We start from the raw sequence: 509,784 nt of genomic DNA on the forward strand, positions 1-509,784 counted from the left end.
AAATGGTGGATGCGCCGGATTAGTTGAACGTCTTTCCATCCCAATTATCCAATTAATCTTTTAATACCTGTATGACACTCGGCCTCTTTTAATTTCAACATAAAGAAAGAACCTTTTGGGCGCAAATCCGCCCTTTCACCCTCCGCACTGTTCCCCCGATAAGTCCGTCTTTCCCGTTTCACTAAATATCAGCGATTCGCTACGCTTCGGGAATATCAGATTTAAAAAGAACAGACAGTGTCGGAGGCAAAAGGGTTTGGGGTTATTTGCCGTCAGTCGAGCCGTGCCATCTCGCACCGTCTTGTTCCGATATGGAACAAAGATTTCGGCGCATGGGCGTCTGTCTAAGCATCCCGACGCCGATCGCGGTCAGTACCGCGGCGGACGCCCTCCGAAAACGTACTCCGACGCCTAGCGGCAATTGCGACGCGCGGAAAAAATTATGCTCGAACAAACAGATTTTTTCAAGTGTTAATTAAAAGTTTGGCGAAAAATAAAAGGAGTTGGAGATTTCTCGTTGAAATTTTAATATGTTTCTAAACGGCAAACTTTGATGAAACTTTTCAGGTTGAGTTGATTGTGGTGCGTCGATCGAGTTTTCCGCAGTTTGTATGAAAGTGAGCGGGGATTTACATTATGAAATGTCAGTGATGAGAGTTGATTAGGGAGTTATTAAAAATGTTGTGCTTCCTATTGATCAACTTTTTGTACGGCACGGCTTCTTTTAAGGGTGAGTAAATTAAACGAAACAAACGTCCCATCTTTTTATCCCCTATAAAATCGCAGGGGTTCTGCAGCTTGGAGGGTTGGAGATTAGTTTCTAATAAAATCGCAGTTTGTACGTTCGAAGGTTTTTATTTGTTTTGAAGGATGGCAGCGTCGTAAAATTGGATGGGTTAAAAATAGACGTGGACTAAAAATAGGGTGCCTAATTATTAGCACCGGCAAGCTTAATTGAAAGCTACTTTTATTCCTATTTTTTTGCGACTGGATGCGCACCATTTAATTAGTTTAAACGCAAATAAACCTGCAAGAATTAAGAGAAATGTCGGATGTTGAATGCTTTATACATGTGCGGGTTTTTCTAGACGGAATTTATTGTCCTGAAATAATAGGATTCATGGATTCAGTTTATAATTAACTAAAAAATTCTTCCAACAATCAGTTCCGGTTGATAACTCCATTTCCGCCGTTAATACGAAAATTATTTCGAAAGCATATGGAGCGAAGAATACTAATGAAGAAATTTCACTTTTTTCGCGCAAAAGCTCTTTGTAATGAAATTAGTCCTCGTCTATCTATCTCTTTTAAAACGGTCCCAGATAAAGTTTGAAGTTGAATGATTGCTTTCTGAACAGCGTTTTGTGCCGCGTATTGAATTAACTCATTTACATTATTCGGAGGGAACTTCACTCTGTCCTAATAATTCTTGATTATATTTTAATTTGTTCGCGAATTGATTGGTCCCATGCTACTCAATTTGTCTTCATAAAAGATAAATGGAAAAAAGTGATTTTCTTTCAACACAATAGTGCGGCATTTATTGACGTTCCTTTTCATCGACGTACATTCAAATTATTAAAATTTCGGCTCCGAGGAAGAAACGACGTCCTGGATATATTTTACATGAAATTGGATTAATTCAGGAGAGGGACGGTCATATTTTTCGGGTTTCTTTTTGTCGGGGGAAAATTGTCCGATGTTAGGATGGGTGATGTATTTATGCGAATGGTGACTGGGCTAAATCAAACAAAAGTTTTATGCCCATTGAACAGTAACAGATTTGGTTTGTTTCTATTTTTGGTTTAATTTTAGCTCTAGAGCATTCAAATTTATGAAGCACTATTGTTTCTAATCTACCTATTAACAAATTTTAACATTTTATTTTTGTATTAATTGTTATAATCCTAGGAATTATGGTTCTAGAGCATTCAAATGTATCGAGATTACTAATATAAACAAATTTTAGCAGACTAGTACACATAACATACTTATGTCCAAATTTTAAAACAAATGGACTAAAATAAATTAAGAAAAAAAATTCAGGTTTGGATAAACCAATTTCGTATTTAAGACTCTTGTTTTGTTAGTTTTTGCACTAAAGCAATCAAACTAATGGAAATTAATTTTCGTCATTGACTTATTTACTGGGCCAATTTACAAAATTCTAGTCCACAAATAAACAAATTTTAGAAATTTTATATTGAAACAAACTAGACTTTAACTATCTATTTTCTATCTATTATATATAATAGTATATAATAGTATATATAATTTAATAATTATTAAAGATTATTCAGACTATTATTCACAACATACTTATGAAATGTGCAAAATTTCAAGACAAACTGACTAAAATAGGCCAAGATAAAAAATGTTTAGATTTGGTAAAACCAGGAATTTTAAAATTTTTGTATTTACGACTCTATTCTATCGCACAAGAAACAAAATTTAGGCATTTTTATTTTTGTAACAAATTAGAAATTACCAAATTTCTTTTTTTACCTTAAATTCTCTTACTTTTGACGTTATAAAAATCAAATATATGGGATTTATTGTTTTAATTACGAACTTCAAATTAAAAATTCTAGAGTATAAGTTAACAAAATTTTGAAATTTTAATCTAGAACAAAGTAAAGATTTCAAAATTGTATGTAGGTACCTATAACTCTGTGAATTATGGTTCTAGAACATTTAAATTTATTGGGTTTAATATTTATAACATATTTTTTAAATATGCAAAAGTTACAAAATTATAGACGAAAATTGGTCACATAAAAATTTTCAGATTTAAACGAACCAGAAATTTTAAAAATTTCATATTTACGGCTCTAATTCTGGTAGTTCCTACATTTACGCAATCAAATTGATGGAAATTACAATTCTTAAGTGTCTTATTTACTGTGTCAAATTCCAAAATTTTATAGTAAAAAAAACGACATTAAAACGTTTTCAGACAAACTAGAAATTTCGTAATTTTCGTAATTTTAACTCAAATGCTGCCAGTTTCGACACTTTAAAATCAAATTTATAAAGATTGTTTTATTTACTAACTGATTTATTAACACTTTTATTAAATGTGCAAAATTACAAAATTATAGACCAAATTAGGCCAAGATTAAAAATGTTCAGATTTGAACTAACTAGAAATTTTTATTTGTGGTTCTAATTCTGTTAGTTTTTATACTAAAGCAATCAAATTGATGGAGATTATATTTCTAATTATTATTATAATTAGTTTACTATTATAATTTTGATTTATTCTCTGGGACAAATTACAAAATTCTACAGCCCAAAGAACAAAATTAAGTCATTTTTATATTAGTAAAAATTTTCGAAAATTTTGTGCTTTTTGCTTAAATTCTGTTAATAAAGCAATCAAAGTTACTCTTTTAATTGACTTACTTACTGTGACAGTTTGATATTTAACAGCATGAGACAAAAAATTTTGAAAATTTTACTTAGAAGCGGTCTTAACAAAAAATTGCATTTTCAATGCTCAAAAGCGGACGATAAATATCCGTTTTCTGGCCGCTCTCATTTTCGTCTGGTTTAGGGGTTTAGGTTTTATAATTTACACATTTAGTAATTGTCTAGAGAATAATAATATGAATAAACTTAAATGCCAAAATTTGCAGAATTAGAACAACAAATAATACAAGATATTTGAAATTTCTAGTTTCCCTTTAAATAAAATTTCTAAAAGTCTGTCGCTCTATAATTTTAAAATTAAGTGAGTTACAAAAAAATTTCAACAAAATTTTATCTAGATTCAAGAATCTCAATAAAAATGTTGCGCATAAACATCTATAAAACGGGAGAACTAAAAATCTCAAAAATTTTGAATTTTTACTCAAATCTGTTAGTTTTGACACTTGAGAAATATAATTTATAAAGATGGTTTCTTTCATTAACTGTCCCAAGTCACAATATTTTAACGTACCAACCCGAAGAAGATAGATTTTAAAAATGTTATTTAAGAACTAAAAATTTCAAATACTCTATAGTGCGGCATTTATTGACGTTCTTTTTCATCGCCGTACATTCAAATTTTTACAATGTTGGCTCCGAGGGAAAAACGACGTCCCGGATATATTTTACATGAAATTGGATTAATTCAGGCGAGGTGCGGTCATATTTCCCGTTTTTCTTTTTGTCGTAGGAAAATTATCCGTTGCTAGGATGATGTATTTATGCGAATGGTCGCTATTCTAAATCAAACAGAACTCTTATGCTCGTTGAACGGTATATTTATAGACCATATTTTCCCACACTTTGAGTTACAGCTGCGGTTATTGCTATGAGGATTTAGGGGCGGTTTTGAGTGATGCTTTTGCGATATACAAAAAGCCGTATTTCATCGGAGTTTTATTCCGAAAGTTTGTAACTTTTTCAGGCGGTTTTAAAGTAAACTCAACAAGAACGAAAAGCTACAAGTACAGATTGTTTCTTAAATATACCCAGAAATATTTTCAGGGAAAATTCTCGGGTTATAATTTGAACTTTTCGAGCGTCATTAAAAATGAACACGTATGTAAAACAGGCCTGTAACAGGAGCACCTCATTCCACCCTAATGTATGCATGCAAAATGAGACGTTATTTTATCCGGCGCAGTTTTCTACTAAAGTACGGTTCTTATGAATACTTAAACGTCCTGAGTGCCAAATTAGTTTGTACACTTATCGCAAGACTTTGTCAACACTGTGGTAAATTCCGAATACACTATTGGAGTGAATAAGTAGGGAGCAATCTTGACCTCTGCATCAATAGCCCTCGCAAGGGCACTAAACCAACGGCTTTATGCTTGGGACAGAAGGGTTACAAATCTCATTACGTTTAATCTTGAAATCCACAACTCCTACAACGTGTGGATGTGTGTAGAAGATGAATTCTGTTATATGTTCCGCCATTATTAAACACACCAGACAATGGACCAGCAGATTTCACCTCACTTTTTCCTAAATGAGGGCCGAAGGAAGAACACAGACCTCCCGGTTTTCCTCCACGATCAAATCATGTAAAATCTGGCTTTGTTTTCCGTCTCCTATCTCCCATAAGCCATCTCCAATAAAAATAACCTTATCGTTTATTACCCCTCATAACTACTCCAGTCGTCTCCCTCCATGATCCATATATCCTCCAATTCCACAACTTTATTAGCGCCTCCACAGTCGTATATTCCACCTAACTCAACAATAGCTGACCACTCTCAACATGACCACAATGGACTAAATTAATTATCAGTAACAAACACAGCTCAGCCTAATAAATTTGCCGACACAATGGGCCTAACAGTATCGAAAAAGAATGTCGAAGCGCAACCGGAAAACGCGCGCTTTTACGCCTAGAAAATACATTAGTTCCGGCACCGTCACTAAATTCGGATTATCGGGACGAAAAAAGACGAGAGAATCGTGAATCATAATAATTAGACAAGTTGGGTGGACACGTTATCGGTCTAAATTTTCGCTAGTTTTTTTATAGATTTTTATGGACTAAATTTTTATTCATTTTTCTTTGGATTCTTCGAATTCCATTCCTTTAGAGTCTCTAGTTGTTTTAGATAAACTTTAAACTTTTTCCTCTGATGCTCTAGATTTGCTCCAGACTTTTCTTAAATTGTTTTGTGGATTTATTTCTGAAAAAACATCATATTTCCTAAAATTTTATATTTAATGCTCCAATTGTTAGTTTGACACTAGAGAAATCAAATTTATGGAGGTTACTAATTTATTTCCTGTGCCAATTTATAAAATTCGGCTGCACAATAGAAAAAACTTGGAAAACTTTTATTTTTTGTAAGAGACTAGAAATTTCAAAAATTAATTTTTTTTTTTGTTTAAATTTTGTGAATTTTGGCACTAAAGCATTCAATTTTATGGAGCTTTGTTACTTTTAACTTACTTATTAACTGTGGCAAATTATGAAGCACAAAAATTGGAAGACACATTTTAGAAATACTTACAAAATTTAGAAATTTTTATTCATGTGACGAACCAGAAATATTGGAAACTTTGATATTTTGCTCAAATTTTTGCTAATTTGTCACTAAAGCATTTAAATGTTTAGAAAATTATTATTTGTAACTTACTTTTTAACTGTGCCAATTTACAAAATTCTTCAGCACAACAAACACGAATACAAACAAATATTTTTGACGAATTACATAGAAATTTCCAAAATTTGTTTTTTTTTTCTCAAATTCTGTTAACATTGAGACTCTAGAAATCAATTTTAGAGAATTTTTTTGACCTATTTACTGTGCCAATTTAAAAATTCAACTAACGTAAGAAACAAAATTTAGAAATAGTGACTAATCAAACTTTTCTTACTTATTTACAATGCCAATTCATACAATTCTGCAGCACAATAGACAAAATGTCAAAATTTTTATTTTTGTAGAACTAGAAAATTCGAAGATTTTGGATTTTTTGCTAAAATTGTGCTAATTTTAACACTAGAACATTCAAATTTATGGACCTTTATTACTTTTAACCTACTAATTACTTAGAAGAATCTAGAGCACAATTGGCGAACAAATTTTATGCTCATGGTTCCAATTCTGTTAGTTTTGAGATTAAAGAAATCAAACTTATACAGATTACTGCTTCAAACTCACTTATTTACTGTGGCAAATTACAAAAAATTGCAGCGCGAGAGACAATATTTAAAAAAAATATTCAGTTGACAAACCAAACATTTAAAAAAAAAGAAATTCATTTTAGATTTTTTTTTCAAATGCTCATTTAATTTTCAATATTATAAATATTATAAATTCTCTTAGGTTTATCTTGCATTTCTCTTGGTTTCTTCTTTTTTCAAAATAAATTCTTTAGAGGCCCTAATTTTTTTTAATTAGTTCGTTTTCTAATGTTTAAAATCACATTAGTCTCTATACCGTTACTAACTTCGTATTATCGGCACGAAAAATTCTCGAGAATCATGAATCATAATAATTAGACAAGTTAGAAGTGCACGTAAACCGAATTCTTTCTTCCTCAAGCGATAAGAAGTTTAAAAACGACCTTTTATGTAAAATATCATAGTGTGAAGTTTTGAAACGGGACGATCGGTTTAGTGCTTGCAGCAAATAGTTAATTAGTTCAAGTTGTAAATTCAATTAAAGTTTTCGTCGGGAAGTGCCAGAAGTTTCGACATGCAAAAAAGCGTGTTTTTAACGTCGTCATTGAATAGGAAATGAAGGAAGTTTAGACAATAAACAGGTAATAGAAGAGCTGGATGCAGGCTGTGACAATTAATTATCTAATACTAGATCCTAAACAAACACGATTTAATATTTGATTAAAGCGTATCATATCAAATGTTTCTCTTAATTAACGCAGGTTGTGTTAAATGAGATTGGATTAGAAACAATGCAAATACCGTCGGAGCTTCTGCGATTATTAAAATATAATTACGCGTTTTTTAGAGACGAGATAACAGCCATGCAGATTCGTTTTCTTGACTTAATTGTCGCAATTTTTCCGCACATTTCCTTCGTCAAAAGTCCCAAAATCCCTTTTCTGGAGAACAACATCGCCCTTTATCTCCCCTTAAAATCTGTTGTTAGCAGAAAATCACATAACTTAATTTTCTTCTCTTTTTTCCAGTGGAGGATTTAACGGCGGGCCCGAGCACTCCTCTGAAATTTTCAATGGAAAGTCCCGATTTCGCCGGCCCTATTAAAAATGTGACCGTTGCCATAGGGCGAGAAGCGATCCTCAGCTGCTCTGTGACGGATTTGGGTCACTATAAGGTACTTGAAACTGTAAATTTTTCCTCGAAATTCCGTATTTTAGCGCAGTGATGGTTTCCGTGTGATTACTTTCGGAAAATCGAGCGTTTGGTAGCGGTTACGTCCAACTAATCTGGTTTAAATTAATTCGTAATGTGGAGCGTACCAACATGCAAAAGCCACTAAAAGCGAGGGTAATTGCGGGGTTGGTATTAGAAATCTTACTAGTTTTTGTCGGATTACGAATTCGTTCAGAAAAATGAGAGTTTTATTCGCGCTAAAAATACCGCCGACATAAATTATTTCTGTCGGAATTCGATTATGTTCTCGAATCGGTTCATTTATCACCTTCTCTTCCATTTTTCTTTTTTGACAAGACTAATTCACAATCAAAATAATACAGTAGTGGAGTAATTATTCATTCCAATTCCAGTTGGCTCAAGCGACAAACATGCACAGATCAAAACCAATACCTGCGAGCGATATAAATATACTTTGGCATGGGATGAACGCACTAGCTCGATCATAATTCTGATTGATCTTTATATTCACTTGAAAATCTGGTTTAATTAATATTCAAGCGAGTTATGGGGGAAATCATTTAACTATCCACGTTTGGTGTTTTAATCTGTTTTGCCCATCAAAAGTTCTTTAGTTGCATTTCGAACGTGGCAGCAAACAAATCAATTGTGTTCCCGGCACCTTCGCATGAAACATTCAAACTCGTCTCCGATCAAATTTAAACTTGGTAAATGGCAATTGAGCAAATTTACCAACTCTAGACATTTTCACCTGTACATCTCGATTCCGCCAAGTTCGAATGCGCCTATATACCGTGTCTGCATGAACATGTAACACCGAATCGGTTTCCCAAACTCTCCGTAGACTAACTTCACTAAAGTAATTTAGATCCAATTTATCCGTTTCGCGAAGAATAGGAACTCGGCCCTTCTTGTCCCTTAATATAAGCAAACTAATTCGAAGTTAGCGGCGCGAAACGACTATACATTAATTAATTATTGGCAGGCGTCTCGGGAGCTGCTTCGAGACAATGGCCCTTTTGGCCGACCCTTTCCTAACATTGTTGAAATTCATCTCGAGCCGTATTAACGGTAACGGTGAGTCCGTGCTAGCCAAATAACCGGAGCTAATTATCAATTAGAAAATCATAACACCTCCCTTTGCTGGCCTAAGCGCCGATAAGTTTGCAAGGGCGGAAAAAGGATCGGTTAAGACAGGGGCGGGTTTGAATTAAGGTGTACCTTAGAGCCTGGAAGAGCACCGGCCTAAAACCTGATCTCTACACTTTTTTAATAACGCCATTTGAAGAATATTATGGTGTTAAAAGAAATAAGAAGAGCTTAAAAGGAAATTTTGAAAAAAACAATATGACTAAAACTATGCCAAATTTCTGATATCGATATCTTGCTTATTTTTGGAGTAAACTCGAGTTATATACATCGGTGTTTACAGAATTTTCCGCAGATTTCAAATCTGGGATTTAAATTCAGATCCGACAACAAATAACTGAGTTGTGGCCGATAAAAGCTTCGGATACTTGATTTTCATTTTTCCTAATTGTCCCTAATTTTTAAAGCTAAATATTTTGGAAACTATTAGAGATATTGAGATGCGGTTTGCGCCATTCTTTTTCTCGGCTCATTTTACGTTAAAAAATGTTCTTAAAAGTCCAAAATTCAATAGTCAATTTTTCGCAAAAAAAACTCCGACTCAAACGATAAAAATTTTTCATTTAACTCGTAAACTATTTGTCCGATCGATCTCAAATTTGGCCAGTAGATACATTTCGAGCTCCTCTTTTGACTGATGTATAATTCAAAGCTATTAAACGTTGTTTTCATTTTGAAAACATTGATTGAAAATCATCCTAAAATGACGTCTTCAAAACAGTTGTTGACCAATGCCTCGTTTATTTATTAAGCAAACTCAACAAATTTGAGCTCATTTTACGCAGAATGTCACGCTGGATCCAAAAACATGAAAAATTTTAATTTTCGTCGACAAATAACTGAGTTATGATCGTTTGAATTTTTGGGTTGTCGCCAGAGGGCCAAATTTTTGAAACAATCCGTGCTCAATATTTCGGAAACTATTACAGATATTTAGATGCGGTTTGCGCCATCATTTTTTTTGCAATCTTTTATAAAAAAAAATTCTTAGATTTTCCAAAACTCCAAAGTTGCAGTTTTTCGCCAAAATTCATGACTAAAACTATGCCAAACTTCTGAAATCGATATCTCGCTTATTTTTTGGAGCAAACTTGAGTTATTTATACATCAGTGTACGCAGAATTTTCCGCAAATTTCAAATATGGGATTGAAATTTACAGCCAGCAACAAATAACAGAGTTATGGCCGATCAAAGTTTCGAATAGTTGATTTTTATTTTTCCTAATTTTTCCTTATTTTTAAATCAAAATGTCTCGGAAATTATTAGAGATATTGAAATGCGGTTTGCACTATCGTTTTTCTCAGCTCATTTGACGTTAGAAAAAGTTTTCAAAAGCCCAAAATTCGATGGTAAATTTTTCACGAAAAAAAATTTCTACTCAAACATTAAAAATTTTTCAATTTTCTTATTTTTGGCCACAACTCGTAAACTATTTGTCTAATTGATCTCAAGTTTGGCTAATTGATAGATTTTGAGCTCCTCTTTCGATTAATATAAACACAAAAATATTAAACGTTGTTTTCACCTTGAAAATTAAATTAAATTAAAGCAGATTTTGGCCAATGCCTCAAGCAAACTCAACAAATATTAGCTCATTAACTCATCAATATCACGCTGAATCTAAAGCCGCAGAAATTTTTTATTTTTGTCAACAAATAACTGAGTTATGGCCGTTTGAAAATTCGGGTTGTCGTCAGAGGGCCAAAATTTTGAAGCTCTGGAAACGATTTTGCTCTATATTTCCGGAATTAAAGCAAATATAAAAAACTGTTTTTAAAATCGTTTTTCTCGCGATTTTTGAGTTAAGAATTCGACCTTAAATTTTTCGAAAGTCGATTCGGTAAAAAAAAAATAAGAACTATATCTCGCTTAAATGTGAAAATAGCACAAAACAACAATTTTAATTATTTAAAACATAATAACAAATTTATTTATACCTACCTTGGCTTTGTTATTACATTTTGATTTTGGCACAAAACCGCAATTCGTAATTTGTTTAATTACATCTCATTGTTTATTTTAATTAAATAAATTTTACACGTACATTTTTGACATTACATTAAAATCAATAACCATAATTTGACCAAAAAGCGGCCATCTCGACAGAAAATCTGATTCGCATCCCCAACAAAAACTTTAATTTCGCATATTTCAAAGCATGTCATCACGAATTCAATTTGTTATTTCTGAAGCCCTCAAATAACTTGGTGATATTCCGTAAATTAAGTTGACACGAACTTTGTTCTAGTAATAACATTTTTTGTTTTAGTCAACGCGAGTTGGTTCTCCGAGTTTAAAATTACTACAGCTTTGTAATACCGGATTTAAAATTACAGTCACGTGTCGTAATGATCCCTATGATCATGCAGGAACAAAGTATCAGATGTAACATAATGAGATGGCAACAAATTAAAGTTTCCAGGGCTATATAAAGCGTATTATGAAACTTTCCTAATTACATACCTATACTCTTGTAAGTGTATCGCACATTAATCGACAAAGCTTTTCCTCTGAGAAAATTACATCGTCATCATCATCATTTTTTGTGCTCGTGAAATTGACGTTTTCTGCGTTTCCTGCACGTTTAACTATTTATAACGTCAAGATTTAAACTGACGGTTCCGGCTATTATTCCGGCGACATAAAAGTGGAAGTACAGGCATAATATATGTGATTTAGTATGGCAAAATCTCACCGGATTTCATCCCACTGACGATCCCAAAAGACCAACCTGAGAGCTTTATGCTTTAGTCCACTTTCTTCGGTCGCCTAAGTTGCAGCAGCGCAAAAAAATCGAAGGAACTTTGCAATAGAAGGAATAGATTTCAATTCAGCGGGGGACTTCGAAAATTTCTGAGGGCGTGCTTTATTAATAGTAAACTGGTAACTTTATCCATTTTCTATTAAAAAATAAAAAAATACAAATTACAAGCTTAAAAATAGAAATTAGTAAATTTAATTTTAACGGAAAGCGGAAAATGAGCAAACATTTTCGTCTTGCTTACTTTTATACTAATTTTAAATTGTACGTTGTTCAAAAAGTACGTTAAAACAAAATTACACAAAAAATAACGAATGGAATGATTGTGAAAATTTAAACTGGTATTTCTATTCCTGGCTCATTTCGTTCCTTTTGCAAAACCGTATTCATTATTAAATAAATTTTAGCCAATTTGAGCTTACGAGTTTCATTATTGTGTTGGACCTTATTATAGTTATCATTATCTGTGTAAAAGCGAACGTTTTATAAGCGAAATTACTAAGTGGTCGTAGATAAAGAAACATTTCTCTGGCTTGTTGTGTAATGAAAAAGCGTTGTATAATAGACGCGTTATACAACACGTGATATAATGTGACTAAAGTTTGTTTTTTTGTCAAACAAACACCAAAATTTGCAATCTAGAGAGATAAAAATCAAAATGTTTTTTTACAGTTTGTTAAAAAACCGTTACGTCTAATTAAATTGTCAATTATACAATTAAATTTTTAATTTTCGAAAAATCCAAGGGCTAATTCTTAACTAGAAAATTGCGGAAAATGCTATGGCGAAAACTGTGTTTTTCCATCTGTCATAGTTTCCGACATATTGAGTTAAGAAGACCCTCAAAATTTTGACTCTTTGGCTACTAACCAAAAAATTAAACAGCCCTTACTCAATTATTTTATGATATACGTTAAAAATTTGTTCAGGTTTGGATTCCGCGAAAAGTTCTACGTTAAATGAGCACAAATAACTTGAGTTTGCTTCACAAATAAACGAGATATTGACAAAAATCTGTTTTAAAGGTTTTTTTTGTGTCATTTTCAATAAATTTTTTCGAGGTGAAAACGACGTGCAATATTAATATGTTATACATCAGTCAAAAAAGCGACTCAAAATCTATCAACTGGCCAAATCGCAAATTGGTAGCTCAAATAGTTGGCAAATGACGGCCAAAAAACAAAAAATTTAAACATTTTTTTCGCGAAAAAAATGACCAATGAATTTTGGAAATTTGAAAGCAATTTCTAAAAGAAAAAAACGCGAAAAAAATAATAGCGCGAACCGGTTCTTTATATCAGTACATTGTGCAAAAAATGTGACCAAATACCTTGAATTTGCTTTACAAATAAACAATACCTTGATCAAGAACCGTTTTGAAGAAGTCTTTTAGGGATAATTTTATTTTATTTTTTTTGAAGTGAAAACATCGTTTAATTTATTGAATTGTACATCAATCGAAAGAAGGGCTTGAAATCTATCAACTAGCTAAATTTGAAATTAGTAGCTCATATAGTTCACGAGTGACGGCCAAAAAACAAAAAATTCAAAAACTTTTTTTGCGAAAAATTGAACCATTGAATTTTGGGTATTTAAGAGTAAAATCTGAAAGAAAAATGCGCGAGAAATACGATGATGTAAACCGTTTTATTCAACCTGTCGTAGTTACAAAAGTATTTAACTTTAAAAATTTAAAAGCGAAATCCATTTTTCTGAAATTTTAGGCGGTCAAAACTCGGTTATTTGTCGTCGTATGTAAATTCTGAAGATTTTGAATTTGCGCGAAAATCTGCAAAAAATGAGTTTAAATACCGCATGTTTGCTCCCAAATTAAGCGAGATATCGACCGCGGAAATTTAACATAGTAGTTTAAATGACGTTTCAGAAACCGTTCTAGTAAAATATTTCTAACTAGAATTTTTTTTTTCTTAAATAGCTTGATTGTCAGAGAAACTAAGGCCGTTGCAATATGTAACAATGATCGTTTCATTAGAAACCATAAATTATCAGAATATGGCTAAATTGTTATAAAACCGTCCGGCGACTCTAATTCACGTTTTGTGTACATTCAAAACCGCAGATCGATGATAACTGGCAGCAACATCGGATTTCATTAGACAAATTTAGATAAATGAATCTTTATTTTCTCTTTGGAATCCGCATTTAATTAATGTCGGAACGATCTGTTCGGCAAATTGTGAAACGCTGCGCCAGTTATGAGCAAACATTCTATGCACATTTTACTAATTAAAACTAAACATGTTTGCTAATTGGGGCTCGTTTTTCACAAATATCACCAATTAATATCATTATTGATACAAAACTCCATTTTCACTCCTTTTTGCAAAAACGCTAATGCAACTTGATGAAATCACGTTCGCTGAAAAGCTAACAAAATTGGAACGGCCTCATAAACTCCAAATAAAATTTTAATGGCAGGATCTTCGATGTCGCACGCCCATGATTGTGTTTCGTCACAACAATATCAGTAATTGTTAGTGATGAAATTTGTGATCACAGTTGACGGAGCAAGTCAAATAAAATTACTTTAATGACCGAGGGATGAATTTGATTGGATGGGGGGAGAAGTCATGGCCCGTTTTTTTACACTCAACCAAGTTAATTTGCGGCAATTACTCGAGCAAAAACTGTTTATGTAATTTATCGTGCGTTAAAAGAAAATGCATGCAAGGGCTGCGGCCGCAGCCCGAAATTATAAACACTAAATAAAATTTTATGTGTTCATTTTTATACAGGGAGAATCGAACAATGCGCGGTTAATTAATAAGTGCGATTTAGGAGGGAGTCAATGCGCATAAACATGTTGAAACAATGCTGAAACTGGATATATGGAAGAGAAATCAGAGCGCACGTTGTTGAACGTAAATAAAATTATAGTTTCAACAAACACCAATTGTCCCGGAACAAAGCTCTTTATTTAATCTGGAACTATGCAAGAAAAATCCTATTAAATTTTCATTCAAAGATAAATCTCACTGCAGCAGATACATAGTTGCAGTGGAACAATAACAAGCTTGAATACATACAACCTACTAAATTCTCGATCAAGTTTGCCTACATACATTGTCTTCTCCACGGCAATAATACCGAAAACAAGACATGTTCATTGCAGGAAGTCGCTCCAGAGGTCCTTAAAGGAATTGAAATTATCAAATTAATCTTTTCTCTCTTTAAGGATGTTGCCTTGGAGAATTTCTAACACTGTCGGAGTTAATCCTTTTAACGTAATTGAGATAGGAATTTTGAAGTAACTGCGTTATGTTCTTCAAATTGAATTGGATTAAAGTTTCGAAAACTTCATTTTTTCGTGACCGCGAAAACTAGAAAAGATGGAATTAGTGCCGACTCAATGATGCAGTGGACTTTCGAATAATTTCGCAATTTCATTAAATTAATATGGTAATGTTGATGAACATGGGAATTTATAATAATTTGGTTATAATATGTACAATCTATTTTTAAAATATCTTAACCGTTTTCAATAAAACCGGTTTTGCATATTATTTTATGCAAAATTCGATAATGCAGTGGTCTATTAAATTTACTCACACGGTTGATATAGATAAAGTACCCTAATACTCTCTAGAGAGATAAAATAAAAGCATGCAAAATTTTTGAAGGTTGAGCAAATGTCCTCAAAAGCCTCGAAAAAAAAATTCGACTCAATCGATGAAAATTTTTCAATTTTTGTCCGATAGTTCTCAAATTTGGCTAGTAGATAAATCTCGCGTTCCTCTTTTGACTGATTTAAAAAAAAGGTATTAAACGTTTTTATCTTGAAAATAGTGGTTGAAAATCACCTCAAAATGACCTCTTCAAAACAGTTTTTGGCTAAATGCCTCGTTTATTTATTAAGCAAACTCAACAAATTTCATTTTACCCCGAATGTCACGCTGAATTTTTAATTTTTGTCAACAAATAGTTGAGTTATGACCGTTTGAATTTTTGGGTTGGCGCCAGAGGACCAAATTTTTGAAGGTTGGAAACAATTCGTGCTTAATATCTCGGAAACTATAACAGATATTGAGATGAGGTTTGCACCATCGTATTTCTCGCGGTGTTTTGCATGAAAAATAGTTTTTAGATTTTCTAAAAGTCGAAAGTGGCAATTTTTCGCGAAAATTTATGTCTAAAACTATGTCAAATCAGAAATTTGAAAACTATTTCATATATTGAGATGCGGTTTGCGCCATAGTTTTTCTCGTAATTTTTTACATAAGAAATAGTTCTTTGATTTTATTACAGTCAAAATGTGCAAATTCTTGCAAAAATTCATGACTAAAACTATGCAAAACTTTTGATATCGATATCTCGCTTATTTTTTGGAGTAAACTTGTGTTATTTGCATCAGTGTACGCAGAATTTCTCGCAGATTCCAAATCTAAAATCTAAATTCAGATCCGACAACAAACAATTAAGTTGTGACCGATCAAAGTTTCGAAAAGATGATTTTAATTTTTCCTCATTTTTTTTAATTTTTAAAGTTAAATATCTCGGAAACTATTTGAGATATTGAGATGCGGTTTCTTTGTCTTGGTTCATTTTACGTTAGAAAATGTTATTAAAAGTCCAAAATTTGCTAGTCAATTTTACGCAAAAAAAAATTTCGACTCAATCCATAAAAATTTTTTAATTTTTTTAATATTAGCCATAACTCGCAAACTATTTGTCCGATCGATCTCAAATTTGGCCAGTAGATAAATCTTGAGCTTCTATTTTGAATTATGTATAACAGAAAGGTAATACACGTCGTTTTCACCTTGGAAACAGTGATTGAAAATCACTCCAAAATGGCCTCTTCAAAAACAGTTTTTGGCCAATGTCTCGTTTACTTATTAAGTAAATTAAACAAATTTTAGCTCACTTTATGCAGAATGTCACGCTGAATCCAAAGCTTTAAGAATTTGTAATTTTCGTCAACAAACAATTGAGTTATGGCCGTTTTAATTTCTGGGTTGTTGCCACAGGGCCTTATTTTTGAAGGTTGAAACAATTCGTGCTCAATAAGTCGGAAACTATTATAGATCTTGAAATGCAGTTTCCGTCATTGTTTTTCTCGCGATTTGTTACATAAAAAGTATTTTTTAGATTTTTCAAAAGTCGAAAGTTGTAGTTTTTCGCAAAAATTTATGACTGAAACTAAGCCAAACTTCTGATATCGATGCCTTGCTAATTTTTTGGAGTAAACTTGCGTTATTTAGCTCATTTTACGCAGAATTTTGCGCAGTTTCCAAATCTAGCTTTGGAATTCAGATCCGACAATAAATAACTGAGTTATGGCCAATCAAACTTTTGAATAGTTGATTTTCATTTTTAAAATTTCTAAAGCTGACTATTGCCTTCGAAAAATTTAAGCCAATCAGAAAGCTGCAATGTTTTATTTTCAACCAATCACGATCAAGTTTTAGCGATAATACTGCACTAGTGCAATTATCGATAATTTGCATTAGTGCATATTATCAGATCCGACATTTATGAATAAAAAGACTAAATTTAAATTTGTATTTCTTTTAAGAGAATGAACAATTGTTAAAAACAGTTTGAATATAAAACTTTCTTTGATGTTGGAACCGATGTGTTTTCATTGCTGGTTGCATCAATTCCTGTTATTTCGCTGTTATCATTTCGCATTTTTTAACGATTTCCTCGTGATGTTCACTATTTACTTGGAGGTAACTCTTTATCGAAGCTTGATTTGAGTATCCTGTAACCTTCATAATTAAATTTTCTGAAACACCAACCTTCGCAAGTTGGGTAATTGCTGCGGCACGGTTGGAGTGATTTGATACTTTTACTCTTTTCGTGTCAATTCCTATACGAGTAGTTTCTGCTGCTTGCCTTGTCCACTTTGAAATCTCATTTCGTCCTACAGGGCAATTTTTAAAAAAACCTTTTGAAGTTTCTTTTTTCCACGACGGATTTATGGTTAAGAAGAGACGTTCGACTGTAATGTGCGGTCCTCTCTTTTCTTTTAATAATTTGAAAAGCCTGAAAAATTAGAATGATAAGTCTTTTGTTATCGTGCAATATTTTAAATACCTGATTGGACATTTGCTCGGGTCGGTGGTGTTTTGCACTAACCATCTCGTTTCCCTCCTTGCGCTGTTTTAGAAAATACGGGGTTATACGCTATTCGACCTGTTGGATTTCCGCGGTCGTCAAATTCTTCTTCAAAGTAACTCAAAAGACAGTTGCATGCTTCTCCTCCTCTCCATGCTAGTTTGTACGAGGCAATGTGGAAAAATTTGCGTTGCAGCTCATTCGGAATTGTCTCGTCCCAAATAGTACACATTTGATCAATTTCTTGTTCTGATAAGCTAGATGCACTCATTTTTCTTCTTTCGGGATTCTTTCCTCTTTGCATCTCTTGCAGTTCGAGCACACTCAAACGTGACGTCTTTAAATGGATCGAAAACAATGTTAAACTCATAATATTTTTGTTGCAACACTTGTGTCCACCCCTAAAATCGTCTTTAATTTTAAAGATAAAATTTTGAAAATTTGCACACGCTTATAGTTGACAAGGCTCTAGAAGCTGACACAAAAATTTGTTTTTGATATTGAATTTGATATCACGGTTTCTTGGCGTCGCGACGCCTAAAAAGTTTAATTTTTAGCGATTTTTGGGTTTTTGCGGTAATATTAGCGAATTCAATTTTTTTTCAACATAACTGTAATACAAATATTTGAGTTTTTATTTTAAATCTACTTCAAATGGTGTTTAAAATTTGCGAAAAAAACGCTGTTTTATCAACTTAGTTTTCAATATTTTGACGGTGCAGTGACAAACTACGTTTACACCAAAATTTCACAAGTCACTTCATTCACTCATATGAATGTGAATTTTGATTAGCACGTTCTGGACACTAGAAATCGTTAATTAACATCGACAAAGCGACAATTTTGCCAAGTAAGACTTTTGTTACCTTCTAAAACGAACCAAAGAATAGATGTCATTTGTGACACAAGATGTTGACAGATGGGTGTAAACGTAGTTCCCAATTTTGACGTAACAAAATTGGAAACTAACTTGATTAAACAGCATTTTTTACTCAAATTTTGAATACAATTTACATTAAATCTAAAATGTAAACTGAAATATTTTTAACACATTTATATTGAAAAAAAATTAAATTAGAGGTTCATTTCATAAAACTTCTCAATTAGCTAAAAAATACACTTTTAAGCCGTCGCGACGCCAAAACTATAAGTGATGAAAAATAATTTTTTGCGTCGGCTTCTAGAGCTTTGTCAACTATGAGTGTATGCAAATTTTCAAAATTTTATCTTTAATCAATTTTATCTTCACAACACCCTGTTTATATTCTTCTCCATTAGTGCGCCTCATATTGAAAGCGATGTCTAAGAATTAGCGCCAGTTGCGACATAGAAGTTTCCTGTTCGATGGTGTATTTTCTTTCATCACAAAATTGTTCAAACTGTCTCCATGCAGAATCTCTTGACTTTTTTGTGTTCTGTGGAGTTAACTTGCCCACTGCAGCGTTTATTATTTGTTCTGTATTCTGCCCAATACGCGAACTCATCTTAAAATTATTTTTTCACAAAATTGTTGTCACAACAAAGCCCTTGGAAACCAGTCAATGAAAATGTGATTACAGTCAAGAGCGTTTAAAAATTAAAAAAAAACAATTTTTAAACCAAAAAATTGTTTAGAGTATCGATGAAATTTTTCTCAGGAAATAGTCTGCCAAAATACCCCCTCGTGCATGCCAAATTGCCTCCTAATTTTAATTTGTCGACAATTTGACATGCACTCGGGATATTACTAATGAATATTTCAGAAACTATTGCTGACATTGATAAACCCTTTGCGTCATCGTTTTCCTCGGCTCATTTTCTGTTCAAAAAAGTCTTCAAATGCCCAAAATTTGTAGGTCGTCTCTCAGTTAAGAATTCAGTCTTAAAATTCTAATTTGAAGTTTGAACAAACTTTTGTACCCCAAAACCCAACCTTACAAATTACAGGATAAACTTTTAATATTTTTTTCCGTTCATCTGATCTATTGTACTTTTAAAACCTCCGTCAGTTACAAATTCATATTCCACTTGTACCACCTGCACCGTTATAAATAACTCCGCCTTTTAGCCACGTGCATTTATTCCTCCACTTAATTTTTATCTCCCATCTGATGCATCGCGTTGAAACCTGAAAATAAACAAAATGTCACAAATCGGAACCCCTGTAACCCTCTTTCACAATTTGTAGCACATTCAACCCGTCCTTAATTCTAACACGTGCCGCAATCCGAAATACCGCGGTGGTAAAACTCTTCGACAGAAATCCAAAAGGTCGTAACGCGAGTTTAATAGCGCCCTCAAGTACTATGCTTTGCATATAAAATATTTACAGAGTCAGCAAAACTTCCAAAGTTGAGTAATGAAGTTGCACGCGTATTTTTCTATTGTTTTAAACGGAGTGGAGTTTCTCAGCGCTATCTAAGTTTGTGAGTTAAAGCGGTTAATTAAAATTGTAAGAATGCAAGTTTAATTGCTCCGTCAAGACGTGAGATTGTGAAAATTGTGTTCTTTTTGCAGGTCGGGTGGATGAAGGCGGATGATCAGACTATTCTTAGCCTCCACACAAGAGTGATCACGCACAATCCAAGAATTAGCGTCACGCACGATGACAGTCTTCGTACGTGGCAGCTGCGAATTCGCCAACTCAAAGAATCCGATCGCGGCTGTTACATGTGTCAAATCAACACCGGAGAAATGAAAAAGCAGTTGGGGTGCGTGGATGTTCAAGGTAGGTAACTTTTATTTAATTCGGCTATTTCCGAAGGGCGTCACCGATTTAGACACGCAAATTGCGGGAAACGCGGAGGAGCACGTACACACTTCCCCGACAGAAACTACATAATATTAATAATTCCGTCTGTCTGCTTTTTTATTTTGAATTCTGTTGAGGTAGTTTCCGCCTGTTCCAACAGTAAACACGATTTTTTCCGCCACTTTTTCCCCATTCATCGGAAGTGTAAAATGTACACCACGTTCACACATTCGGTCAAAAATCGAATCATCCCGTCATAAATCATTCCAGTTGATATATTCCAAAGCATTGTATCTTTTGAATGGATAAAGCCACCTTTATAATGCAAAGCCTAGTGCGCACACACATTCACATGCAAACAGGCCACCGTTTATATTCAGTTATTCCGAAACCAAACCGGCAATTTCTTAAGAACGGAATCAGGTGCAAAACGCCAGAAATGGAAAAACCTACATCTGGTAGGCTAATGCTGTAACGTGCACACGTGGTTTTATCACCGACGATTGACGATCAATCACTCGACAGAACACTCAGCATCGAAGAAGAAAAATGGCGGATGCGCCGGGTTCACCACGAAAATTAATTTTTTCAATTTTTCGTTTCTAGCCAAAACTCGTAAACTATTTGTTGGATCAATCAAAAATTTGGCTAGTTGATAGGATTTGAGCTACTCTTTCGATTGACGTTTAACACAAAGATAGTAAACGGCGTTTTCATTCTGAAAATAGTGATTGAAAATCGCCCCAAAATGATCTCTTCAAAACAGTTTTTGACCAATGCTTCGTTTATTTATTAAGCAAATTAAACAAATTTCGGCTCACTTCACGCAGAATATCACGCTGAATAAAAAGCTTCAAGAATTTTAAATTTTCGTCAACAAATACCTGAGTTATAGCTATTTGAATTTTTGGCTTGTAGCCAGAGGGCCAAATTTTTGAAGGTTCAAAACAATTCGTGCTCGATATTTCAGAAACTATTACAGATATTAAGATGCGGTTTGTACCATCGTTTTTCTTGCGATTTTTTACATAAGAAATAGTTCTTAGATTTTTTAAAAGTCAAAATTTGCTAATTTTTGCAAAAATTTATGACTAAAACTATGCCAAATTTCTGATATCCATATCTCATTTATTTTTTGGAGTAAACGTAACTTATTACACATCAGTGCACGCAGAATTTTCCGCAGATTTAAAATGTGGGATTTAAATTCAGATACGATAACAAATAACTAAGTTATGGCCGATCAAAGTTTCGAAAAGTTGATTTTTATTTTTCTTCATTTTTCTTAATTTTTTAATGTTCAATATCTCGGAAACTATTTGAGATATTGAGATGCGGTTTGCGTCATTCTTTTTCTCGGCTCATTCTACGTTAGACAACCTCAAAAACCCAAAATTCGATAGTCGACTTTTCGCGAAGAAAAATCCGACTCAATCGATAAAAGTTTTTAATTTTTTTATTTTTAGCCATAACTCGTAAACTATTTGTCCGATCGATCTCAAATTTTGCTAGTAGATAGAATTTGGGTTTGACGATTGACGACAGAACACTCAGCATCGAGAGAAAAAATGGCGGATGCGCCGGGTTTACCACGAAAATTAATTTTTTCAATTTTTTGTTTTCTAGCCACTTCTAGCCATCTATTGGGAAACCGTTTGCGCCATTGTTTTTCTCGTAATTTTTTACATAAAAATTAAATCTTAGATTTTTCAATAGTGAAAGTTGCAGTTTTTCGCGAACATTTATGACTAAAACTATGCCTGATATCTGATATTAATAACTTGTTTATCTTTTTAAGTAAACTTGAGTTATTCATCCATCGGTTTTTTCGGCTCATTTTACGTTAGAAAAACTTCTCAAAAGCCCAAAATTGGATATTTCGAATTTGTCTAGTAGAAAGATCTCAAGCTCTTCTTTTTTTCACCTTAAATTCAATGTTTAAAAATTACTACAAAATGACCTCTTTAAAACAGTTTTTGACCAATGCCTTGTTTATTTATGAAGCAAACTCAACAAATTTAAGTTTTACGATTGACGATCAATCACTCGACAGAACACTCAGCACGAGCAAGAAAAATGACGGATGCGCCGGGTTCAACACGAAAATTAAAACCGCGCGAGAATTGAGTTCGTAGAAGGATTATCCCGAGTGCCAACTGCAGTCAACTATCACTTTGTTTTATCTTAAATACTGTGAGTCGTTTCGAAAACGCCGACTTCTTGAATGAGTTTTAATCTGTTGTAAAAAGCAGCGACACTGCAGGAAAGACAACAAAGCGTTGCTGCAAGAACGGGATTCGCGATATAATTAATTTTGTCTGGAGATTAAGGAATTTCTGGAACGGAGCTGGAAAATTTTTGCGAAGCGGGGTTTTGGAACCGCTGGATGATAAACGGCACTTTGGAGCGAAAACACGATTTTTAACAAATTTTTATTTTTGGATAGACAAAAACTTTCTTTCGTTTTCTGCAATTTTTTTTAACTTTTGTAATGTTTAACTTTAGACAGTATAATTTGGAATTTTTACTACTTTTAACTTCTTTATCAACTAGACTAAGTTAGAAAAGTTTAAAAGATTCGGTAAGTTTGGCAGTTTCAATTCTTTGATTGCAAAACTTAGAGGTTTTACTACTTTTTGACTTGTTTTTCAACTGTTCTAAATTACAAAATTCTAAAACAAAAGACAATTTTTTTTAAAATTTTTGGTTTCCGGACACAAATTTTTTTCTCGTTTTCTGCAAAATTTTGTAACTTTGGCAGTTTGAGTCTTCAGTTAGTAAAATTTAAAATTTTTACTACTTTTGACTTGATCATCACTTATACAAAGTAAAAACATTTTTGGAGAATAACCAGAAATTTTAAAAATTTGTTTTGAGACAAACTAATAATTACATTTTTTTTCATTTAGTATTTTTTTCAGTTTTAGTCTTTCGACAGTTAAATTTAAAGTCTGTGCTGCTTTTGACTAGCTGATCAACTATACTAAATTAGCAAAAATTTAGGACAAAAAACGAATGTTTTACAAATTTTTATTTCCGGACGAATAAAAAAAATTATAACTTTGGCAGTTTTAAACTTCAGACAGTGAAATTTGGACTTTTCACTGGTTTTGACATGTTTATAAACTTACAAAAAAAATAAGAGGTTTTAGAAATTTTTGTTTTAAAAAAAATAATTTTTTTTTACCATTCTATACTATAAAATTTTGATCTTTGGCAGTTCTAATCTTTTGACTGTAAAATTTGGTTTTACTACTTTTGACTTGTTGTTTTACTGTTTTAAATTACTAAATTCTAAAGCAAAAGACGAAGATTTTAGAAATTTTTATTTCTGGACGGACCAATATTTTTCTTTCAACAGTTTTCTACAACATTTTGTAATTTTCGCAGTTTTAATCTTCAATCTGTAAAATTTTGAGTTTTTATTATTTTTAACTTGTATATTAACTGTACTAAGTTAGAAAATTTTAGAGCATAAAACAAAACAAATTTACATTTTCAGCCGAACAAAAAAGTTCTACCGGTTTCTATAAAATTTAGTAACTTTGGCAGTTGTACTTTTTAAGCAGTAACATTTCGGTATTTCGCTATGTTTATAACATGTTTGTAAATCGTACAAAATAAAAAATAAATTGAAGAAAAAGCTGAATTTTTAGAAATTTTGTTTTCAGACGAACTAAAAAATTTTTAACGTTTTTTAAAAATTCTGTAACTTTAACAGTTTCCAATTCTTTGATAGTAAAATTTAGAACTTTTCCTCCTTTAAACTTGTTTTTTAACTGTTTTAAAGCAAAGGAAAAAGTTGTTACAAATTTTTATTTTCGGCCAGGCAAAAAATTTCTCTCGTTTTTGATAAAATTTTGCCAGTTTTAAACCTCAGTCAGTAAAATTTTCAGGTTTTACTACTTTTGACTTACTCATCAACTGTACTAAATTAGAAAATTTTAGACGATAAAACAAATTTTTACAAACTAACAAAAAATTTCTCTCGTTTTGAATAAAATTTGATAGCTTTGGCAATTGTTTTAAATTACAAAATTTTGGAGCAAAAGACGAATTTTGTTACAAATTTTCGTTTACGGACTAACCAATAATTTCTACCGTATTTTGTAACTTTGGCAGTTTCAATGTTTCGATAGTAAAATTTCAAATGCGTACTCCATTTGACTTATTTTTTAACAGTTTTAAATATTAAAACCTTAAAGCAACAAACAGATTTTTTGCAAATTTACATTCCGGACTAACAAAAAATTTCTCTCGATTTCTACAAAATTTTGTATCTTTGGCAATTTTAAACCTTAGGCAGTAAAATTTAGAGATTTCACTACTTTTAATTTATTTATCAACTGTACCAAATTAAAAAATTTTAGAGAAAGAATCGAATTTTTTACAAATTTTCGTTTACGGACGAATAAAAATTCGTTTCATTTTGTATAAAATTCCATATCTTTGTCAATTTCAATCGTGAAACAGTGAAATCAAATGCATATGTCAGAAACAGAAAAATCTACATCTGTCCTTATTTGCACACGTGGTATTATCACCATTGATCAATCACTCGAATAAGAAAAATGGTGGATGCGCCGGGTTCAACAAAAAATTTAAAAAAGCAGCGACACTGCAGAGTCGACAACAAAGCGCCGCTGCAAGAACGGGAATTGCAATATAATTAATTTTGTTTAAAGATTAAGAAATTTCTGGCACGGATCTGTAAATTTTTGCGATTCTTGGTTTTGGAACCGCTGGATGATAAACGTCACGTTGAAATTTGTCTGCCTGCAACACTCTCGCCGCAAAAGAAGTCTGAATTAAATTCCGGCGGAAGTAAAGTCGCTGTGACACGACCAGTTCATATAATTTACAGAGGAACAGTGAAGAGAGATTATGTTACACGGGTTACGTTCCAATTTCCACCTCAACCGATTTATCCGGCTGTTCGTCTGTATCCTGCTGTCATAACATAGAGATATAGTCCATAAACTGGTACGCCTTCAACCACGGGGTTTATGTTTTACGACCAGAAATAATATTCTAGCTAGCTCAGATGGCCGACATCAAACAATGCCAATTGTTTTTTTACTGAGATCGGCGATGGAGATTTTATGGGTGAACTAGGGGTAGAAAAGACAAATGTGATTTTTACTTCGTTCCACTTTGATGGGGGTTGCATTCTCGTAATTTGGACGAGGCGGTGTTTTGATTAATCTGCGCGGTTCTCGCGAGGGTGGCATTAGTCTTTGGGCAAACGTAAAACATAAATCAAAAGTTTTAGACGGTGTCAACCATTCTGCGACCATAAACAACCTGTGCGTTATTTTTTAAACAAGTACGTGAAAATTGCTCGAAGGTAAACATTTCTGTTTATTGTTTACTTCAAACAGAAAGTTTCCTTCCTATCAAGATTTTTCAACGGAGCTTTTGTCGCACATTGCAGAAACCAAGTGCCCATTCTCCGCAAACCGGCACAACGGGCGTTTTATTATAAGGTCGCAAAGGTGAACTAAAAGCGCTAACTAAATAACAAGTTATTCTAGAAACTACACATTTCGCCATTTCCTCTCAGAACTGAAACAGAGCCGCAATATCCATAAACAAACCGCCGACCTGCATGAGACTCCAGAATCCATCTAAATGAATTTATCTTAGGGGAAAATGGATCAGACTCGTTTAAACACAAGTCGCGTCTCTTCTACGTGGGTGAAATTATCCCCAGAAATCATTTTTTACAACTACACTTACGTCAGATTGATGTCGCCAAACAAAAAGATCGTTAATAAAAAAATAACGCCCTCAAACGTATAAAGAAACTTTTAGAATGAGAGATGTTGCTCAGATCCGTTCCGAGTTAAAATACGGCTTATGCATATTATGCAGAGTTAAAACCTCAGGCGTGTATTTTTGAACCCTCGCTATTTACGCCAGGGATTAACTTTTTTCGTTGAGGCTCTCCGTCGTTAATTTCTAATTACGAGCGTTCAATTTTCATTTCGTCGGGGATCATGTGCACGTCGACGTCTAAGAGCATTAGAATGATCGAGCGATAATTAAAATTAAGATCAACAAAAACGCGTTTGCTTCAAATAATATTTTTATAAAACTGAGCTTCCTTTTATCCGTTTACTTTCCATAAGCTTTTGGCAGTTTTGAGATCCAGCTAGTAAAGTTTGGAGGTTTTAATGCCTTTGACTTGTTCATCAACGGATTTTAAAGTAAGAAACAGGATTTTTAGAAATTTCATTATCAGCCAAACAAAAAATTTCACTTCGTTGGCAATTTTAAAGTTCCGGCAGTTAAATTTAGACATTTTACTAGTTTTGACTTGTTTATCAACTGTACTAAATTAAAAAAATTTAAAGCAAGAATCAAACATTTTACATTTTTTTTTCTGGATACACAAAAAAATTTTCTAGTTTTCTACAAAATTTTGTAAATTTGACAATTTTAAACTTCAGACAGTAAAATGTGGAATTTTAACTAGTTTTGACTTGTTTATCAACTGTACAAAATTAGAAACTTGTAGAGCTGGAAAGCAATTTTTTACAAATTTTTATTTCCGGACAAACAAAAAATTTCTTTCATTATCTATAAAATTTTGTAACTTTGGCAATTTTAATGTTCAGGTAGTAAAATTTGAAGGTTTTACTAGTTTTGTCTTGTTTATCAACTGTACTAAATTAGAACATTTTAGACTCAAAAATGATTTTTTCACAAATTTTTATTTCAAGACAAACAAAAAAATTTTCTTGTTTTCTACAAAATTTTGTAGCTTTAGCAATTTTAAGCTTCAGGCAGTAAAATTAAGAGGTTTTACTAGTTTTGACTTGCTTATTAAATGTATTAAAGTTAAAAAATTTAAAGCAGAAAAGGAATTTTTTACAAATTTTTTTTTACACAAACAATATTTTTTTTAATTTTCTACAAAGTTTTGTAATTTTGAGAATTTTAATTTTAAGGGTGTCAAATTTGGAGAATTAACAACTTTTAACTTGTTTAAGAAAAAGTGAAAAATCGAACTTTCATAAATTTTTATTTCCAGCCAAAGAAAAAATTTCTCGTTCTTTACAAAATTTTGTAACTTTGGCAATTTTAAACTTCAGGCAGTACAATTTGGAATTTTTACTAGTTTAGACATGTTTATCAACTGTAGTAAATTAAGAAAACTCAGAGCACAAAAGGAATTTTTAATTCTGAATTAACAAAAAATGTTTTTAGTTTTCTACAAAATTATGTAACATTGGCAATTTTACAGTTCAGGCAAAAATTTAAAGGTTTTATTAGTTTTTATTTGTTTATCAACTGTACTGAATTTAAAAATTTTAGAAAAAGAAACAAATTTTTTACAAATTTTTATTTCTGGACGAATCAAAAATTTTTATATTTTTCTACAAAATTTTGTAACTTTGGTATTTGTACTGTTTGGGCAAAAAAAAAATGTAGGTTTTACTACAATAAAATTATTGATCTTCTGTACTAAATTAGTAAATTTTAGAGCAAGAATCAAGATTTTTAGAAATTGATTTGTCCAACCGAACCAAAAATAATTATCGTTTACCTTCTAAAACCAGAAAATTTTGAGCCAATTTCTAATTACAAACGTTCAATTTAAATTTCCACGTCTAAAAATGATCGTGTCATAATTAAAATTAAGATCAAGAAAACGCGTTTCCTTTCAAATAACATTTTTATAGAATAAAGCTAAAAACACGTTTCATTTTATCGTTTTACTTTCCACAATCGTTAAATTGTATGGCGGTTTCTCGTCCTCTAATCACTTATAATAACTTGTAGTAACGCTCTAGCGTGGCCCAAATCCGCGCATATTTCTAAGGAAAAAAAATCAAAAAATAAAGCAATTCAAATATACCGCCACATTCTTGCCAACCCTGGCACAACTATATCTCTAGGCGGCAGCCATACTTCATTACGTTTTGCGCGCCCAAACCGCAAGTGTGTTTGTCACTATATTCAGGTATTAATTCGTTTTTTTGTAGCTTTAGAAGCAAAAATGGACAAACATAAACAGCATAGAGTCACCTCCGACTCAGAGGATGAGCATGTTTCCCGCAGGAATTTTGCAAAGCGCTTGAAAACCCGGGAATTGAGGTTAGATGAACGGGGCCATCCAGAACCTCAACATCGTGGGTTTTAGGGGGTTCGCGTGGCGATCCCAGTCACATACGGGTAAAGCTCTTGCAGAGTACAAACCCCAGAACCCCGCACTATCCACGTGGCAAACCTCTTTCACCCCAAATTCGTGGATAGTGTTAAAGTGGCATCAATTAACTCCAGTTTCTCAAGATTGGAAATAAAACTGTCGAGTTGCTGGGGCCGGAAATCCTGAACACTCTTGGAGAGGACCCATTACGTCCCCAGCTTTAAGAATTTCAACTGCATCAATCTTCAGTAAAACGGGTCCTATGGTCCTAGGGAGACAATTATGTCCAAAATAGCCACTTCAACAAATTGCTCAGTCCTCAAAGCCCCGTAAGTTGGTTCAGAACGTCCTGCTGTCATCTGCCAACAACTAATTGCTGTCATCCGCTAACAAACCACGCCAGGATTTGACTTTTGCAGGTTTCCAAAACCAGTTGGAAAAGGTAACCGTTTTTCAGGAAAAAACGATGACAACAATTACAATATAAGGAAGGAAACTATGAGTACCATGAACCATGTAGACTCATGTCGTTTACTAACTGACCCCTGTCGAAATTATCCGTCGAACGGCGGCAAAGCTTACTTACTTACCCTTCAACATCTGTAGGACAGGTTGTAACAGTAGTACTAAAATGTATTTTATTCAACAGATGTACAAGTCAAAGTAAACAATACAGACAAAGATGTATTACATACTGTTGAAAGCGTCGCTTTAGGCTTATGCCTCTTCAGCGCCGTTGTAGCTGTCCCTTCCATCAAACCAAGTTTTTTGTTCAGGTCTATGAGAACGTATCAAAGTGGCCAAGGCTATGGAGCTAGCACTCCAAACGTTCAGGGTGTCTCTCAACCAAGGTTTCCAGCTAGGTTTGTTCAAAGAAAAGGGGGGGGAGTAAGCGAACCTAAGGAGACAGCCATGGGCATCGTTAAACCGGAGAGCCTCGTCGTATTGAACGAGAGAGTCGCGGTACAAGACGGAAATATACCGTAAGTATATTCGTTGTAGGTGCCACAGCACTCTTCAGAAATGGAAACAAATTACCAATCACTTGGTCATTTCTGATGGATTAAGGGTTAAAAATTCCCTTTCTTAAAACTCCATAACAATCTGGTTCTTCAATCACTAGTCTCTCCAACAAAACACATAGGAATTTCAAGGCCATTGACGATTTAATTCGCAAGGGGACAATCAGATTATGGAACCTCACCCCAAACTACCACTTCTTAGTAGAAAAGCCCTGTGACAGTCCATACTGAACCCTAGAGAGCTGATAAACATTGTTGATTCTTTTCATTTATAATGGAGGACGATCGTACAGAATCAAGTCCATGAAGCGAAGTAATTTTATGGCAAAATTAACCTATTTTGTTGTTTCCGTTCGTAGTGGACACCGAAAGTATCTTTCAGATTTTGGTTTCAGGATATACTGTATGAATTTGGCTGGTTGATTTTGAGCTGAACTCAGCTCTACTGGTTTTTTACTAAAATAATGAAACTCGTTGCAATTTGGCTAGGAAACAAAGGCATCCTCTGTATCATCTATTTAGATGTTACCCCGATAGGATACTTGGAGATACTCACACACAGTGTTCATCCAATCCGATACTAACAACAACTCTATTAGAGGAACTTGGTTTCATTACAAACAGAGACAAAAGTAATCCACTTCTCTTCCAAGACAAATTTTTAGGTCGTCTTTTTTGATACTATCAACATCCTTATTCTTTTACTTGACGACAAGAAAACTAAAATCTCCAAGAAGATTTGATGTTTTCAACGACACTTCACATGTACCGTTGGGACATTTACTTATTGGTTAGCACTTTTGGTATCAGCATATCCAGCAGTAAAATACGGATAGCTCTATGTGCAAATTTTTCAAGGGGAATTTACTTATTTTTCACCAAGTCCTCAGAAAATATAACTCCAATATGTTGATTGCTAAAGCAGTTCACAGGATCTTGAAGGGTGGCACTCGAATATTGCAAAAGCATATAATTCAATACGAAATGAATCACTGGAAATTGAAAGTACGATGCATCCAGCTCAGGTCGGGCATTATGGCTGGTGGAGTTCTATGTTAAAAAGTACGATCTCTTTCGTATATTGTATTGAGAAAAGACTGCTTACAATGTGTTTTATTTCTACTGACAGCTAGGGTGACGACGCAGTGACCAAACTGTTCGTACCGACTGCTGGTTACAGAATCTGGTTTTTAGAAGTTTGCAGGTATAAACTGAGGATATATGAATGGTTTTTTTTTTTTGTCTTGTGGAATTTCCACAGTTAGGAACTCCAAAATAGAAACAATAATGTCGCTGAGGCTCAGCAATGAACCAAAAACCCTTTACAACAATGATCTTGAACTTTTGACAGTTATTTAGGTACCAAGTGCTTCGTCAAAGTTTACGAAGCTGTAATGAGGTAATGTTTTTCATTGAGAAAGGACAACACAACAGTCTTCTCTTACATAAATTGAAGGGGAATTCACAACTTTTCAGGCTAACAAGAAGGATTGCCAATTTTGCGAGCATAGGAAGATGGTTGGATGCTTTGTACATTTCTTCTAACGAAATGTTTTCGCTGATCTCGATCCTTGAATGATCTCGATGGAAACCAAATTATACAATTTTTAATCAGATTGTACAGGTTTTTGGATCAGTTTGTGTTCAATTTGAAATACCAATATGATACATATTTTTCGTGGCTAAGAGATTTAAATTCCTTAGCGATAGATGCATTTATTTACAGTAACTTGGACAAATTTTTTCTTACCCTAAATAGATCTTTACCGACCAAGCTGAAGGCATATTAGTGGTTCCCAACTGGCCGTTACAAGCATGGTTTTGATGCTGAAGTAAACCTTGTTATTTAGTATCGATTACAGATCAACACACACAATTGGTGGTAGGACTATCGTGAAAAGAAGAAGGAGAATGAAGTCATGCTTGTCTTTCCTACAAAATGTTTTTATTTTCAAAACAATAGTTACGATGTCACAGATCAGCACGTTGCTTTGTTTGGTTATACCAGATTGTCTGTCATTATCCCCTCTTAATAATATATGTACCTAAAGGATCTGTAAGTTGAGAACAGGAAAGTTCAAATATGAAGACGTATGGATGCAGCTTTTCTCCAGTGCTTCAATATATCTTATTTTTGGTTTTAATTCTAAAATCTTAAATTGTTTCATTAATTTGTCCTACAAGCGAGGTAAACACTGACTTTTGGGTACTGCTCATAGGGTGCAAATTTTTTGTTACCAAAATGGAGAGGATAAAATCAAGATTTTAAATGCATTAAACACTAGCTCACAAGCGGATATTCACCCCTGTTACAGCTTCTCTTTTTTTTTAAGAAGATGAAAACTCACTCGTAGCGTCCATTTTACTACGTTACAAGATTTCATTCATGGAGGTATTGAATATTCATTCTTAGGTACCCAGATAAACCTCAGGAAGGCAACTAGTCAAAACATCAGTAGATGGATCAAGAGTACTCTCTCTCTGCAGCTGGTATTGATACTGAGAAATATTCTCATTTTGCAAGACATATGTCTAACTTAGTTGTTAAAAGACAGGGAATTTCCATAGATGTAATTTGGAAGACCGCTGGTTAACAATCCTTGTCCTTCGAAGGGTTTTATAATTGACGTGTACAAGGTACATACCACCTTTGGAAGGAGCATAATTAATAAGGGTAGCATCACTAATTTTTTAGTAAATCCTTTAATCGTATTCACGTATTCTTCCACACATCACTAAATAGTTTTATTTTTTGATGATTGTCTAAGGGAAAAATCGCAACGCAGCTTTAAACATCTACAAGTTATTATAAGTGATTAGAGGACGAGAAACCGCCATACAATTATTTAATCAAATGAATTTAATGAAATTCGATTATAATTGTATTAGGTTTCTCGTCCGAATAATCACTTCCCTCCCATCCCAACATATCTGCCCCAATTGGAGACGTTGCAATTTTAGCTAAATAGGGCTTTATGCTTTAAACATAATGAAGTATGGCTGCCGCCTAGAGATATAGTTGTGCCAGGGTTGGCAAGAATGTGGCGGTATATTTGAATTGCTTTATTTTTTGATTTTTTTTCCTTAGAAATATGCGCGGATTTGGGCCACGCTAGAGCGTTACTACAAGTTATTATAAGTGATTATTCGGACGAGAAACCTAATACAATTATAATCGAATTTCATTAAATTCATTTGATTAAATAATTTTACAGCTGTTTTTCGACATTTGAAGGCGACCGCTTCGTGTTTCAATTTATTTTATTTATTTAAAGCCGAGTGTTGGCCGTCTAATTGGATTTTTTACACTTTTTCTAGTTTTGATTAAATGGTAAATAATTCGACGTTAACAAAAGTAGGAGATTTTAATTAAGACTATGCCAAAAAAATTTCATTAATCTAATGTAATTGTTCATCATTAATGTCGTGTTTATTTGGGAATTAAAATTCACACTTAATGAATTAACCGAATGGGATTTGCAGCCGTGTTAGTCTTCTATTTATCCGAGCGAAAAAAATGTCACTGCATTTGTTGTAGTTATTCCCAATGCAATCACCAGTGGGCAAAAACTCCATAAATAGTAAACAGAAATTTTTGCGCATACATATTTTAGCGGGTCATAAGTTTATAATTTTGAATACGAAAATCCAACAAAAATTGAAAAATTGGTGATGAATTGCAGTAACAAAATTTCGATTTGTAAAAATCCATCCATCAAATTACGCCATTTTTGTTTGTTCGCTATTTCGTCACTGCATAAATTCAAACTGTTTAAAATACGAGTATTTATCTCTGAAACGCCATCAAATGGCTGTCGATGCATGAAATTATAGTCGCTGTAATATAGCCACTGTATTAATTTTTTCTTCTCGTGACGAACCAACATTTGCGCTAACCGCACCATTGTTCACATGAATCTATAGATCGCCATTACGAAAATTGCGATAATTGCACGAACCGGCCAAAGCGAGCGGAATTTAGAAAAGTTGTAGCATATTTCCCGTTGTTTGTGACCATAAACGATAATTTAATGGACCGAGTTAATTGGTAAGATAATCCCGTACCAAATCACTTCTAAACCTACGGCTTAGCTGATAAGACTATCGATAACGTAAATGTGAAACATTTGTTCTGAAGCTCGAAGTATTTTCGTTTTAATGGTATAAATAAATTTCGTCTTTTAATTAAGTTGCATCTGTAAGCCGTATTAAAAGTACAATGCATTTGAACTTGAAATCGCAATCCGGCGACTGGCGCTGCTGGGAAAAACGCGAGATTTTCTCATTATGTAGTCGGATTTAGTTTGGAATTATTTCCTGTTTTATTTGTCGTATTTAATAACCGACCGGATTTCTTCGATCGTAATCAGATTATGTAGAAACCGCAAGTCGCGCTTTGAACTTAAATTTCTAAGTTGGGGGTTGGTCTAACAATAAGGGACAAAGTATAAATTGAATGGTGTTATGCAACAAAGAGTTATAAGAGACAACGTCCTAATTTTGCAAATTTGTTTGACTTTCTAAGACTTTGGCGTTGTCAGAATTGAAATCAGAAGATCAAAATAAAGTAATATGAGTATTCAGCGATCATTTAGTCGTAATTATTTCAGATGAGCCAGAAATCTCTAACATATTTCAACAAAATTTCCAACTTTGTCAATTTTTGTTTAGAATCAACGAAATTTGGGAAAGTTGCTGCTTTAATATCATTTATTATGTGTATAAATTTACAAAATTATAGAGCCAAAGACACATTTTAGAAATTTTTATTTTCCAAATGAGCCGCGGAACAATAATTTTCAATAAAATTCCTAATTTGTCAATTTTTAATCTAGAACATCAAATTTTTGGAAAGTTGCTGCTTTAAAAGCATTTTTTAACTGTACCAAATTTCAAAATTGTAAAGCTAAAGAGACAAATTTTAGAAAAAGCCGCGGAATTTTAATGTTGTCCAATAAAAATCCTAATTCTCTCAATTTTTACTCTAGAGCAACGAAATTTTGGCCGGTTACTACATGTGAAGTAGTTATTAGCTCCAAATTATAAAATTATAAAACCAAAAACACAAATTTTAGAAATTTTTATTTTTCAAATGAACCGCGATACTCCAACATTTTCCAATAAAATTCCTAATTCTGTCAATTTTTACTCTAGAGCAACAAACATTTAGAGGGTTAAAACATTTAATTACTGTACTAAATTTTAAAATTATAGAGCTAAAGACACAAATTTTAGAAATGTTTATTTTTCAAATGAGCCACGTATCTGCAATATTTTCCAATAAAACAATTCCTAATTCTGCCAATTTTTACTCTAAAGCAACAAAACTTTGGGCGGAAACTACTTTTAAAGTAATTATTAACTTTACCAAATTACAAAATTATAGAGGCAAAGACACAAATTTTAGAAACTTTTATTTCCCAAATCAGCCGCGAATCTCCTATATTTTCCAATAAAATTCTCAATTCTGTCAATTATTATTCTAAAGCAACTAAATTTTGTAAGGTGCCTACTTTTAAAGTAATTATTAAATGCTCTAAATTACAAAATTATAGAGCCAAAGACACAAATTTTAGAAATTTTTATTTTTCAAATGAACCGCGATACTCCAACATTTTCCAATAAAATTCCTAATTCTGTCAATTTTTACTCTAGAGCAACAAACATTTAGAGGGTTAAAACATTTAATTACTGTACTAAATTTCAAAATTATAGAGCTAAAGACACAAATTTTAGAAATGTTTATTTTTCAAATGAGCCACGTATCTGCAATATTTTCCAATAAAACAATTCCTAATTCTGCCAATTTTTACTCTAAAGCAACAAAACTTTGGGCGGAAACTACTTTTAAAGTAATTATTAACTTTACCAAATTACAAAATTACTAATTCTGTTAATTTTTACTCTAAAAAAACGAAATTGTGGGAGACACAATTTTTAGAAATTTTTATTTTCCAAATGAGCTGCGAATCTCCAACATTTTCCAATAAAATTTCTAATTTTGTCAATTTTAGTTCTAAATAAATAAAATTTGGGGAATTTACGGCTTATAATCTATTTATTAGCTGTACCAAATTGCAAAATTATAGAGCGGCGTATAATTACTAGTAAATGTAAATAATTCGCATTATTGACCAGATTAAAAGTGCCAAAAATTCTTCAAGCTGATAGTTCAATTGAAGTAGATGCTACTGCAGTCATGAACCCCTTTTGTAGACAACCTTTGTTGCATGACACCACTCGATTCGCCCCCTGTGATATTTTCATGTGAACGTTAAAGTAAAAGTGGAGGAATTTTCCTCCGACATTTATTTTGCTTGATATTAATTTCGTTCTAAGCTGAGAACAAGCTAATGGCTAATTCATGCTCGAAAGTTCCAAAGTCGGCCTACGCCAATCCTGAAATATTGTAAACAATTCGGTTCGCTGGATTAAATTGTTGGAGAAGGTAGATTTTATTAAGGGAATGAAATTTCTACTTTGATTGGGGCGAACGTATGAGAAACTAAATTTCATTTGAATTACCGATGCTTTTAACACTAATGTTAATTCTCTTTAATTATATTACTCGCTTAAGTGAGCACACGAAGAATTATATTGTAATGTAATTGCAAACCACCTGTTTTACTGAAGAAGCTGCAAATACATTACGATAATTACATGTTAAAAGGGAAACGTAATTAGATTCTTGCTTGTAAGTCAATACCGGCAACTTCATTCCTTTAAATTAGAAAAAACCCACTTTTTCCACCCCTTCAATTAACTTATGCATTACCACTTTAAGAAACTACCCTTCGCTTAACCAGCGACTTCATTTGCCCAAAGTGAAAAAAATCTCTTCAATTTCCTTTTGTATTTTTCCTTCTCCCACTTGAATTATCTCTCGCATTAATCATCCACATGTTTAAAATACCGAAAGTCGAAAGTCGCTACTTGAAAAAGCTCGCGCTTCGAGTGCACGAGCATCAGAAATGTTAATAGGTCTAAAAAGTCCAACAAGGCTTTGCCAGACTTGCATGTACGTCACTTAAACGAGTGTTTCGTATGCACGTCGTCGCTTCTTGTCTGTTTTTCCGCCCTACATGCGGTCTTTTAACGCTGAGCCCTGATTTGTGGTTTTGTTAAGCGTCCACATAAAACGTGGATTTTCGAAATGAAACGTAATTTATGCCAGGAACCTAGGAAATTTAAACAAACATCGGGATTTATCCTGACAGGATTCCAAGGATTTTTCTAACTTGACTGAAATGTACAGGTGGAGGAAATTGGGATTTTACTCAAAAGAATTTGAGTTGTTAACCATAACTACATTCGGCTTTGAAACGCGACGTAGATGTGGTGAAATCATCAGGAAAGAACGAAAATCTGAAAAGATTGCGTTTTGATCTTTGTTTTAAATTCGTATTCATAGATATGAATCTCAGTTGACAGTCTGGCTTTTTATTTGAACGCTCGTTATAGGGGAGATGGGGGACGTAAATATAGGGTCCGACAACACGTGTGACAACCCTCAAAATCGTCTTGCTTTTAATGATAAAAATTTGCAAATTGGCACACGAGTACAGTTGACTAATCGTTAGAATGTGATGCAAGAATTTGGTTTTTGTCATCGATGGTTTGGCGTGGCGGCGCCGACGCTGGCTGTAACATGTAGTATTCGGAATAATGTGATTTTATCAAGTTAAATTATATGACAAACTGGATTTGCTACGTTTGACTTGTTTGATAGCTAACTAAATTCTAAAATTTTAGAACAGGAAACAAGAATTTTTGAAATTATCGTTTTCTAACGAACTAAAAATTCTATCGTTTTCTATAAAATTTTGTATTTTAGGCAGTTTTCATGTTCAGACAGTACAATCTAGAGTTTCTGCTGTTTTTGCCATCTTTATCAATTCTTCTAAATGAGAAAACAATTTTAACGTTTCATAATTTATTTAATACAAATAAAAAATGTCAAGCATTTTCTATAAAATTAACAACTTCTTCATTTTACAATAAAATTTCTAATTCTGTCAATTTTCGTTCTAGAGCAATGAAATTTTGGAGTATTCGTTCTTTAAACCATTTATTAACTGTACCAAATTACGCAATTATAAAGCCAAAAGCAGAAATTTTCGAAATTTTTATTTTTCATACGAGTCAAAAATTTCCAATTCCTAATTCCGTTAATTTTTATTCTAGAGCAACGAAATTATAATAGGTTACTACTATTGAAACGTTTATTAACTGCACCAAATTGCAAAATTATATAACCAAAGACAAAAATTTTAGAAATTTTTATTTTCCAAGTGAGCCAAAAATCTGATAAAGCAAACTTTTTGTTCTTTATAAATGTTTATACAGGATCCAGCAACACTTGTGTCCACCCCCAAAATCGTCTTTAATTTTAAAGATAAAATTTTGAAAATTTACTTACACTCATAGTTGACAAAGCTCTAGAAGCTGACGCAAAGATTTGTTTTTTATCACTAATTTTTAGTTAATTGTGAGGGTTTATGATATCCACCTCTAATTTAATTTTTTTTCATTATAAATGTGTTAAAAATATCTCAGTTGTCATTTTGGATTCAATGCAAATTGTCTTCAAAATTTGAGAAAAAAATGCTGTTTTATCAAGTTAGTTTCCAATTTTATTACGTCAAAATTGGGAACTACGTTTACACCCATCTGTCAACATCTTGTGTCACAAATGACATCTATGCTTTGGTTCGCTTTAGATTGTAACAAAAGTCTTACTTGGTAAAATTGTCGTCTTGTCGATGGTAATTATTGAATTCTGGTGTCCATAAAGTGCAACATGCCCGTGATATTCAAAATTAACCTTTATAAGAGTGAATAAAGTGACTTGTGAAATTTTGGTGTAAATGTAGTTTGCCACTGCGCTGTCAGAATTTTGAAAACTAACTTGATAAAACGTTTATTTCGCAAATTTTAAACACAATTTGTATTAGATTTAAAATAAAAACTCAGATATATGTATTACAGTTATGTTGAAAAAAAATTGAATTCGCGAATTTTTCTGCAAAAACTCAAAAATCGCTAAAAATTATACTTCTTAGACGTCGCGACGCCAACCAAACCGTGATAAAAAATAAAATTTTTGCGGTAGCTTCTAGAGCTTTGTCAACTATGAGCGTATGCAAAGTTTCAAAATTTTATCTTTAAAATTAAAGACGATTTTAGGGGTGGACACAAGTGTTGTATAAAATATATTTTGCTGTTTAAATTCAGAGTGAGTAAAATTTGGGGGATTTACAACTTTCGCTTTGTTTATCAATTGTGCCAAGTTACAAAATTCTAGACCAAAAAACAGAATTTTTAGAAATTGTAATTGTCATATAAACCAAAAAAATCCGTTTTCTATTAATTTAGGTCAGTTGCAACCTTCAGATTTCATGGTTTTTTTGTTAAAAAGTTTTGTAATCGACTTGTCTGTAAGTATATCTTTCTAAAAATCGATGTTTCTGTACAAATAAAGACGAATTTCCAGAGCTTATAAACTTTTTGATTGATTTATGCAGTGCATATTCTCCACTGCAAATCCCAATGAGCATCTATCTAAATTAAATAACATATCAGTTTATTTACCTATATGTTTTCAACAACTTTTCTTTGCCAGTAACAACGAAAAATGTAAAAATTTTACCAATTCATCCTCGACTCATAAGTTTAATTAAAATCACACGTTAAAACAAATTAAAACTGGAATTTAAATGAATGGACAATTAAGAGCCTTTCAATGGAACTTGTCAAATTGATGATGTTAAAATTTCGATAAATTGTATATAAAATAATCCCCGGAAAAATAAGTTGATAAAAAACTCTTTTAATCTTGAAATTGTTTTCATAACTTTTTTGTTAAACCGATAATAAAAAGCTCACATAAGTCCATATGATTTAATTAAAAAAATTAAATAATCCAAGCGCTTTTACCAATTGTGTGTGATATTAATTAAGCCGTGAAAACCAGCTTTATTTGTGGAAAATTCGTGTTTATATTAACTTCAAAGCATTATAATCTCTATTTTTAATTAAAATTTATTCGAATTTTTATTTTGCGCGGTTCTTCAAACGCAGGTTATATTTAACCGATTGAATGATAGAATTCATTATTGTTTTAGTGAAATAATAATTTAAACATATTTCAGGATTCAAAAACTGGAATGAAAATGTTTGTAATAACGAAATAAACTCAGAGGATTTAATTACAAGCTTCGCACTACAACCTCGAGAACATCATTTCCGCAATATAAATTCATCCTCAAGCCCAACATGCGATAATGCTTATGTCCAAGACGCAAACATGCTGCTTACATTCGCGATAACCGCTTCACTGCGCTGATAACACCAATAAAATAACAAAACCGCTTTGCACTTTTTTACGTCGACAGCTTAATAGGGTCGTAACAACTGGTAAAGTATTTTCTTTGTAGCAAAGACTTATCTAGGAAGCATCAAAGGAAAGTATTTAGTGCAACCGCAAATTAACGGGAGCGGCGGTTTTGGTAACGCTTAATTGCAGTGTGCATCCTTGAAACTTGACCTGGAGCACGTTCTGCAGCGAGTTTTTGCCGGTCCGGAGAAGAGCGAGCGAGGTAATCGATGCTGGGAGCTCCTATTTACGTTGGGAAAAAAATAGCAATAATTACGACGGCCAGATCTGAAATCAATTTGGTGAAACTAATTTGGGGCGCGGGTTGAAACGCGAGATGAAAATTAATAACTGGGATTAGACAGGGCGCGATTTTAAAAATTAGTCCGGCGCATTCACCATTTGTACTGTTGGAAAATTTCGTTTTGTTCTAAAAACTTTAATAATTGATTTAATAATTGAAAATTTCTGTAAAATTTTCTATTCTTAGGCAGTTTTCTCGTTCAGATAGTAAAATTTAGAGCTTATGTTGCTTTTGCCTTGTTTATGAACTTTTCTACATTAGAATAAAATTAAAACGTTTTAAAACCAGAAACGGATTTTTTATAAACAAAAAATTTCATTTTCATGCGAACCATAAGTCTCAACCCATCTTCAACATTTTACAATAAAATTTCTAATTCTGTCAATTTTTGGTCTAAAGCAATGAAATTTAAGGATGATATTACTTTTAGATTATTTAGTGATAGTACCGAACTATAAAATTATAGAGATAAAGACACAAATTTTAGGAATTTTTATTTTCCAGAGATGTCAAAAACACCACCATTCTCTAACAAAATTTTTAATTCTATCAATTTTGGTTTTACAGAAATAAAATTTGGAGACGTTACTACTTTTTAACTATTTATTAACAAAATTGTAGAGCCAAAGTCACAATTTTTTATTTTCCAAATGAGCAAATCTCCTACATTTTCCTTCAAAATTCCTTATTCCCTTAATTTTTATTCTAGGGCAACAACATTTTTTGAGGTTACTACTACTTAAGTATTTATTAATTGCACTAAATTACAAAAATATAGAGCTAAAGATACAAATTTTAGAAATTTTTATTTTCCAAATGAGCCAAGAATCTCCAACATTTTTCAATAAAATTTTTAATTCTGTCAATTTTTAATTTAGAGCAACGAAATTTTAGGAGGTTATTACTTAAAAAGTACTTATTAACTGCATCAATTTACAAAATTATAGAGTCAAAAACACAAATTTTAGAAATTTTTATTTTCCAGATGTACTAAGAATCCCCAACATTTTTCAATAAAATGTATAATTTTGTCAATTTTTACTCTAAAGTAACACATTTTTAGCATGATGCTACTTTTAAAATGTCAATACACTGTACCAATTTACAAAAGTATAGAGCCGAAAACACACATTTTAGAAATTTTCAATTTTCAAATGAGCCAAGAATCTCTAACATTTTCCAATAAAATTTCTATTCTGTCACTTTTTATTCTAGACCAACAAAACTTTAGGAATCTTTAAAACATTTATTACTAGCATCCTCTTACAAAATTATAGAGCCAAAAACACAACTTTTAGAAATTTTTATTTTCCAAATGAGCTGCGAATCTCCAATATTTTCAAACAAAATTCCTAATTCTGTCAATTTTCTTTCTAAAGGAACAAGATTTTAAGACGTTACTATTTTTAAAGTATTTATTAACTGTACTAAAATACAAAATTATAGAACTGAAAACACACATTTTAGAAATTTTTATTTTTCAAATGAACCAAGAATCTCCAACATTTTTCAATAAAATTTATAATTCTGTCAATTTTTATTCTAGAGCAACGAAATTTTAAGAGGTTACTTTTTTTAAAGTATTTATTAATTGTACTAAATTACAAAATTATAGAACTAAAAACACACATTTAAAAAAAAATATTTTTCAAATGAGCCAAGAATCTTCAAGATTTTACTATAAAATTTCTAATTCCGCCCTAGATCAATGAAATTTTGGGATGTTACTACTTTTGAAGCATTTATTAACTGGACTAAACTACAAAATTGTAGAGCTAAAGACACAATTTTTTATTTTCCAAATGAGCAAATCTCCTACATTTTCCTTCAAAATTCCTTATTCCCTTAATTTTTATTCTAGGGCAACAAAATTTTTTGAGGTTACTACTACTCAAGTATTTATTAATTGCACTAAATTACAAAAATATAGAGCTAAAGATACAAATTTTAGAAATTTTTATTTTCCAAATGAGCCAAGAATCTCCAACATTTTTCAATAAAATTTTTAATTCTGTCAATTTTTAATTTAGAGCAACGAAATTTTAGGAGGTTATTACTTAAAAAGTACTTATTAACTGCGTCAATTTACAAAATTATAGAGCCAAAAACACAAATTTTAGAAATTTTTATTTCCCAGATGTACCAAGAATCCCCAACATTTTTCAATAAAATGTATAATTTTGTCAATTTTTACTCTAAAGTAACACATTTTTAGCATGTTGCTACTTTTAAAATGTCAATACACTGTACCAATTTACAAAAGTATAGAGCCAAAAACACACATTTTAGAAATTTTCATTTTTCAAATGAGCCAAGAATCTCTAACATTTTTCAATAAAATTTCTATAATTTCTGTCACTTTTTATTCTAGACCAACAAAACTTTAGGAATCTTTAAAACATTTATTACTAGCATCCTCTTACAAAATTATAGAGCCAAAAACACAACTTTTAGAAATTTTTATTTTCCAAATGAGCTGCGAATCTCCAATATTTTCAAACAAAATTTCTAATTCTGTCAATTTTCTTTCTAAAGGAACAAGATTTTAAGAGGTTACTATTTTTAAAGTATTTATTAACTGTACTAAAGTACAAAATTATAGAACTGAAAACACACATTTTAGAAATTTTTATTTTTCAAATGAACCAAGAATCTCCACCATTTTTCAATAAAATTTATAATTCTGTCAATTTTTATTCTAGAGCAGCGAAATTTTAAGAGGTTACTTTTTTTAAAGTATTTATTAATTGTACTAAATTACAAAATTATAGAACTAAAAACACACATTTAAAAAAATATATTTTTCAAATGAGTCAAGAATCTGCAAGATTTTACAATAAAATTTCTAATTCCATCAATTTTCGCTCTAGATCAATGAAATTTTGGGATGTTACTACTTTTAAAGCATTTATTAACTGTACTAAATTATAGAGCCAAAGGCAAAAATTTTAGAATTTTTTTTTATTTTATTTTTATTTTTATTTTAATTTTATTTTTATTTTTTTATTCTAAAGCAAAAAAATTTTAAGGGGTTACTACTATTAAAGTATTCAAATATAGCCGAAATGCAAGAACAAAATTAATAACTGAGACTAGATACCTTTCAATTTCAAAAATTATTCCGGCGCATCCTCCATTTGTGCTGTTGGAAAATTACGTTTTGTCCAAAGAACTTGATTAATTCGTGTCATTTCAAATGCATAATAAGCAATGTTTCCGTGAAAACAATACGAAACGAGGATAAAGGAAAGTTGGCACAATACAATTGATACAAAAGCATCCCGCTGTTGTTTTATCATGAATTCGGCGGTTTTTCTTTGATATTTTCTCCCCGTTCATCCTGGGAACAAACGCCGCCAATAAAACTTGGCGGCATATGTCTGCACCAATTGACTAGTTAGTTTAGACTCGGCCAATGATTTAGAACCCGCACATTTTGCCGCTAAGTTTTCCTTTTGGGTCCCGGAGCGCGAATAGCGGTAACTTTTTATTACATCACTTCGGCCGATACATCACTTTGATGATATTGAAGTTTGAGTTCACCGGATTTATTGGTTTTCTTCATAAACGAGACATGTGGCAGGTTTGCACCCGCTTGAAATTAAAAATTTTATAATACAAAATCACGTCCGGACTTTAATCCGGACGGCTTAATCCACCCATTTAGAGGCGGAAAGGTCCAAGCTTAGTAACGGCATGAAAATTGGACGCAGACCGACCGGATATTAACAATAACATTCTGGTGGCAGAGTCAAAGAATGAGATTGGATGATTAGACGACGCTCCAGTGAATATTAGAGAGCTTCCGCCCTTTTTTAGTGGCGGCTTAGTTTTTAATTGTCACTTTCTTGGCTCCCGGAAACTGTTTATGTACCTGGATAATATCGGGGCTTTGTCCTCCGGGCCGGAATAAGCAGAGTTTTTGCATGGAATAAATTTCGCCTCATCTGATCTGGCTGGGTTTGCAGTTCCTCCGGACATTGACGACAGCGGAACCAGCAGCGACGTCACCGTGGAGGAAGGTGATAACGTCACTCTCAGCTGCAGCGCAAGCGGACATCCTGAGCCCCGTATTTTGTGGCGACGTGAAGATGGAGATCATATTATCCTTCAAGACAACCCGCACGACGTCAAAAAAGGTAATTAAACCCGAAAATTTCGTTTTTTTGTCGTTGTTCTCTTTATAATCATCTCTCTGCAGTCCATTCATTAATCTCGATAAAAAAAATTTATGACCTCTGGGCGCAAACGAGCGAAAGGGTTTTTGCGCCCTTTTCGTTTTCCCCTTTGTTTTTTTCTGTTAGGTGGGCCGTTTCAAAATCATTATTCGTTCCAAAAACGAGCGTGACACGATATAATAAAAAAGTAACTGAAAGGAATGGAATTTCGAGAGGGTTATAATATAGTATACATATTCAAGAGCAATTTCCACTTGAAGTATCCTGTGACTGATTATGCTGGTGGTGTACAAGAAGTTTTTTGCTAGTCGAGAGGATTTTAACGTAGTACAAAATTTGCGGAACTTGTGCATTAAAAATAAACAAATTTGGAGATGCGCTTGGCGCGTTGTGCAACAATTACAACGGAATCATTTACAATGAGCCAAGAAAATTAGATTTTCTCTGTGCTTGTGCAGGAGACAACAAAGTCGTTGGTAAACAATAAAAGTCAGACTTGAGAAAACATCGCAATGTCTGTTTTATTTTTTTTAATCATTTTATTAGTTATTTGTAGAACTGTAAACCAAAAAATTTTCGAACGAAATATAATTTAATTTTTTTTTAAATTTGTATCTTTGTTAGTTTTTAAGACATTACAATGAAAGTTGAAGAAGTTGCTATATTTAAAATGTTTATTAAGTAAAAATACAAATACCTAAGTACAAATTTTTAAAACAAAAAATACAGATTTTAGAAATTTTTACTTTTGGACAGACCGAAAACTTTCAAATTTTGATTATTAAAAGTCGTATTTTTGTTAGATTTTAAGCTACAACAATGAAATTTAAGGAGGTTATTATTTTCAAAGTGTTTATTAGCTGTATTAAATTACAAATTTTTAGAACAAAAAATACAGATTTTAGACATTTTTACTTTTGGACAGACCAAAAACTTTCAATTTTTGAATATTAAAATTCGATTTTTGTTAGTTTTTAAGCTACAACAATGAAATTTAATGAAGTTATTATTTTTAAAGCGTTTATATACAAAATTTGAAAACAAAAAATACAAATTTTAGAAAATTTTATTTTGACCAATAACTTTCGACTTATGATTATTAAAATTCGCAGTTTTGTTAGATTTTAACTTATAACAACAAAATTAGTTACTACTTTAAAAGTGTTTATTATTTGGGGCAAAGTACAAAATTTTAGAACAAAAAATACAAATTTTTAGAAAATTTTATTTTAGAACAAACCAAAAACTTTCAATTTTTGATTATGAAAATTTGTAGCAGTGTAGGTTTTTAAGTTATGACAATAAAATTTAGAGAATTTACTATTTTTGAAGTGTCTATTAGTTGTGTTAAAGTACAAAATTGTAGAACAAAAATACAGATTTAAAAAAAATATATTTTTGAACGAAACAACTACATAATTTTAAAGTTTTTGATTATTAAAATTCGTATCTTTTTTAGTTTTTGTTTACAAGTTATAACAATTAAATTTGAAAAAGTTATTCCCTACTTATGTGTTTATTACCCTTTGAGATTTTTTCTTTAAATATCTAAATTTTTTGTAATTTTTCCTTGGAGTCTCTATACATTTTTCCTTAGAACCTCAGATTTTATTATTTTTTATAACCATTCCTTTTAAGTTTTTCTTACATTATCGTTTTCAATTCTTGTGTTGTTAAAAAGTTGCAACTGAATTTTCAGGTTCCTTCCCAAGTGGCTCCTTTAGACCCACAAAAATATCGAAAAAAAACTTCGTTTATTTTGAATTTATGTGCCTCAACTTGTTTTTATTGACCACGAGAAATTCCTTTCACATCGTAGCAAATTTTTCTTCAACTCATCAAGTTTTTAGAGTACTCGTACTTTGATGTATTCTCATCCATAAAAACCCAAAGATATAAAAATACTTTTAAAGATCACGACATAAATACACTTTTAAGACGCGCTGACCTTTCTACAATTCGTCCTTGTCGTCAAATCGTCTGTATCGATTACAAAAAAAACTTGATAAAAATGCTACAAAGAGAAAAGAAAATTGTACTATTAAACCAGCACTTAAACGTAATTGCTTTGATTTGAGAAGGGCCCCGTCGTTTCAGAAACTGTAATCGAAATCCAATTTAAAGAAACAAAACTCAATTATTTCCAACGAATACAAACAAGTTTTTTTAGAATATCTCCGTTTGAAATTAGAGACATTGTGCATTTTTAGATCGACTGGTATTTCGCAATTCCGAGCTTGAATCCTCGTATTTTTATTTATCCTTGAACCTTCTTCCTGTGCAAATCGAAATTACGGAAAGTCTGAAGCGTGTTTGGAATACAAACAGGCGACGCCTCCGCGTGTTATAACAATGTTAAAACAATTAATTTCCAACGAAAGATAGAGGGAAATTGGGAAAATAAATCAAAGGTTTAGACATTCGCCAACTTTCAGAATATTTAATATGATTTGTGACTTTTATTTCTTAATAATCTTCCTTGATAAATCGTCACGGCGAAAACGTCAGGAAAATCCGTCTTCTTTATCGACGGATTAAGAAAGTCTACAAGAACTAAATTAGAAAAACCGAAAAAGTCACTCGACGTGTGATTATTAATGTTAATTGCGCCATTAGAAAATTGCGCCTTTGTGTTTCGTCTACACAAACACCTCTATTAATCCTTAGCAATCAGGCTTGTGACACTTTAATTGCTAGGTGGTGTGGTGGCGGCCCAGGAGAATTTCGACAGAATAATTACGTTATATGTTATCCTGAATAAACATCCTTTACGTCAATTTCAGAAAAAACAAATTATGCCGACAAAAGCACGAGCAACGGGTAAAAACATCAAAAAAACCGTCGAATTTTTTTTTCGCTAATCAAAGAAACGAGCGACGCTTGTTTTGATTAAATTATATTAGTTGTATTCTCGTTGAGTTTACCTTCACGTTTCACTACAACAATTATGTAAAGTTTTGGTAGAACAACATGCGTCGTAATGGAATTCCACCTCAAGTCGCAAAATAGCCATAATTCAACTAGTAAATTCGACTTTAAAACCACGCGCGAAATTTTTCGTTCTTCTAGGAGGACGTGCCTGGAAAGAATTAAATCAATTTGAGGCCTCTATCGATTATAAAATTAATTCCGCGCGAAATCTGGGACGTGACAATTTATGAAGTAAGTCGATAATGCTGCAACAACGTATGATGACCATGATTGGTGGATTCTGCGTAAACTTCGACCAAAAGTTGTTAAAGACTTTTCAGTGTTATAATTTCCTAAGGGAAATTTTAATCGAATATTGTCGGGAGCACTTTCTGAAAATCGCGAGATTCGGAGAGGATTACGTTAACTTAATAGAATCGTTATGCTGGAATATAATAAGTAATGGAGAAAAAGCGTCCCGTGGAAAAACCAGATTTTGTGGTGGCGCTTTGTTGGGTTTGAGTCCTTTGAATTTTATTGTTTAACAACGACTTTGTTGTCTACTGCAGAAAGACAGGGGAAATTTAATTTTCTTGGCTCATTGTTAATGTTTCTGCATCTAATTGTTGCGCCAAGCGCATCTACGATTTTGTTTGTTTTTGGTGCATGAGATTCGTAAATTTTGTACGGTGCTGAAATCCTCTGGAATGGCTAAACACTTCTCGTACACCAACATAATCAGTCATAGGTACTTCAAGTGGAAATTGCTCTTGAATATAAATAACTCTCTGGAAATTTTATTCTTTTCAGGCAGTTTTTTATTATATTGTGTCCCGCTCGTTTTCTTTAGATTCTTCTTTCCATTTTAGAGTCACTTTTATTCTTATTTCAATTATTTAAAATTTTCTTTTTGCTATTTTAGATTCTCTCATTTTTCTTAGATTTTTTCAAGTTTTCTAAATCTTCAATTCTTTAAATTCCCTGCATCATTTTTTATAAATTCGTATCTTTGTAAGTTTTAAAATTATGTCAATGAAATTTGGGAAACTTACTAATTCTACAGTGTTTATTATTTGTGCCGAAGTACGAACTTTTAGAATAACAAATAAAAATTTTAGAAAATTTTGTTTTAGAGCAAACCAAAAACATCCAACTGTTGATTATTAAAATTCATATCTTTTTTGGTTTTTAAGTTTTGACATTGAAATTTGAGTAATTTAATATTTCTAAAGTCTCAATTATTTGTGCCCAAGTACAAATTTTTAGAACAAAAAAATACAGATTTTAGAAAATTTCATTTTAGGGCGAACCAAAAACTTAAAATAGTTTTAAATATTAAAATTTGTATCTGTGTTAGTTTTTAAGTTTTGACATTGAAATTTGGAGAATTTACTATTTTTAAACTGTTTATTAGTTTTGCCAAAACCCCCACTTTTTAGAACAAAAATTAGAGATTTAAAAAAAATATATTTTTGGACAAATCAAAACTTCCAACCTTTGCTTATTAAAATTTGTATCTTTGTTAGTTTTCAAGTTTTGACATTAAAATTTGGGAAATTTACTATCTATAAAGCGTTTATTGGTTGTACCGAAGCATAAAATATTAGAACAAAAAATAAAAATTTTAGAAAATTTTACTTTAAGACGAATCAAAAACATCTAACTTTTGATTCACAAAATTTGTAACTTTGTCATTTTTTAAGTTATGACAATGAAATTTAGGGACTTCACTTTTCTTGCAGTGTTTATTATTTGTGGCAGAGTACAAAATTTTAGAACAAAAAATAGTTATTTTAATTAAATATATTTTAAGGCGAACCAAAAACTTCCAATTTTTGATTATTAAAATTCATATCTTTGTTCGTTTTAAGGCTTTAACACTGAAATTTGGAAAATTTACTATTTTTAAAGTGTTTATTAGTTGTGCCAAAACAACAAATTGTAGAACAAAAATAGAAATTTTAGAAAATTTTACTCTAAATCAAAAACTTCTAACTTTTAATTAATAAAATTCGTATCTTTGTTAGTTTTTAAGTTTTAACATTAAAATTTGGAAAATTTACTCGTTTTATTATTTGTGTCAAAGTATAAAATTTTAAAACAAAAAATTGATATTTTAAAAAAATTATTTTAAGGTGAACCAAAAACATACAACTTTTGATTATCAAAATTTGTATTTTTTGTTAATTTTTAAGTTTTGACAAAGAAATTTGAGGAATTTAATATTTTTAAAATGTCTATTATTTGGGCTAAAGTACAAATTTTTGCAACAAGAAATACAGATTTTAGAAAATTTTATTTTAAGGCGAACCAAAAACTTCCAATTTTTGATTATTAAAATTCATATCTTTGTTCGTTTTTAGGCTTTACCACTGAATTTGGAAAATTTACTATTTTTAAAGTGTTTATTAGTTGTGCCAAAACAACAAATTTTAGAACAAAAATAGAAATTTTAGAAAATTTTACTTTAGGTTAAATCAAAAACTTCTAACTTTTGATTAATAAAATTCGTATCTTTGTTGGTTTTTAAGTTTTAACATTAAAATTTGGAAAATTTACTCCTTTTATTATTTGTGTCAAAGTATAAAATTTTAAAACAAAAAATTGATATTTTAAAAAAATTATTTTAAGGTGAACCAAAAACTTACAACTTTTGATTATCAAAATTTGTATTTTTTGTTAATTTTTAAGTTTTGACAAAGAAATTTGAGGAATTTAATATTTTTAAAATGTCTATTATTTGGGCTAAAGTACAAATTTTTGGAACAAGAAATACAGATTTTAGAAAATTTTATTTTAAGGCAAACCAAAAACTTCCAACTTTTGATTATTAAAATTCATATCTTTGTTCGTTTTTAGGCTTTACCACTGAAATTTGGAAAATTTACTATTTTTAAAGTGTTTATTAGTTGTACCAAAACACCAAATTTTAGAATAAAATAGAAATTTTAGAAAATTTTACTCTAAATCAAAAACTTCTAACTTTTGATTAATAAAATTCGTATCTTCGTTAGTTTTTAAGTTTTAACATTAAAATTTGGAAAATTTACTCCTTTTATTATTTGTGTCAAAGTATAAAATTTAAAAACAAAAAATTGATATTTTAAAAAAAATATTTTAAGGTGAACCAAAAACTTACAACTTTTGATGATCACAATTTGTATTTTTTGTTAATTTTTAAGTTTTGACAAAGAAATTTGAGGAATTTAATATTTTTAAAATGTCTATTATTTGGGCTAAAGTACAAATTTTTGGAACAAGAAATACAGATTTTAGAAAATTTTATTTTAAGGCAAACCAAAAACTTCCAACTTTTGATTATTAAAATTCATATCTTTGTTCGTTTTTAGGCTTTACCACTGAAATTTGGAAAATTTACTATTTTTAAAGTGTTTATTAGTTGTACCAAAACACCAAATTTTAGAATAAAATAGAAATTTTAGAAAATTTTACTCTAAATCAAAAACTTCTAACTTTTGATTAATAAAATTCGTATCTTCGTTAGTTTTTAAGTTTTAACATTAAAATTTGGAAAATTTACTCCTTTTATTATTTGTGTCAAAGTATAAAATTTAAAAACAAAAAATTGATATTTTAAAAAAAATATTTTAAGGTGAACCAAAAACTTACAACTTTTGATGATCACAATTTGTATTTTTTGTTAATTTTTAAGTTTTGACAAAGAAATTTGAGGAATTTAATATTTTTAAAATGTCTATTATTTGGGCTAAAGTACAAATTTTTGGAACAAGAAATACAGATTTTAGAAAATTTTATTTTAAGGCAAACCAAAAACTTCCAACTTTTGATTATTAAAATTCATATCTTTGTTCGTTTTTAGGCTTTACCACTGAAATTTGGAAAATTTACTATTTTTAAAGTGTTTATTAGTTGTACCAAAACACCAAATTTTAGAATAAAATAGAAATTTTAGAAAATTTTACTCTAAATCAAAAACTTCTAACTTTTGATTAATAAAATTCGTATCTTCGTTAGTTTTTAAGTTTTAACATTAAAATTTGGAAAATTTACTCCTTTTATTATTTGTGTCAAAGTATAAAATTTTCAAACAAAAAATTGATATTTAAAAAAAATATATTTTAAGGTGAACCAAAAACTTACAACATTTGATTATCAAAATTTGTATTTTTTGTTAATTTTTAAGTTTTGACAAAGAAATTCAAGGAATTTAATATTTTTAAAATGTCTATTATTTGTGCTAAAGTACAAATTTTTGGAACAAGAAATACAGATTTTAGAAAATTTTATTTTAAGGCGAACCAAAAACTTCCAATTTTTGATTATTAAAATTCATATCTTTGTTCGTTTTTAGGCTTTAACACTGAAATTTGGAAAATTTACTATTTTTAAAGTGTTTATTAGTTGTGAGAAAACACCAAACTTTAGAACAAAAATTAGAGATTTTAAAAAATTTCATTTTAGAACAAACCAGAACTTACAACTTTTGATTAATAAAATTCGTATTTTTGTTAGTTTTTAAGTTATAACAATGAAATTTGGAGAATTTACTATAACTAAAGGGTTTTATTGGTTGTGCGAGAAAAATTACAAAAATTTAAAATTAGAGATTTTAAAAATTTTTATTTTAGGACAAACCAAAACTTCCAACTTTTAATTAATAAATTTCGTATTTTTGTAAGTTTTTAAGTTATGACAAAAAAATTTGGGGAATTTACTATTTCCTAAGTGTTAATTTTTAAACTCGTACTTTTGTAAGTTTTAAATTTATATTAATAATATTTGAAGAAGCAGAAAATTTTGTCTCTCGACCTAAACCCGCCCCTGCTTTTTAACCAACAACCACCCAAATAAGCACATTTGGCGCTTTGCGAATGTGCCAATGAAGTAGTTATTGAAGTTGGAGCATCTCCTTGACTGCCTGCACTTTACAATTGAATCAATATGCAATCGCAGCTTAAATGCGGCCACGAAATTCAGGTCTCCTCATAATTAAGATCTCAGTTTCCCTGTTTCTTTATCCATTGGGAGTTCTATTCAAATTTACTCTACAAACGGAAGCTTCAGTTGAAGAAAAATATCCTCGTTGCTAAATGAAATAAAATTACGCGTTTGTGGGCTCAAACTTCTCATTTAGCAAGTAGAGCTCTCGGTATTTATTTAAAGTAAAAAGATTTGATGCCAGAGCAGCGTCTGAGAAAAATCTCTGACTTTATGTAAATACGCGATAATAAAAATTAGTGGGAAAACAAAGTTTGACTTGTCTTTTTAGAGAAGTGTATTAAGTTATTAACGAAAATTCACATCACGTTTTCGGCTTTTATTAAGCTCCCTCGTTTTAAATTGGACCTTGTTTCAGTGGATACGTACAGTGGACCTTCTTTACGGCTATTCAGAATTGATCGTAAGCAAATGGGGTCTTATTTATGCATCGCTAGTAACGATGTTCCACCTGCTGTCAGCAAAAGGGTCACACTTTCAGTGAGCTGTAAGTAAAACTCAATCCCTCATTAAAAACTATCGAGCTTTGCGCGGCGCATAAACTGATTAGACTAATTCTCGTTTTAATGTTATTAAAATCAGCACAAAGCTCGATCGATCGATTTTTTATTCGCTCTGTTTTGATTGTATTCTCCGCAGTTGCTCCAAAGGTGCAAGTTCAGAAAGCTTTAGTAGGCGCTCCGTTGCTTTCTAATGTAAAGCTCAAGTGCGACGTCGAAGCTTTTCCCAACTCCAACAACTACTGGGTTAAAGAACACGACGAAGTCTTGCTCAACGGGTAAACTTATTTCTTTACAAGCTCTGGCTTAGGTTACACCTGTTGAGTGGTGATGTTCACAGGTTCAAATACACCACGCAGGAGAAGAAAAGCGGATATAAAGTCATCATGGTCCTCACCATCCACAACGTGAGCAAAACAGACATCGGGACGTATTCCTGCGTCGCCTCGAACACTTTAGGGAAGAACGACGCCTCGGTCAGGATTTACGGTAGGAGGGTTTCGGCGAAGACGCTCTAAACTTCACGTGTCGGTTGTTTCAGAGATTAGAATCACTACTACGACGACGACGACCACCACTACGACGACGACGCCAGCCACCACAACCACAGAAACGAATTTAATTCTAGGTAACTAAAAATGGGGTCGTGTTGTGCCGATAGTTCAAAGGATTAGCCGGTATTTGTTGTTGGTCGACTGCTGATGCAAACACGAGTGGCCGCTTCAAAGCAATGAACGAAACTAATGTTGCGATTTAACAGTACAACTTTGATAAAAATACTTCAAAGTAATTGTGGTTGAATCTACTTTTCAAATGAGGTAGAAAGTTAGCAACAATGTGATGTTTTTTTTAGTTTTATCCGTCTTTGCTTGATATGTTCACTTAATTCCCTCGTTATTAAAATTGCATGTTTGAAATTATGGGGTGTTAGCGTAATGAAGGCCGATTTCAATATTTAAACGGCACTTTTGATGTTCCTTTCAAGCGCCCATGTTTTGAATGAAAGGACGGAAATCTGTCACATCTTTTTGATCATTAGAAATACCGTTTTTGCTGCTTTTTATTTACTGGAAATATAAGATCAATTCATATTTTTATACAAATAAACGCTCGCATAAAAGAACGCACGACAAGAACAGATCCGATTTTGAGAAACATATATTTAAAATCTATTTCGGTCGATATCTCGATTATTTCTTAAGGACATTTGAAGTGTGTGGGCTCATTCTACGCAGAATTTTGCGCTAAATCCAAAACTACTTTCGTTTTTCTTGTCAGTCAACAAATAACTGAATTAGAGCCGACCGAAATTTGATATTGTCGCCAGAGAGCCAACATTTTCAAAGTTCAATATCTCCGAAACTACGATAGATTTACCACACTTATCGACTTAAGATTTTGTCAGTTGATAGCTGCCTTTTTCATCGATGTATAATTTAAAAATACCAAACGCAGTTTTCGCCCCGAAGCAGCGTCTTGAAAATGACTCTAAAACCACTCTCTGCAAATCTATTTCTATATTTCGTTTATTTGTTAAAGAAATTTGAAGTATGTGAGCTCATTGTACGCAGAAGTTCGCGATAAATCTAGAACAATTCTTGTTTTTCTTGTCGGTCAACAAATAACTGAATTAGAGCCGTCAGAAATTTTGGCGCTCCAGAAAAGATTTTGCTCATATTTTCAGAAGACAAATACCACGACAAATATCAAGAAATCGTTTTTTCGCAGTTATGTACTTTAGAAATCGTTCTTACATTTTTCAGAAGTCGAAAGCTGCAGTTTTTCACGAAAATGCCATGATTAAAACAATGGCAAAGTTCTGATACCGATTTCTTGCTTATTTTATCAAGTTTGTTTTCAAATCTGTCACATTTTTTTATCATTAGAAATACCGTTGTGCTGCTTTTTATTTACTGGTAATATAGGATCAATCCATATTTTCATACAAATAAAAGCTCGCATAAAAAAACGCACGCCAAGAACAGATCCGATTTTGAGAAACATATATTTAAAAGATATTTCCGTTGGATCTGTTGTAGTCCCTCGAGGGTCTGGACTGCTGTTGACATGCGTGTTTGACAACAAAGGCTATTGGTTAAAAGAGAAAATAAAATAAACTGGCGAAAAGTGAATGTGTTTACAAAGAGTGTTTTTTTAGCACTGTCTTTATTATTAATTTCGCAATAAAATTTCAAGGGTTTGTTTAGTGCTTTAATTTTGTGTGCTTTGAAGAAGCACGAGAGTTCTCGGTGTCCTAGGAACAATATATCAACGGAACATAAATTTGTTCTTTTTATTAATTAGCGCTCACGGCGCCGCCGTAACTGGAAACCCTTTTATATTTGGGGCGTGCTAACAGAAATGAAAAGCTATCACTCCGTACTAATTTTATTTTTATTTTTGCAGAGATAACAAGCAACGTGCGCAGCACCACAACGTTGTTACTTGACAATGCTTATGGTAAGTCAATTATAAAAATTCGAAACACAGAACTTGTTTTCTTCACTTGGAATTTGTTGTATCGATTTATTAAAAACTAACAAAAATACAAATTTTAATACTCAAAAGTTGGAAGTTTTTGGTTTGTTCTAAAATAAAAATTTCTAAAATCTGAATTTTTTGTTTTAAAATGTTGTATTTTAGCACAGTTATTAAACATTTTAAAAACAGCAATTTTACCAAATTTCATTATTATAGTTCAAAAACTAACAAAAATACGAATTTTAATACTCAAAAGTTGAAAGTTTATGGTTTACCCTAAAATAAAAATTTCTAAAATATGTAATTTTTGATTTAAAATGTTGTATTTTGGCACAATTAATAAACACTTCAAAAGTAGCAAGTTTACCAACTTTCATTGTTATAGCTCAAAAACTAACAAAAATACAAATTTTAATACTCAAAAGTTGGAATTTTTGGGTTTGTTCTAAAATAAAAATTTCTAAAATCTGAATTTTTTGTTTTAAAATGTTGTATTTTAGCACAGTTATTAAACATTTTAAAAACAGCAATTTTACCAAATTTCATTATTATAGCTCAAAAACTAACAAAAATACGAATTTTAATACTCAAAAATTGAAAATTTATGGTTTACCCTAAAATAAAAATTTCTAAAATATGTAATTTTTGATTTAAAATGTTGTATTTTGGACACAATTAATAAACACTTCAAAAGTAGCAAGTTTACCAACTTTCATTGTTATAGCTCAAAAACTAACAAAAATACAAATTTTAATACTCAAAAGTTGGAAGTTTTTGGTTTGTTCTAAAATAAAAATTTCTAAAACCTGAATTTTTTGTTTTAAAATGTTGTATTTTAGCACAGTTATTAAACATTTTAAAAACAGCAATTTTACCAAATTTCATTATTATAGCTCAAAAACTAACAAAAATACGAATTTTAATACTCAAAAATTGAAAATTTATGGTTTACCCTAAAATAAAAATTTCTAAAATATGTAATTTTTGATTTAAAATGTTGTATTTTGGACACAATTAATAAACACTTCAAAAGTAGCAAGTTTACCAACTTTCATTGTTATAGCTCAAAAACTAACAAAAATACAAATTTTAATACTCAAAAGTTGGAAGTTTTTGGTTTGTTCTAAAATAAAAATTTCTAAAACCTGAATTTTTTGTTTTAAAATGTTGTATTTTAGCACAGTTATTAAACATTTTAAAAACAGCAATTTTACCAAATTTCATTATTATAGCTCAAAAACTAACAAAAATACGAATTTTAATACTCAAAAATTGAAAATTTATGGTTTACCCTAAAATAAAAATTTCTAAAATATGTAATTTTTGATTTAAAATGTTGTATTTTGGACACAATTAATAAACACTTCAAAAGTAGCAAGTTTACCAACTTTCATTGTTATAGCTCAAAAACTAACAAAAATACAAATTTTAATACTCAAAATTTGGAAGTTTTTGGTTTGTTCTAAAATAAAAATTTCTAAAACCTGAATTTTTTGTTTTAAAATGTTGTATTTTAGCACAGTTATTAAACATTTTAAGAACAGCAATTTTACCAAATTTCATTATTATAGCTCAAAAACTAACAAAAATACGAATTTTAATACTCAAAAATTGAAAATTTATGGTTTACCCTAAAATAAAAATTTCTAAAATATGTAATTTTTGATTTAAAATGTTGTATTTTGGACACAATTAATAAACACTTCAAAAGTAGCAAGTTTACCAACTTTCATTGTTATAGCTCAAAAACTAACAAAAATACAAATTTTAATACTCAAAAGTTGGAAGTTTTTGGTTTGTTCTAAAATAAAAATTTCTAAAATCTGAATTTTTTGTTTTAAAATGTTGTATTTTAGCACAGTTATTAAACATTTTAAAAACAGCAATTTTACCAAATTTCATTATTATAGTTCAAAAACTAACAAAAATACGAATTTTAATACTCAAAAATTGAAAATTTATGGTTTACCCTAAAATAAAAATTTCTAAAATATGTAATTTTTGATTTAAAATGTTGTATTTTGGACACAATTAATAAACACTTCAAAAGTAGCAAGTTTACCAACTTTCATTGTTATAGCTCAAAAACTAACAAAAATACAAATTTTAATACTCAAAAGTTGGAAGTTTTTGGTTTGTTCTAAAATAAAAATTTCTAAAATCTGAATTTTTTGTTTTAAAATGTTGTATTTTAGCACAGTTATTAAACATTTTAAAAACAGCAATTTTACCAAATTTCATTATTATAGTTCAAAAACTAACAAAAATACGAATTTTAATACTCAAAAATTGAAAATTTATGGTTTACCCTAAAATAAAAATTTCTAAAATATGTAATTTTTGATTTAAAATGTTGTATTTTGGACACAATTAATAAACACTTCAAAAGTAGCAAGTTTACCAACTTTCATTGTTATAGCTCAAAAACTAACAAAAATACAAATTTTAATACTCAAAAGTTGGAAGTTTTTGGTTTGTTCTAAAATAAAAATTTCTAAAATCTGAATTTTTTGTTTTAAAATGTTGTATTTTAGCACAGTTATTAAACATTTTAAAAACAACAATTTTACCAAATTTCATTATTATAGCTCAAAAACTAACAAAAATACGAATTTTAATACTCAAAAATTGAAAATTTATGGTTTACCCTAAAATAAAAATTTCTAAAATATGTAATTTTTGATTTAAAATGTTGTATTTTGGCACAATTAATAAACACTTCAAAAGTAGCAAGTTTACCAAATATCATTGTTATAGCTCAAAAACTAACAAAAATATGATTTTTAATACCCAAAAGTTTTTGGTTTATCCCACAATAAAAATTTTAAAATCTGTATTGTTTGTTTTAAAATGTTGTATTTTAGCACAGTTAATAACCATTTAAAAAACAACTGTTTTACCAAAGTTTATTGTTATAGCTCAAAAACTAACAAAAATACGAATTTTAATACTTAAAAATTGAAAGTTTATGGTTTATCTTAAAATAAAAATTTCTAAAAACTGTAATTGTTGTGTTAAAATGTTGTATTTAGGCACTGCTTATAAACATTTTAGAAATAGCAATTTTACCAAATGTCATTGTTATAGCTCAAAAACTAAAAAAAATACGAATTTTAAAAATCAAAAATTGAAAGTTTTTGGTTTGTTCTAAAATAAAATTTACTAAAATCTGTATTTCTCATTCTAAAATCTTGTATTTTGGCACAGTTAGTAAACACTTCAAAAGTAGCATTCTAACTAAGTTTCATTTATATATTTATTTATATATATATTCATTTATATTTATATCAAAAACTAACAAAAATACGAATTTTAATACCCAAAAGTTAAAAGTTTTTGGTTGTCCTAAAATAACAATTTTTAAAATCTATATTTTTTGTTATAAATGCTTGTATTTTGGCAGAATTAATTAACACTTAAAAATAGCAATGTTACTAAATTTCGTTGTTATAGCTCAACTAACAACGATACGAATTTTAATAATCAAAAGTTGAAAGTTTTTGGTTTGTCCTAAAAAAAATGTTTCTAAAATCTGTATTTATTATTCTTATATTTTGTACTTTTGCAGTGTTAATAACCACTTTGCAAGTAGCAATCTCACCAAATTTCATTGTTATGGCTCAAAAACTAACAAAAATACGAATTTTAATAATCAAAATATGTAAGTTTTTTGTTTGTTAAAAAAAAATTCTAAAATCTTTATTGTTTGTTTTACAGTTTTGTACTTTGACACTTTAAAAATAGTGACCTCACCAAATTTTATGATCATAGCTCACAAACTATCATAAATACGAATTTTATTAATCAAAGTTGAAGACTTTCTATTTCTATGCGTTGTGACTGATTAACTCAAAATACTTTAATACTATAAATGAATGAACATTGCGCCTCTCAGATTTTGGCGGAAAATTTCCCACTAAAAAAAGTGTGAGTGTTCTGAGACACCTGTATAAAACACACCCTAATTTTTGCAATACTAAATGGAGCAAAAAAGTGCGTCTTGTGTTCTTAAATTACGATAATAATAATAATAGTAATAGTAATAACCATTGGCCAAGTCTGCGCCGTTATTGGGTTTGGTTCAGATTACGTATTGTGTCGGCTATGTAGTTAACACAGTTTGTCCAAAGTTGGGGTAAACCCGCACATATCGGCCCTCGAAAACCTGTAGCTAATTAAATTTATACCCTCATAAACGAGTCCTCGTTTTTGTTGGAAACACATCTAAACAAAAATAGATTACGTAATCCGAAGCTGAATTTGTCGGCAAGAACAAAATTTATGACGTTACAGAAATACACCGCCAATAATTGGAAAAAAGTTCTGGAGTGCGACGGCATTGTATCGGAAAAGAAAAAGAACAAGCAAACTTTGGAAAACGTATAAGTTATATACGTCGGGCAATATCTACAAAAGTTAATAAAATCGATTTTTAATTTTCAAACTTTGGACAGCTACATCTACATTAAAAAAGAAGCTGTCGAGAGGCCCTGGCGGAATAGCCAGTGTTATGTCTGTCGACTTACACCACCGCGAGATTAAAATTCTCTCATTTCGTACTGTAAATTTAATTTTGTGCGTAACAAGTTACTTAAATACATAAGAAATTTTCCTCGAACTGGAGAAATTTTCGCTCTGAGGGAGGCGCGCCAAACTGCTCGATTAGCGGAGTGTTTTAAGTCTAATTTACAAGTCATACGCGCCACGAAAATTAAGGCTTTTTCCTCGAACTTTCCTCCAAGTCTGGAGCCAATAAATGTGCTTTTATAAACAATTTTACACTGTCTGCACTCCATCAAATTACTCCGCCGTCTTTTTAATTCCTCAACAAAACTGGGGGTTTTCGCTCATATGAGGCAAGTTTATGGGACAACCGGGACGGCATAAACAAGTTAAAAGCGAATGAAATTTACATTCGCACACGAACGTTTCTTGCGGATAAAAAACTCTCTTTTTAATTCCTCTCATGTTTATCCGTTTTCATAAAAACATCCCAATGATCTTTCTAGGTGTATCCGGAGCGTTCTTATTGTTTGTTTTATGGTTTTATTACTTTTTTATTTATGTTATTTCTGTTCTTGCTCTAATTTTATTTGCTAATTTTGGAAATCGAGAATTCAAATTTCTGGAGATTTATTTAAATTTTACAGCACCATAAGACAAAGTTTGAAACATTTCATTTTTGTAGCGGATTATATATTTTTGCTTCAATTCCAGCAATACAGTCTTAATATTTATGAACATTTATTATCCTAAACTGACTTGTAATTGTACCAAATTATTAAATTCCACTGTACAAAGTATTTAGAATTTAAAAATTTTGTTTAGAATGCACTAAAATTTTAAATTAATTTTTTTAATTACGTAAATTCTGGCTCTAAAGCTTTCAAAATCATAAAGTTTATTGTTCTTAACGCGTTAATTAAACAGAAAAAATTACAAAATTTTAGACCAAAAAGTACTAATTTAAAAAAAATAATTTTTAGACAATCTAAAAATTTCGAAAATTTTATACTGAGCGATTTTATAAAATTAAAGAATGGAAGACACAAATTGTGAAAACGAAGAATATTTTTAAAACGAATTAATAATTAGAGAAATTATCCATTTATTCGTCTAATTCTGCAATTTTTGTTAGTTTACCCTTCTAAACATTCTAAATTCTTTGGTTTTTCTAGATTTTTTTAAACTTTGCAAAACCATTTTTTTTCTTATTCTTCTTCTTTAATTGGGTTTCCAAGATTTCCTATAGTCTCATTTTAAATTTTTCTTAAATAAATTTACATTCGCGCAACGAACTTTTCTTGTAGATAAAAACCTCTCTTTTTAATTCCTCGCATGTTTATCCGTTTCCATAAAAACTCCCCAATAATATTTCTAGGTGTATCGAAGCGTTCTTTCCGGAATCTTGAGAGTTTTATTTCTTTCCCTAGTGTTTGTTTTATGGCTTATATCTTCCAGTTTACAATCTTCGAGATCAGAAGGATATAATTAAAATTTCGAGAGGTGAGAATCGCAAGACGATGGCAATTTGAGGGAGCGGTAAACTTGAGTGCATCACGTTTCAAAGCTAAGACTAACGCAGGCACTTTGAAGCTTCGTGATTGCTTGTTAGTAATATAATTTAGTTATATTCGGTAGTTTCTGAATCGAGAAACAAGACGCTTAAGGCGGAACTTTGACAAAAAAAATTGAGATTTTTATCGAAGCGACCGTGCTTAGACCAAATTCCAAACTCTTTCGAACTTATCAAACTCCAGGCGGTGATAATTTATAAACGAATGCGTCTCGAGAGTCTTACGCTCCATTAAATCATCTCGAATTTCTTCAGCATTAGATATAATTATTTCGAAGTTTCCTTGCAACTTTCGTCGTTGTTTCTTTCACGATAAACGGTGCAATAATGGAGTTGTCGCTTATTTGTGTGCCCATTACACCACCAATGAATTAAGATAAGAGGAACAAAAAAAGTGAAAAATGTCATTAGTTACTCTTGCACGACTATAAAGAGCCGCTCTTTGGAATACACACACATAAATGCTTCGAATGTTTTATAATTGCATTGCTACGGAAGAAAACTTAAAAATGAAAAAGAAATAAAATTTATGCGCTTTTCTAATTCCGTTAAAATACATAGAATGTAAAATCTAAGAGAAATGCACAAAATTTAATAAAAGATTATAGGAAAATCCAATGAAATAAGAAGAAACAAAGAAAATGTTCTATAATGTTCTAAAACCAATTAATAGGTTAAAAAACGTAATTTCCACAAATTCAGCTGTCTTTAGTGTCAAAATTAACAGAATTAGAGCCACTAATAAAAAAAATTTTTAGTTTATCCTAAAATTAAATAAATTTTTAAAAATTGGTATCTTTGGTCTACAATTTTCTATTTGTGTCTATTTAATTAGCGTGTTAAGAACAATAAACCCTAAAATTTAACTTCCCTAGAGCCAGAATTAACGTAATTAGAAAAATAAATTTGAAAATTCTACTTCATTTTAAAAAAAAATTCTAAATTTTATTTCTCATGCTGTGGATTTTGATAATTTGGTACAATTACAAGTCAGTTTAGTATAATAATCGTCCATAAATCTTGACGCTGCAATGCCAAAATAAACAAAGTTATATAAAAAAATACCAAATTTTTGAAAATTCGAATTCTTTTTGAGCAAAATTTCAAAATTGTATACCTTGTGGCTGTAAAATTTTATAGTTTGATACAATTACAAGTGAGTTTGAATTAAACGTCAATCAAATTAAGGCTGCAGTGCTAAAATTAACAAAATTGGAGCAAAAAATATAAAATTTGTAATTCGCCACAAAATTAAAAATGTCTCTGGTGCTGTAGAATTTTGTAAGTTTAGACAGATAAAAGTAATTTTAAAATAATAAATCTCCAAAAATTTGAATGCTCTAGTGCAAAAATTAACAAAGTTATATAAAAAATACCAAATTTTTGAAAATTCGAATTCTTTTTGAGCAAAATTTCAAAATTGTATACCTTGTGCTGTAAAATTTTATAGCTTGATACAATTACAAGTGAGTTTGAATTAAATGTCAATCAAATTAAGGCTGCAGTGCTAAAATTAACAAAATTGGAGCAAAAAATATAAAATTTGTAATTCGCCACAAAATTAAAAATTTCCAAATTTTGTCTCTGGTGCTGTAGAATTTTGTAAGTTTAGACAGATAAAAGTAACTTCAAAACAATAAATCTCCAAAAATTTGAATGCTCTGGTGCAAAAATTAACAAATAAAACATAAATACAAAATTTTCAAAATTTTTAGATCGCAATAAAAGAATAATTAAATTTTTGTTTTTTCAGCTGTTTAATTGTGTAATTTGGCACAAGTAAAATTAGGTAAAACTAGACACAAGTTTGACTGCTTTACTAACAAAAATTGCAGAATTCGAGAAATAAATGGATAATTTCCCAAATAACAGTTCCGTCCTAAGGTGGTTTTTGTAAATTGGCACAGTAAATAAGTCAGTTAAGAAAAGTATTCCTAAAAAATAACAGTAACAGAATGAGAGTCATCACAATCAAATTTGCGAAATTATTAATGAAAATTTGTAAAATTTCTGAAAATAAAATTGAGGATAATCTAACAAAAATTAAAAAAATTAAAGAATCTAAATAAAATTAATTATAGATGCAGTTTCTATTCTAGAAAACCAAACAAAAAAATAGAAAGTATCCGAGGAAAAAAAATTAAGAATATCTTAACCTCCAGAGAAGATTTAAAAAATCTAAGAAAAACTTAAAAGAATCCAAGAATTTAAATACATTATTATAGATATTAGAGAAAAAAATAAAGTGCAAAGATTTTAACCCTTATATCAGACACCGCTGTAAATAATAATTCTGCAAAAAAAATCAAAATTCAAATGGGGCAAAACCTCCTTGAATTACCGATTGAATTTAACTCCCTATCAAGACTGCAAAAACTGTTCGAACAAAAAACGTTTACGCTCACTCTAATCACCCTTGTTTAGCATTCACTTAGTTACTGGTTTTAAGAAAAACATTTTTAAAAGGGTCAATTGTGATAAATTAATTTGTTTGAAATAAGATTGGGCTCTCAAAAAGACCAACTTTTATCTGGATTGGTTTGTAGAGTGACTTTTCTTGACTCGTTTTGTGGACCAAACAGCTAAAATTTTAATTAGAAATAAAATAATTAAAAACTTAACTGAAGTTATTACTAAAAATTATCAAATGCCCTCTATTTAATAATTCATTTCAGTTTTCATCGCAAAGAAAACATTTTTTAACACATAAGGTTCATCTCAACATTTCAGAAATCACCGGCAAAATAATAGTCAAAATAATCTAAATTTGAACATGTTTTGGCACTGTAAAATTTACATTTCTCCTCTACGATTTTTGCTATATCGATGAAGACATTTTTTGCCACTTTTTTATTAGCGTTTTTATTCCCAACTGTTCGATGGCCATGCACAGCGATTTCTGCAAAAAATTTTAATAATTTTTTTCTCGAAAACCGTGACATTTTGGAACGCAAAATTTGGCGTTTATGTCAAACTGCGTTGTCTGATATTGGGGTTAAAGTCTTTGCATTTTAGTCGGATTCACCCTGTATAAATTTTTTTTTGAAAATCTGAGAAAAATTTACTTGTTCCTTATTTGTTAATAAATTGGAAAAAAGAACATAACATTTTTTATTCATTTTATCGTAGAAAAATTAGTGTATTATAACACTATTATAACACTCGTGTTTTTACAAACAAGTTTGGTAATAGGTATTAGCAAGTAATCGTTATAAATATAAGATGTCTATAGATGTTTCTAGCATTAAGGGTGGCTGTAGTAATCTAAATCCACATTTATAATTAGTGTCAAAGTTCTTTTTAGGCACCGTTGATGCTAAAAACATTTATAAAGACCTTCTTGCACAAAATCTTATTATTTTGCCCGAAGGTAATTTTATTGATTCGGCAAAGAAGTTATGATTGACGGACGAGGTCATCGCGATTGTGACCGAAAAGGTGTTAAAAATTGATTCTGACGTCAGCAGGTCAGAGAGTAACGAAGATCTATTCTGAGTAGAAAAGCTTAAATCGAGTCGTGCCACGATAAAAGAAAAGTTTTCAACTTCTGAGTGTTTCATCATCTCAAGAATTTCAGTTCAAAGAGAGTAAAATTCATTAAAGAACTCAGCTAATTTAGACATCAAAGTGTAGCGGATAATTTGTTTTGTATAATATTGATAACTGTAGGATAATAACAAGTGAGGACTTTAATTACTTTCGCTTGAAAATTTCTTCTTTTCAAAAGCCAAACCCTTCCAGTTGTTCTCAACTGCCAACCAAATTAATTACGCTGAATCCGGTTTATAAGCTGACATTCTTTTGAATAATTTAACATTTCATCGTGTTCCTTTCATTTAAATCTGAATGTCTGCAGGTGCTGCCCCCGAGGAGGACCCTTCCGAGAACTGGCTGTTTCCCAGCGTCGCTCCTGCTCCTCTCGAGCTGGAGACCCACTCTGGTGCAGGAAATATCCCGATATTTCATTTTCACGTCCTAGTGTTGACAGTGCTGCTTATCCTCAGGTGACACGTAATTTGTTACGGACCCTCGTAAAAATACAGTGCAACGTTGCAATGTTAGGGACCTCGTGTTGTGAAATCCATATCAGAAGACGTGTCTGTTGTTTACTGTTACAGTGGTGTGACCGACAAACGGATATTTTTTTAACAGTTGGCAAACATGAGTTGTTATCATTGTGTGAAAACGCAACATTCCTTTTAGTCCTTGTTATAGACGTTTCGGGTGGACGCGACACGAGTGCAGAATGGCCATTCTGAGCGAATCACCCAAATATACTTTTTCTACGACCGACGATAAGCTGATATTTTTGATGACACTTGGTAGGATAAAACTTCGGCACCACTAGCAAATTACTCAACTTCAAAACGCTGTTTAACATTGAATTTTTGTTTTACTCCTCTGAGATTGTTGTCATTTTCATCAGAAAAACTTTAATAACAGCAATACGCTAAAATTATGGGCACTTTTTTGGTCAATAGTTGGCACCGTTTTCGACTAATAGAGGGCACCATTTTAAGACACTAGGGGATTACCAAAATTGCAAAATTGTAAATTGGAATAATAATAGTTATTATTCTAACAAAAATTATTTATTGTCAAAGTCTTTTGTCCTAGTTTTTTCGTTTTGCTTTAGAATAGCACATTTGCTCTCTGCTTCTTTTCTCTCCCAATTTCCTTTGTATTTTTCGACTCTTGGTCAATTTTTTTTTCGCTTTCTTTTCCAAATATTATTTTGGTATAAAATATGAAGATATTACTAAAGATGTTACTATTCTTTTTTTGTAAAGTACACTTTACCACTTCAGATTAGATATAAATAGTGTTAAATAAATGTTAAATGTTATTTTTTATTTGGAAATTGTATCATAAGTTTGCTGGTTATTAAATAATCGGCACTGCCTATTATAAGTTATAGTCCGGTCAAAATAGACAGACATAAAATAACACAAATTTCCACACAGCTCAATTTTAGTAGAGACTTTGAGTACACCTGTAGAAATAAAGTGTCAAAAGTCCTCATAGATCCCATGTGTGCTAAAAAGTTATTCAATGTCAGAGGTTATAATTTTCGATTTTTTTTTGACTTTTTTTTGAAAACGGTAAGTTTTAGCAAAAATACAGCCCAGATAAAAATTGTAGATCCTAACATCATCTACAAAAATTATCCTTATACTTTTTTTTCTAACAATCACCATTCCTAAGATATCGCTGTTCTAAAAGTTAGGTTTATCATTTTATCTGATATGCATAGAAATCCCAAGAAATGGGGTGAGCCAATTGTGGCGAAATTTATAAAAAGGTTTTATTTGTTCATAATAAACAAAATGTGTCAATACAACTGTTAGATTCGATTTGCTCTATAATTCTGTAAATTGGGACAGTAAATAAGACAGTTAAGAAAAGTATTTCCGATAAATTTTATTGCTTTTGGGTAAAAACTAATAGAATTAGAGTCATTACAATCAAATTTGCAAAATTTTAAATAAAAGTTTTTATAATTGGTCTATATTGGTCTAAAAATTTTTAACATTACTTATTTAATAAGCAAATTAACAAATAAAATTTCTATAGGTTTGAATTTTCTAGACTCAAAATTTACAGAATTAGAGCAATATTTTTCCAGGTTTCTAGTCCGTTCTAAACAAGATTTCTAAATTTTGTAATTTGTGCTGTAGAATGATTCAATTTTGTAGAATTATAAGTAAGTTTATAGTAATGAATCTCCATAAATTTTAACTCTTTAGTATCGAAGTTAACAAAATTAAAACAAAAAATAAAAATTTGCAAAATATGTAATTCGTCATAAAAATATATATTTCACAATTCTTGATTCTTGTGGTTTTGAATTTTGTATTTTGGTAGTGTTATGGATAAGCTTGAAATAATAAATCTCTATAAATTTAAATTCTTATGTGTCAAAATAATAAATTTAGGGCATAAAATGTCGAATTTTCAAAATTTTTGGTTTGTTCAAAAATGAATCTAGAAATTTTTTAATAAAATTTAAAGACAATCTAAAGCATCTGAAGAGAATTATATTGAACCATCAGATAATTTAGAGAAAGCAAAGAAATTAGAGAAAACGTTAAGATAATTTAAAAGAAACTAGAAAATCTAATTAAAATAAAAAAAATATATATTTTTTTAACAGATGTATTGATACATTTTGTTTATTATGAATAGAACCTTTATATAAATTTCGCCACAAGCTGCTCACCCTATTCTTTTTTATGGAAATCAGTATATTTACGTTGGGTTCGTGTGCATATCATGTAGAATGTAAATCCTTCAACTTTTAGAACGGCGATATCTTAAGAATTTCTTTCTGAAGAAAAAAAGTATAAAGACCATTTTTGTAGATAATTTTATGATCTACAATTCTTGTTTGGGCTATATTTTTGATAAAACTTACCGTTTTTGAGAAAAATATAAAAAACCAAAAATTTTGACCTTAAGTAACTTTTTTAGCACACAAGGAATCCATGGGAACTTTTGGCACTTTATTTCTACTGGTGTACCAAAGATCTCTACCAAAATTCAGCGCTGTCGAAGTTTTTGATATTTGATCACTATTTTTATGTCTATTTTGACCGGACTATTAAGTGGTGTGTTAAAATGTAAAAAAACACATGGGAAAACAATAGATTTTGCAAGTGATATCGTCATCCAATAGTGGACTATAGAAAAATGAGTTAGATTTTATTAAATAATTTTTTTAGCTGTAGTCATCGTTTCTTAGAGGTGTACCAAAGTACTTCCCAAAAAGTAGGATTACCGTTTAGAATGTTTGGCTTTTACAATACACCCAACTTTTATTTTCGGAAAAAACGTATGGCGGCTGCCGACTATTAGTAGTTTTACCCTAACCGTACGATTTTATGGACAATCGTAGAAAAAGTATAGTCTGTTACTCGTTCGGAATGACTACTATATTGTAGATTTTTTTGCGTTTTGTCGTCGAGCGTCCGCTCTCGGCCAGACTTGAGCACCTAAAGTTTGGGTCTGGTTAAACCCCAGTAGGAGTAATTTAACAGTCTGTGTCAGATCAGATGGATATAAAACTTCCTACCTTAAGCACCTATGTAACTCCGAATTATTTGTAACAGCGCAAAGGTGCGAGAACACGATCCGACTTTTTCCAGTCGTGTGCTCGCATCTCAGGCCTAGAAAATAAATGTTGTATAAATCAATGTACATATCCTGCTATTTAGCAGTAAACCTGTTACTTGAAATGCAATAAATGACTTTATTACGACCGCGACAGTCATTTTTAATTCTCCCCATTTGCCTACGGCTTCGAAATGACTACGGCCAATTTACGAGATGGAATTTTCTCCCCTACTTTGTGTCGAATTACGTTGCAATTTGTACGAAGAGAGTAAATTGTGAGTGCACCCTCTGACTCAGCCAGTTACCTTAAGATTAGCCGCGATAATTAAGAATGGAGAGGAAATGCAATCGGGGAGATAAATTGAATAAGTGATTCCTCCCTTGGTTTTTGAGGGGGACGAAGACTTATGTGAGTCATCGGTTAGTCGGAGAAAAATTTCAACTTTTCTCATTATCGATGCCCGGAATTGAGGAGAAAAATCACATTTCTGGTTAGTTTGAGAGTTAAACTTTGTGATAGTTGAAGGGTTGGAATTGTCGGGTTGGAACGTTAGTTGCCTGCACTTAAAAGCGAATTTAAATGGGAGTGGACAAGTACGAAGGCAGGAAAACGTGAATGTAACGCTCCAGACAGCATGAAATAGGGTCTTTAAAAATATACACTTTTGTTTAAAAATCTTGAATTCTTTTATAAACATATTGAAATTTGGATCTGAGCATAATTGTACGTTAATAGCATTCAACAAAACGAAATTTTAATTGAAAATTTAATTTAATTTTTAAGTTTTTGGTTCGTCTTAAATCAAAATTTTCTAAAATCTGTATTTTTTGTTCTAAAATTTTATATTTTAGCACAGTTAATTAACATTTTAAAAATAGTAACTTCAGCAAATTTTATTGTTCTAGCTCAAAAACTAACAAAAATACGAATTTTAATTATCAAACGTTGAAAGTTTAGATTGTCCAAAAATAAAATTTTCTAAAATCTGTGTTTTTTGTTTTAAAAAATTGTATTTTAGCACAGCTAATAAATACTTTGTAGATAGTAACCTCAGCAAATTTCATTGTTGTAGCTTAAAAACTAACAAAAATATGAATTTTAATAATCAAAAGTTGAAAGATTTGGATCTGGCCAAAAATAATGTTTTCTAAAATATGTATTAGAAGTTGTTGTAGCTTAAAAACTAACAAAAATATGAATTTTAATAATCAAAAGTTGAAAGTTTTGGATCTGGCTAAAAATAATGTTTTTTAAAATATGTAATTTTTTTTAAATTTGTACTTTGGCGCAGTCAATAAACACTTTAAGTATAGCAATATCACTAAATTTCTTGTTATATTCAAAAACTAACAAAAATGCGAATTTTAATAATTAAAAGTTGAAAGTTTTAGATCTGTCCAAAAAATTTTTTTCTAAAATCTGCATTTTTTGTTCTAAAATGTTGTACTTTAGCACAGTTAATAAACACTTAAAAAATAGCAATCTAACCCAATTTCATTGGTGTAGCTCCAAAACAAACATAAATACGAATTTTAATATTCAAAAAATGAAAGTTTTTGGTCTGTCCTAATATAAAAATTTCTAAAATCTGTATTTCTTGTTCTAAAATGTTGTAATTTGACAAAGTTAATAAACATTAAAAAAATAGCAATCTCACAAAATGTCATTGTTATAGCTCAAAAACTAACAAAAAGACGACTTTTAATAATTAAAAGTTGAAAGTTTTAGATCTGTCCAAAATTTTTTTTTCTAAAATCTGCATTTTTTGTTCTAAAATGTTGTACTTTAGCACAGTTAATAAACACTAAAAAAATAGCAATCTAACCAAATTTCATTGGTGTAGCTCTAAAACAAACATAAATACGAATTTTAATATTCAAAAAATGAAAGTTTTTGGTCTGTCCTAATATAAAAATTTCTAAAATCTGTATTTCTTGTTCTAAAATGTTGTAATTTGACAAAGTTAATAAACATTAAAAAAATAGCAATCTCACAAAATGTCATTGTTATAGCTCAAAAACTAACAAAAAGACGACTTTTAATAATTAAAAGTTGAAAGTTTTAGATCTGTCCAAAATTTTTTTTTCTGAAATCTGCATTTTTTGTTCTAAAATGTTGTACTTTAGCACAGTTAATAAACACTAAAAAAATAGCAATCTAACCAAATTTCATTGGTGTAGCTCTAAAACAAACATAAATACGAATTTTAATATTCAAAAAATGAAAGTTTTTGGTCTGTCCTAATATAAAAATTTCTAAAATCTGTATTTCTTGTTCTAAAATGTTGTAATTTGACAAAATTAATAAACATTAAAAAAATAGCAATCTCACAAAATGTCATTGTTATAGCTCAAAAACTAACAAAAAGACGACTTTTAATAATTAAAAGTTGAAAGTTTTAGATCTGTCCAAAATTTTTTTTTCTAAAATCTGCATTTTTTGTTCTAAAATGTTGTACTTTAGCACAGTCAATAAACACTAAAAAAATAGCAATCTAACCAAATTTCATTGGTGTAGCTCTAAAACAAACATAAATACGAATTTTAATATTCAAAAAATGAAAGTTTTTGGTCTGTCCTAATATAAAAATTTCTAAAATCTGTATTTCTTGTTCTAAAATGTTGTAATTTGACAAAATTAATAAACATTAAAAAAATAGCAATCTCACAAAATGTCATTGTTATAGCTCAAAAACTAACAAAAAGACGACTTTTAATAATTAAAAGTTGAAAGTTTTAGATCTGTCCAAAATTTTTTTTTCTAAAATCTGCATTTTTTGTTCTAAAATGTTGTACTTTAGCACAGTTAATAAACACTAAAAAAATAGCAATCTAACCAAATTTCATTGGTGTAGCTCCAAAACAAACATAAATACGAATTTCAATATTCAAAAAATGAAAGTTTTTGGTCTGCCCTAATATAAAAATTTCTAAAATCTGTATTTCTTGTTCTAAAATGTTGTAATTTGACCAAGTTAATAAACATTAAAAAAATAGCAATCTCACAAAATGTCATTGTTATAGCTCAAAAACTAACAAAAAGACGACTTTTAATAATTAAAAGTTGAAAGTTTTAGATCTGTCCAAAATTTTTTTTTCTAAAATCTGCATTTTTTGTTCTAAAATGTTGTACTTTAGCACAGTTAATAAACACTAAAAAAATAGCAATCTAACCAAATTTCATTGGTGTAGCTCTAAAACAAACATAAATACGAATTTTAATATTCAAAAAATGAAAGTTTTTGGTCTGTCCTAATATAAAAATTTCTAAAATCTGTATTTCTTGTTCTAAAATGTTGTAATTTGACAAAATTAATAAACATTAAAAAAATAGCAATCTCACAAAATGTCATTGTTATAGCTCAAAAACTAACAAAAAGACGACTTTTAATAATTAAAAGTTGAAAGTTTTAGATCTGTCCAAAATTTTTTTTTCTAAAATCTGCATTTTTTGTTCTAAAATGTTGTACTTTAGCACAGTTAATAAACACTAAAAAAATAGCAATCTAACCAAATTTCATTGGTGTAGCTCTAAAACAAACATAAATACGAATTTTAATATTCAAAAAATGAAAGTTTTTGGTCTGTCCTAATATAAAAATTTCTAAAATCTGTATTTCTTGTTCTAAAATGTTGTAATTTGACAAAGTTAATAAACATTAAAAAAATAGCAATCTCACAAAATGTCATTGTTATAGCTCAAAAACTAACAAAAAGACGACTTTTAATAATTAAAAGTTGAAAGTTTTAGATCTGCCCAAAATTTTTTTTTCTAAAATCTGCATGTTTTGTTCTAAAATGTTGTACTTTAGCACAGTTAATAAACACTTAAAAATTAGCAATCTAACCAAATTTCATTGGTGTAGCTCCAAAACAAACATAAATACGAATTTTAATATTCAAAAAATGAAAGTTTTTGGTCTGTCCTAATATAAAAATTTCTAAAATCTGTATTTCTTGTTCTAAAATGTTGTAATTTGACAAAGTTAATAAACATTAAAAAAATAGCAATCTCACAAAATTTCATTGTTATAGCTCAAAAACTAACAAAAAGACGACTTTTAATAATCAAAAGTTGAAAGTTTTAGGTCTATCCAAAATTAAAATTTTTTTAAATCTGTATTTTTTGTTCTAAAAATTTGTATTTTGGCACAGCTAATAAATACTTTATAGATAGTAACCCCAGCAAATTTCATTGTTGTAGCTTAAAAACAAACACAAATACAAATTTTAATAATAAAACGTTAAAAGTTTGTCAGTCCAAAAATAAAATTTTCTGAAATCTGTATTTTTTGTTCTAAAAACGTGAACTTTAGCACAAATAATAATCACTTAAAAATAGTAATTTTTATTGTAGTAGCTTAAAAACTAACAAAAATACCAATTTTAATAATCAAAAGTTGAAAGTTTTGTGTATGTTCAAAAATAAAATTTTCTAAAATCTGTATTTCTTAGGGCCAGTTTTTAAAGCGGCCAGCTGTTTCATAAACAGTGACAGACGAATTTTTAACGAAAAGCGCTTTTAGTGGAAATCACATTCTAAACTTCACTAAAAATAGGGAGTTTCGTGTTAATGTTCGTATAATCAACCGGGAACTTTGAAAATTCTGTTTGAGTATGGATAGTAGGTAGTATTCTTAAGTGAAATATTTTTACATAGCTAGTAAGTACATATTTGAACAGTATGTAGTGTTGGAATAATAAATTTATGGTACCTGTTTTTAATTTTTGGTACTTCAACATTTGGAGCAAAAATGCAAGGGATGTTTTTAGGTATTTGAGGCTAGTTTTAGTATTCCGATGGAACATTTTAGCAAGACGAACAAATTTCATACTTTTCACAATGATTTTCGTATGTGAGACCAAAATTTTATAAAAATGTCTCATCGTGGATCGGATCTTTTAGATTTTTTCGATAGTCAGCCAGTAAAGACAAAAAGTTGAAGGGAACAGCATTTTCTATTCAATACCGTTTTAAACAAATTTAATGAAGTGTGTCAACCGGTTAGTTCAAGAAATTATAAATATTAAATGTTTAATTTGTATTAACTAAAAAGTCAATTTACGTTGTAGATGTATTAAAGAATTATTAGTAGATCCGCACGCACAGATGTGACCAGTTTTCGAGGTTAGAATTGCTTTAAAGGCGCCTTTTAGCAGTTAAATGGTCGATGTCGGTCCTTTAAGTTAAAGGAGGATTTAAAGGAACATTTATGATTATGAAACGAAATTTTTGAGTTTAAAGTCCCTTTAAGCTAAAGGAGCTTTTAAATTAAATTATTAAACTGGCCCTTAGTCTAAAATGTTGTAGTTTAACAAAGTTAATAAACATTTAACAAGTAGTAATCTTACCAAATTTTATTGTTATAGCTCAAAAACTAACAAAAATACGACTTTTATTAATCAAAAGTTGAAAGTCTTCACAAGGTAATTTCTACTTTTGTTTAAATTGTAGAGAATGCAAAATTTGAACGTTAGTGTATAAAAACGAATAAATATGACCATCGTGCCTCATGTTTCCTGAAAGCATAAAATATATGATCCTGCCGCTTCGATCATATTAGTATTCTCCTGATGGCAGATTAAATCTGTTTTCCTGCGTGGCCGGATCTAATCTCAACTCCAAAGAACGCTTCCGATAATAAACTTGAAATTTAGATTGAATGTCCTTTTAGTTTAATATCGCTCTTTTAGTCCCGAATAAAACATATTGTGTCCCTCTTCCCCGGTTTAACTTTCGATATAGAAATGAAAGTTTTTCTTTCCACAGGGTATAAGAAACGCCTTTTTAACAATATCCTATAACGCTACAAACTGACAGATTGTTGAGGAAAAGTTATATTAAACGGATTTTAAACTTTTAATCAATTTTCTTTTAGTTCATGGAAAACTCCTTTGTGTGCGAAAGACGTCCTCACGTGACGGACAGCATTATTTTATGATAATCTCTGCAATTTCTCATCTGCATCACAATGAATTTGTTGTATCGAGCGAGTATACAGATGTCAGCCTGTTTTTACGGGGTGTATTTTTCTCTTGCCATTAGTATTTCATACAAACACTCGCTTCTTCCATTATGTTTATAAATATTTACACAGTAGCGGCAATATTTGTCTGCAAAGCAAAATTTGCATCGCGACAGACCGCGTAAAACGAATTACCGCAAATTCATCAATAAAAAAAACGCAATTAGAACGAAAAAAAGTGCTATTTCCCTCGAAAAATTCGCATGCAAATAGAACCGGCGCTTTTTCCTTCCTATCTTGGCAATGAAACCGATTTTCTGGAAATAGAGTAGCAATGACGGTATCGAGTTTTTCCGGCGTCTCGACCCCTCAAATGAATTTTCCGCTAAGAAGGTGACCCTTGTGGTGCATTTGAAAATATATTCGATTACGCCCGTCCCCAGAGTCGCACTTGATGAACCTAGCCTGTGGCATATTACATATATTATGAATCTGACTTAACTCCAGCAATTTGAATTTATGATGCCATCGGATTGCTCCATATTCATGACACAAGCGGGAGAAAATTTTTCGTTTTAATCGTTGCAACAGCGTATGTGATTAAGGCCCTTGCGAGCAACTCGAGCATTTTTCATTTAAGGACTTCATCAATCATCGGACGTCTTTTCTTTCTCGAGTGAACAAAAACTGTTGCTCTCACAGTCTTAGGTAAATGGAGGACTGACATTATTAAAAAATATAGTTTCTTCGTGATTTATGGATTTGGATTACTCCACTGAACTTGTTTATGCAATCGCATTGAGAACAGCAATCTAGAACTGCATCGGTTTCCTTAATCTCGCATTGAAAATCGAGACGTTCCTGCGAGAATGCACGACTGAATAATGAACTCTGCATTTTCGATATGAGAGTCATAAATAAAGATGGAAACGTTCTCGAGATTTCTGTTTTATTGTTATGAAAATGTAGAGAGGGATGTAACACAATATTTTATCGATTTTCGCTGAAATTCAAATAATTGCATCAGGCAGTTGGAAACAGTACGCATATCGTTTATTAATTAAACTTTAGTGGATCTCGTTTTTTCGGTCTAGGATTATCCATAAAAAACATTTAATTTTGGAAAACTTTCCGGTATGGTGTAGATCTTTCTTAAAAATTTAGATCTGAACTAAATAATAAAACAAACCAAGAAGAGTAAATTCTATCGATTTTCCTACTCCAACTTTAATTGCATCAGTTTGAAAAAGTGCACTTATTGTTTATTCATTGAAATAAAATTTTTAACTAAAGTTCGAAACTTGTCAATATCACTAGTTTAAAGAAGTTTTGTGGGAAAGAAGATAAGTGGCGTTTCTAATAGAATTTTTATTGTTGATTTAAAATCCCCATTCTGTTTTTAGTAAACGTCGAGTTTTAATAAAATTTGGGTTTATTTTCAGATTAAAAATTCTAAAATTTTACTTGTTTTACTTACAACTTTAAAATTTGACGCAGCTAATACGCAACTTCAGATAAGAAACCACCCTAAATTTGACTACTGTGTCATTAAAATTACAAAAGTTACAAACTTTAATAAAAATTGTTGGAAAATTTTGATTAATTTTTAGAACAAAAAACATTAAATCTTCTCTTGTTTGTCTTACCATTTTGCAATTTGTCACAGTTAGTTGCCAATTTCAGATAAGAAACCACCCCAAATATGACTACTATATGATTAAAATTACTAAAGTTACAAGCCTTAATAAAAATTGTTGGGAAATTTCGGTTAATTTTTAGAACAGAAAATTTTAAAATTTTTCTTGTTTGTCTTACAATTTTGTAAATTGCCACAGTCAATTACCAACTTCTCCAAATTTGACTACTGTGTCATTAAAATTGCTAAAGTTACAAGCCTTAAAAAAAATTTTGAAAAATTTTGGTTTATCTTCCGAAAAAAAATCTAAAATGAATTTTGTTGACATACAGTTTTGCAATTTGACACGTTTAGAAAGCAACTCCAAATTACCAATTTCCCCAAATTCGATTGTTGTGGCGTTAAAATTACCAGGTTTACAGCCTTCAATTTATTTAATAAAAACTTTTTGATTTAATCTTAAAATTAAAATCGGTCAAAAATTGTTTTTTCTAGTCTATTATTTAGCAAATAAACACACGCAATGTGGCTTTGAAATTACTAAAATTACAAGCTTAAACAAAGCCTTTTAGAAATTTCTGCTTTGTTTTCCAAATAAAAATGAAGCAAATTTTTTCTCGTTTGACGTACAATTTTGCAATTTGGCATAGTTAGTAAGCAACTCCAACTATCAACTTCCCCAAGTTTAATTGCTGTGGCCTTAAAATTACCAGAGTTACAGCCTTAACAATTTTTTTCAGAGCTTTTTGGTTCATTCGCATAGATACTAAAAAAAGTCAAACATAGTTTCTTTCGTTCTATAATTTTGCAATTAGGCACACTTATAAATCAGGTCTAAGTTACTAACCTTCCCAAGTTTGGTTATTGTGGCTTTTGAACTACCAAAGCTACAAGCCATAAAAAAATGAAAAATTTTGGTTCATCTTCAAAATAAAAAATTCCAAAATTTATTTTGTTTGACTTACAATTTGGAATTTGGCACAGTTAATAAATAACTTCAAGTTACCAACCTCCTTAAATTTTATTGCTGTCGTATTAAAATTACTAGAACTACAGCCTTTAATATATTTGTTTAAAACTTTTTGGTTTATTCTTAAAATAAAAATCGGACAAAAATTGTTTCTTGTAGTCCATAAACTAGCAATTGGTACACTTAATAAGCAAATCTAGGTTTGTAATCTTTCTAAATTTCGTAGTTGTGGCTTTTACAAAAGTTACTAGCTTTAATAAAAAAATTAAAAAAAAATTGGTTCAACTTCAAAATAAAAATTTGAAAATTTTTCTTGTTTGACTTACAATTTTGAAATTTGTCACACTTAGTGGGCAACTCCAAGTTACCAATCTCCGCAAATTTGATTGCGGTGGGGTTCAAACTACTAGAATTACAACCTGTAACATTAGTTCAGAATTATTTGGTTTTCACTCAAGATAAAAAAAATAATAATTTTTTTTTCGGCCTACAACTTTAAAATTAGGCAGACTTAATAAGCAAGTCTAATTTAGTAATCGAATTTTATTGTTGTGGACTTCAAATAACCAGCGTTCAAATCCTTTTACTATTTTATCCGATAAAACCAATAAATCCGATCTTTCCATTTTTTTCAATTTTGGAAAAAAGTCGTAAATTCAAAAAATTCCCATTTTTTGTTGAATTTTTTATTGACAAACCTGCCGTGCTAAATTTTTTCGGGCCCCAGATTTGAATTCACGAGCTCAAAATGAGACAAAAATTGGTTTTAATAGATCGCCCAAAAATTAGTACAATCTGTCAGAACAAAGATTGTATAAATTTCCGTTTGAATTAGTCAAAGTGAAGACTCGTCACCGATTGTTGCGCGATCCGTGTCCGAAGAAGCGTGAAACAGTGAAGATTTATGAATATAAATGTGTAAACTTGAGTGCTAAAGCAAAATGAATGTGCGCTAAAGCTGCCATGTAATTAAGAGCTGTTCGAAAGAAGATGTATGATGTGCGCTTAAACCGCCGAAATTAACAATGTACAAAATGTATTTGAGTAAATGGTTTTCTTCGGGCGATTTAGCCCTTTTTATAGTTTCTGCATTAAATGAATATTAATGTCGTTGACAAGCTGCATTGCTGATGTAGCGCCAGTTCTGCGTTAAATTTATTAGTATGCCGGTTGGTAACGTTGTTGAGCTATTTTTCATTACTTTTGTGCAAATTTATTTTATTTGCGTACATATGTCGCGATTATTCTGCAAATTGTACCACGCGCTCAAACAGAGCTGTTTTTGTAACGCGGGCTTAATTATTGAAATTAATCTAAATTTGACAGACGACACGCCGACATGAAAGTGATCAATTATTAAAAAAGCCACAGCAAATTGTAACAAATTGGTTGGAAGAGTGAAACATTTTTTTGGCGTGGTGACAGCGTGCGGTTTGGCGATGCCACACGACTGAGCTTTTTTACACAGGAGGGATAAAAATAACCGACTCAAAAAACGCACTAACAAATGGAAAACAACATCGCCAGGCCGGAAACATCAATCCGGCTCGATTCGCGACTTTTTCTCCGTGTCCTCTTTAATAAAATTCATTTACTCGGCCACATTTGTCCGGGAATTAATACCCCAATGGCTTCAGACTAAAAAACTTCCCAAAATTTCACTACTGTATCATTAAAATTATCAAAGTTACAAGACTTAAAAAAATTTGGTTTATTTTCAGAAGGAAAAAAATCTAAAATGTATTTTGTTTGACATACAGTTTTCTAATTTGACACGTTTACAGCTACAGTTAAAGCAACTCCAAATTACCATTTTCATTTTTGGCTTTGAATTTGACGTTCAATTATCCAATTTGACACAGTTAATAGGCGACTTTTAATTAACAATTTCCTCAAATTTGATTGCTGTCGTGTTAAAATTACCAGAGTAACAGCCTTAAATATATTTGTTTACAATTTTTTGGTTTATTTTTAAAATAAAAATCGGTCAAAAATTGTTTTTTCTAGACCCTAATTTTATAAATAAACACCCGTATTAAGTAAATCTAGATCTGTAACTTCTCCAAATTTCACTGTTGTGGCTTTGAAATTACTAAAATTACAAGGTTAAATACAGTATTTTGGAAATTTTTGGTTTGTTTTCAAAATAAAAAAAATTCAAAATTTCTCTTCTTTGACATACAATTAGGTAATTTGGCACAGTGAGTAAGCAACTCCAAATTACTAATTTCCCCAAATTTAATTGCTGTGGCTGTAAAATTAATATAGTGACGGCCATAACAATTTTTTTTAAAGCCTTTTGGTTCATCCATCCTCATACTAAAATTTTGTCAAAAATATATTTTTTTTGGTCTATAATCAGGTCTAAGTTACTTACCTCTCCAAATTTGATTGTTGTGGTTTTTGAATTACAAGCCTTGTTGAAAAATTTTCATAAAGTTTTAAAATAAAACATTCTAAAGTTTCTCTTGTTTGTCTTGCAAGTTTGCAATTTGCTACAGATAATTAACTTCAAATAAGAAACTTCCCTAAATTTAACTACTGTTACATTAAAATTACTAAAGTAACAAGCCTTAATAAAAATTGTTGAAAAATTTTAATTAATTTTTAGAACAAAAAATTCTGAAATGTCTCTTGTTTATTTTAGAATTTTGCAATTTGACACAGTTAATTAACAACTTTAATTAAAAAACATGCAAATTTAAATACTGTGTCATTAAAATTACTAAAGTTACAAGCCTTAATAAAAATTGTTGTAAAATTTTGTTTTTGAACAAAAAATTCTGAAATTTATCTTTGTCCTAGAATTTTGCAATTTGCAACAGTCAATTACCAACTTCAGACAAGAAACTTCCCAAAATTTGACTACAATGTCATTAAAATTACGAGAGTTACAGTCTTAAATATATTTGTTAAGATTTTTTATGGTTTATTTTTAAAACAAAAATCCGTCAAAAATTGTTTTGCCTACTTCATAATTTTGCAAATAAACACGTAATAAGCAAAACTAGATCTGTTACCTACACAAATTTCACTGTTGTGGCTTTGAAATTACTAAAATTACAGGCTTAGATAAAGTATTTTAGAAATTTTTGGATGGTTTAAAAAAAAACAAATTTTTTCTTGTTTGAGACAAACATTTTTAATTTGGCACAGCGACTTCAGTGTACCAACTTCCTCAATTTTAATTGCTGTGGCCTTAAAATTACCAGAGTTACGGCCTTAACAATTTTTTTCAGAGCTTTTTGGTTCATCCACGTACTAAAAAAATGTCAAAAATAGTTTCTTTTGATCTATAATTTTATAAGCACTCTTATTAAACAGGTCTAAATTATTAACCTCCTCAAATTTGGTTGTTGTGGCTTTTGAATTACAAGCCTTGTTAAAAAAAATTATAAACTTTTAAAACAAAATTTCTCTTTGTCTTACAATTTTGCAATTTGCCACAGTTAATTACTTCAAATAAGAAACTTCCCCAAATTTACCTACTGTGTCATTAAAAGTACTAAAGTTCCAAGCTTTAAAAAAGTGATTGAATTTTTTTTCTCCGTGTCTTCTTTAATAAAATTTATTAATTCGGCCACATTTGTCCCGGAATTAATACCCGAATGGCGCACATAGCTTTCGCTCAATGTTTTGCGCCAGCAACCACCGAATTGTGTAAATGTATCTCAACGGCTTGAAGATATGTAGGTTGGCAGCAATATATCACGTTGGTAAAGCCGTATATTTGCTGAGTGTAGTGAGTACTAATCGTGTGTAGAGCCATCTTTTGCGACGTAATGACAGTGATTTATATCGTTGTGAAGGGGATGCGATTGTACAGGGCTGGCATTGTCGTGCTGTACAAGAGGAAACAATGCTTATCGCACATCATTTCGAATAATTTGCTGGAATTGGAACGAAATTGGGCCGAGATTTATGAAGAAGAGGTAGGTTCAGGTGCTGGAATTTCAATGGATTGCGTGATGAGATGAGGAATGCAAGAGATTTTATTCTATTTGCTTCATTATTAGGAAAAATTCCGGGTATTCCAGTAATGAAATCATAAAACTAGACAGATTGTTGAGAGGAGATCGCGTTGTTTAACAGGAAAATTGCATGTTGAACCTCGCTTTGAATAATTAAATTACGCTTTTTACATATTGACGTTTTATATCATATTTTTTTATGTTGAATCACCGGAAGGAACAATTATCTCCTGATTTTATACATGTGAATAAATCTACATTGATTTAAATAAAATTGTACTGTTTTTTTCCACAATTCGATAAAATAACACTTTTCCAGAGTCGGATTTAAAAAAGTTACAATTAATTTTTCATTTATAAAAATTTTACGATGACCTGATAAAATTATGTTTGTGATTAAAAAAAACACACTTTTAAAGAATCAACCCCTATAGGTTTTAGATTTGAAAGTGAAAACAGAAAAAAATCCAACAAAACTGGTACAAACTAACGCAAATTCAAATTTTCTCTTGTATGTTAAAATTTTGTAATTTGGCACAGTTAGTAAGCAATTACCAACTTCCAGAAATTTGACTGCTGTGGCCTTAAAACACCTGAGTTACGGCGTTAACAATTTTTTTCAGAGCTTTTTGGTTCATCCGCATATTAAAAAAACTGTCAAAAATAGTTTCTTTCAGTCTATAATTTCGCAATTAAGCACACTTATAAATCAGGTCTAACTTACTAACCTCAGCCAATTTGGTTGTTGTGGCTTTTAAACTACTAAAGTTACAAGCCTTAAAAAAAATTGAAAGATTTTGGTTTATCTTCAGAATAAAAAATTCTAAAATTTATCTTCTTTGACTTACACTTTTGCAATTTGGTACACTTAATAAACAAATCTAGGTTTATAATCTCTCTAAAGTTCATAGTTGTGGCTTTAAAATTACAAAAATTATAAGCTTTAATAAATTGTTTCAAACTTTCATTTGATTATCTCGCGTACTAAAAGTACTTCGGCAATGTTTTGCAAAACTTGACTTTGAATTTGAACACTTGCGGAAGACGCGGTGACCGATTTTACAAAGATGTACAAGAGAGGAAAATTTACATTGGCAAACGACGATGAACAATTTCAGAAAATGCCCAAGAGTCCCAGATTCTACCCTTATGGCTTCTACGATGTCAGTTGCAATTAAAGAAATAAATATGAGTATTTGTACATTTTAGGAGGGATGAAATAACACACCCTTTCATCCTGGCCACGAGCTGAATCGTCAAGCTCGTACCTCTGCATCCCCCTCTAGGAACCAAGAACCAAGAACCAAGAACCACTCACTTACTCACTTTGTTTTAAAAAAGATTTTAATTTTATTTTTAAGACACTACTGAATTGAACTGAACTATCTCGCGCACTAAAATGTTCGGCACTCAAAATCAATGGTGGAACTTGATTCCTCTTGGTTGTGCAAATAAATTTTCCGGATTTTTCCAATCTTATCAAATAAAATTTTCAAAACTGATTTTATTTGGGAAAAAAATTTTGGTAAAAGGGCAAAACGAAGTTCGTCACAGAAAGAAGGAAATTTCAGAAACGACTATAAGAAAAATAAATCTCTAGATCAATGTGAAAAAAATCAAAAAAGAAGATTTTGTCTTAAATTATTCAAAATGTTCCAAGGTGTTGAGTGAAAATTCCAAAGTTAGAATGATATCTAAAACAAATAAATTCGTGTTAGTAAAAAATCAAATATTTTTTATTAAATTAAAAATTTGAACAGATTTTTGGTTAGGTTGAGAAAAAAAAATTCTAAAATTCTTGTTTTTGGCATTATAATTTTGTGATTTGGTAAAATTAATAAGCGACTCAAAAATAGCATTCTGCCTAAATTTGATTGCCATAAAGTTAAAATTGCTAGAATTGTAAATTTTAGTGACAATTGTTGGATTTTTAAAATTCTGCTTAAAAATAAAAAATTCTAAAATGTGTGTCTTTTGATTTACAATGTTGCAATTTGGCAAAGTTAATAAACAATCAAAAAGTAGTAAATGTCTTCAAATTTCAGAGCTGAAGCTCTAAAATTAAAAAAATACGAATTTTAAGAAAGGAATTCTCATATTTGGTTCCGCCTTAAAAATAAAATTTCAAAAATTTGTGTTTTTTGATGTACAATGCTGCAATTTAGCAGACATAATAAGCAATCAAAAACTAGTAATGTTCCCAAATTTCATAGCAGTAGCACTAAAATTACCAAAATAACGAATTTTTGGGGAGGATCTTTTATATTTTGGCCTCGCCTAGAAAATAAAATTTTTTAAAATACAATGTTGCAAATTGACAGAGTTAATAAACGATCTGAAAGTAGTAATTGCCCCAAATTTTATAGCTGAAGCACTAAAATTACCAAAATTTTAAGTTTTAGGGGAAAAATTTCTGATATTTCGGCTTTGCCTTCAAAATAAAAATTTTAAACAATTGAGTTTTTTGATCTGCAATGTTGCAATTTGGCAGAGTTATTAAACGATTAAAAACTAGTAGTTTCCCCAAATTTCATGGCTGTAGCACTAAAATTACCAAAATTACGAATTTTAAGAGACGATTTCTCATATTTCGGCTTTGCCTTAAAAATAAAAATTTCTAAAATTTGTGTCTTTCGCTTTACAATGTTGCAATTTGGCAGAGTTAACATACAATCAAAAACTAGTAACATTCTAAGATTTCATAGCTGTAGCACTAAAATTACAAATTTTAGGGAATTTGCTTTGCCTTGCTAATAAAAATTCTAAAAATTTTTTCTAAATCAAAAACCTTATAAAATGTTTATATGAATATTATCTAGCATATTCAGTTTTTGTCAGGGCAACATCGTTTCTAAAAGTCGAAACAGAACTAATTAAAATAAAAAATTTAATAAGTTAAAACTTAATTGCGCAACACCTTTTTCCCAATCTAACAAAAAAGTAATTTGTTGATTCTATTGCTATGTGTTTCCAGAAGGTCAAGTGCTGGCATTTTAAAAATAAATTCGAATAATAAATATTACAGAAGGAGAATTATAACAAACAAAGCCGAGAAAGCATCTAAAGACTCTAAAATTTAATATTTCTCTCTCTTTTTTAATGGACCAAATATTCTCTCATGCGTCCAGGATCTCAATGGGCCTTAATCCGTCTCTGCATGTTCTCACAATTAGTAATTTGTTAAAGTAGTGAATAACAACAAAATTCGCATTTTTCAGAATTCCAAAAATTAACAAACGAATGAAAATATTGACAGGTTCTGTCAATATAAACGCTAAAATTGTATTTAGGCTATTTAGGGCAGTAGCTGGGGCTCTACACTTTAATTTGCAACTCATTTGTGAAGCCAAGCTTCGAAAGTTTCTTTTCCACCGTTTTACACACAATTATTTTAAGCAAACAGTTTGAAAATTCATTAAATTTAGATTTTCCATAACTACTAGCTCTGTAAAGTTTTGTTTATTTTTAGTTACACGACGACACTGTCGACTAGTGGACGAAATTAAAAGAGAGACCAATTTTAATCAAAGAAAACTAGCACTTTTCCAGGACCTCAACCTGCGAGATTTGTCCTGCGAAATTCCGCCGCTACCGCCCGGCAGAGGCCGCCGTCGTAACAAAACCACCCCATCTGGTCGTTTTAAAACCCTCAATTTTTTTCGACAATGGTTTCTATTCCACTTTTTGCTCTTCTCGTTCGCAATTATTCTCAAGTATCACCACGTTAACCCCTTGACAAAAGAACCATATTTTGTAACACGACCACTTCGATAACGACGTTCGCGGAGATCCCTTTACCTCATATTTTGTTTGCGTCTCCCCAGTTTACGAATTCATTAAAAAAAATTCTTCCCGCAACACTTCAAAGCACCACTCTCAAAAGTCCCGATCCGAACAAATTCGTATCAGCAAAAATGAAAAGAATATTAGTTTACGACCAAAGGAGAAAATCATTAGAAATTCTTTTAAAGATCCCTGTAATTGTATAAAACGTCGCAGCGTCTTTTTTGCTTCCTTGCAACTGACGGGATTTGAAGGATCAAAGGATGCACCGGTCTTTGAGTTTTCCAGGTAGTTCGGGAATTTAGGGACGGACTGACCCATGTCAAACTGCATTAATTAAAGCGAGAACAGTTGTCTCTTGTTCGTAATTACAAGTTCTTTTATTATGTCCGAGATCTTGCAGGGATTTAAACTCTGAACTTGTCAATTTCATCAAATATCCGGTGGCTGGAAATTCGACGGTTCAAGCAGATAAAAGCTTTTAAGGGCAGCTCTTAATGTGCAGTGGTACGTGCCACGTCAATTAATTATAATTAAGAACTTTGCGCCCGGGAAACGTACTGTGAGAAACGTGGAAAATCTATTTTCTTTCATTCAGTCACAAATTACAACTGTTATCGAACGGCAGAATTTCGAAATTTGACTATTTCTAAAATTTGTGTCTTTTGATTTACCATGTTGCAATTTGGCAAAGTTAATAAACGATTAAATACTAGTAATTTCTTTCAATTTCATAGCTGTAGCCCTAAAATTACTAAAAATTACGATTTTTGGGAAAGATTTTTCATATTTTGGCTTCGCCTTGAAAATAAAAATTTCTAAAATTTGTGTCTTTCGATCTACAATGTTGCAATTTGGCAAAGTTGATAAACGATTAAAAACTAGTAATTTCCCCAAATTTCATAGCGATAGCACTAAAATTACCAAAATTACGAATTTTTAGGGAGAATTTCTCATATTTTGGCTTCGAATTGAAAAAAAAATATATAAAATTTGTGTCTTTTGAACTACCATGTTGCAATTTGGCATAGTTGATAAAAAAGTGAAAACTTATAATTCTCCAAAATTTCATAGCTGGAGCACTAAAATTATCAAAATTACGAATTTTTAGGGAGAATTTCTGATATTTTGGCTTTGCCTTAAAAATAAAAATTTCTAAAATTTGTGTCTTCTGATCTGCAATGTTGCAATTTAACAGACTTAATAAACGGTCGAAAACTAGTAACTTTCCCAAATTTCATAGTTGTAGCATTAAAATTACCAAAATTACGAATTTTAAGTTAGGATTTCCCATAATTTGGTTTCGTCTTAAAAATAAAATTTCTAAAGTTTGTATCTTTTGATCTACAATGCTGCAATTTGGCAGAGTCAATAAACGGTCAAAAACAAGTGACATTCTCAAATTTCATAGTTGTGGCACTAAAATTACCAAAATTACAAATTTCAAGGAAGGATTTCTCATTTTATTTCGGCTTTGCCCTGAAAATAAAAATTTCTAAAATTTGTGTTTTTGATCTACAATGTTGCAATTTTGCAAAGTTAATAAACAAACAAAAACTAGTAATTTCCCCAAACTTTATAGTTGTAGCACTAAAATTATCAAAATTAAGAATTTTTAGGTTTAATTTCTTATATTTTGGCTTGGTATTGAAAAAAAAATTCTAAAATTTGTATCTTTTGAACTACAATGTTGCAATTTGGCATAGTTAATAAAGAAGTAAAAACTAATAATTTTCTAAAATTTTATAGCTAGAGCACTAAAATTACCAAAATTACGAATTTTTAGGGAGAATTTCTGCTATTTTGGCTTTGCCTTAAAAATTAAAATTTCTAAAATTTGTGTCTTCTGATCTTTAATGTTGCAATTTAACAGAGTTTATAAACAGTCAAAAACTAGTAACTTTCTCAAATTTTATAGTTGTAGCATTAAAATTACCAAAATTACGAATTTTAAGTTTGGATTTTCCATAATTTGGTTTCGTCTTAAAAATAAAATTTCTAAAATTTGTGTCTTTAGATCTATAATGTTGCAATTTGGCAGAGTTAATAAACGGTCAAAAACTAATAATTTTCCCAAATTTCATGGTTGTAGCACTAAAATTACCAAAATTACGAATTTCAAGGGAAGATTTTTCATTTTATTTCGGGTTTGCTTTGAAAATAAAAATTTCTAAAATTTGTGTTTTTTGATCTACAATGTTGCAATTTGGCAGAGTTAATAAACAAACGAAAACCGGCACTTTCCCCAAATTTTATAGTTGTAGCACTAAAATTACCAAATTTACGAATTTTAAGTTAGGATTTTCCATAATTCGGTTTCGCCTCAAAAATAAAATATCTAAAATTTGACTTTTCATCTATAATGGCAAAATTTATAAACTTATACTTATACTTTAACTTTATAGTAATTTTCCCGAATTAAAAACTTTGCGCCTGAGAAACGTACAGTGGAAAACGTGTAAAATCTATTTTCTTTCATTCCGTCACAAATTACAACTGTTATCGAACGGCGCAATTTCAAAATTCGACAATTTACTAAGAATTAATAAATAATGACTTCCACATGTGCGTGATATGTGCTTTTCCCCGCTTTTCATGGCGCGATTTCTGGAGTGCGCAAGTTTTAATAGAGTTTTCGCCGAGCATTTAGCAGACCCAAAAAAAAATCGCACTTGCAAGCGTTGGAGCGGAATTACCATAAAACGAACTTTGTTTCCGCTCGCATTTGGAACTGTTGCGTCTGGTCATCATTTCCGTTCAATAAAAATCAGCTCTCATGGTCAATTAAAATGGGAGTTTTGGCGCGAGCAGGTAGCTGTATTGTCTCAGCGCCAACACTTATACACATAATTTGAAGACTGCTCCTCTTGGGAAATTAAAATAAAGTGTTTGTCTTTACCTTCAGCTCAGACTTATGTGCTGCTGGTGTTTGTACAGCCCACTAAATTATTATTTTACCATGTGGAACATGCTGTATCATCTCCGCAGTTTGTCTTGCTGCTCCCCATTTATTTCGCAGATACCCAATTCTATTTGTTTAGGCAAACTTGGGCCGTATTCACACAACGTAGAAAAGCTAATTGAAATAATGGGAGATACCGCTCGACTACCACAATAAAATAACCGCAAGGGCACTGAAACTAAAAATCGCAGATCAGTAATTAAATAAAAACTCGTGTCTGAGTAAAAATTTAATATCCTGCTAAGTTAATATCCGAGGAGATTAAAAAGCTGCATCATATCCAAATAAGCTCCCCTTAAGAAGTATCAGGAGCTTAATATATTCTATCAGTGATATGCACCGTCCCCAAAGTACCATATTGGGATCTGTACGTCAGAAAATGGAGTAAAAGCACAAGATATCACACGGGTTTGATATATTCAAGCTCGCTCTTGAATAATCTCCAATCGCGCGTGATTTGCTCCGGTAACCGCCACTACCTTACTGTAATTTCTAAGCTTAATCCCTCGGCTTAGATCTGGAGTCTAATCAGTACAAATGACTGGTCAAATTAACTCTAAACCACGCTTTAAATCTACTCCTGTCGGAGTCAAGTCTTCAATTCATGTTTGCTGACAAAGTATTGCGATAATCGATCGGGTCACGATCAAGAAACTTTTACTTACTAAGTTTGAACAAATGAGAAATTTTCGGATTTGGGGTTGAAAGGTGAGTGGATTTTGGATGAGAAAAACGTGAATCGATAGTTTTCGCGCTGGTCTGGAAAGAATGCACTCAAAATGTAGGAAAATATTTGCAGTCACGGGGAGGTTTGTCGTCTGGCGCATCCACCATTTTTACACGTCACTGAATCTCAACTGTACACAATGTAGTAGATTACGAACTTAATTTGATTGCTGTGTTAAAACTACTTATACACTTTAGTATAATTACAGGGAAATGTTCGGGTTATTTAAAAATAAAAATTAGAAAATTTAGGTTGTTTGGTCTATTAAATTTGTTTAAACTTCAAATAAAAAATTCTAAAATTTGACGCTTCTGCTTTAAAATGTTTATATTTAGCACAGTAATTAAGTGTAAGTTAATAAACTTGTTTAATTTGATTATTATCTTGTTAAAATTACTAAAATTACCACCCTTAATAATTTTTTTTGCAATTTTCAGTTCATCTAAAAAATAAAAATTCCTACCTTTAAGTCCAACTGTTTTTTTTTGCTTTATATTTTTGCTATTTTACATAGTTAATTATCAGTTCTAAATTAGTAAACGCCCCAAATTTGATAACCGTCGCGTTAAAATTACTAGAGTTACAGCTATTGACCTAATTTTTCAGAAGATGTTGGCTCTTTCTCCAAATAAAAAATTCCACAATTTACTCCTTCTGCTCTATAATTTTTAAAATTTGGCACATTTAATAACAAAATTTTAACTAATAACTTCCCTAAATTTGATTAGTATGGAGTTAAAATAATCAGAGTTATAGCCCTTAACATATTTTTTCAGAAAATTTTGGTTTATTCTCTAAATTAAAAATTACAAAATTTTTTCCTTTTGCCTTATAACTTTAAAATTTGGCACAACTAGGTCTAAATTCGTAACCTCCCCAAATTTGATGACAATGACGTACAAATTACTTGAGTTACAGCCATTATCATATTTTTACTGAAGCGTTCGGTTCATTCTCCAAATAAAAAATTCCAAAATTTCTCGCTTTTGCTCTATAATTTTAAAATTTAGTACAGTTAGTAACTAAATCAAAATTAATAACCTCTTTAAATTTGATTGTCGTGGCTTTAAAATTGACAGAGTTACAACTCTTGACAATTTTTTTCTGAAAATTTTGGTTTATTTTAAAAATAAAAAATTCTAAAATTTACCTCTTTTACTCTATAATTTTGAAATTTGGCACAATCATTAATTAAATCCAAATTGGTAGCTTCCCCAAATTTTATAACTGAGGCTTACAAATTACCAGAGTTACAGCTCTTGATATATTTTCACTAAAGCTTTTGGTTCATTCTCCAAACAAAACATTCAAGAAATTGTCGATTTTGCTCTATAATTTTAAAATTTTGCACAGTTAGTAATTAAGTCTAAATTAATAGCCTTTCAAAATTTGACCACCGTGGCGTTAAAATTATCAGAGTTAGAACTCTTGACATATATTTTTAGAAGATTTTTGTTTACCCTCCATAAAAAAAATTTCAAAATTTGTCTCGTCCGTTTTATAATTTTGTAATTAATTAATATTGCTAATTAAGTCAAAATTAATTACATCAAAAAAAACGAATACTGATTATTATAGTCTCAAGCAGTAATTATAACTTTTAGAAAATTTCGGTTCACTCTCAGAATAAAAATTTCCAAAATTTGTCTCTTTCAGTTAAAATGTTTTCAATTTAATACGGTTATTAAGCTAGTCTAAATTAATAATCTCTACAAATTTCATAATTTTGGCGTTAAAATTTTTAAAGTTACAGCCCTTACTACAAAATCAACAAAATGTAACAAAAAAATGCAAACAAAGCTTTCATGGAGGGCAAAAAATGACGACATATACAATGGACTTATCAGACAAAATACGCGCGTTTTTATTAAAGAGAAACTAAAATCAACTCCATAAAATAACCAGAATCGCGAATAAACGTCACAGAATAATAAAGCGAAATATTTAAGATGTTCTTATCTGAGTTATCGGTACTTATTTGGGCCTAAACTGGTGGCCATTCCGACAAAATATATAAGACTGTAGCATCGTCTATTTCCAAAAGAATAGTAGTTTTAAAAAATTCAATACTCGAATAGAAATAGCGAATTATTCGTAGAACAAGTTTATTCATTATGTTGTATTAAGTTCACGAAATATCTCACGTTAGTTCGAAAAGTTAAACAATATTCCAAGTTAAAATACTCCCTCAGCCCGTAATTCCTTTCGTGCCCGAGTTATAACATCCAAGCACGCCCCTGCATGTTTGCTTTATTATCTCCGAATAAACAATCAGACTTGGCAAATAAAACTGAAACATTCACACCGGTGGCAACGTACAACGCGAAGGTAAACAAAGAATCAACAATTCAGATTTAAATAATAATACGTCGGTATATCTATATGCTGTTACTTGAACGTGGGTAATAAAGGCTGATTAAGTGTTTCTGGAAATGTATAGCAGTCTCGATGGTACAGCAATCCACTTAACGTTACCGAATTTAACTTGGAACTGGAGGAAACAGTTCCATTGAACTTCCACTTGATGAACTTATGACGGCAGATAAGGTAGTTTAGACATTCAAACTGTTTGATATATGGAGAAGATGGGTCTTTGTAATTGTTCATTTGAGAAGTTCGATACAACAGGGAGTGAAAAAAATCTGGCCAAATTCGATAAAATCCACCTGAAATTGTGTGCTGAAACTGCAGTTGCGAAGAATTGGAAAACAATTAAAGTTTAGAAGTGAGGTGATATTCAGTCCTTGGAGGCTTCGTATTGCTCTTCTGAGGCACGAAATTGACACGGTGAAACATGTTCGATTGTCTCACGAAATTAGTCGTCAATCGGATTAAAGCCGTGGCGTATAAATTTTCATAATTCCGACTTTGGAAAACAAGCTTAACCGAGACCCGGTAGGTACTTAACGCAAATTAGAAAGTTTACTTCAATTATAAGAAAACATTTCGAGTAATATCAAAAGAATATATGAAGATATTACTCAATTTAAAATTCAGCAGCTGGAAAATGTTCACGCTCCGAAGTTTTCAGCGAGGGCAGAGAAAAACGTAATATTGAATTCGAAATTCTTTTTAATAAAAAAATCAAGCACCTACATTTATAAGTTTGAAGGAAACATTTGTGAAAGAGGATTAAGGAGACAGATCGCACCATCACAACCTCAGCACGACGAGGTCGTAGTGCCAAGTCGTTAAAAACAGAAAACTTACCGGTGATCAATAGTCGCGCTACAGAAATCCCCCCCGAGAGCTGGGGACTCATCTGGAGCTTAGCGCTGATGCATGGACTCATCAAAGAACTAACAGCCGTGGGCACAATACGATACAAAACCCATTTTTAGCGCAAACTATCGATAAAGCCTCATCGATATTGATGTCGACTCTTACCGAACTAAGCGCAGAGTAAAGAAGAAGAATTTTGCGACAGCCACGTTTTTAGTTGAATCGCGAGTTAAAGAATTGCATACTATGCAGGCACTTTGACAGAGGGAAATATATTGCATTCTCACATTCAATAATATAAACTACAGGTGAAGTTTCCAACAATAACTAACAAAAATATACGAATTTTAATAATCAAAAGTTAAAAGTTTTCGGTCTGTACCAAAATAAATTTTTCTAAAATCTGTGTTTTTTGTTCTAAAATTTAGTATTATCACAGTTAATAATCACTTTTAAAATAGTAACTTCCTTACATTTCATTGCTATAACTTAAAAACTAAAAAAAATATAAATTTTAATAGTAAAAAAGTTTTTGGTTCCTTCTAGAATAAAAATTTCTAAAATCTGTATTTTTTGTTCTAAAATGTTGTACTTTTACACAATAAATAAACACCTATACAATAGCAATTTTACCAAAAGTTATTGTTATAGGTCAAAAACTAACAAAAACACGAAATTTAATAATCAAAATTTGAAAGTTTTCGGTCAGTCCAAAAATAAAATTTTATAAAATCTGTGTTTTCTTTTGTTGTAAAATTTAGTACTTTGACACAGTTAATAAACACTTTAAAAGTAGCAATCTTACCAAATTTTATTGTCATATCTTAAAAACTAACAAAACTACGAATTTTAATAATCAAAAGTTGAAAGTTTTTGGTCTGCTCAAAAATCAATTTATCTAAAATTAGTATTCTTTGATCTAAAAAGTTGTACATTGGCACAGTAAATAAGCACTTTAAAATTGTAACCGCAGTAAATTGCATTGTCATAGCTTAAAAACTAATAAAAATACGAATTTTTATAACCAAAAGTTGAAAGTTCTGTTCTAAAATAAAATTTTCTAAAATCTTGGTTTTTTGTTTTAAAATGTAGTATTTTATCACAGTTAATAATCACTTCAAAAATAGTAACCTCCATAAATTTCATTGCCATAACTTAAGAACTAACAAAAATATAAATTTTAATAGTAAAAAGTTAAAAGTTTTTGGTTCGTTCTAAAATAAAATTTTTAAAATCTGTATTTTTTGTCCTAAAATGTTGTACTTTCACGCAATAAATAAACATCTATACAATAGCAATCTCACCAAATTTTATTGTCAAAACTAACAAAACTACGAATTTTAATAATCAAAAGTTGAAAGTTTTTGGTCTGCCCAAAAATCAATTTATCTAAAATTTGTATTCTTTGATCTAAAAAGTTGTACTTTGGCATAGTAAATAAGCACTTTAAAATTTTAACCGCAGTAAATTGCATTGTCATAGCGTCAAAAACTAATAAAAATACGAATTTTTATAACCAAAAGTTGAAAGTTCTGTTCTAAAATAAAATTTTCTAAAATCTTGGTTTTTTGTTCTAAAATTTAGTATTTTATCACAGTTAATAATCACTTTAAAAATAGTAACCTCCATAAATTTCATTGCCATTAACTTAAGAACTAACAAAAATATAAATTTTAATAGTAAAAAGTTAAAAGTTTTTGGTTCGATCTAAGATAAAATTTTTAAAATCTGTATTTTTTGTCCTAAAATGTTGTACTTTCACGCAATAAATAAACATCTATACAATAGCAATCTCACCAAATTTTATTGTCATAGCTTAAAAACTACAAAACTACGAATTTTAATAATCAAAAGTTGAAAGTTTTTGGTCTGCTCAAAAATCAATTTATCTAAAATTTGTATTCTTTGATCTAAAAAGTTGTACTTTGCCACAGTAAATAAGCACTTTAAAATTTTAACCGCAGTAAATTGCATTGTCATAGCGTCAAAAACTAATAAAAATACGAATTTTTATAACCAAAAGTTGAAAGTTCTGTTCTAAAATAAAATTTTCTAAAATCTTGGTTTTTTGTTCTAAAATTTAGTATTTTATCACAGTTAATAATCACTTTAAAAATAGTAACCTCCATAAATTTCATTGCCATAACTTAAGAACTAACAAAAATATAAATTTTAATAGTAAAAAGTTAAAAGTTTTTGGTTCGTTCTAAGATAAAATTTTCTAAAATCTGTATTTTCTGTCCTAAAATGTTGTACTTTCACACAATATATAAACATCTATACAATAGCAATCTCACCAAATTTTATTGTCATAGCTTAAAAACTAACAAAACTACGAATTTTAATAATCAAAAGTTGAAAGTTTTTGGTCTGCTCAAAAATCAATTTATCTAAAATTTGTATTCTTTGATCTAAAATGTTGTACTTTGGCACAGTAAATAAGCACTTTAAAAATGGTAACCGCAGCAAATTGCATTGTCATAGCTTAAAAACTAATAAAAATACGAATTTTTATAACCAAAAGTTCTGTTCTAAAATGAAATTTTCTAAAATCTTGATTTTTTGTTCTAAAATATTGTATTTTGGGACTATTAATACACACTTTAAAAATAATAAATTGCCTAAATTTCGTTGTCAAATCTTAAAAACTAACAAAGCTACGAATTTTAGTAATCAAAAGTTGGAAGTTTTGATTTGTTCTAAAAAAATTTTTTTAATCTTTAATTTTTGTTCTAAAATTTAGTGCTTTGGCACAACTAATTAACACTTTAGAAATAATAAATTCTCCAAATTTCAATGTCAAAACTTTAATACTTACAAAAATACGAGTTTTAATAATAATCAAAAGTTAAAAGTTTTGGTTTGTCCAAAAATATATTTTTTTTAAATCTGTATTTTTTTTTCTAAATTTTTTTATTTTGGCAAAGTAAATGAACACTTTAAAAGTAGCAACCTCACTAAATTTTATTGCCATACCTAAAAAACTAACAAAAATACGAATTTTTATAATCAAAACTCATTTTATTAAACGAATTTTAAAGTGCAGTTATGTCCATATTATAAGAAAGTGTCAGATTTTTGGATTTTCATAATCAGACAAAAAACGCAAACGAAAAACGTCAAAAATGACAGTTTGAAACATATATCAAGAATGTCCAAAATAGCCCCGAAATGATTTTGTAGCTTTAGGAAATGTTGGCTTAGTTTTTGCTCTTTTTCTTGAAAACTTTCGTTTTTAGCGATCGTACGTTATTAAGATAAGATAATTTTAAATAATTTCAAATTAAAATAAGACGAATAAAATTCCTCTTCAGTTATCTTGGTTTATAAATTTTACTAAAATCCGTCCTCGAATAACAAAGATGTTGGACTTAATAGTCTAACCTTGTTCAAATTCTGCTGCCACAGCTGCGATCAATTGTGGATGTACAGGGGCTACCTGGCGCATTCACCATTTTGTCATTGCTGCTAATGCTATTACAAAAACTCTAATTGTGTGACAATTATTCGCAAATCGCTCTTCGATCCACATCCCAATATATTGAATATAACTCTTCAATCAAACACGGTAAACAATCAAATGTAATTATTCCGATTCCTTTGTGTAATGATTGCTAAATGAATTGTAAAGTCTATTTAATTTATTTAATAACGAACTGTGCTGCTTTTAATGAAATTTATATAGAATTTCCCACGCATTTTTATTCGCCGACAAGTTTTCTAAAGCAACGTTACTTCCTCTTTCAATAGCTCGTGTAAGACTTTCGGCTCAAACTTTGTCCATTCAATTATTTACGGCAAAAGTTGTAGCTCCACGAGATTTACCTGTGTATACTAAACCCAGTACAAACACCGATCACTTGCGGCAACGAAATATGTATTACTAAATGTAAAGTTTACGAACGTGTAAACAAAACGCTTGTCAATATTTTTCTCGGGACTGTGCTTTTTACACGAGTTGGGAAATTGTTGAAATTGGGTTGGTACAAGAATTCGGAAGTTATTGTTGGAAACTTCACCTGTAGTTTATGTTATTGAATATGAGAATGTAATATATTTCCCTCTGTCAAAGTGTCTGCATAGTATGCGATTCTTTAACTTGCGATTGAACTAAAAACGTGGTTGTCGCAAAATTTTTCTTTTTTACTTTGCGCTTAGTTCGGTAAGAATCGACATCAAATCAATAATCAAATCATTAAATCTATGGAGGTCACTATTTAAATAATATTTAGTAACTGTGACAATTTGCAAAATTTTCGAACTAGAAATACAGATTTTAGAACATTTTATTTTAGAACAGACCAAAAACTTTCATATTTTGATTATTAAAATTCGTATTTTTGTTCGCTTTTGCGCTATAACAATGAAACTTGGTGAGATTGCTATTTGTAAAGTAGTTATTAACATTGCAAAAGTACGAAATATAAGAAGAATAAATACAGATTTTAAGAATTTTTATTTTCGGACAAAACAAAAACTTTTAACTTTTGATTATTAAAATCCGTATTTTTGTTAGTTTTTGAGCTATAAAAATGACATTTAATAAGATTCCTATTTTTAAAGTGTTTATTAACTGTGCCAAAATATAACACATTAGAACAAGAAATACAGATTTTCGAAAATTTTATTTTTGGATTGAATTTCGATTATTAAGATTCGTACTTTTGTTAGTTTTTGAGCTATAACAATAAACGCTTTAGAAACAGCAGTGTACGAAATTTTATTGTTATAGCACAAAAACTAACAAAAATTCAAATTTTAATATTCAAAATTTCAAATTCAAAAGGTTTTAGTCTGTCTAAAAATAAAATTTTTTAAAATCTGTATTTTTGTTCTAAAATGTTGTACTTTTGCATAATTAAACACTTTAGAAGTAAATTTTCAAAATTTTATTGTTGTAACTTAAAAACTATCAAAAATACGAATTTTAATAATAAAAAGTTATGTTTTGGTCCGTGCTAAAATAAATTTTTCTAAAATCTGTATTTTTTGTTCTAACATTTTGTACTTTGACACAGTTAATAAACACTTCAAAAATAGTGACGTCACTAAATTTAAGTGTCATATCTTGTAATCTAGCAAAAATTCGAATTTTATTAGTAAAAAGTAAAAAGTTTTTGGCCCGTTCTAAAATAAAATTTTCTAAAATCTGAATTTTGTATTCTAAATTTTTGTACTTAAGCACAGTCAATAAACACTAAAAAGATAGTAACCTCGCGAAATTTCATTGACATAACTGGAAAACTAACAAAGATACGAATTTTAATATTCAAAAATTAGAAGTTTTTGGACCGTCTTAAAATAACAGTTTCTAAAATCTGTATCATTTGTTCTAAAATTTTGTATTTTGACACAGTTAATGAACACTTTAGAGATAGTAACGTCACCAAACTAATTAGTTTCCAAAATTGTTAATATCTCGAAACTGAGGCTCAAATTTTAGAAAATCGCAAAGAAAAAATATGTTTTAACAAAATCTGCTATTTTTCGCCTTCAAAAACAGTTTAAATTTGCTCTATCTGAGAAAGGAGAATTTTTTAAATGGGTACAAATTGAGCGCAACGTCTCGCCGAACCCAAATCAGTGCACTCTTGGTCACCAGAACCCTAACATAGTAAGTAATTAACTAAATATAAGTAAACTACGTCTCAACCCCGTCGTGAAAACGCGCTTATATTTTTTCGTGCAGAAGCAGCGCCCGACAGGATTAGATTATCAAATGACAGAGTCGGAATCCTAAGCGAGTGGAGCGTGAATTCTCTGTTAGTAATCTCAAATAGCTTATAAACCCTCTTTAACAAACTTGAATTAAAAAAGTTTCCTTGTAATCTGCGTACAATCTGATTAGATTGTTTTATAGAAGTGGGAGTCGACCGGACAGAGCGAACCCTTCCTATCGCATGACTCTACCGAGACCCGAAGTATTAGAGCACTTAATGCGATTAGCTGACAACTTTTCAGCTTAATGTGCTTTAAACATATCGAGAAAATTCGACTAAAAGCTTCACCGCATCGAATTCGTAAGACAAGCAATCTCGCCAGGATAATCAACATCGCGAGGTTCAAGACTAGAAACTAATGCTATTTAACAGGAAGTTTGGCGGTGTTATGCTCCAGCCGTTCGGTCCGGGTGATGTATCTGGGTGTCAGCGGTGCGCAAGAGCCCTAGGTGCCCCTGGAGAGTCATACGCTCTTCCTGAGCTGCGCCGGGGTGAAATATTTCCACCCCATCTGTAATTAGCTTACTTAACGGCCGGGGAGAAGGATACTAAAAATTAAACACTTTATTTGCTTTAATACCGGAGGAATGACGTGGTACTGCTCTTTACACAATTGGATTCGTTTAAGAGCGGCTCAGGAAGGTCACCCTTTCAACTAGCGCAACAAAAATTCAAAAGCTCTGTTTTAATAGCATCACTTTTCATGGCATTGTGCTCCTATTTGCCGTGAAATAAAATGGCTAGTAATGGAACACTTTTAGATAATAACAACGCTAAATGAAAACCCGTTAAAGCACATTACGTGATGCAGCTCAAAAGGGAATTTATATATTACACTTCATGTGTCTAAAAGCAAGCGGATCGCAACGACATTCCATTTGTAACGCGTTTTTTCCTTTTGTACCGGAAGTGGGATTATTTTTTACATATTTCATTTTCCACATCACCGCACGTAATGGCGAAACTGCACTTCCCATTATAGAAAAGAGAATTGAATGATTGAATTCTTCGTTTATTTCAATTCATTGCGATCCTCTAAATGCAAAATGCCGGAAATAAAATAATATTTACCGACCGGTAGGCACGTTTCGCATCGAAGAAAAAAACAGTGTAAAAAAACGCTTGATTTAAAAATTCCTTAAATTTTATTTTGAGCTTTCGAAAATTCCGACTCAATCGATAATTTTTTTTCAATTTTTTTTTTTTGGCCGATCGATCTCCAATTTGGCCAGTTGATAGATTTTAAGCTTCTCTTTCGATTGATGTAAAACTCAAAAATCGATCTCACCTTAAAAACTGTGATTGAAAATCACCCCAAAAAGATCTCTTGAAAAGAGTTTTTGGTAAATGCCTCCTTTGTTTACTTATTAGTAAACTTAACTGGCTTAGGCTCATTTTACGCAGAATGTCACACTGAATCCAAAAACAAATAACTGAGTTATAGCCGTTTGAATTTTTGGATTGTTAGAGGGCCATACTTTTGAAGGTTCAAAACAAACCGTGCTCATATCTTGGAAACTTTTAGAAATATTGGAAAACCGTTTACGCCATTGATTTTTTCGCAGTTTTTTACATTAAAAATAGTTCTTAGAGTTTCAAAATTCAAAAGTTGCAGTTTTTCGCAAAAATTCATCACTAAAACCATGCCAAATATCTGATACGAGTATCGATATCTCGTTTATTTTTTGGTGTAAACTTGAGTTTTTTATACACCAATGTACGCAGAATCTTCCACAGATTTCAAATCTGAAATTGAAATTTTGATCCGACAACAAATAATAGAGTTATAGTCGCTCAAAGTTTTGGATAGTTAATTTTCAGTTTTCCTCATTTTTCGTAATTTTTAAAGTTAAATATCTCGGAAACTATTTGAGATATTGAGATGCGGTTTGCACCATTCTCTTTTTCGGCTCATTTTACGTTAGAAAATGTCTTTAAAAGTCCAAAATTCGATAGTCAATTTTTCGCGAAAAAAAATTCTGGCCCAATCGATGAAAATTTTTCATTTTTTTTATTTTTGGCCATAACTCGTAAACTATTTGTCCGATAGATCTCAAATCTGGCCAGTAGATAGATTTTGAGCTCCTCTTTTGACTGATGTATAAATCAAGCTATTAAACGTCGTTTTCTTTTTGAAAACAGTGATTGAAAATCACCCTAAAATGACGTTTTCAAAACAGTTTTTGGCCAATACCTCGTTTATTTATCATGCAAACTCAACAAATTTGGGTCTCATTTTACGCAGAATTTCACGCGGAATCTTAAAACATAATAATTTGTAAATTTTTGTCAACAAATAACCGAGTTATGGCCGGTTGAAATTTTGGGTTGTCGCCAGAGGGTCAAATTTTCGAAGGTTCAAAACAATTCGTGCTCGATATCTCGGAAACTATTTCAGATATTAAGATGCGGTTTGCGCAATCGTTTTTCTCGCGATTTTTTACATAAGAAATAGTTCTTTGATTTTTCTACAGCCCAAATTTGCAAATTTTTGCAAAAATTTATGACTAAAACTATGGCAAACTTTTGATATTGATATCTCGCTTATTTTTTAGAGTAAACTTAAGTTATTATACATCAGTGTAGGCAAAATTTTACGCAGATTCCAAATCTGGAATTTAATTTTAGATCCGACAACAGATGACAAAGGTATGGCCGATCAAAGTTTTGGAAAGTTGATTTTCATTTTTTCTTATTTTTCGTAATTTTAAAAATTGAATGTCTCGGAAACTATTAGAGATATTGAGATGCGGTTTGCGCCATCATTTTTCTCAGCTCATTTTACGTTAGAAAAAATGCTTAAAAGCTCAAAATTCGATAGTCGATTGTTTGCAAAAAAAATTCCGACTCAAACGATAAAAAATTTTCATTTTTTTTATTTTTGACTATAACTCGTAAACTGTTTGTCTGATCGATCTCAAAGTTTGCCAGTAGAGAGAACTCGAGCTTCTCTTTCGAATGATATATAATACAAAGGTATTAAACGTCGTTTTTACATTGAAAACAGTGATTGAAAATCACCCCAAAATGACCACTTCCAAACAGTTTTTGGTCAATGCCTTGTTTATTTCTTAGGCAAACTCAACAAATTTTGACTCATTTTACGCAGAATGTCACGCTAAATCCAAATCTGGTATTTAAATTCAGATCCGACTACAAATAACCACGTTATGGCTGATAAAAGTTTTGATTTTAAATTTTTCTCGTTTTTCCCTATTTATAAAGTTAAATATCTCGGAAACTATTAGAGATATTGAGATGCGGTTTGCGCCATCGTTTTTTCTCGGCTCATTTTACGTTAGAAAAAGTGCTTAAAAGCCCAAAATTTGACAGTCGATTTTTTGCGAAAAAAAAATCCGACTCAAACGATACAAAATTTTCATTTTTTTTATTTTTAACCATAACTCGTAAACTATTTGTCCGATAGATCTCAAATATGGCCAGTAGATAGATTTTGAGCTCCTCTTTCGACTGATGTATAAATCAAGCTATTAAACGTTGTTTTCTTTTTGAAAACATTGATTGAAAATCACTCTAAAATGATGTTTTCAAAACAGTTTTTGGCCAATACCTCGTTTATTTATTAAGCAAATTCAACATATTTGGGTCTTATTTTAAGCAGAATTTTACAATAAATCTAAAAACATAAGAATTTTTAAATTTTTATCAACAAATAATTGAGTTATGGCCGTTTGAAATTTTGGGTTGTCGCCAGAGAGCCAAATTTTTGAAGGTTCAAAACAATTCGTGCTCGATATCTTGGAAACTATTTCAGATATTAAGATGTGGTTTGCGCCATCGTTCTTTTCGCAATTTTTTACATAAGAAATAGTTCTTAGAGTTTTCAAAAGTCAAAATTTGCAAATTTTCGCGAAAATTTATGACTATGCCAAATTTTTGATTTCCATATCTCGCTTATTTTTTGTATTAAACATAACTTATTTTACATATTTTTAAATGTGCGATTTAAATTAAAATCCGACGACAAATAACTGAGCTATGGTCAATGAAAATTTCGGATAGTTGATTTTCATTTTTCAAATTTTTAAAGCTAAACATTTCGAAAACTATTAGATATTTCAAGCAGCCTTTTGCGCCATAGTTTTATCGGGATATTTTACTTTAGAAAAAGTTTTCAAATGTCCAAAATAAAATGATCAATTTTTTCGCGAAAAATATTTTCGACTCAAATTTTACACATTTCATTCTCCACATCACCTACTAATAGCGAAACTGCAATTCTTTGTTTATTTCCAATTCATTACGATCCTCTAAATGCAAAAGCCGGAAATGAAATAATATTACCGACCGGTGGGCACGTTTCGTATCGAAGAAAACAACAGCATAAAAAGAACGCTTGATTTGAAAATTCCTTAAATTTTATTTTGAGCTTTCGGCCGGAGTTTGGCGCCAAGAGTGGAAACTAATGACACAGAAAATGGAATCACTTTCGAATCCATTTGTTTCAGAGCGGATATGGTGGGCCAATTGCAGGTCTTGCTGCAAATTAAACTCCACCGGGTAATGATGTCACGTGTTCAAAATGATGCCTGTGAACCTCCATCAAAGTGTACTTTTTATGGGAGTTTTAGAGCGAGTTTGCAGGTCAACGGTTTCTTCATTCCGATTATTAATTGGAAAAGCAACCCGAGCGGGACTCAAAATTGAAATTCGTGGAAAATATGGTCAAGTTTGAGAACCTCTGTATTCAAATGATTATTGGCGAGTTTGTCTTTTCACCACAACCGGCTTAACTCCCCAAATAGATCTTTGATTATCGGATTATCGGATTACCTGTTCGGTATTTAGGAGTCAGTTCCAAAAATAATTCCCCCTTTAAAGTCGACAATTAGTCGCCAACCTTCCACGTCAGTTTCTGACAAAATGTCCATCGTGCACTTTCTACTTTTGTCCGTCGTTTCTCGATGCGTTTTTGCGTCATATTTTGATGATGCAATTAGCGATGAAATCCCATGTCAGTGTGTGCCTCCCCATCAGTGTGCCGATAACGATGAGGCTGCCAATGGTCAGGGGTTATTGGATATCCGGTAAGCAAAAGATAGATTCTGGTTCAGAAGTGACAAATTGCTTTGTGGCCAAACCGCATGCACATCGCGGTTGGAATTTCGGAGATGTTAAATAAATTATGGGGTGCATAGAGCCGAAACTGTCAATTTCATTTTCTTGTGATATTGATTAGCTGTAGACGAGCTCCGAGGCTATATGGATGAAAATTTAACTTTACGAAGTGGAGAATATTCATAGGGTTTTTCAGCTAATGGTTTCATTTATCCATGAACAGTTTCCAAGCGCTGGATTATACGATTAGGTACAATAGTTTTCAACAGATTTGTTCGAAAAAATTAAAAAAGTATGTCAACACTTTGAGGTCAATGTCTTGCTTATTTTAGGAGTAAACTTGAGTTATTATACATCAGTGTTCGCAGAATTTTCCGCAGACTTCAAATCATCAATTTCAAAATTTTTTATCAAATTTTGTAACTTTGACAATTTTATTCCAAAAAGAGTAAAATTTGGAGGTTTAAATAATTGCGTGTTTATCAGCTATGCTAAATTTCTAAATTTTAGATCAAGAGGCTGAATTTTTAGAAATTTTTATTTTGAGAGCGCACCAAAAATTTTAGTCTTCATGTCCGTCTTCAGCAACAATCGGCAATAATAAAGTTAAAATTAGTCATAATTAAAGCAAGGGACTGAATTTTTAGAAATTTTTTATTTTGGGGCACACCAAAAATTTCTACATTTTTATCAAATTTCGTATCTTTGACAATTTTATTCCAAAAAGAGTGATTTTAGAGGCTTTAATAGTTGTTTATGACATGTTTATCAGCTGTGCCAAATTTCAAAATTTTAGAGCAAAAAATTTAATTTTTAGAAAATTTTATTCCGAGCGCGAATCACAAATTTCCACTAATTTTTATCAAATTTCGTAATTTTGCCAATTTTTCTTCTAAACCAGTGAAATTTGGAGGTTTTAATAATTGCGACGTGTTTAGGGACTGAATTTTTAGAAATTTTTATTCCGAGTGCGCACCAACAATTTCCACTAATTAACAAACACAACAAATAACTGAGTTATAGCCGATCAAAATTTCGGATTTCTGACGGTCAATTTTCCTAATTTTTTAATTTTTAAATCTACATATCTCGAAAACTATTAGAGATGAGGCATCGTTTTTCTCACATTTTTTTACACAAAAAATAATTTTTACATTTTTTAAAAGTCGAAAGTTGCAGTTTTTCGCAAAAATTCACGACTAAAACTATGCCAAACTTCTGATATCGATGCCTTGCTTATTTTGGAGTAAACTTGAGTTATTATACATCAGTGTAAGCAGAATTTCCCGCAGATTCCAAATCTGGGATTTAAATTCAGATCCGACAACAAATAACTGAGTTATGGTCGATCAAAATTTGCGATAGTTGATTTTCATTTTTCCTAATATTTCCTAATTTTTCAATGTAAATATCTCGGAAACTATTAGAGATATTAAGATGCGGTTTGCGCCATTGTTTTCCTTAGCTCATTTAACGCCAGAAAAAATTTTCAAAAGCCTAAAATTCAATATTCAATTTTTCGCGAAAAAAAAATTTCGACTCAAATGATGAAAATTTTTATTTTTTTTATTTTTGGCTATAACTCGTAAACTATTTGTCCGATCAATCTCAAATTTAGCCAATTACTAGATTTTAGGCCCCTCTTTCGATTGATGTTTAACACTAAGGTAGTAAACTCGTTTTTACCTTGAAAACGGTGAATAAAAATCACCCTAAAAAGATCTCTTCAAAACAGTTTTTGGCCAATGCCTTGTTTAATTATTAAGCAAACTCAACAAATTTCGGCTCATTTTACGCAAAATGTCAGACTGAATCCAAAGCCGCAAATTTTTGTCAATAAATAACTGAGTTGCCGTTTGAGTTTTTCGGTTGTCGCCAGAGGGCCAAATTTTTGAAGGTTCGAAACAATCCGTGCTGAATATCTCGGAAACTGTTAGAAATATTAGGAAACCGTTTGCGCCATCGTTTTTCTCGCAACTTTTTACATAAGAAATAGTTTTTAGATTTTCCAAAAATCGAAAGTTGCAGTTTTTCGCAAAAATTCATGACTAAAATTGTGCCAAACTTCTGATATCAAAATCTCGCTTATTTTTTGGAGTAAACATCAGTGTACGCAGAATTTTCTGCAGATTTCAACTCTAGGGTTAAAATTCAGATCCGATAACAAATCGTAATTTAGTTATGGTCGTTTGAATTTGTGTGTTGTCGCCATAAAGTCAAATTTTCGAATGTTCGAAACTTAACTCAATTTCTCAGAAACAAAAACAGATCAATAAAGGGATTTTAACCATCGTTTCTCGCAATTTTTCAGCTAAGAATTCGTATTTAACTGTTTAACTGTTGAAATCAAAAAATTTCATGAATAATATTGTCAAACTTCCGCGTTCGATATCTCGCTTATTTTTGAAGCAAACTTAAAAAAAACTCTTTTTATATCGAAAAAACTTTTAATTATAGTAAAAATTTTCCTTGTTTCAGCTTCGAAAACGACGCGTGTCCGAACCACTTCGACGTCTGCTGCGACATGCCCCTCGAAGCCGCCGCCCCGCCGCCCATAAAAAAGTGCGGTTTTTCCAACGTGGGCCAGCTTGGCATCCGCATCACCTCCGACTCCGAGAAAACCGAAGTAGGCGAACTTCCGTGGACCGTTCTAGTGTTCGACGCCGCCGCCTCCAAAGAACGAAGCTCATTTATATGCGGCGGTTCCCTAATCCATCCGCAGGTGGTTATAACAGCAGGTCATTGTGTCGCTGCGAGCACGACTACATCGGTAAAAGTGAGAGCAGGCGAATGGAACATCAAGAACAAAGACGAGCCGCTCCCGCACCAAGACGGATCGGTTAAAGAAATCCTCCTCCACCCCCAATACAAGCCGGGAACGTTATGGAACGACGTCGCTCTCCTCGTCTTAAATCAACCGTTTTCCGTAACAGAAAATGTCGGCTTCATTTGTCTGCCCGCGGGAAAATTCAAAATTGACGAGGAAAAGTGCGTGGCGAGCGGCTGGGGGCGGCGAGGGTTGGGGAGGAAGAGGTTGTCGGCGGTGTTAAGAAAAGTAACGTTGCCGCTAGTGGGAAGGGTGAACTGCCAGAAGAGTTTGAGAGGGACGAGACTGGGGAAAGCGTTCAGATTGCACAAGAGTTTCATCTGCGCTGGAGGAGTGAAAAACAAAGACACCTGCAAAGGGGACGGGGGCAGTCCGCTGATTTGTCCGATTGCAGGGGAGAAAAACAGATTTGTCCAAGTGGGTATTGTATCGTGGGGGATCGGCTGCGGGGGCAACGCGCCAGGGGTGTATTCCAACGTGCGGGCGTTCAAAACCTGGATCGAGGGAGAAATGAACCGTAAAAATTTCACCACTGAGTACTACACCCTGTAACTACCAAACTTCATAAAATGAATGTAAATTATTGTAAATAAAACTTTTTTCCAATTTCGCACTCGCAGATGATTTACCACCAAAATTACCGAAAACTCGAATCGAAGAAAGTCCAAGTTGGGGCCGAATTTTGACTAATTACACCCCTAATTTGTTTTACAAGTGTTGAAAGTGCGATTTTTTCCCTGCATAAGTGGCAAAGTTCGACAAGTTGGAAATATATGGTCTGACCGGTCGGCGGTCGGGTCGGCCGAAGTCAAGAAGGCTGTCGTACGTCGGCGGCGGGACGGAGGGGAACTTGAGTATCCAAGATAGACGACGTAATAGTTTGCCTTCTTTTGTTTTCCACGTCATTTATCACGAGCACTTGATCTAAACTAAAATCACACGTTTGATTTTTGCTCGTTTTGTCGGAAAATTGGTCGTGATTTAAGTTATATATGAACTGTCGGTCGCAGAAGCCGCAGCGGCGTACAAAAGTCCAAATAACACAAATAAAAGTCAACTTTCGATGTTGCATTAGGTTTTGATGCGAGATCAAGGCACGCACTACAAAGAATGTGGGGCAGATTTGCAAAGAAATTTCATCGAAGGAATATCTAGACGAGCACAGTGGTCCCGATCGCAAATCTAGCTGGACAAAAATTTTGTCAATTTTTGGAGATGAATTTTGAAATTTACCACATTCATCAAACTTTTTGAAGCGAATCTAAGTAAACAAAAATCAAGTTTACAGGTGAAAATAAACGTAAAATTTCTTTCAGCGATGACGGATTGCCTTCAAAATTGAATTATTTATTTGTCTTAAGATATTAAATCAATGCGCCGAATTTAGACGTTCTATGTTTACTCCTTCAGGGTGGTTAATTTTTTTTTAAACTCAGTATATTTTTAGTGAAATATTGTGTTCCTGGAAAGTAATTTAACTGACGTGTGTTCCCGTAATAATTACAGTATTTAAACTCGAAGTGAAAGAGGGCTAATTAGAAAATGAGTCATGAGCCTTGTAGACCCCAAGTTCCGCTAATTAGCGCTTCGATTCAGGCTTTCAACCTTGTTAGCCCTTTTCAATCGTTCGCCTTGTTTTCTTATTATATTTCTCGGTTTAGCGAATCCTCCGAGACTGGTGCCGTATATAAGCACATCAAAGTGTAAATTTACTATGATTGTGGCGTTCGGTCCGCAAATCCAATCCAATATGATTGGGCACATGGACTGTCCGAACAACTAATGGCACCCTATTTCACAGTCCGAGGGTCGCGTCCCTCGACCAAACCGGTGGCAAATGTGTTTTCGGAGCGTCCTTCGTTCTTAGCAGCTCGCGACAATGCGAAAGTAACGGAAATGAAATAACGGAAATCACATTTCTCTACATCCAATTGTGGAGAATTTTAAGTATATTGCTCGCGCTCCTGAATGCGTTTATCTTCTTCCTCGTCCTCTCCACCTTGCTTCCTTATGAAATATCACTTAGTTATGCTTATTTTCTTTCTCTTGACATAAGTACTGGTAGAAAAATATACATTCTTTAGGAGGAAAGCGATCATAAATCCTACGGATACCTGCACTTTGTGGCGATTCACGTAACAACCATCGAATCTTAAAATTGGCCGCATCTGGTCGTGGCAATAAGCAATCGCATTCATTGTTTAGAAAAATTTCCAATTATCTGTTCCTGAACGCGACCCGGAGTGCATTCCGGGCATTTCGCCGGAGAAACGGCGGTACTTCTGTCTACTTTTGGCAGCGAAAATAAACCTTGAAAATCATTTTTGGTCATTTTACGCACAATGCCATGCTGAATCCAAAATAAAATATTAATTTTTTCTATTTCGCGTTCATAATGAAGATATTTCGATACGCGTTTGAGCGTATTTCGGTATCGTAATGGACCAATCTCGTGCCAATATTTCCAGGAACTTATATTTTTCTTAGGTTTGCAGCAGACAAACCGTCAACCTGCCGTCAACGTTGACAATTTAGATTTTGGTTTTGATAAACCATGATAATTCGATCAATACACTTTTATTTCTTGTTGTACGTGGCTTAATAATTCATCGGAGAAAAACTCTTTGGATGCAAGAGAACCATCATGATCATGATCAACCTCTTTGCTCTATTGGCTGCCTTGCGTCTGGTAACCTCAAAACGTCACACCTGTCAAACTGACTGAAATTGGATTTGGCTACTTCGAATTTTTTTCGCGAACATTTTGCAAATGCCAACTACCCTAAAATTCCCTAGATTTCAAAATCAAGTTTTTTTTGTTTAAAATAAGGCGAAATAGAAAAAATACCGTATGATACTTGTTCATAATGCATTTTGCCGCACTTACTACTTTATGACACTCCTCGCTGCGCTCGTCGTGTCTTAAAAACGTGCGTGCGGCAAAATGTTCATTATGAAACGCGTTTCATAATATACTATTTTGCAAGAAATAACTGAGTTATAGCGCCGTTGTTTTTCTAGCAATTTTTTACAAAAAAAATAATTCTAAGATTTTCCAAAAGTTAAAATTTGCAGTTTTTCGCGAAAATTCATGACTAAAACCATGCCAAATTTCTGACATCGATATATCGTTTATTATTTGAGTAAACTTAGGTTATTGTACATCAGTGTAAGCAGAATTTCCCGCAGATTCCAAATCTGGGATTTAAATTCAGATCCGACAACAAATAACTGAGTTATGGCCGATTAAAGTTTCGGAAAGTTAATTTTCATTTTTTCTCATTTTTCGTAATTTTTAAAGTTAAATATCTCCGAAACTATTTGAGATATTGAAATGCGGTTTGCGCCATTCTTTTCTCGGGTTATTTTACGTTAGAAAATGTTCTCAAATACCCAAAATTCGATAGCCGCGAAAAAAAAAACCGACTCAAACGATGAAAATATTTCATTTTTTTTATTTTCGGCCATAACTCGTAAACTATTTGTCCGATCGACCTCATTTTTTTCCAATTGATAGATTTTGAGCTCCTCTTTCGATTGATGTTTAACACAAAGATAGTAAACGTCGATTTTACCTTGTAAACAATGATTGAAAATCACCCGAAAATGAACTTTTCAAAACAGTTTTGGACCAATGCCTCGTTTATTTATTAAGCAAACTCTACAAATTTGGTTCTCATTTTACGCAGAATTTCACGCTGAATTCAAAAACATAATAATTTTTTAATATTTGTCAATAAAAAACCGAGTTATGGCCGTTTGAAATTTTGGGTTGTCGCGAGAGGGCCAAATTTTTGAATGTTCAAAACAATTCGTGCTTGATATCTCAGAAACTATTTCAGATGTTGAGATGCGGTTTGCGCCATCGTTTTTCTCGCGATTTTTTACATAAGAAATAGTTGTTTAATTTTTCTACAGTCGAAATTTGCAAATTTTCGCAATAATTCATGACTAAAACTATGCCAAATTCCTGATATCGAATCTCGCTATTTTTTTAGAGTGAATTGAAGTTATTATAGATCAGTGTACGCAAAATTTTCCACTAATTCCAAATCTAGGATTTAAATTCAGATCCAACAACAAGTATTTGAGTTATTGCCAATCAAAATTTTGGATACTTAATTTTCATTTTTCTGAATTTTTCCTAAGTTTTAAAGTTAAATATCTCGGAAACTATTAGAGATATGGAAATGCGGTTTGCGCCATTCTTTTTCTCGGCTCATTTTACGTTAGAAAATGTTCTCAATAGCCCAAAATTCGATAGTCAATTTTTCAAGAAAAAAAATTCCGACTCAAACGATGAAAATTTTTCATTTTTTTTATTTTTGGCCATAACTCGTAAACTATTTGTCCGATCGACCTCATTTTGCTCCAATTGATAGATTTTGAGCTCCTCTTTCGATTGATATTTAACGCAAAGGTAGTAAACGTCAATTTTACCTTGTAAACAGTAATTGAAAATCACCCAAAAATGAACTTTTCAAAACAGTTTTGGACCAATGCCTCGTTTATTTATTAAGCAAACTCTACAAATTTTAGGTCATTCTAAGCAGAGTGTCACGCTGAATCCAAAAACCGCAAGAATTTTTAATTTTCGTCGACAAATAACTGAGTTATCGCCTTTTGAATTTTTGAGTTGTCGCCAGAGAGCCAAATTTTTGAAGATTTGAAACAATTCGTGCTCAGTATCTCGGAAACTGTTACAGATATTGAGATGCGGTTTGCGTCATAGTTTTTCTCGCGATTTTTCACATAAAAATAGTCTTTAGATTATCCAAAAATTGAAGGTTGCAGTTTTTCGCGAAAATTCATGACTTAAACATTGCCAAGCTTTTGATATCGATATCTCGTTTACTTTTTGAAGTAAACTTGCGATATTTACATCATTTTAGGCAAAATTCAGATCGAAAAAAGAGATTTTGACCATCGTTAAATTCGCAATGTTATAGCTAAGAATTTGTCCTTAGATTCTCGGAAAAACGAAAGATTTTATGAATATGACTGTCAAACTTCTGCATTCAAATATCTCGCTTATGTGTGGAGCAAACTTGCTCGCGCTCCTGGTTTTCTTATGCTTATTTTCTTTCTCTTGACATAAGTACTGATAAAAAAATATACATTCTTTGAGAAGACAGCGATCATAAATCCCGCAACAACCGTCGAATCTTAAAATTGGCCGTATCTGGTCGTGGCAATAAGCAATCGCATTCATTGTTTAGAAAAATTTCCAATTATCTGTTCCTGAACGCGACCCGGAGTGGATTCCGGGCATTTCGTCGGAGAAACGGCGGTACTTCTGTCCACTTCTGGCAGCGATAATAAAACTATTAAAAAAGTGATTAAAGTCTCCAGAACTAAATCCATACATCTTGGAAGTTTTAATAACAAACCGAAATGAAACAAAAAGAGCGGTGATAAAAATTATACGTCAGAGTTATTGGAGTGTCTCCTATCGCTAAATTATGGCATTTCTTCAGTGTAATAAAAACGAAACAGGCGAGGAGCGAATATAAAGGCTGCTATCAGTTGTTATTGCACAAGAAACTGCTAACAAACGACTGATCCGCATAATTTCCAAAAGCCGAAGCTCGGGAAAATTGATTTCTCTCATCACGACGTGTGATGTGCGATAAGCTCAATGCTCATCTTCTTACATCGAAGAAAGAACGCCAGTTTCGCCCGAAATGCGCACAAATTAAAGAAAATATTGCGTTTTCATAAAAATGCAAATGCTGCACTCAACCAGGATGCAAACAGATTACAGTTAGAATAATAGGAGCAAATAGAAAATCGATAGTTTTTTCCCCGCACTTGATGCAAAATTAAACAACGGAAGAACTCCACCGCAGGAAAATGAAAATAACTTGAAATATGCCAGTTTAAACAGCAGCCGCTGCTTCACAAAAAATGATCAAAAATGGAACGTTGACAGTTGATAAATAAATACATTGGAGTTCATCGAAAGGGGAACGGGAGAGCATCATCGGGGACCATGTTCAATGCACGACATCAATTTTACGCTCGATGCATTCGTCCCTACCTCTCGGATTATGCCACAAATACGGAAACGTCATCTGTTGTATCGAATCAAATTGGATAACGGGCTTTATTGATAAGAGCCAATTAGTCAATGAGAGGTTTTGGATGCGCCTTCACTTATTCAAGAAAACGGACGTTATTTATGTAAGTGCACTAAATTTTATACAGGGTGTTATGGAAATGAGTACACAAAATTCAACTGGTAAAAGAACTCACCATTTGCGACAACTTCTCTTAATAATTTTTTTTTAAATCGCATGTTTTTAAACTAATTTCCCCCCCCTACATTTTGACGAGTCGCCCACCTATCATTGAATTGCTATAAAATTAAACAACAAAAAAGCATAAAAAAACTCTGCGTTATCAGTTCACTTGTAAAACACTTTATTAATGACCATTCTAAATTAATTTGCGGTGCTGTTTAGAACTATTAAGTTTAACATAAAGTAAAACATTTTGGGAATTTACAAAAATTGTATTCAAAAAAGTCATAACAGGTTATGAAATTAAATACACAAAATTTAACCGGTTAGAACGTATCAAGATCTACAACTTTTCTAAATAATTCTTTTAGTAAACGCATTTTAATTTTCGCTTTTTCCGCCCTTAATTTGGCCAACCGTTCGATATCTCTAAACAAATTCACTTTCATTTCTGCAATTTTTTGTCATAAAAACGACTGATCAGCTGTAATTTAATTAAAAACGCTCAGTTTCTTGTGAATTTTTACAGTGTCAAGGTATCAGATCGTTCTTAAAGTGCAAAAGGTGGTACAAAATGGTTTATACCATCATGGAATACACGGATATGATGCTTCTCTATGGGGAAGGTCGGGGTAAAGCGTCTGTACAGTACTCGTGTCCCAATGGCTAAATGTGCACTTTGAAAACAAGTGGATAAGTAGAAATGAACCAGTGTTGTGGCCCCCTCGTTCGCCAGACTTAAATCTCCGCGATTTTTTCTTGTGGTTACATATGAAAGAGTTGGTGTACGCGAACTCCGTGGATTCAGTGGAAAAATTAAGTGAACGTGTGAATGCTGGGGCTGAAACAATTCCTTAAAACCCAGCGATAATTGTGAGAACACCAACTTCAATGGCCCGGAGAATTCAGGCATGCATTAAGAGTGAAGAACGGCATTTTGAACAATTTTTATAAACAAATTGTTCAATTGGGTTTTCGTGATTTTATTGCTGTTTTTTTTTCCTACAAACAAATGCGCGACAAAGTATCAACCTGATGTAACCACTCGTTTTTATGAAGCAATGGTTTTTGTCGCATAGAGGAAGGTTAGTATCCATAATGCATAGGCGGGTAACTCTTTTCACAGCAAATTTTCATTGATTTTTAATTCGAAAACGAAAGCATTTTGGAATTTTTTTTATTAAGAAAAGTTGTTGTATATGGTGAGTTCTCTTACCAGTTTAATTTTGTGTACTCATTTCCATAACACCCTGTATAAAAAACAGAATTAATTAAAAAAAAATTGACGAACCAAGTTATTTTAATATCGTGTGATTCATTAAATTTCCATTCTAGGTAGGCCGTGTATTTTGGACGTGCGTTGACTTCTTGTTCGATAACTAGTAAATCTCGCAAATATTAAGTCGAAACTACTGTAATGGTGTTAGTTAAGACATGAATTTTTTTCTCAAAGCTAACTGCGAATGAAAATTTAATGAATCACACAATATTTAGAGTGATGACCAAAATTAAGTCTTAAATTTTATAACTTTGAAATTTGGTGCAGTTAATGAGTAGTTCAAAAGTAGTAACCTCTGTTAATTTCATAAAAATCAAACAAAAATTCATAAAATTGGCAATTTTATTCCAAATGTTAGAAATTTTTTCCTCGTCATAAAAATAAAAAATTAAAATCTGTGTTTTCTGCTCTATAATTCTAAAATTTCATGCAGTTCATTAGTAGTTTGAAAGTAGTAACCTCCGCAAATTTCATCAAAATTAAACAAAAATTGACAGCTTCCTTTTAAAATAAAAATTTTCAAAATCTGTGATTGGAGCTCTATAATTTTGAAATTTGGTGCATTTAATAAATAGCTCAAAATTAGTAATTTGTGCAATTTTTTTAAAAATTAAACAAAAATTGACAAAATTAGAAATTTTATTGATAAATGTTGAAGATTTTTCGCGTGCCTTAAAAATGAAAAAATCCAAAATTTGTGTTTATAGCTATATCATTTTGAAATTTGGCGCAATTAATAAATAGTTCACAATTTATAATTTGTGCAAATTTTATCAAAATAAAACAAAAATTGACAATTAGAACTTTTATTCAAAGTGTTAAATTTTTTTGGCACTCTTTTAAATTAAACATTTCTAAAATCTGTAATTTGCTCTATAATTTGAAAATTTGGTACAGTTAATAAGTAGTTCAAAAGTAGTAACCTCCGTAAATTTCATAAAAATTAAACAAAAATTGACAGAATTAATAGTTATTTATGTATTAAGGGCATAATGTGGATGTTTATGTTCGAGGGCAATTAGATTAAAAGGTCGAGGGCCTTTGGCCCGAGACTTTGTAAGTTGCCCGAGATACATAAACATCAAGTTATGCCCGTGTTACATACAACGTTTTATGTCTTACCAATAAATTTTGATTTTTTAAAAATAAATAATTTCTCCACAAATACAAATTTCTGTTCTTGAATCTACATAAAGACTATAAAAAATACTTCACATGTCGTTTTGTGTTAGTTTAAAGATTTAATCATTTTAATTACCAATGGCTTTATATACAATTTCTGATTTCTACACTGTTTATTTGCGATAATTGAAACCACAAAATACTATTGCAGTTGATTTATAATTTATTAATCATTAGTTAATTCGTTAATAACTAGGAACTATGTTATTAGCATTATTTTTATTATTGTTATTAAAATAACCTAGTGTCATGTCAATGAAATTAATCTTAGAACGCTTTGCAAAACAATTGAAAGCGTATCAAGATGGCAGGTAAAATTCCATCTAAAATTGTTAAAAACGCTGCAAAAGCCACTGAAAGTTTATTGCCAACAAAATCTAAAGATTTATACGATAAAGAATACGAAAAATTCATAACATGGATAACCCATTTGACATAACCTCAAAAAAACACGCGCGCACATGCGAACTCCAAAGCATGAATGTGTTACAGCTTCAAAACATTACAACCAGTTTATTTATTCAGGTACCTTTTGAATTTGACTGTTTGATGATAATTAAGTTTAAATGCAATTTGAATATGGCGGGCAAAGAAAGCAAGTCGATTCGTAGCCAATCGCTGTTTGTTGTGAGGTTGCTAAGACACTTTAATGCCCTAGGGCGTAATTGTACCTCTAACGTACCGCAAATCCCAGCCATAAAGAGCCAATAATTAAACGGTAAGACATAAAAATTTTATTGAAAATATTGGAAACTTATGGGTTTCTTTTAAAATAAAAATTTCCAAAATCTGTGTTGTTTGCTCTATGATTTTGAAATTTGATGCAGTTAACAAATAGTTCAAAATTAGTAATTTGCACAAATTTCATCAAAATTAAATAAATATTCACAGAATTAGGAATTTTATTGGTATATGTTGAAAATTTTTTGCTTATCTTGAAAATAAAAATATCCAAAATCTGTGTTTGTGGCTCTACCATTTTAAAATTTAATGGAGTTGATAAACAGTTCAAAATTAGTAATTTGTAAAACTTTTGTAAAAATAAAACAAAAATTTTCAGAATTAAAAATTTTATTCAAAATGTTGGAAATTTTCGGCTTTCTTTTAAAATTAAAATTTCCAAAATCTGTGTTTGTAGCTCTATGATTTTAAAATTTATTGCAGTTAATAAATGGTTCAAAATTAGTATTTAGCGCAAATTTTATCAAAATTAAATAAAAATTCACAGAATTAGGAATTTTATTGATAAATGTTGAAAAATTTTCGCTGGCCTGTGAATAAAAAAATTTCGAAAATCTGTGTTAGTAAGTAGCTCTTTTAAAATTTGATGCAGTTAATAAATAGTTCAAAATTAGTAATTTGTGCAAATTTCATAAAAACGAAACAAAAATTAACAGAATTAGAAATTTTATTGATACTTATTGGAAATTTTTTGCTCGTCTTAAAAATAAAAAATCAAAATCTGTGTTTTCAACTGTATGTATAGTTTTAAAACTTGGTGCAGTTGATAAAATAAAACAAAAATTGACAGAATTTGGAATTTTATTCAAAATGTTAAAAATTTTCGGCTCCCTTTTACAATAAAAATTTTCATAATCTGTGGTTGTAGTTCTATAATTTAAAAATTTGCTGCAGTTGATAAGTAGTTCAAAAGTAATAACCTCCGCAATTTTCATAAAAAAAAACAAAAATTTGCAGAATTACAAATTTTATTGCTCTCATTTTGTAACTGAATTAGAAAAATTGCAATTTTTAGAAATTTTCAATCCAATCAATAACTCGCCCTCGTATTCACAAAAACTCTCGTTCAATCGATGTAAATGCACTAGATTTTTAATAAAACTTTCCTACAACGTCAGGAATATGAGTTCCGATCTTATCAAAGTAACATTCTTTTGAAGTCGCTATGATACATAATATAACGACATATCTCTCAACGGTGTTAAAAGAGCTAAATGTGCTTGACACCACCTTGTCATGATACCATCAAATGGCGTGAATAAAGGATGGAGGGTAAATGCAGACGTCAGACGTGCCCTGTTGCGGTGGAGAAACGCTAAAACACAAAATTTACCCGGAAATAATCCCCAAGAGCTTTATTGACTGGACACAGCGTCCATTTGGATTCTCACTTAAATAACCGTTAAATGCGAACAAAATAGTTCATTAATCAGCAAATCTAGTTAAATCCACCCATTTGCCCGACAAAATTTCTCAGTAAAAATAACGCAGTTCCGGTTTTTTAATTAGCGCTGACGTGATTTCTAATTAAACTCTGCCATCTCAACGCAGCCGTCAAAAACCGGAGACAATAAAACAATAACATTAATACCGTCAAGTGTAACCCTTTGAACAGCAGTAATTACTCTCGTAGAGTTCCTGTTGATAAACACAAGTAATTCCTGTTGCAAACAATGTCTATATAAATACTCGTGTGAAATCTATTTATACCTCTGCATGTTCGAGTGCCAGAATAAATTTAAACTCGAGCCATAACGTTCTGCGTCGCGTCGAAATATCTCCAAACTTACAATGTCTCCGAAGAATCAAGTTCATCCTTTGAGTTATCTGTGTGTTAAACTCGTCGCCATGAAGTTAACACAAGCTCTGTCTGACGAAGAAGGTCGAAATTATGACGTTGTTGAACGCTATCTCCTAGACGCCACCTACGAAGTTATCCAAGAGTTACTGAAGAATATTTTGAATTCTGTGAATTTAGACGCTGCGACGAGATTTAGTTGTTTGCAAGTGTTGTTGAGGACTGATGTGAAGAAGTTGGACACTGGAATTTTCCCTCATTCGTACTATGAAGATATTCTGGAGGTTATCACACAGAAAGGAGTGGGATTAAGACAATTGAATCTCAAAGGCGTGTGGGTGAGGGAGTATCCTGAAGAACTCAACAAACTTATCAAGAATTTGACTAAAATAAAGGTGTTGGTGATCCCACACATGGCCGATGACTCCGTTTTAGAGGCCACAAAAGCCTGTGCAGAATTAACAGTGTTGGATATTTCGGGGGAGTGCGCATTCACAGCTCAAGGGTTGCAACACCTTCCAACCACTTTAACAGTCTTGGATGTTGGGTACTTCGGAAAAAGAAGCGTGTGCCTTCCTGAGGACTCCACAGAGGATATCATCGCGGAAGTCATCGAGCACCTTCCTCATTTAACATCGCTTAAGACGTACTCATTTACCGGGAGCTCTCTGTTGACTCTCTTCAAGAAAAACCCCAATTTCAAAACGCGTCTCAAGTACATCCGAGACACTGGTACCACTGAAGAGGTGATGGATGCCATCCTCCACACGTGTGGAAATTTAGAGAGCATCTACATGAACTCCCCCGAGTCAGGAGTCATCAGTGGCCTCAGCGGCCTCAAGAGAATCTCCTGCGTGAAACTCGTCAGTCACAACGGAGGAGATCTTCTCACGTATTTAACATCCGCAGGGTCTAATCTGCAGGTGGTCAAACTCCACCACAACAAAACGGTGTGTTTGAACTTATGTGATATTAGTTGGTGCGTTCCGAACCTCCAAACCCTCGAGTGTTTCCAACTGGACTTGTCCTTTCCTCACATGGACACCTTCTTCATGAACCTGGAGAACCTCGAGATCCTCTACTGTGATATCAGCGATTCCTCCTTAAAAAACATTCTCACCAACTGCCCGTTTCTTCGTCGTGTTATAATCGGCTGCGTGATCAACATGACCGACGGTGATATTTTCCGTCTTTGTGCAGAATGCGATTTTCTATGTTTAGAAGAACTGTGGTTATCCTGCGCGCGGTGTCTGACTTCCATTTCGGTGGAGCTATTAATGAGCCATTGCCCCAATTTGAGGGTGATTGGGCAATTGAGCGGTTGGGATATTCATCCTGAAGAAATCGAGTATTTGAGATCGGTGATTCTGTACACAAACACAGATTTAACTTTGTTGCCTCTGGGTACGTTAGCATGAGCCGTTCGATACAAATTTTATTACTCTTGTGGCTTTTTCAAATTGGTCGGATATATTAAAGATCGATACAAAACTGGTTTAAAAATTTAGCGTTTTGTTTAAATTGCTGACGTGGAATAATTTACGTCATCTCTAATTCAAAAATGGCAATTTTATGAACTAGTGAATATCTGCAGTTTTGTATGGTTTGGTGTCGTGTTTTATTTACGAGGACGAGATTAAAAGTACGTATTTTTGTATTGAACATTGATGAAAATGGTTTGATTAATGGAACCGTTATATTGTCGAATTCAAAAATGTGATGTAAACCGCAAATATTAAGTGGATTTATTTTTATAACTCTAGGAATCATTTAATATGCTAAGCCAATAAATAAATATATTTCATTGTTAATTTCTGTTTTTTGGATTTATTCGGCTTTGGTGCAAATTACCTGTACAAACATAAAACGTAGCGCATAATCCGATATCTGCAAATAATGGAGAAAATGGAATTTCCATCAACAATTTCAATAAAAAAATTAACTTGAAATCATTCAATGTGCCTGAAAAAATACAACAGTTAGAGCACGAGTAAAGAAACGAAAGACAATGCGATAATAACTGTCTTTTTCTTCGATGCTTTGGAGTTACTTCATATCATTGCTTTTCAATTGTTTTCGATGTTTTCACAACTTAAAGCACTGTTTTGTGAGCTGGCACACCTGTCGACTGCAAACATTTTGGTCATCATTAGATTTAAAAATTTTAAAAATTGTGTCTTCTATGTAATAATTTTTTTTTTGGTACAATTTATGAACAAGATGAAATTGTACTCAGCAAATTGCATTGCTACATCTTAAAATTGTCATGTTTACAAGCATCTATAGCCCATGTTAAATCTTCTTGACTGTGATAATTAGAAATTACAAAATTAATTAAAAAATTAATGCTATTTTAGATTTTTTTGAAAATGGTGGATGCGCTAAATCGTCTTGAAAATAAAAGTTTGTAAATCTGAGAGTGTTCAAGCAATAACAATACAACTTAGGGAGTTTACTGGTTTGGTATTGCTTATTAACTTCCCCAATTTAGAGTGTTGCAGAGCAAAAAAGAACAGTTTTTAAGATTTTTTATTTCGCAGATGATCAAAAAATTTTATTTTTTTTTAATAAAAATTTGTAACTCTGGAATTTTTTACGGGGTGACAATAAAATTTAGGGAGTTTACTACTTTAAGCCTGATTATTAACTTTCCCAAATTAGAATGTTGTAGAGCAAAAAACACTGTTTTAGAATTTTTTATTGTGCAAATGATCTAAAAATTTCCAATTTTTCAAAACAAGAATTTGTAACTTTGAGAGTTTTTAAGCAATGCTAATAAAATTTGAGAAGTTAACTGGTTTGGACATACTTATCAACTTTCCCTAATTAGAACGCTGTAGAGCAAAAGACACAGTTTTTAGCATTTTTTTTATTATGCAGAGTATCTAAAAATTTCCAATTTTTTTAAATAAAAATTTGTAATTTTAGTAGTTTTTAAGTAATGCTAATAAAATATGGGGAGTTTACTAATCCGTACCTGCTTATCAATTCCTCAAAAAGCAAAAGTCCCAGTTTTTAGAATTTTTTATTTCTCAGTTGATCAAAAAATTTCCAACTTTTTAAAATAAAAATTTTTAACTCTGTATTTTTTTTACGCGGTAACAATAAAATTTAGAGAGTTTACTACTTTAAGCCGGTTTATTAACTTCCCCAAATGTTGTAGAGCAAAAGTCACAGTTTTTAGAATTTTTTATTTCGCTGATTTTCTATTTTTCAAAATAAAAATTTGTAACTCCGGAAGCTTTTAAACAATGAGAATAAAATTTGGAGAGTTTACTAGTTTAAATCAGTTTATTACCTTCCCCAAATTAAAACGTTGTAGAGTAAAAGACACAGTTTTTGGAATTTTTCATTTCGCTGATGACTTAAAAATTTTCTATTTTTCAGAATAAAAATTTGTAACTCTGGAAGTTTTTAAGCAATGCCAATAAAATTTGGAAAGTCTACTAGTTTGAATCTGTTTATTAACTTCCCCAAATTAGAACGAGACACAATTTTAAGAATTTTTCATTTTTCAGGTAAACAAAAAATTTTAAAATAAAAATTTGTAACTCTGGAAATTTTTACGCGGTGACAATGAAATTTAGGGAGTTTACTGCTTTAAACCTGCTTATCAACTTCTTCAAATTCGAATGAAAGACACAGTTTTTAGAATTTTTTAATTCGCAGATGAACTAAAAATTTCGAATTTTTCAAAATAAAAATATGTAACTCTGGGAGTTTTCACATAATAACAATAAAATTTTGGGAGTTTGGTGGTTTGGACCCGCTGATCCACTCCCCCAAACTATACAATCGTAGAACATAATACACATTTTTTAGAATCATTTAATTTTTTAGATAAACCAAAAACTTTCAATTTTTGAAAATAAAAATTTGTAATTCTAAGAGTTGGACAATAACAGACCTGCTTATTAACTCCTCAATTTTCCCTAATTCGGCACACTTATTCTAATTTTATTGTCGTATGACCAAAGTAACCAAAATTCTAGACATCCAAATAAAATATTGAAACTTTCGGTACGAACTAAAATCAAAATTTTCGGATTTATGTATTCAGTTTGGTCGCAAATTGCCTATGCGCAAAATCCGGCATTACATAGATTTCGTATAATCCTCGATATAATCTGATATCAACAGATAATGGAGAAAATGTAATTCTCCATCAACAATTTTCACAAAAAAAATGCAGGAATCATTCAATGCGCTTGAAATAAACACAACAGGAAGAGCTCAAGCAAAAACAACTAAAGACAATGCGATAATAAAATTACCCCCGTCAAATGTAACCCTTTGAGCAGTATTCCGCCAGCAAGTAATTACTCTCGTGTTGATCAACACAAATAATTCACGTTCCAGCAGCGCTGCTATAAATGCTGTGTGAAATCTATTTATAATACTGCGAGATGGTGGAATAAATGTTTGCAAAAATGTTGGTATTACGTCTTGTCACACGTCACCTCGCGTATTAACTTTTCCTGAGATTTAACGGACGAGCGGAAACGTGAAGTTGTTTAAGAGTTGCTAAAACATATTTAGAATTCGGATTATCTCTTTGCGAGGTTTGGATGTTAACAAATTCTCTCTCCAATTTGACATGTGTGTTAGTCCAAAACTCGCTCATAAATAAATGATTTTTTGTGAACTTCGCAAATTGAATTAAAATTCAGGTGTGGGAGTAAAATTCGCCCAAGCGACTGCTATAAAATATTTCTCCGTTTTCTTGGTCCGTTAAAGATTCACGAAACCCCACTTTATCACTGTAATGAGAATCAATAATGGACTGGATATTTAGTCCAAAATATCAATTAGGAGCTGGGAATATTGATAAACCGTTGTATTATAGAGTTACAAATTGCGGAGCCGGCGGTCATTGGGGGCAGTGCAGATGGCTTCTGAGCTATGCACTTAATTGGCTCTTCCCGTCTCAATTTTCAACGGGGAAAAATTTCGAATATTTCCGACCTGGAAAATTGTTCAATATTTCGGTCTAGCTGCGACGGCGGTTATGGCTTTCCTACGTCAATAACTTACAAATTGTTTATTTACTTTATGGCTTTGGAATTATACAAAGTATGTTCCGACTTCGAGATGTTCACTGCACTTTTTAAATAAACTGTTTCGATATAAAAGCGTAATAAAATTTAGAAGTCGTATCTTTGGAGAACAAAGAGTGGCTCTCAGCATATTTTCGAGATATAAAATGAAAAATACCGTGTTCGTTTTATTATTGCATTAACATCGACTTGACTTGTTTGTCTCTTATTCTGGCTTTAACTGTTGATTATAAAAATATGTTTAAGGTTTAGAGTGTTACGGCGCGTCGTAAAAGACTCATTTAACGTTTTTATGAAATTATCTTTTTTCTTTAGTCTGGTTTTAATGGCTTCGTTCTTACAGCGGCTCTTGATGATGGAAACTTAAAAAATTTACTTCAAGAGTTACGACAATCTGCGTTTTATTTTTAAAATAGAACTTTATTTACTGACCTTTTTAATTATGAAGCAAAAAGGCAGAAATTTTTTAAGCCAGGGCTTTTACTCATTGATTAACTCAATTAATTATTCAGAAAAATCAACAATTTTTGTTTTCTGTTTTTATTTTGTGTCGGAAAATTTCATTATTTTATTTGGATGCCTGTAATTTTGGTAATTTTAACGAAATTGCAATAAAAACGTTTTAAGAGATTCTTGCTACATGCTTATTAATTATGTCAAATTAATTAATTGTAGAGCATAAAACTGACTTTTCATAAAATTATTAATTTTTGGGTCAACCAATAAATTTCTAAGTTTTATTCGGATGCTCAAAATTTTAGTAATTGTAACCACACGGCGATTGGATTTTTTTTCTATGAGTCGTTAAATAGCTGTGCCAAATTACCTAATTATAGTGCAAAAAAGAAAATTTTTATAAATTTTTATTTTTAATCTTATTAGAGTCAAGAAATTTTAACATTTGTTACAGATGTTTGTAAATGAGATTACTTCAACAAAATAGCAGTCTAAATTTTGAATTAATTAATTACTTAATTATAAATAAAATTCAGAGTATAATAAGCCTCAATAACGTAAGTTTTCTTAAAAAAATTAGCGATAAAGATCGAAATTGTTTTTTCAAGAAATCTTTTTTAGGGTAATATTTGAGAAACTTTTTTGAAGCGAAAACGACGTTTCATGCTTTTGTGTTAAATACCAATAAAAAGAGCAGCTCAAAATCTATCATTTGGCCAAATTTTAGATTAGCAGGACGAGAAGCGCGCAAAAAAAAATCAAATTTTTTCATCGGTTGAGTCAAATTATATATTTTTTTTAAATTGACTATAAATTTTGTATACTTGAAAGTAGATTTTTAGCAGAAACCGGTAACAAAAACGGCATTTCTCTATCTGCTATAGTTTCCGAGATATAGATATTTACGAACGTTCAAAAATTTGGCCTTTTGGCAACAAATCAAAATTCTAATTGGCCAAAACACAGTTATTTGTTGTTGTACCAAACATTTGAGCCAGAATTTGGATTTCGCATAAAATTCTGCGTAAAATGAGCTCCAATATTATAAATTTGCGTCACAAATAACTTAGATATTGACTAAAAACGGTTTTTGCAACCGGTTTTTGGGAATTTTTTTAGTGTGATATTTAAAAAAAATTACAGGTCGAAATCGACGTTTAATGCCTTTAAGTTATATACCGATCGAAAGCGCAACTTAAAATCTATCATTTGGCCAAATTTTAAATTAGTAGTCCACAAGATGTGGTCAAAACACAAAAAATCAATTTTTTTTTCGTTAAAGCCAAAACAATTTTTTTTTTCAATAAAAAACGACTATTAGATTTGAGATAGTTAAGAGTTGATTTTCAGCAAACAACATGCGAGAAAAACGTCGCAAACGCAAAATTTCTAAAATATGGAGCCCTTTGGCCCTCTGATAACAACCCAAAACTTTACTTGACACAGTTATTTGTTGACAAACCAAAATTTTGAGCACGAATTTTGATTCTTTTTTTCATCGTTGACCTAAGTCAGAATTTTTTTTTCAATTTTCTATACCTGGAAGCAGATTTAATTGACTATAACTTAGTTGACGTTACAGATTTAGATTTAGCTTAAAATTTTGAGTGAAATAAGCACAAATAACTCAATAGCAACAATTCTACAAAAAATAATTTTTGTTCGGAGCGAAAATTTCAACATTCTCTTCGAATGCCCGTAATTTTGGTAATTTCAATGATATTATGCCAAGTTAATTAATTTTTAGAAAATCTCATTTTTGTTCGAACCATAATATTTGCCTGAATAAACTCGTTGGCCGCATTGAGTTGAACACCGGATCGACACCTGCATATGCTCATTTTCCAGTGCAATTTTCGCCAGAATTTTCCGCTAACTCGCCCTAAAGTGGCAGTAATGGCTGAAACTGACAGGCAATGAACAGCTAAAGCCTGATATCTAGATGCAGGAAGTGGATTATGCAAACGTAATTGCATTCTTGTAGTTTGCTTGAAATTCCTGCGGCGAGCTTGTTTTCATTCCATAATTGCTATCATATTTAGAAACTTCCGATTCTCTTGACCACAACCTCAACTTCAATTAAACAGTGTTGAGTGGTCGCCATCATTTTGAGTGATAACAATTACAGCAGCATGCAGACCGCATGAAACTTTTTTTAGTGTGGCCGTAAAATGCACGATGGCTTCAAACAACGCTGTAAACCTCCACACTCCGCCGTAATAAAAACAAAAATCCATCTATAAAATCTTAGTTGAAAGCAACGTCACTTCTAAAAGCAATGCAATTTCTTGCACTTTTCCATCATGAAAGATGTGCATGGCATCGCGACGTCGACGTGACAAGGGATTACACACGGCGACAGCCGCGGCGGTAGTGCCGTTCTCGTTCTCGTTGTCGTTTTATAATGAGACAATCTTCCGGCAAATGTTTCTTCTATGGTTAAGACAAATTTAAAACCACAAGAATGATGAAAAAACGGACTCGTTTTTTAGTGCTTGTCGAGGAAGGGAAGAAAAACGCGCTGGTTGGAAAATTTGCATTCGAATAACTTCCGTTAAACGTTTGCAAGGAGAAAACAAGCTGAATTATTCAGGGAAAACTGATATACGGGTCTGAAAGAGGACGTGATGAGAAATTAGCGCCGGTTAAACGCGACTGAGGACTGGAATGGTACGACTTTGCGATTGCGAAAAGAATTTTTTCGGATATAATTTTGGTAAAACTGATAATTTTTGTCACCGCGACAAGTGTTGCAATTTGCTTCCAGCCAGATGTGGTAATTTTCCATTCAATCGCGATTCGATGACGCAATAATTTGAACAAATTAATTATAGAAAATAAGCTTTTCTAAACATGAAAACCAATTGGAGTCGTAAAAGAACTAGTTGCATCTAGAGCGTAGTATGATTTTTTCTCTTGGATTAGCAAATATCTTCTCCGAATTTTATAGCTGTCGCACTAAAATTACCAAAATTACGAATTTTAAGAGAGGATTTTTCATATTTCGGCTTCTCCTTGAAGATAAATTTGTGTCTTTCAATCTACAATGTTGCAATTTGGCGGAATTATTTTAGAGCTAACAGCTAAAAATTTCCCCAAATTTCCCAAAATTTCATAGCTGTAACACTAAATTTACCAAAATTACGAATTTTAAAGAAGGATTTCTCATTGAAAATAAAATTTTCTAAAATTTGTATCTTTCGATCTTTAATGTTGCAATTTAGCAGAGTTAATAAACAAATAAAAATAAGTATTTTCCCCAAATTTCATAGCTGTAGCACTAAAATTACCAAAATTACGAATTTTAAAGGAGAATTTCTCATATTTAAAATAAAAATTTCTAAAATTTTTGTTTTTTGAGCTACATATTTGCAATATGACATTGTTTATACTCAATTAAACACTAATAATTTCCCCAAATTTCCTAGCTGTTGCACTAAAATTACCAAATTTACGAATTTTTAGGTAGGAGTTCTCAATTTTTTGGCTTTGCATTATAAAAATTTCTAAAATTTGTGTTTTGTGGTTTACAATGTTTCAATTTAGCAAAGTTAATAAACAATTACAAATAAGCATTTTCTCCAAATTTCATAGCTGTAACACTAAAATTATGAAAATTACGAATTTTAAGAGAGGATTTTTCATATTTCGGCTTCTCCTTGAAGATAACAATTTCTAAAATTTGTGTCTTTCAATCTACAATGTTGCAATTTCGCGGAGTTATTTTAGAGCTAACAGCTAAAAATTTCCCCAAATTTCCCAAAATTTCATAGCTGTAACACTAAATTTACCAAAATTACGAATTTTAAAGAAGGATTTCTCATTTTTCGGTTTCTCATTGAAAATATTTTTTTTTTAAATTTGTATCTTTCGATCTTTAATGTTGCAATTTAGCAGAGTTAATAAACAAATAAAAATAAGTATTTTTCCCCACATTTCATAGCTGTAACACTAAAATTACCAAAATTACAAATTTTAAAAGAGGATTTCTCATATTTAAAATAAAAATTTCTAAAATTTTTGTTTTTTGAGCTACATATTTGCAATATGACAGAGTTTATACTCAATTAAACACTAATAATTTCCCCAAATTTCCTAGCTGTTGCACTAAAATTACCAAAATTACGAATTTTTAGGTAGGATTTCTCAATTTTTTGGCTTTGCATTGAAAATAAAAATTTCTAAAATTTGTGTTTTGTGGTTTATAATGTTTCAATTTAGCAGAGTTAATAAACAATTACAAATAAGCATTTTCTCCAAATTTCATAGCCGTAACACTAAAATTATGAAAATTACGAATTTTAAGAGAGGATTTTTCATATTTCGGCTTCTCCTTGAAGATAACGATTTCTAAAATTTGTGTCTTTCAATCTACAATGTTGCAATTTGGCGGAGTTATTTTAGAGCTAACAGCTAAAAATTTCCCCAAATTTCCCAAAATTTCATAGCTGTAACACTAAATTTACCAAAATTACGAATTATAAAGAAGGATTTCTCATTTTTCGGTTTCTCATTGAAAATATTTTTTTTTTAAATTTGTATCTTTCGATCTTTAATGTTGCAATTTAGCAGAGTTAATAAACAAATAAAAATAAGTATTTTTCCCCACATTTCATAGCTGTAACACTAAAATTACCAAAATTACAAATTTTAAAAGAGGATTTCTCATATTTAAAATAAAAATTTCTAAAATTTTTGTTTTTTGATGTACATATTTGCAATTTGGTAGAGTTAATCTTTGATTATAAACGAGTAATTTCCTAAAATTTCATAGCTGTTGCACAAAAAACCCAAAATTTCGAATTTTTGGGCTCATATTTTAGCTGCGCTTTGAAAATAAAAATTTCTAAAATTCTTCCTACAATCTCTGATTGTCGCTTAAAGTATCTTCTGACCAACCGTTTACCTTTTAGCCGCCTCTGTCTGATTGCCGCCGACTGAAAAACTAAACATCCGAATTGAATATAATTTAATTCTGACTTTCGAAGTCCGATTCCGTTTGAGTCTCATGCAAATCCATTTGCAGATTTAATTCCGTTCGAGACCAAACCAAATTCTTAAGTTTTTCTCAAAGTTTTTTTTTATTTAATTTCATTCATTTTAAAGATTAAACATTGCAAGTCACACTATGCTCTGATATTTCACAAAAGGCGATAATGATTGAGAACACACCCAAATCTCCAAAACACGTAATTTTCGAATCGTTCTAATTTTGTAAGAATTGCGACAAAGTGGTGTCTCTGCCGAAGCGTTTGATTTGTTCAAAGCGTTTGTTTGAGTTCAAATAATTGACGGCCACAAAAATCATTTTGATTTGATTTTGTTAATAAAAATGATTACAGAAATTTCTTTGCGTTTCATTTGTCTTATAAACTTGAACTTGAATTTGGAGTTACACAACATGAATGATTTAGAATTTGTTTTTTGAGCAAAACACACAACGTTCAATTGGGGATCATTTCCACCTATATGCACATTAATTTCATCAACAATCATTACAACATGAAAAACAACAAACCAGAATAATCAAGACACGCAAAAGCAAGGATCATCGAACTATTTCAGGACTAAAAATGTACACTTTTTGATTTCCCATTTTTTTTTAAATATAATTGTATGTCCTTTTTACCTCGAGCTCTGCTGAAAATGCGTTCTCGACACGTGTCATAAATAAGATATTGACATTTTTGTATCGCCGGGCATATCGTTATCCAACCGTGGAAGAATCTGTATGGAAGGCGAGAGATAACGGTTCGGCGTTAGACAGCAAAAACTAGACGAGCTGAAACAAAGGCGGTACGCAGACTGAATGGAAAGTGTGCTGAAACGCTCTAACACTCTTAAATGACATCCAGTCACACACGGTGACTGCCTTCTCATCGCCTGTCGACCTACAAGAATTCCTCTGATTCTGCCACACGGAGCTGCCATCGATTCTGCATGCAAGCACTGATTGTTGCGAGAACGAGACGTTTGTTGACGTTTTAGAGAATTAAAAAAACGTTAAATGGGAGACGAGAACTATTTTTCATTTGTGTACCAATGACAGCGATATCTACGGAGAGCAAATTTGATTAATGGTGACTTCGGAGTTATAAAAAGTTGAGATCCATTTTCAAGGGGGAAACGAAGGAACGGGTTTAAATGAAATGTATCCAGTAAAATTTGTTAGACTTGTCTATTTGTGCCAAATTTGCAGGTTTGACGAAATGGTGGATGCGCCGGGTAAATAGTTTTTTACTGTTGGTTGTGGTGATGCCACAGCGATAAAATTTAAGGATGTTGCTGATCTTGACTCATTTATCAACTGTGCCAAATTTTAAAATTTTAAAACAAGTGACTCGGATTTTAGAAATATTTTTAGGGCGAGCTCAACAGATTCAAAATTCTATAAAAAAAATATTTTTGGTTGTTTTAATGCCACAGCGATAAAATTTTGGGAGGAGGCTCCTTCTAACTCACCTATTCACCGTATCAAATTTCAAAATATTGGTACAACAGACCCAGATTTTTGAAAATTTTCTGTTTAGAACAAACAATACAATAAGCTTCAAAATTTTATAAAAAAAATTGTATCATCGGTTATGCTGGTTCCACAGCAATAAAATTTGAGAAAGTTACCACTCTCAACTCACTTATTAACTCTACCAAATTTTAAAGTTTTAGAACAACAGGCTCAGATTTTAGAAATTTTTATTTTTAGGGCGAACTAAAATGTTTCAAAATTTTATATAAAAAAAATATTTTTGATTATATTAGTGCCACAAGCATGAAATTGGTGGAGTTTACTACTCTTTAGTCATTTATTAACTGTCCCAAATTTCAAAATTCTGGTATACTCGTAACAGGCTCGGATTTTAGAAATTTTTATTTTCAAAACAAACCAAAATGTTTCAAAATTCTATGAAAAAAATGTATTTTTGGTTATGTTAGTGCAATAAAATTTTAAAAAGTTGCTCCTCCCAACTCACCTATTAATTGTACCAACTTTCAAAATTTTGGTAGAACAAACCCAGGTTTTAAAAATTTTTATTTCAAGAAAAATACAAAATGTTTTAAAATTCTAAAAAAAAATGCATCTTTGGTTATCTTGGCGCCACAGCCATAAAATTTGGGGAGGTTACTACCCTGAACGCATTTATTAACTGCACCAAATTTCAACATTTAAATACAACATGCTCGGATTTTACAAATTTTTATTTTTAATGCAAACAAAATGTTTTAAAATTCTATAAAAAAAATTATTTTGGGTTATGTTAGTGTCACACCGATAAAATTTTGGAAGGTTGCTTCTCCTAAGTCACTTATTAACTGTACCAAATTTCACAATTGTGGTACAATAAACTTAAATTTTAAAAATTTTTATTTTTAGAACGTGCTCAAAAAGTTTCTATGAAAAAAATTGTATATTTAATTATTTTGTTGGTTCCACAGCAATGATATTTGAGGAGGTTGCTACTCCTAACTCAATGAGTAACGGTACCAAATTTCAAAATTCTAGTACAAGTTCGGAATTTAGAAATTTTTATTTTTAGGGCAAACCAAAAAGTTTCAAAATTTTATGAAAAAAATTGCATCTTTACTGGTGTTGTTGCCACAGCAATGAAATTTGAGGAAGTTGTTTTTCCTAACTCATTTAAAGACTACCAAATTTCAAAATTCTGGTATAGCAGGCTCGGATTTTAGAAATTTTTATTTTTAAAACAAACCAAAATGTTTCAAAATTCTATGAAAAAAATGTATTTTTGGTTATGTTAGTGCTACAGCAATAAAATTTTAAGAGGTTGCTCCTCCCAACTCACCTATTAATTGTATCAACTTTCAAAATTTTGGTAGAACAAACCCAGGTTTTAAAAATTTTTATTTCAAGAAAAATACAAAATGTTTTAAAATTCTAAAAAAAAATTGCATCTTTGGTTATCTTGGCGCCACAGCCATGAAATTTGGGGAAGTTACTACCCTGAACGCATTTATTAACTGCACCAAATTTCAACATTTAAATACAACATGCTCGGATTTTACAAATTTTTATTTTTAATGCAAACCAAAATGTTTTAAAATTCTATAAAAAAAATTATTTTGGGTTATGTTAGTGTCACACCGATAAAATTTTGGGAGGTTTCTTCTCCTAAGTCACTTATTAACTGTACCAAATTTCACAATTGTGGTACAATAAACTCGAATTTTAAAAATTTTTATTTCTAGAACGTGCTCAAAATGTTTCTATGAAAAAATTGTATATTTAATTATTTTGTTGGTTCCACAGCACTGATATTTGAAGAGGTTGCTACTCCTAACTCAATGAGAAACGGTGCCAAATTTCAAAATTCTAGTACAACAAGTTTGGATTTTAGAAATTTTTATTTTTAGGGCAAACCAAAAAGTTTCAAAATTTTATGAAAAAAATTGTATCGTTGCTGGTGTTGGTGCCACAGCGATAAAATTTGAGGAGATTGCTTCTCCTAACTCACTTAAAAACTGTACCAAATTTCAAAATTCGGCTACAACAGGCCCGGAATTAAGAAATTTTTATTTTTAGATCGAGCTCAAAAGTTTCAAAATTTTATAAAAAAAATTGTATCTTTGGTTGTATTGGTGCCACAACAATGAAATTTGGAGAGGTTGGTATACTAGATTCATTTAGTAACTGTACTAAATTTGAAATATGTGGAACAGCAGACTCAGATTTTAGAAATTTTTGTTTTTAGGACAAGCTCAAAAGTTTCAAAATATACATATATTTTTTGAAGTAACGCGATAACAAAAAAAGCACAGAATTTAGGATTTGCAGCACATATTAGCACAGAATTATAACGTACGTTTTAACTTTTTTTTGCAATTTATGATACTCACACTTCAAATTTGCACATTTACCAAAATGGTGGATGCGCGGGGTAAATAAATAGTTTCCTACACTTTTAGTAATACAGTACACTTTTGAGTCCATAAGTTCTAAGCTGCAATTACAGTAATTTAATAATAATCGAGCGATATTGAAACGATCGACCACTCATGTATTCATAATTAATGCCTCGACTACATTCCCAAGGCTCTAAACATTGGTAGAAATTCGAATGTAAAACTCTGCATAGATATGACTCCCGCACCTTTTTCTCTCGTTTTCTTGTAACCAGAAATTGATTTCAGAATTCCGACCATGCTGTTACAGCGTATAATTTCCTCAACTCATATCAGATTTTATTAAAACCAGAATAAATTCTCACGTATTTTCGGGCGGTGGAAAAAAGCTCTTGAAAGTTTGTAAAGACAGAGGCCGAGAGTCCAGCCATTACTTTTATCAGAGTTAATCGATAGAGTTCGAATGGTAATTTTCCAAAAAATTTTTACAGCTTCCAGGTACAAATTTCCAAATATTGTACCGTTTGATGTAAATGTTTGAAAGGCGCTTTTGATAAGTTAGTCCGAGTTAGAAACCTCCACAAGTTTTATTACTGTATCATCAAAATTAAAGCAATTGCAGTGTGTGGAAAAAAACAGAAATTTTCGAAAGCTCTCTAAATAAAAATTTCAAAAAATTGTACCTTTTGATGTAAAATTTTGAAATTAAGTAGTTTTAATAATTTTTTCAAGCCTAGTAACCTTCACAAATTTTGTTTTAGTAACATAAAAAATAAAGAAATTAGAGTTTTATTGAAAAAATTTCCAAAAAATCGTTGAGCTTATAGATAAAAATTTACAAAAATTGTACCGTTTGATGTAAACTTATGAAATTTAATACTTTTAATAAGTTAGTCAAGGCTAACAATCTCCACGAAATTCATTACTGTATCATTAAAATTAAAGAAATTACAGCGTGTTAAAAAAAAATTAAATAAAAATTTCCAAAAATTGTACCTTTTAATGTAATTTTTTTATCTTAAAACTTTTAATGAGTCAATTAAGACTAGCAACCTACACACATGTTATAAGTGTAGCGCCAAAAATAAACTGAAAACTATTAGGAAAGTTTTCTAAGCCTCCAGAGTAAAAATTTTCAAAAATTGTACTATTTGATGTAAATTTTGGAGTAACCTCCAAAAATGTTATTACTGTACCACCAAAAATGAAGGAATTACAATGTCAAAAATAATTAAAAAAAATCAGAGCTTTCAAAATAAAAATTACCAAAAATTTTACTTTTTGATGTAAATTTTTGAAAATAAGTAGTTTGTCTAACTCAATTAAGCCTCGTAACTACCACAAATTTCATTTTTGTAACACCAAAAATAAATGAATTACACTGTGTTAAAAAAAATAGAAAATTTTGAAAGTCCTCAAAATAAAAATTTCAAAAAGTTGTATCTTTTGAGGTAACTATTAATAACTATTAATAAGTCGCTAAAAACTAGTAACCTATGAAAATGTCATTGCTGCCTTTTCAATCCTGTTAGTAAAAAAGTTTTAATTTGTAAATGTAACAATTTTAATGAAGAAGCAGCGTATAATTTCCTCAACTCATATCAGATTTTATTAAAACCAGAATAAATTCTCACGTATTTTCGGGCGGTGGAAAAAAGCTCTTGAAAGTTTGTAAAGACAGAGGCCGAGAGTCCAGCCATTACTTTTATCAGAGTTAATCGATAGAGTTCGAATGGTGTAGCATCTGCGGCATTGTACACGGATACGGATGGATGTTTATGGTCTTATTGTTAGCGTACAATGGGCTCGCAGTCCTGTTCGCCACAGATATAAAAACAATTGTATCAACAGTGGCTTTTTCATCTGCAGATATCGGGAAATGCCATTTCTAAAATATCGGATCAAATCTCTCTCTTTGAAAAAAATGTATTACTGTCAGGAACAGAGACGAAGAAGTGGAGGACGTGCGGATTTACATGAGAATGGTGGCAATCGTTGAGCGAATTGCACAAGAATAATATTTAGATCTAGCAAAATAGACAGAAAATTACGGCGGGAACATTGCATAAATGCAGTCGCAGAAAAGTTTATTAAAAAATTTGCATAAAAATGCAGGTTAACAAGAAGACTTCATCTGTGCGCCGCGAAAAAATAAAACTACTTTTAAGAACGTCCTCCAAACTCGCTAAATCGCTGTTGGTATTGTATCGCCTATCACTTGCCATAATAGCGCGTAATGAAGTCTGTAATAACCGGAAAAAGTCTGAAACAATGGTTCCGGGTGAATAACAGCGCCCTCCCGCAGTCGCTCGTAAATGAGTGCAAAGTCAATTTACGACGTACACTTTTATGGAGCAAGACTTTTTGTGTTCAGTATTGTTGCCGTTATTGGAAGCGTTACAGACCATTTTTACTTCGCGCCCTTAACGGTCTCTGGCATAATGTCCTGCCGGAAAAGAAAAAACTAAAGGCAATAAATCTCGTGAAACAACTCCAAGACGGATTAGAAAGAGAATGAGTAGTAGAGGGATGTAAGTGTGAATTCAGAGGAGTGTGAAGTTGTTTCGAGCTCAGGTGTGCGTTTTTCGAGAGCGGTACTAAACCACTCAAGTGCAGATGCGAGCATCGGCGTACTTTGCCCTGAAACTCAGGAAATGTCAGCGGGAAAAAGGAACGATGCAGCGGCTGTTTCGATTAATGAAGTTTATGGGAATTTTACCAGGTAATGCAGGGGAGTATTACTAAATACCTACGACTTCTAAGCTAATTTTCTTCACTGACTGGTTTAACTTTTTTTACCGAGAAAAAGTCTCGATAAACCGAGGCGCTCCTTTGTCATAATCGATAAATTCGTGTCGCGTTAATCCCTTAACAAATTACGGTCAAAACCCAAATAACACCCCAGGACCCTCACGAGACAATTTATTATCTCTAACGACACCCGACTCTTTTCTTCTCAAAGCTGTCTGAATTATTTTAGCGAACTCTGTCTCTTCGTGTTGTTCCACTAGAGTTATATTTTTCTAAGATTATCCGGTGAAATGGGATCATAGTTCGAACACCTATCCTATACAGGGTGAAGCCGCATAAAATACACAGTGAATGAGATAACAGTTTCCGCAGAAATCAAAATTCATAATCGACACTGTTAGCTGATACTTTGTCATTTATTTAGGTACACACTGTATATCTTAGAATATCCAAATCAAGTTTAAAAAAATTAAAAAATTTACTTTCTATGAGTCGTTTAATAAATGGACCAAATTAATTATAAAACAATTTTTTTTTATTTTAAGTTTATTTATAATTTGTGATCGTTCAAAGCTAGCAACCTCCAAAAATTTCATTACTGTAACACCAAAAATAAAAAAAATACAGTTTGTTGAAAAAAAATAATTTTTTAGAGTTCTTCAAATAAAAATTTCCGAAAATTGTAGTTTTTGCTGTAAATTTTTGAGTTTTATTACTTTTAATAAGTCATTTAAAACTAGTACAGAATGATTATTACTGTAACACCAAAAATAAAAGAAATACATTGAGTCAACAAAAAATTTAAAATTTTTAAGACCTCTCCAAATAAATAAATTCAAAAAAATTGTCCCTTTAGATGTGAATTTAAAAAAGTCGGTAATTTTTATAACTCAATAAAGAGTAGTAACTTCCACAAATTTTATTTCTGTAACACCAAAAATAAAGAAATTACAGCGTGTTAAAAAATATTTAAAAAGTTTAGAGAGCCACAGATAAAAAATTTTATTAATTGTACCGTTTCACGTAAATGTTTGAAAAAGGTTTTTGATAAGCCAGTCAGGGCTAGCAACCTCCACATATTTTATTACAGTATTATCAAAATTGAAGGAATTACAGGGTGTTCAAAAAAACATGAAAATTTTTAGAGCTATCGAAATACAAATTTCCAAAAAATTGTACTTTATGATGTACATTATTTAAATTAAGTAGTTTTAATAACTCGTTAAAGCTCACAATTTTAATTTTGGTAACATTCAAAACAAAGAAATTACAGATTGTTCAAAAATTTTCCAAAAAATTTTCCAGCTTCCAGGTACAAATTTCCAAATATTGTACCGTTTGATGTAAATGTTTGAAATTTGGCGCTTTTGATAAGTTAGCCAGAGTTAGAAACCTCCACAAGTTTTATTACTGTATCATCAAAATTAAAGCAATTGCAGTGTGTAGAAAAAAACAGAAATTTTCGAAAGCTCTCTAAATAAAAATTTCCAAAAATTGTACCTTTTAATGTAATTTTTTTATCTTAAAACTTTTAATGAGTCAATTAAGACTAGCAACCTACACAAATGTTATAAGTGTAGCACCAAAAATAAACTGAAAACTATTAGGAATGTTTTAAAAGCCTCCAGAGAAAAAATTTTCAAAAATTGTACTGTTTGATGTAAATTTTTGAAATTAGGTACATATTTTTGAGAATTTATTTAATACTAGTAACCTCCAAAAATGTTATTACTGTACCACCAAAAATGAAGGAATTATAGTGTCAAAAATAATTAAAAAAAATCAGAGCTTTCAAAATAAAAATTACCAAAAATTGTACTTTTTGATGTAAATTTTTGAAAATAAGTAGTTTTACTAACTCAATTAAGCCTCGTAACTTCCACAAATTTCATTTTTGTAACACCAAAAATAAAGGAATTACACTGTGTTAAAAAAAAATAGAAAATTTTGAAAGTCCTCAAAATAAAAATTTCAAAAAGTTGTATCTTTTGAGGTAACTATTAATAACTATTAATAAGTCGCTAAAAACTAGTAACCTCTGAAAATGTCATTGCTGCCTTTTCAATCCTGTTAGTAAAAAAGTTTTAATTTGTAAATGTAACAATTTTAATGAAGAAGCAGAAAAATGTTCTATACACATTACAAAATTTAACTTGTTAATTAACTGTGCTTAATTAATTCATCAGTAATAAAATTCAAATTTTATAAATTTTACATTTTTGGACAAACTTCAATAATGTATTGTTTTATTTAAGTGGTTAATATTTTGCTATTTTCAATAATATAACAACAAAAATCCAGAAATTAATTCATTTCTGCTTATGTATTAACTATGTCAAATTAATTATTTTTATAGGGCAAAACTAAGTTTGGAAATATTACTGCTATGACCTGTTTCTGAATTATGCAAAATGCATAAAGTAATTAATTGTTAAGCAAACAATAAGTGGGTCAAATTATTTAATTTTATAGCAAAATAGAACATTTCTGATTTTTGTAATGTTAGTTAATTTATTGAGTTGGAAACACAATTTTTGAAGAAACCGAAATGCTGTAACATTTTATTTGACTGAAAACTTTCCGGTTTCCAATTTTACACAAAAATCAACCCCTGGGTGTGCTCATTTTATTATTATTACAGGGGAGTAGGTATATTCTTTGGCGAACTCTGTCTCTTCGTGTTGTTCCCGTAGAGTTATATTTCTCTAAGATAATCCGCGGAAATGGGATCATAGTTCGAGTACCTATCTATCTCAAAACCCATAATGGTCCTGATATTTTTATCTTCCCTCTCCGGAAAGCAACCCCTATCGAGTTTGCAACTTATGCATACATAATATCGCGATTTCAACAAAACGTCAAGAATTCATGTATCCACGTCCTCTTTATGTAGGAATCTCACGCGAGTAACTAAGTGGACGGACGATCTTCATTAAACATTTCACACGTAAATTTATTTATTGCAGCCGGTATGAGCGAGCGGTGGATATGAGAAAATCCAGGGATGTTTTTCTGCGTGGAATGTTTAAGTGAGGGTGCGAATGAGGAATGCTTTGCTCATTTGCTCATAGAGCGGGAAGTACTGCAGTGATATACATCATACACGTGACGTCTACTAGCGAATTAGCAAGTTAATTATAATTGTAAGTGACAGCTTGAAATTTGTATTCTGTCTGCAAGACTCTAAACATGGCCTGTAGGAGGAATTATTGTCTGCACCTAGCGAGACCCCGCTGAGATTCTACATATTTCATTCCCTCATTGTCATCAGATTGAGTTATGCAGAAGAATCTTAATTGCGCATTAGCTTGAGGAAGATTTATCCCGGCGCATCCACCATTTCCAAACGAAACTGATACAGTCCCTCGAATTTTTCTATTCGCACATTGGTCTTAATTAAACCCCAAATGGTGTGAAAGGTTCAAAAAGCAAATATATTGAAATGATTTATAACGTACCGTCGGCGGTCGTCATATTTCAAAAATGGGAGAGACAGTCTGGTGTTAGAATGATGGATTGAGCGCTTGAAATACGCGAAAGCAAACAAATAATATCGGAGTGGATCTGAACAAGACTCTCGCAAATTCAATGATTGTAGGAGAGTCGTTTCGGCAGTAAATCATGTGTAGCGAAGAGAGATAATGATACAATTCAGAGCTTAAATCTCATTTTGCAATCGGAACAGTTAGTGGATACGTTGTAGCGGTTACGAGGCGAGATGCGCATCTAAATGTCACGCCACTGCAGCTTTATGTGCTCTATTTGTAAATAGATCTATAGCAGAAGGGTCGGATCTAACGCGATTAACCAGACTGCGATCGAAAAAGAGAAAGCAAAATTTTCCCGGATTTTAATTGCGATTTTTCTATCAGCGCTATGCAAACTTGACGTTTTAATTGTCATTATAATTTTAAAATGACACGCTTTGAACCACAACTTCGGTAATTTCGATTCTAGAACAGCAAAATTTGAAAGCTCTACTTACTTTGCGTTACTTATTATCTGTGCACAAAAAAAATTGCAAAATTTTAGAACAGAAAATGCAATTTTTGGAAAATTTAATTGAAAAAATTCCAAACTCCCAACTTTGGTAGTTTCGGCTATATAACAGTAAAATTTGGAGTTCTTACTATTTTTATGTCACTTATTAAGTGTGCTAAATTACAAAATTTTAGATCAAAAAGTGCAATTTTTAAAAATTTTTATTATAGAAAAAGTCAAAAATTTTTACCGTCGTGCATACAATTTTTTAACATTGGCAATTTAAATTCGATAACAGTACAATTTGGAGGTTATACTACTTTCATGTTACATATTAACTGTGCTTAATTACAAATTTTTAGATCAAAAAGTGCAATTTTTAGAAATTTTTATTTAAAGAATAAATAAAATTTTCTACCGTTGTGCATAAAATTTTATAACATTGGCAATTTAGATTCTGTAACAGTAAAATTTGCATGTCATATTACTTTCATGTTACTTATTAATTGTGCTCAATTACAAAATTTTAGATCAAAAAGTGCAATTTTTAGAAATTTTTATTTTAGAGAAATCCAAAATTTTTAACCGTCATGCATAAAACTTCATAACTTTGTCAACTTCGACTATATAGCAGTAAAATTTGAAGGTCATACTACTTTCATGTTACTTTATTATCTTAGAAAATTTTAGAACAAAAAGTGTAATTTTTAGAAATCTTAATTTATAAAAATTCCAAATTTTCAACAGTTCATAAAATTTCATAATTTTGGCAATTTTGACTTTATAACAGTAAAATTCAAACGTCTTAATACATTCGTCTTATTTATTAACTGTGTCAAATTACAAAATTTTACAACAAAAACTGCAGTTTTTAGAAAATTTAATTTTAAAATGAGCCAAAATTTTTATAACTTTAGCAATTTTGATTTTATAACAGTAAAACTTGAAAGCCTACTTTTGTGTTACTTATTAAATGTGTTAAATTACAAAATTTTAGAACAAAAAATGCAATTTTTAGAAATTTTATTAAAAAAAATCTAAATTTTTAACTGTTGTGCAGAAAATTTCATAACTTTGGCATTTTCGATTCTATAACAATAAAATTTGAAGGGCATACTACTTTTATATTATGTATTAACTGTTCTAAATAACAAAGTTTTGAAACAAAAATTGCAATTTTTAGAAATTTTAATTTTTATATAAATTCAACATTTTCTACAAACAAATAAAAAAGGTTTACTACCTTTGTCTTTCTTCTTGGTTGTACTAAAATACACAATTTTAGAACAAAAAATATAATTTTTAGAACTTTTTATTTCAAGAAATTCCAAAATTTTTTACCGTTGTGCATAAAATTTTATATCTCTGACAATTTTGATTCTATAACAGTAAAATTTAGAGATTTTATCTTTTTCGTGTAACTGATTGGCTGTGCTAAAGTATAAAATTTTAAAACAAAAAGTGCAATTTTAAGAAATTTTAATTTTAAAATGATCCAAAATTTTTAACCTTTGCTCATTAAATTTCATAACTTGGGTAAGTTTGAGTCTATAACAGTAAAGTTTAAAGACTTTACTACTTTCGTGTTACTTACTTACTGTGCCAAGTTACAAAATTTTAGAACAAAAAGTGCAATTTTAAAAAATGTAATTTTCAAAACGATCGAAATTATTATTTACTGAATTCCATAAAATTTCATAACTTTGCCAATTTGTATTTTAAAATTGTAAAATTTGGAGGCATTACTACTTTCTGCTTTTTTATTAATTGTGCTGAATTACAACAAATTAGAACAAACGATCCAATTTTTAGAAATATTTATTTACAGAAAAATCCAACAATATTTACCGTTGATTCTAAAATTTTTGAGTGTGCAACAAAAAAGTGTACTTTACAATTAAGAGTACTAAAAACTCTTTTATCAAATATTTATAATCTTGTATAATCTCTATTCTCATTGTTATTTCTACCAAAACACTCTTAATAAATTTGGATAAATTATGAATAATTTTCGCTCATTCTAAAGTGTCGTTAAAACAGCTTCGAGCTTGTCCATCGCGTTTGTACCAACACTTTCGCCCAGGCCTTTACCCATGAAGATAAATGTTTAATAACCGCAAGTATACAAGTAGTCCTAAACTTTTCGGGCAAGTTGTGAAAATTTACTGGGCTGATTGGGGGTGCTACAAACACCCGACCTTCTAAATTATTAATAACCCCTAGGTGATTTTCCCACCACAAAGCATTTCGATCATGGAACCGACCCTCGAAGTGACCAATCACTTCTAAAACTCACCATTAAATGGCCCGAGTTTCGATCCTCTAAATTGCAACAGATAAACCGCAATAATTTTTGTTCGGAGTTAAATTCATCTACTCTCGGTAAATACAATCGCTGTTTTTCTAGTGGGATTAAAAACTGGCACTTAAACCACTTTTAAAAACAAAATGTCTGCGTGCCAACAAAAACAAAATGTCCCCAGTTCAAGCTACACGAATTTACGCTTTAGTAAAACAAGGTGCGAATTAGGAAAAACGGCCGTGGGATATAGGGACGGATTCGCCTTCCCAGCGCATGCTCCTGTTTCGGAATCCTGAAATACGAGCGATACCGCCGCCGAAAGCCAGTTGAACGCCGCCCCCGAACCCGCGTCGTCCGATCATCCGGGCCCCGGAGCGTCCCGGAATCGCACTGCACTGTTCCAACGCGTTACCTGTAATTACCCGATCGTTCTGCGACGATACTCTCCGGGCTACCGTCCTGCAGCTCCGGGATAAAAACGCTGACATTTCGTTTCGGGACGCTGATAAATCAGAAACCACTTGTTACTGCAGATTTATGTGGAAGACTGGAACTGCAAACAAAGTGGTGATACCGGAAGAATCCGATCGATTGGTGCATGTTGAGTGCTGCAGGATTTTAGAATGTAAGAAGGGTTGAAGGTGAGAAATGGCGACCAAGACTCCGGTTTGGACAGGGGTCGGAATCCTGCTGATGGTGACGGCTCTGCAGGCTTTTCAAGGTGAGGCACGGCAGGAAAAGCCCGGCGAAAAGCTAGCGAGATTAAACGCTTGTAGGAGGAATTTTGTTTGCATTTGATATTTTTAGCGGAAAGCAGGAATGCACCTTCGGTCTTATACAAACTCAAAACTTGAATTGTATTAATAGTAAGAAAGTGGCGAAATTCAATTTTCTTTTCAAAAATTTCCCAAGCTTTCCAATCATTTTTCGTTACGCCGCATTTCCGCTATTATTTTAATATCACCTTGATATTTCCCGTTTCGCTAATGCACTCTCCCACCTGCCCGATAAAATCCCGCATTTTTCCCAATTTATCCCAATGACATTCATCATTTAAACGCGAAGCTTCGCCGGATAAAACAAAATGTTTATTGATTGAACGTTTAAGATAAATGTACACGCACGGGCTTCCCGAGTGGATTAAATAGAAAACGGGACGATCGCATTACAAAAGTCGAAACATTAAAGTTAAATTTCCGCAAGAGTGAGCTTTTTGTAAATTTCAAATTTCAGGCTTATTAACTTACTTGCGATATGAAGAATATGAGAAATTTCTTTGTAGACGTATTTACGTAACGAATGAATCTACGCCTACGCTCTCACCTTCTTGATGGAATAATAAAAGATGTTTCGAGGAGGGACTGTATAAAATTTTATGTTGCGTCACTGAAAAACTTCTAATGGAAATTTCAATTAATTTAATCGGAAATGCTTCAGACTGCTTTCACGTCAAAAGTGAAATATCCATTTCTCTGAGTTTTAAAACAAGGTTTTCATTATTACAACTTTTTTATCTAGTTTTTTAACTAAACCTGTAATTACACTCACGTTTGAAAATCTCGCAGTTCTTTATAAAATTATGATACATGATAAAATTTGAATCTTGGCACTTTATTTTCTAAACTAATTTGAAAACATAATTGCACTTTGACACAATTAATGACCACTTTAAAAAAAGTAACCTCTTTAAATTTTATTGTTATAACTTAAAAACTAACAAAACTAGAAATTTTATTAATCAAAAGTTGAAAGTTTTTGTATGTTCACATAAAATTTTCTAAAATCTGTATTTTTTGTTTTAAAATTTGGTACATTGGCACAGTGAATGACTAGTTTAGAATTAGTAATCTCCCCAAATTTCTTTACCATAACTTTAAAACTAACAAAGATAAAAATTTTAATAACAAAAAGTTGAAAATTTTTGGTTCGTTCTAAAACAAAATTTTCTAAAATCTGTATTTTTTGTTCTTATATGTTGTATTTTGACACAGCTAATAAACATTTTAAAAATAACAATATCACCAAATTTTATTGTTATAGCTCAAAAACTAACAATACGCAAATTTTGAAAGTTTTAGGTCTGTCGAAAAATAAAATTTTCTAAAATCTGTATTTTTGGATCCAAAATTTTGTACTTTGGCACAGTTTAGGACGCTTTAGAGATAATAACCTCACCAAATTACATTGTCATAACTTGGAAACTGACAAAGATACGAATTTTAATAATCAAAAGTTGAAAGATTTTTTGATTTGTCTTAAAATAAAATTTTCTAAAAATTGTATTTCTTGTTTTAAAATTTTGTGCTTTTACACAGTTAATAAACAGTTTAAAAATAGTATCTTTACTAAATTTTATTGTCATAGCTTAAAAACTAACAAAAAGACGAATTTTAACAATCAAAAGTTGAAAGTATTTGGTTTGTTCTAAAATAAAATGTTCTAAAATCTGTATTTTTTGTTCGAAAATTTTGTACTTTAGCACAGTTAACAAACACTTACAGATAGTAACCTCACTAAATTTCATAATTATAACTTAAAAACTAACAAAAATACAAGTTTTAATAATCAAAATTTGAAGGCTTTAGTTCGTCCTAAAATAAAATTTTCTAAAATCTCTATTTTTTGTTGTAAAATATTGTATTTTTGCAGAGTTAATAAGCACTTTAGAGGTAGTAACCTCTCCAAATTTCATTGTCATAACTTAAAAACTTACCAGAATACAAAGTTTAATAACAAAAGTTATAATTATTTAGTTTAATTTAAGAAATTTTAGATTCAAACCCGCGAATTGTTAAATCGATGCGATTTTTTCTTTTCTCGTTATTCATTATTTTCCTCTAACGAGAAATGGCACGCATCTTCAATCATCCTGCCACCCTTAACGCTCCGTTCTATATCACAATCATTTTCATCAAGCGCTGACTTTGTCATCTGTGCTTTTTTGTTTGTTCTGTGACGGTATTTCTTGTAGCAAACCATGAAGGGTGTTTTATAAACTTACCAGTTTTTATCTCTTCGCGTACATCCAAAGTGCACTCGCATCGATTAGATTTTTTGCCTTGACTTATGTCTGCTAGCACGACACGTTTCTTTTTTTCAACTACCAAGAAAATAAAGCAATTAAATACGAAATGAATTTTAATGAACGGAGGTTTGCATAATTTTCAGCAACGCAAGTGGTCTGCTAAAATAGCCAAGGACGGTTGACAGCTCATGAGAGCATAATTTCCCGAATTTCCCCAAGGACGTTGATTTGGCTTTACCTTAATTTGCGAAATTAATTATCAATCTTTGTGCGCCTCAGGTCGTGCCGAATGTTTGCTCGTCTATCTTGAATTTCCAAAATCAATTTTCTTATATCCATTCCGAAAGTTTGCGATGACTTTGCGATCGACTCCACCCTTCACCGTATTAGGGTAGTCAACTTTAAGTGGGGTTATATGTGAATATGGGACAGGATTCGAACTTATCTCATATAAAGCGATATTACCATTCACTAACTCTTGCTTCTAACTTCACATCGATAACGCTGCGATCGTGGAAATGCGACGAAAATAAAATAATGAACACAATGGATGTTTACGTCAACGAGCAGAACGCTCACAAAGCTCTAATCACCAATTATCCACACAAGTGTGTTTTTATACTCGTTTGCAGCTTTGTCGAGACCACGGAAATAAAATTTTCTCAAGCATTATTTTCCGGTGTCAATTTGTTTTGAACTGATTAATTTATCCAAAAAAATCTCTAATCAATAACCGTAATTAGAATTTCTCGCATATAAAACCGGCTATTGCGTTATTTGCTCTACCGAGAACGAAAAACGAAAACAGCTGCTTTGATTGGTTAATCAACGGTTAGTTAACCAATCGCTTTATCAGGAGCAAGTCGCAGGCCTCACTGATTGGAGGTAACCGGCAATCAACTACATTTTGAGTTTTTTTATTGGTCAATTGTGTGTGTTTATGACGCACTAGAGTTTGTGTACGAATATCGACGCTATAAAATGTTCGGTTCATTAAAGGAATTGCTGTAAAGGGTATAAAGGAAATTCATGCACTAAGGTTTACCCCGAGGATAGAGTTTAAAGCGTCGAGGGAAAAAAGAAAAGTTTTTTTATTACTTCGAGTGTTGGATCGACAATTTAGTTTATATTCTGATGACATGCACTCAATGGCAATAAAATCTGGCGCGAGGTTTAAATATGTAGCATCATCTGTCACAAATGAGAATCAATGATATAATAACGATTAAAAGTCTCCCCATTTTCAACAAATAACTAGTCATTACATGCATGTTCTATGATTTAATATTAGAGAAAATTAATTTTATTAACACTTACTAAAACGTGTCCAGGCTCTCTCGCTTCGATAATTGAGAGGTCCGAGTTTTTCGCTTTGTGCGAGGTTTCGAGTCTTTGGGCGTTCGGAGGCCCTTTTCTCGATTTTTAAAAAACCTTTTGTCTTTCGACGATTGACATTTCTACTTCGTGTTGGTGGCGCTGCTGTCATATGTTTACGTTTTCCACCGGTTTTCTTCTTGAAGATGTTGTAACGTCATGTGCAACTGGTTTTGGGGATTCTCGACACTTTTCACGATCCGCCGCGCCCCTGGACACCTTACTCGCGCACATTTTCGCTCTTCAAAGAACACGATTTGCAAAAAAAACAAACTGTTTTTTTCTTTCGACGATTGACATTGACATTTCGATGCACGTCGTTGGTGGCGCTGGTGTCGTGCTTCGGCCAATGAGCTTCCGCCACGTTCACTGGATCAAAAACCCATCGCATGAAAAAAAAAATTCGATCCAGTGACAGTTGACATTGCTCAAATTTTGTGTTTTACGTGCTGCCTATGCAATTTAAACTCGGAACGACGTTTTGTGAGGTTAAAACACCTAATAACTGTGTGGTTTCAAGTAGCAAAAAAACATGAGGATCTTTAAATATCAACAACAAAATGAGGATTTGAACAGCTTTTACTGAAGTGAACCAGACACGTAGTGAGAAGAGAGGGCCTAATGGAAATGGACGAATGAAACGAAGGGCAACAAATATGAAAATCCACGTTTTTGAGGTTAAGAGCCCTCTTTCCAGCAGAACAGACAGATGCGATTCCCCCATTAAAATCTTTTATTCATCGACAGTCAGGATGTGAGGTTATCTTAATTGCCGATGTTTCAGTTGGCACCAATGAAACGACCAACTCACGCTCTAAGGTTGGCAACAATGAGTGTGTTTCACGTGGTGCCTAAGCAAATCGAACTTGAAATGTCATTTTTTTGTGAGGTTATGAGGTTGCGTTTTTTTTCTTTGCCATTAATTAGGCCATTATCTAATCCTTAACGATCTTTTCGCATCAAAATTTCCTTCCATTGTTTGCAATTCTGGGATTGGTGGAGGTACCGCAGATTGTGACGACCAAACAAAAAAGATCATCGGGTGGTTGATAAAAGAGCCTTGAAAGACAACGGAACATCGTTGTAACAAGCTGTAGTAAGTGAGGTATTTTCTTTCACATTATTAATGCTGTCATTCTGAAGTCAAACTTTTTTCCCATCAGAAACACCGCGCTGCGTGGTTTCAATGACGAACAACATTTTTGAAGATATTTTATGCATCACTCTTATGGAAAGTAACAGAAAAACATGGAGATCTTTAGACATCAGCAACATAATAGGAGTTTGAACAACTTTAGGAATCACAACCTCTTTTGGAAAGTTGCAGAGAAACGTAGAGATCGTTTGTGTTGTAATGATCTGTTTTGAGCTATTTTCGTTTACATTGTCAAGGCTGTCATTCTGAAGTCAATCTTTCGGAAACTCGTCGCTGTGCGGTTTCATTGAAGAACTTTTGGATTTATGCTTTATGACTTACAATCCTCTTTGGAAAGCAGAGAAACATGGAGATCTTTAGATATCAGCAACATAATGGGAATTTGAACAACTTTTTGGAATAAGACTTAAACTTCACCACCCCTTTTGGAACGTTGCAGAGAAGCACAGAAATCTCCTGTGTTGTGGTGCCCTTTTTGAAGTATATTTTTTGCATTGTCAATCTGGAGTCAAATTTTCTTCTCTTCAGCAACACTTCGCTGTGGGGTTTTTTTATTCAAAAACAAGATTAGGGATAATTTTTGTGGTACACAACAGCACGATGGGACTCTTCCGGTCATTGCAATTCTGGGACTGGTGGAGACTTCGCAAATTGTGACGAACAAACGAAGATGATTGGGCGGCCTATGAAAGGACCTTTAAAAAGACAATGGAACAACACTTGCAATTGCAAGTGAACGATTTGTTTCAGGAGTGGACAATTTACTTCAGTTTTTGTAGAAAACATCATCAATGACGTGAAGTTGTGTCTTCTGGGTTGTAATATTCTGTTCTGAGGTATTTTCTTTTACAATATCAATGCTATCATTCTGAAGTCAAACCTTTTTTTCATCAGGAACACCTCACTGTGTGGTTTAAGTGACGGACAACATTTTGGAAGATGTTTGGTGCACCACAATCTCTTATGGAAGATAACAGAGAAACATGGAGATCTTGACATCAGTAACATAATGAGAGTTTGAACAACTTTTTGGAATACGATTTTGGGTATTCAACTTCATGATATTATGGATTGAAGAAGAAAACAAGTTGTGCAAGCATCGCAGATTGTGACCAAACAAAGGTTGATGAACATTTTCTTTTAGAGGTTGACCAATTCTTTTCAATTTGTGTGGAAAGCAAGTTTTTACCCTTCACATAATCTTTTGCAAGATACTTTATCCTTTCAATCTATTTTGGGAACTAACAGAAGCTAGGAGATTTTTTATTAACATCAGCAACGTAATGGGCGTTAATTGAGGCCAAAAAATTTCGAAAAAAAAGGAACAGTGCTGTCGATCTAAAGACAAAAAATCTACTAGATAGACCGCGCTGCGTGGTTTCATTGAAGAACCGCCTTTTTAAACATGCTTTCTCCTTTACAGTATTTATTGGAAAATTAACTGTCAATAAGTACCGTAACAGAAGGAAAAACAGGCAAAGAAAATGAAGAGCCCAAATAAAGGAAGCGGAATTAAGACCGCCAAATAATGTATGTAATAAATGAAAAGTAAAAAATCGATAAAAAAATTTAGAATACATTGCACTGCATTGAACACTTGATGAAGCTAAAGTCAAGGAGAGAATGGAAGATAGAAAAATCGAAAAGGAGAAGGAAAAAAGAAGAAGAGGAAGAGGTAGCGTAGTTTGCGACGAAAGATTCTACGGCGAGGTAATAGAAAAATATTTAACCGAAAATGAACGAATTGTTAAACAGGACGTTTAACGAAAACTCTAAAAAGCGAAGCAAAGGAAGACTATTCACACAATGAACCGATCGTATTAAGCGAGTTAGTAAAATCTTCATTGCCAAGCGTAATTATTTTGATCAGTTTCAAATATCGAAGAACACAAAAAATTAAGTTATCCTAGAACTTCTTTGCTAAATGTTAAGTAGCCAAATACAATTAACTAAGTGGACCTCGGAAATCTGTGGATCTCGCTTTTTCGTAGACCTAGCTTTTCCGTGGCCTTCTTTGTTTTATAGTATAACAAATAACCAATCACAAATTAATATCCAACGCCACGGAAAAGCGAGGTCTACGAAAAAGCGAGATCCACAGATTTTCGAGGTCCACCTAGTTTTCTAGTCCTAAACACTGACGCGATTATACAGGATGTCCCGAAAGTGACGCACCACCGTGAAACTGTATCATCGGACAATGCCATAGATCACCGGAAAAATGTTAAAAAAAATCCATGTCTTCAATTTTTCGAGATACGATGGGTTGAAGAGGCAAAGTTTGATGCGAAAATTAACGATTTCTGTGCAATAATTTTACGTTCAAATAAATTTGTTACCCAAAGAACATTTTGCGCAAAGGCATGGTGCAAAAAAAATCGGAAAAATCTTGTAAGAAATGCCTAAAAACTGTTAAGAAAATGTTTGAATTAACAATCTCGATCAGTGTGGCATCGTTCACGTGAAACCATAGTTACAATACTCGTTCATGAGCCGACCTGACTAACGCCAACAATACAACAGCAACGTTACTATGGCTTTGACTACTGGAAATTTAAATTATAGGGGGGTACACTTCTGCAATGTTGCCATTTTCCTAATTTTCTTTTACTCCTGCGAAAACAGAGAGTCTGGAAGTTTTTTTAACATTTTTTTGGTACTCTGGAGGACCACCCAGTTACCCCCTTTTAAGGTGGTGCGTCACTTTTGGGACACCCTGTATGTATTTTGTAGAATGTTAGAAATTTTTAATACGTGCTTAAATAAAAAATTTCTAAAACATCAGTTTCTGGTTATACAATTTTTAAATTTGGCAAACTAAATACACGTGTTAGTGATATTAACACAAATTTTCAAAATGTGTTTCTTGTCCTAAAATTTTGGGATTTTGATGAGTTATTAAGCATTTCAAGAATTGTAACTCCTCAAAATTTCATTCGTGTATTTCTAAAATTAGCGAAATTATGGAATTTAAAATAGAATATTGGAAATTTCCAGTTCATCCTAAAATAAAAAAATTCTAAAAAATAAGTTTCTCGTTCGAAATTTTTGGAATATGGGGGAGTTAACAAGTGTATCAAAAATAGTAACTTCGCAAAATTTCATTTTTGTATTCTTAAAATTAGCAAAAATACGGAATTTGAGACACAATATTGGAAATTTTCAGTTCATCCCAAAATAAAAAATTTCAAAAAAATCAGTTTTCTCTTTTACTTGGCTGCGGATTACCGACTACCTGGAAATGCTTACATTTTTTGTGCACAACACCAAGAATAGGCTAGAAAACTGATCAGTTTCCAAAATTATTAATATCTCAAAACTGAGCTCGAATTTTAAAAACCGCAAAGGAGAGATTTGTTTGTTTTAACAAGACCATTTAATTTTATGTTCTCATTTCTGTTACACCCTGTATATAAGCACGGACAAAAATTTGGAAGGCTTAAAAATAATTATTTACTATTCCGGTGATGGAGAGATTTTTTTCCGAAGAAAATTTCAATTATTCGGCCACAATAAAAAAGTCTGTTTTTGCAATACGCCAATGCGAAAGTCTCGAGGCTATTCAAATAATAATTTACAAAATTTGCGGGGGCGAACAATCGTCTCTGAACTCTGTTTCTCGTTTTCCCATTTTACCCGGCGAAGTTCCAGACACATCTGAATTCGTATTTTGCTATCCAGTTTATTTAATTAAAAAATTCAATTTTTAACAACCCTTTGTGTAAATTGGATTAAAACCCCATTGCAATACTCTTAATCCCACCGAAAATGTGACGAAAGCGTTCGTTGTTTGGTCTCGAACGACGAAGGTCCGTTTAAAAAGTAGCGATTTAAAGTTTGTCCTCCTGCCCGGAATGGGAGCGGTATTATATCGAGTTTGAGTTGAAAAACAAACTTTGTCTGGCAAAGTTCTCGCACTCTACACTTCTGAATCTATTGAATTCAGACCAGACTTCCTAACCTGGGCTAAATCGCTCTTCCGAGAGTTTATCATGAGTATTAGGTTATGTCCGGTGGGTGAAGTTATATCTGGTTATATCGTTAGTGCTCGCTTCAGTGCGCGGGGATCCGCCGCCCCCAACAGCCTGATTGTTTCACCTCACGCTATTCAAACACGAAACTTTGAGTGCAATACGATAATTATTTTTTATTAGGTCGGGTTGGGTGTATTAAGTTTGTTTTACAACAGATCTCTTTCTGGAATAAAGTAAACGATTTAATTTCCTGCACTGACGTTATCTTAATATTTTGTTCAGACCGAGGCTTAGATCTTAAGAAAAATGAGGAAGTGTTACGATAATGGAAATAACAAGGGCGGATTTAGACGAGTGCTGCGGTGTACTGGAACAAGGATTACTCTTAAACCAGAGGAAAAACTCGTCTGATTATGTACATACGTAAGGATTTGGATGTCCCATCTCGACCGGAAAATTGACATTTTCCTCCGGTTTTATAACGACACAGGACTTTTTCGTACAATTATTGGAAAACTTTGGATCATTTTCCAACGTAAACAATTGTGGAATTTACGCTAGGAAAGCGGAATTAAATCATAATCTGATTAAATCCGACCGTAACCTTAGAATATCAGAAGAGAAAATTACATTAATAATCTACAAGCAATCCTTTTTAATAAAAACTTTAATAGAGTTTGTACCCTTGAACAAATTGCCACCACTAAATTCCAATTTACGCGCTAGACAAACAAGCAAAAAATTGAATTTTTCTCGGAAAAACGCTGAGATCGTGTTTTACTTTTAGGTCATCAAAGTCATCTTAAAATAACAAGATCCATCTTTACGTTTAAATTTTATGACTCTGAGTTTAGAGGGCATAAAAGTACAAACTTTTAAGGTCTACGTATGTGTGTTTATGTGTGTTTTATGCACTTTTAGTTTACATTTTCGACTCTGATATTAGGTTTCTCTCGTGAAAATTTTTTTATCTCTAAGATAATTTCGGCGATGTGAAGCACCAATAGTCACGCCATGTTGTAGGGGAAGAAGTCTTGTTGATTCTCACAAAATTTCAAGAAAAAATATAAAAATTTTTGCACGGAATTTATTTTATCCTAAAATAAAAAAAATCTGAAAAATGAGTTATATTTTTAGAATTTGGCGGAGTTAATAAGCGTCTTAAAACTAGTAACTCTTGAAAATTTCAATTGAGTATTCCTAAAATTAGCAAACATACGGAATTTAAGATGGAAAATTAGAAATTTTCAGTTCATCCCAAAATATTTTTTTTTTTAAATTAGTTTCTTGTTCTCAACTTTTGAAATTTAGTGGAGGTAATAAAGGTTTCAAAAATAATAAGTCCTCAAAATTTCAATTTTGTATTCTTAAAATTAGCGAAAATACGGAACTTAAAATTGCAAATTGAAAATTTCTAGTTCATCTTTAAATAAAAAAATTCTAAAAAAATCAGATTCTTGTTCTAAATTTTTGAAATTTGGCAAAGTTAATAAACGTCTTAAAAATAGTAACTTCTGAAAATTTCATTCTTATATTCTTAAAATTAACGAAAATACGAAATCGAAGATAAAATATTAAAAATTTCCTGTTCAAAATCCAAAATTTCTAAAAAATTAATTTCTTGTTCTAAATTTTTAGTACCCTCTCAAAATTTCAATTTTGTATTCCTAAAATTAGCGAAAATTAAAATTAAAAATAAAAAATTGGAAATTTTTAGTTCGCCCAAAATTAAAATTTTCTAATAATTCTGTTTCTGGTTCTAAAATTTTGAAAATTGGTACGGTTAATAGACGTTTCCAGGATTTTGGAAATTGGTGAAGTTGGTGAAGTCTTAAAAACAGTAACTTCTCAAAATTTAATTTTTATGTTCCAAAAATTTAAAAACTACGGAATTTTAGACGGAAAATTGGAAAGTTTTAGTTTATTCCAAAATAAAAAAAATTTAAAAAATCATTTTTTTGTTCGAAATTGATTGAATTCGGCGAAGTTACTAAGTGTTCCTAAAACAGTAACTTCTTAAAATTTTATTTAAAGTAACTAAAATTAGCGAAAATGCGGAATTTAAGATGGAAAATTGAAAACTTTCAATTCACCCCGAAACAAAAAAATTTCTAAAAAATCAGTTTTTTGTTCTAATTTTTGGGAAATTTGACAGCGTTAATTAGCGTCTCAAAAAAAGTAACTCCTTAAAATTTAATTCTTTTATTTCTAAAATGAGCGAAAATACAAAATTTAAGATGGAATATTGGAAATTTTCAGTTTATCTCAAAATAAAAAATTTCTAAAAAATTAGTTCCTGTAGAATTAGAAAGCGGTTTAAATCTAGTTTTTCCTTAAAATTTTAATCTTGTATTCCAAAAATTAACAAAAATTCGGAATTTCAGATGAAAAATTGAAATTTTTAATTGATCCCAATATAAAAAATTTCTAAAAATCTTTATCTTCTAAATTTTTGGAATTTGGTGAAGACAACAAACGTCTCAAAATAGTAAGTACTAAAAATTTTATTTTTGTATTTCTAAAATTAGAAAAATTACGCATTTTAAATTGAAAATTTTCAGTTCATCCCAGAATAAAAAAATTTCAAAAAAAATAATTTCCTGTTCTATTTTTTTGAAATTTGGCGGAGTTAATAAGTGTCTCAAAAGTATTAACTCCTCAAAATTTCAATCTTGTATTCTTATAATTAGCGAAAATTAAGATGAAATATGAGAAATTTTTCGTTAACTCTAAAATAAAAAATTTCAGTGTTTCAAAAACAGTAACTTCTTAAAATTTTATTTAAAGTTACTAAAATTAGCGAAAATGCAGAATTTAAGATGGAAAATTGGAAATTTTCAATTAACCCTGAAACAAAAAAATTTCTAAAAAAACAGTTTCTTGTTTTATATTTTTGAAATTTGGCCGAGTTAATTGGCGTCTTAAAACAAGTAACTTGTCAAAAATCTATTTTTACACTCCTAAAATTAGCGAAAATACGAAAATTAAGACGGCAAATTAGAAACTTTCGGTTTATTTCAAAACAAAAAATTTCTAAAAAATCAGCTTTTTGTTCTAATTTTTGGGAAATTTGCCAGCGTTAATTTGCGTCTCAAAAAAAGTAACTCCTTAAAATTTAATTTTTTTATTTCTGAAATGAGCGAAAATACGAAATTTAAGATGGAATATTGGAAATTTTCAGTTTATCTCAATATAAAAAATTTCTAAAAAATCAGTTCCTGCAGAATTAGAAAGCGGTTTAAATCTAGTTTTTCCTTAAAATTTTAATCTTGTATTCCAAAAATTAACAAAAATTCGGAATTTCAGATGAAAAATTGAAATTTTTAATTGATCCCAATATAAAAAATTTCTAAAAATCTTTTTCTTCTAAATTTTTGGAATTTGGTGAAGACAACAAACGTCTCAAAAGTAGTCAGTACTAAAAATTTCATTTTTGTATTTCTAAAATTAAAAAAATTACGGATTTTAAATTTTATATTGGAAATTTTCAGTTCATCCCAGAATAAAAAATTTCAAAAAAATTAATTTCCTGTTTTATTTTTTTGAAATTTGGCGGAGTTAATAAGTGTCTCAAAAGTATTAACTCCTGAAAATTTCAATCTTGTATTCTTATAATTAGCGAAAATTTAGATGAAATATGAGAAATTTTTGGTTAACTCTAAAATAAAAAATTTCTAAAAAATGTGGTTCTTGTTATAAAGCTTTGAAACTTGGCAAAGTTAATAAGCGTCTCAAAGATAGTAATTTCTCAAATTTTCATTCTTGGAGTCCTAAAAGTAGCAAAAATATGGAATTTAACATACAATATTAGAAGCTTCCAACTCACTTTAAACCAAAAAGTCTAAAAAGCAGTTTCTAGTTTTGTAATTTTGAAATATGACACGATTAATTTTGTCTAAAGCACAAAATCAGCAAAAATCTCAAAATCAAATTTGTCTATAGTTCGAAGTTTTAGGGTTGTGAGACACAACAGCAAAACCACGTGATCTTGAAGAGTGTTTTAAAAATTCCAAACTTTTCGTAGAAAAGAAAATTTAAAGTTTATTTTTGTCGATAAAATTTTTACGTTCTAGACGTTTATTTTATTTTTTATGTTTTTCTTGGTCAATTTAATTTGGAGTAGTCGTACATAAAACGTATGCATTTCCGCCCCATAAGAATTCCTTTCCGTGCAATCTGGTAGTAATAAAGGGCCGGCAGTGATCCCGTAAAATCCGTTTTTTTCCAATTCCCTGTGTACAAAATTCGCCACTAGTTTAATTAAACTGCGGCATAGCAGAGAATTTCGTATGCAACGATCTAGTGCAACTCAGCAGATGACCTGATTGCAATAATTGCTCTGTCGTGCCTCGTGCTTCGGCCAACGCGACAAATTTAAAATTGCCGTAGTTTAGTTAGCACGTGCCATTTGGCGGATCGCTAGCATAGATTTTGTCGTGACATCGTGCAAAGACGTTTTAATGTAAAACCGTTCCAAGACACTAACCCAATTTAGTACAATGTCACATGTCAGTTACAGTTTCGTGAATTGCTGAATAATGCACACCGCAGTTGGTGCCTAATCTTACTCAAATTAATGGAAGAGTCCTTTTCCTAATGGAACACCAAAAAAGACGCCAGAAGCGAAGGGTTAACACGACGCGAATTCTCATGCAACCCTCGAAATCTCGCGAACATAAAATGATGATATAATTTGTAGATTGGGTCATTAAAAGCCCACTTAAAAATACATTTTGTCTTTTATGAGAAGAGAATTCTTGTTCGCGAACATTAAAAACTTTCCTCTTTAAAACTCAAATATAACTGCAGTTGCTGCACTCTCTGTTCTCTTCTTTTCCCCGATTACTCAACATTCGCAATTTTATTACAAACTAACAGAAACTGATTAAAGTCCGCGCTTAATTCCTTCCCTAACCTCGTAACTGAATAAAACAAGACGTTGTTTACTGAGTTTACTCGAAGAAAATTATTAAGGATTCATGGATGTCGCTTTTATTTGCTTTTTTCCATAATAAAAAGGATAACTTGCTCAAAAGAATAACTTATTCATTCATTGCAGCACAACAACTGTTCTGTTATATCTTCGTTTATGACGTTGTATGCAAATCTCTAAAGAAAATATTGTCTCCCGGATTGTTATTTCTGGATATAGATATAGACGGTTTCCTATTCAGAAGCTAACAATGTAGTTAAGCTACTTATGTCAGCTTTCTGATGTTGGATAAATATGAGACGCTTTCACAACATTTTTATTTTATTGATATTTACCATGAAAATACCCAAATCGATCTGCGGCTCAATTTTCAAACGCCAAACTTAAATTTATTATTCTTCAAAAAATTTCAGTCACGCGAACAACGTCTTTACAAATTGATTCTTAACGACTTGCTAAATGGAGCACTCAAAAGTTAGACGTATACATTTTCTTTAAAAAAATTGTTTAATTTCCAGGCATGCCATTTTGAGAGTTATGAACACCATTAAAAATGTATTCTTCGTACCCACCTAAAAACTTTGTTCCTTTAAACTATTAATTTTTTACTCGTTTTATTGATCCGGCGAAAAAGAAGACGTTATTCAATAACCGGATATCCTTGGTAAGTTTTATAATTGGGGTCATTTAAACGTTAATTTTTTATGGGGAGATCAGCAGCTTTAATCTCGATCTATTATCCATTTTATAAATCAATAATACCTCGTTTTTCTTGTTTTACAAAGGAACAATTTTAAGAGATAAGTTAGATATCTGTAGTGGATACAGTTCATTCCAAAATAAAAAAAATTCAAAAAAATCAGTTTCTCGTTCTAATTTTTTGGAATTTGACGGAAATAATAAGCGTCTCTAAAGAAGTAACTTTTTAAAATTTAATTTTTGTATTCTTAAAATTAGCAAAAATACGGAAATTAAGACAGAAAACTGAAAATTTTTAGTCCATCCCAAAATACAATTTTTTTAAAAATCATTTTCACGTTGTAAATTTTTGAAATTTGGCGGAGTTAGTAAGCGTTTCAAAACTAGTAACTTCTCAAAATTTCAATTTTGTATTCGTCAAATTAGCAGAAATATAAATTTTAAGATGGAAAATTGGAGATTTAAGTTCATCCTAAAATAAATTTTCAAAATGTTTTTGTTTTAAATTTTTGATATTAAGCGGAGTTAATAAGCGTTTCAAAACTAGTATTTCTAAAATTAGCAAAAATATGCAAATTCTATGGGAAAATTTAAAAAATTTTTGTTCATCCCAAAATAAAAAATCTAAAAAATCAGTTTTTTGTTCTAAATTTTTGGAATTTGACCAAATTAGTAAGCGTTTCAAAACTAGTAATTCCTCAAAATTTTAATCTTGTATTCCTAAAATTAGCAAAATTACGGATTTTAACAAAATAAAAAAATTCTAAAAAATTAGTTTCTTGTTCTAAATTTTTTAAATTTGGCGAAATTACTAAGTGCCTTAAAATTTGTAGCTCATTAAAATTTGATTTTTGTATCCCTAAAATTAGCAAAAATACGGACTTTAAGATGGATAATTGGAAATTTTTAGTTCATCCATAAATAAAAAATATCTAAAAAATCAGTTTCTTGTTCTAAATTTTTGGAATTTGGCTGAATTAATAAGTGGTTCAAAACTCGTAAATCCTTAAATTTTCATTCTTGTATTCTTAAAATTAGCAAAAATACGCAATTTAAGATTGAAAATTGAAAACTTTTAGTTTATCCCAAAATAAAACATTTCTAAAAAATAAGCCTCTTGAACTAAATTTTTGAAATTTGGCAAAGTTAATAAACGTCTCAAAAGTATTTAATTTTTGTAGTCCAAAAATTAGCGAAAATTTGGAATTTAAGATGACAAATTGGAAATTTTCAGTTCATCCCAAAAATTAAAAAAAATCCAAAAAATTAGTTTCTTGTTTTAAATTTTTGAAATTTGACAGAATTAGTAAGCGTTTTAAAACCAGTAACTCTCGAAAATTTCAATCTTGTTTTCCTAAAATTAGCAAAAATATGGATTTTACTGTAGAAAATTAGAAATTGTTAGTTTATCCCAAAACAAAAAATTTCTAAAAAATCAGTTTTTTGCTCAAAATTTTTGAAATTTGGCAGAGTTAATGAGAGTTTCAAAAATTGTGATTCCTTAAAATTCTATTCTTAGATTCCTAAAAGTACGGATCTACAAATTAGAAATTTTCAATTCGCTCTAATTCAAAAAAATTCTAAAAAAAACCTTTTTTGTTCTATTATTTTAAAAATAACAAAAAAAAGTTGCTTCTACAATTTGGTCACCGTTCTAACAAATGAGAATCTAACTCACTATCCCGAACCACCAATCACAGAACCGCATTTAAAATTTGGCGCTCATAAAAATTCTCTGCAAGAAAAAATGTCACAATTGCGTCAAAGTCAAACGTTTTCTTGCCAACTATCACCGATAAAAATTGTTAGACACTGCTGCCAACTTTACTTTTTAACAAACTCTACTATAATTTAGGTTGGCACTTCTGCATGTCAGTAGTTTGACATATGACCCATAATTACTCGATTATTCGTTTGCACCGTATTCGTTGTTAAGTAAAATGAGAATCTTAAATAAAACCAATAGAAACTGAGCGAATAGAATATTCAGTCGGTAAACTGGACTTTACCCCTACTACTGTTAGTTTGAGGTTATGTTTCTTGGGCTGATGTCTTTGATCCTTTTTCGGCTTTGATATTTAGCTCATAGTGACAAAGTTAATACCAACTTGAATTTGATAACATTACTAAAATCATTTAGTAATTTTGATCGAAATGTGAAATTGGAATTCTGGTGGGTTAATATCATGTAAAAAGTTTTAGTTGCCAATAACAATCGCGATCGATAATTGACCGCATATAATTTGATTTGGGGCTGTTTGTGTGACAAATAAATATACTTTGAGAATTTAAGGTTTAACTTCAAAATAAATAAAATCAATTCTGTTTGAATTTTGTATATTAGTTTAAATCAATTAGTCTATTTATATTAATAACCGAACTGAATAAATCTAGTTCGGTTGTTACCAAAACTACATAAATCAAATATTTCGAATCAAAACTTAATAATCCAACCCAAAAAGTGTAATAAACAACAGCATTGGACTATAAAAAAGTAGTAGAAAAATTATGTACAGCACTCTCGCAAAAATCTCACAGCGCAAGCTCGCTTTTTTCAGCACTATTTTAGCTTTGTGTCCCCGGCGCATCCGCCATTTTCAGCTCCGCAGAAATTAGATGCGGTTCACCCATTCAAATAAAGTTTATCTGAAAGCTCGTTTGATTTAAGCGACAGCAGTTTAGACACAAATGACAGGAATGTAAATTCAAACATGTCCCCAGCACGCAAAATAAAAGATCGCCGTTGTAATCGTGCCTCTCACGCTATACGTGACTACCAAATTATCCAGAATTATTGCATTTTTCTTGAAAACCGCAACGCGCTTGAATGGCTTCTTCGATTTAGCCACAAATAAAACATGTTGACCTCAAGTCTTACAAAGTTGAACCAACAACGGTCTTTAGTATTTTCCCTAATGAGATAAGAGGTTTATGGGACTTATCCTAAGTTGACCTGACGTTTTCGAGGATAATTTAATAAGTTCGGAACCATATAAGAACCAATTTATCGCGATTATAGTTGGATCTTTGACAAAGACACAAGTTCGCTCGTAATTTTATTGGATCAAGTGGATAACGATATTAAAGTGATAACTAAAGGCGCTGCAATATTTACACAACAATCGAAATGAGATAACTGGACGAGTTGTGATGGCAAAGAAATTATCTTTGCTTTGAGATATGAAAGGCGGCGGTAATTCGTTGGAAATGTTCATTTCTCGTAGTTAATTAATTTCTAGTTCTGACGTCCCGAGTAGGTATAAAGCATTATGTTTATTCTCCCAAGTATTAACAAAGTTTACGAAATGGACACGAAATTCAAATCTTTGTGTAAATTCCCAAGACTCGACATTCCTTTTCGTCTGTAATATTTGTTTCCAATGCTCGTGTTTTATGCCGTAGGGAAATAATGTTGCACTTACCTTTCTTGAATTATTTCCATAACTGCATCTTTTCTCATGCCAGCAGAAAAGTGCTCTATTATTGAGCATTGCGGTTTATTTTACCGGAAAATTTCCCGAATTCTTGCCAAGGCAATTCCTGCGTCAAGTTGTACATCAGGACGTGTTGTTTACCGGCTTAGTGCCAAAAGCAAACAGGGAGTCAAGATTTTGCATACACATACAAAATTATCTCGACTATAATAAGGTGCGCGCCCAATTCTGAATGCTGGGTTGACTTATACACTCTCCTTAAACAAACGCGCCAGGTGCGCTAGTATCTCGCCCGAGCAGGAATTCGCGATTTTTCATGCGACTCGATCCTGCGGTCGGTCTTTTATAATTATAGAAATGGTTATTTTGGTTATTATTACGAAACATCTAATTTCTTACCATATACTTCACTGATGCGATTATAATGCTATTAACCAAACACCAAATATTTTCAATTTTTATATATTAAAATTCGTATCATTGTAAGTTTTTAAGTTATGAGAATGAAATTTGCAAAAGTTACTACTTCTAAAATGCACATTAACTGTGCCAAAATGCAAAATTTGAAAACAAGAAATAGGGATTTTAGAAAATTTTATTTTACAACGAACCAAATATTTTCAATTTTTGATTATTAAAATTTGTATTTTTGTTAATTTTTAAGTGATAACAATGAAATTTAAGGACGTTTTTACTTCTCAAATGTTTAATATCTGTGCCAAATTTTAAAATTTTAGAACAAGAAAAACAAATTTTAAAAAATTTCATTTCAGGACGAACCAAATATTTTCAATTTTTTGATATTAAAATTCGTATCTTTGTTATTTGTTAAGTTATGACAATAAAATTGGAGAGAGTTATTACTTCTTAAATGTTTATTATCTGTGCCAAATTGCACAATTTTAGAACAAAAAATACAGATTTTAGAAATTTTCATTTTAGGACGAACCGAATATTTTCAATTTTTGATTATTAAAATTTGTATCTTTGTTAATTTTTAAGTGATAACAATGAAATTTAAGGTTACTTCTCAAATGTTAAATATCTGTGCCAAATTTTAAAATTTTAGAACAAGAAAAACAAATTTTAAAAAATTTCATTTCAGGACGAACCGAATATTTTCAATTTTTTGATATTAAAATTCGTATCTTTGTTATTTGTTAAGTTATGACAATAAAATTGGAGAGAGTTATTACTTCTTAAATGTTTATTATCTGTGCCAAATTGCACAATTTTAGAACAAAAAATACAGATTTTAGAAATTTTCATTTTAGGACGAACCGAATATTTTCAATTTTTTGATATGAAAATTCGTATCCTTGTTAATTTTTTAGATATGACGATGAAATTTAAGGGGGTCATTACTATTAAAGTACTTATAAACTGTAGATAAATGCAAAATTTTAGATAAAAAAATACAGATTTTAGAAAATTTTATTTTAGATCGAACAAAAAATTTCCAACTTTTCCCTTAAAATTCGTATCTTTGTTAATTGTTTAGTGATGACAATGAAATTTGACAAAGTTACTACCTCGTAGATGTTCATTATTTGTGTGAAATTGAAAAATTTTAGAACAAAAAATACAGATTTTAGAAAATTTCATGTGAGGACGAAGCAATTTTTCAATTTGTTGATATAAAAATTCGTATCTTTGTTATTTGTTAAGTTATGACAATAAAATTGGAGGGAGTTACTACTTCTTAAATGTTTATTATCTGTGCCAAGTTGCACAATTTTAAAACAAAAAATACAGATTTTAGAAATTTTCATTTTAGGACGAACCGAATATTTTCAATTTTTGATTATTAAAATTTATATCTTTGTTAATTTTTAAGTGATAACAATGAAATTTAAGGGCGTTTTTACTTCTCAAATGTTAAATATCTGTGCCAAATTTTTAAATTTTAGAACAAAAAATACAGATTTTAGAAATTTTCATTTTTGGACGAACCGAATATTTTCAATTTTTTGATATGAAAATTCGTATCCTTGTTAATTTTTTAGATATGACGATGAAATTTAAGGGGGTCATTACTTTTAGAGCACTTATTGACTGTAGCTAAATGCAAAATTTTAGATAAAAAAATACAGATTTTAGAAAATTTTATTTTAGATCGAACAAAAAATTTCCAACTTTTCCCTTAAAATTCGTATCTTTGTTATTTGTTAAGTTATGACAATAAAATTGGAGGGAGTTACTACTTCTTAAATGTTTATTATCTGTGCCAAATTGCACAATTTTAGAACAAAAAATACAAATTTTAGAAATTTTCATTTCAGGACGAACCGAATATTTTCAATTTTTTGATATGAAAATTCGTATCCTTGTTAATTTTTTAGATATGACGATGAAATTTAAGGGGGTCATTACTTTTAGAGCACTTATTAACTGTAGCTAAATGCAAAATTTTAGATAAAAAAATACAGATTTTAGAAAATTTTATTTTAGATCGAACAAAAAATTTCCAACTTTTCCCTTAAAATTCGTACCTTTGTTAATTGTTAAGTTATGACAATGAAATTTGAATAAGTTAATACCTCTTAGATGTTCATTATTTGTGTCAAATTGAAAAATTTTAGAACAAAAAATACAGATTTTAGAAAATTTCATGTGAGGACGAACCAAATATTTTCAATTTGTTGATATAAAAATTCGTATCTTTGTTATTTTCTTAGTTAAGGCGATGACATTTAAAGACATTACTACTTTTAAAGCACTTATTAAGTGTAGCGAAATGCCAAATTTAAAAAAAAAATACAGATTTTAGAGAATTTTATTTTAAATTAAACCAAAAATTTCCAACTTTTTTATAAAAATGACAATGGACAATGAACAATGGACAATGAAATTTAGAAAGATGACTATTTCTAAAAAAATTTATTAATTTTTATAAAAATGTGGTTAACTTTTGCAAATATTCCTGCAAGATTTTTGACCGTGAGTGTACAACAGCTAACCCGTCTAGGTGCTAGTTAAATGGATTTATGGACGATGTGCCACGAAGAAAAGCCCCGGGAAATGTATTCAAATTGTGGACCGGAAATTCACTATAATAATAGAAAGCTTGTATGTCGCTTTTATGCTTTTCGTCTCAAAAACGGAACACACGAAACGAGCTCTACAATAAAGGATCTTATTTTATTAGCGCTGCATTTATTACAACAGAAATTCGCAAAGTGCAACATCTTTACGAAAAGGCGCTTTTATGACTTTCTGCATGTGATGAATTATTTACACAGAGTCAAAGCGTTGTAATGATACTTAGTGAGAGGCTTTGTGCGGATGGTTAAAAGAACATTTTATGCCGTGCAAAAACCACAGAAATGTGAAGCGAGGCGGTGAAAAAATGAAAGGATTTCCTGTGAAATGGATACATTAGAGCCGTTTGGCCTTTACTGCGGTGAAATTATAATTTAGCTTGTTAAATTAGAGTACAAATACACCTATCGATTGCGCCCTAATCAATATGCAATTAGACTCCCCATTCGGTTGTTTTTCCGTAATTACAGGTATCTACTAATATTGATGTTGATGTTGTAATAATAAGAACTCAATTCCAACCCTCGTAAGTAAAATATACTTAAATCAACGATTTTCGTCCTTAGCAATGTAATAACCGGCGTTTATATCGATTAAAGTCTTGTACAAGCGTCTCGTCCACATTTCAAGTGCGATATTATTTCTCTTAAATTTACTGCAGCAATAATGCAACGTGTCTCCGTAATATTTCTCTTTCCCCTCGCATTTATCGTTTTATATCACTTAAACCGCGAGGAAAACCTTTATTAAATACGTAGAACATCGTCTTTTATTGTCGCTTTTTCAGTCGATAAGCGATAATCTCTCGAATGCTCTCAGTACATGTTAGTCAAAATTTTACAGCCCATTTAGAAGTCATGACTAAAACTAATAACTCGGTTATTTTTCGGAGTAATCTTAAATAGTTGTGCTCATTTTAGGCAGAATTTTTCGTAGATTTCAAAATGGTAAAACTCATTATGATCGGTCCACAAATAACTGAGTTACTTAGAAACTAAAAAAGATTTTGAGAAAAGGTTTTTAGCAGCGTTATTCTCAGGTCATTTTACTTTAGAATTCGCCCCCAAATTTTTTGGTAATTTTTATTTTGATGACAAACTAAAAATTTTCATAATTTTTAATTAAATTCCGTAACTTTGTCATATTTCATCCAAGAACTGTGAAATTTGGAGGTTTTACTACTTTTGACTTGCTTATCTGCTGTGCTAAATTTCAAAAATTTATAACAAAAAGCAAATTTTTTAGAAATTTTTGTTTCAAACACGAACTAAAAATATTCATGAAATTTTTATAACTTTTAATTAAATTCCGTAAATTTGTCAGATTTCATCAAAAAACTGTGAAATTTTGAGGTTTTACTACTTTTGGCTTGTTCATCTACTGTGCTAAATTTCAAAATTCTAAAGCAAGAAACAATTTTTTTAGAAATTTTTGTTTTTACGACGAACTAAAAATTTTCATCACTTTCAATTAAATTTCGTAACTTTGTCAGATTTCATCCAAAAACTATGAAATTTGGAATAATGCAAGTATCTCCGTAATATTTCTCTTTCCCCTCGCATTTATCGTTTTATATCACTTAAACCGCGAGGAAAACCTTTATTAAACACGTAGCGCATTGTCTTTTATTGTCGCTTTTTTTGAAATCAGGCGATAAACGATAATCCCTCGAATGCCTTCAGTACATATTAGTCTAAATTTTACAGCCTTTCGCCGTTGTTTACTCTCGGAAACGGCAGTGACTACAAGATTCACAATACGTAATTATTTCGGATCAGCTCACTTTATTTTCTATGTACGGCAGTGTCCTAATTACGGTACATTGCGCGAATGTAATTGGATTCGTGAGAATTCCTGAATTTTAAGACCTCGTCTTCGTGGAGGGACGAGTTGAGTTCTCAAATACGCTAAACGAACATAACGAATTCAATTACTAAGTTTCTTTGTTGGACGGAATTCTTGGCCTCTAGTCGGGATTAAATTACTTATTTTATTATTAATAATGCCAGAAGACATCGTTACAATTATTCATGTATTTACATTATGTGTAAAACGGTCGATTAAAACGGAATAAAATCGAAATTTCGGGTATAATTATCCGCGTCTTCTTCCAAAGCAATAAAGTCAGTTTATAAAAAAAATCCGTGCATTATAGAATATTTATGAAGTGAAACACTAAACGCCATTTGTAGGCTCAGTTAAAGGGAATAGAAGAATTTAAATCTAAAAAGAATTGAACTTTTTTCCCTCGAGCCCATTCTCTGGCGGAAAACTGTCGAAAACCTCACCAACGACGTCACATTTCCCATAAAACTGTTTATTCGTACAAAGTCACCATCTTGACGTAAATTCATCCCTTGCTAATAGAATACAAGGAATTTTCCGATTCAATTATCCTCCCTCATTTTCCATTAGAAAATCCGTTTCCATTCCGAGTGTCGTAAAAAATGCATAAAGAACATGCGTGGACTGGCAACCTCGAATCAAGCATTAAAGTTTGAAGGTAGACAGCAATTAAAATCCGATTGTCCGACGCCCACGTGAAACGGATATTAGAAAAATTAAACGGGGTCTTCCACCCCCGACTCGACTTCGATTATATCATTATGCGGAGGTTTTTCAGTGGCTCGATAGCACAAAGGGGATTGTGCCGAAAAAATAATTGGAGAGAAATGTAGGATTTTTTGGTTAAAATTGTTAAATTTTTTTTTTGGTTTTTTACAGTACCTACAGGATTCTTTTATTTATGATTTCATACATTTTTCAAAAACGCTTAAATTTTTAATTTTGAAGACGAACTAAGAATTTTCATCACTTTCAATTAAATTCCGTATCTTTGTCAGATTTCATCCAAAAACTTGTGCTAAATTCCAAAATTTTAGAGCGAGAAACAAATATTTGAGAAATTTTTATTTTGAAGACGAACTAAAAATTTGTCATCATTTTCGGTGAAATTCCGTAACTTTGTCAGATTTTATCCTAAAACACTGAAATTTGGAGGTTTTACTACTTTTGACTGCTTAACTACTGTGCTAAAGTCCAAATATTGGTAAAATAAACAAATTTTTTGGAAATTTTTATTTTGAAGGCAAACTAAAAATTTTTAGCATTTTCGGTGTAATTCCGTAACTGTGTCAGATTTCATCCTAAAACACTAAAATTTATAGGTTGTACTACATTTGACTGGTTTATCTACTGTGCTAGATTCTAAAGTTTTAAAGCAAAAAACTATTTTTTTAGAAATTTTTGTTTTGAAGACGAACTAAGAATTTTCATCACTTTCAATTAAATTTCGTATCTTTGTCAGATTTCATCCAAAAACTGTGAAATTTCAAAGTTTTACTACTTTTGACTTTTGTATCTGTTGTACTAAATTCCAAAATTTTAGAGCAAGAAACAAATGTTTTAGAAATTTTTATTTTGAAGACGAACTAAAAATTTGTCATTTTCGGTGAAATTCCGTAACTTTGTCAGATTTTATCCTAAAACACTGAAATTTGGAGGTTTTACTACTTTTGACTACTTAACTACTCTGCTAAAGTCCAAATATTGGTGAAATAAACAAATTTTTTGTAAATTTTTATTTTGAAGGCGAACTACAAATTTTTAGCATTTTCGATGACATTTCGTAACTGTGTCAGATTTCATCCTAAAACACTAAAATTTATAGGTTGTACTACTTTTGACTGGTTTATCTACTGTGATAGATTCTAAAATTTTAAAGCAAAAAACAATTTTTTTAGAAATTTTTGTTTTGAAAACGAACTAAGAATTTTCATCACTTTCAATTAAATTCCGTATCTTTGTCAGATTTCATCCAAAAACTGTGAAATTTCAAAGTTTTACTACTTTTGACTTTTGTATCTGTTGTGCTAAATTCCAAAATTTTAGAGCAAGAAACAAATATTTTAGAAATTTTTATTTTGAAGACGAACTAAAAATTTGTCATCATTTTCGGTGAAATTCCGTAGCTTTGTCAGATTTTATCCTAAAACACTGAAATTCGGAGGTTTTACTACTTTTGACTGCTTAACTACTGTGCTAAAGTCCAAATATTGGTGAAATAAACAAATTTTTTGGAAATTTTTATTTTGAAGGCGAACTAAAAATTATTAGCATTTTCGGTGTAATTCCGTAACTGTGTCAGATTTCATCCTAAAACACTAAAATTTATAGGTTGTACTACTTTTGACTGGTTTATCTACTGTGATAGATTCTAAAATTTTAAAGCAAAAAACAATTTTTTTGGAAATTTTTGTTTTGAAAACGAATTAAGAATTTTTATCACTTTCAATTAAATTCCGTATCTTTGTCAGATTTAATCCAAAAACTGTGAAATTTCAAGGTTTTACAACTTTTGACTTTTGTATCTGTTGTGCTAAATTCCAAAATTTTAGAGCAAGAAACAAATATTTTAGAAATTTTTATTTTGAAGACGAACTAAAAATTTGTCATCATTTTCGGTGAAATTCCGTAACTTTGTCAGATTTTATCCTAAAACACTGAAATTTGGAGGTTTTACTACTTTTGACTGCTTAACTACTGTGCTAAAGTCCAAATATTGGTGAAATAAACAAATTTTTTGGAAATTTTTATTTTGAAGGCGAACTAAAAATTTTTAGCATTTTCGGTGAAATTCTGTAACTGTGTCAGATTTCATCCTAAAACACTAAAATTTATAGGTTGTACTACTTTTGACTGGTTTATCTACTGTGATAGATTCTAAAATTTTAAAGCAAAAAACAATTTTTTTAGAAATTTTTGTTTTGAAAACGAACTAAGAATTTTCATCACTTTCAATTAAATTCCGTATCTTTGTCAGATTTCATCCAAAAACTGTGAAATTTCAAAGTTTTACTACTTTTGACTTTTGTATCTGTTGTGCTAAATTCCAAAATTTTAGAGCAAGAAACAAATTTTTTAGAAATTTTTATTTTGAAGACGAACTAAAAATTTGTCATCATTTTCGGTGAAATTCCGTAGCTTTGTCAGATTTTATCCTAAAACACTGAAATTTGGAGATTTTACTACTTTTGACTGCTTAACTACTGTGCTAAAGTCCAAATATTGGTGAAATAAACAAATTTTTTGGAAATTTTTATTTTGAAGGCGAACTAAAAATTATTAGCATTTTCGGTGTAATTCCGTAACTGTGTCAGATTTCATCCTAAAACACTAAAATTTATAGGTTGTACTACTTTTGACTGGTTTATCTACTGTGATAGATTCTAAAATTTTAAAGCAAAAAACAATTTTTTTAGAAATTTTTGTTTTGAAAACGAACTAAGAATTTTTATCACTTTCAATTAAATTCCGTATCTTTGTCAGATTTCATCCAAAAACTGTGAAATTTCAAAGTTTTACTACTTTTGACTTGTTTATCTGCTGTGCTAAATTCCAAAATTTTAATGCAAAAAACAAATTTTTGGAAATTTTTATTTTGAAGACGGACTAAAAATTTTCATTATTTTCGTCAAAATTTCAATTAAATTCCGTAAATTTGTCAGATTTTACCATAAAACTGTGAAATTTGGAGGTTCTACTACTTTTGACTTGTTTATTTAATTTGTTAAATTCCAAAATTTTAAAGCAAGAAACAAAGTTTTTAGAAAATTTTATTTTGAAGACGAACTAAAAATTTTGATTATTTTCGACGAAATTCCGTAACTTTGTCAGATTTTATCCTAAAACCCTGAAATTTTGACGTTTTACTACTTTCGACGTGTTTATCTACAGTGTTAAATTCCAAAATTTTAGAACAAAAAACAAATTTTTTTTTTGTCTGTCAACAAATAACTAAATAGAGGCGTTTGATTTCCAGATGTCTCCAGAGAGGTAAAAATTTGAAGCTTCAAAAACGAGTTTGCATCGAGCATCTCCGAAATTAAAACAAATATAAAACACTTTTTGAAATCGTTTTCCTCGCGATTTTTTAGGTAAGAATTTGTTCTGGGATTTTCCGAAAATCAAAATTTTTATTTGGAAAAAATGCACGAATAAAACTAGTTCAAAGTTCTGAACTCAATATTAATGTATCTAAAAAAAATCTACGTACGGCAATAAATAACCGAGTTATGTTTTGATTTCGTAGTTCTTATGCAGTTCTGAGAATCTCTTTTGTTCCTCATATATTTCATATTGCCAATTTATCAGATTCTTAAGCCCAATAATTCGTAGCAGACGCTGCGATTACGTTCATTTTGAAATAAGAGATAACTCCGTGATTAGGTGGAAGAGAATTTATGTGAAACCTCAAGAAGTTGCAAGGGTTCGACCGGCCATAATTTATAAACTAGTAAGAGGACGCTCTTTGTGCCCAAACTTTGGAGAGACCTTTCCTTAGACAACACCACTTTAAAGGAATACCGTTCTTTTATATGAAAAAAAATTCTGAAGTGCTTAAATATGATAAAAACATCCAAATAGAATCGACATTAATTCGGTTATACGTTTTTATTAGCTGTCATTTGCACAAGAGTTATTTTGTTTGGCGAGTACTTACTCGGTTTGAATAAATTGACATGTCAGTGAGCGGCGGGATTTCAATTCTGCTTTCCAGATTTTATTTAATTAATATGCATAACAGACAGAGTTCGTTCGATTGCATGCCGCTTATTTACATTTACACGCCCTTACATGCGAGTTCGATTTCGCACGAATAAATAATGGCAGCTTTACTAGCTATTATAATTTGACAGGTGGAATTCGCTAGTTTTATCAATTACAAACAACAAAAAATGCAGTCCAGCGTGTAACTCCAAACACGTGGGGCCAAAAAAACGACGCGAATTCGTGCTGCACAAAAATGCTAATTTCCGAAAAATTTCATTAATTTCCTTTGTTTTACATGTAGCTACGTTTTCCGCAATGTTTTAGTGACCAGTAAAACAGAAAGTAACATCGATTGACTCTGTTGATAGCAAGTTTATTACGTTTTTACTGCGTGTCAAGTTGTGCGAGGAAAATACTTTTCCTTCGGAATCCGTGCGAAAGTTTTCCTTCGTAAGCGATTGATTAAATTTAGTGGCAAGTTTGAAACTGACCAACATTTTGATATATTAACAAAGAAAAAACATCAAAGAAAATTTCCTCGATTTCCACGGTCCTTACAAATAACATGCCATTTCCCTGCCGAATTTCTCCAATTACCATGTCTAAAGGAAAAAGTATCCAAAATTTAAAAATTGCGTCAAACCTTCGTAGCTCCCAGCCCGTTTTATCTCTTTATAAATTTAATTGTCTGCCACAAACACGTGTCTCCAAAGCAAGTTTGGGTCCGCCTTTTGAAGACCGCATATCTGAATAACTGAAACGCCGAAATTAAGTTAGGAATTTTTTCCGGAAAATAAAATAATTCATTCGGAATGTTTCTCACTGGCAATGAATTATTTATGAACGAAAAGAGATAAGACCGTCGCCGCCGTAAAACAACAACATGGGGGCGGCGGCTGTGATTAGCGCGGACATTCATAATTACGTTTTCGGGGGCGGCGTTTTAGGATTGAGCCCGAAAATGACTCGTTTTAGAGACTTACATAAGTCTATAAAACAGACATTTTTAGAAGCAAATAAGTATGTACAATTAATTAGGAAAGTAAGAGGAGTAACTTCCACAAATTTCATTGCGGTAGAGCAAAAACTGACAGAGTTAGGACTTTTATTGTAAAATGTTAGAGATTTTTGGCTCCCCTCTAAAATAAAAATTTCAAAAATGTGTTTCTTTTGCTCTATGATTTAAATATGGTGCAATTAATTAGTAATTCAAGAAAAGAACTCTCCATAAATTTGAATGCCACAGAGCAAAAAATGTAAGAATTAGAACTTTTAATGTAAAATGTTGGAAATTTTTGGCTCCTTTTTAAAATAAAAATTTCAAAAATTTGTGTCTTTTACTCTATAATTTTGAAATGTGGTACAATTAATTAGTAACTTAAGAGTAGTAATCTTCGCAATGTTCATTGCCGTAGAGCAAAAACTGACAGAATTAAAACTTTTTTGTAAAATGTTGGAGATTTTTGGCTTCTTTCTAAAATAAAAATTTCAAAATTGTGTCTTTTGCTCTATGATTTAAATATGGTGCAATTAATTAGTAATTCAAGAGAAGTACCCTCTATAAATTTGAATGCCATAGAGCAAAAATTGTAAGAATTAGAAATTTTAATGTAAAATATTGGAGATTTATGGCTCTTCTCCAAAATAAAAATTTCTAAAATCTGTGTCTTTTGCTCTATCATTTTGAAATTTATTTTACTTAATTAGTAGTAAACTTCGCAAATTTTTTTGTGCCGCCAAACAAAAACTGGCAGAATTAGAAATTTGATTGTAACATATTGGAGATTTTTGACTCTTCTTCAAAATTAAAATTTCAGTGGTATGTGTGCTTTGCTCTATAACTTTGAAATGTGGAACAATTAATTAGTAATTTAAGAGTAGTAATCGCCGTAAATTGCAATGCCATAAAGCAAAAACTGCCAGAATTAGGATTTTTATTGTAAAATGTTGGATTTTTTGGCTCCTTTCTAAAATAAAAATTTCAAAAATGTGTGTCTTTTGCTCTATAATTTTGCAATTTGGGAGAATTAATAAGAAGTTCAAGAGTAGTACCCTCCATAAATTTGAATGCCATAGAACAAAAACTAACAGAATTAGGATTTTTATTGTAAAATGTTGGATTTTTTGGCTCCTCTCTAAAATAAAAATTTCAAAAATGTGTGTCTTTTGCTCCATAATTTTGCAATTTGAGAGCATTAATTAGAAATTCAAGAGTAGTACCCTCCATAAATTTGAATGCCATAGAACAAAAACTAACAGAATTAGGATTTTTATTGTAAAATGTTAGATTTTTTGGCTCCTCTCTAAAATAAAAATTTCAAAAATGTGTGTCTTTTGCTCTATAATTTTGCAATTTGGGAGAATTAATTAGAAATTCAAGAGTAGTACCCTCCATAAATTTGAATGCCATAGAACAAAAACTAACAGAACTAGAATTTTTATTGTAAAATGTTGGATTTTTTGGCTCCTCTCTAAAATAAAAATTTCAAAAATGTGTGTCTTTTACTCTATAATTTTGCAATTTGGGAGAATTAATCAGTAGCTCAAGAGTAGTACCCTCCATAAATTTGAATGCCATAGAACAAAAACTAACAGAATTAGGAATTTTATTGAAAAATTTTTGCTTTTCTTTAAAATGAAAATTTCAATGCTTGTGTTCTTTGCTCTATAACTTTTAAATTGAAGACAATTAATCAGTAGCTCAAGAGTAGTAACTTCCGTAAATTTCAATGCCTTAGAGCAAAAATTGTCAGAATTAAAAATTTTATTGCAAAATGGTGGAAATTTTTGGCTCCTCTCTAAAATAAATTTTCTTAAAATGTGAATTTTTTGCTCTATAATTTTGCAATTTAGTACAATTAATAAGTAATTTAAAGTAGTATAAAATAATTCATTTGAAATGTTTCTCACTGGCAATGAATTATTTATGCCAAAAAGAGATAAGACCGTCGCCGCCGTAAAACAACAACATGGGGGCGGCGGCCGTGATTAGCGCGGACATTCATAATTACGTTTTCGGGGGCGGCGTTTTGCGATTATCTATTATTCAGATGTTTACATCGAGCCCACTTTCAGTGCGCCATCTTTCTGCACTCCGTCATCTTTTCCATGAAACTTTAAGCACCTCTAATCTACCTACCCCTTTCACTTGCCTATATTAAATTGTCTGCGGAAAACATCCCTGCAGAGCTAATGAACTCGCTCACCTCCGCTGCAAACACTCCGCCCGTTATCTGTGGAAATACTTTCGACACTTTTCCCAGATTTTGTTGCTATTTCAAAAAATCAACCCGCGATATTAAGGGCGTATTTTAATTTCACCCCTTCGAGTTTTTACGGGGTTGTTCTCACGTTTCTGCTCCACCACTGATGTCATAATTATCTCTTTTTATGGTTGATCCTCTTCTTGGAATTTTTTCGGCGCCGGAAGAAAGAAATGTTGCCTTAATGGTAGAAATAGGGAGGATAAATTGCGAAAGTAAGACAAGTAAAATTTTAAGCGGAATTGCGCCAACATGATTTATCCGTAGGAAATGATTGATTAAACATCAAGTGCCGATTCGAAATACGAGTTCAATTACAAATTTATGTGGCTTCACCTCTCGACTCATCATTTTTGCACAAATCAGGGAACTAAAAATTGGACTTGCCGACGAATTTGGACAAAATTTGTGTTGGACTAGTAGAAAGTCGTGTCTAAAGTAGATTGGTTAATTTCGAATCCAAAGCTTTTTATTTGACCATCAAATTTGTCGAGGTTTATTTATAATTCTGAAATTTTGTATTGTAACAACGTTTTTGATAATATCGTCCGTGAATTTTAAGGTTTTAGTCAAAAAAAATTAGGTAGCTGCAAATTTTTTTAGACAGAATTGTAATACTTTCGCTCTTAAAATTTAAAATTTGTAAAATTGATATCCATTGATTCCCAATGTTGAAATTTTGTACACGTAGTAAAAAAGTATTATTTCTTAACCAACGTAAATTTTAATTCAATATTCCACAAAGTAGAGGAACTACAAAATTTCTCTTGAGATATTAAAAGACTGGATTTTTTCTGCAGTCGTCCTATAACTTAAAATTTGTAAAATTTGTCGAGTTTTATTTATAATTCTGAATTTTAAGATTTTAATTAAAGAAGTTTTAGGTAACATCATATGTAAAATTTAAGATTTTAGTTTAAAAAATAAAGGAGCTGCAATTTTTTTTCAAACAAAATTGTCCTGACTAAAAATTTCGCCTTTAAAATTATAAAATCGTGTCCTATACCTATAGTTCACAAGATTGAAATTTTGAACCCTTATAAGACAGTCTGGTTCCTTAACTTCTTTAAATTTTAATTTAATAATCCTTCAAATAGCGGAACTACAAACGTTATCTTTAGATTGAAGGATTGGGTGTTTTACAATTGCCCAATAAATTAAAACTCGTAAAATTTGTTGAGATTTATTTATAATTTTTAATTTTTGTATTTTTATTATGAAAGTTTTTAATCCTAAAAATGAGACAACAGCAATTTTTTTCAGAGAAAATCGTCTTGACTAAAAACTATGCCATCACTCTAAAAATTCAAAATTTATAAAATCGATGTTTTTTGATTCACAATGCTAAAATTTTGTACACTTATCAAGACAATTGCATTTCTTAATCTCTTTAAATTTAATGGACCTCAAAGTAGCGAAACTACAAAATTTTTCTTGAGATATGTGTTTTTCAATCGCCCTTAAAATTAAAATTTGTAAGTTTTGTCAAGTTTTATTATTAATTCTAACATTTTGTATTTTAATTAAAGAAGTCTTACATAATATCGTCCGTAAATTTCAAGGTTTTAGTCCAAAAAAATGAAGGAGCTGCAAATTTTTTCAGACAAAATCGTTCTGACTGAAAATTTCGCCTCCGCTCTTAAAATTTAAAATTTATAAAGTCGATGTCCTACAATTCACAAGATTGAAATTTTGTACACTTATTAAGACGGTTTTGTTTTTTAATATCCGAAAATTTTATTATTCCACAAAATAGCAAAACTAAGAAATTTATTTTGAGATATTATTGAAAGATTGTGTGTTTTACAATCGCTCAAAAAATTAAAATTCGTAAAGTCTGTAAAATTTTATTTATAATTCTAAAATTTCGTATTTTTTTTAAGAACGTCTTAGATAATTATTTCTGTAAATTTCAAGGTTTTAGTCCAAAAAATGAGGGAGCTGCCAATTTTTTCAGACAAAATTTTTCTGAATGAAAATTTCGTCTTGGCTCTTAAAATTTAAAATTTATAAAATCGATGTCCTTTGCTTCATTATGTTGAAATTTTGTGCACTTATTAAGACTGTTTTGTTTCTTAGTTTCCGTAAATTTTAATTCAATAGCTCTCAAAATAGTGGAACTACAAAAATTATCTCGAGATATTGAAAAATTGGGTGTTTTCCAATCGCCCAATAGATTAAAATTTGTAAATTTTGTTGAGTTTTAGTTATAATTCTGAATGTTCGTATTAAGGAAGTCTTAGATAATATCGTCCTTGATTTTAAAAATTTTAGTACTGAAAATGAGATAGCTGCAAATTTTTCCACACAAAATTGTCCTGACTGAAAAATTCCTCTTCGTTCTAGAAATATAAAATTTGTAAAATCGATGTCCTTTGGTTTGGAATGTTGAAATTTCGTACACTTATCAAAACAGTCTTGTATCTTGGTCTCCATGAATTTTAATTTTGTAGTCTTAAAAATAATGGAATTTCGTAAATTATGGACAACAATAAATTCTGTCAACGTTCTTTTATGAAAAAAAACCAGAGCAGCATTTTGGCCTCCTCGTACATCAAAACCATGTCAGTTAACTCGACGTTTGAAAAATTAACCTTTATTTGAGATTTAAACACTTTTATTTTCGGTAAAACATGAATGAAATGAAATCAAATTTAAATCGACAAGAACGTTATCAGTTTTCTTTTTTATGTGGCTGCGGCTTGCCGACTGACTTGCAATGTTTATATTTTTTCCATACGAGTAAACCATCAGTTTAACTCAATAAAGTAATTTCTGTAACACCCTGTATTTAAACATTTTTTCGGAAGTCCAAACTTGACCTTTTTCCACGATTTACCAATAACATAAAATTTAGTTTACGGCTCGTTCCAGTTGGCAAGTGGCGCAGATCTCTTCCAGTAAATGCTTGTTTAAAAAAACTTGATCGGTTTGTGATACGATCCAATATTTTCCTTTCCTCATATTTTCGCCCTTGATGAATTTCGCTGCGGTGTTTGGTCGGTTCTCACGTCCAATTTTCGTACGTTTCTAATGTTTCTTACATATTGCCCCAGTATTTGGCGCACGTGTTATAAATGTGTATCTGCACAAGTTTCGCACATGCAACCAACGAGGCCACTCTCCAATTTTCAGTTAGCGAAATGTTTACGTATTCAAAACAATTCGTCCCTAACGGTTGCGTAATATTTTATTTAAGTCTGTAAATCTTTTATGACCGTGGCTTTACGACATCAGAGATAGTAGATTTTTATCCTCGTTTATGGATGGGCGCTTTATTATTAAAAATACCCCCGAAATGGAATTTAGTTGTACTTTAATTAAAATCGTGATTTCATACGTCAAATTAATGAATTAATACTTTGATAAATATTTATCAACGCGAAATCAGAGCAGCGAAAAAACTCTATTCGTTATTTTAAAGCTGGGTAACACGTGTTTTATTCGGTCAAGCAATTAAATTAAATTACAGAGTGATTTGTGTAAAGCCGGGACGAACGGATAATGAATTAATGCATAACAATGAAGTTGAAATAGTTTAATTTGGTACAGGACGCAGCTCGGCAAATCCAAGGTGGTCATTGTTACTCCGAAGGCGGAATACTTAATCAAGCTGAATGCACATTGTTTTGAAGATTTACTAAAAGTTCACGGGAACGGCTAGAACAGGATTAAATTCAGAAATTTTATTCCTGGAAGAGCGACCGTTCCATTTGAGCATTTAAATATTTAAATGCAAATGACTAGACGCTTTTTTCTCTTTAATTTATTACTACTGAAATACACTTTTTGTTGTACGCTCCCAAAAATAGCTCCTTTACAGACGCATCTAAGTCCTTTAAATGAGAATTTTTCGTCTCAATAAATTCCCATGACGACTAATAAAGCAAAGTGTTTGTAAGGAAATCTAACACAATTTTCTTCGCGTCTTATTTAAACAATCTGAAGGTTCTAACAAAAAATGATATTTTAGTACCTAGTATTTTAGAAATTTTCATTTTGGAGAAAAGTTAAAAATCTTCAATTTTTCCGATAAAATATCTAATTCTGTCAGTTTTTGCTCTACGGCAATGAAATTTGCGAAAGTTACTACTCTTGAGTTACTAATTAATTATATTAAATTTCAAAATTATAGAGCAAATAATATAAACTATTAAAAATTTTGTTTGAGAGAGAAGCCAAAAATGTACAATAGTTTACAATAAAATTCCTAATTTTGCCAGTTTTTGTTGTACGGCAATAAAATTTGCGTTGGTTTTTATTTTAGAGTTACTAATTATAATTGTACCAAATTTCAGACAGAACGAAAAACAAAAATTTTAGAAGTTTTTGGTTTGAAGAAAAGCCAAAATCTCCAACATTTAACAATAAAATTCCTAATTCTGTCAGATTTTGTTCTACGGCAATAAAATTTGCGGAGGTTACTACTGTTAAGTTCTTAATTAATTGTAGCAAATTTCAAAATCTTCGAGCAAAAGACACAAATTTTAGAAATTTTCATTTTGGGGAAAAGCCATAAATCTTCAACACTTAACAATATAATTCCTAATTCTGTTTTTGCTCTACGGCAATGAAATTTGCAGAGATTATTACTCTTAAATTATTGATTAATCGTACCAAATTTTAAAATTATATAGCCAAAGACACAAATTTTAGAAATTTTTATTTTGAAGAGAATCCAAAAATTTCCAACATTTTAATAAAACTCGTAATGGGCCCGTTTAGCATATTTCAAATTAATAGAAAAAACTGTATGTTTCGATAGCAAAAGGTGATCTAAAGACCTCCTGAAATTTTGAAAACCATTCATTAATTAGATCCGGAGTTATACGGCGAATTTTGAAAGTTCTTAATATGACGTGTGACGTCACCACGGTTAATTCAGCGCGGACAGTGGGCAATTCGCATGGTTCTGGGTGAACGAAAACCATAGCACCTAAACGGCTTAAGATAATAGGTTGAAATTTTTAGAGTTAATGTTTTTTAACTTGCTTTATTTAATTATGCGAAAAAAATTATTTTATCTTAAAGTAGAAGAACCAAAATAAATAAAAATACAAATACAATTTTTGGAGTTTCTTAATTTGTTATCAAAAAACCATTAAAAAATAGTTAATCTGAATACGGAATGGTCCAACGTCGTGATTTTGTTAAAAACTACAAATGATCGGAATTTGAAATTTTGGGTATAAAAATAAGCCTATAAAACGAGTGTGAGTATTCATATTTTGAGGATACATGCACAGTGAGGCGGCGGCGGAAAAAAACTCATTTTTGATAGGATGCTCTATGTTTTTAACACTTTATGAGTTATAAAATTGCGGTATAATAAATAACGATTTTTGGATTTTCTATGTCTAAAGTTGAGAAACCGTAAATCTGTCACTCAATTTTGTCACTCAGAAATTTGTTTTTAACATTATTTACTAAAATCTATTTTTGGTATATGCCATTTAGTATCCAATACATTGATTTATAAAATATTTTTATTTATTTCACCATAAATCCTCATTCTTTCATGATTGTCGTACTTTTTTTGACCTACAAAAAAGCTCCGGTTTCCTTCGATTTTAGACTAATCAATTCTTGTTCTAAATAATACTATCTACGAATCGTCGAATCTAGGATGAAGATTATGGGAAAAACAGTTTCAGAGGAGAAAAGTTTGGAGCCTGCAAGTCCATTTGCTCAACTTTCATAAATTCGGCAGCGTGCTGATAAGACATTATCAGTTATCACTTTTTATACAAGCTCGTCTGATCAAATACCGGTATGAAGTCATCCGAAACGGTGCTAAAAATATTAGATGCCCGATATTTTCCAGCTACGAGAAAATTATATTGCCGAAAAAAAAAGTGCAATTTTTATAATTGCACTATCACGGATACTTGGGCAAGTTCGAAACAAAAATGATACGAGTATTATGTAATGTACAAGGTGTTTATAAATGTTTCTAGCATCAAAGGTGGCTATGAAATGTCAAAGAAATTTGCCGCTCATTATAAATGTGGGTTTAGATTTTTCAACTGACATTTTGTAATTAACCTCAATCACAGAGCAAAGTAAGTTTTGAGAAGAAAACTGTTCTAGTTGTGGTTTAAAACCTAAAAATCAAAAATTTGGACACAAAGCCGTAACTGAGACGTCGTTGACGTAAGTAACATTATAAATAATTTTCAAGATAGTCATATTCACTATGAAAACAAAGCGGCAAAGTAGTGCACGACAGGAATTCCAGAGCCACCCTTGATGTTAGAAACATTTATAAATACCTTGTATGTTATTTACGACTTCACCTGTGCCATTAAGAATGACTAAAGTTTTTTCAATTGTGGCCAGACTACGTCTTTTTTCAAAAGCTTTTTTCAAGATTATCGGGTAGGTGAGTTTTAGCGAACCCACCCAGACTGAGCTACCGGCGTAAAATTGTCACCAGCCGGTCCGAGCGACTTCGTCTTCTTTTTTTTCACAGTTTTTTGCGTGACAAAACATATAATTTTCAATATCTTCTTCTGACTGTATTAAAAAATGTGACAACAGTCTACTGCCTTTATTTGAAACAAAATCACTTTGCTGCATAGCTTGTTAACAAGTTATTCTTGTTTTTTCATTTTGAAGAAGACTGATAAATTGTGGATCAGGTGCTATTAACGATGTGTTTCTAGTTACATTGGGAAACTGCATATCTTTTGTATGGCATTTTTTAAATTCATATTATAATGCAAAATACGCTAGGCTCTCAGATATTTAAAACAACAGTAATTTGGAGTCAGTAATGCTAAAATGTCTCAAATCTGGCATCAGTACGGTTAGCCACGCCCCGTTTCCCAAATCTACACTTTTGGGATTTTTTTTAAGGGTGAAAGAATTGCCGAAAAAATTTAATTTTTTGGGAATCGGTTATTTACGCAAAGCACTTTCAAATTATGAAATTTGTCAGTTATCGCTCTAAAGCAAAGAAATTCGTGGAAATTACTACTATTGTATTACTAATTAATTGTAGCAAATTTCAAAATTATATAGACAAAGACACAAATTTTAGAACTTTTTGTTTTAGAGATGAGTCAAAAATCTCAAACATTTTCCAAAAAATAGTCAGTCTGCTAGTTTGCGGAGATTAGCTATACGCTTCTAAAATTAATATTATACTGACTCAAGTCCTTAAAATCAGCCTTTTTTGGACTCAATTTGATAAAGTTGACTACAGATAAAGCGGAGTGCTTCAAATCAACAATCAATCAACTTTATTTGATCTAATAAGTAGATCCATAAATAAAGTAAACAGTCAGGATTAATCCGCATAAACTGTATTTTATGTACTAGTAAGAAAAATAGCTGTGTTGTGAGCGCTAATCGAACAACTGCAACACCACTTAATTAGTGAAAGCTCTTCACCACAACTGAAGAGTTTTGATCTCAACTCTGTCCGACACGACACAAATTATTTCATTATCTTCAATTCCGGAAATAAAATTACAAAGAAAATTAATCTTACGGTGTAGCTAGATTGTTACATGAACTCGGCTGTAATTGCGAGAAAATTCTATTTCCTGAAGAGCGCACTTCATTCTAATTCAAGACTCATTACACTTTTTGTATTTTGATTGTCGGCAGTTAAAAAACGAAGCAAATCTGTTAATTTGAAATTCCATTTACGACTTGAATCGATTTTCGCGATAAGAAAACACATTAATTAAAATCGGACTGCCTCGTGAATTTATCCGCATAGATTATTTTCCGGGAATAAATCATTGACTTTACAGGACGTACCGAATGGATCAGAGCTACAAAAAACCAAGATTTTTCAGTGAAAAATTGCATATTTCGATTTACATTACAGGTGGGATGAAATCGAGCGAAACTTGAACAAAAACAGTTTACTTTTAATCTTGTTTTATTTAAAACAATTTCGGAAAACTCGTGCTCTGATTTGCGCTGCGTTATTAACTAACTTTTAGCAACTGTCTCGGCAGGCACGTTCTCCAACATCAACTTCAACAACTCTCAACTCACCTAAAATCGTTACATAAACGTTTCCTCATTTACAAGTTTCATTTTTCACTTACCAACTTCCGATCGGATTTTCCTTCATCCACTCGACTACAAAACCACCCTCTGCTATTTATTTTTTACATCGCCGTGGTTAGTAAGCGAACCACGGGCTCTTTTATGGCCACATCCTCTACTTCGCTGCGATTCGGCTGCTGACCAGCCGATTGTTACCTACCATTGTAAAAGGCGACAGAACGCTTATTCGGCACTACCGCAACTGACGTTTGCACTATTACGACATTTTCATGCCCGAAAATCAACCATTATCTGCGTACCTGGCAAACCCAATCGGCAGAATTTGCGAATGTGGCGACTGGAGCGGAGGCCCTAATGAGGGCTCAAAAATTTGCGAATTGCTTTAATTACAGAAGGATCGATAAGCGTAGGATGGATAGCCAACCACGACTTGATGTTAATATGCAGCATTATTTAATTCTGTAATGAAGAAAAACAGCAAATTTTCAGCGCAGTTGAAAATGGTGGATGCGCCAGGCGATTCGAATTTCGCGCGCCATCTATTTATTCGCAAATTGGTTGAGATTGCTTATTTCAATTTAAAAACTGTACGACACGTGCAGATCACACGCCACTAATCATCGTAATGAAAAGGCGGAAAAATCGCCCGAATAGTCGAATTGATTAACTTGTTCATCGATATACAAAAGCCGGGGGTAAATTAGTGTGTCCAGCATTAAAAGAGTTATAATAAATCTCGGTAAATGCGTCACATTGCACCGGGTTTTTTGTACGTGTGTCATTTGTCCTGTGTGAAATTACATAAACGTTTCATTTCAAAAACTGCACCGGTCGTTTATGGAATATTTTCGGTTTTGTTTAAAAGCTATTCGTTTTATTTATTGGTCGTTTGTGTGAGTTTATCAGAAGTAAATTTAAATTGATGTTTGGAGTGATGCAAAATGAACCAGATATGTAATATACTCGGGATAAATGCAGCAACGTTGTTACCTTGGTTGAAACAAGCAGTTTCTCAAACTACATAGAATTTGGTTGTTGAAGATTTTTGGCTTCTCTCCAAATTAAAAATTTCTAAAATTTGTGTCTTTTGTTCTATAAGTTTGAAATTTGGTACAATTATTTAGCAACTAATGAGAGTAGTAACCTTCGCAAATTTCATTGCTTAGAGCAAAAACTGACGGAATGAGGAATTTTATTGTAAAATGTTAAAGATTTTTGACTCCTTTCGAAATTAAAAATTTCTGAAATTTTTGTCAATTGCTCTATAATTTAAAAATTTAGTGTCATTAATTAGTAATTGAGACGCAGTAACCTCTGCAAATTTCATTGCCGTAGAGCAAAAACTGACAGAATTAGAAACTTTATTGACAAATATTTTTAGCTTCTCTCCAAAGATTTTTTTTTTTAAATTGTGTCTTTTGCTCTATAATTCTGCAATTTAGTACAATTAATAAATAGTCCAACAGTAGTGTAGCCTCCGCAAATTTCTTTGTCATAGAACGAATATTAACAGAACTAGCAATTTTATTAAAAAATATTTGAGAATTTTTGCTCCTCTAGAAAATAAGAATTTGTCTCTTTTCCTATATAATGTTTACACGTTTGGATGGCGCAAAATGAACGCAGATATGTAATATATTCTGGATAAATACAGAAACATTGTTACCCTGGCTCAAACAAGCAGTTGCTCAAACTACACGAAACTTATTTGTCATTTACTGCAGGTCACACGTTATTACTCTCGAGAATTCCGACACTATTCATCTACATATGCATATATTATTATAGTGTCATATCTTGTGTTGATAATAGCAGCTGCGGTAGACTTACATCTATAAACTGGAAATAACGGCTCGCATTAAGGATTGTGGAAGGAGATTAACTCAGTTTTATTAGATAGAGACCGTAATAACCGCATAAAATTGACGCTACAATTCTGGTGAACCCGAGTCTTGAAAATTCGAGCGCCAGACCGATTCAAGATCATTTCAAAGTGAGTTAATTTTATGAAAGGGTGCATGCACATTTAAAAAGCGCGAGCAATTAAAAAACATGCCACTCAAAACGAGAGAAACTTTCATGAGCAAAAGGAAATTGCTTGGAACTTCCACATCGAACAGAATAATTTATTAGGGAAAATATTAGAGAATGGCTTATGTAGAAAATACAAATTTCTAACATTTGTGTCTTTTGCTCTATAGTTTTGAAATTTGGTACAAATAATAAGTAATCTACAATTAGTAACCTTCGCAAACGTCATTGGCGTAAAACAAAAACTGTCAAAATTAGGAATTTTATTGTAAAATGTAGAATTCTGGTTTATCTACAAAATAAAAATTTCTAAATTTTGTGTCTTTTGCTCTAAAATGTTCAAATTTGGTACAATCATTAAGTAATTTAAAATTAGTAACTTCCGCAAATTTCGTCAAAATAGAATAAAAACTGTTAGAATTAAGAATTTTATTGGAAAAAGTTAGAGAATTTTGGTTCATCTACAAAATATAAATTTCAAAAATTCGTTTCTTTTGAAATTGAATTTTGGTACAAATAATAAGTAATCTAAAACTAAAAACCTCTGCAAATTTCGTTGGCGTAGAATAAAAACTGTCAGAATTAAAAAAAAAATGAAAAATGTTGGAGAATTTTGACTCATCTAGAAAATAAAAACTTCTAAAATTTGTTTCTTTTGTTCTATAATTTTGAAATTTAGTAGAAAAAATAGGTAATCCAAAACTAGTAACCTCTGCAAATGTCATTGGCGTAAAACAAGAACTGTCAAAATAAGAAATTTTATTGTAAAATGTAGAATTCTGGAATCTACAAAATAAAAATTTCTAAATTTTGTGTCTTTTGCTCTAGAATTTAGAAATTTGGCGCAATTATTAAATAAAAATTAGTAATCTCTATAAATTTTGTTAGAATAGAATAAAAACTGTCAAAATTAAAAATTTTATTGGAAAAAATTGGAGAATTTTGGCTCATCTAGAAAATACAAATTTCTAAATTTTGTGTCTTTTGCTCTATAATCTTGAAATTTGGTACAAATAATAAGTAATCTAAAATTAAAAACCTCTGCAAATTTCGTTGGCGTAGAATAAAAACTGTCAGAATTAAAAAAAAAATGAAAAATGTTGGAGAATTTTGACTCATCTAGAAAATAAAAACTTCTAAAATTTGTTTCTTTTGTTCTATAATTTTGAAATTTAGTAGAAAAAATAGGTAATCCAAAACTAGTAACCTCCGCAAATGTCATTGGGGGAAAACAAGAACTGTCAAAATAAAAAATTTTATTGTAAAATGTAGAATTCTGGAATCTACAAAATAAAAATTTCTAAATTTTGTGTCTTTTGCTCTAGAATTTAGAAATTTGGCGCAATTATTAAATAAAAATTAGTAATCTCTATAAATTTTGTTAGAATAGAATAAAAACTGTCAAAATTAAAAATTTTACTGGAAAAAATTGGAGAATTTTGGCTCATCTAGAAAATACAAATTTCTAAAATTTGTGTCTTTTGCTCTATAATCTTGAAATTTGGTACAAATAATAAGTAATCTAAAATTAAAAACCTCTGCAAATTTCGTTGGCGTAGAATAAAAACTGTCAGAATTAAAAAAAAATGAAAAATGTTGGAGAATTTTGGCTTTCCGAAAAAATAAAAATTCCTAAAATTTGTGTCTTTTGCTCTATGATTTTAAAATTTGGTACAAATAATAAGTAATTTAAATCTAAAAACCTGTGTAAATTTCGTTGACGTAGAATGAAAACTGTCAGAATTAAAAATTTTATTGAAAAATGTTGGAGAATTTTGGCTTACCGAAAAAATAAAAATTCCTAAAATTTGTGTCTTTTGCTATATGATTTTAAAATTTGGTACAAATAATAAGTAATTCAAAACTAGTAACCTCCGCAAATGTCATTGACGTAAAACAAAAACTGTCAAAATTAGAAATTTTATTGGAAAATGTAGAATTTTGGCTTATATTATCTATGCAAAATAAAAATTACTAAATTTTGTGTCTTTGGCTATAATTTTAAAATTTGGTACAAATAATAAATAATCTAAAACTAAAAACATCTGCAAATTTCGTTGGCGTAGAATGAACAGAATTAAAAATTTTATGGAAAATTTTGGCTCATCAAGAAAATAATTTTTTTTTAAATTTGTGTCTTTTCCTCTATAATTTTGAAATCTGGTACAAATAATAAATAATCCAAAGCTAGTAACCTCCACAAATTGAGTTGGCGTAGAATAAAAACTTTCAAAATTAGGATTTTCTTTGGAAAATGTTGGAGTATTTTGACTCATCTAGAAAATAAAAATTTCTGAAATGTGTCTTTTGCTCTATTAGTATGAAATTTAGTACAAATATTAAGTTATCCAAAATTAGTAACCGCGATAAATTTCGTTGGTGTAGAATAAAAACTATCAGAATGAGGAATTTTATTGGAAAATATTGAAGAATTTTGGCTCATCTAGAAATTAAAAATTAAAATACATGCCACTCAAAACGAGAAAAACTTTCATAAGCAAAAGGAATTCGCTTGAAACTTCCACATCGAAAAGAATAATTTATTAGGAAAACTACAACATTCCAAGCGTTTCCAACAGTTTTAATGCACGAAATGCATATATATTTACTTTGACAAAATGATAGATGTGCTAGAAAATTGCCGCGTAATAAAATTTTATCGCCCGTTTTAACATTATCCAGCTACTAGGACGTTTCGCTGAATAAAATTGTTGTAAAGCCCTCTACACAAAGCCATCGAGGGCGTAAAATGGTCAAGTCCAACCGCTCTCTTTTATATCCGAAATGTCTAACTCAATCTGTACAGCTCCTTCAAAATCGAAGCGAACTGCGTTGAAAAAATCCCCCCAAATCTGGCAACTTCGCGTGTGTTATCAACTAAATCTGTATTAATTATTGCTCTGGCGCACGTGGTATTAGTTTTCGTTGATTTGGAGTCATCTTCCTTTCGCACAGATGTTCCGTCAACTCGACGTAATGAAGATTACCCGCCCCCGGGGAGCATCTTCGACTGGAAGTTAGATAATCACGGCTCAGATGCGTTTATCGCACTACACCATATTCGCATCGCCAAAGAATTTCCTTAAACGTATCACCGAAAAACTTCTTTTTCAACTCCAACTTAACTCCTTTATCGTCGAAATAATGCAATTAGATTTTAGAGCACGTAAATTGCACCTCCGTGTCTCCAGCTATTAATTCCCACGATTGGGTTCATCCAAATTCAGCGCAAGTAACGATCCATTATCTGATACTCTTAATAAATTGAAATATTAGATACAGAGCAAAAACTCCCGTTCAAATTCCTGCTGCAGTAATTGTCTAGTAATACGCAAACTTTACATTACTTGTTAAAATGAATAAAGTGGAGCAAATTCAATGTGAAACCTGCAGTGTTCCCGAAGTATGCAGCAGCAGGAATGTATTAGCGCTAGTTGAAAATTTCTTTTTGTTCCGGCGTTAGCAGAATTTAATACGTTTGAATGTTGCAGGAATTAATACAACTTGTCTCTCGTTTGTGACATGTGAAATATAACTCTCAAAGCTTTGACGTAGTTGCACTAAATAAAAAATCATTTCAGCAGTGATACGGTATCAAACGTCAATCTCAATGTGTAAGGCAGGAAAATGCGCATGTACCTGTCCCCGAGGGAATAAATCTGAAAGCCTATATTTTACCTTGAAAAATCTCTTTGTGGACATGGCACAACCTAATTTCTTTTTATTAGAGCTTTCAGTAAAATTGGACATTATTCACTGTAGATATTACAAATTACAGTTCGGTGAACACCTGCGTTAATTAGCCGGCAAATTTTTGCAGTAAACGAGGTACCTGGGGGTAGCGCGGCCCGGTAGATGGAAAACTCACTGAAAACCGGAAACGTTTTTCCTGCAGAGAAATTATCGATTTGCAAAGGAGCAATTCTAGAAATCGGCAGGGTTTGACAACGATAAGTTAGATACCTGTAGTGGATCCTTGTCAGTTTTGTTCATTAGATGGCTACACAAGCAAAACGGTTAGAAAATTTTGGCTCCACTCCAAAATAAAAATTTCTAAATTTTGTGTCTTTTGCTTGAAAATGTTGGAATTTGGTACAATTATTAAGTAATTTCAAATTAGTAACCTCCGCAAATTTCGTTAGAATAGATTAAGACCTGTCAGAATTATGAATTTTATTGGAAAGTATTGGAGAATTTTGGTTCATCCAGAAAATAAAAATCTAAAATTGGTGTTTTTTGTTACATCATTTTGAAATTTGGTACAATTAATAAGTAATCTAAAATTAGCAACCTCCGTAAATTTCGTTTGCGTAGGATAAAAACTGTCAAAATTAGGAATTTTATTGAAAAATGTTGAAGAATTTTAGCTCACCAATAAAATAAAAATTTCTAAAATATGTGTTTTTTGCTTTATAATTTTAAAGTTTGGTACAAATTATAAATAGTTCAAAATTAGTAACCTTCGCAAATTTCGTTTTAGTAGAATGTAAAATGACAGAAGTAGGAATTTTATTTGAAAATGTTGGAGAATTTTCGCTCATCTAGAAAATACAAATTTCTAAAATTACATTTTTGCTCTATAATTTTGAAATTTAATGTAATTAATAAATAATCCAAAACTAGTAACATCCGCAAATTTCATTGACGTAGAATGAAAACTGTCAGAATTAAGAATTTCATTGGATAATAAATTTTATGTAATCTAGAAAGTAAAAATTTCTACAATTTGTGTCTTTAGCTCGATAATTTTGTAATTTGGTACAATAAATAAGTAATTCAAGAGTAGTAACCTCCGCACATTTCATGGCCTTCGAGCAAAAACTGGCCGAATTAGAAAGTTTATTGTAAAATGTTGGAAATAAAAAAAATAAAAATTTCTAAAATTAGTGGCTTTTGCTCTATATTTTCAAACTGCAGTACAATTAATAAGTATTCCAAAATTAGTGCCCTGCAAAAATTTCATTAAGGTAGAATGAAAACTGTCAGAATTAAGAATTTTATTGAAAAATGTTGGAGAATTTTGACTTCTCAATAAAATAAAAATTTCTAAAATTTGTGTTTTTTCTCTATAATTTTGCAATTTAGTACATTAAATAAGTAGTCCAAAACAAGTAATCTCCTCAAATTTCATTGGCGTAGAACGAAAATTGACAGAACTGGAAATTTTTATGAAAAATAATTAACCGCAAATTTCGAGACTTTTGGCTGTTGTGTTTTATACCAAGAATAATTAATTACTCAAAGCCACTGACTTATCTACGCAAAGAGGTAAAAAATGTATTCGAGCAAGTGTATCTGACCCATTTTTTTTAAATAAATGGGAATTTACGGTTAAATTCAAGGTAGTGAAGTACATGATAAATGATAATTTATGTAAATGACACAAATACTTACCCGTATAAAAAATCGAAATTAATTAAATATTAGTAGAAACTGAGAAAAAAACGTTAAGAGGTATTCATTCTCCGTCGATACAAATAACCCCTTTTGCAGGCCTCATTAATTTTCGAAAAGGATCATTTGAAGCAATAATTCGAGAAACGTTGACACTTTTATTAAAGGCTCGATAAAAGAACCCCCAATTTCCTAGTTTTTGATCTGTCATTACCACAGGTTAAATACAGGGAAATCGCAGTAATAAAATTTTTTTAAATATCATTTACGTCGTAAAGCAGTAGAAGTTAATTGTCGGATGACGTGCAAGTCGTGTTTAAACAAGAATGCAACACTGTATGTTTAGAACTGTATTATCAGTCCAAACATTAAACGAACCGACATTATCTTGTCATTATGTTTTATGAATACATTTGCGTGCGAGTTTAAAATATATTTTACGATCGTACTCCAATAACGTCTAAATTAAAGGAGCCCCGCGTATATTGTGCGGCCATAATCAAACCGCTCCGGTCGACGAAATAAATTCGGTGAAAAATAATTCCGACATTCGTTATAATTCATTTCGTTGTAATTTAGTTTTCCATTAGATTGAAATGTGTTTGGCAATTTATTTGCAAGAGAGTTATACCCATGATCGTATTAATTTTAATTTCGGGATTTATTACAAATTAGTTATCAAAAGCCATGTTTGTAATGTGTTTGCTAAAGTAAATGTTATTATAAAGTAGTAGTAATTTTAGTTTGTGCAGCTGATAGCTCCAACACAAAAAGTTGTCTAGTTTATGACTGGCGTCGGAATATGGATTGCCGGTTTACATGTTTGACGTCGGGCTTAATTTAATTCGAGAGTTTTTAATGCGAAATTTTAATTACTGCAGCGAATTGTAATTGTTTAATTACGCCGCGTACTAAACAATGTGGATAAACGTTATCTAAAAATTCGATTTTGATGGGCGTAGGTAGATCAGGATGAAATAGGGCACTCTGCCGTGACTGTCTGCCGTCCACGCAATAATTCCCGCTAAAATCCAAACGCAATTCATATCAATTAATCGTGGAAGTCACAAATCAAAGCAAGATTAACTTTGAATTCGCATACAATGCAGATAAATCCCGTAGCAGCTTAATTAGCACGGGGCACAGATAACCAAATAAAAATATATTTCGGACAAGGCCAGGTATGCTATCTCGCAGATTAAAATGCGATTTATGACAGCGGAAGTGATAGGCAAGGTTCCAATGCATAGGTTAGATTAGCTGAATTTTTAGCAACCAGAGCAGATGCGGAATTATCCATCTTCTGAAGCGTCCGCTTTTTTCGAATATCTCGAAGTCTTGTTTTCGGAACTAATTTTAAAAATGTTTGGTAAATTTTTTGTGTTTTTCCATACTTAATAACCAAAATTGCCAAAATTACAATGTTACCATCATCAAAATAAAAATTCCTAAAATCGATCCTGTTTGCTTCACGAATTTGAATTTTTACACAGTTAATAGGCAACTAATTTATAGCCACTTGACTAAATTTCATTGTCATAACTTTAAATTGCGAAAATGACAATATTTATAAAAAGAACAAAAATTTTAGTGTTATCGTCAAAATAAAAATTTTTAAAATCGATTCTGTTTACTCGACAAATTTGAATTTTTGCACAGTTAATAATTGATAAAAAGTCGACTAAATTTTATTGTTATGGCGTTACAATTTTTAAAGTTACAACATTTATAAAAGAAAACACGAAGTTTTTTGTCATCGTTAAAATAAAAATTTCTAAAATCGATTTTGTTTGCTTGACGAATTTGAATTTTTTCACAGTTTCTAGTCAACGCATTTATAGCATCTGGACCAAATTTCATAGTCATGAAGTTAAAATTGCTAAAGTTACAATATTTACAAAAAGAATTGCGAAATTTTTTGTCATCGTCAAAATAAAAATTTCTAAAATGGATTCTGTTTGCTTGACAGTTTTGAATTTTTGCAGTTAATAAGCAAACAATTTATAGTATGTTGACCAAATTTCATTGTCCTAGCGTTAAAATTTTCAAAGTGACAACATTTATAAAAAAATTTTGTCCTCGTCAAAATTAAAATTTCTAAAATCGATTTTGTTTGCTTGCTTTGGATTTGACTTTTTGCACACTTAATAGACAACTAATTTATAGTTACTTGACTAATTTTCATCGTTATGGCGTTAAACATGCCAAAATTGCAGTATTCATAAAAAAAATCGTTCTAAAACCTCTTTTTGATTGTTTTTAAATTTTTGTTTAGTTGCTCTATATTTTTTTATTCCTTTGGCACTTAAATTATCAAAATTACGAATGTTAGAAAAAGATCTCGAAAATTTTTGGCTAGTCGTAAAAATTAAAATTCTTAAAATTGGTGCCTTTACTTGTAGTTTTGATTGTAGTAGAGTGAATTCATAACTTCAAAATAAAAATTTCCCCAAATTTCATAACTGTAGCTCTAAATTTTTCAAAATTAGTAAAGGATCATGAATTTTTTTAATTTATAGTTATTTGACCAAATTTCATTGTCATAACTCTAAAATTGCCAAAATGACAATATTTATAAAACAAAACAAAAATTTTAGTGTCATCGTCAAAAAAAAATTCTAAAATCGATCCTGTTTACTTGACGGATTTGAATTTTTGCACAGTCAATATGCAACTGACTGTGATAACTTCAACCAAAGTTCATAGTTATGGCGTTAAAATTGCCAAAATTACATTATTTATAAAAAAAACTCGAATTTTTTTGTCATCGTCAAAATAAACATTTCTAAAATCGTTTCTTTTTATTTAATAAATTTGATTTTTGGCACAGTTAATAATCAACCAATTTATTGTAACTTGACCAGATTTCATTGTTATGGCGTTAAAATTGCCAAAGTTACAATATTTATAAAAAGAAAACTCGGAATGTTTGGTAATCGTCAAAATAAAAATTTCTAAAATCGATTCTGTTTACTTGGCAAATTTGAATTTTGGCACAGTTAATAAACGATTAATTGATAGTAAGTCGACCAAATTTCATTGCCATGGCGATAAAATTTTTAAAGTTCTAAAGGACACTTATAAAATGAAAACACGATTTTTTTTGTCCTCGTCAAAATTAAAATTTCTATAATCGATTTCGTTTGCTTGACGGATTTGTCTTTTTGCACACTTAATAGGCAACTTATTTATAGTTACTTGACTAAATTTCATCGTTATGGCGTTGAACATGCCAAAATTGCAGTATTTATAAAAAATCGTTCTAAAATCTCCCTTTGCTTGTTTTTAAATTTTTGTTTAGTTGCTCTGTATTTTTGTTTTCTTTTTCAAATTCTCTTAAAATTTTCTTTAAAGCTTGTTCAAAGCACGGAGGCTTTATATTACTTTCCATATTTCGTCCAGGATGTTCATACATTTTCCAATTTCCATTTTCAGCATTTCTAAGTCCTCGTTTTTTTAGATTCTGTTTGCAATGTATTAAAATTTGTCTTAGATTCTCGAACCCTAACGCCATTGAGTCCGCCTGACCTACAAGAGTAGTTTTAACCCCAAACAATTTTGTAAGACTCCCAAATATTGTTTTAAAATCAGGCGGCCTTCTGTGCCATGCTGGGAGTGATTAAATTTGTGGCTGCTTGGCCACCCCTCCTGATCGAGCAATTTATATGGACTATATTTTTTGTCCGTGTTAAGTGTTATAGCTTCTCACTTAATCCCGACCTTGGTGTCGCTCTTCGCAATCAATACCAACAAAAGCTCTCATTTTTCCCCTCACTTCAAAACAAAACAAGTGACTTTCATCAATTCAGTCTCGGTATAATTGGACATCTGTAAGCTCGGTAAAAAACTTTTCAATTTTAGTTTTAATTATCGCAGCCTTTCTCTAAACGCGCTTCCATTGTCGAAAGCTTAAAAGTGGAAACATTTCATGCATAACAATGGCGATATTTCAGCATTTTGGCGGCTTGTAGCGTCACTATATTAGCTTTCGTATGTTGCTACATTTAGATGTAGATGGAGCGATAGCGAGTAGGTACGACCTCCTAATCGTTCGAAGGACATGTAAGCCCTGCTATTACCTTATCTGATAGATTAGGGCACACATTCAATAGTTTCTCATGGTTCCGTCTCACTTCACATCGTTCTCGTGCCCTGTGGCGGCGGCGGCGGCGGCGGCGGAGGCTGATTGATGGGCTGCTTTAGCCCCACTGACATAATCATGATGACACTTGACAATGCAAGGGACACGAATTAATGGCGGTGCTGGTTGGTCTTTATCAACTTCTTGCTACGCACGCCAAATTGTTTACCACTCGCTTTTATTTACTTGGGGGATTTGTAGAAACGCACATTTCAATTATCCGAGCAAAAAATTTCTAGTTTGTTTGGACATGTCATTCGAGTCATTTTCTATTAGTGGACACTTTTCTAAACGGTTTGCTCAGATTTTGCTTCGGATTTATTATGCTAGCTTATTGCATTGAAAGTTAGCTTCTGTAATGAAAATAAATGAGACATCCCTTGGATTTCACGATTAATCACACACTTCAAGGTTTGCGTGTGCATCAGCAAAGAATGGGATTTATACCATGTCTAGGGATGCACGCAAGGGGCGTTTATAACCTTCTGTTAATCCGAGGAACGACGTTAAAGAAATTGTACATAAATACCTAATTTTCCAATAAAGCCCGATCGAACTGATTGAGCTTTTCACTGAGTGGTGGAAATTCAAACTTGCCGTTTTAAGATTCTCTCCGCAGTTGCCGATTTCGTGGTTAAATGCACGTGTGTTTTAGTGGATTTAATTGTACGAAGACACGGGCAAGTCGAAGCATTAAACATTTATAGTTTTGTTGTGTTCTTTGTTGTTATATTTTCTTGGAGGCTAATGGAAACTGCGCACACTGTGGATTAGGTTTTCTGTTTTTCCGAAACTTAACAAAACGAAGGTACTTTTAGTCGCGGTTTAGAAAGGAAGTATTGTGTTTGTGCTAAGTGTGTGCAAAATAAAGAAAAATAAGATATTGAAGTTATGGGAAAAAGCAAACAGTCGCCGTGATGGCGCAACCCTCCCGGGATTGCTACCTGAACAGAGCCAAATTTAAATATGGAAGGATAAAGGGAAAGAGACGAGGATTATAGCAAGACAAGTTTTCGGAAATGTAGCGTCTGCAGAACGATAGCCGGTGCGTGTCAGGCGTACCTAAGTTAAAAATATACTCTTCCGATTCGTTAATTTCGCTGAAATAAATTTCCCGGTAGACAGTAACTAATTCATCTTAATTTTCATCGCCGTCTTCTTTGGAAAGTTTCTTGGCAAAACCAATAAAAATATTAACGAGCGTCGCAGGATTTACTGTTTCGCACCCTCTTTTAACAGATTATGAAAATGCACAAAGTGCAAGCGATCTCACCTTCATCAAAATTTCAAATGAAGAGCGGAAAAAAAGATGGAGGCTTCAGCAGATGAATAATTCCGCTCTGCTTGCTCATAATTCAGCTAATCTAACGTGCAGTGGGACCTTGCCTATCACTTCCGCTGTCATAAATCGCATTTTAATCTGGGAGATAGCATACCTGGCCTTGTCCGAAATATATTTTTATTTGCTTATCTGGGCGCCAAGGTTATTAAGCTGCTGCGGGATTTATCTGCGTTGTATGCGAACTCAAAGTTAATCTTGCTTAAAGTTGTAATTTTTTTTACTATTTTTAAAACATTTTAATTATGCATAAATTTGCATTATAGAGCAAAGACACTTTTCGACGATAAAACAATTTTCGATTTTTTTATAAACATTGTGATTTTGGCAATTTTAACGCCATGACAATGAAATTTTGTCAAGATGCTATAAATGAGACAGTTATTAAGTGTGCAAAAATTCAAAATCATCAAGCAAGTGAGATCGGTTTTAGAAATTTTTATTTTGACAATTTTACTAAAATTTTTCTTTTTTTTTAATAACTGTTGCAATTTGAATGCCATAACGATGATATTTGGTCAAGTTGCTATAAATAAGTTAATAATTAACTGTGCACAATTTCCAAACCATCAAGTGAGTGGAATCGATTTTAGAAATTTCTATTTTGACGATAATACTAAAATTTTCGATTTTTTTTTCGAAACGCTTTAATTTTGGCAATTTTAAGGCCATGACAATAAAATTTGGCCAGAATGCTATAAATAAGTTGTTTGTTAATTGTGCAAAAATTCAAAATTATCAAGCAAGTTTGATTGTTTTTAGAAATTTTTATTTTCACGATCGTTCCAAAATTTTTGATTTTTTTAGAAGCACTGTAATTTCAGCAGTTTTAACGCCATGATAATGAAATTTGGGAAGAATACTATGAATGAGTCAGTTATTAATTGTCTAAAAAATTAAAACCATTAAGCGAGTGGGATCGATCTTAGAAATTTTTATTTTAACGATATTAAAATGTTCGATTTTTTTTGAAACCCTGTACTTTATTCTATTATAATAAATATAAACAAAACATAGAGTAATTTTTTAGAGGACTAAATATTTTCACTCGCAGTCAGGACCTGAACCGACTTTAGTCCGCCTCTGCTTTGTGGGGTTTATTGATTCCGCCGCGAACCAAAGTCTGTTAATTTAAAGAAAAGTCGTTTATTCTTGCAGCCCTCTTTAATAGTATTAGGCAATAAATAATTTCTCCAGCCTTAGAAAATTATGAATGTTCATTGAAAAATTAACAGAAAATCAATACCGCACGATCTTTTTCAATTTTAGTCGCAACTGGGGCACAAAAACAGTTAAAACCTGCAATTTTATTACCGAGAACCTAAATCTGTCAAGTAAGCGCCCCATATTTTTCTATATTGTGGTCGTTGAGTGCATCTGGGACGAATAATGTGCCCATTACCATTACCGTTAACGTAACGGCGTCTAAAAAAAAATCTAATGAAAAATTCAAGGTCTCGCAAATGATTAAAAGACGCCGATAAAGCGCGAGATTACGGCCGTTAAAAAAATTCATTAGCCCTTAAATGATAAATTTATTAAAGGGAACGGATTCGAGCTAAGTGTAATAACGAATAAATTCGCTAATTTCGGGCGTTACGTAAATATGATGAGATGTAAATCCGTCTGTTTTTCTACAAATTAATTAATGCGTGCTCTCGAGGAAAAACACAAAGGAATTTTTGGTTTGGTTGATTTAAAATCTCTTTGTTGGCAGACGAATGTTGTTTGAAGTTGCGGTTTTTCCTGCAGGCAACTATAATAAATAATAAATTCAGAGTAATAATTTATTCGAAGGGTGGGCAAAAAGTTGGAAAGTTTTGTGATTAATACTAGAAACAGACAATTCGTGAATAAAGTTTCGATTTCCTGCTTCATTCTTAACAATGGCAAAAAATAAGACGACGTCGAAACGCTGAAACAACACATACACGAATGGACTTAAAAAAATATTCTAAAACTGGTGTTCGTCGCTAATAGTTTTAAATTTTGTCAAGTTAATCAATGACTCAAAAATTATTATTTCCCCAAATTTCATAACTGTGGCACTTAAATTATCAAAATTACGAATTTTAGTAAAGATCTCGACATTTTTTGGCTGGTTAAAAATCAAAAATTCCTAAAAAAATGAATGTCTTTGTTTGTACAAATTTGAATATTTATAGGGTAAATTCATAACTTCAAAATGACAATTTCACTAAATTTCATATCTGTAGCTACAAAATTATCTAAATTACGATTTTTCGTAAAGAATCTTGAAACTTTTTGGCAAGTTATAAAATCGAAAATTTCTAAAACTAGTGCCTTTGCTTTTAGAGTTTTGAAATTTTCTAGAGTAAATTTATAACTTCAAAATCATAATTTTCCCAAATTTCGTAACTGTAGCTCTAAAATTATCAAAATTACGATTTTTAGTAAAAGATCTCGACATTTTTTGTATGGTCAAAAATCAAAAATTCTTAAAATTAGTGTTTTTGTTTGTACAAATTTGAAATTTTGTAGAGTAAATTCATAACTTCAAAATAATAATTTTCCCAAATTTCATAACTGTAGCATTAAATTATCAAATAAACGAATTTTAAGTAAAGGATCCGAACATTATTGGTTGTCGTAAAAACAAAAAATCCTAAAACTGGTGCCTTTTCGTGTCCAAGTTTCAACTATTGTAGAGTTAATTCGTGGCTTCAAAATGATAATTTTACCACATTTCATAACCGTAGCACTAAAATTGTTAATATTACGAATTTTAGTAAAAAATCTCGAAAAATTTTGGTTGGTCTTAAAACTGAATCTAAAATTGTTAGTTTTATTAAATCCTCAGGAGTTTTCTTTCAATTACTGATAAAACTAATTTGTGAAAATGAGTGCGGCAACGATTTCCACTTAAAATTAGTTTTGCTTTATAAATTTTCAACGACTCCAATAACTTGGAATAACAAGTTCGAGTCATGCGGGGAAAAATAAAATCTCACACGAAACTATTAAAGCTAAATTAGTTTCGTGTCACAAACATAGCGTGAATCATTTATTTACATCAGCAAACTTTACCGGTATAATTAGATGTGATGTTAGCTTTAATCTATGAAACCGACGCCCCAGATAATTATTTGTTAAAATCATCTCATTTCGTTTATAATAAATGTAATAATTTATAGGGGAATAACCGGGAAATTAGACGGATGCCCTTTGAATAAACTGATGAAAATTGGGTACAGTTTCCGAGGGTTTCACCAGATTTAGAAACAGTACACGGAATATTATGTTCTGAGGGTCTTTAATGAGATTTATTCGCCGAGCAGTAAAGTGTAAGCGCACTATTATTATTAGCTCCAGAAATCAGAAAGTTCCACCTAAACTTTAACAAGAGCCGTCACTCAAAACGCGTAAAATCAATTTTCTGGATCAGATTTATCTTTTTACTTCTCCCCCTTAAAACACAGACGTTGGTTGAAATGACTGTGATGGAAAACAAATTGGAGTTTAATGGTAAAGTGTGAAGTTTCCCCAGCGTGATGGGTTAGTGTGCCGGAGCACCTACACCGAAAAATATAATCTTACTAGCCGAATAGCTTATGAATAAAACTCGTCTGATTTGAATACATAATTTTCAATTATGGAACGACGGTAGCACCGTCTTTTCACTTTGCTCCTACACTGTATGTTTATTCATTCCCTAAAATAGAGTCTAGTTCTTCAGCCGAGGTCTTTTTGATACGCCCATTGGGAATTTATGAGGTTAATTGCGCCACTGCCGTAATCCATTTAACACCTAATTTGAATTTTAGTTAGTAATACTGAAAGAAACTGGCCGAGAAAGACGCGGTCCACTGCCTCTAATAAATTTATGATTTTTAATAGATTTGAGTCTCTCTGGATTATCCAATTATATTATTTTCGCAATATTAAACAACTCCTGACAGAGCACTTTATGGATTAACTATTTACGTTCGGACAACACTAATGAACAGTTTTTAGAATAGCAGCGTGAAAGCGCTCGCAGCGAATTTCAGCATTTTAAAGAAAAATTTCAAATCCTTCAACTTCAATAAAGCGTCATTTCCTAAGTTCGCATTCAACGAGTTTCTTTCTACAAAAAGCACAACGCGATACAATGCCCGAAGAACCTTCATAAAATGTATTTTCGAGCGTTTTTTACGTTCTGCATATTGCACAAAAGTAGTATTTCACAGCAGTAAACTTACGAATCTAGAATGGTTTAATGACGTAGGTGAGCATCGTAAAACAATTTTATTATGCCTCATAATTTTGGGTTGATTCTGTGATAATTAGTGCTGGAATTCTTAAATTCTGAAGTCTTTTCGTTTTCGAGTTATTTCGATATTTTAAACACCCCGGAAGTATAACTTCCCCAAATTTCGTTGACTTAAATTAAATATTAACAAGAATACGAATTTTAATAATCAAAAGTTAAATATTTTTGGTTTGTTCTAAAATCAAATTTTCTAAAATCTGTATTTTTTGTTTTAAAATTTTGTACTTTGGCACAGTTAATGAGCACTTTAAAAATAGTAACCTCACCAAATTTATTTGTTAGAGCTTAAAAATTAAAAAACGTACGAATTTTCATAATCAAAAGTTGAATATTTTTGGTTTGTCCTAAAATGAAATGTTCTAAAATCTGTATTTTTTGTTCTAAAATTTTGAACTTTGGCACAGTTAACAAGCACTTTCAAAATAGTAACCTCGCCAAATTTCATTGTAATAGCTTAAAAATTAAGAAATGAACGAATTTTCATAATCAAAAGATGAATATTTTTGGTTTGTCCTAAAATATTTTTTTCAAAAATTTGTATCCTCGTTCTAAAATTTTTTTCTTTGGACAGTTAATAAGCACTTTCAAAATAGTAATTTTACCAAATTTTTATGTTTTAGCTTAAAAATTAAAAAAAGTACAAATTTTCATAATCAAAAGTTAAATATGTTTGGTTTGTCCTAAAATAAAATTTTCTAAAATTTGCATTTTTTGTTCTAAATATTTGTACTTTAGCACAGTAAATGAACACTTTAAAAGTAGTAACCTCACCAAATTTTATTGATGTAGCTTGAAAGTTAAAAAAAGTAAGAATTTTAATAATCAAAAGATGAATATTTTTGGTTTGTTCTAAAATATTTTTTTCTAAAATCTGTATTTCTCGTTCTAAAATTTTTTACTTTGGAAGAGTTAATAAACCCTTTAAGAATAATAACCTCACCAAATTTCATTGTCATAGCTTAACAATTAAGAAAAGTACGAATTTTCATAATCAGAAGTTAAATATTTTTAGTTTGTCCTAAAATAAAATTTTCTAAAATCTGCATTTTTTGTTCTAAAATTTTGTACTTTAGCACAGTAAATGAACACTTTAAAAGTAGTAGCTTCACCAAATTTTATTGATGTATCTTGAAAGTTAAAAAAAGTAAGAATTTTAATAATCAAAAGATGAATATTTTTGGTTTGTTCTAAAATATTTTTTTCTAAAATTTGTATTTTTTGTTCTAAATTTTTTTACTTTGGAAGAGTTAATAAACCCTTTAAGAATAATAACCTCACCAAATTTCATTGTCATAGCTTAACAATTAAGAAAAGTATGAATTTTCATAATCAAAAGTTGAATATTTTTTGTTTGTCCTAAAATGAAATGTTCTAAAATCTGTATTTTATGTTCTAAAATTTTGAACTTTGGCACAGTTAACAAGCACTTTCAAAATAGTAACCTCGCCAAATTTCATTGTAATAGCTTAAAAATTAAGAAATGAACGAATTTTCATCATCAAAAGATGAATATTTTTGGATTGTCCTAAAATATTTTTTTCTAAAATCTGTATTTCTCGTTCTAAAATTTTTTACTTTGGAAGAGTTAATAAACCCTTTAAGAATAATAACCTCACCAAATTTCATTGTCATAGCTTAACAATTAAGAAAAGTACGAATTTTCATAATCAGAAGTTAAATATTTTTAGTTTGTCCTAAAATAAAATTTTCTAAAATCTGCATTTTTTGTTCTAAAATTTTGTACTTTAGCACAGTAAATAAACACTTTAAAAGTAGTAGCTTCACCAAATTTTATTGATGTAGCTTGAAAGTTAAAAAAAGTAAGAATTTTAATAATCAAAAGATGAATATTTTTGGTTTGTTCTAAAATATTTTTTTCTAAAATTTGTATTTCTCGTTCTAAAATTTTTTACTTTGGAAGAGTTAATAAACCCTTTAAGAATAATAACCTCACCAAATTTCATTGTCATAGCTTAACAATTAAGAAAAGTACGAATTTTCATAATCAGAAGTTAAATATTTCTAGTTTGTCCTAAAATAAAATTTTCTAAAATCTGTATTTTATGTTCTAAAATTTTGTACTCTGGCACAGTTAATGAACACTTTAAAAGTAGCAACCTCACCAAATTTCATTGTAGTAGCTTAAAAATTAAGAAATGTACGAATTTTCATAATCAAATGTTGAATATTATTGGTTTGTCCTAAAACGAAACGTTCTAAAATCTGTATTTTTTGTTCTAAAATTTTGTACTTTTGCACAGTCAATAAGCACTTTAAAAATAGTAATTTTACCAAATTTTATTGTTATATCTTAAAAACTAAGAAAAGTACGAATTTTCATATTGAATATTTTTGGTTTGTCCTAAAATAAAATTTTCTAAAATCTGTATTTGACGTTTGTTTAAACTTTTTTGCACTGTATGATGCGCAAACGTGACGCATCTAATGCCGCCTAAAATTTGCGCAGTGTTGAAACTCGGCGTGACCATAATTCAGAGGTAGATAATGAATAGTCGAAGAGTTGAGGCTGCTGCATTTAGTAGTACTAGTCGGTGACTGGCATGTCATGAAGTCGTAGCCACCGGAATATAAACTACTGCAAAGAATCATCGTGATAAATTCTGAATGCATCTTGTCGGAGGCTTGATTGAGTATTCATGCGGAAGGCAAAGTGGCCGCATGTCGTGCTGCACCGAAGAACTCGACATGCACTTGTTATGGCGGAAACGACGATGAATTGTTGACAAGAAGCTGATTTGTTGAAATAACAAGTTTTTGTCGAAAACCGAAAAGAAATTTTCGAATAACGCCGCAGTTTCTTTCGATAAACCCGTCATAAATAAACATTTTAAAGTGACCGTAATACAGGCTGGTTTTATCCTCTTACCGGAACATTTAGGGCTTTTCGAGTCCGGTTCTAGGATTATTTTTAACGGATTCTAATTTTCAACATCTCCACTGAACTTCTTTCCTTTCGATGATGGTCGTTTGAGGAGGGTGCGTAGCGTATACAATGGCCTGTCTGATCCAACAGGGGAAAAATAAAGAGTTTTTGTAGGGCGTTTCACTGGGATATTGGAGGGTCTCTCTACTTTATCTGAGCCGACAGAAACAATGTAGGGTGAACAGGTGACAAGGAGGAACTCTGCGAAAAATTAAAGCAAGACTCGAGATTTAACAGCAATTTCCGATTGGAGCTCGCGATAATTATATTTCCATTATAAAAATTTTATTCGGTGGTAAAAGCAATTATCCGGGTAATGTCTCAAAAAGTGATAAAAGCTCTCGGCTAAATTACTATTGATCTCATATTATGTAGTTGTGCAAGTTCAGTGTTAATGTAATTTAAATGTGTTTAGTTATGATACCGGGATTATGACAGAAGTTCTGGAATTAATGGATATTAAATTATGGTTGCGTCCGCAATAAAATAAACCATCATAACAATCTCTGGCTTTATTTGTTCGAGGGGAAATATTAATCATCTCTAAAAATGAATTACAAACTTCAAGTGATTTTATTCAAAAATAAAGGTAAATATTAGACGAAATCAGTCGTGTATGTGTTGTTTCAGCGTTTCGAGCGACGTCTTATTTTTTGTCATTGCCGAGAATGGAGCAGGAAATCGAAACTTTATTCAGGAATTGTCTGTTTCTAGTATTAATCACAAAACTTTCCAACTTTTAGTTCCATCCTTCAAATAAATTATTAGTTTGAATTTATTATTTCTTATAGCTGTCTGTAAGAAAAAAATTCGAGATCTTTTACTAAAATTCGTAATTTAGACAATTTTAGTGCTACAGTTACAAAATTTAAAAAATGTATCCCTTTGAGTCACAAATTAACTCTGCAAAATTTCAGAATTGTAGAAAAAAAACACAAATAAATTAACTCTAAAAAACTTCAGAGTTGTAGAGAAAAGCACACACATTTTAAGAATTGTTATTTTTACGACCAGCCAAAAATTTTTATCTATTTTGAGTCATAAATTGACTTCACAAAATTTTACAATTGTCGAGAAAAAAATACAAATTTTATTAATTTTAATTAATTTTATTAATTTGTATTTTTACAGCCAACCAAAAATTTTTAAGATACTTTACCAAAATTCGTAATTTTAATAATTTTAGTGCTGCTGTCATAAAATTTGATCCTTTTTGAGTCAAGAATTAACTTTACAAAATTTTAAAATTGTAGAAAAAAAAATAATTTAGAAATTTAAACAATGTACAGGATCCGCCAACACTAGTGTCCCGGCTCAAAATCGCTATTAATTATGAAGCAATAAAATTAATTTTTTTGTACATGAAGAGGAAACGGAGCGCTACAAACTGATGTAATCAGTTTTACTCTTGTGGGAATCATATGTGAAATAAAAGCAAAAAACTACGTTTTTCAAAAATCAAAATGAAGAAAATGGTGGGGCACCCAACCTGTCTTGTTCCATTTTTCACCAAGAAGATGAAAATGACATTAAAATGTGAATTAATATATGTGGTACCGAGATATTAAATAATTCTTAAAAATCGTTTTAACTTTCTTATAAGATTTATGATCTGGCTTCCAAGCCGCAAACTGGCCCCTAAGTACCTAGGAGATTACCATAGACCTGATAACAAACAGTCGGTCCGTCCGATGGAAGACCCAGCCCATTGTGGGTAAAAATATTGCCCATCATAAATCGCTTAGTAAATTGTAAATATTTATGAATCCTTCAGAAAAGTTTATTTTTTCTTTATTAAATTTGCAGTTTCGGCACGTGTAGCTTCACAATTTGTATGAATTAGGTTTAATGTGTTTTTTAATGTTGTTGCAGGAGCACTGCTAGACATGTTCATTTTGTTGCACTTTACAGCAGTTTGTCGATTTGATTTTACCCAAATAAGTATAAAATTGAGGATAATATCGGTATCTTGATGTAATATGCAAAACTATAGATAGATGGCGCCACCATATATCGGCCGAAAATGTTTGCGGCCAGAAAAGACTCACTTTTAGGCCGCTTTTAAGGCCTAAAAATTTCATTTTTAGTTAAAGTCGCCTAAAAAATATTTTTATAGCTTCATAATTAATAGCGATTTTCGCCCGGGACACTAGTATTGGCGGACCCTGTATAAAAAAAATTGTTTATACATATTCTTTGATTTTTTCATTCCATTTTTTTAAGATTATGAGATTAATTAGATTTTTCCTGATTTGTTCATAAATTTTCTAGACATTTTCTTAAATTGTTTTTAGATCTTTAGAGTCTCTGGTTCTATTTAGATTAATTTTATATTTTTTCCAAGTTCTCTGTGATATTATTTCTTCCTAGACTTTTCTTAAATTCTAGATAGGTAACTATACTTTAAATTGATTTCCTAATTTGTATTTTAAAGATTCCCAAGTTGCTATAGAAACATAGCTATTATAGCATCGCGTATCGAAATGGGATATAGCACTGAAAACGAATGAGGAAATAGCGAAAATAGCTCTGTTACAAAAACAAATTAAAAAAATAGTTTAAGATGGTTTAAAATAATTAAATTTTTTAGATTCTTTTTCAATTTTCTAGATATTTCTGGACTGCGCAAAATAATTATTGAAATTTGCATTTCACTAAATTTCTTTAAATCTTTTAAGGTTTTCTTTCCAAATTCCATATCGATTCCCATAAGATTTCTAATATTTTTTACAACTTTTTAGAGTTTCAAGTTAGTTTTAGATTAATTTAGATTCTCTCTAATTTCTGTACGTGATACAAATCACTATAATAATATATTTCATATAATTCGTAATTTTGATAATTTTAGTGCTACAATCATAAAATTTGAAGAATTTATCTTTTTTGAGTCGTGAATTAAATCTACAAAATTTCAAAATTGTAGAACAAAAAAAATATAAATTTTAGAAATTTTAGGAATGGAATGGTTTACAATGAAGTATCAAATTGCACAAAAAAAAATCTCTCGTTCACAATATTATCTTAAAATGTGGATAAAATTTTTACCACTCATTTAACTAATTAAATTGTTTGAAGCTTCCAATTTTTGTGACTGAATAAATTAAACTTTCATGAAGGCAAATGGTGTATTTTTCCCAATTCCATTATTATTCGTCAATATTTACCAACTCTCTACTTATCATTTATCATACTCGTAGTAGTAAAATTCGTAATTTTGATAATTTTAGTGCTACAGTTATGAGAATTGAAGAAAAAAATATTTTGAAGTCATTTATTGTCTCTAATAAATTACAAAATTGTAGAGGGAAAGGCACCAATTTTAGGAATTCTCGGTTTTAGAACAACCAAAATTTTTTGAGATTCTTTACTAAAATTCGTAATTTTGACACTTTAAAGGCTACAATCATGAAATTTGCACAATTTACCACTTCAGAATCATGAATTATCTTTACAAAATTTCGCAATTGTAGAGAGAAAGATACAAATTTTAGAAATTTGTATTTTTTCGACTAACCAAAAATTTTTGCGATACTTTACAAAAATTCGTAATTTTGACAATTTTAGTGCTACAATCATAAAATTTAGACAATTTTCCCTTTTGATTCATGAATTACTCTACAAAATTGTAAAGTTTTCCAATTTTAATTTTGAAGAACAAGAAAAAGTTTTTAAGATCCCAAACTTGTAATTTTGATAATTTTAGTGCTACAGTTATAAAATTTGGGGTAAGTATCATTTTCAAGTCGTGTATCAACATTACTAAATTGCAACATTGTAAAACTAAAGACCCCAATTTTACAAATCTATAATTTTGAAAAATTTCATTTCCCAGAAAAGCGGACTTCCAAAGAGGTTATTAATAGTCAAAAATGCCAAACTTTACCGTAAGGAATCTTTTTCCTTTAGAATTATTCGTCGTTGAAAAAAATCCTCCCTAAAGCCCGTTCATTAATTCAACTCGCAAGTTGAAAACATAATGAAAAAATGTCTCCGAATCCTGTGGACTTTGGATAGGAAAACTTGGAACAGCTCCATTTTTATCTCCAATCTAATTAATGCGAATATCGTTAACCGGTCGAAGTGTGTTCTTTGGCCAACAACGGTTATTTTGCCAACCTTCCAATTAAAGTCGGGGTCCTTTAGGAAAATTTACATCCCTTTCGAAGAGGGATGGTAATTAGAGGAAACTGAAATACATGTCACTTCTAATGTTGATCTCTGGGGTCTGGGGTAAAAGGGTACTCTAAACGAAAAAAAAATTAATGAAAATTTCGTACTAAAATGACACCGAAAAGTGGAGTGAGGATTTCAACAAAGCTCTATTTGAATCACTCAGTTATCTCTCTAAAAGGAATTTTTTCTTCCGGCCGTGGTAAATCGAAATCTATTCCCCTTTCAGTAAACCCGCAATTATTTTTAATTAAGTCCTACTGTCGTCATTAGCCAAATTTGCATGCCCTAAATTGAACCGAATTCCTCAGGAAACCCCACAAAACCAAGGCCGATACAATTCCATCATTTATTAAGTCCGAGCGTGACACTGTTTTCCCTTTTTAACACTTCATTCGTTGCCAATAAGACAAAAACTATCCGAACGGCTTGTAGCAGAAAGCGAAGGTAGCCGGACACGGATATCGGTCGTTTACGACGTACGTTTTACAACCCCTGGCCTCGGTAATCACACATCCTGGCATCTGCCTTCGATGTCCGGTCTATAGACTCCTTTCCTCGCAGACAATCCCGTTTTTATGTGCACAGCCATCGGGGTGCTCAGCCCCTATTTGATCGCAGTTTTATTCCAATAAAACTCCGACGACTACATTTTATGTCCGACTAAAAAGCTCCTTACACAGGTATAAAAACTGCTTATCGGACGAATTAAAACAGGCGAGGCTTATCAGGAAAAACGTGTTGTCTGCGAACAGGAACAGGAAGACCCACCACGAATTAAGAAGCGTGAATTGCCCATTTTCCCGTTCCAGTTCAAACCATATTTTGCTCATAATCCAAAGCTAGTTTTATTGAATCCCTAGGGATTTTCTTTCAATTACTGATAAAACTAATTTGTGAAAATGAGTGCGGGAGCGATTTCCACTTAAAATTAGTTTGCTTTATAAATTTTCAACGACTCCAATAACTTGAAATAACAACTTCGAGTCTTGCGAGGAAAATTAAAATCTCACACGAAACTGTTAAAGCTAAATTATGCATTTCCCCAAATTTTATAACTGTAGCACTAAAAGTGTCAAAATAACCAATGTTAGTAAAGGAGCCCGAAAATTTTTGGTTGGTCGTAAAAATAAAAAAATCCATAAAATTTGTATCTTCTTCTCTACAATTTTGAAATTTTGTAAAGTCAATTCATGACTCAAAAGGGATAAATTGTCCAAATTTCATGATTGTAGCACTAAAATGATCAAAATTACGAGTTTTAGTAAATGATCTCAATAATTTTTAGTTGATAGTAAAAATAAAAATTCCTAAAATTTGTATTTTTTTTCTCTACAATATTGAAATTTTGTAGAGTTAATTCATCATTCAAAAGAAATTAATTGTTCAAATTTCATGATTGTAGCACTAAAATTATCAAAATTACGAATTTTTGGAAAAATCTCAAAAATGTTTATGTCCGTAGAAATAAAAATTCCTAAAATTTTTGTGTTTTTTTTCTTTACTTTTAAAACTTTGTAGAGTTAATTTATGACTCAAAAGGAATAAATTGTCCAAAATTCATGAGTGTAGCACTAAAATTGTCAAAATTTTAGTACAGAATCTTAAACATTTTTTGTTGGCCTTAAAAATAAAAATTCCTGAAATTTGTATTTTTGTTACAATTTTGAAATTTTGTAGAGTTAATTCATGACTTACAAGAGATATTTTGTCGAAACTTTATGATTGTAGCTCCAAAATTATCAAACTTAAGAATTTTAGTAAAGAATCTCAAAAAATTTGATTTGCTCTTTAAAAATAAAAATTCCTAAAATTCCTAAACATTGTATTTTTTTCTACAGTTTTGAAATGTTGTAGAGTCAATTTACGACACAAATGAAATGAATTGTCCAAATTTTATGACTGTAGCACTAAAAGTGTCAATACACATTTTAGCACTATAATTATTAAAATTACGAATTTTGATAAAGTATCTCTCAAACAGTTTTAGTTGGCCGTAAAAATAAGAATTCCTCAAATTTGTATTTTTCTCTCTACAATTTTGAAATTTTGTAGAGTTAATTTATAACTGAAAGGGGTTAATTTATCTAAATTTCATCACTGTAACACAAAAATTATCAAAGTTACAAATTTGAGTGTAAAATCTCAAACATTTTTAATTTGTCGTAAAAATAAAAATTTCTAATATCTGTATTTTGTTCTCTACAATTTTGAAAGTTTGTGCAGTTAATTCATGACTTAAAAGAGACAAATTGTCTAAATTGTATGATTGTAGCACTAAAAATGTCAAACCTACGAATTTTAGTAAGAGATCTCAAAATCTTTTAGTTGGTTGTGAAAATAAAAATTTTTAAAATTTTTATATTTCTTTCCACAATTTTGAAATTTTGGAGAGTTCATTCAGGAGTCAAAAGAGTTAAATTGTCCAAATTTCATAATGTAGCACTAAAATTATCAGAATTACAAATTTTAGTAAATAATCTCTAAAATTTTTGATTGGTCGTAAAAATAAAAATTTCTAAAATTTGTATCCTTTTCTCTATAATTTTGAAATTTTGTAGAGTTAATTTATAACTGAAAGGGGTTAATTTATCTAAATTTCATCACTGTAACACAAAAATTATCAAAGTTACAAATTTGAGTGTAAAATCTCAAACATTTTTAATTTGTCGTAAAAATAAAAATTTCTAATATCTGTATTTTGTTCTCTACAATTTTGAAAGTTTGTGCAGTTAATTCATGACTTAAAAGAGACAAATTGTCTAAATTGTATGATTGTAGCACTAAAAATGTCAAACTTACGAATTTTAGTAAGAGATCTCAAAATTTTTTAGTTGGTTGTGAAAATAAAAATTCTCAAAATTTTTATATTTCTTTCCACAATTTTGAAATTTTGGAGAGTTTATTCAGGAGTCAAAAGAGAGAAATTGTCCAAATTTCATAATTGTAGCACTAAAATTATCACAACTACAAATTTTAGTAAATAATCTCAAAAATTTTCGATTGGTCGTAAAAATAAAAATTTCTAAAATTAGTATCCTTTTCTCTATAATTTTGAAATTTTGTAGAGTTAATTTATAACTGAAAGGGGTTAATTTATCTAAATTTCATCACTGTAACACAAAAATTATCAAAATTACAAATTTGAGTGTAAAATCTCAAACATTTTTAATTTGTCGTAAAAATAAAAATTTCTAATATCTGTATTTTTTTCTCTACAATTTTGAAAGTTTGTGCAGTTAATTCATGACTTAAAAGAGACAAATTGTCTAAATTGTATGACTGTAGCACTAAAAATGTCAAACTTACGAATTTTAGTAAGAGATCTCAAAATTTTTTAGTTGGTTGTGAAAATAAAAATTCTCAATTTTTTATATTTCTTTCTACAATTTTGAAATTTTGGAGAGTTCATTCAGGAGTCAAAAGAGATAAATGTAACAAACCCAAACGGAGCCCCTAACATACGAGCGCCCGAAATGGAAGGGGTACTGCTGACGGGACGCGGGAAACGGGCAGTACCACCCGAGTAACGGAAGAGTGTACATCATTGATTGGCAAATTCATTAATAAATCCATTATTCTAATTTTTGGTGCCGTTCTTTGAGCCCTACACAAGAAAATCCGTTACAGTGCAGCGGCAGGATTCACTACGTGCCTTGACGCCACTTTTCGGCCAGTTTTTCACAAGTTTTTGAGACAACGCCCAGATTACGTAAGAACGTAAATTCAGCTATTGTGCTTAATTATTACTCAACATAATTTTGAGGAACGAACCTCAACATTTCCTTGAGGAACGAACCTCAAGAATTGACCCTTTTGAGGAACTAACCTCAAAATTTCCTTGAGGAACGAACCTCAAGAATTGACCGTTTTGAGGAACGAACCTCAAGACTTGACTTTATCGAGGAATGAACCTTGATCGTCTTGAAGAACGAACTTCAAGAACTGACTGTTTTGAGGAACGAACCTCAAGACTTGACTTTATCGAGGAATGAACCTTGATCGTCTTGAAGAACGAACCTCAAGAACTGACCTTTTTGAGGAACGAACCTCAAAAACTGACCCTTTTGAGGAACGAACCTCAAGAATTGACCATTTTAAGGAACGAACCTTAATTAGAATTTAGTTGAGAATATGGGCAAGCACAAAAAGCGTCACATGGACTCATCCAGTTCAACCGATTGTGAGTCAAGTAGTGAAGGGCATAGAACACACCAAAACAAGAGACTTCGACAAGAAAGGCATACAGAAAGTAATTTCCCGAGGTCCAAGGTCGTGGTGCCAACATCTTCTCGCAGCGATAGCGAAAGAATAAGAGAACTCGAAGAAGTTGTCGACAGATTGTCAAGAGCAAGTAACCCTTCGACAATCTCGTATAGAATGACCTCTGATGCCATTCCTGAGTTTGACCCAGCAATCAAGGCAATGACCATTACTAAATGGTTATGTAAAATTGAACAGCTTGGGCGAATAAATGACTGGTCTGAACTCATCATGATACAACACATGCAGAGTCGTCTGAAAGGTGTTGCAAGAAACTGGTACGACAACCTAACCACATACGATCATACTTGGGAAGAATGGAAAGTCTTACTGACGAGAACTTTTCCTGAGCACAAAGATTTTGCTCATTTGCTTCGAGTTATGATGGACAGAATTAAAAGACATGACGAGTCGTGGGCAAACTATTTCTTTGAGAAAATGGGACTGATTAGGGCATGTCAAATTTCTGATGTTAACGCCATATCATGTGTCATTGACGGTATTGATGATACTATGATAAAAACAGGCGCCAGAGCGGGACGTTACAGCAGTCCAGAGTTACTGTATTCAGAGTTCCTTGCAGCTCTCCCATCCACTGAAAGATCCGATCGTTGTAAATCAGATTTGAGAGGTAGACTAACTCAAAGGCGATTCGGTAACACACAGAAGTTTTCGAGGGACAGAGTCTCAGTCTCCCATAAGTCTGGAGATAAGAACAGAGCAGACAACAAAACCTCAGGCAGAACTGTCAAATGCTTCAATTGTGGCGACGTTGGTCACCTGGCTCATCGGTGTCCAAAACCTAAGAAGAGATGTTCTAACTGCAGACTGCTAGGACATGTGACATCTGATTGTCCTGCGACGACGACGAAAGGAACGAACCTTAGCGTCGAGACAATTGGGGGCAATCCATGCTACAACATCGAGTGCTTCTTAAACGGCATTGCATTCAAGGGGTACCTAGATACGGGGTGTACTGGAGTCCTAATAAATGAAACTACAGCCCGAGACCTGAGTCTGAAAATTGATCCGGTACCATGTCTTGTGAAAGGGTACGGAAACAGCGAAGTTTCAGCTCTAGGCAAATCTAAAGTCCACCTCAAACTTGACCTAGTCGAAGACGATGTCGACGTCTACGTCATGGACGATGACATTCAAAGCATTCCCATTCTTGTTGGGCAACCTTTCATCAACACCAACAACAGGGTGCTGCTTGTGAGGAACGACGAGATAAGGGTCGTCCCAGAATCGCAAGATGTAACTCAAGCTTTCAACGCATTTGCTCCAAAGGTTAATGTGACCTTATGCGCAGTCGATACAACCATCATCCCACCAAAGTACGTTGGGTATGTTCCTGTTTTCTGTAAGGAAGAACATCAGGGTGATGTATTTGTTGAGGGACGAGTACGAACTCTACCTAACAGAGAACATTTTGTCACTCAATGTGTTGTGTCTGCACCAAATGGGGTTGTGTCCATAATGAACACGTCAGAAAACCCAGTTGAGTATCGCTCCTCTCAAGTTGTTGCTAGAGGAAGTATTTGTTGCCAGGAACGCGAACCTGACAAAATTCAAGTTTTAACTGCCGATGTCCGGAAACCATTCGAATTACCAGACATCAATCTTCAAGTCAACAGCCAACTGAGTGATGAAGAAAAGCTCGCTCTGCTTAATCTACTCAACAAATTTAGACACTGTTTCGCTCAAAATTTGAACGAATTAGGAAGATGTAAAGACGTAGAGATGCAGATTCACTTAAATGACGATCGTCCGGTGACATATCGACCTTACAAATTGGCATTTTCTGAAAGAACCAAACTTCAAGAGATTGTTAAAGAACTTGCGGACAACGAAATCGTGAGAGATAGCAATTCTCCATACGCCAGTCCAATTCTACTTGTAAAGAAGAAGTCCGGAGAAACACGGCTATGTATTGACTATCGAGCTTTAAACGCGAAAACAATCAAGGACTGTTTTCCACTGCCAAGGACGGACGAACATCTGGATCGTCTTTCTGGAAGTCGATACTTCACAAGTTTGGACTTAGCATCTGGTTACCATCAGATTCAAATTGCAGCAGATTCCATCAAGAAAACGGCGTTCATTACACCCGATGGCCATTACGAATATCTGAGAATGCCATTTGGCCTAGTTAACGCTCCAGCTGTATTCCAGAGGACCGTCAATAAAGTCTTAGGTCCATTACGATACACTCAAGCTTTGGCCTACATGGACGATGTGCTAATACCATCGAAAGATTTTAACAGCGGTCTTGAAGCATTGGAGAATGTTCTTAAGGCATTTGGAAACTTTGGTCTAACACTCAAGTTATCAAAGTGCTTCTTCTTCCAAAGAACAACTGAGTATCTGGGACACGAAGTAAGTCAAGATGGAGTCAAGCCTGGAACGAGAAAGATTAAGGCCGTTAAACAGTTCCCGAAACCAAAGAACGCTCATGAAATAAGGCAATTCATTGGACTCGCCGGGTATTTTAGAAGATATGTCAAGAATTTCGCACAAATTGCAAGACCCTTGACGAAACTCACTCGAAAGGACGTAACTTTTGAGTGGGCAGAAGAACAAGAGAGAGCATTTGAAGAACTCAAGAAGCGGTTAATTGACCGGCCGATATTAGCTTTGTACAACCCGAAATCAGCAGTAACTGAAGTACACACGGACGCCTCTAAATGGGGAATAGGTGGAATCCTTATGCAAGGTTCTGACAAAGTAAACCTCCACCCAATTCAATACTACAGTCGACAGACGTCGAAAGAAGAACAACGATACCATTCTTATGAACTTGAAACACTAGCGGTAGTGTACAGCTTGAAACAATTCCGAGTCTACTTGTTGGGATTGAGATTTGTAGTCGTCACCGACTGCAATGCTCTCAGAACGACTTTTTCCAAACGAGACCTCTTACCACGAGTAGGAAGATGGTGGCTAGAAATTCAAGAATATGACTTCTCTGTTGAATACAGACCAGGGACTAAAATGTGTCATGTAGACGCTCTCAGCAGAAACGCACTTGATGATCGAGTAGAAGTTGCTTACGTCGAGATTGATATCTCTGACTCTGACTGGATACTGTCTACACAGTTAACTGACGAGAGATGCAAGTATCTCAATGAGGTATTGAGGAGGAAACCGGTGGATAAAGAAGAAGCAAACATTCACTCGGAGTTCCAGTTAAATGACAACAGGGTGTATAAGAAAACACTCTCGGGTCCCAAATGGTTGGTCCCCAGACATGTTCGCAACCAGATTCTAAAATTCAACCACGATGACAAAGGACATTTTGGAACAGAGAAAACTCTAGACACAATCAAAGACACCTACTGGTTCCCAGGCATGAGGCGCTACACAAAGAAATATGTAGCCAGTTGCCTGCAATGCCAGTATAAAAAGGGGAAGACCGGGATGAAGCCAGGATTTCTGAATTCAATAGAAAAGATTTCCGAACCCATGGACACGATACACATTGATCATCTTGGGCCTTTCGTACGAACCAAGAAGAAGAACAGCTACTTAGTGGTTGCTGTCGATGGCTTTACTAAGTTTGTCTTCATGAAGCCTGTGCAAAGTACAAAAGTTGGGCCAGTTATCGTATTCCTGAAGGGCATATTTGAAGTGTTTGGCGTCCCACGAAGGATTGTTTGCGACAGAGGTTCCGCTTTCACAAGTAAACGGTTTACAAGTTATAGCCAAGAGTGTGGAATTAAGACGATATACACAGCGACGGCTACTCCCAGGGCAAATGGCCAGGTGGAACGGTACAATCAAACAATCATCAGTGCCATAATGACGTCCATGAAAGACGAGGAACATTGGGACCAGACAGTCACTAAAGTTCAATTTGCATTGAACAACAGCATTAATACTGCGACCGGTAAAAGTCCATACCAGTTGTTTCTGGGTTACAAACCTAGGGCAGCAAGTGATGCATTTATGCAACATACCGTGCAGAGCGGTCAAGGGAACGAACCTTTGGCTGAAATGAGACGACAGGCTGCAGAAAGGATCGGCAGTGAACAGGCAAAACAGAAACGAATCTTTGACCAGGAAAGGACCAGGCCGATCGAGTACAAGGAAGGCGATCAGGTCCTGATCAGGAAACCAGTTCTTACCAACGACGGGAAAAGTAAGAAGACCCTGTCAAAATACCACGGACCATTTATAGTGGTGAAAGTATTACCTCACGAAAGGTATTACATAGAAGACCTGCCTGGAGCAGACAGATCCCAAAAGTTCTACAAAGGGATATGTGCAGTGGATCGAATGAAACGATTCACAATAAGCAATGACTCTGACACGAAATCAGAATCATGTGATGAAAGCTCACAGTAGACGAATACTGGTGAGAGGACCTCATGTGAGGTGTGAAACGAATCACACACTCACGCAGGAAGTATTTACTAACAAGGGTTGATGTGCTGTGTTACAGGCTTGACTAAGAAGTCAAAGCCTTTTGTCTGGGTTGTCTTGTTGTTGGGATTTTCTTCTCTTTTAGGTCACCCAGGCGAGAATGGACCCTATTATTTGCTGGTTTACTAATTGTCGTTGAACGTTGGGTTATGGGGCAATTTAAAATTGGATTTATTTCTAATTACGGTTTGTCTCTAGGTAGCCTTAATCTGCAGGGGCGCAGATTGAAGTAGCGTGGCCGACTGTAACAAACCCAAACGGAGCCCCTAACATACGAGCGCCCGAAATGGAAGGGGTACTGCTGACGGGACGCGGGAAACGGGCAGTACCACCCGAGTAACGGAAGAGTGTACATCATTGATTGGCAAATTCATTAATAAATCCATTATTCTAATTTTTGGTGCCGTTCTTTGAGCCCTACACAAGAAAATCCGTTACATAAATTGTCGAAATTTCATAATTGTAGCACTAAAATTATCAGAATTACAAATTTTAGTAAATAATCTCAAAAATTTTTGATTATTCGTAAAAATAAAAATTTCTAAAATTTGTATCCCTTTCTCTACAATTTTGAAATTTTGTAGAGTTAATTTATAACTGAAAGGGGTTAATTTATCTAAATTTCATCACTGTAACACAAAAATTATCAAAATTACAAATTTGAGTGTAAAATCTCAAACATTTTTAATTTGTCGTAAAAATAAAAATTTCTGATATCTGTATTTTTCTCTCTACAATTTTGAAAGTTTGTGCAGTTAATTCATGACTTAAAAGAGACAAATTGTCTAAATTGTATGACTGTAGCACTAAAAATGTCAAACTTACGAATTTTAGTAAGAGATCTCAAAATTTTTTAGTTGGTTGTGAAAATAAAAATTCTCAATTTTTTATATTTCTTTCTACAATTTTGAAATTTTGGAGAGTTCATTCAGGAGTCAAAAGAGATAAATTGTCGAAATTTCATAATTGTAGCACTAAAATTATCAGAATTACAAATTTTAGTAAATAATCTCAAAAATTTTTGATTATTCGTAAAAATAAAAATTTCTAAAATTTGTATCCCTTTCTCTACAATTTTGAAATTTTGTAGAGTTAATTTATAACTGAAAGGGGTTAATTTATCTAAATTTCATCACTGTAACACAAAAATTATCAAAATTACAAATTTGAGTGTAAAATCTCAAACATTTTTAATTTGTCGTAAAAATAAAAATTTCTAATATCTGTATTTTTCTCTCTACAATTTTGAAAGTTTGTGCAGTTAATTCATGACTTAAAAGAGACAAATTGTCTAAATTGTATGACTGTAGCACTAAAAATGTCAAACTTACGAATTTTAGTAAGAGATCTCAAAATTTTTTAGTTGGTTGTGAAAATAAAAATTCTCAATTTTTTATATTTCTTTCTACAATTTTGAAATTTTGGAGAGTTCATTCAGGAGTCAAAAGAGATAAATTGTCCAAATTTCATAATTGTAGCACTAAAATTATCAGAATTACAAATTTTAGTAAATAATCTCAAAAATTTTTGATTGGTCGTAAAAATAAAAATTTCTAAAATTAGTATCCTTTTCTCTACAATTTTGAAATTTTGTAGAGTTAATTTATAACTGAAAGGGGTTAATTTATCTAAATTTCATCACTGTAACACAAAAATTATCAAAATTACAAATTTGAGTGTAAAATCTCAAACATTTTTAATTTGTCGTAAAAATAAAAATTTTTAATATCTGTATTTTTTTCTCTACAATTTTGAAAGTTTGTGCAGTTAATTCATGACTTAAAAGAGACAAATTGTCTAAATTGTATGGCTGTAGCACTAAAAATGTCAAACTTACGAATTTTAGTAAGAGATCTCAAAATTTTTTAGTTGGTTGTGAAAATAAAAATTCTCAAATTTTTATATTTCTTCCCACAATTTTGAAATTTCATTTCATAATTGTAGCACTAAAATTATCAGAATTACAAATTTTAGTAAATAATCTCAAAAATTTTTGATTGGTCGTAAAAATAAAAATTTCTAAAATTAGTATCCCTTTCTCTACAATTTTGAAATTTTGTAGAGTTAATTTATTACTCAAAAGGGATAAATTGTTTAAATTTCATAAATGTAGCACAAAAATTATGAAAATTACGAATTTTAGTAAAAGATCTCAAAAATTTTTGGATGGTCGTAGAAACAAAAATTTCAAAATTTTTTATTTTTTTCTACAATTTTCAAATTTTGTAAAGTTAAGTGATGACTTAAAAGGAATGTATTGTAAAATTTCATAACTGTAGTACTAAAATTGTCAAAATTACGAATTTTAGTAAAGGATCTGTAAAATTTTTGGTTGACCGAAAATATAAAAATTTATAAAAAATTTTTTTTTCTACAATTTTGAAATTTTGTAGAGTTAATTCGTGACTCAAAAGAATTAAATTGTCCAAATTTCATAACTGTAGCACTAAAATTATCAAAATTGCGAATTTTAATGGCAAGTGTCCGAAATTTTGCTTGCTCTTAAAAATGAATGTTTTAATTCCCTCTTATTACCATCAGACCATCACTTTTCAAAAAGGATGTAAATTTTGCTAAAGATGTCCAACTTGAATTGTAAGATTCGCAAAATACCCGCTGTTGGTCAAAGAACACATTTCGGGCGTTTTATGATGTTTGCATGAATTAGATTAGGAATAAAAATGGATTGGCAACAACTTGTTCAGTTAAATTAATGAACGACCCTGAGAACAAGACTCACTTTTGACAATTGCGAATCTCCTTGGAAGTTCGGTATTTTTAGCAAAATTTATGGCTTGTACGTGGAAAGTTTGTCGAAATATTGACAATGGCAAACTTTGTCTTTGTAAAGATAAACAAAAAAGGAAACAATGTAAGATGTTTCCCGGTTTCGTGCCACGAAAACAAAGAAACGAACATGATGTATTATGTAAAACAATCGATAACAAGTGCGATAAAACCCTTCAACTCTTTCTTGCCTTGTCATGTTTCACTTTTATTATCCGTCGCAACAATAACGCGGCGTTGATGTAGAATCCGGGAAATGTGTGCAAATCAGAAGCAGTGACGCACAAAAAGTAAATGAAGTGTAATATTACCAATAACACATCTGTGGGGATCATAAAAAGCCAATGTCAAACTTTCGAGAGCTTTCCTGAACTGATCCGCTCCAAGGGAGTGCGACATAAAGCTCCCTCGCACCAAAAGGACTAAATATCTTTTACAATCCATGAATTCGACGCCGGACTGATTTGAATTATGTCCCTGATAATAAAAGCCCGGATTTTTCCCGCTGCAATTACGCCAGATGGATTATCCAAGTCCGTGCCTTCCAAAACTGTTTACATTTCGGCGGGAATAATACAAACTGTTGAAATGTTTTTATTGTCTGTCTGACGGAAAGTTCTTCGCGCGTGTTTATTTAAATAACATAACAAGAGAAATGTAAAATGCAGACAAAACATTGTGGTTTCGCCGCTCACACAACACTGAAGACTTCTAGTTTGACAAAGCGATGGATTATCAGGCACGTCGTATGAGGTTTATCTATAAACTCTCTTATTACATTGTTTTTGGCGGCTGTGGAGGCGGCGGCGGCCTTTGTTTGAGTAAAGGCGAGAAAATGGAATGGGTTCCAATAAAGTTTCAGATTGCACAAAAAATCTCACGTCCACAATATTATTTTAAAATGTGGATAAAATTTTCACCACTCATTTAACTAATTAAATTCTTTGAAGCTTCCAATTTTTGTGACTAAATAAATTTAACTTTCATGGAGGCAAGTGGTGTATTTTTTCCAATTCCATTATTATTCGTCAATATTTACCAACTCTCTACTTATCATTTATCATACTCGTAGTAGTAAAATTCGTAATTTTGATAATTTTAGTGCTACAGTTATGAGAATTGAAGAAAAAAATATTTTGAAGTCATTTATTGTCTCTAATAAATTACAAAATTGTAGAGGGAAAGGCACCAATTTTAGGAATTTTCGGTTTTAGAGCATACCAAAATTTTTTGAGATTCTTTACTAAAATTCGTAATTTTGACACTTTAAGGGCTACAATCATGAAATTTGCACAATTTACCACTTCAGAATCATGAATTATCTTTACAAAATTTCAAAATTGTAGAAAAAACATACAAATATCAGAAATTTTTTAAGATCATAGGTATACTAAAAATGCGTAATTTTGATAATTTAGGTGTTACAATTGTGAAATTTATCTCTTTTTAGTCATGAATTAACTCTACAAAATTTTAAAAGTCTAGAGCAAAAAATACAAATTTTAGGAATTTTTGTTTTCACGACCAACCAAAAATGTTTAAGATCATTTACTAAAAATTCGTAATTTTGATAATTTTAGTGCTACAATCATAAAATTTGAACAATTTTTGAGTCATGAATTAAATCTACAAAATTTCAAAATTGTAGAACAAAAAAAATACAAATTTTAGAAATTTTAGGAATGGAATGGGTTACAATAAAGTATCAAATTGCACAATAAAATCTCACGTCCACAATATAATTTTAAAATGTGGATAAAATTTTCACCACTCATTTAACTAATAATTCTTTGAAGCTTCCAATTTTTGTGACTGAATATATTAAACTTTCATGGAGGCAAATGGTGTATTTTTCCCGATTCCATTATTATTCGTCAATATTTACCAACTCTCTACTTATCATTTATCATACTCGTAGTAGTAAAATTCGTAATTTTGATAATTTTAGTGCTAGAGTTATGAGAATTGAAGAAAAAAATATTTTGAAGCCATTTATTGTCTCTAATAAATTACAAAATTGTAGAGGGAAACGCACCAATTTTAGGAATTTTCGGTTTTAGAGCAACCAAAATTTTTTGAGATTCTTTACTAAAATTCGTAATTTTGACACTTTAAGGGCTACAATCATGAAATTTGCACAATTTACCACTTCAGAATCATGAATTATCTTTACAAAATTTCAAAATTGTAGAAAAAAAATACAAATATCAGAAATTTTTTAAGATCATAGGTATACTAAAAATGCGTAATTTTGATAATTTAGGTGTTACAACTGTGAAATTTGAAAAGTTTATCTCTTTTTAGTCATGAATTAACTCTACAAAATTTTAAAAGTCTAGAGCAAAAAATACAAATTTTAGGAATTTTTGTTTCCACGACCAACCAAAAATGTTTAAGATCATTTACTAAAAATTCTTAATTTTGATAATTTTAGTGCTACAATCATAAAATTTGAACAATTTATCTTTTTTGAGTCATGAATTAAATCTACAAAATTTCAAAATTGTAGAACAAAAAAAATACAAATTTTAGAAATTTTAGGAATGGAATGGGTTACAATAAAGTATCAAATTGCACAAAAAAATCTCTCGTTCACAATATTATCTTAAAATGTGGATAAAATTTTCACCACTCATTTAACTAATTAAATTGTTTGAAGCTTCCAATTTTTGTGACTGAATAAATTAAACTTTCATGGAGGCAAATGGTGTATTTTTCCCAATTCCATTATTATTCGTCAATATTTACCAATTCTCTACTTATCATTTATTATACTCGTAGTAGTAAAACTCGTAATTTTGATAATTTTAGTGCTAGAGTTATGAGAATTGAAAAAAATATTTTGAAGCCATTTATTGTCTCTAATAAATTACAAAATTGTAGAGGGAAAGGCACCAATTTTAGAAATTTTCGGTTTTAGAACAACCAAAATTTTTTGAGATTCTTTACTAAAATTCGTAATTTTGACACTTTAAGGGCTACAATCATGAAATTTGCACAATTTACCACTTCAGAATCATGAATTATCTTTACAAAATTTCAAAATTGTAGAAAAAACATACAAATATTAGAAATTTTTTAAGATCATAGGTATACTAAAAATGCGTAATTTTGATAATTTAGGTGTTACAATTGTGAAATTTATCTCTTTTTAGTCATGAATTAACTCTACAAAATTTTAAATGTCTAGAGCAAAAAATACAAATTTTAGGAATTTTTGTTTTCACGACCAACCAAAAATGTTTAAGATCATTTACTAAAAATTCGTAATTTTGATAATTTTAGTGCTACAATCATAAAATTTGAACAATTTATCTTTTTTGAGTCATGAATTAAATCTACAAAATTTCAAAATTGTAGAACAAAAAAAATACAAATTTTAGAAATTTCAGGAATGGAATGGGTTACAATAAAGTATCAAATTGCACAAAAAAATCTCTCGTTCACAATATTATCTTAAAATGTGGATAAAATTTTCACCATTCATTTAACTAATTAAATTGTTTGAAGCTTCCAATTTTTGTGACTGACTAAATTAAACTTTCATGGAGGCAAATGGTGTATTTTTCCCAATTCCATTATTATTCGTCAATATTTACCAACTTTCTACTTATCATTTATCATACTCGTAGTAGTAAAATTCGTAATTTTTATAATTTTAGTGCTACAGTTATGAGAATTGAAGAAAAAAATATTTTGAAGTCATTTATTGTCTCTATTAAATTACAAAATTGTAGAGGGAAAGGCACCAATTTTAGGAATTTTCGATTTTAGAGCAACCAAAATTTTTTGAGATTCTTTACTAAAATTTGTAATTTTGACACTTTAAGGGCTACAATCATGAAATTTGCACAATTTACCACTTCAGAATCATGAATTATCTTTACAAAATTTCAAAATTGTAGAAAAAAAATACAAATATCAGAAATTTTTTAAGATCATAGGTATACTAAAAATGCGTAATTTTGATAATTTAGGTGTTACAACTGTGAAATTTGAACAATTTATCTCTTTTTAGTCATGAATTAACTCTACAAAATTTTAAAAGTCTAGAGCAAAAAAATACAAATTTTAGGAATTTTTGTTTTCACGACCAACCAAAAATGTTTAAGATCATTTACTAAAAATTCGTAATTTTGATAATTTTAGTGCTTCAATCATAAAATTTGGACAATTTATCTTTTTTGAGTCATGAATTAACTCTACAAAATTTCAAAATTGTAGAACAAAATAAATACAAATTTTAGAAATTTTAGGAATGGAATGGGTTACAATAAAGTATCAAATTGCACAAAAAAATCTCTCGTTCACAATATTATCTTAAAATGTGGATAAAATTTTCACCACTCATTTAACTAATTAAATTGTTTGAAGCTTCCAATTTTTGTGACTGAATAAATTAAACTTTCATGGAGGCAAGTGGTGTATTTTTCCCAATTCCATTATTATTCGTCAATATTTACCAATTCTCTACTTATCATTTATCATACTCGTAGTAGTAAAATTCGTAATTTTGATAATTTTAGTGCTAGAGTTATGAGAATTGAAGAAAAAAATATTTTGAAGTCATTTATTGTCTCTAATAAATTACAAAATTGTAGAGGGAAAGGCACCAATTTTAAGAATTTTCGGTTTTAGAGCAACCAAAATTTTTTGAGATTCTTTACTAAAATTCGTAATTTTGACACTTTAAGTGCTACAATCATGAAATTTGGACAATTTACCACTTCAGAATCATAAATTATCTTTACAAAATTTCAAAATTGTAGAAAAAAAATACAAAAATCAGAATTTTTTTAAGATCATAGGTATACTAAAAATGCGTAATTTTGATAATTTAGGTGTTACAACTGTGAAATTTGAACAATTTATCTCTTTTTAGTCATGAATTAACTCTACAAAATTTTAAAAGTCTAGAGCAAAAAATACAAATTTTAGGAATTTTTGTTTTCACGACCAACCAAAAATGTTTAAGATCATTTACTAAAAATTCGTAATTTTGATAATTTTAGTGCTACAATCATAAAATTCGAAGAATTTATCTTTTTTGAGTCGTGAATTAAATCTACAAAATTTCAAAATTGTAGAACAAAAAAAAATACAAATTTTAGAAATTTTAGGAATGGAATGGGTTACAATAAAGTATCAAATTGCACTCGTTCACAACATTATCTTAAAATGTGGATAAAATTTTCACCATTCATTTAACTAATTAAATTGATTGAAGCTTCCAATTTTTGTGACTGAATAAATTAAACTTTTATGGAGGCAAATGGTGTATTTTTCCCAATTCCATTATTATTCGTCAATATTTACCAATTTCGTCGTGAAATGGCTCTCTATTTACCTAATGAAATGTTCCTTCGGCATCAATTTACAATAAATTCCAAATATGGATGTGTGCACATGCCAAACCATGCGTATCTTTGATCGTTTGTACAAACATGTTCCGCTTGAATCCAACGTGTGCACTTACGTGTTCATATTATCAAACATATTATCACATCGTATTATGGAAAACGAGCCGTACAAAACGGCAATTCTCGAAACTAGTGGGAAATGAAAGTTCCGTGTCAGGTGGCGTGCGTCAATTTTTCTCGTAAAATACCGCGCATGCACATTATTTATAATTAATAAAATTTACGTTGTTGCCATAAAGTGATAATGTAATTTATTCCATGTTTATTTCAGAGGACTGGTCTACTGCAAGGATATCAGATGAACCCGAGTTTTTAGCTCCTATACATAATTTAACGACTCCGGTGGGAAGAGAAGCTACACTTTCTTGCACAGTGAGCAACCTTGGAAAATACAAGGTAAAAAAACAAGCTATATTTATAGGATGTATTTAAAAATCCATGCGGAAATCCCTCGCAACGGTCTATCATGCAAATGACCGATTAAAATTTTAGGATGTGTGCGGAGGAGAGAACAATCGAAAAAGGGATTAGGCGCAAGCGAGGGCGGAAATGAAAAATCAGCGCTCCTTTCGGAAAAAACGAAAAACTGGCGTTGGACCAAAAGTCAAGTCTACCCGTTTGGGATTAAAATAAAACTTCGTATTTTGGTCTTTAGGGTACCGAAACCCGAAGTAAAAAAATCTAAAACGATTGAAAAGATTTTATAAAATTCGGTAGTTTCGACAATTTCGAAGAAAAAACTCGCTAAATTTCATTGCCATCACTTCATAAATGCCAAAGTTACAGAATTAAATAGTAGAAAATTTAAAGTTTGCCGTTTTGAGATTGTTTTTGAAACAAAAATTTCTATAGTTTTAATTGTTGTTCTAAAATTCTGTAATTTATGACACTTAATAAGCAGTCTTTAACAAACAATTCTTTCAATGTTTTTTCTCTTAGCGTCTAAATTCTCGAATTTCCGAAACTTTTTATACAAAAGTTGGATTTTGGGTTCGTCCTACAAATGAAAAATTTCCAAAATTCGTACGTATAGTTCTAATAGTGTGTAATTTAGAATACTTCATAAACGACTCTTAATAACTATTTCCACCAATTTTCATTGCTTTAGCGTCGAAATTGTCGAATTTAGAAAATTTTATAAAAAAAAAATAATTTTGAGTTCTTCCTAAAAATGAAAAATTTCTAAAAATTGTACCTCTTGCTCTAAAAATTTGTAATTTATGACACTTAATAAGCAGCCTGTAATAAACAGTTTTGCCAAATTATTGCTTTAGCATCGAAATTGTCAAATTTACAGAATTTTTTAGCCAAAAACTGAGTTGTGAGTTCGTCCTACAAATGAAAAATTTCCAAAATTCGAACGTATAGATCTAAAATTTTGTAATTTAGATCACATGATGGATATTTTCAAAAAAATAACTCCACAAAATTTCATCACTTTAGCTTTAAAATTGCCGAAGTTTCAGAATTTGATAGAAACTTTCGAATTTTGAGTTCGTTCTCGAAACGAATTTTTTGTTTTTACTTACAACATTTGACGTATAGACCTCAAATTTGGTTCACTTATAGATTTTAAAGTGCTCAGTAAATTGGCACAGAACACAAACAGATTTAGCGACGTTTTCGTGGCTACAAAAATTCTTAAACAAGACGCTTCTAAAATCAATTGATAGCGATATCGCGCTTATTTGTGGGACAAATTACATCAAATCATATTCATTTCACGCAGAATTTCACGCAAAGTCTAAATCTGCGTTTAAAAATTTCATTGGTCGACAAATAACTGAATTAGCGACAAAAAACTGCGCATTAATAGTGTTATTACGTACGACGAGCGAAACACATCGATTGCAAATGATATACAAAAAGACCATAATTTTCGCGGATTGTAAGAGAAAGAGACGAAAAATGGAGCAGGTGTTCAGCTTACAGGATTTTGTATCAATATTGAAGATGCTGCCGGCTGTTATGTCAGTGTAAATTTTTTCTCGCAATAAGTAAAGTCGAACGTTTGTTTATTTTCCTCGAATTTGTTTTTGTCGACTCGAAAAACGGAAATGTTGAATTTTTAACAGTATTATTAACGCTAAATTGTAAATTATTTTCGGTTTTATGTACCGGAAAATGGTTTGTTGTTTACAGAATAATTTTTTACGAATTAATTTGCGAAACAATTATTTTCAGTTTTTAAACCTGATCATTTTTTGCAAATGAACGGAACAATTCACAATTTCCATGGAGCTATTGGGTTTGAAGGACGCGGTTTTATGTGGAAAAATGCGCAGACTTTTCCCGAAAAAACACCAGTTTGACTCCCAGTAAAACTGTCTCTAATTTTTTCGCTTTCCGGTAATTTGGGCAATAATTTCAGCGCGTCGCAGCCCGGGCTTAAAACATTTAGAAATAATTCCCGAAAAATGCAAGTCGCCCCAATTTAAATGTGTGAAAAACGGTGTCTATTATGCTCCGAGTTGCTTAATCCAAGCCCGCAATATACGTACAACAACCGCAGCCGTACGTCTTGCGACTGTGTAATTTAGAGGGAGTGAACCCCGAAACCATCTCGTCAGCTGCACAGGGTTGGAAAAAGTTCTGCTTTCCCTCCATAATTCTCTTCCGTAGGCGGCCACTCGTGTAATAGTCTAGTCTCTTCGAGAAAAAGTTCGCTATTTACTGTTCGTTCGCTACTTATATTTATGTAATGGCACAACAAGACCTTTCTCCGTATCGGTTTTAAAGAGGGAGACATAAACGAATCTTTCTAAATGGGGCGCCTGCATCTTTTATTGGATGTTGGAAGAACCCCAGCAAACAAGTGAGTTGCATAACATAACGTGTGTTATAAAACCCGTTTTAATAGTACCATGTGTGTATTTCCATAAAAACAACTTATTCGTGCGAAAAGTGCATAGATTGTATCTTGGGCACTTACGGAATGCAATAACTGACCATTTTATAGAGGCAATAAAGTCTGATGATGTCCTATATTGAGTATTATTGGTGATTAAAAACTCCGAAGCAATTTGAAGTTTTATAGGCGTCGCTGCGATAAATTATAATATTTATTTGTTAGAAAACCATAAAAGCTAAGAGTTACCAGATGCAGCGATATGATAAATGACCCGGCGCCTCCACCGAAATCTAAATTGGTAATGGAGCAAGGTGGGATAGATTCTCTATAAATATAAACCGGATAAAATATGGAAATGGAAACACATTTGCGATTTTTTATTGATAATTTTGAGTGGGATCTGAATGAGCGATCGTTGGTGAATTATTAAATACGAGCTTTCAAGTTTTTTATCTAAAGTACAGGGACAAAAATTGGTTTAGGTTTTTATTTGGTTCGTGTCTAGGTACCCTAAAGGGAGAAAATATGGAGTTCTATTTTAATACCAGACGGGTAAACATGAACTTGACTTTTAGTTTTTCGGTTTTTTCTGAAAGCTGCGCCCTCGCATGCGTCTCATTCCTTTCTCGATTGTTCGAAAAAACATTCTAAGTTCTCTGTTTTTGTTTTACAATTTTGTTTTTCAGAACACTAATTAAATGTTGCCAAAGGAACAAATTCTACCAAATCTATTCTACCAATTTAGAAACAGTTCTAAAAAAAAATTCTAAAATTCTCAGTTTTTGTTTTAAAATACTGTAATTTCTACTAAATGTCTATAAAGAAAAAATTTATTATTTTTTATTTTTTTATTTTATTTAGTTTGTGAAATAAAAAATTCTAAAATCTTCATTTTTTGTTCTAAAATTGTGTAATTTAGAACACATATTTAGTGTCTCCAAAGAAACGAATTCACCAAATTTCATTGCTGTCACTTTATATCTGCCGGAGTTATAAAATTTAATATGCGAAATTTTTAAATGTTGACCTGTCCATGAAAAAAAATTCTAAAATACTTATTTTTGGTTTTAAAATTCTGTAGTTTAAAACACACATTACGTGTTTCTAAAGAAACAAATTCGCCAAATTCCATGGCTATAACTTCATAACTGTCAAAGTTACAAACGTTTAAATGAGAGATTTTTGGATTTTGAGTATGTTTATGAAATAAAAAATTCTAAAATTTTTATTTTTAGTTCTGAAATTCTGTAGTTAATAAAACATATTAAATGTCTTCAAAGGAACGAATTCACCAAATTTCAGTGCTATCCCTTCATAACTGCCAGAGTTACTAAATTTATTTTGCGAGCTTTTTGAATTTTAAGTTTGTTTGCGAAATACAAAATTCTAAAATCCTCAATTTTTTTTCTAAAATTTAGAACACATATTAACTGTCTCCAAGGAACAAAATTCCATTGCTATCACTTCATAACAGCCGGAGTCACTCAATTTAAAATGTAAGACTTTTGAGTTTTGAGTTTGATCGTGAAATAAAAAATTCTAAAATCCTCATTTTTTGTTCTAAAATTCTGAAGTTTAGAACACATACTAAATGTTTCCTACGGAACAATTTCATCAAATTGTAACTTCATAAATGAAAAAGGTACAAAATTTTAAGACTTTTATTTCCGGAAAAATCTCTAAATTCTAAAGTTTCTACTTATTAAATTCTGTGACTTTGCTAGTTATGAAGTTACAACAATAAAATTTGGTGAATTTGTTCCTTTGAATACATTTAATATCTGTTCAAACCTACAAAATTTTAAAATAGAAAGTAAGAATTCTTGAATTTTCTATTTCAAGAACATATTTAAAATTATTAAATTCCATGATTCTGACAGTTTTAAAGTTAAAACCTTGAAATTTGTTGGGTTTGTTTCTTTAAAGGTAAGTGCTTTTAATTACAGAATTTTAGAACAAAAAGTGAAACTTCAATTTTTTTTCCGGAAAAATATATAAATTTAAAAGTTTCCTTTTGAGTTTCTCTGTATTAAATTCTGCAACTTTTGCAGTTATGAAGTTATTGCAATGGAATTTCGTGCATTTGTTTCCTTGGAGACATTTAATATGTGTTCAAAATTACAGAATTTTAGTGCAAAAAGTAAGAAGTCTAAAAAAAAAATTAAAAACAAACTCAAAACTCAAAACTTGCAACATATTTAATTCTGTAGTTCCAGCAGTTTTAAAGTTTAAGTAATTAAATTTGCTGAATTTGTTTCAATTGACACATTGTAAGTAACAAAATTTTAGAACAAAAAGTGCGACTTCTAGGATTTTTTTTCCGGAACAATCTCTAAATTTAAAAGTTTCTGCTTATTAAATCCAGTAACTTTGACAGTTATGAAGTGGTCGCAATGAAATTTGATGGAATTGTAGCTTTTGAGACATTGACTGTGTGTTCTAAATTCCATAATTTTAGAACAAATTTTTCCCTTCAAAAACTAATGTAATTATAGTCGAAAACCGCCCATTGGGTAGATGATAACACAGATGTTAACGTCAGACGTCCTGATTACCTTTTCTGGGTTAAATTCCAGTCACGAACTCGTTCCAGATTAAAATTGCCGGATCAAGTTTGATTGAAACTAATTGGTGAAACACAAATGCAATTAATTTGATAAATAATGGAAGCAAGCTAACTTGCGGTTAGGGATGCACCTTATTCTCTTCCAATTTCAAGGTAATGGAGTGAGCCTAATGTTATTCTGTTTGTACTTGTTTGGTAAAAGTACTCGGATATAACGAGATGAAATTACTTTGCCGATACTTTGGAATATTAAATAACTTTTCACAATGTGCTCTCCATTTTGCGTATAAAATTTCTTCGTTAACAGGAAGTTTTAATGCTTTCAATTTTTTATTAAATCCTTAAAGAAAGACGAGACGAAGGTCGGAGAAAAATGCAATAATGCGATAAATGTTGACAGGATTCACTCGGAAAGTTTTAGTTCCGTTTAATAAAACAAAAATTCGGCTCTAGAATTAGAATAATTTCCTCATCGAACGAATGTTTAGCAATCCTTCCGGCGTTTAAGCAAACATTACAAGCCCTCTTCGTTTCTCAAAAGTTAAAATAACAAATTTTGCAACTCCTCCTAAATCGCGTAATTCCCGGCGTTTAAACAACCGAACGAAATCACTTAAGCAGAGTTTGCAGTATAAAACAGTGGCAATAAAATATCTTGACAACAAGAAATGGAAACCGACTTAACCTCTCCCTGGGGGCGAACTGCAATAAATCAGAACACACACGCGCATACGCTCGAGCCTTGAGGGTATTCGTTTTGCATTGTATTAAATCAGACGCCATTGAAACTTTAAGTGCATTTTACTGTTAGTTCTTGTTCCTTTTTGCTCTTCGCTTGGAAATGTTTGCTTTCGCGTGTCCGAGCAATCTTCAACACTTTTATTTGCGCAATTAAACGAATTCGATACGAACGACACAGGTTCTTAAAAAATGCGTGTTTTTTCAAAAGTTTGTCAAAGGGACCCTCGTAAGAAAAACTCTGTATATGAGGACGAATTTTCATCCAATTTCACGCCAAATATGGACCTATATTTAAGAATGAAATTGAAAAGGACGGAGGGAGAGACTAAGTTTTCAGATAATAAATTTGATAAAAGAAATCCACGGTCTAAAGAGAACAATGCGAAGATCTGCCTCCCGAAATCATTACAGGATAAATCCTGAATAAATTACGTAAAATGTTCGGGAGGTACGAAGTTTTTATATCGATTTCACCGGCCGATAATTTTATTAAAAAGTTTTAATGCATTATTTGCGGCACTCGAAACAATCCAATTACGAAAGTTACATTTAAATTATGCAATTTTATTATTTCAGTTCTTTAATAATTGACGCTCTTGATATGAAATCACACAATTACATTAATTTAAATTAAAAATACAAAACTCGCAATGACAGTTTGGTAATTTATTAGTTTCGACCAACAAAAATATATCGAAATGCAACGCAATATGGTGCTACTGAAAACTGTTTTAATTAGACTTCTAAAACTCGAACACAACTAGACACATTTTAATTGAGAGATATTTAGAAAATTTGTTTAATATCTGCATTATTCCAGAAATACCAACATCGTCTATATGACATTCTTCCATATTTAGTGGAGTTATTTTTGCATGAAATTATACTTTGTATACTACACATGTGGTTTAAAAATATTTTCGTTTTGACTATTTCATGAGTAAGAACAAAGGAAATCAACTTTTCCAACGAATTATTTTCTTTCAAAGAAAATTTAGAGACACAAATTTAATTATTATAATGAACCGACCATGTTATACAGTCTCGAAAGTCGCGGAAAAACTCCACGGATCCTAAAAAAAAAAGTAGTTAAAAATTCTCTAAAAAAATCTCAAGTATTTTCCAAAAATTTTGTGAAGTTTTAAGAGACACAAATTTTGTCTTAAAAAAGACTGTGGCCAAAAAAATTAATTCACTTTCCTTTGCGCGTGTAAATTAATTTATTATTATTTCGGGAATTATAGGTAACAACAATTTTTTTAGACACGTGCCGTTTTTATGACAAATTTATGGATTAATTTGGAACCGAAAATAAGTAAAACGAATTAAATTTGACTAAGAAAATCAAGAAATCCTACCTTTTTCGTGTTGATAAAACTTCACCAGTCCATGAATGGAATTAAAGAAAATATTCAAAATGGCCACCATTATTTTCACAACACTGCACGTCTCAAAAATTTTTAAGCTCAAGCAGCATTTTAGTCTGTCAATCAACACACCATGTCGGTTAACTCAACGTTTAAAAAATTAACAATTTTTTGAGATTCAAACTCTCAATTCCCGTAAAACAACCATCTATTCCCGAAACTGGCAAAATCACAACTAAAATAATTGATGAAATCGAGTTTAAATCGACAAAAACGATATCAGTTTTTTTGATGTGGCTGCGGCTTGCCGACTAGCTGGCAATGTTTACATTTTTTGTGCATGATGCAAACACTACTTTTAAAAACAAAATTAATAATCTCTCAAAACTGAGCTCAAATTTTGGAAAACCGCAAAGGAAAAATTTGTTGGTTCAACAGAAACAAGATTTTAGAAATTTTCATCTCTAAGACGAAGCAAAAACTTCCAACACCACTTAATAAAATTCGTAATTTTGGAAATTTTAGTGCTATTGCCATGAAATTTGGTGACGTTACTATTTTCAAGTCGTGTTTTAACTCCACCAAATTACAGAATTATAGAGTAAAAAACACAAATTTTAGAAATTTTGACTTTGGTGGTCAAGCAAAAATTTCCGACATTCTTACCTAAAATTCTTAATTTGGGTGTTTTAGTGCTACAGTTATAAAATTTACAGTTATAAAAATCGTGTATTAACTTCACTAAATTTTAACACTGTAAACCAAAAGACACAAATTTTGATTAGAAATTTTAATTTTGGAAACCAAGCAAAATTGTCGCCACTATTAAAATTCGTAATTCTAGTAATTTTAGTGCTACAACTATGAAATTTAAGGAAGTTACTATTTTCAAATCGTTTATTAATTTCACCAAATTGCAAAATTGTAGAGCAAAAATACAAATTTTAGAAATTTTTATTTTGGTGACAAGCAAAAATTTCCAACAACCTTCACTAAAATTCGTAATTTTAGGTATTTTAGTGCTGCAGCCATGAAATTTAGGAAAATTACTAATTTTAAGTCGGGTATTAACTCTACTAAATTTCGAAACTGTAGACCAAAAGACACAAATTTTAGTAATTTTAATTTTGGAAATCAAGCTAAATTTTGGTCTTCCTTCACTAAAATTTGCAAGTTTGGATATTTCACTGCTACAGCTATGAAATTTGAGGAAAATACTATTTTTGGGTCCTGTATTAACTCCACTAAATTACAAAATCATAGAGCAAAAGACACAAATTTTAGAAAATTTTATTTTGGAAACCAAGCAAAATTTTCGCCATCCTTCAATAAAATTCGTAATTTTGGTAATTTTAGTGCTATAGCTATAAAATATAGGGAAGTTACTATTTTTAAATCGTTTATTAATTCCACCAAATTGCAAAATTGTGGAGCAAAAGACTAAATTTTAGAATTTTTTATTTTGGTGCCAAACAAAAATTTCCGGCATCCTTCATTAAAGTTCGTAATTTTAGGTATTTTGGTGCTACGGTTATGAAATTTTGGAAAATTACTATTTTTAAGTCGCGTATTAACTCTATTACATTTTAAAACTGTAGACCAAAAGACCCAAATTTTAGAAACTTTAATTTTGGAAATTAAACAAAATTTTGGCCTTTCTTCATTAAAATTCGCAATTTTGGGTATTTTACTGCTACAGCTATGAAATTTAAGGAAATTATTATTTTTGGGTCGTGTATTAACTCCACTAAATTTTAAAACTGTAGACCAAATGAAAAATTTTACATATTGTAGTTTTGAAAACCAAGCCAAATTTTTGACATCCTTCAATAAAATTTGTAATTTTGGTAATTTTAGTGCTATAACTTTAAAATTTGGGGAAATTACTATTTTTCGTATATTACCTCCAATAAATTTCAAAAATGTAGAGCAAAAGACGCACATTATAGAAATTCTCATCTCTAAGTCGAAGCAAAAATTTCTAATATTTTTTACCAAAATTCGTAATTTTGACAATTTTAGTGCTATTGCTATAAAATTTGAAAAAGTTACTATTATTGAGTCATAAATTAAGTCTAGCAAATTTCAAAATTGTAGATCAAAAAACAGAAATTTTATGATTTTTTATTTTTAAAACAAAAAAGTGTGATTTACAAATCAAAATAGCAAAACGGCTTTCTACGATTTTTGACAATAATAATTTAGTTATATTCTTAAAATATATATATTTTTTAAATCTCACTGTAATCTCGTATACTAAAGACAAACCCCTAATCAAAGAAATTCGTCATTTTTGAAGAAACTAGAACTATAGACACATACTGTATTGAAATTACAGCTTTGTAATAAAAAAACGTATTAAAACACACGTTTTAGGAAAAATTACAAAATCAAACTATTATTTTTATAGCACACGCAGTCGTGTCGTTCGTGACACTTTTTTTAGTAATTAAACAATTTATGACACTAAACCACTAAAATGCAGACACAAAACAAGCACTAAAACTGCATTTAAATGTATAAAACCCCACAAAACTTTAGTTTTGCAGTTTTATTCAACGATGAGTCTCAAAGGTCTTGTAGTGTTAAGTTGGGCCGTGTGTGCAATCGGCTACAAGCTCAATACCAATCAGTTCAACGACCAAACTGCAGAAAAAGAAATAATGAACAATTTTGAACGGAGGGAATTTTTATCACCAACTGGGCGCATGAATATGCTGAAAAATCCTGAAAACGAAGAACTTTTACTAACGGGTGATTGTCCAGCTGGAAGAACGGAAAGAGTGAAAATTCCAAAGACCAAGCAAATGTTAAAACCAGTTGTTTGTACGAAAAGGCCGAAACCGGTGACTACAGTTGTACCAACTGAAAACACAAATGCGCCGGAAACTGAAATGACAAGTCCTTCGGAAACTTCACCTTCAGTTGAAATTACAAATGCGCCAAAAATTTCACCATCAACTGAAATTACAAGTACGCCGGAAACTTCTGGGACCTGGAAACAGTCAATATCGACTGAATCTGAAGAAACGTTGGATATTTCTTACGGTAGGACACGAATTGAAAGTACTAAAAAACCAGAGGGTTTGAAGACCACGGAATCTTCAGTTTTAGATGAAAGTACGGATTTACTGAGTACTTCTAAAACTAGAAAACCTGGAGTTCTTATTGTAGATCAACAAAACGAAGCAAGTTCACCTGAAACCTCGTCTGAAACTTCATCTGAAATTGCAATTAAAACTTCATCAGAAACTTCATCTCAAACTTTACCCGAATCTTCATCTGAAACTGCAATTATAACTTCACCTAAAACTTCATCTGAAAGTTCATCTGAAACTGCAATTAAAACCTCATCAGAAACTTCATCTGAAACTTTACCCGAATCTTCATCTGAAACTGTAATTAAAACTTCATTTGAAAGTTCATCTAAAACTGCAATTAAAACTTCATCAGAAACTTTATCTGAAGCTTCAGCGGAAACTTCATCTGAAACTGCAATTAAAACTTCATCTAAAACTTCATTTGACACTTCATCTGAAATGACGCCAACAACTCAAAGTACTCAATCTTCAACTCGTCCATTGATAGAACCATCAAAAAGTGAAACTTCAGCATCGTCGCAAACTTCCCAAACCGCTTCAACAGTGACCACAACCATTGAAACTGCCACCAAACCTACCATCAAATATGGAGCTTGTCCTTGGTTTATTCCAGTGATCCCTCTACCCTTTTTCCATTACCAAACATGTTCAGAAGATTACGACTGTGCCGGCGATTGGAAATGTTGTCCAGCTGGAATCTTCCATGTAATGCACATTTGTAATCCTCCTCTTAAAAATTGATTTCCTAATAAAGAGCGATTATATTAGAAAGAAACTCCAAATCTTTTCTTTTAACTTTTCCCAACGTAAATCATTGTCGTCTGATTTATACAACAACATACATTTCAGCAGAGCTCGCGATAAGAAGCTCGCATTATAGTTTTCGGGTTGGGGTCGCCCAGGGCCGTATATTTTTCTTGACTTCTCAAAATGAAATATACGACGTAACTTTATCAGTTTTAAACAAAAGTCAAACTAACAGCATATAAAGTACAAGGGCCCATTACTATAAAACTTAGGCTGTTGCAATGATAAATGAATACTTAGCAGACTTGGCAGAGCTGATAAAAACTAGAAGCTAAAAAGACCTTCCGCAGATCCTTCGGAGAGGGTCGAACGATTACCATCGCATAAAAACTCGACTCTGTGTCGGCATTAACGGCTTTTTGTTGTCGGACTCGATGAAAATGTTAATGTGGGAAATCGATATTGTTTGTTTAAAAGACGTCTTCCGGAACATGTCTAAAAGGTGTTCAGTGTGGGTAGATTAGCAAATTTGCATAAGGTTGATTTTTTGTCGAACCTTCATTTTATTGTTCTAAACTAATTGGTTAAAGTCCTCATCGATAGGTGCTAAAAAAGTTTTTAACGGCAAAAACATCTATTATAAAAATTGTACCTCATAAAATTTGCAACTAAAAAAATATATATAAACACTGGTCAACGATGATTTTGTAGCCCTTGATGTAAGAGTGGTTTTGAATACTTCTATGCCAACAATTCACGAAACTATGAAAGATTGGCTCTGATTTTTTCCAATCTTGATTTTCATATTTTACTAAAAATCGGTAAAATTGAGAAAGAAATAACAAGTATATTCTCAAATATCTTTTTTTTTGGAAGTTATTAAAAATTGTTTCGTTTGAGTGGTTAATTATTGTACATAGAAGTCAAAAAAGAAAAAAAAAGAATAAAACTTATGTTTAAACTTTAATAAAACGCATTTTACAAGCGCGTTTTTTATATATTTTTTTAAACAATTTCTTTTTAAAGATCAGCAGTAATCTGCCATCAAGTGACGATTCTATCTACCCTGATATCATTCTTTCATCACTTTTAGAATAGTGGGAACTCTTTTCTTGTTCTTCACTATAATTTCTTAGATTCTCAGAAAATCGATCTAGATGACTAGAGAAAGTGTCTTTATGTCCATATTTACTGAAAATCATGAAGTATTCTAACTTTTGTTGGTCACGTGGCGTGCACAAAGCGAATTTTAACATGATAATAAACACTTTATTATAATTTGTGTTCTGAAGAGCCGACTTAAAATCTAAATTATTAAAAATATAAAATACGCCAAAATCATAAAAACCAGAGTCAATTCAGTACTTTCAAGAATATATTCGAAAGACTAGTCTTGAAAACATAGAAATCCGCAGAGATATTCAGGGCAACAAAAAAATATATTTTTTAGGCGACTTAAACTGAAAATGAAATTTTTAGGCCTTAAAAGCGGCCTAAAAGTGAGTCTTTTCTGGCCGCAAACATTTTCGGCCGATCTATGGTGGCGCCATCTATCCATAGTTTTGCATATTAGGTCAAGATACCGATATTACCCTCAATTTTATAATTATTTGGGTAAAATCAAATCGACAAACTGCTGTAAAGTGCAACAAAGACGTGTTGAATTATTGAAAATGAACATGTCTAGCAGTGTTCCTGCAACAACATTAAAAAACACATTAAACCTAATTCATACAAATTGTGAAGCTACACGTGCTGAAACTGCAAATGTAAATAAGGAAAATATGAACTTTTCTGAAGGATTTATAAATATTTACAATTATTCAGTTGTTATAATTGATTAAATCAATAAATCATAAATAAAAATTAATTAACTTGTAAATATAATGATGTCGCCTAAAAAGCATGTGTGTAACACGGCCAAAAAGTAACATTTTGCCCTCGCCTTCTTTCTGGCCTCGGTTAGCGCCTCGGCCATTAAATTTTTTTAATTTTGGCTCGGCCAAAAAAAACCACTTTTAGGCCTTGGTACACAAATAGCTATTTTGTTGAGCTGTGTAATTTTTGTAGGACTGGCCGTTTTTAAGATAAAATGATTCTTTTGAAATTTACAAGAAATTGTCTCTGTTTCAAAGCATCTTCAAAATAAGGTACTTGAGCATTTTTTTTTATAACAGGATACATCAAAAAAGTCAAATCCAGAAGGTTTTCTAACATTAAATGAAATTAATCTTCTTCAGATTGAATTTCTTCGTGTATATTTTCTCCAGGAGCTTCATTAGTTTCTGAAGGTCCTGGAAGAAACAGAATAAATAAATGTATATCCTTATTGACGTCTCACATTTAAGCGTTATTTTCATCGGATTTGAGCGAGATAAATCTCTGCAATTACTACATGTCGTTGAAAAATTTATCTTAACTATCCAATGTCTTTAAATAAACATGTAGTTCTAACTACCATGTTAGAATACAGGGTGTTATGGAAATGAGTACACAAAACTAAACTGGTAAGAGAACTCACCATTTGCAACAACTTTTCTTAATATTTTTTTTTTAAATCGCATGTTTTTAAATTAATTTTTCCCCCTATATTTTGACGAGTCGCCCACTTACCATTGAATTGCTATAAAATTAAAGAACAAAAAAGCCTAAAAAAATCTGCGTTATCAGTCCGCTTGTAAAACACTTTAATGACCATTCTAAACTAATTTGCGGTGGTGTTTAGAACTATTAAGTTTAACATAAAGTAAAACATTTTGGGAATTTACAAAAATTTTATTCAAAATCATAACAGGTTATGAAATAAAATACACAAAATTTAACCGGTTAGAACGCATCAAGATCAACTTTTCTAGATCATTTTTTTCATAAACGCATTTTGATTTTTCCGCTCTTAATTTGGCCAACCGTTCGATATCTCTAAACAAATTCACATTCATTTCCGCAACGAGGAGGTTTTTTGACTTCAACCTTATCACAACTTTTTGTCATAAAAACGACTGATCAGCTGTAATTTAATTAAAAACGCTCAGTTTGTTGTGAATTTTCACAGTGTCAAAGTTATCAGAGCGTTCTTAAAGTGCAAAAGGTGGTACCAAATGGTTTATACCAACATGGATATGGTGTAATGGCTACATGTGCACTTTGAAAACAAGTGGATAGGTAGAAATAAACCAGTGTTGTGGCCCCCTCGTTCGCCTGACTTAAATCCATAGAAAGAGTTGGTGTACGCGAACCCCGTGAATTCAGTGGAAAAATTAAGTGAACGTGTGAATGTTGAGGCTGAAGCAATTCGCCAAAACCTAGCGATAATTGTGAGAACACCAACTTCAATGGCCCTGAGTATTCAGGCATGCATTAACAGTAAAAGACGGCATTTTAAGCAATTTTTATAAACAAATTCGGCACTCTTGTTTAATTGGATTTTTGTGAATTTATTACTGTTTTTTTTTCATGATCCTGATGTAACCACTCGTTTTTATAAAGCAATGGTTTTTGTCGCATAGGCGGGTAACGGTTTTCACAGCAAATTTTCATTGATTTTTAATTCGAAAACGAAAGCATTTTGGAATTTTTTTTATTAAAAAAAGTTGTTGCATATGGTGAGTTCTCTTACCAGTTTAGTTTTGTGTACTCATTTCCATAACACCCTGTATAAGATTGAGTAGTTTAATAGGCAAAGACACTGTCTTGATTATTTCCATAATGTTACATTTTAGGCTTCATCACCGTCTTTACATACAAGTTTGACACTTAACAATACAGAGTGTTTTTAAAATACACTATAAAAAATTAAACACGGTCGTTCGCAGCCTTAAGGAACTCAATTGACTATTTTTTAATTTTTTTAATGATATAAAAGGAAACACCTTTAACCACTTACTTGGAACACCACTGATAAAAATATCCACCTAAAAGAACAAACCTTAAATTGTTGCTAAGCAATCAAGACCAAATTCTTTAATCCAGTGGCGAACTGGAAATTTTGATTAAATATTTGATTAATTTTATCTCGAAAACGAAAAGACTTCTACTTACAACATTTTTTGTCAATTGATTCTACTTGTCTTCACCAATTACCGTGTTTTGTTTGATAGTGTACTTCAAAAACACCCTGTATAAAAATCTTCAATGTCAAGCAACACTTGTGTCCACCCCCAAAATTGTCTTTAGTGTTAAAGATAAAATTTTAAAAATTTGCATAGTTGCATAGTTGACAAAGCTCTAGAAGCTGACGCAAACATTTGTTTTTGATCACCGATAGTCTTGGGGTCGCGACGCCTGAAAAATGTAGTTTTTAGCTAATTGTGAGAGTTTGTGAAATCAACCGCCAATTTAATTTTTTTTTTCAATAAAATTGTGATAAAAATATTTCAGTTGTCATTTCAGATTTAATGCTAATTGTATTCAAAATTTGAGAAAAAATTGCTGTTTAGTTTCCAATTTTATTACATCAAAATTGGGAACTACGTTTACATTCAACTGTCAACATTTTGTGTCACAAATGTCATCAATCCTTTGGTTCGCTTTAGATTGTAACAAATGTCTTACTTGGTAAAATCGTCGCTTTCTCAATGTTAATTAACAATTTCTGTTGCCCATAAAGTGCAACATGCTCGAGTTAATAAAAATTGACTTTCATACGACTGAATAAAGTGATTTTTGAAATTTTGGTGTAAACGTAGTTTGCTACTGCGCCGTCATAACTCTGAAAACTAACTTGATAAATCAGCGTGTTTTTTTCGCAAATTTTAAACACAATTTGCATTAGATTTAAAATGAAAACCCAAATATTTGTTTCACAGTTATGTTAAAAAAAATTGAATTTGTGAGTAATTGTCGCGACGCCAAAACTATCGGTGATAAACATCAAATTTGTTGTCAGCTTATAGAGCTTGGTCAACTATAAGCGTAAGAATTTTGGAAAACCGTAAAGAAAAAAATCTGTTGAAATAAAATCTACATTTAATTTTCATCTATTTTTGCTTGGTTTGGGAGCGACAATGAGATGACAAATTAGGTACTGACTTGAACCCCCATCGCAACCCAAATTAGGTTCCTTTGTACTTACTTATCTATAATATTGATCCCCAAGTAATCACTTAAAATTGTGCCTACAAGCCACTCTGTCAACAACATGACGCTGTATTTGCCCATTACTACATCGACCAGTGTAATTGGACTGTTACAAATGACGTTAGTCATATGAGGTCAATTTCATATTTTTTCCAAGACTAATTTGTGGCCTGAAAACATGCGAAAAAATAATCGGCGAAAGGAGATATTACCGCTTGAAAAAAGCAGTAATTCCGAAATTACCTTTTATCGAATGGATTGTGCGTCACAACAATTCAAATTGTTGTAAATTGTAGCATATCAGAGCCGTAATGGCCCTCCCATCGGATGGATTTCGCGTCGTTTCATGTCGAATAACCGTTATGATAATTTTTATTCTTGACACATTTTACGTCCGCCATTTCACTCGACTTCCGTGTGCACGTCATTTCCTAGAACGGCTCCCGAAGGAATATGTTATACATGTTTAGGGAATGTAAAAATCGTGGGTGCCAAACTCGCAAGATGCTCCTTTCCGTAATGATCTCTTATCAATAAAGTGATTTGGGGTGACATTTTAGATTTTGTGGAGAAAGCATTACACGTTTTCATTAGTTGGTATTGTGGAAGTTTATTTACAATATGGAAATCTGAACAACGTGCTTTTGTACAGACAACCGATAATAATCTCGTGTTTTGCGAGAAACTTATCGCCGAGATGAAACGTGATGTTCGCTTTATGACTTAGACAAAGAGAAAATGAACAACATGAAAACTAGGAACGGCAAGTGATGTGGTGAACGGCAATGCGACATCTAAGCGCACCGCAAGAATAATAATTGTATTGTTGATACAATCAATACCCTCCGCGACAACCGAATTTTTCCAGGCAAAATAGGCACAAAAATTTCCAAAGCTGGAAATAATTCCCATAAGGCTGATTTTTTGTGTGGACGTTCTAAACAAAATATCAAAAGTCCATATCAATAGGTGTGCTGCTAAAGAAGTTACGCCATGGTAATTGTCAAAGAAAACTAATCTTTGCAAATATCTTATCAGTGGTGATTTCAATCGCAAAAATATTTATTATGAAAATTGTACCTTACTTATATCAAACTCTGAAGGAATCTTTATATTCTAGCATTGTTTAATTTTTTGCAATAAATTGTTGTTAAAGGCAGACATCACTTTTCTGGTAGTTTATAAATAATAAGTTTATAAGTGTTTCTCAATGCACATTTTCGTAGGCAAAAACTTGTCCGCAAAAACGCGATGCACAAAAAACTTATCTATTGAATTGGCTTTCTCTTGCGCATTTAAATTAATTTATTATTATTTCAGAAATTATAAACAACATCAAATTTTGTCAACGCGATTTTTACTACAGATAAAACGGTGCCAATTTTTTGTTGTTCTAAAAAATAGTATATTAAGTATTAAGAACGGTAAGGACACTTTACCGATCGAAGACAATTGTTTGGAGGAGGAGCGCAGCGACGACTCCAATTATTGTCTGAGATCGGTATAGTCCTTAACGTTCGTGATGCTTATAATATTTTTTGCACGATAGACAAATTTCGATTATTTTTATAAAACTAAAAATGTTACAAATAATTGACATTAATTGTGCTTCAAAAATTCCTGAAAAGTCATAATTTCGGTCTGAGAATGGATATAAATCGTTCATTTTTAATGACTATTTTTAAATTTTTACTTACCGTTTTGTTTATCTTGGTAACCAGTAAACTCAACTTACTGTTCCAACAGCAGGCGCGGTAACTAAGCAAAATTGTTCTATCGTGCAAAAAATCTAAAAATTCTATTTCTTGTCCTAAAAGTTGAAACTTTAGCAAGGTAAATAAACAAATCCTAAGTAAGAAATCCACCACTTCTTAATGTTTTAGAATGAAAATTCACAAAATTACAGACTTTACAATAACATAATTGAAAGTTTTGATCGTTTGAAGAAAAAAAAATCTAAAAATTCTATTTCTTGTTTTAAAATTTTTAACTTTAGCAAGAGTATTGAGCAGGTACTAAGTAATAACTCCACTAATTTTTACAGTTTTAGGATCAAAATTCACAAAGTTACAGAATTTTCTAAGAAAAGATGGCAATTTCCGGTTGTTCCAATGTAAAAAAAATTCTAAAAATTCTATTTTCTTCTTCTAACATTTGAAACTTTCGCAAGGAAATAGTATATTAAAAAACGTGTTTTATAATGGCCAATTTGGTGCACGAGTTTCCGGTGTTCCCGGTGGGACGAGTGCACCAATGCCATTATAAAACAAGTCCTTTATAGTATTTTTTCGAATTCTTTTAATAAAAATTTTTAATTTCCCAATTCTAAGACTTTTCGTTTTACACGATTGGTAATGGTTTTGTAACCACCACTTGCCACTTGATTTTCAAATTCATTTTAAAATTTGACTTTATTGAGTATCACTATCACTGAATTTTGACTTAACGTAACCTAACCTCACAGCCAGTATTCACATCTATTATATTTAGGTACAATTATTGTTGGCCGCAAAGGACAATTCAATTATATTGATACATTTTTTGTTCACGCAGCAATTTATTAAACACGAATCGTAAAATCCAAATTGACCAAGAACTTGACAGGAAACAAGTGACAGTCAGACTAATTAGTTCTGCCAAATCCTAAAAAACAAAATTTCCTACTTTGAGTTCTTTTATACAGGGTCCGGCAACACTTGTGCCCACCCCTAAAATCGTCTTTAATTTTAAAGATAAAATTTTGAAAATTTGCATACGCTTATACAAGGTGTTTATAAATGTTTCTAGCATCAAGGGTGACTATGAAATGTCAAAGAAATTTGCTGCTTATCACAAATGTGGGTTCCGATTTGTCAACTAACATTTGCAGTTAACCTCAAACATGAAGCAAAGTAAGTTTTGAGAAATAAACTGTTCTAGTTGTGGTTTAAAACATAAAAATCAAAAACTTGAACACAAAACCGTAACTAAAACGTCATTGAACTAAGTAACATCATAAATAATTTTCCTGATAGTTATATTCACTATAAAAACAAAGCGGCACAATAGTGTACGACAGGAATTCCAAAGCCATGCTTGATGCTAGAAACATTTATAAACACCTTGTAGTTGACAAGGCTCTAGAAGCTGACACAAAAATTTGTTTTGATATCACGGTTTCTTTGGCGTCGCGACGCCTAAAAAGTTTAATTTTTAGCGATTTTTGGGTTTTTGCGGTAATATTAGCGAATTCAATTTTTTTTCAACATAACTGTAATACAAATATTTGAGTTTTTATTTTAAATCTACTTCAAATGGTGTTTAAAATTCGCGAAAAAAACGCTGTTTTATCAAGTTAGTTTTCAACATTTTGACGGTGCAGTGACAAACTACGTTTACACCAAAATTTCACAAGTCACTTCATTCACTCATATGAAGGTGAAGGTGAATTAGCTCGGGTATGTTGCACGTTCTGGACACTAGAAATCGTTAATTAACATCGACAAAGCGACAATTTCGCCAAGTAAGACTTGTGTTACCTTCTAAAACGAACCAAAGAATAGATGTCATTTGTGACACAAAATGTTGACAGATGGGTGTAAACGTAGTTCCCAATTTTGACGTAATAAAATTGGAAACTAACTTGATAAAACAGCATTTTTTCCTCAAATTTTGAATACAATTTACATTAAATCTAAAATGTCAACTGAGATATTTTTAACACATTTATATTGAAAAAAAATTAAATTAGAGGTTTATTTCATAAAACTTCACAATTAGCTAAAAAACACACTTTTAAGGCGTCGCGACCCCAAAACTATAAGTGATAAAAAAAAATTTTTGCGTCGGCTTCTAAAGCTTTGTCAACTATGAGTGTATGCAAATTTTCAAAATTTTATGTTTAAAATTAAAGACGATTTTGGGGGTGGACACAAGTGTTGCCGGACCCTGTAGATACCTATAAACGACCCCAAATTTAGTACTACTTTAATAGGTCCATAAAGCGGCAAATTCGAAAAATAAACAAATCTTAAGTATTAACGCCACCAATTCTTACTGTTTTAGAATCAAAATTTACGGTAAAATTGTTGAAATTTTTGGTCGTTCTGCAGAAAAAAAAATCTAAAAAAACTATTTCTCGTCTTAAAATTTTGTCCCTAAGGAAAGTAGTAAGCAAGTCCTAGCAATAACGTTACAAAAAGTTACAAAAATTAATAAAAAACGGTTGAAATGTATGGTCGTTCCAAAGAAAAAAAAATCTAAAAATTCTTTTTCTTCCAAAATTTTGTATTTCAACAATAATAAGTAAGTAAATAAGTAAGTAAGTCTTTTTTGAGTTTTGATTTGAGGAGTAATTTTTCTATTGCCATTCATGAAATAATAAATAAAGAATGTTTATTTCTGTATGGTTCAAATTACTAAAATTATGAGCATTCAAATAGGGCATAACTGCAGAAATAGTGCAATCTCAAATTTGCGTATTGTGCATATGCAAATGTATAAATATCAACGAAATCAACGTCATGTAGCGTAAATCCATGTATAATCTTCAATTTAGATCAAAATCAAGAATAATGTGTTCCGACATTAATTTAAAAATCTCTTTTGAACAAAATCTTGACGTACCTGTTTAGCCATTAATAAAACTTTCAAGTGCGCACGTTTGTGATAAATGATGTAGATATGTAAAGCCCAATGATAGATATTGTGCTAATGTGATGGAATCATGTAAATTTGGAACCGCAGCTTGACTGAATGGCGTGTAAAATGCACGTTCAATAGAATTAATAACAGGATAAACGCTGACTGCTAAACATACAATAGAATAAAATAGCGCCGACGTCAATTGGTCTCTCGTTGTTTGCAAATGATCCAAATTACAAACCGGCGTTGCAAAATCGCCGCCATATTATCATAACTCAAGCCTCGCTGTGATAATTTATAGTTGGAGGCGAGAAAAGGGTTGTGTTAAGCGCCGTGGAAATTTGTTAAACCTTGATGGTAATTTGCGAGATTTTTTTCCGTTCGCTCGGTTAAAGTATTAAACAATATCGTAACGTCCATACGCTGCAGGAATCAGCAGGAAAGCAATAACAGGTTCTGCCATCAATTTGTATTAAGAACACGTAGAGCGTGAGAGAGATTGGACATTGAGTGAGAGATCGATTGTAGAAATTCCAAAGGGGTTGTGAACAGGACACAGGTTGACGCAGCGTTGTACAATTCCGATGTTTCGCCTCTATAAATGTCTTATATCTGTCGAGCCGCAGGACACTAATTCAAATAATAAATCTGAGCTTGTCACAAGTGTCCACTCCCGTTTTCGGACCGTCTCTATATGTCACAACAGCAGGGACTTTCCCACGGTGCGATTCCCTTTTGTATTTATGATCCACTCGACGGACCAATATTTACTCTAAACCAACATCCATAAAGCGACAGGACTGCTCGAAGGCGGAAAAGAAATAATTGAAATGAGGACTTTTGTTTAAATTGTGGATTTCTTCACCCGCACGCGTCCCGAAGAAATTGATTTTCGGTGTCACACACCTCCTACCAAGTGAATAAATAAATTACCCCCATTTTCCTCCATCGCCAAAGCGCTGTAGCTCCAGTGGTGCGAAAATACAAACTCGCACCTTCCGAGACAGTTTGTTACAATTTAAGGGGTCTTAATTGAATTTCGCAAAATGCTTCAACACGGTTCCTGCAAGGATTTAAAACGATCGAAATAGGATTTCGGGATAATCGTCGACGAACAAGAAACGTAGAAATTCTGGCTGTTGAACCGCGAATATCCCGGAATATTCCCCTATTGACATTGCTGTCTAGCACACGGGATTTACCAAATCCAGAAGAAAAACTGACAATTTCGTTTTCCGAAGAAAACTCGCCGCGCCGAGCGTTTTAATTGCTCGTAGTTCCGAAGATAGGCGCCCGAACTATTTCAGAATACAAAGAACCTGATTATAACAATCCTTTCAGATCTTTAATATTAGATGGTGCATGAACGCCACCTCCTTTTAACTGATTAGCAATTTAAATTATAAAGCCAGCGGCTGCAACTTTACATGCAGTAACGAAAAGGAAAGCCTTCAGCTTAATTAACACGAAAAAGTTTATTTATTGCGGTGCACGATGACAAGGAAATCCAACGAGATCACTATCAAATTCGATCAATCTTGTTTTCTTAAATACTTTTTTCACTTTCTGCTGCGATTTTTCACTGGTAATGGTGCTTCTTCTGCCGGAAAAATAATGGTCAGTCTGAGTTGGTAAAATAGTAAAAACGCTCAATAAAAGAACAAAGCGAGACTTAATGGAACGGAAAAAATACAGTTTAGAATTTCCTTAATGATTACGCTGGAGATATTCCATTAGGAAAAATTATATAAAAGATCACTTAACCCACACACGATCTAGGAATATTGAGACAACGAAAAGTCCCAGTCATGTTTCTGCCTCGATTGTGAACATGATGAATATTGCTTTTTAGTCTGTTCGAGATAACTAACTAGAGAGTTCTAAATCAACCTGAACAATCAACGAGGAACAATAACAGTTCAGAACATCAATAACCTTCTCCAGATACATCAGATGCCTGCAGAAAATTACCGTCACGACGTCACGACATGCCCATCAATTTTACTTTCGGTAAATTCATTTTTACTGTCGTGGAAGTTGCTCGCGACAACATCAAAAATGGAATGCGAAATTGTCAATGAACAGGGGCGGATTTAAGAGGGTGCACCGGCTTTAATTCAAAACTGTGAAATAAAAAAATCAAAAAATTAACTAGTTATAACTAGAAAGCAAAATATTTATATTTTTTATTTTAGCTCGTACCGAAAAGATTCAAAGCCTGTAATTTTGTAATTTTGATAATAATTTGACTTGTGCCAAATCAATTAAATAAATATAAAACTAAAATTCTTTTTTCCGAACCAAAATTTAATCGTTTTTTAGTAAATTTTATAACTTTATAAATTTTGTTTCTAAATCAGTAAAAATTGGTGGCGTTTTTACTTAGGACCTCCTTATTAACCTTGTTAACGTTCAAAATTTTAGGCCAAGAAATAGAATTTTTAGAATTTCTTTCTTTTAGAACGACCAAAAATTTCAATTATTTTAATCGAAAACTCTGGAAGTTTATCAATTTTGATTCGAAAACAGTGAGAATTGGTGGCATTATTACTTAAAATGTGTTTATTACCCTTGTTTAAATCCAAAATAATAAAACAAAAAATAAAATTTTTATATTTTTTTTTTAGAATTACTAAAAATTTCTACCGTTTTCTAGTTTATTCTGTAACTTTGACAATTTTTATTCTAAAGCAGTAAAAATTAGTGACGTTATTACTTTAGACTTAATTATTAACCTCGTTAAAGTCCAAAATTTTAAAACATAAAATAAAATCTTTAGAATTTTTTTCCTCAGAACGTCAAAAATGTATATCATTTTTTCGTAAATTTTGTAACTTTGTCAATTTTGTTTCTAAAACTGTCAAAATTGGTGGCGTCATTACTTAGGATTTCCTTATTACCCTTTATAAAGTCCAAAATTTTGGAACAATATTTTTTTTCTTTAGAACGACCAAAAATGTTAACCATTTTATCGAAAATTCTGTAAGTTTGGCAATTTTGATTCGAAAACAGTGAGAATTGGTGATATTATTACTTTTAATTTGTTTATTAACCTTGCTTAAGTATAAAATGTTAAAACAAAAAATAGAATTTTTACCATTTTTTTCTTTCAAACAACCAAAAATTTCTACCGTTTTCTAGTTTATTCTGTAACTTTCTCAATTTTTACTTTAAAGCAGTAAAAATTAGTGACGTCATTACTTTTAGATTTAATTATTAACCCCGTTAAAGATCAAAATTTTAAGACAAAAAATTGAATTTTTAGAAAACATTTTTCTTTAGAACGACTAAAAATTTCAATCATTTCTTCGTAAATTTTGTAATTTTGTCAATTTTGTTTCTAAATCAGTCAAAGTTAGTGGCGTAATTACTTAAAACATTCTTATAACTTTTGCTAAAGTCCAAAATTTTAAGACAAAAATGGAGTTCTTAGAAATTGTTTTTCTTTAAAACGACCCTAAATTTCTAGGAAATTCTGTAATTTTGACAAAGTTGACTATAAAACAGTAAAAATTGGTGGCGTTATTATTTAAGACTTGGTTATTTACCTTACAAAAATTCAACATTTTACAACTAAAAATTGAATATTTAGAATTTTTTTTCTTCAGAACGACTACAAATTTTAGTCATTTTATCGCAAATTCTGTAACTTTGTCAATTTTTATTCTCAAACAGTAGATTTTGGCAGCATTACTACTTTAATCTTGTGTTTTAACTGTGCCAAATTACAACAGATTAGAACAAGAATTAGAAATTTTAGAATTTTTTTTTCGGAACAAACAAAATTTTCAACCGTTTTCTATTAAATTCCGTAACTTTGGCAATTTTAATTCTAAAACAGAAAAGGCGGCATCACTACATTAAAGTAGTTTATCTTCTGCGCTGAATTAAAAAAAAATACTACAAAAACTAAAATTTTTAGAATTTTTTTTGGTACTATCTAAAAATTTCCTTTATTTTCATACCAATTTTTTTTATTTTGGAAATTTTGCTTTTTAACCAAAAAATGTAAAAGTTATTTGACTAATTGAATAACTGTGTTAAGCTCTTAGATCCGACATTCGATTCTCTATACACAATCCTAACCCGGCGCATCCACCATTTCTAAGAAACAAAATAAAAAAATTAAATTTGAAAAATCTAAAGAGAATGTAAAATACAGCCTAAGAAGAATTATAAACAAACCAGTAAAAATCAAAAGAGAATTTGTAATGTACTCAACAGTTTGAGAAAAATTCAAAGAGAATTATAATCAAAAAATGTCGAAAATGTAAAGAGAAATTTCTTCTCCACCTTGTTTTATACGACCAATTTCCGATTTCATCCCACATTATTAAGTATTTAGCCCAAAGAGCTCCACCCACCAGCAGCCATTTAGCGTCGGCTCTGCATATTTAACAATCTGCATTATTCTTAACGCAGAGTTAAATTTCACTTCGCTAATAAACAGGTGGGTACTTTAAACTTTCCGATAAATTCGTAATTAACTCTGCGCTATACTACCGCCGTATCAGATTTCTTCCAAGTTACAAAGCTCAGTAATTTCAACCCCTTCTAAACAAGAGGGATTCGTCCCATTGACCACCTGTTATCTTTTTTCCTCGCTATCGAATCAGAACGTCTTCGCATCGATGAAATTCCAGAACCATATAAAATAAAATGCATTATTTATAAGACGCGGGTGAATATAAGACAGACGGTCGCAGCAGCGCCTAAAAGATTAACGTCCTGACCTAAAACGTGTGCTGAAAAGGGCTATTACCACAACAATGGTCGAGTTTTCCGGATTTAAATTCGGGAAAAATGTCGCTTATTGGTAGTTTCAATGAGTTTAAGCTAAAGCTCGGTAATCTTTTAATCCGGGGGGTTTAATACAATCCGCCGCAATTACGATTTTCATATAAATATGCAAAGGAGACTAATAGTTTCCCTTAAACGCGATTTGCATTTTAAAGTCGTACAAACAACGAGGCCTGCCCTAATTTCCCTTTAATATCTAATTAATTACAAGTTACCACAGGGAATTATTCTCAGAGGTCCTCCGGAGGAAGTGAAGAATCGGGAAATATTCCCGGAAAAAATACTTTGTTTAGCGCGCGCTATAAATTTCGTTTCGAAAAGCGATCTAATTAAATTCAGATGGAAAAGCTAATTAAAGTGAAGATACGAATAGGGAAAGCGTAAAACGAGTACAACTCGAAACAACGGCGTATCAGATGTTATTAAACATCTTAGGAAGAGCAAATAAGGAGTTTTATGGGAGACGCGAGATTTATCGCCGGATTTTGAAATTTACTAAAAAACATTTCGTACACTCGAAACTATTCTGTTTTTGGACGAGTTGCAGACAGTTTCTCTGCTTTGTAGTTCGTTATTAAATTCTTCATTCGCGGACTGAGTTATCTGATGCTTTCATAATGAGTCTCGTCGTATAGAAATCACACAATAGGAAACTCCATATGTTGTTGGTTCGTATAATTTTTCATTCATTACGAGTACAGGCTAACTTTAAATTGAGTTTATTTGAAAAGCAAAAGTTGAATATGCGAACGGGGAGCGAACGCCAGCCTTTTGGCTATTTGGGCAAAAAGGATTTTGTGCCCGCCTGATTGAGTGTTTGACTATTAATTTTTATTATTTCTATAGTTTTTTGTGTGACAAAAGCATTATAAACTTCATTTATCCAAAATGCGCTAATAAAGTGGTTTTTACTTACTCATTTAAGACGTACTCTGCATATTAATATCTAGAAATATATATAGTAGTTTTTACTTACTCATTTAAGACTGACAATGTACTCTGCATATTACTATCTAGAAATATATATTGTTGGAGCTCATTTTACGCAGAATTCCACGCAGATTTGAAATTTGTGCTTGAGTTTTTTATTTTCAAATTTTTAATGCTTGATAAACTAAAACAGATACAATAAAACGGTTTTCGCCATCATTTTTCTCGCGATTTTTAGCCTTAGAAGTTAAAAACACGATTTTTTTGGAAAAAATGCACGACTTAAATTATGTGCAAATTTCTGCTGTTTTCTTGCAATTCAGCCGTTGAATCTTGATAAAATGTGATGGTTTTGTGGATTTCGAACCTTTCTTTGCGAATTCAAGACAGAAAACAACGAAAATCAGCGAGAACTCGTCGTTTTGCATCGAAATACGCGAATTTCTCTAAGATTTTTGATGATTTTGTGCAGATTTCTGCAGTTTTCTTGCAATTCAGCCGTTGAATCTTGATAAAATGTGATGGTTTTGTGGATTTCGAGCCTTTCTTTGCGAATTCAAGCCAGAAAACAACGAAAATCAGCGAAAAATCGTCGTTTTGCATCGAAATATGCGAATTTCTCTAAGATTTTTGATGATTTTGTGCAGATTTCTGCAGTTTTCTTGCAATTCAGCCGTTGAATCCTGACAAAAAGTGATGGTTTTGTAGATTTCGAGCCTTTCGTTGCAAATTCAAGCCAGAAAATATCGAAAATCAGCGAGAAATCGTCGTTTTGCATCGAAATATGCAGATTTCTTTAAAAATTTTGATGAATTCGTGCAGATTTCTGCTGTTTTCTTGCAATTCAGCCGTTAAATCCTAATTAAAAGTGATGGTTCTGTAGATTTCGAGCCTTTTTTTGCGAATTCAAGCCAGAAAACATCGAAAATCAGCGAAAAATCGTCGTTTTGCATCGAAATATGCGGATTTCTATAAGAATTTTGATGATTTCGTGCAGATTTCTGTTGTTTTCTTGCAATTCAGCCCTTGAATCCTGATAAAAGGTGATGGTTTTGTAGATTTCGAGCCTTTCTTTGCGAATTCAAGCCAGAAAACAACGAAAATCAGCGAGAACTCGTCGTTTTGCATCGAAATACGCGAATTTCTCTAAGATTTTTGATGATTTTGTGCAGATTTCTGCAGTTTTCTTGCAATTCAGCCGTTGAATCTTGATAAAATGTGATGGTTTTGTGGATTTCGAGCCTTTCTTTGCGAATTCAAGCCAGAAAACAACGAAAATCAGCGAAAAATCGTCGTTTTGCATCGAAATATGCGAATTTCTCTAAGATTTTTGATGATTTTGTGCAGATTTCTGCAGTTTTCTTGCAATTCAGCCGTTGAATCCTGACAAAAAGTGATGGTTTTGTAGATTTCGAGCCTTTCGTTGCAAATTCAAGCCAGAAAATATCGAAAATCAGCGAGAAATCGTCGTTTTGCATCGAAATATGCAGATTTCTTTAAAAATTTTGATGAATTCGTGCAGATTTCTGCTGTTTTCTTGCAATTCAGCCGTTAAATCCTAATTAAAAGTGATGGTTCTGTAGATTTCGAGCCTTTTTTTGCGAATTCAAGCCAGAAAACATCGAAAATCAGCGAAAAATCGTCGTTTTGCATCGAAATATGCGGATTTCTATAAGAATTTTGATGATTTCGTGCAGATTTCTGTTGTTTTCTTGCAATTCAGCCCTTGAATCCTGATAAAAGGTGATGGTTTTGTAGATTTCGAGCCTTTCTTTGCGAATTCAAGCCAGAAAACATTGAAAATCAGCGAGAACTCGTCGTTTTGCATCGAAATATGCGAATTTCTCTAAGATTTTCGATGATTTCGTGCAGATTTCTGCTGTTTTCTTGCAATTCAGTCGTTGAATCCTGATAAAAAGTGATGATTTTGTAGATTTCGAGCCTTTCTTTGCGAATTCAAGCCAGAAAACATCGAAAATTAGCGAGAAATCGTCGATTTGCATCGAAATATGCGGATTTCTCTAAGAATTTTGATGATTTCGTGCAGATTTCTGCTGTTTTCTTGCAATTCAGCCGTTGAATCTTGATAAAAAGTGATGGTTTTGTAGATTTCTGAAGTCAATATCTCGTTAATTTTTTGAAGTAAACTTGCGTTATTTTCATTATTTTATGCAGAATTTTTCGTGGATTCCAAATCTGATCTCCGATCAAAGTTTCGAATAGTCATTTTTCCTAATTTTTAAAGCTAAATATCTCGGAAACTATTGCAGATATTGAGATGAGGTTTGCGCGGTCGTTTTTCTCGCAATTTTTTACATAAAAAATAGTTCCTAAATTTTCCAAAAATCTAAAGTTGCACTTTTTCGCAAAAATTTATGACTAAAACTATGCCAAACTTCTGATATCGATATCTCGCTTATTTTTTTTAAGTGTACGCAAAATTTTCCGCAGATTCCACATGTAAAATTTAAATTCAGATCCGACAACAAATAACTGAGTTATAGCCGATCAAAATTTCGAAAAGTTAATTTTCATTTTTCCTCATTTTTATTCATTTTTAAAGTTAAATATCTCGGAAACTATTTGAGATATTGAGATACAGTTCGCGCAATTCTTGTTCTCGGCTCATTCTACGTTAGAAAATGTCCTCCAAAGCCCAAAATTAAATTCGATAGTCAATTTTTCGTAAAAAAAATCCAATCAATCGTTGAAAATTTTTCAATTTTTTTATTTTTGGCCTAACTATTTGTCCGATTGATTTCAAATTTGGCCAGCTTCTCTTCCGATTGATGTAAACACAAAACAAGTAAACGTCGTTTTCACCCTAAAAACTAATTGAAAATCACCCCAAAATGACCTCTTCAAAACAGTTTTAGACAATGCTTCGTTTATTTATTTAGCAAACTCAACAAATATTAGCTCATTTTAAGCAGAGGATCATGCTAAATCCAAAGCTGCAAGAATTTTTAATTTTTGCCAACGAATAACTGAGTTATGGCTGTTTAAATTTTTAGGTTGACGCCAGAGGGCCAACTTTTTGAAGGTTTAAAACAATTCGTGCCCAATATCACAATTTAGTTACGGCAAATCGAAAAAAACGGTTTTCGCTATCGTTTTTCTCGCAACTCTTTAACTAAAGATTTTTTAAAAGTTAAAAGCTGGAATTTTTTGCGAAAATTTATGACTAAAACACTGCCAAACTTGTGCTGACGTTTGGAATTCTGAAACACCTTTGTATACCTTACATATACAAAATCATGGCCATAATTCCCTCTCAATATGCCCCGGTTTTAATGAATTTATTTATGTAAACAAAAATATGTAGGGGAATAAAATCAAAAATCAATACCCTGAAAGCACTTACGCACGTAAAAATAGAAAACATTCATTTGACCTAGAAATCAGTTTCAAATAAATAAAATATAACCACAGCCCTGCTCATCCACATCAACACCAAAACATGTACATAATACAATCCTGAATGGAAAATGCTCTCGAGTATGATTGAACGACCCAAAAAAACACAGTGACGCACTAACAACAAACAGCCTCGTATAAAATAACCAAACCACCGAATTGAAAACATTATTTTAATAAATTTCATTGAAAATTATGTAATGACTCTCGAGAAAATCAATAATGTTAAAAATTCTCGTTGGTCTGCCCCCATTCACTTAACTTTCAAGCACCTCCAAATTGCAACATAATGTGAGTGAGTGTATTATTATGTAGCGTGTGCACGATAATCAATTATGCAGAGACCTAAATGATTGATTAAAGCGAGTATTTACGCTACAAGCAATAAAAATCGCGCCCTGTGCATGGGGCGTGTGCTGATTAGCTAATTAGACGTCATTTACATGAGTTTTTGCCGATAACTATAATTGTCAATTACATTAGAACGACGCTAATTCTCGTCCGTTTTGCATAATAAGCGACGTCCTCAAGAGCGGAAATGATAACTAAAATAGTAAACACCTGTGAAATTAGCCCCCATTCTTCTCAAAGCCAAATAAATTACCATAATCACTCCCCTTATTGTACCACTATTCACACTTGTCATGAAAATTACCACGAAAAACGTCGAATCAACATAACCATAAAATACATGAAACATATTTGATTAAACTGGTCTAGGCTGAATTAACTTTGATTAAATTCGCCAAAATTGCATCGTGTTTGAATAAATTTATTTAAAACTTTGGCATCAATCACTGAAATAATTAAGTTAGGGGCCTAATTTTGATTATTTTTAACTAAATGAGGCAACTTTGAACCCCTGAGATTTGAAATTTAAAATTTAGTACAATTAATTAGTAATTTAAGAGTAGTAAACTTCGCAAAATTTATTGCCGTAGAACAAAAACTGTTTATTTTATTGTAAAATTTTAGAAATTTTTGGTTAAATTCTAAATTGAAAATTACTAACATTTTTGTCATCCGTTCTACAATCTTGAAATTTGGTACAAGTAATTAGTAATTCAAGAGTAATAATCTTTGCAAATTTTATTGACGTAGAGTAACTGACAGAATTTAGAATTTTACTGGAAAATCTATTGCTCTTTTCCAAATTGAAAAATTCTAAAATCTGTGTCTTTTGCTCAATGACTTTGAAGTTTATTACAATTAAGTAGTAATTCAAGAGTAAGAAAATTCGCAAATTTTGTTGCGTAGAGCAAAAACTACAAAATTAGGAACTTTATTGAAAAATATTGAAGATTTGTGTCTTCTGTTCAAAACAAAATTTTTAAAAATGTGTGTACTTTGGTTTATAATTTTGAAATTTGGCACAATTTAATTAGTAATTTAAGAGTAGTAATCTACGCAAATTTCATTGTTTTAGAGCAAAAACTGACAGAGTTAGGAGTTTTATTGTAAAATTTTTGGCTTCTCTTCAAAATGAAAATATTTTAAATTTGTGATTTTGCTTATATAATTTTAAAATTTGGTACAATTAATTAGTAATTAATTCTGCAAATTTTATTACCGTAGAGCAAAACTGACAGAATTTGGAATTTTATTGGATAATGTTGGAGATTTTTGGCTCCTCGCCAAAATGCAAATTTTTATTGATTTGAATAAATTCGTATAAATTGTGCTAAATTCGATTAAATTTTAACTTGGCTGTATGAATTCAGTTAAGTACGACAGTGTTTAATTAAATAAGCCTAAAATGAAATCATAAGTTGACCGAATTCGTTGTTATATGCGAATAAATATTTGATTAAATTTGGATAATTCAACTGAAAGAAATCTGAGAAACCTAAAATTAATTACATTTGATCAAATTGATTGTTAAAGACGAATAAATATTTGACTAAATTTGAATACTCTCACTAAAAAAATTTAAACAGTCTAAAACTGATTATATTTGACTAAATTGGCTGTTATATGCGAATAAATATTTCATTAAATTTGAATAATCCGACTACAAGAGATTTGAAAAGCCCAAAACTGATCATATTTGACCAAATTAGCTTAGATGCGAATAAATGTTTGTCTAAATTTGGATAGTCTTACTAAAAAAGATTTGAAAAGTCTAAAATTGATCATAATAGCTCTTATATGCGAATAAATATTTTATTAAATTAGAATACTTTCATTAAAAGAGATTTGGAAAGTCTAAAACTGATCATATTTGACTAAATTGGCTGTTATATGCGAATAAATATTTCACTAAATGTGGATAATTGGACTAAAAAAGATTTGAAAAGCCTAAAATTGATCACGTTTGACTAAATTCGTTGTTAAATGTAAATAAATATTTGATTAAACTTGAATAATCCGACAAAAAGAGTTTTGTGAAGCCTAAAATTGGTCATATTTGATTAAGTTCGGTGTTAAATGTGAATAAATATTTGATTAAATTTAGATAATCTGACTAAAATAGTTTTGTAAACCCTAAAATTGACAGAAGTGACAGCAGTGACAAATTTTTAGCGTTTAGAAAGCCATGCTTGCATTGTTGTCATGGAAATGTGGCATAATTTTCTTTAAAGTGTTTAGATTGTAAAAGAGTACTTTATTTGTCTAAAATGAGTGAATAAAGAACTACTTTATTAGTGCATTTTGGATAAATGTAAATAAATATTTGACTACATTTGAATAATCCGTCTAAAAGATATTTGAGATGCCTAAAATATGCCCTTGTATAAAAATTACCCTCTTTTTTAAAGGTGGCATGGGTCCGCGCCGAAGACCAAACAATCCTGACCCTTCACACGAAAGTGGTAACTCACAATTCCCGGATCAGCGTGACGCACGACAACCTCCGGACTTGGCAGCTCCGGATTCGGCAATTGAAAGAGTCAGACCGCGGCTGTTACATGTGTCAAATCAACACCAGCATCATGAAAATTCAACAAGGATGTCTCGACGTTTACGGTGAGTCTTCGATTTTACGTGAAAATCCGGTTTGCGGAGCAATTTATTAACACCCACGATCAATCATTCGAAAATCTTTAGAGCGAAACTATGTAAAACGAAATTATCGAGTTTTTATCGGCGATGGATTTATTTCCAGGAGGGATTATCGGGCGCGTGTGACAACAGATTTGTTTTATTAGAAATTTTGGGGGAAATTTTAAGTAAAAACTATCTGCTAACGGAGGGGGAAAGTCGGAAATCGATCGCGACTTTACCTGATTTTTCGAGATGGAAGTTTTTGATATCCCCCTCGTGGCTTCTTTCTATAAATTTTCCAGACCGTATTTGAGATAAGTTCACGTTATGACGGCCCTATAAAGCAGGAGTGGATTTATTGAATTTGGAAAAAATAATGGGAGAGATCGTATAAACTATGATTACTTTTTTCCAAGGGTATAATTTTCACGTGCTCAATTTAACTTTGTCTTAAGTTAAGTGGGATCATTAAAATATCGAGGTGGATATTTATGAACGTCTTCAACAATGAACGCACCCACAAGATTAATTCCGAACACTTTTGTTAGAAAGTTTCGTCGATTCCTGAACTTTTGATATAAAAGTGGAACTAGGCGGGCGTTGAGAAATATTTTATTAAAATACTGGAGCATCTCTTAGGGGTAAAAGTGTATAACAACTTTAATAAAAGTGAAGATGTTGGGTTCGAATTTCGATTCTTGACAGCAGATAGTGTCAAAAAGGTTGAATAATAGAGGTGAGTTTAAGTAAATAAATTGGACGCATTTTGAACCCAGCGCATCCACCATTTTTACGAAGGAAATAATTTTCTATTGGCGATTATTGTGATCTCATTAGGAATTTTAACACAAATAACCATTAATTATATAGCTGTTAATAAGGACGATCAAAATCAAAGAGTAACTTTAAAATTCAAAAATTACAGATGTAAGAAAAATTTTTAAAAATTTGCAACCCTTTAATAATAAATTTTGTAACTTTGATAATTTTGGTCCTAAAACAATAAAATTTGGCGACTTAACTACTTTAGACTTGTCTATTACCTGTGTTAAATTATATAACTTTGTTACAATAAATAGAATTTTTAGAATTTTTTTTCTTTGGAACGACAAAAAATTTCAACCGTTTTCTAGTAAATTTTGTAACTTTGACAATTTCGACTCCAAAATGGTAAATATTGGTAGCGTTATTATCTAGGATTTGATTATTTACTTTGCTAAAGTACAAAATTTTTGAACAAATCAGAATTTTTAGAATTTTTTTTTATGGGATCGTCCAAAAATTTTAACCGTTTTCTTGTAAATTTTGTAACTTTGACAATTTTAACTCTAAAATTGTAAATATTAGTGCAGTTATTACTTAAGACTTCTTAATTTACCTTGCTGAAGTACAAAATTTTAAAACCAAAAATAAAACTTATTGAAATTTTGTTTCTCGGAACGTCCAAAAATTTTAACCGTTTTCTTGTGAATTCTGTAACTTTGACAATTTCTACTCTAAGTGGTAAATATTGGTGTAGTTATTATCTAGAATTTGTTTATTTATTGCTAAAGTACAAAATATTAAAACAAAACAAAAATTAAAAAAAAATGTTTTATCGGAACGTCCAAAAATTTTAACTGTTTTCTGGTAAATTTTGTAACTTTGACAATTTTGAATCTAAAGTAGCAAGCAATAGTGGAGTGATTATTTAGGATTTGTTCATTTACCTTGCTAAAGTACAAAATTTTAAGACAAAAAATAAAAGTTTTATAGTAAATTCTGTTACTTTGACAATTTTAATTTTAAAACAGTCAAATTTGGCGGCATGACTACTTTAAACTTGTGTATTTACTGTGCTAAATTACAACTGATTAGAACAAGAAATTTTTAGAATTTTTTTTAGAAAACGATCTAAAAATTTTCACTCTTTTCGTCCTTAGCTTTTAAATTTTGGAAATTTTGCTTCTTAAACCAAAAAATTTGGAAGCTTTCATCTCCCGACTAATTGAATAACAATGCTAAGCTCTTGGGTCCGACTTTCGATTCTCTAGACACAATTCGAACCAGGCGCATCCACCATATCCAAGGTAGAAAATAAATAGCTATTAGCGATTAATTTGATCCTTGTTGGTAATTTTGACACAAACATCCATAAATCAACTGCTAATAAAGTTACGATCAAAACCCGTGATGCAAATAGTGTGCGAGCAAACTTTCTGAGCAAATAAAGTGATAATTAAAAGCTTTCTAACTAAACTTATTACCCATAATGGCGTGTTTCCCCTTTTATGTGTACAGTTGCGAGTGTATCGACTAAAACAGAGCGCCATATTGATTACAGGATATCCGGTTAAGAGCGAGGCGCCGGAGATCGCAAACGACAGATTAAAGTTTCCTTTTGTAGTGACTATTGTTTATTTAACCTTATCGAAATAGGAAACAAACTCACGTTTTGGACCGTTATTAATTACATCGTTAAACGGATTTTCCTCCCTTCCGACCATCGGTTTCTATTTACAGCTCTTACTTCCAACAGATATAAACATATGATACATGGCTCGTTTGCTACGTAAACTTTTGACATTAATTTTAATTAATGTACACACGGAGGGAGTTTCAAGTTTGCTGCAGACCGACCATTGTGCTCACTTTTTCCGATTTGAAATTGTGACGCCGACTAAGCCCCCTAAATAAAATCTTCGATTTCTTTCAAGGAATCAAAAATTCATGATGCTAAGGAGTTCGAACTATATCGATCCGGGTATTTTTATCAAGTCCAAGACATTTTAAGCATTCTCGTAAGCCGCTTCTAAAACTTATCCGCTCTGGAATGCCTTGTAATATTTACAAGTTCGATGGCAAAACACAATATTGCATGGTTTGCGGTCGGTTAACATAATAAACGGAAGTTGGTCCGGTTATATGAAATATCGTCGGCGTAATTCGAAGGCGTAGTTCAACCAGACACAAGACGCCATTTCAGTTAGGGCTCTATCCACTGTATTATTTACATATTACAAGGCAGCGCATGCCGTCGAGGGGATAATATATACACGAGGCATTTGCGGCTCCTATACTAAAACGACTACATCGACTACTTGGCATATTTTTACGGCCCACAAGCTCTTTTCCTCTTTAGCCAGGAACAAACTAACCCGGCGCCTCCACCATTTTAAACTTATTTAAATTATATTTATTTCCAATTATTTATTCAATTTTTACTCTTAAAACTAATTAAAATTCAATCTACCAATTATACATCTTTGACATTTTAACTATTTTTTTGAACTCCGTAACTTCGGCAATTCTTTTCAATTTATTCTAAAAATACAAAATAGTACTTAATTAAAAAATTGTAGAATAAAAAAACAATTTTTCGAATTTGCCGCTTTAATAGGTCCATTAAAGTACTCAATTTGGAGTCGTTTATAGGTATCTATAAGAGAACTCAAAGTAGGAAATTTTGTTTTTTAAGAATTGGCAGAACTAATTAGTCTGGCTGTCACCTGTTTCCTGTCAACTTCTTGGTCAATTTGGATTTTACGATTCGTGTTTAATAAATTGCTGCGTGAACAAAAAATGTATCAATATAATTGAATTGTCCTTTGCGGCCAACAATAATTGTACCTAAATATAACAGATGTGAATACTGGCTGTGAGGTTAGGTTACGTTAAGTCAAAATTCAGTGATGGTGAAACTCAATAAATGTCAAATTTTAAATTGAATTTGAAAATCAAGTGGCAAGTCGTGGTTACAAAACCATTACCAATCGTGTAAAACGAAAAGTCTTAGAATCGGAAAATTTAATTTTTTTATTAAAAAAATGGTGCAAATTTGAAAAAGTAGTATAAAGGACTTATTTTATAATGGCATTTTTGCACTCGTCCCATACAAAACTCGCCTACGGCTCGGCTCGTTTTGTACACCGGGACCTCGTGCACCAAATTGGCCATTATAAAACACGTTCTTTAATATTCTATTTTAGAACAGTTTTTCTTCGGAGCGGATAAAAAATTTCAATCGTTTTGTTTTAAATTTCGTAACTTTGGCAATTTGGATTCTAAACCAGTAAAATTTAAACGCTTTACTAATTCCGACTTGCTTAATAACTGCGCCAAAATACATAACAAATTTTAGAACAAAATTTTAAATCTTTTTAAATTTACATTTTCTAAGCAAACAAAAATGAACATAAATTTAATTTTTTGTATTTTTTGATAATTTTTATTCTAAAAATGTACATTTTAGCGTCATTACTACTTTATACTTTTATATCAACTGTACTTAATTTCAAAATTTTCGAAAATAAATACAATTTTTAGAACTGTTTTTCTTCGGAACGGCTCTAAAATTTCAATCGTAACTTTTACAATTTTAATTTTAAACCAGTAAAATTTCAACGTGTTTCTAATTCCGGCTTGATTAATGACTGTGCTAAATTTCAAAATTTTATAACAAAAAATTGATGTTTTACATTTTTTTTTGGGACGGATTAAAAATGCTTAGAATTTTTTCTTTCTTGCATTTTCCCGGCGAAAAAAATTATAAAAGCGCACATTGTTTAATTGCATCTTTACCTAAAATTTATTTAAGTTTAACAGAATTTGTTTTTTGTATGTTTTTTTCAATACCTTTGACTTTTTGACTATTTTTTTGAACTTCGTAACTTCGGGAATTTTTATTCTAAACATGTACATTTTGGCGACATTACATACTACTTTAGGTTTGTGTATCAACTGTACTTAATTTAAAAATTGTAGAAGAAGAAATACAGCTTTTAGAACTGTTTTTCTTCGTAGCGGATACAAAATTTCAATCGCTTTGTATTAAATTTCGTAACTTTGGCAATTTGGATTCTAAACCAGTAAAATTTAAACGCTTTACTAATTCCAACTTGCTTAATAACTGCGCCAAATTACATAACAAATTTTAGAACAAAATTTTGAATTTTTTCAAATTTATATTTTCTAGGCGAACAAAAATAAACATAAATTTGATTTTTTTTTAAATTTTTATTTTCTTAGCGAACCAAAAATTTCGACTATTTTTTTGAACACCGTAACTTTGACAATTTTTATTCTAAAAATGTACATTTTAAGCCTTTATATCAACAGTATTTAATTTCAAAGTTTTAGAACAAGAAATACAATTTTTAGAACAGTTTTTCTTCGGAACGGCTCTAAAATTTTAATCGTTTTGTATTAAATTTTGTAACATTGGCAATTTGGATTCTAAACCAGTAAAATTTAAACGACTTACTAATTCCGACTTGCTTAATAACTGTGCCTAATTACATACAAAATTTAAGAACCGAATTTTGAATAATTTTCTTAAAATTTTATTTTTGGTTGCACAAAAATATTTCAACATTTTTTTGAACTCTGTAACTTAGGCAATTTTTTTTCTAAAACGATACATTTTGGCCAGATTACCACTTTAGGGTTCTGTATCAATGATACTTAATTAGACAGCGTAAGTTAATCAATTTTTATTTTAAAACAATACGTTTTAGCGGCATTACTAGTTCAGGCCTTTGTATCAACTGTACTTAATTTAAAATTTTTAGAACAAGAAATACAATTTTTAGAAATGTTTTTCTTCAGAACGAATCCAAAATTTCAATCGATTTGTGTTAAATTTTGTAACAATTTTAATTCTAAACCGGTAAAATTTAGACGTGTTCCTAATTCCGGCTTCATTAATGACAGCTAAATTTCAAAATTTTAAAACAAAAAATTGAGATTTTAGAATTGTTTGTTTCGAGACGGATTAAAAATGCTTAGAATTATTTTATCTTGCATTTTCCCGGTGAAAAAAAAGATAAAAGTGCATATTGTTTAGTTGCATCTTTGCCTAAAATTTATTTAAGTTTAACGGAATTCTTAAAAACAAGTTCGAATTTTTAGTTCGCTTGTTTTTAAAAGTGTGCCCAGCTCCTTCCCTCTTTAGCAAGAACAAACTGACCCAGCGCCTTCACCATTTTTAAACTCATTTAAAATTCCATTTCTTTCCGATTATTCATTCGATTTTCACTCTCAAAAATTAGAAAAACCCCTTCCCCGCTCCCACCTACCAATTATACACCTTTGACAGCTCCAACCCTCGAATTTCTTCCTCCATCTTGCCCGTTGATTGTGTTTGTCGAGTTAATTCTCTAACTTTTATGACATTCGATCTGTCAACGTGAACATTTCCCGGAAATAAAAATGAATTGGATGGCGCAACTTCAGAACAGGTTTATATTTATCATCGTGAGCCAATCGCCTCGAAATTGTATGGACAGTAAACTTGAACTTAAATTTTATTACTGCCACAACTAGACTCGATACAAAATGGTAATGTCGAGTTGAAACCGCACAGTCGTATAACGTCAACCACCGGGAGCTCTTCGTTTTTGTAATTCCGGCCGCCACTTGTTCCGTTGCGAAACTTTAAGCGCAACTTTATTACCAACAACTAAATTTCAAAATTTTCGGACGTCGAGTAATGTTTGATTTACTTCAAGTGTTCACAATTTGCAGGATGCTAGTGGAGAGACTATAAAAGGGATTTTTAGCGCACTTTACGGCTCAAATTAACTATTGAGTTATTGCAAGGAACTCAATTCTGCATCTCGTGCGCCGTAAACACCCACAATGGTCGTTTTTTATAAAAAATTTCATTAGTTTCAACAAAGAAGAGCAGATTCGCGAGTAATTATCATGGTTTTATTTTTATTTTAGTTAAACTTTTGCGGAGTTTTAACAGGGATGAGTTAAATTTCTCTTTCGTTGAACGTATGAAGTCGAGCCGATGAAACAACATGAAAGAATTTTTTCCATCTTGCAATTAAAAGTTTGCAAAGTTAAATTGGCTAAATGTAGCATTTTTCCGACGAAGGAATTTATAAGAGTGCACATTTTTTAATTGCATCTTTTTGTAAAATTAATTTAAGTTTAATGGAATTCTCGAAAACAAGTTCGAATTTTTAGTTTGTTTGTTTTAAAAAAAGGCGCATCCACCATTTTTACGATTTATGTGAGATTATAATTATAACTGTAATTTTCTAATCACATCTTTAACTGAATTAACCAAAGTTTAATGGAAATTGTAGGAAACAAGTCGGATTTTTAGGTCTGTCTCAAGTTGTAATGTAGTTAGAGTTTGCGCTCACGTTACGTCTGACTTGATTTACATTTCCTCCGCGATTTTTCTTTCGGTCGTTTCTATTAATTCCAAGTTGTATTTGTTCCGGCTCGGCCTAAAAAACGACAAGAATATTTTGCAACTACCGAATTTAATTAATTTTAAATATTAAAGATATTTGCGGTTATCGGCGATTTAAATTGATTTGGCAATTGAGATTTTAAAACAGCGTAACTTAAACAATTTTTATTCTAAAACAGTACGTTTTGGCGGCATTACTACTTTAGACCTTTGTATCAACTGTACTTAATTTCAAAATTTTAGAATAAGAAATACAATTTTTAGAAATGGTTTTCTTAAAAACGGATCAAAAATTTCAATCGTTTTGTATTAAATTTTGTAACATTAGCAATTTTGATTCTAAAACAGTAAAATTTGAACGTTTTTCTAATTTCGACTTACTTAATAACTGTGCCAAATTACATACAAAATTTTATAACAAAAATTTGATTTTTTTTGAAAGTTACATTTTCTGGGTAAACCAAAATTTTAACTGTTTTTAATTAAATTCCATAACTTTGTCAATTTTGACTTTAAGACAGTAGAATTTAAACGTGTTATTAAATCAGATTTGTTTAATAGCTGGGCTAAATTTCAAAATTTTAAAACAAAAAAAATTAGATTTTATATTTTTTTTTCTTCGGGACGGATCAAAAATTTCAATGGTATTTTATTAAGTTTTGTACTTTGGCAATTGATTCTAAACCAGTAGAATTTAAAAGCTTTACTAATTTTGACTTGCTTAATAATTGCGCCAAATTACATACAAAATTTTAAAACAAAAATTTAATTTTTTTAAATTTAGATTTTCTGAGCGTACAAAAATTTTAAGCGTTTTTATTAAAATTCCGTAATTTTGTCAATTTTGATTCTAAAATAGTAAAATTCAGACGTGTTACTAAGGCTGGCTTGTTTAATAATTAAATTTCAAAATTTTAAAACAAAAAAATCAGTTCTTAGAATTTTTGTTCTTCGGGGCGGATCGAAAATGCTTACAATTTTTTCTTGCATTTTTCCAGCGATGGAATTTGTAAAAGTGCACTTTGTTTAATTGCATCTTTGCCTAAAATTTATCTAAGTTTAACGAAATTCTCGAAGACAAGTTCGAATTTTAGCTTTTTTTTAAAGTTTGTTGAAACCCGGCGCATCCACCATATTTACGATTTATGTGGAATTATAAATAATATATAATTATAATGTGTAATACGACTTTTCGCACATTTTTTCCCACATCAATAAAGAAATTTACTGAAATTTTATGGAAATTGTAAAAAACAAGTCGAATTTTCAGGTCTGCATCAAGTAGAGTTTGCTCTCACGTTACGTCTGACCTGATTTACATTTTCTCCACGATTTTTCTTTTGGTCGCCTCTATTAATTCAAAATTATATTTGTTCCGTCTCGGCTTAAAAAAGCGCCAAGAATATCTTGCAACGACGAATTTAATTAATTTTAAATATTAAATATCTTTCCGCTTCCCGACGGTCTAAACTGATTTTAATATTTTGCTTTTTCAACTGTGCCAACAAAAGGTAAATATTTAAAAAGAATGCAGGACTTATAAAGCTTTCCAAGCTAAAACAAATAAAAAGCTTTAAAGATGTTGCTTCAAAAGATTTTGAGGGACTTAATTATGAGGCGAATTTTTGTGCTATTTGAATTGTAAAATTTCTTCAAGATGTTATTCTTTCACGATTTAAATTGAAGTTTATTTAAGTTTTATGTTTCCTCTTCACCTCCTTGGAGTTTTTGTGAAAGAAACTGTTACAGAGAGACAAATTTAGGCCCGAGAACGGGTCGTTAGATTCTCTGAACCCTTTAAATCACTTGGTCTTATGACTATGAGTGAGGGTATTGTTCCCTCAAGCAGAAATTTTATTACGGCCAATTTCATAATAAATGTTAAAAGACCCTAAAAGCGGCTTATCTATCGTTGTTTTCTAGGTAAAAGTCAGCTCCAACTTAAAGAAGACGAAAGCTGCTTTAGTTTATTGATTCGGAAAACTAAAAACGTTTATTTTTTAGAGAAAATAGGTCGACGCGCTAAATATAATTTCATTATTCTCGAACACGAACTTTTATGCTAATCCCACCCTCTCTGTAACATTTATAACGTTATTAAATTATGTTAAGAATATATCCTGTAGTTACTGCTGCTGTTATAAAATAGAATGTTAGGCAATAATAATTAACAACGAATGCCCGTATCAAGAAATAAATTCGCGGCAACTGCCAACATTAAACTAATACACTGGAACGTATTAATAATAAAGTTATCTTATTAAAATTTAAATGTAGCTCATTAGTGCCAGTCCCAAGACAAGTATAATAAAGTTTGCTATAATAGCCAAAAATAAAAATTTTATGTAACTCAATTAGTGATATTCTCCAGCGACTCGACTAATTAGGTCATCTTAATTATGCCCGTAATAAACTCTTTTTTCAAACGGACAAAAATGAACTACTAACAGTGATGGTAGCTCTGCAATTTATTTTTAGAAACTCAATCAAATTTTATTTTTGGAATAAACTAAAAATTGACAACTTTTTTTAATAAATTCTATAACTTAGAAAATTTTGATTCTACCACTTTTGGCTTAATTATTGAAATTTTGAGTCTAAAATAGTCAAATTTGTCAGCATTACTTCTTTAGACTTGTCTACTAACTGTGATAAATTCCAGAGTTTTAAAAGCAAGCATTCAACTTTTAGAAATTGTACCTTTAGAACAAATTAAAAATTGACAATTTTTTCTACAAAATTCTATAACTTTGGAAATTTTTGTTCTAAAACACCTGTATTTGGCAGCATTACTACTTTAAGCTTGTCTATTAACTGTGTTAAATTACAGTCTTGTAGAACAAGGCATTGAATTTTTAGAAATTTTACATTCGGAGCAAACTAAAATTTGACAACTTTTTTCTATTAAATTTCATAACTTTAGAAATTTTTATTCTAAAGCAGTAAAATTTGTTGGGGTTACGACTTCATAAGTTTAAAAATATTATCCGAAAAAAAAGAAAAAGTTGAAAAAAAGGATGAAGAAGAAGAACGTCGCGACGTTGAAGACGCAAATCCTAAACCAACCGACATTGTGAGTCTTGGCGTCCTTGCTAGGTTGGTAGCACTGTTGATATGTTAACAAACTGTCAAAGTGACACTTTCATCATTAATAGTCAAGGCTACCAACATAATTAGTAGAATTTTTCTATAACTTTGGGAATTTTGATTCTAAAATAATCAAATTTGGCATAATTACTATTTTAGGCTTGCTTATTGACTGTGCTAACTTACAGACTTTTAGAACAAGGCTTTAAATTTTTAGAAATTTTATCTTTGGAACAAATTAAAAATTGCTCATTTTTTCTACAAAATTCCATAATTTTGGAAATTTTGATTCTAAAACAGTGAAATTTCTCAGAATTACTACTATTTTAGACTTCTCTAGTAACTGTGTTAAATTACAAACTTTTAGCACAAAGTATTTAATTTTTAGCAATTTTACATTTGGAACAAACTAAAAATTGCCAATTTTCTTTCTGCAAAATTCCATTACTTTGGAAATATTTATTCTAAAACAGTGAAATTTGACAGAATTACTAAGTAAGACTTCTCTATTGACTGTGTTAAATTACAGACTTTTCATATAAGGCATTGAATTTTTAGAAATTTTATCTTTGGAACAAACCAAAAATTTCATATTTTTGGAAATTTTGATTCTAAAATAGTAAAATTTGACAGAATTACTACTTTGGACTTCTCTATTAGCCGTGTTAAATTACAGACTTTTATAATAACGCATTTAATTTTTCAAAATTTTACATTTAGAACAAATCAAAAATTGTCATTTTTTTTCTACAAAATCTATATTTTACAGCATTACTACTTTAGACTTGTCTATTAACTGTGCTAAATTACAGAATTTTAGAACTAGGCCTTGAATTTTTAGAAATTTTATCTTCGGAACAAACCAAAATTGACATTTTTTCTACAAAATTCCATAATTTTGGAAATTTTGATTCTAAAATAGTCAAATTTGACAGAATTACTACCTTTGGCTTGTCTACTCACTGTGCTAAATTACTTACTCTTTTAGAAGAACAGTCAAGGCTACCAACATAATTAGTAGAATTTTTCTATAACTTTAGGAATTTTGATTCTAAAATAATCAAATTTGGCATAATTACTATTTTGGGTTTGCCTATTAAACTGTGCTAAATTCCAGAATTTTAGAACCAGGTTGAATTTTTAGAAATTTTATATTCGGATCAAGCTACAAGTTTCCTAGTGTTTTCTACTAAATTCGATAATTTTAAAATAATCAAATTTAGCGAAATTGCTACTTTAAGCTTATCTATTAACTGTGCTAAATTACAAAATTTTTGATCAAGGCATTGAATTTTTAAAAATTTCATATTTGAAACGAACAATTTCCAACATATCTCTACTAAACTCCCTAACTTTGGAAACTTTGGTCCTAAATCTGTAGAATTGAGAGAATTTGCTATTTTTAATTAGTTTAATAATTGTTTTAAAAACAACACTTTATAAAGCAAATGTGTTTTTTTTTTAATTTCCAACATGTTTCTAATAAATTCCATAACATTGGAAATGTTATTCTTAAAACTATAGAATTTGGAGAGGTTGTTATCTCCAATTATTGCTTTAAATCAGAAATATTTAGAACGCAAATGTGAATTTTTTGATATTTTTATTTTCAGGACAAACAAACCAAAAATTTTAAGTATTTTTCCTTAAACTTCGAACTTGGCCAATTTTTACTCTACGACAGTCAAATTCGGCAGAATTACTACCATAGGCTTGTGTATTGGCTGTGCTAAATTTTAAAATTTTAAAACGCGATCTTAAGTCTTTGAGATTCTTCTTAGAAAATCTAGATTCTCGTCAAATTTTCTTAAGATTCCCAAACCGAGACTCTCCTTTAAAGCCGCCTCCGTGTTGTACCTCCATTCAAATAGTGTTGCAAAAACAGCAATTTTCCGTCTTTTTTACTTTTCTAATAAATCGTGTGTCACACATTAGTTGACTCGCACTTTACATCAGACAGTGAATTGGCAACAAAAGCGTCTTTTCACATAAAAAAATCCAATTTATCCTGAATAATCGCGTACAAGTCTGATCATTTTTTAATATCCGGAATGGTATAGAAATTATAAAAAAATCCGATTATTCTCGTGGATAAGATCAAATCCTTTGCGGCTTTAATAAAACTAATGCCTGTAATAAGATTAAGAGCGTTTATTGTTTCCCGGCGTCGCCGTCCTTTGTAATTTATTTTTCCTTTCTGTTTTCGTGTAAATATGCTTTTGTGTTTAATAGCTGCGCATCATCTCTATCTGACATTTTCTAATAAGCCAACTCGATGTAACATAAAGGGTTTTAAACAGAAACTTTAGTTGAGCCAAAATGGAGCAATTTGAGCTTTCATCCCGCTTCTTAAAATATTTCCGTAATCCGAAATCTCGCTAGAAATAATTAGGTGGTTCTCCAAGCTCCGCTTTTATTACCCTCTCGAAGATCAATTTATATTTTCGGGTGACATTTGCATCAGATCAAAATCGCGGCACATTCTGCATCTCAGATTTATGTTCTTCCAGATAGCCCGGAATTCTTTTATAGGTAACATTATAATAAAATTCAATTTAAAAAAATCCATGTGTCTGTTGTAAATAAGATAAACTGCCTTTGTCTGCTCTGTGAAAATACCAACTCGTACGTGCGGAGGTAAACAATTATTTATAGGCAAAGTGTCTGAAGAGCTGCTGCAACACTCAGTCTTTTATTCACATTTCCCTCATCCAATTACATCCCCGATCATTTCTATGCAAACTTTATATGCGAGAGAACATAATGCCAACGATCTTCTTGTTCAAATGCTGATTGTTTTCACTAATGAGGTTGTAATACGATTAGTTGGCAGATCTTGAATGTTTGAATGACCGAGAATATTAGGTGCGAGTAGGTTTATGCTTCCAGATTTCGTTCACCTGTTTTCCTGTAGGGATTTTGTTTATGCTCGGGATCGATGCCGGAATTATGGTAAAATGCTTCGACAGCGTTCATTACGAGTGATTTGGTATTCAAAGGTTGATGCTGGGACGATCGGGGTTTGTTTGGAGATCGTTTGTTCTAGTATTGTTGTTCTCAGCGGTTGATTAAGCTCCCCCGTTCTAAAATATGAAGGAAATGCGAAATAATTCGTCTCCCAACATACTGTGGTTTTCCGTTGAAATAAATAAATAAAAATTGTTTGCGCTAGTACGAGCTTATGCAAAATTTATGAAATTAAATAATTTATATATTAAAACCGGTGCATTCGCAGGACGAATTTGACAAAATTACTACTTTAGGCTTGCTTATTGACTGTGCTAACTTACAGACTTTTAGAACATGGCATTAAATTTTTAGAAATTTTATCTTTGGAACAAACTAAAAATTGCTCATTTTTTCTACAAAATTCCATAATTTTGGAAATTTTGATTCTAAAACAGTAAAATTTGGCAGAATTACTACTATTTTAGACTTCTCTAGTAACTGTGTTAAATTACAAACTTTTAGCACAAGGCATTTAATTTTTAGCAATTTTACATTTGGAACAAACTAAAAATTGCCAATTTTTTTCTGCAACATTCCATTACTTTGGAAATTTTGGACAGAATTACTAAGTAAGACTTCTCTATTGACTGTGTTAAATTACAGACTTTTCATATAAGGCATTGAATTTTTAGAAATTTTATCTTTGGAACAAACCAAAAATTTCCATTTTTTTCTACAAAATTTCATATTTTTGGAAATTTTGATTCTAAAATAGTAAAATTTGACAGAATTACTACTTTGGACTTCTCTATTAGCCGTGTTAAATTACAGACTTTTATAACAACGCATTTAATTTTTCAAAATTTTACATTTAGAACAAACCAAAAATTGTCATTTTTTTTCTACAAAATCCTATAATTTTGGAAATTTTGATTCTAAAACAGTGAAATTTGGCAGAATTACTACTATTTTAGACTTCTCTAGTAACTGTGTTAAATTACAAACTTTTAGCACAAGGCATTTAATTTTTAGCAATTTTACATTTGGAACAAACTAAAAATTGTCAATTTTTTTCTGCAATATTCCATTACTTTGGAAATATTTATTCCAAAACAGTGAAATTTGACAGAATTACTAAGTAAGACTTCTCTATTGACTGTGTTAAATTACAGACTTTCCATATAAGGCATTGAATTTTTAGAAATTTTGTCTTTGGAACAAACCAAAAATTTACATTTTTTTCTACAAAATTTCATATTTGTGGAAATTTTGATTCTAAAATAGTAAAATTTGACAGAATTACTACTTTGGACTTCTCTATTAGCCGTGTTAAATTACAGACTTTTATAACAACGCATTTAATTTTTTAAAATTTTACATTTAGAACAAACCAAAAATTGTCATTTTTTTTCTACAAAATTCTATAATTTTGGAAATTTTGATTCTAAAACAGTGAAATTTGGCAAAATTACTACTATTTTAGACTTTTCTAGTAACTGTGTTAAATTCCAAACTTTTAGCACAAGGCATTTAATTTTTAGCAATTTTACATTTGGAACAAACTAAAAATTGTCAATTTTTTTCTGCAACATTCCATTACTTTGGAAATAAATATTTATTTCCAAAACAGTGAAATTTGACAGAATTACTAAGTAAGACTTCTCTATTGACTGTGTTAAATTACAGACTTTTCATATAAGGCATTGAATTTTTAGAAATTTTATCTTTGGAACAAACCAAAAATTTCCATTTTTTTTCTACAAAATTTCATATTTTTAAAATAGTAAAATTTGACAGAATTACTACTTTGGACTTCTCTATTAGCCGTGTTAAATTACAGACTTTTATAACAACGCATTTAATTTTTCAAAATTTTACATTTAGAACAAACCAAAAATTGTCACTTTTTTTCTACAAAATTCTATAACTTTGGAAATTTTTGTTCTAAAACACCTATATTTTACAGCATTACTACTTTAGACTTGTCTATTAAGTGTGCTAAATTACAGAATTTTAGAACTAGGCCTTGAATTTTTAGAAATTTTATCTTCGGAACAAACCAAAATTGACATTTATTCTACAAAATTCCATAATTTTGGAAATTTTGATTCTAAAATAGTCAAATTTGACAGAATTACTACCTTTGGCTTGTCTACTCACTGTGCTAAATTACAGTCTTTTAGAAGAACAGGGCATTGAATTTTTAAAAAAATTTTATTTGAAACAAACAAAAATTGACCATTTTTTCTACAAAATTTCACAATTTAGAAATTTTTATTCTAAAACAGTAAAATTTGGCAGTCTGTTGACTGTGTTAAATTACAGACTTTTAGAAGAAGGCATTGAATTTTTAAAAATTTTTTCAAATTTTTTCAAATTTTTCAAATTTTTTAAACTAAAAATTGCCATTTTTTTCTACAAATTTTCATAGCTTTGAAAATTTCTATTTTAAAACAGTCATATTTGGCAGCCTCAGTACTGTAGGCTTGTCTAACTAAAATTTGACAACTTTTTTCTATTAAATTTCATAACTTTAGAAATTTTTATTCTAAAACAGTTAAATTTGTTGGGGTTACGACTTCATAAGTTTAGAAATATCATCCGAAAAAAAAGAAAAAGTTGAAAAAAAGGATGAAGAAGAAGAACGTCGCGACGTTGAAGACGCAAATCCTAAACCAACCGACATTGTAAGTCTTGGCGTCCTGTCAAAGTGACACATTCATCATAAATAGTCAGGGCTATCAACATACTTCATGTTTTTATTCGATTTTTTCGGCGTAAATTTAAAATTTTCCATTTTTTACCCGTCTTGAACTCGGCGGATTCTGTGCAATGTTTAAATTATTGCAGAAATTGCGTCGCATTTATTATTGTTATTTTATATTTCCGTAGATTTCCAATTTCGTTATAAGCCGCTGCCACATATTTTTCTAGTTTCCAATACGAAGTTTAATTTCATTTCCAATACCCTCGAGTTATTATCTAGACTGAATGTAAAAAGACTCGAAATTCCCACTTCGTTTCCCGTCGATTTTTTCCTTCACACATATTTTAACCAGTAATTAATAAAGTGAAATTTATACGTCCCACGACTCCTTCATCCTCCGAATCCTCCATATCTCTCGATTTGATTACAATTTGATTTTTGTAGCGTGCAATTCCGTCGAGACGCCCGGAACGCGAATTATTTACGGCATATTGAAGATGGTTCGCTGTATTTGCGACTTGCGAGCTCCGTTAGTTTTAATCAGAAATGTTTGTCAATTCCGGGACGAGATTTTGTGTTTTCCGGGCGTCGCATACCAACTAGACGTTAATTACACACGTTTGGGATAGTCAGAGACGGACTGACGATGTAATTATGAGTGTTGATGTTTAACAAGCGACAATTTGATGGACAGGACCAAACTGGAGTTATTACAGCGGAAAGGGAGCGACCTCTGGGAAGGGATGTTGAGACGGCGGCGGGATGTTCACGTACCGAAAGATGGGATGTAGACAGTTCCACCGCGGAGTGTGTGACAACCCCCGATTCCGGGTGTTTGCTCCGGGTTCCGGGGGAAATTTTGACCGGAGTGAAATATTTTCGGGTTCCAGATTTTCGCTTTTGCAATTTATTTTCCTTTTTCCGCATTGACAGGTTTATAAGGTCAGCAGTAAAAAATGACACATGTTAATCAAGGAATCCCATTCCATCCATCACGTCCCCCCAAATCCGGATTTTATGCCGGTCCTGTTTTCGCAGAAAAATTTTCGCAATTAAGTGCGTCAATCGTTGTTTATCGTCCGGAAGTATTAGGCAATTATCGCACCTCCTTATCCGTTTATGTTTCGGCAATAGCAATAATTGCCAAGGCTTCGGGGGTGCAAGCGTATAAAATATAAATTTATGTGGAACGTTTCGACCGTCTTTAGCCATCTGTCTGATGATTAATAGAGGAAAATAACGCCCGTGAAAAATCGAGCGGTGTTTATTGATGACAGTAAATGTCAAAGGACGGCAATTTATATTTTCTTCCGGAGTTCCAGCGCCGCTGTACGGAAATATGAAATTGCACAGATGAGATGGAAACATATTTTTTACTCGGTCCGTTATAAATAGCTGCACTTTTATTTTGACACGTTTATCTTATGAATGATTATTTTAGAGTATTCGAGGAGACGATTTGCATAAAAAACGCGCGCTGGAAGAAACCTATTCGGATTAATAAAAATAAATCGCTACAATTACCAACTTATGTTTTCTAACGGCCAAAGTTGTGAACATTTCGAATCCCAATATGGAATTCTTGGCGGTTGTCCCAAATGTAAAAATTAAGTTATCTAAACTACAATTACACTGTGGGGATGAAATTTGTGGCAACATTTAGCTTTAATTGCAGGGGCCGTGCACGGACAGATAACACACTTTTTATTTTTATTTTACCCTCATTCTATGACTTGTTTATTTTTACACGCAAATAGCCATAATTAAATTGCTTTTAAAATATGCTGGGCACAAGTTTTACTGGATGAGAGATAAAAACGCCCGCATTTACTCCCATTAATTAAGGGAAAAATATTGCTTTCGAAAAAAGGGGATCTTGAGGGAAAAACAGATTGCGGCGTGTCAAAAGTGGCTCTATTTTACTTTTACATACTCGAATGAGTGTATTATTACAAATTTATGTTTTTTGTCGTAAAGTTATCGGTGTCATTACCTGCATCAGAATATGCATAGATAATCTTCATTAATACTTTACTGATTAATCAATAATTCCACAGGTGTAGATTGGAATCAATATTAAATGAACGGAAAGTGCACTAGAGCTATTGCACACGCTTCAATTAATATTGAATGTTGCAATAATCTTCCTATTGCAGTTCTTCTCTAGTTTGTTGTACCAGAGGGAGATTAAGGACTATTTGCAACTTTGGCGTTGATTCATCGATTTTTTACCCTGTCTAGCTTTTTTACTGTAATCCTCTGTATAATACGGCTGTCAAACTTAAAATAAATTAAGACCAAGTAACTTGAATTTTCTGTAAAATTCTGGAATTTTTCACATTTTTGAAGTTTAAGACTTAATGCAAGATAACGCCACATTTAAATGTCAATTTTATAGGTAACATTTAAAAAGTAACTTTATTTTTCTGTAAAATCGTAAAATTTTTGACATTTATAATTTTACATAAGCCTTTTTTTGAGTAAAATTTAGAAAGTATGTAACTTGATTTTTCTGTAATTTTTAACATATTTGACACAAGATGGCTTAACTTTTAAAACACATTTTTGTATAAAATTTCGAAAGCAACTTGATTTTTCTGCAAAATTCTTGCATTTTTAACATATTTGATGTTCACGATTTGTCCCAAGATGCCGCCATTTTCAAAAGTCAACTTTTCTGTAAATTAAGAAGGTAATTTGAATTTTGTGTAAAATCCTAAATTTTTTTACATCTTTATTGAAGTGCAAGATTTTACTTAAGATGGCGCCACATTAAAAAGTCTTTTTTTTTGAGTAAAATTTAGAAAGAATGTAACTTGGATTTTCCATACAGTCCTGTAATTTTTGACATATTTAAAGTTTAAGATTTGACACAAGATGTCTTTAAAAGACAATTTTTGTGTAAAATTTTGAAAAAATTTTGATTTTTTTCTAAAATCCTGCAATTTTTGACATTTTTGAAGTTCAAAATTTGACACAAAATGGCGTCACTTTCAAAATTAACTTTTGTGTAAAATTTAAAAAGTAAGTTGATTTTTCAGTAAAATTCTGAAATTTTTGACGTTTATATTGAAGTTCAAGATTTTACACACGATGGCGCCACATTTAAAAGTATTTTTAGTGTACAATTTAGAAAGTAACTTGACTTTTCTGTAAAATCCTTAACTTTTTGACATTTTTGAAGTTCAAGTTTTAACACACGATGGAGCCACTTTTAAAAAGAATTTTCTAAAAAAATTAGAAAGTAATTCGATTTTTGTGTAAAATCTGGCAATTTTGGAAATTTTTATTGAAGTTCAAGATTTGACACAAGATGGCGGTAGTTTTAAAAAACAATTTTTTATGTAAAATGAAAATAGTGACTTGACTTTTCTGTAAAATCCTTGAATATTTGACATTTTTAAAGATCAAGATTTGGCACAAGATGGCGTCACTTTAAAAAGACAATTTTTGTGGAAAATTTAGAAAGAAACTTGATTTCTCTGTAAAATCCTGGAATCTTTGACTTTTTTGAAGCTTAAGATTTGACACAAGATGGCGCTACATTTAAAACTCACTTTTTATGTAAAATTTAGAAAGTAACTTGATTTTTCTGTAAAACTCTGGAAATGTTAGCATTTTTGAAGTTCACGAATTGTGTCAAGATGGCGCCACTTTCAGAAGTCTCTGTAAAATATCGAAAATAATTTGATTTTTCTGTTAAATCCAGAAATTGTTGACATTTTTATTAAAGTTAAAGATTTTACTCAAGATGGCGCCACATTAAAGTCTATTTTTTGGTAAAATTTTTGACATATTTAAAGTTAAAGATTTGACACAAAATGGCGCCGCTTTCAAAAGTCAATTTTTATATAAAATTTACACAGTAATTTGAGTTATCTATAAAATCCTGAAATTTTTGACACTGTTATTGGTAAGATTTAACAGAAGATGTTACCACTTTGAAAATACAATTTTTGTGTAGTATTTGGAAAGAAACTTAATTTTTTGTAAAGTCATGAAATTTTTGACAGTTGTGAAGATCAGATTTGACACAAGATGGCGCCACTTTTAGAAGTCAATAGGCTACCGGACACCAGAAAAATCCATGCATTTTATTATGTTTATGAGCTACGTATACGCATGAATCAATTACCCAACAGATTTTTTGTTCTCCAAAGGTCGGAATTATTAGCTAAATATTCGTTTGAAATCCAGCATCGCGCTGTTAGTTTAAATAAGTCTTCAGTGACTACGTCATAACTCCTTTCTATGCATATGAATTAAGAAAACGCATACGTCAATGGAATGTTGCATTGGTGAGAGTGAGATAGAGTAATCGTTATAATTCCTAACTGGTTTCCGATTTATAGCACACTTGCGTCAACCAATCAGAAGTTTTGTTTTCATAAGTCAGCTCAGGAATTATCTGCACCGAACGTCATCTGTCCATTTTCGCTTTTCGATTATTGCAGCACTAAAGTAAGAAAGATACAAAAACTACAGCAATTCACGTTCTGCACACACATTTTATGCATTTATAACCTCAACTTCATCGTTTTCACCAATGACCTCGGCATTACTTACAGCCAATAGGCGTCGACTAAGAAGTTGTTACGTCACCAAGGCGCGTGTTTGAAACTATCCATTTTTTAAATATTTTTTTTTGGTATAAATAAAGTGCGCAAAAAAAATGGACACTGATTTTTAATGTTTTCAGACTGGACAGATTTATTTTTTGAAATAAAAAAAACAGTCCGGTAGCCTATTGGTTTAAAATAGAAATGTTAGGAGCGGGAAAGATATCAAATTGCCATTTCTTAAACTAAATTTTCTTAAACATTTTGAAGATACAAAATCAAGAAAAGTAGCATTTTGATCAGTGGCACTCACACTACATTTTAATCTTCAAAAAAAATTAAATGAATTATTAGATACATCATCGGCGCGGAAATTGCAGATTTAAAATTAGTGTTGGTAGCTCTGTGATTTATTCTTAGCATGTTAAGCAAACATATTCAGCTTTGAAACGGCACTACCAACTCATTTCTAAATGCAAGAGCCTCCTTTGCCATTCTCCGGTATAATTCACGGTGCTTAAGTCGTGGTAATGTCAAATTAACGTTCATAGTTATAACGCTGGTCATTAAAAAGTGGGATTATGGTCGTGGTTACACTACGTTTTTACGCGTGAAAGCCTCCGTAATGTTAAACGATATTTTCCCTGGGAATTCGAACATTTATTATTGAGAAAACCACGAAAAACTTCTTTGCGACTAAATTAATTTATTATTTAATTAAACTAAATGACTGGGGTCAATGTTAATCTCCAAGGTTAATGAATTAGCGTTCTAGACGCGACCTCAAAACCTGCAAGCTGGAAATGAGCATTTATTTAGCTTTTTGCTAAACTGAACGATTTCTGGAGAGCGCTTTGAGTGTTTTTCAACGATCTGAAGTGCTCTTGATTTTAATAATTCCGACTTTAATGAATGGAATGAAAAAAGTTAAGAGAAAGACTTTGCTTTGGAAGTTTGGAACAATTCGATTTCACGAGTATTTTCTCGATTGCAGTTGTGCAAATCTTACATAATCTGGAACATGCTATATGGAAGAATTTAGTTGGATTGTGAAAAGTTCTCGATAAAACTTTTATTACAGTTTCTTTGCAATCTACATAGCCGACACCTTCTATAGTGTCTGGAGAAGCATTTTTACTTGAGTTTATTGTTCGTGTTGTAAACTAGTTTTGTTATGAAAACTTCCTGTTGGAAATTCTGGAAATTTCCCCCAGATTGACTTGAAGCTAATTTGGTTGTTGCGAGCAGTTTTCGAAAATAGAAAGTTTGCGTTGAAGGCATATTTCAGCGCTTAAGGAGTCTATGAAGTTCCGACATTCTTATGATTAAAACACTCGAGAAGATTTATGCTTTCGTCGTGTTGGCCGAAGGTGTCCGGATTGAATTTCTGCCAACGTAAAACATAAAAATGTAGGCCGCCATCTAAAACGCTCAACTGGCCATATATGGACATATTTCACTCAGAAGGGTGGAAAAAAGTGAAAGATATTTCAAGATTTCGTTCACATTTCCATACATTTATACATGTCCACGAAACTCGCTTAGAATTATTACACTTCCACAGTAAATCATCCCGGATTAGGTCCGCTGCATCAACTTTCCTTTTATTTTCGATGTAATGCCATTTCGAACATGCACGACCTCTCGTTTAATGGTTCGACTGCGAAATTAAGTGTTTGTACGCTTCAATTTTATTCGGCTTTTTCCCGTTGGAAATTAGCCACTATATTTCGGGTCGTTGTAAAAACGTCGCGCGCACAGAAATTGTTTTGTGGTCCGGCAAATGGCCAAAAAGAAAAAGGAGCGCTTATAGCTTATAGGCATTACGGCCGATTTTAAAATTTGCTCGCTCCAATTAGAGTGTCTCGCTTGAGGTCGGGGATATTTTAATATAATCATTTTCGACGATATTGCCTTGTTTACACGGAAATGATGCCGCCACCGAAACAAACGACACTAATTGGGAGATACAAAAATTTTACGTTAATTATTGGAGGGGTGGGCTAATTGCACAGTTTGTTCGACGTGAAAAACGAGCTTCGACGTTTACCTGAACATAAACAAATGGAGATATGTTTTACCTGGAAAAATGAGAGATTTATGACGTTAGCTGCAGTTAGCATGGCAGGCACGGACATTTTTCAAGCACACTTTATGCGATGCTAACATATTTTATCCCGGGAAATCAAATATTTTAATATAAAAGCATATTAAAAAAGCAATAAAATTCGTCCTGCGAACACACCGGTTTTAATATGGAAATTATTTTATTCCATAAATTTTAAATAAGCTCATACTAGCGCAAATAATATTTATTTATTTATTACAACGGAAAAACCACAGCCTAAAGTAGTAATTCTGTCGAATTTTACTGTTTTAGAATCAAAATTTCCAAAATTATGAAATTTCGTAGAAGAAAGTTTGGCATTTTTTGTTTGTGCCGAAGACAAAATTTCTAAAAATTGAATGATTTGTTCTAATATTTTATAATTTAGCACAGTCAATAGACAAGCGTTAAGTAGTAATTCTGCCAAAGTTAACTTTGTTAGAATCAAAATTGAAAAAGTTAGAAAATTAGTAGAATAAAGTTGAGAATTTTCAGTTTGTTTCGAGGATAAAATTTCTAAAAATTGAATGCCTTGTTCTAAAAGTCTGTAATTTAGCATAGTTAATAGAGAAGAAGTAATTTTGCCAAATTTGACTGTTTTATATTCAAATTTTCCAAAATTATAGAATTTAGTAGAAAAAATTGTCAATTTTTAATTTGTTCCTAATGCAAAATTTCTAAAAGTTCAATGCCTTGTTCTAGAAGTCTATAATTTAGCACAGTCAATATACAAGTCTAAAGTAGTAATTTTGCCAAATTTGACTGTTTTTGAATAAAAATTTCCAAAATTATGAAATTTAGTAGAAAAAAAATTGACTATTTTTAGTTTGTTTTGAAGATAAAATTTCTAAAAATGCAATGCCCTGTTCTAAAATGTAATTTAGTCAATCGACAAGGCTAAGGTAGTATTTCTTCTAAATTTAAGTATTTTAAAATCAAAAGTTCGAAAGTTATATAAGATTTCTAAAATTCTGTATTTTAACACAGTCAATAGACAAGCCTAAACTTGTTCTGCTAAATTTGGCTGTTTTAGAATCAAAATTTCCAAAATTAAGAAATTTAGTAGAGAATTCAACTCATGATAGATTCGACCAATAGGAGACATTTATTTTTTCAAATAAACCAATCACAGCAAACTTTTTTTGGAAATTTTCACTAGTGAAATTTCCGTGGGAAAAAATGGCAATTTTTAGTTTGTTCCGAAGATAAAATTTCTAAAAATTCAATGCCTTATTATAAAACTCTGTAATTTAACACAGTCAATAGACAAGCCTAAACTTGTAGTTCTGCCAAATTTGGCTGTTTTAAAATCAAAATTTCCAAAATTAAGAAATTTAGTAGAGAATTCAACTCATGATAGATTCGACCAATTAAGAGACATTTATTTTTTCAAATAAACCAATCACAGCAAACTTTTTTTGGAAATTTTCACTAGTGAAATTTCCGTGGGAAAAAATGGCAATTTTTAGTTTGTTTCGAAGATAAAATTTCTAAAAATTCAATGCCTTATTATAAAACTCTGTAATTTAACACAGTTAGCAGACAAGCCTAAAGTACTAATTCTGCCAAATTTGGTTGTTTTAAAATCAAAATTGCTAAAGTTACGGAGCTCTTATTTTGAAGATAAACCGAAAATTTCCAAAAAACTACATTAGAGCATGTAACTCCGGTAATTTTAACGCCACTTTATTTAAACTTGGGCGGGTTACTACTTTAGACTTAGCTATCAACTGTGCCAAATTTCAAAATTATAGAGTAAAGGCAACTAATTTTAGAAATTTTTATTTTTTAGGATTACCGAAAATGCAAAAAATGTAATAAGGGCTGTAACTCTGGTAATTTTAACGCCACAACAATCAAATTTGGGGAAGTTTGTGACTGGGACTTGTTCATTATTTGTGTCAAATTTCAAAATTGTAAATCAAACAAGATAAATTTGACAATTTTTTATTTAGATAAAAAATATTCAAAAAATTCAAGTAACAATTTAATTCACAGTAAGCAAATTTGGAAAGATTACTAATTGTGACTTTGTTACTAACTGTGCTAAATCCTAAAATTATAGAACAAACAATACCGATTTTTGAAATTTTTAGCAAAATTTAGAGATTTTTTTAGTTTATTTTACTTTTTTTAGAAGATATCTATTTTGTCCAGAAATTATTCTTCTATCTTTTATCCACCGTCTCTGTTTTTCGGCACTTTCGTTCAGCACTGCTAGGTGCTTTTATAGTCCCCCAAACGTAAATGATACCAATTTCTAGTGCCAAAAATGCGAATAGCACACTGGTCAACTAGAACTTCTATCCCACGTGAAAATCATGTTACGCTGCTGCACCTGTGGTAAATTTATAATGAAACATCCTCTTCGCCCCTGGAAACCGTAAATTGGAAATCGGCTGGACATTTGAGCACTTTTTGCATTTTTTGCGTGGTCAAGGTTTGCTTGTATTCACAACGCATCCGACATATGTTTAGGGAATATTAGCCCGACATTCCGATCAAGTCAAACATCAATAACATCCCCTTTCTCTCCCAGTTTATCCGGCTCCTGATTTTGAATAAGCCACCCACCGAACTAATTAATATTTGTCGTGTAAACATAAACAAGCTTACAATTTCAATAGCTTTGAGTAGTTCCCATCTCCGTGTCCAAATATTGTTCTTGCAACGTCTCAAAAACGTCCGTGACCATCTTGTTTGAGGAGATCCATATTTAAATTCGTCACGACACGTTGATGTGTTTATAACTTGTGCGGGTTTAAAGCGGCATCTCGTGGGATCAGCACATTGTATATTGGCCTAATTTGTTGGAAAGATATACGAGCGGTCCGTGTAAAAACCCCCCAGCAATTGTCGACGCACATAATGGCCGTAAGTGGGCCGATGTGGGATTTACGGGAAGCGTCGTGGCCTCGGAGGTGCTGCAGAGATACGCAGGGAACCAAGGAGCAATTAGGTCGGAAGGACCGCAACAGTCCACGAGGGCACGCTATCAACACCAGATAATTCTAATTAACCGAAGCTTTGTTTGGGGGTAACTCAAGCGACATTGGTGCAAAAAGAACACGAAAAATGGATCCAATATATTCCCTTCAGAAGACATAAATCAGGGTCATCATCCATTCAAATGGATCGCGGATAGATAATACAAGCATGATGATAAAAAATTTCTCTCTAAAGACTGAGGAGTTCCAACAGTAAAACTCTGTGTTGGTCGAGAAAAAGAGTGTTTGTGAGCGGCCTTTGGGAAATACAGAAAAGGTCTAACGGTAAACTGATATTATTTATGAAGGTGTGCTCTTCACAACGCTTTAATATTTCAGGCGGGCTTTAAGTAGATGAGTACGAATCAAACTGGAATCTTGGAGTGGAAGAAATATGTGTTAACAATCTAATTATTAAGGAATGCTTTCAAGCCGTCATTAGCACGCAGGCTGCGTCTTCTTGGCTCTTTCTGTGTTTACGTCTTCGTGAGCAATTTTGGCAATGCTGCTTCTGTTTTCGAAGTGCTTATTTGCGCGTTTTGATTGTTATTACAGCGTAATGTTTAAAGGGCACAATTTCTTCAATGACCAGAAATTTTTATTTTTTAAAAGAACTCAAAACTGCGAAACAGTTGTAATAAGGGTCGTAACTCTGATAATTTTAACGTCAAAGCAACTAAATTTGGTAGAGATACTAATTTGGGCTTTCATATTAACTGAGCAAACTTTCAAAATTATGCAGTAATCGGAAGACAAAATTTGAATTTTTTAATTTTAGGTATGATGAAATGAAATTTGCAAAAGTTAGTGACTGGCAGTTCCTTATTAGCTGTGTTAAATTACAAATTTGTAAGTCAAACACGATCAAATTTAGAATTCCTTATATTGAAAACAAATCAAACATGCTCAAAAAAAAATATTGAAGCTTGTAACTCTGGCAATTTTAACACCACAGTAACCAAATTTGGGAAGATTACTTACTTTGACTTCGTTTAAAACTGTGTTTAAATCCAAAATTATACAACAAAAACAACTAATTTTAAATTTTTTTATTTTTTTAAAGAACTTAAAACCGAAACAATTCTAATAAGGGTCTTAATCCTGGTAATTTTAACGTCAAAGCAACTAAATTTGGTTGAGGCACATTTGGACTTTCTTATTAACTGTGTAAAATTTCAATTTTAAAGCCACAGCAAATAAATTTGGGGAAGTTAGTGACTAGGGGTTGCTTATTAGCCATAAGAAATTCCAAAGCTTTAAGTCAAAGAAGATCAATCTTGGAATTTTTTATTTTGAAGACGATTCAAAAAATTTCAAAAAAATCTATTGAAGCTTGTAACTCTGGTAATTTTAACGCCACAGTAACTAAATTCGGGAAGATTTCTTGCTTTGACTTCGTTTAAAACTGCGTTTAATTCAAAAATTATACAACAAAAATGAGTAATTTTAGAAATTTTTATTTTTTGAAAGAACTCAAAACTGCAAAACAGTTCAAATAAAGGTTGTAACTCTGGTAATTTTAACGGCAAAGCAACTAAATTTGGTAGAGGTACTAACTTTGGCTTTCTTATGAACTGTGTAAAATTTCAAAATTTTGCAGAAATCGGAAGACAAAATTTGAATTTTTTTATTTTAGGTATGAACAAAAAATTCTGAAAAAATGTGTTAAGGGCTGTTATTCTGGCAATTTTAATGCCACAGCAAAAAATTTGGAAAAGTTAGTGACTAGGAGTTGCTTATTTAGTCAAACAAGATCAGTTTTGGAATTTTTTATTTTGAAGACGAATCAAACATTTTCAAAAAAATCTATCGAAGCTTGTAACTCTGGTAATTTTAACGCCACAGTAACCAAATTCGGGAAGATTTCTTGCTTTGACTTCGTTTAAAACTGCGTTTAATTCAAAAATTATACAACAAAAATGAGTAATTTTAGAAATTTTTATTTTTTGAAAGAACTCAAAACTGCAAAACAGTTCAAGTAAGGGTTGTAACTCTGGTAATTTTAACGGCAAAGCAACTAAATTTGGTAGAGGTACTAACTTTGGCTTTCTTATAAACTGTGTAAAATTTCAAAATTTTGCAGAAATCGGAAGACGAAATTTGAATTTTTTTATTTTAGGTATGAACAAAAAATTCTGAAAAAATGTGTTAAGGGCTGTAATTCTGGCAATTTTAATGCCACACCAAAAAATTTGGAAAAGTTAGTGACTAGGAGTTGCTTATTTAGTCAAACAAGATCAGTTTTGGAATTTTTTATTTTGAAGACGAATCAAACATTTTCAAAAAAATCTATTGAAGCTTGTAACTCTGGTAATTTTAACGCCACAGTAACCAAATTCGGGAAGATTTCTTGCTTTGACTTCGTTTGAAACTGCGTTTAATTCAAAAATTATACAACAAAAATGAGTAATTTTAGAAATTTTTATTTTTTGAAAGAACTCAAAACTGCAAAACAGTTCAAATAAAGGTTGTAACCCTGGTAATTTTAACGTCAAAGCAACTAAATTTGGTAGAGGCACATTTGGGCTTTTTTATTAACTGTGTAAAATTTCAATTTTAAAGCCACAGCAAACAAATTTAGGGAAGTTAGTGACTAGGGGTTGCTTATTAACTATAAGAAATTCCAAAGCTTTAAGTCAAACAAGATCAGTTTTGGAATTTTTTATTTTGAAGACGAATCAAACATTTTCAAAAAAATCTGTTGAAGCTTGTAACTCTGGTAATTTTAACGGCAAAGCAACTAAATTTGGTAGAGGTACTAACTTTGGCTTTCTTATGAACTGTGTAAAATTTCAAAATTTTGCAGAAATCGGAAGACGAAATTTGAATTTTTTTATTTTAGGTATGAACAAAAAATTCTGAAAAAATGTGTTAAGGGCTGTAATTCTGGCAATTTTAATGCCACAGCAAAAAATTTGGAAAAGTTAGTGACTAGGAGTTGCTTATTTAGTCAAACAAAATCAGTTTTGGAATTTTTTATTTTGAAAACGAATCAAAAATTCTCAAAAAAAATCTATTGAAGCTTAAAACTCTGGTAATTTTAACGCCACAGTAACCAAATTTAAAAAGATTACTTACTTTGACTTCGTTTAAAACTGTGTTTAATTCCAAAATTATACAAAAAAAAAGTGTTTACGTCTTCATGAGCAATTTTGGCAATGCTGCGTCTGTTTTTGAAGTAGTTATTTGCGCGTTTTGATTATTATTACAGCGTAATGTTTAAAGGACGCAATTTCTTCGATAATCCTTTTTCGCAACACTCCGGTCAAGTGAATGATGTCCAAATTCGTCGGAAATTGATGAGTCCCTATAGAAATCGTCGATTTTCGCGAATTTGTCCAATAAAAACATGATCAATGCGTGCCAGACTTGATCGAGTCGTTGTAAAAGTTCCTATTGGAAAGTGTAGATCCGTAGCAACTCGAACTAGAATAAATCAGAATCAATCAAGTTCCGCTAAAGAAATGACAAGTATATAATTGAATTCTTTGACCACCACCTGTGGAATCAGATTTTCAGAAATTGCTTTTCCAGTTTTATAAAACGGATATTGAAGCAACGCTATGCACGGAAAAATTGTGATTTTTCAGCGTTTGCTCTATTAATGGACAGATTTCCGCCGGAAAATGGACGATTCCGAATGTAATTTTTTCGACATTGCGAAAATCAAAAAGGGGCGCCGTAAAGAAACGCTCCTTTGAGAGAACGCCAGACCCATTGTTTTTGATGTTTAATCAATACCTCGACGTCATTTACCTACACGAACGTTAACCTTATTTTTATTTTATTTGGATTGATAAAATTATTTTATTGAGGGAGGCACCGGATTCCGGCGCTTTCGTAAAAACGCTCGTGTTGAAGGTTTACGATCAGACAATTTAATTTTGATTCGAAAATAAAATTTCTCATGCTATTTTCACGCAGAGCATCTACTTCAATGCACAACGAGTACGTGGAGTGTCATCGAAATGTTATGTATTGTGCTTTCGAATTTAACAATACAGTTTTAAGCACTGGAGATGTATTACATCCCAAGTTTCATGGAAATGACGTTTATATTATACTTCTAACTAACAAGCGCTCGGAAAGTTACCTCATTTATTTTATTTGCATACATACAAATAATTTCTAATACCCACTCTAGTTTGCGTATCTCAATAAAATCTTTTAAGTTAGAGTCAGAATTTCGTACAGAGTACAAACGAAAAACTCTCAAATGTATTACATTTACGTAAGATTCCTAAAATCCAATTACGTGCCTTTCAACGTTTGTTCAATTACTTAAATTATGTCGATGCACACTGAATAGGTCTTTTGTGCCAGTCTCAAGTCAATTATTCTGCAGTTTTTTAGTAAAATACATTTTATATGAATAGAAAACAGAATGTCTAGACTTTGATTTTTTTTACTTGGTTTCAATAAGCGCACTGAAAAAATGTACAATGAAATGTACAATGAAATTTATAAAGAATAAGAAGTAAGAGATTGTAGCTTTGCCAATCTTGATCGTAAAATAGTAGAATTTGGAGACGTTACTACTTCCGATTAGTCTAATAACTCAGTTAAGTTAAAAAAAATTAGCAAAACAATGCAATAACTCAAATGTTGTCTCTTTCAAATTAAATATTGCATAATTTTAAAACTTAACAAAATTAATTTCAATTAGTAAGTCAAACTTAGTTGCTGGGCCAATAAAATTTCCAGAGTTTGAACCTTTACTACATTTCGGTTCTCGCAAACAATAAAAATTTCTAAAATTAGTTGCCTACACTCTATAATTTTGAAATTTGCCACAATTAATAACTGTATCTAAAGCTGTAACTTCTCCAAGTTTGAATAAAATGTCATTAAAATTACTAAAGTTACATGCTCTAATAAAGTTGTTTGGGAATTTTCGATTTGTTTTCAAAATATAAACTCCGTAACTTTAGAAAATTTGATTCTAAAACAGTCAACTTTGGTAGAATTACTACTTTAATTTTGTTTATTAACTATGCTAAATTACAGACTTTTTGAACAAAGCATTGAATTTTTAGAAATTTTATCTTGGGAACAAACTTAAAATTGCCATTTTTCTCTACTAAATTTCATAACTTTGACAATTTTGATTCTAAAATAGTCAAATTTGGCAGAAAAACTACTTTAGGCTTGTCTAATTGTGCTAAATTACAGAATTTTATAACAAACCATGAAGTTTTTAAAAATTTTATCGTCGTAACCAACTAAGAATTAGCAACTTTTTTCTTTTAAATTTCATTACTTTCAAAATTTTGATTCTAAAACAGTCAGATTTGGCAGAATTACTCTCTTAGACTTGTCTATTGACTGTGCTAAATTATAAAATTTTAGAACAAGGCATTACATTTTTAGAAATTTTATCTTCAAAACAAACTAAAAATTGCCAACTTTTTTACTAAATTCCATAACGTTTAAAATTTTAGTTCTAAAACTATAAAATTTGGAAGCATTGCTATGTCCGATTAATGTAATTATTTTCCTAAATTACAAAATTTTACAACAGGAATGTGAATTTTTAGATACTTTTACTTTATGAAAAACGAAAAATTTCAACCATTTTTTTTAAATATTCCAAAATTGATCTTGCTTGACTTATAATTTTGAAATTTGGAACAGTTTTAATAAACAAATTAGAGTTCCAATTAAATACACAAGTATTTGATTCATTCTCGAAATCGAAACTGTGCCTCTTCTGGTGTATATAAAATTTTGAACTGTAGCACGATTCATAAAAAAATCTAAACTGATAGCTCCCTAAATTTAGTAGCTGTGACGTTAAAATTACAAGAATTACTGCAAAACAAACTTTTTTAGTTCTTTCATAAATACACGTAATTTTCATGCAAGAATTTGTTGTATAAAAATTCTTTTAGCAGGTGAAAGTAAACCCTATCCTTTTCAGTTCTCAAAATCGTGTTGTAAACTATTGACACTCCAAAATTTGTCCCTGTAAATCCCGAAGTCCGGATCCCCACCGTTGTCGCAGGTATATTATATTTACCAACCCGCCTAATTTCTCTAATGGCCACAATACCGACCTCCCAAATCACTTTAACTCAGCAATGTAACCCGATAATCACAATTACAAACGGAACATCAGACTCTTCAGGTAAACAATCGAAAACGATACTAATATGATTGCGAGCCGCAAGCGAATTCGTTTTTGCAAAACAACGAAGCGGAATTTTGATATCTATTTGAGCGTTCACTCTAAGTTTTCTCCTAATTAAAGTTACAAAGCAACAGCTTACGATTTTAAGCAGATACAAGAGCTCAAATGAGTAGAAATGTGGGGAACACGCCTGAATTTTAAAGCTAAGAGAGAACACAGTAATGCACTCTCGCGGCCATCACCTGCTCTTATCCGATTACTTATTCAAGCAGCCGTTTTGCATCTTGACTCGTTTTCATCGGTTCCCGCGAATAATATTTGAGAAAAGTGGATGTAATCTGGGAATTTTCGAACAATCGGTTTCGTGTCGATAGAAAGAGCGCTTGAGAAGATTTTCAGCTCTTCAATTCATAAACGAACGAAGTCGATTTTTGGTCAGACAAATCACGGGAAAGTCATTTATGAAACAAGCTGCAGAGACGTGTTTACGGCGCGAGATAAAATTCATAACTTTTCTAGCTCAACTACATGATTTAATTTAACTCCAGTTATAACAGTCACATTCTCAGTTCGTGCACTAATGACGCTGCCTCCAGTCTTACACAACAAGCGGAATTATTTACGAAACTTCAACTGTCGTCGGAATATATAATCAGTGTGATTATAACTTTAACACACTGACAAACAAATTAAAAGCACGAAACAACTGTACGGAATGAAATTCGCGATCTTTGAGCAAACACATCCAGACGTATGTGATCACTTTCCGCTTCATCTCATATCATTCACACGTTTTTCCGGCGTGTTTAGACTGTGAATGGACGGAATCCTGCATCCGACGTAACTTTATTTTATTTTTTCGTACAGTCAAATAGGTTAGACCCTTTCTCCCATGGTAAAAGTAATCTCTTTAAATTTCATTGAATTGGAGTCAAAATTACCAAAATTTCAAATTCTATTTAAAAACAGAGGAATTTTTTTTGTATTGTCTACAAAATAAAAATTTCTAATAACTATATCTTTAGGAACACAATTCACTAATTTGGCAGCGTTTATGCGCATGTTTAAACTAGCATACTCCCCAAATTTTATTGAATTTGCGTCGAAACTCCCAGAAATACATATTTTTATTTAAATATTGAAAATTTTTGATTCGTCTCCAAAATAAAAATTTCGAAAAACTGTGTTTTATGGAACACAATTTTCAAATTTGGCCGCAGTAATAAACATGTTCAAGTTAGTAATCTCTCCAAATTTTATTGAGATAGGGTCAAAATTACCAGAATTAGAAATTTTATTTGAAAAAAGTAGATATTTTTTGTATCGTCTGCAAAATAAAAATTTCCAAAAACCGTGTCTTGTGGAACACAATTTTCAAATTTGGTAGTAATGAAGAACATGTGCAAATTAGGAATCCCTCCAAATTTCATTGACTTAACGTCAAAATTACTAAAATTACAAATTTTATTTAAAAAAGTGAAAATTTTTGGCTCGTTTAAAAAATAATTTTTTTTATAAACTGTGTCTTAAGGAACACAATTTTCTAATTTGGCAGCGTTGATAAAAATGTTCAAACTAGCAAACTCCTCAAGTTTTATTGGCATAGCATCAAATTTGCCAGAATTGCATATTTTCATTTAAAAAATTATAAATTTTTGATTTATCTCTAAAATAAAAATTTATAAAAACTGTGTCTTATGAAACACAATTTTCAAATTTGGTAGCAATACTAAACATGTTCAAGTTAGTAATCTCTCCAAATTTTATTAATATAACGTCAAAATTGCCAGAATTAGAAATTTTATTTGAAAAAAGTGGAAATTTTTTGTATCGTTTGCAAAAAAATTTTAAATAGTGTATTTTAAGGCACACAATTTCTTAGTTTAGCAGCGTTTATAACCATGTTCAAACTAGCATACTCTCCAAATTGTATTGACGTAGCGTCAAAATTACCAGAATTACATATTTTTTATAAAAAAAATAAAATTTTTGATTCGTCTTCAAAATAAAAATTTCTAAAAACTGTGTCTTAAAGAACACAATTTCCAAATTTGGTAGCAATAATGAACATGTTCAAATTCGTAATCTCTCAGAATTTCATTGAGATAGCGTCAAAATTACCAGAATTACAAATTTTATTTAAAAAAAGTGTAAATTTTTTATTTGTCGGCAAAATAAAAATTTCTAAAAACTGCGTCTTTTAAGACACAATTTTCTAATTTGGCAGAGTTGGTAAACATGTGCAAACTCGTAAACTCCCCAAATTTTATTGGCATAATGTTACAATTATCAGAATTACAAATTTTTGTTTAAAAAATTGAAAATTTTTGGATCGTCTGCAAAATAAAAATTTCTAAAAACTGGATCTTAAAGAATACAATTTTTAAATTTGATAGCAATAATGAACATGTTCAAGTTAGTAATCTCTTTAAATTTCATTGACATAACGTCAACATTGCCAGAATTAGAAATTTTATTTGAAAAAAGTGGAAATTTTTTATTTGGCGGCAAATTAAAAATTTCTAAAAACTGCATCTTATAAAACACAATTTTCTAATTTGGCAGAGTTGGTAAACATATGCAAAACTCGTAAACTCCCCAAATTTTATTGGCATAATGTTACAATTATCAGAATTACAAATTTTTGTTTAAAAAATTGAAAATTTTTGGATGGTCTGCAAAATAAAAATTTCTAAAAACTGTATCTTAAAGATCATAATTTTTAAATTTGGTAGCAATAATGAACATGTCCAAGTTAGTAATCTCTTTAAATTTCATTGACATAACGTCAACATTGCCAGAATTAGAAATTTTATTTAAAAAAAGTGGAAATTTTTTGTATCTTCTGCAAAATAAAATTTTTTAAAAACTGTGTCTTATAGAACACAAGTTTCAAATTTGGCGGCAATAATAAACATGTTTAAATTAGTAGTCTCTCCAAATTTCATTAAGATGGCGTCAAAATTGCCAGAATTACAAATTTTTATTTAAAGAAACTAAAAATTTTTTATTCGTCTCCAAAATAAAAACTTCTAAAAACTGTGTCTTAAAAAATACAATTTTCAAATTTAGTTTTAACTGTGAATGAAACGTCGGAACGTAACTTTATTTTTTCGTACCGTCAAATAAATTAGACCTTTTCGCTCATGGTAAACGTTATTTTTCAGTTCCTCCTGATATCATCAACGACGACACTAGCGGAGACCTGTCGGTCTCCGAAGGCGAGAACGCCACCCTCTGGTGCCGCGCCACCGGCCATCCAACCCCCCGCATCGCCTGGAGGAGAGAAGACGGTCAAGCGATTATTCTCCGCAGAGGACCTCGTCACGAAGACAGAGGTACATATCGTAACGCAATAACTCTCAATGTTGTCGTCGCTCCATTCGTTCTCTTCAATTTGCTCCAGGAACATATTCTCTCTTTCCCATTTCTCCCGTAACAAACCCGAAAAGCTGGAGGCGTTCTTCCAATAATTACGCAAATGTAGGTTATGCCACTGCCACATTCAAACAGAACGAGCACTCAAATGAATTTATTTCTTGTATTAGGCCGCCGAGGGGTGTTTGGATGGGAGGTGGTTTTTAATACGCGGAGGCACGGAACTTAAAGGGCGCTTTGTGGAATGGCCAACCTTTGAAAGGGAACTGAGAAGAAAAAAGGAAATTTGGATAATCGCGTTACGGGTTTGGACCACTTGGAGTTGCTAGAGCTGACGGCTTCAATTGAAATCAGGAGGGAAATACTTTTGCAATTTTTAAATAAAAAAGATTCTTCGAGGTTAGCTTAATACAAGCGAGTCAGATTTTAACAAATAGTGGATTTAACGAGTGCATAAACATCTTCAAAATGAGAAATTCACCAAACTTTAATTTATTATTACTTTAGATTAAAAACGACCATAATTATTTTTTTATTTGTCGGCAAAATAATAATTCTCAAAAATTGTCTATTCTTGTTTTCAACTTTCTCATTTGGCAACATTGATGATCATATTCAAACTAGTAAACTCCCCAAATTTTATTGGCATAGAATCATAATTACTAGAATTAGAAATTTGTATTTTAAAAAATCTTAGTTTTTTGTTCACCTGCAAAGCAAAAATTTCTTAAAATTGTATTTTAAAGAACACAATTTTCTAATTTGGCAGCGTTGATGAACATGTTCAAATTAGTAAACTCCCCAAATCTTATTGGCATAGCGTCAAAATTATCAGAATTACAAATTTTTATTTAAAAAATTGGAAAATTTTGATTTGTATTCAAAATAAAAATTTCTAAAAACTGTGTTTTATGAAACACATTTTTCAAATTTGGTAGCAATAATAAACATGTTCCAATTAGAAATCTCTTTAAATTTCATTGCATAGCGTCAAAATTACTAGAATTAGAAATTTTATTTAAAAAGTGGAAATTTTTTGTATCGTTTGCAAAATAAAATTCTTTAATAGTGTATCTTAAGGCACACAATTTCCTCATTTGGCAGCGTTTATAAGCATGTTCAAACTAGCATACTTCCCAAATTGTATTGACGTAGCGTCAAAATTACCAGAATTACATATTTTTTATAAAAAAATTAAAATTTTTGATTCGTCTTCAAAATAAAAATTTTTAAAAACTGTGTCTTAAAGAACACAATTTTTAAATTTGGTAGCAATAATGAACATGTTCAAATTAGTAATCTCTCTGAATTTCATTGACATAGCGTCAAAATTGCCAGAATTACAAATTTTATTTAAAAAAAGTGGAAATTTTTTATTTGTCGGCAAAATAAAAATTTCTAAAAACTGCGTCTTTTAAGACACAATTTTCTAATTTGGCATAGTTGATAAACTTGTGCAAATTAGTAAACTCTCCAAATTTAATTGACATAATGTTACAATTATCAGAATCACAAATTTTTGTTTAAAAAAAATGAAAATTTTTGGACTGTCTGCAAAATAAAAATTTCTAAAAACTATCTTAAATTTGGTAGCAATAATGAACATGTTCAAATTAGTAATCTCTCTGAATTTCATTGACATAGCGTCAAAATTGCCAGAATTACAAATTTTATTTAAAAAAAGTGGAAATTTTTTATTTGTCGGCAAAATAAAAATTTCTAAAAACTGCATCTTTTATGACACAATTTTCTAATTTGGCAGAGTTGATAAACTTGTGCAAATTAGTAAACTCTCCAAATTTAATTGACATAATGTTACAATTATCAGAATCACAAATTTTTGTTTAAAAAAAAAATGAAAATTTTTGGACTGTCTGCAAAATAAAAATTTCTAAAAACTATCTTAAATTTGGTAGCAATAATGAACATGTTCAAATTAGTAATCTCTCTGAATTTCATTGAGATAGCGTCAAAATTGCCAGAATTACAAATTTTATTTAAAAAAAGTGTAAATTTTTTATTTGTCGGCAAAATAAAAATTTCTAAAAACTGCATCTTTTATGACACAATTTTCTAATTTGGCAGAGTTAATAAACTTGTGCAAATTAGTAAACTCTCCAAATTTAATTGACATAATGTTACAATTATCAGAATCACAAATTTTTGTTTAAAAAAAAATGAAAATTTTTGGACTGTCTGCAAAATAAAAATTTCTAAAAACTATCTTAAATTTGGTAGCAATAATGAACATGTTCAAATTAGTAGTCTCTCTGAATTTCATTGACATAGCGTCAAAATTGCCAGAATTACAAATTTTATTTAAAAAAAGTGGAAATTTTTTATTTGTCGGCAAAATAAAAATTTCTAAAAACTGCGTCTTTTAAGACACAATTTTCTAATTTGGCAGAGTTGATAAACTTGTGCAAATTAGTAAACTCTCCAAATTTAATTGACATAATGTTACAATTATCAGAATCACAAATTTTTGTTTAAAAAAAATGAAAATTTTTGGACTGTCTGCAAAATAAAAATTTCTAAAAACTATCTTAAATTTGGTAGCAATAATGAACATGTTCAAATTAGTAGTCTCTCTGAATTTCATTGACATAGCGTCAAAATTGCCAGAATTACAAATTTTATTTAAAAAAAGTGGAAATTTTTTATTTGTCGGCAAAATAAAAATTTCTAAAAACTGCGTCTTTTAAGACACAATTTTCTAATTTGGCAGAGTTGATAAACTTGTGCAAATTAGTAAACTCTCCAAATTTAATTGACATAATGTTACAATTATCAGAATCACAAATTTTTGTTTAAAAAAAATGAAAATTTTTGGACTGTCTGCAAAATAAAAATTTCTAAAAACTATCTTAAATTTGGTAGCAATAATGAACATGTTCAAGTTAGTAATCTCTCTAAATTTGATTGACATAGCGTCAAAATTGCCAGAATTAGAAAATTTATTTAAATATAGTGGAAATTTTTTGTATCGTCTGCAAAATAAAATTTTTTTAAAATTGTGTCTTATGAAACAATTTTCAAATTTGGTTGCAATAATGAAGATGTTCAAACCAGCAAACTCCCAATATTTCATTGCGATAGCATCAAAATTACCAGAAGTACAAATTTTTATTTAAAAAATTAGAAAATTTTTGTCTTCAAAAAAATATTCTAAAACTGTCTTGTAGAACACATTTTTCAAATTTGGCAACAATGTTGAACATGTTCAAATTAGTCATCTCCCCAAATTTCATTGGCATAGTTTGTCTGCAAAATAAAAACTTTGAATTTGATTGAAGTGTTTAAACCAGTAAAATTACCAATTTTTTTGCAAGAACGTAAAACCACTAGAAATACAAATTTTTGTAGAAGAAATAAATAAAAAAAATAAAATTATAGCTATTTCGAGAATTTCGCAGGAACCTAAAGAAGTCAGCCCGCCAAAGTAAATCAACAATGCCCAAAGAATGACTTGTCTAATATTTTCTTTCCATCCTCGGCCTCCATTTCTTGCTTTGCTGATTAGTCGAGACGTAATTTCCACGCTCATAAGATAACCTTCCGAATAAGATTTCCCTGTCTTTCCTAGCACGACCCACCAGAGACTGGAAAGAAAATAATTCCTTCCTCCGATGTAAATCTCGAAACGAACAGCAACACCGCTGACCCACAGACTCTCATCAAGAAAATCCCTGAGCTATCTTTTCTATTTTCACCCCATTTTCGGCGCTGATTTCAATTTCGGAACCGAAAAATTTTCGACTTCTTGACCGCCGCCATTTCCCATACAAAGTGCGTTCCTTCCGGAATTTAATTGGGGTCCGAGGTTGGAAAATATGGCTCAGGAAGTAGAAGAATCGCACATAAATCAACTCCCGGAAATGGGCAAATGTTTGGCAGATGTCATAGTAATAAATCCGAGTTTACGAGGTGATATTACGTAAAAATTAATACTTTGGCTGTTGTCGTGTTTAATTTAGATTTTATAGGAGCTAATCCAATTTTCACGTTTTGTTGCGTCATTAGCGGTCGTAATGAGGCCTAGCGAAGTGACACGAAAGCATTTGCAGCTCTTAAACAATTAACCTCAATACCGGAGTGTGTGAGATGAAAAAGACCCATTTAGCCACTCTCCATATGGGTCGATAACAGAATGAGCGTGGAGAGGTCTCCGGTTTGTCATGGTAAAATAAGACTGCTCGGTTTCAGTTCGTGTTTGTTCTAATAATAAATAATAAAATATAAGCGAGATTAGCCTGGAGCAGCCATTACTGGCATCTGCGTCGGCGTCCCATCCAGGTAAATAAGGAGTAATAAACAGGAAAGTTCTGTAGAACGCTGGAAACACACGTAACACTGGAATAAATCAACTCACTTTAATATTTATTCATAAGGGAGGTACAAGAATAATGAACAACTGTTAACTACTGTAAGCGGTTAATTAAATTTTACGCAGTTGTGGACTTTTATCTTGGCAATTCTGATTAACATAAAAACATTGGCGTCTTTTCTCTGCGCCGGCTAACAAGATAGTTTTAGCTTCACTGGACTGCAATAAACTTTATTTTTCCTGCAGAGGATTTTTTGAGGGCGCCAAATTTTAAATGCGACTCTGGAATCGGAACGTCAAACAAGAACTGTCACATTTGATCAGTTCTTGGATTTTCCGAGAGTCTATATCTAAAACTTTGTCAAATTTCTGCGGTCAATTTTACGCAGATTTTCATGTAGAAATAATTTTGAAGCACCGGAAAAGTTTTTGCTTAATATCTCCGGAATTAAGGCAAATATAAGAAAAAATTTTTCAAAATCGTTTTTCTCGCAATTTTCTAGCTAAGAAACCGTTCTTAAATTTTTCAAATGTCGAAAGATGGAGTTTCTCGCAAAAATTCGTGGGTTTACACTATGTCAAACTTCTGATATTGATATCTCGCTTATTTTTTAGAGTAAACTTGAGTTATTTACCTCATTTTACGCAGATTCCCACGTAGATTCCAAAAAAGCCAAATTCGTTAAAATCAGTCAACAAATAAGTGACTTATGAGCGATTAAAGTTTCGGATATTAGATTTTAGGTGGGTAAATTTTTAAAGCTGAATATCTCCGAAACTACGAAAAATTTTGAGAAACTCTTTACACAGATTCCAAATCCGAGTTCAATATTCACGTATGACACAAATAAGCGAGTTGTGTCGTTTTTTATTTTTCCGGCGACTTCTGTAGTTTGTTGGGAACTTATTTAATTACCTTGTCAACGATGTATTATAAAGTTTCAAGTTGTAACAACTAAGTCTTGACCTGGGCTTTGGATTTAAAATCTGAAAGCAATTTTACTTTAGAAATGCCTGTCCACTGTTCCAGTACCAGTTTAACATTAAAATATCACATGGAACTTTGTAATTTCCACAAAATAAACCAAATTTAATGCAACAAACTCTCATTAAAATGAAGTCTCAGATTACCAAGTGCGCTATTTAACCGTAGATGAATCCAAAGTTGTATTTTATCCAGAATTTTTTCGCCTCGAACAACGAAACAATTCTTCTCATTATTTCCCTCTTTCGTGTTCACTTTATTCAGTTTCTATTTATTCCATTTGTGCGCTGTTACGAAACTTGAATTTATACCTCATTAAAAGTTTTCATTTGATTTCGTAAAGTTTAGTAAAAGAGAAATTTTCACCGAGTCCCGTGTATGATTTTGTTCTTGGTTAAAGGATCAAAGCGACTTTATGTCCGACTAAAACTAGAAGTCTTTGATGCTGAAATTAATTATTCTGAAAGAAAAAAAGAGGTTTATTGAAAATGCAGTTTAACAGTAAACAGGTCTTTGAAATTTCGTCGTCAATGGGGACATTAACGCTATTTTCTTTTCAGTGGAAACGTACAATGGAACAAACCTTCACTTCTGGCGTTTGGAAAGAAAACAAATGGGTGCCTACCTTTGTATAGCGAGTAATGACGTGCCACCAGCAGTCAGCAAAAGAATTGCCCTCAACGTAAACTGTAAGTAACATTAGAAAACTAACGTTTAGTAATTTTTAAAAATCGCGATGTAATTACTTTGCGCTCTTTGTTAGTTCAAGCAAAAAATTTGTTTCTCTTACTTCTTCTCGCAGACAATGGCTTTGGGGATTTTAAAAGAAACCTCTTCATTTAGCTGGTATAACTAGTTGGCGTCTTAGAATAGCGCTGGATTCCCGTAATCCAGACCTTTTCCAGCAACTCCAACTTGAACTCGTTATCGAGAGGCTGCGTAAGGGCCGCCAACCCTCCACGCATCAACTAACTTCTGTTTCAGATAACTTCCTAATTAGTTTATGGCCATGTGTTAATTCCCATGTCCGAACACATGTACTTATGACCTCAACAGTCATCTCAGAGAACTAATCGCATTAGGACGTGCTGCTAAATTATAAGTAGATGTCGATAATGGCCATTAACCACATTATAATTTATGGAGACTAGAAATATGCTACGAGCTCATGCATGTATAAAGCGGACAGCGAAACAGGGCTTTTCATATTCTCCGTTCTCTTTACAACGGAAAAACAGAAGGAAAAAAGATATCAAATATTCATCGAAGTATTGATTTCAGTATTGGAAGTTTTCAACAAAAATGCTTCATATAGAACGTTGACGGTTTTAGTTTGAGTTTGCTGCGTAAAGTCAAATGCAGAAGGTCACTAGAGTGAGTGGGTTCAGATTCACCTCGTATACAGAGTGTCTCAAAAATAACTAGGTAAAGAAATTATTATTAGTATTATTTTGAAGGCGATAATGGCATTGGCTATGCTAAATTTCAAAGTTAGCAATAAGGAGAATTTTTAGAAATTTGATTTTCACTCAAAATAAATAAAACTATAAAATTCTGCAACAAAAGCGTAAATTTAATTCCAGAATAATCTAATTTAGAACAGTTACTACTTTAAACGTATTACGCAGCTGTGCCAAATTTCAAAATTTTACAGCAAGAAATACAGATTTTAGAATTTTTTATTTTCACTCAATACAATAAAATTGTACAATAAAATTTCGTAACTCGGGCAAATTTAGTTCCAAATCAAAAAATATCAGAAAGTTACTACTTTAGACCTAATACATAGCAGTGCTAAATTTCCAAATTTTACAGCAAAAAACAAAATTTTTGCAAAATTTGATTTTCACTAGAAATAAAAATTTCCACGTAGATTCCATTAGATTCTAACTTTGGCAGTTTTCTTTCCAAAACAATAAAATTTGGGGAAATTACTACTTTGGGCTTATTTTATCATTGTGCAAAATTTCAAAATTTTACAGCAAAAAACTAAATTTTTACAGAATTTGATCTTTACTGGAACTAAAAATTTCCACCTAGATCACATAAAATTCCATAACTTGAGTAGTTTTCATTTCAAATCAATAAAATTTAAGGAAATTACTGCTTTGGGCTTATTTTATAACTGTGCAAAATTACAAAATTTTACAGCAAAAAACAGAAATTTTACAAATTTTGATTTTTACTAGAACTGAAAATTTCACATAAAATTGGGACAGTTTTCATTCCAAAACAATTACTACTTTAGGAACATTACTACTTTAAGCTTTTTTTATATTCATGCAAAATTTTAAAATTTTTTGGCAAAAATCAGAATTTTTAGAAAATTTGATCTTCACTGGAACTAAAAATTTCCATGTAGATTTCATATAATTCCATAACTTGGGCAGTTTTTATTCCATAACAACAAAATTTTGGGAAATTACTACTTTGGAATTATTGTATAACTGCAAAATTTCAAAAATTTACAGCAAAAAACAGAATTTTTTCAAAATTTGATTTTCACTGGAATTGAAAATTTCCACGTAGATGCAATAAAATTCCATAACTTGGGCAGTTTTTATTTCAAAACAATAAAATTTGGACGAATTACTATTTTGTGCTAATTTTATAATTGTGCAAAATTTCAAAATTTTTCACCAAAAAACTGAATTTTTACAAAATTTAATGTTCACTGGAACTAAAAATTTCCACATAGATCCCATAAAAATTTCATAACTTGGGCAGTTTTTATTCCAAAACAATAAAACTTCAGGGATTTACTACTTTAAATTTATTATATAATTGTGCAAAATTTCAAAAATTTTCAGCAAAAATGAGAATTTTCAGAAAATTTGATGTTCACAGGAATTAAAAATTTCCATGTGGATCTTATAAAATTCCATAACTTGAGCAGTTTTTATTCCAAAACAACAAAATTTTGACAAATTACTACTTTAAGCTTACTCTATAACTGCAAAATTGCAAAATTTTACAGCAAAAAGCAGAATTTTGCAAAATTTCATCTTCACTGGAACTAAAAATTTCTACGTAGATCTCATAAAATTCTATAACTTGGACAGTTTTTATTCCAAAACAACAAAATTTTGGGAAATTACTACTTTGGGCTTATTCTATAACTGTGCAAAATTGCAAAATTTTACAGCAAAAAGCAGAATTTTTACAAAATTTGATCTTCACTGTAACTAAAAATTTCCACAAAAATTCCATAAAATTGCCTAACTTGGGCAGTTTTCATTCCAAAACAACAAAATTTAGAAATTTTGAAAATTTGATATTTACTGGAATTAAAAATTTCCAAAATTTCCACGTAGATCCCATAAGATTTCTATGACTTTGGCAGTTTTTAATTTAAAACAATAAAATTTGGAGGAAGTACTACTTTAAGCTTATTCTATAACTGAGCAAATTTCAAAATTTTAAAACCACGAAAAACGTAGAAATCAAAATTTTCTTTGTGTCGTAAAAAAAGAAAGTTTTATTTGCAAAACAAAGAATTTACACAAAATCTCGAAAATCCAATGAAGAGAAAGAAAAATTTAAGGATGAAATGAAAATTTAATAATACCTTTCTAAAATATTCCATTTTTTTGTAAAAAGTTTAAAAATCAAAAAAAAATCCACGAACTCATGAATGTAACAATCACTAATTTCTGATGAAAAAAATGTAAAATTATCGGGACTAAATTCTAAAAGCTTTGTACCCTCAATAAAACTCCCCGTTTGCGGTTTCACGGCAGACAACTTTCCAGACTTTGATAAAAACACCTGTGAAAAAAACTTCATTTTATTTCAAAAGCGCTGTGCCTCTAATTTGAACAGCACTTGTACAATGATGTCTTTGTTCATTGAAATCTCAACGGTCAATTATTTATTGTGCTTATTTGGAGTACACCCTGTATATTTCTCCATGGCCCTATCTAAAGCTAGTTCCAAACTGAAGTTATCGCAGATAAAGTTTTCCAATTACGGTCACACAGGTCAACAGCCTATCGAATCACTCGAACCCTCGCGTTATTACGATTTTCCCTCTGTAATTTTTCAAAACTGAAATATCGAAATGAACAAACGAGCGACACACAGATTGCGAACCAACATAATGTCCATAAGATAAGACAGTGTATCATGATAATAACAGTAGTAATAACACGAACAGCAAATTGCTGAAATCTGAACTTTGGAGTATAAATAGTCGAGACGATGAGCATTTGTCGTCCTTAGGGTGTCTGCTAGACCAAATAAACTCAGCAAAGTTGCCGACATTAGATTCGTCTTAATATTAAAGTTTTTTCTGTCGGCAATTGTTAAACGAAGAAAAATTTCTCAGTGGTACTCGTAAATTTGTCTCGACTGCCAAGAATGGGACTTAATCGTCGGATCCTTGTAATTTACACGCAACTGCGTTAATAGAATCCTTATTTTAATTAATTCGTTTCAGTTGCTCCAGCTATTAAAGTGCCAAATCAGCTGCTAGGAGCACCTCTGAATACAGACGTTCAGCTGGAATGCTACGTTGAAGCCTTTCCTAACACGATCAACTACTGGGTCAAGAACAGGGGCGAAATGCTGCTCAACGGGTAAGCGAAAAAAGAGTAAAAATTTACAGCTGCTCCACGCAAACGTTGAATTGTATCTGACAAGTTTGTAATTGTTAGACCATATTTTAATGCCTGAATGCAAGCAATTTATTTCGTTCTAAAAGTACATTTTATACTAAAATTATGTAAGATTTCCTGGTCGATTTCTCGCTTATTTTTGGAGAAAATTTGCGATATTGCGGCTCATTTTACGCAGTAATTTTCAAATAAAAAAAAATCGTTTCTAAATTGTTTTTAGCTTAGAAATCGGTCTTAGATAGTACGAATTCGAAGTTTTCAGTTTATCAATAATCTTTAAGTCTCTAATTCAGACTCGGTGGCTATCTAGCTTATTTATGAAAACATGCTCATTTTACGCAGAATTTCACGCAGAATCCGAAAACGTAAGATTCGTTGAGATTGACCCACAAATAACTCAGTTATGAGCGATCAAAGTTTCTGATATTGAATTTTGATTTAGAAAATTTTCAAAGCTGAATATCTTCGAAACTACTAAAGATTTTGAGAAACGGTTTCTACCATCTTTTTTCTCGGGTCATTTTACTTTAGAATCTGTCCCCAAACGTTAAAAATTCAATAGTTAATTTTATTGAGCGAAAAAATGTTCCAACTCGGTCGATGAAAAATTTTTAATTTTTCGTTTTTCGATCGGCCCTATCAATCTGAGATTCAGCCAGTTAACAGATCTCAAGCTTCTCTTTCGACCCTTATAAAATTCAATAGTACTAATCACAGTTTTTACCCCGAAACAGCATCGTGAAAATTACCCTAAAATTACCTTCTGATCGATCGATACCTCGTTTATTTGTTAAGAAACTTTGAGCTATATGGACTCATTTAACGCAGAATTTTGCGCTAAATCCAAAAATATCATTATTTTTCTCGTACGTCAACAAATAACTGAGTTAGAGGCGTTTGAAAGTTTGGGTTGTCGTCAGGGGGTCAAAATTTTGGAGGTTCGAAAACGATTTTGCTCGATATCTCCGGAATTATGGCAAATATCAAACAACCCTTTCCGGAATCGTTTTTCTCGCAATTTTTTACTTTAGAAATCAATCTTAGATAGTTCGAATTCAAAATTTTTATTTTTTCAATGCCGAAGTTGCTGCCTTTCAGTCTCTAATTCAGACTCGGACGCTATTTCGCTTATTTGTTAAGCAATCGTAACGTATTGGTGCCCATTTTACGCAGAATTTTACGCAAAATCCAAAAATGTAAAATTCATTGAGATCGACCTACAAATAACTGAGTTATAAGCGATCAAAATTCGGGATATTGAATTTTAAGTTGGAAAATTTTCAAAGCCCAATATCTCCAAAACTACGAAAGATTTTGAAAAACGGTTTTTTCCATCTTTTTTCTCGGGTCATTTTACTTTAGAATCCGCCCTTAAAAGTCCAAAATTCCAAGGTCGATTTTTTGGGCAAAAAAATTTTGCGACTCAATCGATAAAAAAATTTCAATTTTTCGTTTTTTTATTGCCTCTCGTAAACTACTTGCCCTATCGATCTGAAATTTGGTCAGTTGATAGACCTCAAAATGCTCTTTCGATCTATATATAACTCAATAATATTAAACGCAATTTTCGCCACGAAACAGCGTTTTAAAAATGACCCTAAAATCACCCTCTAAAAATGTAATTCAGTCGATAACTCGCTTATTTAATCAATTAATTTAAGCTATATAAGCTCATTTGACGCAGAATTTCGCGCTAAATCCAAAAATATCTTTATTTTTCTCGTACGCCAACAAATAACTGAGTTAGAGACGTTTGAAATTTTGCGTTGTCGCCATAGGGTCAAAATTTTGGAGGTTCGAAATCTCCTTAATTCTGACAAATATCAAACAACCCTTTTCGGAATCGTTTTTCTCGCAATTTTTTAGCCAAAAATTCGTTCTTAGATTTTTCGATAGTCAAAAATTTGATTTCTTCGAAAAAAAATCATGACTAAAACTTCTACGGTCGATACCTCGCTTATTTTTTTGGCCAACTTGAGTTATTTGAGCTCATCTTACGCAGAATTTCGCGCAGATTCCAAATCTGAACTCAAAATCTACGTACGACAACAAACAACCGAGTTGCAACTATTTACAATTTGGAAAGATTGAATTTTGTTTTTTATTTGTACAATTTTCCGCACGTAATATTTTAACGAATGCCATGTTCTTCTATATAAATATTTACCGGTAAAAAATAAACACAGCCCTCGTGTGCTACAATTACGTTAAAGGATCTTGAGGTAAACAAGTGAAACCCACTCCAGTCTCTATTGCTCATAAAATTGAAAAGCTCGCACAAATTACGCTCTAAAATGCATAAAGCAAGTATTAGTGTTTTATTGTGTATAGAACCCCCGAGGGAGTATAATGTGATTAACACGGTTCGTTTCATCTTCATAAAATATTTAAATCCGCTTTAAACTGTTTTAAATAATGAAACGCGCCATTTATCAATCGTATTTTTTATTATTAAGGTAAGCATGAATCCAATCTCTAGACCTTTCGGGGGACTGTAAACATAGCACAAGTTTCATCTCGGAGCGCTTTTATTAGTGGGCTAATTAAAGCCGAGAATTTCAATCGAAAGTAAGCTTTCATCTTGACGAAAACAACCTTTAATAAGTAAGAGAGGCACTTATCTCATTATCGCCGGTTTTTAATTTTCCCGCTCGTGGATGTTGCAAACTGAGAGACAATAAAAGCAGGTACAAATGAAATTCTTCGGGAAGAGTGGATCTTTCGATCGATTCCTCTTTCGACAATCAAAGGCTTTAACGTTGGTTAATGCAGTCGAACAATGGAAAGTTTTCGTCGGGACTACATTGTACGGGGATTATTACAACGGGGTAAAAATTTATTTGGCAAAAATGTCGAAGCGCCGGTTCCTTATAGAGTTGGGTTATATTTTAACAGCGACACGCAGAAAATAGATTGAGAAAACAGCTTTTGTAAGCTCTGCAAGGAGCAAATTTATACTCAATTTATATCATAAATTTTCTTGGAACAAATAAGAATGGAATCTCATAAATCTGATGTTTGACAAATGCTTAATTAATCATCTCGTGTAAAACAAACTGCCGCCACAACTAGTTAATCCTCGAAATTTACCGTTTTCAATTTATCAGTAATCGATTTAATAATTGCGGCATCCATTATAGCCCGGTTGCCTAATTTACTGCCGAATTTTGTTTGCCTTGCAGATTTTTGATGGCATTATTAACAAAAGCGACTTCATCAGTGTACATCGGAAACAACAAAACTAAAAATATTCGCTCCAGGCTTTTATTAGCAACAGAATCGCTCAATAATGATGTAACTACACCACGATATTTTTCAAAATAAAGCGATTTCTGCGCCGACAGCGCTTCATTTTGATGAACGCATAATTGTTATTTAGCTTCCATTAGCAAATTAAAATACAGTGCGGTTTATATTTTTACAAAGTCACAAGCCAAATTGCATACATTATTAGCATGTGAGGATTACATTTCAAAGTGTGTCTTCGATGATGTTTACACTTTATAGTGGAGTTAAGTTTGTTTTATCAACTGCTGATGGCTCCCGAAATGTGAAATAAGATCCACTATGAAATAAGGTGTTGGATCGTTGCGCCCCTTTGTCTTTGTCTTTGGCCACATATCAAATAATTCCGTACTTTGTACACAAAATACGATTCACACTTCATGTTTATCTTACGTTTTACAGAAACACGTTCGGTATTTAAATTAAAACACGCAACATGCACTTTAATTCAGGGAATTCGAAATATTTCACGAAAATCGTTAATGCATGTCTTGGAATTCTTTAACCTTTCCACTGTTGCAACTAATTTCATTAAACTAAATGTTTAGCTTTGAGTTGAATTTGTTTTATATTTCTATTTGCTCTAATTCCATCATTAAAATTTGCCACATAAATAATCCCTGTCTAGTTTAATTGAGTGTTTGCATTTTGAGGGGATTAAATTGTTTGTTTTATAAAAATCGTTTGGTTGAACATGTGTGTAGTAATATAGAAATCTATAATGTATTTCAAATACTGTAATAAGCGGAAATATAAGCGTGCGGCGTCCAGTGGTGATCAATTGATCGCGGGATGGGTCGTGACATTGTTGGAAATGGTGGATGCGCCGGGATTTTTTTCGTGTTTGAGAGAGAAATAATTTCACATTTCGGTTGCGATTGGATTTTTTGTTTTTTATAGCTAAAGTACAAGGCTAGTTCACGTTTGACCTAAACTTTTCGTACTTTTAAATTCAAAACAAAGACAAAGAAAATCATCTCAAGAAAATCGATAAAATCTTAAAATCTAAAAAGAAATTTTTTCACAATTTTTCACAAAGATTAAGACAATTTATAGAAAATCTATAAAAACTACCAAAATTTTCTTTAGATTGCGGAGGCCATACTCATTTTCTTTAAATATTTTTATCACTATTTTAAATGCTCTTGTCGCATTATGAGATACTTCTCTCGGTTTCAAGTTTCAATTAAATTTTTATTTTTAAATCAACATTGCAATAGTAGAGTCTAATGAGAACAAAGTGTTTAGAGGAAATTTAATAAGTACAAGAAATATGCAAAATCCAAAAAAAAAGTCCACGTCCAGAAATTATAGAACAGCTCAATTAAAAACTAAAAATCTAAACAATTTAATAAATCTGAAACAAAATGTAAAAAAAATTAAACAACTTTACAACATTTAGAAAGTTTTATCTTAAATTTTAATTTTTTTTAATAAAATTTGTTTCTTTGTTAGTTTTTAAGTTTTGACATTACAATTTAGTAAGATTACTGTCCCTAAAATGTTTATTATCTGTGCCAAAAATTAAAAATTTAAAATAAAAAATACAGATTTAAGAAATTTTCATTTTAGGACGAACCAAAAACTTTCCACTTTTTAATATAAAAATGTGTATCTGGATTAGTTTTTGAGTTATAACATTGAAATTTAGTACGGTTACTCTCTTTAAGCTGTTTATTAATTGTGCCAAAAAAAAAATTGAAACCAAGAATACGAATTTTATAAAAAAAAATTAGAACAAACTACAAACATTCAAATTTTTTATTCAAATTAGTATTTTTGTTAGTTTTTTAGTTATGACATTGAAAGTTGGTAAGGTTACTTTCCCTAAAATGTTTATTAACTGAGCCAAAAATCAAAACTTTAGAACGAAAAATACAGTTTTTACAGATTTTCATCAAAAACTTTCTACTTTTTATTATAACAATGTGTATCTGAATTAGTTTTTGAGTTATAACTTTGAAATTTAGCGAGGTTACTCTTTTTAAGCAGTTTATTAACTGTGCCAAAAAACAAAAATTTGAAACAAAAAATACGAATTTTACAAAAAAATTTTTGCAACAAACTACAAACTTTTATTTTTTATTAAAATTCGTATTTTTGTTAGTTCTTAAGTTATGACAATAAAATTTGGAAAAGTTACTATCTCTAAAGTGTTTATAAACTGTGCCAAAAATCAAAATTTAAAAACAAAACATACAAATTTTAAAAAATTTTATTTTAGGACGAACCAAAACTTTTCTAGTTTTTAATATAAAAATTCGCATCTTTCTTACTTTTTGAGTTATGGCAATGAAATTTGGTAAGGCTACTGTCTCAAATGTGTTTATTAATTGTGCCAGAAATCAAAATTTTGGAACCAAAAACTTTCAAATTTTTATTATAAAAATTCGTATCTTTGTTAATTTTTGAGTTATGACAATGAAATCTAGTGAGGTTACTATTTCTAATGTGTTTATTAACTCAAAGTGCAAAATTTTAGAACAAAAAATATAAATTTTAGAAAATTTTATTTTATGACAAACCAAAAACTTTCAAATTTCAATTCTAAAAATTCGTATTTTTCTTAGTTTTTGAGTTATGACAATGAAATTTGGTAAAGTTCTTTTTTCTAAAGTGTTTATTATCTTTGATAAAGTACAAAATTTTAGAACAAAAAAATAGAGATTTTACAAAATTTCATTTTAAGAAAACTAAAAATTTTCTATTTTCAATTATTAAAATTCGTATTTTTGTTAATTTTTAAGTTATGACAATGACATTTAGTAAAGTTACTGTCTCTAAAGTGTTTATTAATTGTGCCAAAAAACAAAATTTTAAAACAAAAAATACATATTTTACAAAAAAAAAAAATAAGTCGAGTTAAAAACTTTCAGATTCTTATTACAAAAATTCGTATTTTTGTAAATTTGTGAGTTATGACAAAAAAATCTAGTGAGGTTACTGTTTCTAATGTGTTTATTAACTGTTCCAAAGTACAAAATTTCAAAACCAAAAATGCAGGTTTTAGAAAATTTCATTTTAAAACGGACCAAAAACTTTCGAAAAGAATCGACATAAATTTTAATAAAATAAATGAAACTGATAAATCTAAAAAATATATAGAAATAAAAATCTATAGAGAATAAAAAAAAAAAACTGTAAAAAACCTAGAAAAGCTGTTAAAGAACAAAAAATCTTAAAATTTGGGAAAAAAGTTTCATTAAAGAGAGAATTTAGAGAGAAATTACAAGATTAAAAAAAATGAAGAAAACCTAGCTAGAATTTAAAAAATATCAAATCAGGACTGTACTAAGGAGAATGTGTTTGGCCAAATGAAACGAAAAATTCGATCCCTTCGCACACGTTGTACAACAAAATTTCGCTTTTATCGTCAATTTACGCGTAAAAATGCCCACAATTGTAGTAGCTATAGGTGCGTTGTTTAAATATTGTGCAGATTCGTCATCATGGCTGACACAAAAGCAGCGGGATGTAAATTTGCTCTGCCCTAATCGTAATTTATAGTTTCATTAAAAGTGTTTACTTTTGTGCTGAGGGCCAAAAAAACATCAATATTTACTCGGCGAGTATTAACGTATGCGAGCTCATTTAATTTACAGTCCCCATTGTTAACAACACCTTCAAATATTGTAACAAGAAACCTAATTACTCTCACCCCCATCTGCCATATTAGAAAAGTGGATTACTCCAAAGACAATAATCTTGTTATGCAAATGCGTTTCATTAGAGGCCAAATTGGCAATTTATGGTGAAATAAAAATTCAATTTACTTCCAAAATTTTCGTCTTAAACTTACACCTTTATTGGCGGAGTAACTTTATTAAATTTTAACGATGACAAATAAATTTTCGCATAAGGAAGGATTCGGAAAAAGTTGATGGATGTTGCCGAGTTAATTATGTCTGCTGACAATGAGAAATCACTGGGGCCTTAGGAAAAGTCACTATTTTAATTGGTGCATGTGCAAAACGGCGCTGCCAACTTTTCTAATTAATTTCTTTATCCTCTGGATGTTTATTTAAGAGATTCACTGCCATTAATCACCGCACAAATATTTATTACTTATGAAAATGACAATTTAAAGTTGGTATTAATGGTGGATGCGCCCCGTTGCAGCAAAACTAACGATTCTGCCACATTGAACGCTAATTTTCCAACAATTTCCAACTATTTCACTTATCCCTTTGACTTTCCCCCTTTTCATTAAACAGATCGCGCGATTTAAAGCCTGGTTGGTTCCAAACAGGCGTTTAGCTTTTTCCGTGTGCAAATATTGCCTCTTCATAAATTTGGCAAAAACATGTCAAGCCGTCGGCAAACATAGTTTTTCCGAGAAAACGAATCGAATTTGCTTTAACACTCCGGCGCTCATTATAAACTCGAAACGCGCGTCTTTGTACATATTTAAATTCGATACAAAGCCGCTTCAATTAGCAGGTGCTTCGTGCAAAATTTAACAAACAAATTAGGCGTACGTAGTGGGGTGTGCTAAATACATATTTAACCTTTCGCGCCTCTGAAATGTAGACGCGCACGTGGGATAAACCGCATTTTGCTTAATACGAATGGCAATTACACGGATACATTGGAAGCGGAAAATGAGGTTGGAAGAAAAGATGTGTGGTTTGTATGAAATGTTTTATTTTGGTTGGTAAGGAGTTGGAGCGCTTTGCGATAATTTGATAAATGGAATGAGCCGCGCTGGTTTCCCAAAGAGAATGGTTTATAGAAGCTGACGTCGTGGAGCAACTAGAAATTTTTAATTATTAATCTATTTGGGAAACGAGCTTGTTGCCAGAAACCCACGGATAATGGATTAGTGCTTTCAAATAAGTTCTAAGACTACCAAGAAAATCTTCCAAATTTATCGATAAGTTAGACGCTTTTCTAAATTGTTTTTCTTACTCAGAAATTCGAAAATTTCTTTTTTTCTGTAAGGTAGCTGCTTTTCGGTCTCTAATTCAGACACGGTTGATATCTCGCTTATTTATGAAGCAATATTAAAGTATTTGTGTTCATTTTACGCAGAATTTCACGCAGAATCTAAAAAAGTAAGACTCGTTAAGATCGGTCCACAAATAACTGAGTTATAAGCGATCAAAGTTTTAAATATTAGATTTTGAGCTGGAAATTTTTCAAAACCCAATATCTCCGAAACTAAAAGATTTTGAAAAACGGTTTTTACCATCGTTTTTCTCGGATCATTCTACTCTAGAATTTGCCCCCAAAAGTCGAAAAATAAATGGTCAATTTTTTGGACAAAAAAATTTTTCAAGTCAATCGATGAAAAAATTTTTTTTCGTTTTTTGATCGTCCCTCGTAAACTATTTGGCCGATCGATCTGAGATTTGGTCAATTCATAGATCCCGAGCTGTTCTTTCGATCAATATATAATTTAATAATATTAAACACAGTTTTTGCCTCGAAACAGCGTCTTGAAAATGACCCTCTAAAAATATAATTTGGTCGATATCTCGTTTATTTGTTAAGGAAATTGGAGCTATATAGGCTCATTTAACGCAGTGTTTTGCGCTGAATCCAAAAATATCCTTATTTTTTTCGTACGTCAACAAATAACTGAGTTAGAAGCTTTTGACATGTTGGGATGTCGCCAGCAGGAGGGAAAATTTTGGAGGTTAAACGATTTTGCTCGATATCTCCAGAATTATGGCAAATATCAAACAACCCTCTCTAAAATCGTTTTTTTGCAATTTTTATTTTAGAGATCGGTCTTAAATAGTTTGAATTCAAAATTTTCATTTTTTCAGTATAGAAGTTAGCTGCCTTTCAGTCTCTAATTCAGACTCGGTTGCTATCACGCTATCACGAATTTGGGCTCATTTTACGCAGAATTTTACGCAGAATTCAAAAACGTAAAATTTGTTAAAATCAACCTTTAAATAACTGAGTTATAAGCGATCAAAGCGAATATTGGATTTTGACACGTACAATTTTCAAATCTCAATATCTCTGAAATTAAGCAAGATTTTGAGAAACGGTTTTTGCCATTGTTTTCTCGGCTCGTTTTACTATACAGGGTCCGGCAACACTTGTGTCCACCCCTAAAATCGTCTTTAATTTTAAAGATAAAATTTTGAAAATTTGCATACGCTTATAGTTGACAAGGCTCTAGAAGCTGACACAAAAATTTGTTTTGATATCACGGTTTCTTTGGCGTCGCGACGCCTAAAAAGTTTAATTTTTAGCGATTTTTGGGTTTTTGCGGTAATATTAGCGAATTCAATTTTTTTTCAACATAACTGTAATACAAATATTTGAGTTTTTATTTTAAATCTACTTCAAATGGTGTTTAAAATTTGCGAAAAAACGCTGTTTTATCAAGTTAGTTTTCAACATTTTGACGGTGCAGTGACAAACTACGTTTACACCAAAATTTCACAAGTCACTTCATTCACTCATATGAAGGTGAATTTTGATTAGCTCGGGTATGTTGCACGTTCTGGACACTAGAAATCGTTAATTAACATCGACAAAGCGACAATTTCGCCAAGTAAGACTTTTGTTACCTTCTAAAACGAACCAAAGAATAGATGTCATTTGTGACACAAGATGTTGACAGATGGGTGTAAACGTAGTTCCCAACTTTGACGTAATAAAATTGGAAACTAACTTAATTAAACAGAATTTTTTCCTCAAATTTTGAATACAATTTACATTAAATCTAAAATGTCAACTGAGATATTTTTAACACATTTATATTGAAAAAAAATTAAATTAGAGGTTCATTTCATAAAACTTCACAATTAGCTAAAAAATACACTTTTAAGGCGTCGCGACGCCAAAACTATAAGTGATAAAAAATAAATTTTCGCGTCGGCTTCTAGAGCTTTGTCAACTATGAGTGTATGCAAATTTTCAAAATTTTATCTTTAAAATTAAGGACGATTTTGGGGGTGGACACAAGTGTTGCCGGACCCTGTAGAATATGTCATCAAAATTTTAAAATTCGATGGTCAATTTTTAAGCAAAACAGTTTTGCGACTCAACAATGAAAAATTTTTAATTTTTCGTTTTTTGATCGCCCCTCGTGAACCGCTTGCCCTATTCACCTGAAATTTAGTCAGTTGATAGATCTCGAGCTATTCTTTCTGAATATGTATTTCGGTCAATATGTGGCTTATTTGTTAAGGAAGTTTGAGCTATATGGGCTCATTTTACGCAGAATTTCGCGCTGATTCCAAAACTACCATCATTTTTTTTGTCCATCAACAAATAACTAAATTAGAGGCGTTTGAAATTTCGGCTTGTCTCCTGAGCGCCAAAATTTTGAAGCTCCAGAAACGATTTTGCTCAATATCTCCGGAATTAATACAAATATAAAGAAACCCTTTTTGACTGTTTAAATTCAAAATTTTCATTTTTTTCAATGTAGAAGTTGCTGCCTTTCAATCTCCAATTCAGACCCGCTCGATATCTCGCTTATTTATGGAGCAATCTCAAAGCACTGGTGCTCATTTTACGCAGAATTTTACGCAGAATCCAAAACTGAATGACACTTTCACGTACGTCAATAAATAGCCGAATTAGAAGCGTCTCGGTTAGTGAATTTTTAGTTCCTACATGTAAAACCTCGGTAACTCCCAAACTAAGACAGATAGAAAGTTGCGGTTTTTACTAGCGTTTCTTATATGAAAATCCGGCCTTAAAACAAATTTAAAATTAAAAAAAAAAACAATATAATTTTACAAGTTGATTCGCAAAACTAAAAAAAAGTGCACCAGTATAAATTTGTCGGTTATTATTACACTAATTAATGTTCCAGGAGCAAATACACGATAAAGGAGGAAAGAAGTGGCTACAAGGTCTACATGTGGCTCACAATCCGTCTCTTCTCTGCAAATGACATCGGGACATACAATTGTGTCTCCACCAACTCGCTCGGGAGAGCTGAAGGCACCCTCAGATTGTACGGTTAGTGCTCAATGTAATTTTATCGATTCTTCTTGTTCCCAACTCATTACAAAGCGAAAATCTCCCAATATGAGCACCCATTTAATTTAACCTTCGCACAAAAATACTCATCACGAGTTCGTGACCGGAAGCTCCAGGTATGTTTTATATAGAATACAACCGTTTATCTACAAATAATTTATCTCCACTCGTGACGTTTCCTGTTTATTTTTCTATTCCAGAGAATAATGTGTCTTTCAAAGCAGTGCTTAACAGTGGATACGATTGCCGATCACGTTTTAACTTCGCCAACTGAGCGGGCTCTAGTTTTCGAAACTTGTGTATCACACTTTCAAACAACTGCATTTTCGAGTCTGGCCTAGTTCTATTAGAGAATCTCGGTTTGGGACCGACGAATTCTTTCGATAAATACGCCGATTTTAACACAGAGTCCACTAGTTCCGAGTCACCGACTTCATCGACGAGTTTGTCTCTCCCGTACAGTAACAGGTTCAGTTTCTTTTGACCGTCGCTGCACGGTTGTGTTCCTGTGTCCACTTTCTTCCGGTTTCCGGAAGTGAAACTGAGAGGACGATTCTTGAAACGTTCGATCGCTGCCTTCAAGTCTTTCATAGAGCGTCGGTCTTGTCTTGGTGTGATTTTTATGTCTTCCTCCTCTTCAACGGGGTCAACGACTTCGTCGTTTTGCGACTGATCTATGTTGGCAAAAGACAAGAAGTCAGACTGCAGGATGGAGTGGTTGTAGGGAGCGTCATCAAACTGCACTTTCTGCGAAGTCTTCGGCTGTGTTTTCGCAACAACTGCGTTTTTTAGTATGGATTTAACTCCACCATTGTCGATCTGAAGAGATTCACTCTTTACCCCATCAGTGTGTTCAGGTTTCAATAAATATCTGATTCGGCTAAAATCACTTCGAAACGTTCTTTTTTTGAAAGAATCATCGTTGAGAATTGCGCGAAGTCTGTCTTCAACGTTCTTCTTGTTTCGAGGAGGAACTACGTCCAGTTTTGTCAAAGTCTTGGAGGGAACAATCTCTCCAGAACTGTTAGAAGGAAACACAGTCTTTGGAGAAAGAATGACCTCCACTTCCTTAGATTCCTGACGCTTTACTTTGAGTTTCTGCTCCTTTCGCGTAAGAGTCACGTTTTCAAAGTCTTGAACCGACTTGTACCGAATCCTCGTCTTGTTGAGATACTTCTTCTGCATCCGCTCCAACTGTCTGTTACAGTTGTTAATCACAGACTCTCTCTTCCGTTTGGTCTCTTCAATTTCCTCCTTCGACGTCCCTTCAGACATCTTCTTCTGTATTAATTTTTGTATCTCCATCAACTGAAGGTACGCCGTGTTGATCTCGTCATTCGCTTGCTCCAGAAAGTTGCTGTTGTTGCTAATACCTTCGATGTTTTTCAGTCTTTGAACGAAATCTCGCGTTGTGAACTCTTCTTGCACTATGAATTTCCGCGGCTTTTCCTTAAAATTTAGAGCGAGTCGTGGTGGAACGCTCTTTGGCGCGACATCGTCGCTGAGAGAGCGCCGAGGTGCTTTCGCTTGAAGAGCATTAACAGTGAGGCTCTCTTTAAGAAGACTTTCGAGGTCGTTTTGTTGTGTGTTTCTGTGCATTTTGACGTCAAAAATGACAGTTTTTTTGCTTTCAGAGATCAAAGTCGGACCTGGCGGGCCTCATGACAACCACGTGAGCATAGTGGGAGGTAAGAAAGAGACTATGAGGTCTTCGATTTACCAGTTTTCTTAGGAAAAAGTTTATGACTAAAATTATGTCACTTCTGCGGTCGATATCTCGCTTGTTTTGGGAGAAAATTTGTAGAATTTAGGCTTATAACAAATAACCGAGTTATAGTAGTTTTAAATTTTGGGCAAATGATTTTTATTATTCAAATTTTGAGTGTTCGAAACCAAAGTTCTGATATCGATATCTCGCTTATTTTTGCAGTAAACTTGAGTTATTATACATTAGTGTACGCAGAATTTTCCGTAGATTCCAAATCTGGAATTCAAATTAAAATCCGACACCAAATAATTAAGTTATGGCCGATCAATAGGATAGTTGATTTTCATTTTTCTTCATATTTCCTAATGTTTAAAGTTAAATATCTTGGAAACTATTTAGGATATTGAGATGCGGTTTGCGCCATTCTTTTTCTCGGCTCATTTTACGTTAGAAAATGTTTTCAAAAACCCAAAATTCAGTTGTCGATTTTTCGCGAAAAAAAAATCCGACTCAAACGATGAAAATTTTTCATTTTTTTTTATTTTTGGCCATAACTCCTAAACTATTTGACCGATGGATCTCAAATTCGGCCAGTAGATAGATCTTGAGCTTCTCTTTCGGTTTATGTTTAACAGAAAGGTGATAAACGTTGTTTTCACCTTGAAAACAGTAATTGAAAATCACTCTAAAATGGCCTCTTCAAAACAATTTTTGGAAAGTGCCTCGTTTATTTATTAAGTAAATTAAACAAATTTTAGCTCACCTTGCGCAGAATGTCACGCTAAATCCAAGCTTTAAGAATTTTTAATTTTCATCAACAAATAACTGAGTTATGGTCGTTTGAATGTTTGGGTTGTCGAGAGAGGACCAAATTTTTGAAGATTCGAAACAATCCGTGCTTAATATCTTGGAAACTATTACAGATATAGAGATGCGCCATTGTTTTTCTCGCAATTTTTTACGTAAAAAATAGTTCTTAGGTTTTCTAAAAGTCAAAAGTAGTTCATTTTTCCTAATTTTTCCTATATTTTAACTCAACTTTTAAATATCTCAGAAACTTTTACAGATATTGAGATGCGGTTTGCGCCATCGTTTTCCTTGACTCATTTTACGTTAGAAAATGTTTTCAAAAGTCCAAAATCGGACAGACTACTTTTCGCGAAAAAAAATCGACTCGAATCGATGAAATTTTTTCAATTTTGGATTTTTTTTGTCAAAACTCGTAAACTATTTGTCCAATTGATCTTAAATTCGGCCAGTTGATAGATTTTGAGCTCCTCTTTCGATTGATGTAAACACAAAGGTATTAAACGTTGTTTTTACCTTCCAAACAGTGATTAAAAATCACCCCAAAATGACCCCTTTAAAACAGTTTTTGGTCAATGCTTCGTTTATTTATTAAGCAAACTCAACAAATTTCGACTCATTTTACGCAGAATGTCACGCCAAATCCAAAAACATAAGAATTTTCCATTTTTGACAACGAATAACTGAGTTATGACCATTTGAATTTATGGGTTAGAGAGCCAAATTTTTGTAAGTTCGAAACAATCCGTGCTCAATATCTCCTATTAGAAATATTGGGAAACCGTGTGCGCCATCGTTTTTCTCGCAATTTTTTACATAAAAAAATTGTTTTTAGATTTTTCAAAAGTCAAAATTGGGAGTTTTTCTCGAAAATTCATGACTAAAACTATGCTAAAGTTCTGATATCGATATGTCGCTTATTTTGTAGTAAACTTGCGTTATTATACATAATTTTACGCAGAATTTTCCATAGATTCCAAATCTGGAATTGAAATTCAGATCCAAGAACAAACAACTGAGTTATGGCCGATCAAAGTTGCGGAAAGTTGATTTTCATTTTTCTTCATTTTTCCTAATTTTTAAAATTAAATATCTCGGAAACTATTTGAGATATTGAGATGCGGTTTGCGCCATTCTTTTTCTCGGCTCATTTTACATTAGAAAATGTTATCATGTTATCAAATTCAGTTGTCGATTTTTCGCGAAAAAAAATCCGACTCAAACGATGAAAATTATTCAATTTTTTTAATATTGGCCATAACTCGTAAACTATTTGTCCGATCGATCTCAAATTTGGACAGTAGATAGATCTTGAGCTTCTCTTTCGATTTATGTATAACAGAAAGGTAATAAACGTTGTTTTCACCTTGAAAACAGTAATTGAAAATCACTCCAAAATGGCCTCTTCAAAACAATTTTTGGAAAATGCCTCGTTTATTTATTAAGCAAATTAAACAAATTTTAGCTCACCTTACGCAGAATGTCACGCTAAATCCAAAGCTTTAAGAATTTTTAATTTTCGTCAACAAATAACTGAGTTATGGTCGTTTGAATGTTTGGGTTGTCGCCAGAGGACCAAATTTTTGAAGATTCGAAACAATCCGTGCTTAATATCTTGAAAACTATTACAGATATAGAGATGCGGTTTGCGCCATTGTTTTTTTCGCAATTTTTTACGTAAAAAATAGTTCTTAGATTTTCTAAAAGTCAAAAGTAGCAGTTTTTTACAAAAATTCATGACTAACACTATGCTAAAATTCTGATATCGATATCTCGCTTATGTTTGTAGTAAATTTGCGTTATTATGCATTAGTGTACGCAGAATTTTTCGCAGATTCCAAATCTGAGACTGAAATTCAGATCCGACAACAAATAACTGAGTTATAGCCGATCAAAGTTTGGGATAGTTGATTTTCATTTTTCCTAATTTTTCTTATATTTTGACTCAACTTTTAAATATCTCAGAAACTTTTACAGATATTGAGATGCGGTTTGCGCCATCGTTTTCCTTGGCTAATTTCACATTAGAAAAATTTATTAAAAGCTCAAAATTCGCTAGTCAATTTTTCGCGAAAAAAATTCCGACTCAAACGATTTCAATTTTCAATTTTTGGTTTTTTGGCTGCCAATGGTAAAGTATTTGACCGATCTGAGATTTGGCCAATTCATAGCCTTCGAGATTCTCTTTCGATTGATATGCAACTGCATCGATTTTGGTGCAAAATTGTTGAAAATCACCCCAAAAAGACGTTTTGAAAACAAATTTTGATCAATATCTCGTTCATTTGTGAAGCAAACTCAAGTTATTTGTGCACACTTAACGCAAAACCTCACGCAGAATCCAAAACCGGTCGAAACTATTAATTGAGTTGTGGCCGTTTAAACCAAAATTCGAAAATTAGATTTTGACTGAAAATATGTCTGCGCTCAATATCTCACTTATTTTTTAAGCAAACTAGCGTTATTATAGCTCATTTTTTACAGAATTTCATTCTGAGTCCCAATCTGTGCTCAAAATTCCTGTACGCTAACAAATAACGAAGTTATGGCGGATTATAATTTCGGAGTAGACAATTTTAATGTTTTCTAAATTGTCCAAATCTTTTGATTTCTAGAAGGCGTTTTATTTTCGAAGAATTACTGTATTCCAAAACAGACTATTTGTGGCGAGCCGTTTTTTCCGTCCAATTCCAACTCGCGAATTATTTATATTGCACGTTCCGGCGCTGCAAAGACTTTTTAATAATTTCGCGTTTCAACTAGTACATATTTCATTAATTTTGGATGCAGGAGTAATTCGTCAACAACAGCGTTGTTTTGGTGTAATTGGAACAAATGGATGCTAAGTGATCGCTATAAATGGAGGCTTTCCGAGTTCCTCTAATTCAATAATAATACGGACCTGGGAGACATTTATGGTTATTAGATTAGAGATTACCAGCGACGAAATCTCGTAAATTGTTAGATAATAGTGACAATTTTTGATGGATAGAGTCTGTCTGAATTCGTTTTTCTTCTAGGTTTGGCTGAGCCTGCTCGCGGCCACCGTTCCCGTGGCAACGACGCCTTCTCTTCAGCAGTTTTAACACGTCCGTTTCTTCTCTCCATACTGACCATGGTGACGTGCATCATCGTCCGGTGACGCAACCAGTAATGAAAAATCGTGGAGCTGTCAGCAAAGACTTGTTCTCAGTGCACCGACAGTACCAGAAACTCAATAACTTTATATCCATCCATCATTTAAAAACTTGCCTGTAAAGAGCCTTTCAGGCTTCCTAATACATGTCAGTACGTACGAATGGCGCTTTTCAATTTGGATCAATCATACCGCGAACTCTTTCCTTCCGATATTTCTTACAGCGAAAATATTTCCATGTTACTACGCTGATTTGTTCTTTTAGGACATTTTGAGATAAAAAAATCGGCGTTTATTTAAACAAGACATTAATTACGGTGTGTTTGATACCGATGTCACGTTTAATTAATCAGTGGTAATCAAAAGTTGTTTTTGTGACATCCCTCAGCTTGCGGCGCAAGAAACATGAAGGGGAAGCAAACATCCACCTAATTAATTATTTCGTCGTATCACACACTTCCCCTGATTTACACTGCCCTAATTACGTCTCGAAATGTCCACGGAGGTACCAAAATGGCACTTCTTTCCCTTAAATTACGTCAATTTGTAAAATTAGAAATCCGCAGTCCCAGATTGAAAGTTCTATTTTTTTAACACTGTACGATATTGTAAATACGTAGGATTAACTGTGTATTTCGTATTTTGTATAAATCAAGTGTACATAGGTCTGGACGATAGAGATTTGATATTCTAGTTCGTGTATAGATATCGCATTCATAGATTCCTCGACTTTAGACATAGAAGATGTATTCGAAATGGTGCCAAATCAAAATATAGGATAAATGTACGCAAATATATGTAAATTATGTACGAAACTACTGTTTACTTTGCTCACCCTCAATAAATTTTCTTATTTAATCGTCTATTGATCAAATATTATTGAAATCAATGCTGCAGACGTTATAATTGCCAGCAAACATTATTTCCCAATTTGCGATTACGCAAACTCCATATCATTAATACTGATAATGAGAAAGGTAAGTACATATCCATTACGAAATTGGTAACAAATGGTCTAATTACTACTTTTATCAATTTATTTAAAAAAAAAATCATGACAAAGCTATGTCAAATATCTGCGCTCGATATCTTCCTTGTTTTGGGGGAAATTTATTATATGTATTTAGGCTGATTTTACGCAGAATCCAAAAACAGGCTTAAAATCCACGTACGATAACACATAAGTTACGCCCGTTTGAAATTTCAAACAGTTAATTTTCATTTTTCAAATTTATAATGCTCGATATTTTTGACACTAGAACAGATTAATAGAAACGATTTGCTCCATCAATTTTTTCGCGATTTTTTACGTAAGAATCGTGTCTTCAAATTTCGAATTTTAAAATTTTGCCGATAAAAATTATACAAGGTGTTTATAAATGTTTCTAGCATCAAGGGTGGCTAAAATGTCAAAGAAATTTGCCGCTCATTACAAATGTGGGTTTCAATTTTTCAACTGACATTTTCAGTTAACCTCAAACATGAAGCAAAGTTAATTTTGAGAAATACACTGTTCTAGTTGTGGTTTAAAACCAGAAAATTAAAAACTTGGACACAAAACTGTAACTGAAACATCATGAATGTAAGTTACATTATAAATAATTTTCAAGATAGTTATATTCACTACGAAAACAAAGGGGCAAATTAGTGCACGGCAGGAATTCCAAAGCCACCCTTGATGCTAGAAACATTTATAAACACCGTGTATATTACTTCACCCCAATTTTAAAATTGACAAAAAATTTATTTTTCCAAATCTAATTCAATCGGTATCTCGCAGATTTCAAATACGGGCTCAAAATCTATGTGCGACAAAAAAAACAAGTTTTGGTCGTTTCAAGTTTCGGATAGTTCATTTTAATTTTTCAAATTTTGAATGCTCGTTATCTGCGAAACTATAACAGATAAAAAGAAACAGTTTGCGCCACCGTTTTTCTCGTGCTTTTCTCCTTTAGAACTCGCCCCCAAATCGCCAAAATTCGATGGTTGATTTTTTCACGAAAAAAATTCCGACTTAATCGATAAAATTTTTCAATTTTTGTTTTTTTGACCGCCATTCGTAAACTATTTGACCTATCGATTTTAGATTTGAGCAGTTAATAATCTTCGAGCTGCTCTTTCAATGGATGTACAACTCAACGGTATTAAACGTCAATTTTGTCTTAAAGAAATTGTTGAAAATCACCCAAAAATTCATGACAAAATTATGTCAAATTTCTGCAATCGATATCTTCCTTGTTTTTGAGAGAAATTTGTGTTATTTAGGCTCATTTTACGCGGAATTTATTTTTTCCTTCAGAATTCGTCCCCAAATAGGCAAAATTCGATATGCGATTTTTCCATAAAAAAAAATTCCGACTCAATTCATAATTTTTTTTTGGTTTTTTGGCCGCCACTCGTAAACTATTTGATCAAATTTGAAATTTTAGAAGTCGATAGATTTCAAGCTGTCCTTTCGATTGATGTACAACTCAAAAGTATTAAACGTCGATTTTGCCTTAAAAAAATTATTGACAATCACCCAAAAATTCATGACAAAACTATGTCAAATTTCTGCGGTCGATATCTTCCTTGTTTTTGAGAGAAATTTGTGTTATTTAGGCTCATTTTACACGGAATTTATTTTTTCCTTCCGAATTCGTCCCCAAATAGCCAAAATTCGATATGCAATTTTTCCACAAAAAAAAATTCCGACTCAATTCATAATTTTTTTTTGGTTTTTTGGCCGCCACTCGTAAACTATTTGATCAAATTTGAAATTTTAGAAGTCGATAGATTTCAAGCTGTCCTTTCGATTGATGTACAACTCAAAAGTATTAAACGTCGATTTTGCCTTAAAAAAATTATTGACAATCACCCAAAAATTCATGACAAAACTATGTCAAATTTCTGCGGTCGATATCTTCCTTGTTTTTGAGAGAAATTTGTGATATTTAGGCTCATTTTACACGGAATTTATTTTTTCCTTCCGAATTCGTCCCCAAATAGCCAAAATTCGATATGCAATTTTTCCACAAAAAAAAATTCCGACTCAATTCATAATTTTTTTTTGGTTTTTTGGCCGCCACTCGTAAACTATTTGATCAAATTTGAAATTTTAGAAGTCGATAGATTTCAAGCTGTCCTTTCGATTGATGTACAACTCAAAAGTATTAAACGTCGATTTTGCCTTAAAAAAATTATTGACAATCACCCAAAAATTCATGACAAAACTATGTCAAATTTCTGCGGTCGATATCTTCCTTGTTTTTGAGAGAAATTTGTGATATTTAGGCTCATTTTACGCGGAATTTATTTTTTCCTTCAGAATTCGTCCCCAAATAGCCAAAATTCGATATGCGATTTTTCCACAAAAAAAATTCCGACTCAATTCATAAATTTTTTTGGTTTTTTGGCCGCCACTCGTAAACTATTCGACCTATCAATTTGAGATTTTAGGAGTCGATAGATTTCAAGCTGTCCTTTCGATTGATGTACAACTCAAAAGTATTAAACGTCGATTTTGCCTTAAAAAAATTATTGAAAATCACCCAAAAATTTATTTTAAAAAAATTCATGACAAAACCATGTCAAATTTTTGTGGTCGATATCTTGTTTTTGTTTTTGGGAGAAATTTGTGTTATTTAGGCTTATTTTACGCGGAAGTTACTTTCTCCTTTATAATTCGTCCCCAAATAGCCAAAATTCGATGTGCGATTTTTCCACGAAAAAAAATTCCGTCTCAATCCATAAAAAAAATTCAATTTTTTGTTTATATCAGACATTATAATTGCCGGCAAACATTATTCCCCAATTTGCGATTAACAAACCCCATACCATTAATACTGATAATGAGAAAGGTAAGTACATGTCCATTACGGAATTGGTAACAAATGGTGTAATTACTGCCGGGATAATGAATGAGAATTGGACATCCTTTATCAATTTATTAAGCTGCGGGCGCTTTTTCAGGCTTTTTAGTTATTAAATCAGAGTTTTATATTTAGCAGCCGCCAATTTCTGACTAATCCACTCGCGGTCGAGCTTTGGAAGCTTCACACCGCGCTATGTTGGTTGCATAAGTTATCACTAAAAAAGTGAAACTTTGAATACAAATTCTGGAAATACCCTGCGTTTCAAAAAAATAAACGACCCTTAAGTGACTGACGATGGTTACATAGTTGCAAGTTCGCAGCTGCAAAACGCGCGTTATAAAAAACGAGAGTAAATAAATAACAAGGGCAACAATACCGCTACAACGCAATGTAGTGATGTCCACCGATCCAGAATACAGCAGTCTCCGGGCCACATACGTTCAATTATGCGCATTATTCAAGCGACAAGCACAGTGCCGTAAATTAGCATTCCACCCCATCTAACAAAAGGACTACAGCATAAAACGAGCGCGGACGATTTGCGGTCCATCCGATGACGTGTCACATGTCGGCCGTGTTATTCGCCACGTTCTATATAAATCAGCCAGGGGGCTAACACCCCTATTAAATCACTAAACATACACTACCTGTTTACAGGCAATTGCCGGCGTTTACCGGACTTTATTTAAATAAACTGTTATGGCGCGGTATTTACGGAATCCCTGACATCAGATATAAGCTCATTGTCATCACAACAATTGAAGTGATATATAACAAGATTACACTGTACGTGTCCATTTCTAAAGTGACACTTCGATATATGCTGCAACGCCCTGTCTATTCAACGAAATTAATACCGAAATCGTACTACAACAACTCCACATTACTGTGGTTTTGCATTGTCTGCAACAGAGAGGATCTGTAAAATATAGCATGCAAACATTGCATTACATCAATATTTCATTACACCGAACTTAGGGCCGGATCAATTGCGCTACAATAGTCAGATATAACCAATTTCAGACCACAACAAAGACTCAAAAGGAATTATAAATTTAACTTGAAGCGCGATCAAGTCGAGGCGCTCAAACACACCCCAATGAAGGTAAACGACCTGTTTCTCTTTGTCCGACAATTAATAATAAGAAGAAATTCAAAAAAAAATCTAAGTTGAAAAAATTTATGCAACCAGTAATACACCCGTTCAAGTCAGGTTTGACAATTGAGGTTATCCCCGTCTAACCTCACTTTCCCTTTTATTTATTAATCTCTCCCTTATCAAGGTTTGATGATACCGTGATTGAGCTCATGGAGGAAGTCCTTTCAGATTTCGCGAATATCCCGATTGAGGCCCCCGAAGTCCGGAGCACCTGCCCCCAGTGCAAGTAAGGAAGTTGCCTCCTTCTCCTCGTTACTAACACAGATTGTAGACGCCCTTCCAGCGTGTGTTGGTGCAGTGCCCTCCCGAAGCCCCCCTTGTCTCCCAAGAGTCGTATAATTTTACTACAACACCCAGCTGAGGAAAAACGGTGCCTTCGCACAGCCCCCATGCTACATTTCGGTCTAGCCACCGGAAAGTGTCTCGTCTACAAAGGGAAACGTTTCCCCGGGAAGAATCAGGAACTAGAGACGATTTTAAAGAGCCCTCAGACTCTCCTGTTGTATCCCAGCGCCACTGCAGTGGATTTGAAATCACTGCATCAAAATAACGCAGAGACGAGCTTTAATTTAGTGATAATTGACGGGACGTGGCCTCAGGCCAAAGCAATATATGCTAGTAATGCAATTTTGCATAATATTAAACAAGTTAAGTTGCTTACAAACAGTGTGAGTCATTATGTGATTAGGACTCAGCCCACTGAAGGGTGTTTGAGTACTTTGGAGACAGCCACTGAGGCTTTGTGTCTGTTGGAAGGTGATGACAGTTTTAGGGAGTTGTTGGAACCTTTGAAGGCTTTGTGTAATTTTCAGTTGCAGAACGGAGCCGTGTCACATCAAAGCAAAGAGTTTTTGATCAAGAATAATCAATATCCCAAGTTGATAGGGAAAAGGCTCAATAAAGTTCTACATTCGGCCGAAATTCTGCGGAAAGAGGCGCAAAGTTGACGTACAATCAGTTCTGTAACCAGTTTTATCAAATTCGGAAGTAAATAAACCGATAATAAAGTGACGTTTTTTACTTGACACCTAACCTCACAACTTCACGATCTGTCATAAAAAATCCGTAATATTAAATTAAACATTGATTTTACCACATAAATTGCTTCACTGATTCGATGAATTGTGATAACATAAATAGTTCTGTGTGTAAACAGTGATAAAACGCCCCGGCACGCCCTTTTCCATGTTGATAGGTTATGACATCACAACCTCAAATTTCGTCAAACTGACGACCATGTTCCGCTGATAAGAATATGATTTTCTTAGTAAATAAGCACTAAAACTGTAGTCTAACCATGGATTACTACAAAATTAAGTTCACCCCGTCTGTGCACAAAAAATATCTGATGAGAATCCTCTATGGGTTGCCCCCTTGTCTCCAATCGATGGATACCCACAGGTAGGTCTCTCCACTGATAAATCTATATATTTATGGTAGTTTTCAGGATGATTTTGACTTATTTTGCAATATCCGGCTTAGATCTACTAAATGAGTTGGATAGTATTCTCAACAAACGGGCTATTATTGACTGGATTTATTCTCTGCAAGTTTCGGACGATACAGGTGTGGTCTAATCACCCCCGAATTTAATTACGTGTTTATTTTCCATTTTCCAGAACTCGTCAGCGGTTTTCAGGGTTCTACAACCCTCAACACTGAAGAGAACAGTGGTCGGAACGTAGCGTACAAATGGGGCCACATTGCGACAACTTATTCAGCTTTAAGTACTTTAGTGATCCTAGGGGATGATTTGGGGAGGGTGAACAGACAGTCAATAACCAAAAGTACGTTTGTTTTTTATTGTTAACAGACTTTAAACGGTGTTTCGCAGGTCTACGCACATTACAGCTTCCAAATGGCTGTTACACCGGAGCTAAAGACGGCTGCGAAAACGACATGCGCTTTGTCTTTTGCGCCGCCTGTATCTCTTACATTCTGGACGACTGGTCCGGGATGGACATCGAAAAAACCGTGGATTTCATCTTAAAGAGCATAGTAAGCCCCCATGGTCCCCCTTCGTTGCTAAATTTTCCTTTTTAGTCATACGACTTCGGCATAGCACAAGCCCCCGGATTGGAGTCACACAGCGGCTCCACTTTCTGCGCCGTTGCGACTTTGGCTCTCACCAAACAACTGCACAGATTGTCGTTTACACAACTCGAAGGGCTGAAACGGTGGCTGTTGAACAGATTCGAGTATGGATTTACAGGAAGGCCCAATAAACCGTCCGACACTTGTTACTCGTTTTGGACGGGAGGAGCTCTTAAGATTTTGAATGCATATCAATTTATTGAAGCTGAGGGAAATAACCAGTTTATTTTGGTCACACAGGATAAGAATGGGGGGTTTTCTAAATGGGTGAACACGGTACCGGACCCCATGCACACGTATTTGGGGATTGCAGGGCTCAGTTTTATGAAGGAGGAAGGAGTTGCGGGGGTTTTTCCGGACTTGAACGTGTCTGCGAGGGCCCACGAGCATCTGCTAAGCTTGCATGAGAAGTGGAGGGGGGTTAAAGAATGACATACAATAATTACAGTTTTTACAGTTTAAATAAATATTTATATGGAAGATTAAAACGACTTTTATTTAGATACGTAAGTTATAGTCCAATAAGTCGACTCATGTCATGGTAGATAAAGCGTTGTATTCAATTCGGGTGCATAAAAAGTGAGTGACTTTGGCACAGTTGATCAGTACTCAAACCAACAAAGATACGAATTTTAATAATAGAAACTTGAAAGTTTTTGGTTCGTACTAATATGAAATTTTCTAAAATTTTGAACACTTTAGAGGTGAAAAAATACGAATTTTAATAATAGAAAGCATGAATGCATATCAATTTATTGAAGCTGACGGTAATAATCAGTTTATTTATTTTGGTCACACAGGATAAGAATGGGGGTTCTCCAAATTATAGTTTTTACAGTTTAGATAAATATTTATATAGAAGATTAAAACTACTATTATTTAGATACACAAGTTATACTCTAACAAGTGGTCTCATTATGGTAGATAAAGCGTTGTATTTAATTCGGGTGTATAAAAGTGAGAATTCCGCGCAACTTTTATCCGGTGTATTGCTGGCTGCCTGCTTTGCGGCCTGCGAGCGAGCTTTGCCAAAGCTTTCTACATCAGAGTCCTCTTCAGTTGGTCATGTCTGTCACCAGTAGCTGCACCAGTGGAGCGCCGAGTAGATGTGAGAGTCGCGAGTGGCAGTGAAGGATCCGACCGTAAACAATTATTTCATTTAAAATTCATAAAATAACTGAAATTGAATTGATTTCTGCTGACCTCGCCATTTACGAACATCCTACTTTCGACCATCGACCACATTTTGTAAGTTCCATTTGATTAATCGTCATTAGGAATTAATTGCGCTCGTCGTCCAAATTCCAAATCAATTTTCAATTATTTTCGCATTTTTGTTGTGATTGAGTCAAGAATGAATCATTTGTGTTTCACCTCAGCCACTCCTTCTTTTTATCTCGAGCTACTTATCCTCAATATTTGTGTTGAGGTAAAATTTCCGCCTTTTTTTCCGCTCAGTTTTACGGAAATGATTTTAATAAAATGCGCTCTTCCGTATTGAAATGACTGGAAACGTCTTGGTGCAAGGAAGCGAGACGAGTTATTAAGTGGCGCAATAGGAAGGATGTTTTTACTTTTAATGACCGTCATGTGGTGTAATTAAACACAATCTGACAGACAGCGTAACAATTCTTTTCCGTTTTTTTAACATGCGTTGTTAAATAATGCGTGGTTTTTGCCTGAAACTGCAGAAAATGAGTCAAGTCAACATTCTTGAAAAGGACGTGGTCGTAAAATTCGAATCAGAAGAAAAAACAAGCTGTTATCACCGTAAAAAGTACGAATTAGAGCCTTGCATTCCTGCGGAGGCCACAGTGCTCACAATTACCGCGATTTTTTCCAGATCGTTTGTTGATCCTACTTTATATCCATTTTGCTCGCAGATAATCATCAATACAAAGATTGTGGGCTTCACAGTTAATGAATATTTATTTTACAAACTGGTTCTCGCCCATTATAAAAGCTTTAACTGTTTATCAATAATGTATTCAGTCAGATATCTGAAGAAGGTGAAGAAGCGTATAATATGTTTGTTTTTTTTACGATTTACCAACGAATCTTCCATCATGGGCGCCTACCGCAACATTTCCGCTTCGTTTGATTTCCGTTTAACCTATTTTTGTGTTAAGTTTTCACGAATTTTCCCTTGATGGGTCCGAAACTATGAAATTTCCACGTGCCCATAAACCACCCGTGATTCCTGTGCATTTTCCGCCGCCCACAAACCTCTTCTTTTTACGTAGTCGTATAAAATTTTCATTGGAAACGTGGTGTAAACAAGGAAAAATTAAATTTACGTCCAATTTACGGACACGCCAGTGTAAACACCCCTGCTGCTGCAGGAATAAATAAGGATCGTTGGGCGATTTTAAATAATGCAGGGAAACGGGCGTTTTGTTCATCGTTACTTTGGAAATTATGCAAAAGAGTTGAATGAATAATTAATTGGTGAGAATTTGATTGTTGGAGGTCTTTCTTGAATTTGTTTCGTTTTGTATCGACCAAAATTCAGAGTGGTACCAAGGTTAGCACTAAAAATAGGACAGATCGAAAAGTATTGTGCTTTATTTGTGTTGGTGGAAAATCGATCAGGCATTTTTCAGACCGAAAATTTGTTGGAGTTGTTCTTTTATTACGAAAATGAGACGAGCTTTTTTGCCCGTTTTTGCATCAAGATACGAATTTTAATAGAAATACGTTGAAAGTTTTTGGTTGATCCTAAAATGAAATGTTCTAAAATCCGTATTTTTTGTTCAAAAATTTTGTACTTTGGCACTGTTAATAAACACTTTAGAGATAGTAACCTCCGCAAATTTCATTGTCATAACTTAAAAACTAACAAAGATACGAATTTTTATAATAGAAAATCGAAGGGTTTTGGTTCGTCCTAAAATAAAATTTTCTAAAATCTGTATTTTTTCTTCTAAAATTTTCTACTTTGGCACAGTTAATAATCCTTTTAAAAGTAGTACCCTCACTAAATTTCATTGTCATAACTTAAAAACTAACAAAGATACGAATTTTAATAATAGAAAGTTGAAATTTTTTGGTTCGTCCTAAAATGAAATTTTCTAAAATCGGTATTTTTTGTTCTAAAATTTTGCATTTGGCACAGTTAATGAACTTTAGAGATACTAACCTCCGCAAATTTCATTGTCATAACTTAATTATGGCATTTTGCTACACTTAATAAGTACTTTAAAAGTAGTAATGTCTTTAAACGTCATCGTCTTAACTAAAAAAATAACAAAGATACGAATTTTCATATCAAAAAATTGAAAATATTCGGTTCGTCCTAAAATGAAAATTTCTAAAATCTGTATTTTTTGTTCTAAAATTGTGCAATTTGGCACAGATAATAAACATTTAAGAAGTAGTAACTCCCTCCAATTTTATTGTCATAACTTACCACATAACAAAGATACGAATTTTAATATCAAAAAATTGAAAATATTTGGTCCGTCCTGAAATGAAATTTTTTAAAATTTGTTTTTCTTGTTCTAAAATTTTAAAATTTGGCACAGATATTTAACATTTGAGAAGTAAAAACGTCCTTAAATTTCATTGTTATCACTTAAAAATTAACAAAGATACAAATTTTAATAATCAAAAATTGAAAATATTCGGTTCGTCCTAAAATGAAAATTTCTAAAATCTGTATTTTTTGTTCTAAAATTGTGCAATTTGGCACAGATAATAAACATTTAAAAAGTAGTAATTCCCTCCAATTTCATTGTCATAACTTAAAAACTAACAAAAATACGAATTTTAATAATAAAAAGTTGAAATTTTTTGGTTCGTCCTAAAATAAAAATTTTTAAAATCTGTATTTTTTCTTCTAAAATTTTTTACTTTGGCACAGTTAATAATCCCTTTAGAAGTAGTAACCTCACCAAATTTAATTGTCATAACTTTAAAACTAACAAAGATACGAATTTTAATAATTGAAATATGAAAGTTTTTAGTTCGTCCCAAAAAGAAATTTTCTAAAATCTGTATTTCCTGTTCTAAAATTTTGCACTTTTGCACAGTTGATCAACGCTCTAGTGATAGTAACATCACCAAATGTCATTGTCAAATCTTAAAAACTAACAAAAATACGAGGAACTTATGCACGGTTAAAAAACACATTTTTAAAAAGGCGTCCTAGTCGTGCATTGAGTTCTTTCCGGTGAAAAACCGTTACTTTCCTTATCTTACCCATTATACTCCGTAAATTTATCTTGATATTTTTTATTTCGGAAAGTCTCGCTTTTGTGTCCGAGAAGGGGTCAAGCGCCCACCATTACCAAAAAAACCTTTCAGTCCTTTTATTCTAAATATATCCTTCTGTTACTTGACTTATATTTTAGTTTTGTTGCATTTTTGAGCTGTCCAGAAGCTGCATCATCACCTCGCGAAAAAAAATGACCCAGTTTTTGAAACTCCCGAAACGCCTTACGATTTTAGCACCCTCAGAATTGCCTCTGAATTCCGGAAAGTACAAATAAATTTCCCATTTCGTGAACCTCAAAACACAAATGGTATGTGAATTTTTTATTACGAACCGCTTTATTCAACCGGATTGTTTCTTGCTTATAACCTGAAGTGATCAAGTATTACAACTCAACCGCATTGTTTTCCGTTATCTAACCGCAGTAAAGAAATTCGTACACGTTAATCAACCTTTATTTGTCCCCAAAAATGGCAAAACTCATTCCGCCGCTCATCCGCGTATCTTCGTTGTCGCACTCCTGGAGTCTGACCGGATCGGTATGTGTACTGCTTGAGGCTGTCCATGATACCACTAGCTCAATAACAACCGTTCAAAGATAATCTTTATGATATGTCCATGTTTGACCACATCATCCACGTTTCATGTTCATTACAGATTTATTTAATGCGAGTAGTAGCGACAGCAATGGGCGAAATTACAATTTTAAATTGGTCCATTCAATACGAATTACAGTGATATAGCGTGACCTTCCAAGGTGAACCTCCAAGTCATGTACCAGGAAAGAACGTGTTGACATGTTGAATCTTATCTGGTGCAAAAGGAGTCGTTTGTTCTTGGGGAGCGTTCGCGCCAACGGGAACACCTGGCCACCACCTGGAAAAAGTCTAACGGTCGGCTTGCATATCCTTTAGTTTCCTCGAGGTGGAAGTTTAACTGACAGTTGTAAATAAAGTTGATTCTCTTCAGACCACTTCAGATATAATCCATTTTATCTAACAATGCATTTCGATAATAAATCACCAATTAGTTAATCAGTTGGGCCCACAAATCTGCCAGAGATAACAGAATCTACTGTAAACGCAGTATTATCTATGTCTGGAAGCATGTTATAACTCACGTTTTTTCTAACACTTCGTGCTTTCAAGGAATAATATAATGCACTGTCACGCAATGTAACGATACGTAAATTATTCTATACATTAGACGTCATTAGAAATAATTTAGTACAAAGTATCGGAAAATAAAGAAGTATAAATAAATGTCCTCAAAACAACAGGAAGCGGTAATTTTCTACAATTATCGTAATCGTTCAAATGCACTAACGTTCTAAAGTTTCCATATTTTAAACGAAACTGGAAATTCCATGTTTTTGGGAAAACCAAGGTGTTTTTTGATATTAGAAAAAAAAAATTTGCCATAAACTTTTACTAACACGATTGTATGCACCAAAAACAACTTTTTTTTATTAACATTCGAATCTTTGTTAGTTATTAAGTTTTGACAATGAAATTTGATGAGGTTACTGTTTCTAAAGTGTTCATGAATTGTGCCAAAGTTCAAAATTTTAGAACAAGAAATACAGATTTTAGAAAATTTTATTTTAATACGAACCAAATATTTTCAACTTTGAATTATTAAAATTTGTATTTTTAGTAGTTTTTAAGTTGTGACACTGAATTTTAGCGAGGTTACTACTTCTACTGTATTTATTAACTGTGCCAGAGTACAAAATTTTAGAACAAAAAATACAGATTTTAGAAAATTTTGTATTAGGACGAACCAAAACCTGTCAAGTTTATATTATTAAAATTCGTATCTTTGTTAGTTTTTAAATTATGACAGTGAAATTTGGTGAGGTTACTACTTTTAAAGGGTTCATTAACTGGGCCAAAGTACAAAGTTTTATAACAAAAAAATACAGATTTTAGAAATTTTCATTTTAGGACTAACCGGAAACTTTGTACTTTTTGTTACTAAAATTCATATTTTTGTTAGTTTTAAAATTATGACAATGAAATTTAACAAGGTTACTACTTCTAATGTGTTCATTAACTGTGCTAAAGTACAAAATTTTAGAACAAAAAATACAGATTTTAGAAAATTTTGTTTTAGGACGAACCAAAAACTGTCAAGTTTATATTATTAAAATTCGTATCTTTGTTAGTTTTTAATTATCACAATGAAATTTGGTGAGGTTACTACTTCTAAAGGGTTCATTGACTGGGCCAAAGTTCAAAGTTTTAAAGCAAAAAATACAGATTTTATAAAATTTAATTTTAGGATGAACCAAATATTTTCAACTTTTAATTATTAAAATTCGTACTTTTAGTAGTTTTTAAGTTATGACATTGAATTTTGGGGAGGTTATTACTTCTAATGTGTTCATTAACTGTCTCCAAGGACCAAATTTTAAAACAAAAAATATAGATTTTAGAAAATTTCGTTTTGCGACAAACCAAAACCTTTCAAGTTTCTATCATTAAAATTCGTATCTTTGTTTGATTTTAAGTTTTGACAATGAAATTTGGAGAGGATACTATCTCTAAAGTATTTATTATCTGTGCCAAAGTGCAAAATTTTAGAACAAGAAATACAGATTTTAGAAAATTTCATTTTAGGACGAACCAAATATTTTCAACTTTTAATTATTAAAATTCGTACTTTTAGTAGTTTTTAAGTTATGACATTGAATTTTGGGGAGGTTACTACTTCTAATGTGTTCATTAACTGTCTCCAAGGACCAAATTTTAAAACAAAAAATATAGATTTTAGAAAATTTCGTTTTGGGACAAACCAAAAACTTTCAAGTTTCTATCATTAAAATTCGTATCTTTGTTTGATTTTAAGTTTTGACAATGAAATTTGGGGAGGATACTATCTCTAAAGTATTTATTATCTGTGCCAAAGTGCAAAATTTTAGAACAAGAATTGCAGATTTTAGAAAATTTAATTTTAGGACGAGGCAAAAAGTTTCAATTTTCTAATATTAAAATTCGTATCTTTGTTAGTTTTTAAGTTATGACAATGAAATTTTGGAAGGTTACTACTTTTAAAGTGTTCATCAACTGTGCCAAAAGACAAAATAAAAAAAAATACAAGTTTTAGAAAACCAAAAAGTTTTTTTTAATTATATCCTTGTAAGCATTCAAGTTCAAAATATTTGGTTTTCAGTTTTTGGTCTACATATAGCATATAATCGCGTCAGTGAAGTTTATGGCTAGATAAAAAGACATGTTGCAATTGCAAAAATTTTAACCCCAGTATCAGATACCGTTGTAGATAATAATTCTGCAAAAAAATCGAATGGGGCAAAACTCCGTTATTTGACGCTTTGGCACTGAATTTAACAGTTTCCCAAAGACAACATTTTCAAAAGTGTCTAATGCGAAATTTTTTTATCTCGATTGGTGGTAAGATGATTTTTCCCGACTTGCTTTGTGGACCCAATTGAAATTTTAATTAGAAACGAAATAATCAAAAACTTACCTAAAACTTCAAGTTCATCACGACACTTTTAAACAAACCACTGGCAAAAAATAAAAGAAATCGAACTCTAAATAATCCAAATTTGAACGATTTGGCACTGAAAACGCAACATTCCTCTACCACGATTATTGCTAAACTGATTTGAACTTAAAAAGACATTTTTGCCACTTGTTTATTAGCGTTTTTGTTCCCAACTTTACAATGGTCTTGACTGACATTGGCAAATGAGTTTATGCAATAGGAAATCTCTTTTTTATCCAAATTACGTGAACTACAAACATATAAAACCTTTAAACGACCGAGACTCCCAACTTTGAGTTAATGAAGGCGATCAACATAAACATTGTCATAAATTCCTAAAAAAATATTATCATTACCCTGAACGTATTTTTACGCCTCCTTTTTTGTATTTTTTGATGAAATTGTTAGAATTTCGACCCACATAGTTCATATTTACGTTCAACCTTGACTCCTCATAATGCAAAACCTCTCCGTGACCACATTAAATAAATTTGTCAGATAATAATCTGTTTATCTTCGTCCAAGTATGCGTAAAATTCCTCTTCGTTTCCTAGATCTCCATTATTCGAGTCCCTTCTGCGTCATTTATCAAAAGCTCTTAAATGAGGTCAAAGTCTTTAATTAAACGTACTTGGCAATCACATCGGAATATGAAAACGGCATTAACTTTGCCGTGTTTTCTTTGTACGTGCTTCCAGTAAAGCTCAGTGGAGCGGCGAACAGAAGCGAAAGCAAAAGTATCGATTGGGTTTTGCTTGTTTAACTATTTTGCCCCTGCATACGCACCGACCCCATTTCACATTCTCAACAAAACTCGTAATGACTTGTTTATTTACAGAGTGACACTTTGGCAAATATTTTGTTGCAGATGCTCCACCCACACTGCCCTTTAAGTTGCCTCCAAAATGACTGCAATGGTAGAACTCGAAAGTTGGCTCATTTACCAGTGCATCGCCACGGAGTGCAGCGACTGTCTGTGTAAGTCAAAGTTACTTCCTTCACCTTTTTTAGTTTGAATTTCTTTCATTTCTTATTATTTTTTTTAGGATTTTTTTCTGTTGGTCCTAATTTTTGTGCACTCATGTTGGAGACACCAGGTATGTTTTATTTTATTTTTTTTGACGTTGTACTGCCAATTAAAAAATTCCTTTTGCGATAAAACCAAAACGAGACCTTGTCGTGACAAGTTATAATTAATTTTGTAGAAACAAAACGTGTGTTTTTTGGTGAGAATTTCTCCACTTTCGTTCTTTAAAACTTCAAGAAAAAGTGTGGGCGACGCACTTCCGGAGACTGGCAAGCAGATGATTAACTCTTATTATCACAATCAGAAAAAGGAGGTTGTTGGCACCACCGCGCTGCAACTTCCACTTTTTTTCGAATTATATCTCCTCATAAATATGAATTAGGGCGCTTACTTTTACAGTGAATCAACTAAATTAGAGTTGTGGCAGTCCCAGACCTCCTGCCATATTTGCATGTTTTGATTAGGAAAAAGATAAAGTTCCCAGAAGAATGGAATTGGGGTTTGACACGCGACAACTAATATTTACTATATCGAGCGGGTAAACAGTTTTAAAATGAATTAGTTGAGAAAAGTGAAATTTTTTGAATAGGGCGTTTGGCAGATTTGGAATTTAAAATAGTAGATGGACAAGTTAGACGTTTCTGTTTTAGTATTAAAATTTGTGTGCGTCCTGAAAGTAAAAATTTCTAAAATCTTTGCCCTTTTCTCCGCAGAGTTAAAACTTGGTGAAGTTAAAAAGTAAATCCAAAGCAGTAATCTCTCCAAATTTCGTTATTGCCACGTTTAAACTACCAAAATTACGGAGGGTAGAAAAAAAAATCAAAATTTGTGTGCGTTCTAAAAATAGAGATTTTTAAAAATTTGTACCTTTTGCTCTATGAAGTTGAAACTTGGTGCAGCTAAATAGTGAATCGAAAACAGTAATCTCTCCAAATTTTGTTACTGTCGCGTTTAAATCACCAAAATTATGGTGCGTAGAAGAAAATTTTCGAAATTTTTATGGATCTCAAAAAAATTAAAATTTTTAAAATTTGTGCCTTTGGCTCTATGAAGCTGGAACTCGGTGTACTTAAAAAGTGAAGTTAATATAGTAATCTCTCCAAATATCATGTCTGTTAAATTAGTAAAATTGTAGGCCGAATTAGAAAAAAATCAAAATTTTTGTGCGTTCCAAAAATGACTATTTCTAAAATTTGTACCTTTTGCTCTATGAAGCTGAAAAGTGACGCTAAGACACTAATCTCTTAAAATTTCATGTCTGTGGTGCTTAAATTAGTTAAATTACAAGCAGAACTAAGAAAATTTCGAAATTTTTTACATTCCAAAATTGAAAATTTTTAAACTTTGTTCCTTTTTCTCTAAAATGTTGAAGCTTAGTGCAGTTAACAAAATAATTAGTAATTTCTCCAAATTTTGTTACTGTCGCGTTTAAACTATAAAAATTACGGAGCTTAGAAAAAATTTTCGAAATTTTTATAGGTCCCAAAAAATGAAAATTTTTAAAATTTGTGTCTTTTGGTCTGTGAAGCTACAACTCGGTGTACCTAAAAAGTGAAGCTAAAGTAGTAATTTCTTCAAATTTCATGCCTGTAGCGTTTAAATTAATGAAATTAGAGGCCGAATTAAAAACAAATTTGAAATTTTTGAATGTTCCAAAAATAAATTTTCTAAAATGTGTGCCTTTTTCTCTACGAAGTTGAAACTTGGCAGACTTAAAAAGTAAACCCGAACCATTAACCTTCCAAATTTAATGTCTGTGGCGTTTAAATTGGTGAAATTACAATCCGAATTAAAAAAAACTCGATTTTTTTTTGTTCTGAAAATAAAAATTTCTAAAATTTGTGCCTTTTTGTCTACACAGTTGAAACTTGGTTCAGTTAAAAAGTGAACACAGTAGTCTCTTCAAATTTCGTTACTGTCGTGTTTAAACCACCAAAACTACGGAGTGTAGAAGAAAATTTTCAAAATTATAATGGGTTTCGAAAAATAAAAACTTCTGAAATTTGTATCTTTTGCGCCATGAATCTGAAACTCGGTGTGCTTAAAAAGTGAGGCTAAGAGAGTAGTCTCTCCGAATTTCATTACTATCTCGTTAAAACTACCAAATTTACAAGAAAATTTTCGAAATTGTTGTGGGTCTTGAAAAATGAAAATTTCTAAAATTTGTGTTTTTTGCTCTATGAAGCTAGAATTCGGTATACTCTAAAAGTGAGGCGAAAATAATAATCTCTCTAAATTTCATGTCTGTAGCCTTTAAATTAATGAAATTACAGGTCGAATTAAAAAAAAATCGAAATTTTTTGTGCGTTCCGAAAATAAAAATTTCTAAAATTTGTGCCTTTTTCTTTACAAAGTTGAAACTTGGTGGAGTTGAAAACTAAACCGAAAACAGTAATCTCTCCAAATTTCGTTACTGACGCGTTTAAATTACCAAGATTACGAAGCGTAGAAGAAAATTTTCGAAATTTTTGTGGATTCCGAAAAATGAAAATTTCGAAAATTTGTGCCTTTTGCTCAATGAATTTGGAACTTAGTGTTCTTAAAAAGTGAAGCCTGGAAAGCAGTCTCTCCAAATTTCATCACTGTGGCGTTTAAATTAATGGAATTACAGGTCGAATAAAAAAAATCGAAATTTTTGTGCGGCCCAAAAATAAAAATTTCTAAAATTTGTGCCTTTTGATTTATAAAGTTGAAACTTGATTCAGTTAAAAAGTTAGTCAAAAATAGTATTATTTCCAAATTTAATTACTGTCGCGTTTAAACCATCAAAACTACGGAGTGTAGAAGAAAATTTTCAAAATTATAATGGGTTTCGAAAAATAAAAATTTCTGAAATTTGTATCTTTTGCGCCATGAATCTGAAACTCGGTGTGCTTAAAAAGTGAGGCTAAGAGAGTAGTCTCTCCAAATTTCATTACTATCTCGTTAAAACTACCAAATTTACGGAGCGTACAAGAAAATTTTCGAAATTGTTGTGGGTCTTGAAAAATGAAAATTTCTAAAATTTGTGTTTTTTGCTCTATGAAGCTAGAATTCGGTGTACTCTAAAAGTGAGGCGAAAATAATAACCTCTCTAAATTTCATGTCTGTAGCCTTTAAATTAATGAAATTTCAGGTCGAATTAAAAAAAAATCGAAATTTTTTGTGCGTTCCGAAAATAAAAATTTCTAAAATTTGTGCCTTTTTTTTACAAAGTTGAAACTTGGTGGAGTTGAAAACTAAACCGAAAACAGTAATCTCTCCAAATTTCGTTACTGACGCGTTTAAATTACCAAGATTACGAAGCGTAGAAGAAAATTTTCGAAATTTTTGTGGATTCCGAAAAATGAAAATTTCGAAAATTTGTGCCTTTTGCTCAATGAATTTGGAACTTTTTGTTCTTAAAAAGTGAAGCCTGGAAAGCAGTCTCTCCAAATTTCATCACTGTGGCGTTTAAATTAATGGAATTACAGGTCGAATAAAAAAAATCGAAATTTTTGTGCGGCCCAAAAATAAAAATTTCTAAAATTTGTGCCTTTTGATTTATAAAGTTGAAACTTGATTCAGTTAAAAAGTTAGTCAAAAACAGTATTATCTCCAAATTTAATTACTGTCGCGTTTAAACCATCAAAACTACGGAGTGTAGAAGAAAATTTTCAAAATTATAATGGGTTTCGAAAAATAAAAATTTCTGAAATTTGTATCTTTTGTGCCATGAATCTGAAACTCGGTGTGCTTAAAAAGTGAGGCTACGAGAGTAGTCTCTCCAAATTTTATTACTGTCTCGTTAAAACTACCAAATTTACAAGAAAATTTTCGAAATTGTTGTGGGTCTTGAAAAATGAAAATTTCTAAAATTTGTGTTTTTTGCTCTATGAAGCTAGAATTCGGTATACTCTAAAAGTGAGGCGAAAATAATAATCTCTCTAAATTTCATGTCTGTAGCCTTTAAATTAATGAAATTACAGGTCGAATTAAAAAAAAATCGAAATTTTTTGTGCGTTCCGAAAATAAAAATTTCTAAAATTTGTGCCTTTTTCTTTACAAAGTTGAAACTTGGTGGAGTTGAAAACTAAACCGAAAACAGTAATCTCTCCAAATTTCGTTGCTGACGCGTTTAAATTACCAAGATTACGAAGCGTAGAAGAAAATTTTCGAAATTTTTGTGGATTCCGAAAAATGAAAATTTCGAAAATTTGTGCGTTTTGCTCAATGAATTTGGAACTTAGTGTTCTTAAAAAGTGAAGCCTGGAAAGCAGTCTCTCCAAATTTCATCACTGTGGCGTTTAAATTAATGGAATTACAGGTCGAATAAAAAAAATCGAAATTTTTGTGCGGCCCAAAAATAAAAATTTCTAAAATTTGTGCCTTTTGATTTATAAAGTTGAAACTTGATTCAGTTAAAAAGTTAGTCAAAAACAGTATTATCTCCAAATTTAATTACTGGCGCGTTTAAACCATCAAAATTACGGAGCATAGAAGAAAATTTGGATAAAAATGAAGCTAAGATAGTTTCCAAAAATTCACACTCTGGGCCAAAATTATCACGCTTATTGAACTAGTCGGATCAAATTCCACTGTTTTATAATCAAAATTGCTAAAGTTATATAATTTAGTAGAAAAAGCAATAATTTTCAGTTCGTTCCTTGTACATAACTCGTAAATTCCACCCAAGGCACTTTAAAATGCAATTCCAGGAATTCTAACAAACAATTTAGTTTCCAAAGTCTTGTTTCTCTCCAGTTGGAATTTTAATATTGTTTTCCAGTCATGAGCGAGAGCGCATTCAGGGCGCGCGACATCGGTCTACGTGCCCAGAAAAAGATTTTGTCCAGGATGGCTGGTAAAAACATAGCCAGAGCGTTCATTGACGATACCACAGCATCGTTATTGGATAACTTATACCGTCTTGCCAAGCAATACGTAAGTTTACCCCCATTATTATCACAATGAAAAACTTTTTTATTCCAGTCAAACAACAAGAAAGAAGCAGAAAAGCTCATAAAGAACATAATCAAAGTGGTAATCAAGCTCGGAGTCCTCCACCGCAACGGTCAGTTTTCATCCGAAGAACTAAAACAAGCGGAACGTTTCAAAAGCAAATTCCGCATGGCTGGAATGGCCATCATATCGTTCTACGAAGTCGACTTCAGTTACGACAGGAATTACCTGACTGCAGCTCTCGGAGAGTCCCACAAGTGCCTCCAATTTATCGTGTCCAAACACCTAACCGAAAAATCCTTATCACGAATCGACAGTGTTTTCAGTTTCTTCTCGAACGAACAGTTCTTAGATGACATTTTTCAAGTGAACTCGCCGTACAAGGAGACTTTGGGGCGCATCGTAGCTGATTTAAACAAAGCCATCGAGAATGGGGATCTCTAGTGTTGTGATTTTTATGTGATTTTAAGTTAGTTTTTGTGTGTTGGGCGTTAGAGTCATTGTTGCATGATTTTCTGTACAATTTTGTTTAATGTTAGATTAGTTTTGACGGGATCTTTTTCAAAGACGTACACTTTAGTTGTGATATAAGTTTAATTCTGATGTTGATAGGTGTGTCCTTTCAAGAAGTTAAGTTTGAAAATAGAATTTATGGTTACTCTTGGATGAGGTCCAAATAGAGTATAATTTTCTACACTACGCAGCGACAGGGTGACTTTCATAACTGCACACGATGGAATTCCATAGTATTTTTCTAATTCAAACCTTGTCTCTGCGATTTTCTACAAGCTTCTTTCATTTTCATGGTGTATAGATAGTTGCTGGCCACTCTATATATTATATCTGTTGATAAAGACATCTTGAGCACGTGTACATATGATTAACATATCTTTTATTTACACAGTTAACGATATTGTAGAACTAAGATATTTTTGCACCAAGAATATTAAGGCGGAATTCACGATTCACGAGCATAAAATAATAACTGTTGTGAATATTTCTAATTAACGCGACAATAAGTCAAAGTCATAGGGGAATCCCATTTCTATTCATTTTCTACTAGTCATAAGTGTTTATTTCTAGCTTATATTACGTTTTTATTTATTTGCGAAACGCCAAATGTTGAATTATTTTTATATTGCCAGTTGAAGACGACTCGGAACAAGAAAACTTTCACATCCAATACAGTGTTGCACCGTTTTCTGTAACCATAGATCTCAATACTGTAAACTGTATGTTTTCAATGTTTTCTGTATTTAGTTGTCGGTTATATCAAAATAAACAGTATCATAGTCACTGTGTGTTAACTCCTCTGTCAAAGTGAGCGACACCAAAAACCTGAGATTGTCCTGAAAAATAAAAATTTCTAAAATTTGTGCCTTTTGCTCTATGAAGTTGTAATTTGGTGTGCTTAAAACGTGAAGACAAAATAGTAATCCCTCCAAATTTCATGTCGATAGCGTTTGAATGAAAAAAAATACGGGCCGAATTAAAAAAAATCGAAATTTTTGTGGGTTGCAAAAAACTAAAATTCCTAAAATTTGTGCCTTTTCTCTACAAGTTGAAACTTGGTGAACTTAAAAAGTAAATCCAAAGCAGTAATCTCACTAAATTTCATTATTGTCTCGTTAAAACTACGAAAATTACGGAGCGTACAAGAAAATTTTCGAAATTTTTATGGATCCTGAAAAATAAAAATTTCTAAAATTTGTGCCTTTTACGGTATGAAGTTGAACTCGGTGTAGTTAAAAAGTGAAGCGAGGATAGTCATTTCTCGAAATTTCATGTCTGTAGCGTTTAAATTAGTGAAATTACAGGCCGAATTAAAAAAAACGAAATTTTTCAGGGTTCCAAAAAATAAAAATTTCTAAAATGTGTGCCCTTTTCTCTACAAAGTTGAAACTTGGGGCAGTTAAAAAGTGAATTCAAAACAGTGATTTCCCCAAATTTCATTATTGTACTGTCAAAACTACAAAAATGACGGAGCGCACAAAAAAATTTTCGAAATTTTTGTGGATCCTGAAAAATAAAAATTTCTAAAATTTGTGCCTTTTACGGTATGAAGTTGAACTCGGTGTAGTTAAAAAGTAAAGCGAGGATAGTAATTTCTCGAAATTTCATGTCTGTAGCGTTTAAATTAGTGAAATTACAGGCCGAATTAAAAAAAACGAAATTTTTCAAGGTTTCAAAAAATAAAAATTTCTAAAATGTGTGCCCTTTTCTCTACAAAGTTGAAACTTGGGGCAGTTAAAAAGTGAATTCAAAACAGTGATTTCCTCAAATTTCATTACTGTACTGTCAAAACTACAAAAATTACGGAGCGTACAAGAAAATTTTCGAAATTTTTGGGGATCCTGAAAAATAAAAATTTCTAAAATTTGTGCCTTTTACGGTATGAAGTTGAACTCGGTGTAGTTAAAAAGTGAAGCGAGGATAGTAATTTCTCGAAATTTCATGTCTGTAGCGTTTAAATTAGTGAAATTACAGGCCGAATTAAAAAAAACGAAATTTTTCAGGGTTCCAAAAAATAAAAATTTCTAAAATGTGTGCCCTTTTCTCTACAAAGTTGAAACTTGGGGCAGTTAAAAAGTGAATTCAAAACAGTGATTTCCCCAAATTTCATTATTGTACTGTCAAAACTACAAAAATTACGGAGCGTACAACAAAATTTTCGAAATTTTTGTGGATCCTGAAAAATAAAAATTTCTAAAATTTGTGCCTTTTACGGTATGAAGTTGAACTCGGTGTAGTTAAAAAGTAAAGCGAGGATAGTAATTTCTCGAAATTTCATGTCTGTAGCGTTTAAATTAGTGAAATTACAGGCCGAATTAAAAAAAACGAAATTTTTCAAGGTTTCAAAAAATAAAAATTTCTAAAATGTGTGCCCTTTTCTCTACAAAGTTGAAACTTGGGGCAGTTAAAAAGTGAATTCAAAACAGTGATTTCCTCAAATTTCATTACTGTACTGTCAAAACTACAAAAATTACGGAGCGTACAAGAAAATTTTCGAAATTTTTGGGGATCCTGAAAAATAAAAATTTCTAAAATTTGTGCCTTTTACGGTATGAAGTTGAACTCGGTGTAGTTAAAAAGTGAAGCGAGGATAGTAATTTCTCGAAATTTCATGTCTGTAGCGTTTAAATTAGTGAAATTACAGGCCGAATTAAAAAAAACGAAATTTTTCAAGGTTCCAAAAAATAAAAATTTCTAAAATGTGTGCCCTTTTCTCTACAAAGTTGAAACTTGGGGCAGTTAAAAAGTGAATTTAAAACAGTGATTTCCCCAAATTTCATTATTGTACTGTCAAAACTACAAAAATTACGGAGCGTACAAGAAAATTTTCGAAATTTTTGTGGATCCTGAAAAATAAAAATTTCTAAAATTTGTGCCTTTTACGGTATGAAGTTGAACTCGGTGTAGTTAAAAAGTGAAGCGAGGATAGTAATTTCTCGAAATTTCATGTCTGTAGCGTTTAAATTAGTGAAATTACAGGCCGAATTAAAAAAAAAGAAATTTTTCAGGGTTCCAAAAAATAAAAATTTCTAAAATGTGTGCCCTTTTCTCTACAAAGTTGAAACTTGGGGCAGTTAAAAAGTGAATTCAAAACAGTGATTTCCCCAAATTTCATTATTGTACTGTCAAAACTACAAAAATTACGGAGCGTACAACAAAATTTTCGAAATTTTTGTGGATCCTGAAAAACAAAAATTTCTAAAATTTGTGTCTTTTGCTCTACGAAGTTAAAACTTACTGGACTTAAAAAGTAACCCGAAAGCAGTAATCTTGCCAAATTTAATTACTGTCAGGTTAAAACTACGAAAATTACGGAGGGTACAAAAAATTTTCGAAATTTTTGTGGGTTCTAAAAATAGAGATTTTTAAAATGTGTGCCTTTTGGTCTATGAAGCTAGAACTCGGTGTACTTAAAAAGTAAAGCTAAAGTAGTAATTTTTCCAAATTTCATATCTGTAGCGTTTAAATTAGTGAAACTGCAGGCAGTATTAATAAAATGTCGAAATTTTTGTGCGTTCAGAAAATGAAAATTTCTAAAATTTGTGCCTTTTGTTCTATAAAGCTCTGGAATTTGGTGTACTTCAAAAGTGAAGCTAAAATAGTAATCTCTCCAAATCTCATTACTGTCCCGTTAAAACAACGAAAATTTTCGAAATTTTAGTGGGTCCTAAAAATGAATTTTTTTTTAAATTTGTGTCTTGCTCTACGAAGTTCAAATAATACAAAAATTTGAAATATTTAAGCGTAGCTGTACCCTAGGGTGCAAAACCTAAATCGGTCGATAATTGATTTATATCCTAGTGTATTATTGCGACGTAGTAATAAAGTTTGTACAAAAATCAAGAAATTTTGATTTACTTCCCTGACAGGGAAATCTAACTAACCTAACTAATTCTAAAATCCACACCTAACCTAACTTTCTCCGGTCTGTCAAAACTAACCTCATTTTTCATGATTACGAAAGTTTCAGAAGAAAATGATGAACATTTCTAAAAATCTCATTCGCAGAGGGTAACACTGAGGTTCTCCACCGACCACTGCCTTAATTTTCTTTGTAGTTTACCCCCACTGAACGTAACCTCAAATTTTCGTTTCTCGTCCACCGTCGATGAAAAAATCGAAATACCAAAACGGATTCCGCGGGGCCCCACTGACATATTGCGAGCTTTGGAAAGTACAGTTGGAAGGGACCCAACAGCTGCTCATTACAAGTACCATGATGACCCATATCTCATTCCATTATCCAGCAGTGGGAAGCGCATTTTTGCAATGGCACAGGAATCGGGGCGAAAAGCCGCCCATTGGATTCGCAAGGAACACGCGGATTTGTTCCAACACAAGGAAGCAGACCCCATGATCGACGCTTTTGTTCCTCCCATGATCTACACAGAGGAGAGTGAAGTCTCCTCTTCTGATCTAGAAAAACTCATTAAAACGAGCCAAGTATCAGACGCGGTGATTGTTTACAAGTTGTTGAAAGTCAAGGGAGAAGTAGCTCCACAGTTAGAACAGAGTCTGCTTGAATTATTGTGTTACCAAAACGCGGAAGATGGAGTTTCTGAAGACTGCATAGAGGAGAGGTGGTTTAGACAAGCTAGTAAAGGCAAGGAGATAGTCAGGAAGACATGGAAGTAAGTACCCCGTTACTTTGAAAAGTAAGTCATGTAAGTTTTTCCTCAGAGATGGAGACTTGGCTGAACAAATTTTTATTGAAATGGACCCTAAAACCCCAGCAGCTTACAGCGCAATAATCCGTGGAATGGCCAAATATCATCAAGTCGACAGAGCGGTGCAACTCTTTGAAGAAGCCCAAAAAAACAACGTTGTTTTGAACACCAACACTTTTAATTCCTTGCTCTGTGTGGTCAACGCCATCAAGGAAGATTTTGATATGAGATGGTCACTGACCATCGACTTGTTAACTCAAATGAAAATCAACAAATTAAGACCGAATTTAGGGACTCTCAACGCAGTTTTGTCTTCTTTGAGCAACATGGGAAACCCCAAAGTCGCGAAGCATTACGCCCTTCAGACTCTCTCCGAATTTAAGAAGTTAGGCGTTGAACCGTCTTTAGCTTCGTGGTTTCATGTCCTGCAAACGTTTTGTAAAGATCGTGAGTTTGTCCTTTGGTACAACTCAATAAAAAACGAGATTTCTTCTAGGGGGTCCCATCAGTACAATCCTCAACGACATCATGGTGATTGTGGAGAACAAGGAGCACCAAATTCGCGATTTGAAAGACACTCATTTCTTCGTCACCGCAATGGAGATTTGTCGCTACCACTTAAACGACACTGCGTTGGCAAGACGCGTCGATAATCTTCTCCATTTTGGCAACAACTACAATCTCATCGGAGACTCGTACAAGGAGTCAGTTTACTTGTAAATATCCACACTCTCTCAAGAGAAGTAGTAACACGATCGTTTCAGTCGTCATTACTTTGCGTTGTTCTGCGCGAATCTCCCTCTGGAGGAATTCATGGCCGACATCTACACCAGACTAGTCCCCCATATCTACGTCCCTGAAGTCGGAATTATGGCGGAGGTTCTAAACCAAGTCGATGCCAACGGGGCTGTGGAGTTTGTCCCTCGACTTTGGTCAGATCTCATAGTTTTCGATCACGCCCATCGGGAGAATTTGGTTGATACCATGCTGAACGTGATGGTCAACAACGAGCAGTTGGTCACTAAAGAACTTGGGGAGAAATTCGCGGATATTGCGTGGGATGTCTACTCGAGGGCTCTCAGCGAAGACGACTTAAGAGTCCACCGATTAAAGTAATGAAACTCGATTTAACTCCGACTTGCTAATTGTGGGTTACAGCTTGACGGGGGACTTGTTAGGTAAAATTTTGCTGCTATCAGTGAGAGGAAAGCAGTTCGAGAGGAGCTGCACTGTCATGACGCGCCTGGATAAAAACCAACAGACAATACCAGGAGTCCCTAAATTCGACTCGCTGTCCGCGTTCGTTGATCTTTGTATTGAGGAAAAAGCGCCATCGAGAGCCATCGTGAGTTTGTACCCCCATAAGTAAGACAGTTTTACTCTTTGTTTTGACAGGATTGTATTCAATACTGCGTGGATTGCGGTTTTCCGGAAGCCCCCTCGTTAGCTGTGCGCCTCCACAACAGTCTCAATTTAGACGAAGTTTTTCTAGGGCGCTTGACAAAGATCGTTGGCGACATTTTTAGTTAGCTTGTAATTCCCGTTGTATAAAACTCTTAAAACCCTCTTTATTTTAATGAAATAATCACTAACCCTTGACCAGAAAAAGTCAATCAACCCCGCCAAGGCTGCGTTCCAGTGATCCAATTCTCGATTTTCCCATGAATTGTTAATTGCGACATTTCGGTTCATGAAAGCGGTGGCTCATAAGCTGCACACCTGTGGCACATGTAAGATTTATATTCAATCAGTGGTTATGATATTAGTTTTATTACGAGAGTATATAAGTTTTTTGATGAATATGATTTTGATAAAATGCTTCTCGAAGTGCTCCTGGGAAGTTTATTGTGTGTTGTGACCAGAAGTGACAATTTTCCGTCACTTCTAACAACCAACGCCACTTTGGGTACTACTAAATCCACATAAAACGAAGCTAACTGTTAGTTCCAGCGGTCATCATCGACAGAGAATATTTAGGTAATGAGTACTCCACCATCAAACACGCGATTGAGTCGTATCTAACCTACGCCAAGCGAGAGATTCTTAAACATGGGGGCATCAACGTCCAGTACTACTCCTGGACCACCATCAGCATCAAAAAAGACATTACAGCAGTACTGAGCATCGCGTCCTGTTTAGACACGTGGAAATTATTCAAGACCGCGGAAGACTCCCATTTGTTGCACATGGCGATATCAGAATCGGATTGTCCGCGGCTGCCATCCGACCAAGCAATCACAGTCCCGCTGATAACGCGCGGCGAAGAACTCCCTCAACTGTTACTCGACCTGAGAACGGCGAAGATCTACAACTGGAAGTCAGCAGTGATCTTATATGATGACACTTTACGTAGGTGCAACCTCCTGGTGGTCAAAACTACTTGTTTCTTGCAGGAAGAGACCAAGTGACTCGTGTCGTCAAATCGATATCGTCCGAAGCCTCGAATCTCCGCATTAACACTGCGGCGATTTCTCTTCTTAAATTGGAGACCCGGAGGACTCCCGCGAACGAAATTAAGGAGCAAATCAAAGATATTTTGTCTTCAGTGTCGATTGATACAGTCGGTCGGAATTTTCTTGCAATTGTCTCTTTTGAGATCGTGGAGCTTATAATGGAGTACGCGAAGTCATCGAGGCTTGTCGACACGAAAAACCAGTGGTTGTACGTCATCTCCAACACCAACTTCAAGTACAAAGATGTGAATCGCTTCAAACAGATGTTGACGGAGGGCGACAATGTCGCCTTCTTGTACAACAACACCGTGAAGAGCGATGCATGCACTGTAAGAAAATAGTTGTTTTGGTGTGTTTTAACACTTTTTTAGGGAGGTCTTCAGTGCCACTCTGAAGAAATCCTCTCGGGGTTTACTAGGGCTTTGGACGAAGCCATCGTCGTGGAGTTTGAGACATCAGGACAGGTTTCCGATGAGGAATGGGAGGCGATCAGACCGACGAAAGTTGATCGAAGGAATGCGCTTCTTCAGAGTGTTAAGGTACTGTTGTTAACACCGGAGAAAAGAGACTTTATCTTTTGTAGTCGTTTCTTCTTCAATACGGACAATGCGGCAACTGCACGTCTTGGCGGATGACCACCGGAGACACGTGGGGGCGCGAGTACCAAACCAACCTCACCTCAACGGATTCAGTGGCGACTTTGATGCCCGTTGGTAACTGGAGACCCAGCGATGGGCCCTCGATGACCGACGAGCTGTTTCCTCACATCGTTCATGGTTTTCGGAGGCGAAATCTTCCTCTAGTTTCATTTCATGTAGTCACCACTCTTCTGTTGACCCCCCAGTAACTGTTTGTTCTAGAATCCTCCTTGGCAGGTCATTAAGACGAACGAAACGGGCGCGATTGTCGAATATGCTGGGTTGATTTTTGACGTGATCAAAGAGTTGTCTAATAGTCTCAACTTTACTTATACTGTTGATGTTGTTAAGTTTGGACAAGAACTGGAGAACGCGAGTATAAAAGAGTGGTCAAAGGAGACGTTGGGGACTGTTGGTACCAGCCGCATCCCCGACGTTATTGTTGAGATGATTAGGAACAAAACGGTGGCGTTTGGGGCGTGTGCTTTCACCATAACCGAAGACAACAAAGGGATTGTTAATTTTACAAAACCGATAAGTGTCCAAACGTACACTTTCTTGGCGTCAAGACCGCGGGAGCTGAGCCGAGCCTTGTTATTTATGTCTCCGTTTACAGGAGATGTAAGTACTTAAAATGGAAATAAATAAATAAATATGCAAATATTTAACCACTTGCTAACAGCGTGATCGAGCAACCGGTTTATTATAATCAAGGATTTATTTCATATTTTGATTTTCAGACGTGGTTGTGCCTTTCGGCCGCCATTGTTTCTATGGGTCCCATTTTGTACTACATCCACCGGTTTAGTCCGGTTTATGAATACCGAGGGATAAAAAAACGCGGCGGATTGTCTTCAATCGAAAACTGTATCTGGTACATGTATGGGGCCCTCCTACAACAAGGTGAACTGGAAATATCCGGTTATTTTCCTCAAGGTGAAACTAGAACGATTTTCAGGAGGAATGCATCTTCCTCAAGCCGACAGCGCGAGGATTATCGTCGGAGCGTGGTGGCTAGTGGTACTTGTCGTCGCCACAACGTACTGTGGGAATTTAGTCGCTTTTTTAACATTTCCAAAAATAGACATTCCCATCACCACCATAGATGAGTTACTAGCTCACGCGGACACGGTCACTTGGAGCATGAGGAAAGACAGTTTTTTAGAGACGAGTTTGAAAGTAAAACGCCGCGGCGACCATTTTCTGTGACTAAACAGAATTTCTAGAACACACCGGAACCGAAGTACCGGAAACTGTACGACAGGAAAGTCGACGAAAACTACAAACACATGATTCAGGATATTGTCGACGGGAAACACGTACATATTGATTGGAAAATTTCGCTCCAATACATAATGAAGAAGCAGTACCTGGAATCTGATCGCTGCGATCTCGCACTTGGTACTTCTAAAACCATAAATTCTTCTAAAAACTTGCGGTTTTAGGTTTAGATGAGTTTTTTAGTGAACAATTGGCGATGATAGTCTCTCAGGACACGCCATATCTCGAGATTTTCAACGATCAGATAAAGAAGCTGCACCAGGTTGGTTTGATTGAAAAGTGGCTGAAAGATTACCTTCCCAAGAAGGATCGGTGTTGGAAAAACCGCCACATTGTCGAAGTGAACAACCACACGGTGAACATGGACGACATGCAAGGCAGTTTTTTCGTTTTGTTTCTCGGTACGATCAATATCGTATCGATTTAGTAAAAGCAAGTTTTTTTAGGTTTTCTCTTGTCGCTGTTCGTCACGATTCTAGAGAAGTTGTGCCACAAGTACGCGGCGAAGAAAAGAAAGAAGATAATTCAGCCGTTTACAAGCTAGTGTTTATTCAATACATGATTTAACAATGGTGTAAACTGGCAAAGTGCTCTTTGTTTTTGAAAACAGACCCCCAAGCGCCGTATTGATCCTTTTTTTCTTCCTTTTTCATCTCTTCTTTTCGAGACGGACCGAAGGCTTGCCTGGAAGAAAAACTGTTAGAAGGTGATTGAAAAGCGGGTTTTTTCCTACTTGGCTGACTGTCCCCAATTAATGGCAGCGACCTTGCTGGCATTCTCACAAACTGCACTTTTGACCATTTTTAGCGAGAGCTAGGGTACGTGGTGGATTTGAGTAAGCACTTGGAGTTCGAGACGGTTTCCGGAGTTTCCTCGCCGACTTCCTTTACGGGTTCTTAAGTTTTTATCCAAACTGGAGAAAAACGTTATAAGTAACACCAAAGAGTCTTCAGACTTATCTTCACTTACCTAACCACTTGATGGAATTTTGAAGTTAAAATAAATTCAAGAATTCTCATTGACACACAAGATTTTCACACGAGAGAGAAATTACAACTCACTTAGGATCATAACAGACGAAAGCAGCAGACTGGAGAATGGAAATGTTGTCGCCGAATTTATAAGCTGCTGTGTGACGTAGAAGACTGGTTTTGCTTTGGATTTAACTTTGAGAATTATTTAAATGTTGATGTGTAATAACTGAATTAATTTTTTTAGAGTCATTGCAGATGTTGATTTTGCCGGAAGCCAGGGAAAATTTTTGGAAAATCCTAGAAAATTTATTATATTCTTAAAACTAGAAAAATTCGCTTCTTGGGTAAATCGTGTTGTTTTTCACGTATTCCAAAAGTTTCCATGAGAGTAGTTTGAATACTAGAAAAACAGCCCAAAAAATGTTGGAACTTCTTTGAAAAGTTCTGATGCGACATCTTTAACTATTGCATCAGCCAATTGATTATGCATGTTTTGATTTTCTAATGAAAAACAATAATAAACTGCATCTCAGTATAAATATATTGATACAGTAATGTACAAAACAGGACAATCGTTGTATAAAATAGTACAATAAATTGGTGTACGATAAATTTTAGTAAAACTCGGCAACAAAATGTAATAGTCCACTTAGGAAAACTCGGAATGTCGTTATTTTTACGTTTTTTAAAAGCAAAAACCATCAAGATTTATGAAAAAAGCCCAAAACCGATTAAGCAATTGACCAGATTGCGATTCAAGTCATAACATTCCCCTAAGTCTTTATTACAATTAAATTTATGCGGATCAAATCCCATCTAAACGGATTGACATCTACATGAAGAATAAATCAAAGTTCTCTTTGTCCTTCGGCAGGACACGACAGCTGGTAAAGAAGCTGAATGAGTGTTCTGGTCGGTCGTCCCGTCATTCGTCCCTTGGTCAAATACGGATTGACTTTATGAGTACATTTGAACCCGACACCTGTGATATCAAAATGTATCCAATCGACACAGCTGATGAACTCGTTCAAAAATGCGGCGCCTAAACAAGAGGATCCTTGGCCCAAACCCTTGTTGTTGACATCGTGCGATCTGAATCTTGTCACTTTGCTCTTGAAGAACTTCCAGAGTGGTAATCGCCACACTCTGTCTCCGGTGATGACGCCGGCTTTCCTCACTTGTGACCACATTGTTTGACTGTTACTGAAGACACCGCTGGCGGACGAGCCCAAAGCGGAACGCACGCCGGGAGTCAGGCTAGCGACGTCGATGATGAGTCGCGGCTTGTAAATCCCTTGGCCGTACACAAGAGCGTCGGCAAGAATCAAACGGCCTTCGTTATCAGTGTCGGTTATCATAATCGATTTCCCGTTCATTCCCATCACGATGTCTCCGCTCTTCATTGCCATTCCACTCGGCATGTTCTCGCAGAGAGGAATCACAGCTTCGATGTTCAAAGGAAGACTCAAAGCAGATGCCGCTCTTATAGTCGCGATAATCGCAGCAGCCCCACACATATCAGCCTTGAACTCATCCATATGTTTGCAGGGTTTCAAGCAAAGACCGCCACTGTCAAAAGTGATGCCTTTGCCGCAGAAGAGGATGGGTTTCTGGTCGTTCGGACCTCCGCAGTACGAAATTTCTAAGACTACCGGAGGCTCGCACGAACCTTTCGCCACTGTTAAGAACGCGCTGAACTTCTTCTGCTCGATCCAATCCTTGTCGTGGACTTGGACTTTGATGCCGCACGGACAAAGCTCATTGACGGTTTCTTGCGCGAAGTGAAGAGGAGTCATTTGGTTTGCGGGGGTGTCAGCGAGACGACGCGCCAAGTTCTGCGATTCGGCTTTGAACAGTCCTCTTTGGAAACTCTCGCTGTCTGAATCATCGAAGAGTTCGAGCGTTGGAGTTTTCGCTTGCTGGTCGGGGTGTTTATTCTCTTGATATCTGTAAAATATGGATTAGTTGTTGTCACTTTTTAGAAATTGAAGAGACCTCCAGAGGGCCAACGCGCTGCCTTCCGCTGCTTGCTCCGGAAAAGTCATCCCTTCAATGAGTATCCTGTCGACTCCTTGGTGTCGCAGTAATTGGGCCCCTAATCCCGCTGCTGCTCGCACATTCTCCAATCCTTCATCGATGGCTTCGAGTTCATTATAGCCCACTTTTTCCGGACCAAGACCCACGACGGCGACGGCCCACATTTCTCTATCGATGTTGTTAAACACTTTTGCGTGTCCCTTTTTCACGATTTTTCCGGCTCTGAAATTGAACGATCAAAAGAGGAAACGATCAGGATTCTCACCTTTTGATTAAATCCACTAGTCTTCCTCCTACGTGATCATTATATTTTGCTGCACCTTTGGATAGCACCAATTCACCTTCTGCTTCATACGCACCAACGATTAGTCCTTTCTGGAAAGAAGACAATCAAAGGAAAGGCCAAGACATGGCGGGTTTACCTTCTCTTCCGAGCTTGCCGGCCCAGCAGGTTCTCCGGAACAGAATTTTCGTACTCTGGATGACCAACATATTTTAGGCGTGTTCGAACTGAGTTTGCGAAGAACTGATGCGGCCGACATTGTTAAAATATATACATTTTACAAGAATAATTTAGACTGAAAAGATAAAGATTATTTTTCTTGTTTATTGGTTACAAGTTTCTATTTCAACTTTTTTCACACCGAGCACTGGATTAACAACGTTTTCAAAGTCTGCAAACAAGTCATAGCCTTCTTTCCCATAAAAGTTTTTAAACTCAAAAAAATAAAAAGCTCTCAATTCAAGTCCTTAAAGACAATTTAATGCAACAACTCAAATTCCGCTCCTTTTTCCTTGTTTGAATAAACCGCCCTTATTCAGAAACGAAATGACGTATGACGTAATTGACAAGTGACAGAAAAATATAACCTAAAAAGTGCTGTGTTTATGCGACGAACTTATTAAGCGATGGCTAGCAGTGCCCAGAGCCTCCCCGTTTCGCAGATTTTGAAGTCCAAAGCCGAGATTGAAGATGAGCCTAAGAAAAAGTCTCGCGAGGACTGGCGCAAAGCGAAGGAGCTCGAAGAAGCGAGAAAAGCAGGTACAGCCCCCGCTGCCGTGGATGAAGAAGGCAAAGACATAAACCCCCACATTCCCCAATATATCGCATCAGCCCCTTGGTACTACGGGACGGCGGGGCCCACCCTCAAACATCAGCGGCCCCAAGACGATAAACAGAGCAAGTTTTCACAGTTGGATGAGTGGTACAAGCGAGGAGTTGATACAGTAAGTGTGCCAACTCATTGTTAATTTTAAAATAACGTTAGTTTAGTCGAAAGTGGTCACGAAATACCGGAAAGGGGCTTGCGAGAATTGTGGGGCCCTCACCCACAAACGCAAGGACTGCATGGACCGTCCTAGGAAAGTTGGGGCGAAATTCTCGGGGGCGAACATTGCGGCGGACGAGTTTATTCAGAAGAAGTTGTCGTTGGGTTACGACGGGAAGAGGGATCGGTGGAGCGGTTATGATCCTTCAGAACACAAAGCTGTGATTGAGGAATTCCAGAAGGTTGAAGAGGCAAAGCGGCAACTAAAAGCAGATAAACTCAACGCGAACGAAGACAGTGATGAGGAGAAAGACGAGGATAAATATGTGGACGAAGTGGACATGCCGGGGACCAAAGTCGACAGCAAACAAAGAATTACAGTGCGGAACTTGAGGATCCGCGAGGACACCGCCAAGTACTTGAGGAATCTAGACCCCAACTCTGCTTATTATGACCCGAAGACAAGATCAATGAGGGAAAATCCCAATCCCACCAACAACGATCAGTAAGTTCAGCGCCCACGTACTCCAACCCCTAATTTTCTTTTTAGATATCAAGGAGAGAACTTTGTGAGATTCACTGGAGACACGACGAAGCACGCATCAGCGCAACTCTTCGCTTGGGAAGCCTACGAGAGAGGCGTCGACGTCCACTTGTTGGCGGAACCCACAAAACTGGAGCTTCTTCAAAAAGAATACGAGAAGAAAAAAGATCAGTTCAAATCCAAAGTTCAAGGGAGCATCCTGGAGAAGTACGGAGGCGAGGAGCATCTAGAAGCGCCCCCGAAGTCGCTCCTCCTCGCACAAACCGAAGACTACATTGAATATTCACGCTCTGGAAAAGTCATCAAAGGCCAGGAAAAAGAAGTTATTAAATCAAAATACGAAGAGGATGTTTACATCAACAATCATACTTCTGTTTGGGGCTCGTATTGGCGAGGGGGCCGGTGGGGCTACAAGTGTTGCCATTCTTTCGTCAAGAACTCGTATTGTTTGGGCGAAGCTGGAAGGAACACAGAGCCAGAAGTAGCACCACCTGTTGTTACCGAGCCGGAAGAAAAAGAGTCGAGCAGTTCATCGGAGAGCTCGGAGGAGGAAGAGAAGAAGAAGAAAAAGAAGAAGAACAAGAAGAAGAAGCAGAAAGATAAAAGGAAGCAAAAGAAACTTGAAGAGAAGGATAAGATGAAGGAAGCACTCGACGCTGAAGAAGAGAGCCAGAAGAAAGCGGAACACTTATTGGCCATGGATGAGCGGAAGAGACCTTATAACAGCATGTTTGAAGTTAAGAAGCCTAGCGAAGAAGAAATCGAAGCGTATTACATGAAGAGACGGCGGGAAGAGGATCCAATGAACCAATTTATGTAAACCGATAGAGTATAAAAATTTATTACCACAAAATATTTTTAATTATTGTTTAATTAACAAATTGTATTTAATTTCGAGTTAATTGTAAAATGGCTCCGTGATCAATCATTTTTCCCACGAGTTTCGCCGTGTTCCTCGCGTCATGGAGGCCACAGTGTTCGTTGCCTTCAAAAGTGAGCCCCAATTCGGACAAAGCCCCGTTTAAACCAGTGAACGGCCTCTTGAAATTCGACTAGAAGAAGTTTTTCTACTTTCTTTTTATTAGTATTTAACTCTTACTTTATAGATTTTTCTGATATCGATCCATTTCCGAAATATTTTCGAATAACTAATTTTTTTTCGGTTGCATTCCATTTTGAAACATGTTCCAAGATCCCAATCGGACCACGTAGCAAAAGCGCACGTTTTTTCAGCCACATCGTCGCTGTTAGGGAACTCCATCTTATACAGCGACTTCTTTTCATTGAGCCACTTCATAAAGAGATAAAGACAAGTTGGAAGGGGAACTCCGTTGTCTACCTGGCTCTGCTGAATGCCTGCAAGAGTAATTAACAGTTTTTAGGTGTTAAAGCGACAAAAGTACCCGTCAATTTTGTACAAAACTCGCTAAGTTTTGGGTGCTCTGTAGGCATGACATACTGCTGAAACTCATCCAAAAGCTGATCGTTTCTAACGTCGTACAGAACCACTGGAAATTCGATAATCTCAGGCTGGTTCGTTCTGGTGACTGAATTCGCCCAACAAGTAGCCTCAAAGTCAAGAACAAGAAGGTAATCAAACGGCTGCTTCTCTCGGACTTCGTCGTTAACACACAACACTTCTAGGACACCCAATTTCCTGCAAAGGGGGCCCTGAATTTATAAAGACAATAAAACGGATCTTACCTGGCCAATTTTCGGGTACTCATGACTAAGACACGTTTTGTAGAGATCCAAACGAACCAGAATAAAGAAATCAGCCATAAAAACATAACCTCCACCAGATATAAGAAATCTGTTTTGCCGAAAGTGGGGAAGCCCCGCAATTTGCTAATTCATAAAAATCCGACGTGAAGTTGTCGAATAAGTGAAATCCCTGTTAGACTTCAGTCATAAACAAGACAAAGGCATTTTAATTATTTATTACGAAATCTTCTTTAATGCAAATTTTCAAAAATCGCGCCTTTTTAGTTTGACAAAAAGCCAATAGTGTACTATTGGAGGTGTGATGGCCGATTTAATTCCCACTATAAATTAATTTTGTTTTATATTGCCACGAGTTTTGACAAGGCAGGAAAGTAGAACAAAATCCCTTCCTGTTGAGAGCCTACAATAAATTTTATTCGCAAATTAATTAATGCAATTTTCAATGAACACACCTTTGCTGGTAATAAAACGCAGCGCCCTCTACTCCAACTGTCAGTTATGTCATCCCAGCAATCTGTCAAACCATCGCCGACTCCATCTTATACCAAGCCTGTTCAATAGCTTCCGAGATCTGTTCCCGCGAAGTAGGCCATGAGTACGTAAGGAGTGCGTAAGCTAGCGCCACGTAAGCTAGCGCCACGATTTCTTGAAACACCGTTCTGGCATTTTTTGATTTTTAATTTTATATTTCTGATTAGTAGCCGTTTCCGCGAAGAGAATGATCTCTTTTCTTTATGGAAGTTCGGAGAAATCGCTTTCCTTGCATTCCAGATGCCGTAATTTTTGATGAATTTACCCGACATACCTAACCTATCATCACTGCAACTTTCAAAGTGACGGAAATGTCACCAAAATGAAAGAATTATCACCAGAATTTGATACGTTTTCTCGTCGTTGGGGTCGCTGGCGTATGTACGGCCATGACCTTGAGGGAACTTTTTGCAAAGGGGAGAAATCAAAATTGAACAGGCTTGGTATAAGATGAAGTCGGCGATGGTCAAACACGTTGATCGAGTACTTTTTACGGTTGGTATCAAAGGTAACTTTAAGCCCGCGCCACGGCTCTGTACAACGTTTTTTTTTTCTCTTATAACTCTTTTGAGGAACTTGTATTGTTTATCTGGGCCACTACACATTACTATTGTAACAAATAACACAAGTAAATGTGACAAATTATAAATAATTATGAGTGTAAATTGTTTATAACAAAATTTATAAAAATTGTAGCGTACAGTGGCGCCGGCAGCAAATTTCGAACTTCTATTTGCCCCGACCGTGTTGTAATTCCACCAAGCAGCCGATGGTCAAAAATCAATTTTGTGATTTGTTGATTTTTAAATCTTGGTCCTGGAATGAGGAAAAAGTCCTTATTTTTTCAGTTTGAAACGTACGAAATTATGAAAATATCCTTCAACGAGTGGTGCTGATTCGCAGTTTAAACAGATTATAGTTTTGGGATTAAGGATGGCATTATCTCTGACGTGCAAGAGGCTACTCAGGTTATCCAACACTCATAGACACTTTTTGGGAGCATGTTATTCAACCTGCTCAGAAAAAGTAAGTTGTTAAGTCATAATTGTGGAATTTGTACTTAATTCTTGTTTTTTTGACAGAAAGGCTTAGTTTTGGGCGTGTACAGTGATGATGAATGTGAAGGGTTGGAACTCACTCCAGCTGCTGAAAAATACAACCAAAATTGTCAAGGGAGGCTTTTGGAGCAACTAAAAGTGTAAGTTCCCATGAGAACGTCATTTATCGTTTCCATATGTGCTGATTTTATTTTTAAAACTCCCAATTTATTTTTCCGTTAAACTCAAACAGTCACAATAATTGGTATTTAACAGTTACAAAAGCCCCCAAAATCGGCGGGTCATGTCGGCCAAAGACTCCCAATTTTCAGTCGAAATGAAATTTAAGGTTATGTTAAACACAATGGTGTATAATGTGTTGCCTACTTCACGCCAATTTCTTCTATGATTAAGTTATAGACTGAAATCACATAGACTGAGACCCCAATCCCACCCGTTTTTGCTTCAGCTTTTTCTTTTTTTTTTGAAAAACCTGACCTGAAACTTGCTCCTAATTTTTTTGCTGATTATTCCACTGTTTCTTGTTTCAGGTCGGTGTTTTTCTCTTAACCGTTCTTGCATTTCGGCGATGGCCTCCAGTCGCGACGGTCGCAGTAGTTCAGCCTCGTCGCACAGTAGTTCGAACGTCCCAACTAATCGCTCTTCGATCCGCACCCCTAAACGTCATCGTCCAACCCCCGCAGCCTCGTTTGAAGAAAAAACCACCGACTTCTCCTGTCCCATCTGTTTCAACTTAATTGATGAAGCTTATATAACGAAGTGTGGCCACACGTTTTGTTACACGTGTATCGTCAAGTCCATTGAAGCTGTGAAGAGGTGTCCGAAATGTAACGCTCCGCTCACTGGGGAAGATTCTATCATCCCCAACTTCCTCTTGAATGAGTTGATAAAGAAGCACAAGACGAGATTGAACAGTTTTGAGGCGCTCGGGTTGAACAGGGATAGTTCAGGGGAGTTTGGAACGGCAGCTGATGGCTTGAGAGACTTCGTGGCGACGGAGAGTCAGAACTTGACTCTCCCCGATGTCAATGTGATGTTGGAGGTGTTGACGCAACGAAAACAGTTGCTGGAGGCGGAATCCTGCGCCGCGCAAAACCGACTTCTCTTGGAGTTCCTCAAACATCTCCTGAAGCAGAAGAAGGAGAAACAAGCTCAGATCATTAAAGAGATCGCGATCATTGAGCACGACATTGACGAGGTGTACCACAAACTCAAAGAAGTGCACAGCAAGTGTCCAACGTTGGAAGATGTGGAACGGACTGTGGCGTCGGCGTCGGAGAACGACGCCGCCACCATGAGCGCGATGAAGAAAGAAATGATTGATCTCATCGACACGATCGGGTCATCGACAGTTCGAAGAGAAGACAGCACGGATGCTTCTATAAGACTTGGATCGACGTCTCTCGCGATGCGAAGACGACGCATGCACGCGCATTTCGACGACTTCGTCGACTGTTATTTCACCTCTCGATCCAAAGACTTGTTCTTCGGGAAGGATGGAGTGGATAAGACGAAAGTTGCAGCGACCGGTTTGGACGAATTCCGCGAAAATTTAATAAAGTTCTCTAGGTACAACTCGCTGCGAGTCCTCGCCACGTTGAACTATTCTAGCGATTTGTTTAACAACTCCACGATAGTTTCGAGTATCGAGTTTGATAAAGACAATGAGTTTTTGGCTATCGCCGGAGTCACGAAAAAAATCAAAGTTTTTGATTACGGCGCCGTGATTAGAGACTCGGTGGACATCCACTATCCTTGCGTGGAGATGTTGTCCAAATCAAAGATTTCGTGCGTGAGTTGGAACACTTACCATAAGAGCATCCTGGCGTCGAGCGACTACGAAGGAACTGTGACGATTTGGGACGCCTCGACGGGGCAGAGGACCAAGACGTACCAAGAGCACGAGAAGAGGTGTTGGAGTGTCGACTTCAACGAGGTGGACACTCGTTTGATAGCGTCGGGTTCTGATGATGCTCGCGTCAAACTCTACTCTCTCAATGGGGAACATTCGATCGCGACTCTAGAAGCTAAAGCTAATGTTTGTTGTGTTAAATTCAACCCTCGTAGTTCTTGTCATTTAGCTTTCGGCAGCGCAGACCATTGTGTTCATTACTACGACTTGAGGAACATGAAGGAGGCGGTGGCGGTGTTCAAAGGCCATAAGAAAGCAGTCAGTTACGTCAAGTTTTTGAATAGTGAAGACATCGTCTCGGCTTCGACGGACTCTCAGTTGAAGATGTGGAATATAAACACTCCGTATTGTTTGAGGTCGTTCGTGGGGCACACTAACGAGAAGAACTTCATCGGGTTGGCGACAGACGGTGATTATGTCGCCTGCGGCTCCGAAAACAACGCAATGTACATTTATTACAAGGGGTTGAGTAAGAAGTTGTTTAGTTATAAGTTCGAGGCAGTGCAAGGGGTGTTGGATCAGGAGAGGAGGGAGGACGATATGAACGAGTTTGTTTCTGCAGTGTGTTGGAAACAAAACTCCAATGTGGTCGTGGCTGCCAACAGTCAAGGCATTATTAACATTCTGGAGCTTGTTTAAGGAGTGTTGTGATGCAACTAGGACAATCAGTAGTTTTGGCATATCCCAGACAACACTCAAATCCTCGTTGAAATCATGACATGGCTTCGGTAGAATCAAAAGTATTCCTGGAATTGCTGTAGTTTGTAACTAGTTCGGTGAAATGACTTAAAATCACATTCTGATTGTCGATTGCGCCCTCTGAATAAGTACAATGACGGCCAAAAATGTACACCAATCGTTGGAACTACTGGTAAGGCGTCATATGAACTACCAAGCAGACAATTCAAAAGTAAATCAGATTCACACAGCTAAATTTCTAGGTACTTTTAGCCGTCATTGTACCTGAAGCTCTTTTGGTTGTTTTGCTCCCGAGAGATTTTTGTTCGATGTTGTATGGAAAGACCCTGTGATCAAACCCTCAAGTGTTAACCTGGAAAGTCTTTGTTTTGTAGAACTTCTATCATTCCCAAAACGACAAACCCGATTGTGCCAAATTTTAAAAATTAAAACGCACAATTAGACTAGAATAATACGTGTGAAAAATTGTAGTTCGATGTACACAAGACTTCACAAGACAAAAAGTATATTGCTCATTAGCGTAAGTATTTATAGCAATATATGTGCCAATTTTGTGTTGTAATCATGTTATCCTATAGTACTGGTTGAAATTGAAAATTTTAGAATGTTGCGTTTATGGAAGGTAGTGTTGTTCTTGTTTACTTCGAATGTTAGGAGAGCCCCGGCTTCAGTTGGCCGATGGACAAGTCGTCCGACCGAAGCCCAAATTGAAAAGTATACACCTATATTTTTTGTAGAATTTTTTCGGGCTTTAAAGCGGAACCATATAAGTTTGGAACATTTTGTGTATATATGTGCATAGAAAAAACATAAAACCGGCAATGCCCGCCGCCAAAAAAAAAACAAAAAAAATTTATATTTTTCAAACATATTGTGATTCTATTTATTTTTGTGCGTAATTGTAACATTGCACTGTATGTTGTCAGACGAGTCAATGTTAATTGTGATGACTAGATTTCACAACTTAGTCTTTCTCTAACGTTGTTACATTCATTTGTGATCCATTGAATTGAATGTTTTTATTGTTGTAAGTAGTTGTATTATAGCAATAAAGTTTCCCATTGCCCAAAAACTACTTTCATTCCCTCTTCCAGCGCAGGAAATAAACTCAAACCCGGGAAAACCCTCCAATTCTGGGGCCTCGAAAACGAATTCCAGTCCGTCGCTGTCGTTGGACTAGGAAAAAAATCAAAATCGCGAAACGACCTTGAATTGATCTGCGAAGAGAAAGAATCCGTTCGAGTCGCTGCTGCAGGTACGTCCAAACTACCCCAACCCCCATTTTAAACGTATTTTCCAGCCGGTTGCAAAAGTCTGGATGGGGCTGGGATCAAAACCATCCACGTGGAGTCCCTCGGTGACGCCGAAGCCGCCGCTGAAGGAAGCCAACTCAGCTCCTGGAAATTCCAAGAGTATAAAACGAAGAAGTCGACTCTTCCCACCGTAGCGCTGTTTTCCCCCGAAGACAAGACGAGTTGGGAGCGCGGTATCATCAAAGCCAACGCTCAGAACCTCGCCCGGAAGCTCGCCGACACTCCTTCAAATTTGTTGACTCCGACCATCTTCGCAGAGATTGTATTTCAACTAGGCAAATCCCTCAATCTCTCCGTGGAAGTCAGGGATAAGACGTGGGCATTGAAAGAGAAAATGGGGGCCTTTCTAGCTGTCGCTCAGGGTTCGAGTGAAGCGCCCCGTTTCATCGAAGTTTCGTACAAAGGGTGTGACGGGGCCCCCTTCGTTTTAATCGGAAAGGGAGTGACGTTCGATTCTGGAGGTATTAGCATCAAGCCTTCAGCCGCGATGGATCATATGAGAGCAGACATGGGCGGAGCAGCCTCTGTGATTGGTGCATTACAAGGATTAGCCTCCTTGAAAGTACCAGTCCACGTCAAAGCTCTAATTCCATTGGTGGAAAACATGCCATCTGGCACCGCCATCAAACCAGGCGATGTCGTGACAGCACGAAATGGAAAAACGATTTGCATCGACAACACCGACGCTGAAGGTCGATTGATTTTAGCCGACGCCTTGTCGTACAGTGAGGTTTTCAACCCGCGGTGGGTGTTGGACATCGCCACTTTAACCGGAGCAATAAGGGTGGCTTTGGGGGGTTCAGCTTGTGGGGTTTTCTCGAACTCCAATCAACTCTATCAGATTTTGGAGGAGGCGGGATCAAGGAGTGGAGATCGCGTCTGGAGGATGCCTCTCTGGAAGTACTACACTAAACAAATGACAGAAAACGCAGCTTATGATATTAACAACGTCGGGAAAGGGAAGGGGGGTGGTAGTTGCACCGCCGCTGCCTTCCTTCAGGAGTTTGTCCCGAAGGACACTCCTTGGATCCACGTGGATATGGCTGGAGTCATGGGACCGGACACAGACGTCCCTTATTTAAGTAAAGGGATGACGGGACGCCCCACTCGCACTCTCATAGAATTTCTCGAAGCGCAAGCCAAGAAGTAGGTTTTATACGAAATAAACGTAGTCTTTGAGTATACTTTTATTATTAATTTATATCACAATTTTGAAATTCGGTAACGTTACATAGTTGAACTGAAGTTAGCACATTACGAAATGGAAAATACAGTGTCCTTTAAGTTTCTGAATTTTAAGTGTTTGATTGCGTGGTACAAAGCAATTTGGTGATACCATGTGGACCAAAAATCGTTTATTGCACGCAAAAACTCCGATTTCTTATAATCACAGACAAAATAAATTCTTTTCGGGTTATACTAAACATGACTAAAAATTTGACTAATTTGCAAACGCCATCATCTCTGGCCTACATGGTCCAATCTTATAATATCTTATATTAAATTACTGAAAACGTGCAACAGCAACAAGCGCGGTGCGACTGCATTTCGAACATTTTTGTACAGAGTCAATTAAGTTAGGCGCTCCATCGCTCTTTGCAAGTTGTCAATAACCCAAAATGCTTTCAAAGCATTTTTCTCAGGTGCAGTTTATTACTTTATCGTGAATATGAGATTCTTTTGATTTCCAAATACAGTGACGGCCGAAAGTAACGGGCACACTAATTTCTCCAAGTTTAGTTGTGTAAATCTGGATTTCAAGTAGTTAGTAGGCTAAATCTAAAACATAAGTAGGAGGCGTTCTGTTAGTAGTTTCAATAGATTTTAACCCGTTTTACAATGCCAAAAAAGTGTCCCAATGGAGTGCGGGCACTGCCTGTAAAGTATGCAACCTTCCACTCTGGAGGATAAACAAACCGTCCGGTTCATTTAAATACCATTGGAAGCGTTGTTTAGATGCAGTATTTAATTATTTTTGACTGGGTTTTTACTATGATTGGGTTGAAACCTTTTAAAATGTATTACCTATACTGCCATTGAATAGTAATTGTTTATTTTAGGACACTTTTGACTTAATTAGTGGTCCAAAAACGCCAACGAATGACGACTTTCCAAATTTGATATTTTAAAAATCGCAAAAAATTACAGGCGTTTATCGCTTGACGATTAAAATTAAAATAAAATTAAAATATCTGCAGATTTGACGATAAAATTAATACAGTGCGTTGTACTTTAAATGAATAAGTTTTTATCTTCGTTAATTTTAGAACAAAGAATTTGAAAATGATTATCCATGAGTTTATGAGTAAAGTGATTTTTTCCTTCGTGGTGGAGATCTTGAATTTTTAAGAAAAGTTGCTCAGAATACATTTCTTACAAAATTTCAACTTAAAATTCATATTTCGATTTTTTTTTAATGAGTACATTAAATCAAATTTGGTTGCATTCATTTCAAGAAAGACTATTTCCAACATGGCGCCCTTGTTAACACATCCTCACCAGCACCTTTTCATCCTCTAGTAATATTAGTTCCGACTCTCTGGAAAAATCACATATGAGTAGTTCTGATGGCGTTCTGTTAGTAGTTCGAATAGATTTGAACCCGTTTTACAATGGCAAAAAAGTGTCCCAGTTACTTTTGGCCGTCAGTGTACTTATTTGCATGACGTCTTTTGTCCGAGTCGATGCTGTGGAGGCACCACTTTATTGCGAATACAAGTGCTTCTTAGGACTAAATACTTTCACTTTCACACTTTTTTTTTCTTATTTTATCAATAAATTACGTCGTAAAACTACGCTGATGTTTAATCAACGTTGAGTATGTAATAACCGCCTCCGTGCCCACAAAAGACACTCATGTGTGTACCCATAACTTAGAAGAAATGCTGAACATCTAATCTAAATGTGCCACTAACTACATACACATAGAAATCTGCTAGACGTCCCCTTGGTGGAATGCCAAACCGCGTGTCGGAACCGCTGAGGTCCTGACTTCGGGAGGGGGATCATTACGGGGATACATAATCTGGGAGAGACCCGCGGCCTCGCCCTCTACCTCTACCCCTTCCTCTACCTCGCCCCCTCCCGCGCCCGCGTCACCTTCGCCCATCCGTCATGCCTAGAAAAAAACATGAATATTTATGGAGATTCGTGCAGAGCCGTACCTATATTACTCGTAGTTTTCTCAAGGTAGGCCAGGGGGCCCTGGAGCACACCACCCGGGCCTTGCTGGGAAAAAGGGCCGCGCGGTCCACCCATGGCTTGCTGTTGCATGAACATGGCCTGTTGGGGTGAGACCATGCCAGGACCCACACCCACTCCACCTCCAGTCATTCCAGGGGGCACCTGGGGGGAAAAAAATCGTGAGAATTTAAGGGGGCGCGATATGTACATACCAACCCTCCAGTTTTAGAGTAGAAATTTTGATCAAAAAAAGACGGGACTTTTGGAACATTTATTGTATTAAACAGTCTTACAAATCTTACATACCAGAAGATTGAAATACATTTGCAACAAACTATAAATTTTGTTATACAAACTTGAAGGTAAATGAACATTTATGTAAACAAAATTTCTATGAAAGGCACATTTGAGCAAGTTGACAACGTATACTACTTTTCGTACAACATAATCCTACATTGTACATATCACATTCATTTGATCTTTATAAAGTATTGCCACTTCTAAAAACCCTGAGAGTTAGTATACATATAGAAACGGGCAGGAGGACTATAACTGTCTAAGATCATCTTACACCTGAAGCATCAAAATAAATTGCTTAAAACTTAACTTAAAAAATGCATAAACTACAAATAAATATCTACAACAATCATGCTCTTGATGAGATCAACGTCGGTCTACCTGCATCTGCTGCTGTAGTTGTTGCATCTGTTGCTGTTGCAATTGCTGTTGTTGCATTTGTTGCATCTGTTGCTGTTGCTGCATCTGCTGTTGCAACTGCTGCTGCATCGCCGTCGGCATCCCCGACACCATCATAGGATTCGGCGTCTGACTCCCACTGATCGCCAATGGTGACTGCGGCACTGAGCCCCCATTATTCAAAGTCGGCGTCGCACTACCCTGAGCTGGACTCTTGGCGTAACCTTGCAAATCCGCCAACAAGTTCTGCCAAACGGCAATTTTCTCATAGTGGCGTTTCAAGAGCTCGTCTTTCCGCGCCAACTCCAATCGATATTCGTTAATGTCTTCTTTTACGATCATTTCGGGTTTGAGGGCGGATAAAAGGAAGCGCTTTTGGAGGAAAAAGGCCTCCATTTGACGCGCGAGATCGATGAATCGGAGCGTCGTTTGCTCCACTTCTACTTTCATCTCGTCTTTGTCGGAGTTGGGGACTGCCTCTTCTTTGGTTAATACATTAAGACAGTGCTGAAGGAAAGCAGAGAAGCGTCAACTTTACTAAGGTGCGGTGAGAGGTCACCTACCTGGAACGCTTCTTCAAACTCGTCCACCAGATTGCCACTGCCGTTTGTTGGGGTGGCCATAGCTGAAACTGGAGGAGATGCTTCCTTCATTGAACTACGCGCACTGCCGGAAAGGGGGCTGTGGGGGTTGTGTGACGCCCTAAATCTGACACTACAAACTATACAACCATTACAACTAGAGATGACAGTGACAGCAGTGACAGAAGTTGAGGTTAGCTTGGCGTCAATAATTTAGGGACTTTACGTTTATCTCACCAAATTTTTATTATTTTTAATTTAAAAATTTGTATTTTAAAAATTTTAAAATAAGACTTTGAGTCTCCGCAATAAAACAATCACATGGAAGTAGAAAACAAATATAAAGATATATAAAAACAAATATAAAGATTTTCCCGATAGAAAAACCCCGACTGATTAGTTGTTAATCAACGACAAATTTAAATAACTGAACGACAGAGTATGAACGATGAAAAGAGGTGAATGTCAGACATTAATAATAATTTTAGCGACAAAAAAATATGTGATCGACAATTATTAATGTTTTCAACGACTGTTAATGTTTTCTTTGACAGAATGGCTAAAATCGGCGACGAACAAACTTCACCTCGCAACAAGTAAATAAATTACCAGTCGTGCAATCTATTAAAAACGGTAAACTAATGTTTTCCAACTGTCGTGCAAGATATTTTGAAAATTTGTTTGTCTGATTTTTTTCTCCTACGTTCGGCCGTTTGCTGGTTTTATTTTGTTGTTCTGCTGTGCCTGTCGAGAAATTAAAATTTATGTCGTTAAAAAATTGTATTGTCTGCCATTGTTGCATTCTGTCGTTGAAGTTATTAAACAACCAGGTGAATCAATTAATTGCCTGGAGAATATTTTTATTGTCTTGATAAATATAACTTGCCGCCCGATTTCTTTATTTTACTGGGAAATAAAATTTCACGTCGTTCAATCTTTTATTTTGTCGTTCTATATAAATAGTGTCTTGCAACTGATAATTTGGTCGATTTTTCAATTGTTTCCATCGTTAATTTCATATTATCTATCGTGCTGAAAAATGCCACCCTTTAACTACTCTTAACAAGTCATAAAATGGTTTATATTTATTTTTTTCCTTTCTTTTTTTCATTTTTCATTTTTTCATTTCTGGTTATTATTAGATCGACAAGAAATTAGCCTATAATGCATGTAAATTAACGTAGCCCTCGCACACGATACAATCAAAACATTATTTATCGAACTGAATATTTGGTAAATTCAAACTTCCGAGCGCCTTTACAGAAGCCGTGTTTACCGACCGCGCTAACACATTTCTTTTGAATTTAAAGCGACTTAAAAAAAAACGTCAAACTGTGCAAGTCCCTCGTTTCGTGTACTTGAAAAGTGTATTGTTTAATTGGTTTTATAAAAGTTTTGCTGAAGCACGTTAAGATGAATCCTGTTAGCAAGTTTACCCCGAGAATTCGCCGCGAGAGAACAGATTCTGGGAAAAAGAAAGATGCTGTAAGTGTTTTTTGTCGATTGCGACCGCTGAAAAACGATCAGGAAGCCACGTGTATTAAACTTCTTTCTCCTCCAATTCTTTCATTATCAACTCCGGCCGAGTCTAAGATTCTTAGAAATGAAATGCATTATCAATTCAAGCACATTTTCACTGCTTTTGATGGACAAAAGCAAAGTCCCTAAATCAATAGGTCTGAGCGAGTTGCCAAGTATGGGTGGGTGCCGTTACGGGGGGCGAGAGGGAATGTGACGTCATAACGGTTCGTGTCATTTAATTTGACAGGGTTCCTACAGAGAGCAGTGGCGCATTTGTATGATTGGTCCTCTACCCAAAAAAAAATGTCAGTCTCTTTTTGGCTCTTATGCCAGCTCACTATCATCGTATTTACTTCCTATTTGAAGAAAAACACATCAGAAATATCCCAGGATCTTAAGACACTCAGTCCTGGGACACAAATAGTTTAATGACAAAAACTTTATTCATTGAAAGATCGGAAGTTGTACTGTCAAAAAGTTTTGTGTTTCTCACCATTTCCTGGCAGAAATTGCCAGACCATTTCAAAATGTGCGAAATGTTGAGGTTTTCTTGGTGTTCCCCAAGTGGTTGTGGAAGAAAATGGTGAGGTAAGACCAAACTTTTCTGACAGTGCAGCTTCCGATCTTACATTTGAAAGCATTTTGATACTGATTAGCCAAGAGCGAATTACTATTCTCATTAGAGGCACTTGGGTCAAACAGCGATTGGGGACACCACTTGTGCTCGTCATGAAACCTTAAAAAAATGCTTGTTTGGTCGAATTAGTTTATGACTGAATTGAGTGTCAAAAGTGAAAATACATTCACGCAAAAATACACCTGCAGTTTGCTTGCTGACCAATGTATTCAAACTTCGCGCCGAAAGGCGAACCGTTTTGACGTCATCAACATGGAAACGCGATTAGTGGACTCGCTCAGACCTATAGATATAGGGACTTTGGGACAAAAGGAGATTTTTGAGCACGTGGCGTATCCATTGCTTGTAGGCTTACTCAAAAATTTACAACAACACTGTCTTTGATTTGTTAGATGAAAACACTGGAAAGCCATTCAAGGGAAAATTTTACGCGAGGAAGTTCACTCCTTGTAAGAAGGAGATACAGAAGAAGGCAGCCACTCCTGCTTCAGTCAAAACCAACAGCATTGTAAGAGTGGTTCCGAAATTGCCCGACATCAGAATGTCTTTCCCTAACATCGAAGAACTCAACATCTCAACCCGCTTTCGAGAACTCATCTCTTCAATTTCAATTGGCGTAATCTTACTCTCAAGAATCTGCAATTCGGCAATTACGCTGCGTAATGATGAGATTTCCTCTTCTTGGCTCCGAAGTTGAGCTCCTCCACTACAAGTCGGCAAGATATCTATCTTGGAGGAGCTCAAGTGGTTTTTAATGATGTGGAGCGGCTGAGACAAGAATCACCAACTGCTGATTAATTGTATAAATTGTAATTGTAAATTGTACTAATGTCTATTAATTTTAAGCATATTTTCCCATTTTTTAATGTTATATTTTTGGATTCAATTATAATTTCTTCTAAATAATTGATCACAATTTGCCTTGGTAATAATAAAGATATCAATATCCGATTCTTCTTATTTTTTACCAAATGAATGTCATCAGTTTGTTTTGCATGATAAAATTGGTAAAAATTCTTAAATCAGTCGTTTTTTAATAAAATCTGACACTAAGGTCTTTGATGAATTGGTGTTGCTTCAAGTTAAGAGGAGAATATTGAGACCCTTTTTTATAAACAAATTTCACTTAATCAACGTTCCATTCGTTATGTTATAATTACTGAAATTGCTGTCACTAGTTTGAATTTCGCGCCACAAATGACATTTGTTGACGTTCGAAAATTTTGACGTTTCTTCCAAGTGACGTGTAAATTTTCCAAAAACGGGAAATTTAAGTTAAAATGTACGCCTTCGCAGTCAGTGTTCTCGTCCTTTGCACATTTAGCCTAAGCCACGCGTTGTACTTCCACATTGGGGAGACAGAGCGAAAATGTTTCATCGAGGAAATTCCTGACGAAACAAACGTCATAGGTAGGCCCCCATTCCCGAAAACGCCCAAAAACTGTTTTGTTTTCAGTCAATTATAAGGTGGAGCTGTACGATCCTCGTAGTGGAGGCTTCATGCCTTCATCCCCTGGAATAGGAATGCACGTGGAAGTTAGGGATCCTGATGATAAGACATTGTTGTCCCGTGTTTATAGCTCTGAAGGGAAGATCTCGTTTACTTCTCACACTCCTGGGGAGCACGTCATTTGCATGTACTCCAACAGTACTGCTTGGTTTAGTGGGTCTCAATTGAGGGTGCACTTGGACATCCAAGTTGGAGAACATGCTGTGAACTATGGAGAAGTTGTTCAGAAAGAAAAATTGTCAGAGCTCCAATTAAGAGTTAGACAGTTATTAGACCAAGTGGAGCAGATCACAAAAGAACAAAACTACCAAAGGGTACTTTTTTCAATTTGTAATAACAATAATTACATTTTTTCTGTTACAGTATAGAGAAGAGCGCTTTAGACAGACTAGTGAAAGTACAAACTCGCGAGTTTTGTGGTGGTCGGTCACACAAACCGCCGTGTTGCTCGCAATGGGGGCCTGGCAAATGAAACACTTGAAGAGTTTCTTTGAAGCGAAAAAACTTGTCTAATTTGTTTATAATAAACATTTGTAATTAACTTTGGAACCCCATACACTTATCTAAATAATCCCGAAACAACTTCACGTTAGGCTCTGGGTACAGTTTCGTCTGAGAAAACTTATTTTCAAGCAAAATCTGTTTCAAAGTCCCAATAGTACAACACTGAAGATATCCTTTTGCTGCTAAACTTTCCGCCAGTTCAGTCTGATGGTTGTCCATTAAGTCTTCATTTATAACAACAATGAGGGGTTTGCGGCGCTTCAGAACTTCGAGACACGTCCCGGCACCAGCGTGACTGATTATCAAGTCGGAATTGCTAATTACTTCCCCAAAGTTCTCAAAGTACCTGTCGTATTTTAACTTGACTTTAGGGTGGTTTTTGATGCGATCACTTCCTGTTCCTACTTGAAACTGAACGGATTCGTACCCTAGAGAGTGTAAAAGATCCAAAATTTCATTTTTTGAGACTTCTTCAACGAGTTTTTCAAATTGCGTGGTTCCAACAGTCACAAAGACTGTCTTGTTGTGCATAGTCACGACTAACACTTCGAAATTTTTACAGGAAATTACAGAAATTGCTTCTCGGTTTTTTGACAGATAATATAACCTCACAAAATCGAAATGTCACCACAGCGTACAAAGACAGTGGATAAAAGCCTGTAAATAGTGCATGTGGTACTTCTGTTCATATTTAGTAAACACGTTTAGCAAAACAGCTCTTAATCGTGCCTCTGAAAAAAAAAATCTCCGCCTTAACCTCACAACTACATAACCCCAAACTTTGACGCACATGTCAGCGAAGCGGTAAAGAAAAACTCGAAATGGACGTAGAAGTGCGTGTTGTGGACAATTCCAAGGTACTGTCACCCCGAGCTTCACTCTATTTCAAGTAACTTCTTGCAGGGCAAAGGTTTGTTTGCGAAAAAACCCTTTAAGAGTGGATCTGTGATTTTTGAAGAAGACCCTTTGGTCTCTTGTCAGTTCTCTTGGAATGCAGCCTATCAATACAAAGCGTGTGATCACTGCCTAACGTAAGAAACCACATCAATTATTTCTCGTTTTAACTTGAATTTAGCCCCTTAGAGACAGCTGAAGAAAACGCGCGTCGACTCAGCGGCAAGCCCGACTTGGAATTGCCTTTCCCCATGTGTTGTACCACTGATAAGGCTAAATTCACTTCGTGTAGTTTGTGTGGTGTTAACTACTGCTCTACTGAATGTCTGAACAAGGCCTGTAATCAATACCACAGAATTCTGTGCCTCCAGTCTAGGGAGAGAAATAACTGTCACCCCCTTGAACAACTTAATGAAGCCTGGAAGTAAGAGATCGTATCGTTTATTCGCACAAGCAGTGTTTTTGTTGTAGGCAAGTCCATTACCCCCCTGAAACCAACACAATAATGCTGATCGTCCGCCTGTTGGCAAGAATCGTGCAAGCCCCCAATCGCGACTTGGCGATAGAGCAAACGCTCCAGTTCTGTCACCGCACGGTAAATGAAGACGCGGAATTAGCCCACAAACTGCTTGGAGAGAAGTTCGCGAGTCAGCAGTCGCTTTTACTCAATCTTTTGATCCATTGCCTTCCTCATGAAGGTATTGAGCAGTTTCTCACCCCTGTGGGTTTCCAGGGGTTGTTGGCGCTGATCGGCACCAACGGACAGGGAGTAGGAACTAGCGCGATAAGTCAATGGGTGACTAGAACGTCGGACTTGGCCATCACCGACGAAGAGCGAACGGTCTTGGATAAATTCATTGATAAGTTGTACGAGGATATGGACTCTCACTCTGGAAACTTTCTGAATAATGAAGGGGTTGCTTTGTTTACGATACAGAGCGCTTGTAATCATAGTTGTGTTCCTAATGCGGAGCCCACGTATCTGCATAACAACAATCGGCTGTCTTTGGTTGCAGTCAGGGATATTCAAGAGGGGGAAGAAATCACGATCAGTTATTTGGAGGGTTGCGGATTGGAACGGTCCAGACATTCCAGGAGGAAGCAGCTGATGGAAAACTACTTGTTTGCTTGCAACTGTCCCAAATGCGAGGAACAAGCGGGCGAAGCCGACGTCACAAGCGAGGAGGAAGAAGAAGAAGAAGAAGAGGAAGAAATGAGTGAATAAACTGTTACGTTATTGTGTCTTTAGGATGATGGGAAGTAAAGCATTTATTTTTTGTTCTGTTCTCCTTCGCCAATTAAACAACTCTTTTTATTACTGAGTACTTTAATTGGTGCTAGCAGTGACAGGTGTTAAATTAATCAATTTCATTTATATTTATTTTTTTCCTTAATATAACGGCAGGTAAAATCAGACATAAATATTGCCTCATCTAATTCAACCCCACCATGAGAGGCAGGATAATCAAATAAAATTGTAAAAGTTATAACTTTCTCCACACGCAGGCGAATTTATTAAGACGTGGTACACCGTACAATAAGGAAACTTATCAATTATATTTACCTTTTATCACTTTAAAATAAATCCACATTAGACGTTATGTGCACGTTTTGTTTTCTGTCAAAATTGATTAAGTCACGCGGCGGCACATAGATGGCAGCTCAATTTTTTTTATTATTTTATTATAATGATTTCTGATTATTAGATCGACAAGAAATAAGACTATTATACATGTAAATTAACGTAGCCCTCGCACAAGATACAATCAAAACATTATTTATCGAACTGAATATTTGGTAAATTCAAACTTCCGAGCGCCTTTACAGAACCCGTGTTTACCGACCGCCTTTACAGAAACCGTGTTTACCGACCGCGTTGACACATTCCGTTTGAATTTAAAGCGATCTAAAAAAACGACAAACGGTTGGTGCAAGTCCCTCGTTTCGTGTTCTTAAATGTGTATTATTTTATAAAAGTTTTGCCGAGGCACGTTAAGATGAATCCTGTTAGCAAGTTTACGCCGAGAATTCGCCGCGAGAGAACTCCAGATTCTGGGAAAAATAAAGATGCTGTAAGTGTTTTTTGTCGCTTGCGACCGCTGAAAAACGACCAGGAATCCACATCTATTAAACTTCTTTCTCCTACAATTCTTTCATTAACAACACCAGCCGAGTCTAAGATCGTTAGAAAGGAAATGCATTATCAATTCAAGCACATTTTCACTGCTTTTGCTGGACAAAAGGAGATTTTTGAGCACGTTGCGTATCCGTTGCTTGTAGACTTACTCAAAGGGAAAAATGGACTTCTTTTTACCTACGGAGTAACAGGGTCGGGCAAGACTTACACATTAACAGGGGACCAGCAGAATCCCGGGATTATGCCCAAATGCATTCACACTATATTCAACACGATTTCGTCGCATCAAGCGCCGAAATATGTCATCAAATCTGATAAAATGAATGGTTTCGAAATTCAGTCACAGGAGGATGCTATGGAAGATCAGTTAGCAACTTTGCGATCAAAACCTAAAACCACTTACAAGAAGCACAGCCGCGAGAAGACTTACATCAACGATGGAACTAAAGTCGTTGATATCAACGAAAGCAACCTGTACTCAGTTTTTGTAAGTTACATTGAAATCTACAACAACACGGTTTTTGATTTGTTGGATGAAAACACTGGAAAAGCCATTCAAGGGAAAATTTTACGCGAGGATTCGCAAAAAAACATGTATGTGAATGGGGTGATAGAATCCGAGGTGAAATCAGCTGAGGAAGCGTTCGAGCTCTTTAACATTGGCCAAAAACGCAAGAAAATGGCCAACACCGTTTTAAATTCCGTATCTAGTCGTAGCCACTCCATTTTTACTATAAGAGTCGTACAGTTCCAACAAGTCGTCCACAATGAAAACGGCCAACCAATCATTCCCGACTCGAATCTGCTTAAAGTTGGACAGATGAGTTTAGTTGACTTGGCAGGGTCAGAAAGAACAAACAGAACTCAAAACACCGGACAATTACTAAGAGAGGCAAGCCAAATTAATAATTCCTTGCTCTCTCTGCGGACTTGTTTGGAGATTCTCAGAGAGAATCAGTTGAGTGGATCTAACAAATTGGTCCCATATAGAGACAGCCGCTTAACTCTCTTCTTCAAAAATTTCTTCGAAGGCGAAGGGCGCGTGGAAATGATTGTTTGCATCAACCCGTCAAATGCGGACTTTGACGAGAATTTGCAAGTGATGAAATTCGCTGAGACCACTCAAGATGTTAAAGTCACGCGATCTGAGCCCAAGTTCACTCCTTGTAAGAAGAAGATACAGAAGAAGACAGCCACTCCTGCTTCAGTCAAAACCAACAGCATTGTAAGAGTGGTTCCGAAATTGCCCGACATCAGAATGTCTTTCCTTAACATCGAAGAAGCTCAACCCGCTTTCGAAAAACTCATCAACACTCTCAAAACAAGAGAAAAAATCATCCAAGCCGCGCAATCAGAAGATGACGAGCGAATAAGTCACTTCAGAAAGCGACTGATTGACATCCAGCAAGAAAACATTTTGAGTAAATCAGAAATAAAGAGTACGAAAGCTCTTTTGAAGAAAAACAAGCAGCAATGTTTCAATGTCGAGTCCAAGTTAGGGGAGTCGGAAGCCCGGAATGTAGAGCTGAATTCGAAACTTCGGAGCCAAGAAGAGGAAATCTCTTTACTGCGCAGCATCATTGCCGAGAAGAACTTGAAAATTAACAAGAACATTCTGGAGAAACAGAAGATTAAGCAAAAATTCGAGCTGCACAACGAGAAAATGACGCAGGAATTGGACGCCAAGCTTCGTCGTCAAAGGGAACATCTCCAAGCTGCAACGAAAGCGAAAGAAAACAAGCTAGAAAAAGTCCGGCAGATTCTTGAGAGTGAGATTACGCCACCTGAAATTGAAGAGAAGCGAGATTCGCCTTCGCCGGAACACACGTCGGTGACTCCGGTCCAACAGACCAGGAGGGCTGTGGGGACTCCTGCTCCACGAAACCGCAGATCGCGATCCGCTGGAGAGGTATTAATATGAGTGGTGTGAATATAGGCACTAATCTGTTTTGTTTCAGGTCTGGTTAGAGCACAACGCTGTTAAACCAGTGCCTTTAGGTACCGTCCTGCAACCGTCCATGAAGAAACGAAAGTCTGTTACCAAGCTGAGTAAAGCCAGCGATGTCACCAATCCAAAACAGAGCAAATATTGCCTGATTGCACAAGAACAAGGAGCCGAAGGCGAAGTGGAAACCAAATTGTATAAAGGAGATATCTTGCCGACTTGTAGTGGAGGAGCTCAAGTCGTTTTTAATGATGTGGAGCGGCTGAGACAAGAATCCCCAACTGCTGATTAATTGTATAAATTGTAATTGTAAATTGTACTAATGTCTATTAATTTTAAGCACATTCTCACATTTTTTAATTTTATATTTTTGGATTCAATTATAATTTCTTCTAAATAATTGATCACAATTTGCCTTATAAAGATATCAATATCCGATCCTTCTTATTTTTTACCAAATGAATGTCATCAGTTTGTTTTGCATGATAAAACTGGTCAGGTCAGGTCAGTAAATAATTAAATTAAATAATTAAGTTAAATTAAATCAGTTGTTTTTTAATAAAATCTGGCACAGGTCTGTTCAATTAAACAATTAAACAACTCTTTTTATTACTGAGTACTTTAATTGGTGCCAGCAGTGACAGGTGTTAAATTAATCAATTTGTTGCTATTTTCCGCCAATTCAGAGATCGAGACCCGCCCTCTCTGTCGTATAAACTTGGCAACAATATTCATTTCTTCAGGAGAGACATAAATGAATTTCCCGCGGTCGTCTATCACCCCCGTTAAGATGTCATCTTGCTGCAGATCCTTAATGCGATCAATCGCCGCTTGTGTCTTCAGTTTAAACTGAGCAGCCAAATCCTCAATGACCACGACTTTGTTATTTTTTATATACTTAACAAACTCCTGCAATAAATTCTGACTGTCTTCTTCACCTTCTTCATACCCTTCCTCTTCAACAGAAAACGCCTCTTTCATCTTCAAGTACTCATCATACTCCCGTTTCTCCTTTTCTTCTTTGGCTCGTTTTTCTTCCTCATCCCGTCGTTTTTCCTCGGCTTCCAATTTCGCCTCGCTTTTCTTACGTTCCTCTTCTGCCAACTGATCCTTCTTTCTCCTCTCAGCTCTTTGTTGCTCCTCTGCTTCTCGCTGGGCCTTCTTCTCCGCTTTTGCTTCAAGTTTTGCCTTTTTTTTGGCTCCGAGTTTCGCACCATCTGGTACTTCTACTTGTTGCTCGCGATCATTCCTATTGTTTTCATCGTCAGAAGGAGGGTGCTCCTGAGGGGGTGCTAAAAAGGACGTTAGACAGGACAACGAGGGGTGTTTACCTACCGTTGGCTCTCAAACGCGCCCCTCTGTTCCGAGCCATTTGGGCTCGGCGTGGTAGACCTTCCCGCACCCGAGGGGCTGCTCGTGGTCTCTCATCTACACAATAAAATTAACATATGTTGCGTAAATAAAAGAGTGACGTACCTTGTTTAGGCGTCTCTGACTTCTTGAAAAAGAACGCAATTGCTAAAATTAGGAGCAAGACGATTGAGGCTAAAGCGACAAGTAGAGTGACATCCATTTCAAAGTGGTGTTTTTTAAAATTGAAAATTTCAGAGCCTAACCTCAACCATCACGGAAATGACAGTAATGACAGAAGTGGGTAACGTCGGTGTCGGTGTTACCGACCGCACTTGTCATTTTTATTGATCCGGTTGACATAAAGCACGCCATTTTGTTGTCTAGTTAAAATTCTTTATTTTTATGGTAAAAAGTGTAGTTGTTGTTTGTTCCCTCATCGGAAGTGTGAAGGCCCCCCAAACATGATGACGACATACCAACAGGAGCGTCTAGTACTCAACGGAGGATCGAATATGGTGAGTGTGTTTCCAACCGCTTCTGCGTTGTTAGTTTGGTGTTTTAGCCGGAACAAATGGACACCCCAGAGGACGCGGAGCCCCCTGCACCGGGCACCGAGGATCCTCCCCCGAAGATCCCGAAACTCGACAGTAAGTATCAATTTTGAATATCGCTTCTAGTAAGGTTAGAGCCTCAAGTACGGGACACCCATACTAATGTGCGATGTCTGCTTGAGATGTTCCAGAAATGAGATCTGCCAGAACGTAGCCTCACGTGGAGTTGAACGAAACGCTGTAACCGTAGCCTACACGGTTACATGGTAGGAAAAACCAAGAATAAGTTAAATGTGTTTGAGTATGAGTTTAATGTTTTCACAGTTTTCATACAGAAGCAAACACATACTCATTCAACATGTTCGTTTGATAAGCCAGGTCGATCGGGTTGTTTTAGACATATCTATTTTCTCTTTGTGTTTCCAGATACAGTTAGGTGCAACCAGATTCGAGTTGTTGCGTTTCTAGAGGCTTGACTTGACCGCCGACCACAAACCACGTGCAAGAACTGCAAAATGTACATATTTTTTAAGAGACTTTGATGGGTGCGAAAATGCGGGCTTTGTTTGCTAAAGTCGACATTTTACGCACTTTTCGTGATGATGACTAGACACTGTTGTGGATATGTACGCAATCACACCGCTCACTTTACCATTGCTTGAACACAACCAGTAGAATGCAAAATTGAAATTCTAATTATTGTGAACTGCTCCTAGTTCCAAGAGTAATTCAGCAGCATTTTTACAGTCACGTTCACGTTTTTCCTTTAATTTTAAAGAAGAGTCAGGAAAAGTAACTTTATGGTTTCAATCAGTTAATGTACTTACTGTGGTAGGGCTTCACTTTTTCTAGCCATGTGATCTAATCTTGTTAATTTACGTAATCTTAGGGCAATGACTACATTTTTATCCTCGAATATAGTAAAAAACTTTTCAAAATTTGTCTTTTCTTCAGTAGTTAAAATCGCGGTTATAAAATTGTAAGTAGTTCCCAGATGGCAATGATAGCAAGCCCCGTTTCTTCTTTCTTTACACACTTATTCATATCTGACTTTGTTGTAGATGGATCACACAGAAATAACTTAACATATGATCTGAAACAGGTTGGAGAAGTCGTCACAGGTAAATAATCTAATCAGGAAAGTGTGCAAATTCTGAACGTTTTTTGGCAAAGGTCCTGGAGCTAGAAGCAACACCATTGCGGGCATTCTGGGTGGAGCCCTCCCAAAACTGACTTCCGATCAAAGCGACCGAGTCAGCAAAGCGAAGAAGTATGCGATGGAACAGAGCATCCGAATGGTCCTCATGAAGCAGACCTTGGCACATCAACAACAGGTATAAATCACTGAAAGCACAATCAACACTGATTTTCGAGGGCGTATTTGACTTTTTTCCAAATTTTTTTTTTGTTGCATTACAGAATTTACTGGAAGTTGCGATTAAAAGCGTTTTAGTTCGTTTCTGTACGAATTGTTATTTTAAGATGTTTACTAATGAGACTTTGCTTCACAGAAAAATAAGACCTTCCAGAGACATCAAGTGTTAGTTTTAATGTGCAGGTTAGTGCGTAGCTTGTCGCACGCGCCCGCTCAGGGGGCGAGAGCTCGCCCCCAAGCTTGCGTTTACTAGTTGTGACATGCCACTTGTCCTCTGTTGCAGCAAATGGCTAGTCAGAGGACTCAGGTCCAGCGTCAGCAGGCTCTCGCCCTTATGTGCAGGTTAGCACGCTTCATCGTCCATTCTTTACATTGTTGCCTTCATTTCGTTTTTCTTTAGTTTTATCTCTCATTTACATGTGAAGAGCAACAATGTAATTTCACTCATTAATTGCTTGCATGAACCGCTTCATCTTGTTAAAATGATGATCATTTTTCAGTCGAAGTTGTCGAGAAATCTCTTTCTCCAACTCATGAGTTTTTGCTGATAAGATCTGATCGATTAAAGGAAATGGAGATTCCATACCAAATCGACCGCTTTTGACCACGACCCTTTTCGATTTGGCTGAAAGTTTTGCAGCTTTTTCTACCCTATGAAAAACAGGTCTCTCTAAATTTTTGTTCCCAATCCAAAAAAAGTTAGCAATTTTTCCAAAAATTGGCTTTTATATTTTGAAATAGCTATAACTTTTTCAAAAATTAACTTAATGGGACTTTTTTTTCCTAAATTTTTGTTTTGAAATGTACTCTTTATATAAATATTCAAAAAAAAAATTAAGATGATAAATTCAATAAAAATTTTCTCTTTTTTTAAGAAAAACCGTCATTTTCTCGAAGTTCGTCATTTTTTATTTTATTTTATCAAAAAAAAAAACTTCAATTAATTCTGCGATTACTCCCGCATATCCGAGTGGGCCGATTTTTTTTTTATTATTTTTAATTACAAATTTGAAAAAAAACTTACAAATTTTGTTTTTTTTTCTAAAAGCTTTGATTATACAATAAAATAAATTCAATTAAACGATTTTACAGGGTTATATACAAGGGTGTTCACAAATGTTTCTAGCATCAAGGGTGTCTTTGAAGGGTGTGCCTGCCGTACACTATTTTGCCGCTTTGTTTTCATAGTGAATATAACTATCTTGAAAATTATTTATAACGTTACTTACGTCAATGACGTTTTGTGTCCAAGTTTTGGTTTTCAGGTTTTAAATCACAACTAGAACAGTTTATTTCTCAAAACTTACTTTTCTCCATGTTGGAGGTTAACTGCAAATGTCTAAATGCAAATTAACTGCAAAAGTTGAAAAATCGAAACCCACATTTGTAATGAGCGGCAAATTTCTTTGACATTTCATAGCCACCCTTGATGCTAGAAACATTTATAAACACCTTGTACTTAATTTATAGTTTCATTTTACAAATATAATTACAAGGATTTCTGTTGGATATATGTAATTAACATTTAAAAATGCACCAAATCATTTATTACTTTCTTCTCTGCCGTTTAAGTATTTTACATATTTTGTGTTGACAACTTTAAAGAGCCGAAGACTTATAAAAACATATTCGCGTGGGTTTTGAAAACTGGCGGTAGATAAGTCTGTAATTGTCACACCCTAACTTATCGATCTAATTAATATATTAAATTTGAATCCTACTTGTTATAGTTATAGAATGAAACTATAAATTAAGTATACAATCTTGTAAAATCGTTTAATTGCAATAATTTTATTGTATAACTTTAAAAAAATTAATAAAAATTAAAAAAATACAGTACAACCATTATTATAAGTGCTTTTCGGTACCGGAGCCTGTACGGATAATCCAGTTGTTAAATAAACATACGTTTAAGGCGACAGAATTAATTGGATTTTTTTTTATTCAAAATATATAAAACCTTTACCAAAATTTATCAAAATCTTTACAACAATTTTAAATTCTGAAAGAAATTGAATCAATCAACTCTTATCAGACATATAACATAAAAGTAACTATTTTGTAGTAAAACAAATCTGGTACTTTTATTTATTTCTTTTCTGATCTCAAAATTTTCTTTTCCACTTGAATTTTCAGTTTTCTTCGCAAAAGAATTTAATTCAAAGATTTTTGTTTTGTTTGCGAACACTACCATTCAAAGACAAAAATTTTAACTCATAATTTTGTTTTTCGCTCTTTACACTGACTTAAATCTCATTAAAATATACCAACTGTAACTGTGAAATTCGAAATTTTAAGTTTTTTAGCATTGGAAGCAAAAGTTCGTCTTCGATTTATGTGTTTTTTGTAATGCACGGATAATCGTACCAACAGCCTTGCACGGATAATCCGCACTCGAATAATCGAGGTTCTACTGTATTATTAATAAAAAAATCGAAAAAAAGTCGGCTTACTCTGGGATATGCGGGAATTATCGCAGAATTAATTGAAGTTTTTTTTAGTAAATTGAAATAAAAATAAAAATGGCGAATTTCGAGAAAATAAGGTTGTTTTTTCTCAAAAAAGGCGAAGATTTTATTTAATTTATCTTCTTTTTTTTGTTTTTTTTTCTGAAAAGTACATTTTACATCAAAAATAAAAAAAGTTCCCACTAAGTTAATTTTTGAAAAAGTTATAGCTAGTTAAAAATATAAAAGCATTTTTTTGGAAAAAATTCATAACTTTTTAATTTTTTTTTCATTCTGAGAACCTTTTTATATAGAGTAGAAAAAAATATAAAACTTTCAGTCAAATCAAAAAGCGGTCGATTTGGTATGGAATACCCCAAATGTAGATTTGATTAACGTTGTTCATTTACTTTTAATTTTGGAGGAACAAATTCTGTGCAAAGTAACAGAGGTTGTTCCTCGATCTTATACAAAATTCTCTTAACCATTTCATAACTCGGATGTATAAACTAATAATAAAAATGTGAGACGATCAATGGGTGACAAGGTACTGGGTTTAGGGTTTACGTTGGAAGCATCAGTTTTGAACTGAAGGAGGATACAATTAGGCAATCGTTTCTACCATTCGGACCCATTAAATCCATCAATATGTCGTGGGATCCTGTCACGCAAAAACACAAAGGATTCGCTTTTGTCGAGTACGAGATACCGGAGGCGGCACAGTTAGCTTTAGAACAAATGAACGGCGTAATGATAGGGGGACGTAACATTAAGGTCGTCGGACGACCAAGCAATATGCCCCAAGCTCAAGCCGTCATCGACGAAATCCAAGAAGAAGCGAAACAGTACAACAGGATTTACGTCGCCTCAATCCATCCAGATCTGACAGAAGACGACATCAAAAGGTAGCGTTATAACCGCCAATTCCTCTCAATCGCCCCCACAAGTCCCTCCCTGTCTAACTCACTTATGTTTGCAGCGTATTTGAGGCATTCGGTCCCATCATATACTGTAAACTTGCGCAGGGAAGCTCCGGCCACAAACACAAAGGCTACGGCTTTATCGAATACGAGACCGCCCAAGCCGCCAACGAAGCCATCGCCAGCATGAACTTGTTCGATTTAGGGGGGCAATACCTCCGCGTCGGCCGAGCCATCACGCCCCCGAACGCCCTCCTTGGCCCCTCGTCGGGTTCTAGCGTGATGCCAACAGCAGCAGCAGTCGCCGCCGCCGCCGCGACGGCTAAAATCCAAGCCATGGACGCCGTGGCGAGCAACGCCGTCGCGCTGGGTTTCTCCAAACTCAGTCAACCCGTCGTGACGGCCGCACCAGCAGCCGTCATCCCGCCGCCAGGATTGGCGATTCCGCAAGTTCTTCCTAACAACACGATTCAGCCTACGATAGTCACACCAGTAGTTACTCAAGCGGCGGTCATTCCGCCGCCTGCAATCATCACGCCGACTTTGACTCAGCCGATAGTGCCTAGGAATAATTCGGCGGAGGAGGCGATGAAGAGGGCGCAAGAAGCGCAGATGAAGCAACAAGAAGAGCTGCAGAAGAAGTTGATGGATCAGAACGAACCGCAGACGCTGCAGCAACAGGAAAATATGTCGATTAAAGGGCAAAACGCGAGGCACTTTGTCATGCAGAAATTAATGAGAAAGGTCGATTCGAAGGTTGTTATTTTAAGGAACATGGTGGGGCCTGAGGATGTCGATGAGACGCTCCAGGAGGAGATTCAAGAAGAGTGCTCCAAATTCGGGGCTGTCGAAAGGGTGATTATCTATAACGAAAAACAGTCGGAAGAGGAAGAAAACGCCGACGTCGTTGTTAAGATCTTTGTGGAATTTTCAGAAACACCAGGTATGGTTTTTTGAGACCCTTTGTAGTAATTGGTTTAATTTTGTTTTGCAGAGGCCGAAAAAGCGCGAGATGCTTTGAATGGAAGATATTTTGGAGGAAGGATGGTTCAAGCATCACTTTATGATCAAACATTATTTGATCATAGCGATTTTTCAGGTTAAATGATTGGAACGATGGACGATTTTGTTTTCTACTGTGTAGGAGTAACTGTTCTTGTTAAGTATTAAACTTTAAAAGTTTTATGGTGCAAATCTTTATTTATACTAATTCAATTTTTTAAAAACTGTGAATAATTTTGCAATTGAATATGTATGCCTTTTTTAATTTGTAAATAAAGCATCATTTCATGAAAATAATTTATTTCTATCTACTATTTACATCAATTTTTACCACTTTTTGTCCCAGGAGAGATCTCAAACTCTGGCCTCTTTGGAAAAGTCTCCATCCCTTTTTCCAACGGTGTCATTTTCCCACCTTTTGCATCCACAGCAACTGCATTTTTCTTCTTCAGTTGCATAAGAGCATAATTCTTCATTACCTCTTCTTGGGAAGGAACTTCTGTTCGGCGCCCCCTCAGCCATGCTTCCCATTCGGCCGGCATTTCTTGCATAAAATCGTCTTTTTTCGGGGGTTCGAACCACCGGGAAGGTCTTCGTTTACCCACCGAAGGGTTCGCCGGAATTTCGTAGAATTTATTTCCAAAATAATCGGTTCCTACATGGTTGCCACTAATCTGTCGGGGTCTCAACGAATTAATGAAATTTGTCCAAACCGCTTTCCACACACTCCGTGTCGGTTGAGTCATTCTGAAGACAGACACGGGCTCATCAGTCACCTGTTTTGGTTGGCAATGTCACGCTGACATTTGAGGTTTGAGGTTAACCCCACAGGAGGTGATGCCTAATCAAGTTATCGATGAAATGCGTGCGTGATTTTTAATACTTACGTGTTTCGATAGAGAAAATTAACTTTGGCCACTTTGGCGCATTGATTGTTTATTTATACATTAATTTATTTAGTTGTAAGGGAGTTTGTTTCCGTGGGGTTGGTACAGAGAGAATTCCAATTTTTTAAGAAAGAGCTTTCACAACAGATCATTAATTCCAAAGTTTGTTTAAAACGAATTTTCTACTGCCGCAAAACGTGTGGAAACGCTACGACAGGTCAGTTTCTAACAATTTCATTTTATTCAAGCCGTGGAGTGTTTCGGTTTGGTTATTTTCAGTTGTCACGTTGTCACATTTAGGGATTTTGTCGCATTTGACGTGCAGTGATGTCATCCCAGGCGTGGTGCTGAAAGGGGGCCGGGGATTGGTTGCAGGTAAAAATGGTCGACGGTTTAGTGAAAAATGAAGATACACAAAAGTGAAAAATCTGTGGATTATTTGATTGGAAAATTGTCCGTTTCCGAAAATTCCCAGTGATAGAACGACGTCCACTTTTCCAAGGTGAGTGAAAGATTTCCCATTCGAGGTAAATAATTGGACAGGTTGTTGGCCATAAACTTGCCATTCTGACATTTCCTTTCACTGAGCATGAGGATTTCCATCGCTCAAAATCTGGAACACGTCGTGGTGAAAACGGGGACTTTTAGCAAAACATCCTGTCCTTGGGAGGCTCGTAATTTTTCTGTCACATAATAATCTACACATATTTACTTTTTTAAACTGCAGAGTCTAACGCAAATAAACATTTTTATTGCAGTCAAACAAGATGAGACGAAGAAAATCTTTCCCGGGACGTTTCTCCAGGAAAGTTGCCCATCCCCAGTGATTTAGTGTTGTGATTTTTCTTAGACTTTAACCAGCATCATGTCTTTCTTTAACAACATCAAGAAAGTGCTTCATTTCGGCGGCAACGATGCGAAAAAGAAAAAAGTTTTCAACAACGTGCGCATGGAGTGCGATCCTGAAGAGTTTTGGGACATGATAGGTGAACTCGGTGATGGAGCTTATGGTAAAGTATACAAAGCTCAACATAAACACACTGGACAGTTGGCGGCAGCGAAAATGTGCCGTCTCGACGGCGAAGACGACCTTTCCGATTTTATGATAGAAATAGATATCTTAACTGAAACCAAACATCCAAACATTGTTGGACTGCATGAAGCCTTTCAAAAGGAACAACAGCTTTGGATGTTGATTGAATACTGTGATGGCGGGGCCTTAGATAGTATTATGACGGAGTTAGAGAAGCCTTTGACTGAACTACAAATTGCTTATGTGTGCCAAAATATGTGCAAGGGGCTGCTGTTTTTGCATAAGAATCACGTGATTCACAGGGACTTGAAAGCGGGAAATGTACTGCTGACCATGGCTGGGGGCGTCAAATTAGGTAAGCCACATTTTTCTCGTTATCTAATTTCATCGCGTAGTTTTAAGGATTACCTGTATTGTTTCATCAATCAATTTTTATCATGACCTAGAGAAATAAAAATAGAAATTCTGATAGTCAAAGGTACTTAAGTAACAATATTTTTAAGTAAACGTTTTATGGCTTTCTCAAGGTTGTGATATACTATGTTACCTTTATAACTTGTTTAGAGTCCACATATTTATATTCTGCTAATAATTCAAGTACATAAGCTCAAAGAGACGAAGGGGCTAAACTTTTCACTGACATTGAAACAGTAGGCAAGAGACACAAATTTCGCTCAATGTTGTGCAAAAAACTCTCAATAACGTGAAAACACCTCGAGAGTACCTTGAGATTTTTTACGCATTTTACGTTACACATTCATTCTTTTTTTTGTCTCCAAGAACTTTTTGTTTGTTTCTTTCTTCGAATTTCCATCATCTTTTCACTATCTGACAAAAAATGACCTCTTCATCATTTTGGGGTGATTTTCAATCATTGTTTTCAAGGTGAAAACGACGTTTACTACCCTTGTGTTAAAGATCCATCGAAAGATGAGCTTAAAATCTATCAATTGGCCAAATTTGAGATGGATCGGACAAATAGTTTGCAAGTTATGGCCAAAAATAAAAAAAATCGACTATCGAATTTTTGGCTTTTGAAAACTTTTTCTAACGTAAAATGAGCCGAGGAAAATGATGACGCAAACCGCATCTCAATATCTGTAATAGTTTTTGAGATATTTAAATTAGGAAAAAATAGGAACAATGAAAATCAACTATCCGAATCTTTGTTCGGCCATAACTCAGTTATCTGTTATCGGATCTAAATTTCAATCTCAGATTTAGAATCTGCGGAGAATTCTGCGTACACTGATCTATAATAACTCAAGTTTACTCAAAAAATAAGCGAGATATCAATATCAGAAATTTGGCATAGTTTTAGTCCTGAATTTTTTCGAAAAACTGCTACTTTCAACTTTGGAAAATCTAAGAACTATTTTTTATGTAAAAAGTCGCGAGAAAAACGATGACGCAAACCGCATCTGAATATTCGCGAATTTTAAATTTCTCATATTTTTAAATGCGCAGTTTCAAAATTTCGTGTGTTCGAAGTTTCATTAGCTTCTTACTATTTCACAAAACTTTATTGGTACAAAAAGAGCAATTTTGATTCTTCTAAGCCTTTTCTTTTTAAATACTTTTATTAATTACGTCTCAGTTTTTTTAACTTGGGTCAGGTCAAGAACTTGAAGGAATCCGAAGGATTGTTAATTCGTCTCTTTTTATTTTCTGGTTATTTTTAAAACTCAGTTTTGTGTTTTTCTCGGATCAAACTGATTCATTCTTTTTATAGCTCTCCTGCAAATAGTATACAAATAATGTGATCAATGAAAATTACTCACTGTGATTACAATGCGAGACTGTTCTAAAAATAGTCAGCGTAGGTGGATTTTTAATTATATTTTCTAATAAAATCGCGTTGAAAAATTGTCCCGTGCCCTCGTTGGCTGGCAAAGATACAAAGGATGTGGTACATATTTAAAAATTCAGAGTCATTTCCGGACAAATCGTGCCTTTAATGCAAATTTCATTTACACCGTTAAAGGATATTGTGTAAGACTAACTAGCTGAAACTGCAATTTTTCCACATCACTAGCATGAAATAGAAAGGCCACATTTTCTTCCCGAGCCAGACATTTCGGTGTTAAAAAAAAAACCTTCATGGTTTCATTGCTTGGGTTAAGTGTCGGGTTAATTGATCCACAAATAGCCCATGATTCAATTTCGCTCGATTTGAATCCATCTGCAGAAATGTTAACGTTAACGCTTTGTTTACCTCCTCAGCCGACTTCGGTGTCTCCGCTAAAAATAAAAGCACGATGCAGAAACACGATACGTTCATCGGAACGCCGTACTGGATGGCCCCCGAAGTGGTCCTCTGCGAGACGTTCCGCGACAACCCTTACGACTTCAAAGTGGATGTGTGGTCGATGGGCATAACTCTCATCGAATTTGCCCAAATGGAACCACCGAATCACGAAATGTCGCCTATGCGGGTACTTCTTAAGATCCAAAAGTCGGATCCGCCGAAGCTCGAACAACCTTCGAAGTGGTCGAAGGAATTCAACGATTTTGTTTCGAATTGTTTGGTTAAAGACCCGCAGAAACGACCGACGTGCGACGAGCTGTTGAAGCATCAGTTTATCAATTGTACTCTGGATTCCAAACCCATCAGGGATCTGTTGTTGGAGTACAAGGCTGAAGTCGTGGAGGAAGAATTGACGGATGATGATCCAGAGGTAAGGATCTTGATGGGCTTTGTTTGTTGTCACGACGGTTTTCTTAAGCTTTGTGTACATAATTTCATGCTTAGCGGGGTAGGAAACATCGTAAGCACAAAGAGCTCTACCAGAGAATTGGTAAGTCCAAAGGGAGAGCCCCCTTTAGTTGTGCACTTTATTATTGTCGTAGTATTTTTAACTTGAAATTTATTTTATGATCAACTTCGATTTGACTGCGGGCGCTAAATCAAATCAAACATGAAAAGTTTCTTTTGAATTATTGTTTATTGATTCTACGCCAAATTCGTTTATCCACATTCCAATTATAATTTATAACATTTCAAACGGAAAAACGCTTTTATTAGTAGTTTATTGTGTAATGGTAGCTCCCTCGAGCGGTAACGTTGTTATCACGGCTTATTTGTTATGCATGCGGCTCTCCGGGCCCCCCTTCTCCGGGCATGCAGGCCCAGGTGAGAAATCTGTTGGCTTAGGCTATGTTCGCTCACCCTCAACCACCCCAGTCACAAGCAATAATTGAATAATTTTAGGACAACCGCACCTCTCAAGTTCCTCTGGATATCGAAGATGACTCTACTTCCGTGAAGAGCAGCGAAGTTGACAATAAAGGTAAAACCCCACACCACGAAACGCGAGATCTCATTCCGATGTTTTCAGTAAATGACCATGAATCTCCCATAATTAACGTAGAAACTGAAGAAACCATTAAAGAAAAATCATCTAAAGAAGATTTGACGGATGCAACATCCCCAGTTGAAAAGAAACAGGTAATTCTGGCGGTGGAAAAGTCTTTTGTTACAATTTGTTGTTAGGTTGAGAGAAAAGAGGAGCAACGACGAGCCTCCAGAGACAAAGGAAAGGCGCCGCTGCCCCCAGTGCAACCTCCTGCTCAACCCTCGTCTTCCGTTGAAAAACCTCCAGCTCCTGTTCCTCCTCCTGTCATTCCCAATCTTCCCACACCTCCATCGTCACCAATTACGCCCCCAGAAACACCTCCTCATTCTAGTCCCGTTCATCCGAGCGTCGCTCCAGACGAAGAAATGAAAGAAGAAAAGGAAGATCACCTTAAAGACATTCAGTCGCAAGGCGACGTCGCTCCTGAAACTTCAGTGCCTCAAGAAACCAGTAATTTCGTTGTTGTGACTCAAGCCGAACGTAATTTGAACACTTCCACGATCACCATAAACTCGGATCTTCCGGATCTGTCCAACAGTCTGGCGTCTAACATCAGTCAGGTGCGTAGAAAGAAACTGGTGAAACTAGAGTAACTTCTTTGTTTTGTAGGTCACTGTGGTGACCACTCACCCTCCGGTGATCATCGACAATACTCAACCAATATCGCGATCTTCGACGTCTCCCAGTAACAGTACGAACGAAGTCGTCATCGTGGCCAACGAGACTAATAAAACCCACGTCGAGTCCTCCGACGAGGAATGTTACCCCTCTTTGGATTCCTTGGAATATCCGCCTCCGAACGAATTCCGCGATCGTCCTCTGAAGGCTAAGAAGCTCGACGAAAGCGAAGTCTTGATAGTTGACTCGAGTTATGTTATTAACGACTCCGGTTTGGAAGTTTCCGACGACAACTCCCGACTTTTGGACACTAGTCACGTGTCTGTGGTGAAGATAGACGAAGAGAAAGTGCAAGTGAAGGACTCTACGTCGTACCTCGCGGAGAATTTCAGAAGTTCGACGAGTGACCTCTCCAACGCTTCTTCTTGTAAAACGGGAAGTAGCAAGAGCGACTTTGGTGATGAAGTCAAAACCATAACACTAGAAGGAGCTCCGTTTAAAATGAACGGACAAATCGTTCACTCACCGAGTCGGGATGAGATTTACAAGAAGAACATCAACGGGAAAGCGTACGCTGACAGTTACGAGTCTGCGATGAGTGATCGATCGCATAGCGATTGCGGCTCTGTGAGGAGCAACGATTCGCATCGAAGGCCCATTTCGTCCAGTAAGAGCATTGAACATTCAGACGTTGAGAGTTTGTCGATTGCTAGTCACGAGAGTCGAGGAAGCAGTGGGAAAGAGCCCAAAAACGATCGATTATCGGAATTGGAAGAACACGAGGATCCTGTTATTTTACGAAAGAGACCACCGAAGTCCAAAGAAACGACATTGTTGAATCTCAATCGCAAAACGCGGAAACGCACGCGAAAATTCGTCATCGATGGAGTCGTCATCACGACAACCACCAGCAAAGTCATCTATGGAGACGAAGAAAACTACAATCTTGCGGATTTACACAACGACCGGAAGCAAGAACTCCGAGAGCTCAAGTACTTGCAAAAGCAAGAACAGAAGCAATTCCAGGATTTAGCATTTAAAGAAAACCTCACTTTGGAACAACAAGACAAGAAGTTCGAACAAGAACGGGTAACGTTGGAGAGGACGTACGAAAACGACCTCGAGATGTTGAGTCGCCAGCAGAGGGTGCAGATCGAGAAAGCAGAAGCCCATCAAGACGCCGAACTGCGCGGAATGTCGAAGAAGATCCGAGCGGAGCAAGAGCGCGAACTCAAACTCTTCAGAGACGGTCTAAAACAAGAACTCCGATTGTTAAAAGCAGAAATCGACCTCTTACCAAAAGACCGCCGCAAGATAGAATTCAAAAACCGCAAAGAGAAAATGGACGCCGACCACGCAGAACGCGAGAAATCTTTCTTGGAGAAGTTGAACGAGAACCACGAGAGCTCTTTGCGGCGTTTGAGCGACTCCCATCGCGAGAAAATCGCATTGATGGAAAGACAGTTCTTGCAACAGAAACAACAGTTGACCAGAACTCGCGAGGCGGCGCTTTGGGAAATCGAAGAGAAGCAGATCCACGAGAAGCACCAACTCATGAAGAGACAGATTAAAGAGATTTTTATTCTGCAAAGGCATCAGATGTTGACGCGACACGAAAAAGAAAAAGAACAGATTAAGAGGAGGGCGGCGCGGAAGGAGGAGGAACTGTTAAAGAAGCAGACGGCGGAGAAGAGATCGCTGCCCAAAAGGATAAGAGCGGAGAGGAAGGCTCGCGAGTTGATGTTCAGAGAGTCGATGAGGATTTCAATTAGTGGCGCCAACGATCCGGAAGCTGATAAGAACAAATTCAAAGAGGTAAGACAGTTTGGGGGTGGTGTTGTTAGTAATCTCCTTTTTTTAGTTTCAAGAAAAAGAGAACAAGCGCTACCAGGCGGAGCAGCAGCGCTTCGAATTGAAACACCAACGTCAGTTGGAAGAACTTCGAGCGATGAGCGACGCCACCATTAAAGAACTCGAGCAACTCCAAAACGAGAAACGAAAGATGCTACTCGAGCACGAAACCATGAAGTTGAAGCAACGCGAAGAAGCTTTCAGTAAGGAATTGAAAGAATGGAAGGCGCAGTTAAAACCGAGGAAATTGGTAAGTTTGGTTTGTTCTCACGCATGGTTGCACGTCATTTTTAACACTTCTTTTGCACGCTATTAACATTGCACGCATTATTATAGAAACTGGAGGAAGAAATGCGCACAGAGATGTTGTCGTCGGAATTCGCCAAATATTTACCCAAATTGCAGATTACGGGAATGAGCACGGCTTCATCCACCGATCAAGACTCCCAAACTCCCCCGGAAACTCCCGGCACTTCCTCTATCACTTTCACTATGCCCAGTTGGGGCTATATTAGACCCTGGAGTATTGACAATACTAACAGATCCCAGAGCATTATTTTATCCACTCCTTCCAATGACGATTCCGCTGTGTAGTATTTTGTGTGTTTTTTGTCGTTCTTTTTTGTTTTACACGCTTTTTTTTTCTTTTCCTTCACCGATTTAGATTGGAGAAATGCAAGGTTGGTGTGAATATAGTATATTCATCGAGACGAGCCAAACAACAACAACGCTCTGACTCGCCTTGATGAATTTACTATAAAAATGTGTAATTTAGCACCCTGACTCTTGTTGTCTGTTAGAAACTGGAAGAGACTTTTGCTCAGCAACTGGATGAACAGGAGAGAATGTACGGTCCCGTGTCGACGCCACTGATGCTGCCGCCAGACTTACCCGATCTGAACCCAGAGAGTTGTCCCATCGGCGTGGGTTCGACGAGAAGTAGTTTATCATCTGTTTCAGAAGGGTGAAATTGATAACAGTATACTCCAAAATGTGCCTCTGTAGGTCCAGAGCGAACATTTTTAGAAACTCGTGTACATATTCATTACACAGACTGAATAATCATAATTTAAGAGATTATATTTTTTGTTTGTTCGAAATTTTGGAATCGAGGTGACCTGATTACGCTACTTAATTTTGGTATGAGCTGCAAAATTTAAAGGGAGACTATTTTTCAGGTTGTTTACTGAAGAAAAATCAACTATCGTTAGCTTGCTTGCGATTTAAAATATTAGATTAGTTTTACGGCATTTTCTTTTGTAAAATTAAGATAGTAATTATGAGAAATCAAGTGTGCATTTATAAACAGACTGACAGGTTCCACTTGTTATGTTGTGAAAATTTTCTTGTATTATTATTTTCTATGCTGATTATATTATTATTTAACATGATAGATTATGTCGGGATTGTTTGAGAATTATTATGCGCTTGCACTACTCCAGTCTGATGTATAAATATTACGTTTAGTCCAAGTTATTTAAATACTAAATTTTTATCATCTGTATTCTAAGGTGTATATAAAAGCTGATCTAACTCTAAGCTGACAGGACAGCGGGATTTTATCCTCTTTATACTTTGCCAATGTCGCGCTGTCCTTCATTATGATGTACAGTCCGTGTATTTTATTTTTATGTGCATATTTACCAGTAACTATTCAAATAAATAATTTAAATAGATCATGTCTCGGTAGTTAAATTCCTCTCGCTAGACAAAAAACCATTTCACTTCCTTGTGCTGCAATATACTATTAGGATCAACAAAAACTTCAATTTAAATTTTTGAAATTTGATTTATTTTCTTGTAAAACTGCTCCTGGCAGATCTAGCGTTCTTTGCTTCCCATTCATTCTACCACAAAAGTTCAACTATGTTTGTTGAGTGTCACTGGGAATAAAAGCTTTAATACTGGACTTCTGAGTCTACTAGCCGAATTAATTTAGAATAAATAAAATTTACTTTTAAAGCAAATATTTACAGTAAAGTCTATGACAACAAATAGCAAAAATCTTATATGTACACGTGGGCGCTGTATCTACATAACTGGAGCAATTTACGAGGCTGCGGCAACTTTCTCACAAATTGCGTTGGTGAATTCGGAGCACTTGGCTTTGCCCCCCAGATCCCCAGTGAGAAATTTCGCTTCTCTGATTGTATCAAAACAAGCGCATTCGATGACGTCCGCGTATTTGGTCAGATTCATGTGTTTCAACATCATCACTGCAGATAGAAGGAGAGCTGTGGGGTTCGCAAGATCTTTCCCGGCGATGTCGGGGGCTGTGCCGTGCACCTAGAAACCACCTTTAAACAATGCTACCCCTTTCAACTGACTTACAGATTCGAAAAGAGCGCCGTTGAGCCCGATGTTCCCTGACGGCGTGAGCCCCAAACCCCCCACGAGCCCGGCGCACATATCCGACAAGATATCGCCGTACAAATTCGGCATGACGAGGACGTCGTATTGATGGGGGTCCTGCACCATGTTCAGGCAAACAGTGTCGAGATATTTCTCCTCGAATTTCACGTCGGGGTACTTTTCCGCCATTTCGCGGCAACAACGCAAGAAGAGACCGTCGGACATGCGCCTACAACAAAAATGAAAGGGGGCTGTCGGTGGGTGTGAGTACTAACATGATGTTCGCTTTGTGGACTGCGGTGACTTTGCGTCTGTTGTTTTCTTTGGTGTATTGGAAAGCGAATTCGGCAACGCGGAGAGAGGCTTCTTCCGTGATGAGTTTTATACTTTGGACGACGCCGTCGACGATCTCGTGCTCAATCCCTGAGTATTCGCCTTCAGTGTTCTCTCTGATGGTCACGACGTCCACGTGGTCGTACAGAGTTTTGTACCTAAAACAAACAGTTGAAGCAGTGATAATCAAGGGGGCGACTCACCCTTCTAAGCTGCGGCAAGGTCTCACGTTAGCGTACAAGTTGAACTCTTTTCTCAGGGCTAAATTAAGGGATCTATGCCCTTTCCCGACTGGAGTCATCAAAGGCCCTTTCAAACCAATCTTGTTACGGTTGACGGAATCAATAGCCGATTGCGGAATTCCGAATTTCCCATCAGGTCCCTACCAATCTTGTTAGTTTAAGGGTGAAGAAGTCATGACAATGCTTACCCGCACGGGGGTGACATCCACAGACTCCCATTCAATGGGCACTTTGGCAGCCGCGAAAATCTTCTGAACGGCGGCGGAAATCTCCGGACCGATTCCATCGCCTGGGATAATCGTGCATTTTCTCAGTTCACTACTGAAGAGTCTTGAGCCCACAGTTCTTTTAGAAGCACCAGTCTGGAATTCGCAACATGTGATATAATCTAACCTCAAAGTGGAAGTGTCAAACTTGAGTTATATAACTACTTACGACGCTTTTTTCCGTAATTTCCTTATTAGTTAATTGCGCAATTAACTTCGCCACTCGCGGAAAGAAATTTAAAAGATTTAACACAGACTGGGAGGGCTTTGCCATAATGAGGATTAAGAAGTCGCATGCACGTGATTACAAAAATTAGAAGGATTTTCGGTAATGTTGCGTTTTCGCCCCCTGAAAGTGACAGTTGACATTTTCGACAGCGGTTCGGCTAGAGACGGCACACACTGTTGCCAAATCGTTTGAATTTTAGATTTTAAGGATATAACTGTATAATGGGTTGCCTAAAAATTATTTCTTTAGCAAGAACGGAGTGTGACTTCATGCCTAATAATGTAATAATTAAATGATATTTTCTACGAAACCTTTGTTATTCCCCCTGGTCTTATAATAATTAAAAGTTGGAGATGCTGAAAAGATTATGTGAATATGTGCATTTAGGATTTAGGAGAAACGCACCTGACGCATAATATTCATTTCACTGAAACCATCAGGTACTTTTGCATAAATAGAAAATGAGAAGAAAATGTTAACTGTTAATGAAATAATAAAAAAATATTGAAATGCAAATAAGCTCACTTTAAAAATTTGTTTCATTATATTTGATTAACAGGGATAAGAATAAATAACACTGCGGAACAAGATTTTGGAATTCTAAAAACTGTTGTGTAGTCTCCTCAAGTTTATGTTTTATGTTAACCGCAAGTTATGCCTTTTCAAAAATACCATCTTTTTAATTTAATTTTTAAATTAAGTAGTTTATGACTTTATGGGCTGTTTTACAGAAAATATAAATCTTTAATTTTTTATTAAATACTTATCATCACGTTAAAGTGACATGTGATTATTTTTCCGCCAATCATATGTCATCAATCGTCAAATTAGTTGCAAGATTAATTTAATTTCATAAAATTATTGTGTAAATTGGCCATACAAATGTTAAACGTTTTGTTTTTAAAACGAAAGTGATTACACCGCTCAAACATAATTAACTTAAAATTACTATAAAATTTCGCACCAAAGTTGGCGGTAAGTAATGTTTCATTTTTTGAAAACAAACAAGAATGACAACATTTTGGGAACAGGAAGAGGGACCGAAATTAAGAATTCAGATTGCTCTCACGAACAGCGGGATTCCTAACGTTATTTCTGCGAAAGCACGACAAGAACAACAAGCGGGAAATTTACAGTTAGTTTACCCTTTAAAATAGACACTTTGAGTGATTCTTGCAGAACGGTACAGCGACAATTTTACGCTTTATAAAAAAGGGTGCCAACAGACACAAACTTCAATAACGCATATGTCCAAATCCTCAAGTTTGGGACACATTGAAGAGTTTCAAGAATCCCAATTAGCAACGCCCTATTTATACCAAATGTCCCATCACGCGGTCTTTAAGAAAGGACCAGGGGGTCCACAAATCACTATTCAAATACCATGGAAACTACTTATCCTAGCAATGAAGTCGTCGGAAAGCTCAGCTAATAATTGGCTTTCTAAAACACTCATGCAAAAATTAAATTACTCAAGATATTCCAAAGAAAATAAATATCTATACAGCAAGCAGAACATGAAAAAATGAAAAACATTTTTCAAAAATATGTTCAAATTCAGACGTGATGTAGTAAAAGGACCCAGGGCGCTATTCTACATAGGTACTTTCATTTCTTCAGAACTAAACTTTGTTGACTAGTATTATTATTTATTAGAACCAAAAAACTGTGTTCATCCAAAAGATACAACCTCAAAAGTAAATAAATTACACTGATCAACACAATTTTTGTCACACGATTTCTGTAATGAGATTTATCGATTATATATTCATCTCACCTCAAAACAAAAACATTCATTTCATTTCTGTCACCCTGTTGTTTTGTGACAGTCACATATAAATGATCCGGCATCACTTATGGTCATTCTTACAATCATCTTTAACTTCAAAAATAAAAATTTGCAATTTTGAATACGTTCATGGTTGATCAAGCTTTACAATCTGAGGCAAAAAATTGTTTTTCATGACGGTTCGTTTGCCTAAGAATTCCTTTTTAGTCCTTTTTACCGGAAATACTTGCAAATTCAATTTCTCACAATTAGTTTTTATTTTAAGTCTAATGCAAATTGGGTTTAAAATTTGAGAAAATAACGCTGTTTTATCAAGTTAGTTTTCAAAATTGTGATGGAACAGTTGCAAACGTTTACACAAAATTTTCATAAGTCACTTCATTAATAATTATGAAATTTAATTTTGCTTAACGCTAGCGTGTTTCACATCGTTAATTAACATTGAAAAGGCGTCTAAGTAAGACTTTTGTTACAATCTAAAGTGAACTAAAGAATAGTTGACATTTGTGACATAAGATGTTGACAGTTTGGTATAAACGTAGTTTCGTAGTTTCCAAATTTGATGAATTTGAAAATAAACTTGATAAAACATAATTTCTTCCTCAGACTTTAAACACAATTATATAATAATAATATTTTTAGACATTTGCGAACTTGTGGACTAAACTTTTTTGTGAAAAAAATATCTCGAATTTATTTTATTTAAATAAAATTTTATAAATACATTGCACTGTCCCGCAAAAATAACGCCAAAATCGACTTACTCATTTTAATTTTTATTGACGATTTGCGCCAACTTAACAGGACTTTAATTTGAAAGAGTGTTTATAGGATAATCCAAAAATGCAAATTAAACTGATGCAACAGCATTTTGCAATCCTTTTAGTTTCATTTCCTGATTTAAGACAAATGTGAAAAAAAATTGCCAAGTAAGAAGTCAGAAATTTAATTGGCTGTAAGCTACGAAGAATACTGATTTATTATCAGTATTCGAGGAGGTAAAACACCATCAAGGCTAACTGTAAAACTTGAGGTAAAAATCACAGCGATCCACACTTTTGTTTTTGTAATTCTTGCAAGAAGTGTAAATTTTTAAAAGAGTTTTGATTTTAAATTGTCCAAATTGCTTTAATAAACTTGTATCAGGAACCAGATTAAGAAAAAGAACATATTTACAAAAAAAAATAAATTTTCAAATTTTGCGTTAATTTTTCCGGCGCTGTGTATAAATGATTTTGCACCAATACTTTTTAAAACTATTTCTACTTATAATTAAGGTTGTATATGCGTAAAGGGGTAGAATCCTCCCCCACTCTAGAGAAACTTCATATTATACTTTTGAAATGTTCACTCTCTGATCTTGTTACTCTATTTTGTTCCTTGCATTAGATCGCATCCTAAAATTTTTGAGTTTATTTTAGTTTTTTGTAATAGTTATATAATGTTTTGCAGTTAGTTTTTAATAGTGTTAGTTTTTTTCTTGGTAGTAGTGTTTTCGAATAGTTTTTATAGCGATAGTGTTAATATTAGAATAGTTTTAGAAATCTAGTGTATTTTAATTTTAGTTATTACATCTATTTACCTTTAATATATTTAGTGCACTTTTCTTATTATTATTTTCTTCTTTCCTATTACTTACTTTTCTCTTATTATTTCCTTTTATTATCTCTCTTTTTTGTTGGATTTTTTTAAACAAAGTTAAAATGGCTGGTAAGTTATTTGATTATATATTTGACTACATTTATTTTATTTTCGACATTTTTTAGCTGGAAGAAGATTTGCTCCACAGAATATTGTGGATCCAGCAGAATTTTTAACGGAGGACCAAATTTTAAGGGAAGATCCCGATTTTGGTACGTTTGCGTTTGAAGGGAATTTGGAGGCCATCCAGTGGCTTGCACGGAGAAGGCTTTTAAAAAACACCTCCATATGTCCAACATGCCTAATCCAAATGTCATTTGTACAAAAACAAAAGACCAAAGATGGCTTCCAGTGGAAATGCAGACGATGTGGCAAATCCGGAAGCATCAGAGCTGACTCTTTTTTTTCTTATAGTCATTTATCTTTCGTACAAATTTTAAAAATGTTGTACGGTTGGTCACAAGACTATTTGCAAAAGCAAATTGCTCATGAGGCGAGGATCGGAAGAGGGGCCACACATTCGCGGGTGGATTGGTGCAATTTCTTCCGGGAAATTTGTGAACAGCACCTGGAAGAAAACCCGGAAGAAATTGGAGGATTAACAGAGGAAGGATTTTCTAAGGTAAATAGATATAATACTTATGCACATAGTACAAAAGTTTCATAATTATACAATAATCTCACATATTCCGTTTACAGGTCGTTGAAATAGACGAATCCAAATTTTTTCATCGTAAATACCACCGAGGCCAGTGGCGGGAAGGGCACTGGGTTTTCGGTGGTATAGAAAGGGGCAGTGGAAAGTGTTTTTTGGTGGAGGTGCCGGATAGGACTAGGAATACACTTCTAGCAATCATACAAAGGTTAATTACTACTTTAATAGAAGTAATAATAATATAATTGGTGTTAATACAAGCACATATTTAAAAAAAATATTAACCTAAAGGAGTGTCAATGAAAGCAAATTGTTTTTTATATTAATCGGACAAACTTTTTTTAAATTTTTTTTTAATATCAATAATATGTACCCACTTAGTTTTCAATTTGGATGTACTAGACACAAGTATTCACTTCCATTCTATTTGTAATAGCTAAATACGTATTTTATTTTGTTTTATTATAACGTATTACATATTACCAAAAACATATATTTTCAAAATTATTTTTCTTTCCCAGAATGGTCCTACCCGGCACCATCATCGTCACCGACGGCTGGAGGCCATATGCCACCATCGAAAGAGATCTTGGGAATATTTATGAACACCAGGTTATCATTCATGACGAAAACTTCGTAGACCCTTACAACCGGGAAATTCATACCCAAAATGTTGAAAATATGTGGATGCGTGCCAAACGCAAATTGCGGCGGCAATTTGGTACATCCCAGGTCCTTTTTACATCATATTTACATGAATTTATGTGGCGGAATAAATTTAGAGGCCAAAATATTTTTGGCCGTTTTATATTGTCTGTCAAAGATGCATATCCTCTAAATTAAATAAAATTTTTGAAGTGTTCTTATTTTTCAATTACCGATTTTACATTTAGACCTTTTCTACCATTTTCTTTTTGTCTGAAAATCATTTATAAAACGTTTTTTTTAAGGAAATTAAAAAACATCTCGATTTACAATTTGCAATTTGATTGTAAGCAAATTTCCTTAGTAATAGAACAATAAAGTATTATTTATTAATATCTCTAAGCTGTAGTCAAAGCAACATAATTTGAAATTGCAATACAATTTGTGGTACCGAAATGTTTTACGCTTGAGTTCTTATGATTGCAAAAAATGTGAAATTTTCACTTCCAAAATCTATTTCCATCTCCATCAACCGTTTCTACAACTTTGTTTATTTCGGCTAAAATAAGCAATAACAGCCTTCCAATTAGGCAACCCATTATAACCGCGATCCTCGTCCAAACAATTTGGCAACCATGGGAATGGTTCGGACTAAATCGCTGTTGCTCTACACATGCGCATTTCTCGGGGGGCGAAAACGCAACATTACCGGATTTTCAATCGGGGCAAAAAGATTAGATAAAAAGTTCACTTACGATGTTTTTCAAAATTCTTGCTGCCATTTCAATCTTCCCAATTTATTTTTGTGACAGCTAGTTAACAACACCCTCCTAACCCCGGAGTTGGGCTTCACATACTGCGCAGGCTGTGTGCGCAAATCGAACTTTTGATAACTTCAAAACGAACGATGTCAGAAAAATCCAAGAAGTGCTTTCAAAAGTCCCGGAAAATTTACTTTTTAAGTGACTTTCGTGCTGACGTGCGTGATGAAATCGATTTTTTTTGACGCGATAATTCAGGGGTGATGCCTTTTGCTGTGGTAAATCGAAAGGAGATCAAAAAAATGGTAATTTGTAGAAAAATTCGAATCTGGCGGTTTGACATTTGCCACCACTAATCAAAAGGTCGCATTCAAATATCATTGTTGCGACAAGGTCAAGTTATCAAATCTTCGTTACCTCGAATAATTCCATGACACAACTCTTGTTATCACTTATCTTCTACTCGTTCTGAATAACTAATTAAAAGTTTTCCTATTAAATTAATTGTTTTGACATCCTGTTACAGTGACGGTCTAAAATTGGAAGCGGATCTGTTTACACGAGCGAAATTTAATCTTCAATTTCGATCAAAAACTAATGTGACCGTTTTCCGCCAATCAAATTAGTCGTTGAACTCTTGACTGTAACGGCACCTTTAATTGTTAATTCCCTAGTTAGGAGTAGTTATGACGTCCCAGCAATAGTTTAATCAATGATTGGGGTGGTTACTTTTGACCCTCAATGTAAAAATAAAAAAATCATGGTCATGTTCGAGATTCTTTAATTTCGATGAAAAACTCATCATGTGACCGTTTTCCGCCAATCAAATTAGTTGCTAGAGTGCCCCGAGGGTGACAAAGGCAGTTACTTTTACTCTTGACTGTAACCACACCTTCAATTGTTAATCCCTAGTTAAGATTAGTTATGACGTCCCAGCAGTAGTTCCATCAATGAGAGATGTAGTTACTTTTGACCCTCAATGTAAAAATAAAAAATCATGGCTATGTTTGAGATTTATTGTTATTCAGTTACAACTCCTCCAATGAATATTTAAAGTAGAAATGTAAATGCAGACACTCACTAAATAATTAGTGGCAAACACTTTGAGAATTGATCACAAATCCTACTGGAAATTTATTTTGAATACACGATACACCAATCTAGTTGGAATGACGGGCAGAAAAATGTAAACCTTGGGTGTATCTGTAAACTTACATATTAAAAAAAAGTTGTTTAAATTTACAATTGGCCGCAATCGGCGACCACAACTTTTTTCGACGGTTTGCCGGATTGGGAGCCCATCGCTTCGATTTTCTTCACAACGTCCATCCCCTCGACAATGTTGCCGAAAACGACGTGTTTGTTGTCCAACCAGGAAGTTTTCACGGTGGTAATGAAGAACTGGGAGCCGTTGGTATCAGGCCCAGCGTTCGCCATGGAGAGAACTCCGAAGCCGGTGTGCTTCAGGGTGAAGTTCTCATCGGCGAACTTGTTGCCGTAAATGGATTTGCCGCCGGTGCCGTTGTGGTTGGTAAAATCGCCTCCTTGGCACATGAAATTGGGAATGATGCGGTGGAATGTGGAGCCTTTGTACCCGAAGCCCTGTTCTCCGGTACACAAAGCCCGGAAGTTCTCCGCGGTTTTGGGAACCACGTCATTTCGGAGCTAGAAAATGGACGGGATGTCATTACATCACGGATTTCAGCCATTAAAGGATCCCGTTACAATGAGGCGGCAAAAATGACGCCCGGATTTTTCGGGAACGACGCGGAAATCCTCAAAATTCTTTAATACTAAGGAGGGGCTTCGCCATAATTGCGCGTTTTTAACCGAACATGCAACGTGGGGGGAGCAGGACTTGCAGGAAATCACGAAATTTTCCGTTAAGGAAACCGGTGACATGCAAACACGCATGGTGACTATTAAAATCCGCCTGAAATACCACTTTGAGCGCGTTTTTCGGACTTACCTCAATCACAATGCGCCCCATAGGTGTCCCGTCGGCGGTCATGTCGAAAAATACTCTTGGGAGCCCCATTTTCTTGCAAAATTGCCAAAAAAGCGAAGACAAGTCAGACTTACGCAGAACAGTTTGACAGAACTGACAGATGACAGTTTGACAGCACTGACAGATCACAGTTTGACACTCGATTTCTGAGGTTAGAATTTCAAAAAGGAGTCAAAAAAAGCCGCCGAACCACTAAAATGAACGACAGGTATAATTGGCAACAACAAGACAACTTTTCGAACTACTACGAAGATTATAACCAATTTCAGAACCAGCCCTTGGGTAAGTTTTTTGGGGTGTTTACACGAGTCAGGACTACGCCCTTTTTAGACTTTAATACCCTCGATGACTATGGGGGGCAAATTCCACCCGCCGACGTCTCCTCCATGTACGATTCGGCGTCGTTCCACAACCCGGAATTTGAAGAGGAGCCCCCACTTTTAGAGGAACTGGAAATTTATCCAGATAGAATTGTACAGAAGATGATGGCAGTGTTGAACCCTTTTAAGAGTCACGGACTCACAGATGACGCCGATTATTTGAACAAAGACCCGGATTTAGCAGGGCCGGTCTTTTTCTATCTGATTTTCGCAGTTTGCTTGTTTTTATCGGGGAATAAGGCCCATTTTGGGTACATTTATGGCATCTCTGTTGTGTCTTGTTTGCTAATGTACTCTCTGTTGACTCTAATGACTTCTCAGAGCTCTTTTAGCTTAACAGCAGTGGCTAGCGTTTTGGGCTACAGTCTTATCCCCATAGTTGCGTTATCGATTTTGGGGGTATTCCTGTCTTTAAGTGGGCTATTTGGTGGGGTTCTGGCGACATTATCAGTAGTTTGGTCCAGTGTTTCCGCTTCCAGACTCTTCATTGCTATTTCCGGAGATAAGGAACAACAGCCCTTGATTGCTTATCCTTGTGCCCTAGTGTCCGCAGTGTACGTCCTTTTAGTAATCTTTTAAGTTATTTTACCGCAAAATTATTTAAACAAAAATTAAAATTTTTTGGTACAGAAAACTGTATTTGTAGTTTGTTTTATTTTCGCTAGGTGTCGCCCAAAATGAAACGTCATCGGTCATCCACTTCTGTCAAAATTTCGCGTAAAAAGTAAACATTTCCCAGCTAAAAATGGCTGGTTAATACGTCGAAATTTTTTAGTTCAAATTTCAGTGTCCCCATCTCAAAACGTAGTAAAAATCTCGTGAATTTCCACCGACTGTGATTCTTTAGTCAGTTAAATAATTGAAAGAAACTGTGATTTTTCGTTCATTGCGTCATGACATTCAGACCTTGACATCTCATCAAGGTTTATTGGAGGTTTATATACAAATTTAATTTACTTTTATTTGCACTTGGACGTGGATGAACGTTGTGAAAGTGAAGACTTAATTCAGCGAAAGAGTAAACAGAATGACGAGTGTGCGGTGTGGAATTACGGTGGCAAAACTTGCACAGGCTGTTCGGTCAACTAAGCTACATCAAGGTAAGTTTTAACTTATTTGGCAATTTCATGGGGAAAACCAATCAATGGTCACATTTATCGTAAATTCCCATGTTTATCGCAGTTTTAACACTCTCGAAAGAGACTAAAAATAACCTTCAAATTGTATCTTGTCTTTTAATTTTGGTCTTTGGTGTTTATTTCGATTCTTTTTTTCATTCAGGAGGCCCCGAAATTGTTTACTATTTGGTTGTTGTTAAGCAGGCTTTGTTTCATTCTTTTGTTATTATCAAACTTTTGATCATGTTGTTCTTATTATAGGTTATCAATAAATGATTTAGTGTCACTATAATACGCGATGGTCGATACTCTCAACTTCTAACATAATAAACATACAGGCTGTTCAATTAAATAAACTGCAAAGTTTGACAACTGTCCCTTAAAGTCACCTTTGGCCTTCTTGATTTGCAATTTTTTTTTCATTACTTGGCAGTTTTGTGTGCTTAAAAGTAGTGAAATGTTTGAATATGTCAGTTTTTATCATTTTTGCGAAGTCACATTTTTGGATTGTTTGTTTTTTTGAGGTGTTTATCTTAGTTTACTTATTTTATATCTAAAAGTGGTCACAATCAAGATACCAATATTTTAACCCCATTAAAATTCCTGGGATATTTTTATTAAAGGAATGACATAAAGTTCAGTTATTATAGGCGGCCCCAATTGTTTTAAGCACACTATACTAAATTAAACGTTTTGTATTCAAAATTGGTAGTAATTTCGCTAGTTTAACACCACACTTAAAATTCAATTAGACTTAAGTACTTTTGCTCAAGTATTTGATGAACCAGTTTTTATATTGTTGTTTTTTTCTGTGTCAAGATCTACAACACATATCAACTTTTTAAATGGGTTTTGAGGACCATTTGCAAAAACGTAGTTTTTTTTACTTTTGTCCAATTCCGTTGGCTGTGGAAGCCAATTTTTTCTCGTTGTTTATCAGTCTTATAATGCCACAGTGAAGTTTTATTGTCGACTTTAGATTAATGGAATTAAAATGCTATAAAATTATTTCGACATAGATATTTCAAGGTGGCCCCATCAAATACAAAATAATTCTGGCGCACTTTCAATTTCGAAAAATTAATTAATTGAGTAATTATTACGTAACTTTGTTTTTTTTTTGTTTGAAACGATAATTTAATTGCAAGTTTACGTCTTTTGGAACTTTGCAAAGCCACCAATTGTGCAACAACAATAAATAAATAAAGTAGGTTACCAACCTTGTAGGAGTAAAAATGATTGAATCAAAACAAAACTAAAGACATTAGAAGTTTTGAATCTTCCAAAATCTGTACCTCCGTTCTTGCAGCAGCACAATTTCAAGGCTTCTCCATTTAGATCACGCACGCAAGGTCGCACCTTGTAGACCTTAAGTGTTAATTTCAGTAAATTCGAGCAATTTAAAGGCATGTACTGTAGCCGGCACCAAATACCGTGTTTATGACTTAATGGGGGTCCTAACAGCCCAAAAGGACGAAACCACCACAGTACTTGATTCTTAAATTTTGTTACTTATGACAGGTACTGACATCACCCCACACTTTTCCATTCAACTAAAACCGACCATCAGACAGGAATAGATCACTTTTATTGATGCCTGTCATATTTTACAAGATTTTAGAATCAACCACTGTAGTGGTCTTGTCGCTTTGTGCGTCGTTGGCGCTCGTCCATTTGGAGGAGCCTTGTATTTATCACCTCCGTTGCCAATTTTCAGTCGTTTTCTTCCTCTTTTTAGGTGTTTTATCGGCCGTCTACGCCAAACAACACACCAAACCCCTTTCCACATGTTTCGTCTTATTGAAATCCGCCGGCTCCGGGGAGCCCCCTACAGGAACACCACCTCCATCCAAGGAAGTCACAAGTGGAGACAGCGGTGGCGGCGGCAAGAACAAGAACACGCTTTCTTGTCCGAAATGCGGAGATCCTTGCACTCATGTAGAGACTTTCGTTAGTTCGACTAGATTCGTGAAATGTGAAAAGTGTCATCATTTCTTCGTTGTTTTGAGCGAAGTTGATAGTAAAAAGAAGGAGGGGGTGGATTCCAAGCAGGGATTTTACAGAAAGCCGCCGCCTCCACCCAAGAAAATCTACGATTATCTGAATAGGCATGTCGTGGGGCAGGAGTTTGCGAAAAAGGTGAGGGCGGATCGAAAGGGGTTGTTTACTAAGGGAGGATTTTAGGTATTATCAGTGGCTGTGTACAATCATTATAAGAGGATTTATAATAATAATCCTAATGGACAAGGGGGCGGCAATAACAGGCAGGATGTTGCCATCATGGAACAGGGGCTGCACCAGAATGTCACGCATCGAGGTAATTTGGGGAATTTTGGCATCACAATTGCTTCCAATGACAGTTATTTAATTTGTGCGAATACGAAAAAAACACTTTTTATTGGCTATTTACTCTGGATAATCAATTAGTTTCAATTTTAATTATACTTATAAGTTTTTTTTTAGTTCTAATGCACAAACGTGAATTAAAAATAATTGTTATAAAAACTTAACAAGTAGTTGGCTGTCCTCATTATGCCAACGTCAATTATGATTAACATTTATTTCATTAACCCTTTAACTGTTATAAACTACAAAAAATGGGAATTTAAAATTTTGGGAACAAATATAAGCGAAGAAGACAAATCAAATGACAATATTCACGTATTCGTGACACTTCCGCTCATTTCGTCATTTATTTAAAATGGAACACCCCATATACAGGGTGATTTTTTAAAAACGGTAGGCGTTGTAGATTTTTTATTTATGTACCGATTTCAAAAATTTTAAAAACAAATTAAATGGTTTTTAATTTTCTATAAACTGATGATTTTAAAATTTTTCTAAATGTCTAATATGTTCTACTTTTACAAAAAATATTGAAAAAATATATCAAAAATGAAAAAAATTTAAGCAATAAAAGTTAATAAAATCTAGGTGCGTGGTGTCAAATAACACAATATCGTTATTGTAATGTCAAAAAGCAGCAAATAATAGAAAGAACAAGTTTTCTTTCAACAAGATGGGGCTACACGTTACAATGCACAATGCATTTCTCGTAGGTGTCAATTCTGCAATGAAAAAAACGGGATGGCGTTTCAACAGTATTTTAATTAAATTAGGTAGATTCTTTTCCTGATTTGTAATTATTATTGTCTTTTGTTATTAATAAATTCAAAAAAATTGCCAATCCTTTCTGTTATTTGCTGCTTTTTGACATTACAATAATGGCATTCTTTTATTTGACACCATGCACCTAGATTTTATTAACTTTTATTGCTTATTTTTTTTCAATTTTGATAATTTTTTTTTAAATATTTTTTGTAAAAGTAGAACATATTACACATTTCTAAATCAAGAAAATTAATATCTTCCAAATTATGAAAAAAAAAATATGGGTTCCAATTTAAAATAAGAAAGTTGAGTATCGCCCAAAAGATACTAAGACATTTAGAAAAATTTTAAAATCATCAGTTTATAGTAAATTTAAAACCCATATTAATTTGTTTTTTAAATTTTTGAAATCGGTTCATAAATAAAAATTCTACGCCTGCCGTTTTTAAAAAATCACCCTGTATTATTGCATTTTCGGATTCTACATCCAAATTAAGGATGACTTTATGTATAATGTGCTGTACTTAAATTGAACCATTTCAGAGATATCTTGATTTTGTGAAAAAAATTACACAACAAAAGTGATTTTTAATTGGAAAATAAGCTCAATACAAACGTACAATAAAATTTTGCGTTAACTTTATGTATTGGACAAGGTGTTTTTACTCTTTTGTTTTCAATTTTTTTAAGTATGCTTTGGAATGGTGACAATTCAATTTTATGTGGATCTTTTGTAAACAAATTTGGTGGTCTAATAGAAACAATACAATTTAGGTATGCACGGTATATAGAAAATGATCTTCAATTTGCACATATGTAGAATTCAAAAATGCAATAAAATATAGGGTGTTCTATTTAAAATAAGCAAGTTGACTGCCATTTCCGGCATAACCGGAAGTGTCACGTAATTTTTATTTTGTCTTATCCGCTTACTTTTGTCCGGAAAATTTCAAATTCTTATCATTTGCATTTTCTGATATAAATACATATACGTTTACAACAGTTAAAAGTTAAATGGTTATTTATGGTATAAATAACTTATTTTAATTGTATCATACAACGCTTGATCCAATATATTGCACTTTTACCTAATAACAATGATGACAGATGCGAAAAGCGGTTGTAGAAAAAACCTTGTTCACAATTCGTGCGAAATGTAAAATACCACCATTTCACAACTTGTTATTAATAAAAAATTGTATGTTGCTACGGTAACGTAGCCATTAACGCATCCGATGTGGAAATAGCTCTGTTGGAAAAAGTGTTGTACGTAATTTGATGCATTGCGAAGTTTCATTAAACCGGCTTTGATGAAATTTTGTCAAACTCGTGTTGGTGCCTTGTGCAGATCTTCTTCATATAACAGGATTGGGGCACGGCAACGCCATGGGCACGAATATGTCAGGTCAGGACTCGGCCCAGCGAGGTTCAAACTCGGGCTCTGAAATTCTCGACAGGACCACCCACGAGCTGAAGCTGGAGAAGAGCAATATTTTGTTGTTGGGTCCGACGGGTTCTGGTGAGTCTCCTTCGCCCGTTGTCGCCCCTCTAAATTTTTTGTTGCAGGTAAAACACTGCTAGCGCAGACTATAGCTCAATGTTTAGATGTTCCTTTCGCTATTTGTGACTGCACGACGTTGACTCAGGCTGGTTACGTCGGTGAAGATATAGAAAGTGTGATCGGAAAGTTGTTGCAAGACGCTGGTTTTAGCGTCGAGAGGGCGCAAATCGGGATTGTGTTCTTGGATGAAGTTGATAAGATTGGGGCCGTGCCTGGAATCCACCAGTTGAGGGATGTGGGCGGTGAAGGGGTGCAACAAGGAATGTTGAAGATGTTGGAAGGGACCGTTGTGAACGTCCCTGAGAGGAATTCTCCGAGGAAATTGCGAGGGGAGACTATCCAAGTGGATACAACAAACATCCTTTTTGTGGCGAGTGGGGCTTACAACGGCTTGGAGAGGTTAATTCAAAGGCGCAACAATGAAAACGTGAGTGGTACGAAATGTGCGGTGCCATTCTAATTTGGTTTTAGTATTTGGGGTTCGGAGCCCCCGTTTCGAGTGGACAGGGTCGTCGGGCAGTGTCCCAACAAGCGACTTTGTACCAGTCTTCCCAGACCGCCGAAGAGGAAAACGTGGAGAAAGATGCAGCTCTCAAACTAGTACAAGCGCGTGATCTCATAGATTTCGGGATGATTCCAGTAGGTACCACCCTAATCGTTTGAAATCCCCTAAAGTTGTTTCCAGGAATTCGTGGGAAGATTCCCGGTCTTGGTGCCTTTCCACAGCCTCAATAAAAACATGCTTGTTCGGATTTTAACGGAGCCTAAGAACGCGTTACTGCCACAGTACCAACGCTTGTTGGCGATGGACCAGTGTGAGCTGACTTTTACTCCGGATGCGTTGGATGCGATTGCGACTTTAGCGATGGAGAGGAAGACCGGAGCGCGCGGGCTTAGAGCCATCATGGTCTGTTCTTCTGGTTCTTCGTTCGTTGTCTAATTTCTTGTTACAGGAGTCTCTTCTTTTGGAACCAATGTTTGAAGTTCCTGGGTCGGGAATCAACGCAGTTCATGTGACTGAAGAGTACGTGAGGGGCGAAGGTGGTCCTGTTTACGACAAACGATCGGATTTAGCGACTTCTGAAGTGAGCGAAGAAGACGATGTTAACACTTCTATTAGAATAAAACAATGATGACTACTTCCGGATAGTAGCACGCTTGGGCTTTCTATATGAAACGTTTTTTATTATAGGCTATTGGACTACAATCCAATGTAATTCTGACATAAAATACAGTTATGATTTTATTTTATTTATGTCAGTTGTGTATATAATTTATCGTAGTCGTTCCTACTAGAAAAAGGATATTTTGAGGTGAATTATTCTGTACATAGTCAAGGTTGTTCATGAATATTTATTTACAATAAATTTTGTTTTACTACGGCTGTGTGTTAATGAAGCCGAACTGAACCTCCTCGAGTTCTTTGCTTTCGCGCAGGAAGTCCTGGATCAACAGCTCGCGCATTTTTTGTCGTCGCGCCTGAAAACGAAATCACATGAGTTCACTAATTTAGTATGAGCCTCACCTCTAGGTGCATTCTATGCAAGTGGTGGAGCGATTGCCTGATGCCTAAATACACAGGATTTAGCCCGGCGTGGACTCCTGGGGCTGTGTTCAAATCTCTGAAGAAGTTGAAAGTCATGATTTTATCGTTTCTGGAAATTTTGCGTTAGGGTGTGGGAAAGGGGTTGGGAAAATTACAATTTCTCGACAATCTCGGGTTTTTTGGTGTCGTCGCTCATTTTGACAGAGTTTACACACAGTGACTATGATAGAGTACAGAAAATGGCAGTAATTTCAAATAATGTAACATATACGTTTCAGATTTTAGAATTCTGCAGGATTTCAGTGCCCACAACGTCACAATCTACTAGGTTGAGCCGTCAACGTAGAAGATGTCGCCGACAGGTTTGACTTTCTAACCGTTTTTTTTTTAGATTTGTAAAATGTGGGCTAGCACCCACAGGGTAACTTTTGTTTATTCACTTCTTTCGCATTTACTTTTGTTTGTGTTTCTGTCTTATATTTTAGATACCTAGAGTTTCCGTTGTGACCAGACCAATGGCCCTCGTAAAAGATGCGAATTGAAAGAGATCTCCAAAAGGGTTAACAGATGACAACAGTTCGAGCCTCTCATCGTGTATATTTGTTTCCTTCACCTTCACAGATAAAACACGTGTTGCTCTCTTTTGTTTCGAGTCAATCATTGGGGATCTAATCCTGGAGAGTCCGGTCCTGACCAAATACACCGATGCGATATGATGGTTCACATATTTATTCGTCGCTTTCATGGCCTGTTTTAATCAAAACGACGACTGTTTAACATTTAAAGCTAAAGATTGTTAAAATTTGTTAATTTAATTCAATTATATTATGAATGTTTTATTGTGACTGAGTTAATGAAATTTGTACCAGAGATTTTGTTTTATTTCCCTGACGTTAAAATTACAGTTGAGCATCGAAACATAAACACGCATTATTGCTTTGTTTTGAAAAAAAAATTAAAAATACAAAAAAAAATAGTTCAAAAATCAATTTTGAGAACTAAGAACTGTGGAAAATGGTGGATGCGCCGGGATATGTTTAGTTCAGGATCACTTAAAATGTCTCCTTTTGTTGGGTGAACTAAAATTAGGCAACCAATAATACACCATAAAACTTTATTCATCGACTTGTAGACCCAACTTGAATAAATTAAAACTATGCACCTCGTGCAGTCCCAAAATCCGTGGATTTTCTCTAAGAGTCTCGTATAGCAACCTCACAGTTAAAACGTTTCCACTCTTCTTCCTCTTGGCGCAAGAATACGCAAAAGCCGCCTGTTGCTCGGCATTCTCCAACGACGGTTTGTTCCTCGGGATAAAAGTGTCTTCCTGGTCCACCACCTCAACCTTGCTCTCTTGAGTCTCATCAATCATATTATGATAATTCCGAATAAAAGGATCCGGCACCGGCAAATTAAACCCATATTGAAATTTACCATCGCGGACTTTAAACCCCTTCAGTCGCGACACCATCGCTGTCAGAATATTCTTCACGAAGACTTGACAAGCATGGACTATCAACTCCGTCACGCTTTCTTCAGCCCCATCAAACCCATTCTCCCAACTCATTATAGCGATTCTTGTGGAAACAAACGCTAGATCTGGCATAAAGAGTTCAGCGGCGGCACTGCGAATTTCGCAGTCACTTGGAGGCAACATTGTAGGACTCGACGGCTGGATGTAATCTGAGTATTCGGCACACTCAAAAGTGCCTTTATCAGACGTGTTTCTCGTGTTTTTTATGCGATTACCGGCGCGTTTCGATAGAATCGCCAAGACGAAGTAGTTGTGGCACCGGATTTGGTCGCCATTCACGAGGAGCTTGCGGACTTCCGTTTCAAACTCTTCGCGGGTTATGGGAGATTTGAAAGAGAACCACTGGCGGAGCAGGTCGAAGTATTGCTTGCAGAGGTCTTCATTGAAACACGTTTCGAGGTTCTTGCGGGCTTCGTTAAGATCTAGAAAAAAACACTTGGGGGCTCTGGGGGTGGAACCGAGGAGACAACATACCCATTGCGGTAATAATGTGGGGCGCGGGATTCTTTATGTTGACATTTTCATAACCTATAAACGTCAGGGTGACAGCTCACAGCGACCACTTCGTTGGTACAATTTTCTAGTGACTTTTTTTTATGTGGTTGGATAAAGTGGTTTTTCATGAATTTGAAAAGGACGGGAGAATTATCGCCACGTTTTGCGTATTAAATTCGTATTTAAGTAAATGGCAAGGAAACAAAGGCTCGAATTTTCCTTAAATACAATGATACTACTGACGGAAGCACCTTAACCTCAATCAGTTTCTCACTAGATTTCTCACCAACAGCCAGATATACACCGAACAATTTTTAAAAATTTGCAACATGGAGTGATTCAATTGTTTTTTTAATATGAAGCGAAAAGCGCGAGTACAAAACACAAAACTATTTTTATTATAATTAATTTACATAAAATTAAAGAACAAATTAGTTGTAACTTTGTAATACACCTTGCTTGCTTGTAACTGATAATTTAACCCCGTTCAAGACGACTACACGTGTGCTAACAATTTTTGCAACTTCTACTTCATGAAACACGGAATTCTTAACTATGTACATGAACTACTCTGACCTTGAACGACTAGTTAATTTATAATTTACACAGCTAGTGATGGGTCTAGTACCTATTTCATAGTTAAAAACAGAATGAATGGAGGCTTAATATACAGCGGTACACAATTTTGCCGATCCACCTGAAGAGCATATACAGAGTGAACGAAAAAATTTAATTTCATACACATATGAATACACAATTTGGATAGAAATAAATTAAAAAATAATGTATATATGTCGTACAAAATTAACGTTTACCGTTGTTAAAGTTTAGACTTCTAAGCGGGGCCTTGAAAGTAGACGCAGCTTGTTGTTGCAGTTGATACGCCAATGGATGAATTTTAAAACCAAACAACCTGTAACAATAATAATAATAATGTTTATTCGGTGAAGATTGCAAAACATTAGACACATCGTGGATAAAATGTTGTATCGAACTGTTGAATTATTAAATATGTATTTCCTACTTGATAAATTTAACCTACTTGCCAAGTCTCATAGATTAACTATACTCGGCATACGTAATCTAAAATAATCAACTTGTACCGTAAATAAATGTTACCTGTAGTGGCAAACGAAAATTAAAATGAAGTGATTTCTTGAAATTTTTTACAAATTTGACATGGCCGATTAATTTTTACTCTTAATAATATAATCTATTTTCTTCAAACGTCACAAAAAACAACTATTTTTTGTCGTTTTTAGACAGTAAAGTAGACAATTTTGTTTAATGAAAAGTGCTCGTTGCCTAGGCCTAAGCAGAAAAAGTACTTTTTGTAACGGTTACTATTTTAGACCAAATCTCTGATTTTAGACTTACATTTTGTATGGCACTTGCACGAACTTAACATTGAAAGTCTTTGAAACCAATATTTTTCACAGTAAATGTCATCAATGACAACTGCATGCATAGCCATCCATGTTTATACAGTAGAATCCGTTTATTATGACTCCGCATATAATGACTGACTGTTTATTATGACCAACTTGCAACAGAATGTTTGGTTTTCATCTAACTTAAATGAATTTTTGCCCTGTTATAATGACTTCGGTTAATAAAAATATTGGCTTAACGTAGAAAAGCAGTTACAATTAAAGAAAAAGCTGCAATAATTTACAGATAAAAATTACAGATTTTTTACAAGTTAACTTTTTTATGAAATCTAGATGATTGACAATGTCCTAAAATAGATATAGTATTTTGTTTTTTTTACGAATAAGTATTTTAACTTTTAAAAATGAGTTCTCGTTTGCAAAGGACTTGTTGAAATATATTTTATGTTTTATTTTATTGAATGTTATTTGAGAATAATATTTTCTTATTATATTAACAAATTAGTTTTTTTTGCCAATTTCGTCCGCTTAATGTGGCCATATTTTCATTCCCCTTCGCCGTCATTATAAGCGGATTCTACTGTAGTTCAATTTGCTTTGCTGTCTCGCAATTTTGCATACGCTCGGCTAGGCTACGCTTCGCCTTGCCACTACAATTTATTTGCTCGACAAAAAGTACCACTTTTCTGCCATATAACAGAATGTACTACAGTACAACCTCGATTATCCTTGCTTCTCGGGACCGAAGCCTGTACGGATAATTGAGTTGTTAAATAAACATACGTTTTAAGGCAACAGAATTATTTGGATGTTTTTTTAATTCAAAATATACAAAACCCAACAAGCTTTACCAACATCTTAACAATAACCATTTTTAATATTGTAAAAAATTGAAACAAGCAACTCTTAGGTATCACACATATTACATAAAAGTAACTATTTTGTCGTAAAAAATAATTCTTTTTTGGTCTCAAAATTTTCTGTCACTTTTAGTTTTTAGTTTCCTTAATTTTTCATTGCAAAAGAATTTATTTCAAGCATTTTTGTTAAATTCAAAGACAAAAATATGAACTCCTAATTTTGTGTTTGCTCTCTGACATAAATCTCATTAAACTGTTGCTCGTGAAATTCCAAATTTTAATTTTTCTAATACTGGAAGCAAAAATACGAAGTACATAGTTTGTTTTCGATTTGTGTATTTTTTGTAATGCACGAATCCGGATAATCGAGGTTCTACTGTGTTATTGATCTAATGATTTTAAACACTAAACCCATAAATATCTTGCGCTGTGCTATTATTTATTGTTTCAAAACCATCCTGAACTTGAATAAATGTAGAAGGCAGTAAAAGTAAATAAGGGGGCTATTCTGAACGTACCTAGGAACGAACTGGTTTGTGGGCCGCTTCGGCCTGTACTCTGGGTGCACCATGAAGAGCATGTGAGGGAAACCCGTCCCAAAATACGCGCCGTCTGTATGATGGTGTCTCGACGATTTTGGTGTGTAGACGTCCATGCATTTGGGACAGTACGATTTGACCATAGCCTCGCCGGGTACATCTGATAATCCTAACGGTAGCATGGCCTGAGATTCGCAGTAGACTCGCGGACAGTAGCCGAAATCTCCAGATTGGTATTTTTCTATCATTTGCGCTATTCCTCGATTTGTTAAAATGTAGCGGGCGTGGATAAGACCGTAGAGCATTTCAGCGGCCTGCTCGATGAGATCGGACTGGTTTGGATTATCGTCGAGTTCGTCATCTACAAAGTAAGGTTAGAACGCGGATTTCGAAGATTGCAGGGCACCTGGTTCCAGGTCTAAAATCATGTCCAGGGCTTGTCGGTAATGGGGGACTTGCTCGTTGAGCCCCGTCAGGTTAAACTTGTCTTGTATGTAATCTTCATCTACCTGAAAGGGAAGATTAAAACACCTCCAAAGACCGAATCTGACTTACCTCGCAAAAAAACTCATTTCCTCGGAGTCCACAAAACCATGAAATCCACGATACCTCCTCTGAGCTGCTCATTTTCCTAAAACATGGTGGATTTTTGAAAAAAACACCGAAAATCCCCAATTTCAACGAGTCCAACCCTATGTTTAGATTACGTTTAATGACAGTTGTGACACAACAATACCTTCAATTTCACTTTTAGGACATAGATTAAGGGGTGGAGATTGCAGGGGGAGCAAAATCAAGGCTCAATTATCATGGGAAAGTAATAAAATTATTAATTTTACCTCTTTGTACCTTGATTAGCCACGCTTACGCTACTTCATCTACGCGAAAAAAGAGTTGATGTTAGTACCATCTGCATGAAACTGACCGAACTAAAGAGCGGCGCGAGATTTGAATTCAACGAAAAATTAAATTTAAATTTCGTATACTTTGACCTTGGCAGTTTTCTCGCTTTTCCTCATACTAAATACAATAGACTCTCGATAATTTGAATTTCTCGATAATTTGAAGTTTTTTCCCGGTTCCCTCGATTTCTCTCGATAAATTAAAAAATTTCTATGTATTTTGGTCCCCTCATTAATTTGAAGTAAAATCGAGAACTTTTTTCTGCCAATACTCTATAATTTGAATTTTTCCCTTCTGAACTCTCGTTAATTTGAGGTTCAAAATATTTAGTATTCGGCTCTGTAATTTAAGTAATTTTGATGTTAGGGCAATGAAATTTGGTGAAGTTACTATTTTTGACTTGTCTATTATCTGTTCCAAATTTCAATGTTTTTGAGCAACAGAGGCCGATTTTAGAAATTTTTATTTTCAAGACGAGCCAAAAATATCCAATATTTTTTATTCGGACCTGTATTTTTAGTCATTTTGATGTTAGCGTAATGAAATTTGGAGAGGTTACTATTTGAGACTTGTCTATGTATTGTTTGTTTCAAATTTCAGATTTGTTGAGCTACAATTTTCATTTTCAAGACGAGCTAAAACTATGCAATATTTAATATTCGGCTTTGTAATTTAAGTAATTTTGATGTTAGGGCAATGAAATTTGGGGAGGTCACTATTCTTGACATGTCTAGTATCTGTTCCACATTTCAATGTTTTTGAGCAACAGGGACAACTTTTAAAAAAAAATATTTTTAAGACGAGCCAAAAATATCTAATATTTTCTATTTTTAGTAATTTTGATGTTAGGGCAATGAAATTTGGAGAGGTTACTATTTTTGGCTTGTCTATTGTTTGTTTCAAATTTCAAATTTTTTGAGCTACAGGGATAGATTATAGAAGTTTTCATTTTTAAGACGAGCCAAAAATTCAAAATATTTAATATTCGACCCTGTAATTTTAGTAATTTTGATGTTAGGGCAATGAAATTTGGGGAGGTTACTATTTTTGACTTGCCTATTGTTTGTTTCAAATTTCAAATTTTTTGAGCTACAGGGATAGATTATAGAAATTTTCATTTTTAAGACGAGCCAAAAATTCAAAATATTTAATATTCGACCCTGTAATTTTAGTAATTTTGATGTTAGGGCAATGAAATTTGAGGAGGTTACAATTTTTGACTTGTCTATTGTTTGTTTCAAATTTCAAATTTTTTGAGCTACAGGGATAGATTATAGAAATTTTCATTTTTAAGACGAGCCAAAAATTCAAAATATTTAATATTCGACCCTGTAATTTTAGTAATTTTGATGTTAGGGCAATGAAATTTGAGGAGGTTACAATTTTTGACTTGCCTATTGTTTGTTTCAAATTTCAAATTTTTTGAGCTACAGGGACAGATTATAGAAATTTTCATTTTTAAGACGAGCCAAAAATTCAAAATATTTTATATTTTGACCCTGTAATTTTAGTAATTTTGATGTTAGGGCAATGAAATTTGGGAAGGTTACTATTTTTGACTTGCCTATTGTTTGTTTCAAATTTCAAATTTTTTGAGCTACAGGGGCAGATTATAGAAATTTTCATTTTTAATAAGACGAGCCAAAAATTCAAAATATTTAATATTCGACCCTGTAATTTTAGTAATTTTGATGTTAGGGCAATGAAATTTGGGGAAGTTACTATTTACGACTTGCCTATTGTTTGTTTCAAATTCCAAATTTTTGAGCTACAGGGACAGATTTTAAAAATTTTTATTTTTAAGACGAGCACAAAATATATAATATTTTCTATTTTTAGTAATTTTGATGTTAGGGCAATGAAATTTGGGGAGGTTACTATTCTTGACTTGCCTATTGTTTGTTTCAAATTTTAAATTTTTTGAGCTACAGGGACAGATTATAGAAATTTTCATTTTTAAGACGAGCCAAAAATTCAAAATATTTAATATTCCACCTTGTAATTTTAGTAATTTTGATTTTAGGGCAATGAAATTTGGAGAGGTTTCTATTTTTGACTTGCCTATTGTCTATTCCAAATTTCAAATTTTTTGAGCTACAGGGGCAGATTTTAGAAATTTTTATTTTTAAGACGAGCCAAAAATATCAAATATTTTCTATTTTTAGTAATTTTGATGTTAGGGCAATGAAATGGAGAGGTACTATTTTTGACTTGCCTATTGTTTTTTTCAAATTTCAAATTTTTTGAGCTACAGGGGCAGATTTTAGAAATTTTTATTTTTAAGACGAGCCAAAAATATCAAATATTTTCTATTTTTAGTAATTTTGATGTTAGGGCAATGAAATGGAGAGGTACTATTTTTGACTTGCCTATTGTTTGTTTCAAATTTCCAATTTTTTGAGCTACAGGTACAGATTTTAGAAATTTTCATTTTTAAGACGAGCCAAAAATTCAAAATATTTAATATTCGACCTTGTAATTTTAGTAATTTTGATGTTAGGGCAATGAAATTTGGGGAGGTTACTATTTTTGACTTGCCTATTGTTTGTTTCAAATTTCAAATTTTTTGAGCTACAGGTACAGATTTTAGAAATTTTTATTTTCAAAACGAGCCAAAAATTCAAAATATTTAATATTCGACCCTGTAATTTTAGTAATTTTGATGTTAGGGCAATGAAATTTGGGGAGGTTACTATTTTTGACTTGCCTATTGTTTGTTTCAAATTCCAAATTTTTGAGTAGCAGAGACGGATTTTAAAAATTTTTATTTTTAAGACGAGCCAAAAATATCTAATATTTTTTATTTTTAGTAATTTTGATGTTAGGGCAATGAAATTTGGGGAGGTTACTATTTTTGACTTGCCTATTGTTTTTTTCAAATTTCAAATTTTTTGAGCTACAGGAACGGATTTTAGAAATTTTCAATTTCAAGACGAGCCAAAAATTCACAATATTTAATATTCGGCTCTGCAATTTTAGTAATTTTGATGTTAGGGCAATGAAATTTGGAGAGGTTACTGTTTGGGTTAATAAAGGGTTCTTGGAAGTTTCATCGTACCATAAATCTGTTTCACCAGAAGAATTCATAGCTTACAAAACATAAGTTTTACGATATTTCTTTAAAGTGGAGTTAATGGATTTTACGCTCTTTTCTCTGATTGGTTTGTTACTTATAACTATTCTCTTTCCCTCGATTATTTGAATCACACTATATTTTGAACTTTTTACCAGGTCCCTTGAATATCAAATTATCGGAAGTCTACTGTATCATTCTTTTGTAAAAGGAGTAAAATTTCCTGTCCCGGTAAAAATTTTACGTTTTTATCAAACTCAGTCTATATGGCCTTTGAGAGTTCGATGACCACTCCCGAGGATCCTCCTTGCAGACCGCGCGACATTGCATCCCATCAAAGTAGAAAACACAAAACTTTTCCTATTTTTAGTCGGCGCAGACGACTTGTCTAGTCAAGATCGTCCCCGGCGTCGCGACGCCGTGCCCCTTTTTGTCGCAAACCGTTTTCACTCTCTAAAAACCGCATTGTTGGTAAACCACCGCAAATTCGTCATCCGAAAGTGAAAATCGTCAATGAGTAGAAACCTCGGTCAGTCCAAACTTGCACACAAAAGCCCCCAAATGGTTTTATTGTGCTTGTTAATTACATTTCAAGGCCGGAGAATTTATTTATTCCTCCGTTGAAAGTTGTTGTAAACAAAGCGGTGTGTCTCCAGTTTCTGGTCGCTTTAATCACAATTGAGTGCCGACAGTGATGTTAGTACCTAGTGGGTGTACAACAAAAATAGGAAAATTGTCGTAACGTGTTGATGAGATGAGATAGTTCGAATGGTAAGTTGGAAGTGAGCCAGTTCGGACAAACTTTAATTTTCTTATCATTCCTGTTAATCAAATTTATGAGTTGTGTAGGTGTCGAAATCGTAATAATTGTGCTTGCAAATGCATTTTTCTAAAGTGCAGTAAAGTGTTTCGGTGACCTTACAATTTAATATCATAAAGTGTTGGTATTTAGTGCAGTGTCGTTAATGAGGTTTTAATTAGACTTTAAATTTAACTGGCAACTTCAAATTTACAGAACAATGGCAGGCGTTGTTTTAAGTTCTTCAATTATATGGTTCGTGTCGAGATCAAAAATATCACGTGTGGATCGTAGCGGAAGTCGGACGAAGTTCTAGGTCTTCAGGTTATTATAACGCAAAAGTGAAAGCACGTTCTTTACAATTTTTAACATTCTTTATCTATCACGCACTGATTCAAGTATTTTGCAATAGATAAATCACAAAGATGGTTCACTTATAAGGAGTTTTGATACTACTTATCAATTAGTTTTGTTGTTAAAAATGATCGTCTAATTAGTTGTGATAGTAAAACTGTTAATTAATCAATCCATGAAGCAGTATTTGACCAGCAATCTAATGATTGATTCCGGAAAACCCCATATGAATGTTATTTTAATATCGCAATTGTTCACGACCAAATCTCGTTTTAATCTACAACGATATCGCGCGGTAAACAGTATTACAACAAAATATATTTATATCCACTATCTTTTTCAGTTTAAACAAATATTTTACAATTAATATTAACTTCAGGAGCGGTGACTCAGTTAAGGAGACAAAAAAAATTCTTTCTAACAATAAAGAGACAGTATATTTAAGCACTTTATCGTCATCCGGGATTAAAACAGCAAGCTTTTCCTTTTTTATCTTATCGTTGCCATTTACAACCACTTCTAAATATTTTCTCTACAATTAACGGTGTGTTTGAAACAGGTTCATCGTGACTCAAGATGGCCAAAAGCAAAGTTCCTATCGATGTTGGTAAGTTTAATTAAACGCTTTCACTTTGTTCTAATTATTTTGTGACAATTTCCTTAGTTATCGTTTAATTCCCGTGAAAAATATTATTGATTTCTTCGTAATAAATATGTGAGATTACTCCACTTCATAGAAAAAATTGTTGCGCACTGGTAGAAAATGGTAAAATGTTCTGTTCCATTAGCTGCCATTGAAAATTGTAATTAAATTTCTTTGTGAAATATTGATTGGGATCTAAATGGGCGAGTAAGAGGTTGATAATGAGGATTTTGAAATTTTACAGAGTTTTCCAAACAGGGGCGGATTGAGGAGAAATTAGTCGGTACTTTAAAAGGGACACTAATGTATTAATATTGGTGTCTCGGCTCTGTTTGGATTTTCAAGGTTTTCCTTTTAGGTCTACCCGCATTTTCATTTTTTTTGCGTCTTTTTAGATTTTTGTAGAATTTTCCCTGGGCTGTCTATACTTTATCTTTTTTTTGAGATTATTCTTAGAATCCCTAATTCTAATAAATCAATTTCAATTTCCTCTGGTTGGTCTACATTATAATTATTTTTTAATTTTCTTAAATTTTCAGCTCCACGATTATTGATTGCTCATCTGACGGGAACTCCGATGAAAACACTTTTTGCCACTTGCCCATTAGACATCGAAAAACGCTAATGAACGAGTGGCAAAAAATGTCTTTTCGGAATTCCCGTCAGTTGAGCAATAATCGTGGTGGAATAATGTACGTTTAACAGTGCCAAAATGTTCAAATTTGGATTATTTTGAGTTAGATTTTTGTATTCTTTGGCAGTGGTTTGTCAAAAGTATTGTGATGAACCTAAAGTTATAAAAAGTGGTAAAACTGAATTTATTTCTTTGCCGACATTGCGGATTTTTTGTACTTCAGGTAACTTTTTCATTATTTTATTAAGTTTGGTAGAATTTAGGCACTTTTGAAAATGGTTTTAAAAGCAGTAATTCCCATTAGAATTTAATTTTTTCCAGAATTATTATCTATAGAGGTGTCTGATATTGTGGTTAAAATCTTTGCACTTTATTCGGGTTGTATTTTCTTCTGATTTTCTTCTTCGATTCAATCTATATTCACGTCCGGTTTCACCAGATCTTAAATTACTTTTGGATACCTTCTAGTTTCTCTTTAGATTTTGCCTAATAATTCTACGTAGATTCTTTTGGGTATTTTAGCGAATTCAAGAAAAATTCCAAGGAATCGATTTTAGATTTTCCTTGTATTTATTCCGATCTCTTAGACGCCGTTTAGATTTTGATTTTGCTTCGAAATTTTCTTGCAATTTTGTCCCCCTTCTAAATCCGCCTCTGTTCCCAAGCAAAACATTTTATTAATATTCGAGACGGTTGTAAAATCAGAACGAAATTTTAAATAAATATTTATAAAACGGGTTGTAAAGAAACCAGCAGATGCCGCAATAAATGGGTTTGTGTAATTGTGTTTAATAATAATACAAAGAAAACCGTTTTTTTCGCGGATGATCTAACCGACGAATCTGAACGAAACCTAATTCTATTTTAGTTCTAAATTCTAAAAAAGGTACTATTTGGAATATTCACACATATAAGGTCATGGGCACCGATTCTATTATCATTTTTTTCTTTGTTGTTAACAACGATTCTGTGTTAAATGGTGTCAGTTTATTTTTCTGTGATGAACGAGATAATTAGCAGCGTCAACACAAATAATCGGTAACCTTGTAGAAGGTAATATTTTGTTAGTTGTACGCGACTATCGGCGTAGAAGTGAGTGCTGGAAATGACTCGGTACGACGAATACGACTCTTGTAAGTAAAAGACATTTTCACCCTCAAGTCCACACTGTAATAAACTAATAAAATTCACATTTTCGCAATTCAAATCGTCATTATAATCACGTAATAGAAATAACCTTATTTTTTATCATTCCCGATAACAGCCACATAATTCGCTTGACTCACTTTTTATCTATAGCCGGATATAGCCAATTCGGTTTACCGCAGGGCCCGACAATGCGCTCTTTCTTATTATTTTCCCAGGGAAACCCATGCTGCTCCTGCACTCCTGCATGTGGGCTCATTTTACGTAGAATTTCGCGCTCGATCCAAAACCACGCTTGTTTTTATTATCAGTCAACAAATAACTGAATTAGAGCCGTTTGAAATTTTGGGTTAACGCCAGAGGACCAAAATTTTTGCGCTCCGGAAAAGATTTTGCTCGATATCTCCGGAATTGCGGCCAATATAAAGAAACTGTTTTCGAAATCGTTTTTCTCGCGATTTTTTAGCTAAGAAACCGTTCTTAGATTAGTCGAAAGTTGGAGTTTTTCGCGAAATTCATGACTAAAACTATGGCAAAGTTCTGATATCGACATCTCGTTTATTTTTGGAGTAAATTTACGCTATTCGTTAAAATCGGTCAATACAAAATTTGAGAAACGGTTTTCACCATCGTTTTTCTCGGCTCATTCTACTCTAGAAAATGTAGAATCCAAAAACGTGAGATTCGTTAAGATCGGCCCAATTTTGCAATTTTTTTCCAGGGGAACCCATACCGTACGACCCTGACTTCGATGGCCCTTTGAAAAGTCGCTCCTGCACCGACGTCATCTGTCTCCTTCTCTTTCTTATTTTCATAGGATGTTGGGCCGGAATCGCAATCTACGGTTTGTATTCCCGTGTTCTTATAACAATGGTACGACAGAAATTGTAGCTTTTTCCAGCGGCGATCCGAACGTCCTCTTGGTACCCAAAGACTCCTATGGTAGTCGATGCGGTCTTGATGAACAAGTCAAAGACAAACCGTACTTGTTCTTTTTTGATCTCAGAAAGTGTTTTGGACCTTTCGTGCCTTTCACTGGTTGTCCGACGCCTCAAGTAAGTAAAAAGGAAGAAGAAACTTGTTGTGACGCTTTGTTTCAGGTGTGTGTCGAGAAGTGTCCGACGGATTATTATAAATTTGATGTTACCAAAGGAGATTATGATAAACTAATTTGTAATTATGATGTCGTTCCAACAAGTCCATCCGATGCTGCAGAGAAGGTTAAAAATAACGAATGTGCTCCATGGTACTTGGGAAGCGAATCATGTAAGATCCGTCGTTACAACTCCAGTTTTTGGAGAGGCAAAATTCCGTTTTGCCTCTTCATCTCTTAAGACTTTTAACAGCTTTATCCAGTTTTAAACAGATGTTTGTACAACATCGACGATCGTAACTCTTTAAATGGACAAATTGGGCAACGTACCATTGACGAGATCTCGCAAATAAAAAAACATTTAAATAAGTTTGTAATGTGGATCTCGTTGTTCGTCCAAAATACCATTGGCAATTACACAGACAATGAGAAATGGCAACAGGTACTTTCTTAGAATAGTATTTTCACATTGCCCATCACCATGAACTAACTTTCGCGTATAACTGGACCCAAGCTGGTCATTTCGAGACTCTTGTCTTTAACAAACTGAAAGTCATTGTTATTTACAGTTGAAAAAAGATGTGTACCAGTGATAAACAAAGAATTGTTTAATAATATCGCCAGTGATCTTAACACGACTGTTGACCAACTGCTTGACAGTGTTAAGCATCTTAAAGCACTGACTAAAGCAGAGCAGGTAGGATTTGTGTGGGCTGTGTTGTAACTTTTTGTTTCACTCTTTGTGACTGTTGGTAATTTTGATATCATTCGTTATCATCCACGTACATATCATCAAAGCATGCACTTCTTTCCCTGAAGCGATCGAATTCTAACAACACTCTTGTAGGTCGGACAGAATGTAGTCGACGATCTCATAAAATCGTGGTGGAAAATCCTCATTGGAATTGGAGTTGCAGTCTTAATCTGTTTTATTTATATAACAATAATGAGATGGTTGGCCGCTCCCATGGTCTGGTTGAGCTTATTCGGAGTCTTAGCCTTATTGATTGCTGGTAAGAGTCCCAACACACTTCTCCTAACTTCACAGTTTCTTCCAGCTGTTTACTTCTCAACCAAGAAGTACATTGAGCTGAAGAACAATCCAATTCCGGACGACCAGAGCTCCAACGTGTTTGAATCGTACGCCACCAAGAAAGACACGTGGTTAGTTCTACTGATTATCGCCTCAGTGCTACTTGCGATAGTCCTCCTCATTCTGATTTTCTTAAGAAAGAGAATTCTTCTGGCTATTGCGCTGGTGAGAGAAGGCAGCAAGTAAGTTTCCCTCGCTTTTTGATAAAAATTCATGTGATTTTGTAGAGCTGTGAGCTCAGTTTTCTCTGTGTTGTTCTTCCCGATCTTTCCCTGGGTGCTCCAGATTGCCATCACTGCCTTCACCATTTGTGTGGCTCTATATCTTGCAACAATCGGAGACTCGGTGTACAAAATTCGAGGAGCTGAAAACTGCGACTGTGTGGGCTACAAGGTAAACACTCTTCTGAAGAAATTTTAACTAACCATTATTTTAGAACGGCGATGAATGTGTTCCTAAGGATTTCACGGAACAAGCTAAACCCTGTCTTAGCATGTGTGTCAACATCACTTGCAAGTTTATAACAATGAAGAATCCACCTCTGTATCCGTACCTCCAAGGTGAGAAACTTCTTCTACATCCGCGTTGTCTAATTTCAAAATTTCTTTAGCGTTTAACGTGGTTGGTTTCCTGTGGGGGACGTTCTTCGCGTCGGCCCTTGGCCAGATGATCTTAGCTTCCGTTTTCGCCACTTGGTACTGGACGTGGAACCGCGATAATCTCCCTTTCTTCGCCGTTCTGGATGCCACAGGAAGAACTCTGCGTTTCCACATCGGCACTCTCGCTTTTGGTTCTTTTATCATCACCATCTGTAGAATCATCCGCATCGGTTTGGAGTACGTCGATCAGAAGCTCAAGAAGTACGACAACGAGATAACCAAAGCGATTTTATGCTGCTGCAAGTGCTTCTTCTGGTGCTTGGAGAAGTTCCTCAAGTTCATCAACAGAAATGCGTACATTATGTGTGCGATCCATGGGAAGAACTTCTGTGGTAGCGCTAAAGACGCCTTCATGTTGTTGATGAGGAACATTGTTCGTGTCTTCGTGTTGGATAAAGTGAGGAAATGTTGCGAAAAACAAGTTGTGATGTTGTTTTGCAGGTCACCGACTTCTTGTTCTTTTTGGGGAAACTGTTTATAACGGTGGGAGTGGGTGCTCTTGCGTACCTCTTCTTCGCGACGGATATAACAGGGTTTGATAATTCCGGACTGAATTATAACATAGTTCCGGTTATAGTCATCATGATTATCACGTTCTTTGTCGCTACTATGTTCTTCAATGTCTACAGCATGGCCGTCGACACTTTATTCTTGTGTTTCTGTAAGTTTTTACGAGGAGTTTCTTCACTTAACTTCTTTGATTTCAGTGGAAGACTGCGAGCGCAACGACGGCTCAAGTGAGAAGCCTTACTACATGTCAAAAAACCTAATGAAAATATTCGGAAAGAAAAACAAAAGGGAATAGACTGTTATAATCCGCTTAAGTTCTGTGATATTATCAAACATGTAGTCGTATAATTTATTTTTAAACATTTTATTACCACAACTTTGTACATTCACAACCTAATATTAACAGTGGGGGCTTCGCCCTCGTCCTCCACCACATCAATGAGTCCGCTTTCGTCAGCCCTCGACAAAATATCGCAAACAAGGGGGGACTCAACCCCCAAAATATACTCGCAGTACCGCGGCTCCAACAAGTACAAACTAACAGTGTTTAAATTGGAAGTGTCCTCCAGACACTTTAATTTGACCTCAGTCTGTCTCGGCTTCCCCGTTTTATCGCAAACTGTCCCATCAGAGTACAAATGCGACAATTGCGTTCTTTGCGCCAACGGCTTCGGTCTTTTATGCGGATGTTGCTCGATCCAATCTAAATGTTTCTTCCTGTTGAAAGTCCCCAATCTGATCGTTATTTTAGAGCCGTCCTTCTCAATATGGTACTGTTCCACGGATTTCCCGTAACAGAATTCGTACCTCCACCACCCGGTACCCCCAGTGAGACAGTTTTTACCCGCGAGGAAGCTTTCCACTGGGGATGTATCCATGGGTTTACTCTCTGGAGGTTTAGTGGCGCTCTCTTCTTTCTCCGAGAAATCCGGTGGTGGTACGAACTCGATTTTAATCCGATCTAAATCGGATTTGCGCCGCAGTTTCATGCTCTCTACTTTCATTTTGAGGAGATTGTAGGGACGCTGGGGGCTGTCGTCCAACGGGATGCAATTAATTTTATTCTCACCGGTTTCTTTGGGTTTGTAGCGAGGATGCGAGCAAACCAGCGGCGATAAAATGATTATTTCGTACTGACAAGTCGAAGTTTCTTTCAGAGAGTAAACCTCGTGTTTACCGTGGACGTAACAAACGTACAAAACTCGAGTTTGGCGAGGTTTGTTCTGGTTTAGATCGCACTGAGTGCCGTTTCCCATGAGAATTTCCACGTAGGGGAGATTCACATTGTCGATTTTTTTCACTGGGATTAAAGCGTTTTTGTCTTTGTCCGTTTCCTTCGCCTCTGTTAGCATTTTGTCGTAGAGTTTTTCGTCCCATCGCCCCAAAGTGTATTCTTGTAGTTTAACTTTCTTACCTTCGCGGTCTTCATGGTACTGGCGGATAAAACGGCCGTGGCAAACTTCATAAGTCCTGAAAGCACCTCTGGAGATGTGTTAGTTTAAGGGTGGCTTACCAGTAAGACTCCAGACGATAAGTACACGACGACTGGGTAAAAAGGGGAGAAATGAGCTCTAAAGCCGTGGGGCCCTCGTATTTTTCCTCACCATCATCCTCTTTTTCTTGGATGTTGGGTAAGATACAACGGTATTTTTCTTGGTGAGCGGTAGTAACTATCAAGTCTTCGGCATTGCTAAAGTCTATGTTCTCTGTATTATCGCCAGGCCAGTCAATATCGAACAGGACGGTGTCGTCGAAGCCTTTAATGTCATGACTCCACACCAAAAGGGGGAAAAGAAGTATTAAATTGTACATTTTTACACCACAATTGGCATAGTGTCCACAGGTACACATCTAAGTTATCATACCACGTCAGGGAAACTAGGAACGAAAGATAAAACTTTATAATGACGTGACAGGTAACCTTACTTTTTGACAGAAAAACAAACCGAGAGTAGGGGCGACAAGACAGCGTTGAAGCAGCCAACACAACGGGGGGAAAAACACCATATTTTACTTGTTAAACTAAAATAAAAAAAAAAATTCACTCGACAATAAACCAATTTTAATGTAAGATAATGCAGTTTAAAAAAACGTATTTTTGGTAAAATGAGTTTGTTTATTTATATTTTTACAACAAGTTTAATTTTGTTCTTTAGTGCCAATGTTACTACTGCTTATTTATTTTGAATACCGCATTTCTAGGTCATAATTTGTGACAGTTGTGGAGCTTTACGACAAATTTAAGAGGATTTATGTATTGAAAACAATCACGAACAGGTCTTTGGGTGTTCCAGTACTCGTTTATGTTCAATTCAAGGGATAAATCTTCTCAAATTTGCCGTAGAGCTCCACACCTTTCACAAATTATGACCTTGAAATGCGGTATTCAAAATAAATGAGGAGTAAGATGAAGTCTCTATTTTTTTGACGTTTGTCTGACAGATTGTAAACATGCCGTGTCTTAACCTCAAAAAGTGATTTCTTCTTGCCCGAAATGCCGCAGAAAATCCACATAAGACTCGCCGCAAATCGCGTTAATGCCTCCATTGCCGTTAACAGAAGAGTTCCCAAGATCTTCACACCCGGACAAGTTATCACCGAACAAAACGAATTTATGCGGTTAGTTGTCCCCTTTTTTTGAATTCCAACCCCAATTCTGTCCACAGGGGCCATGGAACGTACGAAGAAGAAGGTTACTTGAAGTCGTCCGTCGCCGGAGTGAAAGAACAAGTAAACAATTTAATTTCCATCCGCCCTCTGAAGAGTCGCTACAATGGAGAAGTCGGCGACGTGGTTGTGGGGCGGATTACCGAAGTGCAACAAAAGCGGTGGAAAGTTGACACCAATTCACGCTTAGATTCGGTGCTGTTGTTGTCTGCAGTGAACTTACCAGGAGGAGAATTGGTGAGACCGAGTTTTATTGTAAGAGTTCCTGAGGTTGATTTCTCGGTCAATAGAGACGCAGATCTGCAGAGGATGAGCACATGATGAGGCAGTATCTTCAAGAGGGTGACCTCATCAGTGCAGAGGTGCAAAGTGTGTTTTCCGACGGCTCCTTGTCTCTGCACACCAGGAGTTTAAAATATGGAAAAGTAAGTTTGTTTTAACGTAGTTTTAATTGTCTCTCAGTTGTCTCAAGGGATTTTAGTTAAAGTTTTTCCTTCGTTGATAAAACGCAGCAAGACTCATTTCCACAACTTGTATGTGGGCGTGAGTATCATTCTGGGAAATAACGGCTTTATTTGGATCTATCCAACTGCTAGCAATGCTGATGAGAGTGTCGGAGGTTTCGTTCAAAATTTGGAAGAGGTGGGATCAGTTTTTATTGTTTATTTTTCTCAAAATAACTTGTAGGTTATCTCCAAACCGGAAAGGGAAACAATGGCGCGTTTGAGAAACTGTATTTTAGCTCTAACTCAAAGCAAAATGATGCTCTATGATACCAGCATTCTCTACGCGTTTGAGGAGTCTCAGAAATACGAGGTGGTGGAGTTGTTGGTACCTGAGGCCATGGTAGATATCGCTATTTTGACCCAGGATCGTCTGAGCATGTTGGAGAATCCCTAATTCGGGTTTTATTGGGGAGAACAAAGTAACGAATTACTGTAAAAATTGTCTATTAAAATACGACTGAGAACGTGTTACTTAAGTGGTATAAATAATATAAATAAAAGGCAGAGGATTAGACAGTGTAGCCATTACCGTCACAAAATTCGTTATAGGAACAAATCGGTGCACTATTAAAATTTGGTACTTTTTTCTCGCCTCCCCCCCACTCCAGTGTTGCCAAATCTAGGGATTTTCCCCGAATTTTGAAGTATTGGAGGGAAGAGGAGATTTTTTTAATTATCGAACAAATCTAGGGGAATCTAGAAATTTAATTCTTTAACTGTAAGTGTTCAAAGCTGTTTTACAAAATATTTATTGATTCTGAGAAAATATTTGATATAATAAATAGTTCCACAAGCAAATGACAAGCAATGGCATTTTAAATTCGACAGTCAGTCTAGGTGGACAGTTATTTTTTTCTTAATGTTGGACTCTTGATAAATTAGCTTTGGAAATTTTAAGTTGACAGGATTGGCAACATTGTTCCCGAAAATTTGACATTTGCTATTTTAACATGAAATTTACTGTGTATTAAGGCAACATAATCAATTAATTAATGCAAGAAGGTCTAAGTAAATTAAATTTTTCATGCTGTTTAAAAGCGGTAACAAATTGAATTTTGACATTAATTTTGACAGTACTTACTCGATCGTCTTTTTTACTCTAAAATCCAATTCATACAACTTTGCCATTGCAACATATGCAACAGAAACGGAGTACACAAACATTTTTTGTGACCTTGAGAAATTAGCTTTAACATTATCCACCGGAATTTGGTATTTGTCTATTTTGACATGAAAATTGCTATGCATCACAACCAAGTAATTAATTAGTGCGAGCACTTAAACTCCAAGTGAAATGAAATTTCTGGGGATTTTTCTTGATAAAATGTGAAAAATTTAATAAAAGTGTTACCAAACTAATGTAAAATGGTGGAGGCGCCAGGATAATAATAAAGCTTTTTAAAATCTGTACTTTTTTGTAAAAAAATGGAAAAAAATTGTGAAAATCTGGGAACATAAAGGATTTGAAAGAGTTTTTAATGAGAGAGTGGACTACATTTCTTATGTAAAGTTGAAATTTTGACAAATCAGCTTTGAAGTTTTTAATATGACAAGGTTGGCATCATTGTCGCCCAGAATTTGACATTTGACATGAAATTTGTTGTGTATTATGGTTACAGTTTGTAACAAAATAAGCCTACAACATACATCATTATCCTCCAGAATTTGACATTTGCCAATTTTGACAGAAAAATTGTTATGCATTACAATTACGTAATTGATTAGGGCGTGTTCTTAAACTGGTCTTTCATACAAAAAACAAAAAAATGTAGGGATTTTTCTCTTTAAAATGTGACAAAAATAAAAAAAAATAAAGAAAATATAAAATAAAATTTACTCAAAAATGGTGGAGGCGCCAGGATATTAATAAAACTTTTGCAAATTGTCATTTTTCGTGAAAAAATTAATATCGTGAAAATCCGGGAATGTAAAGCATCTGAAGGAGTTTTTAATAAAACAGTGGACAGATCTCTGGTTGTATTTAAAGTTGGAATTTTGATAAATTAGCTTTGAAAATTTTGAATTGAGAAGATTGGCAACATTGTTTCCCAGAATTTGACATTTGCTATTTTGACACGAAATTTGCTGAGTATTAAGGCTACCTAATTAATTAATTAGTGCGAGGGGGTCCAAGTAAATTAAATGTTCCATGCTGTTTAAAAACAGTAACAAATTGAAGTTTGACATTAATTTTGACAGAACTTACACGATCATTTTTTTTACTCTAAAACGCTATTCATATAACCAACTTCACTATTGCAACATATGGAACAGGAACGAAATACACAAAGAAAATTTCAAGATTTCTTGTGACCTTGGGTGGACATTTGCTACCCTAACTACTTAATTGTAGAAAAATTCTCTGCAGGAAAAATTAAGTTTAGAGTCAGTCAAATAAAATTCATGGCGTCTAAAGATTTTCTAGGGATCGATTAAGTAAGTTGGAGAATCCCTAATTCAGGTTTTATTGGGGAGAATAAAGTAACGAATTACTGTAAAAATTGTCTATTAAAATACGACTGAGAACGTGTTACATAAGTGGTATAAATAATCTTAGCCTAAATTCAGATATATACACGAAAATAAATAATATAAATAAAAGGCAGAGTATTAGACAGTTTAGCCATTACCGTCACAAAATTCGTTGTAGGAACGAGAGTCAGTGCAATAGTCAGTAGAGATCAAAACCTAATTTTTTGCAACGGTAAAATTACTCAAAGCTTCCATCACCAGAACCGACACCTCCCCGAAAATCCTTAAGAGTTATAATTGCTTGAGTCTGGGACAGTCCCATCATTTGAAATCTCATCTCGAGTTAACTCTATCACTTGTCAACTCAACAGAAAGATCAAACGTTCTTAATCTAAACACACAGTGTCTCTGAACACTTAAGCGATGTGTTTTCCCGGAGTTAACCACTTCTTCATGTAGTAGCAAAACAGAGTGCTGATGTAGAGTAGAACTAATAAGGCACAAGTAACGCCGAGGGCCAAAACAGAAGTTTTGGTCGGACACGGTTCTATAATAGTGACGGTTTTATCTGAAACAAACCCATGAAGACCTTCCAGCGACTCCCTGAAACTACCTTTTCCAAACTCGGCGCTGGAGAGGTCGCTCTTGAAGAATTCCGATTGTTTTTCGTCGCCAAAGTCCAACACGAGAATCTCCTGGCTGAGCGTCATGTCTTCTTCTTTTTCTTCATCGGTGGCGTTGCTCACGGATCTCTTTCTCCTGCCCCAAGACTCTATAGAATCACGGCCCCATTCGCACACAGCCTGTGGAGAAAACAGTCACGAGAGTCTCAACAAACAAAGAACTCACGGGTTCGCAAGGTCCAAGACAATATTTGACGTTACATTGGAAGATGACTCCGTACGATTCCGTGAATCTGAAAGCCTCGTAAACAGACTGGAGAGCGTTGCCGTCGGGGGTAAAAGCAGGGAAGATGCTGGGGTCAACTGGACAACCCTCGTCGTCGATGATCTGGAAAGTGCTCTTCGAGTCTTTGGCCATGGCGACGCAACTGCGGGCGAAAATGCCGTACGGAGCTAAAAACAGAGTTGGAACGTGGGGTTTGGTGACATCAACTCCTTACTGTCTTCTGGAATCTCGATTCTAAAGGTGAGTTTGTCTCCGATTCGCACAGTTTCCACTTCGCGCAAGCGGCTGTCCAAGATGCGGATTCTTGGTGGCGGTGCTTCAGGAGCAGACGTGATGCTGATCATCTCTGGGTCTCTGCAAACAATAAAGTTGGAAATTGAGTCGTTAAAGTCTTCACCTTACCTAATAGGCATCATTCCGAAGGTGATGTTCTTCGACGACATGTCATATGTGCATTTAACTTTGTATATCTTGTCGGCTTTGGTCATAACCACACTGTGATGTTGTAAAACGACAGTGTTGCTATAAACACCAGTCTGCAAAAATCTGCGTCATTACTGCACACTTGAACGCTGTTGTTACGTACCACCGACTGAGTATTACAATCTTGTCCGGTCATCGTCAGATCGAGTCTGAAGAGATCGCTGTTGAGAACATCAACATTACAAGTTTCCGAGCGACCGAGGGCGTAAATTCTTCCGTTGAAAGGCTTGTTAGTGCGGACTTGGACGGCAATCTTCGTGTCCTTGCAGTTGACCGACACTGAAAATTATTCTTTGAGTTAACTCATTACCGCCCAGTGTCCTATAATAGGACAGCCGTTACAGGTCGGAATAGAAAATATTGGATATTTTTGGCTCGTCTTTAAAATGAAGATTTAAAATCCGTCCCTGTAGCTCAAAAAATTTGAAATTTAGAATAGACAATGGACAAGTCAAAAATAGTAACCTCTCCAAATTTCATTGCCTTAACATCAAAATTACTAAAATTACAGGTTCGAATGGAAAATATTGGAAATTATTAGCTCGTCTTTAAAATGAAAAGTTCTAAAATCCGTCCCTGTAGCTCAATAAATATGAAATTTGGAACAAACAATAAACAAGTCAAAAATAGTACTCTCTCCAAATTTCATTATTCTAGCCTCAAAATTACTAAAGTTACAGGTTCGAATGGAAAATATTGGAAATTTTTGGCTCGTCTTTAAAATGAAAAGTTCTAAAATCCGTCCCTGCAGCTCAATAAACATGAAATTTGGAACAAACAATAAACAAGTCAAAAATAGTACTCTCTCCAAATTTCATTGCCTTAACATCAAAATTACTAAAATTACAGGTTCGAATGGAAAATATTGGAAATTATTAGCTCATCTTTAAAATGAAAAGTTCTAAAATCCGTCCCTGTAGCTCAATAAATATGAAATTTGGAACAAACAATAAACAAGTCAAAAATAGTACTCTCTCCAAATTTCATTATTCTAGCCTCAAAATTACTAAAATTACAGGTTCGAATGGAAAATATTGGAAATTTTTGGCTCGTCTTTAAAATGAAAATTTCTAAAATCCATCTTGCTCAAAAAATTTGAAATTTGGGACTGGCAATAGACAACGCAAAGATAGTGATCTTTCCAAATTTCTTTGCTCTAACATCAAAATTACTAAAATTACAGGTTCGAATGGAAAATATTGGAAATTATTAGCTCGTCTTTAAAATGAAAAGTTCTAAAATCCGTCCCTGTAGCTCAATAAATATGAAATTTGGAACAAACAATAAACAAGTCAAAAATAGTACTCTCTCCAAATTTCATTATTCTAGCCTCAAAATTACTAAAATTACAGGTTCGAATGGAAAATATTGGAAATTATTAGCTCGTCTTTAAAATGAAAAGTTCTAAAATCCGTCCCTGTAGCTCAATAAATATGAAATTTGGAACAAACAATAAACAAGTCAAAAATAGTACTCTCTCCAAATTTCATTATTCTAGCCTCAAAATTACTAAAATTACAGGTTCGAATGGAAAATATTGGAAATTATTAGCTCGTCTTTAAAATGAAAAGTTCTAAAATCCGTCCCTGTAGCTCAATAAATATGAAATTTGGAACAAACAATAAACAAGTCAAAAATAGTACTCTCTCCAAATTTCATTATTCTAGCCTCAAAATGACTAAAATTACAGGTTCGAATGGAAAATATTGGAAATTTTTGGCTCGTCTTTAAAATGAAGATTTCTAAAATCCGTCCCTGCAGCGCAAAAAATTTGAAATTTGGAATAGACAATAGACAAGTCAAAAATAGTAACCTCTCCAAATTTCATTGCCTTAACATCAAAATTACTAAAATTACAGGTTCGAATGGAAAATATTGGAAATTATTAGCTCGTCTTTAAAATGAAAAGTTCTAAAATCAGTCCCTGTAGCTCAATAAATATGAAATTTGGAACAAACAATAAACAAGTCAAAAATAGTACTCTCTCCAAATTTCATTATTCTAGCCTCAAAATTACAAAAATTACAGGTTCGAATGGAAAATATTGGAAATTTTTGGCTCGTATTTAAAATGAAGATTTCTAAAATCCGTCCCTGCAGCTCAAAAAATTTGAAATTTGGAATAGACAATAGACAAGTCAAAAATAGTAACCTTTCCAAATTTCATTGCCTTAACATCAAAATTACTAAAATTACAGGTTCGAATGGAAAATATTGGAAATTATTAGCTCGTCTTTAAAATGAAAAGTTCTAAAATCCGTCCCTGTAGCTCAATAAATATGAAATTTGGAACAAACAATAAACAAGTCAAAAATAGTACTCTCTCCAAATTTCATTATTCTAGCCTCAAAATTACAAAAATTACAGGTTCGAATGGAAAATATTGGAAATTTTTGGCTCGTATTTAAAATGAAGATTTCTAAAATCCGTCCCTGCAGCTCAAAAAATTTGAAATTTGGAATAGACAATAGACAAGTCAAAAATAGTAACCTTTCCAAATTTCATTGCCTTAACATCAAAATTACTAAAATTACAGGCTCGAATGGAAAATATTGGAAATTTTTGGCTCGTTTTTAAAATGAAGATTTCTAAAATCCGTCCCTGTAGCTCAAAAAATTTGAAATTTGGAAGAGACAATAGACAAGTTAAAAATAGTAACCTCTCCAAATTTCATTGCCTTAACATCAAAATTACTAAAATTACAGGTTCGAATGGATAATATTGGAAATTTTTGGCTCGTCTTCAAAATGAAAATTTCTAAAATCCGTCCCATAAATTTTTCGTCATTTTTCATTTTCAAACAATTGTTGCGATACTATGAAGTTCAAACTCATTCACATTTACACATTCAAAGGGTTGCACATAACATAAGGAGTGAGGGCAAAAATTATGAAAAAAAAAAGTTAGAAATGTGATGTCGAACCCAGCATAGAAGATTTTGAATCATGTTATATTGGTCAGTAAAATATATGACATCTATTTATTTAATGAACGTTTCTATATTAATCCGCCCATTGTCCTATATAAAGGACAGCTTAGAAAATATAGAAGACAAACATTTTTTTCAAGATTTTTATGTAGAATCACTCAGGTATTTAAATTAAAATTTGTGAAAAAAAAATTTGGTATCGGGCCTTAATGGGTTAAAGAGTTTTATGTTAACCTCCATACCATCATAGCACGTCCCGGTTTTGTCGCAGTTAATATCGCTGCGGGTCAAATTCAAACTGGGATCTTCCGTGGCCTCGAAGACCACTGGCAGGGTGTTGTCCGACGGCGCTCCAGAAGGTCCAGACTCTAAAATCTCACTTGTAGCGCTGTTTTACCTAAAACCCGACTTACTCTCGCAGACGTTCTCAAAGTAGGTTCCAATCCGCTCGCCGTTGTCGATCAAAGGTCGTTCCGCGTTGAGATACGTGCTGGGGCCATCGGGCAAAGTCTTGTGATCTAGATGGAACAACTGGCAATTGTATTGGGCCCCTTGCGGGGGTCCCTTGTACAAAAACGAGCGGCACAAGAACTCGTTCTCGATCTCACAGGCTAAACGACAGGCAGCTTCGCTGGTGACTTGGAGTTCCTTATCGGTGTAATAGTGTAGACTCGCGTATTGCGCGACTTTGTCATCAGCGACCCCAATTCTGGGCGTCTGGAAGACACGGTTGGTTTTGCACGCTTGGTTGTTCTTCAGACATAAATTCTCGAAGTAGTCGACGCCTTGGGCGTCCACAAACTGCACGAATTGTCCGGTGGTGCGTCTATCAGAGTCGCTGAGTTGGCACTGGAGGGTAACGTAGTTGTACTCCACCGAGCGACAAGTGAAGCGGTGCTGCAATAAAACAATCAATCCCAGAAGAGTTTTTTTTATTAATTTACCTCGTTGAGGCACGCCGAGAGACAAGCTTCCTTCGTGGAGGTGTAAATGAGCGCGTTGTCCAACCCTCTGATCATTTTATTGGGGATGCGTTCAAAGGCCCAAGGTCTCAGACAAACATTCTCGGATCTAAGTTGGAGTTTTGTCATGTAGTACATATTGACAGATCTTTGTTGAGTTGCTGAGGGGTTATTGGCGGAGGTTTCATTCTGAAGTTGGCACAAAGTCTCTTGAATTGGGATGAGAGGATTCACTACGAAACTGAAAGCCGCAGCTTGGCAGTCGGGCTCTTCGCGACACCATCCTTGGCATTCGTACAAGCTGAGGTTCTTTACGGTGTAGTAAGTGGTGCCGCGGTAGTCAAAGTCGGTGAGTTTCTCGAAGGCTATTCGCGCTGCAAGAACAAGAAAGTTGAGCAGGATGCCACGAATTAATCGCAATGGCTTCCTTCATAAATACCGCGATGGTCATAACACGAAGGAAGCTATTTATTTTAGCTGATGGGCTTATGAATTTTGATATCTTTACTAATGGAGCGAACACGATAAATGAGGGTATTAATCTTTCGAACATCCTGAGCGTCTTCCGCGTTAACTTTGTCTTCGCGCGTCCTTGAGATAAGCCCTACCTTTGCCCCACAATTTGTTTTTTTCGCTCTTCATTTAGTTCGGAATTAAGTGCAGTTTTTGAGTTGGCGCACTGCCAGCAACCATTTGCGGATATAAAGCGAGCCAAAAGATAAAGAAATGCGAGATCGATGCGGAATTGTGTCATTTTATCATGCAAACATGTCCGGAATAAAATTTTATTGAATTTCATGTACTTCTCTCAATAAAATAAAGTTCCTTTCATTGTTATTTGAGAGGATGCAAGTTTGACGCCGACAAGGGAAGTTTGAGGAAGACAAACAGAAACATGGGTCTGAGCTTTGTTCAGAACTTCTGACACGGTGTTTGTGGAGTTGAACCGGAGATTAATTTACTTGTCGTTAAGTTATTAGTTTTTCTTCAATCGGGCTCGTTTCGGTTGCAACTCCGCCACGACTTAATTTAGTTAATGTCCGTGAAGGACCACTATGATAACGGTGCGGTGTTTCGACAGTAATTTGGACACAAGTTGGAAAAAAAACAATGGTAAACCTCAAAGAACCGTTGGTACAAGTTCCGCTTGGGCGATGGAAATGAAAGCACTTACCTAAACTTCCATACGTGTTGGCAAAGACTAGAAGCACGGTGATTGCAAGGCTGCAGTGCATCATCTGGAACAAAGACAAGCAGGTTGACAACTACTTAAAATGCGGGAAACGGTACAGGTTTGAATAGAAAATGTTGGATATTTTTGGACAGTTTTGCAAATGAAAATTTCTAAAATCCGTCCCTGTTGTTAAAAAAATTTGAGATTTGGGACAAACAATAAACTAAAATAGTACTCTCTCCAAATTTCATTGCTCTAGCCTCAAAACTAGCAAAATTACAGGTCCGAATTGAAAATATTGGAAATTTTTGGCTCATTTTTAAAATGAAAATTTCTAAAATCCGTCCCTGTTGCTCAAAAAATTTGAAATTTGGAACAGACAATAGAAAAGTCAAAAATAGTATTTTCTCCAAAATTCGTTGTCCTAACATCAAAATTACTATACCCTGTTGCTCAAAAAAAATTAAATTTGAAACAGATAATAGGCAAGTCAAAAATAGTAACCTCTCCAAATTTCATTGCCTTAACATCAAAATTACTAAAATTACAGGTTCGAATGGAAAATATTGGAAATTATTAGCTCATCTTTAAAATGAAAAGTTCTAAAATCCGTCCCTGCAGCTCAATAAATATGAAATTTGGAACAAACAATAAACAAGTCAAAAATAGTACTCTCTCCAAATTTCATTATTCTAGCCTCAAAATTACTAAAATTACAGGTTCAAATGGAAAATATTGGAAATTTTTGGCTCGTCTTTAAAATGAAGATTTCTAAAATCCGTCCCTGTAGCTCAAAAAATTTGAAATTTGGAATAGACAATAGACAAGTCAAAAATAGTAACATCTCCAAATTTCATTGCCCTAACTTCAAAATTACTGAAATTACAGGTAGGAATGGAAAATATTTGAAATTTTTGGCTCGTTTTGCAAATGAAAAATTCTAAAATCCGTCCCTGTAGCGCAAAAAATTTGAAATTTGGAACAGACAATAGAAAAGTCAAAAATAGTATTTTCTCCAAAATTCGTTGTCCTAACATCAAAATTACTATAATTACAGATTCGAATGGAAAATATTGTAAATTTTTGACTAGTCTTGAAAATAAAAATTTCTAAAATCCGTCCCTGTTGCTCAAAAAAAATTAAATTTGAAACAAATAATAGGCAAGTCAAAACTAGTAACCTCTCCAAATTTCATTGCTTTACCATTAAAATTATTAAAATTACAGGTTTGAATTAAAAATGTTGGATATTTTTGGCTCGTTTTGCAAATGAAAATTTCTAAAATCTGTCCCAGTTCAAAAAATTTGAAATTTGAAACAGACAATAGACGAGTCGAAAATAGTATTTTCTCCAAATTTCGTTGCCCTAACATCAAAATTACTAGAATTACAGGTTCGAATGGAAAATATTGTAAATTTTTGGCTCGTGTTCAAAATGAAAATTTGTAAAATTCGTCTCTGTTGCTCAAAAAATTTGCAATTTGGCACAGACAATAAACCAGTTAAAAATAGTAACATCTCCAAATTTCATTGCCCTAACTTCAAAATTACTGAAATTACAGGTAGGAATGGAAAATATTTGAAATTTTTGGCTCGTTTTGCAAATGAAAAATTCTAAAATCCGTCCCTGTAGCGCAAAAAATTTGAAATTTGGAACAGACAATAGAAAAGTCAAAAATTGTATTTTCTCCAAAATTCGTTGTCCTAACATCAAAATTACTATAATTACAGATTCGAATGGAAAATATTGTAAATTTTTGACTAGCCTTGAAAATAAAAATTTCTAAAATCCGTCCTTGTTGCTCAAAAAAAAATTAAATTTGAAACAGATAATAGGCAAGTTAAAACTAGTAACCTCTCCAAATTTCATTGCTTTACCATTAAAATTATTAAAATTACAGGTTTGAATTAAAAATGTTAGATATTTTTGGCTCGTTTTGCAAATGAAAATTTCTAAAATCTGTCCCAGTTGTTCAAAAGATTTGAAATTTGAAACAGACGAGTTGAAAATAGTATTTTCTCCAAATTTCGTTGCCCTAACATCAAAATTACTAGAATTACAGGTTCGAATGGAAAATATTGTAAATTTTTGGCTCGTGTTCAAAATGAAAATTTGTAAAATTCGTCTCTGTTGCTCAAAAAATTTGCAATTTGGCACAGACAATAAACCGGTTAAAAATAGTAACATCTCCAAATTTCATTGCCCTAACTTCAAAATTACTGAAATTACAGGTAGGAATGGAAAATATTTGAAAATTTTTTCTCGTTTTGCAAATGAAAAATTCTAAAATCTGTCCCTGTTGCGCCAAAAATTTGAAATTTGGAACAGATAATAGACAAGTCAAAAATTGTAACCTCTCCAAATTTCATTGCCCTAACATTAAAATTACTAAAATTGCAGCTTCGAATAAATATTATTGGATGTTTTTGGCTCGTTTTGCAAATGAAAATTTCGAAAAACTCGTTTTGTTTCGCAAAAAAACGTTATAAGCGAAGGAGGACTTGACATGCAGTTGAAGCGTCTTCTGTGGGAAAACGACCTAAAATATCTCGCTCATTAACAGTAGAAACGTTGCATGTTTGCACGTAATAGATGACCACTCGACAGCTACTTGGAGGCGCCCGTTCGCTGATTTAATATGGAAATTCATCATCTATTCTCTAACGACTTCACGACACGGATCGCTATAAATTAACTTTGAAAAAGCATTTACAACCATCCAGTCATTAGTTCGTACATGCAAATTTCACGCCTCTTTTCCCCATTTTTACCACGACGAAAGATAAATTATGTTCAAATTCAATTTCATATTCGATCGAGCGAAGAATTAAACTTAACCCAAGAGAGATCTGAGGCTACAATCGCAAAGGTTCAAACTTCTGGCCAATTAACGTTAATCGAAATGGACGTTGGTGGTCTGTGAGGTGGCCCGGCGCATCCACCAAATAAACATTACAGTTATTGGTGGAAATGAGATGCGGTCGACAGTTAAGCCAGTTCTTGAATATCCTGCTTGATTTGAGTTTTATTAGAGAGCGTTCTCACGTTTCTTCATATTCTTGTTTCTCCATGTTGGCTGTTGGTGACCTCGTCAATTTTCACACTCCAGCTGTCTGTTAGAAAAGTTCAAATACCTAGTCGATTCATTGTCTTCCAGTGAAGCATAAAAATTCGTAGCAGTGCGCCGGTGGATTTTCGCTGTTCATCCAAGTGCATTGCCCTTGCAATCATCAAGAAACTATACATGCCCATTGCAACCTTTGACCGCGCACTTCCATAAACGCCGCTTATTCTCTCTTGCTTTACGACTGGAGATTTACATTTTGAATTTATTCTAAACGCCGCCTTATTTACGAGTTTTTTGCCGGTGGTGTGTGGTATTGCGTAATTGAAAACCATTGGTGTGAGGAGGGAGCATCTGGCTTATGAAACTACTTAGCGACTCAAGTAAATTTGTAGGTTTATTCAATACGGAAAAACGAAAATTACAGTGTGCCGCTTCACGTTTCCTTGTTTGTGTGCAATCAATTTTGTAATATCAGTGATCTGCTTTGTGGTATGCACTATAATAAAACGAACGATTGCAAGTCTTTGGAGTATTTGCTTCTAAATGTAGATGTTTACGTCGCTTTTGCAAGCATGCATTATACTAAACGCGGCTATAAATCAGCGATGCGTTCAATATTCCAAGAAGTCGATATTCCATGTTAATGAAGTTTGCTTTACGACCAACAAGTAACAAAAACCTGCAGATTTTCCAAGTGTGAACGCTCAACATTCGTAGAGTAGCCAAAGTGCACTCGTGCATCAAAAATGTGTTGCTATCTTCTTGTCATCTCCATTTTTAGCTCACATTCCTCACCGGTTTCTATCACTTTCGCTTTCTTGACAGTTCGATTATTCGAAATTATACCAAAATTATAATATTGGAAAATTTTGGCTTGTCTTAAAAATGAAAATTGCTAAAATCCGTCACTGTTGCTTAAACAATTTAAGACTTGGTCTATACAATAAACAAGTCAAAGTTAGTAATGTCTCCAAATTTCATTACCCTAGCATCAAAATTATTAATATTACAGGTCTGAATAGAAAATTTTGAATATTTTTGGCTCGTCTTAAAAATAAAAATTTCTAAAATCCGACCCTGTTGCTTAAGAAATTTGAGATTTAGGACAAACAATGAAAAAGTCAAAGATAGTAGCCTCTCCAAATTTCATTGCTCTAACATCAAAATTACTAAAATTACAGGTCTGAATAGAAAATATTGGACATTTTTGGCCCGTTTTGCAAATGAAAATTTCTAAAATCTGCCTCTGTTGCTCTAAAAATGTGAGATTTGGGGCAGACAACAAACAAATTAAAAATATTAATGTCTCCAAATTTCATTACCATAGCATCAAAGCTACTAAAATGACACGTCCGAATGAAAAATATTACAAATTTTTGGCTCGTCTTGAAAATGAAAATTTCTAAAATCCGTCCCTGTTGCTCAAAAAATTTTATTTTTGGTACAGACGATAAACAAAAGTAATGTGTCTAAATTTTATTACCATAGCAACAAAACTACAAAAATTACACGTGCGAATGAAAAATATTGGAAATTTTTGGCTCGTCTTCAAAATGAAAATTTCTAAAATCCGTCCCTGCTGTTCAAAAAATTTGAGATTTTTAAGAGACGATAACAAATCATAAGTTGTCTCTCTAAATTTTTTTGCCCTACCGTCAAAACTACCAAAATTATAGGACCGGTTGGAAAATATTGTAAATTTTTAGTTTGTCTTAAAAATGAGAATTTCTAAAAGCCGTCCCTTTTGCTCAAAAAATTTTATTTTTGGTACAGACGATAAACAAACCAAAAATAGTAATGTGTCTAAATTTTATTACCTTAGCAACAAAACTACAAAAATTACACGTGCGAATGAAAAATATTGGAAATTTTTGGCTCGTCTTCAAAATGAAAATTTCTAAAATCCGTCCCTGCTGTCAAAAAATTTGAGATTTTTAAGAGACGATAACAAATCATAAGTTGTCTCTCTAAATTTTTTTGCCCTACCGTCAAAACTACCAAAATTATAGGACCGATTGGAAAATATTGTAAATTTTTAGTTTGTCTTAAAAATGAGAATTTCTAAAAGCCGTCCCTTTTGCTCAAAAAATTTTATTTTTGGTATAGACGATAAACAAACCAAAAATAGTAATGTGTCTAAATTTTATTACCTTAGCAACAAAACTACAAAAATTACACGTGCGAATGAAAAATATTGGAAATTTTTGGCTCGTCTTCAAAATGAAAATTTCTAAAATCCGTCCCTGCTGTCAAAAAATTTGAGATTTTTAAGAGACGATAACAAATCATAAGTTGTCTCTCTAAATTTTTTTGCCCTACCGTCAAAACTACCAAAATTATAGGACCGATTGGAAAATATTGTAAATTTTTAGTTTGTCTTAAAAATGAGAATTTCTAAAAGCCGTCCCTTTTGCTCAAAAAATTTTATTTTTGGTATAGACGATAAACAAACCAAAAATAGTAATGTGTCTAAATTTTATTACCTTAGCAACAAAACTACAAAAATTACACGTGCGAATGAAAAATATTGGAAATTTTTGGCTCGTCTTCAAACTGAAAATTTCTAAAATCCGTCCCTGTTGTTCAAAAAATTTGAGATTTGGGACAAACAATAAATAAGTCAAAAGTAGAACTCTCTCTAAATTTCATTATTCTAGCCTCAAAATTACTAAAATTACAGGTTCGAATGGAAAATATTGGAAATTTTTGGCTCGTCTTTAAAATGAAGATTTCTAAAATCCGTTCCTGTAGCTCAAAAAATTTGAAATTTGGAATAGACAATAGACAAGTCAAAAATAGTAACCTCTCCAAATTTCATTGCCTTAACATCAAAATTACTAAAATTACAGGTTCGAATGGAAAATATTGGAAATTATTAGCTCGTCTTTAAAATGAAAAGTTCTAAAATCCGTCTCTGTTGCTCAAAAATTTTGAAATTTGGAACAGATAATAGACGAGTTAAAAGTAGTAACCTCCAAATTTCATTGCTTTAGGATCAAAATTATTAAAACTACAGGTCTGAATAGAAACAACTGGATATTTTTGGCTCGTTTTGAAAATAAAAATTTCTAAAATCCGTCTCTGTTGCTTAAAAAATTTGAAATTTGGAACAGACGATAGACAAGTCAAAAGTAGTAACATTTTCATGTTTTATTGCTTTAGCATCAAAATTACTAGAATTACAGGTTTGAATAGAAAATATTGGATATTTTTGGCTCGTCTTTAAAATGAAAATTTCTCAAATCCATCCCTGTTGCTCAAAAAAATTGAAATTTGGAGCAAGCAATAGGCAAGTCAAAAGCACTAACCTCTTCAAATTTCATTGCTTTAGCATCAAAAATATAAAAATTACAGGTCTGAATAGAAAATATTGGATATTTTTGACTCGTCTTGAAAATAAAAATTTCTAAAATCCGTCTCTGTTGCTCAAAAAATTTTAAATTTGGAACAGACGATAGACAAGTCAAAAATAGTAACCTCTTCAAATTTCATTACTTTAGCATCAAAATTATTAAAATTACAGGTTTGAATAGAAAATATTGGATATTTTCGGCTCGTTTTGAAAATAAAAATTTCTAAAATCCGTCTCTGTTGCTTAAAAAATTTGAAATTTGGAACAGACGATAGACAAGTCAAAAGTAGTAACATTTTCATGTTTTATTGCTTTAGCATCAAAATTACTAGAATTACAGGTTTGAATAGAAAATATTGGATATTTTTGGCTCGTCTTGAAAATGAAAATTTCTCAAATCCATCCCTGTTGCTCAAAAAAATGGAAATTTGGAGCAAGCAATAGGCAAGTCAAAAGTACTAACCTCTTCAAATTTCATTGCTTTAGCATCAAAAATATTAAAATTACAGGTCTGAATAGAAAATATTGGATATTTTTGACTCGTCTTGAAAATAAAAATTTCTAAAATCCGTCTCTGTTGCTCAAAAAATTTTAAATTTGGAACAGACGATAGACAAGTCAAAAATAGTAACCTCTTCAAATTTCATTACTTTAGCATCAAAATTATTAAAATTACAGGTTTGAATAGAAAATATTGGATATTTTCGGCTCGTTTTGAAAATAAAAATTTCTAAAATCCGTCTCTGTTGCTTAAAAAATTTGAAATTTGGAACAGACGATAGACAAGTCAAAAGTAGTAACATTTTCATGTTTTATTGCTTTAGCATCAAAATTACTAGAATTACAGGTTTGAATAGAAAATATTGGATATTTTTGGCTCGTCTTGAAAATGAAAATTTCTCAAATCCATCCCTGTTGCTCAAAAAAATGGAAATTTGGAGCAAGCAATAGGCAAGTCAAAAGTACTAACCTCTTCAAATTTCATTGCTTTAGCATCAAAAATATTAAAATTACAGGTCTGAATAGAAAATATTGGATATTTTTGACTCGTCTTGAAAATAAAAATTTCTAAAATCCGTCTCTGTTGCTCAAAAAATTTTAAATTTGGAACAGACGATAGACAAGTCAAAAATAGTAACCTCTTCAAATTTCATTACTTTAGCATCAAAATTATTAAAATTACAGGTTTGAATAGAAAATATTGGATATTTTCGGCTCGTTTTGAAAATAAAAATTTCTAAAATCCGTCTCTGTTGCTTAAAAAATTTGAAATTTGGAACAGACGATAGACAAGTCAAAAGTAGTAACATTTTCATGTTTTATTGCTTTAGCATCAAAATTACTAGAATTACAGGTTTGAATAGAAAATATTGGATATTTTTGGCTCGTCTTGAAAATGAAAATTTCTCAAATCCATCCCTGTTGCTCAAAAAAATGGAAATTTGGAGCAAGCAATAGGCAAGTCAAAAGTACTAACCTCTTCAAATTTCATTGCTTTAGCATCAAAAATATTAAAATTACAGGTCTGAATAGAAAATATTGGATATTTTTGACTCGTCTTGAAAATAAAAATTTCTAAAATCCGTCTCTGTTGCTCAATGCTAATGAAGTTTGCTTTACAACCAACAAGTAACAAAAACCCGGCGATTTTCCAAGTGTGAACGCTCAACATTCGTAGAGTATCCAAAGTGCACTCGTGCATCAAAAAAGTGTTGCCATCTTCTTGTCCTCTCCATTTTTAGCCGTTCGAGCCGCATTCCTCACCGGTTTTTATCACTTTCGCTTTCTTGACAGTTCGATTATTCGAAATGGAAAGGAAACATAATTAATTAGACAGCTTTGTAGCCGGAGACAAGATAAACGAGTATGTGATAACCGGAGTCTTAACAGCGCGCGCTACTTATACTCGTTACCGTTAATTGAACCGTTAATTTGCACTCCTCAACACACTAATTTCGTTAATTAATTCCCAAGCGAAAAATACAAAGAAATTTTTCTCATTCTGGGTAATTGTCGCGATCGGGTGAAATATGTGATGGCGAAATGGTAACTTGTTCCCATGACGAATTAACACACGAACTCAACGAAACGTGATTCTAAATTTCAATGCTCTAAATAAGATTCGAATCGCTCGATGTTCGTGGCGTGTTGTGGTTAATTTACATTCCGAAGTGGTGCTTACGACAATGACATCCATTGTCGGATGACATGCATTAAGATCATGGATGCAGGAGGACTTGTTTCGACACAAGATTATTACCTAGATGAAGATCGCTTGTGGGAGGAATAAACCTCAATGTTACGTTATGCGGATATAATTGAGAGAAGAGCAGTTATTTCAAATTTAAAAAATATTTGGATTTGTTTCTTCATTAGATTTTAACGTGCATTGCGCTGTTAAATTTCAACTTTTACGATCGTTTTATGATCTAATTTACTTGTGCTAATAAATCGATTGCCTATCAAAAAGTTTGATCACTTAAGGCTGGGAATTTTTCGCCCGTTTTCCACTTAATAATTTTTTTTACAGTTCTCAGTTCATCTAAAAGTAATTTAAAATCAGTGGTTTTTGCTTTATTATTGTGAGATTTTTGACAAACAGTCAACAGATCAAAAATAGTTATCTCTCCAAATTGAAACTACAATTATTACAATTATTACAGGTCCGAATAAAAATATTGGAAATTTTTAGCTCGTTTTGAAAATAATAATTTTTAAAATCCGTCCCTTTGTCTCAAAAAAATGTGAGATTTGGTACAGTCAATAGAAAAGTCAAAAGCAGTATTCTCTCCAAATTTCATTGCTTTAACATCAAAATTACTAAAAATTACAGGTCCGAATATAAAATTTTGGATATTTTTGGCTCGTTTTGCAAATAAAAATTTCTAAAATCCGTCTATTAAAAAAATTGAGATTTGGAACAAACAATAAACAAGGTATAAATAGTAATTTCTCCAAATTTTATTGCCCTACCCGTAAAACTACCAAAATTACAGGTCCGAATGAAAAATATTGGGAAATTTTGGTTTGTCTTGAAAAGAAAATTTCTAAAATCCGTCTCTGTCTCTTAAAAAATGTTAGATTTGGGACAAACAGTCAACAGGTTTAAAATAATAATCTCTCCAAATTTTATTGTGGTATTGTCGAAACTGTCAAAATTACAGGTCCGAATAAAAAATTTTGGATATTTTTGACCCGTTTTGCGAATAAAAATTTCTAAAATCCGTCTCTGTTGCTAAAAAAATTTGAAATTTAGAACAGGCAATAGACAAGTCAAAAATAGTAATTTGTCCAAAATTCATTCTCCTAGCCTCAAAACTACCAAAATTACAGGTCTGAATCTAAAATATTAGAAATTTATAGCTCGTCGTTAAAAGAAACATTTTTAAAATCCGTCTTTGTTACTCAAAAAATTTTAAATTTGGAGCAAATAATAGACAAGTTAAGTAACTTTTCCAATGTTGATTTCCCTACCCCCAAAACTACTGAAATTACAGGTTCGAATGAAAAATATTGGATATTTTTGACCCATTTTGCAAATAAAAATTTCTAAAATCCGTCTCTGTTGCTAAAAAAAATTGAGATTAGGGACAGACAATAAACAAGGTATAAATAGTAATTTCTCAAAATTTTATTGCCCTACCCTTACAACTAAAAAAATTACAGGTTCGAATGAAAAATATTGGAAAATTTTGGCTCGTCTTGAAAAGAAAATTTCTAAAATCCGTCTCTGTCTTTCAAAAAATGTGAGATTTAGGACAAGCAGTCAACAGGTTTAAGATAATAATTTCTCCAAATTTTATTGTTGTATTGTCAAAACTGTCAAAATTACAGGTTCGAATAGAAAATTTTGGATATTTTTGGCTCGTTTTGCAAATGAAAATTTCTAAAATCCGTTTCTGTTGCTCAAAAAAATGGAAATTTAGAACAGACAATAGACAAGTCAAAACTAGTAATTTCTCCAAATTTCATTGTCCTAGCCTCAAAACTATCAAAATTACAGGTCTGAATGTAAAATATTGGAAAATTTTAGCTCGTCGTCAAAAGAAAAATTTTTAAAATCCGTCCCTGTTACTCAAAAAAATTTAAATTTTTAGCAAATAATAAACAAGTCGAAAATAGTAACTTTTACAAAGTTCATTGCCCTACCCTCAAAATTTCTGAAATTACAGGTTCGAATGAAAAATATTGGATATTTTTTGACCCGTTTTGCAAATAAAAATTTCTAAAATCCGTCTCTGTTGCTAAAAAAATTTGAAATTTGGGACAGACAATAGACAAGCCAAAGATAGTAACCTCTTCAAATTTCTTTGCTCTAACATTAAAATTACTAAAATTGTAGGTCTGAATAGAAAATATTGGATATTTTTGGCTTGTCTTTAAAATCAAAATTTCTAAAATCCGTCCCCGTTGCCCAAAAAATTTGAAATTTGGACCAGATAGTGGACAAGTCAAAAATAGTAACTTTTTCAAATTTCATTCCCCTAAAATCAAAATTACTAAAATTACAGGTCATAATAGAAAATATTGGATATTTTTGGCTCGTTTTGCAAATAAAAATTTCTAAAATCTTTCTCTGTTGCTCAAAAAGTTTGGAATTTGGGACAGACAAGACAGGTCAAGGATAGTAACCTCTTTAAGTTTCTTTGCTTTAACATCAAAATTACTAAAATTACAGGTTCGAATATAAAATATTGGAAATTTTTAGCTCGTTGTGAAAATGAAAATTTCTAAAATCCTTCCCTGTTGCTCAAAAAAATTGAAATTTGGAACAGACAATAAACAAGGTATAATTTAATAACAATTTAATAACAAAATATACTAGGTAATTTTTCCAAATTTTATTGCCATACCCTTAAAATTGCCGAAATTACAGGTACGAATAGAAAAAATTGGATATTTTGGCTCGTTTTACAAACGAAAATTTTGAAAATCCGTCTCTGTGGCTCAAAAAAATTTGGAACAGATAATAGACACGTCAAAAATAGTAACCTCTCTAAATTTCATTGCCCTACCCCCACAACTACCGAAATTACAGGTGCGAATAGAAAATATTGGATATTTTTGATCCGTTTTGTAAATAAAAATTTCTAAAATCCGTCTCTGTTGATTAAAAAAATTGGCGTTTAGGACAGAAAACAAACGAATCGAAATTAGTAATCTCCCTAAATTTTATAGATATGGTGTTAAAATGACCAGAGATACAAGCTTTAATAACTTTTTTTTGGAAATTTTCGGTTTATTTCCATAAAGTGTCTTGTTTGGCTTACAATTTAATAAACTTGACTGCTCTTGCGTTAAAATTACCAGTTACTGTCAGCTGATCTAAATCCAGTAGCCCAACACGAAAAAAAAGAAGTAAAATAGTGTATAATTATCATTCTTCGTGACAAACTTGTTTCTGTCAAGCCTTCTAAATCTGCAAAAAACCGCACCGCCTTATTCGAATCGGTCTTCACCCGATAACTAATCTCCAGCTGTCTTCAGATTTGCAAACATTCACCGGCCAATTTAACACTGACACGAGCTGACACCTCACACACCCATTGCAGTTTTGGCGTGCTTCCATCTTCTTTTCCTAGAACGTGCATCGAGGCCATTATTCCGGCGCCACGTCGTGTCTTTGGGGCCTCATAGCGGTTGCCGTCTGGCACCTAGGGTCATATCATGGCCTCCTACGATCTGATCTCGTAACGGTATGGCACAGTGCCACCAATGGTATGTCCACCTTGTTAAACCTTTTTTCGTAACAACCGAAATTATCGAGTCGGAAATTACGATGATGATACGTTGGCGGATATAAAAGTACACCATTATTATGTTGTCATTTATAATTGACTCTGCTAGGTCCGTTAGAGAAGATGCGGTAATAAGTAATTTAGCAAGTCTGGCAATTACGCGGGAAAGCATTTTTCTTGTCCGTCATAAATCCGTTGTTGGGTAATACAATAATTGAGCGTATTTGCGAAAGGAGTCTGTTAGCCTGAAAGCGTGGAGAAAGGGCGAAAAGGGTCATCATTGATCAAATGGATACGCTGGGGAAAATTTATGAAAAGTGCAGGGGTTGAATCCAATCCGACTATTTTATTTTACTTCATCAGAAATTCAGACCAATTTATTAATTTTCTTCATCCGCCGCAAAGGAATTATGGGACGTCTTAGACTATTAACGTCCAACCGAGAAAGATAAATCGCAGAAAGTGCATTCTTAGGACAGTTTTTAATTCGAAATTGCAACGGATGGTAGTGAATAGCCGCCCTTCTCTTCTACTTTTCGCTTTTCCAGCTCCCGTAATAGATTTATGATACAAATCGCGCATCTGTATTCATTTATTTAAATTGATGTTTATTTATTCAGGTGCACCTTCTATCTGGAAAAATCTCCGAAGTGAATCTCTCGAGTCTGGGAATCTGACCCGCATTTTGATTTTGCCCTTTGCATTTTCATCTAATGACTCTAATGATAATCAACGTGGTTGTCATAAGCTCAAACGGATGTTTCGCGAACGGTACTTGAAGACCAACTGACGCTTGACCCACAAGTACTTGTTAAATACCGTTTTTACCATTTTTTCTTCGCAGTACTTTGCATTCTTCGTCGCCTTAAAATGGGATTCGGCTCACGTGAACGTTTTTGTCGTCACATTGCTAATTTACTGCACACGAGCTTCCAACGGGTTTTTTAGGAGAGCCCATATTTTATTCATCGGAAAGAAGTTGAAGATTGTTATTGGATCAAAATCTTGATGCGAAGACTTCCAAGTGTTTTATTTTTATTACGAAGCGGCAGAAGTGTAGCAGGATGTTTTATAGCCACATGGAACTGAAGGTAATTTGCCTATATGATTTTTGGCTTGTCTAGAATAGAAAAATTTCTAAAATTTTTCCACGTTGCTTAAAAAATTTGAAATTTTGAACAGAAAATAGACAAGACAAAAATAATAACTTCTAGAAATTTCATCAAAATTAGCAAAATTACAGGTCCGAATAGAAAATATTGAATATCTTGTATACAAAAATTTTTAAAATCCGCCTCTGTTGCTCAAAAAATTTGAGATTTGGGACAGATAATAGAGAAATCAAAGATAGTACCTCTCCAAATTTCATTGCTCTAACATCAAAGTTACTAAAATGACTGGTCTGAATAGAAAATATTGGATCTTTTTGGCTCGTCTTAAAAATAAAAATTTCTAAAATTGGCACCTGTTGCTCAAGAAATTTAAGATTTAGAACAGACAATAAAAATGTCAAAAATAGTAAGATAGTAGCCTCTCCAAATTTCATTGCTCTAACATTAAAATTACTAAAATTACAGGTCTGAATAAAAAATATTGGATATTTTTGGCCCGTTTTGCAAATGAAAATTTTTAAAATCCGCTTCTGTTGCTCAAAAAATGTGAGATTTGGGGCAGACATCAAACAAGTTAAAAATAGTAATGTCTCCAAATTTCATTACCATAGCATCAAAACTATTAAAATTACACGTCCGAATGAAAAATATTACAAATTTTTGGCTCGTCTTGACAATGAAAATTTCTAAAATCCGCCTCTGTTGCTCAAAAAATGTGAGATTTGGGACAGACAATAGAGAAATCAAAGATAGTAACCTCTTCAAATTTCATTGCTCTAACATCAAAGTTACTAAAATGACTGGTCTGAATAGAAAATATTGGATCTTTTTGGCTCGTCTTAAAAATAAAAATTTCTAAAATTGGCACCTGTTGCTCAAGAAATTTAAGATTTAGAACAGACAATAAAAATGTCAAAGATAGTAGCCTCTCAAAATTTCATTGCTCTAACATCAAAATTACTAATATTACAGGTCTGAATAAAAAATATTGGATATTTTTGGCCCGTTTTGCAAATGAAAATTTTTAAAATACGCTTCTGTTACTCAAAAAATGTGAGATTTGGGGCAGACATCAAACAAGTTAAAAATAGTTATGTCTCCAAATTTAATTACCATAGCATCAAAACTATTAGAATTACACGTCCGAATGAAAAATATTACAAATTTTTGGCTCGTCTTGACAATGAAAATTTCTAAAATCTGCCTCTGTTGCTCAAAAATGTGAGATTTAGGGCAGATAATAGACAAGTCAACAATAGTAACCTCTCCAAATTTAATTGCTCTAACATCCAAATTACTAAAATTACAGGTTAGAATGGAAAATATGATAAATTTTTGGCTCGTCTTAAAAATAAAAATTTCTAAAATCCGCCCCTGTTGCTTAAGAAATTTGAGATTTAGGACAGACAATGAAAAAGTCAAAGATAGTAGCCTCTCCAAATTTTATTGCTCAAACATCAAAATTACTAAAATTACAGGTCTGAATAGAAAATATTGGATACTTTTGGCCCGTTTTGCAAATGAAAATTTCTAAAATCCGCCTCTGTTGCTCAAAAAATGTGAGATTTGGGGCAGACAACAAACAAGTTAAAAATAGTAATGTCTCCAAATTTCATTACCATAGCATCAAAGCTACTAAAATTACACGTCCGAATAAAAAATATTACAAATTTTTGGCTCGTCTTGAAAATGAAAATTTCTAAAATCCGTCCCTGTTGCTCAAAAAATTTTATTTTTGGTACAGACGATAAACAAACCAAAAATAGTAATGTGTCTAAATTTTATTACCTTAGCAACAAAACTACAAAAATTACACGTGCGAATGAAAAATATTGGAAATTTTTGGCTCGTCTTCAAACTGAAAATTTCTAAAATCCGTCCCTGTTGTTCAAAAAATTTGAGATTTGGGACAAACAATAAATAAGTCAAAAGTAGAACTCTCTCCAAATTTCATTATTCTAGCCTCAAAATTACTAAAATTACAGGTTCGAATGGAAAATATTGGAAATTTTTGGCTCGTCTTTAAAATGAAGATTTCTAAAATCCGTCCCTGTAGCTCAAAAAATTTGAAATTTGGAATAGACAATAGACAAGTCAAAAATAGTAACCTCTCCAAATTTCATTGCCTTAACATCAAAATTACTAAAATTACAGGTTCGAATGGAAAATATTGGAAATTATTAGCTCGTCTTTAAAATGAAAAGTTCTAAAATCCGTCCCTGTAGCTCAATAAATATGAAATTTGGAACAAACAATAAACAAATCAAAAATAGTAGTCTTTCCAAATTTCATTATTCTAGCCTCAAAATCACTAAAATTACGAGAATTACAGAGACGTTAACAAGTCATAAGTTGTAATCTCTCTAAATTTTTTTGACCTACTGTCAAAACTACCAAAATTATAGGATCGATTGGAAAATATTGTAAATTTTTATTTTGTCTTAAAAATGAGAATTTTTAAAAGGCGTCCCTTTTGCTCAAAAAATTTGAGATTTTTAGCAGACAATAAACAAGTCATAAGTAGTAATCTTTCCAAATTTTATTGCCCTACTCTCAAAACGATTAAAATTATAGGATCGATTGGAAAATTTTGTAAATTTTTAGCTCGTCTTAAAAATGAAAATGTTGTTGCTCAAAAAATGTGATATTTGGTATAGACAATAAACAAGTCAAAGATAGTAATGTATTCAAATTTCATTACCCTCGCATCAAAACTACTAAAATTACACGTCCGAATGAAAAATATTACTCCTAGAAATTTTTGGCTCGTCTTGAAAATAAAAATTTCTAAAATCCGCCCCTGTTGCTCAAAAAATTTGATATTTGGTGCAGACAATAACCAAGTCAAAAACAGTTATCTTTGCAAAATTCATTACGTTAGAGTCAAAACTACAAAAATTACACGTCCGAATGAAAAATATTGGAAATTTTGGCTCGTCTTCAAAATGAAAATTTCTAAAATTCGTCCGTCTTAAAATGGGATTGACCTCATGTGAACGTTTTTGTCATCAGCATCACATTGCTAATTTACTACACACGACCTTCCAACGGGTTTTTCAGACTCGCCCATTTTTTATTCATCAAAAAGAACTTGAACATTGTTATTGGATCAAAGTCTTGGTGAAAAGATTGCCAAGTGTTTTATTATTATTACGAAGCGGAAGAAGTATAAATGCAGGATGTCTCTAATAAGACAGATCGGCCATAAGTTTTACAGCCGCATGGAAATGAAGATAATTTGCCCATAAGTAGCTTTCGAGATTTTCATTGCAACTAATTTCATGTAAATGTTTATCCGAGAAGTTTATATTCCGAATAAGGCACGGTCATGCCGCGTAATTACGTTAATAGTGTGGTTATGGAAGGGTTACCGGATTCCTGGAGCTTATTATATTAAATAAAACAGAAAATAATGGTTTCCGTATACGTGGAGGGCGAACTGGGCGAAATTACCACCGAGCTAGTTGAAATTGATTTCGCGGAGTGGTCATCTCCTTTGTTCACCTCTTTTCGTCCAGAGATAATTTATGCAGACATGCAAGCACGCGAAGCAAACTCCTTTTTTTCCCTTTCATCCTTGTCTCCGAACAAGATAGTGTCAAGCTCACGTTGTGCATTTTTCCTTCCTTACAATAGAAATCGGTCGTTGAACACGAGAAGGAAAAATTTTCAGCGTGGGATTCACATAAAACTGTGATCGATCATGTGGTCAAGCTAGGTGCCAAATGCTCGTACGTGCCACGGTTACGCTTTCTGCACGTTTCCATTATCCCTAAGACGTGGAAGCGTTGAGACGATTATCCTGAATCGCGAGCGGTTGCATGTTTGCAATCCAAGTCTGCATTCGCACCACACACAAAGAGATTTCTTGTTGGGACTACAAAGAAGTCTTTAAAAAGAAGAATCAGAAGAGGCAAATTGCGGTCGATGCTTTTTTAAGACTGAAGGGTTCATGGACGGTTTTATTTTCATCGAATTCAACGGCTGTGCTCGGATTAAGTTTCTCCGCATCAGAAAACCATTCATAGTTCAATTTTGAACGAGGGCCAAGATAGTCAAATTTTATTTACCTGCTCTCAAGTTTTATAGAGGCGATCTCGCAGGAGTCGTCAACGAATTACCCAGAGGAGTCGGCTATCGTTATATTAATTCAAGTTTTAATCTTTTTACAGCTTCAAGGAAAATTGATAAATGATGGCGAAAACTCGGGAATACGCAAATAGTGATGTAATGAAAGAGGATTTTAATCAAAAGTTTTTCGGATGCTCATTAAGTTTTCAGTACTGTAAATAATACAAAAAAAAGTTTGGAGTGGACGTCTGAGCTTTAGGAAAAGTTTGTGCTGCAATAAACAATTTTTGAGTTATTTCTGAATTTGTGTTTAGAATGAATTTTGAAAAAAAACTGGGAAATCTAATCATTTTAGATTTGGATCAAACAATACACAAGTCATAATCAGTAATCTCTCCAAATTTTATTGTCTTACCCTCAAAATTATTAAAATTACAGGTCCGAATGGGAAAATACTGGAAATTTTTGGTTTGTCTTGAAAATGAAGATTTAAAATCCGTCCCCATTGCTTAAAAAAAATCGAGATTTGAGACAGATAATAAACAACTCATAAATAGTACTCTCTTCAAATTTTATTGCTTTACCCTCAAAACTACCCAAATTAAAGGTTCGAATAGAAAATATTGAAAATTTTTGGCTAACCTTGAAAATAAAAATTTCTAAAATCCATCTCTGTTGCTCAAAAAAGTTGAGATTTGAGACAGGCAGTTAGCGTGTTATCAAGAGTAATACCTTTAAATTTCATTGCCCTAGCGTTAAAACTGTTAAAAAGTTACTGATCCGAATGAAAAGTATTAGGCTGCATTAGAAAATGAAAATTTCTGAAATCCGTCCCTGTTGCTCAAAAAAATTGAGATTTGGTGGAGACAATAAACAAGTCAAAGATATTATTCTCTCCAAATTTCATTACTCTAGCGTCAAGACTACTAAAATTACACATTCGAATGGAAAATATTGGAAATTTTAGGCTCGTCTCGAAGATGAAAATTTCTAAAATCCGTTCCTGTTGCTCAAGAAATTTGAGATTTAGGACAACCAATAAACAAGTTAAAAATAGTAATCTCTCCAAATTTTATTGTTTTACCCTCAAAACTACCAAAATTACAAGTCCAAATGTAAAATATTGCAAATTTTTGACACGTTTTCAAAATAAAAATTTCTAAAATCCGTCCCTGTTGCTCAAAAGATTTGAAATTTGGTACAGGCAATAAACAAATCAAAAGTAGTAATGTCTTTATATTTCATTATCATTACTCTAGCATTAACATTACTAAAATTACACGTCCGAATGAAAAATATTAGAAAATTTTGGCTTGTCTTGAAAATAAAAATTTCTAAAATACGCCCCTGTTGCTCAAAAAATTTGAGGTGTGGGGCAGATAATAAACACGGTATAGATAGTAATCTGTCCAATTTTTATTGAACTAACTAATTAAAATGTCTCTGTTGCTCAAAATCTTTGGGATTTGGAACAGACAATAAACAAAGCAAAAATAGTAATCTCTCTCAATTTTATTGTCCTAACTTTAAAACTCCCAAAATTACAAGTCTGGATGGAAAATATTGAAACTTTTTGGTTTGTCTTGAAAATGAAAATTTCTTAAACCCGTCCCTGTTGCTCAAAAAATTTGGGATTTAGAAGAGACAATTAATAAGTTAAAAAATCTAATACTTCTAAATTTCATTGTTTTAGTGTTTTAGTTCGAATAAAATTACGCTCGACTTGAAAATAAAAATTTCTAAAATCCGTCCCTGTTGTTAAAAAAATTTGAAATTTTGGACACGCAATAAACAAGTTATAAGTAGTAATCTCTCCAAATTTTATTGTCTTACCCTCAAAACTAGCAAACTTACAGGTGCGAATGGAAATATTGGAAATTTTAGGCACGTCTTGAAAATAAAAATTTATAAAATCCGCCTCTGTTGTTCAAAAAATTTGAGATTTAGGACAAATAATCCTTGAGTTAAAAAGTGTAATCTCTCCAAATTTTATTGTGTTAGTGTCAAAACTACCAAAATTACAAGTCCGAATGGAAATATTGGAGGTTTTTGGCTCGTCTTGAAAATAAAAATTTGGAAAATCCGTCCCTGTTGCTCAAAAAATTTGAGATTTGGGACAGGCAGTCAACAAGTTTAGAAGAGTATTTCCTTCAAATTTCATTGCCCTAGCGTCAAAATTGTGAAGGTTACAATGAAATAAAATTATGCAATGAATCGAAAAAATCCACGAAGTTTGCAGAAAAATTGCAGATGAAAAAACCCTGAAAAGCATAGAAAAATCTAAATAATCAAAGGAGTACCAGAAACTAAAGTCCGAAATTCCAAAGAATTCGACTAATTCGAATAAAAAATCTACCCAATCTGAAGAATGCGAAGAATGAAAAAAACTCAAGAACCTAGAAAATGAGATGGCTGTTAGACGCCGCGCAGAATTGAAAATCCATCGCTCATAAAAATTTGAAACTACCGAATTAAAGACATTGTAACACTTCAGCGAATGCCCAGAATCTCTTTTTAATGGCTCGTTTAGCACTTTTAATATTTCCGCGTGGGTCCGAATGTAGGTTTCGAGGCAGTGAGGAAGTGTTCCTCAAGAGTATCTTGATCGAAGGCCAACATAGTGCATTGAACTTTCTCCGCCATTGTCAAGGTCCTCTTGGTGCTCCATTAAGTCGCTCGTCACAGATTACGCTTTCGCAATTAATATCATCAATTTACGTAATTCCAGAAACACGTCTTCCAGATGTCGCCTGACGTGACATTCAGTTTGTATCTCGCTGCTGTCACACCCTTTGTAAAGCTTTTTCATTATTCCGCGGCGATGAAATATTCTGTCAGGTACCGAATTTGCATTTTCCGGGAAATAATTTAAAGGTGCTGTAATCAGTCGTGTCGTAAATTTTCTCCAGGAGTTAGTATATCAAGTTCAAGTCCAAAAAGAGTCGATTTGAAAACGGGCCAAAGCGTCTTTGTTTCGTTCTTTTTATGGCCTCACATGTCACACTCCAGCGCGTCCGAAAAACAACCCTTATAACTAAGCTCCCCTGTTCTCGGAATGGATGTCCTACATATCAAGCGTGTAAAAAATGTATACAGGTTGATCGAAAAAATTCCAAACATGTTTAAGATTCGATCGCGTTGACCTACAAAATCGCCCCGTTATAAAAAACGAGCATAAATCAAATCGGAGGAGCGGTTTAATGACTGCATTGGGTATAATTTCGTCTTATGTAACTCCCAGATTCTTGAGACTGCGATGTTAATTGTGAGATATTTACATTTCCACAAACGTCGCTTTTATCCTTGTTGCATTGCAAACATCTCCAATGTCATTACCAATTCAGTTGGTGCCATTAATGTCGTGTAATCTCAGCCACGTCTCTTCGTGTTCTAAATCGCGATAATGAAAAATTCCAATCCAAACAAAAATCTCGGATTAACGAGATGTGCAAATCGACTACCTATTTCATTTACGGTTATGCAAATAAACTTAACATATGTTGAATGCTGCTGATTTATACCGATTTCATTACGTATCGGTACTCTTGTACTGTTAATATTTGAGTGGGTCCATCCTATTGATATATAACTGTCGTTTTATGTTTAACATACCACTAAATCGCCGCGATCTCAATACCCACAAACACTATTATTCAAATTTCACAGTTAATTCATAGCAGTAGGCATAATAAACTTCGCGTATATACAGTTTGAGAGGTGACAAAAATTCCAATGTAGGTCTAGTATTTCCCAGGTTATAGGTCATCTGACTCGATCAAAAGTGACCGTGATTGATATTCAGGTAGTGATAATGATCGATGATTTGCGCACACTGCCCGTTGTGTTACTGATCAATAAATCAATGATTGATCGTGGGAAGACTCGCAGGTATCATTTTACATTCAAGTGATAAGTTTACAAGATTACTGTAATTAAGAGCTCATGTCTGTTGTAAAAATGACGGACGGGCTTCAGCCGCAGGAATGTCACTTGTGTAGATCAAAACGGTAATGACGGGTGGTTTGTCCTTCTGCAGGTTATTAGTCATTAATTACTGACAGCGAGTTATTAATTAATAATTTGATTTGACACATTCTTACAATGACTTGCAGTTGATATGTCTCACCTGCTGGAGGTTTCAAAAGGAAAATAAACAGAGAGAGCAAGGCCGAGATTCGTATCTAGATTTAAGAGTACTTAAGAAAGACGGATGAAAATAGGTTTTAGCTTGTTTCTTGGCGCCGGTTTATTACTTTGACAGGTTGAAAGATTGTGGTTGCATTCACTTTTAACAGTGGTATTTTTAGCTTAGTTTTTTAGAATGGTATCACTGGCGGATTTTAGAAATTTTCATTTTTAAGAGGAAGCTAAAATATCCGACGTTTTTCAATAAAATTCGTAATTTTGGTAATTTTGGTTTTATTGATATGAAATTTGGGAAAATTATTATTTTTGAGTCGCGTATTAATTTTACCAAAGTGCAGAATTGTAGAGCAAAAGATACAAATTTTCGAAATTTTTTTTCTGGAGAGCAAGCAAAAATTTCCCACATCTTTTACTAAAATTCGTAATTTTGGTAATTTTAGTGCTGCAGCTATGAAATTTAGGAAAGTTACTATTTTTGAGTCGTGTTAATACTCCACTAAATTGCAAAAATGTGAAGCAGAAGACACAAATTTTAGAAATTTTTCTTTTGCAGAGCAAGCAACATTTCCGACATGCTTCACCATTATTCGTAGTTTTGGTAATTTTAGTGCTATAACTATGAAATTTGGGAAAGTTACTATTTTTGAGTCGTGCATTAACTTCACTGAAATGCAAAATTATAAAGCAAAAGACACAATTTTTAGAAATTTTTTTTTTGGAAATAAAGCAAAAATTTTCGACGTCCTTCAATAAAATTCGTAATTTTGGTGCCATAGCTATGAAATTTGGATAAGATACTACTTTTTAATGATGTATTAACTCCACCAAATTACAAAATTTTACAGCCAAAAACACAAATTTTAGAAATTTTTCTTTTGGAGACCAACAACAAATTTCTGATATTTTTCACTAAATTTTGTAATTTTGGTAATTTTATTGCTAGATCTATGAAATTTGGGGAAGTTACTATTTTTGAGTCGTGCATTAACTTCACTGAAATGCAAAATTATAAAGCAAAAGACACAATTTTTAGAAATTTTTCTTTTGGAAATCAAGCAAAAATTTTCGAAGTCCTTCAATAAAATTCGTAATTTTGGTGCCATAGCTATGAAATTTGGATAAGATATTACTTTTTAATGATGTATTAACTCCACCAAATTACAAAATTTTACAGCCAAAAACACAAATTTTAGAAATTTTTCTTTTGGAGACCAACAACAAATTTCTGATATTTTTCACTAAATTTTGTAATTTTGGTAATTTTAGTGCTACATCTATGAAATTTGGGGAAGTTACTATTTTTGAGTCGTGCATTAACTTCACTGAAATGCAAAATTATAAAGCAAAAGACACAATTTTTAGAAATTTTTCTTTTGGAAATCAAGCAAAAATTTTCGAAGTCCTTCAATAAAATTCGTAATTTTGGTGCCATAGCTATGAAATTTGGATAAGATATTACTTTTTAATGATGTATTAACTCCACCAAATTACAAAATTTTACAGCCAAAAACACAAATTTTAGAAATTTTTCTTTTGGAGACCAACAACAAATTTCTGATATTCTTCACTAAATTTTGTAATTTTGGTAATTTTAGTGCTACATCTATGAAATTTGGGGAAGTTACTATTTTTGAGTCGTGCATTAACTTCACTGACATGCAAAATTATAAAGCAAAAGACACAATTTTTAGAAATTTTTCTTTTGGAAATCAAGCAAAAATTTTCGAAGTCCTTCAATAAAATTCGTAATTTTGGTGCCATAGCTATGAAATTTGGATAAGATACTACTTTTTATTGATGTATTAACTCCACCACATTACAAAATTTTACAGCCAAAAACACAAATTTTAGAAATTTTTTTTTGGAGACCAACAACAAATTTCTGATATTTTTCACTAAATTTTGTAATTTTGGTAATTTTAGTGCTACATCTATGAAATTTGGGGAAGTTACTATTTTTGAGTCGTGCATTAACTTCACTGAAATGCAAAATTATAAAGCAAAAGACACAATTTTTAGAAATTTTTCTTTTATAAATCAAGCAAAAATTTTCGAAGTCCTTCAATAAAATTCGTAATTTTGGTGCCATAGCTATGAAATTTGGATAAGATATTACTTTTTAATGATGTATTAACTCCACCAAATTACAAAATTTTACAGCCAAAAACACAAATTTTAGAAATTTTTCTTTTGGAGACCAACAACAAATTTCTGATATTCTTCACTAAATTTTGTAATTTTGGTAATTTTAGTGCTACATCTATGAAATTTGGGGAAGTTACTATTTTTGAGTCGTGCATTAACTTCACTGACATGCAAAATTATAAAGCAAAAGACACAATTTTTAGAAATTTTTCTTTTGGAAATCAAGCAAAAATTTTCGAAGTCCTTCAATAAAATTCGTAATTTTGGTGCCATAGCTATGAAATTTGGATAAGATATTACTTTTTAATGATGTATTAACTCCACCAACTTACAAAATTTTACAGCCAAAAACACAAATTTTAGAAATTTTTCTTTTGGAGACCAACAACAAATTTCTGATATTTTTCACTAAATTTTGTAATTTTGGTAATTTTATTGCTAGATCTATGAAATTTGGGGAAGTTACTATTTTTGAGTCGTGCATTAACTTCACTGAAATGCAAAATTATAAAGCAAAAGACACAATTTTTAGAAATTTTTCTTTTGGAAATCAAGCAAAAATTTTCGAAGTCCTTCAATAAAATTCGTAATTTTGGTGCCATAGCTATGAAATTTGGATAAGATAATACTTTTTATTGATGTATTAACTCCACCACATTACAAAATTTTACAGCCAAAAACACAAATTTTAGAAATTTTTTTTTGGAGACCAACAACAAATTTCTGATATTTTCCACTAAATTTTGTAATTTTGGTAATTTTAGTGCTACATCTATGAAATTTGGGGAAGTTACTATTTTTGAGTCGTGCATTAACTTCACTGAAATGCAAAATTATAAAGCAAAAGACACCATTTTTAGAAATTTTTCTTTTGGAAATAAAGCAAAAATTTTCGACGTCCTTCAATAAAATTCGTAATTTTGGTGCCATAGCTATGAAATTTGGATAAGATACTACTTTTTAATGATGTATTAACTCCACCAAATTACAAAATTTTACAGCCAAAAACACAAATTTTAGAAATTTTTCTTTTGGAGACCAACAACAAATTTCTGATATTTTTCACTAAATTTTGTAATTTTGGTAATTTTATTGCTAGATCTATGAAATTTGGGGAAGTTACTATTTTTGAGTCGTGCATTAACTTCACTGAAATGCAAAATTATAAAGCAAAAGACACAATTTTTAGAAATTTTTCTTTTGGAAATCAAGCAAAAATTTTCGAAGTCCTTCAATAAAATTCGTAATTTTGGTGCCATAGCTATGAAATTTGGATAAGATACTACTTTTTATTGATGTATTAACTCCACCACATTACAAAATTTTACAGCCAAAAACACAAATTTTAGAAATTTTTTTTTGGAGACCAACAACAAATTTCTGATATTTTTCACTAAATTTTGTAATTTTGGTAATTTTAGTGCTACATCTATGAAATTTGGGGAAGTTACTATTTTTGAGTCGTGCATTAACTTCACTGAAATGCAAAATTATAAAGCAAAAGACACAATTTTTAGAAATTTTTCTTTTGGAAATCAAGCAAAAATTTTCGACGTCCTTCAATAAAATTCGTAATTTTGGTGCCATAGCTATGAAATTTGGATAAGATACTACTTTTTATTGATGTATTAACTCCACCACATTACAAAATTTTACAGCCAAAAACACAAATTTTAGAAATTTTTCTTTTGGAGACCAACAACAAATTTCTGATATTTTTCACTAAATTTTGTAATTTTGGTAATTTTAGTGCTACGTCTATGAAATTTGGGGAAGTTACTATTTTTGAGTCGTGCATTAACTTCACTGAAATGCAAAATTATAAAGCAAAAGACACAAATTTTAGAAATTTTTCTTTTGGAGACCAACAACAAATTTCTGATATTTTTCACTAAATTTTGTAATTTTGGTAATTTTAGTGCTACATCTATGAAATTTGGGGAAGTTACTATTTTTGAGTCGTGCATTAACTTCACTGAAATGCAAAATTATAAAGCAAAAGACACAATTTTTAGAAATTTTTCGTTTGGAGACTAAGCAAAAATATCCGATCTCCTTTTCTAAAATTTGTAATTTTGGTAATTTTAGTGCTATAACTATGAAATTTGGGGAAGAGTTACTATTTTTGAGTTGTGCATTAATGCAAATTCACTAGAACATCAACGAACTGAAAAAAATCAAAAAAGTTTTAAACCAGAAATATTAGAATTCTTGAAATCTATAGAATGTGAATATTTGCGGTCTTAAATCCTTCTTTGGAACTTTTAGACCATCGCCAATTTACGATCTCAATTTTCCGTTCTCAGTACCTGCTCAGATAATTTCAGAATTTACGATTTCCCATTTTTACGACTTACTAACAAGTTTCTGGCTATTACTAAAATGAACCCATTTTAAGAATTTGCCTCATTAATCATTATTACTTTTTTGTTATTTCCATATAATAGAAGCTGTTTCTCATCTACAGGGTTACCACCTTTACCCATCAAGAATACCCCGAACTAATGATGATGATGATGATAATGACGGAGTTCCCACCTACAGCTGTGAACCAACCGAATCGAATCTCCATAATTATTCGCCCATTCATTAGCAATTACAGCAATCATCGCTATCCGCCTTTGTTCTTCAACCCAACAGTGGCAAAAATCGGCGTTTTTTCACATCGACTGCTAATTTAACGTATGACTTGCGAATTTCTTTGCCGCTGAGATGACTTGTTTAGAAAATTTTCGCAACAAAACTGACAAATTGTATCGTGGTTGAAATAGAGTACATGGAAACCAGTTTGAGTTATTTGATATTCATTATCCGAGGCTCAAGTCTATTTATACCATCTTGGACGACCTTGAGAGTTCAACCTAGGTCAGTAACTTGCAGCCCTCGGTGGAAAGAGAATATCTGTAATTAAGTGTAATTTGACGTATTGGTGCGTTGATTTCCTTTTTGAATAAAATACATGTTTATTCGAAGGGGGAACGAAGTAATTATAATCGTATTTTAATTACTCCTGCTTTCAAATTTCTTCGAAGACGAATGGATGTTCTTGTCAGTGTTCAATAGCTTCGAAATTTATTGTATTATCGAACATAGAGAGTTGGATTGATCGTGACCCGCTGTGTCCAATCACGACAGGAAACTACATCGTGTTATTTTTCCGGATCAAAGAACAATTTTGAAATATTTGGTAGCGAGTTTTTGTTGGATTTACTATGTAACTGTTCAGAGGAAGATTTACAGCTTTGATTGCGGAGAAACTAATTACGATGTTAATAACCGAGGTTACATTTTGTTCGATATTACTTCATTCTAACTTGGCTGTCTGTCTCAAATCTAAAATTGTTTGAGCTACAGGGACGGATTTTTGAAATTTTCATTTTCAAGACGAACCAAAAATTTACAATATTTTTTATTCGGACCCGTAATTTTGGCAGTTTTGGGGGTAGGGCAATGAAATTTGGATAAAGTACTATTTTTGACTTGTTTATTGTCTGTTCCAAATCTCAAATTTTTTGAGCAACAGGGACTAATTTTAGAAATTTTCGTTTTCAAGAGGAGCTAAAATTGTTTAATACTTTCTATTTGGACCTGTAATTTTAGTAATTTTGATGTTAGGGCAATGAAGTTTGGAGAGATTACTACCTTTGACTTGTTTATTGTTTGTTCCAAATATCAAATTTTTTGTGTAACAGAGATGGATTCTGTAAATTTTCATTTGCAAAACGGGCCAAAAATATACAACATTTTCTATTTGGACCTGTAATTTAAGTAATTTTGATGTTAGGGCAATAAAATTTGCAAGAGTTATTACCTTTGACTTGTTTATTATTAGTCCTAAATCTCAATTTTTTTAAGCAACAGGGACGGATTATAGAAATTTTCATTTTCAAGACGAGCTAAAAATTTCCTATATTTTGTATTCGCACCTGTAATTTTAGTAATTTTGATGTTAGGACAATGAAATTTGAAAAGATTACTATCTTTGACTTGTTTATTGTTTGGTCTAAATATCAATTTTTTTGTGCAACAGGGACGGATTTTGTAAATTTTCATAAGCAAAACGGGCCAAAAATATCTAATAATTTCTATTCGGACCTGTACTTTCAGTAAATTTAAAGTTAGGGCAATGAAATTTGCAAGGATTAAAATCTTTGACTTGTTTATTATCTGTCCCAAATCTCAATTCTTTTAAGCAACAGGGACGGATTTTATAAATTTTAATTTTTAAGAAAAGCTAAAAATTTCCAATAAATAAGTAGATAGATTATTACTTATATCGTTATTGGTACGCAACGTTTCATTATAACTCGTTAAGCTTCTTCGAGCTTCAACATGGGAATATTTAAAGAGTGGCCTTAATTAGACTGTAAATCTAAGTACATGGTTTGTCTTATTCCAACTGGAAAGATAGCATCTATGGATTTTATCTTTTTGTCCTGGCAAATTTAATTACTACAATATCTTCAATTAGCACGCAGGTTAGAGTCGTTGACGTCTTCAGATGACCACAAGGTCGTCCGAAAAACTTTGATTAATCGGCCCTAAAATTCGACGAAAAAGTGCGTTTCTTGACCCCCCTTATTAAATTTTACGAGAGAGCTTTATTTCAGACCGCCAAAGACTTTTTTAACACAATACTATTAGTTGGATTACTTAATGGTCCTCTGAAGTGATTCAGCTTCTTTTACTTTCAACGTTTTTTAATGAACGCGAAAGAAAAACTAATTGCTAATGGAATTTCCTTAGAAAATCGTCTTTGGAGATGAACCATCACCGTTATCTGAATGTGTTTAACCCAAAATCGTATTCATAAGATAACTGTAAACTGAAAAGTGGCGATGATTCATGCCCAAAAACAGGAACCATGTCATTGGGGCAAAGCCTTTTGGCAGTTTTTGGAAAATTTCGACTTACCTTAACTAATCCGGAATCGAGTCCTAAGAACTAGCAGCCGTTGAACTCACCACACACAAAGCACAGCACCGTTTCGTAACCGTTCCTCAAGTTCACTGCTGAGTCGCGTTCTTGTAGGCCTTCCGCGTCTTACACGAAATGAGTTCAACTTACAGGTGTCTTGTCTTATAGTTGCGGCTGTGGCGGTTATGCAAGGATGGCCATTGGTTAAGAACACGATGACTCTTCTGCTATTGGTCGCAACCTTGCTTTTTGCACGCTTACTGAGTCGGTTTAACAGTTAGGTCCAGTGGATGCACTCGGACTGTTATTTTAGACCAAAACAAAAATTGGGGTGAAAATTTTCGGCTTAGACCTTTCGGTTTCAGGGCTTTGGTAACCTGGTTCTCATCACCGAAAATTACTGTTGAAATGTGGGTCTTTAACACCCACAATTTCGCGATGGAATCAGCGCAAAAACGCTAATTGCGGTGGCCCAAAAAGACTCGGACTAACGAGCAGTTCAATTCCTCTTTCTCATAAATCCAATGAAATGATAACGTGCAAAAATCGACATAATGGTCTCTTTACTCGTTGTGGTCACTTTGTTTATGCAGATCCGATCCAGTTCCATTCCAAGTTCAAGGAAGTGGTAAAGGCGGTCATTGACTAAACGACCTTGCGATTACGTTACGGAATATTTAGTTATTAAATTTCAGCTTGAAGCTCGACGTGGACGCCAACAAAAGAAATTCATGAAAAAGTTCATCGTGAGCGAGATTTATTGAAAATGTGAGAAAGATTCAACAAGTGCTGTATACGCCGGAGGATTTCCGTTCACATAGGACTATGGGTACTGTTAGGTACTTGCATTTGCTCACCTAATTTAACTGTTTTTAATTGAGCCGTAAAACATAATCAGATTAAAAATGCCGGTTTCACTGAAAATATTAATAAGCTCGCGTCGGTTCGTTTTTATGACTTTGGAATGAAAGGGAGATAATTTGCGGCAAAATGGATAGTTTATTGAGTATGGATTTATAGGAGGGCCAAGATTTTATTTAGGACAATAAAAATTAAATTGTAAGAAAAATTTTAAAGAAAATCTGCACAAAATGTAAGGACTTAAAAATACTTAAAGAAAAGTCAGAGGAAATCGATGATATTTAAAGAAAATATGGAGAATCTTAAGAAAATCTGGAGGGATTTTAAGGACTATTGTAAAAAATTTGGAAAATCTATAAAGTTACACTATTAATCTTGAATGAAGAACTTTTTTTATCATATCCTGCAACTTTGTAATTTGCCCAAGCTTACAAATTTGTAATTTTAGTAATTTTAGTACTGCAGCTATGAAATTTGAGGAGGTTACTATTTTTAAGTGGTCTATTAACTCTGCCAAATTGCAAAATTCTAGAACAAAAACCACAAATTTTAGAAATGTTTCGTTTGGAGACCAAGTAAAATTTTTCGGCATCCTGTACTAAAATTCCTAATTTTGGTAATTTTAGTGCAATAGCTATGAAATTTGGGGAAGTTACTACTCTTTAGTCGTGTATTAACTCCAATAAATTGCAAAATTGTAAAGCGAAGGACTCAAATTTTAGAAATTTTAATTTTTGAGACCTAACAAAAATTTCCCACGTTCTTTACTTAAAATTATAATGTCGGTAGATTTCGTGCTACAGCCATAAAATTTTAGGAAGTTACTATTTTTAAGTGGTCTATTAACTCCACCAAATTGCAAAATTGTAGAACGAAAAACAAATTTTAGAAATTTTTTGTTTGGATACCAAGTAAAAATTTCTGGCAATCTATAATAAAATTTGTAATTTTAGTAATTTCAGTGCTGTAGCTATGAAATTTGGGGAAGTTATTATTTTTTAGCTTTGTATTAACTCCACCAAATTTGTAGAGCAAAAGACAAAAATATTAGAAATTTTTATTTTCGAGATCAAGCAAAAATTTCTGACGTCCTTCTCTAAAATTCGTAATTTCGGTAATTTTGGTGCTACAGTTATGAAATTTGGTTAAGTTACTACTTCTAAGTGGTCTATTAACTCCACCAAATTTCAAAATTGTAAAGCAAAAGACTCAAATTTCACAAATTTGAATTTTTGAGACCTAACAGAAATTTCCCACATTCTTTACATAAAATTGTAATGTCGGTAATTTTTGTGTTACAGCCATGAAATTTGGGGAAGTTACTATTTTTAAGTGGTCCATTAACTCCACCAAATTGCAAAATTGTAGAACGAAAAACACAAATTTTAGAAATTTTTTGTTTGGATACCAAGTAAAAATTTCTGGCAATCTATAATAAAATTTGTAATTTTAGTAATTTCAGTGCTACAGCTATGAAATTTGGGGAAGTTATTATTTTTTAGTTTTGTATTAACTCCACCAAATTGCAAATTTGTAGAGCAAAAGACACAAATTTTAGAAATTTTTATTTTTGAGATCAAGCAAAAATTTCTGACGTCCTTCTCTAAAATTCGTAATTTCGGTAATTTTGGTGCTACAGCTATGAAATTTGGTTAAGTTACTACTTCTAAGTGGTCTATTAACTCCACCAAATTTCAAAATTGTAAAGCAAAAGACTCAAATTTCAGAAATTTGAATTTTTGAGACCTAACAGAAATTTCCCACATTCTTTACATAAAATTGTAATGTCGGTAATTTTTGTGCTACAGCCATGAAATTTGGGGAAGTTACTATTTTTAAGTAGTCTATTAACTCCACCAAATTCCAAAATTGTGGATCAAAAAACACAAATTTTAGAAATTTTTTGTTTGGATACCAAGTAAAAATTTCTGGCAATCTATAATAAAATTCGTAATTTTAGTAATTTCAGTGCTACAGCTATGAAATTTGGGGAAGTTATTATTTTTTAGTTTTGTATTAACTCCACCAAATTGCAAATTTGTAGAGCAAAAGACACAAATTTTAGAAATTTTTATTTTTGAGACCAAGCAAAAATTTCTGAGGTCTTTCTCTAAAATTCGTAATTTCGGTAATTTTGGTGCTACAGCTATGAAATTTGGTTAAGTTACTACTTCTAAGTGGTCTATTAACTCCACCATATTTCAAAATTGTAAAGCAAAAGACTCAAATTTCAGAAATTTGAATTTTTGAGACCTAACAGAAATTTCCCACATTCTTTACATAAAATTGTAATGTCGGTAATTTTTGTGCTACAGCCATGAAATTTGGGGAAGTTACTATTTTTAAGTAGTCTATTAACTCCACCAAATTCCAAAATTGTGAATCAAAAAACACAAATTTTAGAAATTTTTTGTTTGGATACCAAATAAAAATTTCTGGCAATCTATAATAAAATTTGTAATTTTAGTAATTTCAGTGCTACAGCTATGAAATTTGGGGAAGTTATTATTTTTTAGTTTTGTATTAACTCCACCAAATTGCAAATTTGTAGAGCAAAAGACACAAATTTTAGAAATTTTTATTTTTGAGATCAAGCAAAAATTTCTGACGTCCTTCTCTAAAATTCGTAATTTCGGTAATTTTGGTGCTACAGCTATGAAATTTGGTTAAGTTACTACTTCTAAGTGGTCTATTAACTCCACCAAATTTCAAAATTGTAAAGCAAAAGACTCAAATTTCAGAAATTTGAATTTTTGAGACCTAACAGAAATTTCCCACATTCTTTACATAAAATTGTAATGTCGGTAATTTTTGTGCTACAGCCATGAAATTTGGGGAAGTTACTATTTTTAAGTAGTCTATTAACTCCACCAAATTCCAAAATTGTGGATCAAAAAACACAAATTTTAGAAATTTTTTGTTTGGATACCAAGTAAAAATTTCTGGCAATCTATAATAAAATTCGTAATTTTAATAATTTCAGTGCTACAGCTATGAAATTTGGGGAAGTTATTATTTTTTAGTTTTGTATTAACTCCACCAAATTGCAAATTTGTAGAGCAAAAGACACAAATTTTAGAAATTTTTATTTTTGAGACCAAGCAAAAATTTCTGAGGTCTTTCTCTAAAATTCGTAATTTCGGTAATTTTGGTGCTACAGCTATGAAATTTGGTTAAGTTACTACTTCTAAGTGGTCTATTAACTCCACCATATTTCAAAATTGTAAAGCAAAAGACTCAAATTTCAGAAATTTGAATTTTTGAGACCTAACAGAAATTTCCCACATTCTTTACATAAAATTGTAATGTCGGTAATTTTTGTGCTACAGCCATGAAATTTGGGGAAGTTACTATTTTTAAGTAGTCTATTAACTCCACCAAATTCCAAAATTGTGAATCAAAAAACACAAATTTTAGAAATTTTTTGTTTGGATACCAAGTAAAAATTTCTGGCAATCTATAATAAAATTTGTAATTTTAGTAATTTCAGTGCTACAGCTATGAAATTTGGGGAAGTTATTATTTTTTAGTTTTGTATTAACTCCACCAAATTGCAAATTTGTAGAGCAAAAGACACAAATTTTAGAAATTTTTATTTTTGAGACCAAGCAAAAATTTCTGACGTCCTCTAAAATTCGTAATTTCGGTAATTTTGGTGCTACAGCTATGAAATTTGGTTAAGTTACTACTTCTAAGTGGTCTATTAACTCCACCAAATTTCAAAATTGTAAAGCAAAAGACTCAAATTTCACAAATTTGAATTTTTGAGACCTAACAGAAATTTCCCACATTCTTTACATAAAATTGTAATATCGGTAATTTTTGTGCTACAGGCATGAAATTTGGGGAAGTTACTATTTTTAAGTAGTCTATTAACTCCACCAAATTCCAAAATTGTGAATCAAAAAACACAAATTTTAGAATTTTTTTGTTTGGATACCAAGTAAAAATTTCTGGCAGCCTATAATAAAATTTGTAATTTTAGTAACTTCAGTGCTACAGCTATGAAATTTGGGAAAGTTATTATTTTTTAGTTTTGTATTAACTCCACCAAATTTGTAGAGCAAAAGACAAAAATATTAGAAATTTTTTTGAGACCAAGGAAAATTTTCTGACGTCCTTCACTAAAATTCGTAATTTTGGTAATTTTAGTGCCATAGCTATGAAATTTAAGGAAGTGATTATTTTTGAGTTGAGTATTAATTCTATTAAATGGCAGAATTGTGGAGCAAAAGACACATTTTAGAAATTTTAATTTTGGAGACCAAGTAAAAATTTTCTTTACCAATTCGTAATTTTGGTAATTGGTAATGCTATTGCTATGAAATTTAGGGAATTTACTATTTCAAAGCAGTGTATTAATTCCACCAAATTGGAAAATTGTAGAGCAAAAAACACAAATTTTCAACATTCTTCAATTTTGAAATTCCGAGGAAAATATAAAATCTAATAATATCTAGAGAAATTATATAGATGAACCGGAAATAATGGTTAACGTGAAAGATTAAAAAATTTACACGAAATTAACTGAAAAATCTGAAGAAACTACAGAAAAATTCAAAGCAAAAGACGAAAAAATTAAGCAGAGAAAATACCAGAGAAAAATATAAATGAAGACGAGAAATAGAAGGTCCAGAGAGTCTGAAAAAAGGAATTTAAAAACTGTAAAAGTTCTACAAAATATTAATTAAAGTGGCCAAAAAATGAAAAACCTAAATAACCTGAAGAACCTGAAGAATGTGAAGAAACTAAAGAAATCTAAAGAATCTAAAAAACATGGAAATGTGTGTATTTAGACCGAATCCAAAGATTTTACAAACTTTAATAAAAAATGTTAAAAAAATCAAAAATACGAACGAATAAAAAAATACAAAAAATAGACGATCCTTAATAAAATGGAATTTAGACAGGATAAAGAAAGAATGAAAAATTTGACAGAATTTAAAAATTCAATGAAATGAATTAATGAAACTTGAACAATCTAGAATGTAAAAAAATGAGGCTTTAAAAGACGAAGTTGAAAAAAAACGACAGAATCGAAGATAACCAAAATGAATTCATAGACAATTTAGTTTTAAAAATCCAAAGAGAATAGACAGTTAATGTCAGGAAAATTAAAAGAGAATCAAAAATAAGTAAAAAGAGGGAACAAAGCTTGTATTTCTCACTTTTAATGGGTTCTATATTATTCCATGCGTGTAAAATAAAAGACATTTTTTTTCAAATTTAAAAAACCCTTCACTTTAGTAATAATAAATAATAATAAAGTTCATGCACAGCTGTAATTCAAACAGACATTGTAATTTCACGTAATGTCACGCTGTATTTATCTCTCATTTATTCGATTATTTCTCTCATCTTATTCAAGGTTGATGTATATTCCAGTACCATTTGAGCAAACGGCAAAAAATCGTTCAAAACCGTCGTAACTTTTTTCCGCCGGGCAAAACATTTCCACCCTTTTTCTCACCGACTTTACCTTAAGAATAATTTTCTGTTAAATATTAAATAAATTGAAATCGAATTTAAATTTCAAATTCAGGGATTAGGCGAGCGAACGCGAAGAAATATAAATTACCTTTGGATCGCCCGAAAAAATTCATAGAAAATTAATTTTTCACCGGTGGAATTGTCAACGGGCACATAGTTTGTCTTTGCTCGGCGAATGTTAAAACTCGAAGGAATTAGAAAAACATGTGTGCGAGTGGAGGAGATATTTCTTAACTAATGCATAAATAGCCGTTCTCTTGTCGCCGTTCCCCACTTTGGCATTGAACAGATGTTATTGTGATGTCCAAAATTCCGAACTAAATCAGTTAATTTTGAATAGGTGATTCCGTTCCAAGTTGACGTCGCACATTAATTTCGAGTCTAAATACAGAACACCTACAATGTAATCACTGTCCTGGATCTGTGTCCTATTTCAGCTGATTTGCTCCTACGACGTTAATTTCCTCAAAGTGCAGAAACAAAGCAGGTTTTGCTGACAGGCAAAGAAAAATATTCCCACAAGTTAATTCCTTGGAATCCCGTTAATGTTGACTTTTTAGGATCATTAGGAAGTAGCTTCAAGTATAATTCTGTGATTGTGTGGTTTTAGGTCACTTGACAATTCCGAGTTGTCAGAAAACCAGAATGAAGGCTTATCATGTAATAATAGTAATCCACTGTTTTTATTCCATGTGATCTAAAAGCCAGAGCGAGCATATGTTTGAACAATAATTATTATTATTGACAGTGCACCGTTCAGCTTGAATTATCATCTGTCATTATTACAGTTAGATGGCATTGTATTACGAAACTACTTTCTTTTACTTTTGATAAAAGAAGTTGTCGCTTCGTTCTTTGAGCTTTTTTCACTCTTCTTGATCTCGATTTAAAACTCGCAGATTCGAGAATATTTGCATTCATGCTCGTTCCACTTCCATACAACCGGAACATTTCAAAGCAAAAATACAAATACCTCCGTAATTATCGCAATGACCTCCATCCTTGTAAGGACGCTGACACAATTCGAACTGCAAAGACAAAAAGGAAAAATTTCAGTAATCCGTAAATAACGTGCAAAAAATTTCAGCGCAAATATTAAAGCTTATTTATTAACTGCACCAAATTATAAAATTTTAGAGCAAAAACGCAGGTTGTAGAAAATATTTTTAGGACAAACCAAAAAATTTTGAAATTTTATAAAAAAATAATTGTATCTTTGGTTGTGTTGGCCGTAAAGGGATGAAATTTAGAGAGGTTACTACTTTTAGCTTATTTATTAATTGTAGCAAATTATAAAATTTGGGGAGTAAAAGACGCAGATTTTAAAAATTTTCATTTTTAGGACAAACCAAAAAGTATCAAAATTCTATAATAAAATTGTAGAATTGGTTGTGTTGGCACTAATTAGATGAAATTTAAGGAGGTTACTAATTTTAACTCATTTATTAACTGTAGTAAATTTTAACATTCTGGAGAAAAAGACGCAGATTTTAAAAATTTTTATTTTTAGGACGGACCAAAATGTTTTAAAATTGTATAAAAAAAATTGCATCTTTGGTTGTATTGGAGCTAAAACGATGAAATTGAGGGAGGTTACTACTTTTGACTCATTTATTAATTGCAGTAAATTATAACGTTCTGGAGCAAAAGACACAGATTTTTAAAAAAATATATTTTTAGGACAAACCAAAAAGTTTCAAAATTCTATAAAAAAATTTGTAGCTTTAGTTGTATTGGAGGTAAAACGATGAAATTTAGGGAGGTTACAACTTTTAACTTATTTATTAATTGTAGCAAATTATAAAATTTCAGAGCAAAAAACGCAGATTTTAGAAATTTTTATTTTAGGACGAACCAAAAAATATCAAAATTCTATAAAAAAATGTAGAATTGGTTGTGTTGGCTCTAATGAGATGAAATTTGAGGACGTTTCTAATTAAAGCTTATTTATTAACTGCACCAAATTATAAAATTTTCGAGCAAAGACGCAGGTTGTAGAAAATATTTTTAGGACAAACCAAAAAATTTTGAAATTTTATAAAAAAATAATTGTATCTTTGGTTGTGTTGGCCGTAAAGGGATGAAATTTAGAGAGGTTACTACTTTTAGCTTATTTATTAATTGTAGCAAATTATAAAATTTAGGGAGTAAAAGACGCAGATTTTAGAAATTTTCATTTTTAGGGCAAACCAAAAAGTATCAAAATTTCATAATAAAATTGTAGAATTGGTTGTGTTGGCACTAATTAAATGAAATTTAAGGAGGTTACTAATTTTAACTCATTTATTAACTGTAGTAAATTATAACATTCTGGAGAAAAAGACGCAGATTTTAAAAATTTTTATTTTTAGGACGGACCAAAATGTTTTAAAATTGTATAAAAAAAAATTGCATCTTTGGTTGTATTGGAGCTAAAACGATGAAATTGAGGGAGGTTACTACTTTTGACTCATTTATTAATTGCAGTAAATTATAACGTTCTGGAGCAAAAGACGCAGATTTTAAAAAAAAATATTTTTAGGACAAACCAAAAAGTTCCAAAATTCTATAAAAAAATTTGTAGCTTTAGTTGTATTGGAGGTAAAACGATGAAATTTAGGGAGGTTACAACTTTTACCTTATTTATTAATTGTAGCAAATTATAAAATTTGAGAGCAAAAGACGCAGATTTTAGAAATTTTTATTTTAGGACGAACCAAAAAATTCTATAAAAAAATGTAGAATTGGTTGTGTTGGCTCTAATGAGATGAAATTTGAGGACGTTTCTAATTAAAGCTTATTTATTAACTGCACCAAATTATAAAATTCTGGAGCAAAAGACGCAGATTTTAGAAAATATTTTTAGGACAAACCAAAAAGTTTCGAAATTTTATAAAAATAAATTGTATCTTTGGTTGTGTTGGCGGTAATGGGATGAAATTTAGAGAGGTTACTACTTTTAACTTTTTATATTATACAGGGTACGGCAACACTTGTGTCCACCCCCAAAATCGTCTTTAATTTTAAAGAGAAAATTTTGAAAATTTGCATACACTCACAGTTGACAAAGCTCTAGAAGCTGACGCAAAAATTTGTTTTTTATCACTGATAGTTTTGGCGTCGCGCCGCTTTAAAAATCTAATTTTTAGGTAATTGTAAGGTTTTGTGATATCAACCCCTAATTTAATTTTTTTTCAATATAAATGTGTTAAAAATATCTCAGTTGTTATTTTTGATTCAATGCAAATTGACTTAAAAATTTGAGAAAAAAATGCTGTTTTATCAAGTTAGTTTCCAATTTCATTACGTCAAAATTAGGAACTACGTTTACACCCATCTGTCAACATCTTGTGTCACAAATGACTAACTTGATAAAGTCACGTTTTTTTCGCAAATTTTAAACACAATTTGCATTAAATTTAAAATTAAAACTCAGATATTTGTATCACAGTTATGTTGAAAAAAAATTTAATTTGCGAATATTTCCGCAAAAACTCAAAAATCGCTAAATATTATACTTCGTAGGCGTCGCGACGCCAACCAAACCGTAATAAAAAACAAATTTTTGCGTCAGCTTCTAGAGCTTTGTCAACTATGAGCGTACGCAAATTTTCATAATTGTAACTTTAAAATTAAAAACGATTTTGGGGGTGGACACAAGTGTTGCCGGACCCTGTATAATAATATAATAACAATATATATTATAATAATATAATATTAATTGTAGCAAAGCATAAAATTCTAGAGCAAAAAACGCGAATTTTAGGAATTTTTATTTTTAGAACAAACCAAAAAGTTTCGAAATTTTATAAAAAAAATTGTATCTTTGGTTGTGTTGGCGGTAATGGGATGAAATTTACAGAGGTTACTACTTTCAGCTTATTTATTAATTGTACCAAATTATAAAATTCGAGAGCAAAAGAGGCAGATTTTCAAAATTTTCATTTTTGGACAAACAAAAAAGTTTCGAAATTTTATAAGAAAAAATGTTTTTTTGGTTGTATTGGCGGTAAGGGGATGAAATTTAGAGAAGTTACAATTTTTAACTCATTTATTAATTGTAGCAAAGTATAAAATCCTAATTCTATGAATTTATTTCTGAAATTCCAGCTATTGTGGCCGAAAATATAGATCAATAACCTCGATTCTGGGCTCCTTTTCAATGGAATTATTTTGGTGGTGGCGTTTTAATAAATTTTCACGCTTGAGTAGCGGCAGTTTCGAGTATTGACGTGCTTCGACAAAGACTGGTCTATTTAGAACCGATCTAAGTTTTGACATGAAAAGCTCGAACCGCAGATTTTTTTGCTCAATTGTAGACCCGGAATTGGAAATTTTGCCTCATTAAACTACGTAATTAACACAAACCAGTGCATTTCGGTATTGTCATTGCACCGACCTGTACAGTTATTGGACGAAATTAGCGTTGTACGTTTACAATAATTACCAAGACATGTCCTTTTAAACCTTTCCGCAGTTTGCACTAAGTGTGAGCTAAAAGGTTATGAAAGTGTTGACAATAATTAAAAATAACGAATTACCGGAGCGCCGCAGTTTATATGCAAAATTCTTGGGGAAAAAACGAAATATTCTCGATGGTACGATAACTCTCCGGAACACTCTTACCGTTAGTTATGTGTTTAAAGAATTTTGAGGCCGGCGGCGGTCGCTTCCGGAGGTGAGGTGTGAACCTGCCATTACCGGATTTTTTCTAGTAAAACGATAATGTTGACTTGACGTGGAAGTCGTTATTTTCGAATGGAAATCGATACAGTACAGAGGCGGTTTCAGATGAGAAAATGTTTGCTCGTGAAAAAGAAAAAATTTAATAAAAATTCAAATGGAGACGGACGCCGGATTTCATTTTAATTGTTTAGATTTTATTGGGATGTTCTAGATTTCCATCAAATTCTCTTTAGATTTTTGCGAGAAGCTTTAAACTTCTTTCTAAATCGTCGGCAGATCCTTCTTTCAATTTCTTTAAATTATTCCAAGATTATTTCGCTTCCTTTGATTTTTATGTATTTTTAGATTATTTTTCAGTAGTTTATTTCAATATTATTTAAGTAACAATACTTGAAATTCTTAAATATTTTTGAAATATCAGGAATTTTTTAGAATTTAAGATTTCATTAGATTTTTGTTCTGTTTCTTTTTCGTTTTTGATGTCTGGAGGTGAACCATGTGAAATTTTTGGATTTTGAGCGTAATTGAAATTTTTGTCGTTTTTAGATTTCTCTCAGGACTCTAAATTTTTTTAATTTTTTTATTTGTATTTTATCATATTTTTCTCTCGTTTTCTAAACAATTTATTGGTACCGAATAAATATTCCAAATTTCTTGAGTTATACATACATGGCCTTTAGATTTTTCTTAGATTGTGGAGCCTCCAGATTATTCTTAGAATCTCAAGTTCACATATTTTTCTAAAAGTTCCTTTAGATTTTATCCAAATTCTGTTCTATTTAAATTTTCTAGATTCACTTTACATGTTCTGAATTTTCTCTTGAGTTTGGATAGATTATTATTTTTAGAATTTCTTTAAATTTTCTTTAAACTTTTTTATTTTGGCTATATCCTGCACGATAAAATTTTGAGAGGCTGGTATTTTTAACTCATTTATTAATTGTGGCAAATTATATAATTCTAGAGCAAAAGGCGCATTTTTTCTAAAATTTTATTTTTAGGACGAATCCAAAAGTTTCAAAATTCTATAAAAAAATTGTAGAATTCGTTGTGTTGGCCCTAATGAGATAAAATTTAGGGGCGTTACTAATTAAAGCTTATTCATTAACTACATCAACTTATAAAATTCTGGAGCAAAAGATGCAGATTTAACAAAATATTTTTTAGGCAAACCAAATACTTTCGAAGTTTTATAAAAAAATTGGTTGTGTTGGCAGTAATAAGATGAAATTTAGACAGGTTACTACTTAAAGCTCATTTATTAACTCCACTAAATTTTAAAATTCTTAACAAAAAACGCAGATTTCAGAAATTTTCATTTTTAGGACGAACCAAAAAGTTTCAAAATTTTGTAGAAAAAATTGTGTTTTTGGTTACGTTGGCGTTACAGCGATTAAACTTAGGGAATTTATTACTTTTTATTTATTTATTAATGGTACGAATTTAGAAAATTTTGCGTCAAAAGTCGCAGATTTTAGAAATCATTTTTAGGACAAACCAAAAAGATTCGAAATTTTATATAAAATTTTTATCTCTGGTTGTGTTGGCGGTAATAAGATGAAATTTAGAGAGGTTAATACTTTTAACTTATTTATTAATTGTAGTAAATTATAAAAACCTAGAGCAAAAGACGCGAATTTTAGGAATTTTTATTTTTAGAACAAACCTAAAAGTTTCGAAATTTAATAAAAAAAATTGTATTTTTCGTTGTATTGGCGGTAATGGGATGAAATTTAGAGAAGTTACTACTTTAAACCTTTTTATTAATTGCAGCAAATTATAAAATTCTGGAGCAAAAGACGCAGATTTTAGAAATTCTCATTTTTAGGACGAACCAAAAAGTTCAAAAATTCTGTAAAAAAATTCTATCTTGGAATCTACAGATTTTCCCATGATTTTCTCTAGCCAGCATTGCTGCAAGTAAAAATGATAATTGAGACTTTGAGAAGCCTGGAGAAGAAGTAGGGCCTAGGGCGTGGGCCCGTCGAATCCGTTTCTGGTCTTCGCTGCAACTTAACATAACAAACAGTCTTGTTCATAAATCAGTCACGCTTCCATTATTTTAATTGCGGGCTTTTGACAGGCACTTCTTTCTAATCTGTAAAAATCAAATGTCGCGACATGCGAGCGCTATTATTGTTATTAAACTTACTGTATAATTACCGTTTTATTTTCAATGAATAAAAACACTTTCGTGAATGACATACAAGGTGGCGCATCTAATTGAAATCTTCTGTTTGTATGTGGTTCGGATTGGACATGCAACGGATGCGTTTTGGAATTTTTCGGGAGAAACGAACTGGAAATGGCAACGACACGTTACTGTTTGGATTTCTTTAATTATTTTCCCATGTGTTAATTTATTGTGGTTTTACATAATTGCGCGGAACTATAAATGGCAGTTTATTTTTTACTCTTATAAATTTTCAACAGTTATAACCGTTGTTAATTAAGCGCGGGAGTCCAAACAGTAACATTCCGAATTTATGTGGTGCCGGGAATCAACTGTACTGTATAAAAAATCCATTAAGAAACGTTTTCGTTGCATCATCGGAAATTTCACAATCAATACATTTTCTAAGTGGAAAACTGTCGTGAAAATCACACGGAATTTAAATTTAGCTCGCGATGTGGGTTCGTGTAATCCCACCTTTACGTGAAGGATTACGTAATCCTGTCGGTAAACGTATGAAATTCCCATTTTAGAGGAAAAGATTGGGGGAATTGGGTCACATGAGTGAAAATAATCGAACGTCGGAAATCTGTGGGTTTCCGTTAGAAATTCAGTTATTTCATCTAGGAGCTCTGATTTTTCGGGAAAAAACTGGATTCACTTGATTAGTCCTTTGTTTTCAAACGTACCAACATCGAAAAACAGACCATAAAATCTAGAATTTGTCACTGTTGAATAAATTCGTGCATGGACTCGTCGTAATCGAATCAGAGCATTTGGACGTGTTTTTTCTTTGGTTGTTTTCTGTACGGTTACGGTTCCCATGTGAATATTATAAGATATGAGGATTGAGCTACAAAACGACGAAATTACAGGGGAAAATTCTGCCGTCGGTGCAATATGCACAAGTTTTATTTTTCGAAGGATATAAACACTTCGTGAGAAGTCATTTTGATCCTTTGTAGGCAATTAACTCGCTGGAGTTTAATTACAGCTTTATTAAGAACGAGATTAAAGCAAAAATTGAAAGTCCGTCCTGAAGAATTTGTGACTTTGTTACGAAAATATTTTACTGCAGAGAAACGTGCTCGTCGTAAAGTCCTTTTATTAAAATCCACCGAGGAAAATATAAAAAATACTTGTTAAGCGTACGTCTGCTTTTAATAGTAAAAAATAAGCGACTTTTTGTTTAAATTGATGAACTGACCTGACCTGACCTGACCTGACAAGACTAAACCATCCCTTATGGTAGCATCAATTAAAGATTTCAAGTTCTCCCAATACATTACCATTTAATGAACTGTGACTGTTCATTGCGGATTTTTTTTTTAAATTGTAGGTTGTGTTGGCACCAATAAGATGAAATTTGGGGACGTTATTGTTTAAAGCTCATTTATTAACGGCACCAAGTTTTAAAATTCTGGAGCAAAAGACGCAGATTTTAGAAATTTTCATTGTTAGGACGAACAGAAAAGTTTAAAAATTCTATAAAAAAATTGTAGAGTTGGTTGTTAGGACTAATAAGATGAAATTTAAGGACATTACTAGTTAAAGCTCATTTATTAATTGCGGTAAATTATAAAATTTTAGAGCAAAAGACGCAAATTTTAGAAATTTTTACTTTTAGGACACCAAAAAGTTTCAAAATTTTATAAAAAAAATTGTATCTTTGGTTGTATTGCAACTAAAACGATGCAATTTAAGGAGGTTTCTACCTTAAACTCATTTATTAATTGTAGCAAATTATAAAACTTTAAAGCTTAAGGCGCAGATTTTAAAAAGTTTCAAAATTAAAAAAAATGTATCTTTGGTTGTATTGGCGCTAAAACGATGCAATTTAGGGAACTTACGACTTTTAACTCATTTATTAATTGTAGCAAATTATAAAATTTTAGAGCTTAAGGCGCAGATTTTAGAAATTGTATTTTTGGGACAAACCAAAAAGTTTTAAAATTCTAAAAAAAAATTGTAGAATTGTAGATTGTGTTGGCACAAATGAGATGAAATTTAGGGACGTTACTACTTAAAGCTCATTTATTGACTCCACTGAATTATAAAATTCTGGAGTAAAAGATGCAGATTTTAGAAATTTTTATTTTTAGAACGAACCAAAAAGATTCAAAATTTTGTTGAAAAAATTGTATCTTTAGTTGGCGCTACGGCGATGAAATTTAAGGAGTTTATTACTTTTTACTTATTTATTAATGGTACCAATTTAGCAAATTCTATATGAAATAACGCAGATTTTAGAAATCATTTTTAGGACAAATCAAAATGATTTGAAATCCTAAAAAAAAATTGTAGAATTGGTTGTGTTGGCACAAATGAGATGAAATTTAGGGATGTTACTACTTAAAGCTCATTTATTGACTCCACTGAATTATAAAATTCTGGAGTAAAAGACGCAGATTTAAAAAAATTTTATTTTTAGAACGAACCAAAAAGATTCAAAATTTTGTTGAAAAAATTGTATCTTTAGTTGCGTTGGCGCTACGGCGATGAAATTTAAGGAGTTTATTACTTTTTACTTATTTATTAATGGTACCAATTTAGCGAATTTTATATGAAATAACGCAGATTTTAGAAATCATTTTTAGGACAAATCAAAATGAATTGAAATCCTAAAAAAAATTTAGAATTGGTTGTGTTGGCAAAAATGAGATGAAATTTAGGGACGTTACTACTTAAAGCTCATTTATTGACTCCACTAAATTATAAAATTCTGGAGTAAAAGATGCAGATTTTAGAAATTTTTATTTTTAGAACGAACCAAAAAGATTCAAAATTTTGTTGAAAAAATTGTATCTTTAGTTGCGTTGGCGCTACGGCGATGAAATTTAAGGAGTTTATTACTTTTTACTTATTTATTAATGGTACCAATTTAGCAAATTCTATATGAAATAACGCAGATTTTAGAAATCATTTTTAGGACAAATCAAAATGATTTGAAATCCTAAAAAAAAATTGTAGAATTGGTTGTGTTGGCACAAATGAGATGAAATTTAGGGACGTTACTACTTAAAGCTCATTTATTGACTCCACTGAATTATAAAATTCTGGAGTAAAAGACGCAGATTTTAAAAATTTTTATTTTTAGAACGAACCAAAAAGATTCAAAATTTTGTTGAAAAAATTGTATCTTTAGTTGCGTTGGCGCTACGGCGATGAAATTTAAGGAGTTTATTACTTTTTACTTATTTATTAATGGTACCAATTTAGCGAATTTTATATGAAATAACGCAGATTTTAGAAATCATTTTTAGGACAAATCAAAATGAATTGAAATCCTAAAAAAAATTTAGAATTGGTTGTGTTGGCAAAAATGAGATGAAATTTAGGGACGTTACTACTTAAAGCTCATTTATTGACTCCACTAAATTATAAAATTCTGGAGTAAAAGATGCAGATTTTAGAAATTTTTATTTTTAGAACGAACCAAAAAGATTCAAAATTTTGTTGAAAAAATTGTATCTTTAGTTGCGTTGGCGCTACGGCGATGAAATTTAAGGAGTTTATTACTTTTTACTTATTTATTAATGGTACCAATTTAGCAAATTCTATATGAAATAACGCAGATTTTAGAAATCATTTTTAGGACAAATCAAAATGATTTGAAATCCTAAAAAAAAATTGTAGAATTGGTTGTGTTGGCACAAATGAGATGAAATTTAGGGACGTTACTACTTAAAGCTCATTTATTGACTCCACTGAATTATAAAATTCTGGAGTAAAAGACGCAGATTTTAAAAATTTTTATTTTTAGAACGAACCAAAAAGATTCAAAATTTTGTTGAAAAAATTGTATCTTAAGTTGCGTTGGCGCTACGGCGATGAAATTTAGGGAGTTTATTACTTTTTACTTATTTATTAATGGTACCAATTTAACAAATTCTATATGAAATGCCGCAGATTTTAGAAATCATTTTTAGGACAAATCAAAATGATTTGAAATTCTATAAAAAAAGACCAAACCGCAGCATCAATTAAATATTTCAGGTTCTCCCTGTACATTACCTTTTAATGAATATTTTAGTGACTTATCTGCCATAACCACAGCATCTGCATAATCGCATCAACAATTTCATGGCTCTCATCCTCATGAATAGAAACGACAGTTCAATTGCTTCAGCACACACCAATGCACCACAGGCGACGCAAAGACGGCTCCAATCGACCCTTGGAATGTCTTTTTACCAAAATCGCAATCTCGCCACCACAAAAACTCCTCGGCAGGTGCTGTCGCTTATGCGGGCGTAGCGAATATTTCAAGAAAAATTGTCTTCAACTGTCCCATTCTTCTCCAAACATGGTAAAACACCCAACAATGGTACCTCGGTGCCACTTCCTAATTATACACTAATTAAACTAAAACGTGACCCGGAATGCACTGGAAAAAATAACGGCAGCTTGCCAGAAATGGCAACGATATAAAATCTTTTTGTCTAGAATGCACGCTCTTGTGAATTTACTATCGACAGCTCTCAACGTCCTCGCCGGTAATATCAGCAATCTAAAAGAAGAACGTCCTTGACCGTAACGTCGACAAGAAGCTCATTCGCTTGTGTTGAGTTGAAATTGCCAATTAATGGATGAGATTTGTTTTTGGATTTTTTGTCGAGTAAAACGGTTATTATTTTCGTAAAACGTCCAAGATGTGATCGTTAATCAAAGTTTGATCGAGTCGAAGTGATTGAAAGCTATTACAATAAGTTAACACGTTTCTTCAGATTCGCTGTTTCACATCATTTATTTAATAATAGAGAGCGATGAACAGAGGTGGTGAGAAAATATTGGGGCCCTCGAACTCTTTCATCCTTTAATTTTTATTTCGATAATTTACTTTAATTCCTTCTTTAGATTCTTTCTAGCTATGCATGCGTTCTTTTTTTAGATATTAAAAATGTTTAATAGGAGTATTTATTTTTAATTTATTATTTGTACCGATTTATACGATTTTGTATCAAAAGACGCAGATTTTAGAAATTTTCATTTTTCAAACGAACCAAAAAATTTCAAAATTCTATAAAAAATTTGTATCTATGGTTGTTTTGGAGTTAAAACGATGAAATTTAGGGAGGTTACTAATTTTAACTCATTTATTAACTGTAGCAAATTATAAAATTTTAGAGCAAAAGACGCAGATTTCAAACATTTTTATTTTTAGCCCAAACTAAAAAGTTTCAAAATTCTAGAAAAAACTTATATCTTTGGTCGTATTGGAGCTAAGACGATGAAATTTGGGGAGGTTCCTATTTTTAACTCATTTATTACTTATAGCCAGTTATATAATTTTAAAGCAAAAGACGCAGATTTTAGAAATTTTTATTTTTAGGGCGAACTAAAAAGTTTTAAAATCCTATAAAAAAATTGTATCTTTGGTTGCATTGGAACTAAAATGATGAAATTTGTAGAGGTTACTAATTTTAACTCATTTATTAACTGCAGCAAATGATAACATTTTAGAGCAAGAGACGCAGAGTTTAAAAATTTTTATTTTCAGGACAAACTAAAAAGTTTCAAAATTCAATAAAAAAAATTTATCTTTGGTTGCATTAGAGCTAAAACTATAAAATATAGAGAGGTTACTATTTTTAACTTATTTAATGATTGTAGCAAATTATATAGTTTTAGAGCAAAAAACGCAGATTTTAGAAATTTTTATTTTTTGGACAAACCCCAAAGTTTCAAAATTTTATAAAAAAAAATGTTTCTTTGATTGTATTGCAGCTAAAACGCTGAAATTTGGAGAGGTTCCTATTTTTAACTCATTTATGAATTGTAGCAAATTATAACATTTTATAGCAAAAGCCGCAGATTTTAAAAATTTTTATTTTTAGGATAAACTAAAAAGATACAAATTTAAAAAAAAAATTGTACCTTTGGTTGTACGGAGCTCAGACGATGAAATTAAAGGAGGTTACTATTTTTAACTCATTTATTAATTGTAGCAAATTATAAAATTTTAAAGCAAAAGACGCAGATTTTAGAAATTTTTATTTTCAGTACAAACCAAAAAGTTTCAAGTCTCTATAAAAAAATGGTATCTTTGGTTGTATTGGAGCTAAAATGATAAAATTTAGGGAGGTTACTATTTTTAATTTATTTATTAATTGTAGCAAATTCTCAAATTTTAGAGCAAAAGTCGCAGATTTTAGAAATTTTTATTTTTAGGATAAACTAAAAAGTTTCAAAATTCTATAAAAAAAGTGTATCTTTGGTTGTATTGGAGCTAAAACGATGAAATTTAAGGAAGTTACTACTTTTAACTTATTTATTAATTGTGGAAAATTATAACATTTTAGGACAAAAAACGCAGATTTTACAAATTTTTATTTTTAGAACAAACCCCAAAGTTTCAAAATTTTATAAAACAAATTGTATCTTTGGTTGCATTAGAGCTAAAACTATAAAATATAGAGAGGTTACTATTTTTAACTCATTTAATGATTGTAGCAAATTATAAAGTTTTAGAGCAAAAAACGCAGATTTGAGAAATTTTTATTCTTAGAACAAACTAAAAAGTTTCAAAATTTCACAAAAAAAAAATATCTTTTTACGTATTGGAGCTAAAACGATGAAGTTTGAAGAGGTTACTACTTTTAACTCATTTATTAATTGTAGCAGACTATAAAATTCTAGAGCAACAGATGCAAATTAAAAAAAAATATATTTTTAGGACAAACCAAAAAGTTTCAAAATTTTATAAAAAAAATTATTCGTCGGTTATATTGGAGCTAAAACGATGCAATTTATGAAGGTTTCTATTTTGAACTCATTTATTAATTGTAGCAAATTATAAAATTCTGAACAAAAAACGCAGATTTTAGAAATTTTTATTTTTAAGACTTGTACAACAAAAATTCAGAGGAAGCTACACAACCTGAGAACGCAAGCTAACTAAAAGTCGAGAAATTTTCAAAAAAACAAATACAATTTCATTATCTAACTTCTGTTTTCGTTTATTAATAATTAATTATCTCATACTAACCACAACAGCTACATATACTTTGTTAATGAAATTGCGAGAGGAGTTTGTTTACATTAAATTCGCTAACAATTTAAAAATAGTGCAAACAAGTGGAACATATAATTTATTAAATTTTGGATCGTTTAGTAATATTATTAACTCAAAATAGACCAAAAGTTAAAGAGATCTATTGACAATTATTACCCTTGAAAAAATCTTTTAGAAATCTTTTAAAGCAAATCCGTCGCGCTTGTTCGATCCTGTATTTTAGCTAGCTATTTGTTTTGATTGATTACAGCCAATGAAATACCGTTTACAAGACGGCTTTGGCGTTATCTCTGTACGTCTATCCATCACTGGTCGAAGGATATTACTTTGGTTGTTGAGAATTTCACACAAAAATGATAAATTGATGTCTTTCCGGAAGTTTACGACCGGAAACAATGTAAAAGTTTCCAGCTAAATCAGTGTTAGTCTTAAGTAGGAAGTGTGTCCGTAATTTCGCATTTTCTCCGATGAAACTGTAAATTTTTCGTTCCTTTCGCAGTCCTTCACGTGTTTTTCTCTTCGCTTTTATCATACCTCGCATAAAAGCACGTCTTGCTGTTGTCGAGCGTGTGCACACGAAAAAGGAGGGACGATGACAGCGCCTGTGTCTTGGCCGGCAATGCATGCACTCGTGCATGACCTACGACACCGAGTTCCATGGACACGCTCGTCCTCTTCCTGTTTTGTGGCGTATTTGCTCTTTTCCTGTCCAGTTTGCGTGTCTCCTCGCCTCTCAAAAAATTAATAGAACGCCTCTCTTTGAAGTCCGCCATTCATTATTCAAATCTTGAAAGGTTAAAGGGACCCAGTGAAACATTCTTGTTGTGTTGTAACGTCGCCGCTGAAAAGGGCATTTCCATTTTGAGCCGTCCATAAAAGGAAGCAGTCTTCAATAAATAAATGCGGCAATAAAAGAGAATGAGTGTTATCATAAAATACAATCGTTTCATATCCAATCACACGCACTGTGCCTCCTCAAATGGATTTTCTAATGTCGGGGATATTTTTAAACGTATCCCTCGTCATTTCTTCATTTCAAATTCATATTTATGTGCGTCTCGAGAGATGCTACATTATGTGCATTTAAATGCTTTGAACGGACTTTTTTATACGAACCACGTTTAAACGTCGAGACTACTTGTCGAGCCCACAATACAGTCGATCCCACGGATCAACTCATTAATTTCACAATAAAGACTCATTATGTGGATGTAGGTGTGGAACGAACAGGACGAAGCAATGCGAAATTGAGGTAAATATAACAATATATTATTCACACCATTTTTTTACAATATTATTCCACTTAAGAAAATTGTTATTCCACATAATCGTGACGGTTTTGAAGAAATTACAGGCTGACATTTTTACAGAGTTTAATTGGTTCGCCTTACTCTGAAAAGAGAAATTGTGTCTAGATTTTAGCACCTTTTCGCAACAATAGAAGTAGGATGTGGTTGCTGGTGAAATTAATCATTTTGTGACAAGTAGATTTGAACCGAAGCACGTGTCGCTACTCTATTATTTATCGATACTTTTACAAAAATGAGGAACGCACAAAATCGGTTTTTTACTATTTATTTGTGTCTCCCGAATTTGAGCGGTTTTTCCCTTCTCTTTCGTTTCATCGCAAGAGACAGACGGAACTTGATATATTTTTTAACTACACTCCAGCTCATTGCTATCAGTCCACTCTCCAGTGTAAATTTTCTAAAATTCTTGGGTGTAAATCCGGCTTTCAATTGTTTAGGGAGAAAATTAGGGGAAAATTGAATAACGATTTTTGAGGTTAATACGTTGTCAAAGTTTAGTGTATCAACATCACACACTTGTTAAGAATTAATCAAAGGTTAATTCCAAAAGAGAGATTTAAATAAGGATTTAACAAGTTTTGGATAACTTGCTCAGGACGATTAGCTTCTACGCATGTCACAATTGCTTCAAGGTCAAGCGCTTTTTTCTGCCAACTGTTTCCGATAAAAACTGCTAGGAGCTGCTGCCAACTTTACTTTTTAATAAGTTTTAATAAGTGGACCGATAGTAATGAGCTCTAGTATAGATAAAATAAAATTTTAAAAAACTGTAGAAAATATGAAGAGAATTTGCGTAAAAAATCAATATAATCTTGAGAACACAGTCTAGAGAAAACCAGGAAAAATTTTTAGAGAAAATAAAATCCAAAGATAAGTTGAAGAAATTCAAAAAGAGGATGCAGAATGGAAAGGAAAATCTTGAGGAGATCAAGAGGTCTAAAATAATGAAAAAATTTTTTTTAATAATCTAGAAAAAAATGATCTATTTTTTTGATAAAATTTTGAAATTAAAAGAATTTGGTTTGTCTTGAAAATAATTTCTAAAATCTGCGTCTTTTCATACAAAATTTTCCAAAATTGGTACGGTTAATAAACAAGTAAAAAGCAATAAATTTCCTAAATTTCTTCGTTTTAGCTCCAATACAATTAAAGAATTTTTTCTACAGATTTTTGAAACTTTTTGGTTCGTCCTAAAAATGAAAATTTCTAAAATCTACGTCTTTTGCTCTAGACTTTTAAAAGTTGCTACAATTAATAAATGAGTTAAAAATAGTAACCTCCTTAAATTTCATCGTTTTAGCTCCAATACAACCAAAGATACTTTTTTTTCAAAATTTTATAAAAAAAAATGTATCTTTGGTTGTGTTGGCGGTAATGGGATGAAATTTGGAGTCTATTACTTTTATCTCATTTATTAATTTTAGTAAATTATCAAATTCTAAAAAAAAACGCAGATTTAAAAATAATATATTTTTAGAACAAACCAAAAAATTTTCAAAATTTTATAAAAATTTGTAGGTTTGGTTGTGTTGGCAATAATAAGATCAAATTTTGAGAGGTTACTACTTTTAATGCTTTTATTAATTGTAGCAAATTATAAATTTCTGGCGCAAAAGGCGCAGATTTTAAAATTTTATATTTTGAGGATAAACCAAAAAGTTTCAAAATTTTATAAGAATTTGTAGATTTGGTTGTGTTGGCAATAATGAGATGACATTTTGAGATGTTACTACTTTTAATGCCTTTATTAATTGTAGCAAATTATAAATTTCTGGCGCAAAAGGCGCAGATTTTAAAATTTTATATTTTGAGGATAAACCAAAAAGTTTCAAAATTTTATAAGAATTTGTATCTTTGGTTATATTGGCAATAATAAGATGAAATTTTGAGAGGTTACTACTTTTAATGTCTTTATTAATCGTAGCAAATTAAAAATTTCTGGAGCTAAAGGCGCAGATTTCAGAAATTTTTATTTTGAGGACAAACCAAAAAGTTCCAAAATTTTATAAAAATTTGTAGATTTGGTTGTGTTGGCAATAATGAGATGAAATTTTGAGAGGTTACTACTTTTAATGTCTTTATTAATTGTAGCAAATTATTAATTGCTGGAGCTAAAGGCGCAGATTTCAGAAATTTTTATTTTGAGGACAAACCAAAAAGTTACAAAATTTTATAAAAAATTGTAGAATTGGTTGTGTTGGCAATAATGAGATGAAATTTAAGGGCGTTACTACTTAAGGCTCATTTATTAATTGCACCAAATTTTAAATTTTTGAAGCAAAAGGCACAGATTTTAGAAATTTTTATTTTGAGGACAAACCAAAAAGTTTCAAAATTTTATAAAAATTGTAGGTTTGATTGTGTTGGCAATAATAAGGTGAAATTTAAGGACGTTACTACTTAAGGCTCATTTATTAATTGCACCGAATTATAAATTTCTGAAGCAAAGGACGCAGATTTTAGAAATTGTATTCCTACAAATTACTTTGAGTTCTTCGTAGTTTCTTTTGATTATCTTTAGATTTTTTCTTAGATGTCCTCTTTGATTTTCCTCACATTTTCTTTAGATTTTCGTTGAATTTTCCAGATTTTCTTTGAGTTCCTCTAATCTGTTTTAGATTTCTCTTGCATTTTCCAAAATTTTTGGCAGACCATGATTTTCATATTTCGGTGTCATTGCATCTAGTAAATTAAAAAACGAGTCTAGGTTTCAAAGAGCTAAACATATATAAAATAACATATAAAACGAGTTTATATGCTATTTTTTCTAATTTACATATAAAATACAATTTTGTTAAAAAATTCTTTTAAGTTATAACAGCAAATTAGGAAAAAAATAAAAAATTATAATTTTCAACGATTTAAATTTAAATCCCTAATATCCACGGCAGTATAAATTTTAGAACTGCAAAAACAGTTGCAAAAATAGTAGCCAATAAAAGAGTCAATTTACCAATTAAATTATGGCTTACTTGTTATTATTGAACTTTGGCGTAGAACCAAACAGAGATTTTCTGGTCGTGACGTAAATCTCGGCCACCATTACCCATTTACTGATCAATAAAACCTCTCCTCCATTCGCTTGCTATTCACGTCTTGTTCTGCGAACTCTCACCATCACAGTAACATCTCTTCAATTCTATTCTTCTATCTGAAGATCGAACAATCGTGACTTAACAAATCAACAATAATTGTAACAGTTACGACTTTCTTCCACACATTCAAAATGCGTGTCGGACTAAAGTTCCGTTACCGGAGATGTCTGTGGTGTGTCCTTCACTGGCCGCATGCACCGGAGTGGATAATCAAATAATCGTTAGAAAAGTCATTCACATGTCTTTCTAATGATATTGCGTCGGTGTAACAGTATTATGACTTGAAGACTCATCTGCAACGCCGGAAGTTTACCGTATTTGTCACAGACTCCTGCATACGATTCTTCCTGATTATGCTCGGAGTTTTCCAGACGTTGACGGTGAGGAATTATCGTCCTAGAAAGAGGGACGAGCCTGAAAAAGAAAAATTCCACTTTTTCTGCTTGAGCAGCGCCGATAATTGCGAATTCGACACTCTTCTTCTCGCGTGCGGATTCTAGGACGTGTGCTAGATGCAAGTGCATTGATAAATACGAAGGTTCTTTGATAATACAGGTTTCCTTATTAATACACTTCCGCCAGGCTGCTAAAAAAATAATCAACTTGTTGAAATGTGGATTTGCGGGCAATTATTCCGGTTGAGCAGGTGCGCAGTGCATTTTCTTGCCACATAAAGTCTCTGGGCGGAATTTTCCGAAAAAGTCTCTGACCTTCTAAACAATTTTTCCGGTTCGCTTCACATTCTTGAGGAAGACAATTCTTGACCTTTAAAAACGTTGCGTAATGCGTGCCAAGTAGGGCATGCCACTAAATTCCATAAATCATAATTACCGTCGCGTAATATGAGAACGGAAGTATTTACAGTTGTCTGCAATTAAATCGCAAGTATGCGAGCTTAAGGATGCAAATCTTAATCACAACAGCGCAACTTTTTAAGAGTTTGTTTCGTGATAATGAAGAAACCGAAGAAAGTCTAACTGTTGCGTCTTCAACGCCATATGCCACCTCGTTTTCTAGATATGATCTTATCACAAAGGCTCAGATTATGTAACACGGAACGTTATTATCGTCATTAGAGCCAATCTCCCTTTCGATCGAGCAAAAATCCGGCAAATGACCCAAGGTTAAAGATGCTGGGGTTAGGATACCCATCACGAAAGACGATTTTCCTATACCATAAATAACGAGCAGTGACAGAATAATATTGAGAGTCGCACGAAATAAACATTGATCTCTGGTTAGCAGCCACTTCCGTATAGATAACCCAGCAGAGAAAGTCTTCAAGGGAGTTTTCGCTTCTTCGTGATCTTTTGATAATAGAGTACCCTCTGATTACAAAATGCGAATATAATTGCTTCTCAAAGAAATTTAATAACACGACGAAATAATTTCATACCTCGCAAAAACTAGCAAAATGGAGCGCACTTATACGGTGATTAATCCGTCGTAATTGCAAAGAAGAGAAAAGCAATCTGATTTTTGTCAAAGCGGCACGAAAGAAGAATCTGCTGCATCTACTGCGTCATTACTTTGAATGGATAAAACATGTAATCTGCTTTCTTCAGATGCAAACTATTCGATTCTGTTTTTGATATGTCATGTACTAATTAACGGATTTCACAAGAAGCCTTGCAGGAAATGATAAGGAAGCGAACGCTAGTTATAAAAAGCGAAGAAGATGTGAGTAAATTAAGTCTCATTATTGCCAACACAACCAAAACTACAATTTTTTATTGAATTTTGAAACTTTTTGGGTTGTCCTAAAAGCAAACATTTCTAAAATCTGCGTTTTTTGCTGTAGAATTTTATAATTTGCTACAATTAATAAAGACATTAAAAGTAGTAACCTCTCAAAATTTCATCTCATTATTGCCAACACAACCAAATCTACAATTTTTTATAAAATTTTGTAACTTTTTGATTTGTCCTCAAAATAAAAATTTCTGAAATCTGCGCCTTTAGCTCCAGAAATTTATAATTTGCTACGATTAATAAAGACATTAAAAGTAGTAACCTCTCAAAATTTCATCTTATTATTGCCAATATAACAAAAGATACAAATTCTTATAAAATTTTGAAACTTTTTGGTTGATCCTCAAAATATAAAATTTCTGAAATCTGCGCCTTTAGCTCCAGAAATTTATAATTTGCTACAATTAATAAAGGCATTAAAAGTAGTAACCTCTAAAAATTTCATCTTATTATTGCCAACACAACCAAACCTACAAATTTTTATAAAATTTTGAAAATTTTTTGGTTTGTTCTAAAAATATATTATTTTTAAATCTGCGTTTTTTTAGAATTTGATAATTTACTAAAATTAATAAATGACATAAAAGTAATAGACTCCAAATTTCATCCCATTACCGCCAACACAACCAAAGATACATTTTTTTTATAAAATTTTGAAAAAAAAAGTATCTTTGGTTGCATTGGAGCTAAAACGATGAAATTTAAGGAGGTTACTATTTTTAACTCATTTATTAATTGTAGCAACTTTTAAAAGTCTAGAGCAAAAGACGTAGACTTTAGAAATTTTCATTTTTAGGACGAACCAAAAAGTTTCAAAAATCTGTAGAAAAAAATTATATCTTAATCGTATTGGAGCTAAAACGATGAAATTTAGGAAATTTATTGCTTTTTACTTGTTTATTAACCGTACCAATTTTGTAAAATTTTGTATGAAAAGACGCAGATTTTAGTAATTATTTTTAAGACAAACCAAATTCTTTTAATTTCAAAATTTTATAAAAAAATAGATCATTTTTTTCTAGATTATTAAAAAAAATGTTTTTAATTATTTTAGACCTCTTGATCTCCTCAAGATTTTCCTTTCCATTCTGCATCCTCTTTTTGAATTTCTTCAACTTATCTTTGGATTTTATTTTCTCTAAAAATTTTTTCTGGTTTTCTCTAGACTGTGTTCTCAAGATTATATTGATTTTTTACGCAAATTCTCTTCATATTTTCTACAGTTTTTTAAAATTTTATTTTATCTATACTAGAGCTCATTACTATCGGTCCACTTATTAAAACTTATTAAAAAGTAAAGTTGGCAGCAGCTCCTAGCAGTTTTTATCGGAAACAGTTGGCAGAAAAAAGCGCTTGACCTTGAAGCAATTGTGACATGCGTAGAAGCTAATCGTCCTGAGCAAGTTATCCAAAACTTGTTAAATCCTTATTTAAATCTCTCTTTAGGAATTAACCTTTGATTAATTCTTAACAAAATGTGTGATGTTGATACACTAAACTTTGACAACGTATTAACCTCAAAAATCGTTATTCAATTTTCCCCTAATTTTCTCCCTAAACAATTGAAAGCCGGATTTACACCCAAGAATTTTAGAAAATTTACACTGAAGAGTGGACTGAGCAATAAGCTGGAGTGTAGTTAAAAATTATATCAAGTTCCGTCTGTCTCTTGCGATGAAACGAAAGAGAAGGGAAAAACCGCTCAAATTCGGGAGACACAAATAAATAGTAAAAAACCGATTTTGTGCGTTCCTCATTTTTGTAAAAGTACCGATAAATAATAGAGTAGCGACACGTGCTTCGGTTCAAATCTACTTGTCACAAAATGATTAATTTCACCAGGAACCACATCCTACTTCTATTGTTGCGGAAAGGTGCTAAAATCTGGACACAATTTCTCTACAAAAGTAGTAACCTCCTTAAATTTTATCGTTTTAGCTCCAATAAAACTATAAATACAATTTTTTTATAAAATTTTGAACCTTTTTGGTTTATCCTAAAAATAAAAATTTCTAAAATTTGCGTCTTTTGCTCTAGAATTTTATAATTTGCCACAATTAATAAATGAGTTAAAAGTAGTAACCTCCCTAAATTTCATCGTTTTAGCTCTAATAAAACTAAAGATACCATTTTTTTTGAGAACTTTTTAATTTATTCTAAAAATAAAAATTTCTAAAATCTGCGTTTTTTGCTCTAGAGTTTTATAATTTGCTACAATTAATAAATGAGTTAAAAGTAGTAACCTTCCTAAATTTCATCGATTTAGCTCCAATACAACCAAAGATACCATTTTTTTTTTGAGAATTTTGAAACTTTTTAATTTATTCTAAAAATAAAAATTTCTAAAATCTGCGTGTTTTGCTCTAGAATTTTATAATTTGCTACAATTAATAAACGAGTTAAATGTAGTAGTTTTAGCTCCAATATAACCAACAATTAAATTTGTTTTATAAAATTTTGAAACTTTTTGGTTTGTCCTAAAAATAAAAATTTTCAAAATTTGTATCTGTTGCTCTAGATCTTTCTAATTTACTACAATTAATAAATAAGTTAAAAGTATTAACTTCACAATTAACTTCACAATTACTTCCCATTACCGCCAACACAACCAAAGATCTTTTTTTTATAAAATTATTAAACGTTTTGGTTTGGCAAAAAAAAATTCTAAAATCTGCGAGAATTTTAGCATTCAATGCAGTTAATAAATGAGCTTTAAGTAGTAACGTCCCCAAATTTCATGCCATTATTGCCAACAACCAAACGTACAGTGTTTCGATCGAATTTTAAAATGAATCTGCTTTCTTTAGAAGTAAACTACTCTTATTCGATTCTGTTTTAGATATGTCACGTATTAATTAACAGATTTCACAAGAAACCTTGCAGGAAATGACAAGGAAGCGAACGCTACTTATAAAAAGCGAGGAAGATGTGAGTTTTATTGTTTAACGTAATGAGGAAATTCAATTACATCTCGCAGTTAAATTATGCGGAATGACTACAAAAAAAATTCAGCGATCGATCAAAAGCTGCCATCAAATGAACAGAAGCTCGAATTATTCATAAATATGATTGATCATGAAACTGAGTAAACGGAATATTAGTTCTGCTACAGTGCTGACCTGGAAGTTTCATTAAACGGTGAGCAGCAGGACGTCTACTTTTTTCTCCAGAGTGGTCAAGGAAGCTTTTAGCGGAAGGTCGGAACTGGGCAATCAGGAAATGGTCCAAATAAGTAAACAACCAGATCCGATTTCGGAAAAAACGAAGCTGACTTGCGATATTTCCTCCACCGGTTTTTTCCCGTGTAATTAAAATCCTGAAAATGAAAACAGAAAAACGTCGAGATGAAACGAATTTTTTCTTAAACATTCTCGCCGAACGTAATAACGCGTAATAATGGAAACACCCGCTCGTTTTTATAGACATTTTTCGTACATTTCACGCTTTAAATCAAATTACACACTCGTGGAGTTTGTGGTCGGCCAACATTTTTCCTACTGACTGCACCAGGTCTTCTTTTTCTGATCAATTTCGAAAGCGGTTGAAAAAACTGATAGCATGAATATTTGTGCTTGAATCGTTATGTAGGTGTGCGATTGAAACAGTTATGCCACCGTAATCTACACCACTGCTTCGAAAGACGTAATTAGACGCATTTACTTATTGATTTATGTCTGCTACTGCGACTGCAGACCCATTAAAACCAGCTTTAATAATCACTTATGCTGAGGTTAATTGCAAGTAATTAACGTTATAAGTAGCTATGCGATGCGATCGTATGTTTAAAGATGGGAGAAAAATTCAGACTAGTTCGTAAATTTTTTGCAAAGTGTTAGCGTCCCTCCCAACTATATAAACAAACAATAGTGTTATTGAACTCCTACGTTCGACGTTACCATGCACATTCTTCAGATTAATGAAATCCAAAGAGAAAATTCTTCAACATCAATAACGGCCATGTTTCTCGAAGAAACATCAATCTAAAAAGATAATTTGCACTTGTACACGTGAATGCATTCGTTTGACTACCAAGTTGTGATTTATAGCTTCTTGAAAAAATTTTTCACGTTAATAGTTCCGTTCGTCATATGTTACTCTCGCTTCCAGAGAATTGTTGTCACACCCAGATCGCTCTCGAAACAAATGGAATAAATTTGAGGGTGCTGATCCCTAAAGATCACTAAAATAACAAGCGCTACTGTAAAATTTTATGCATTTTGATTCAAATCAAACATACAAATTTCTAAAATTCATTTCTTTGGTTCTATAATAATTTTGTCGAAAGTACAAACTTTACAAAATTTCATCCTCAAACCTCTAGAACTACCAAAATTACAGGCTTTTTTAAAAAAAATTTAATTCAAAGTAAATAAAAAAATTCCTTAAATTCGTCCATTCTGCTCCATAATTTGGTGGTTTGGTACAGTTATCAAAAATATTAAAAAGAATAACTTTCCTAAATTTCATCCCCATGTCATTAAAACTGGCAAAATTACAAGTGCTAATGTAAAATTTTAGGATTTTTTGGTTAAAAAAAACAAAAATTTCTAAAATTGCGTCCTTTGGAATTCGACAGCTGTGAATAATGTCTAAAATAGTAACTTCCTCAAATTTCAGTCTCATATCGCGTCTTTAGAGTCTTTAGTTTATTCTAGATTTATTTTAGATTTTCTCTAATTTCTAGGGATTCTTTGAATTTTTTATAAATTTGGTCTAATTCTCTTTCGATGCTCAGCTTAATCATCGCTCTGATGATGATAGCATTGCTATCGAAACGCGCGTCAGCATTTTTGTCAAAATTTGGTGTTTGGGAATAAATTGTAATTTTGATAATTTCTATGCTGGAGATTGTTTTCCTGCAAATAATTTATCTATTTTCTTTAATATCTCGTTGAATTTTCCACATTTTCTTTGAATCCCTTCAAGTTTTTTTAGATTTCTTTTTTCTTTTGTGCATATTATAAAATTCTAAAGCAAAAAACGCAAATTTTAAAAAAATTATTTTGAAAACAAACCAGAATGTTTTAAAATTCCATAAAAAAAATTGTAGGTTTGGTTGTGTGGGCACTAATGAGATGAAATTTGGGGACGTTACTTCTTAAAGCTCATTTATTAATTGCACCGAATTATAAAATTCTGAAGCAAAGGACGCAGATTTTAGAAATTGTAATTACTTTGAATTCTTCTTAGGTTCTTTTGATTATCTTTAAATTTTTTCTTAGACGTCCTCTTTGATTTCCCTCACATTTTCTTTAGATTTTCGTTGAATTTTTCAGGTTTTCTTTGAGTTCCTCTAATATGTTTTAGATTTGTATTGTAGGTTTGATTGTGTTGGCAATAATAAGGTGAAATTTAAGGACGTTACTACTTAAGGCTCATTTATTAATTGCACCGAATTATAAAATTCTGAAGCAAAGGACGCAGATTTTAGAAATTGTATTCCTGCAAATTACTTTGAATTCTTCTTAGGTTCTTTTGATTATCTTTAGATTTTTTCTTAGACGTCCTCTTTGATTTCCCTCACATTTTCTTTAGATTTTCGTTGAATTTTTCAGATTTTCTTTGAGTTCCTCTAATCTGTTTTAGATTTTTCTTGCATTTTCCTAAATTTTTGGCAGACCATGATTTTCATATTTCGGTGTTATTGAAATTAGTAAATTTAAAAACGAGTCTAGGTTTCAGAGAGCTAAACATATACAGGGTCCGGCAACACTTGTGTCCACCCCCAAAATCGTCTTTAATTTTAAAGATAAAATTTTCAAAATTTGCATACGGTCACAGTTGACAAAGCTCTAGAAGCTGACGCAAAAATTTTATTTTTATCACTGATAGTTTTGACGTCGCGACGCCTTCAAAATGTAATTTATAGTTAATTGTGAGGATTTGTGATATCAATCCCTAATTTAATTTTTTTTCAATATAAATGTGTTAAAAATATCTCAGTTGTCATTTTAGATTCAATGCAAATTGTCTTCAAAATTTGAGAAAAAAATGCTGTTTTATCAAGTTAGTTTCCAAGTTCATTACGTCAAAATTGGAAACTACGTTTACACCCATCTGTCAACATCTTGTGTCACAAATGAAATCTATCCTTTGGCTCGCTTTAGATTGTAACACAAGTCTTACTTGGTGAAATTGTCGCTTTGTCGATGTTAATTAACGATTTCTGGTGTCCATAAAGCGCAACATGCCCATGTTAATCAAAATCAACCTTTATAAGAGTGAATGAAGTGACTTGTGAAATTTTGGTGTAAACGTAGTTTGCCACTGCGCTGTCATAAATTCGAAAACTAACTTGATAAAACAGCGTTTTTTTCGAAAATTTTAAACACGATTTGCATTAGATTTAAAATAAAAACTCAGATATTTGTATTACAGTTATGTTGAAAAAAAATTGAATTCGCAAATATTTCCGCAAAAACTCAAAAATCGCTAAAAAATTATACTTCTTAGGCGTCGCGACGTCAACCAAACCGTTATAAAAAACAAATTTTTGCGTCAGCTTCTAGACCTTTGTCAACTATGAGCGTATGTAAATTTTCAAAATTGTAACTTTAAAATTAAAGACGATTTTGGGGGTGGACACAAGTGTTGCCGGACCCTGTATAAAATAACATATAAAACGAGTTTATATGCTATTTTTTCTAATTTACATATAAAATACTTTAAATACTTTAAAATACTTTAAATAAAATACTTTAAATTTCGTTAAAAATTTTTTTAAGTTATAACAGCAAATTAGGAAAAAAATAAAAAATAATAATTTTCAACGAAGTTTGTTGATAACCTCAAATGGTCGAAGACGCGGATTTTAGAAATTATTTTTAGGACGATCCAAAAAGTTTCAAAATTCTATAAAAAAAATGTATCTTTAGTTGTATTGAAGGTAAAACGATGAAATTTAGGGAAATTGCTATTTTTAACTTATTTATTAATTGTAGAAAATCCTAAAATTCTGGAGAAGGAGAAGCAGATTTTAGAAATTGTTATTTTTAGGACAAAGCAAAAAGTTTTAAAATTCTATAAAAAATGTAGGTTTAGTTGTGTTGGCACTAATGAGATGAAATTACTACTTTGAACTCATTTATTAATTGTAGGAAATTAGATGCAGATTTTAAAAAAATATATTTTTAGGACAAACCAAAAAGGTACAAAATTCTAAAAAAAAATTAGGTTTGGTTGTGTTGGCAATAATGAGATGAAATTTAGAGACGTTACTACTTAAAGCTCATTACCGAATTATAAAATTCTAAGGCAAAAGATGCAGATTTTAGAAATTGTTTTTCTGCAAATTACTTTGAACTCTTCTTAAGTCCTTTTGATTCTCTTTAGAGTTTTTCTTAGATTCTCCATATTCTCTTTGATTTTCCAGATTTATTTTAAATTCCACAAATCTTCCAAATCTTGAACTGACCTGACATTAAATTTAGTAAATTAAAAAACGACATCTAAAATAGAAACAAAAAACGAGTCCACGTTTTAGCACGAGTCTTTTTACGTTATATAAGTTTTTATGCAAGTTTTTCTAATCTGCATATAAAATAAAATTTTGTTTATTTTTTCTCTTAGGTTACAAAAGCAAATTAGGAAATAAAGATAAAAAATAATTATTTTCAACGAAGTTTGTAGATAATCTCAAATGGGTTAAAACGTCATAACCATAGCAGTATTGATTTTAAAATAGCGAAAACAGTGAACGCAAAAATAGTTGCCAATAAAAGAGTCAATTTAGCAATTAAATTGTTGTTTACTTCTATTGAACTTTGGTAAGCCCTGATCTAAATACATCAAATCACTGATATGGGTGTTTTAAAAGAGCCATAAATAAGCAGAGACGGATCCAAACAATTTACTATTAAGTACGGCCATCCATTCATGTTTTTTCCTTGTTTTTCACACGATGAATTCCTTCCAACCACCAAATTAAAATTTCATTAATCACACGTTTATAAACGTCTTAAACACGTAATTATACGGATGCCTTTAGATCCGAGATTAATAACATGTTTCTTTTTATGTGTAGCCACGAGCATTGTGTTAAAATAGGTCGTCCAAAACCAGTACAACAATTCCTGTTTTAATTATCATTGTGGTACTGTCGGTACTTATTCAAAAACTTTTAAATCCTAAGGCTATCTCATTATGGTATGTATATGAAGTGAAAGAAGAATGCGTTTTATAGTTAAAACAATTATTTGTAGAACGAGTACCGTGCTGTGAATATAAATGCAAACAAGAAGGTACTTGGGAAGTTGACAAAACGTCGAGGTACTGACCTCTGATCAACGTTTCGGAATTGATTTACATTTTGATGCAGCCATTATGAACTAGCATGTTTGTGCGTTACAATAAAATTTAATGGTGGTCATTATTCCCCGACATTTATAGGAAAAATGAATGCAAATGTAAGTAAATAATTGTTTGAATACCGGGCGCGATTCACTTGGCTATGTGGAATTCTAGCAATTGCTGACATTACACAGCGATCCCACCACATTCCTACGCAAATTTAACGATCAATGGGTTAATTACGACCGATAGTGTCCCATAAGGTCCGAATGCAGGACGTCCAACTAGGCTAGTGGTGTCACTTGGAATCTAAATTCCAGTGGCGGCGCAAAATACTAAAATCTTTACAGGCCGATAATACAAATGAAACAGGATACAAAGCTTTGATGGATTTAGTTCAATAATAACAAGTAAACAATAATTTCATTGGTAAATTGACTCTTTTATTTGAAACTATTTTTGCGACTGTTTTTGCAATTTTAAAATCAATACTGCCATAGATATGCCGGGTAAGCATTAACAAATCAGGATTTTAATGGCAATCTATATGACATTTAAACCCATTTGAGATTATCCACAAATTACGTTAATAGCTTTTTTTAACGAAAATTCTATTTGATAAGCAAAAATTAGGAAAAACAGGATTAAAAACTCCCTTTTTCGATCTTAAAATCAATTCTCTATTTTTTTTCTATGGTAGACGATCTATTTCTGCATTCGTTTTGTTTGCATTGGCAGCGCATTTTCGCATCGGATGCGTTAATAGCTTCGTTACCAATGCAACGTACAAAAATTAGTACATTTGAAGAAAGCAGATTAATTTCAAAATTGTATAAAAAATTGTAGGCTTAGTTGTGTTGGCAATAATGAGATGAAATTTAGTGACGTTACTTTTTAAAGCCCTTTTTTAAACTGTAGCGAATTATAAAATTCTGTCTCAAAAGACGCAGATTTTCGAAATTTTTATTTTAAGGACGAACTAAAATGTTTCAAAATTTTATAAAAAAAAATTGTTTCCTTGGTTGTGTTGGCGGTAATATGATAAAATTAGAGAGGTTAGTACTTTTAACTCATTTATTAATTGTAGCAAATTATAAAATTCTAGAGCAAAAGACGTAGATTTTAGAATTTTTTTTTAGGACAAACCAAAAAGTTTCGAAATTTTATGAAAAAAATTGTATCTTTGGTTGTGTTAGCGGTAAAAAGATGAAATTTGTAGAGGTTACTACTTTTAACTCATTTATTAACTGTAGCAAATTTCAAAAATACACAGATTTTAGAAATTTTTATTTTTAAGACAAACCAAAAAGTTTTGATATTCTATAAAAAAAATTGTATCTTTGGTAGTATTGGAGCTAAAACAATGAAATTCGCGGAGGATACTATTTTTAACTCATTTATTAATTGTAGCAAATTATAAAATTCTGTATCAAAAGACGCAGATTTTAGAAATTTTTCTTTTTAGGATGAACCAAAATGTTTCTAAATTTTATAAAAAAAAATTGTTTCCTTGGTTGTGTTGGCGGTAATATGATGAAAATTAGAGAGGTTAGCACTATTAACTCATTTATTAATTGTAGCAAATTATAAAATTCTAGAGCAAAAGACGTAGATTTTAGAATTTTTTTTTAGGACAAACCAAAAAGTTTCGAAATTTTATGAAAAAAATTGTATCTTTGGTTGTGTTCGCGGTAAAAAAATTAAATTTGTAGAGGTTACTACTTTTAACTCATTTATTAACTGTAGCAAATTTCAAAAATGTAGAGCAAAAAACACAGATTTTAGAAATTTTTATTTTTAAGACAAACCAAAAAGTTTTGATATTCTATAAAAAAATTGTATCTTTGGTAGTATTGGAGCTAAAACAATGAAATTCGCGGAGGATACTATTTTTAACTCATTTATTAATTGTAGCAAATTATAAAATTCTGTATCAAAAGACGCAGATTTTAGAAATTTTTCTTTTTAGGATGAACCAAAATGTTTCTAAATTTTATAAAAAAAAATTGTTTCCTTGGTTGTGTTGGCGGTAATATGATGAAAATTAGAGAGGTTAGTACTTTTAACTCATTTATTAATTGTAGCAAATTATAAAATTTTAGAGCAAAAGACGTAAATTTTAGAATTTTTTTTTAGGACAAACCAAAAAGTTTCGAAATTTTATGAAAAAAATTGTATCTTTGGTTGTGTTAGCGGTAAAAAGATGAAATTTGTAGAGGTTACTACTTTTAACTCATTTATTAACTGCAGCAAATTTCAAAAATATAGAGCAAAAAACACAGATTTTAGAAATTTTTATTTTTAAGACAAACCAAAAAGTTTTGATATTTTATAAAAAAAATTGTATCTTTGGTAGTATTGGAGCTAAAACAATAAAATTCGCAGAGGATACTATTTTTAACTTATTTATTAATTGTAGCGAATTATAAAATTCTGTCTCAAAAGACGCAGATTTTAGAAATTTTTATTTTAAGGACGAACCAAAATGTTTCAAAATTTTATAAAAAAAAATTGTTTCCTTGGTTGTGTTGGCGGTAATATGATGAAAATTAGAGAGGTTACTACTTTTAACTCATTTATTAATTGTAGCAAATTATAAAATTTTAGAGCAAAAGACGTAGATTTTAGAATTTTTTTTAGGACAAACCAAAAAGTTTCGAAATTTTATGAAAAAAATTGTATCTTTGGTTGTGTTAGCGGTAAAAAGATGAAATTTGTAGAGGTTACTACTTTTAACTCATTTATTAACTGTAGCAAATTTCAAAAATACACAGATTTTAGAAATTTTTATTTTTAAGACAAACCAAAAAGTTTTGATATTCTATAAAAAAAATTGTATCTTTGGTAGTATTGGAGCTAAAACAATGAAATTCGCAGAGGATACTATTTTTAACTCATTTATTAATTGTAGCGAATTATAAAATTCTGTATCAAAAGACGCAGATTTTAGAAATTTTTCTTTTTAGGATGAACCAAAATGTTTCTAAATTTTATAAAAAAAAATTGTTTCCTTGGTTGTGTTGGCGGTAATATGATGAAAATTAGAGAGGTTAGTACTTTTAACTCATTTATTAATTGTAGCAAATTATAAAATTTTAGAGCAAAAGACGTAGATTTTAGAATTTTTTTTTAGGACAAACCAAAAAAAAGTTTCGAAATTTTATGAAAAAAATTGTATCTTTGGTTGTGTTAGCGGTAAAAAAATGAAATTTGTAGAGGTTACTACTTTTAACTCATTTATTAACTGTAGCAAATTTCAAAAATGTAGAGCAAAAAACACAGATTTTAGAAATTTTTATTTTTAAGACAAACCAAAAAGTTTTGATATTCTATAAAAAAATTGTATCTTTGGTAGTATTGGAGCTAAAACAATGAAATTCGCGGAGGATACTATTTTTAACTCATTTATTAATTGTAGCAAATTATAAAATTCTGTATCAAAAGACGCAGATTTTAGAAATTTTTCTTTTTAGGATGAACCAAAATGTTTCTAAATTTTATAAAAAAAAATTGTTTCCTTGGTTGTGTTGGCGGTAATATGATGAAAATTAGAGAGGTTAGTACTTTTAACTCATTTATTAATTGTAGCAAATTATAAAATTTTAGAGCAAAAGACGTAAATTTTAGAATTTTTTTTTAGGACAAACCAAAAAGTTTCGAAATTTTATGAAAAAAATTGTATCTTTGGTTGTGTTAGCGGTAAAAAGATGAAATTTGTAGAGGTTACTACTTTTAACTCATTTATTAACTGCAGCAAATTTCAAAAATATAGAGCAAAAAACACAGATTTTAGAAATTTTTATTTTTAAGACAAACCAAAAAGTTTTGATATTTTATAAAAAAAATTGTATCTTTGGTAGTATTGGAGCTAAAACAATAAAATTCGCAGAGGATACTATTTTTAACTTATTTATTAATTGTAGCGAATTATAAAATTCTGTCTCAAAAGACGCAGATTTTAGAAATTTTTATTTTAAGGACGAACCAAAATGTTTCAAAATTTTATAAAAAAAAATTGTTTCCTTGGTTGTGTTGGCGGTAATATGATGAAAATTAGAGAGGTTACTACTTTTAACTCATTTATTAATTGTAGCAAATTATAAAATTTTAAAGCAAAAGACGTAGATTTTAGAATTTTTTTTAGGACAAACCAAAAAGTTTCGAAATTTTATGAAAAAAATTGTATCTTTGGTTGTGTTAGCGGTAAAAAGATGAAATTTGTAGAGGTTACTACTTTTAACTCATTTATTAACTGTAGCAAATTTCAAAAATACACAGATTTTAGAAATTTTTATTTTTAAGACAAACCAAAAAGTTTTGATATTCTATAAAAAAAATTGTATCTTTGGTAGTATTGGAGCTAAAACAATGAAATTCGCGGAGGATACTATTTTTAACTCATTTATTAATTGTAGCAAATTATAAAATTCTGTATCAAAAGACGCAGATTTTAGAAATTTTTCTTTTTAGGATGAACCAAAATGTTTCTAAATTTTATAAAAAAAAATTGTTTCCTTGGTTGTGTTGGCGGTAATATGATGACAATTAGAGAGGTTACTACTTTTAACTCATTTATTAATTGTAGCAAATTATAAAATTTTAGAGCAAAAGACGTAGATTTTAGAATTTTTTTTTAGGACAAACCAAAAAGTTTCGAAATTTTATGAAAAAAATTGTATCTTTGGTTGTGTTAGCGGTAAAAAGATGAAATTTGTAGAGGTTACTACTTTTAACTCATTTATTAACTGCAGCAAATTTTAAAAATGTAGAGGAAAAAACACAGATTTTAGAAATTTTTATTTTTAAGACAAACCAAAAAGTTTTGATATTCTATAAAAAAAAAGTATCTTTGGTAGTATTGGAGCTAAAACAATGAAATTCGCAGAGGATACTATTTTTACCTCATTTATTAATTGTAGTAAATTATAAAATTCTGTATCAAAAGACGCAGATTTTAGAAATTTTTCTTTTTAGGATGAACCAAAATGTTTCAAAATTTTATAAAAAAAAATTGTTTCCTTGGTTGTGTTGGCGGTAATATGATGAAAATTAGAGAGGTTAGTACTTTTAACTCATTTATTAATTGTAGCAAATTATAAAATTTTAGAGCAAAAGACGTAGATTTTAGAATTTTTTTTAGGACAAACCAAAAAGTTTCGAAATTTTATGAAAAAAATTGTATCTTTGGTTGTGTTAGCGGTAAAAGATGAAATTTGTAGAGGTTACTACTTTTAACTGATTTATTAACTGCAGCAAATTTCAAAAATATAGAGCAAAAAACACAGATTTTAGAAATTTTTATTTTTAAGACAAACCAAAAAGTTTTGATATTCTATAAAAAAAATTGTATTTTTGGTAGTATTGGAGCTAAAACAATAATTCGCAGAGGATACTATTTTTAACTCATTTATTAATTGTAGCAAATTATAAAATTCTGTATCAAAAGACGCAGATTTTAGAAATTTTTCTTTTTAGGATGAACCAAAATGTTTCTAAATTTTATAAAAAAAAATTGTTTCCTTGGTTGTGTTTATTAATTGTTGCAAATTATAAAATTACTACTGATAGTATCCCATAAGGTACTTGGAATCTGAATTCCAGTGGCGGCGCGAAATACAAAAATTTTCACAGGCCCTCCCGTGGAGTAGCATCGTGAGCGAAATAATTACAAAAGTCCGTTGTTTTAACAAGTGAATTTGACCTAATGACACGGTCTTGCGCCTACGCTCTTCATCCTTTTACAGAACTGAACGGTACATCTTGAATCGTGGGCATCTGGAATAGGAAAAATGATCTGAATATAGCGATTGAAGAGCGAAAAAATGGAGAAAATTCATTGATATGCAACAATGTATGATTATTTTATTATTCATTCAGAGCGGAAGTCCGTGTAAGTGTGGCGATTAACTCAATAACTGACGTTATGGGATCACCAGTCATAGAGGAAATGATTTATGAATGACGAGTTTGGAAGTGACGGAACAAAAATGGTTTGGTGAAAATGCAACGTGATATCTATAATCCAAATCAAACGGAATAGAAAGCTTTGATGTATTTATATAACTAAAAATTTCGCGGAAATTAGGAAAAAATTGTCCCCTGAGTACTCATCGCCCGTTATGAAAGTGCACACAATACTTTACAGTTGTTTAAATAATAGCAAATTCATCGATAAGTGTATATTTGTGCATACCTCATAACAATATTTACAGCACCGCTGATCTCACCTTTGCCCTCGACCAACTGTATCTTAGGTGTGTATCTTGGCTTGTTATCTATCTCCTATTCACATTATTCGTAATTCTCCCATCGTGAGACCCATTCATCTCCCAGGATAACAGTTTAGTTCAATAACAATGTTTTGAAATCATTTACCAATATTTCCTTGCTGGAAAAACACAAGCAAAGTATAATTATCGGCTTTTCCGACGCATTTATCCCACTCTATTCTTATACCCTTATTTTTCTTTTCTTTTAGTGTATTATTTTAGCGATCCATTCCGATACAGTCGAGTAACTCCGGAGCTGTCTTCTCCAGATAAGACCTGTCCCTAGGTTAAAGGAAACAATCGATTTTTGTGTCTTTCCAAATTAAAAATGTTTTTTTTTCGAGAAAACGCCGTTCCATTTTAGTAATGAAATTTTAGTTATTAAAGTAACAGCTTGCGACTTGAGACAACAAAACAGATGTGTGCGCTTTTCATTTTTTCAATTAAAACTAGGGCATTCAGTTACATTTTTAATTGTATCAGATGGCGAGGAAATCAATGAATGCCATTAGTTTGGAGTGCAAGGTTCCATCAAGATACCGGAGGTTGTAATGACGCTTAAAACTCTTTAAATCTCCCGATATTTTGAAGTGCTTTACTATCAGAAAAAATCTTTCAAAAATGTGTTTAAATTACGAGTAAAACTATGCCAAATTTCTGATATCGATATCTCGCCTGTTTTTTTGAGTAAACTTGAGTTATTTACATCAGTGTACGCAGACTTTTCCGCAGATTCCAAATCTGGGATTTAAATTCAGATCCGACAACAAATAACTGAGTTATGACTGATCAAAGTTTCGGAAAGTTGATTTTTATTTTTCGTAATTTTTAAAGTTAAATATCTCGGAAACTATTTGAGATTTTGAGATGCGTTTTGCACCATTCTTTTTCTCGGCTCATTTTACGTTAGAAAATGACTTCAAAAGCCCAAAATTCAAAAGCCGATTTTTCGCGAAAAAAAAACCGACTCAATTTTTTTCATTTTTTTTATTTTTGGCCGTAGCTCGTAAACTATTTGTCCGATAAATCTCAAATTTGGCCGCTAGGTAGACTTTGAGCTCCTCTTTCGACTGATGTCTAATTCAAAACTATTAAACGTCGTTTTCAATTTGAAAACTTTGATTAAAAATTACACAAAAATGACGTTTTCAAAACAGTTTTAGATCAATACCACGTTTATTTATTAAGCAAACTCAACAAATTTGGGTCTCATTTTACGCAGAATGTCACGCTGAATCCAAAAACATGAAATATTTTAAATTTTTGTCAACAAATAACCGAGTTATGGCCCTTTGAAATTTTGGGTTGCCGCCAGAGGGCCAAATTTTTGAAGGTTCAAAACAATTCGTGCTGGATATTTCGGAAACTATTTCAGATATTGAAATGCGGTTTGCACCATCGTTTTTCTTTCGATTTTTTACATACGAAAAAGTTCTTTGATTTTTCTACAGTCGAAATTTGCAAATTTTCGCAAAAATTTATGACTAAAACTATGCCAAATTTCTGATATCGATATCTCGTTAATTTTTGAGAGTAAACTTAAGTTATTATACATCAGTGTACGCAGAATTTTCCGCAGATTCCAAATCTGGGATTTAAATTCAGATCCGACAACAAATAACTGAGTTATGGCCGATCAAAGTTTTGGAAAGTTGATTTTCATTTTTCCTCATTTTTCGCAATTTTTAAAGTTAAATATCTCGGAAACTGTTTGAGATATTGAGATGCGGTTTGCGCCATTCTTTTTCTCGGCTCATTTTACGTTAGAAAATGTTCTCAAGAGCCCAAAATTTGATAGTCGATTTTTCGTGAAAAAAAAACGACTCAAACGATGAAAATTTTTATTTTTTTTTATTTTTGGCCATAGCTCGTAAACTATTTGTTTGATAGATCTCAAATTTGGCCAGTAGATAGACTTTGAGTTCCTCTTTCGATTGATGTATAATTTAATTGATTTAAAATCACTTTAAAATGATGTTTTCAAAACAGTTTTTGATCAATACCTCGCTTATTTATTAAGCAAACTCAACAAATTTGGGTCTCATTTTACGCAGAATATCACGCTGAATCCAAAAACATGAAATATTTTAAATTTTTGTCAACAAATAACCGAGTTATGGCCCTTTGAAATTTTGGGTTGCCGCCAGAGGGCCAAATTTTTGAAGGTTCAAAACAATTCGTGCTGGATATTTCGGAAACTATTTCAGATATTGAGATGCGGTTTGCACCATCGTTTTTCTTTCGATTTTTTACATAAAAAAAAGTTCTTTGATTTTTCTACAGTCGAAATTTGCAAATTTTCGCAAAAATTTAGGACTAAAACTATGCCAAATTTCTGATATTGATATCTCGTTAATTTCTTAGAGTAAACTTATTATTATACATCAGTGTACGCAGAATTTTCCGCAGATTCCAAATCTGGGATTTAAATTCAGATCCGACAACAAATAACTGAGTTATGGCCGATCAAAGTTTTGGAAAGTTGATTTTCATTTTTCCTCATTTTTCGCAATTTTTGAAGTTAAATATCTCAGAAACTATTTGAGATATTGAGATGCGGTTTGCGCCATTCTTTTTCTCGGCTCATTTTACGTTAGAAAATGTTCTCAAAAAATCCGACTCAAACGATGAAAATTTTTAATTTTTTTTTATTTTTGGCCTTAGCTCGTAAACTACTTGTCCGATAGATCTCAAATTTGGCCGCTAAATAGACTTTGAGCTCCTCTTTCGAATGATGTATAATTCAAAACTATTAAACGTCGTTTTCATTTTGAACACTTTGATTGAAAATCACCCCAAAATGACGTGTTCGAAACAGTTTTTGATCAATGCCTCGTTTAGTTATTAAGCAAACTCAACAAATTTAAGCTCATTTCACGCAGAATGTCACGCTGAATCCAAAGCCGCCAGAATTTTTATTTTTTGACTGTTCAAAACAAATTATGCTAAATATCTCAGAAACTACGAGAAATCGAATAAGACGGTTTTCGCCATCGTTTTTCTCACGAATTTTTAGTTAAGAATTTGTTCTTAGATTTTCCGAAAGTCGAAAATTTAGTTTCGTCAAAAGCAAATGACACTTTGACGAATGTGAAATTTCAGGAAGTACGACACTGAACTCCGTTTAGCTTCATCAGATCCGGATTCGCAGATCTTCTCAAAAACTCATTTTTTTAGTTTCTCCTGCGCAACGATTTTTCTTTTTACAGTACAAATGATTTTTCGACAGCTACAGTACAAATTAAATTTTGCCCAAAATTTATCGACTACTGTTATTAGCATCAAGTGTGGTATTTTTCGCGTCACGCAAAGTCGTGATCCCATGCTAACATTTTAATTAAAAACTGAAATATGTGCGAAAAAGTAAACATTTCCAAGCTCTCGGCAAAAACATCTCTTGAAAAAAAAAGTGTTTCTCGGCTCGCATATGTTAGGCGCTGGGTGACCTCACCACTCAAAAATGAGCTGAAATGCTTTTACCTACTTTTTGTATTTAACATGCTAATCAAACATCTCTAAGAACTCTTCAATTCCAGATGCCTTCCTGTGGGCGTAGCTGTAGGAATATTAAAATTTTAATACGATATTTTCGCACGCAAAGAATATTAAGCACGTTGAGGAGTTTTTAGGGATTTAGACTTGTTGTTCTCATTAGCTCATTGCCTCCAATTATGCAAATCTCGGCAATTACGTACGAAAAGCGTGATAAAGTGGAAAAATATAATAACGGCTAATACCGAATCATAAGAGGCGCAAAAACAAACAACTGTTTTCTTGTACGTTTCAAATAACTGTTGATAATAGTCAAAATTCGACTAGCGTGAGAGCCAAAATCTATAATTTGAAATAATTTAAATAATTGGGGTATTTTTTTTAATTAAACACTCACTTATTACCGCTAGATACATTGAAAGCTTCGTAAAAGTAACTATCTCTGAAAACCATTAATTGAATACACTGCACCGGACGAAAAATCGATGGGAAAGTGCGATTTTCCCGGCGTTTGCGTCATATAGTGCACGTGTTTTATTAATTTGTAAGGAATTTTGTACCGTTTCGGTTGCAACAAAAGTTTCTTTTATTCCCTAGAAATCTTTAATAGAACTGATGTAATTGCAAGGCCGAGAAACCGCAACGAACTGTAATTTTCTAACAGAGATCTTGTGCATTTTTCAGGACAAAAATAGCCGCGGTAATGTGTTAATCGTCTTTTTGGCTGCAATAAATTAATAATGCGGTAAATGGAGTGATGGAAAATCCCGAGAACTACCTAAACAAGTCCTTAATAAACTGTGAAAGCGGCTAAATGGAACACTTCAAGGATTCGAAGAAATCGGAGAATAAAAAATGTGTTTTATGAAGTCTGAAAATCGTTGAGAAAATTGCTGAATAATTTTACGAAATTTTAAAAAACTCTTAAATATTTAGAAAAATCCTACCTTCCAGGAAATTTAAAAGGATTCTGGACTATTGGTAAAAAGGCTAAAGAACTTTTGAATCTTAAGGTCAAAATTAGAAGAATTTAAAAATCAAAAAGGCAAAAAAATAAAAGAGTGCTAATTCTTGGACTGTTCTAGAATATCTTGGCAATTGCAGCCTCTAAGAAAATCCTGAAAAGTTCCGAATCTGCTGATGAAAACTCCAACAGAAAATTCAGATTTCGACGCAATCTTGAAACTAAGAAATGATAAATCTTACAAAAACTCAAAAAATTCACAATTTCAGTGAATTTAAATGGATCCAGAATCATTCTATAAAAAATTTAGAAAAATAGTGAATCTCAGAATCTAACATCCAAAGAATAAAAAATGCACAGAAGGCAAGGAATTAATTCTACAAGCCCAGAAAATTAATTTTTATTTTATTTGAGCATTAAATTTACATTAAATATATTTTTTATAATTATTTTGTACTGTTCCTCTAGACTTGATGTTTTTTGGAAATAAAGAATATTATTATTATTATTATTATTATTAAAATTAGAAAAAATTTGAGATCCGAAGAATTTTAGAAAATCTGGGAATATCAAAGCATCTCCGGAAGTTAGAATAAAAAAAAGAATTCTATACCTGCATTCCTTAAGGTCTCAAAACTTTCTTAGATTTTTTAGGATTCTTATAATAAACATTTCTGCAGATTCCTGTGACTAAAAAATCTGAAGAAATTAAGAAATCTGAGAGTGTAAAAAAATCCTGGAATTGCCTTAAAAATTTTGGAAAATTCTTGAATTGGTTTTCGTCATAGTTTTTCTCGCAATTTTTTAGCTGAAAAATTCAAGACTATTTGAACGTCAAAAGTTGGTGTCTTTCATTCAAAATTCATGACTAAAACTATGCGAAAGTACTGATATCGATATCTCGCTTATTTTTGGAGTAAATTTGAGTTATTATACAGAGTGTACGCAGAATTTTTCGCAAATTCCAAATCTGAGATTAAAATTCAGATCCAACAACAAATAACTGAGTTATGGTCAATCAAAGTTTCGGATAGATAAGAAAATAAAAAAGCAACGACCGATTTTTAGAACTATTTTTAACAGATTCTGAAATCATGCCAGTATTAATGAGTCTCTAATATATTAAAGACTTAAAGAAAGAACTTAAAGAATGTAGAAAATTCAGAGGATTTTCAAAGCGTTTTTGGGATTCTAAATTATCTTGGAAAGTCCCAGGATCTTCCTCCTAAAAAATAAAAATTTTTAAAAAATTCTAGGAAAAATCCTAAGAAATCCTAGATAATCTAAAAAGAATATCTGGTATATCCTGAAAAAATCTGGAAGAATCCGGCAGAAAATATTGAAATTTTGGACATTTTTGAAGAGTCTCGAGTAATGTCAGGGAATTTAAAGGAAATTTAAACGAGTATCTTGGAAAATTCGGTAAAGAATTCAGAATCTTGAAGCATCTAATAGGACTCTGCAAAAATCCAAAAAATTAATGAATGCCGGCAAATCCATCCAGAAGTATCCTAAAAAATCCTAGAATTTCGTACAACTCTGGAACCCCAAACTACAAAAACGTGTTAATTGTCTTTTTTCCGAAATAAATGAATAATGCGACAACTGGGCCGCGAAGCAGTAATTATCGCCTCCCTTCCTTTTTTCTTCATTTTTCAATCCGTAGTCGCTGCGACTGGTTTTACAAAGAGGCCGAACAATGCACTTAATTTTCCACTTTAGTAAAGCTATTAATTTCAAATTTTATCCCGGTTTTGTTTCGTCCCTTTTACACTTCATTACTATTTTAATTAGAAATCCGCGTTTTCAATCGCGACGATTGATTTTTTCCCAATTCCACATACGTTCTCGCAAAATAATCACCTTTTCGCCAAATCAAATTTCACGGCAAATTCGAAATTATACCTTTTTCGAACGAATGTTTGGAATAACTCGATAGGGAATATGGAAGTTCTGGAATCTGTGTTCTTTATAAAGTTATTTAATTTGTCTTTCCGTGCTCTCGTACGTTCTAAAAGATGTTGGAAATATTGACAGACTTGGCCGTTTTTCTTGAGTAATGAGAAATATTTCCCTGGGAACTCCACGTTTAGTACATTATTATAAACAGCCGGTAA

At 32.8% G+C, this 509,784-nt stretch overlaps 32 protein-coding genes, 3 long non-coding RNA genes and 1 pseudogene across 51 annotated transcripts; 23 read left to right on the top strand and 13 right to left on the bottom strand.

Annotated features, from left to right (window-relative positions):
- Nucleotides 1-387: 387 nt before the first annotated feature.
- LOC148173363 (lachesin-like) lies at nucleotides 388-66,174 on the top strand. The gene is made up of 10 exons (XM_088038614.1): nucleotides 388-730; nucleotides 7,612-7,757; nucleotides 20,266-20,476; nucleotides 44,325-44,495; nucleotides 52,783-52,911; nucleotides 53,064-53,202; nucleotides 53,265-53,413; nucleotides 53,466-53,552; nucleotides 55,331-55,384; nucleotides 65,338-66,174. Exons 1-10 carry the CDS (start codon nucleotides 679-681, stop codon nucleotides 65,487-65,489), a joined length of 1,290 nt encoding a protein of 429 aa, XP_087894740.1. The 5' UTR covers nucleotides 388-678; the 3' UTR covers nucleotides 65,490-66,174.
- Nucleotides 28,323-29,345, top strand: LOC148173364 (uncharacterized). Its single transcript, XR_015770280.1, has 2 exons — nucleotides 28,323-28,984; nucleotides 29,075-29,345. It is a non-coding gene; the product is annotated as an uncharacterized LOC148173364 (long non-coding RNA).
- A 36,261-nt stretch (nucleotides 66,175-102,435) lies between the features above and the next one.
- LOC148173365 (phenoloxidase-activating factor 2 pseudogene) lies at nucleotides 102,436-106,009 on the top strand (annotated as a pseudogene).
- A 10,624-nt stretch (nucleotides 106,010-116,633) lies between these two features.
- Nucleotides 116,634-118,510, top strand: LOC148173366 (uncharacterized). The gene has a single exon (XM_088038763.1). The coding sequence runs from the start codon at nucleotides 116,693-116,695 to the stop codon at nucleotides 118,115-118,117; it is 1,425 nt and encodes a 474-aa protein (XP_087894889.1). The 5' UTR covers nucleotides 116,634-116,692; the 3' UTR covers nucleotides 118,118-118,510.
- A 21,901-nt stretch (nucleotides 118,511-140,411) lies between these two features.
- On the top strand, nucleotides 140,412-316,752 carry LOC148173367 (lachesin-like). The gene is made up of 9 exons (XM_088039130.1): nucleotides 140,412-140,826; nucleotides 221,044-221,168; nucleotides 253,751-253,958; nucleotides 288,859-289,029; nucleotides 294,942-295,070; nucleotides 298,820-298,958; nucleotides 310,069-310,217; nucleotides 311,873-311,926; nucleotides 315,774-316,752. The coding sequence occupies exons 1-9, from the start codon at nucleotides 140,754-140,756 to the stop codon at nucleotides 315,893-315,895; spliced, it is 1,170 nt and encodes a 389-aa protein (XP_087895256.1). The 5' UTR covers nucleotides 140,412-140,753; the 3' UTR covers nucleotides 315,896-316,752.
- A 4,164-nt stretch (nucleotides 316,753-320,916) lies between these two features.
- Dtwd2 (DTW domain containing 2) lies at nucleotides 320,917-321,910 on the top strand. 2 transcript variants are annotated; one of them, XM_088039434.1, is made up of 3 exons: nucleotides 320,917-321,128; nucleotides 321,174-321,658; nucleotides 321,715-321,910. In XM_088039434.1, the coding sequence occupies exons 1-3, from the start codon at nucleotides 321,052-321,054 to the stop codon at nucleotides 321,765-321,767; spliced, it is 615 nt and encodes a 204-aa protein (XP_087895560.1). In that variant the 5' UTR covers nucleotides 320,917-321,051; the 3' UTR covers nucleotides 321,768-321,910. The 2 variants fall into 2 exon arrangements, with proteins under 2 accessions (XP_087895560.1, XP_087895559.1); XM_088039433.1 differs by having other exon boundaries at nucleotides 321,174-321,910.
- Nucleotides 321,911-322,016: 106 nt separating this feature from the next.
- On the top strand, nucleotides 322,017-323,484 carry betaggt-I (geranylgeranyl transferase type-1 subunit beta). The gene is made up of 5 exons (XM_088039432.1): nucleotides 322,017-322,303; nucleotides 322,350-322,468; nucleotides 322,522-322,689; nucleotides 322,737-322,900; nucleotides 322,946-323,484. The coding sequence occupies exons 1-5, from the start codon at nucleotides 322,200-322,202 to the stop codon at nucleotides 323,426-323,428; spliced, it is 1,038 nt and encodes a 345-aa protein (XP_087895558.1). The 5' UTR covers nucleotides 322,017-322,199; the 3' UTR covers nucleotides 323,429-323,484.
- A 563-nt stretch (nucleotides 323,485-324,047) lies between these two features.
- sigmar (Tumor necrosis factor alpha-induced protein 8-like protein sigmar) lies at nucleotides 324,048-337,962 on the top strand. 2 transcript variants are annotated; one of them, XM_088039000.1, is made up of 4 exons: nucleotides 324,048-324,244; nucleotides 331,588-331,697; nucleotides 336,494-336,648; nucleotides 336,697-337,962. In XM_088039000.1, exons 2-4 carry the CDS (start codon nucleotides 331,625-331,627, stop codon nucleotides 337,108-337,110), a joined length of 642 nt encoding a protein of 213 aa, XP_087895126.1. In that variant the 5' UTR covers nucleotides 324,048-324,244; nucleotides 331,588-331,624; the 3' UTR covers nucleotides 337,111-337,962. The 2 variants fall into 2 exon arrangements, with proteins under 2 accessions (XP_087895126.1, XP_087895127.1); XM_088039001.1 differs by lacking the exon at nucleotides 324,048-324,244 and adding an exon at nucleotides 331,766-331,816 and having other exon boundaries at nucleotides 331,609-331,697.
- Nucleotides 337,963-341,053: 3,091 nt separating this feature from the next.
- Nucleotides 341,054-343,413, top strand: LOC148173371 (small ribosomal subunit protein mS39). The gene is made up of 7 exons (XM_088038167.1): nucleotides 341,054-341,190; nucleotides 341,238-341,810; nucleotides 341,860-342,293; nucleotides 342,343-342,562; nucleotides 342,611-342,958; nucleotides 343,005-343,191; nucleotides 343,242-343,413. The coding sequence occupies exons 1-7, from the start codon at nucleotides 341,156-341,158 to the stop codon at nucleotides 343,374-343,376; spliced, it is 1,932 nt and encodes a 643-aa protein (XP_087894293.1). The 5' UTR covers nucleotides 341,054-341,155; the 3' UTR covers nucleotides 343,377-343,413.
- A 7-nt stretch (nucleotides 343,414-343,420) lies between these two features.
- Ir93a (Ionotropic receptor 93a) lies at nucleotides 343,421-346,762 on the top strand. 2 transcript variants are annotated; one of them, XM_088038165.1, is made up of 11 exons: nucleotides 343,421-343,752; nucleotides 343,797-344,195; nucleotides 344,240-344,628; nucleotides 344,671-344,838; nucleotides 344,883-345,113; nucleotides 345,160-345,558; nucleotides 345,678-345,840; nucleotides 345,884-346,116; nucleotides 346,164-346,338; nucleotides 346,383-346,619; nucleotides 346,665-346,762. In XM_088038165.1, exons 1-11 carry the CDS (start codon nucleotides 343,662-343,664, stop codon nucleotides 346,760-346,762), a joined length of 2,583 nt encoding a protein of 860 aa, XP_087894291.1. In that variant the 5' UTR covers nucleotides 343,421-343,661. The 2 variants fall into 2 exon arrangements, with proteins under 2 accessions (XP_087894291.1, XP_087894292.1); XM_088038166.1 differs by having other exon boundaries at nucleotides 343,422-343,752; nucleotides 345,896-346,116.
- Nucleotides 346,743-347,105, bottom strand: LOC148173373 (uncharacterized). 2 transcript variants are annotated; one of them, XR_015770223.1, is made up of 2 exons: nucleotides 346,952-347,105; nucleotides 346,743-346,902 (listed from the first exon to the last, which is right to left on the bottom strand). It is a non-coding gene; the product is annotated as an uncharacterized LOC148173373 (long non-coding RNA). The 2 variants fall into 2 exon arrangements; XR_015770222.1 differs by having other exon boundaries at nucleotides 346,743-346,914.
- A 916-nt stretch (nucleotides 347,106-348,021) lies between these two features.
- LOC148173374 (crystallomitin S-Lap8-like) lies at nucleotides 348,022-349,843 on the bottom strand. The gene is made up of 4 exons (XM_088038169.1): nucleotides 349,652-349,843; nucleotides 349,495-349,604; nucleotides 349,188-349,451; nucleotides 348,022-349,139 (listed from the first exon to the last, which is right to left on the bottom strand). The coding sequence occupies exons 1-4, from the start codon at nucleotides 349,769-349,771 to the stop codon at nucleotides 348,041-348,043; spliced, it is 1,593 nt and encodes a 530-aa protein (XP_087894295.1). The 5' UTR covers nucleotides 349,772-349,843; the 3' UTR covers nucleotides 348,022-348,040.
- A 212-nt stretch (nucleotides 349,844-350,055) lies between these two features.
- Slu7 (Pre-mRNA-splicing factor Slu7) lies at nucleotides 350,056-351,955 on the top strand. The gene is made up of 3 exons (XM_088039961.1): nucleotides 350,056-350,456; nucleotides 350,503-351,002; nucleotides 351,048-351,955. The coding sequence occupies exons 1-3, from the start codon at nucleotides 350,139-350,141 to the stop codon at nucleotides 351,859-351,861; spliced, it is 1,632 nt and encodes a 543-aa protein (XP_087896087.1). The 5' UTR covers nucleotides 350,056-350,138; the 3' UTR covers nucleotides 351,862-351,955.
- Snp (Snipper) lies at nucleotides 351,867-353,295 on the bottom strand. The gene is made up of 5 exons (XM_088039966.1): nucleotides 353,219-353,295; nucleotides 352,746-353,166; nucleotides 352,445-352,698; nucleotides 352,141-352,397; nucleotides 351,867-352,093 (listed from the first exon to the last, which is right to left on the bottom strand). The coding sequence occupies exons 2-5, from the start codon at nucleotides 352,829-352,831 to the stop codon at nucleotides 351,929-351,931; spliced, it is 762 nt and encodes a 253-aa protein (XP_087896092.1). The 5' UTR covers nucleotides 352,832-353,166; nucleotides 353,219-353,295; the 3' UTR covers nucleotides 351,867-351,928.
- Nucleotides 353,296-354,037: 742 nt separating this feature from the next.
- Nucleotides 354,038-359,461, top strand: LOC148173377 (cytosol aminopeptidase-like). The gene is made up of 4 exons (XM_088039962.1): nucleotides 354,038-354,323; nucleotides 354,380-354,495; nucleotides 358,061-358,221; nucleotides 358,267-359,461. Exons 1-4 carry the CDS (start codon nucleotides 354,231-354,233, stop codon nucleotides 359,427-359,429), a joined length of 1,533 nt encoding a protein of 510 aa, XP_087896088.1. The 5' UTR covers nucleotides 354,038-354,230; the 3' UTR covers nucleotides 359,430-359,461.
- Nucleotides 354,405-358,038, top strand: LOC148173378 (E3 ubiquitin-protein ligase COP1-like). Its single transcript, XM_088039960.1, has 2 exons — nucleotides 354,405-354,495; nucleotides 354,886-358,038. Exon 2 carries the CDS (start codon nucleotides 354,924-354,926, stop codon nucleotides 356,904-356,906), a length of 1,983 nt encoding a protein of 660 aa, XP_087896086.1. The 5' UTR covers nucleotides 354,405-354,495; nucleotides 354,886-354,923; the 3' UTR covers nucleotides 356,907-358,038.
- On the bottom strand, nucleotides 359,451-362,957 carry MED28 (mediator complex subunit 28). 2 transcript variants are annotated; one of them, XM_088039964.1, is made up of 4 exons: nucleotides 362,722-362,957; nucleotides 362,141-362,665; nucleotides 361,453-361,624; nucleotides 359,451-361,397 (listed from the first exon to the last, which is right to left on the bottom strand). In XM_088039964.1, the coding sequence occupies exons 1-4, from the start codon at nucleotides 362,809-362,811 to the stop codon at nucleotides 361,375-361,377; spliced, it is 810 nt and encodes a 269-aa protein (XP_087896090.1). In that variant the 5' UTR covers nucleotides 362,812-362,957; the 3' UTR covers nucleotides 359,451-361,374. The 2 variants fall into 2 exon arrangements, with proteins under 2 accessions (XP_087896090.1, XP_087896089.1); XM_088039963.1 differs by having other exon boundaries at nucleotides 361,444-361,624.
- A 1,099-nt stretch (nucleotides 362,958-364,056) lies between these two features.
- LOC148173380 (uncharacterized) lies at nucleotides 364,057-365,820 on the top strand. Its single transcript, XR_015770281.1, has 2 exons — nucleotides 364,057-364,224; nucleotides 365,290-365,820. It is a non-coding gene; the product is annotated as an uncharacterized LOC148173380 (long non-coding RNA).
- Nucleotides 365,821-366,073: 253 nt separating this feature from the next.
- Nucleotides 366,074-366,948, top strand: eca (transmembrane p24 trafficking protein eclair). The gene is made up of 3 exons (XM_088039126.1): nucleotides 366,074-366,307; nucleotides 366,354-366,721; nucleotides 366,771-366,948. The coding sequence occupies exons 1-3, from the start codon at nucleotides 366,178-366,180 to the stop codon at nucleotides 366,918-366,920; spliced, it is 648 nt and encodes a 215-aa protein (XP_087895252.1). The 5' UTR covers nucleotides 366,074-366,177; the 3' UTR covers nucleotides 366,921-366,948.
- On the bottom strand, nucleotides 366,723-367,442 carry Alg13 (Alg13 UDP-N-acetylglucosaminyltransferase subunit). The gene has a single exon (XM_088039127.1). The coding sequence runs from the start codon at nucleotides 367,440-367,442 to the stop codon at nucleotides 366,945-366,947; it is 498 nt and encodes a 165-aa protein (XP_087895253.1). The 3' UTR covers nucleotides 366,723-366,944.
- Nucleotides 367,443-367,677: 235 nt separating this feature from the next.
- Nucleotides 367,678-369,123, top strand: Smyd5 (SET and MYND domain containing, class 5). The gene is made up of 4 exons (XM_088039125.1): nucleotides 367,678-367,768; nucleotides 367,815-367,942; nucleotides 367,987-368,229; nucleotides 368,277-369,123. The coding sequence occupies exons 1-4, from the start codon at nucleotides 367,733-367,735 to the stop codon at nucleotides 369,028-369,030; spliced, it is 1,161 nt and encodes a 386-aa protein (XP_087895251.1). The 5' UTR covers nucleotides 367,678-367,732; the 3' UTR covers nucleotides 369,031-369,123.
- Nucleotides 369,124-369,680: 557 nt separating this feature from the next.
- LOC148173384 (kinesin-like protein KIF23) lies at nucleotides 369,681-372,287 on the top strand. Its single transcript, XM_088039999.1, has 2 exons — nucleotides 369,681-371,851; nucleotides 371,901-372,287. Exons 1-2 carry the CDS (start codon nucleotides 369,803-369,805, stop codon nucleotides 372,177-372,179), a joined length of 2,328 nt encoding a protein of 775 aa, XP_087896125.1. The 5' UTR covers nucleotides 369,681-369,802; the 3' UTR covers nucleotides 372,180-372,287.
- A 129-nt stretch (nucleotides 372,288-372,416) lies between these two features.
- Ddrgk1 (DDRGK domain containing 1) lies at nucleotides 372,417-373,460 on the bottom strand. Its single transcript, XM_088040006.1, has 3 exons — nucleotides 373,364-373,460; nucleotides 373,223-373,315; nucleotides 372,417-373,179 (listed from the first exon to the last, which is right to left on the bottom strand). Exons 1-3 carry the CDS (start codon nucleotides 373,458-373,460, stop codon nucleotides 372,509-372,511), a joined length of 861 nt encoding a protein of 286 aa, XP_087896132.1. The 3' UTR covers nucleotides 372,417-372,508.
- Nucleotides 373,461-373,584: 124 nt separating this feature from the next.
- On the top strand, nucleotides 373,585-379,832 carry hfp (Poly(U)-binding-splicing factor hfp). Of its 3 annotated transcripts, none has more exons than XM_088040003.1 (8): nucleotides 373,585-373,755; nucleotides 373,803-373,887; nucleotides 374,853-374,912; nucleotides 374,965-375,125; nucleotides 375,303-375,349; nucleotides 378,174-378,518; nucleotides 378,593-379,476; nucleotides 379,528-379,832. In XM_088040003.1, the coding sequence occupies exons 1-8, from the start codon at nucleotides 373,702-373,704 to the stop codon at nucleotides 379,635-379,637; spliced, it is 1,746 nt and encodes a 581-aa protein (XP_087896129.1). In that variant the 5' UTR covers nucleotides 373,585-373,701; the 3' UTR covers nucleotides 379,638-379,832. The 3 variants fall into 3 exon arrangements, with proteins under 3 accessions (XP_087896129.1, XP_087896128.1, XP_087896130.1); XM_088040002.1 differs by lacking the exon at nucleotides 375,303-375,349 and adding an exon at nucleotides 375,450-375,508; XM_088040004.1 differs by lacking the exons at nucleotides 373,585-373,755; nucleotides 373,803-373,887; nucleotides 375,303-375,349 and adding exons at nucleotides 374,285-374,308; nucleotides 375,450-375,508.
- LOC148173387 (NADH dehydrogenase [ubiquinone] 1 alpha subcomplex assembly factor 2) lies at nucleotides 379,819-380,672 on the bottom strand. 2 transcript variants are annotated; one of them, XM_088040011.1, is made up of 2 exons: nucleotides 380,423-380,672; nucleotides 379,819-380,282 (listed from the first exon to the last, which is right to left on the bottom strand). In XM_088040011.1, exon 2 carries the CDS (start codon nucleotides 380,279-380,281, stop codon nucleotides 379,856-379,858), a length of 426 nt encoding a protein of 141 aa, XP_087896137.1. In that variant the 5' UTR covers nucleotide 380,282; nucleotides 380,423-380,672; the 3' UTR covers nucleotides 379,819-379,855. The 2 variants fall into 2 exon arrangements, with proteins under 2 accessions (XP_087896137.1, XP_087896136.1); XM_088040010.1 differs by having other exon boundaries at nucleotides 379,819-380,376; nucleotides 380,423-380,668.
- Nucleotides 380,673-380,824: 152 nt separating this feature from the next.
- Slik (Sterile20-like kinase) lies at nucleotides 380,825-388,956 on the top strand. Of its 2 annotated transcripts, none has more exons than XM_088039998.1 (9): nucleotides 380,825-380,924; nucleotides 381,181-381,810; nucleotides 383,679-384,133; nucleotides 384,667-384,745; nucleotides 384,794-384,903; nucleotides 384,949-385,371; nucleotides 385,421-387,244; nucleotides 387,291-387,530; nucleotides 388,081-388,956. In XM_088039998.1, exons 2-9 carry the CDS (start codon nucleotides 381,288-381,290, stop codon nucleotides 388,246-388,248), a joined length of 3,822 nt encoding a protein of 1,273 aa, XP_087896124.1. In that variant the 5' UTR covers nucleotides 380,825-380,924; nucleotides 381,181-381,287; the 3' UTR covers nucleotides 388,249-388,956. The 2 variants fall into 2 exon arrangements, with proteins under 2 accessions (XP_087896124.1, XP_087896123.1); XM_088039997.1 differs by lacking the exon at nucleotides 388,081-388,956 and adding an exon at nucleotides 387,617-387,957.
- Nucleotides 388,957-389,049: 93 nt separating this feature from the next.
- LOC148173389 (putative isocitrate dehydrogenase [NAD] subunit alpha, mitochondrial) lies at nucleotides 389,050-396,333 on the bottom strand. The gene is made up of 6 exons (XM_088040005.1): nucleotides 396,188-396,333; nucleotides 390,396-390,569; nucleotides 390,169-390,347; nucleotides 389,908-390,123; nucleotides 389,612-389,861; nucleotides 389,050-389,566 (listed from the first exon to the last, which is right to left on the bottom strand). The coding sequence occupies exons 1-6, from the start codon at nucleotides 396,212-396,214 to the stop codon at nucleotides 389,330-389,332; spliced, it is 1,083 nt and encodes a 360-aa protein (XP_087896131.1). The 5' UTR covers nucleotides 396,215-396,333; the 3' UTR covers nucleotides 389,050-389,329.
- Nucleotides 396,334-397,195: 862 nt separating this feature from the next.
- Nucleotides 397,196-398,327, bottom strand: LOC148173390 (peptidyl-prolyl cis-trans isomerase-like). Its single transcript, XM_088040008.1, has 2 exons — nucleotides 398,163-398,327; nucleotides 397,196-397,858 (listed from the first exon to the last, which is right to left on the bottom strand). The coding sequence occupies exons 1-2, from the start codon at nucleotides 398,229-398,231 to the stop codon at nucleotides 397,433-397,435; spliced, it is 495 nt and encodes a 164-aa protein (XP_087896134.1). The 5' UTR covers nucleotides 398,232-398,327; the 3' UTR covers nucleotides 397,196-397,432.
- Nucleotides 398,328-398,397: 70 nt separating this feature from the next.
- Nucleotides 398,398-399,220, top strand: LOC148173391 (protein YIPF5-like). The gene is made up of 2 exons (XM_088040007.1): nucleotides 398,398-398,483; nucleotides 398,532-399,220. Exons 1-2 carry the CDS (start codon nucleotides 398,399-398,401, stop codon nucleotides 399,158-399,160), a joined length of 714 nt encoding a protein of 237 aa, XP_087896133.1. The 5' UTR covers nucleotide 398,398; the 3' UTR covers nucleotides 399,161-399,220.
- A 65-nt stretch (nucleotides 399,221-399,285) lies between these two features.
- ClpX (Caseinolytic protease chaperone subunit) lies at nucleotides 399,286-405,751 on the top strand. 2 transcript variants are annotated; one of them, XM_088040000.1, is made up of 8 exons: nucleotides 399,286-399,681; nucleotides 401,438-401,838; nucleotides 401,884-402,016; nucleotides 404,159-404,329; nucleotides 404,377-404,798; nucleotides 404,843-405,010; nucleotides 405,057-405,278; nucleotides 405,325-405,751. In XM_088040000.1, exons 1-8 carry the CDS (start codon nucleotides 399,609-399,611, stop codon nucleotides 405,502-405,504), a joined length of 1,770 nt encoding a protein of 589 aa, XP_087896126.1. In that variant the 5' UTR covers nucleotides 399,286-399,608; the 3' UTR covers nucleotides 405,505-405,751. The 2 variants fall into 2 exon arrangements, with proteins under 2 accessions (XP_087896126.1, XP_087896127.1); XM_088040001.1 differs by having other exon boundaries at nucleotides 404,177-404,329.
- A 1,263-nt stretch (nucleotides 405,752-407,014) lies between these two features.
- LOC148173393 (transcriptional adapter 1-like) lies at nucleotides 407,015-408,043 on the bottom strand. Its single transcript, XM_088038972.1, has 2 exons — nucleotides 407,926-408,043; nucleotides 407,015-407,873 (listed from the first exon to the last, which is right to left on the bottom strand). The coding sequence occupies exons 1-2, from the start codon at nucleotides 407,927-407,929 to the stop codon at nucleotides 407,032-407,034; spliced, it is 846 nt and encodes a 281-aa protein (XP_087895098.1). The 5' UTR covers nucleotides 407,930-408,043; the 3' UTR covers nucleotides 407,015-407,031.
- A 278-nt stretch (nucleotides 408,044-408,321) lies between these two features.
- Nucleotides 408,322-411,661, bottom strand: CkIIbeta (casein kinase II subunit beta). Its single transcript, XM_088039206.1, has 5 exons — nucleotides 411,576-411,661; nucleotides 411,292-411,367; nucleotides 411,143-411,245; nucleotides 410,716-411,097; nucleotides 408,322-408,859 (listed from the first exon to the last, which is right to left on the bottom strand). The coding sequence occupies exons 2-5, from the start codon at nucleotides 411,361-411,363 to the stop codon at nucleotides 408,751-408,753; spliced, it is 666 nt and encodes a 221-aa protein (XP_087895332.1). The 5' UTR covers nucleotides 411,364-411,367; nucleotides 411,576-411,661; the 3' UTR covers nucleotides 408,322-408,750.
- Nucleotides 411,662-415,108: 3,447 nt separating this feature from the next.
- LOC148173395 (choline transporter-like 2) lies at nucleotides 415,109-422,019 on the top strand. Of its 4 annotated transcripts, none has more exons than XM_088040327.1 (13): nucleotides 415,109-415,483; nucleotides 416,425-416,472; nucleotides 419,010-419,132; nucleotides 419,180-419,343; nucleotides 419,389-419,554; nucleotides 419,645-419,823; nucleotides 420,229-420,394; nucleotides 420,440-420,656; nucleotides 420,702-420,867; nucleotides 420,911-421,034; nucleotides 421,085-421,530; nucleotides 421,575-421,794; nucleotides 421,841-422,019. In XM_088040327.1, the coding sequence occupies exons 2-13, from the start codon at nucleotides 416,442-416,444 to the stop codon at nucleotides 421,936-421,938; spliced, it is 2,100 nt and encodes a 699-aa protein (XP_087896453.1). In that variant the 5' UTR covers nucleotides 415,109-415,483; nucleotides 416,425-416,441; the 3' UTR covers nucleotides 421,939-422,019. The 4 variants fall into 4 exon arrangements, with proteins under 4 accessions (XP_087896453.1, XP_087896456.1, XP_087896454.1 ...); XM_088040330.1 differs by lacking the exon at nucleotides 419,645-419,823 and adding an exon at nucleotides 419,951-420,078 and having other exon boundaries at nucleotides 415,111-415,483; XM_088040328.1 differs by lacking the exon at nucleotides 415,109-415,483 and adding an exon at nucleotides 415,535-415,835.
- Nucleotides 421,992-423,663, bottom strand: LOC148173396 (endoplasmic reticulum lectin 1). 2 transcript variants are annotated; one of them, XM_088040333.1, is made up of 3 exons: nucleotides 423,570-423,663; nucleotides 423,157-423,521; nucleotides 421,992-423,113 (listed from the first exon to the last, which is right to left on the bottom strand). In XM_088040333.1, the coding sequence occupies exons 2-3, from the start codon at nucleotides 423,492-423,494 to the stop codon at nucleotides 422,030-422,032; spliced, it is 1,422 nt and encodes a 473-aa protein (XP_087896459.1). In that variant the 5' UTR covers nucleotides 423,495-423,521; nucleotides 423,570-423,663; the 3' UTR covers nucleotides 421,992-422,029. The 2 variants fall into 2 exon arrangements, with proteins under 2 accessions (XP_087896459.1, XP_087896458.1); XM_088040332.1 differs by having other exon boundaries at nucleotides 423,157-423,639.
- On the top strand, nucleotides 423,648-425,328 carry Rrp4 (exosome complex component Rrp4). 3 transcript variants are annotated; one of them, XM_088040335.1, is made up of 6 exons: nucleotides 423,648-423,710; nucleotides 424,086-424,262; nucleotides 424,310-424,547; nucleotides 424,601-424,735; nucleotides 424,773-424,952; nucleotides 424,998-425,328. In XM_088040335.1, the coding sequence occupies exons 2-6, from the start codon at nucleotides 424,138-424,140 to the stop codon at nucleotides 425,208-425,210; spliced, it is 891 nt and encodes a 296-aa protein (XP_087896461.1). In that variant the 5' UTR covers nucleotides 423,648-423,710; nucleotides 424,086-424,137; the 3' UTR covers nucleotides 425,211-425,328. The 3 variants fall into 3 exon arrangements, with proteins under 3 accessions (XP_087896461.1, XP_087896462.1, XP_087896460.1); XM_088040336.1 differs by having other exon boundaries at nucleotides 423,677-423,744; XM_088040334.1 differs by lacking the exon at nucleotides 423,648-423,710 and having other exon boundaries at nucleotides 423,932-424,262.
- A 1,977-nt stretch (nucleotides 425,329-427,305) lies between these two features.
- Nucleotides 427,306-462,504, bottom strand: tyn (trynity). The gene is made up of 11 exons (XM_088039362.1): nucleotides 462,290-462,504; nucleotides 433,745-433,808; nucleotides 432,553-432,944; nucleotides 432,022-432,505; nucleotides 431,851-431,976; nucleotides 428,784-428,959; nucleotides 428,600-428,733; nucleotides 428,412-428,551; nucleotides 428,138-428,364; nucleotides 427,902-428,091; nucleotides 427,306-427,856 (listed from the first exon to the last, which is right to left on the bottom strand). The coding sequence occupies exons 2-11, from the start codon at nucleotides 433,806-433,808 to the stop codon at nucleotides 427,705-427,707; spliced, it is 2,085 nt and encodes a 694-aa protein (XP_087895488.1). The 5' UTR covers nucleotides 462,290-462,504; the 3' UTR covers nucleotides 427,306-427,704.
- Nucleotides 462,505-509,784: the final 47,280 nt, after the last annotated feature.

Source organism: Gnatocerus cornutus, chromosome 6 (assembly GCF_029298725.1).
Source record: "Gnatocerus cornutus isolate USDA-ARS CGAHR chromosome 6, icGnaCorn1.1, whole genome shotgun sequence".
In the NCBI taxonomy this organism is placed as follows: domain Eukaryota; kingdom Metazoa; phylum Arthropoda; class Insecta; order Coleoptera; family Tenebrionidae; genus Gnatocerus; species Gnatocerus cornutus.

What these genes read in the sequence shown, in the direction of transcription:
- Slu7 (XM_088039961.1), top strand. Translation starts at nt 350,139, where the DNA reads ATGGCTAGCAGTGCCCAGAGCCTCCCCGTTTCGCAGATTTTGAAGTCC. An exon ending in ACAAGCGAGGAGTTGATACA is followed by an intron (nt 350,457 to 350,502) that starts GTAAGTGTGCCA and finishes ACGTTAGTTTAG; the next exon opens with TCGAAAGTGGTCACGAAATA. An exon ending in AATCCCACCAACAACGATCA is followed by an intron (nt 351,003 to 351,047) that starts GTAAGTTCAGCG and finishes TTTTCTTTTTAG; the next exon opens with ATATCAAGGAGAGAACTTTG.
- LOC148173378 (XM_088039960.1), top strand. Translation starts at nt 354,924, where the DNA reads ATGGCCTCCAGTCGCGACGGTCGCAGTAGTTCAGCCTCGTCGCACAGT.
- Ir93a (XM_088038165.1), top strand. Translation starts at nt 343,662, where the DNA reads ATGCTTCTCGAAGTGCTCCTGGGAAGTTTATTGTGTGTTGTGACCAGA. An exon ending in TTTTAGAGACGAGTTTGAAA is followed by an intron (nt 346,117 to 346,163) that starts GTAAAACGCCGC and finishes CAGAATTTCTAG; the next exon opens with AACACACCGGAACCGAAGTA. An exon ending in TCGCTGCGATCTCGCACTTG is followed by an intron (nt 346,339 to 346,382) that starts GTACTTCTAAAA and finishes TTGCGGTTTTAG; the next exon opens with GTTTAGATGAGTTTTTTAGT.
- Snp (XM_088039966.1), bottom strand. Translation starts at nt 352,831, where the DNA reads ATGTTTTTATGGCTGATTTCTTTATTCTGGTTCGTTTGGATCTCTACA. An exon ending in AGTACCCGAAAATTGGCCAG is followed by an intron (nt 352,699 to 352,745) that starts GTAAGATCCGTT and finishes CCCCCTTTGCAG; the next exon opens with GAAATTGGGTGTCCTAGAAG. An exon ending in GTTTTGTACAAAATTGACGG is followed by an intron (nt 352,398 to 352,444) that starts GTACTTTTGTCG and finishes TTACTCTTGCAG; the next exon opens with GCATTCAGCAGAGCCAGGTA.
- betaggt-I (XM_088039432.1), top strand. Translation starts at nt 322,200, where the DNA reads ATGGATTACTACAAAATTAAGTTCACCCCGTCTGTGCACAAAAAATAT. An exon ending in CAATCGATGGATACCCACAG is followed by an intron (nt 322,304 to 322,349) that starts GTAGGTCTCTCC and finishes GGTAGTTTTCAG; the next exon opens with GATGATTTTGACTTATTTTG. An exon ending in GCAAGTTTCGGACGATACAG is followed by an intron (nt 322,469 to 322,521) that starts GTGTGGTCTAAT and finishes TCCATTTTCCAG; the next exon opens with AACTCGTCAGCGGTTTTCAG.
- LOC148173396 (XM_088040333.1), bottom strand. Translation starts at nt 423,494, where the DNA reads ATGTGTACCTGTGGACACTATGCCAATTGTGGTGTAAAAATGTACAAT. An exon ending in TATCGTCTGGAGTCTTACTG is followed by an intron (nt 423,114 to 423,156) that starts GTAAGCCACCCT and finishes AGGTGCTTTCAG; the next exon opens with GACTTATGAAGTTTGCCACG.
- Smyd5 (XM_088039125.1), top strand. Translation starts at nt 367,733, where the DNA reads ATGGACGTAGAAGTGCGTGTTGTGGACAATTCCAAG. An exon ending in GTGTTGTGGACAATTCCAAG is followed by an intron (nt 367,769 to 367,814) that starts GTACTGTCACCC and finishes AACTTCTTGCAG; the next exon opens with GGCAAAGGTTTGTTTGCGAA. An exon ending in GCGTGTGATCACTGCCTAAC is followed by an intron (nt 367,943 to 367,986) that starts GTAAGAAACCAC and finishes ACTTGAATTTAG; the next exon opens with CCCCTTAGAGACAGCTGAAG.
- LOC148173389 (XM_088040005.1), bottom strand. Translation starts at nt 396,214, where the DNA reads ATGGCAGCAAGAATTTTGAAAAACATC. An exon ending in TGGATGTCACCCCCGTGCGG is followed by an intron (nt 390,348 to 390,395) that starts GTAAGCATTGTC and finishes CAAGATTGGTAG; the next exon opens with GGACCTGATGGGAAATTCGG. An exon ending in ACGGCGCTCTTTTCGAATCT is followed by an intron (nt 389,567 to 389,611) that starts GTAAGTCAGTTG and finishes GGTGGTTTCTAG; the next exon opens with GTGCACGGCACAGCCCCCGA.
- CkIIbeta (XM_088039206.1), bottom strand. Translation starts at nt 411,363, where the DNA reads ATGAGCAGCTCAGAGGAGGTATCGTGGATTTCATGGTTTTGTGGACTC. An exon ending in GAAATGAGTTTTTTTGCGAG is followed by an intron (nt 411,246 to 411,291) that starts GTAAGTCAGATT and finishes CTTCCCTTTCAG; the next exon opens with GTAGATGAAGATTACATACA. An exon ending in ACAAACCAGTTCGTTCCTAG is followed by an intron (nt 408,860 to 410,715) that starts GTACGTTCAGAA and finishes TTATTGTTACAG; the next exon opens with GTTGTTTGGTTTTAAAATTC.
- ClpX (XM_088040000.1), top strand. Translation starts at nt 399,609, where the DNA reads ATGACGAGTGTGCGGTGTGGAATTACGGTGGCAAAACTTGCACAGGCT. An exon ending in GGCAGGAGTTTGCGAAAAAG is followed by an intron (nt 401,839 to 401,883) that starts GTGAGGGCGGAT and finishes GGAGGATTTTAG; the next exon opens with GTATTATCAGTGGCTGTGTA. An exon ending in GTTGGGTCCGACGGGTTCTG is followed by an intron (nt 404,330 to 404,376) that starts GTGAGTCTCCTT and finishes TTTTTGTTGCAG; the next exon opens with GTAAAACACTGCTAGCGCAG.
- LOC148173390 (XM_088040008.1), bottom strand. Translation starts at nt 398,231, where the DNA reads ATGGGGCTCCCAAGAGTATTTTTCGACATGACCGCCGACGGGACACCT. An exon ending in TGGGGCGCATTGTGATTGAG is followed by an intron (nt 397,859 to 398,162) that starts GTAAGTCCGAAA and finishes TCCATTTTCTAG; the next exon opens with CTCCGAAATGACGTGGTTCC.
- LOC148173377 (XM_088039962.1), top strand. Translation starts at nt 354,231, where the DNA reads ATGGCATTATCTCTGACGTGCAAGAGGCTACTCAGGTTATCCAACACT. An exon ending in ATTCAACCTGCTCAGAAAAA is followed by an intron (nt 354,324 to 354,379) that starts GTAAGTTGTTAA and finishes TTTTTTTGACAG; the next exon opens with AAAGGCTTAGTTTTGGGCGT. An exon ending in CGTTCGAGTCGCTGCTGCAG is followed by an intron (nt 358,222 to 358,266) that starts GTACGTCCAAAC and finishes CGTATTTTCCAG; the next exon opens with CCGGTTGCAAAAGTCTGGAT.
- LOC148173387 (XM_088040011.1), bottom strand. Translation starts at nt 380,281, where the DNA reads ATGACTCAACCGACACGGAGTGTGTGGAAAGCGGTTTGGACAAATTTC.
- LOC148173374 (XM_088038169.1), bottom strand. Translation starts at nt 349,771, where the DNA reads ATGTCGGCCGCATCAGTTCTTCGCAAACTCAGTTCGAACACGCCTAAA. An exon ending in CGGCAAGCTCGGAAGAGAAG is followed by an intron (nt 349,605 to 349,651) that starts GTAAACCCGCCA and finishes TCTTCTTTCCAG; the next exon opens with AAAGGACTAATCGTTGGTGC. An exon ending in AGCGCGTTGGCCCTCTGGAG is followed by an intron (nt 349,140 to 349,187) that starts GTCTCTTCAATT and finishes CATATTTTACAG; the next exon opens with ATATCAAGAGAATAAACACC.
- Ddrgk1 (XM_088040006.1), bottom strand. Translation starts at nt 373,460, where the DNA reads ATGGATGTCACTCTACTTGTCGCTTTAGCCTCAATCGTCTTGCTCCTA. An exon ending in GTCAGAGACGCCTAAACAAG is followed by an intron (nt 373,316 to 373,363) that starts GTACGTCACTCT and finishes TTTATTGTGTAG; the next exon opens with ATGAGAGACCACGAGCAGCC. An exon ending in GGCGCGTTTGAGAGCCAACG is followed by an intron (nt 373,180 to 373,222) that starts GTAGGTAAACAC and finishes CGTCCTTTTTAG; the next exon opens with CACCCCCTCAGGAGCACCCT.
- Slik (XM_088039997.1), top strand. Translation starts at nt 381,288, where the DNA reads ATGTCTTTCTTTAACAACATCAAGAAAGTGCTTCATTTCGGCGGCAAC. An exon ending in CAGCGAAGTTGACAATAAAG is followed by an intron (nt 384,746 to 384,793) that starts GTAAAACCCCAC and finishes CGATGTTTTCAG; the next exon opens with TAAATGACCATGAATCTCCC. An exon ending in AGTTAAAACCGAGGAAATTG is followed by an intron (nt 387,531 to 387,616) that starts GTAAGTTTGGTT and finishes GCATTATTATAG; the next exon opens with AAACTGGAGGAAGAAATGCG.
- MED28 (XM_088039963.1), bottom strand. Translation starts at nt 362,811, where the DNA reads ATGAAGGAAGCATCTCCTCCAGTTTCAGCTATGGCCACCCCAACAAAC. An exon ending in AGTTTGAAGAAGCGTTCCAG is followed by an intron (nt 362,666 to 362,721) that starts GTAGGTGACCTC and finishes GCTTTCCTTCAG; the next exon opens with CACTGTCTTAATGTATTAAC. An exon ending in GAAAACTACGAGTAATATAG is followed by an intron (nt 361,398 to 361,443) that starts GTACGGCTCTGC and finishes GTTTTTTTCTAG; the next exon opens with GCATGACGGATGGGCGAAGG.
- LOC148173371 (XM_088038167.1), top strand. Translation starts at nt 341,156, where the DNA reads ATGATGAACATTTCTAAAAATCTCATTCGCAGAGG. An exon ending in GCAAACGTTTTGTAAAGATC is followed by an intron (nt 342,294 to 342,342) that starts GTGAGTTTGTCC and finishes GATTTCTTCTAG; the next exon opens with GGGGTCCCATCAGTACAATC. An exon ending in AAGCGCCATCGAGAGCCATC is followed by an intron (nt 343,192 to 343,241) that starts GTGAGTTTGTAC and finishes TTGTTTTGACAG; the next exon opens with GATTGTATTCAATACTGCGT.
- eca (XM_088039126.1), top strand. Translation starts at nt 366,178, where the DNA reads ATGTACGCCTTCGCAGTCAGTGTTCTCGTCCTTTGCACATTTAGCCTA. An exon ending in TGACGAAACAAACGTCATAG is followed by an intron (nt 366,308 to 366,353) that starts GTAGGCCCCCAT and finishes TTTTGTTTTCAG; the next exon opens with TCAATTATAAGGTGGAGCTG. An exon ending in AAGAACAAAACTACCAAAGG is followed by an intron (nt 366,722 to 366,770) that starts GTACTTTTTTCA and finishes TTTCTGTTACAG; the next exon opens with TATAGAGAAGAGCGCTTTAG.
- LOC148173391 (XM_088040007.1), top strand. Translation starts at nt 398,399, where the DNA reads ATGAACGACAGGTATAATTGGCAACAACAAGACAACTTTTCGAACTAC. An exon ending in ATTTCAGAACCAGCCCTTGG is followed by an intron (nt 398,484 to 398,531) that starts GTAAGTTTTTTG and finishes CGCCCTTTTTAG; the next exon opens with ACTTTAATACCCTCGATGAC.
- hfp (XM_088040002.1), top strand. Translation starts at nt 373,702, where the DNA reads ATGATGACGACATACCAACAGGAGCGTCTAGTACTCAACGGAGGATCG. An exon ending in TCAACGGAGGATCGAATATG is followed by an intron (nt 373,756 to 373,802) that starts GTGAGTGTGTTT and finishes TTGGTGTTTTAG; the next exon opens with CCGGAACAAATGGACACCCC. An exon ending in CCTTGGCACATCAACAACAG is followed by an intron (nt 375,126 to 375,449) that starts GTATAAATCACT and finishes CCTCTGTTGCAG; the next exon opens with CAAATGGCTAGTCAGAGGAC.
- LOC148173384 (XM_088039999.1), top strand. Translation starts at nt 369,803, where the DNA reads ATGAATCCTGTTAGCAAGTTTACGCCGAGAATTCGCCGCGAGAGAACT. An exon ending in GATCGCGATCCGCTGGAGAG is followed by an intron (nt 371,852 to 371,900) that starts GTATTAATATGA and finishes GTTTTGTTTCAG; the next exon opens with GTCTGGTTAGAGCACAACGC.
- tyn (XM_088039362.1), bottom strand. Translation starts at nt 433,808, where the DNA reads ATGATGCACTGCAGCCTTGCAATCACCGTGCTTCTAGTCTTTGCCAAC. An exon ending in AACCGGGACGTGCTATGATG is followed by an intron (nt 428,960 to 431,850) that starts GTATGGAGGTTA and finishes AATAATTTTCAG; the next exon opens with TGTCGGTCAACTGCAAGGAC. An exon ending in TTCGGAATGATGCCTATTAG is followed by an intron (nt 428,552 to 428,599) that starts GTAAGGTGAAGA and finishes TATTGTTTGCAG; the next exon opens with AGACCCAGAGATGATCAGCA.
- Alg13 (XM_088039127.1), bottom strand. Translation starts at nt 367,442, where the DNA reads ATGCACAACAAGACAGTCTTTGTGACTGTTGGAACCACGCAATTTGAA.
- LOC148173366 (XM_088038763.1), top strand. Translation starts at nt 116,693, where the DNA reads ATGTCTCCGAAGAATCAAGTTCATCCTTTGAGTTATCTGTGTGTTAAA.
- LOC148173367 (XM_088039130.1), top strand. Translation starts at nt 140,754, where the DNA reads ATGGCGACCAAGACTCCGGTTTGGACAGGGGTCGGAATCCTGCTGATG. An exon ending in GCAACCTTGGAAAATACAAG is followed by an intron (nt 221,169 to 253,750) that starts GTAAAAAAACAA and finishes TCTTTTTTAAAG; the next exon opens with GTGGCATGGGTCCGCGCCGA. An exon ending in GGCGAAATGCTGCTCAACGG is followed by an intron (nt 298,959 to 310,068) that starts GTAAGCGAAAAA and finishes TTAATGTTCCAG; the next exon opens with GAGCAAATACACGATAAAGG.
- Dtwd2 (XM_088039433.1), top strand. Translation starts at nt 321,052, where the DNA reads ATGGAGGAAGTCCTTTCAGATTTCGCGAATATCCCGATTGAGGCCCCC. An exon ending in AGCACCTGCCCCCAGTGCAA is followed by an intron (nt 321,129 to 321,173) that starts GTAAGGAAGTTG and finishes CACAGATTGTAG; the next exon opens with ACGCCCTTCCAGCGTGTGTT.
- Rrp4 (XM_088040335.1), top strand. Translation starts at nt 424,138, where the DNA reads ATGCCGCAGAAAATCCACATAAGACTCGCCGCAAATCGCGTTAATGCC. An exon ending in ACTTACCAGGAGGAGAATTG is followed by an intron (nt 424,548 to 424,600) that starts GTGAGACCGAGT and finishes CTCGGTCAATAG; the next exon opens with AGACGCAGATCTGCAGAGGA. An exon ending in GGAGTTTAAAATATGGAAAA is followed by an intron (nt 424,736 to 424,772) that starts GTAAGTTTGTTT and finishes ATTGTCTCTCAG; the next exon opens with TTGTCTCAAGGGATTTTAGT.
- LOC148173363 (XM_088038614.1), top strand. Translation starts at nt 679, where the DNA reads ATGTTGTGCTTCCTATTGATCAACTTTTTGTACGGCACGGCTTCTTTT. An exon ending in GGGGTGCGTGGATGTTCAAG is followed by an intron (nt 20,477 to 44,324) that starts GTAGGTAACTTT and finishes CTGGGTTTGCAG; the next exon opens with TTCCTCCGGACATTGACGAC. An exon ending in GTTACTTGACAATGCTTATG is followed by an intron (nt 55,385 to 65,337) that starts GTAAGTCAATTA and finishes GAATGTCTGCAG; the next exon opens with GTGCTGCCCCCGAGGAGGAC.
- sigmar (XM_088039000.1), top strand. Translation starts at nt 331,625, where the DNA reads ATGACTGCAATGGTAGAACTCGAAAGTTGGCTCATTTACCAGTGCATC. An exon ending in GGAGTGCAGCGACTGTCTGT is followed by an intron (nt 331,698 to 336,493) that starts GTAAGTCAAAGT and finishes ATTGTTTTCCAG; the next exon opens with TCATGAGCGAGAGCGCATTC. An exon ending in ACCGTCTTGCCAAGCAATAC is followed by an intron (nt 336,649 to 336,696) that starts GTAAGTTTACCC and finishes TTTTTATTCCAG; the next exon opens with TCAAACAACAAGAAAGAAGC.
- LOC148173395 (XM_088040327.1), top strand. Translation starts at nt 416,442, where the DNA reads ATGGCCAAAAGCAAAGTTCCTATCGATGTTG. An exon ending in CTGGTTGTCCGACGCCTCAA is followed by an intron (nt 419,344 to 419,388) that starts GTAAGTAAAAAG and finishes GCTTTGTTTCAG; the next exon opens with GTGTGTGTCGAGAAGTGTCC. An exon ending in GTACTTGGGAAGCGAATCAT is followed by an intron (nt 419,555 to 419,644) that starts GTAAGATCCGTC and finishes AGCTTTATCCAG; the next exon opens with TTTTAAACAGATGTTTGTAC.